This window comes from Tursiops truncatus, chromosome 14, assembly GCF_011762595.2.
Source record: "Tursiops truncatus isolate mTurTru1 chromosome 14, mTurTru1.mat.Y, whole genome shotgun sequence".
Taxonomy (NCBI): Eukaryota; Metazoa; Chordata; class Mammalia; order Artiodactyla; family Delphinidae; genus Tursiops; species Tursiops truncatus.
In genome coordinates this window covers 16550190-17126905 of record NC_047047.1, presented here as the reverse complement: position 1 = coordinate 17126905, position 576716 = coordinate 16550190, and the positions used below count along the sequence as shown (strand labels likewise).

Below are 576716 nucleotides of genomic sequence, written 5' to 3'. Positions count from 1 at the left end.
GATTATAATAAAGGCCTGCCCTCAAGAGAAACTCAGGAGAAACTAGTTAACCACAGTCTAACTTTCTGGGGTATTATTATGGCCTAAATGATCTGTGAAAGAGGAAATAACCAACACCAGTAAGCTCTAATCTCCTAAATGGGAGAAAGAAAATACTCAACTCCAGCCAACCCTAACCATACTCTCCTGCCCAAAGAGGAAGAAGAAATACTGAGAAACACTCGTTCGTTCACAATTCACATGCATAGGTACACTAAAAGCCTGAGACCTAATCATAGAACTATAGAATGCTTCCTGTGCCCCCACGCTTCACCTGCACACTGCTACATGCCTATTTACAACGGTTCCTTTTACATAGTACATTATGTCTCGCTATTAAGAAAACATCACAAGTAAAAAAGAAATCACAAGGCATATCAAAAGGCAAAATCACAATCTGAAGTGACAGAGCAAGTATCAGAACAAGGATGGCAGGGAAGTTGATATTATCAGATCAGAAATTTAAAACAACCATGATTAATATGCTAATGGGTAAACAGAATGCAAGATAGATGGGCACTGTAAGCAGAGAAAATGAAATCATAAGAAAGAACCAAAAAGAAATGCTAGAAATAAAAATATACTCAAAAAATGAAGGATGCCTTTTATGGGCTTATTAGTAGATTAGACATGGCTGAAGGAAGAAATTCTGACTTAGAGAGTATATCAATAGAATCATCAAAAACCAGTAAGCAAAGAGAACAAAGACTGGAAATCGTAATAACCAACAAGTGTGGGACAACTACAAAAGGAATAAGATAGAACGGACTTGAGGTTATGGGGAGGGGGAAGGGTGAGCTGTGACAGGGCGAGAGAGAGTCATGGGCATATACACACTAACAAACGTAGTAAGGTAGATAGCTAGTGGGAAGCAGCCGCATGGCACAGGGATATTGGCTCGGTGCTTTGTGACAGCCTGGAGGGGTGGGATAGGGAGGGTGGGAGGGAGGGAGACTCAAGAGGGAAGACATATGGGAACATATGTTTATGTATGACTGATTCACTTTGTTATAAAGCAGAAAAAAAGAAAAAAAAAGGAATAAGATATGCAAAAATGGAATGCCAAAAGAAAAAAGAGAGAAAGGAATAGAAAAAAATATATGAAACGATAATGACTTAGAATTTCCCCAAATTAATGTCAGACACCAAACCATAGATCCTGGAATCTCAGAGAACACCAAGCAACATCAATGCCAAAAAGCTGTTACCTAGGATGATGATTTTTAAACTACAGAAAATCAAAGGTAAGGAAAAAAAAAAAAAATCCTGGAACAAGCCAGTTGAAAAAAACACCTTACATATAGAATAGCAAAGATAAGAATTACATCTGATTCCTCCTCAGAAACCATGCAAGCCAGAAGAGACTGAAGTGAAATAAAGTGTTGAGATAAAAACCCAACCAACCTAAAATTCTGTGGCCTGTGAAATATTCCTCTAAAGGTGAAAAATAAATAAAAAGATCCTCAGCCAAACAAACATTGAGGGAATATGTTGCTAGTAGATGTGCCTTGCAGGAGATGTTAAAAAGAAATAATTTAGAAAGAAAGAAAATGCTATATAGGTCAGAAACTTGGATCTACATAAGGAAAGAATGAGCATCGAAGGAATAAGTGAAGGTAAAATAAAAACATTTATTTTCTTATTTTCATTGATCATACAGATTAGAGATTTTCAAAATAATGATAGCAACACTGTTTTATCTAAATTTATGTGTGTACTACGTGTGCCTGTATATAAGTGAATTGAATGACAGCAATGCTGTAAGAGGTGAGAGGGAGGAATTAGTATTAGTTTGTTACTATACCTTAATAAATACTCCTGAATCAGTGTGGGGTTATTTGAAAGCATATTTTGATGAGTTGTAATTATGTATTGTGAACTCTAGAGCAACAAATAAAAAAGTAAAAAATAAAACGTGCTATGTTAGGAAAGGAGAGAAAATGGAATCACAAATCAATTCAAATATCAAAAGACAGAAAAAATGAAGAAGACAAAAAGAGACAGAGAACAAAGACACGACAAGAAAATAAGAAGAAATATGGTAGGTATTTGTACAACTACATCAATAGTTACTTTGAAAGTGAATGATCTAAATGCACCAATTAAAAGGCAGAGATTTTCAGAATGGATAAATAAACTGTGGTATATCCAAACAATGGATGATTTTTCAGCACTAATACAAAATGAGCTGTCAAGCCATGGACAAAACTTAAATGCATATTACTAGGCAAAAGAAGCCAATCTGAAAAGGCTACGCACTATATTATTCCAACTATATGACACTCTGAGAAAAGACAAAACTGTATGAAGGCACTAAATAAGTGTTTACCATGGGTAGGTGTGGTGGGGAAGGGATGAACAGCTGGAGCAGAGTACTTTTAGGGCAGTGAAATACTTTGTATAATACTATAATGATGAATAAATGGCACTTATTTGTCTAGAATAAGTCATAGAATGTACCACACCAAAAATGACCTCTAAGGTAAATTATGAACTTTGGATGGTTATGATGTGTTAACTTAGGTTCATCAGTTGTAACAGTGTACCACTCCATTGGGGGGGATACTGATATTGTGCAAACTTATGCATGTGTGCTGGCATGGGAGTACATGGGAAACCTATGTACTTTCCTCTCAATTTTACTGTGAACTAAAATTGCTCTAAAAACAGACTCTGAAGTTTTAAAAAGTGTTTTATCATAGTTGAAATATAGAAGAATGCAGGTTCTTTTAGCTATTTCAATAGCTGTTAGATTGAAGTGAGGTATTTTATATTTCCATTTGGACAAATGGGTAGACATTACAGATAAGGAATTTTGAGGTCAGCATAAGGATCCAGCTTTAACTCACAAATTAGTAAACACATCCATCCTAAGGTTGTCTAGAGGTACAGTTCTAAAGAGATAATACCTGCAGTGTATAAGAGACTGAATATAAAGCTACCTCTCAACTCCATAATTCTAGCATTAATTATTATACACACGGATACTTGTAGTGGAGAAATTGGGCCAATTCAAACATTAAAAAAATGCAGACTGAGGTAAATTATTGGTAAATTTTTGTTTCCTCCGCTGCAGTCACACAGCTCTGCCCTTCTCCTCCAGGTTTATGAATTGGCAGAAAGGACATAAAACACTGAAAGGTGTGAAGCAGTTCCCAGCACAATTTTTGGTTTGTTTTGTTTTCTAGGTTCCACTTCCCTGGCCCACAAGTTGTAGACTTACAACTGTATTTTGCAGATATTTTGAAATGGAAAACTATGGGCAGCTCCTATATCTTATTCCCTAGCAACAAACTTGTTTTTATCCAGATTCCAATGTGTAATGATGATTTTCGCACAGTTCTTACTGTTGAATATCGTTAGGGAGTTTCTGGAAGTTTTGATTCAAAATTATGTTTCTTTGGGTAGGATTTCACTTTCTGCTTTAAGCTTATGATAGGCAGGGGAGTTTTAGATTAGATTGCAGTGTAATATTTCTCCTAAATTTCTCTCCAACCAAGTTAGCCAGTGCCTGATTGTTCTGTTTGGATTAGTCTGATTCTCTTTCATCATCTTGATATGCAGAAGCTTCAAGGAATTACTCAATCCTAATACTTAATGAGAGGTACAGCCTGCTTAGTCTTACCAAGACTAAGCAAAATTCTTATGTCTAAGAAGAGTGCTGGAGAGGAAAGGGCACTAGGGCTCAGTATGAGGAGGAAGAAAAGAAGTTAGCATTTCCAGCTTTACTTTGATTTTTCTGATTCCAAAACATTATAAACTGCCAATGGACACAAGAAACTCTTCTATTCTTTTTGTAAACTTCTTTTTTTTTAATAGGAAAAATAAGAAGGAATAGCAGCTTACTGGCATAAGCTCATAAACTTATGTGTCTCATAAGTTCAGCTTTGAGGTTTGTATAGACAGCTGGAAACCAGGACATTGTGTGGTCTATGCTGGAACCATCTGAAGTTTTAGCTGCAACAGCTCTTGGCTGGTGATGGAATGGTGAAAAGATTCACCAAAATGGCTTGGTGTGAAGTAGAAGGGCTTAACAACAGTACTGAAATGCTTTTGTCTTTTATTTTCTTCATTTCCCTCTCCTCATTTTTACACTTTGAAATACAAAGAATCCTTGGAAAATGATTATATCGATGCATATGTTAGCAATTTTGAAGGAACAAGGCATAAAATTATCAGTTCTTTAAATGTCTACATAGCTAATCTCCACAATTTAAGTGTGCACCTTTCAAAGGCAAGAATCATTTCTAACACTACTTTTAGCTCAGCTTTCTCAGGTGAGTAATCATAGAGGTCATTCAATGAATAAATATATAATACAATGCAAATACGTCCAACATGGACAAACTAAAACAAGGTTCAATTCTTCCACTCTGCCTAGTAATTTTTAGTAGACAAAAAATTCTTTAAACTTTGTTTCCATATGTCTCTCTGATTTACAAATTATTATGCCCAGAACAACTCTGAGTACAACTGTGTGATGAAACACGGTCACATCAATACATGAAATTCACATAGCACATGATTTCTGATGTAGAAAATTTAACTGGTAAAATGTTAATATCAATGTCTACATCACATAGTCATTGCATAATATTAATTATCATATATGGATGAAGATTTATAAAATATCTGGTACATAAATCAGTTGATTGATATAATATGGTTACTGCTATTACTAGTAACATATGGCATAACATTTCAGAGTGCAAATTCTGAAGTCAGCCTACATGAGTTAAATCTGAACACTGTCATTTGCAGGCTAGATGCATGGACAAGTGAGAAAATTCTCTCAATGCTTCTTTTTTCTCATCTCAGAGAAGTTCCCTCAAATTAATTCTTAAATGCATTACAAGTTTTTACTTTTTCTCATCAAGGGAAATGTTTTCCATTATTTTTCAAATGTAATACTTCTTCATTCCTTCATAAAATAATTTTCTTGACATTTTACCTGGCTGGATAATAGGATTAATTATATACTTATTTCAAAATTTTAGATATAAAGATACAGTTAAATAATTAACAGCTGGTCAAAAGTATAATATTAAATGTAGAGTAGTCAGTGATAATAGTAGGTGATACCAAGATGTAAGGAGAAAGAACCTGATTGCTCTTGTGGCCAGAAGATAGATACTACCACTTCAATACGTTCTGCTTATGAAGTAGAAAGGACCCATTTAAAAATAATCATAAAATACTTTTCCCTTAGTTTAGTTTTTTTAAACTGACCATAAGTTATATACCTATGAAATAAACTAAGTAAGAAATCTCCTGCATTGGCAGAAATATAATTCCTTTCCATTAAAAATTTTGAGATTTGTTTTAATAACCAGATCAGTTAAGTTGCATTTTTATTTGTCTTCCTTAAAGCTGACAAAATTTGTACATCCTTTCTAATGACATTCTTTGTGAATGATTGTTTTCCTTGGGACACATTATAATTTAAGACTCTGAGTTCAATATATCAAATGCACTTAACCAAGTAAAAGAAACTCATAGTATGACAACAATAGTGGTATAAGATTATTTGTTATGAAATTGTTATAAATATGAACTAAAACCATTTTGTAAATCTGGATCTCAGAGATGTAATTTGTATCCATTTATCACATCTGAGTTCTAAATAAATTAAAATAAGAAAAAAAGAATTTATGTTTCACTCCAGTCAACTGATCACAAAAAAAGACAGTAATGTAGCAAATGAAAACAAAATATCTGTAAGACATGGAAAACAAATAGCAAAATGACAACAGTAAGTAAGTTCTTTGTCAGTAATTACTTCATATGTAAATGGACTAAATTCTCCAATCAAAGGCACAGATTAGCAGGATGAATTAAGAAACACATGACCCAACTCTGTGCTGTCTACAAGGGACTCACTTTAGATCACAATACACAAATAGTTGGAAAGAAAAAGGAATGAATAAAGATATTTCATATAAATAAAAAAAAAAAAAACAGAGAACAGGGGTGTTAGTACTAATATCAGACAGAAAGACTTTAAATCAAAAAAGTTTACAAGAGATAAAGTACATTTTATATTAATGAAAAGTTCAGTACAGCAAGAAGATGGAGCAATTATAAACATTTACACACCATTTAATAATATACCATTAAAACATATGAAGCAGAAATTTATAGAACTGAAGAGAGAAATAGAGAGTTCTACCATAATGGTTGGAGACTTTCAGACCTTATTCTCAATAATTGATTGACCAACCAGACAGTAGATAGGAAAGAAAATATAGGACTTGAAAACACAATAAACCAATTATATCTAACAAATGTTTACAGAATGCTTTGCCCAACAACAAAATAAACATTCTTCTAAAGTGCATATGGGTCGTTCCAGGATAAACCATATATTAGGCCACAAACTAAGTCCCAATAGATTTAAAAACACAGATATCACAAAAAGTATCTTTTCCAACCACACCAGGATGTATTATAATTAGAAATCAACAACATAAGGTAAACTGGAAAAATTACAAACTTGCGGAAATTAAACAACACACTCAAACCACCAATGGCTCTATAAAGAAAAGACCAGAGGGAAATAGGAATACTTAGAGGAATGAAATTGGAAACACAACATATGAAAACTTATGGGGCAGAGAAAGCAGCATTAAGGGGGAAATTAATAAATGCTTAAAAAACAAGAAAGAACTCAAATCAATAATCTAACATTACAACTTAAAGATAGCTAAAAGAACTAAGAAAAAGAGAATATTCAAATTACTAAAATCAGAAATGAAAATGGAGATATACTACCAATTCTACAAAAATTAAAAAAAAAAAATAAGAGACTACTGTGACATTGGTAGGTCAACAAATTGGATAACCTAGATGAAAAATTCCTAGAAATATATAACCTAAGATCAAATCATGAAGAAATAGAAAATCTAAATCTAAATAGACCTATAACTGGTGAAGAGACTGAATCAGCAATTAACAATCTCCTAATGAAGGACAGCCCTGGACCTGATGTCTTTGAATTCTTCCAAACCTTTAAGGAATAATTAACAGCAATGCTGCTGAAACTTTTCTAAAAATTGAAAAGAAGGGAAAACTTCCTATCCCATTCTTTGAGTACAGAATTAATATGATTCTAAAATCAGCCAAAGCAACTATAAGAAACAAAAACTACAGATCAATGTCCCTTTTAAACCCTGATGCAAATGCCTTAACAAAATACTAACAAACCAAATTCAACAGCATAGTGAAAGGATTATGCAACAGGACCATGTGGGATTTATTCCTGGAATGCAAGGATGGTTCAACATATGAAAATTATTCAGTGTAATACACCACATTAACAGAGTGATGGCCAAAAAAAATGCTCATCTCAATGCAAAAAAGCAGTTGACAAAATGTACCACCCTTTTATTATAAAATTACTCAACAAACTAAGAGCAGAAGGAAACTGCTTCAACATAATAAAAGTCATATATGAAACACCCACAGTAAACATTATACTCAATGGTGAAAGACTGAAATCTTTTCTTCTGAGATCAGGAACAAGGCAAAGATGTCTGATTTTTCCATTTTTTATTCAATATATTATTGGAATTTCTAGCCACAACAATAGACAAGAAAAGGAAAAGAAAGACTTTCAAATTGGAAAGTAAGAATAAAATTGTTCACTGTTGACATGATCTTATATATAGAAAATCCTAAAGATAGCACACACACACATACACACACAAGTTGTTAACTGGTAAAACATTCAGTAATGTAGCAGGATAAAAATTTAACACACAAAAATTAGTTGCATTTCTATACACTAAAAATAAACAATCTGAAAAGGAAATTAAGAAAATGGTTCAATTTACAATAGCATCCAAAGAACAAAATACTTATGAATTAAGGAGGTAAATTATCTGTAGGATGAAAACTGCAAATTATTGCTGAAAGAAATTAAAGAAAGTATAAATAAGTCATAAAACATGCCATGTTCATGAATTGGAAGGCAGTATTGTTATGATGCCAGTATTTCCCAATGTGTTCTGCAGATTCAGTTAAATACCTATTAAAAATCCAACTACATATTTGTTTTTGAAAAAATAGAAAAAAATCCTAAAATTCATATGGAATCTCAAGGGACAACCTCAAATAGCCAAAATGATCTTGAAAAAGAAGTTGAAGTTGGAGGACTCTTAATTCCTGATTTCAAAACTCCTACAGAGCTACATTAATCAAAACTGTGTGGTACTGGCATAAAGAAAGACATAGAGACAAATGGAACAGAGTAGAGAACCCAGAAATAAACACGCAAATATATGGCCAAATGATTTTGAAGAGTGTGCAATTCAATGGGGTAAGGCCATCTTTTTAACAAAAGGATTGGGGAAAATAGAAGCTCCACTGCTAATGAAAGATGCTGTACCATTACCTAACACCATATACAAGAATTAACTCAAAATGGATCAAATACCTAAATGTAGGAGCTAAAACTATAAAACACATAGAAGAAAAGAGCAAAATTTTTCACAACATTGGATTTGGAAATGGTTTCTTGAAAATGGTACCAAAGGCACAGGCAGCAAAAGAAAAAAAAAAAAGACAAATTAGACTTCATAAAAATTTTAAAGTTGTGTGCATCAAAAGATACTATCAATGGACTAAGAAGACAACACACAGAGTGAGATAAAATATTTGAAAATTATACCTCTAATAAGGATTAATACATAGAGTATATGACAACTTCTAAACCTTAACAACAATAAAGCAAACAACTGGATACAAAAATAGGCAAAGACCTGGAATAACTAGTTCTCCAAAGAAGATATACAAATTGTCAATACACTCATGAAAAGAGGCTCAAGATCACTAATATTTAGTGAAATAAATATCAAAACTACAATGAGATACCACCTGACAGTCATTAGGATGGCTACTATGAAAAAAAAAAAAAAGCAGAAAATAACAATTGTTGGCTAGGATGTGGACAAATTAGAATCCTGTGCACTGTTGGTTAGTGTCTTTAAGACTCTTAAAGAGAGAACTGTAGAATATCCAGTGTCAACCACATGTTGCTCATTGAAAACAGAGTATGTAAAATGGTAGAGCCATTGTGGAAAACAGTATGACAGTTCCTCCAAAAATCACAAATAGAATTACCATATGATTTAGCAATTCCACTTCTGGGTATATACCCAAAATAATTGAAAGCAAGTTTTCAAAGAAATATTTGTATACCCACGTTCATAGCAGCATTATTCACAATAGCTAAAACATGGAAGCAACACGTGTCCATTGATGGATGATGAGTGAATAAGCAAAATGTGGTATATACATAAAATGGCATATTATTCAGTCTTAAAAATAAGAAAATTATGACATAAGCTGTAACATGGATAAACCTTGAGGGTATTATGCTAAGTGAAATAAGTCATGCAGAAAAAGACAAATACTCTGATTCCACTTATATGAGATATTAGAATAGTCAAAATAATAGAGAAAGTAAAGGGAATTGTGGTTGCTAGGGGTTAGCTGGAGGGGAGGAATGGGGAATTACTGTTTAATGGATATAGAGTTTCAGTTTTACAAGGTGAAAAGCGTTCTGGAGATATATGGTGGTGATAGTAGCATGACATCATGAATGTATTTAATACCACTGAACTGTGCACTTAAAATGATTAAGGAGATAAATTTATGTTATGCATATTTTACCATAATAAAAAAATTTGGAGACATATGATTTGGTAGAATTCAATTCTCAGTCTTCATGTACTTTTCTAAGGAAATAGACAAGTATGACTTCAGTTTAAAATGAGACACTATCTTGTAGTTGCTAATTGCAATTAGGAAAACCATACTTGATTTTACCTGTCCTCTTGAACTGTTTCAAATGGCATTCCACAGCATCAAAATGCAAACAGGATATATTCTTTTGGCATTTGAATAGGCAGTGCAATGCGAATGTCAAAATCTTAGTGGTAGATGTCTTTTTAAGACTGGACAGTTGGCCCAGAAAAAGGAAGTTGAGGACATTTGAGTTGTACCCTGAAATTTTCCCCCAAAATAGGAAATATTTTTTTCTCAGAATTACATACTAAAAATGATTTCATAAAAATAAAATTAGTAAGGATAATTCTTTGTTCTGCAAGACTCCTAGATAGCTTGATTACCTGTCTTAGCATAACATGTGATAGATTTCATCAATCTAAGAGAAAAACAAGGAAACTTGTATTTTGTTTTGCTTTTTTTTTTTGTGGTATGCGGGCCTCTCACTGTTGTGGCCTCTCCCGTTGCGGAGCACAGGCTCCGGACGTGCAGGCTCAGCGGCCATGGCTCACGGGCCCAGCCGCTCCGCGGCATGTGGGATCTTCCCGGACCGGGGCACGTACCCGTGTCCCCTGCATCGGCAGGCAGACTCTCAACCACCGCGCCACCAGGGAAGCCCAGGAAACCTGTTTTTAAAACAGTTAATTTAATATACATAATATTCTGAACTCCCTACTACATTAATGATTTTACCTCCACCTGGACTAACTCTCCTTGGCATAAAAATATTACCCATGGTGTTTAACCACAAAACACAATCCTGGTAACTTTCTCTCTCTGGGAGTTGGAATTCAGATTCATAAACTTCAGACCAGAAAGTACTTCAATTGCTACCAGGTAAATTTGTCACCAATATATGGCTGCTTCCAGAGACATTGTTCTAATTACCAGAAAGTACAGGCAGTAAGAAAGAGATTTGAAGAAACATTTTGTCTAACAATATCAAGGCATCTCAGTGTCTTTAAGAATTCTCAAAGAGAGAACAGTAGAATATCCTGTGTCAGCCACAGGGTTGCTTATTGAAAACAGAGTGTGACACATGTTAACTGTTGTGACGAAGCCTCTGCTAATCCTACTGCTTGTCTCAGTGCATGTCCTGTTGTATCAGATTTAGGGTGGGCGAGAGGCGGAAATCTTGTCTACTCCCTTGTTACACACAACTGTGATTTCTCCACAGCCTTGCAAACCCTAGAGTTCCTAATTTTAAATTATCCCACATTCTCTTTAATCCCCAAACAGATTCAAGATCAGAGTCTTTACCATGCTATTTGGCACTTTGGTTCGAATTAGACACAGGCACCCCTCTGGCAGGATGCAACTTCTTAGCAGTGTTTAAGTTAGGTGATTAAAGTGACTCAGATTTTTAGTTTCTACTTACCCCATCCCTAGCTGGGCATCTACGTGAAGTGCATCAACTTCATAATCATTTGTGGCTCTTAGAAATTCTAAATGTTAGATCAGGAGATGGTCTCTCTCTCTATTTCATGCTGGTCATGGAACCAAGCCTTCCAATAACCATCTAGGTACTGACTTGGACTTCATTTTATCACTGCATAAACTCTATGAAAAATGGAGCATCAGAAGTAGAAGCCTGAGAAAACCAATACTTTCTCTTTTAGGAGGCTCATAGATGTATATGCAAATTTAATCACACTTCTTACTAAACTTCAGAGTTTAAGATGAAAAGCGATACACAATAGAGTAGATATTTCCAAGTGTAAAACAGGTCTCTTTATACCAGCATTATTAAAGAGAGAATGTATTGGTTACAAGCAGTTTGATCATCCTTGACAGCCATGAAAGCGAGAGACATACGGTCAAACAGGAGCAATAACCGTTTTAGCAATGTCCAGATGAAGACAGCCTTAGCCAGTAATCTGAGAGTATTCATGATCCTCCAAGAAGTCAGCTCTAAGGTGGAGACGGATCACTAGGCTGATTTTACCTGATGTCATTAAATTTTAAATTCTGACCCTTCTTGTTTTGATTCCATACCTGCCAAATAAATATAGCTTACCATGTCTGGTTGCCAATAGTGAGAGAACTGATTAATTTAATTTCTGTTTTTAGTGACAGATTTATTTAATATTATACATTTCAAAATAGGCATTAAGTTTATAGATAATCCCTTAGACTTACTGAAAAAAAATTAAAAACTTCACTTGGTGTGCAGGCAAAATATAATCATAAATGATAAGGGTGCTTTTTCTGCCCAGCAACCCAAATTGCTTATCTTACAGAAATGCCTAAAGAGGAGGACATTTGATAACATGTGTCTTTCTACTGAGTGCAGTGGTATTCCCTCTGATAGTAATCCCATCTACAGTTGGTTCTCTGTTATCACTCAATCTATTGCTACATCTATTAAAGGTCTCCCCTGTGTGTACCATAAACATCACATCTCGCATATTTGGAAAGCATTTCACTGATGACCACAATGTTCACACATATCATCTCATTTAACCGTCACTGTACAATTGGTATTATAATTAGTATTCTACAGAGGCAGACACTTAAACTGAGTGAATAAGGGATTTTCTTGGTTTTGCAAGCCTACAAATACTGAGACCAGGATTGAAACATAAGAGTTAAATAATTACTCTTATAAAGGATCCGGAGTTTGAAACCAGCTCTGTTCTAAATGATTATATAAAGATTATGTATGTAATCTTGTCTTTACTCACCACTTTTTACTCATGGCCAGGGAGAAAGGCTGAGCATTAGAATGGGTTTCTCGGTAACATCCAAATGAAATTAGTTTGCTTAAAGCATTGAAAAAACAAACCTGGGAATTTTTGATTCATACCTTCTTGCAGTGACCAAATATTTACTCACTCTGGAGCTCTACTTTATTGACCCAACTAAAGAGAGAATGAGTTTTAGATATGATTTCTTCAAATGCTGGTTAATTATTTAAACTCAGAAGAAAAATAAAGAAGAATACCGATACGAATTTTCATAGCAACTAAACAATTTTAGAAACTCGGCATTTATCATTGTTTCCCACAGAAAATGTCCAGGTTCTCAACTTAGTGATAAGGTTGTGTACTCATGACAATGTGGGACTGAAGCTCTTAAATTCCATGTGTTTAAATCCATGGAGAGTCATGAAAAGTTGACATTGAATTTTTTAATATAATATCAGGAATGAAAAGTATTTTCATCCAGCGTAAGAAGTTCTTTCCAACACTAGAGATCTGTTTATTGAATAGACTACATTCCTCTCAAATATGTATAATTGTCTTTGTCATCATGAGTCTGTTTCTGGCCTATTCATCCTTTCCATTATTGATTCAAATATTACAAAATTTTTAATTCCTAGAACTAATTACGCTGAGCTTCATAATAAACTTTGACAGGTAATAGGATAATTTTATTTACCTGCTAATTTTGGAAATGTTCCTGACTTGTTCTTGACCCTTTTAATTTTCTTTAAGAATGTTGGAAATGCTTGAAAAAAAACTATAGAAAAGCACTGGTGAGATATTTATTTGATTTGCCCTGTTTTAGAAATACATTTGAAAAGACTTGAGGTCTCCAGTTTTTGTGTTATGTTTGTTTGTTTTGTTTTTTAAGATCAATTTGTTTTATATTTTCTCATACTGCAGTAGTATCTCTTTCTTAAAATGAAAGGCTCATCAAATTCCAACCTTCCACAAATACTGTGCAGAATTCTATCTAGTGGGTGTCTGAACAGTCTGTGTTATTCCTTACCTCTTTCTGGGTCCTAGTGTGCTATGAGAGAACTTTGTTACGTATAAGCAAAGAAGAGATGATTCTACAACATGCTACAATAATGGCACTCATTTTTTTTTTTTTATCCAGCAACAGAGAAAATGTAATTCCCCAGCAGGCCACAGGACCCACCCTCCCTATTCAAACTTGAAGGCCCTGCAATTTGGCCTATAAGTACTTGACTCACTCAAAAATTTGGCCCATACTCAACAATTCTTAAATCTAGTATCTCTTGTGACTTAAGATCAACACATCTTCTTGGTCCACACCCACGTTATCTTTCCAAACAGTTCCTTATCACTTGGAGGTTCGGTCTCTATCACAGAGATGTTTAATATGATGACCTACAAACTGATGTCAGCTGAGGGCAGCACCAAAACATGACACCAAGAGGTCTTTAGTGAATCATTAAGATTCTTCAAAAACTACATGTGAATACTACTATAATCCTCCTGGGTTTTGAAATGTTGTTCTCTATCAAATGTACCAAAAAGGAATCATTATCCAGACTCTAGAGGCAAGAAGAGCAACAAGAAGGCAAAGGATATCTGCACTCCAGTTTCAAAATTTGCTCCTTTGGGAAATATTCAGTGTTCTTATTACATCTTCTTCATGTTGGCATATTTTGTTATGCATTTCCCACTCTGAGCATTGAAAGCTTTGCAGCTAAATGAGCAAAATCCCCACAATTGGTATCATAATATTTCCTGAATTATCTTACAAGTCCAAAACCTGATAGTAATCAATGGGACATAAATAGACAAAGATGAATATAATTATCTTAAGATTCTAGAAAACATAAAATTTTTATAGGTAAGCACTTCATTCCTGTATCTGGAAGCACAATAAGCAAATTATGCTTGATTTCAAAATCTTGATTCTTTAGGAGGAATCCCATATTTTTTTCTCTTAATTGTGACTGATGCTCACCAAAAAACATAAGCATAATTAATAATATAAAATTAATGAGTTAAGTTTTATTGAAAATTTATTGAATTGAATATGGTGATATATATACACACACACATATATATAACATGGTTTTTGATTATGGAATATATATTTTATTCTATTATTTTTTTTTTTTTAAATGTGAGTATGATGAAACCAGCATTAACCAATGTAACTTAGGTATTATCATATATCTTCCTGTCTTAAACTTGATATTTACCAACTGCTACTTGAATATGATTTAATTATTATATTTTGTATTTTCAGGTACCTTATAGCCTATGTTCTGTATTTTGCCTTTGTTTGATTTAGTAAAAAATTTACATTTCTTACTACATGACATAAAATTTTTTCATTAATGTTTTATCCTTGTTTCATTTCATAGTACACCCTTAATTAATATATCAATCTGTCACTTCTCTCTGAAAACATATAGCTCAATCTATTTCTTCTTTTTTTTTTTTTTTCACAAAGACATAGGTATAATTACCTCTGCCCTTTTAATTCTCATTTATAATCTGGCTCAAAGATGCAAGAGCAAATTCAAATGGCCCTTTTCTGTGAAGATGTTAAAACAATAGAGAACCAGAATTATCTGCCCTCAGCTTGCTGTCTACATTAATATGCCTTTATTGTCCCATTGTTTTCTTTAGCATAATTTTACTAAAAACTCCAGAAGATTGTGGCCCAAGAAAATGACTTTAAACTTTATTACAGGAATTTCCTGAAAGACTCATTAACTCTTTTTTTTTTCTCTTGAAGTGTCATTTTATTGATATCAAGCTAGACTTCTACTTCTCAGATTTCTTTGCTGACCTGACAGTGATCATTCCCCCCCCCTTTTTTTTAACATCTTTATTGGGGTATAATTGCTTTACAATGGTGTGTTAGTTTCTGCTTTATAACAAAGTGAATCAGTTATACATATACATATGTTCCCATATCTCTTCCCTCTTGCATCTCCCTCCCTCCCACCCTCCCTATCCCACCCCTCCAGGCTGTCACAAAGCACCGAGCCGATATTCCTGTGCCATGCGGCTGCTTCCCACTAGCTATCTACCTTACGTTTGTTAGTTTGTATATGTACATGACTCTCTCTCGCCCTATCACAGCTCACCCTTCCCCCTCCCCATATCCTCAAGTCCGTTCTCCAGTAGATCTGTGTCTTTATCCCTGTCTTACCCCTAGGTTCTTCATGACATTTTTTTTTCTTAAATTCCATATATATGTGTTAGCATACGGTATTTGTCTTTTACTTTCTGACTTACTTCACTCTGTATGACAGACTATGTCTATCCACCTCATTACAAATAGCTCAATTTCGTTTCTTTTTATGGCTGAGTAATATTCCATTGTATATCTGTGCCACATCTTCTTTATCCATTCATCCGATGATGGGCACTTAGGTTGTTTCCATCTCCAGGCTATTGTAAATAGAGCTGCAATGAACATTTTGGTACATGACTCTTTTTGAATTTTGGTTTTCTCAGGGTATATGCCCAGTAGTGGGATTGCTGGGTCATATGGTAGTTCTATTTGTAGTTTTTTAAGGAACCTCCATACTTTTCTCCATAGTGGCTGTACCAATTCACATTCCCACCAACAGTGCAAGAGTGTTCCCTTTTCTCCACACCCTCTCCAGCATTTATTGTTTCTAGATTTTTTGATGATGGCCATTCTGACTGGTGTGAGATTATATCTCATTGTAGTTTTGATTTGCATTTCTCTAATGATTAATGATGTTGAACATTCTTTCATGTGTTTGTTGGCAGTCTGTATATCTTCTTTGGAGAAATGTCTATTTAGGTCTTCTGCCCATTTTTGGATTGGGTTGTTTGTTTTTTTGTTATTGAGCTGCATGAGCTGCTTGTAAATTTTGGAGATTAATCCTTTGTCAGTTGCTTCATTTTCAAATATTTTCTCCCATTCTGAGGGTTGTCTTTTGGTCTTGTTTATGGTTTCCTTTGCTGTGCAAAAGCTTTGAAGTTTCATTAGGTCCTACTTGTTTATTTTTGGTTTTATTTCCATTACTCTAGGAGGTGGGTCAGAAAAGATCTTGCTGTGATTTATGCCATAGAGTGTTCTACCTATGTTTTCCTCTAAGAATTTGATAGTTTCTGGCCTTACATTTAGATATTTAATCCATTTTGAGCTTATTTTCGTGTATGGTGTTAGGGAGTGATCTAATCTCATACTTTTACATGTATCTGTTCAGTTTCCCCAGCACCACTTATTGAAGAGGCTGTCCTTTCTCCACAGTACATTCCTGCCACCTATATCAAAGATAAGATGTCCATATGTGCGTGGGTTTATTTCTGGGCTTTCTATCCTGTTCCATGATCTATCTTTCTGTTTTTGTGCCAGTACCATACTGTATTGATTACTGTAGCTTTGTAGTATAGTCTGAAGTCAGGGAGCCTGATTCCTCCAGCTCCATTTTTCATTCTCAAGATTGCTTTGGCTATTCGGGGTCTTTTGTGTTTCCACACAAATTGTGAAATTTTTTGTTCTAGTTCTGTGAAAAATGCCAGTGGTAGTTTGATAGGGATTGCATTCAATCTATAGATTGCTTTGGGTAGTAGAGTCATTTTCACAATGTTGATTCTTCCAGTCCAAGAACATGGTATATCTCTCCATCTATTTGTATCATCTTTAATTTCTTTCATCAGTGTCTTATAATTTTCTGTATACAGGTCTTTTGTCTCCTTAGGTAGGTATATTCCTAGATATTTTATTCTTTTTGTTGCAATGGTAAATGGGAGTGTTTTATTGCTTTCACTTTCAGATTTTTCATCATTATTATACAGGAATGCCAGAGATTTCTGTGCATTAATTTTGTATCCTGCTACTTTACCAAATTCATTGATTACCTCTAGCAGTTTTCTGGTAGCATCTTTAGGATTCTCTATGTATAGTATCATGTCATCTGCAAACAGTGACAGCTTGACTTCTTCTTTTCCGATTTGGATCCCTTTTATTTCCTTTTCTTCTCTGATTGCTGTGGATAAAACTTCCAAAACTATGTTGAATAAGAGTGGTGAGAGTGGGCAACCTTGTCTTTTTCCTGATCTTAGAGGAAAAGCTTTCAGTTTTTCACCATTGAGGACAATGTTGACTGTGGGCTTGTCATATATGGCCTTTATTATGTTGAGGAAAGTTCCCTCTCTGCCCACTTTCTGCAGGGCTTTTATCATAAATGGGTTTTGAATTTGTCAAAAGCTTTCCCTGCATCTATTGAGATGATCATATGGTTTTTCTCCTTCAATTTGTTAATATGGTTTATCACATTGATAGATTTGCGTATATTGAAGAATCCTTAAATTCCTGGAATAAACTCCACTTGATCATGGTGTATGATCCTTTTAATGTGCTGTTGGATTCTGCTTGCTAGTATTTTCTTGAGTATTTTTGCATCTGTATTCATCAGTGATATTGGCCTGTAGTTTTCCTTCTTTGTGACATCCTTGCCTGGTTTTGGTATCAAGGTGATGGTGGCCTCGTAGAAGGAATTTGGGAGTGTTCCTCCCTCTGCCATATTTTGAAAGAGTTTGAGAAGGATAGGTGTTAGCTCTTCTCTAAATGTTTGATAGAATTCGCCTGTGAATCCATCTGGTCCTGGGCTTTTGTTTGTGGGAAGATTTTTAATCACAGTTTCAATTTCAGTGCTTGTGATTGTTCTGTTCATATTTTCTATTTCTTCCTGATTCAGTCTTGGCAGGTTGTGCATTTCTAAGAATTTGTCCATTTTTCCAGATTGTCCATTTTATTCGCATAGAGTTGCTTGTAGTAATCTCTCATGATCTGTTTTATTACTGCAGTGTCAGTTGTTACTTCTCCTTTTTCATTTCTAATTCTATTGATTTGAGTCTTCTCCCTTTTTTGCTTGATGAGTCTGGCTAATGGTTTATCAATTTTGTTTATCTTCTCAAAGAACCAGCTTTTAGTTTTATTGATCTTTGCTATTGTTTCCTTCATTTCTTTTTCATTTATTTCTGATCTGATTTTTATGATTTCTTTCCTTCTGCTAGCTTTGGGGTTTTTTTGTTCTTCTTTCTCTAATTGCTTGAGGTGCAAGGTTAGGTTGTTTATTCGAGATGTTTCCTGCTTCTTAAGGTGGGCTTGTATTGCTATAAACTTCCCCCTTAGAACTGCTTTTCTGCATCCCATATGTTTTGGGTTGTTGTGTCTCCATTGTCATTTGTTTCTAGGTATTTTTTGATTTCCTCTTTGATTTCTTCAGTGATCACTTCGTTATTAAGTAGTGTATTGTTTAGCCTCCATTTGTTTGTATTTTTTACAGATCTTTTCCTGTTATTGATATCTAGTCTCATGGCGTTGTGGTCAGAAAAGATACTTGATACAATTTCAATTTTCTTAAATTTACCAAGGCTTGATTTGTGACCCAAGATATGATCTATCCTGTAGAATGTTCCATGAGCACTTAAGAAAAATGTGTATTCTGTTGTTTTTGGATGGAGTGTCCTATAAATTTTAAGTCCATCTTGTTTAATGTATCAAAGCTTGTGTTTCCTTATTTTTTTTCATTTTGGATGATCTGTCCATGGGTGAAAGTGGGGTGTTAAAGTCCCCTACTATGAATGTGTTACTGTCGATTTCCCCTTTTATGGCTGTTAGTATTTGCCTTATGTATTGAGGTGCTCCTATGTTCGGTGCATAAATATTTACAATTGTTATATCTTCTTCTTGGATCGATCCCTTGATCATTTTGTAGTGTCCTGCTTTGTCTCTTCTAATAGTCCTTATTTTAAAGTCTATTTTGTCTGATATGAGAAATGCTACTCCAGCTTTCTTTTGGTTTCCATTTGCATGGCATCTTTTTCCATCCCCTTACTTTCAGTCTGTATGTGTCTCTAGGTCTGAAGTGGGTCTCTTGTAGGCAGCATATATAAGGGTCTTGTTTTTGTATCCATTCAGCCAATCTGTGTCTTTTGGTGGGAGAATTTAGTCCACTTACATTTAAGGTAATTATTGATATGTATATTCCTATTCCCATTTTCTGCATTGTTTTGGGTTCGTTATTATAGGTCTTTTCCTTCTCTTGTGTTTCTTGTCTAGAGAAGTTCCTTTAGCATTTGTTGTAAAGCTGGTTTGGTGTTGCTGAACTCTCTCAGCTTTTGCTTGTCTGTAAAGGTTTTAATTTCTCCATCAAATCTGAATGAGATCATTGCTGGGTAGAGTACTCTTGGTTGCAGGTTTTTCTCCTTCATCACTTTCATTATGTCCTGCCACTCCCTTCTGGCTTGTAGGGTTTCTGCTGAAAGATCAGCTGTGAACCTTATGGGGATTCCCTTGTGCGTTATTTGTTGTTTGTCCCTTGCTGCTTTTAATATGCTTTCTTTGTATTTAATTTTTGACAGTTTGATTAATATGTGTCTTGGCATATTTCTCCTTGGATGTATCCTGTATGGGACTCTCTGTGCTTCCTGGACTTGATTAACTATTTCCTTTCCCATATTAGGGAAGTTTTCAACTATAATCTCTTCAAACATTTTCTCAGTCCATTTCTTTTTCTCTTCTTCTGGAACCCCTATAATTCGAATGTTGGTGCATTTAATGTTGTCCCCGCAGTCTCTGAGACTGTCCTCAGTTCTTTTTCATTCTTTTTTCTTTATTCTGCTCTGCAGTAGTTATTTCCACTATTTTGTCTTCCAGGTCACTTATCCATTCTTCTGCCTCAGTTATTCTGCTATTGATCCCATCTAGAGTACTTTTAATTTCATTTATTTTGTTGTTCATCATTGCTTGTTTCATCTTTATTTCTTCTAGGTCCTTGTTAACTGTTTCTTGCATTTTGTCCATTCTATTTCCAAGATTTTGGATCATCCTTACTATCATTATTCTGAATTCTTTTTCAGGTAGACTGCCTATTTCCTCTTCATTTGTTAGGTCTGGTGCATTTTTACCTTGCTCCTTTATGTGCTGTGTGTTTTTCTGTCTTCTCATTTTGCTTATCTTACTGTGTTTGGGGTCTCCTTTTTGCAGGCTTCAGGTTCATAGTTCCCGCTCTTTTTGATGTCTGTCTCCAGTGGCTAAGGTTGGTTCAGTGGGTTGTGTAGGCTTCGTGGTGGAGGGGACTAGTGCCTGTGTTGTGGTGGATGAGGCTGGATCTTGTCTCTCTAGTGGGCAGGTTCACCTCTGGCGGTGTGTTTTGGGGTGTCTGTGGACTTATTATGATTTTAGGCAGCCTCTCTGCTAATGGGTGGGGTTGTGTTCCTGTTTTGCTAGTTGTTTGGCAAAGGTGTCCAGCACTGTAGCTTGCTGGTCGTTGAGTGAAGCTGGATGCTGGGGTTAAGATGGAGGTCTCTGGGAGATTTTCACCATTTGATGTTATGTGGAACTGGTAGATCTCTTTTTGACCAGTGTCCTGAAGTTGGCTCTCCCACCTCAGAGGCAGAGCCCTGACTCCTGGCTGGAGCACCAAGAGCCTTTCATCCACATGGCTCAAAATAAAAGATAGAAAAAGGAGAGAGAATTAGTAGAAGTATGAAGAAAGAAAGAAAGAAAGAAAGAAAGAAAGAAAGAAAGAAAGGAGGGAAGGAAGGAAGGAAGGAAGGAAGGAAGAAAAGAAAGAAAGAAAGAAAGAAAGCAGGCAAGAAGGCAAGAAGGAAGAAAGGAGGGAGGGAGGAAGGAAGGAAGGAGGGAAGGAAGGAAAAAAGACAGAAGGAAGATACAGTAAAATAAAATAAAGTATAATAAAATTATTGAATTAAAAAATAATTATTTAGAAAAAAAAAAAGGGACGGATAGAACCTTAGGACAAATGTTGGAAGCAAAGCTATACAGACAAAATCTTACACAGAAGCATACACATACACCCTGACAAAAAGAGGTAAAGGGGAAAAAATCATAAATCTTGCTCTCAGAGACCACCTCCTCAATTTGGGATGATTCGTTGTCTAAAGGAGGGAAGGAAGGAAGGAAGGAAAGAAAGAAAGAAAGAAAGAAAGAAAGAAAGAAAGAAAGAAAGAAAGAAAGAAAGAAAGAAAGAAAGAAAGAAAGAAGGTAAAGTATAATAAAGTTATTAAAATTAAAATTAATTATTAAGAAAAAAATTAAAAAGAAAAACATGGACAGATAGAACCCTAGGACAAATGGTGGAAGCAAAACTATACAGACAAGATCTCACACAGAAGCATACACATACACATTCACAAAAAGAGGAAAAGGGGAAAAAATCATAGATCTTGCTCTCGAAGCCCATCTCCTCAATTTGGGGTGACTCGTCTATTCATGTATTCCACAGATGCAGGGTACATCAAGTTGATTGTGGAACTTTAATCTGCTGTTTCTGAGGCTGCTGGGAGAGATTTCCCTTTCTCTTCTTTGTTTTCACAGCTCACATGGGCTCAGCTTTGGATTTGGCCCTGCCTCTGCGTGTAGGTCGCTGGAGGGTGTCTGTTTTTTGCTCAGACAGGATGTGGTTAAAGGAGCCGCTGATTCGGGGGCTCTGGCGCACTCAGGCCAGGGGGAGGGAGGGGCACTGCGTGTGGGGTGGGCCTGCGGCGGCAGAGGCCAGCATGACATTGCACCAGCCTGAGGCCCGCCGTGCGTTCTCCTGGGGAAGTTGTCCCTGGATCCTGGGAACCTGGCAGTGGCAGGCTGCACAGGCTCCGCGGAAGAGGGGTGTGGATAGTGACCTGTGCTCGCACACAGGCCCCTTGGTGGCGGCAGCAGCAGCCTTAGCGTCTCCCGCCCGTCCCTGGGGTCTGTGCTTTTAGCCGTGGCTCGCGCCCATCTCTGGGGTCCTCGCTTTTAGCCGCGGCTCGTGCCCGTCTCTGGGGTTCGCGCTTTTAGCCACGGCTCGCGCCCGTCTCTGGAGTTCCTTTAAGCAGTGCTCTTAAACCCCTCTCCTCGCGCACCAGGAAACAAAGAGAGAAGAAAAAATCTCTTGCCTCTTCGGCAGGTGCAGACTTTTCCCCGGACTCCCTCCCGGCTAGCGGCTAGCCGTGGTGCACTAACCCCTTCAGGCTATGTTCAAGCTGCCAACACCAGCCCTCTCCCTGTGCTCCGACCAAAACCCGAGCCTCAGCACGCAGCCCCGCCCGCTCCAGCTGGTGAGCAGACAAGCCTCTTGGGCTGGTGAGTGCCGGTCGGCACCGATCCTCTTTGCGGCAATCTCCCTGCTTTGCCCTCCGCACCCCTTTGCTGTGCACTCCTCTGCGGCTCTGAAGCTCCCCCCTCCGCCTCCCGCAGTCTCCGCCTGCGAAGGGGCTTCCTAGTGTGTGGAAACTTTTCCTCCTTCACAGCTCCCTCCCACTGGTGCAGGTGCCGTCCCTATTCTTTTGTCTCTGTTTTTTCTTTTTTTCTTTTGCCCTACCCAGGTACGTGGGGAGTTTCTTGCCTTTTGGGAGGTCTGAGGTCTTCTGCCAGCGTTCAGTAGGTGTTCTGTAGGAGTTGTTCCACGTGTAGATGCATTTCTTGTGTATCTGTGGGGAGGAAGGTGATCTCCGCGTGTTATTCTTCCGCCATCTTCAAGGTCCCTCTGACTCATTAACTCTTAATAGAATCACCAGACATCCCAATTACATTGAACTTTTGGCCTCAGAAGTTTGCTTTGTTTTTCTCCCAAATCATAAATTTTATTTTATTTTTTACCAATCTTAACTAAATCTCATAATAAGAGATTTGCCTTCAACTAAACTTCAAAATTTCAATAAATTTGACCTTGTCCTTGTTTTCCCTGGGAAATATTATAAAGGCCTTGCTGAGGTAGTATTTTCCTTTACTGAGGTAAGAAATAATTTAAACTTTGTCCTATCTACATGCAGTAGTAGTGATATTTGAAAAGCAAGCATTCCTAACAAATACCTAGTAGTCTTCAATTCTCAAGGATTAAGTTCTGGAAAGAAAATATATTAGAGATGTAACATAATTAATATGGAAACACACCTAGGTAAATTGAATAAATTTAAATAAGTGAAAATGAAACAGCTGAATTCACTCACAACATGCTATTAATTTTATTTATATATATTTTTTGTTTTCAAGTGTCATATTTTATTTTATTTATATTTTATTGAGGTATAGTTGGTGTACAACATTCTATGTTTCAGATGTAAAAAAGTGATTTGCAATTTTTAGAAGTTATATTCCATTTATAGTTACTGTAGAATATTGGCTATGTTCTCTATGTTATACAATATATCCTTGTGGCTTATTTATTTTATACATAGTAGCTTGTTTCTCTTAATGTCCCACCCCTTCTTGCCACTTCCCACTCCACTCTCACCACTGGTAATCACTAGTTTGTTCTCTGTATCTGTGAGTCTGTTTCTTTTTTGGTATATTCACTAGTTTGTTTTATTTTTTAGATTCCATATAAATGATATCATACAGTATTTGCCTTTCTCTGTCTGATTTATTTCACTTAGCATAATACTCTCCAAGTCAATCCATGTTGTTACAAATGGCAAAATTCCATTCTTTTTGTATGGCTGAGTAGTATTCCATTGTACAGACATACCACCTCTTCTTTATCCATTCACCTGTTGATGGACTTAGGTTGCTTCCATACTTTGGCAATTGTAAATAATGCTTCTGTGAATATCAACGTGCATGTATCTTTTTGAACAGTTTTTTTTTTTTTCAGATATATACCCAAAAGTGGAATTGCTGGGTCATATGATAGTTCTATTTTTAGTATCTTGAGAAACATCCATACACAGTGGCTATGCAAATTTATACCCCATTAATGTTATACAAAGGTTCACTTTTTCCACATTCTTGCCAATATTTGCTATTTGTGTTTTTTCTTTTCATGACAGCCATTATGACAGGTGTAAGGTGATATCTCATTCTGGGTTTGATTTGCATTTCCATGATGACTAGTGACACTGAGCATCTTTCCATGTGCCAGTTGGCCATCTGTGTGTCTTCTCTGAAAAAAATATCTGTTCAGATCTTCTCATGTTTTAACTGGGGGTGTTCTTTAGTACTGAGTTGTACAAGTTTTTTATGTGTTTTGAATATTGACCACTTATTGGTCATGGCATTTGCAAATGGTTTTTCCTATTCAGTAGAATTTTTTTCACTTTGTCCATGGTTTCCTTTGACATGCAAAAGCTTTTAAGTTTAATTAGGTACCATTTGTTTCCTTTTGTTTTTATTTCCTTTGCTTTAGGAGATGGATGCAAAAAGTATTGCTATGATTGATGTTAAATAGTGTTATTCCTATATTTTCTTCTAAGGGTTTTATGTTTTCCCATCTTGCATTTAGGTCTTTAATCCATTTTGAGTTTATTTTTGTATATGATGTTAGAGTATGTTCTAATTACATGATTTTACTTGCAGCTGTCCAGTTTTCCCAACACTGCTTACTGAAAAAAATGTCATTTCTCCTCTGTATATTCTTGCCTCCTTTGTTGTAGATTAATTTACCAAAGTGTGTGGGTTTATTTCTGAGTTCTCTATTCTGTTCCATGGTCTTATTGTATCTGTTTTGTGCCAGTGCAATACTGTTTTAATTACTGCAGTTTTGTAGTGTAGTCTGAAGCCAGGGAACATGATTCCTCCAGCTATGTTCTTCTTTCCCAAGATTGTATTGGCTATTTGGGGTATTTTTTTTTTTTTTTACATCTTTATTGGAGTGTAATTGCTTTACAATGGTGTGTTAGTTTCTGCTTTATAACAAAGTGAATCAGTTATACATATATATATGATCCGATATCTCTTCCCCCTTGCATCTCCCTCCCTCCCACCCTCCCAATCCCACCCATCTAGGTGGTCACAACTCACCGAGCTGATCTCCCTGAGCTATGGGGCTGCTTCCCACTAGCTATCTATTTTACATATGTCCATGCCACTCTCTCACTTTGTCCCAGCTTACCCTTCCCCATTGCCATATCCTCAAGTCCACTCTCTAGTAGGTCTGTGTCTTTATTCCTGTCTTACCCCTAGGTTTTTCATGATATATTTTTTTTCTTAAATTCCATATATACGTGTTAGCATATGGTTTTTGTCTTTCTCTTTCTGACTTACTTCACTCTGTATGACAGACTCTAGGTCCATTCACCTCATTACAAATAGCTCAATTTCATTTCTTTTTATGGCTGAGTAATATTCCATTGTATATCTGTGCCACATCTTCTTTATCCATTCATCCGATGATGGACACTTAAGTTGTTTCTATCTCCAGGCTATTGTAAATAGAGCTGCAATGAACATTTTGGTACGTGACTCTTTTTGAATTTTGGTTTTCTCAAGGTATATGCCCAATAGTGGGATTGCTGGGTCATATGGTAGTTCTATTTGTAGTTTTTTAAGGAACCTCCATACTTTTCTCCATAGTGGCTGTACCAATTCACATTCCCACCAACAGTGCAAGAGTGTTCCCTTTTCTCCACACCCTCTCCAGCATTTATTGTTTCTAGATTTTTTGATGATGGCCATTCTGACTGGTGTGAGATGATATCTCATTGTAGTTTTGATTTGCATTTCTCTAATGATTAATGATGTTGAACATTCTTTCATATGTTTGTTGGCAGTCTGTATATCTTCTTTGGAGAAATGTCTATTTAGGTCTTCTGCCCATTTTTGGATTGGGTTGTTTGTTTTTTTGTTATTGAGCTGCATGAGCTGCTTGTAAATTTTGGAGATTAATCCTTTGTCAGTTGCTTCATTTTCAAATATTTTCTCCCATTCTGAGGGTTGTCTTTTGGTCTTGTTTATGGTTTCCTTTGCTGTGCAAAACATTTTAAGTTTCATTAGGTCCCATTTGTTTATTTTTGGTTTTATTTCCATATCTTTAGGAGATGGGTCAGAAAGGATCTTGCTGTGATTTATGTCATAGAGTGTTCTACCTATGTTTTCCTCTAAGAATTTGATAGTTTCTGGCCTTACATTTAGATATTTAATCCATTTTGAGCTTATTTTTGTTTATGGTGTTAGGGAGTGATCTAATCTCATACTTTTACATGTATCTGTCCAGTTTCCCCAGCACCACTTATTGAAGAGGCTGTCCTTTCTCCACAGTACATTCCTGCCACCTATATCAAAGATAAGATGTCCATATGTGCGTGGGTTTATTTCTGGGCTTTCTATCCTGTTCCATGATCTATCTTTCTGTTTTTGTGCCAGTACCATACTGTATTGATTACTGTAGCTTTGTAGTATAGTCTGAAGTCAGGGAGCCTGATTCCTCCAGCTCCATTTTTCATTCTCAAGATTGCTTTGGCTATTCGGGGTCTTTTGTGTTTCCATACAAATTGTGAAATTTTTTGTTCTAGTTCTGTGAAAAATGCCAGTGGTAGTTTGATAGGGATTGCATTGAATCTATAGATTGCTTTGGGTAGTAGAGTCATTTTCACAATGTTGATTCTTCCAATCCAAGAACATGGTATATCTCTCCATCTATTTGTATCATCTTTAATTTCTTTCATCAGTGTCTTATAATTTTCTGTATACAGATCTTTTGTTTCCTTAGGTAGGTTTATTCCTAGATATTTTATTGTTTTTGTTGAAATGGTAAATGGGAATGTTTTCTTGATTTCACTTTCAGGTTTTTCATCATTAGTGTATAGGAATGCCAGAGATTTCTGTGCATTAATTTTGTATCCTGCAACTTTACCAAATTCATTGATTAGCTCTAGTAGTTCTCTGGTAACATCCTTAGAATTCTCTATGTATAGTATCATGTCATGTGCAAACAGTGACAGCTTTACTTTTTCTTTTCCGATTTGGATTCCTTTTATTTCCTTTTCTTCTCTGGTTGCTGTGGCTAAAACTTCCAGAACTATGTTGAAGAAGAGTGGTGAGAGTGGGCAACCTTGTCTTGTTCCTGATCTTAGTGGAAATGCTTTCAGTTTTTCACCATTGAGGACAATGTTGGCTGTGGGTTTGACATATATGGCCTTTATTATGTTGAGGAAAGTTCTCTCTATGCCTACTTTCTGCAGAGTTTTTTATCATAAAGGGGTGTTGAAATTTGTCAAAAGCTTTCTCTGCATCTATTGAGATGACTGTATGGTTTTTCTCCTTCAATTAGTTAATAAGGTCTATCACATTGATTGATTTGCGTATATTGAAAAATCCTTGCATTCCTGGAATAAACCCCACTTGATCATGGTGTATGATCCTTTTAATGTGTTGTTGGATTCTGTTTGCTAGTATTTTGTTCAGGATTTTTTCATCTCTGTTCATCAGTGATATTGACCTCTAGTTTTCTTTCTTTGTGACATCCTTGTCTGGTTTTGGTATCAGGGTGATGGTGGCCTCGTAGAATGAGTTTAGGCATGTTCCTCCTTCTGCTATATTTTGGAGGAATTTAAGAAGATTGGTGTTAGCTCTTCTATAAATGTTTGATAGACCTCGCCTGTGAATCCATCTGGTCCTGGGCTTTTGTTTGATGGAAGATTTTTAATCACAGTTTCAATTTCAGTGCTTGTGATTGGTCTGTTCATATTTTCTATTTCTTCCTGATTCAGTCTGGCACGTTGTGAATTTCTAAGAATTTGTCCCTTTCTTCCAGGTTGTCCATTTTATTGGCATAGAGTTGCTTGTAGTAATCTCTCATGATGTTTTGTATTTCTGCTGTGTCAGTGGTTACTTCTCCTTTCTCATTTCTAATTCTGTTGATTTGTCTTCTCTCTTTTTTTCCTGATGAGGCTGGCTACTGGTCTATCAATTTTCTTTATCTTCTCAGAGAACCACTTTTAGTTTTATTGATCTTTGCTATCATTTCCTTCATTTCTTTTTCATTTATTTCTGATCAGATCTTTATGATTTATTTTCTTCTGCTAACTTTGGTTTTTTTTGTTCTTCTTTGTCTAATTTCTTTAGGTTCAATGTTAGGTTGTTCATTCATGATGTTTCCTGTTTCTTAAGGTAGGATTGTATTGCTATAAACTTCCCTCTTAGAACTGCTTTTGCTATATCTCATAGGTTTTGGGTCATCGTGTCTCCATTGTCATTTTTTTCTAGGTATTTTTTGATTTCCTCTTTGGTTTCTTCAGTGATCACTTCGTTATTAATTAGTGTATTGTTTATCCTCCATGTGTTCGTATTTTTTACATATCTTTTCCTGTAATTGATATCTAGTTTCATAGTGTTGTGGTCGGAAAAGATACTTGATATGGGTTCAATTTTCTTAAATTTACCAAGGGTTGATTTGTGACCCAAAATATGATCTATCCTGGAGAATGATCCATGAGCACTTGAGAAAAATGTGTATTCTGTTGTTTTTGGATGGAATGTCCTATAAATATCAATTAATACCATCTTCCTTAGCGTATCATTTAAAGCTTGTGTTTCCTTATTTATTTTCACTTTGGATGATCTATCCATTGGTGAAATTGGGGTGTTAAAGTCCCCTACTATGAATGTGTTACTGTAGATTTCCCCTTTTATGGCTGTTAGTATTTGCCTTATGTATTGAGGTGCTCCTATATTGGGTGCATAAATATTTACAATTGTTATATCTTCTTCTTGGATCGATCCCTTGATCATTATGTAGTGTCCTGCTTTGTCCCTTCTAATAGTCTTTATTTTGAAGTCTATTTTGTCTGATACGAGAATTGCTACCCCAGCTTTCCTTTGGTTTCCATTTGCATGGAATATCTTTTTTCCATCCCCTAACGTTAAGTCTGTATGTGTCTCTATGTCTGAAGTGGGTCTCTTGTAGACAGCAGATATATGGGTCTTGTTTTTGCATTCATTCAGCCAGTCTGTGTCTTTTGCTGGGAGCATTTAATCCACTTACATTTATGGTAATTATCGATATGTAGGTTCCTATTCCCATTTTCTTAATTGTTTTTGGTTTATTATTGTAGATCTTTTCCTTCTCTTGTATTTCTTGCCAGGAGAAGATCCTTTAGCATTTGTTGTAAATCTGGTTTTGTGGTCCTGAACTATCTCATCTTTTGCTTGTCTGTAAATGTTTTAATTTCTCCTTCAAATCTGAATGAGATCTTTGCTGGGTAGAATAATCTTGGTTGTAGGTTTTTCTCCTTCATCACTTTAAATATGTCCTTCCAGTCCCTTCTGGCTTGCAGAGTTTCTGCTGAAAGATCAGCTGTTAACCTTATGGGGATTCCCTTGTGTGTTACTTGTTGTTTTTCTCTTGCTGCTTTTAATATGCTTTCTTTGTATTTAATTTTTGACAATTTGACTATGATGTGTCTTGGCATGTTTCACCTTGGATGTATCCTATATGGGACTCTGTGCTTCCTGGACTTGATTAACTATTTCCTTTCCCATATTAGGAAAGTTTTCAACTATAATCTCTTCCAATATTTTCCCAGTACGTTTCTTTTTCTTTTCTTCTTCTGGAACCCCTATAATTCGAATGTTGGTGCGTTTACTGTTGTCCCAGAGGTCTCTGAGACTGTCCTCATTTCTTTTCATTCTTTATTCTTTATTTTGCTCTGCAGAATTTATTTCCACTATTTTATCTTCCAGGTCACTTATCCATTGTTCTGCCTCAGTTATTCTGCTATTGATCCCATCTAGAGTATTTTTAATTTCATTTATTGTGTTGTTCATCATTGCTTGTTTCATCTTTAGTTCTTCTAGGTCCTTGTTAAATGTTTCTTGTATTTTCTCCATTCTATTTCCAAGATTTTGGATCATCTTTACTATCATTATTCTGAATACTTTTTCAGGTAGACTGTCTATTTCCTCTTCATTTGTTAGGTCTGGTGGGTTTTTATCTTGCTCCTTCATCCGCTGTGTGTTTTTCTATCTTCTCATTTTGCTTATCTTACTGTTTGGGGTCTCCTTTTTGCAGGCTGCAGGTTCGTAGTTCCCGTTGTTTTTGGGGTCTGTCCCCAGTGGCTAAAGTTTTTTGGTGGGTTGTGTAGGCTTCCTGGTGGAGGGGACTAGTGCCTGTGTTCTTGTGGATGAGGCTGGATCTTGTCTTTCTGGTGGGCAGGTCCACGTCTGGTGGTGTGTTTTGGGGTGTCTGTGGACTTATTATGATTTTGGGCAGCCTCTCTGCTAATGTGTGGGGCTGTGTTCCTGTCTTGCAAGTTGTTTAGCATATGTTGTCCAGCACTGTTGCTTGCTGATCGTTGAGTGAAGCTGGGTGTTGATGTTGAGATGGAGTCTCTTGGAGATTTTCGCCATTTTATATTACGTGGAGCTGGGAGGTCTCTTGTGGACCTGTGTCCTGAAGTTAGCTCTTGCACATCAGAGACACAGCACTGACTCCTGGCTGGAGCACCCAGAGCCTTTCATCCACACAGCTTAGAATAAAAGAGAGAAAAAGAAAGAAAGAAAGAAAGAAAGAAAGAAAGAGAGAGAGAGAGAGAGAGAGAGAGGGAGGGAGGGAGGGAGGGAGGGAGGGAGGGAGGAAGGAAGGAAGGGAGAAAGGAAGAAAGAGCATAAAATAATGTCCATTCAGATATCCCTCAGATGCAGGGTCCATCAAGTTGACTGTGGAGCTTTAATCCGCTGCTCCTGAGGCTCCTGGGAGAAATTTCCCTTTCTCTTCTTTGATTGCACAGCTCCTGGGGTTCAACTTTGGATTTGGCCCTGCCTCTGCGTGTAGGTCGCCGGAGGGCACCTGTTCTTTGCTCAGACAGGACGGGGTTAAAGGAGCCGCTGGTTCGGGGGCTCTTCCTCACTCAGGCTGGGGGGAGGGAAGGGTACAAAGTGCGGGGCGAGCCTGCAGCAGCAGAGGCCAGGGAAGCTACCCGCCTCCACCACCCTCAGTCTCCACCAGCAAAGGGGCTTCTGTTGTGTGGAAACCTTTCCTCCTTCATGGCTCCCTCCCACTGGTGCAGGTCCCGTCCCTATTCCTTTGTCTCTGTTTATTCTTTTTTCTTTTGCCCTACCCAGGTACGTGGGGAATTTCTTGCCTTTTGGGAGGTCTGAGGTCTTCTGCCAGCGTTCAGTAGGTGTTCTTTAGGAGTTGTTCCATGTGTAGATGTATTTCTGATGTATCTGTGGGGAGGAAGGTGATCTCTGCGTCTTACTCTTCCACCATCTTCCCCCCTCTGGGGTATTTTTTGTTTCCACAGAATATTTAGAATTATTTGTTCTAGTTCTGTGAAAAAATGCCCTTGGTATTTGATAAGGATTACATTGAATCTGTAGGTTGCCTTTGGTAGTATTGTCTTTTTAACAATATAAATTCTTCCAAATCGTAAACATGGTATACCTTTTCATCTTTTTGTGTTATCTTCAATTTCTTTCATCAATGTATTACTAGATTTTTCTGTGTACAGGTTTGTATCTTCTGTAGGTAGGTTTATTCATAGGTATTTTATTCTTTTTGATGAGATTATACATTATTTTTTTTCTTTAATTTCTCTTTCTGATAGTTCATTGTGAGTGTATAGAAATGCAGCATAGTTCTGCATATTAGTATAGTATATACTATACTAGTATAGTATATACTATGAATATACTATACTAGTATAGTATATAGTATAGTATATACATAGTATATATTACATAGTATATACTGTATAGTATATACATAGTGTATATTATACTATACATAGTAGTATATACATAGTTCTATATATTAATTGTGTATCCTGAAGTTTTACTAAATTCATTTATGAGCTCTAATAGTTTTCTGGTGTTGTCTTTAGAATTTTCTATGTATAGTATCATGTGTTCCACAAATAGTGACAGTTTTACTTCTTCCTTTACATTATGGATTTCTTTTATTTCTTTCCTTGTCTGGTTGCAGTGACTAGGCCTTCCAATATTATGTTGAATAAAAGTGGTTACATTGGTCCTCCTTATCTTGTTCCTGATCTCACAATAAATGCTTTCAACTTTTCATCACTGAGCATGATATTAGCTGTGTGCTTGTCATATGTGACCTTTATTATGTTGAATATTCCCTCTACACCCATTTTCTGGAGAGTTTTTATCATAAATGGATGTTGAACTTTGTTAAATATTTTTTTGCATCTTTTTAGGGGATCTTATGATTTTCATTCTTCAATTTGTTAAAGTGGAGTATCACGTTGATTTATTGATGAATATTGAAAAATCCTTGCATATCTGGGTTAAATCCCATTTGATCTTGATGTATGAACCTTTTCAAGTATTGGTGAATTTGGTTTGCTAATATTCTGTTGAGGATTTTTGCATCATGTTCGTCAGTGATATTGGCCTGTGATTTTCTTTCTTTCTTTTTTTTTTTTTTGTGGTATCTTTGTCTGGTTTTGTTATCAGGGTGTTGCTGGTCTCATAGAATGAAATCAGCAGCATTCTTTCCTCTGAAAATTTTTAGATTAGTTTGAAAATAGGTGTTAATGCTTCTTTGAAGGATTGGAAGAATTTACATGTGAAGCCATCTGGTCCTGGAATTTTGTTTGTTGGAGTGGTTTTATTACTGATTCAGTTTCACTATTGGCAGTGGGTCTGTCCATATTTTTTACTTCTTCCTGATTCAGTCTTGGGAGATTGCAGATTTCTAGAAATTTGTCCATATATTCTAGGTTGTCCGTTTTATTGGTGTTTAGTTGCTTCTGGTAGTCTCTTATGATCTTTTGTATTTCTGTTGTGTCAGTTGTAACTTGTTTTTCATTTCTGCTTTTATGATTTGTGCTCTCTCTTTTCTTTCTTGATGATTCTGGCTAAAGTTTTATTAATTTTGTTTATATTTTCAAAGAACTAGCACTTAGTTTCATTGATCCTATTTTTTTAACTCTATATTTTATTTCTGATTTGACCTTTATGTTTTCTTTCCATAATTAACTTTGGATTTTGTGTGTTCTTCTTTTTCTACATCCTTTTGGTGTAAGGTTAGGTTGTTAACTTAAGATTTATTTTCCCTAAGGTAAACTTGTATTGCTATAAATTTCCCTCTTAGAACTATTTTTTTCTGCATCTTATAAAATTTGGATTTTTGTGTTTCCATTTTTATTTGTCTCCAGGTACTTTTTGATTCTTTTCTTTGATTTCTTCAGTGATCCATTGGTTGTTTAGTAATATTTTGTTTAGTCTTCATGTGTTTGCATTTTTTGCAGTTTTTCCTTGTAGTTGATTTCTAGTCTCATAGTACTGTAGTCAGAAAAGATGGTTGATATGATTTCAATTTTCTTAAATTTACTGAGGTTTGTTTTATGGCCTAGCATGTGATCTATCCTGGAAAATGTTCCATATGCACTTGAAAATAATGTGTATTCTGCTGTTTTTGGATGAAATGCTCTGTATAAATCTATTAACTCAATCTGGTCTAGTGAGTCATTTAAGGCCAATGTTTCCTTATTTTTTTTTTCTGTCTGGATGATCTATCCATTGATGTAAGTGGGTTGTTAAAGTCCCTATTATTATTGCATTACTTCAGTTTCTCCCTTAATTTCTGTTAATATTTGCTTGATGTATTTAAGTACGTCTATGCTGGTACATATATATTATCTTCTTATTGGGTTGATCCCTTGATCATTATGTAATATCCTTCTTTGTCTCTAGTAACATTCTTATTTTAAAGTCTATTTTCTCTTATATAAATATTGCTACCCCAGGTTTCTTTTGAATCCCATTTGCATGGGATACCTTTTCCATTCTCTCACTTGCAGTGTGTGTCTTTAGATCTGAAGTGAGTTTCTTGTAGGCAGCTTATATATGGATATATGGGTCTTGTTTTAGTATCCATTGAGCTCTTCTATGTCTTTTGGTTAGAGTGTTTAGTCCATTTACACTTAAACAAATTGTTGATATGTATATTCTTATTGCCATTATGTTATTTATTTGGGGGTGGTTTTATAGGTCTTTTTTGTTCTTTTCTTCTTCTCTTTTCTGATGACTGTCTTTAGTGATATATTTGGATTCTTTTTTCTTTTTCATGTATGTATATTCTGTAGAATTTTTGTTTGTCATTACCATGAGGTTTATATATAAAAATCGGTATATATACATGATTGCTTTAAGTTGCTGATCTCTTCATTTCAAATGCATTTTAACAACCCCTCAGCATTTGTACTCCCCTCCCCTCATGATTACACTTTTGATATTATATTTTACTTCTAATAGTTTGTGTATCCCCTAACTGCTTAATGTGTATATGAATGATTTTCCTAATTTTTTCTTTTAATATTCTTACTAGATTTGTTCATGGATGGTTTCATAACTTTACCCTGTATTTGACTTTACAGATGAGTTTTTTTTTCTTCCCTAATTATTATGTTTCTAGTTGTGGTCTTTTCTTTTTCCTTAGAGTAGTCCCTTTAACATTTCTTGTAAATGTGGTTTGGTGGTGCTGAACTCTTTTAGCTTTTCCTTGTCTGTAAAGCTTTTGAGCCCACTATTAACTTTGAATGAGAGACTTGCCAGGTAGAGTATTTTTGTTGTAGATGTTTCCCTTCCATCACTTTAAATATATCATGCCTCTTCTTTCTGGCCTGCAGACTTTTTTTTTTTTTTTAAAGAAAGAAACTCTTTAAAAACTTTATAAAAAAGTTTCCTTTTAAAGAAAGTCAGCTGACATCCTTATGGGAGTTCCCTTGTATATAAATTGTTGCTTTTCCCTTGCTGCTGTTAATATTCTCTCTTTATCTTTAATTTTGCCATTTTAATTATAATACGTCATGGTGTGTTCATTTTTGAGTTATTCTTATATGGGACTCTCTGTGCTTCTTGGATTTGGATTTCTGTTTCTTTTCATAGGTTAAGGAAGTTTTCAGCTATTATGTCTTCAAATATGTTCTCAACCCTTTACTCTCTTCTCCTTAGGGGACCCCTACAATGTGAATATTAGTGTGCTTAAACTTGTTCCAGAAGTCTCTTAAACTGTTCTCATTTCTTTTCATTCTTTTTTCTTTTTTTCTCTTTAGCATCACTGATTTCCACTACTGTGTTTTTCAGCTCACTGATCTCTGTATTATTTTGTCTACTGTTGATGACTTCTAGTGTATTTTTCATTTCAGTTGTTGTATTCTTTCTTTATCTATGTTTGATTGTTCTTTATGTTTTCTAACTCTTTGCTAAAAACTGCTAACTTCTCACTATGTGCATCCATTCCTCTCCTGAGTTCTTTGATCGTTTTTATGATCATTGCCCTCAACTCTTTCTCAGGTAGATTGCTTATCTCTACTTCACTTAGTTCTCTCCTGGGGTTTCATCTTGTCCTTTCATTTAGAACCTGTTCCTCTGCTGCCTCATTTTGCCTAAGTTGCTGTTTTTATTCTTATGTGTCTAGTAGGTTGATTGATTAAGTTTTCTGACCTTGGAGACATGGCCATTTGTAGTATTTCTGTGTATCCCAGCAATGAACTCCCCTCTCATCACCAGAGCTATATGCTCTAGAAGTTCCCCCATAAGACTTGTGTGTGTCTTTCTTGTGTTAGGCTGACACTGTGAGCAGTCTGATAGGTTTGGTTGGCCCCTAGTCTGTTTGGTTCCCAGGCCCCAACTTGTTTAGAGGCTGCCAGCCTCTGGTTGGTAGGACTGGATCATGAGGTGGCTGACTGGAACCCTGGAGGCGCCCTGAGTCTCTTGTTGGCTTACTGGTGGGTGAGGTCAGGATCCAGGAGACCCCAGGGCTGTTGCCTCCTCACTGGTGTGTGAAACTAGGTCCTGGGGCTAGTGCTAACTTACTGGTGGGCAGACCCAGTCCTGGGGTCTGATTGCATATCTCACGGATGCAGAAATGTTGTTGAATTGCTGGTGGGTGGGCCCAGCTTCTGATATAGTTAGTTTCTGACATAGTCAGTTTCTGACATAGTTGGGATCTAGGGTGTCCCAAAGCTTGTGTGGGCCTGGTATTGGGTGGGGCCAAGGCCCATTCAGTCCCAGGAAAGGATCTGGCCTGTTAGTGGATGGGTTTTGTCCACAGGCTACTTGGGTTGCAGTTTTCTTGCTGCTGGTGTCTGCCTGTTTGTGGGTAAAACTGGCCCTAGGGGTAGAGTAGACTTCTTGGAGGGTAGGTTTAGGGCCCAGGGGGTTCTAAGGCTGGTGCCTGCCCCATGGTGTGTGGAGCAGGTCCCATGATCTTTGGAAGTAAGGCACTGGGTGTTCTCCCTCTAGTGCCTGTGCCCTGGTGTATCATGTTGGGTCCTGGGCCCTCTGTAGGCAGGGCCATGTCCAACAGTGGCTGTGCGCTCAGGGGCTCTTGATGCAGACTGTTTCCTAGTGGATGGGCTGTATCCATACCTAGTTAGTTGCTTAGACTGACACACCCCAGCACTGGTATTTAGATACAAGCTACCAGGCCAGGACAAGGCTGGGTCCTGGGCTAATAAGCTAGAGAGTGGATTTCAAAATAGTGTTTGCCAGCATCATTGTTCATGTGGTAGAACAATCCCCAAAATAGTTGCCACCAGTACCTATGTACTCTGGGTGAACTGCAAGTACCTCCTGCCTCTTCAGGACACTGTCCAATTTGAGAAGGTAGGTCTGACCCAAGCGCCTATGAAATTACTGCTTCTTTCCTGAGCCCTGGAGGATGTGAGATTTTGTGTGCACACTTTCCTTTAAGAATTAAGTTTCTATTTCCCCTAGCCCTCTGAGACTACTGAAATTAAGCCCCACTGGCCTTCAAAACCAAATGTTCTGGGGACTCATCTTCCCACCCTAGGGCCCCAGAGCTGGGGAGCTCGACATGGGGCTTGAACCTCCTTTGGGAGAACGTCTGCAATTGTAAGTATTATCTCATTTGTGGGTCACTGACCCTCGGGTATGGGACTTGATTATATAGTGACTCCACTCCTCTTACCCATCTTTTTATATCTTTAGCTGTAGAAGAACTTTTCTGTTAGGCTTCAGGCTTTTTCACCGATGGTTGTTTTACAAATATTTTTTGTTTCCATGTGCCTGTGAGAAGGGATGAACTCAGGGTCTTTTTACTCACCATCTTGGTTGCCAGCCCAAGAGATGGTTATTCATTGATTTTAAAATGCTCTCCATAGTAATAAACAGAGTTTTTAATTTGGATGTGTATGTATCAGCTTCAAATCATTTTTGTATAGACAATTTTTCCTCTTTACTAAACTGTCTCAAATATCAATGCAAGTTATGTCTTGGACAAAGATTTTCTACTGTTATTTTAATAAGATGTGAACAAAAGCCAGATATCAGTTAATAGTCTCACTTCACTAAAGATAAGGGGGAAGAGGCAGAGTGGATAGGAAAATGCTGCGAATATTTTGAACAAAAGAATAGTTAATTATATTCATGTTCTGTTATAGAGATTACTAAAATTGTGAAGGGAGTGAGAACAACTAACCACTGCTCATAATTTTGTGAATTAGTTGCATCAAGAGTTTGTGAAATTAGCAGTATTCCCCATATTGTGGAAGGCTTAAAGTAGTTACACATCAAGAATTAAACAATGCACAGCAAACACAAAGAGAATTGAAAGAAACTCCTAAAACAAGGCAGCAAATATTACAGAAAATTCTCTTAAGCAGTCAAAACTAAGACAGCCTTAAACCAGTACTTTAATGATCTCTTTAAATACATTTTTTTCATAAAAGCAGCTAATTATAATCAGAAAAATACATTCCATAAAAGAATGTTTTAAAGATTGCAGTTTTACATTTCTGACAAATATGAAATTATTTTTCAGAAGCAGAGGGAAGAAGGCAAAAACTAGCTGCTTACATAGTTTTTTGTTGTTGGTAATGGATTTACTGAGATATAACTTACAAATTTAACATGCACAATTTTCTGATTTTTGTATATTCACATAATTGTACAACCACCACCACAATCAATTTTAGAATACTTGTGTCACTCCAAAAAGAAATCCTTTACCCATTAGTCATCACCCCATAGTTCCCCAGTGATCCCAACCCTAGTCAATTACTAACTTATTTTCTGTCTCCATAAATTTGCCTATTCTGGAAATTTCATATGATGCCAAACTGATATCATAGTGGACTAAGCACAGTGCAGGAATGCAAAAATAGAGTCAGACAGCCATTGAGGATCTGGTCTTGTCATCCCCACACCACTGAGAGCTTGAAATTTCTTAACTGTACCAGATCCAAGGACACCACCAGCCATATTCAGAACAGCATCTGCCAGCTGCAACCTTATGGTCTCAAAGACCCCCTTGTAACTATGAAACAGAGAGTCCCATACAGAATAAATCAAAGGAGAAACATGCCAAGACACATATTAATCAAACTATTAAAAATTAAATACAAAGAAAAAGTATTAAAACCAGCAAGGGAAAAGCAACAAATAACATACAAGGGAATCCACATAAAGTTAACAGCTGATCTTTCAGCAGAAACTCTGCAAGTCAGAAAGGAGTGGTAGGACATATTTAAAGTGATGAAAGGGAAAAACCAACAACCAAGATTACCCAGCAAGAATCTCATTCAGATTTGATGGAGAAATTAAAATATTTACAGACAAGCAAAAGTTAACAGAAATCACCACCACCAAACCAGCTTTCCAACAAATGCTAAAGGAACTTCTCTAGGCAGGAAACACAAGGGGAAGGTAAAGACCTACAAAAACAAACCCAAAACAATTAAGAAAATGGTAATAGGAACATGCATATCAATAAGTACCTTAAATTTAAATGGACTAAATGCTCTAGCCAAAAGATATAGACTGGCTGAATGGATACTAAACAAGACCTGTATATATGCTGTCTACAAGAGACCCACATCAGAACTAGGGACACATACAGAATGAAAGATAGAGGATGGAAAAAGATATACCATGCAAATGGAAATCAAAAGAAAGCGAAGGAGCAATTCTCATATCAGAGAAAACAGACTTTAAAATAAAGACTATTACAAGAGACAAAGAAGGACATTACATAAAGATCAAGGGATCAATCCAAATAGAAGATATAACAATTGTAAATATTTATGCACCCAACATAGAAGCACCTCAATAAACAAGGCAAAAGCTAACAACTATAAAAGGAGAAATCGACAGTAACACAATCACAGAAGGGGACTTTAACACCCCATTTTCACCAATGGGCAGATCATTCAAAATGAGAATAAATAAGGAAACATGAGCTTTATTTATTTTATGTATTGATTTTTGGCTGCATTAGGTCTTCAGGCAAGCAGGGCCTCCTCTTCCCTGTGGTGCCCATGGGATTCTCATGTGGCTTCTCTTGTTGTGGAGCACAGGCTTTAGAGCACAGTCTCAGTAGTTGTTGCCTGTGGGCTTTTTTGCTCTGAGGTATGTGGGATCTTCCTGGACCAGGGCGTGAACCTGTGTCCCTTGCATTGGCAGGAAGATTCTTAACCACTGCACTTCCCCAACCACTTCAGGGAAGCCTGAAACACAAGCTTTAAATGATACATTAAACAAGATGAACAACTGATATTTATAGGACATTCCATCCAAAACCAACAGAATACACTTTCTTCTCAAGTGCTCATGGAACATACTCTAGGATAGATCACATCTTGGGTCACAAATCAAGACTTGGTAAATTTAAGAAAACTAAAATTGCATCAAGTTTCTTCTCCAAACACAATGCTATGAGACTAGATCTTGATTACAGGAAAAAAAATCTGTAAAAAATACAAATACATGGAGGCTAAACAATACACTACTAAATAAGAGATCACTGAGGAAATCAAAAAACTACTTAGAAACAAATGACAATGAAAACACAATGACCCAAAACCTATGGGATGCAGCAAAAGCAGTTCTAAGAGGGAAGCTTATGGCAATAAAATTGTACCTCAAGAAACATCTCAAATAAACAACCTAACCTTACACCTAAAGCAATTAGAGAAAGAAGAAAAAAACCCCAAAGTTAGTAGAAGGAAAGAAATCATAAAGATGAGATCAGAAATAAATGAAAAAGAAATGAAGGAAACAGTAGCAAACAGGAATAAAACTAAAAGCTGGTACTTTGAGAAGATAAACAAAATTGATAAACCATTAGCCAGACTCATGAAGAAAAAAAGGGAGAAGACTCAAATCAATAGAATTAGAAATGAAAAGGGAGAAGTAACAAGTGACACTGCAGAAATACAAAGGACAATAAGAGATTACTACAAGCAACTCTATGCCAATAAAATGGACAACGTAGAAGAAATGGGCAAATTCTTAGAAAAGCACAACCTTCCAAGACTGAACCAGGAAGAAACAAAATATAAACAGAAATCACAAACACTTAAATTGAGACTGTGATTAAAAATGTTCCTACAAACAAATGCCCAGGACCAGATGGCTTCACTGGTGAATTCTATCAAACATTTAGAGAAGAGCTAAAACCTATCCCTCTCAAACTCTTCCAAAATATAACAGAGGAAGGAACATGCCTAAACTCACTCTATGAGGTCACCCTCACCCTGATACCAAAACCAGACTAAGAGGTCACAAAGAAAGAAAACTACAAGCCAATATCACTGATGAACATAGATGCAAAAATCCTCAACAAAATACTAGCAAATGGAATCCAAAAACATATTAAGAGGATCATACACCATGATCAAGTGAGGTTTATCCCAGGAATGCAAGGATTCTTCAATAGATGCATATTAGTCAATGTGATACACCATATTCAGAATTTGAAGGAGAAAAATCATATGATCATCTCAATAGATGCAGAAAAGGATTTCAACAAAATTCAACACCCATTTATGATAAAAACCCTCCAGAAAGTAGGTGTAGAGGGAACTTACCTCATTATAATAAAGGCCTTGTATGACAAACCCACAGCCAACATCTTCTCAACATTGAAGAACTGAAACCATTTCCTCTAAGATCAGGAACAAGACAAGGTTGTCAAGTCTGGCTATTATTATTCAACATAGTTTTGGTAGTTTTAGCCACAGCAATCAGAGAAGAAAAAGAAATAAAAAGAATCCAAATGGGAAAAGAAGAAGTAAAACTCTCATTGTATGCAGATGACATGATACTATACATAGAGAATCCTAAAGATGCTACGAGAAAACTACTAGAGCTAATCAATGAATCTGGTTAAGTAGCAGGATACAAAATTAATGCACAGAGATCCCTGGCTTTCCAATACACTAATGTTGAAAAATCTGAAAGACAAATTAAGGAAACACTGCCATTTACCATTGCAACAAAAATAATAAATTACTTGGAATAAACCTATCTAAGGAGACAAAAGACCTATATGCAGAAAACTATAAGACACTGATGAAAGAAATTAAAGATGATACTAACAGATGGAGAAGATATACCATGTTCTTGGTTTGGAAGAATCAACATTGTGAAAATGACTATATTACCCAGAGCAATCTACAGATTCAATGCAATCCCTATCAAACTACCAATGGCATTTTTCACAGAACTAGAACAAAAAATTTCACAATCTGTATGGAAACACAAAAAACCCGAATAGCCAAATCAATCTTGAGAAAGAAAACCAGAGCTGGAGGAATCAGGCTCCCGGACTTCAGACTATACTACAAAGCTACAGTAATCAAGACAATATGGTACTGGCACAAAAACAGAAATATAGATCAATGGAACAAGATAGAAAGCCCAGAGATAGTCCCATACACTTACGGTCACCTTATTTTTGATAAAGGAGGCAAGAATATACCATGGTGAAAACACAGTCTCTTCAGTAAGTGGTGCTGGGAAAACTGGACAGCTACATGTAAAAGAATGAAATTAGAACACTTATTAACACCCTACACAAAAATAAACTCCAAATGGATTAAAGACCTAAGTGTAAGGCCAGACACTATAAATCTCTTAGAGGAAAACATAGGGAGAACACTCTATGACATAAATCGTAGCAAGATCCTTTTTGACCCACCTCCTATAGAAATGGAAATAAAAAAAATAAACAAATGGGAACTAATGAAACTTAAAAGGTTTTGCACAGCAAAGGAAACCATAAACAAGATGAAAAGACAACGTTCAGAATGGGAGAAAATATTGCTAATGAAGCAACTGACAAAGGATTAATCTTCAAAATTTACAAGTAGCTCATGCAGCTCAATATCAAAAAACAAACAACCCAATCTAAAAATGGGCTGAAGATATACAGATTGCCAACAAACACATGAAAGGATGCTCAACATCACTAATCATTAGAGAAATGCAAATCATAACTACAATGAGGTATCACCTCCCACCAGTCAGAATGTCCTTCCTCAAAAAATATACAAGCAGTAAATTCTGGAGAGGGTATGGAGAAAGGGGAACCCTCTTGCACTTTTTGTGGGAATGTAAATTGATACAACCACTATGGAGAACAGTATGGAGGTTCTTTTAGAAACTAAAAAATAGAATTACCATATGACCCAGCAATCGCACAACTGGGCATATACCCTGAGAAAACCATAATTCAAAAAGAGTCATGTACCACAATGTTCATTGCAGCTCTGTTCACAATAGACAGGATATGGAAGCAACCTAAGTGTCCATTGATAGATGAATGGGTAAAGAAGATATGACACATATATCCAATGGAATATTACTCAGCCATTAAAAGAAATGAAATTTAGTTTTTTGTAGTGAGGTGGATGGACCTAGAGTCTCTCATACAGAGTGAAGTAAGTCAGAGGAGAAAAACAAATATTGTGTATTAAGGCATATATATATTATCTAGAAAAATGGTACAGATGAACCTGCAGGGCAGGAATAGAGATGTAGATGTAGAGAATGGACTTGAGGACATGGGGAGTGGGAGGGTAGGTTGGGATGAAGTGAGAGAGTGGCATGGACATATATACACTACCAAATATAAGATAGATAGCTAGTGAGAAGCAGCCACATAGCACAGGTAGATCAGCTTGGTGCTTTGTGACGACCTAGAGGGGTGGGATCGGGAGGGTGGGAGGGATACGCAAGAAGGAGCGTATATGGGGATATATGTATATGTATAGCTGATTCACTTTGTTATACAGCAGAAGCTAACACACCATTGTAAAGCAATTATACTCCAATAAAGATGTTAAAAGAAAACTCATGAAATAGTCAATTTCAAAATGTCTTGGTTCAGTCTAAATGCATGATATCTCTTTCACCAGAGATATCAATTCTTTCCACAGTTCACACCATTTGCATTAGACAGAGCTTCTATCTTTATGTGATAGTCTTTGCCCTTAAGTTAGCTGACTTATACAATGTCATTTCTCTCTTTATATTTCATCTTCTATCTTATATTGAATTGCATTATATTTTGAGAATTATATGCTCGTTGAGGAAACAATATTAAGACTACCTCTGGCCCCTTTTTGTTTTTTTACTGGTAGGATTTTGATTATATCATCAAGATCAAGTTGACCTGTTTCCATTTTTACTCTTTGAACATGAATTTTGTCTCTTTATTTGAAGTCCTTTAATTCATTCATTCAGTAAGCATTTTCTTATTTCCTAGTATTCTCAAAGCATTACGTTATACATTCTAAGTGATACACAGGTAAATATGATATTCTTTCTACATAAGAGACACAATGAGGTGTATAAATATGCATAATTTCTGTTTTAATTTTGGCTCTGCCACATACTGCTAGAGTAGTATTTCACAAATTCTTTTACTTAGTTTTTAATTTCTTTATTTATAAATTGAAAATAATACTTATTATTAGGAAGAACAAGAGAGTAAATACAAATATTTAATTAAATCAGTGCCTTGCACGTGATGAGTAGCAAAATACATTAAGCTATGCTTATTCATAATGATTATAGTTTATCAGGGAGAGTAGTGATATATATAGCTATAATATTTCACAGAAAATATGGAGTATAATGGGATTGTTTTCAATTGAGTACTTAAGGGAAGACTGTCAAGAAAATGGTATTGTTCTGATCTTTGAAAACTGATTATGACAAATCAGTTAATTTTTTATACTCATAAAAGTGGATAATTATTTTTGTCTTACCTCCTTCTCATTTTTACTGGTGATTTGAATATGATAATATGCTCAGGCAAGCTTTGTAAATCATAAAATCTTAAGTAAATTAAGCGATTCTACTAAACGATGTTAATTCTTATTCCATTCCTAGTCTAGGAAATCCACTTTAATTTGCTTTCCCAAACTAAGGGTGAGTGTGCTATCTCTATAATGGTTAACTTTTAAAATATGGGTATAAATAAGCTAATGAATTATGTGAGTCACAGTTCTCATCTTATTGAACCAACATTAAACAGTGCCAGGAACAGTAACTATCACTGTTGCCGGAACATTCTTTTGTCACAGGAGCTCTTTCTTTCTCACGTGCGTTAGCATAGATTACCTTTCATTAGAGAAAATGAGACAAATCTTTCATTTACAAGTCATCTTATCCTGAGGCCCTGTTTTTGAGTAAATACACACACATACACATGGCTTCAGAAAACTAATTGCTTCCTGTGAGAGAACCTACCTTTCCTTAGCCCAGACCACTTGAGAACATGAGAGAATTCTTCAGAAGTAAACCATGGCTTGCTTGATGGATACCTGGCTGGTTGTCATGGAAATTTGTGCTTGGGTATTTCTAGCTGAATTCCAAATTGGCATTCTGAACAAGTCTCATGAAGAAAGAGAGAGAAAGAAAGAGAGCAAAGCTAAACCAAAAGTTTAACTTTTCTTGTCCTTCTAGGATCCCCTTTTCTTTTCTTTCTTTTCCCTAACACCAACTACAAACGTCTTAATACAGGGATGAAAGAAAAATTATTAGCAGCAGTGACAGTTTCAGTATGCTAGTGCAAGCTTCATATTTAATTCAATTTAAGAAGTCCCTTCCTGATTTATTTGACTAATTTCTTATAAATATGTAATGCCTTGGCCATTAGCTAAAGAAGTGTGGGTTTAATAGATATAGGGTCAACAGTGACAAAAGTCTGGCAAAATAAAATCAGGAATATACAAAAATCTCATGTATCCTGTATTTGAACAGCAGAACATGTGAAAAATATCCTAATAGACATTATCTTTGTTTAATAAGTAAGGAAACCTAGTCGTCTGGAGGAATAATATGGAAGCCATCTGATATACTTTAAGTAAATATCTCTAGATGTTAACCAGTGATTCCTAAATAACCTTCAAGTACAAAATTAAAGTACCTTCAATCACTACAACTGCTTTCCAATATTTTATTCAACAAATTCATATATATATATATAAAATTATTATTATGTACCTAGAAATGTGAAAAGACTGATGATCTGATAGGGAATAACAACTGAACCATAATAATACAAACAACAAAACAATGTCTACAACATAAGTTACTTAGGCCATTAGAAAATACTGTAAAGTAAGTGTTTTGAACTTTATTTTACATTTGAGAATTTAATTGCTAATAACTAGACCTAGAATCTGGGTCTCTAGATATTTAGTGTAAGATTCCCTTTATCTGGAATTTCTCAAATACTAATGCTGTGTTCCATACAATTGTCCTTCTTGTCTCATTTGAGTGGATGATACTTCAAGAAATTATGAAGCATTCATCCTTCCTCTGGTTATTTTACCTCCAGACTTTAAGGTAGTGCTTAGATTTTAGAAGCCACTTAATAAATATTTGATGGCATGCATCATTATACAAAAGGTTTTCAAGTCCCTCTCCAATCTTTCACTTTCCTGAGATAGAATCTTTTATTGGGACCATCCTGTACTGATGCTTTACATAGCATTAAGCCCAGGGACTTGATGTCTTGATCATGAAAGACCATATATAGATGGCAAGTCTTTTCTGAAAGGAGAAGGAAGTACATGTATTTCCATTCATTTGTGCTGTCTGCTGTGGCCAATAACATCCTGCAGATAAAAGAATCAATATTTTTGAGCTGCAGACTTAGCCTCAAATGTAAAAGCATTACTGGAGTGCAGTGTTTTGAAGCAAAAAGTAAAAGGAAGGGAAAAAAAACTTCTGTAAAACTTCAACATAATATTTTTTTCTTTTCTAAAAATATTTTTCACTTTGTGTTAACAGTGTTATTGGAAATGGACAGCATCATAACTAGAGTATTAAGAGAATAAGATTAATGTGAAAAATGCAGTAGAAATAAAATAGAATGTAGTATATAATTACACAGAAATGAGTGATTACTTTTATACCAAAAAAGGAAATAAAAATCCCTTTGAGATTAGCATTTCCAAAGGGACTGAATCTTTAAAAGTATTTAAGTTTCAAACTCACAAATGGATTAAACCATGGGAAGAGAAAAAAAGTCAAATATATTGCCTGCTCGTGAAATGTGTTTTACAAGATATTCCCTGGATGAATATGGTAAAGAACACAAGGTGTTCACAATGAATTTAGAAAAATATAACTTTGAAATTTTCATGTTATTTGTCCAATTCTTCCTCTTTCCTTTCTTCCTCTCTCACCCTTGCTCCTCCTATGTCCTTTCTCTTTCTCTCTCTCTCTAACACACATACTGTATATATATACATCTTGATACAAAATATTCAGGATATATTCTCTTGTTGGATTTATCCACCACTCTACACTTTGATCATGCTACTTATTTATGCTCCTCTGAGCTTTTAGCTTTCTTTTGATTACTACTTTTGTTTGTTTTCTAACATTATAATATTATATTATCATATAATATAATATAATAATATTGATCCTTGAACTCAGGATAGGGAAACAATTTTATGTATTTCTCAGTCATTCTCCCACCCACCATTGTCAAGAAATTCTCAAAGAATCAAGATTTCAAATACTGTTAAAATTAAGAATTATCCAGATATTCCACACTGCTCCAATATTTGAAGTGAGAAAAGATACATAGAAGTTAGGGTTAACAACATTAACAACACTGAAAGACAGACTACACTCACAGTTTAAAAATCAGTTAGTTTTGTCCTGGGCACTTCAGGACACCATATTTCCTATTGCTTCAGGTCCCCCTGAAACTTCCTTTTCCCTCTCGACAACTTTTTTCAAGAAAGAAATTAAATAACTTATTCTCACCGAGGTATACATAGTTTCAAATATGTGAACTGTAAAGGTTTTCAGCAACTTAAGTGATAGGAATGATGAGATTCAAGGAGTTGCAGGTGTTACCAGCTTGATGAAGACATCAGAGAAGCCACAAGATGATGTGAACCTCTGGTGAGTAGCTAAGCCTTGGTTATGCCCATGCAATGGTATGATAGAGAAATATATCTAAACACTCTTCTCAGGTATCCCACCAGCAACTGTGCTCCAAAGGCCTCTCAACTTGTTTTCCCTGAAAGAAAATCACACCTTAATATGCTTTCTTAATCAACATTTACTTCTCCCAATAGGTTGTAGGGCTCCCTACTTTGTATAAGGAAGTGGAAGGAGAGCACTCTGCTCATGGATCTATTAACTCTTATCATGGTCAACATTCTATTTCATTTCCTTACTGTTTGCTTTAGGTTTAGTTTCCAAATGTCCTAGTGACATCAAAGAATCTAGTGAACTTACAACAAAATCATGACATCTTGGTAAAATAAACTGATCTTTGTGAAGGTACATCAAAAGCTTAGCTGACATTGATGGTTGAAGCTGGTTATGTTTCTTACAGTGATACTCTTGGAGAGGCACAGTATTTTTAACTGTTCCGGTCATTTCCACACATCTCATGTTGCTTAATCCTCAAAATAGCCTTGTTAAGAGAATAGTTATCTGCCTTTTATAGAACCAGAACATGTGCTTCTGACAAACAAAGTGATCCAGCATCCTCATATTGCTAGCTGTTACACAGTGGGAACTGGAGAGGAGTCCTGACCAGAACCAGGAAAGCATGATGTGTTCTCTTCCTATATCTCCAGCCACATCTTAGACTATTCTCACCCTTGGCTATCAAGATCCAGTTGCTCACAAGTACTTTGCTCCTGTTCAGTTTCTTAAATTTTTTTCTTTCCTTTGTCAATAAATTTGCACTATTTTCCTAAAATGTTCTTGTGATATATTCATTCCTTTGCTCTCTTAGCTGATTCTTTGTATTTTTCAAGTGTCTGCCCAATAGATAATTTTCTTGGTGACACCTTTCCTTCCTACTGCTCCCTAACCCCTGGCCAAGTATTTTATCTCAGAGTATCTTACTATTTATTTTTAATCCTCACAAATATTTGAAAGTATTTAGTTTATTTACATAGTTAATTTGTCAATGCTTATCACTTCCACCATCCTGAAAGCTCCACAAATTCTAATACAGTATTTTTCTTAACATTTCATGAAAACAGTGTGAAGCACAATTCTTAAGATAGAGTAAATGCAAACAATACATGAATGAGTGAATGAATGAAGCAATAAATCTAGATCTCATTGTATTCCCATGTTTGTTTTCTTATGCTATTTTATCTCTTCTGTATATAAAAAAAAGTTTTGAAATAATACCTCCTTTTGGTGGCAAGATACATATTTTTCTCTTTTACTCAAAGAAATGTTACTTTATATGAGTGAGTCCTATTATTTCTTTAGGTCTTCGTTTCTTTGTTCCTAAAATTAAAATGTGGTTAGGTAGCCTCATCCACCAGAGGGCAGACAGCAGAAGCAAGAAGAAATACAATCTGGCCTCCTGTGGAACAAAAACCACATTCACAGAAGATACATAAGATGAAAAGGCAGAGGGCTATATACCAGATGAAGGAAAAAGATAGAACTCAAGAAAAACAACTAAATGAAGTGGAAATAAGCAATCTTCCAGGAAAATAATTCAGAATAATGATAGTGAAGTTGATCCAGGACCTCGGAAAAAGAATGGAAGCAAAGTTCAAGAAAAAGCAAGAAATGTTTAACAAAGACCTAGAACAATTAAATATCAAACAAACAGAGATGAACAATATGATAACTGAAATTAAAACTACACTAGAAGGAATCAGTAGCAGAATAGCTGAGGCAGAAGAACGGATAAGTGACCTGGAAGACAGAGTGGTGGAATTCACTGCTGCAGAACAGAATAAAGAAAAAAGAATGAAAAGAAATGAAGACAGCCTAAGAGATCTCTGGGACAACATTAAACACAACAACATTTACATTATAGGGGTCCCAGAAAGGGAAGAGAGAGAGAAAGAACCAGAGAAAATATATGAAGAGATTATAGTCAAAAACTTCCCTAACATGGGAAAGGAAATAGCCACCCAAGGCCAGGAAGCACAGCAAGTTCCACACAGGATAAACCCAAGGAGAAACACGCCAAGACACATAGTAATCAAATTTGCAAAAATTAAAGACAAAGAAAAATTATTGAAAGCAGCAAGGGAAAAATGACAAATAGCATACAAGGGAATTCTGATAAGGTTAAAAAATGATTGCTCAGCAGAAACTCTACAAGAAAGAAGGGAGTGGCATGATATACTTAAAGTGAGGAAAGGGAAGTACCTACAACCTAGATTACTCTACCAGGCAAGAATATCGTTCAGATTCGATGGAGAAATCAAAAGCTTTACAGAAAAGCAAAGGCTAAGAGAATTCAGCAGCACCAAACCAGCTTTGCAACAAATGGTAAAGGAATTTCTCTAAGTGGGAAACACAAGAGAAGAAAAGGACATACAAAACCAAATGCAAAACAATTAAGAAAATGGTCATAGGAACATACCTATTGATAATTACCTTAAACGTGAATAGATTAAATGTTCCAACCAAAAGATACAGGCTTGCTGAATGGATACAAATATGAGACCCATATATATGGTGTCTACAAGAGACCCACTTCAGACCTAAGGACAAATACAGATTGAAAGTGTGGGAATGGAAAAATATATTTCATGCAAATGGAAATCAAAAGAAAGCTGGAGTAGCAGTACTCATCAGATAAAATAGACGTTCAAATAAAGAATGTTACAAGAGACAAGGAAGGACACTACAAAATGATCAAGGGATCAATCCAAGAAGATATAACAATTATAAATATATATACACTCAACATAGGAGAACCTCAATACATAAGGCAACTGCTAACAGTTGTAAAAGAGGAAATCAACAGTAACACAATAATAGTGGGGGAATTTAACACCTCACTTACACCAATTGACAAATCACACAAATTGAAAATAAATAAGGAAACAGAGGATTTAAATGACATAAGAGACCAGATAGATTTAACTGAGATTTATAGGACATTCCATCCAAAAACAGCAGTTACACTTCTCCAGTGTGCACAGAACATTCTCCAGGATAGATCACATCTTGTGTCACAAATCAAGCCTCAGTAAATTTAAGAAAATTGAAATCATATCAAGCATCTTTTCTGACCACAATGCTATGAGATTAGAAATGAATTACAGGGGAAAAAAATGTAATAAAACACAAACACATGGAGGCTAAACAATACATAAGTAAATAATGAAGAGATCACGGAAGAAATCAAAGAGGTAATCAAAAAATACCTAGAGACAAAAGACTATGAAAACACAATGATCCAAAACCTATGGGATGCAGCAAAAGCTCGTCTAAGAGGGAAGTTTATAGCAAAGAAGCCTACCTGAAGAAACAAGAAAAATCGTAAATAAACAATCTAACCTTACACCTGGAAGAACAAAGAACACCCAAAGTTAGCAGAAGGAAAGAAATCAAAAAGATAACAGCAGAAATAAATGAAATAGAAATAAAGAAAACAATAGCAAAGATGAATAAAACTAAAACGTGGTTCTTTGAGAAGATAAACAAAATTGATAAACCATTAGCCAGACTCATCAAGAAAAGGAGGGAGAGGAATCAAATCAATAAAATTCAAAATGAAAATGGAGGAGTTACAACAGACACCACAGAAATACAAAACATCCTAAGACACTACTACAAGCAACTCTTTGCCAATAAAATAAACAACCTGGAAGAAATGGGCAATTTCATAGAAAGGTATAACCTTCCAAGACTGAAACAGGAAGAAATAGAAAATATGAACAGACCAATCACAAGTAATGAAATTGCAACTGTGATTAAAAATCTTCCAACAAACAAAAGTCCAGGACCAGACGGCTTCACAGGTGAATTCTATCAAACATTTGGAGAAGAGCTAACACCCATCCTTCTCCAATTCTTCCAAAAAATTTCAGAGGAAGGAACACTCCCAAACACCTTCTATGAGGCCACCATCACTCTGATACCAAAATCAGACAAAGATACTACAAAAAAAGAAAATTACAGACCAATATCACTGATGAATATGGATGCAAATATCCTCAACAAATACTAACAAACAGAATCCAACAACACATTAAAAGGATCATACACCATGATCAAGTGGGATTTATCCCAGGGATGCAATGATTCTTCAATACACACAAATCAATCAATGTGATATACCATATTAACAAATTGAAGAATAAAAAACATATGATCATCTCAATACATGCTGAAAAAGCTTTTGACAAAATTCAACACCATTTATGATAAAAACTCGCCAGAAAGTGGGCATAGAGGGACCCTACCTCAACATAATAAAGGCCATATATGACAAACCCACAGCAAACATCAATCTCTATGGTGAAAAACTTATAGCATTTCCTCTAAGATCAGGAACAAGGCAAGTATGTCCACTCTCACTACTATTATTCAACATAGTTTTGGAAGTCCTAGCCACAGCAATCAGGGAAGAAAAAGAAATTAAAAAAATACAAATTGTTAAAGAAGAAGTAAAACTGTCCCTGTTTGTAGATGACATGATACTATACATAGAGAGTCCTAAAGATGCCACCAGAAAACTACTAGAGCTAATCAATGAATTTGGTAAAGTTGCAGGATGCAAAATTAATGCACAGAGATCTCTTGCATTCCTCTACACTAATGATGAAAAATCTGAAAGATAAATTAAGGAAACACTCCCATTTACCATTGCAACAAAAAGAATAAAATGCCTAGGAATAAACCTACCTAGGGAGACAAAAGACCTGTATGCAGAAAACTATAAGACACTGATTAAAGAAATTAAAGATTTTACCAACAGATGGAGAGATATACTATGTTATTGGATTGGAATAATCAATATTTTGAAAATAACTATACTACCCAAAGCAATCTACAGATTCAATGCAACCCCTCTCAAATTACCAATGGCATTTTTTACAGAACTAGAACAAAAAATCTAAAAATTTGTATGGAGACACAAAAGACCCCAAATAGCCAATGCAGTCTTGAGGGAAAGAAAACGGAGCTGGAGGAATCAGACTTCCTGACTTCAGACTATACTACAAAGCTACAGTAATCAAGACAATATGGTACTGGCACAAAAACAGAAACATAGATCAATGTAACAAGATACAAAGCCCAGAGATAAACCCATGCACCTATGGTCAACTAATCTTTGACAAAGGAGGCAAGGATATACAATGGAAAAAAAGACAGTCTCTTTAATAAATGGTGCTGGGAAAACTGGACAGCTACATGTAAAAGAATGAAATTAGAACACTCCCTAACACCATACACAAAAATAAACTCAAAATGGATTAGAGACCTAAATGTAAGACTGAACACTACCAAGCTCTTAGAGGGAAACATAAGAAGAACACTCTTTGACATAAATCACAGAAAGATCTTTATTGATCCACCTCCTAGAGTAATGGAAATAAAAACCAAAATAAACAAATGGGACCTAATGGAACTTCAAACTTTTGCACAACAAAGGAACCTATAAAGACAAAAAGACAACACTCAGAATTGGAGAAAATATTTGCAAATGAATCAATGGACAAAGGATTAATCTTCCAAATATAGAAACAGCTCATGCAGCTCAACATGGAAAAAAACCAAACAATGCAATCCAAATATGTGCAGAAGACCTAAATAGACATTTCTCCAAAGAAGACATACAGATCACCAATAAGCACATGAAAAGTTGCTCAACATCACTAATTATTAGAGAAATGCACATCAAAACTACAATAAGGTATCACCTCACACCAGTTAGAATGGGCATCATCAGAAAATCTACAAACAACAAACTCTGGAGAGGGTGTGGAGAAAAGGGAGCCCTCTTGCACTTTTGGTGGGAATGTAAATTGATACAGTCACTATGGAGAACAGTATGGAGGTTCCTTAAAAATCTAAAAATAGAATTACCATATGATCCCCCAATTCCACTACTGGGCATATACCCAGAGAAAACCATAATTCAAAAAGACACATGCACCCCTATGTTCAATGCAACACTATTTACAATAGCCAGGTCATGGAAGCAACCTAAATGCCCATTGACAGACAAATGGAGAAAGAAGATGTGGTACATATATACAATGGAATATTACTCAGCCATAAAAAGGAAAGAAATTGGGTCATTTGTTGAGATGTGTATGGATCTAGAGACTGTCATACAGAGTGAAGTAAGTCAGAAAGAGAAAAACAAATATCATATATTAACACATGTATGTGGAGCCTAGAAAAGTGGTACAGATGAAGTGGTTTGCAGGGCAGAAGTTGAGATACAGATGTAGGGAACAAATGTATGGACACCAAGGGAGGAAAGTCACAGGGGGTTGCGGATGGTCATGTGATGAATTGGGCAAGTGGGATTGACATGTGTACACTGATGTGTTTAAAATTGATGACTAATAAGAACCTGCTGTATAAAAAAGTAAATAATACAAAATTAAAAGAATAAAAAATAGAAATAAAATAAAATTAAAGTGTTAAATTGGATTAGTTCTAGAGGGATGTAATCCACTCTTCTTTCTTTTTGCCACTGGTGTCTAGAAGATAGCTTTATCTGAATATCTAGAAAGCTTAGTACTCCATGGTCATTTTTCACTGTGACTAAAACCAGGGCAGGCTGAAAGAAACCCAGTTAGTTTTTACTCACTGGCTAAATAAATGAGCAGTGCAAGGGATGTATGTCAGTAAAATCTTTATGCATCTGGATTCAAGTCTCTTCTTTGAACTTTATGATACCACCAAAAAGATAAGCATATAGAGCTCCTTCTGCCTTCTAGATCTTACACATGTGGCAGAAAAGCAGAAAATGAAAATAAATTCATAAATAATATAATTTCAGATAGTAAATCAGATATTACTTTCTTGAGCTGTGTACTTCATAGATTTTACATCATCTCATGTTTTTCTACTCGATATTTCCTGTGCAAAAACAGTGTTCTTGGTTTCAAGGATATTATATATCTCTAGGCAATTAGTAAATATTTGTTGATATATATATCCTGCAAACCTTTATTTAAAATATTTTATAAAATGATTTCCCCAAATGTGAAGTATTATTTTCCCAAAACTGAGGTGTAAAGGTTCATCTTACTTTAGATGACAGATGGTCACAAAAGAATGATGGAAGTGCTGGTACTCCCCAGTAGACATTAAACAAAAGAGCCATCAAAAAGATAGAATAAAATTCTCAGAGAAACATGTAAAATTCTCAGAGAGAAGAATAGAACAGGAAGTTAAATTGAAGTGCATTGTCATATTCAATAATTTTTCAAAGACTCATTTAGATAGCATTCTTTTTCTGTACTTCCTTCTATTAGTATAAGTGCATGTTGTGTTTAAATAAAGCAAATAATTAAACAGGAATAATAATTTTTAAAAAAACAGGAATAATTACATTAACCCCAAACATCTATTCAAATGCCTTCAATTAATATTAACAATATTGTTGTGGTAGAGTAAAAAATTATCTTCTTTATTGTCTTAGTCCATTTGGGCTGCCATAACAAAATATAAGCTGGGTGGCTTATAAACAGAAATTTATTTTTCACAGTTCTGGAAGCTGAGAAGTCCAAGATTATGGCACTGACAGATTCAATACTGAGGATTTGCTTCCTTGTTGATGGCTATCTTCTCATTGTAACCTCACATGGTGGAAGAGGTGGTCAAGCTCTCTGGGGTCACTTTTATAATGGCACTAATCCTAATCATGAGGGCTCTGTACTCATGACCTAATCACCTCCCAAAGATCCATCACCTAATACCATCACCTGAAGGATTAGTATCTCAACATAAGAAATTTGTGGGGACACATTCAGACCATAACAGTTAATGCACATTGTCAAGCACTAAATCAGTAATCGTGGTTTCAAACCTACCCTGTGTGAATATGCATTCATGGATGTGATTCATATCAAAGTTAAGCTAAATTGCCAGTTAAAAAATCTGCATTACTAAGTTGATAATTGTTTTTAGAGATTAGAGATAGAGAAAAAGATGTCAGAATTAGAGCAAAATGTAGACTTGTCAGAGAAATAAAAAGCTAGAGAAAGAAGATGTGTATTCCAGAAAGAGATTATTTTTAAACATCTGTAAGTAGATGTATATACAATACATACACACTTTAAGTCAACCTAGGCCTAAGAAACATCTCTGATATTTGAAGGATTAATAAGTATTCATTCAGAAGGAAAATGAGGTCCTTATATTTCTTTATTCTCTGAGAAAAGCAAGAAAGAACATATATCTAAAGACAGAAGTATTATTTTCAATGATTTTTCCTAGGTGAATAATACTTTAGGCATGAAATGAAAGTATGAATTTTATGCTTTCTTCCAGAAATTATGAATTACTTTGAATCTAAGTGTTTGAAGAGAGTGATCTTCCACTTCTCAGGGATGACTTGGGAGGTATTCTATTTGGTGCTGTTTCCAAACTTCACGTGCCCAAGGATCTAAAAATGTCCAATATTTCCCAGTATTCAGACTATGCTTTCAGAACCAGAGACACTGGCACCACCTGGGAGCTTTTTGAAATGCAGACTTTCAGGCCCTTTCCCGAGATCTAATGAATCAGACTATAGTTAAACAAGATTCCCAGGTGATTTGCATGCACATTAAAATTTGGGGAGCACTGAAGCATAGTGAAGCACATATATTTTTGGCAGAAAAACCTGAAATTAAAATCCAGTTTTTGAAAGAAAGACAAGCATTTAAAATCTGGTTAGACTGTTTACAACACAGTGATTTTTGTAGAAAATCTATTACTATCTGTCAGAGTAATAATAATATTAAAATTGTCAATAGAATGGTAGCAACAATAAATAATGATATAAAAGTAAAAAGCATAGTAATAAAAACACTTTTAGTCATTGCTCTGTGTCAAGCATTGTGTTAAGACATTTCAAAGATCAAGGGTTTTTTTTTAAGAACCTTTTGAGAAAGGGTAAGTGACTTGCTTGGAAGTCACTAGGGCTTAGAAAGGGTAAGTGACTTGCTCCAGGTTACTCAAATTGTAAATTAGAGGGTTTGAATTTAAACCAAAATTATCTGATTCTAAAGCCTAAGCTGTATGCTATTGTCCCTCTAAGCCAACTTTTTCATATATAAAATTAGAATTATGATTTACAGGATTTTTGCAGTGACAATATGGTAAAATCCAACAGGTGTTACTAAATATTTGTTTCCTTGATATATAATAACATTCGCATTACATGATGACTACTTGTTCTAAATAAATGTCTGAATATTGCAAATCTAAGCCTAAATTTTAAAGACTTTAAAAAAATCTAAAAGCAGAAGTAGAATAAGCTGAATTCAGTCAAAGTAATATTTAGCAGCTTCTTAATGAAATTGTTTATTTTAAAAGTAACTAGTTGTAAGAGAAAATTTAGAATTTGATTTTAAATATATATATTTATGAATGTACATATATAGTAAAAATATAGATATAGTGAAGAAAGTTGTTGTAGGAAAAGGAAATGTAAACTTTACATTATATAAACCTAATTACCATTTTTATATCTGAACAGATTTGCAATTCACTTTTTAAAGCTCACACACAGACAAACAGAGCTCTATACATTTGAAATTTTGTAAAAATGGGACTTGATCATTTCAGTTGAGACACTCTAGTGTAATTTCTCAATAATGAACTTTAAAGTTTATAAAAATGTATAAATTAATGGAGAATGTGTTATGTCCTATCTCTGAAAATATTGTTCATATTCCATGAACATAAATTAATTCCAAAAAACCCTAATGCTTCCATCCCACTCAAAGGCAACCCTCTCAGAAAATATGTTCTCTCTCCAGCACAAATGATTGCTTACCTATGCCACTTTGATGGAAATTCTCTTTTTACCTTCAAATCCATGCATAAATTCTGTTTGAAAAAAATTAATAGGACAGATTCAACTACCCTTTGGTTCAGTAGAAGATTAAATATGTAAATAGTCTTTTAATCTCTAACTAGCATTCAACTAAAAGCATCTTTCTTGTGCCTGGACCAAACTAGGCATTAGCACATTAATTGCTGTTATCACCCAAAGTAACTTTAACTGATATTAATTTTCATATTAGGTCTTTGTGTCTATGGACAATAACTGCCAAAAAAGTTATGGGTGTTGCAGGTATATTATTGTGTATGTCATACCATGTTTCCTGTATCCAGTCTTCTAAAAGAAAAGTTCTACATTTCTCCTGAGCACCTAATCTGTTTTGAATTATAAGCATTGAGAATCTCATAACTGTCATCCTTCTCTCTTTGGTTTCTAAGATACTTGAACCAAATATGGAACTCAGGTTAACAATTTGTGAAAGTTTTGTGTTGTATAAAGCACTAATTTTACTGCTTATTTGTTTTAGAAATGTACAGACCATTTCATACATTAAGGAAAAGGACTCACCAGATTCCACTTCATAATCCAAGTTTCTAGCAGTTGATGAAAGACTAGTTCTTGAGGAGTCCCAAGAATTTTTGAGATCAAGTGGTATAGCATCATGATATACTTAAAACACTAAAACATTTATTGCGTATATAGAAACTCATTTGCAACTAAGTAATTGCCTTTCAAAAACGCGTTGCCATCTGGCTACCCAGTAATTATGTGGACCCGATTTAACTTTTTTTTTTTGTAAATCATATTTTTATTTCAACTATTACTCCAATCTTGTAAGAGGTAAGGGCAGAAAAATGACGTGAGGACACTCCATGGAATTTTTGGTTTTGTTTCTTGTTTTCTATCGCATTCCTTTTTTTATTAACATCTTTATTGGAGTATAATTGCTTTACAATTGTGTATTAGTTTCTGCTTTATAACAAAGTGAATCAGCTATACATACACATATATCCACATATCTCCTCCCTCTTCCGTCTCCCTCCCACCCTCCCTATCCCACCCCTCTAGGTTTTCACAAAGCACCAAGCTGATCTCCCTGATCTCTCCAGTTTAACTATTTGGAACGTTATTGGTTTATTTGAATATGGCTTGCACGGCTATACTTTGCTTCAGTAACATGGAGTGTGTGATATATATATATATACACACACACACATACACACACAGAGTATTGTTATATACAGCAACATGAATTGGATAGATAGATAGATATGGATACATAGATCTATAATCGCTATACAGTAGAATGATGTTAATCAAATGGGAATTATTAGTTCATATAAGATTTTTACCTCCAGCCTGTTAATGTGTTGTGCCATGCTGGTACATGTAGCAACATCTGAAGGAAAATACAAGGGCAGAATACAGTGAGCTCTGGAGGAATCCACAGTAAATGAACTAAGTCCATCCACACTTCCATCTGCCTCCTGGCTCAGTTGGTCATCTGCTTTACAGTGAAAGTGTAATTATGAAGATCTCCCCATTGTATTTTTAAAAGTTGTGTCCAAATATTTATTACTTAGGAAATTCAACTCTTCCTTACAACCCATTCTCTTTTTATTTTTTTAAAAAAGGTAAATACCTATATTCAATGTAGCATTTATTTATTAGAAATACCATTTTGTAACTGTGATATCATATTATATTATCTTTTGAATGTTATTGTGTTGGTTAGCACCTCAGTTATAAAGTTGCTTAGGTTTTGATTATTATGATTCTAGCCTTATTTTTTCTCACAAGCCCTGATTGTTTTAGTGTGAAACATTAGATTTTTCAGAAACACATTCATGGTATTTTAGTCAAAACACCTGTACTTTTGTTGTTGTTGTTGTCGGCAACCTATTCACAATTAAAAAATTGTTCCTTTTCATGATAAAATACCCAATTTTTTTATTTGATAAAGTTTTGGATGAAATACAGATGTAAATGTGGAAATAGCTCTAAATATATGCCTGTAATACCAATTAGTACTACAACACATTGCTAACTGAGCAAGTTGGGCACATTTGAAAACTGACATTAACATGCTCTTTTGGAAATTTAATTTTTCTGTATTAGTAAGAAAAAAGTATCAGGAATATAAAAACTAATGTGTAAGAATTCTTAAATAAAATAATGTAACATAATTTTCGGTTGCTCATTTATTCCTTGTTACAGAAACACACTTCTGTTTTGGTACCATCTCTGAGGCAAGGTGACCCTAGTATCAGCTCAGGGCTAAATCTTTATTTTCACACAGGTACCACACAGGTCATGGGCATGTGATGAAGTTCTCTTCATAGGTGTAAGAGGAAAATTGTTGCAGCAATTTGGGAAAATTTCTCACATTCTAAAAGTGAAACAAAGAGCACTTTTAAATATCTTATTCCCCTGACAACTGACGTATCAGTATATGACACTGGGTTAGTATCTCAAGAATATGAGGAGAACTAAACTGAAGATAATCTACAGGCAGTGAGAAAAAAATGACAAAACTCTGATTCTTCCACAAAGACTCAATTATCAAACCTAGAGGTATGTACATTAAGCAGTTTGTTCTTCAGCTAAACACACTTCATTATTTTAAGCCATTTAAAATTTTCTGTTATATGTAGTCAGTGTATGCTAATTCTCTCTCTCTCTCTCTCTCTCTCTCTCACACACACACACACACACACACACACACACACACACACAAATGCAAGCACACATGGTCCTTCATGAAAATTTTATTTCCCCAAATTCTTAGTCATTCCTATCACCTCCTATATCTGTTGTATTTTTTTCTTACTTTAAATTAAGGGCATTTATGAAGACATGAGAGTCAACTTCTTTCTCTTTTTTCTAGTCTTTCCTGTCAATAATTGCATTACTCAGTGTTTCAACTGTCTTCTTTAAGAAGAGTAAATGAAAATTACTAGACATTCCATCTCTGCTAACTTCACATTCTAGTGTAGTGTTTTCAGTATCATTATCCATTAGTCTAATTACCCAGCAGCCTCTGAACATAAACTGGTTTTGTCCCATAAGATTCCAATACTAGCCATCACTATATTTCAATGTGAACCACCTCTCATCGGATCTCTATCATGAAAAATTGGATATTGTCCTTCAGAGGGAAACTCTTGCTACCATTTTAGATCATTAATATTCTCAACAAGATGTATTTGCCTTTAGCAGACTAGACTTCTCAAATAGCAATGATAGTTATGTATTGTTTCTATAAATATTATTAAGCATCTACTATGTGCCAGGCACTCTTCAAAGTCCTGGTGATTATTCAGTAATAAAACATCCTTATCCTCATAGAACTTACATTTTATTAAAACATTATTTCTTAATTTATTTTATTTAAACTAATAAAAGAAGTTCACCCATTTCTCCCACTCCTCATCCCTCTGCTTCTGGCAGCTACCAATCTGTTCTTTGTATCTATGAACTTGTTTTTATTTTGTATTTTATTGTATTTTTAAAACTCTACTAGTAAGACAGATTGTAGGATATTTGCTTTTGTCTGTCTGACTTATTTCACTTAGCAATCTGCCTCCTCAATAATATTCCTTTGCATATATATATATATATATACACACACACACACACACACACACACACACACACACATACCACAATTTGTGTATCTGTTAATCTATAGATGGGCACTTAAGTGGTTTCCATATCCTGGCTATTGTAAATAGTGCTATAATGGATGTGGAGGTCCATGTATCTTTACCAGTTAGTGTTTTCATTTCATAAGTCAGACAGAAAGACGTATATCATATGATATGGCTTACATGTGGAACCTAAAGAAAAAAAATACACATAAACTTATATACAAAATACAAATATACCTCCTACAGACATAGAAAACAAACTTATGGTTACCAAAGGGGAATGGGGGGAGGGATAAATTAGGAGTTTGGGATTAACATATACACACTACTATATATAAAATAGAAACTAACAAGGACCTATTGTATAGCACAGGGAGCTATACTCAATATTCTGTAATAACCTACATGGGAAAATTATCTGAATAAGAATTGATATATATATATGTATAACTGAATCACTTTACTATACACTTTTAACTAACACAACATTGTAAATTAACCATACTTCAATAAAAATAAATTAATTAATTTAAAAAATTATGTTAAGCATATTTTCATGTACATGTTGGATCATAAGAGACTAGCATGAACAGTTATATACCAACAAATTGGACAACCCACAAGAAATGGATAAATTTCTAGAAACAGACAACCTACCAAGACTGTATAATGACAAAATAAAAAATCTGAACAAACTGATTACTAGTAAGTGGATAGAATCAGTAATCAAAAACATCCCAACACAAAAAGTCCAGGATCAAATAGATGGCTTCACTCATGAATTTTACCTTCTACCAAACATTCAAAGAAGAATTAATATCAATCTTTCTCACTCTTTTAAAACATTTTTATTAGGGGCACAGTATTTTTCAATTATTTTTCTGTTTATTCTATCTATCTATCTATCTACCTATCTATCTATGGTTCATGATTTATTCATGTCTTATTTTTCTAGGAGGCCAATATGACTTAGAATACATCAAGTATTATGTATCTGTTATAAGTGAGGCAAAAGCTTACTATTTTCCTAGATCTTAAAATACAGGAAGGAGGGAGAGATACATAAGTCAATTGTAGTTTACTGAAAAAATACTAGAAATTGGTAGGAGAAAGATGCTCTATCAGCCAACAAAGTGATTATTTAATCATTGAGAGAGTAAAGGGAAGGGGTATTTAACTGGTGCATAATTGTGTATGGGAATTGTTCATACCAGGGGTAGAGAATGAGCAAAGAAGTATGCAGTCTGTTAGAGGAAAATGCAGTTTCAAGTTGGAAATAACCTAGGACATCAGAAGGTCTTCACTACTTGTCTAAGCAGTGTAGACTTTATTCCTTAGGCAATGAGTCAATAGAGAATGTAAAAGGAGTGATGTGATATGATCATGTATCTCTTAAGGGGTTAGCTCTGGTTGCCATGTGAAAACTACTTTTTAGTGGGGTAAGAGTGAAGGCCCAAAACCAATGGTCAGTTGTAATGCATGGGCCAGAAAAAGATGAAGACCTAAAATACAGTAGTAGCAGCAGGCACAAATGGCAGATAAATATGAAGAAACATTGACCCAGGACTTTCTAAGACAAAAAGCTTTTAGACACTAGCTTGTGACTGAAGAGTAGATGAACTGCCTTTAAGAATCTAATGGTTCCTTTGATCTCCCTGTTTTAAGCACAAATCAGAGAATTTTGTGTGTACCTCTGTGTTTGTGTGTGTGTATTTTACTGGTGAAGTGGAAAAGTACATAATTAAAATGTGTTTTGAAATACAAATGCATTTTGGAGAGAGCATAATTGTTTTTGCAGCATTTCATGATGATATTCAAATAAGACAGATAAAAAATATGTTGTGAATGGACTTGAGGACACAGGGAGGGGGAAGGGTAAGCTGGGATGAAGTGAGAGAGTGGAATTGTCATATATACACTACCAAATGTAAAATAAATAGCTAGTGGGAAGCAGCCACATAGCACAGGGAGATCAGCTCTGTGCTTTGTGTCCACTTAGAGGGGTGGGATAGGGAGGGTGGGAGGGAGATGCAAGAGGGTGGAGATATGGGGATGTATGTATATGTATAGCTGATCCACTTTGTTATAGAACAGAAACTAACACACCATTGTAAAGCAATTATACTCCAAAAAAGATGTTAAAAAAATAAAAAAATAAAGCCAATAGCAAGAGGCGAGGAAAAAAAAATGTTGTGATTAATATTAAAATGAAAACCATAGACAAAAAACCATTCTAATAAGTGACTCTTAAGGTTGATGAGTATTTTATGGGTGCTCTGGTACTTTTGCAATCAAATTATGAAGAAAATGTAAACTGCTATCAGTAATGGGTACAATAAGTATTCTGCCTTCATACCTGTCTAGCAGAGCACTTAAAACATGTGCAGGGTGAAGAAAATGCACTTTCAATTTGATTGTCTACTCACTTTAAGCAAGGCCTAAGTTGCTCTGTTTGTATAGTTATTTATTTATTTCAATTACAAATTGCACAAAAGGTTTTCCTGTAGCAATCAAAAAGTACAAGGGCTTTCTTTACTGCCTGTGACCAGTCATGTGCACCATTTTATAGATGAATACTACTATAAGATATTAAGTTGTCACCCAAACCAGAGAACAAACAACAATAAAAATTACTACATGATTTACAGTTTTGTTCAGTGTTAAGGGCACAATATATTGTCTGTGCTGTGTGACATTCAGGCTTGAGGACTCTAATCCAATTCCAGAGGCTGTTCAGATGCACTGCAATTTTCCTTGTTCATTTGGGGATGTGTGTTACATGATTGGGCTTTTTGATATTATTTACTTTCCCAGAGGTCATGCAAAAAAGAAGAAATAACATCTACTGAGTTAGTTCCAGAAGAACACCAAATTTTGATTATGTTATGTTCATGCATTTGCGCAAAAATTAGACCACAATACATTAGCATTTATACTGCTTTCACAGAGCTTACTGGGGAGGGCTGTTGATCAAAGGACACATAACATATAGATTGCCTTTATGGAAAAGAGCATGAAAAAGGCTCATATAATAAACTTGGTTTATTTTTAATTTCTTTTGTGATCCATATTTCTAATAATTAAATTGTGAATAGACCAAAATTTTTTTTTTACTTAATAAAAGGATTAAGAAAAACAAATTGGCATATAGAAATGACTGGTAGGGATATTAAACATTAAAAAGATAATCTAATTTCAGAATAAAGCCAAATATACATTTTTCTTAATCATATAATTCACACTACACTATATGACCTTTATTTAATTTTTTTTTTTTTTTTTTTTTTTTTTGGCGGTACGTGGGCCTCTCACTGTTGTGGCCTCTCCCGTTGCGGAGCACAGGCTCTGTACACCCAGGCTCAGCGGCCATGGCTCACGGTCCCAGGTGCTCCACGGCATGTGGGATGCTCCCAGACCGGGGCACGAACCTGCATCCCCTGCATCGGCAGGTGGATTCCCAACCACTGTGCCAGCAGGGAAGCCCTAATTTTTTATATTAGTTAGATAGCTGTATAAATATATATATATATATGTGTGTGTGTGTGTGTATGATGAAACAAGCAGAGAGTGCTATTGGGAGGAAGTCAAGGGACCAGTATAAGTTCTGTCACTCCCTGGGAAGGAAGTTGATTCATTTAATCTCCAAAGGACTCAGTTTTCCCTCAGATTTGGTATTTCATCCAATACTATATGTATTTATAAAATATTTACATATGTATATAGTATAATATTTACAAAAACCATTTAAACAAAGCCTAACACAATGCCACATTGATTTCTTAAGTCAAAATCAAATTTATGTAGATTAAGTATATATTTCTTTGTAAAAGTAATAAATCTTTCAAAACCTTGTGGTAAGAAAAATAATGCCTCCTCAGCCACTCCTAGATGCCCATGTCTTAATCCTCAAACATGTATATGTTCCATTACATGGCAAAAATAATTAAGGTTAAAGATTAATTAAAGGATGTTAATCAATTGACTTTTAATAAGGAGTTTATTCTGGATTATTTGGATTGGCCCAATTTAAACACATATTAAATTAAAAGCAGAAGAGGGAGCCAAGAAGAGCTCGTCACAGAGATGTGGCAATGGGAGAAGAGACAGGAGAGATCTGAAGCATGAGAGGAACTTCATCGACAATGGCTGTCTTTGAAGATGAAGGAAGGGAGCCATGAGGTAATGGATGCAGGTGGTTTTTAGAAGGTGAGAATGGTTCTCAGTTGATAGCCAGTAAAGAAATGGGGACCTTAGTCCTATAACTACAATGAATTGAATTGTGACAACAATCTCTTAGATCCTCCAGATAGGAATACAGCCCTGCAAACAACTTACTTTAGCCTGGTGAGACCCATGTCAGACTTCTGACTTCTGTCTGTGTAATAACACATCTGTGTGTGTGTTTAACTATGAAGTTTGTATAGTTTGTTAATAGGCATGATAGAAAGCTAATACAAATATCTCATTTATATACCCTATTTTATGTGTAAGAAAACAAAGTCCTATGAAGAGTCAGTCAACCATCTCTTGCCCAGGTAGTGATAAGATTTATACTAGCCTCTTGCCTTCCTCCCAATAGTATTCTCCACCTACTTCATCCAATTCATTGTTATCAAAGTAGTCTGAATACAGTTAAACCAGATAGATCATGTGCATTCTGTGCTAATAGCCTGTGGATGGCTCATTTCATGTCTTGAAATTGTCATTGTTGTCTGGAGTCTGCCGCTTGTCTGACCTCATACAGGATTCAGCTCACTGAGTTCCTACCTGCATTGCTCTGCTCTACGTGGAGGACATGCCTGCCACTTGCCTGATGGCAACTCTTTGTTCTTGCTTGTCCCCAGGCTTGAAGACCTCGCCTTCTCTCTAAGTTTTCAATTTAGCTGGTGAATTCTCATAATTCAGGTGTCAGTTTAAATATCGTTTCCTTACAAAAAATTCCTAGGTCTAGAGTCTATAAGTTACTGTGTTCATTTCTGTCATTGCAATCTTCTCAATTTCTATTTATCTGTTTCTTTACTCATTTATTTTCGGATTCTTCCTCTAGATTTTAAAAACCATGGATTAGAGATTTTGTCTCTTACAGGAACTGGCATAGCTACATAATTGCCTAATAATAAAAGTTCTAGTATGAAACATCTGTTAAATAATTTCTGGCTCCTTGTACAAGGCTTTTATGCACTGAACTCTGCTGTAGCAGAGTAGCAGTGACTGGTATTCAGACCCCCATATTAAAATGCCTGTTTTCATTGAAGGAATTTACCTGTGTTGATCCACTGACTTTATATTAATTAAAGGTTATAAATATAAACTTATAAAATGTACTTACATAAATAAATTACTATGTTTATCTGTTTCATACATTAGGAATTGGTATAATTACTTATTTTTCTTTTTTTATTACTGCTGCTAGATTGAAATGTTTTACCTGTGGTTATGAATATAGGATAAATTACTAAAAGTAGTAAAATAAGAACATTAATCTGGCACAAAAAATATTCAGTGGATAAGTAAAAGCTCAGATAAAAACTGATTAGACACTACTGAAATTTTTTTAAGACAGAAAGAGAAGAGAACACAGGCCTGGAGAGAGTCAGCAGGAAGGAACAGAAGGGCAGGCAATACCTATAACCAGAAGGTAGATGAGCTACAGGCATAGATTACAATTGGATTTATCATAGGCTAGAATATCAGTGAATAAGGGCAATTACATAGTTACTCAAGTAAAAATAAAGTCAGAGATTAGTTGATCTATTCACACTTGTATGGAACTTACTTACATGGAGTGCCTGTGGTCTAGAAAACTTCTCATTATCCAAATATCCAAGTGAATAAAACAAAATAAAATACCCTTAAAATAATTATGGGGAAGTCAGTAGACAATTATCTAATTTCCTTGAGAAAGAATAGTTGAACATGTTTGGGATATTGCAGTTTAAATTTGAAATTGTTCACTTATCTTTGACGTTTTAATTTCAGTTATTGAGATGTAACTTTGAACAATAGATTTTTCTTTTTGAAAAGGAAGTATCATCTTGTTTCATTGGTTGAATTGTAAAGGAATATATTTTTACCATCCTCTGTTTTAAAAGATTTCTCTCTCTAATAATTTTTGTTTATAATTATATAAATATTTTGTTTAGCTTAATATTTCTAATATTGGTAAAATCATTGCACAGATTATTCAGATTTATTTTTATATCACCATTCAATCTTTCATCCTATTAACTGAGCCAGGAAAGTGGAAATTAATAATTCCTTAATTTGTCTTCAAGGAGCTTACAATGAATAGGGAAGTGAAACATATGTCCAAGGGGTCCTGGCGCACCATTCAGGAAAGGTCTGTCTGGATCTGATCACTGCTATCACTCCATGTTCCATTAAATGTAGAGAATTAATTCAGGATATATTCAGTTTGGATGATTACCTGTATTATACAAAAAAAGACACAATCCACTATTTTACAGTGGGGTATTGTGGAATTCTCTCTGAGAAGGTGATATTTAACCTAAGAAGTGAAGAATGAAAGGTACGTGGTCCTGTGAAGAACTGGGAAAGGATGGCACTAGAAAAGAAAGCAGCATGCTATATTTCACTGCTATCTCTGTACTTAGAGTGGATGGGTTTACAACATCAAGTTCTAGTCAGGACACACAGAACTTGCTGGGAAATACTCATTCATTAATTCAACAAAATATCTCTTTCTATTTTCTTTTAGGCCACTGTGATAGACTGTACTGCTTTCACTTATAGTCATTGGTTCCCTGAGGGAGGCTATACATCTTTCCTCAATGGAACACAGAGTTGTTTTGTGATTGACTAGGGGAAAACATAGTTATGTGTGATGTATTGATATATCACACATACCTATAGGTCTATCTATCTATCAGTCATCTATCTATATCATCATCATCATCATCAATCAACAGAAGTAGAGTGTGCTAGTAAAAATCACAAGTCTTAAGTTTTAATGCATTGATTTACAAGCTCTCCTTTTACTTTACAAGGACAACCAACCATGTTACAGAGTTTACTTTGTGGCCTGAGTCCCAGAATGAAACTGATGTGGAAAATTCAGTGTGAACAAGAGCTATAAATCTTTATTATAAACTTGTGAAATTCTGGATTTTTTATATTATTATTATTACTTTAACATTACCTGGCCTATCCTGACTGATATAGCCAGCTGTGTGAAATTTCCAAAGTGTTGCTCCTTTTTGTTAAGCAAAATGTTCCAACTTGTGCTATCTAAAATGATAGCCACTAGCAATGAGAATATTTAAATTTAAATCAATTCAAGCTGCATAAAATGTAAAACTTAGCTCCTCAGTTACACTAACTATATTTCAAATACTTAACATCCATCTATATGGCTAGTGGACACCACAAAGAACAGCACATATATAGATCATTGCCATCATTTCAGAAAGTTCCATTGAGAAGCACTGGCTCATACTATGAAAGATTTGGACCTATTCTAGTTTCCATCATGTTTCCAACATATATGGATTCATTAATGTCCTTTCTCCAATCACCTAATTAAGGGAAGAGCTTCAGTTCTCTCAAGCATCTTAAGTAACATTGGCTTTCTGTGAGTTTTTATTTTTATCTAAAACCAGTTGAAGTTGTCGCTGGATCATTTTATACTTCAGTAATGGCCAGACTCTGGAATTCACTAATGCTGTTACACACCAATCAATAACAATTAACTGCCATTACTTCAACTTGATATTTGCGTGGTTCCAGAATTAGCAGAATGACATCCTTGGTTTAATCGAGAAATGCAGTGATTTCTGAAGCTTCTCTAACCAAATTGATGTCGACTTTTAGAAATGAAATCCAGACACACATCCATGGATCCTAGCCAGCAGGAAGCCAGCTTGCATTAAAAGGATTGAAAAGAATAAACAAGCTGGTTGGCACCAGCATGTGATCTGTCCATTCCAAAGTTTTCAGAATCTCCTGATCACCCAAGATGGAAGGATACACTCCTTTTTAAAGGGTCTTTTTGTTTCACCTCAACTTATGTTTAAAACTCAATTTCTCCTTACTCTTCTAAAGAATACTTCGCTTCATAAATATGATTTAGTCACATTCATCAAATTTTCTATACACTTTGCTTCAACCATTAACTCTGAATCTCCTTCTCCCCATTTATCTACCATTTAAGATCCAATTCAAAGCTCATTTTTCCATGGTTCTTTTCCAGATCTCTTGAGCCCATTTTGATTAGTTTCCTCAGGAACATTATGGTAGTTCCACAAATCAAACTGTCTTTTCCTGTATATCTTATTCAAAAATATTTATTGAGGGCCTGATGAGTACCAGGCACTGATCTAGGTACACAGAAAACATCTACTAACAAATTAGATATAAATCATTTTCTTTGTGGTACTTACATTTTAGTGGGATTTGATATGTTTCAGCCAATTCAATATAAGGTCCTTAAATGCAAGTGCTATACTTTGCATCTTTTTAAATCCACCCCCCCCCCCACCGCCCCGGCTTCTGGTTCCTCAGAACATTGTTTTGTGCCCAGTAAGGTACTGATTACTTAAAAAAAAAAAAAACTTTTATGTAGCATACCTCAATATATACTGGTATTCTACATTTTCAAACAATCATTGATTCTCTCCTTTAATTAGGCACAAAACACATTCTAAATGCTTGGACCCATACAGACTTGTAATGGGTAGTTTGGGGTTCTAAACTTTTCTCTGTCTAAACTGTCTCTCTGTCATTTGTCTTCTATGTCTCAGAAGAAATAATAAAAAGCCATCAATCAAGGGCAGGTACTCACGTCTGTTTTACTTTCTGGCTCTTGAAGAATTATCCCATTCTAAAATATCTAACTCTCCAAGCAAAAGCAGTAGGACCATTTTTTTTAACAGGAAAAAATAGTGTTCTAACTAGCTGGCTAATATTTTTACTTGAAGGAAGTTATGCTGACATTTTTCAGAGAGCATTTACTTGTTGAGTTTGTCTTACCACACATGACAGATGGGTAAACACATCCTCCTGAGGTCTCTAAAGTGTGATTCAGATTCATACTATGTTTAAATATTACTTGCAAATAAGTTTATAATCTACAATATATGAGAAAGCTTCCTTTAAATCAAAGATTTTTTTAAAAATAGCTGTGTGGAGTACAAAAGAGCATATATAACAAAAATTTGTTTTTATGCGTTCAAATAAGGGGGTTTATAGATTAAATGACCCACAAAAAGCTTTCAAATAATTTGAAATTTTATAACCTCCCATTGACTAGCTGTCACCCAAAACTCACCACTGATTTCATAGCTGTGCATCAGATATAATTAAAAATGTAAAATAAAATTATCATTTTTATTGGGTCTTAAGTATAATTTGACCCTAGATTTGACAATGCTGTTTCTAGATGGAAAGTGATTGAGGAAGCCTGGTCACTTTCCAAAAAGTTACTGGAGATTTCTTCCTTAAGGAAACTCAACATTTCTCCCCTTATGAAAAATATGACTTATGTAGCAAACTGTAAAACTAACTCAGTACCAGAATTTATACATATATAAAAATTATATAAAGCATATTGGTCTAAGGAGTTTACTTATTATATTGTGTCACCCTTTGGAATACACAGTTACTTATTTTCCCTTTTACTCTTTTACTCATAAATAATTTTGAATATTTTTAAACTTCTCAAAATATAAAATTTTCAATTAAGCCTAGACAAAAGCATTGCAGATTTTTCTTCTCTGTATCAGGGTACCTTCTATTCTCAGGTTACTGACAGACATATAGAGAATGTGCTCTGGGATCTTGTAGTCATTGCCATCCTGGGATTGCAATAGCGCTTGCCTTTGAGGAGCTCCAACAGCATGAAAGCAAATAACTGGCTTAAATGTGAAAAGTTCAGTCTGAACATAGTATGCTATATGAAGTGCAATGATTATCCCACAGAGAAGGCTGGTGGAGTCTCAAAGCTTTATTTTTAGGGCATATACCCAGTGATCAACTCTTTGTTGATTTATACTTTCAAAGAACAGATTACCACAATAATTAAGAGGTTTGTGAGAAGTCAGGGATGCATAGAGATCTTTAATGTCACTCTTACAGTTATCTTTGACAGATATTTTCATCTCTAAAATATCAAATTCACAGATTATCTGCTTACTTGTAAGTTAGAAATAAAAGTGGATAAAAGACCCACAGACACCTTGGACATCAGAAGTCAGAGAGCTGTCCTTTAAAGTACATTTTATAATTAATTTTGAAGAAAAATATGGTTTCTAAAACGTGTTGGACAAAAACAGCGTATCATCCATCTCCAGGGATTTTTTTTTTTACCTCATTTTAGGTTTCCAGAAATCATGCCTAAAAGATAAATAAGAGCTATGGAAGGAGGCAACTAGAAGCATACTGAAATTACCCAGAAAACCAGTTGGCAGGTAGGCAGGGAATGTTTATATTGTTAACTAGATAATTTAATTTTCCTTTGTAGAAAGACCATCACTAAATTCTAACATATATTTAGAGTAAATCACATAGCTTTGCATTTGCATTTTATGTAATTTATCTCATTTAATTCTACCGCCCTGGGAGATAGTCAATACTGCTATCACAATGTTGTGAATGAGAAAGCTGAGAAGTAGAAAATAGAAAAATCTGTTCCAGGTGACCCAGAGGATAAGACTTAGAGTCAAGATTATTTATTATCCTTTCTGATTTTAGAGCCTAAACATGATCTATCACCTCTCAAAGAACACAACACTATTTTTAGTTGAAAAGCAAGTTAAATGCAAATAATCAGTTTATCCTTTGGGACTTTTCTTTTTCTCTTCCACACAGTTTTTCGCACTTAGTTTAGCTGTCATAATCTTTTATCTGAAAACTTAGGAACAATGAGCAAAACTGAGGTCTAATGAACAAGTCCATATCTACAGAGCTCACTGTGTTAACTGTGGGAAATAAGAGGTGAGAATTATCCAGGGTACAACTACCATCTCTGACCATTTTGCAAGATGGATAAAGACATCAATGGGGATTTCTGTTGTAAGATAATGCCCGATGCTACAAAAAGAACTGTACCTCTATAAAAAGTAAACCAGCCATATAGTTATAAATAAATATATGGATCCTTTTTTATCAGAATTATACTCCAAAGATGGATAGAGCATCACTTTAGCATTGTACAAGTCAAGCACAGTTGATACTCTTACTTTTGATACATATTTTAAAGAGTTATATTTATATACATAACAATACTGTATGATTATTTCTAAAAATATTTTTAAATGCTGATAATACTTTTTCCCACTAATAATAGTCTATTTAAAACACCAAAGGCAAGAGCCCCTGAAAATTATTAGGTCTTACATGATACATTTCTCAAGAATTCAGAACTCTATCTTCTTCAATTGTCACTACAGATCCCAAATAGATTTAACCATTTGAGAACTGTGACAAATTATATGACTTTGTTAATTATGAAAACTATAATAATTCATAATTCAATGTTACTTAGATAATTTTATTAATTATTATTTGTAAATATATTTTATAACAACTAATTTTAATGGTCTCTCTAATTCAGCCAAAATAATATTTTTAAAGTACATTCTATTTCAGTATTTGTTCTTAATTCCATCATTTTTCTCTAACAGTTATCACAAAACATTTAATCTTCATATGTTTTATCATTCACCAATAATTACATTTTACCACATCTTTGTCTCCCTCTCTTCATACACACACACACATACACATATTTTGACCATTTCAAAGCAAGTTTTAGATATTCATGATATTTTATTCCTATAAAAAATGACTTTCTCTTATAAAACCAAAATTATCACACTTAATAAGTGTCACATTGAAACAATATTATCTAATACTAAGCTCAAGTTAAAATTCCCCAGATGTACAAGTAATGCCCTTTAGAGCTATTTGTTTATGTTCAGTTCAGGATTTGGTCAAGGGATGTGCATTGCATTTAGTTTTCAGATATAGTTAATCTCACTTAATCTGCAACAACCAGTTCATCTTTATTTTGTTTACTTTATGGCACTGACATTTTACATAGTTCCTTTCACTTGTCTGGTAAAATATACCACATTCTGTATTTATCTGTGGCTTCCTCACAAACAGATTTAGATTAAACATTGCTGTCAATAGCACTTCAGAGATGACGCTGTGTGTGTCCCATTGCATTACATCAGGAACCCCTCAAGTCCCATCATTCCATTATTGATGATGTTGAGCTGGAGCACTTGGTTGGTGGTGTCCTCCAGATCTCTCCATTCGAAAGGTAATTTTGTAAAGGTATTTAATAAGTGATTTGGAAGCTAATGTTTCAGACTTACATCTATCCTCTTTTCCAGCAATAATCTATAATACTTTTTGCATCCACTAATATTATTTGCCTGAATAAAGTATTGCATCAGTAGTTGAATTTTATCTAATTTTATCATTCCTTTCACAAACATTAACTGACATTCTTCTCTAATTAAGTGCCCGTCTTTTATTAACATATTGTTATGAATCAATGGATTTATTTTCATTAAATATATTAAAATCTATTGCCATAGTTATTCTTTTCAATGTTCAAATTTTCCAAATTTTGCCAGTGAAAACCCTTTTGAGCTGGCTGCTGTGTTCTTTTAGCATGTCACCTACAGTCTTTGGGCTCCTTCTCACTTTCTGACACAAAAACTGTATTAGAATCCCATTGTACTTTCTCTGACATGTTGTTACCCTAGCTCTTTTTACTGGGCAATAGTATTTAGAAATGAAGATATGAAAACTAAACATGGTAATTGAAAATGTGGGAGAGACCTTTGTTTCTAAGACTAGTGAGTGAACAGAGCTGTGAAATAACTTTGTAAATATATTATAAACTTATACTGATACTTCTAATTTAAAACTAACAACATTCTCAACCACCCTTATTCCAAATCCATATATCATTTCTCCCAGAGAGAAGCCTAGAAACATTTGTGTATTTACATCTTTTCTATCTTTTAATATGTACATATTGTTACAGAATTATTGCATACAAATATCACTGCTAAAAACAAGTCAATCAATAAAAGTTCAGCTTTCTTTGTATCTTTCCGTTTGCCCTTAGAAGATATCTCATTGAGGATGTCAAGTTAAATATCATGCATTGAAAAATTTTCTGAATTTATTGTATTTTTCTATTTGGTTATTTTAATTTAGTTTTAGTGTTTTATCATCCTATTATGTTTAATATTTTTTGAAGATGTATAAAACTTGCAAGGTTCAAAAATCAAACTTATATTAGAAAATTATACTTAGAGAAGTATAATTTACTCATTTCCAACTCTTCTACCTTTTTTAACCCATCCAATAAAGGTGGCACTTTTCATTGATTTCTAGAAGGTTTAATACTATGTTTTTCTTTCAGAAAAGATAATGTACATACATCTTCTTTACACAAAAGATAATATGAACTATTTTATCTATCTATTTATCTATCTCTATCTTCTTTGCATCTCAACTTTTTATTTACAAGAAAGTATTTCCTGAAAATCACTGCATTATTGTTAACAAGTAGGAGATCTTCATTCTTTTGTTTGGGTGCATAATACTTCATTGATAGGATGTGCGATACTTTACCCAACCAGTGGTCTTCGAATGGACATGCATTTTGCTTGTAAAACTTACATTTTAAATAACCAATGTATATGTAGCCCCTGCCAAAATCCTAATATTATTATTTTTTACATCTTTATTGGAGTATAATTGTTTTACAATAGTGTGTTAGTTTCTGCTTTACAAAAAAATGAATCAGTTATACATATACATATGTTCCCATATCTCTTCCCTCTTGCATCTCCCTCCCTCCAACCCTCCCTATCCCACCCCTCTAGGTGGTCACAAATGATGGAGCTGATCTCATTGTGCTATGCGGCTGCTTCCCACTGGCTATCTATTTTACATTTGGTAGTGTATATATGTCCATGCCACTCTCTCACTTCGTCACAGCTTACCCTTTCCCCTCCCCATATCCTCAAGTCCATTCTCTAGTAGGTCTGTGTCTTTATTTCTGTCTTACCCCTAGGTTCTTCATGACATTTTTTTTTCTTAGATTCCATATATATGTGTTAGCATACGGTATTTGTCTTTCTCTTTCTGACTTACTTCACTCTGTATGACAGACTCTAGGTCCATCCACCTCACTACAAAAAACTCAATTTCGTTTCTTTTTATGGCTGAGTAATATTCCATTGTATATATGTGCCACATCTTCTTTACCCATTCATACAATGATGGACATGTAGGTTGATTCCATCTCCTGGCTATTGTAAATAGAACTGCAATGAACATTTTGATACATGACTATTTTTGAATTACAGTTTTCTCAGGGTATATGCCCAGTAGTGGGATTGCTGGGTCATATGGTAGTTTTATTTGTAGATTTTTAAGGAACCTCCATACTGTTCTCTATAGTGGCTGAACCAATTCACATTCCCATCAGCAGTGCAAGAATGTTCCCATTGCTCCACAACCTCTCCAACATTTATTGTTTCTAGATTTTTTGATGATAGCCATTCTGACTGGTGTGAGATGATATCTCATTGTAGTTTTGATTTACATTTCTCTAATGATTAATGATGAGCATTCTTTCGTGTATTTTTTGGCAATCTGTATATCTTCTTTGGAGAAATGTCTATTTAGGTCTTCTGCCCATTTTTAGATTAAGTTGTTTGTTTTTTTGTTATTGAGTTGCATGAGCTGCTTGTAAATTTTGAAGATTAATCCTTTGTCAGTAGCTTCATTTGCAAATATTTTCTCCATTCTGAGGGTTGTCCTTTGGTTTTGTTTATGGTTTCCTTTCCTGTGTAAAAGCTTTTAAGTTTCATAAGGTCCCATTTGTTAATTTTTTATTTATCTTTATTTTTGTGTTTATTTTCTTTTCTCTAGGAGGTGGTTCAAAAAGGATCTTGCTGTGATATATGTCATAGAGTGTTCTGCCTATGTTTTCCTCTAAGAATTTCATAGTTTCTGGCCTTACATTTAGGTCTTTAATTCATTTTGAGCTTATTTTTCTGTAAGGTGTTAGGGAGTGTTCTAATGTTCTACTTTTACATGTACCTGTCCAGTTTTCCCAGCACCACTTTTTGAAGAGGCTGTCCTTTCTCCACTGTACATTCCTGTCTCCATTATCAAAGATAAGGTGACCATATGTGCATGGGTTTATCTCTGGGCTTTCTATCCTGTTCCATTGATCTACCTTTCTGTTTTTGTGTCAGTACAATACTGTCTTGATTACTGTAGCTTTGTAGTATAGTCTGAAGTCAGGAAACCTGATTTCTCCAGCTCCATTTTTCGTTCTCAAGATTGCTTTGGCTATTCGGGGTCTTTTGTGTTTCCACACAAACTGTGAAAGTTTTTGTTCTAGTTCTGTGAAAAATGCCAGTGGTAGTTTGATAAGGATTGCATTGAATCTGTAGATTGCTTTGGGTAGTAGAGTCATTTTCACAATGTTGATTCTTCCAATCCAAGAACATGATATATCTCTCCATCTATTTGTATCATCTATAATTTATTTCATCAGTGTCTTATAATCTTCTGCATACAGGTCTTTTGTCTCCTTAGGTAGGTTTATTTCTGAATATTTTATTCTTTTTGTTGCAATGGTAAATGGGAGTATTTTCTTAATTTCTCTTTCAGATTTTTCATCATTAGTGTATAGGAATGCCAGAGATTTCTGTGCATTAATTTTGTATCCTGCAACTTTACCAAATTCATTGATCAGCTCTATTAGTTTTTGGTACCATCTTTAGTATTCTCTATGTATAGTATCATATCATCTGCAAACAGTGACAGCTTTACTTCCTCTTTTCCGATTTGGATTCCATTTATTTCCTTTTCTTCTCTGATTGCTGTGGCTAAAACTCCCAAAACTATGTTGAATAATAATTGTAAGAGTGGGCAAACATGTCTTTTTCCTGATCTTAGTGGAAATGCTTTCAGTTTTTCACCATTGAGGACAATGTTTGCTGTGGGTTTGTCATATATGGCCTTTATTATGTTGAGGAAAATTCCCTCTATGCCTACTTTCTGCAGGGTTTTTATCATAAATGCGTGTTGAATTTTGTTGAAAGCTTTCTTCTTTGCATCTATTGAGATGATCATATGGTTTTTCTCCTTCAATTTCTTAATATGGTGTATCACATTGATTGATTTGCGTATATTGAAGAATCCTTGCATTCCTGGAATAAACTCCACTTGATCATGGTGTATGATCCTTTTAATATGCTGTTGGATTCTGTTTGTGAGTATTTTTTGAGGATTTTTGCATCTATGTTCATTAGTGATATTGGCCTTTAGTTTTCTTTCTTTGTGACATCCTTGTCTGGTTTTGGTATCAGGGTGTTGGTGGCCTTGTAGAATTAGTTTGTGAGTGTTCCTCCCTCTGTTATATTTTGGAAGAGTTTGAGAAGGATAAGTGTTAGCTCTTCTCTAAATGTTTGATAGAATTCGCCTGTGTAGCCATCTGGTCCTGGACTTTTGTTTGTTGGAAGACTTTTAATCACATTTTCAATTTCAGTGCTTGTGATTGGTCTGTTTATATTTTCTATTTCTTCCTGATTCAGTCTTGGCAGGTTGTGCATTTCTAAGAATTTGTCCATTTCTTCCAGGTTGTCCATTTTATTGGCATAGAGTTGCTTGTAGTAATCTCTCATGATCTTTTGTATTTCTGTAGTGTCAGTTGTTATGTCTTTTTCATTTCTAATTCTATTGATTTGAGTCTTCTCCCTTTTTCCTTGATGATCTGTCTAATGGTTTATCAATTTTGTTCATCTTCTGAAAGAACCAGCTTTTAGTTTTCTTGAACTTTGCTATCTTTTCCTTCATTTCTTTTTCATTTATTTCTGATCTGATCTTTATGATTTCTTTCCATCTGCTAACTTTGGGATATTTTTGTTCTTCTTTCTCTAATTGCTTTAGGTGCAAGGTTAGGTTGCTTATTTGAGATGTTTCCTGTTTCTTAAGGTAGGATTGTATTGCTATAAACTTCCCTCTTAGAACTGCTTTTGCTATATCTCATAGTTTTGGGGGCATCATGTCTCCATTGTCATTTGTTTCTAGGTGTTTTTTGATTTCCCCTTTGATTTCTTCAGTGATCACTTCGTTATTAAGTAGTGTTTTACGTAGCCTCTATGTGTTTGTATTTTTTACAGATCTTTTCCTGTAATTGATACCTAGTCTCATAGTGTTGTGTTCGGAAAAGAGACTTGATACAATTTCAATTTTCGTAAATTTTCCAAGGTTTGATTTGTGACCCAAGATATGATCTATCCTGGAGAATGTTCCATGAGCACTTGAGAAAAATGTGTATTCTGTTGTTTGTGGATGGAATGTCCTATATATATCAATTAATTCCATCTTGTTTAATGTATCATTTAAAGTTTGTGGTTCCTTACTTATTTTCATTTTGGATGATCTGTCCATTGGTGAAAGTGGGGTGTTAATGCCCCCTACTATGAATGTGTTACTGTCGATTTCCCCTTTTATGACTGTTAGTATTTTTCTTATGTATTGAGGTGCTCCTATGTTCGGTGCATAAATATTTACAATTGTTATATCTTCTTCTTGGATCGATCCCTTGATCATTATGTAGTGTCCTTCTTTGTCTCTTCTAATAGCCTTTATTTTAAAGTCCATTTTGTCTGATATAAGAATTGCTACTCCAGTTTTTTTTTTTTATTTCAATTTGTATGGAATAACTTTTTTCCATCCCTTCACTTTCAGTCTGTATGTGTCCCTAGGTCTGAAGTGGATCTCTTGTAGACTCATCTATATGGGTCTTGTGTTTGTATCCATTCAGCCAGTCTGTGTCTTTTGGTGGGAGCATTTAATCCATTTACATTTAAGGTAATTATTGATATGTATGTTCCTATTCCCATTTTCTTAATTGTTTTAGTTTAGTCATTGTAGGTCTTTTGCTTCTCTTGTGTTTCTTGCCTAGAGAAGTTCCTTTAGCATTTGTTGTAAAGCTCGTTTGGTGGTGCTGGACTTTCTCAGCTTTTGCTTGTCTGTAAAGATTTTAATTTCTCCATCAATTCTGAATAAGTTCCTTGCTGGGTAGAGTAATCTTAGTTGTAGGTTTTTCTCTTTCATCACTTTTAATATGTCCTGTCACTCCCTTCTGGCTTTCAGAGTTTCTGCTGAGAGATCAGCTGTTAACCTTATGGGGATTCCCTTGTGTGTTATTTGTTTTTTCCCTTACTGCTTTTAATGTGTTTTCTTTGTATTTAATTTTTGATAGTTTGATTAATGAATCACTAAGGCTTAGAAGGGTTTATTGACTTAACCAAATAACTCAGTTAATACCTGGTGAATCTTTGATTTGCACTTGTATCTGTGTGACTTAAAATATCATGTAATTAATCACTATGCTATAGTCACAGGAATACATTATCTTTCAAGGAGGCTTGGATTCTAAGTGTATGAATGTGTCAACATAATTAAGTCATCATTTTCTGTTCAATTTTAAAAGAAGAAGGTTTCAAAAAGAGAGATTATATTATAGAAAAGAAAACAGATAGAGGTAAAGGAGTGTTATCACCTTACTTTCAGAAATGGCCTGAAATATGAATTATCTTTTTCGCCCTAATTCTTGAAAGCCTTTTTTGTCTCTTGATTGCATGTCTGAATTATACTTAATTATACACCTTAAAGGTAGCAGAAAACATCAAAAAGGCATCTGAAGAAGACCTGGCCTACAGAAATAACCTCCTAATTTGCTTGCTTCCTCACTTGACACCCCCCGTCCTATTAACCACACATCCTATTAACCACACAACACTAAGGGAGTTCTTTTAAAATACATAAATAAGATTTCAAAACACCAAGCTAAAAACTGTCTAACTGTCCTTATTATATTTAGAATAAAAGCCAGGCACCTGTCTTGCCCTATCTGGACCTCCATAATGAAGTCTATTTCCACCTTAACATTGTCCCAATCTGTATCCTTCAAATGCCCTTCAATTCTTCTTCTCCATACTCATGGCTTGTTTCCCAAATATATCAGGATCATTCTTGTCTCCCTGCCTTTAGTCTTGCTGATCCCTCCCCTTGGAATTATCTTACTCCAAATTTTAATGCAGATCTCATCTTTCATAAGTGTTTATGCTCCAATATCATCTTTGCTGAAAAGATTTCCATGATTACCCTCTCTAAATTTGCTCTCTTTTTTTTCCCCTTCTCCAGAACATACTGTCACCCTCTTCACCTTATTTTTTTTTCCCTGTGGCATTTCTAAGTCTCTGAAATTATATGACTTTTTATTATCATTTTATTTATTTATTATCTATCCTTTCTGTCTCTCCAAAAAGGAGCTTGTTTCTGTTGTCATTTATCACTGCCTTATCAGCATCTACAACAGTATCTGGAATAGGTAAATTAATACTTATTGAATTAAAAACTGAAAAAAAATCCCAAATTTGTAGAAAAAGATAAATTTAGAGACTTACTTCCTTTTCAACCCAAATGAAGAATTTACATTTGGGAGAGTTTTTCATTTATTATACTCTGTTGATTACTAGGGGTACATTTTGAGTGCTCTTTTGGTATTCTATCAGTCTCACTTTCCTGAAGTTCACACATCAGTTTCTAGATACTCTGAGAATTATGATTATCTTCACAATCCAGAGTAAATGAACAAGTCACTCTTTAGTCCTAGAAATTTCACTGCTGCCCTATGGCTTGTAGGAAAGAATTCACTCTTCATTAATAATAAATAAAATTATTCTGAATGAACTTCTTTCTAAACCTCCAAACAAGCAAGATTTTGTTTTATAATCATACCCAAACTGATGACAGAAATTAAGAACCTAAGTATTCTTCTCCTTTAAAATCATTTTTCCTCTCACCACACCCACCCAAAACTGTGAAAATAGCTGACTCAAGCTGTGACAAAGTGAGAGAGTGGCATGGACATATATATACTACCAAACATAAAATAGATAGCTAGTGGGAAGCAGCCGCATAGCACAGGGAAATCAGCTTGGTAGTTTTTGACCACCTAGAGGGGTGGGATAGGGAGGGTGGAGGGAGGGAGATGCAAGAGGGAACAGATATGGGAACATATGTATATGTATAACTGATTCACTTTGTTATAAAGCAGAGACTAACACACCACTGTAAAGCAATTATACTCCAATAAAGATGTTAAAAAAACAGCATTGGAAAGAGTTAATTATATAAAATTAGTATTCAAATAGAAACCTATCATATTTTTAAGGCTTAAAAGTTCTGCCAGAATAAGTCGTACTTTCAAGTCTTAACAGATACTTGTATTTCATTTGAAATTCTTGATCCACAGCTATCTCGTGCTTCATCAGTGAAATTTATCACTAGTAAAACTGAATAAATGAAGAATCATAGAAACATTTTTCTAAATTAAACTCCCTCTCAGTAAATTCTATCCACTGTTATCCTGTAACCACCTTAATAATCCAGATCATCATTCAATACTCAATTATTTAACTGACTGTAAACTGGTCAATTCTCTTTCCCAACGATCTCTACTCTAATTTATCCTTTACATTTGAATTACATTAGTTACCCACCCCCCAAAATTGGTTACATGATTTTTCAGATCAAAAATGCAAAATGGTGGTATTGACTTATAATTAAATGGATTCTACTCTATTAGTGAAGGTAATTGTGACTTCAGTAAGAGACAAATCACAAAATTTGAATGGCCTAATGCAATAAAAATATTTTTCTCATGCAGCTGTTCAATATGAATAATTCTTATTGGTTGATGTTTTTCTGAGTTATGATTTAGGTATTCATACTCTTTCCATATTGTGGCTCTACCCTCTTTAATCTGGGGCTCCAAGGTTTACTCTGGGAGGGTTTCTACATTTCATTTAATCAGAGGGAAAATAAATGGGTTGATGTGTGGAAGTTTTTAAGACTCTAGGCCTGGAAATGTTGACCATTATTAATGTCATATCCTTTTAATCAAAACTTGATTACATACCATGTGTAACTGCCATGGAGGCTTCAGATTGCAATGTAGCTCCTTGGCAAGGAAGATTAAAAGAGATATTGATCACTATCTTAGTCATACTTTCCTCCATTTCTAACTGTAGAGACCCTCCAATGTGCCTTAAAATAGACCTGGTACCTAGATGGACTTTCACATGGTTATTGCCAGTGTCCAAATCAGATTCATAAACTAGTGTTTAATTCTATGCTCTGGTGGCATAATGGTTAAGAATCCACCTGCCAATGCAGGGGTCATGGGTTCAAGCCCTTGTCCGGGAAGATTCAGCATGTGCTGTGGAGTAACTAAACCCGTGTACCACAACTACTGAGCCCACACACCACAACTACTGAAGCCCGTGCACACATGCTCCACAACAAGAGAAGCCACTGCAATGAGAAGCCTGCACACTGCAACAAAGAGTAGCTCCCGCCCACCAGAAATAGAGGAAACCCATGCACAGCAGTAAAGACCCAACACAGCCAAAAATTAATTAATTAATTAATTTTAAAAAATTCTATGAACCATTCCATATACTTCCCATTTATGCTTAGGTAAGCCAAAATCAGCACTAATTCTATCATTTTTACCAAAAATCTTAACCTACATGCTCTTTCTGTCACATTTAACTCAGTTTTTCCCCACTAAAAATTAAAAGAAAATCTAACTATTCAGTTAGACAAGTCTTCTCTAAAACAAATATTACTTATTCTCTTCTTCATCAAACATGTGCCTTTGAGGTCATTCCTGAATCCTGCAGAACCTTCAAATACCAATACCTATTAGTTTTCCCTAATATACCATGAGGGTCTCACCTCCAAACATCTTTCTGTGAATATATGCCACTCCCATATTTAAATTCAGAATCAGTATTTACTGAGTTTCAATTAATTTCAAATCATTGTTCTAGTGGCTGTATATTTTCCAGAGCAATTAGATGGACTTTCACTTTTTAATTTAGTTCCATTTACCTGTCAAATATAAATGCCTAATTTTTTTCCTTCAAGTACTTTATAGATGATTGATGGGTATTTTTTCTATATCTTCTTCGCTGTATTGGGGATTGGTGTTTGAAGAGTAAAAAGGAAGAAAACAAGTGCAAGGAGATGTTGAAAAGCCAGACACAAATGTCTATAAACTGTATAATTCCATTTATAAGACATTTTCTAAAGCGCAAACTATAAAGATAAAAAGCAGAATAGTTGTTGCTAGTGCTGGGGGTCAGGGCATGAAATTGACAAGAAAAGGACACAAAGGAACATCTAAAGATGATGAAAATCTTCTATATTTGGATGGTGGTTACATAACTGTACACATTTGTCGTAATTAATCAAACTATCTACTGAAATGGGGTGAATTTTCCTCTATGTATTTATATCTAAATAAACTTGACAAAAATCCAAAATAATAATGCCCAAAATGCATTGTTTCATATTGAAGTCATTTTTTAAAATTTTATTTGATTTATTTATTTTTGGCTGCGTTGGGCCTTCATTGCTGTGCACGGGCTTTCTCTAGTTGCGGTGAGTGGGGGCTACTCTGTTGCAGTGTGTGGGCTTCTAATTGTGGTGGCTTCTCTTGTGGAACACGGGCTCTAGGCACGTGAGCTTCAGTAGTTGTGGCTCACGGGCTGTAGAGCACAGGCTCAGTAGTTGTGGTGCAAGGATTTAGTTGCTCTGTGGCATGTGGGATCTTCCCCGACCAGGACTTGAACCTGTGTCCCCTGCATTGGCAGGAGGATTCTTAACCACTGTACCACCAGGGAAGCCTTGAAGTCATTTTTTACCATGACTCAACTAAACTTTTCCATCTTGAGCCCACACCTCTGTTCATAAAACCTATAGATCAACTATTGTAGGCTGCATTAATATTTCCCAAATATATGAAATATATTGCTTAATTCTTCTCTTTTTAAAATAATACATTTAAATATGTTTCACCTACTGGAGAGCTACTTATTTTTATAGAATCAAGTGAATATTACTCCTCTAGATATCTGTATTTATATCTATATATCTATCATCTAATCTATCTACCTACCTACCTACACATTTTAATCTCCCCATTTCAATGTAATTCCATTTATCTCTGTGACTGTTATGGAATTGCTTCTCTAATCCCATAACAACACACAACACACACATGGATCAACACAATTCAAAGTGCTAGACTCAATGTTTTAGGATGTGCATATTATGAATCCTGATACTCCCTCTTCCTTTGTCACTGGAAATGTCATTGTTCTTATCCATTGATTCCCGCAAGGAGAAGAGTTTCCTTCTTTAAAAATTTAATTTAATTGATTTTATCTAATATTTCTACAGATTGCCATCTCCACCTCTGAACCAATTATGTCTATAGATTCATAATGCTAAGCAGTTTCCCTCAACTGACACAAAGTCTAATTAGCAGAGCCATTCAATACCAGCCCTTCTCAAAGGAGCTGTGACTTTGAAGGATGATATTAGTGAAACATGCCTGTGTCTGGGGCTTAATTCTTAAAATTGCAGAGCAATTTGGGAAATCAAACTGCCTCCTAATCATACTGTTTCCTTAACATAAGTGTTCAGATAGCCAGCATGGCTTTTATTCAGGATTCTGTAATAGAAATAATGTTCTGAAGTTCATGCAGAGATAATCACTCTTCTTCTAATGAAGAGTTAGTCAGTTTTATTTTAGCTCACTGTTGGAAAAATTTTCTTGAGTCAAAATATCTTATGTAATATATATATATATATATATATATAATTTGTTAAATGAGTAAGGAAATGAAGGAATAAATATGATAATTTTGGAAATGTGTAAGGGGCAGGGTTCTGTTTTCTTGTGATATTTTTCCTTTCTATCTTTTCAATTTCCTCTAATGAGGGTGGATTGCTCTAGAGATACTGAATAAAATGAACTAGATAAAAATATGGAGATCACAGATATTTAAACTTATTTTTCTTCTTGGCCAAATCATTGGATTTAGTAGACATCTCAGATATTTGAAGTCATGGAATGTTTCAAATCATCACAGAGAATATGATTGTGTGTGTGTGCATGTGTGCACATTATTTAGTCTGCAGATTAAGTTCAATTACTGCAGATTTGCATTATCTTTTAGTTTAGACAACCCACAGAAACTAGGTACAGTATCCAATTCCAGGTTCTAATATCAGAGTATTTTAAGGACACTGACATATTGGTCTGAGAACATGTGATTTATTAACTCCTAGCATATGGATTTGTAAGATGGACACATGATTTTGAAAGATGTGTATTTTCTATTTCTACAAAATACATTTTAAGGAGATGCTATCCTCATGTTTATTTGTTTTTGTTTGAATAATAAACTAGTTGCATATAGGCATATGCAATTAGACAAATTGATTATGTGACCCAACTGTTTATTTATTCAATTATATAGCTTAAAGGTCAAATGTGTATATCATGGGCACTCTAATTAATGCTCTGTGGCTACAAAAGAAATTTTATGTTAATTGCAAACAATACTGGTTAACAGATTGTAAGGTGATAGAAAATGCTTTAGATTTTAGAATCTAAACTCTATTATATCAATTATAAAATTATACATAGACGTGTATGTAAGTATGAAATATTTTTCACTCAAGAACAAAAACAAAATTTATTTGCCCTGTATGTGGCTGTGTGGTAATTTTCTCTACATTGTTATTCTTACAAATACAATAGTAAAGGAAACAATTATATTCACTTAATTATACTAACTAAAACATTTCAGTCTAAATAACTGTATTGTAAAAAAAAACAAAGACAAAAAAGGATCATCATTATGTGGCCCAATAGATCAAGAAGTTAGTATTTATTACTATGCTCTATTTTTTCAACAAACAAAAATAAGTTGTATAGGAGAAATCTTTATATAAATTAAAATGTATTTTGGATTTGTAGTTAATTATGGTTTGTTTGTTGTAACGAATTCTCAGTGAATATGCATAAACCTACATTTCCCATAATGGTTTAATTATACAATCATTAGAAGAAGGAAATTACTAAAGAAATCAGCTATGAAAATGGTAGATTATCTGCAAAACCACTCAAATTAAACTATAATATTTAAAAATTCTTCTAGGCTTTGAGGATTTTAATATATATTTTAGCTTAGCTATAGTCTAATTATAAATATATATATATATATATATAAAATATCTGACTGTGAAACCATTTGCATATAGTTTGAAATTGAATTTTGTGTGAAATATAAGATTGAAAGTTTGAAATTTTAATATTCAATTTGTTTTCCAGTGTTGGCATTTTCTAATACTGAACTTCTGCATTGCCCTATAAACAGCTCTTTATCATAAAATATTTAGCTATTCAAATTCTATAATACTTACATTTAATAACAGATTATAAGATTACTATCAAATGCATATTCTTTCATCCATATTGGGGAAAATAACTTCTTATCATCTGAGTGTGTTTTCCCAGGTGAACACTTGGGGTGTGTGTATATGCGTGTGTGTGTGTGTGTGTGTGTGTGTGTGTGTGTGTGTGTGTGTGTCTGTGTGTGTGTTGAATTACATAAAGAAAACACAGTGTTTCTAGGGAATCCAGCAAATCCAGAAATTAAATCAATCAATTAAAGTCAATACAACAACTACTATGTGCATGCCTCTGTTATATGATGACACACTGCTTGTCTTTAAGGAGATGATACTCCTTAAAGGTGATACTCCTTAAATTAGATGATACTCCTTAAAAGGAAGCATAAAACAAACATAGCAATGTCTGTAACATGTATCAGAATTTATCACAGAAGAGTTTCATAAAATCAATTAGTCTAGGTGAGCTAAATATCATTAGTCTATGTCACAAAAATAGAGTCAAATGATCTTGTTCATCTCTGAAATGAAGGAACTAGAACAGTGCCTGACACATAGAAGACAATCAAAAATATTTGTTGAGGAGAAAAAAATAATAATTAAATGAATAAAACATAAATAAAAAAACGAAGGAGTGAAATTTAAACTTAGTCAATTGCATGATTTTCGTAGACAAGGTCATAGGAGTACTGGTTGAATCATCTTCTGGGGGAAAGCAAAGTCAGTTTAGGATTGTCATGAGAAATACCTATTATAGAAAATTTTAGTTTATTTCATCTGAGAGTAAAACAACCACTGTTACTTATCCTCAAAATAGAAGTATGATGGATATTACCCTCAGAAAGTCCAAGTATGTATTCCAAAAATATCCTCCCCCACCAGATTATTACACTGAGTAATAGTCAGGGGTTTCTATTTCTGGTAAAGATAGAGAAAGAATAACGGGATTTACTACTCCACTTGAAATGACCAAAAAATGAAAATGTGGTATCCAGGACACTGGACATCAGATAATGAAGGGAAGTAATTTCTGAGAAATGGGAAACAAATGAGGTATGACCTAGGGATTTGCCACACTGCCTTGAAACAATTTCTAGGCTGCTATGCAGGAAACATAGAGTCAGACAGAGTCCTTGTGTTGAGGAAAAGGAACTGATTGTCTGGTGAAATCAAGATGACTATTGTTAAAAAAAAAAAAAAAAACACCAGAGGAGAGAGTAGTACAAAAACAGACATCTGGAGTTTTAATTAAGCAAAAAATAAGTAAGTGTATAGGAGATTTAAATAATGATATTAATCAACAATTTTTTTCAGAACACTCCACTAAAAAAAGAATACAGATTATTTTAATTCCAAAAAATTCCAAAAAAATATTCCATCAAATATAGATCATATATTGGATACTAAACTAGTCTCAAAATATTTAAAAGATTCAAGAGACAAGAGAGAGCTACCCCAGGTTCTGCTCTTCCTCAAACCTATGTTTATTTTTTTTCCTGGGTATAAGCTTTTGATTCCAGCCACCAACAGATCCTTGAGTAGGAAAAAAACACGTCGAAGTTATCAAGTCATACATACAGTAATTAGGAGTCAATAACAAAAACAAAATGCACTTGAAAATATACAACTATTTGCAAGCTAAATAGAATACTTCTAAAAAAAGGTCAAAATAGAAAATAAAAAATAAATTAAAGCACATTTTTAAATGAAAGAAAGCAAAAAGACAAGAATCTCAAAATCTGTGGGATGCCCCTTAAACTGTAGTTAAAGGGAAATTCACAGAACTGAAAGTCTAGACATATTAGAAAAGAAAAAAAAAAGGTCTCAAATCAATGACCACAGCTTCTACCTTAAGATTCTAGAAAAAAGAAGAGTAAATTAAATACAAATAAATGAAGGAAAATAAATTACATAGGTTAGAATGGAAATCAATTAAATAAAAACCAAAAGAACAAAAGAGAAGAGCAAGAAAGACAATAGTTCTTTATTTGACCTTTATAAGATCAATAAAACTGATAAGTTAGGCTGACTGATCAGAAAAGAGATAAGACACAAGAGAACAGTAGCAAGAAAGAGAGCGGTGACATCACTACAAGACCTCCTAAATATTAAATGTGTAATAAGATAATATTATGAATAATTTCATGCTAATAAATTAAATAATTTATGATGGACAAAAATTTTAAAAGACACAAACTATCAAACTGACCTAATAAGAAATATATAACAAAATAGCCTATATCTTTTCCAAAAATTTAGTTAAAATATTTTCACAAAATATATTCTATTCCCAAATAGCTATATGGGTGAATTTTACCAAATATTTAAGGAATGGCTTTCTGGAGGACCACGTGCTCTAGATCATGAGCTCAGCCTCTCCATTCTTTGATCAAAGAATAAGACTTTCCTTTGCTTTTAAACTGGACTTGGCCTCCTCCTTTTGACATGAGCAACACCAAGCAGGAGGACATTTGCTGGGGCCTGACTCGAAAAGTTTCTTGACTTTACTAAGTCCAGATGATGGAACAGAGGACACAGAACTCATTCCTCTTCACAGGTACATCAGGAATTCATCTACAAAAGAAACAGTTCTCTGAACTGTTAGGGAACATTAGTGCTGAACATTAGTGAAAGATTTTAGACACCTAAAAGGACAAGAAAAATCCCCTCACAACAGGGTAGGACAAAAGAAAGAAAAAGAAAAAAGAGGAATCATAAAAGGGACCAGCAACCCAGGAGGGACATTGAAGGTATCCATCTTGACACCAAAACCTGGCTCCACCCAACTGCCTGGAAGCTCTAGTGCTGGACACCTCACACCACACAATGAGCAAGATTGGAACACAGCCCCACCCATCAGCAGACAGGCTGCCTAAGCTCATACTAAGCTCACAGACACCCCAAAGTCATATTAAGCTCACAAACACTCCAAAACACACCACAAGACAGAGCCCTGCTCATCAGAAGGAAAAGACTCAGCTCCACCCACCAGAGTGCAGGCACCAGTCCCTCCCACCAGGAAGTCTTCACAAGACACTGGACCAAACTCACCCATCAGGGGGCAGAAAACAGAAGCAAGAGGAACTATGACCCTGCAGCCTGCAGAAAGGATACCCCAAACACAGTAAGTTTGACAAAATGAGATCACAGAGAAATATGTTGCAGACAAAGGAGCAAGGCAAAAACTCACAAGACCAAATAAATGAAGAGGAAACAGGCAATCTACCTGAAAAAGAATTCAGAGTAATGATAGTAAAGATGATCCAAGATCTCGGAAATAGAACGGAGGTACGGGTTGAGACGATACAAGAAATGTTTAACAAAGAACCTGAAGAACTAAAGAACAAACAAACAGTGATGAACAACACAATAACTGAAATTTAAAACACACTAGAAGGAATCAATAGCAGAATAACTGAGGCAGAAGAACAGATAAGTGAGCTGGAAGATACAATGGTGGAAATAGCTGCTGAGGAGCAGAATAAAGAAAAAAGAATGAAAATAAACAAGGATAGACTCAGAGACTTCTGGGACAACATTATACACACCAACATTCAAATTATAGAGGTTCCAGAAGAAGAAGAGAAAGGGAAAGGGTCTGGGTAAATATTTGAAGAGATTATAGTTGAAAACCTCTTAACATGGGTAAGGAAATAATCAAGTCCAGGAAACACAGAGAGTACCATACAGGATAAACCCTAGGAGAAACACACCAAGACACATATTAATCAAACTAACAAAAATTAAATTCAAAGAAGAAATATTAAAAGTGGCAAGAGAAAAACAACAAATAACATTCAAAGGAGTCCCCATAAGGCTATCAGCTGATTTTTCACCAGAAACTCTGCAGGCCAGAAGGGAGTGGCAGGATATATTTAAAGTGGTGAAAGAGAAAAACCTACAACCACGATTACTCTACCCAGCAAGGATCTCATTCAGGTTCAATGGAGAAATAAAAAGCTTTTCAGACTAGCAAATCTAAGAGAATTAAGCACCACCAAATCAGCTTTAAAACAAATGCTAAAGGAACTTCTCTAGGCAGGAAACACAAGAGAAGAAAAAGACCTACAAAAACAAACCCAAAACAAATTAGAAAAGGGTAATAGGAACACACATATTGATAATCACCTTAAATGTAAATGGATTAAGTGCACCAACCAAAAGACATAGACTGTCTGAATGGATAAAAAACAAGACCCATATATATGATGTCTGCAAGAGACCCACTTCAGACCTAGGAACACCTATACACTGAAAGTGAGGGGAAGGAAAAAGGTACTCCATGCAAATGGAAATCAAAAGAAAGCTGGAGTAGCCATACTCATATCAGAAAAAACATACTTCAAAATAAAGACTATTATAAGGAATAAATCTCAATTCTGTATTAACTCTTCCAGAAAAATTTTCATTTGATCCAGAACTCCCTAGTTATTCTTTGAGTTTAATATTTACTTTATACCAAAACCAGACAAAGATGCTATAGAGAAAGAAATCTCTAGAATGATATCTCTCATTATCACAGATGCAAGAATTCTTTATAAAATTTTAGCAAATCAAATCTGACAGTATATAAAATGAATATGACATCATGACTAGGTGGACTTTTCCCTAGGAATGTAAGCTTGAATTAACAAGCAAAAATCAAAGTAATGTGGGACTCAAGGGACATTGTTCCAGCTAATGATTAAGAACTCTCCAGACAATAGCGGCTTCTTAGACAATGGGTGAATTTCCAGGATGTCCGGCCCCCTTCCGAGAAGGAGGGAGATAACAAAATGTAAAAAAGGTGTCTGTCAAAGACCAATCAGGCAGCTGGGGACAAGTTCCCTCTCTGGTCCGAGCCTAAGCCGGGACCAATCAGCAGGAGAACACAACCAAATCTATAATTTACATACGGGGAAGTGGGAACCTATAAAACTGACATATTCGCGCCCAAAAGGGTTCCTTCTTCGACCTCCTGCGTGAGGACCAAGGAACCCCGGTGCACCGGCCTTCAATAAACCTCTTGCGTTTTGCATCGACTTCCGACTCTTGTTGTTTCCTGGGCGAGTCGAAACTCCTAGGAGACCGCGCAGGTCTAACATTTGGGGGCTCGTCCGGGATTCCACTCGCCCCGGACCACAAGAACATCGGGAGTTGGAGGTACCAGGTAAGCTCGAGCTTGATTGTCTGTTTGTCCCTTGTTCTTTGTGGGCCATTATCGGACGAAAGCCGTAAGAATCGGCTTATTATGGAATCTGTATCGGACCTCTGGCTAGGCAGACGTGCTAATAGCCGGCGTCCATGAGCCCTAGGGGACGCCCTGGTGGCTCATCTGGAAGGAGAGGCAAACTTTGTCTCCCCTTCACTCAGTTTCGGCAGTTCCCTTGGTGGTAACTGCCATCTGAAGAAGTTTCGGTTTTGAAGCGAGCTCGCGGTGGCCCATACGTATATGTGTTTCGTGGAGTTTTAACTGTTTCTGTATTGTGGTCTATTCTTCTTCTCTGACGGACGACAATGGGACAAACTATGACGACTCCTCTTTCCCTTACCCTAAGCTATTGGACCGAAGTTTGGGCCAGAGCCCATAATTTTTCGGTAGAGGTAAAGAAAGGAAAGTGGCAGACTTTGTGTGCCTCTGAATGGCCAACATTTCAGATAGGATGGCCCCCCGAATGATCCTTTTTATTAGACAAGATTAAGCTGCTGAAGTCTAAGATATTTAATATAGATCCCCACGGACATCCAGACCAAGTACCATATGTCTTGGTCTGGGAAGATTTAATTCTCTCCCCACCTCCGTGGGTCCGGCCCTTTGTTTCCTCAACAGGTATGTCCGCGCATACATCAGCAGCGTCGGAGATATTAGCCTTAAAGAAAAACCCCAACACGGAGAAGCTACCCGACGCCCCGGATCTACCGAAGGCGATTTATCCTGACCCGCAGTCCGATTTGCTTCTTTTGGATTCCCCACCCCCTTATCCTCCGGCCCCGAATCCCCTACCACCTAGAGGACCCCCAGCTCCACTGCCCTCGGCACCAAGGGAACCATCCATGATGGAAGAAGAAAGGGGTCCCTCAGTGGGCACTAGGAGCCGGAGGGCTATCTCCCCGGACTCCACTGCCCTACCTCTTAGAGAATATGGCCCCCCCGATGGCCAAGGGAATAGACCTCTCCAATATTGGCCCTTTTCCTCTGCAGATCTTTATAATTGGAAAATGCATAACCCAACTTTTTCCGAAAATCCACAGGCCCTTACCGCTTTAATAGAATCTCTTTTTTTCTCCCACCAGCCCACATGGGATGATTGTCAGCAGCTGCTCCAGACTCTCCTAACGACTGAGGAGAGGCAACGGGTTCTTTTGGAAGCCAGAAAAAATGTATTAGGCGCCAATGGGCAACCTACCCAGCTGCCTAACGAGATTGATGCTGGTTTCCCACTCGTCAGGCCTAACTGGGATTTCCATGCCCCGGAAGGTAGGGAGCGCCTGAAAATGTATCGCCAGGCTCTGGTGGCGGGTCTCCATGGAGCGGCCAGACGGCCCACTAATTTGGCTAAGGTAAGGGAAGTAACTCAGGGGCCCCAGGAATCGCCAACTGTGTTCCTGGAACGTTTAATGGAAGCCTTTAGACGCTTTACCCCTTATGATCCAACTTCGGAGGGACACAGGGCTACTATAGCAATGGCTTTCATAGATCAAGCGGCCCCTGATATTAGGAAGAAATTACAGAGGCTAGATGGCTTGCAGGGATTTTCGCTTCAGGAGTTAGTAAAAGAGGCAGATAAAGTATATAACAAAAGAGAAACAGAGGAAGAGAAGGAAGAAAGAAAGCAGAAAGAGCAGGAAGCCCGTGAAATAAGACGGGATAAGAGACAGGAGAGGAATTTAAGTAAGATACTGGCCACTGTGGTTGGAGGAAGAAATATAGGGGATAGAAATAGGCAGGAAGGGCGAACGGCAGACAGAAGGCAGCCATTAGACAAGGACCAATGTGCCTACTGTAAAGAAAAAGGACATTGGGCGAGAGAATGCCCTAAGAAAAAGAATGGAGGAAGGCCAACCAAAAACAAAATCTTAACATTGAAAGAAGACGACTAGGAAAGTCAGGGCTCGAACCCTCTCCCCGAGCCCCGGGTAACTCTTAAAGTGGAGGGGTAACCTGTTCAATTTTTGGTAGATACCGGAGCCCAGCACTCCGTCCTTCTCCACTCAAAAGGTCCTGTCTCAGCTAAGAGGTCATGGGTACAAGGAGCCACTGGGAATAAACAATATTCATGGACCACACGAAGGACAGTAGATCTTGGGATTGGACGAGTAACCTATTCATTTTTGATTATTCCGGAATGCCCCTATCCTTTGCTGGGAAGAGATTTACTCTCCAAAGTAGGGGCTCAAATCCACTTTCAGCCAGAAGGTCCCACCATAACTGATAATAAGGGAAGGTTACTTCAAATATTGACTATGAAATTAGAAGATGAATATAAATTATACGAGCAGCCTTCATCCTCACGAGTTAATGTTACTAATTGGGTAACTCGGTTCCCTCAAGCCTGGGCAGAAACTGCCGGAATGGGGATGGCCAAAAATCGGCCCCCGGTGCTAGTGGAACTCAAGGCAACTGCCACCCCAATAACAGTCCGTCAATACCCCATGAGTAGAGAAGCCAAAGACGGTATCCGTCCCCATATACAGAGGCTACTAGACTTGGGCATCTTAATAAGATGTCAATCAGCATGGAACACCCCTCTCCTGCCGGTAAAGAAACCAGGAACAAATGATTATCGGCCGGTGCAGGATCTACGAGAGGTAAACAAACGGGTGGCAGACCTCCACCCCACAGTTCCAAACCCTTACAACCTCCTGAGCACTCTTCCACCTCAACATACGTGGTATACTGTTTTGGACCTTAAAGATGTTTTTTTCTGTTTAAGACTCTCTCCCCTGAGCCAACCCTACTTTGCCTTCGAATGGAAAGATCCAACATCGGGAATGTCTGGTCAGCTGACATGGACACGGCTACCTCAGGGATTTAAGAACTCCCCGACCATCTTTGATGAAGCCCTCCATCAGGATTTGGCATTATATAGAGAATCAAATCCCCAGGTAACATTACTCCAATACGTTGATGATATTTTATTAGCTGCTGAGACCCAAGAAGATTGTATCAAGGGTACTGAAAAACTGTTAACGGAACTTGGAACCCTGGGATATAGAGCCTCAGCCAAGAAAGCACAAATATGCCAACAACAGGTCAGTTACCTGGGGTATCTATTAAAAGGGGGGCAAAGATGGCTCACGGAGAGCAGAAAGGATACGGTGGCCCAAATTCCGGCTCCCAAAAACGCCAGGCAGGTTAGAGAATTTTTGGGGATGGCTGGATTCTGTAGACTATGGATTCCAGGGTTTGCTGAGCTGGCAGCCCCATTGTACCCCCTAACCAAAAACAGCACTCCTTTCGTTTGGGGCGATAAGGAACAACGGGCTTTTGACCAAATCAAACGAGCTTTACTTTCAGCTCCAGCCCTAGGACTGCCAGATGTAACCAAACCTTTTCATTTATATGTGGCCGAAAATAAGGGCATTGCAAAAGGAGTATTGACTCAGAAATTGGGTCCCTGGAATCGCCCAGTTGCTTATTTGTCAAAAAAATTGGACCCTGTGGCATCAGGATGGCCGACCTGTTTAAAGATAATCGCTGCAGTGGCCGTTCTAGTCAAAGATGCTGACAAACTAACTTTAGGACAAAATCTAACGATAACAGCTCCTCATGCCCTGGAAAATGTAGTCCGTCAACCACCGGATAGGTGGCTAACTAATGCCAGGGTGACCCATTACCAAACCCTGTTGCTAAACTCAGATCGCATCAAGTTTGCTCCAGCCACAGGACTCAATCCAGCCACCTTGCTACCTGATCCTGACTTGGAAGGCTCCACCATCATACATGATTGTCAGGAAGTACTGGCCACAGCACACAGCAGTAGGCCAGATCTGATGGACCTGCCCCTCCCTGATGCTGATTTCACCCGGTTCACGGATGGGAGCAGTTTCCTGGAGGAAGGTAAGCGTCGAACTGGGGCAGCCGTGGTAGACGGAAATCAAGTCATATGGGCAGCGGCGCCACCACAAGGGACCTCAGCCCAATGAGCTGAATTAATTGCCCTGACGAGGGCATTAGAGATGGCAGAGAATAAAAAAGTAAACATCTACACAGACAGTAGATATGCGTTTGCTACCGCTCATATCCACGGTGCCATTTACCAACAGAGAGGGCTACTAACTTCAGGTGGCAAAGAAATTAAAAACAAAGACGAAATCGTGGCTTTGTTGACTGCACTCATGCTTCCTACTAAAGTCAGTATCATCCACTGCCCTGGACATCAAAAAGGAAATACCCCAATAATTAGGGGAAATAATATGGCTGACCAAGTGGCCCGAGAAATAGCATCGGGAGAAGTCATTTTAGGACTGTCAGATAAAGTTCCTGAAAAACCAGGCCGCGATGAAGAAATCATCCCGGCCACAACAAAAGGAACTTTATCCCCTCAGCAAGCAGAATCCATGTTACAACAGATGCACAGATGGACACATTTGGGGACTAAAAAGATGGTAGCCTTGTTACAAAAAGCCGGGTACGAAACCCCTGGAATGACAAAATTAGCTGAACAAATTGTGCAAGAATGCGTCCCATGTCAACAGGTAAATGCTCACAAAGGGAAACTTGAAACTGGAAAGAGACTCAGGGGGGACCGCCCAGGAACTTACTGGGAAGTGGACTTTACCGAAGTGCGTCCTGGAAGGTACGGTAATAAATACCTTTTAGTTTTTGTAGACACTTTTTCAGGATGGATAGAGGCTTTCCCAACAAAGAAAGAAACAGCTGCTGTAGTAGCCAAGAAGATTTTAGAAGAAATTTTTCCTCGATTTGGAGCATCAAAGGTAATAGGGTCTGATAATGGTCCAGCCTTCGTCGCCCAGGTAAGTCAGGATGTGGCCAGATATTTGGGGACTGATTGGAAATTACATTGTGCCTATAGACCCCAAAGTTTAGGTCAGGTAGAAAGAATGAATAGGACTCTAAAAGAGACCCTAACTAAATTGTCCTTGGAGACTGGCGGTACCGATTGGACGGTGCTCCTTCCTTTGGCCCTATTCCGGGTTAGAAATACACCTTCCCGATACCATCTTACTCCTTTTGAAATATTATATGGTGCCCCGCCTCCCCTCCTCACTTTAGGAAAAGAAATAAAACCTGATTGTCAAAATAACACTGACTTATATGCTAGGCTACTGGGACGCCAATTGGTCCAGAAAGAAATATGGTCCCAACTCGCCAAGGCCTACCAACCGGGAACACCGGGAGAAACTCATCCTTTCCAAGTCGGAGACTCCGTATACGTCCGTTGGCATCGAACCCAGATGTTGGAACCTCGATGGAAAGGACCATACACCGTCCTCCTCACCACCCCAACGGCCATAAAAGTGGACGGCATCGCTGCCTGGATCCATGCTTCACATGTGAAGGCTGCACCAGCGACGGCATCATCAGGATGGCGGGCCCAAAGAACCGACAACCCGCTCAAACTCAAGCTTCTACGAACCTAAGACTTATAATTTTGGTTTTACTGCCTTTACTGACTGACTAGGAATATCTGCCGGGATAGGAACAGGAACCACAGCCCTCATACAACAACCCCAGTATTATGCAAGTTTAAGACAGGCTGTAGACATCGACCTTCGAGCATTAGAAAGTTCCATAACTCAACTAAAGGAATCACTCACCTCACTTTCAGAAATGGTGTTGCAGCCTAGATTTGCTGTTTCTTAAGGAAGGGGGATTATGCGCCGCTCTAAAAGAAGAATGTTGCTTTTATATTGATCATTCAGGAAGCATTACCAAAACCATGGATAAACTAAGGGAACGCTTAGATAAAAGGCAAAGGGAGAGAGAGAACGAAAAAGGATGGTTTCAATCATGGTTTGATAAGTCCCCCTGGTTTACCACCTTTATCTCTACTCTGTTGGGACCTCTTATTGTTTTATTGTTGATTTTAACTTTTGGACCATGTGTTCTAAATCGCTTGATAGCATTTATTAGAGAACGTATCAGTACTGTACAAGTTCTAATGTTAAGACAACAGTACCAAAGTTTACGAACAGAAGGTTGAGATTCCATGATTGGAATCAATAGTCACAAGAAAAAGGGGGGAATGTGGGACTCGAGGGACATTGTTCCAGCTAATGATTAAGAACTCTCCAGACAATAGCGGCTTCTTAGACAATGGGTGAATTTCCAGGATGTCCGGCCCCCTTCCGAGAAGGAGGGAGATAACAAAATGTAAAAAAGGTGTCTGTCAAAGACCAATCAGGCAGCTGGGGACAAGTTCCCTCTCTGGTCCGAGCCTAAGCCGGGACCAATCAGCAGGAGAACACAACCAAATCTATAATTTACATACGGGGAAGTGGGAACCTATAAAACTGACATATTCGCGCCCAAAAGGGTTCCTTCTTCGACCTCCTGCGTGAGGACCAAGGAACCCCGGTGCACCGGCCTTCAATAAACCTCTTGCGTTTTGCATCGACTTCCGACTCTTGTTGTTTCCTGGGCGAGTCGAAACTCCTAGGAGACCGCGCAGGTCTAACAGTAATTCACCATATTTACAAACTAAAAATAAGAGAAATAGAAGATCATCTAAGTAGGCATAGAGAATAAAGAAACACATGCTATTTTTTTTTTAAAAGTGGATTTTATAAATTTTTATAAGGTATTACAAATGTTGGAGTTGTAACAGTCTTGTTATCTCTCTTTTAGTTTGTTTTTTTCTTTTCTCTAAATTAATTAATTTGGTATATTACAAAGATATTTTCTTGGTGTAGTATCTTCCTACATTTTAAATTACTTTAAAAATAGAATTTTAAGAGCTTTTATGATTGAACATAGGCTGATTTCTAGATCAACAACCCTAACATGCATGTATAGGATTGTGCTGAGGCTTTCATCAGTCATGGTTAAATATAAACATAAAACAACCAAAAAGACAACTCCTGTAAAAGATTCAAAGATATAAATGCATTCAAATTTTTAAAAAATGTACTTCATTCTGAGGTTATTTCCTATCTCATGTTGTCAGTGCAATTCATTTTGTGAAAACCTAATAATGATAGAGAAAATATTTTTATTTCCTTACTTAAAAAATTAAACATTTATAACCATATGTCTGTTTTCAGGATCATTTTGGATAATTTATTGGTCCATAAAACTCAAAATGTGCTAGTTCTGATAATGTACATACTTTCCACAAACTAGGCCAGAGCAATTGGGAAACTTTGCCAAATGGAACTAAGAGGTTTTTTGTGTTACATAGGACTAACTTTCACCAACTTGTGGTTAATCTTTGCTTTAGGATATACAGAGGGATATAATTTTCTACTTTGGAGTTAGATGTGGCCAAATAAGTAGTACTGTTTAACTGTCAGTAAAGGTGTCATGTGCCTTTTGGGGACACACACACACACACACACACACACACACACACACACACACACACAAATAATAATGATTGTCAAGTCTCAACTCCCCAGTTCTCTCTGTCCAGGTTCTGGTGAAGCCTGAAGAAGATTTTGATGTTGTCTGACATTATAGCATAACCTGGCCACTTAGTACAGATGTACTTTATGCAAATCAGTATCAGTCCCTGGGGTTATTTTTACTACTTTACTATTCCATGAATCTCAATTCCTGACAACCACAGCTTTCAATTAATTCAGCCTTGTTGTATAGATGGCTTATTATTATTTCAATTGACTATTGTGGCTTTCAAATGGCCCTCATTCAATTTACTTAAAGAATTAAATGACTTTAAAATCACAACTACTACTTACAAGCGAAAAACATATGGCAATATTATTCTTATTCCAGGACATATTTAGTGCTCTCTTTCTTCCAAACATGTCTTGATAAAACTGTTCATTTCTAGCATAACAAAAGCTCAAAACTTTCTAATTTTCACTTATTTAGTTATATAAGAATGATTCAGACTTACCAGATTGACTTGACATTTCAGTGGTTATAAATAAAGTAAATGGGATCAGCAATGATTCCTTGGGTAATATAATAATAGTAAAAACACCCCTCCAGAGAACTACTTTTTAGAGTATTAATTTAAACTGTAGATAATTACAATGTGTGCCCTTGGAAAAATCTTCTCTTGCCAAAAGATAATTCAAAGGTAAAACATTTCCACATTCTTCTCAGGTCATAAAAGGGGTAATGTACATGTTCCTCCAAGTAAAACAAGCTTAGTATGAACAGGGCATCTAGCATCATTATGTTTACTTCATTTGTTCAAGTTTCCAAATTGAGACACAACCTTGTGAATTCTACTCCTCCACATGACTAATGACTAGTTTATGAACTTTTTCTGGGTTGCTGGAACTGGAGTAAGGGTTTAGGATATAGTTCAGTTTTTCTCTCTGCTCTAACTAGGCTTGTAACTATGGTCAATTACTTTGACTTCTTTAGGCTTCAATTTCCCCATATATAAATTAGAGAAGACAATATTATTTTTCTTAACATGAGTTTTGAGCCTCAAAGGATAGTGATAGAAATCATTCTGTAAAATAGAAAATATTTAATTATTATTATTAGCATCTTATATTGTCATTTGAAAAGCTTCAGTGTAAACTTAAATAATTCATCTTCTTCACTTACAGACAAAAGAAAGACACAAATTCACCCAAGGCAAGACACCAATTCACCCAAGGCTGCATATTTATTGAATGCCATAAATTAGATGGAGGCTTAGTTTTCTTGATTAGATCATGGTAACATCTCCAACAATTCTGCTGCAGTATTTTTTTCCTTACTCTCTCTTCCCCTCCTTCCCTCCCTCCCTTCCTTCCTTCCTTTTTACTTTATGAGCAATTCTAGGTTTACAAAAAAAATGAGAGACAGGTAAAGCGATTTCTCAAATATCCCCTGTCCCCATACATGCATAGCCTCCCCCATCATCAACAGCAACATCAACAGAATGGTACATTTTTTTTTACCAAGGATGAATCTATGTTGACATATAATCAGCCAAAATCCATACATTGCCTTAGGGTTCATTCTTGGTATTGTACATTCTGTGACATTTGACAATGGATAATGACATACATACATCATTATAATGTCATTCAGGTATTTTCACTACTCTAAAAATCCCCTGTGCTCTGCCTACTCATCTCTCCCCTCCCCCACCATAGAAATCACTGATCTTCTTATTTTCTCCATATTTTCACCTTTTCCAGAATCTCCTATAGTTGGAATCAGTATGTAGGCTTTTCAGATTGGTTTCTTTCACTTAGTAATATACATTTAAGGTTTCTCCCTATATTTTTATGGCTTGGTAGTTCATTTCTTTTTTAGCCATAAATACTATTCTGTTGTCTGGGTATATTACAGTATTTGTATTCACTCCCTTACTAAAAGACACCTTGGTTACTTCTAAGTTCTAGAAAATGTTTTGGGAATTATCAGAAGATAGTTGTCTGAAACATGGAAAATAACTTATGCAATACAGGTTTCGTGACTATCAATAAAAGGTGGGGAGGGGGCTGGTGTTTGAAGTGTCCTATTTAATCCAACAAACAAGAGTTCGTTCTAGACATGTCAAATAATTTCCTTTAATTGTTTTATATACAGTAAGAATCAGAAAGTAAAACAAAATATTTATTTACTGAAAAATTTTCTGTGGGTGTGTTGAAGCTGTATGTTTATAAGTGGCATCTAGTTTTGGAGTTCTGCTATTAGGTATTTTCTCTTACCTGACCTAAAGAATTTTGAATGCTTTTTCATACTTTCATATTCCTGGTAGCACAAGGATCTAACTCACCTGTTTTTATCATGTCCTCTTTTAGAGTTCTGCTATACAATGTAGACTAATCTGAAAATCTGCAAATACAGTGCCAAAAAACGATGACTCATATTCCCTCAATATCAGGCTTCTTGATTAGTACAATTGTACTTTTCCCCCACAACAAAGTTTACATTCATATAGTCAATGGACGAAATGCAGAAACTAGAAGGAAAGGAAAAAAATGTCGCTTTTCTACTGATAGTTATAAGCAACATTAACATTTATGTCTAGACCTTTCTAGGTCAATATTTTCATAGTGAGCAGTGGTGAGGAACATATGATTGGGAATGAAACTGACTGGAGTTTGAATGTAGGTTGAGACAAACAATTACTCTAAATTTTAGTTAATGTACTCATATTAAAAATAGAACCAATCTCATTCATTTATAGTAAAAATTATGTAATATGAAATACACAGAAAGATTAGCAAATTTTACTGCAGAAAACAATGTTTGTAATACGTTATACATCATTATTACTATAGCTTTAGTAATTCTCGTATCAGTATCTGTGTACACAATGGTTTATTTTTCTACTTGGCACTATAACAACACCATTTATAATATATCTTTATAAAATCAAAATTTATAAGGGATTTTCCACCTGTGGCTTCCTTCCTGTTCTTTACTTAACACCCCACCTTACTTGTACAACACTTGGGATCAAACATTGGCCTCCAACTCACCAGTATTGCTGCATATATTTCTTATGCCTCATTATTTCAGTGTTCTGCTAATGGAGTGTTCATATTCATTAATGTTTGTGTATTCCAGGTGACATACTTACACATAAATTCTGACACTTTACAGATCATTTACCATTGTCCATGAATTTTTCTCACCATTAATTTTAACCCGTGGGTCAGAAGAAACAAAAATTGACAGTTACTAGACAGTCGACTTGCATATATTATATAACAATTCAGTAACCACAATTACTATGTTTTAATTGATAAAAGCATAATAAAGTATTTTAAAAATATGTAGATACTTCCATTAAGAAAATCAGAAAACTCCACTGAAGGAAGTATCAGAAGACTTGATATGAATGGCAAATCATACTTTTTTCTGAGATAAGAAGCTATGATAGAATTAATGGTATTAAACCTTCCTAAATTAATCTACAAAATAAATTCCAAACAGTATCTCAACTGATCATTATTATGTCAAATTTTTTCAAATGTTACTCCTGAGCAACAGAGCTAACATCAAAGTATACCAAAAAAGAGGAAAAAGTAGTATATTTCCTTACAGCTTTAAATCTATAATATAAAGCTTTATTCATTTATATGCTATTATAAAAATGAAGATTAGTATAATATTTGAGTAGTCAAATCAAACATACATGTGAATTTAATATACAGCAGATACAGAAATTTCAGTCAGTGGAAAAGTTTCAAATTTGGAAAAATATCTTAATTGTTGGTAGAGTTCGGAAAGTAGAAACTATACATTGTTACATATTAATTGATAGTATATAATTTTAACATAATACAATATAATATATATATAACACACTATATATAATACCATATGAATCTACCTTATTCTTTAATAAAAATTGATGTCCTTCTATATTTATAATTAAATTTTTCAAATTTCTGACCATTTTAGAAAAAGCAGAAGTAAATTTTAAAAAATGACATAGGTGAAGTCTTTATATGCTATAAAATTGAAATCTTTGAAGAAAGTGATTAATAAAACAGACAATGTGTTTATTTAAATTTTCAGTTTGGAAAAGATGCCTTAAAAAATGTAGAACAGCAAATAAAAACATTGATACAACTTATTTTTTTAATATTAAAATAATGTAGTAGTGTCTTTAATATAAGAAGAGCATTTATAAATTAATAAGAAAGTAGATAAAATCAAAAGTAAATTGGGCAAAGGACATTGATCCAAGTATTAAATATGTCAACATTTAAAAAAAATATTTAACTTCACAAATTATCAGGGGAATTTAAATAAAAACAAATATTTCTAAGCTTAGAATATTTATTCTTTTTCTACAATAAGAAATATTCGAAAAAAATGGGGTAAATCACAGAGAAGAGAGTAATATCCGTGTAAGTAACACATTGTATAAAAAAATATTAACATCTTAATAAAAATCATTCAAAGATGTATCTTGTGTGTGCATGCATGCGTGTGTGTTTTTCTGTGTGAATTTACAGAAAGAAGGTAATATATGATAATCTCTAAACTGCTTTTGTTTTTAATCTGTTCATGTCAATATATTTAGTTAAAAAGGAATTATAACTGCAGAGAATTCCTTTAAACACACATTTAATAATGATACATCCAAACCCTTATTTACTTTGTTCTACTGCAATGAACCTCCTCATATACATATCTCTTCATTTGCTTAAGAATCAGCACAATATACATCCCTGGAAGTGGAATGGTTTAGTCAAAATATATGAATGTCTACAATTATGGTACAAGCTGGTTTTCAGAAAGGTTCTCTGACTTATGATCCACCAAGTTTATACATAAATTTCTATCTCCTTTCAAAATACTGACAATAGATGGTGGTAATCTTATAATCACTGATATGAGATAAAAGGGCTTGAACAAGTTCTATAGGAGTCAGAGGAAGAAGCATATCCAGAGGAGGATGACATCCAGGAAATAATTACTAATATCTAGTAATATTTCTTTTCTTTTTTCTTTTTTTTTTTTTTTACTTAGTGTTCATCTTGCTGAACTTTTCCTGTTACCTATAAAAACTGGTAATAATAAATAGACAATACCTAGATACAGTCTGTCCCTTCTTTCAGCTACATTCTTTATCCTACTCCAAAAGAATCTCCCATGGATTGTTATAAACTTCCCTCTTAGAACTGCTTTTGCTGCGCCCCATAGGTTTTGGGTCATTGTGTTTTTGTTGCCATTTGTTTCTATGTATTTTTAAGTTCCTTCTTTGATTTCTTCAATGATATCAGTTATTTAGTAGCACATTGTTTAACCTCCATGTATTTGTGTTTTTTACAGTTTTTTACTTGTAACTGATTTCCAGTCTCATAGTGTCATAGTCAGAAAAGAGGTTTGATACAATTTCAATTTTCTTAAATTTTCCAAGGCTTGATTTATGACCCAAGATGTGATCTATCCTGGAGAATGTTCCATGTGCACTTGAGAAGAAAGTGTATTCTGCCACTTTCAGGTGGAATGTTCCTTAAATATCAATTAAATCCTTCGGGTCTATTGTGTCATTTAAAGCTTGTGTTTCCTTATTCATTTTCTGTTTGAATGATCTGTCCGTTGGTGTAAGTGAGGTGTTAAAGTCCCCTACTATTATTGTGTTACTGTCGATTTCCCCTTTTTTGGCTGTTAGTGTTGGCTTTATGTATTGAGATGCTCCTGTGTTGGGTGCATAAATATTTATGATTGTTATATCTTCTTCTTGGATTGATCCCTTGATCATTATGTAGTGTCCTTCTTTGTCTCTTGTAATAGTCTTTATTTTAAAGTCTATTTTGTTTGATATGAGTATTGCTACTCCAGCTTGCTTGTGATTTCCATTTGCATGGAATATCTTTTTCCATCCCTTCACTTTCAGTCCCTAGGTCTAAAGTGGGTCTCTTCTAGACAATATATATATGGGTCTTGTTTTTGTATCCATTCGGTCAGTCTGTGTTTTCCGGTTGGAGCATTTAATCCATTTACATTTAAGGTTATTGTTGATATGTATGTTCCTATTACCATTTTCTAATTTGTTTTGAATTTGTTTTTGTGGGTCTTTTTTTCTTCCCTTGTGTTTCCTGGCTAGAGAAGTTCCTTTAGCATTTGCTGTGAAGCTGTTTTGGTGGTGCTGAATTCTCTTAGATTTGCTTACCTGAAAAGCTTTTGATTTCTCTGTTGAATCTGAATTAGACCCTTGCTGAGTAGAGTAATCTTGGTTATAGGTTTTTCTCTTTCATCACTTTAAGTATATCCTGCCACTCCTTTCTGGCCTGCAGAGTTTCTGGTGAAAAATCAGCTGATAACCTTATGGGGACTCCTTTGAATGTTATTTGTTGTTTTTCCCTTGCTGCTTTTAATATTTTTCTTTGAATTTAATATTTATTAGTTTGATTAATATGTGTCTTGGTGTGTTTCTCCTAGGGTTTATCCTGTATGGGACTCTCTGTGCTTCCTGGACTTGGGTGACTATTTCCTTTCCCATGTTAGGGAAGTTTTCCACCATAATCTCTTCAAATATTTTCTCAGACATTTTATTTTTCTCTTCTTCTTTGGGGAACACTATAATTTGAATGTTGGTGCATTTAGTGTTGTCCCAGAGGTCTATGAGATTGTCTTCAATTCTTTTCATTCTTTTTTTTTTTATTCTGCTCCTTGGCAGTGATTTCCACCATTGTTTCTTACAGTTCACTTATTCATTCTTCTGCCTCGGTTATTCTGTTATTGATTTCTTCTAGTGTACTTTTCATTTCAGTTATTGTGTTGTTCATCACTGTTTGTTCTTTAGATCTTCTAGATCTTTGTTAAACATTTCTTGTATTTTCTCAATCTGTGCCTCCATTCTACTTCAGAGATTCTGGATCATGTTTACTATCACTACTCTGAATTTTTTCAAAACCATAATTCAAAAAGAGACATGTACCTCAATGTTCATTGCAGCACTATTTGTAATAGCCAGACATGGAACCACCGAAATGTCCTTTGACAGATGAATGGGTAAAGAAGATATGGCACAAATATACAATGGAATATTACTCAGCCATAAAAAGAAATGAAATTGAGTTATTTGTAGTGAGTTGGATGGACCTAGAGTCTGTCATACAGAGTGAAGTAAGTCAGAAAGTGAAAAGTGAATACTGTATGCTTACTCATATATATGTAATCTAAAAAAAAAAATGGTGCTGATGAACCTAGTGTCAGGGCAGAAATAAAGATGCAGGCATAGAGAATGGACCTGGGGACACAGGGTGGGTGAAAGGGGAAACTGGGGAATAGTAAGAATAGCATAGACATGTATACTACCAAATGTAAAATAGATAGGTAGTGGGGAGAAGCAGCATAGCACAGGGAGATCAGCTTTGTGCTTTGTGATGACCTAGAGGGGTGGGATAGGGAGGGTGGCTCAAGAGGGAGGGGTTATGGGCATATATGTATGCATATGGATGATTCACTTTGTTGTGCAACAGAAACTAGCACAGCATTGTGAAACAATTATACTCTAATAAAGATGTATATAAAAAAAAATCTCCCATTGAGAAAAGTCACTTTAATGTTTCAAAGCAAATTGGATAGTTTCATAAAATAAAACTCTATAGTTTGCCTTTTGTAGTTTATTATTTATAGGATTGGCTAAACAACACCAAGGACAATGGTAACTGGTAATGATAAATGATATAGAGAATAACTTTCAGTTGTTATTCATTGTAATTACCTTGATTAAATTTCAACTTTAGCAATTGAATTTCAAGGCTTCATTTGTCTACTATATCCTGTTGGTTTATTCCTGTGGTCACTGAGATAAACATGTAACCCTCATTGGTGTTCATCTCTAAGTGTATTAGTAAGGAAGCAACATTTCTTTTGACTACCTTTACTGGTACAGAGCACAGTTGATGCAGATGTTACCACCAATTTATTAGGTTTTACTTTGCATCTACTAGCAATGAGCAAAGGTAATTACCCCATTTTCAGCACTGTGAAAAATTGTCTTTCTAAAGGATGCTTAAAAAGTGTGTTGCTTTCAAGTTTTATCAGGAAAAGCAAAATGTTTTTGGTATTTCACTAGAAGTTGTCTTGGGCAATTTCTTCTTTTCTTCATATTTGTTAATATGCTTAATCATACCTAGGTTGAAGAGGTTGTTAACAACTTCTTGTGGTTTCTTCCTTCTTATTAATACTTGAAGTGGCCAGTTGACAATCTACATTCAATTTAACCTCAGAAGATATGAAGTATCTTCAAATAAGGTTTTTTCTACAAAGATTTATTATCTACATGAAACTAAACAACCAAAACCTAAGAAAACATTATATTATTCAATATTTTAAATTTAATACTCCAAATAATTTCACAAAGATTATAATTATACTATAACACAGTCTACATTATTCTATGTTGCAATATTATTTATAATATGAAAAGATTTGGTTCAAATATTTTGTTCAATAGGAATGTACATAGCAATTGCAGTCTATTGACATTCATGTTTACTGTTATTTATTCATTATTTATTATGATAGTATTAATAATTCACTTTATATTAAATTATTCTATTTAATTTAAGAATTATTAATTACTGTAGCACTTTCTTGTGTAATCAAATATATATCTTTTTAATTTAACTTTTTTTATATTGGAGTATAAATGGGCTAAAGCTGAAGCTGAAACCATAGAAAAGAATTTGACCGAATAGTGAAGCCAATATCTAAAGTTGGTTCAAACATAAACTTGCATCAAAAATAGTCTTGCCCAAACAAACTTTATGAGATTCAGAAGTTCATCAATAAATGCAGAAATTTCATAATGAAAGATACATTTCCCAACAGGACTATATTACCATATTTCTTCAAGCATATTTGATAATAGACTTGCATCAACATCTATGAGAAATAATTGGAATTAAAAAAAAATCAGGATATATTGATTACAATTTTCCCAGTTAAATATGTGTTTTATCATTAAATAAAAGGTTTAAAACATATAAATAAGTCCTATATAATTATCCCATAATTTAGTAATTCTTAATGAATTTTAATAATTTTAATAAAACAATTTTATTTTCTTAATAAATTTGAATACCTAATCACCTTCAAGAACTGAATAGGATGGAATACCAAATTATAGTTGCAATAATGATTTTAATTTCCATAGTGTAAATCCTGGATGTGTCAGAACACTGAGAATCCTGCTGTGGGGACTATTTGTGAGCAATTCTTGTTTAACACCTACTCTTGTACTTGTACTTGTACTTCTCTTCCTTTTAGTAGCAGAGTTAAAAGATGTGGACAAATGATGGAACACATTTGGATCATTTGTGAACAAATGCAAGGTAGAAATCATTTTTGTGCCACAGTTTTGCCTCTACCAGAAAGGAGTTAACTACTGTTTAAACTCTCACCTTGTATGTTCTTTAGAAAAGTCTAGTACATTAGACAATATGACTATTTATGTGATAACTCAGTGTGATCTTGGCAAATTATTTAGCCACTTCATGTTACTGTTGGCTCATTTGTGAAGTGTAGGCAATAAGGATATCTTCCTATTTCATAGGGTTGTTGTGAGAATTATACTTGTTATCATGATAAGATCTGAGAAAAGTTTTTACTTTTTAAGATCTCATTAAACATAGATAATAATATTTATTATAATTCATAAAATATTCTGACATTGAAAGAGCTGTTTTTAGCTGTCAGTTTATCAATTTGATTTAAAATTTCACCAGATTACAAGATAAGGATATTACAAGTGCTGTAAGGAGAATAGTGGCCCTCTAATGATGTCCACATTCTAACCCCAGGAATCTGAGCATGTGTTACATGGCAAAATGTACTTTGCAGATGTGATTAAGGTTATGGGCCTTGAGATGAGAAAAGTATCTTGGATCATCCTGGTGAGCCCAATCTAATCACACAATTCCTTAAAAGCAAAGAAACTTTCCAGGCCATAGTCAGAGAAAGAAATGTGATGACAGAAGCAGGATCATAGAGATGGCATTGTTAGAAGAGCTCATCTTGTTGTCATTGGCTTTAAAGGCAGAGAGGAAGGCCACAAACCAAGGAATTCAGGCACCTCTAGAATCTAGAAAAATCCAGAGAATGGATCTTCTTCTAGAGCCTCCAGAATAGAACATAACCTTGATAATACCTTGATTTTAGGCCAGTGAGACTTGTGTCACACTTCTGACCTACATAACTATAAGATAATCTATCTATATTAAGTCACTAAGTTTGTGATCATTTTTTTATGGCATCAATAGGAAATAATTACAAAGAAAAAGAGTAGAGTGGCTGCTGCTTGAGATCTGTTCCTGGGTATACAGGATTTGGTCATGGATTATATGGTTTATGTAATTAGGATTTTTTGTTGGAATGCTGATAATGAACTATTGTATTAGGGTTTTCTATAGAAACGTAACGAACTATATATATATGTCTATAGTTGATCCTTGAACAATGGTTTTGAAGAGAGCATATCCACTTATATATGTATTTTTTTCTATAAATATACACTCAGCCCTCCTTATTTGTGGGTTTCTCATCCACAGATTCAACCAAATTCAGATCAAATTTCCATCTGTGATCTACTGAATCTGTGGATGTGAAACCCACAAATAAGGATGGCTGACTGTACTTCCCCATTTTATATTAGGGACTTGAGCATCCACAGATTTTGGTATCCACCTTGGCTCTTGGAACCAACCCCCATGAACACCAAGAGACAGACTGTTTGTGTATATACAATATCAGTGTAAAAACATTGTAGTAAGACTGGAAACAAAGGTGAGGCAGGTGAATATTTTGGATGATATTTTATCAAAACAAAATACAAGCGCTGGTGAATTGGCTTGCTAAACTAACTGAATCCAGTCAGAGACAATATTAACTCTATTAACTGGATTATTCCATTTCCTCACTAACTGCTTCTTCCTTTTTTAATAGGGGTGGTGCATAAACACTGGAACTAATAGTTCTGGCCTGCCCTGCTATTTTCAGAATTGCCATTTTGCTATGTTACTCACAGATCAAGTAGGTGAACAGAGACCCACAGAGAAGACCCATCGTAATCAGTGAATATGTTCTCCTTGATATTCCCAACACACACAAACACAGTATGTTGAAGTTCTGGATAATTCATCATAAACAATAATCTGTGTTTCTGGCTAAAGGCAAGGTTAAGAGACAGGTAACAAGGTCCATCATCAAACAGTGCTTTTCATAAAAGAAATAAAAAGATGGTTGTTGAAATATACACTTGCTAACAGGCTGGGAATGTTCATAGACTGGGTAAACACACCTAGAGTGGTTGTACATCAACTACAGGTCAGCCTCTCTTGCAGGCAACAAAAACCAGAACTAGTTTAGGACTACTGTTTCCATAGAAACTTTAGATTACTGCAGTTGTCAGCCTTAATTTAGACTGCCTTGAGAACTCTGTTAGAAAGAAGGTTTCATATAAAGTTAATATTTTGAAAGAAAGTAAGTTTGGGGATTTTTCTTTTTCTTTTTCTTCTTTTTGGCAGCACCGGGTCTTAGTTGCAACACACGGGACCTTCATTGCAGTATGTGGGATCTTTTTTTTGTAATGGTGCACAGTCTCTTCATTGTGGCACTTGGGCTTCTCTCTAGTTGTGGTGCGTGGGTTTTCTCTCTCTCTAGTTGTGGGGCACAGGCTCTAGAGTGTGTGGGCTCTGTAGTTTGTGGCACGTGGGCTCTCTCATTGAGGCACGCAAGCTCAATAGTTGTGGTGCACAGGCTTAGTTGCCCCGCAGCATGTGGGATCTTAGTTCCCTGAACAGGGATCGAACCCACATCCCCTGCATTGGAAGGCAGATTCTTTACCACTGGACCACCAGGGAAGTCTCAAGTTTTAGGATTTTGGCATATAAAAAGCTCTTCCATTTCTTGGCAATTTTATACCCTAAATATCTCTCTTATCTCTCCCATCTCTACTCCTCTTTTGTCCAAGACATAATTGAATTCAAAATGATCTCACTTATGATCATCATGTAACCAAACTCCATGTACCTACAATTATTTCTCCCTAATTAATAATGGATTTTTTTAAAGAGTAATCTTAAACAAGCAAAGAGACAAAAAAATCTCCTGCTTTAAACTATCTAATGCTTTCCCATTTTGATAAGAAATGATATATTTTGATAAACCCAAAACCCTTATGGGCTCATAGTATGACCTATGTATTCTACGTTTGTCCTCTGGTATGTTTCTTTTCTGCCTTCTGTTTAGTTTTTTTCAGTTTCCTAACTATAATTCTTTCAGTTTCCCATTTTGACATACTCTCTTCCAAATGAAAGCATTTGCATATAAGTTGCCCCTGACTGAAAGGCCCTGATCCCCTCCCAAACAATTCTCTCTTTCACCTTTTCCTTTCCATATCCTAGTCATTCTTTTTTTTTTAACATCTTTATTGGAGTATAATTACTTTACAATGGTGTGTTAGTTTCTGCTCTTTAACAACGTGAATCAGCTATACATATATATCCCCATATCTCCTCCTTCTTGTGTCTCCCTCCCACCCTCCCCATCCCACTCCTCTAGGTGGACATAAAGCACCGAACAAATACCATATGCTAACATGTATATATGGAATCTAAAAAACAAAAAAATGGTTCTGAAGAACATAGGGGCAGGACAGGAATAAAGACGCAAATGTAGAAAATGTACTTGAGGACATGGGGAGGGGGAAGGGTAAGCTGGTACAAAGTGAGAGACTGGCATGGACATATATACACTACCTAGTCTTTTTTGAAACACAGTTTGTATGTCATTTCCTAAGGAAAAGCTACCCTGACTCCTAAAACTACTTAGAAATATTTTAAAATTTTCTTCAACAAGTATGGTGTTATAATTGCTTATATATGTTTGGCAGTTAATGGTGTACTAAATTTCTTACAAAGTTAGCTTTCTAAATATAATTAACTTCTGTATATATTTAATTTTTTTAACTTTTTCTACATGCAATTTTATTCAGAAATATTAGAAAATAAACTGTAGAATTCACTGCTACACATTTTAATTAGAAGACTTTGCCTCCTTTAATAAAGACATTAAGAAACCAAGATATAATGTATAACATAAAATATGTACTATATTTAATATGTATTAATAATAAATATACCATGGAATTAACTTGGCACTAACAAAGTTGTTATAGAAATATATAATTCTGGGTTCCCAGAGTTAGAAAAAAATATAATGATCCTGTCAAACCATCATACTAGTTACCACAGACATCTCAATTATATCCATGACAAGTAATCAACCTGGCCTAGAGAATTCAATCTCACAAGATTTTTCTGGTGGTTCTAAATTCTAATGAGATAAATTAATTTTAAATACTAAATCAAATCTGTCCCTCTATAAGTTCTAATTAATAGTCTTAATATGATTATCTTGGTGCAGGCCATAACTTAAATAATTCTGTGAGTACTTAAAATAACTGAAAGCACATGTTTCTTTCTCCCATTCAATCTTTTCTTCTCCAGTCTCAAAAAACTATATTTTCCTAAATGACACAGTTCTGGTCTAAGGTAGGCTCATAAGAGAGTGTCTTGAATTGAATTTAAAGTTCTTTGTAGGGTCATATCAATTCAATGTCTAGTTGATTTTTTTTTTATGCTCTATATCAGTTTGGTCACCCCTGCCTCATAGCTTAGTTGATTGTAATCACAACACATTGTAGATGTTGCCAATAGATGTCAACTGAAATGTTATACATTACAGTATTTAAAATCTCATTTCTTCTCTTTTGCTTATTTTTATTTTTTGCAGTACACGGACCTCTCACTGTTGTGGCCTCTCCCGTTGCAGAGCACAGGCTCTGGACGCACAGGCTCAGTGGCCATGGCTCACGGGCCTAGCCGCTCCATGGCATGTGGGATCTTCCCAGACCGGGGCACGAACCCGTGTCCCCTGCATTGGCAGGTGGACTCTCAAACACTGTGCCACCAGGGAAGCTCATTTTTTGCTTATTTTTAAGTTCTACCTTCAGGGCATTTTTTCTTTCTTCAATTTTTTATTGTTATCTGGAAATTTTAGAGTTGCACATTTTAGTCATTCAATAGATTTGTTATGTCACCTTTGAATAACATGTATATAACAACAATAATAATTCCATATCAGCTCTAGAGACTCAGATATTTAACTTACTGACTATTCAAAGAAAATGGTGATGGGTGAGATTGACCAAGATGTTTATTGACCAATACACTTTTTTTTAATTAAACAGTTTTAAATACTTTTTTTTTCATTTTACATATAGTGACTGAATAAGTCTAATATCCCATTTCCTCGATATAGATAACATATTATATGCGCATGTGCATTACTGATTGTTATCTATTTATTTATTCATCTATACTAGGTGCTCATATGCTACATGGATTTAAATATGTCTAAAGGTCCATGCTTATTAGAAAATTTTTTGTTGCCATTTTGCTATTAGGTAATGAACTGATTCACAAATGCAAATTAAAACAATCTTGACACTTTATTCACATATTTTTTTTCTTCCAAATCTATCTGTTCTAAAAGGTCTAATGATACAAATACCCATAAAACAGGATAATTGAGTTCACGTGGAGACTCATGTCGTCAATTAAGCAGGAAGTTGTTGTTTATCAAAGCTTTCAGATATCCTTAAGCCAATAATGTTTTATTAAAAGCGTTATTTTACTTCTAGTGGCTGAAATAGTTCTGGGCTTCGAAGGCATATTCAGTCCTTAAGGGTTCGTTGGAGAGAATGACTGACCTTTATCATCAAAACACTAAATGAGAACACCATTGGCATAGCTGTATTATCATAAAGCAAATTTAGAAACCAGATTTCTAAAAGGGCATGGAATTGGAATAATGGAAAAGGCCAAGTATGAGTCCTTGTGGAATTTTTCCATGTATTGAAGAGAATGCAGATAACTGGAGTGGGACCAATTTCCTCTTTTAGAAATCTGCAGCAAATTGAGTATGAGATTATGAAAATAGGATATAGTTGCAGAGGCCACACACCAGCCATACATATAGGTTATTCTGGTTTAAATCTTCTACAGATAATAACAGGTCAAGAGTGCTTGATTCAGTTCTAAACACTCCTTAGCCACCACTCACTAAAAAGTCAATGAGATAAAAAGCAGCTGATTGTAGAAGATAAAGTTTTTGTCACTTCCATGTGAATACCAAAAACTAAGTTATAGCAAAACAGTATACTTTTTATGCGAAAAATCATGAACTCACTGGCAATAATTTTATATTACTTGAAATACACAAAGTGTAACAGTACAGAATATAAAGGGTTACTATACTATAGATAAGAATGTTAATTCTTTATTCTTTCCAAGCAATCCAAACTGCATGTGCACGCATGCACACAGACACACAGACACACACACACACACGGTCAGAAATATTGGACCCAAAATGGCAGTCTAATTTCTATTTTGCCTACAATTATCAAGATTGTGGAATTTAAACTAAAACTGCAGGTGTTGTTACCTGTGAGATCTGCCCTATTAAGTAGCTTACAAATAAAAGTCTGTAACATTACCAGTTTCAGAATATCAGTCCTCTGAGTCTTCTTACAGTGAATAATCAAGACTTAATATGCATAATATTACATATTTAGAATGAACTTTAAAAATAATAATTATGGATTAAGGATATAAGAAGTAAAATTTTGAACAAATGATATCTAAATGGCTGTAGATACATAGCTATAACAAAATTATTCAGAATTAATGAGACTTAAGAAAAAAACTTCATATAGATGAAAGCAGGCACAATAAAATGAAGAGTATGATTCTGTTAAGCATGATGCATGATGCTCTTGCTTTGTGTGAGTACTTAATGATTCCTCAATACATAATTGAAAGGCCAAGGAATAAAACTTCAAATCAGTTAGATCTTAATACTTTTAAACGTCAATTGATTGACTTGAGAAAAATCCTAAAATACCACTTAATATGTGAATATATGCATGAAGGAGGTTAACACCAATGAAGGATGACATCACTATTAACTCAGGGAAAGTAGAAGATTGAATCTGGACACTGAAAAACATTTTAATAATACAGAGTATTTGTTTGGCATTCTCAACCACTTCCTCTTATTTTACACTGTCACAAAGAGAGCTGTTACGAAATCTTCATGCTTGTGGCCTCAAGACTTATATGAGAGTTTGAATTTGCAACACTAAAAGATTATAAGAGGTTACTACAAACAACTATAGGCCAATAAAATGGACAACCACGAAGAAATGGACAAATTCTTGGAAAGGGACAACTGTAAAAGACTGAACCAGAAAGAATTAGAAAATATGAGCAGACCTATCAAAAGTAATGAAATTGAAACCATAATTAAAAATCTGCAAACAAACAAAAGTCCTGGAACAGATGGCTTCACAGGCGAATTCTATCAAACATTTAGTGAGGAGTTAACGCCAATCCTTCTCAAACGCTCCCAAAAATTGTGATGGAGAAACACTCCCAAATTCATTCTACAAAGCCACCAACACCTATACCAAAACCAGAAAACAATATCACAAAAAAAGAAAACTATAGAACAATATCACTGATGAGCATAGATGCAAAAATCCAGAGCAAAATACTAGCAAACAGAAACCAACAGCACATTAAAAGGAACATACACCATGATCAAGTGGAGTTTATCCCAGGGGTGCAAGGATTCTTCAATATACACAAATCAATCAATGTGATACACCACATAAACAAACTAAGGAATAAAAAACATAGGATCATCTCAATAGATGCAGAAAAAGTTTTTGACAAAATTAAACACCAATTTATGATAAAAACTCTCCAGAAAATGGATATAGTGGGAACCTACCTCAACATAATAAAGGCCATATATAACAAACACACAGCAAGCATCATACTCAATGGTGAAAACTTTAAAGCATTTCCACTAAGACCAGGACCAAGACAAGGATGTCCACTCTTGCCACTCTTAGTCAACATTGTTTTGGAAGTCCTAGCCACAGCAATCAGAGAAGAAAAAAAATAAAAGGAATACAAATTGGAAAAGAAGTAAAACTGTCACTGTTTGCTGATGACATGATACTATACATAGAAAATCATAAAGATGTCACCAGAAAACTACTAGAGCTAATCAATGAATTTGGTAAAGTTGCAGGATACAAAATTAATACACAGAAATCTCTGGAATTCCTATACATGAACAATGAAAAAACATAAAGAGAAATTAAGGAAACAATCCCATTCACTATTGCCACAAAAAGAATAAAATACATAGGAATAAACCTGCATAAGGAAGTGAAAAACTTGTACTCAGAAAACTGCAAGACACTGATGAAAGAAATCAAAGATGACATAAACAGATGGAAAGATATACCATGTTCTTGGATTGGAAGAATCGATATTGTGAAAATGACTATACTACCCAAAGCAATCTACAGATTCAATGCAATCCCTAACAAATTACCAATGGCATTCTTCACAGAATTAGAACAAAAATTTTTACAATTCATTAGGAAACAAAACATCCTGAATAGCCAGATCAATCTTGAGAAAGAAAAATGGAGTTGGAGGAATCAGGCTCCCCAACTTCAAACTCTACCATAAAGCTACAGTAATCAAGACAGTATGGTACTGGCACAAAAACAGAAATATAGATCAATGGTACAGGATAGAATGCCCAGAGATAAACCCACATAAATATGGGCACCTAATTTATGACAAAGGCAAGAACATACAATGGAGAAAATAGAGCCTCTTCAATAAGTGGTGCTGGGAAAACTGGACAGCTACATGTAAAAGAATGAAATTAGAACACTACCTAACACCATACACAAAAATAAGCTCAGAATGGATTAAAAACTTAAATATAAGACCAGACACTATAAAACTATTAGAGGAAAACATAGGAAAACCACTCTTTGACATACCACAGCAAGATCTTTTTTGACCCACCTCCTAGAGTAATGGAACTAAAAACAAAATAAACAAATGGGACTTAATTAAACTTAACAGCTTTTGCACAGCAAAGGAAACCATAAACAAGACAAAAAGACAACTCTCAGAATGGCAGAAAATATTTGCAAATGAAGCAACTGACAAAGGATTAATCTCCAAAGTATGTGAACAGCTCATGGAACTCAATATCAAAAAAGAAAAGAAAACAACAACAACAACAACAAAAAACAATCCAGTTAAAAAATGGGTGGAAGACCTAAATGGACATTTCACCAAGGAAGACATACAGATGGCCAAGAGACATGTGAAAAAGTTCTCAACATCACTATTTATTAGAGAAATGAAAATCAAAACTACAATGAGGTATCATCTCACACTGGTCAGAATGGCCATTATCAAAAAAATCTACAAACAATAAATGCTGGAGAGGGTGTGGAGAAAAGGGAACCCTCTTGCACTGTTGGTGGGAATGTAAATTGATACAACGACTATGGAAAACAATATGGAGGTTCCTTAAAAAGCTAAAAATAGAACTACCATATGACCCAGCAATCCCACTACTGGGCATATACCCTGAGAAAACCATAATTCAAAAAAGACATGTACCACAATATTCATTACAACACTATTTACAATAGCCAGGACATGGAAGCAACCTAATTGTCCATCAACAGATGAATGGATAAAGAAGATGTGGCACATATATACAATGGAATATTACTTAGCCATAAAAAGAAACAAAATTGAGTTATTTGTAGTGAGGTGGATAGAACTAGAGTCTGTCAGACAGAGTGAAGTAAGTCAGAAAGAGAAAAACAAATACCATATGCTAACATACATATATATATATATATAATGGAAAAAAAATGCTACTGATGAACCTAGTTGCAGGACAGGAATAAAGAGGTAGACATAGAGAATGGACTTGAGAACCTGGGGTGGGAGCATGAAGCTGGGGTGAAGTGAGAGTAGTGTCAACATATATACACTACTGAATGTAAAATAGTTGGCTGGTGGGAAGCAGCAGCATAGCACAGGGAGATCAGCTCAGTGCTTTGCGATGACCTAGAGGGGTAGGATAGGAGGATGTAAGGGAAGCTCAAGAGGGAGAGGATATGGGGACATGTGTATGCATATTGGAAGTTTTGCTATGGCAATCAGAGAAGAATAAGAAATAAAAGGGATCTAAATCAGAAAAGAAGTAAAACTGTCACTGTTTGCAGATGACATGATACTCTACATAGAAAATCCTAAAGATGCTACCAGAAAATGACTAGAGCCAATCAATGAATTTAGTAAAGTAACAGGATATAAAATTAATGCTCAGAAGTCTCTTGCATTCCTGTACACTAACAATGAAAAATCAGAGAGAGAAATTAAAGAAACATTCGCATTTACCATTGCAACGAAAAGAATAAAGCACCCAGGAGTAAACCTACATAAGGAGACAAAAGACCTGTATGCAGAAAACTATTAGACACTGATGAAAGAAATCAAAGATGATATAAACAGATGGAAAGATATACCATGTTCTTGGATTGGAAGAATCAACATTGTGAAAATGACAATACTACCCAAAGCAATCTACAGATTCAATGCAATCCCTAGCAAACTACCAATGGCGTTTTTCCAGAATTAGAACAAGAAAGTTTACAATTTGTATGGAAACAAAAAACACTCTGAATAGCCAAAGCAATCTTGAGAGAAATAAACAGAGCTGGAGGAATCAGGCTCCCTGACTTCAGATAATACTACAAAGCTACAGTAATCAAGATAACATGGTACAGGCACATAAACAGAAATGTAGATCAATGGAACAGGATAGAAAGCCTGGAGATAAACCCACATACATATGGTCATCTTATCTTTGACATAGGAGGCAAGAATACACAATGGAGAAAGGACAGCCTCTTCAAAAGTGGTGCTGGGAAAACTTGACAGCTACATGTAAAAGAATGAAATTAGAACAATTCCTAACACTATACACAAAAATAAACTCAAAATGGATTAAAAACCTAAATGTAAGGCCAAACACTATAAAACTCATAGAAGAAAACATAAGCAGAACACTGTATGACGTAAATCACAGCAAGATCTTTTTTGACCCACCTCATAGAGTAATGGATATAAAAATAAAAATCAACAAATGGGACCTAATGAAACTTCAAAGCTTTTGCACAGCAAAGGAAACTATAAACAATGCAGAAAAACAACCCTCAGAATGGGAGAAACTATTTGCCAATGAAACAACTGACAAATGGTTAATCTCCAAAATATACAAGCAGCTCATGCAGCTCAATATCAAAAAAACAACCCAATCCAAAAATGGGCAGAAGACCTAAATAGACATTTCTCCATAGAAGACATACAGGTTGCCAGCAAACACACGAAAGGATGCTCAACATCGCTAATCATTAAAGAAATGCAAATGAAAACCACAATGAGGTATCACCTCGCACCAATCAGAATGGCCATCATCAAAAAATCTGCAAACAATAAATGCTTGAGAGGGTGTGGAGAAAATGGAACCCTCTTGCACTGTTGGTGGGAATGTAAATTGATACAGCCACTATGGAGAACATTATGGATGTTCCTTTAAAAACTAAAAATAGAACTACTATACGACACAACAATCCCACTCCTGGGCGTATACCCTGAGAATACTATAATTCAAAAAGAGTCATGTACCACAATGTTCATTGTAAGCACAATTTACAATAGCCAGGAAATGGAAACAACTTAAGTGTCCATTGACAGATGAATGGATAAAGAAGATGTGGCACATATATACAATGGAATATTACTCATCCATAAAGAGAAATGAGATTGAGTTTTTTGTAGTGAGGTGGATGGACCTAGAGTCTGTCATACAGATTGGAGTAAGTCAGAAAGAGGAAAACATATACCGTATGCTAACACATATATATGGAATCTAAAAAAAGAATGGTTCTGATGAACCTAGGGGCAGGACAGGAATAAAGACACAGATGTGGAGAATGGACTTGAGGACATGAGTGAGGGGGAAGGGGAAGTTGGGACGAAATGAGAGAATAGCAATGACATATATACACTACCAAATGTAAAATTGCTAGTGGGAAGCAGCATAGCACAGGGAGATGAACTTGGTGTTTCCTGACCACTTAGGTGTGATAGGGCAGGTGGGAGGAAGGCTCAAGAGGGGGGACATATGGGGATATATGTATACATATAGCTGATTCACTTTGTTATACAGCAGAAACTAACACAACATTGTAAAACATTTATACTCCAATAAATATTTTTTAAAAATGTGTTTTCAAAAATAAATTGTGATAAAATATATGTTAAAATAATGCATACTTAAGACTTTTAAATTTCTATTTTGTTCTGGAATTTACTATTTCATAGCATGTATGTCAAATCTAGTTAATATTTCCAAAGAAATGCAGAATATTTGTACATGTACATTTTTTAATGTATAAATCATATATAAGTGTGTGTATGGTGTTTATATATTATATTCATATGTATGTATATTATATATAAAATGCATATGTTCAAAAATATAAATAATATGTATTCATACTTATTCTAAATTATTATTTTTGGCAAGATCAAATCAAAAGGCTGCTCTGGGACCAATATGCCATTACATTAAATAAAATCAATTATTTATTGACCACATAATATATATACTTTTCCAAAGTGAGGCTGCATGTTCCATAATAATCATATTTAGTCTTACCCTTTGAAACCATAATCTGTAATGATGATAAGGCCTGAGGACTATGTAATTACATCAATGATTTGAGGCATACGTTAATCAAACCCTTAATTATATTGCTTTAACACAATACTATAGTCAATGGTATCCATTATAAATAGTAAGGACATCATGAATGATTGAGCAGATGGTAAGATGACTTTCACATTTCAGTTATGCCATCTGCCAACCTTAGCAAATCACCAGAAAGAGCCACAACTATCACTTTTAAAAACTCTTAAATATGGTTTAAATGAGAAGCCACTGAATTTTGTAGGTTCATTCTTCATATTAAAATACTGCACATTGATATGCATTTATTATTGTGTTTTCACAGATGTGTTGTCCAATACTAAACATGAACAATATAATGTTTTCAAAATAAATATGTATCAGGTTGTTTGAAAATACTTTAAGTCATATTATTTTAAAATTTGACTTTTTCATTACAAGAATCTTTGTTTTCTAATTATGTATTCATTCATCATTCATTTAGCACTTAATATTATCATAACAAATCACAGAAGCAAACTCACTTTGTTGACTTCTTTTCACAAAGTAAAATTGAATGATGTTAAAAAGTTAAGAATTGTTGTTATTTGATTTAGAAAATAGGAAAATCAAAATGTCTATCTGTTTACATCCAAGTTCTGGCAGAGAGGAACAGAAAGATGATGAAAGAGGTTTTTTTTGGATCACAGAGATCACAGAACTCTAAAAATGTTATGTAGTGCTGGAGTTGAGAGAAACATCAAGGACTTCCTTTAATGATAAACTAGTGGTTTGGGAATATCTAAGTCAAAATACATGGAGCTCAAAGTAGTGGTGTAGTTATTTTCCTTTCATAAATTCTCAGTCTTGAAAGTTTTTATCCCTACTTTTCATATATTATTTATACTGAAAGTTACATCCACATATATATTAATAAAAGTTTTTTTTTCCATTGGTGGAGAAATAAACAACTTTATATGCAATAAAAGATCAACACTTGCAGAGTAACTTGAATGCACATGATGTTTTCTTGACTTGACCAGGCAATAGTGCTACCATTGGAAACAATGGAAATTATGTGGGGAAGACAAAGTTGAGCTTTGTTTGACACACATCAATATAGGAAAATGTGAAGTTATTATTGTTTAATTTCATATTATGTTGTGTTAATAATTAAGGAGGTTTGTCATTTTATCACCTTTATTAAATTAAAATGGATGACAAATCAATTGAGCTACAAAGGGTATAAAATATGTAAAAATTACATTAAAGATAAGCAGGTTTCAATTATTTTCTTCTTCCATGATTATCATCTTCGTATTCTGCTTTATTCGGAATATGCTCATCCTAGTTGCCAGAGGAAGGAGGATATATTCCAGTTAGAAAAGTCAAAATTCTAAAGCAATTCAGAAATTCTTTATATGATGAAAAACTGAAGAAATCCGGAGAGTTTAGATGAGAGAAGATTGTGAAGTATTATAAAGATCTCACTGGAAAAAAAAAAGGGACAGAAAGATGTTAATCATGTAGAACCTTCTCTTACTTGAGAATTTTCCACATTTCTATCATCATTTAAAGCTTTGCTGATATCATCTCCTCTACATTGCTTTACTTGATCATTTCTTCTTGGTGGGAGAGGGATGTCCATTAATGTGTGTATTATGTTTATAAATATAACTATAAAACACTTTTTATCTTTATGATTTGATGTTACTATAATAAATGAATCAGTGAGTTTTTCAGAGACAAAAGCTGTGTTTTTTCATTAACTTATTGCAGGTAGAGAATGAATTGTTAATAAATACACATATAGGGAGTAATTGAGTTGATAAATGAATGACAAGATTAATTTCTATTTGAGACATAAAATAGATTGCCAAGAATCACAAAGACCTAACATTTTAAGTGAATTTTCTATTGTTCTCTTGTTGGATGCTAGTTTTTTGTGCATCACTCTTCACTATATAGAAAAATATGTGGAGGAAATTCAAATATTTGCAGATGCAGATGCAGCAGTGTGTGAAAAGAGGCAGCAATAACAATATATGCTTCCTACACTGGGGTGAGAGTCGGCAAATTGAAAGTAGAACTGAAGGGAGATCATTGTGACTATAGGGTTTGGAGCAAATCAGTCCAGCAGATGTTATCAGATCTGAATCAAATATCAACTTCATTTGCATATGTCTATAGAATACTTCCTCTGGGGGCTTCCCTGGTGGAACAGTGGTTAAGAATCTGCCTGCCAATGCAGGGGACATTGGTTCGAGCCCTGGTCCGGGAAGATCCCACATGCCACGGAGTAACTAAGCCCACGTGCCATAACTACTGAAACTCATGCACCTAGAGCCCATGCTCCACAATAAGAGAAGCCACCTTAATGAGAGGCCTGTGCACTGCAACAAAGAGTAGCCCCCACTTGCTGCAACTAAAAAGAAAATCTGTGCACAGCAACCAAGACCCAACACAGCCAAAAAAGAAGAAGAAGAAAAAAAAAAACAAACTTCCTTTGGAAGATGTCACCAACAAGGATACTTCACTTAGGGAGAAAAAAATGTGAAAACACCCAGAAGTCATGCCTGAAATCATTAAGAAGCATGCAAAATTGGGTGACAGAGGAAACACATACAAAACTCTACAAAACGTTTAAAAGATGGAATATCACAGAAACAAAGTTAGATTGGAATAATTGTAGGAAGATATTGGACTCTGAACTTATGCATGTTACCCATAAAAATTATGAAAGAACTAGGTGCACTCTTTCCATGCTTTTCTTATCCTTCTGGGAGCTCTGTCAATCTGAAGCAAGCCAAGGCCAAGTCTGACTGTACTATGTCTTAATGGCACCAGACCTCATGTTGTTATCAGCAAAGAAACTGAGAATTTACTCAGATGAAGTAATTCACAACCTTATATATACAGATATTCTCCTTTCCCTAAATGTACAGATCACTTCCCACCTCTGCCAGCACCTCAGCAAATGTCAGCCATTTATATTTTATTTTTTATACATTCAAATGACTTCTCTGATGTTTCTTTCTGTCCATTATGACAGGAATGGACATTGATAAAAACACATTTAAATGGAAGTTTTGAGATATTCATGGCCAGGGGACAGTTAGCTCTAAGACATTTTAAAATGGTCTTAAATAAAGATATTAAACTTTTAGAATATTTTATAAATAGGAATACTTACGATAACTTCTCCATATCTTAGATGTTTATGGTTTTTTTTTGTTGTTGTTATATCTGATGCCATAAGAATTCTCCAGTCTATATAATTACTAGTGATTTTAACTCTTAAAACACTAAGGTAGGGCTTCCCTGGTGACGCAGTGGTTGAGAGTCTGCATGCCGATGCAGGGGTTCGTGTCCCGGTCCGGGAAGATCCCACATGCTGCAGAGCGGCTGGGCCTGTGAGCCATGGCCGCTGGGCCTGCGCGTCCGGAGCCTGTGCTCCAGAACGGGAGAGGCCACATCAGTGAGAGGTCCGCGTACCGCAAACAAACAAACAAACAAACAAACAAAAAACCAAGAAGGTATCTAAGAATGATAAAGACTAGTTTCTCTCCTAATAGGAGGCACATTAATTGGTTCAAAGAGAACTCAAGTATGCCAATTCAACGGACATAAATATGAGTAAAAACTAACAAAATCCTCTACTGTAATATTTCACTATCCTCTTTAGTTCAGATCTTCCAGTTCTATATAAATACATCCACTATGTAAAGACAAACGAGGAGAGATGAGAAGACAAAACATGATAATTAGATATTTGTTCCCCATTAGAAATGATGATTCTTGGAAGAGTCATATGACACTTCTGTCATTCTGTACAACAAATGTAGAACTTATTTTGTTCATTTGATTACACCTCCCCTGAAAAATGAATATTACTTGGTTGTTCCCCTCTCTAATGCAAGCCAGTGTTACCTAAGTTCTATGCATCACATTCAGAAGACGTGAACGTCTCCTGAAAATATTCTAAGACAGGATGGTAAAATGTTTACTACCATGTAATTTTGTCATATCCATGCTAAAATAAATATATTATAAGGCCTAATTCTAGAAAAAAAGACAAAAGTTTATGAAAGCATATTTAATGTTAGGCCATCACTACTTAACAATCAGAGAATTTTAACAAAGGGACTAAAGATATATCCAAGACCTTCTCTTTTAACTCAAAAATCTTTCTGTCCTTTCCTGTATAACTAGGTGTTTTTTATATTGACACAATGAAATCAATCCATGCCTGTCATTGCACTAGTGAAATTTGGGAAGCAAGGAAGACATATCTGGTGACAATATGAGTTATGTAAAACACAGGATATACTTCAAACTTGGATACACTGTGTTTACTGAAAAAACAAAAAAACACAACCTAAAAGTTGAGGGTTATGTTTTATTATGTGGACAAATCTGAGATCTTAAGCCTGGGACACAACATCTCGGATAATTTGGAGAATCTGTTCTGAAGAGGAAAGGGGGAAAGCAGGATATATAGGAGTTTTCGCAACAAAACCAGGTAGTCAGAACATCAAAATATTACTATTAATAAAAGAAAACCAGATACCACAAGTTAAGGAATTTAGCTCTTTTCTACATATGGGAAGATGCAAGTGTCTGGGTGCAGTGAAATCATTCCTTCGATATGCTCCTCAACTATCTGGGGCGAGTGGCCTGTGTTGTCTCATCCTGAGTTTCCTCAGACTGCACTGTTGAGGGTGGTTGCAGTCTGAGGACTGCTAGATGGTGGGCATTCTTTGTTTCCTTCCTGAGTTCCCTCAGGGCTCACCATCAGGGTGACTGTTATGTGGTGGCTTGATGGCTGCAATATGCTTTGTTTACTGATATGGCAGGCAGCATTCTTACTTCACAACTGTAGCATAAGCATCCTGGAAACATAGATATTTTTCTTTTCAAGAAGGAACATGAAAAGGATTCAATATATCTGGTTTCATGAAGAAATTACCAATAATATTAACATATTAGAGAAAAAAGATATGAAAACTTGTTTATGTTCTTTCTTCTCTTCTTTCTCTGCATACAGGATCCTCTACTATCCCATCTGAAGACACTTCCATGTAGTGGCATGTAGTAGCAACAAGATATTCCAAGCCATGGCTCTCTACTCTGCCATACAATGCAGCACAGCTTTTACTTTCAGTTAAATTTCCAAAGTGATAAATAGTTTAAGTGTTTGTGTCCAGGGCACAAAGTACAAAATAAATTGCTTGCTACTTAGAGATTTTCAGATTCAAAAAACAGGTCTCAGATGATGTGGGCCAAAGAGTACCTTCTTAAAAATTGCTTTTGAAGAAAAATTGCAACTAAGAACACTGCTGTGAAAAAGCAAACCCCTATAGGATTTTGAAGATCCACTAATTAAAATTTCTAAAATTATTTTAATTTCTAAGAGCTTCTGGCTATTTATAGACTACTTGAGTTCAGTACTTTCCAAATTTTCAAAATATAAAATCAAAGATATCAGAGGGAAAAAACAGCTTTCTTAAAAACAAAAATAATTCGTTAAATATGTGAAATATCTTTATTAAACAATTTTCATAGAAATCATTTTGATCAGTAGAAAAATCCTAACTGTCAAGGTATCGTGAAATATTAACTGGTTTCTGTAAATCTATCAGAACAGTCAGCTAATGAAGACATTTTATACTGCTTATTAATCTTTACCATAACTTTACCTTATCTTTACTTGTAGACTTTTCTATTATCATTGTAAACAATTCTCAAAAGGGGGAAATCTATTTATTATATACTTGAATCACTTTTTAATAAAAAACTGAAAGTAAACATAAAGGATAGCAATCATTAGTTGTTTTCAAGAAATGCAGTTTGACTGAAAATAGATGAATATTTGCATGAAGCTGCAATTTTCCATTTTTTTGAGATTGTACATCACTGCATGAAGGGGTAGAGAAAACGGTGGCCACCAAAGTTTATAATCTCACTAAAATAATCACTAAGAATCACTAAATCTCTCTGTTTTCAAAGAAAAATAAAACATTTCCATTGTCCCACTGAGTTATTTGTATTAAATAAGGCATAAAAAGATAAATTTTTTGGAGATTTCATTCCTCCAGACCATTTTACCTAGAGGAAACATTTTGCAGCAGCGTTTATCTTTGAATTCCTTTTTGATAAAGAAGGAAAATGTTAGATCTACACACTTTCAGTGACTTATATCTGAAATCTTAGGTATTCTTTTACCCTGAGTTACTACATTGCAGCATGAATTTGTGGTTTGAATTTCCTCCAATGTGAAAAGATCAATTTATTTAACTTTTTCCATATTTCTCAATGCAGATGGTCCCATTAAGCCATGCTTAGACTCCAAAAGCAAAGAAAGAGAAAAATAATACATTGTCATTTTGACTCACTAACTTGATCACAATTTGTTACATAACAATAGATAAGGAATACATTCACAATCATGGCATTCCACACAGCATTTCTTCTGCCCAAATAACACATTTTACTGCAAATGAAGTGAAACAATGAGATCAAGGTCCTCAAACTCACTGGTCTCATCGTACTATCCATCACCTTAAATCAGTGATCTGATGAAGAGAAATGACCATTTACAGATTTAGTTATGACACCTTGTAGGGTTGTAGTTGATCTAATTTAACCATTATTAAGAAGTCATATCTCCTATAGATAGGATTCATGGATCCAGGAATCAAGAAAAAGAAATGGGAAAATGTTATTTCACTGTTACCCTTAGAAAAAAATTCCTCCTCCCCTCTACTTGGGCTATACTGGTTTAGAAATCTTAGTTCCCAAGGGAGGAATGTTTTCACCATGGGGAACCACAATGGTTGCACTGGAAGTTAAGGATGAAAGTCAAAATGATCCCTTGGCCACTTTGGACCACTTCATCCCAGTGGAGCAAGAGACAAAGATGAAGTTTATTCCTGTAGTATAGGTGATTGATTCTGATTACCAAGAGGAAATCAGGTATAGCAACACATTTCGAGTAAAGAGAAGCACTTCTGGAATGTAGAAGAGTTCCTGGAATGTTTCTTAGTATGTCCCTGTACTGTGATTAAAGTCAATGGAAAACTAGAATAAAGAAATACAAGCAAGGTTACTAATAGCCCATATCTATAAAGAAATAAAAAAATTAGATCACCTCACTGGGTAAGAAAATTCCTTTTATAGAGGGCAAAAGGAATATAGAATGAATAGTTGAATAAGATATTTATGTAAATTACCACTACAACAACATAAACAGCTGTAGAAATAAGGACTAAAATCTTTAAGAATTTTTCATATTTCAAGTGAATACATTTGTGCATATATTTATCTTTTATTTCCTTCCCTTTTCCCATCCCTCTTCAATCTGATATAAGATGTGTTATTAGTAGTTGATCTTGTTATATCAGTATTTCAGTTACAAAGAGCAGGTTAGGGAGAAGAAAAATTGTTAGCACTCATATACGGATACAGAGATACTTTGTCCTTTTTTGTGAGAAGGGTTAGTATAGGTTTAATTATACAAAGTGTTAATGATATAGTGTTAGGTGATAGTATGATTTTCCTATTGACTATATTTGGAAGTAACATGGGTAAAAGAGGTGTACGTGCCAAGTTAACCAGTTACAAACTGTGATGGATTTATACTTATCAACCTCCCTAACCTGAAACTATGTTTCCATACAGTTCTTCTCATTTTGTTTCTAGGCTAGATTTGGCCAAAAGGGAAATTATTACAAGATTTTTTTACGCTGAAGCAGCAGCCATGGTTCTCTTTGGAAGGTCAGTGTAAGGTCAGACGTTGTTGCAACACCTGGTTGCTATTAGGCAGAAGCCAAGCATGCAGTTTTTCCAGAAAAGGTTGAAACTCGTTTGTCATTTTTTTCCTATCACATGGAGCATGTACGTGTTTAACTCAGAAAAAGTCACATACTTCTCCTGTAAATGAACTGTGTCATCAAAGTTGGAGGCTTGGAAATAGAGACAGACCTAAAGAGTTCCGTTCATCATGGATTCTAGTTTTCTAATTCTCTCACTCATTTCACATCCATTTTTCCTTTCCCACTGCCTGTTCGTCAGACTTCAGGTTCAGGATGAAATACAGTAGGAATCTCTGGACATAAACTGTTTAATCATTTTCCACAATTGTATGATGTAAAATCTCTATAAGTCCCTTATTCTATTAACTTCTATTATTTCTGCTACCTCGATGGAACCCTAATCATTATGATCTACTACAAACTTATTCCTGATTCTAATTATTCATGAATTGAGTTAAAACTGTTATTGGTTATGCCTCTGTTATCTGCAGGAGCCTAGGCTACATATTATGGGAGAAAATCAGTAATTACATTTTAGATGTTTATGGTTTTTCTTGAGCAAATATAACATTTATACACATTATATGACTTAAAAATATCTGACCACATGTGTTAGTGGAGTCAAACAGATAGTAAAATCAAAAAAAGCAAGAGGGATGAAAACTAACTGGAGGGTGGAATAATCAACAAATAATATGGAGACATGATTCTTTTGAAGAAGTAACAGGATTCATCAGGGCTAACAGTTCACATGGATATTACCTCCTATAGGCTGTTTGCTATCCATTTACTTGCTATGAATTTCCATGATTTGCAAGAATTTTTGACCTTTAAATTATTATTTTCATTATGTTTTCCTTATTTAAAAGGATACAAACCTATAATTCTATTCATGATTTTACAGTATCTATCTCTACTTGAAAATTTCTTTCTGTTTTTTTTTTGACATTGTGGACTTTTTAATTGTACAAAAGGTTAGTTTAGTTCTTTCTTATTTATTTATTTATTTATTTGAAGTATAGTTGATTTACAATGTTTTGTTAGTTTCAAGTGTACAGCCTAGTGATTCAGCTATATATATATATTCTTTTTCAGATTATTTTCCCTTATAAGTTATTATAAAATATTTGAGTATAGTTCTCTGTGCTATACAGTAGATCCTTGTTGGTTATCTGTTTCATACATAGTAGTATGTATATGTTAATCCCAAACTCCTAATTTATTCCTCTCCAACTCCTTTCCCTTTGGTAACCATAAGTTTATTTTCTACATCTGTGGTTCTATTTTGTAAATAAGTCCATTTGTATCTCTTTTTTTTTAAAATTTATTTCTTCATAAATGAGTATAAGATCCAGGGGGACTATGACTTCGTTCATTATATTCATTAACATATCTCCATTCTAAGGTTAGGGAGAGGATAGGCTATAAAGGCACAGATGGAGGTGTGTGTGATGCTGGGAGTTATGGCTGTTTGCATCTGATTGTGTCAATCTTCCCACCAAAAAAGCAAGGCCAGAAGATGGGAGATGTGGTGTTAGAGGTTTGAGGAAAGAGGGAAAAGTTTGAAATATTCTTCTAGGAAAATAAATGAAAGTAAAGTATGGGTAAAAGTAATTTTATAATTGTTGCATAGTACACAGGGCCCCCTGACAACACTAGCAATCATTAATTTATAGCTATTGGTGAGAGTATTGAGTGGTGCTTTTCTCACGCTATGATAAACCGTGCAGGTTCATGTGGAGAGGAGATGAAAAGGTGGAATCCAGCATTGCCCTCCTCATGTAATGACAACAAAATTAGAAAAAAGAAAGAAAGCATAAGGTGTGTGTCAGAGTGGGATTATAATAACAGGTCATGGAATTTGCAGTGAGTAAGGAAGGAGGTAAGAACATGAAGGAGAAACAAATCTGAAAAAGTGAAAGACTGAGGGACTATAGGTTTGTGGAATCTTAATATTATTTAAGCTAGGGTACTAGAGGGATTCAGCTGAAAAATAGATGATGGTAGAGGTAGTAATGGCATGCGTTGCTTAAAATTGAGATTTGGAGGGTTTTAATTAGTGATAATGACCAGAATCTAGAGTATAATCATGGTATTGAATAATTGGAGGAAAATTGACAATGAATCGTTGAAAGAAAGGGAGTCAAGACATTGAAGGGTCAGGGAAGTGAAAGGATCATCTAGGTGTATATGAACACAAGGAGCAATGGTAAAAATAGCATTGAAGAGAGTGACAGCAAACCAAGAGTAAAGCAATGAATGAAGATACTTTATGACTCTGGGATCATTGATATATTAGTAACTAACATATGTGAATGTACGTATTCATCATTTTCATAGACCACTCCCTTCTGATGGATACTCTCTGTAAAAAAAAAAAAAAATCAGAGCCTTCTTTAATTTTGCAGGCAGTATCATGAAAAGGAGACTATATGTGTTAAAATGTAGATCCTATTGTACTTGCATGTTATTGGTTGGTTGTCCATGTCTGGTTCACCGAGGTATTTGTAGTGTCAAACAGAAAAGAAGACAAGAGCAGTACCTCTGAAAGCTTTGAATCCAAAACTATGGATTTAGGGCTTTTTTTTTTACCTCTAGTTATTGTTTTTAAAATATATTTGCCTAGCATTATATATGCATTCATTCTATATTTGTGAAAATTTAGTTTTCACCAAAAAAAAAACCCTAATTGCAGTAGAAAATGTTTTAATTTTAGAGATGTTTAAACTGAGAATCAGATAGACAGATGCAAATTAACACATCAGCAACAAAACTAGCCTTTGCTGAAGAAAGGATTCAGAGCCCTACATTATCTAAAGGGCAGTTTCCATCTTTTCCACATATTGAAACCCTCTGAATCCTTGAAGTCTCATTGTTAACAATATCTTCTCCAGACCACTGCCTGTAAAGATTTTTTTTTGCCTTTTCAAATACCTGTTGGATTTACTCTCTTTACCACACATTTAGAAGTGATATGAGAGACAAATAATGAGTTTATGCATTTTCTCTATGGCATTTCTTGGTTGGAATAAGCTTCCAAATTTCTGGTATAGTATTCACAGTTCAATTACTCAATTAGATAAATAATGACTCTATAGCAGGCTTTTCTCTGAAAGTACCAATTATATACCAGTAAATTGACACCTTATCAGGGATATGATTTGACTCTTTGGTTAATGCCTCACACAGGTGAGTGGATCACTGATCCCTAGGAGGGCTACCAAAATGTTGACTCCATGCAACTCATATTCATCTAATTTGTACAGTGGCTCATTAATGTCATTAATATAAAAAGAAGTGTAACGTTAAAGTCATTTTCAGATTCCCTTTCTTAGCTCAGATGATAAAATGTTAAATGTTACAGAATAACACATTAATTAACAACTCCTCTCTATGCAAATCATCTACCCTAGTTATGACCATCCTGTTTTGGCTAAAGAGTTTATAGACCTACCAGAATCTCACAGATTGTTCCAGTGCAAGATTGACCCTCTTAGAAATAAGAAAGGAACGAGAGATTTATTGTAATATACATACTATTCTTATAATTGGCAAAAGAATAAATATTTTTATTTTGTCAAAACAGTATTATTTCAAGAAACTTTAGTGTCTGCTTAAACAAGTCTCAGTAGTTGCCTACCTTTTATCCCGCCACTAAGTCTACAATTTCAAATTTTCCTAAAGATCTGAGGATGCTCATTAAACAGAAGTTGAGGAGGTAATATAGAAGCTTCTAATTAGTAACAAATGAATTATTTATGGATGTCTAAAGCTATTATTTAAATAACCCTTAAGTTAACAATGTTGTAGAATTAAATTTTAATTGGATATGGTCTCATTGTTTCTGAGATGCAGTGGCTTTTGTTGTTTTTTTAACATCTTTATTGGAGTATAATTGCTTTACAATGGTGTGTTAGTTTCTGCTTTATAACAATGTGAATCAGTTATACATATACATATGTTACCATATCTGTGCGTCTTAACAGGAAAATACAGAAATATCACTCTGTCCCAAATTTCTTTGCTTAAAAACACTATCCATTAGAGATCTTATTACATTTGCATGAAAGAGCTCTATGTGTGTGTGCACATGCAAACACTGCATTAATTTATCAAGAAAGTACATGTTCAAAAGTACATGTTATATTAAGTAGATTTCTTATTTATATTAAGTACACATAGTGCCAGATGTCAAAAAGTTCAAGGACACTTACTGCATGTATTCACTGAATTGTAGAGGCTGTCCTAGTATATATATATATATATATATATATATTCATCATACTTTCTTCCATCTTTCCCAATCCAGCTATAATTTGTAAAATTAAAATTGATCTTACATACTACAAACAATGAAAAGAATACAGAATCTATTTGGCTTTCCTGAAAAGAAAATGATGGTAAAACCTAATTAACCAAGGGAACAACCAAAGTAAAGATGAAAGAAACAAAACCATGCTAAAATGAGCAAAGGACTCATTAATGCTTTGAACTAAGATTGTGACTCTGTGAACAATGTGATATAAGTTGACCCTTGTTCCAGTATTCCATTTTTCTCTTGGCAAGAAGATGTTGCCATATATATTCATTGTCTTAATCTCAAGCTTCCACTAAGCATTGTGCATTTTCTTTCATAGCATAGGATAAACACAATCCTAGATATCTTCAATAATAATATAGAGATATTCTAACATACAATGAGATATTAGATGATGCCAAAGCAGATGTTTTAATAAGTATATATCAGATTACCTTTTCCAATTTGTTTTGTGTAAGAAACTGAGACTGGTCTGTTTTCAGTGCACTGAATCCAGTTCCAGTGTAGCATTTTTTTCCTTATGCTCAATTAGTAGTTTTGAGAATTTAAATAATATATGGACATATTTCCATGGTTATTAATAAAAGAGATAAATCTTTGAAGTAATATGTTTAAGCCTCAAATAAAATAATCACCAGTTAAAGGTAAGTGTGTATCTATTACAGATTCTATTCAGGGAAGTTGTTTGCATGTTAACTAAACTGTTTATCCACCTTGTTCTGTATTATCCATAGTACGTTCTTTTTGTGCTGACTTTTATTCCATTGTACAGATATACCTAAAGAAGATCAACAGGCACATGAAAAGATGCTCAAAATCACTAATCATCAGGGAAATAATCAGGGAAATACAAATCAAAACCACAATGAAATATTACTTCACACCTTTCAGAATGGCTGTTATCAAAATGATAGCAAATAACAAGTACTGTCTAGGATGTGGAGAAAAGGGAACCCTCTTGCACTGCTGGTGGAAATGTAAATTGATGCAGCCACAGTGGAAAATAGTATAGGCGTTTCTCAAAAAACTAAAAGTAGAACAACCTTTTGATCCAGTAATTCTACTCCTGGGTATGTATGTAGCCCAAGAAAATCAAAACACTAATTAGAAAACATATATTCACCCCTATATTCACTGTAGGAATATTTACAACAGCTAAAATATGGGAGCAACCTAAGTGTCCATCTATAGATGGATGGTTAAAGAAGTGGTTAAAGAAGTGGTATCTATCTATCTATCTATATCTATATCTATATATACACACAGATGCATATTTATACCACCATTTTATATATATATATATATATTCATAAATGGAATTTTATTCAATCATAAAATGAATGAAATATTTCCATTTCCATTGAGGACAATATCAGATGGACCTAGAGGGTGTTATACTAATTGAAATAAGTCAGGCACACAAAGAAAAGTATGATTTCTCTTATAATTAGAATCCAAAAAACAAAACAAATGAACAAGCAAAACAAGACAGAAACAGAGTCATATTTACAGAAAGAAAACAGGTGGTTGCCAGAGGGAGTTGGGTAAGTATATCAGAGAAATTGGTGAGGGAGATTGAGAGGTACAAACTTCCAGTTACAGAACAAAATGAGTCATTGGTAAGAAAGGTACTGAGTAGGAAATATAGTAAATAATAATGTAATATTTTTGTACAGTTGTAAATTGTAACTAGATTGGTGTTGTGGTCATTTTGTAATGTACAGAAATATCAAATCACTATATTTTGCATCAGGAACTAATATAGTGTTGTAGGTCAAATATATTTCAAAAACAAACAAACAAATAAGCTCATAAAAAAAGATATCACATTTGTGATTACTAGTGATGGGGGTAGGGGAAGTAAGAATTGGATGAAGGTAGTCAAAAAGTACAAACTTCCGGTTGTAAGATAAGTAAGTACTAGGGATGTAATGTACAACATGATAATATAATTAACACTGCTGTACATTATATATAAAATCTGTTAAGAGAATAAATCCTAAGAGTTTTCACAAGGAAAATAGTTTTCTATCTCTTTAATTTTATATCTATATGAGATGATGATGTTCACTAAACTTATTGTGGTAACCAATTTCATGATGTCTGTAAATCAGATTATTAGGGTGTACATCTTAAACTTATGCAGTGCTGTTTTTGTCAATTATATCTCATTAAAACTGGAAAAAACATACATGGGAGTATCATGTAGGTTATATGCAAACATTAAACCTTTTTATATAAGGGACTTGAGTGCCTGAGGATTTTGGTATCTGTGGGGAGTCCTGGAACCAATGCCTCATGGATACTGAGGGACAACTGTTTATAAATATATACAATTTTATAATTGAAATATATATGTCCCAGATTCATGGTGAAAGGGAGAAGGAGGAGATGCCTGTTCCCACTGTCCTGCTTGTGAGTGGGATGGAGGAAGCTATATATATTTACTACACTGGCCCACTGTATTAATACATATTTTCTAGCTAATAGTGTAATGTAAATATTTCCATGCTATTAAATATTATACTTTATCATGTTAAAACATAAGGCTGATATGAACAATAACTTGAAAATAAGTTTTTATTTGGATATATGCTTTCCTTTCTCTCACATAAATTCTTTGGAGTAGAGTGGATGAGTCAGATAGTAGTTATATTTTAGCTTTTGAAGAAACTGTAAATAAAATATTACTCAATTACTCCATAATAATAGAGAACAAACCACTCATATATTATTATAACATGGATCAAGGAAAAAAATAAAGAAAACAAAGAGAATATAGTTTATAGTTCCAATTATGTCAAACTCTAGAAAATATAAATATTATCCTTTTTGTTAGAAAAAGTAGCAATTTGGTTGCCTGGGCTACTGAAAAGCAAGGATGGACTGGGAAGAGACCAAACAGAACTTTTGGGGAGACAGTAATATTTTATATTTTTGTTATGTTTATAGTTATAATATTATATGTAGTTGTCAAAATGTATATATAAAGTATGTATATATAAAACTGTATAGGTAAAATGGATGAAATTTGTTTCATTTAAGTTATACCTCAAAATGGTAATTTTTTAAATGTTGCTTTAAGCTGTGCCTTTATTTATTTATTTCACTTTAGAACTTAGAACTACTTTAGTGAACTTTGTCTCAATGAGATCTAACCACCTAAGTCCTAAGTTTACTTGGTGATCTTCTGTATATTCTGTAAAATAAGAATATTATAAATATTCCATAAAATGATTTGGAATATTATTTTAAACTATGCCTGCATAAAGGATATTATAAGTATCCCAAATATCATTATATTTTATAAAATAATAATAAGTGCCTCTAATGTAGATTGTTTAAGATATAGTGTGAGGTAAAAAACTGAGGAAATAGTTTAATAAGTTTCAAGAAACATCTTACATCTGACCATCTAAAAATATGTTCAGATGTGTTACTTGGATGGAATTTAGGTAAGGCTGTGTATGCAAACGTGAACATCCCTACTAAGAAGATATAAGTATTTCTCTTATTTATAGGTTTTAATTTTAATGCATCAATTCATTGGTGCACAGTCACATAGAGATAAGTGACTACCAAATATCTTTAAACTGTATGAATCATCTTCTACAACATCAGAGTAATTCTATAAGATGTTACAAGACAATTGCGAGAGGAAGACACATACATTGAGATTAAATACATCTGTCTATGATCTGTGTACAAATTAAACATGTTAGATGTGGCTATAACCATCCTGTGGAGTGACTTGGGAATATATTAAACTCATATTTTTGTGCCATTGTCATCCACACTATTAATTTTGTAGTTTTTTTAGTTCAGTTAATTGGATTTGCACTTTATTAAATCACAATATTTTAAATTAGTTTGACCCCTAAATAAGCATATGACTTTGCCTACTCTTTCACCTTGCTTCAACCCTAGTTTAAACTTCAGTGGCACTGTTACAGTTTCCAAATTTAATTCAACAGATTTGTGACTTGGGGAAGCCATCGGCTTTGGATGTGAGTTTGGGTTTCAGGCATATCACATGTTAATATTTTGACTGTCCGTTTTTCATGAGTTCTATGACACTCAGTTCTTCATTTGCATGATACACAATAGTATACCTAACTTACAGGATGATTTTGCAGAATAAGTAATGTAAGACAGATAAAATACAAAGCAGAGTGCCTGAGATAGAGTTAGTACCAGTTGTTATCACCACCATGACCTCCATTGCTCTTAACTGTAGCTGAGAGGAATATCTATATATTATAATATATATCATACATTTATAATACATAAGATTATAAATATGTAATATATATTAGAAATATATATTATAATATATTATATATGTATAGTATTATATATATATATATATGATTATAAAAGAATATGTGAGAGTGGGCACATTTGCTAGCAAAAATACATATATGTACATGGTTTAAAGATGGGTGTTGTCAAAGAGAAGTTTAACTTTCAAGAGAAGGCACTGGAGATCTTTTAGTGTGTTTTGCTATGTCTTTTCTTTTCTTTTCTTGATTAGTAAGGAGACGAAAGACCAACTAGAAATAAAACAAAATTTGGGTTTGCACCAGAGCATGAGGTAGCCATCATCCAGGCAATGAAACTGTTGGATTAAAGAAGGTTTGGTTAGTGTTTTTTCATTCAGTATTTTGCCTAGAAGTAAGTTTGATGTGGCATTTCAAATATTCATCTTTTGTGTATTCTTGCTGCTATATAAATTCATCTAAATTAAATTATTTTTTAAAGAAAAAACCCTTAAGATTTAGAAACACCAGTCACATCAGTATTAAAAATAAATGTTATTTAGTCAGTTTAACAACCAAATAACTTTTGACAGATTATTCCCTGTATCCACAGTATACTTCCCAAAGATGTACTAACTCTCACATGAAATGTCCTGCAATGTAAATCTTGAAACAAGAAAATAAATTATGCTGCTAAATAAACATTGCTTTTTAGAAAACAAAAAGATAAACTCAGTTGTGTTACAGTTAATCAAGCCTGTGTAGACAGCACTGTCTTCTGTAAAATCTTTGAAATTAGGATTTTGTTTTGCTTTTTGATACATAGGTGTTCTGAGCTAAGTTGTAATAAATGTGAACTCCCTGAATAAATGCACTGTGTGCATTCTGGTCTGGTTAGTTAAGTTAATGGAAGTGTGGGGTACAGGAGGCAAGTCAATGATTTTCTCCCTACATTGTCTGAGCCTCACATAGTTACAAATTAAATATTAATCTTATGAACCCGAGTAATCCATCTTATAAATGCATGTAATTGGTGATAAAGATGGTAATATAGATAGTTTTTTACTCATCCTAATATCTAGGGGAGAAAAGAATAGTCATTCAGTCAAAACATTTCCTGATTTTCCATTGTAGGGAAGACTGTTTCTTACATATCATGTGGAAAATTGTGAGGAAACACTATAATATGGTGCACTCTTAGTGCTCTGTAGTGTGTGTGCATGTGTATATACACAATCTTACATATGTACTCATAAGCATATATATTTCTTACAAAATTTTGTGGGCACATATTAATACCCAATTTTTTAAATCAGGAAATGAAATATCAGTGCCAGAAAATACTTATTTTTCAAGGTAATTTTTTTTGCAAATTTTGGGAAAAAAGTATTTTTGTTGAAATGTCTGTATGATCAAAACAATCAGAAAAAATAATGCCACAAAGTTGAAAGTGGTAACTAGTTTTCTCATTTAAAGATATTTCTGGATTTTTGCTTTCTAGGACTTGTAGTTAAGTCCAAAACAAGTGTATAGATTAGCTTTTCCTATTTTATCTGTTTTGAGTATCTTTGAATAGAAAACTGTTGAAAAAGAATTCCAAAGTCTTATAACTGCATAGCTTTGGAGGCAGATTTTTTTCCAGATTTATTTAATGACATTATCTGTGTGTTTTACTTTTATTACAAAGTCATGGTCCCCATGCTAACTGTCATGTAGGTAGCAAAATCTATATAACATTAATTAATTATAACACAAGATCAATAAAAACAGCAATAAAAACTATATAAATATAGTGGTATATGTGCTGTATATGTGTGTATTTTAGGGTGCAAGCCAGATTACTTCTATTTGAAGGAGAATTGTGGAAATCTTCATAAACTAGTAAAGGAGGTAGAAGATGAATTTGGTTTTGATGGATACATATGAATTAAGCATGTGGAAAATAAGGGGATACATTTCCTGGTAGGAAAAACATGTGAGCACATCTATTGTGTAACCTGTGATTACAAGTAAGAAAAAACACCATGCCATTTTGATTCCAGATGTTAGTAAATAGGAATATTTGAAGCTTGTTTAGGATGTTTCTGAAAAATGACTCTATATCAAAAATGTCATTCATCCAGAAAGGGGTTAAGTCCTGGGGCAGAGAATAAGGACTAAGGAGATGGATCTTGAAACACTTTGAGGAAAGAGCTTTCTTTTCTCTGTTGGTCTGGAAATTAACTGACTTCAGTTCAGGGTTTCCCAGTTTTCCAGTAGTGGAGACAGAGCCTTATGCAGACATAGTTTACCTAGGTGAGATACAGTCTTCTTAAGAGCAACAGCCCTATCTGAGTTTTCTGAGGATAATTAAGAAGAGAGAGAACTATTCCTTCTTTGTGAGGGAGTTGAAGAAGCAGCGGCAGGAGCTAGGCACTGATTGTAGTGTGTGGCGTACAATCTGCCTCACAATGGTTATTAGCAGGAGCAGGAGTCATGAGCGGGCAAGTCAAGGAGGCAAAGCAACAAGAATCTGCAGAATCATTTTTTTTCTAAAACTGTGTTTCAGAAACAGTGAGTGTATAACTTAATTTCTGTCAATAAAGGTGATGGGGCTTCATGTCATCCAAGTTTGAGTTAGACAAAGAGACTAAATCTGGAAAATCATACTCAATAAAGGATGAGCACTTAGGTCTTTTTCTAGATGCACTTCCTTCCCACTTCACTTGCTGTTGTCAGATACACCATTGCCCCCTTTCTTATCAACTAATTTTACAATAAATTAAAAATATGCCTAGAAAAATGTGTATAAAGATTCTTTATTACAAAATTATCCAAACCATTTCTATACAAAGAGGAACTATGAATTTCAAAGAAGGGAGTATGGCATGGAGTGGGGGTGGTGTCTCACCAACTTAATTGAACACAGAACCTATCTGTAGAAATTGTATTTGTCCAGAACATATTTTGGGCAGCACAACTAATTCAGGAATAAGTTTCTTTGGATGATGAATAGGATTTTACAGTTTCTGATCTAAGGTTCTATCTCTGGCTCTAACAAAACAATTATGTGATTTCAAAAAATTCCTCCTACTCCCAATATTTCTGGGTTTTCCTTCCCTTATAAAATAGAGCTCTTATTGCATACCTATAATATTATTTCGAGATTTAAGTCTGAAATTCAGTGTGTGTAGACTTGATGTGTATATATCTACTTTATCAATTTAAAAACATTATAGAGTATCTATGCAACACCATGAATCAAACTTTTCTGTCAAAATATTAAGATTTCCCCATTATTGCTGAATGCTGCTCTCTAATTCTCACCACAGTTTTATAGCCCTATACATATTGATAAGAAAGCATCAAAGTTCAATAACCCAGGAGTCACAATTCAGTCAGTTCAATAAAACCAAGAAGAAATTAAACTATGGAAACTAGACCGTAAATGTCAGATTAATTCACTCTCTCTAATATCTTAGGCATTAAGTATTTTAACAAGTGATTTTTTCTTATAGACTCAATGGAAGAACTAGATAATGAAAATTGGTTTATTGAAAAAGGTAACATTTATTCTTATGCATGCACTGATTCTAGTCTTACATACTATGGAGGTTTTATGAACTTTTCTGAAATCCTCATTACTGTCTGGAAATTACTTTATGTGTTGGAACATAGGAGCATAGGAACATCAGCTCTCTTTTTGTAAGAAAACTGAAGATAAAAAAAAAAAGAACACCTATATTCTTGACAAAAGTTTTCTTTTTTTTTTTTCTTGAGTAGTTGTTAAATAGTTCTGGCAAGTTAGCTCATTAATTTAGACCTAATACTCATGAACCAGGGTCATCGGTTCATCCTGTTAGTTGTTCTGCTTCTCTGGCCACAAACCTCGCTGATAACCTTGATCTGACATCCTGAATATTTGCAACTTTGTTAGAAGAGGCATTTAAGTACTTGAGCCTTAAAAGCTGGGCCCAAGGCTTCTCTGATGGTGCAGGGGTTGGGAACCTGCCTGACAATGCAGGGGACATAGGTTTGAGTCCTGGCCCAGGAAGACCCCACATGCCACAGAGCAACTAAGCCCATGAACCACAACTACTGAGCCAGTGCTCTAGAGCCCGAGAGCCACAGCTACTGGAGCCCATGCCCTGCAAACAAGAGAAGCCACCACAATGAGAAGCCTGCACATTGCAACAAAGACTAGCCCCCACTCATTGCAGATAGAGAAAAGCCCACATGCAACAAAGACCCAACACAGACAAAAATAAATAAATAAATAAAATTAAAAAGAAAAAAAAAAAAGCTGAGCCCAAACTATGATGTTATTGATATACAAGTGAAAGTGCATGCACTGCTCACTGTGAGGAAAGAATATCACTCTCACATGGGAAAGGCAGTATATTTGAAAGCTGAATCAGGGCACTGGTGATTTAGAAAACAACACAACTTGTAATTTCTTGTCCTAAATGGAAGTAGCATACAAGTTTTAGCTTAGCTGACACATAAAATGCTAGAAGATTAGAAGAAAATAATCTATAAACATAGAACTATTGGCCAGCCAGTAGAGAAACTAGGAATAATGTCTTACGAGAAAGGTTTGGTATCACTTCCTGGTGTGGAACAAAAGTACTTGTTTCCTCACACATGTTCTTATAATAATATTAATAACTGCACTATGGCATTCCCTCTTGTGAGAGCACCAAAATCATAACTAACTGCTGAACAATCATCGACAGGAAGACACTGGAACTCACCAAAAATTTACCCCACATCCAAAGATAAAGGAGAAGCTGCAATGAGACGGTAGGAGGGTCGCAATCACAAAAAACTCAAATCCCAACCACTGGGTGGGTGATGCACAAACTGGAGAACAATTATATCACAAAAGTCCACCCACTGGAGTGAAAGTTATGAGCCCCACGTCAGGCTTCCCAAACTGGGGATCTGACAATGGGAGGAGGAATTCCCAGAGAATCAGACTTTGAAGGTTAGTGGGATTTGGTTGCAGGACTTCAACAGGACTGGGGGAAACAGAGACTCCACTCTTGGAGAGCACACACAAAGTAGTGTGCACATCAGGACCCAGGGGAGGAGCAGTGACCCTATAGGAGACTGAGCCAGACCTACTTGTTAGTGTTGAGAGTCTCCTGCAGAGGTTGGGGGTGGCTGTGGCTCACTGCAGGTACAAAGACACTGGCAGCCAGAGTTGTGGGAAGTATTCCTAGGCATGAGCCCTCCCAGAGTCAGCCATTAGTCCCACTAAAGAGTTGGTAAGCTCCAGTGCTGGGTTGCCCAAGGCCAAACTACCAACAGGGAAGGAACTCAGCCCCAACAATCAGCAGACAAGCAGATTAAAGTTTTACTGCTCTCTGCCCACCAGAGCAACACCCAGTTTTACCCACCACCAGTCCCTCCCATTAGGAAGCTTGCAAAAACCTATTAGATAACCTCATCCACCAGAAGGCAGACAGCAGAAGCAAGAAGAACTACAGTCCTGCAGATTGTGGAATGAAAACCACATTCACAGAAAGACAGACAAAATGAAAAGGCAGAGGACTATGTATCAGATGAAGGAACAAGATAAAACCCCAGAAAAACAACTAAATGAAGTGGAGATAGGAGCCTTCCAGAAAAAGAATTCAGAATAATGATGGTGAAGATGATCCAGGTCCTCGGAAAAAGAGTGGAAGCAAAGATAAAGAAGAAGCAAGAAATGTTTAACAAAGATGTAGAAGAATTAAAGAACAAACACCTAGAAGGATTAAAGAACAAACAAACAGAGATGAACAATATAATAACTGAAATGAAAAGTACACTAGAAGGAAGCAATAGCAGAATAACAGGCAGAAGAATGGATAAGTGACCTGAAAGACAGAATGGTGGAATTCACAGCCACGGAACAGAGTAAAGAAAAAACAATGAGAAGAAATGAAGACAGCCTAAGATACCTCTGGATAAACATTAAAAGCACCAACATTCACATTATAGGGGTCCCAGAGGAGAAGAGAGAGAGAAATGACCCAAGAAAATATTTGAAGAGATTATAGTTGAAAACTTCCCTTACATGGGAAAGGAAATGGCCACCCAAGTCCAAGAAGTGTAGAGAGGCTCAGGCAGGATGAACCAAAGGAGAAACACACCAAGACACATAGTAATCAAATTGACAAAAATTAAAGACAAAGAAAAAATATTAAAAGCAACAAGGGAAAAACAACAAATAACATACAAGGGAACTCCCATAAGGTTACAGCTGATTTCTTAGCAGAAACTCTACAAGCCAGAAGGTAGTGGACCAATATATTTAAAATGATGAAAGAGAAAAAACTACAACTAAGATTACACTATCCAGCAAGGATCCCATTCAGATTCAACAGAGAAATCAAAAGCTATACGGATAAACAAAAGCTAAGAGAATTCAGCACCACCAAACCAGCTCTACAACAAATGCTAAAGGAACTTCTCTAAGTGGGAAACACAAGAGAAGAAAAGGACCTACAAAATCAAATATAAAACAATTCAGAAAATGGTAATAGGAACATAAATATTGATAATTACCTTATATGTGAATGGATTAAATGCTCCAATGAAAAGACACGGGCTTACAGTATGGATACAAAAAAAAAAGACCCATATATATTCTGTCTACAAAAGACCCACTTCAGACCTAGGGACACATACAGATTGAAAGTGAGAGGATGGAAAAAGATATTCCATGCAAATGGAAATAAAAAGAAAGCTGGAGTAGCAATACTCACATCAGATAAAATAGACTTTAAAATAAAGAATGTTACAAGAGATAAGGAAGGACACCACATAATGATCAAGGGATCAATCCAAGAATAAGATAAAACAGTTATAAATATTTATGCACCCAACATAGGAGCACCTCAATACATAAGGCAGTTGTGAACAGATATAAAAGAGGAAATTGACATAACACAAAAATAGTAGGGATTTTAACACCTCAGTTCCACCAATGGACAGATCTTCCAGACAGAAAATTAATAAGGAAACACAAGCTTTAAAATGACACAACAGACAAGATAGATTTAACTAATATTTATAGGATATTCCATCTGAAAACTGCAAATTACACGTTCTTCTCAATTGCACATGGATCATTATCCAGGATAGATCACATCGTGGGTCACAAATCAAGCCTCAGTAATTTTAAGAAAATTGAAGTCATATCAATCATCTTTTCCGACCACAATGGTGTGAGATTAGAAATAAATTACAGGGAAAAAATCGTAAAAAACACAAACACATGGAGGCTAGACAATGCATTACTAAATAACCAAGAGATCACTGGAGAAATCAAAGAGGAAATCAAAAAATACCTAGAGAAAAATGACAATGAAAACATGATGTTCCAAAACCTATGGGATACAGCAAAAGCAGTTCTAAGAGGGAAGTTTATAGCAATACAATCCTATTTCAAGAAACAAGAAAAATCTTAAATAAACTATCTAACCTTATGCCTAAAGGAATTAGAGAAAGAAGAATGAAGAAAACCCAAAATTAGCAGAAGGAAAGAAATATTAAAGACCACAGCAGAAATAAATGAAATAGAAACAAAGAAAACAACAGCAAAGATCAGTAAAACTAAAAGCTGGTTCTTTGAGAAGATAAACAAAATTGACATTTTTAGCCAGACTCATCAAGAATAAGATGGAGAGGACTCAAGTCAATAAAATTAGAAATGAAAAAGGAGAAGTTAAAATGGACACCACAGAAATACAAAGCATCATAAGAGACTGCTAAAAGCAACTCTATGCCAATAAAATGGACCACCTGGACGAAATGGACAAATGCTTAGACAAGTATAGCTTTCCAAGACTGAACCAGAAAGAAATAGAAAATATGAACAGACAAATCAGAAGTAATGAAGTTGAAACTGTGATTAAAAATATTCCACCACACAAAAGTCCAGGACCAGATGGCTTCACAGATGAATTCTATCAAACATTTAGAGAAGAGCTAACACCCATCCTTCTCAAACTCTTCCAAAATATAGCAGAGGGAGCAGCACTGTCAAACTCATTCTACGAGGCCATCATCACCCTGATACCAAAACCAGACAAAGATGTCACAAAGAAAGAAATCAACAGGCCAATATCACTGATGAACATAGATGCAAAAATCCTCAACAAAATACTAGCAAACAGAATCCAACAGCACATTAAAAGGATCATATACCATGATCAAGTGGAGTTTATCCCAGGAATACAAGAATTCTTCAATATACACAAATCAATCAATGTGTTACACCATATTAACAAATTGAATAATAAAAACCATATGATCATCTCAATAGATGCAGAAAAAGCTTTTGACAAAGTTCAACACCAATTTATGATAAAAACTCTCCAGAAAGTGGGCATAGAGGGAACCTACCTCAACATAATAAAGGCCATATATGACAAACCCACAGAAAACATCATTCTCAATGGTGAACAACTGAAAGCATTTCCTCTAAGATCAGGAACAAGACAAGGATGTCCACTCTTGCCACTCCTATTCAACATGGTTTTGGAAGTCCTAGTGATGGCAATCAGAGAAGAAAAAGAAATTAAAAGAATACACATTGGCAAAGAAATAAAGCTGTCACTGTTTGCAGATGACATGATACTATTCATAGATAATCCTACAGATGCCACCAGAAATCTACTAGAGCCAATCAGTAAATGTGGTAAAGTTGCAAGATACAAAATTAATGCACAGAAATCTCTGGCATTCCTATATACTAACAACAAAAAATCACAAAGAGAAATTAAAGAAACAATCCTACTCATCATTGTAACTGAAAGAATAAAATACCTAGGAATAAACCTACCTAAGGAGATAAAAGACATGTACTCAGGAAACTATAAGGCACTAATGAAAGAAATCAAAGATGACACAAACAGATGGAGAGATATACCATGTTCTTGGATTGGAAGAATCTATATTGTGAAAATGATTATTCTACCCAAAGCAATCTACAGATTCAATGAAATCCCTATCAAGTTATCAATGGCATTTTTTACAGACCTAGAACAAAAAATCTTAAAATTTGCATGGAGATAAAAAAGACCCCGAATAGCCAAAGTAATCTGGAGGGGAAAAATGGAGCTGGAAGAATCAGGCTCCCTGACTTCAGACTATTCTACAAAGCTACAGTAATCAAGACAATAATGTACCTGCACAAAAATAGAAATGTAGATCAATAGAACAGCATAGAATGCCCAGAGATAAACCCACACACATATGGTCGCCTTATCTTTGACAAAGGAGGCAAGAGTATACATTGGAGAAAAGACAGTCTCTTCAATAAGTAGTGCTGGTAAAACTGGACAGCTACATGTAAAAGAATGAAATTAGAACACTCCCTAACACCATACACAAAAATAAACTCAAAATGTATTAAAGACCTAACTGTAAGACTGGACATTATAAAACTCTTAGAGGAAAACATAGGCAGAACTCTCTTTACATAAATCACAGCAAGAGTTTTTTTGACCCACCTCTGAGAGTAATGGTAATAAAAACAAAAATAAACAAATGGGACCTAATGAAACTTAAAAGCTTTTGCACAGCAAAGGAAACTATAAACAAGATGAAAAGACAACCCTCAAAATAGAAGAAAATGTTTGCAAATGAATCAACAAAGGATTAATATCCAAAATATATAAATAGCTCATGCAGTTCAATATTAAAAAAAAAAAATGGGCTGAAGACCTAAATAGACATTTCTCCAAAGAAAACATACAGATGGCCAAGAGGCACATGGAAAGCTGTTCAACATTATTAATTATTAGAGAAATGCAAATCAAAACTACAATGAGGTTTCACCTCACATCGGTTAGAATGGGCATCAGAAAATCTACAAACAACAAATGCTGCAAAGGGTGTGGAGAAAAGGGAACCCTCTTGCACTGTTGGTGAGACTGTAAACTGATACAGCCACTATGGAGAACAGTATGGAGGTTCCTTAAAAAACTAAAAATAGAATTACTGTATGACCCAGCAATCCCACTACTGGGCATATACCCAGACAAAATCATAATTTAAAAAGACACATGCACACCAATATTTGTTGCAGCACTATTTACAGTAGCCAGGTCATGGAAGCAACCTAAATGCCCATGGAGAGACTAATGGATAAAGAAGATGTGGTACGTATATTTAATTGAATATTACTCAGCCATAAAAAGAACAAAATTGGGTCATTTGTAGAGACCTAGAGACTGTCATACAGAGTGGAGTAAGTCAGAAAAAGAAAAACAAATATTGTATGCTTATGCATATATGTGGAATCTAGAAAAATGGTACAGATGAACACGTTTGCCAAGAAGAAATAGAGACACAGATGTAAAGAGTAAACATGTGGAAACCAAGGGCAGGTAGCGTGGGATATAGTGGTGGTAGGATGAAATGAGAGTTTGGGACTGACATATACACACTAATATGTATGAAATAGATAACTAATAAGACCCTGCTGTATAAAAAAATGAATAAAATAAAATTAAAAAATAAATAACTGCACTATATTCTTTAAAAGCTAACATAAATTTATTTTAACAGAATTTTACATATAAACATAAAACATTATTTGATGATATGCAAGACAAAATTTTTTAATATGTATCTATGTTTTATAAATTCAGCATAGTTTTTTCATCAGAGTTTGGCATTAGATCAGGAATTACAGGATAGGGAACTGGTAGTGGGTAGCCTACCCCAAGTTACTTTATTCACTAAAGAGAAAAATGCTTAGATGCTTTTATTAGGCCCCTCTTCTTGCCTCTTTTTGCCTTACATGAGTACCAGGATTCTTTGAGCTCTCTTTAGGTACAGGCTAATGTCCACCTAGAAGATACTGTTAGGATGAAGAGAAAGGCATCTCTCAATTCTAACCTCATAAGGCTCCTCTCTGCACCTTCAGAGCTGTGAAAATCAGTGAGAACTCTTGTTTGAGTGTGCTGTTCAAGTCCAACATCCAGCACACCTCAAGCAGCTTGCAATAAACCAGATTTAGTATCATTTTAAGAAAAGGCAACAAACAATTAAAAACAATTGAACTAAAGCTTTAATTTAGTTTCTCCTCTAAGTCCAGGCTGAGAAACTAGGTTATTACAGCTCTGTCCTCTCATCCCCATGACACTCCTAGGGAGCATGGACCATGTTCATTGTTCTAAATTCTATGCTCACGACATTGCCTGGCAGAGCAGGCAGTGTTTGATAGATGCTTTTTAAGTGTAATAGAAAGAAATGATTAATGAATAATTAAATTATTGATGTTATAGTAATTATACATGTAGAACTATAAAATTGATTCTCACTTAATATGATCAAGAAAACAATTTTCATGTACATAAAGATACAAATGTGAATTTAAAAATCTATGAATGTAGAAGAAAATATAGAACATACTTTTAACTGGATGGATTTAAAGATTAAAAACACAAACCGAGTAATGGAACTTGCTTGCCAAAACTTTTAAATAATTTTAGAACAGAGATATTATTTAGCAAAATGAAAACCTGAGATATAGACTAGAATAAAGTACCTACAAGATATTTAAACAAAAATACAGTATCCAGTATATATATATGGGGGATGAATCATATTTGCTTTTATATCTTATGCATGGCAAGATTTCAACCTCATAAAAACAGCTGAACTGTAAATTAAAATAGCTTCACATTTGAATAGCAGCTGGTTATGTACAAAATATACAAAATTAAAAAGTAACTTGTATCAATAAAAGCTGGTGAATAAATCACTAATAATTCATTTACTTATGCTACCATATTATTCTTCAGATATAATCATAAAAGCAATAGCATTCACAAGGTGGCACAAAGAAAATATGGTTCAAATTTCTTTTTCTGAATATTCAGTTTCCTACTGACAAAGAGAAGCTTTGGCATCTTCTTATTCTATTCTGTCATCAAGGTTTTTCCACAGACGTGTTCGAAAATATACTTTCCACTGCAGCAAGTGGGAAATTAAGTGTATGTAAGAACTGAATAATTGAGTTTGTGATCTCTGATTACCAGAGCCAGGGCTAGAGATGCTCCTTCAAGTGAGGCCATATCTATAATGAAATCACTAATTGAATCTTCTACATATACCTCTCTGCTTCAAATATAAAGCATGTATTAATAGACATCTAATAATACTTATACAGCCAGTAAGAAATCAAATATGACAAAGATATTAATATTTTAAACAATTTAATACTGTTGTTCCCACATTGGATAATAAGGGAAATTTCTTTCATTTGTTGAAGTCCTTTATTTATTTTGTACTAATTAATATTATTTCCTTTAAAGTTTTCCTCCTTTTTTTTGTACCAAGATTTCTAACAGTTCTTTTCTCAGGCAGTCATACTTACCATACAAAATTCTCAAAAACAGACCATGAGACCAATTTCTTAATTGAATGAAGATGGTTTTTATGGGATGTGACCTTAGGAAGAACCAGTGAAGATCAGGAAGAGTGTGACAGGGAGGGAGGATATACAGTCATTGGTTACTACTTAGCAGGTTACCACTGTGGGGCCCTGGGACTGAATTCTGTAGGTGACCCCAAGGAGCCAAGTAAAACCATCTCAAGATCAGCCTACCAAAGGATGTTAAAGTAGGAGTATATATTTGGGATTCCAGTACTTATTGCTTGCTTCTATGCCATTCATTTTTCATCAAATCAGGGAGTCTTGCATGCACTGAGCAAATTCCCATGGCACCAGAGGAAGACCTTGGGTCAAGAAACAGCAAAGAGACTTGAGTGCTTGAGAAGGGAAACTATGAGCAAGCAAAGCAAATGTCCACCAGCTTTGTACATGAGGGTGAACTCCGGTGTATAGAAGCAAGTGGAGTTAGGCATCAGCTGCACCCACTGTAGCCAGCCTCCCAATCTTCCTCAAATCTATTCCTTAATTTTCCTATTTTTCAGACTTATCCAATTTCTACACTTCCAACATTTTTTACCTTTCTTCCATTTTTGAAAAAATAGGATTTCCTGAATGGCCACAGTAAATTACAAGATAAAAGAACATTCAAAAATTTAGAGAAAACTGTATATTTCTCTACAGTAAATGCTCTACATTGTTTTAACACCACTGAAGTTTGGAGTCACATTATGTTTTTGGTCTAGAGAATCTTCATTGAGCAAATGATATTCAGTAATTGAAAGGACGTGAAGAACTATGGATTCAGAGGTGTTCATCCTACAGGGTCACAGCCAAGAGGCTTATGTATGCCAAATATTGAGGTACATAGCCAGTGTGCTGTAAATTCAAAATCTTTTCTATGGCTTAAAAGGTGCTCATTTACCTGTTTCACAGATGACTCTCTAATTTTCTTCCTAATATCCTTTCTCTCTGGTTTACTATACTCAAGCCAACCAAATTCCTTGTTGTTTCTTTAACATATAAAAAATGCTTCTGCCTCTGTGATTGCCTTTTTCCCTATACATGGAACTCTCCTTCCAAGAACTTTGCAAAAATCCTTCCAGTTCATATATGTTATTCAGAACATTGCTCAAAATCATCACCTCTTCAGGGAAGTCTTCCTTGATTCTACCATTAAAAAATAGCACTACCAGATGACTCTATATTCCCTTTACCCTGATTAATTTTTGTCTACAAATAGATATCAAAAATATTAATTTTTAATTTCTTATTAGCTATGTCACCCATCTTGAAAACAAGCTACTTCATAGGAAAGATATTATCTCTATTTACTGCTGTATTCCCAATACCTAGTAGAATATCTTGAATGTGGTTACTCAATAAATGTTTATTAAATAAATAAACATAAACTTATAAAAATAAAAATAAGCTTTCTAATTAGTCCCTTAATTGTTTTAACTTATACCACCAGTATATTTAATCTTCCTCTAAGGAGGGTCATTATTTAATTTGTTTTTAGCCCCAAGACATAATATAGACTCAATTTACTTAATGTTGAACACATTAATCAAGACCCTATAAAGGTAATAGATCTAAGCTGCCCATATAATTGAGGTCAATATATTGCAAACTATCATTAGGAGCAAGTTTCAGGTGATTCTACTGGGTGAGCTGTCACTTCTTTCATTAAATGCACCCTGCTCTTGGGCATAATAAAATTAAGTTAGAATAATAAAACAGAATTGTTTGATTGTTTATACAGGAAATATTATCCTCCAAATTCATGAAGACATTGATTTATTTTCTGAGGTTCTAAGGTTTTGTTTCATTTTGTTTGGTATTGCATTGAGTTCTAAAAATACTAAACGACAGCTATCTGCAGTCACAATAAAAATAAGAAGGTATTCTATGTATCAACTAACTGATTATAAAGTTTATATGGAGAGGAAAAACAATCTGAATAGCTAACACAAAATTGGAGGAGAAAAACAAAGTTGAAGAACTGACTTACTTCAAGACTTATGTAAAGTGGCAATGGTCAAGACAGTGTAGTATTGGTGAAAGTGTAGAAAACACATCAGTGAAACAGGGCAGAGGGCCCAGAAATACACCAACATGTAGTAAAAAAAAAATACACTGGTCTTTGACAAAGTAACAAAAGCAATACAATAAAGCAAAGAGAGTATTTTCAATATATGGTGCTGGAAAATTGGGCATCCACATGAAAAAAAAAGGCACCTTGTACTCTTCACAAAAATTAACTTAAAGTGGATGGTAGATATAAATATAAAATGCAAAACTCTAAACTCCTTAAAGGCGACATTGGAGAAAAACTGAATGACCTTGTGTATAGCAATTACTTTTTAGATATAATACTGAAGGCATGATCCATGAAAGAAATAATTGATTAGCTGGACTTCATTAAAATTAAAAACTTCTGCACAGTGAAAGAAAATATAAAGAGAATGAGAAAACAAGCCACACGCTGGGAGAAAATTGTTTGCAAAAGACACATTTGATGAAGTTCTCTTATCCAAAATATAAAAAGAAGACAAAATTTAACAGTAAGGAAATAAACATCCCAATTAACAATAGACCAAATATCTTAACAGACATGTCACAAAAGAAGATATACAGATGGAAAATAAGCATATGAAAAGATGCTTCATATAGTATGTCATCAGGGAAATGCAAGTTAAAAAAATGAGATACCGGGCTTCCCTGGTGGCGCGGTGGTTGAGAGTCCGCCTGCCGATGCAGGGGACACAGGTTTGTTCCCCGGTCCGGGAAGATCCCACATGCCGCGGAGCGCGTCAGGAGCCTGTGCTTCGCAACGGGAGAGGCCACAACAGTGAGAGGCCCGCATACAGCAAAAAAAAAAAAAAAAAAAAGAAAAAAATGAGATACCACTACACATGTATCAGAATGGCCAAATTCCAGGACACTGACAACAGAAAATGCTAGTGAGGATGTGAAGCAACAGGAAATCTCATTCGTTGCTGGTGGGAATGCAAAATGGTACAGCCACTTTGGAAGACATTTTTAGAAAAGTGAACTTATTATAAAATCCAGCAATTGTACTCCCTAGTATTTGCCCAAACGAGTTGAAAATTTATGTTCACACAAAATCTGTACACAAGTGTTTATAGCAACTTTATTAATAATTTGTCAAAACTTGGAAGCAACCAAGATGTATTTCAGTAGGGGGATGGCTAAACAGTGGTACATTCACACAATGGAATATTTTCAGTACTCAGAAGAAATGAGCTATCAAGCCATGAAAATACATGGGAGAACCTTAAATGCATTTTACTTAGTGAAAGAAGATAATGTACACTGTATGATTCTAACTACAAGACATTCTGGAAAAATATGAAACTATAGAGACAGTAAAGATATCAGTGGTAGCCAGTTGTGGATAAAGTGGACTTTGAGATAAACAGGTAAAGCACAGAAGATTTTTAGGGTAGTGAACGTATTCTGTATTATACTATAATGGTGGATACACATCACTATACATTTTCCAAACCCATAGTATGTATAGCAATGAGTGAACAATAATGTAAACTATGATCTTTGAGTTGTTATGATGTGCCAACGTAAGTTCAACAATTGTGAGAAATGTACCACTCTTGCAAGAGATGTTCATAATGGTGGAGGTGATGCATGTATGGGGAAAGGAGATATATGGGAAATCTCTGTACTTCTACTTAATTTTTCTGTGAACCTAAAACTACTTTAAGAAAATGAAGTCTTACCAAAAAAATAATTTTAAAACACTATCAACTTGTCATAGGAGTGGGATTTAGAATTTGTCAAAATATCTTGAGCCAGTGAATTCCCAATTGATATACAAACTGCAGGAAAGTTTTGGAAATCTGAATGAAATCATTGGTAAGGATGAACAGATGCTTAAGGGGCAGTGATAAAAGGCACATATCTCTCCAAATGTAAGTAATGGGGTTTAAAAATGTGTCCTCACAATTGCTGAAGCTAATATGAAAATTTTTATTGAATTTTTAAAATTTGAAATCCAAGAAAGATTTGGCATCTCACTGGATCAGGAAGTTAACAAATTTAGGGTCTATGGCCAAACCACCCTAGACGGGCCCGATCTCGTCTCGATCTCAGAAACAAATTTAGGGCATTCAGACAGCATTTACAAAAGGGTCACCCTCTGCCCAAGTGTGTTTCCTGATAGGCTGTGTGTCAAAATCAGTATGTTGTTGTTGTTCTTCCATCTAAATTGCCGTGAGAATTTCTTTTGCTTCTAACAGGGTCACTTTATAAATGCTATGCTCTCTTAGCTCTAATTACTATCTGAGTTCTTGGATGTCTGGAAGGGTAAATTAACAAAAACAAAACCTGGAGGAGATTTGTGTAAATTTAGAAAGGCTAGGGATAGATCCTTGGTTTGGGGGACAAAAATTTAAATTAGTCCAAAAGAAGAACTAAAGCTTTATTTAGTAGCTGTGGCATGTAACTTAGTCTGAGGGTTGGGAATATAACCACGAAGCAAATACCTTTTCCATAACTCAGTGAAATCAACATTGAAGAAGGTGTGACTGTATCTAGTGGAACTCAGCTAAAGGGAAAGGGAGGCATACATCAAAGCCTAGAAGTCCACATAGTAGAATATTTTTTAAAATTACTTTTAAATGAATGAAGTTAGAACTGTATGAATGGTAAAAATGATTGTTTACAATATTATAAAAAGTCAGAATCTTGTTCATACAGAATACTCTGTGTTTAGCAAATAGGAGCATGACTAGGACTGATACATGCCATTTGGCAATGAGCAGCTTTCCCTATTTCATGGGAAGAGAATGAGAGGTTGGGAGCCTACAATCAAGCCACATATTTGTTAATTATAGTGTGAGCTCAGGAAAAATCACTTCACCTTTCTGGTCCTGTTTAGTTTTCTGCAAAATGACAGGATATAATGAAGTTCCCTCTGTCCTCACATGCCCATCATGCCCACTCCTGTCAATGAGGAGAAAATAAAAGAAAAAAAAATGAGTAGCAAGGTCAGTGGTTTAGTCTCTACAATGATTGCCCATTAAATTGCTACAAGATTTAGTGGGATGGACAACATTAACACATAAACCCTCTAATCTAGACTTTAGAAAATCAGTCTACTTGCTGGCTTTGAAATACTGTTTCTTTTAATTCATCTTTTTCACCCCCTTATCCATCCTTCTCATTCAGCTCTCTTCTGTTTTCATTGCCCAAAATGACCTGAGTGTAGTGCTTCCAGTCACAGTGTGTCAGAGATTATTGTTTACCCTGGAAAATTATGGGTAAAATTGCAAGCGTGAGGTGGATAAACCATAGTTATTAAAAAAAAAAAAAACAGGAAAGAGAGGAACAGAAACAAAAATTACAGACAGAAGGAATAGTTTTCTCTCTTTTTCAAAAGTATATTTCTAAGCATTAGATGTACTACTTCAAGTTTTGCTAAAGGAATATAAAGTTCAGTGGATTTATTGAAAAGTTCTATGTAGAATTTTTAAAGTTTGTTTTTCAGTATTTTATTTTTATCTTTGAAAATTAGTATGCTCATAATTCAACTTGCTACACATTTTTCACAACTTCTTACATTCAATTATATCACATGCACACTTTTCTGCCCCTTAATTGCAAAAGCATTTTTTCCTTCTCAAGTTCATTTACTAATGTAGTTTGATATTTTTTCCTCCTCCCTATGTCCTCTTTTAAGATACTGAAATTGGATCTCTTAAAATAGATTTGGCTAAACACTTTCATTAACAACTTAAAATATATATTTCATTAACAATTTAAAATATAATGTATTCTTGCCCACTTTGTTTTATTTAAAACTTCTTAGTTTTAAAAAATCTCGATAAACTTGATAAGTATAAAAATGACATAAATAATATTTGTTGTTTTACGATTGTAACATTTTTTTCATTTGTTCATTTCTCTCTACTTAGCATACCCATATTTAGATTAGCTTTTCATCAAAGTCATCTTTTATAAAGGCATTCTTGTTATCCAATTATAAGATGTAATCTGATATGATCAAGGAAAATATTATTGTTTAAGAAAGTTTTTCCTAACAGGTTTATTTAAAACATCCATGAGAATAAATAATGTGAGCACAAATGTTTAAATCCAACACTCATGAGTAGGACTGAAATTAGCAGGAAAATATGAATACAGGGAAACACCTCTTTTAGCATTGTAAATAAGGAAGAGTGAAATTCTGTGCAACAATCTATGAAGGATTTTATTTATGAATTACAGAATTGTTAAGACTTTAGGAAGTTATCAAATATCAAATGATGAATTACCACTCTGAATAATAATAATACCAAAATGAAAATGTGTTAGAACTTCCCTAATGTATGCTTGTAGGATCAAAGTGTAAAAGAAAAGGTGGGCTATGGTCAAATCATAACCACTCCATTTTGGACAACTTTCCTTTTCAACTGGCTCAGTATTTCAATAGAGTAGAAACAGTGAAACCAAAAAACAAACATCATTATACCAACCAGGATGAGGTAGGTAACAGCCTTCCCTCCGTAAGTTATTTCCATTATTTTGCATGTAAGCATTAGAGCAAAGGCCAACCTACAAATTATATGATACCATTGCCATACTTAAAGGCTTTCAATTGTTATCCATTACACCTAGAAAAATATCAGTTTTACCATATGCTATAACCTCATATAATGTGCCCCTTCCTTTTACTTCAAAATTATTAACTAATACCACTTTTTAGCCATCCTCAAACACATCAAGCCATTCTTACCTCTAAGAATTATGAATTATGTTTCCCTTTTCTAGAATGCTTTTCCCTGATATTTTTTCTTTCCTCAAGTCATTCAGGTATCTACTCAGACTGTAATAGCAAATAATTGGGAACAACCCAAACAAGGGGAATGACTGAGTAAACATACTTTATTCACACAATGGAGTAACATGAAGCCATTATGAAGAGAGATTCAATAGCTATAGTTTAAGTGAAAAAAAAAAGATGAAAAGGTAACTATATGGTGCGAAATTTTTGTGATAGAAAAGTGGGGATAAATTATACACAATTGTTTATATTTACAAAAGGAAATACTGGAAGTATAAAAATAATTAGGAGGACAGGTTGATGGAGTATGGAATCAAAAATTCTTGATGTATACTTTATGTATTAATTGTTTTAATTTTGGAATAATATAAATGTATCACATGTAAAAAGAAACCTAAATTAGAAAAATTGAATTGAATATAGCAATCAAAATACTGGAGTTCATCTTTCAACTCAGATACAAAATGCTAAAAAAAAAGTGTCAGTTCCAATGTAATTATGAGAAAAACTCACTTAAACTTCAAAATTAAAACTTTCTTGAATTCAACAAAGATAATAGGGAAATCAAGAAGTGTAAATTCCAATGGCGAGCAGAACCATCCATGAAAGATGGAACACATGCAATTTCCCACCCAAAGCAGAGCACAGGACAAAAATGTTACCAAATACAAGTTGGTAAGTACAACTCAACTAGAATTTTAAAATGCTGCTAAAAATGTACAATGGACTATCGTGAAGTATAGATTCTTGGGGAGCCTTATTCAAAGGAAGAATTTACAATCCTTATAAGATCTTTTTTAGAGCCTTCACAGGTGCTTCTGAGAAATATTGGATGCAATGTAGAAAAAAAGATAGAATTTTTCTTGTTGGTGAAGACATGGAGAAGAAGATGGCTCCAGTTCCAGAAAAGGTAAATAAGCTCTGCCACCCTCCTTGGAATCATGCATTATAGGAGACAAAAGTTTTAAGCTGCTGGAACTGGGGCACCAAAAGCCATTGTTGCTGAGGTAGGGGTAGAAGAAAAACACACTATAAACCCAAAGAAGGACAAGAAATATGTCAATATTACTAGAGTACTGTCTTTAACACAAAGATACAAGGCAAATTTTGGCTGCCTTGAGAGTAGTAGGACCACACAGAAATAAATAAGATGAGTCTCTATAATTTCATAGTGCCAAAAACTAAGGAAGTACTTAACAAACTACACAATGTTGGGAGATATGTCCAAGGGATCAAGAACCAACTGAAAGTACCCAATGAATAAAGCTGGAACAATATGAGCAATAGAATATATAAAGTATCAGTAGATTATAAGTGAAAGCACAAAATAAATAACCATTACTCCATAATCCTGGATATATGCATATGTTTAAATGATTGTATAAGTAAATAAATGGTAAAAAATAGACAAATCTCTTGGGCAGAATTCCAAATCATTTATGTAGACACTCTATTGTTAAGGAGGTGGAGCATAATCCCCACTTCTAAATTAAGTGTGGGATGCACAAAAAGACTTCCTTCTAAAAAAGTACAGTATAGAAAAAGAGAAAAAGAGTAAGTTTATAGTGCAGAAACCTGACAAACACTACAACAGACAGATGATCAATGGCTATAACCAATGGAGTTTGTATGTTTATGAAACAAGTAAATAAATTCACAAGTATATACAAATACAGACAGACAGCAATGTGTTTGCACCTACTAGAATTGCAATCATTAAGAGGAATGACAACTTTGAACATTGTCAGGAATGTGGACGTTAAAGTGAAATAGCCCAGAATATTAATGTTTATTAATTATTCTGTGCATATATCCTTTTTTCTCTGCAACTAGTTTGAGTATCAGGGATATAGGATGAGCAGTTTTGTCAAAATACTAAATTAGGGAGAAGGGTCAAGATGGTGGAGTAGGAAGATCCTGATCTCACCTCCTCCCACACCAAAACTACAACTACATATAGAACAATTCTCTCTGAAAATAACACGAAGAATAGCAGAACAGGTATTCTACAATTAACAATACAGTGAAAAAACACATCAAGGTGGATATGAGGGCAGAGATGCAACCTAATCAAGACTCACACTTCTGGTGAAGCAACCCACAAAGTTGAGGGGATCTCACAAATGTGGAGGTCCTACCTAAGGAGCAAGGGGTGTTAGGCTCATACTGGGCACCCCATCCCTGGAGACTAGAACCAGGAAGATGAGTCCCTATAACTGGATTTGAAAGCCAGTGGAGTTTATATCCAGGAGAGTTGGAAAGCTGTAGGTACCCAAGACTCCACTTTTAAAGGGTTTTTGCACAAACTCACTAGCTCCAAGTTCTAGTGTAAAGGTAACAATCTAAAAAATTCTTGTTACTCTAGTTGGCCTGCCAAGGCCACCCCAGCATACCCCTGGCCTGAACCTACTCTAGCTCCAGCTGGCCTGCCAAAGCTGTTCAGCACACATGGTCTACACAGGGGATGCTCCTACATAAGACCATACCTTCAAGACTGGGAGAGGTCACTGTTTCACCTAATTCATAGAAACAAACAGAGAAAGTCAAACAAAATGAGGAGACAGAGGAATTTTTTCTGAATGAAAGAACAACATAAACTCCCATGGGAAAAAATAAAAGAATGAACTAGAAGTAAGTAATTTACCTAATAAAGAGTCCAAAGTCATAAAGGTGCTCACTAAACTCTGGAGAAGAATGAAGGAACATAGTGAGAATTTCAACAGAGTTAGAAAAAAATAATCAGAACTGGAGAACACAATAACTGAAATGAAAAATACACTAGAGGGAATCAACAGCAGATTAGATGATAACAGAAGAACATATAAGCAACCTGGAAGACAGAATCGTGGAAAACAGCCAACCAGAACAGCAAAAGAAAAAAAATAATAAAATGGGGTATTTTAAAGAACTTCTGGGACAACATCAATCTTACTAACATTTTCATTACAGGGGTCCCAAAAGGAGAAGAGAGAGAGAAAGAATATAAAACTTACGTAAAGAAATAATGGCTGAAACCTTCCCTAACCTGGGGAATGAAACAAGTATCCAGGCCCAGGAAGCATCAAAAAGAATAAAATACCTAGAAATAAATTTAACCAAGGAAGTAAAACACTTGTACACTGAAAACTATAAGACATTGATAAAAGAAACTGAAGATGACACAAATAAATGGAAAGATATACAGTGCTCATAGATTGAAATAATTAATATTGTTAAAATTCCCATACTGCCCAAAGCAATCTACAGGTTTAATGGAATAATACTCAGCCATAAAAATGAATGAAATCTTGTCATTTATGACAACACGGATGGACATATAGAGTATTATGCTAAGTGAAGTAACTAAGACAAAGAAAGATAAATACCATGCAATTTCACTTATGTGTGAAATCTAAAACAAAAAAGAGTAAACATAACAAAACAGAAACAGATTCATAGATACAGAGAACAAACTAGTGGTTGCCAGAGGGGAGGGCAGTGGGAGAATGGGTGAAATAGATGAAAGTTATTAAGAAGTACAAACTTCCAGTTTTAAAATAAATAAGTATTGAGGATGCATTGTGAATCATAGGGAATATAGTCAATAATATTGTAATAACTTTGGTGACAGATGGTAATTAGGCTTATCATGGTGATCATTTCATAACATATAAAAATATCAAATCACTATGTTGTACACCTGAAACTAATATAATAAGGCAACTATACTTCAATTTAAAAAGTAATCATTTTTAATGAGTGTACAATAACCTAGGAATAATAGTCAATAACTACAGTTCCTGCTTTTAAACACTTGGAAATGTGAGTGAACACTGTGATTTTAACCATTTCACCTCTTGATGTCATTAACCTATTTTATTCATTCTCAATTAGACATCAGATCCCAATGTAAGAACCATGCCAGTTCTGTTTAGATTTCCAAACATGCCCAGCTCTGTAGTGGAATCAAATTAGTCCAAGCCAACCTGCTCAAGCTATTTTCTTGCTAACTATTATGGGTCCAAAAGTAGTCATATAACCTAAAATGTGGTCATATAACCTAAAATGGTCATATAACCTGAAAGTGGTCATATAACCTAAAATGATCCAGTACTATCGAGAGGAAGAACTTACATTTGATGTTTCTGACAAGGTTTTTCTTTCCTTTTTTTAACCAGTGTTCACAAAGAATTATGCTCTATTTGTACTGTCCATCTCCAGACCACTAGATTGACCAGGATTAGGATGAAGTCAGGGGTGGCATAGTAAAGAAACAATAATAATGTAGTTAACAATGAATGACATCATTAGGAAACAAGATTTATGAAAATAAGTATCAGAGTTTGGGAGAATTTAAAGTGAATAATGGTAAATTATTAGGAGGATATATATTGCTAATTTCATTTTTCTGAAAAATTGAAGCAAAAGAGACCAAAGTCTTAGTCTTAAGAACAATTCCTTGTTTACCCAGTCTATATATAACAGTTTGCATTTGCTAGTCCCACTGTACAGCACATGGAACTATATTCAATATCCTGTGATAAACCATAATGGAAAAGAATATGAAAAATAATGTGTATATATATATATATGTATATATATACATATATATATATAACTGAATCACTTTGCTATACAGCAGAAATTAACACAACATTGTAAATCAACTATACTTCAATAAAATAAATTTTAAAAAGGAATCAATTTTTACATTTATTAGATAAAGGAATTGAGAAATATGTAGGGGTAATTATTGAGATGTGTCAAACTGTTAATGGTACATTCTATCCTGCCACAACTCATGAGATCATTAAACAAACACATCTGGGTACAAATAGAGCATTTTCCTTTAATTATGTTGAATAATGCAGCTTAAGTAAATATTATTCAGAACTTTACATATCTGGAGACTACAAGTTGATTTTCATTTTTTGAGTCAAAGAGATAGTTTAGTTAATCTCTCCCTTTGAGTCAACAGGAACACAAACTCTGTTAGATTATAATATTTTAGAAGTATCTATTAAAGAATGGAATAGTAGATTCCCTTATTTTCTATCTCTGTGCTCCATCATACTGAAAGCCAATATAAGATAATATCTCTATGCAATTGCCTACGGAGCATCTGTTATTAGCTTTGATTTTTGTAGTTTAGAAATGTGATTTATATTTGTCTTTGAAGTTCATATCTCATTGGGCTATATTGCCATATGTTTCTTTCTGCCTTCCCAAATCAATTTCAAATTCTTATCATAAACTATGCCTCTGACTTTGGTAACAGCTGAGCACATGGTGCAAGACTTCCCATAAAAGAGATTCTTAATAACAATGCAACATGACAACTAGGCACAAACTAGGTTGAAAGATCTGAACTTATCATGACAATCACCACTCACTTATGAACCACAAAAGGAGAGAATAAAATCAAATATTTTTTTTCTAACATTATTATGTTTTTCAACATCTTTATTGGAGTATAATTGTTTTACAATGGTGTGTTAGTTTCGGCTTTATAACAAAGTGAGTCAGCTACACATATACATATGTTCCCATATGTCTTCCCTCTTGCATCTCCCTCCCTCCCACCCTCCCTATCCCACCACTCTAGTTGGTCACAAAGCACCAGGCTGATCTCCCTGTGCCGTGCGGCTGTTTCACACTAGCTATCTATTTCACTTTTGGTAGTGTATATGTGTCCATGCCACTCTCTCACTTTGTCACAGCTTACCCTTCCCCCTCCCCATATCCTCAAGTCAATTCTCTAGTAGGTCTGTGTCTTTATTCCTGTCTTGCCCCTAGGTTCTTCATGACCTTTTCTTTTTCTTTTTTTTTCTCTCAGATTCCATATATATGTGTTAGCATACAGTATTTCTTTTTCTCTTTCTGACATACTTCACTCTGTATGACAGACTCTAGGTCCATCTACCTCAGTATAAATAATTCAATTTCGTTTTTTTTATGGCTGAGTATTATTCCATTATATATATGTGCCACATCTTCTTTATCCATTCATCTGTTGATGGACACTTAAATTGCTTCCATGTCCTGGCTATTGTAAATAGAGCTGCAATGAACATTTTGGTACATGACTCTTTTTGAATTATGGTTTTCTCAGGGTATATGCCCAGTAGTGGGATTGCTGGGTCATATGGTAGTTCTAGTTTTAGTTTTTTAAGGAAACTCCATACTGTTCTCCATAGTGGCTGTATCAATTTACATTCCCACCAACAGTGCAAGAGAGTTTTCTTTTCTCCACACCCTCTCCAGGATTTATTGTTTCTAGAATTTTTGATGATGGCCATTCTGACTGGTGTGAGATGATATCTCATGGTAGTTTTGATTTACATTTCTCTAATGATTAATGACATTCAGCATTCTTTCATGTGTTTGTTGGCAATCTGTATATCTTCTTTGGGGAAATGTCTATTTAGGTCTTCTGCCCATTTTTGGATTGGGTTGTTTGTTCTTTTCATATTGAGCTGCATGAGCTGCTTGTAAATTTTGGAGATTAATCCTTTGTCAGTTGCTATATTTGCAAATATTTTCTCCCATTCTGAGGGTTGTCTTTTGGTCTTGTTTATGGTTTCCTTTGCTGTGTGAAAGCTTCTAAGTTTCATTAGGTCCCATTTGTCTATTTTTGGTTTTATTTCCATTTCTCTAGGAGGTGGGTCAAAAAGGATCTTGCTGTGATTCATGTTATACAGTGTTCTGCCTATATTTTCCTCTAAGAGTTTGATAGTGTCTGTCCTTACATTTAGGTCTTTAATCCATTTTGAGTTTATTTTTGTGAATGGTGTTAGGGAGTGTTCTAATTTTATACTTTTACATGTACCTGTCCAGTTTTCCCAGCACCACTTATTGAAGAGGCTGTCTTTTCTGAACTGTATATTCTTGCCTCCTTTATAAGGTGAGCATATGTGCATAGGTTTATCTCTGGGCTTTCTAACCTGTTCCATTGATCTATATTTCTGTTTTTGTGCCAATACCATACTGTCATGATTACTGTAGCTTTGTATTATAATCTGAAGTCAGGGAGACTGATTCATCCAGCTCCACTTTTTGTTCTCAAGACTGTTTTGGCTTTTCAGCGCCTTTTGTGTTTCCATACAAATTCTGACATTTTTTGTTCTAGTTCTGTTAAAAATGCCAGTGGTAGTTTGATAGGGATTGCATTTAATCTGTAGATTGCTTTGAGTAGTAGAGTCATTATCACAATGTGGATTCTTCCAATCCAAGAACATGGTATATGTCTCAAACTATATGTATCATCTTTGATTTCTTTCATCAGTGTCTTATAATTTTCTGCATACAGGTCTTTTTTCTCCTTAGGTAAGTTTATTCCTAGATATTTTATTCTTTTTGTTGCAATGGTAAATGGGAGTGTTATCTTAATTTCACTTTCAGATTTTTCATCATTAGTGTATAGGAATGCCAGAGATTTCTGTGCATTAATTTTGTATCCTGTTATTTTACCAAATTCATTGATTACCTCTAGTAGTTTTCTTGTAACATCTTTAGGATTATCTATGTATAGTATCATGTCATCTGCAAACAGTGACAACTTTAATTCTTCTTTTCCAAATTGGATTCCTTTTATTTCTGTTTCTTCTGTGATTGTTCTAGCTAAAACTTCCAAAACTATGTTGAATAAGTGTGGTGAGAGTGGGCAACCTTGTCTTGTTCCTGATCTTAGTGGAAATGGTTTCAGTTTTTCACCACTGAGGATGATGTTGGTTGTGAGTTTGTCATATATGGCCTTTATTATATTGAGGTAAGTTCCCTCTATGCCTACTTTCTGCAGGGTTTCTATCATAAATTGGTGTTCAATTTTGTCGAAAGCTTTCTCTGCATCGGTTGAGATGATCGTATGATTTTTCTCCTTCAATTTGTTAATATGGTGTATCACATTGATTGATTTGCATATATTGAAGAATCCTTGCATTCCTGGAATAAACCCCACTTGATCATGGTGTATGATCCTTTTAATATGCTTTTCAATTCTGTTTGCTAGTATTTTGTTGAGGATTTTTACAACTATGTTCATCAGTGTTATTGTCCTGTAGTTTTCTTTCTTTGTGACATCTTTGTCTGGTTCTGGTATCAGGGTGATGGTGGCCTTGTAGAATGAGTTTGGGAGTGCTCCTCCCTTTGCTATATTTTGGAAGAGTTTGACAAGGATGGGTATTAGCTCTTCTCTAAATGTTTGATAGAATTCGGCCATGAAGCCATCTGGTCCTGGGCTTTTGTTTGTTGGAATATTTTAATCACAGTTTCAATTTCAGTGCTTGTGATTGGTCTGTTCATATTTTCTATTTCTTCCTTGTTCAGTCTCAGCAGGTGGTGCTTTTCTAAGGATTTTCCATTTCTTCCAGGTTGGCCAGTTTATGGGCATAAAATTGCTTGTAGTAATCTCTCATGATCCTTTGTATTTCTGCAGTGTCAGTTGTTACTTCTCCTTTTTCATTTCTAATTCTATTGATTTGAGTCCTCTCCCTTTTTTTCTTGATGAGTCTGGTTAATGGTTTATCAATTTTCTTTTTTTATCTTCTCAAAGAATCAGCTTTTAATTTTATTGATCTTTGCTATTGTTTCCTTCATTTCTTTTTCATTTATTTTTGAGCTGATCTTTATGATTTCTTTCCTTCTGCTAACTCTGGGGGGAGGGGTTTATTCTTCTTTCTCTAATTGCCTTAGGTGCAATGTTAGCTTGTTTATTTGAGATGTTTCCTGTTTCTTAAGGTAGGCTTGTATAGCTGTAAACTTCCCCCTTACAACTGCTTTTGCTGCATCTCATAGGACTTGAGTCATTGTGTCTCCATTGTCATTTGTTTCTAGGTATATTTTGGTTGCCTCTTTGATTTCTTCAGTGATCACTTGGTTATTAAGTAGTGTATTGTTTAGCCTCCATGTGTTTCTATTTGTTAGAGATGTTTTCCTGTAATTGATATCTAGTCTCGTAGTGTTGTGGTCAGAAAAGATACTTGATGTGATTTCAATTTTCTTAAATTTACCAAGGCTTGATTTGTGACCCAAGATATGATCTATCCTGGAGAATGTTCCATGAGCACTTGAGAGAATGTGTATTCTGTTCTTTTTGGATAGAATGTACTATAATTATTAATTAATTTCTTCTTGTTTAATGAATCATTTAAAGCTGTGTTTCCTTATTTATTCTCATTTTGGATGATCTGTCCATTGGTGAAAGTGGGGTGTTAAAGTCCCCTATTATGATTTTGTTACTGTCGATTTCCCCTTTTATGGCTGTTAGTATTTGCCTTATGTAATGAGGTGCTCCTATGTTTGTTGCATAAATATTTGCAATTGTTATACCTTCTTGTTGGATCAATTCCTTGATCATTATGTAGTGTCCTTCTTTGTCTGTTGTAATAGTCTTTGTTTTAAAGTCTATTTTGTCTGATATGGGAATTGCTACTCCACCTTTCTTTTGATTTCCATTTGCATGGAATATCCTTTTCCATTCCCTCACTTTCAGTCTGTGTGTGTCCATAAGTCTGAAGTGGGTCTCTTGTAGACAGCATATATATGGGTCTTGTTTTGCTATCCATTCAGTGAGTCTGTGTCTTTTGGTTGAAGCCTTTATTCCATTTACACTTAACATTATTATCGATATGTATGTTCCTATTCCCATTTTCTTAATTTTTTGGGGTTTGTTATTGTAGGTCTTTTCCTTCTCTTCTGTTTCCAGCCTAGAGAAGTTCCTTTAGCATTTGTTGTAAAACTGGTTGAGTGGTGCTGAACTCTCTCAGCTTTTACTTGTCTGTAAAGGTTTTATTTTCTACATCAAATCTGAATGAGATTCTTGCTGGGTAGAGTAATCTTGGTTTTAGGCTTTTCTTCATCACTTTAAATATGTCCTGCCACTCCCTTCTGGCTTGCAGAGTTTCTGCTGAAAGATCAGCTGTTAACCTTATGGGGATTCCCTTGTGTGTTATTTTTCCCTTGCTGCTTTTAATATGTTTTCTTTGTATTTAATTTTAATAGTTTGATTAATATGTGTCTTGGTGTGTTTCTCCTCAGACTTACCCTGTATGGGAATCTCTATGCTTTCTGTACTCGATTAACTATTTCTTTTCCCATATTAGGGAAGTTTTCAACTATAATGTCTTCAAATATTTTCTCATTCCCTTTCTTTTTCTCTTCTTATTCTGGGACCCCTATAATTTGAATGTGGTGTGTTTAATGTTGTCCCAGAGGTCTCTGAGACTGTCCTCAGTTCTTTTCATTCTTTTTTTCTTTATTCTGCTCTGCAGTAGTTATTTCCCCTATTTTATCTTCCAGGTCACTTATCCGTTCTTCTGCCTCAGTTATTCTGCTATTGTTCCTTTCTAGAGAATTTTAAATTTCATTTATTGTGTTGTTTATCTTTGTTTGTTTGCTGTTTAGTTCTTCTAGGTCCTTGTAAAACGTTTCTTGTATTTTCTCTATTCTGTTTCCAAGATTTTGGGTCCTCTTTACTGTCATTATTATGAATTCTTTTTCAGGTAGACTGCCTATTTCCTCTTCATTTATTAGGTCTGGTGGGTTTTTACCTTGCTGCTTCATCTGCTGTGTGTTTTTCTGTCTTCTCATTTTGCTTAACTTACTGTGTTTGGTGTCTGTTTTTCACAGGGTGCAGGTTTGTAGTTCATGTTGTTTATGGTGTCTGTCCCCAGTGGCTAAAGTTGGTTTGGTGGTTTGTGTAGGCTTCCTGGTAGAGGGGACTAGTGCCTGTGTTCTGGTCAATAAGGCTGGATATTGCCTTTCTGGTGGGCAGGTCCATGTCTCGTGATGTGTTTTGGTGTGTCTGTGGCCTTATTATGATTTCAGGCAGCCTCTTTGCTAATGATTGGGACTGTGTTCCTCTCTTGCTAGTTGTTTGGCATAGGGTGTCCAACACTGTAGCTTGATGGTCGTTGAGTGAAGCTGGGTCTTGTTGTTGAGGTGGAGATCTCTGGGAGATTTTTGCTGGTTGATATTATATGGAGCTTGGAGGTCCTTTGTGGACCAGTGTCCTGAAGTTGCCTTTCCCACCTCAGAGCCACAGCACTGACTCCTGGCTGGAGAACCAAGATCCTTTCATCCACACGGCTCAGAATAAAAGTGAGAAAAAATAGAAAGAAAGAAAGAAAGAAAGAAAGAAAGAAAGAAAGAAAGAAAGAGCATAAAATTAAATTAAATTAAATTAAAAAGTAAAGTAAAATAAAATAATTAAAATAAAAAAATTATTAAGAAAAAAACTTTTTAAGTAAAAACAAACAAACAAAAAACTGACAGAACCGTAGGACAAATGGTGAAAGCAAACCTATACAGACAAAATCACACACAGAAGAATACACATACACAGTCACAAAAAGAGAAAAAGGGGAAAAAATAAAAATAATATATCTTTGCCCCCAAAGTTCACCTCCTCAATTTGGGATGATTTGTTGTCTATTCAGTTATTCCACAGATGCAAGGTACATCAAGTTGATTGTGGAGCTTTAATCCGCTGCTCCTGAGGCTCCTGGGAGAAATTTCCCTTTCTCTTCTTTGTTCGCACAGCTCCTGGGGTTCAGCTTTGGCTTTGGACCTGTCTCTGTATGTAAATCACCTGAAGGCATCTGTTCTTCACTCAGACAGGACAGGGTTAAAGAAGCAGCTGATTCGGGGGCTCTGGCTCACTCAGGCAGGGGGGAGGGAGGGGTGCAGATGTGGGGTGAGCCTCTGGCAGCAGAGGCTGGCGAGACATTGCACCAACCTGAGGCATGCCATGCATTCTCATGGGGAAGTTGTCCCTGGATCACGGGACCCTGGCGGTGGTGGGCTGCACAGGCTCCCAAGAAAGGAGGTGTGGATAGTGACCTGTGCTCGCACACAGGCTTCTTGGTGGCAGCAGCAGAAGCCTTAGCGTCTCATGCCCGTCTCTGGGGTCTGCGCTGTTAGCCGTGGCTTGTGCCCATCTCTGGATCTCCTTTAAGCAATGCTCTTAATCCCCTCTACTCACGCACCAGGAAACAAAGAGGGAATAAAAAGTCTCTTGCCTCTTCCGCAGGTCCAGATTTTTCCCAGGACCCTCTCCCAGCTAGCCATGGTGCACTAACCCACTTCAGGCTGTGTTCACGCCGCCAACTCAAGTCCTCTCCCTGCGACTCAACCAAAGCCCGAGCCTCAGTTCCCAGCCCCCACCCATCCCGGTAGGTGAGCAAACAAGCTTCTCGGGCTGGTGAGTGCTGGTCGGCAGCAATCCTCTGTGTGGGAGTCTCTCCGCTTTGCCCTCTGCACCCCTGTTCCTGCACTCTACTCCATGGCTCTGAAGCTTCCCCCCTCTGCCACCCACAGTCTCCGCCTGCGACGGGGCTTCCTGGTGTGTGGAAACCTTTCCTCATTCACGGCTCCCTCCCACTGGTGCAGGTCCCGTCCCTATTCTTTGTCTCTGTTTTTTCTTTTGTCTTTTGCCCTACCCAGGTACGTGGGGAGTTTCTTGACTTTTGGGAGGTCTGAGGTCTTCTGCCAGCATTCAGTAGGTGTTCTGTAGGAGTTGTTCCACATGTAGATGTATTTCTGATGTAACCGTGGGGAGGAAGGTGATCTCCGTGTCTTACTCTTCTGTCATCCTGAAGCTGCCCTCTCTAACATTATTTGTATCAATTAATTGAATCTGAAATAGACTCAAATTCCTTCCATTTCCAATATGGGCTGCTTTTCCTAATGTTTCTAAATCTTTCAGGTAAACAACCTAATCTCATAGTAAGAACGTTATGCGGTTGATGGTAAATTCAATAGACCCTTCATGATTAGCACCGTCTGTTTCTATAAAGAAGGTAAACATAAATCTAATCATTTGAAGTTAAACATCAATAAAATGATATTCAAATATGAATAGCCAAAGTACATAATTTGTCTGTTAAAGATGACTAAATTACTAAAGGATACAGGTATAATATGAAATAATTAGGCTGAATCTTGCCAGTATAGACTTCATTAATTAAATACACAGAGAAGATATTAATCCATTAATTCAATCATATATCTAAATTTATTAACATGAAATATATAAGGCTATGAAAAATTATTTATGAAATATTTGAACAGGAGGCAAGTCTGTGCAACTGTATGTTTTATCTTTGAGCAACTGAGGGAAGAAAACATTTAATGACAGCGAGAGAATATTTTTTCAAATAGAACATGTGTATCTCCTCCCAGCCTTACATTCAGTTCAGAAGCATCTTCTGACAGCCCTCCAATATTAGGCTATTAATTCAAATGCCACAGCAAAAAATGTATAAATTTAAAATTAAATCTCCAAGTCAAATTTATTCCCTAGCTACCCACTGCACTGTTCTTCATGCATTTGTTTGTGTTTGGTACTTAAATTGTGATTGGTCTCTCTTTTCCCATCCCACACAGCAGTTACATTGTCATTAAAGAAGATATCTTAGAATGAAATAATGTCATTTGTAGCAACATAGATGGAACTAGAGATTATCATACTAAGTGAAGTAAGTCAGACAGAGAAAGACAAATATATGATATAGCTCATTTGTGGAATCTAAAAAAATGATACAAATGAACTTATTTACAAAACAGAAACAGACTCATAGACATAGAAAACAATCTTATGGTTACCAAAGGGAAAGACAGAGAGAGATAAATTGGGGATTTGGGATTAACAGATAACACACTGCTATATATAAAATAAAGAACAAGGACCTACTGTGTAGCACAGGGGACTATAGTCAACATCTTTTAATAACCTATAATGGAAAATCATCTGAGAAAGAATATATATATATATATATATATATATATGTAAGTATACATGCATATATATATATATATCTGAATCACTTTGCTGTACATCAGAAACTAACACAGCATTGTAAACCAACTATATTTCAATAAAAAAAGAAGTTATTCAGATGAATAAAGTAAAAGAAAAATAGTTTAGAAATCCTGTTTACAGTATATGGATTACATCTAAATGCAAAAATAAGGGTGGGGGTGATCTTGGGTTGCCTCGGCCTGCAGTGGCTTGAAGCAGGTTTTCGGTTCCTGCCAGTGATTGAGGTTGGGTCATAGCAGTGAGTGAGAGCACCGAATCCTAGCCACTAGACCAGTGGTCAGTGACAAGGCCCTGGCACTATGGCTTTGCAGAAAAATAATTCCCGCAAAGATGGAAAGTAGTGAAAAAAGTAAAGTATTTATTAAGAAAAAAAAAAAGAGTACGTGTGGATAGACACACGGGTGGGCTCAGAGAGAGAGTTGTACCATCCTGGCAGTTTAAATCACTTTTATGGGGCATTTCTTCCTTGTTTCCTTTGACCGATCATTTTGACTTACCTGGTTCAAAGTCCATATTTGGTACAGCTCAGGATTTTCCCATGTGTGCACACAAATCTCTTAGCCAAGATGGATTCTACTGAAGAGGCCTATGGGTAAGTGAGCATCAGTTGTCCTCACTCCCCTTTTGACCTCCAAGGAGCCTTTCTGCACATGTGTATCTGGGGAGGTCTCCTGACTTCAAGAATGAGGAATATGTGGTCGCTTGTCTTCTATCTGGGCAGGGCCCAGCCTCCTCTCTCAATTGTCCTCTTATTCCCATCTTGGAGTATCAGTCCACAAGGAACAAACTCAAACCATTTTCCCTGGGGGCACATCGGTCTCCTGCCTTGGGGGGACAAGAAGAGAGACAAGATGCAGTTAACAATTCAGTAAATATAAACGGTATACAGATGTACAATACACATAACAGTTAAGACATTTTCACAAAGGTTTTAACCAATCAGACTCCTGTCACCTCTATGTGCCATTGTCAGTGGAGTGTGGCCTTTGTCCTCATGATCAGAGGTGGGCTTTTTATAACAGTAATATTTACCATACTGGATAGTGGTTTCAATCTTAAGCAAGATTATAAAACAGTTAATCAAAGGGATGATTTGCAGGTCACCTTTAGCATTGCAATCACCATGCGAGATGCAAAATGGAAAAAGTGGTAAAAATCAAAGATATTAAAAATGATGTGTTTGTAGATCAAGATCTAGAAAGATATTTGTTGTATTCCAGGAACTAAAAAAATTGTCAATCTAGCCCAGAAAATAAGTGAATTATTGATATCAGATGTGTGAGAGAGAAGGGACTGACTTACAGGATAAAGTAATGATTCTGTATATTATCTTAAGTACAATGAAAAGCTGAAAAAACTTTTCAGAAAAGAAATGGTAAAGTTAGTTCTGAGTTTTTACAAAAACCTTACTTACCATAGTATGATGAAACTATTAAAACAAATACATTTGTAAAGCAGGAGATCCATTAGAAAGATATTATAGTAGTCCATCTTGTCTACCAAAAAATTAAATATGCACAACCTAAACATTGAGAGTTATGTTCTATTTGGCGGAAATTTTTAGGACTCCAAGCCCAGGAGGCAGCACCTCTAGTAAGGAGGCAAAGTGGGGAGCCAGGATATATAGGAGTTTTGCAACAAAGTGCAGGTAGTCTGAAAGTCAAAAGATTATTGTTAATGAAAGAAAATCAGATATCAGTTAAGGAATTTAGTGCTTTTCTATGTATAAGGAGATGCAAGAGTCTGGGCTCACTGAACTCGTTCCTTTGTTATGTACCTCAGCTATCTGGAGCCAGTATCCTTTGTTTTCCTATCCTGAGTTTCCTCAGTGCTCACTGTGAGGAGTGGCTGCAGTCTGGTGGCTGCTAGATGGAAGGTATTCTATTCTTTTCTGAGTTCCCTCAGGGCTCACCAGCTCATCTTTGTGGTGGCTGCAATTGCTGACTGTGACATCCTTTGTTTACTGACATAGCAGTCAATATTCCATTTATCAATCTAAATAATGCAAGTAGTAATGGCAATGTTGGCATTAAGTTGTCAGATTCAAAAGAGATTCCAGCAGTACAATCACAGGTCTTAGTAACTGGATGCATTTCAATGTGAGGGAAGGGATGTCAATCACTTTTCTCAGCTTTAGCAATGGTCTCTCTCCACTGAGAAACATATTCAAACACCTAAATCCTGAATAGCTTGATCTTGTTTCCAATGAACTTCTCTTGAGTTTAGCAAATAATTCTCAGCTGCACCTAATACTTTGACATTCACATCATACTAATCAAAATGTAGTTACTTAGTTCCAGAATCCTACTTTATGAAGGCCACCTTTCATAGTTATCCTCCTGATAAAGAGTTCTGGTTTATTTACATGCATAGTTATCCTTTATACATTAACTTCTTCTGTCTTCCATTTTTCATATTTTGTCCATCTGGTTCACCATCTCAATAATTCTTTAATCAATATTAAAAACTCACATGGCATTCTGTTAATTCCTTGCCCTCTCCTGGCATTCTGGATGCACTCAACTATTGCTTTATCCATATTCTGCTTGAGCTTTGATGTTTCCCTGGGTCTCTATGAGTTTGTTACCACCTCAGACTTGGTTTCCTATGTTTAGTAGGTGTTAACATTGTCCAGGAAACATTTCATCTTTTAAAGTTATCTTTTTCATTACCTCCAACGTTTATTTCAGAATGTCTCCACCTTCTTAAAGTCTCCTACCCATATGTCCTTCGAACATATTAGCAGAAAACTTCACAAAAGAAATAGAAGGTGTGAAATTGAAACTGGTGACTTCCAGTTTCCAATCCATCATGCAAAGAGATAATGTACTAAAAAGCTGAGAAATAAAGACAACAAATAAAAAGCTGAACAAACTAACAAATCTAAATTTCCTCTTAGATCCATAAAGGAAGTGAGATTATAAGGTAAACTGCTGCACCCAAATTAGAAACACACACAGGGAGTTACAGATAATCACAACTTATGGCAGAAACCGAAGAGAAGAAGCCTCTGAAGGAACTAGTTCCAGGGTAGAAAAATACAAACCATAATAGTCAAATTGCTAGAAGGTCAATGTGGACAAATCTGATAGTTAAAAATTCCCAGGTGGTGGAGGGGAGTCATACAGGGCCCTCAGATCTTTGTGAGCTTTACTTTCGGGGTCTTTACTAGGTTGTCATGGTGAAAAGCAGAGAAAAATTCCCTAGTGCTTCTGGCAGGCAAAGGGGAAAAGAAACCATTTTGAAATACGCCAGAGTGTTCTATTCTTCATGACATGCTTGCCCACAAAAGAAATTATTTTAATGGAGTCTAACCTACTGGTTCTTTCTTAGAGTCTAATAAACCTGGGGCGAGATAAATACCCAACTCTGTCCTCACCACAGACAATTATTCCACTGATAATAGAAGGGAAATTGAAAAGTATTCTTGAAGTTCACAACCCAGGGCACAGGCTCAAAGAAACCCCAAAATTGAGACCTAATCATAGGACTGTAGACTGCTTCTTGTTCCCCCACACCTAACCAAGTTACCACAATACCAATACAAATAAAATGTCTATATACTAGATTTCCTTTGAACCAGTACTTCATGTTTGGTTTTCAACAACAAAAAAAGATGTACTAAAAAACACTGATGAGACAGATCAAGCATCAGAAACAGAGTCAGAAATGGCAGAAACATTGGAACCATCAGAAAAGGAGTTTAAAACAACCATAATTAATATGCTAAGGGCTGTAATGGATAAAACAAACCAGAAAAATCAAATTGGCAATGTAAGGAGAGAGATGGAAATCCTAAGAAAACTCAAAAACAAATGCTAGCTAATCAAACACACTAAAATATAAATGAAGAATGACTTCATTAATGTACTGGACTTGGCTAGGGAAAGACTCTCTGATTATATATATATATATATACATACACACACACACAATAAATGGAAAATCAAAGAAGAAAGAATAGAGAAAAAAAGAGCAGAATATTCATGAAATATGGGACAACTATCAAAAAGTGTTACATATATGTAATGGGACTACCAGAAGGAGAAGAGAGAGAGAGAAAGAAACAGAAAAAAATGTACATAATGATAATGTCTGAGATTTTCCCCAAATTAATGTCAAACACAAAACCACAGATTCAGGAATCTCATAAAATACCAAGAGGATAAATGCCAAAAACAAACACACAAACAAAACCTCCAAAACCCTTCACCTGGGCATATCACTTTTTAACTACAGAAAATCAAAGATTTTAAAAAATCTTGAAGCTAGGAAAAACAAAAAAGAAAACGGACAAAATCTTTACTTCTACAAGAGTAAGATAAGAATTACATCTGACTTTTGAGAAACCAAGTAAGAAAGAAGAGAATGGAACGAAATATCTACAGTATTGAGAGAAAAAACACCAACCTAGAATTCTTTACTCTATGAAATTATCCTTCAGAGGTGAAGGAGAAATAAAGGCTTTATCACAAAAACAAAATTTGAGGAAATTTGTTTCCAGTTGGTCTGCCTTGCAAGAAATGTTAAAAGAAGTTCTTCAGAAAGAGGGAAAATGATGTGTAAGACACCCAGATATCCATAAGAAACAAGAAAAGCACTGGAGAAGAAATAAGTGAAGGTAAAATAAAAACATTATTTTTCTTATTCTTAATTAATCTAACAGATAAATTTTGTTCATAATAACAACAAATATTTATGCATACTTACATATACATGTGTGTATACTTATATACGCTTATGTATAATTGAAAGGAGTGACAGCAATAGTACAAGGGACAGGAGGAGGGAATTCTTTTTTTTTTATTATCAGGTACTTGCACTAACTGTGAAGCAGTGTAGTGTTTTTTGAAAGTGGACTTGAATTAGTTGTAAATGTGTATTTCTCATTCTAGGGCAACAATTCAAAAAAAAAAAAGGAAGAATAATTGATATACTAAGAAAGAAGAGAAAAACAGAATCATAAAAAGACTCAATTAAAAACATAAAAGACAGGAAAAGAGTGGAGGACAAAAAGAGGAACAAAAAACAAGGGTGAGGAATAGCAAACAGTAACAAATATGGTATCTATTAATCTAATTACATCAGTAATCAATTTAGATGTCAATGGTCTTAATGCACTAATTTAACACAAAGATTGTTAGAGTAAGAACAAAAAACAACACCCATCTAAATGTCGTCTAAACAAAACCAATTTAAATATAAAACCACATATAAATTGAAAGTAAATGAATGGATAACTATATACCATGCCAGTAATAATAAAAAAAAAAAAGAAAGAAAAACCAGAATAGGAATATTGATTTCAAATAAAGCAAAATTCAGAGTTAAAATGTTATCAGAGATAAAGAGGGATATTGCATAATGAAAAAGAGATTTATTATCCAAGAAGATATAACAATCTTTATACACCTAACAATACAGCATCAAAATACATGAGAAAAAAAACTAATAGAACTGCAGAGAAAGGGATGAATCCACTATCTAAGTTGGAGATGTAAATATCTTTCTATCACAAGTCGACAGATCTAGGAAGCAGAAAGCCAGTAAGGACATAGTTGAACTCAATAACATCATCTACGAACTGGATATAATTGACATCTATAAAGTACTTCATTCAACAACAGAAAAATAATAACTCTTCTCAAGCTCACATGGAACATTCACCAAATTTGGCCAAATTCTGGGTCATCAAAAACACCTCAGTAAATTTAAAAGAAAAGAAATCATATGATGTCTTCTGCTATCAGTCCAAAAATAAATTAAACTAGAAATCATTAATAGAAATATAGCTGAAAAATCTCAAAATACCTGGAGATTAAATAATACATTTCAAAACAACACATGGGATAAAGAAGAAATAGTAAAACAAATTGAAATATTTTGAACAAAACAAAAACTAAAATACAATTGATCAAAACTTGGGGATGCAGCAAAAATGTCTTAGAGGGAAATTTACATAATTGAATGCATATATTAGAAAAGAAGAAAAAATCTAAAACCAATAATCTAAGATTCCACTTTAGGAAACAAGAAAAAGAAGAGCAAATTAAATTCCAAAGTAAGAAGAAAAAAGGAAACAATAAATATATGAGCCAAAATCAGTTAAAGATTAAAAAAATCAACAAAACAAAGTGTATTCTTAGAAATGATCCATAAAATTGATAATACTTTAGCCATGCTAACTAAGAAAATAATGGAGAAGCTACAAATTACTAATGTGAGAAATTAAGAGGGGACATCATTATAGATCCCATGGACACTAAAATGAAAATAAAGGAATAATATGAAATATTCTATGTCCACAAATTTGATAACTTAAAGTGAACGGACGCCTTGAAAACCACAATCAAAAATTCACAAAAGAAGGAATAGGCAATTTGAATAGAGATATAGCTACTAACATATAAAATCAGTAATCAATAACCTTCTAAAACAGAAAGCACCAGGTGCCGAAGAAATTATACCAGTTCTCCACAATCACTTTCAGAATACAGAAACAGAGGGAATAATTACTCATTCATTCTAGGAAGCCAGCATTACCTTAATTATAAACCTGACAAAACACTACAAGAAAAAAATATATATCTCACATGAACATAGGTGAAATGGATCCTCAAAAAATATTAGCAAATCAAATCCAACAATGTATAAATCCAACAATGTATAAAAAGAAATATACACCATGACCAAGTAGGATTTCTCCCATGCAAGGTAATTTTGACATAGAATGTCAATGAATTTAATCCATCACATAAGGAGGCTAAAGAAGAACAATTACATGATTATATGAATACATGCATAAACATTGATAAAATTCAACACACATTCATGATAAAAAAAATCCCAGCAAACTAGGAATACAGTTGGAATTTCTTCAACTTGAAGAAAACGTCCGGCAAAAACATCTATTGATCTAAAAAAATCTATAGCTGACATCATACTTAAATCATGAGAAAATCAAAGCATTCCCACTAAGGCCAGAAACAAGGAAAAATATCCCCTTTCACCACTTCTTTTCAACGTCATACTGGAAGTCCTATCTAATGCAATAAGACATGATAAGAAAATATATACAGACTAGGAGGAAATAAAACTGTTTTGTTCTTGGATTACATAATTGTCTATGTCGGAAATCCAAAAGAATAAATGACAACAAGAACAAAAAAAGCTTCAGGAACTAATACGTAATTACTGCAACGTTGCAGGATACAACAGTAACATACAAAATTCAATTATCGTTCAACACCAAGGCACAATTCATGAAAGAAATAATTAATAAGCTGGACTTTATTAAAATGAACATTTCTGTTGTGTAAGTGACAGTCAAGAGAATGAGAAGAAACCACACACCAGGAGAAAATATTTTTAAAACACATGTATGATAAAGGAGTGTTACACAAAATTAAAAATAAACTCAAAATTTAACAATAAGAAAACAAATAGCCCAAATAAAAAGTGTGCTTCATCCTGCATCAGGACCTGCTTCCATTTTCTCTCTTCCATTCCCATTAACATGCTGGGTGAGACTTCCCAGATATGAAATGAGACTTTATTAGAAAAGGCATCATATACTGATTGGTACCTGTATGGATTTTAGTACTTCCTGTTAAAACCTACACACTAGTGTTACTTGTATTTATTTTTATTACTTGTATTTATTATTTATTACTTGTATTTATTATAATGGTTCTCATTATAAAATAAATACTTGAATTGTTTTAAACTTTAAGCTCCATAAGCACAATATCCAAAAATGTTTTAAACTGTACCCCCGATCATATTTTATTATTCATAAATATTTCTGAAATAAATGAGGGACAGTCAATTACTGTTTCAGCTATAAACATCAAAAGAAATGGTGGTGTTACATTTGATGGGAAGTAAATTTGGGGGGAGTAAAAAATCATAACAAGATTTTTTTAATAGCATTATATGTAATTTAGAAAAACAAGTAGGAGGTGGCTAGTGTTTTGGAAAATATTGATCAGAAAATAAATCTATACTGGAAGGAGGAAATATATATTTAAAGAATGGATATAAAGTCAGTCAGTAAACTCAGAAAGAAAATTAAGTGGAAAGATATAGAAAAAAACTCCATAACTGGCTAACAAAATTGATATGAATGATAACAGTTAATTTATTGTTTTATACTGAATAACCTGAAAGCAAGACAGGTAAGAACCAGTAGGAAATCTGCCATGTAGCAAAACAGTCTGGCTTAGCAAGTGCTGCTCCAAGGTGTCTTGCTTACAGAGATTTCTTATTTAATAACATTATATTAAGAAAAAGCAAAGACAAAATTTGTAGTAAGTAAAAGTGAAGTTAGTATTTCCATCTTTGAGGAAGATATCAAGTTTGGGTCCAATATAATGGAAAATAAATGACTTTGAAAGGATATAGTCTTGGGTTAGAAATTAAGATGAATAAAGATAAGCCTGCAATCTAGGGACATCTTAGGGATACCCACTTGCTAGTGACTACTATATTGGACAACAGAGATTGTATAACGTTCTATTACCTCAAAGTATTCTATGGCATATCGGTTTTGTAGACCAGGTGTTCTCAAAGTGTGGCTTTGGTCAGCAATATCAGCATTTCCTGCAAACTCATTTAAAAGCAAATTCCCAGGCCCTATCCCAAATCAGAAATTTAGGGTTGGAAGAAGAGGCAATCTGTTATAACAAGCCCTCAAGGTAATTGTCATGCATACTAAAGTTTTAGAACCACTGTATTAGATCTTTTCTCTCTTTTTCTTTCCCTCCCGCTCTCCTCTCTCTCTCTCTCTCTCTCACACACACCACACACCATACCCCCCACATAACCCATGGCTCTTGTAAATTACCCAAATATATGTGTCTCCATATCGCCACATCTCTTCTACTGAGAAGGCACTATTGCACCAAAGCAGAACCCAGGACTGGAAAATTATGGAGTCCATCCTGTTAATCTGGTAGTTTTTGTGATTTGATTTAGTGTCAAATTTCACGTTGCTGCCCTGATGTGTCTTTTTATATGTTGTTGCCACACAAAAGGGGCAAGTGAGCTCATAGTGCTAGCTATGCATAAGCTGAAGCCTGCCCCACTGGGTAAGATATATGTCTTAAGTCACATTTCTTAGAAGCATAAGATGAGACAGTGGTTCTTTTGTGGGTGGTTTGTTGAGGAAGAACTTTTTGACAAAGCCTGTTTGAGAGTAAAGGAATCGAAACAGGACAAGGGAGAAAGCAAGCAAAGAACTGTGTTCAGGTGAAATTGAGGCTCAAGTCTGATCCCACAGGAAGCTCTGAATCATTAATGGCGATCGTGAACCACCAGCTTGAAGCAGGAGGGCCAGAATACTGTAAGCCCCCCACGTACAAACCTTCAAGTTGCAAACTTTCAAAGATGCGAGCACGTGATCCATCAACGTCAGGCGTGAGTGAAATTTCAGCTTGCCCTCTGTCTCCTGTTGCTGACGATCCTTCAGCTCTACCATCTCCCACCTCCTTTCCCTCCTCCAGTCAGTAACCCTTCTTGCCTGTTCACTCGATATCAGCCCCTGTATGCAAGCTGTTGTACTGTAGTACTATACTTTTCAAGGTACTGTACTGTGAGATTAAAAGTGTTTTCTGTATTTTTTGTGTTTGTTTTATTAATATATTAATTTGTGTGAAAAAGTATTATAAACCTATTACAGTAGAGTACTGTATAGCCGATTGTGTTAGTTGGGTTACCTAGGCTAACTTTGTTGGACTTAGATGAACGTGCTCTCAGACCTCAATGATATGTAGGGACTTACTGTATTATACATTTTATGAGTCTGTCATTGGCTGTGGGTTACCCCCAAAGATGAGGACATTACCTTCCAAGCATTTCCGGATAATTTGGCTTGTGCAGGCTGCGGCCAATTCTCAAAAGAACAGTTAAGGAATGTGTGCTCCTGGGTAGTAGACTGGTTCTGGACAGAGCACCAGCAGTATCTACTACAGATTCCAACATTGCAGAAAGGTGGTTGGAGAGAAAGGTCAGAGTTCAATGCTATTAATGTTGATTCCATTGGAAATCCCCCCATGCTAGGTTTTATCCCCATGCTAGATTTTATCTTCTTTGTGCCTTGCAAGGTGGCAGTTAGAAGTAATAATGTACTATAACAGATTTGCAATGAATATTTGGGGAGAATTAAGCCATTCTTCTGAATAAGCCATTGGAAACAATTGGTCAACCTTCCTTATTTTGTACTTGATGAAAATGAGGCTTAGAAAGGAAAGTGACAAATATATATATAAGATTAGGGATTTAGAGAGGCACTATATATGTACCAAGATCAAAGTGGTGTCATTTTCCGGTATTAAACTACTCAATCAAACTAAAATAAGGAGCTACTGAAGATGAAAGAAAAAAAAAAAAAAAAAGGACCTCTTTCAGTTAAAGTATGTGATCTTGATAGCAGCATTCTGGAAGCAGTCTTTCTTACTTGTTCCATTAGTGAGTCTAAAGAAAAGAATCTAATTTGACTATGAGCGCAGACTCTTGCTACTTCTCAGTTCTTACTAAAACTGCAACAGCTAAATCCATCTATTTATGAGGCTGGCCCTAAGGAACAATGTGGGGAATAGTGAGGGGAGTAATTTGTCACCTACTACATCAAGTCACCATGGAATATTGACTCCCTCATTATCACTCCACGCAAGTCATCCTGGTGCCTAAATGAACACATTTGTCATAGAGCCCTGTAAGGAAAGCAACATTTTTGCTGTGGAATTTTGAAATTTCTTAGATCCTTAATTACACTTAAAACCATCTACAGATATTAATGTATTCCCCAATTTCCTAAAGGTTCAAACTGCTGTGAAATAGTGCTTTCTCTGGGAAGTATGCATTTTTGTGAACAAAAATAAAACATTATGTTTGATAAGCCAAACAGAGAATCTCAGTGAAGTTGTAAGAGCAGGTAAGCAAAAGAGCCTAGAAACTTAATCTTGTTCATTCTCTCCCCTCCATTTGCTCTGATTATTTTATTTAATTTTGTATACCATTTTAATTATTTTTTAACAGTAAGGAAAAACATAAGTTAATATAGTTATTGGTGAAGAGATTTATTTGTTCTCCTTATCTGATGATTGCTGTTGTAGATAATGATAAAATATAGAAGAAATTTTTCAATTATTCAGAAGGTGGTAAAATTAGCTGTTATTCTGTTTGCCTGAATAAAGTGGATATTGGCTTTCTTCGGTTTATAACTTCTTTGAGGGGACAGATAGATGAATTTATAAGACAGAAGAACTGGAAACATGAAGTTTTTGATAGACTTGAAGCCATTCAGGACTATCCACTGCCTCTGAAAATTTACAATTTTCAAGCCCACTTATGAAAGTTTCCAAATATGTAAGGGTTGAGTCCAGTTACAGAGTAAACTCAGATATTGATAAACATGATAATGTGGCAGTTGGGAAAAGAGGCTTAGGTCCAGTATAAACCCTTTGAAGCTAGTTGTGAAACACAGGCAAATATTCCTGTTTCCAAGGACATGATTTGTTTCCTTATATAACAGATAACCAGATACTGCTCACTCCTTTAACTTACCACCAGTTTAAACTCATTTTGGTTAGTATAACTTTGATTACTTATTTATTTAGTCATAAAAAGACAGCAGAATAACCTATATTCTGTCATCAACAGTGAGCTGACAACAGTGAAATAGTCCAAGTGCTCTGTGAAACATGGTAAAAAGTTGAAATTCAGGGGTGTGTTCCCAGGCAGGTGAATTTCTGTGACAGGATGTTTTTTGACTGTGTATAGATAATTCAGCAAGCATATAAACGTTTCTGTGATTGATAGTTTAGGAGTAGAGGAATGGAAAAGGGACTGAAGAAGTTACAGAAATTCATTTTCTCTCCTAACCTTCTTCTCTTCCTCCCTCTAGCAGTCCTTATGGGAGACTATGGAGAAATGCATTCAATCTAAAGGCTTCACATGTTATATTTGTATGTATTATAATGTATGCATTACAATGAGCACACTAGGCAAGAGCATTGCTATTGCTCTCTACTTGTTTGAAGTCTATCTAGAGCAGTAAGAGGATACATAAATAAATAGAGGAAACAGGTGGAGGACTGTGTAAATGGTGGAAATAAGTAGCACATAGATTTAACTGGTAGAAAAAGGCTCTACCCTTACAGGTTTACACTAGACATATCAATCCTACCCCTTTGCATTACAGAGAGATACTAGCTGTGAAAAATGCTCACCTGGTCTTCTGATCTATTCTAGACTAGATTAAAAAATATGTGTCAGATATCATGCTAGACTTGAACAGCTGAATTGTCAATCAGTGGTAAAAGACAGGCCTTTTAAAAGACTATAATGGTGTTATGGACTGAATATTTGTGTCCTTCTCCCCTCTTCCCAATTCATTATGTTCAAGCCCTAATGTCCAATGTAATAATATTTAGAGGTGGAGCCTTTGGGAGGTAATTAGAGTTAAATTAGTTCATTAGGGTGGGGTCCTCACGATGAGACTAATACCCTTGTAAGAAGAGAAAGAGACAGGAGAGAGCACTTTGTCTACAGGAACAGGCAAAAAGGAAAGGCCATATGAGCACACAGCAAGAAGGCCACAATCTACGAGCCAGGAAACTGGCTCTCACCAAACACTGAATCTGCCTGCAACTTGAGGGTAACGTCTCAGCCTCCAGAACCGTAAGAAAAAGTGTTTGTTGTTTAAACATCCCAGTCTATGGTATTTTGTTTTAGCCACCCAAACTGACTGAAAACAAATAGATTTTGGGAAACAGAAATAATTGGCATGGAGCTTTGGATTTGTTCCACTACCTCCGCATCATCCTAGACTTTAACACTTCATTCCTCCTTGATGTTTAATATGGACCCATATAAAGAAAATTTTGTGCCAGTGATATTGTATAAGGAAACGGTGAGGTAGCATTAAGGCAAACTTTGAAGCATGTGTGGAATTACAATTAAAGCAGAAAGATAGGACTTCCCTGGTGGTGCAGTGGTTAAGAATCTGTCTGCCAATGAGGGGACACGGGTTCGAGCCCTGGTCTGGGGAGATCCCACATGCCACGGAGCAACTAAGCCTGTGTGCCACAACTACTAAGCCTGCAGTCTAGAGCCCACATGCCACAACTACTGAAGCCTGCATGCCTAGAGCCCATGCTCCACCACAAGAGAAGCCACTGCTATAAGTCCACACACCGCAATGAAGGGTAACCCTTGCTCGCGACAACTAGAGAAAGCCCGTGCACAACGAAGACCCAACACAGCCAAAAATAAATAATAAATAAATAAATAAGTAAATAAATAAGTAAATAAAAAGGAGAAAGATAGAAAGGTAATTAAAATAATGTACATTAAAAAATTGGGTTCTGAATATTTATACATAGGAATTAATGTATTCATTGTGAATATTGAGTACATTTAAAATATAAAGAAATAATTAGGAATAATAAAAACCCTCATTCTGGATGGTGATTACCATTTTCTTTTTGAGTGGAAAGAAGATAGAATTTGATTACCATTTTTTATCTAAACTCTTTCTTTATAATTGTTTTAAAGGTAAAACAATTCACAGAAATAAAAATAGTTGTTATTAGGTAATAAAATACGAGGTGTATTTTAGTCTTCTATTTATATTCTTCCATGTTAAAAAAAATCTAAAATGTGTCTATATCTCTTCTCATATTTCTATAATTAGAAATGAACAAATCCCTTAATCAGGGTTTTAGGCTGCTCACATATTTGGATTTTCTGCTTTCAAGATCACTTATCCTATTCCTCAAAGTAATATTAGGTTTGAATAGTTCTTAGATATCTGCAACTTGTCTCATTGGTTCCTTGGAGATAGAGACTGTGACCATACCTTACTTAACCTTGCTTGTATTTTCAGTGGTTAATTTTCAATAATTGATGAATAAAGGAATGAATAATTACAAACACTTATGTTTTTATTTTTCCAGTCTAAAACCCAGCATTTGTTTCTTGTTGCCCACAGGCTGTAAAGTCCATCTTTTCCAAACAGCCTGGACTTCCTTGCTAGATTTCCACTCCATGGTTAAAACTAAATTTAACTCAGATTGTGGTGATTAGTTAATGCTCTGGTACGTTTGTATTTTACTGCTTTTGGGAACATCCTATGTGAGAGTAATGCTAGTGTGTCTCAATAGAGTATTATGGAATGCTCTCAAAATACCGATTAGTAGAAACAAAAATCTCATCTCAATACAGAGACTCTAAATATAGTCTCCCAAAGAAAATTTCTTTCCAGGTGAAGAAAATTGTTACATATATATTTCCAACTGTTCCTAGTCAGTACGACTTAAGAGGAAGTATAGAAATTTTTAGCTAAAGCATGTATCCTGAAGATGCAGAGAAGTTAAAATCTAACAATAGTGCAGGGATTTATATGTGGTCTTTCTGTCTTTCACCGTGAACAAAACTGGCTGTTTTCCTTCCAAAAGTGTTCAAGACACTGGTCAGGAAATCTCAACAGGAAACCTCTAATCTCTTAGTGGAAACTCAATATTCACATCCAGTCCTGTCTGAGACAGATATCCTCAACCACAGTGTAAGTAGCAGCCCAAATCTGACAGCCGCATATTTCCATAATTTATTCAAAAAAGGCAATTTAAAGTTGATTTCCAGCTTTGTAAGAATATTAAACCCCACTGAATATCATTTTTTCTTTCTTTTACTTCTTCATATGTCTGTCTGTAAAAGAGGTAAACAGCAGGATTCAATCGCTCAATACTGAAACAATAGGTGTGTACAAGTTGGTATGGGCCAGGAAAAGTAGTTAAGATTACTTACCATACATATTCATTTCCTTCTTTTATGCTTTTCTCAACCTCAGGCTTCCTTGTTTTTTCCTAAAAATTATCCACTGTTTTTCAGTGTCTGCCTAATGAAACCAACTAACTCTGTGTCCTACCCTTCCTAAAATTAGTCTTCTTTCCAAAATTATCATGTTTTAAATTAAGGCTTTAGCCGTTTATTTAGAGAACAGTATTGATATAATCAATACTAAACTGCTAACATCTCTACAATTAATCTGTGACCTGTTTGAAGAACATCAAAATTTCTAAAGAAAAAAACTTTGCATTATATACAAAGATCCATTAAAAAGTTTGGCATTTTCACACAGCAATACCATTCTACAAACCTGTTAAAAGAAACAATATTTATATAGTTAAAAACTCATGCAAATACATATAAATATGTAATTCAGTACTGTTTATAATGTTTATATAAGAAATATAATTGTCCAGGAATAGCTAAATAGGTTTCAGGACAATGGGACTGTGTGCAATTATGAAAACTTATGTAGAATTATGCAGCTATTAACAATTATGTTTATTAATATTTCATGCATACATTAAAATTCACATTTCATCCTTAGGATGTTAAAATTTATTAATTAATAAAGTTATTATAAATATAAACCTTCATATATATGATTATATAGAATTTAGAAAACTTATAATTTCCTAAGTAGTAATGTATTCTGTGAGAGTATGGATTTTTTGTACTGATACCAAACTCACTTTTCAACTTTTCTATGAGGAAAATGTATATTTTCATTATATCTTAGGATAGAACTTCATTTTGCAAAACAGGAGTATACATTATAATAGAAAGTGAGTACAGTGTAGAAAATGATACACATACATATAAATATCCATAAGATTTTAGCAGATATGCTTCTGTATATTTTATACATAGATGCAAATGTAACTAACAAAATTAGAACATACTGAATGCTATTTTATATTCAGCTTTATTAGCCTAGGTTTATTAAAATTTCCCACATATCATTAAAAATTATACTCCAAAGACTTAAGTACTTTACATAGTAAAGTTTGAACACCAATGGACTAGTAGGTTTCCAATAAACATTTGTTGATTAAAAAAAAATGTTTCTCAAGTTCCCAAGTGGTATTGATGAAATAAAGGACATGTTAACTTTCAGGGCTCTTGTTTTCTGTTATGCTCTTAACACTAGGAAACATTAAATAATTTTGGGTTTAACTAGTCACACCTGAAATTTCCTGCTTGTCTGGCCAAGTGTCAACACAGATAATATCATAAAAACAGCTACACTAACAAAAGGAACACATAGTAACATTTTGTTTTTAATTTGACAGATAAAAGCCTAGTTACTTATGGTTTTAAGTTATATTTATTTCATTAGATGTAAATTTGGATATTTTTTCACTTGTGTATTAGCCCTCTATTTTTTATTTGGTGAATTTCCTTCTCATATCTCTTACTAATTTTATATTAGAGTTTACAATTTTTATATTAATTTTAAAGATTCTTTAGTGTGTGGAAACTAGTTTGGAGATTATATATATATCCCCATAGTCATGCCTTTTACAGAATGTCCTAAATTTGGGATCATACAGTATGTGTCCTTTTTCAGATTGGCTATTTTTTTCACTTAGTAATATGCTTTTAAGTTTCCTCCATATTGTCTCATGGGTTTGATAACTCATTTCTTTTAAGTGCTGAAAATGTTCCATTGTCTGGATGAGCCACATTTTATTTACCCATTCCTCTACTGAAGAACTTCTTGGCTTCTTTCAAGTTTTGACAGTTATGAAGAAAATAGCTTAAACATCCATGTTTAGGTTTTGTGTGGACATAATTTTACCACTCTTTTGGCCAAATACCTAGGAATGCTATTGCTGGATCATATGGTAAAAGTATGTTTAGTTTTGTAACAAACTGCCAGACTGTCTTCCAAAGTGGCTGTACAATTTTCTATTCCCCCCCAAGCAACAAATGAGATTTCCAATTGTTCCATATCCTTGCAGAATTTGCAGTTGTCAGTGTTATGGATTTTTGCTACTCTGGTAAGTATGCAGTGGCATCTCATTGTTATTTAAATTTGCATTTCCCTGATAACAGTATGTTGTGGAACATCTTCTCAATTGCTTTTTTGCCCTGCATATATCTTTCTTGGTGGGATGTCTGTTAAGGTCTTTGGTCCATTTTTTAATTGCTTTTTGTTGTTTTTTGTTTCCTTACTGTTGAGTTTTAAGAGTTCTTTGTACATATTTGGTAACAGTCCTTTATTAGATATGCCTTTAACAAATATTTTCTCCCTATCTGAGGCTTGTCTTATTCTCTTTCACAGAATGTAAGTTTTAAATTTTAATGAATTCCAGTTTATCAATTATTTATTTCATGGATCATGCCTTTGTTGTTTTATCTAAAAAGTGATCATCATACCAAAGCTTATTTAGGTTTTCTCTTATGTTACCTTCAAAGAGTTTTATAGATTTGTGTCTTATATGTCAGTCTGTGATCCATTTTGAGTTAAGTTTTGTGAAGGGTGTAAGATTTGGGTCTAGATTCTTTTTTATTTATTTTTTAATGTGGATGTCCAGTTGTTCCAGCACCATTTGTTTAAAAGACTATCTTTGCTCCATTTTATTACCTTTGCTCATTTGTCAAAGACCAGTTGACTTACATATTTACTGGGTTTATTTCTGGGCCTCCTATTCTATTCCATTCATCTGTCTATTCATTCACCAATATCACACTGTCTTGATTACTGCAGCACTATAGAATTCTTGAAGTAGGGTAGTGTCAGTTCTCAAACTTCGTTCTTCTCCTTCATCATTGTCAGGCTCTTTTGCCTCTCCATATAAACTCTATCAGTTTGTTGATATCAACAATATAACTTGCAGAATTTTGATTAGAATTATGTCAAATCTATAGATCAGGTTAGGAAGAACTGACATCTTGACAATATTGATTTTTCTTATCCATGAACATGGACTATCTATCCATTTATTTAATTTTTCTCTGATTTCATTTATCAGAGTTTTTCAGTTTTCATCACGCAGATCTTGTACGTTTTGCTGACTTATACCTAGGTATTACATATTTTTGTGTGCTAATATAAATGGTGTTGCATATTTAATTTCAAATTTCACTTGTTTATTAATTGGATATAGGAGAGCCATTGACTTGTATATATTAACCTGGTATAAATATATTTTTAAAATTTGTCTTGAAATTTCTACTTTGATCCATGTCTTATTTAGAAGTATGATGTTTAATCTCTATGTGTTTTAGTTGGGATTTTCCAGTTATCTTTCTCTTATTTGATCTCTAGTTTAATTCCTTTGTAGTCTGAGAGCAGTTGTATGATATCTACCTTTTTATATTTGTTAGAGTGTTTTATGGTCCAGTATGTGGTCTGTCGTGGTGAATGTCCCATGTGAGCTTGAAAAGAGTTGTGTATTTCACTGTTGTTGAGTGAAATACTTTACAAACATCAGTTATGTACAGTTGATAGTGTTATTTAGTTCAACTAGGTCTTTACTGACTTTCTGCCTCCTACATATGCTCATTGGTGAAAGAGGGGTGTTGAAAGCTCTAACTTAAATAGTGAATTTATTTATTTCTCTTTGCTGTTCTAATAGTTTTTCTTCATGTATTTTGATGCTGTATTGTTAGATGCATAAGAATTGTTATATCTTCTTGGAGAATAAACCCCTTTTTCAGTATGTAATACCACCTCTTTTCCCTGATATCATTCTGAGCTTTGAATTCTACTTTATTCTGAAATTAAGATAGCTACTCTAGTTTTTCTCTTTTTCTGATTAGTGTTAACATGGTATATCTTTATTCATGCATTTACTTGTAATTAATATGTGTCTTTATATTTAAATTGGGTGTGTTGTAGACAACATATAGATGGGTCTTGTTTTTTGATACAAGCTAACAATTTTCATCATTTAATTGGTCCATTTAGACCACTGACATTCTGAGTGATTTTGATGAAATTAGCATTGATTATATCTGTTCCTGTTCTCTATTTTTGCCCTTATTTTGCTACTATTTTTGATTTCCATTCTTTTTCTGCCTTTTGTGGGTTTAAAAGAGCATTAAATATGATTACATTTTTTCTCCTTAATATATCAGTTATACTTGTTGTTATTGTTGTTGTTTTTCATTTTTCTTTTTGGACAGGAAGTAGGATTTATTGGTGAGTAAACACAGGGCAGTGCTGAAGTTCTTATGAGTGCAAGTCTCACCATTTGTCCAGGGGTTATTGTTAGAAATGTATTTTACCCCACAGCCATCTAGGATGAGCTGCTTTTCAGCTACCATGTCTTCAAAATCATCTGCATTAAACTTGGTAAAGTCCTACTTCTTGGAGATGTAGAATTCTAGCAGCCAGCTAACTTGAACTTGTCCCTGAATAGGACCTCAATCACATGCTTCTTGTTCTTCAGTTTGGTGCAGATGGACATTATGATTTGGCCAATGTGGACCTTGGCCTGTCTAGCTCAGGCTTTTAGAAGCCACCACTCCATACCTGTCTGGAGCCTATGCTGGGGACAATATGAGGTCATACATGAATGTCTACTAGAATGGGCTGTCTCCATGTCACTTTGGGCAACCCATATGAGCAACAGTTTACATACATTACCAAATAGGCTACTATTTGCAGCCATTAGACACCAGGACCCCCATGAGGAAAAAAGCATGGTCTGCTTAACTGGCTGCAGTTTTTTGTTGTTGTTGTTGTTGTTTTTGTTTTTTTGTTTTTAAACTTTTTTTTAGTGTTTGCCCTAGAGTTTGCAATATACATATTCAGCTAATCTAAGTCCACTTTCAAATAATACTATACACATCTCAGGCAGTGTGAGTACCATATGATAACAAAATAATCCCAGTTTCTCCATCCTGTCCCTTGCCTCATTGCTGTCATTCATTTCACATATATTTACATAAGCATACATATATGTAATATATGTATAAAATATAAACATGTATAATCAAATACATTCTTGATATTATTATACTTAACAAAGTCTTGTATAATCAATTAATAATATGAAAAATAACTGTTTTTATTTTAACTTTTCTTATTCAATCTTTGGTGCTATTCCTTTCTTTACACTGATCCAAGTTTCTGACCCATGTTATTTTCTTTCTCTCTAAAACACCTTTTATAACATTTCTTGCAGCTTAAGTCTACTGGCAATAAATTCCCTCAATTTTGTTTGTCTGCAACAGTTTTTATTTCTCCTGCACTTTTGAAGGAAAATTTCACAGGGTACAACATTGTACATTGGTGGGTTTTTTTTCTTCTAGTACTTTATTTCAGTTCACAGTTTCTGAGGAAATGTCAAATGCAATTCTTGTATTTGCTCCTTTGTAGATAAGGTGTTTATTTTTCCCCTCTGGTGTCTTTTAGTAAGTTTTTTTTTTTTTTTTGGCATTTATCGTGCTTGATGTTCTATAAGATTCCTGGATCTGTGGTTTTGTGTTTGATCTTAATTTGGGAAAATTCTTGGTTATTATCATTTCTCATATTTCTTCTGTTCTTTTCTTTCTTCTCCTTCTGATAGTCCCATTATGCATTTTGTACCTGTTCCACAGTCCTTGGATAGTCTGCTCTGTTTTTATCAGTCTCTGTTCTCTTTGCTTTCTGGTTTTCATGGTTTTGTCATATAACCTCTAGCTCAGAAATTCTTTCCTCAGCCATGTCCTGTGTACTAAGAAGCCCATCAAAGGCTTTCTCATAGTTGTTTTAAATTATCAGTCTGAAAATTCCAATATTCCTGCTGTGTCTTTTCTGATGTTTGCTCTATCCCTTCAAGTGTGTGTTTGTTTTTTTTTTTTTTTGATTTGTTTGTTTGTTTTGTTATTTTACCTTTTGATATACCTTGTAATTTTTTTTCCCTTGGAAGCAGGACATAATGTACTAGGTAAAGGGACTGCTGTAAATAGGTTTATAGTAATGTGGTGGTGAGGTGTGGTGGGAGGGAAGTGTTCTATAATCTTATAATTAGGTCTCAGTCTTTTAGTAAGAGTATGCCTCTGGACTGTGAACTTCATAAGTATTTCTCAGTTCTTTTGTTTTTGTTTTTTGTTTCAGCTGAATTGGGATATTTCCTTTCTGCTAAGTTAACTAGGCTGTGCTAATATCCCAGCATGTTAGGCTCTAGTTAATTAGTTTACCTGAGGGCAGGGCTTGCTAAAAAGAACCCAGAGCTTTGTGGTATTTCAAAATGGTTCCTTTCCCCTTTTCCCTACCAGAAGCCAATGGGGATTTTTCTCAGATATTTATTCTGAGAACTTGGTTGAGCTTCTGGAGGTAGATCTCACAAAATTGTGGGGATCCCCTTATGACTGGGGTCCCTGAATGATGTAACTATCAGAGTTGCCCACACTGAGCCTTCAGCAATTCCTCAATTTCAGGTTTTCTAACCCTGGCACTGGTATCTGCAAAGGTTTCTGGTTTTTTTGGTCAAACTATTCCAGCTTTGTCCAGTGGGAGCTCTTTTAGTTGACACCTAAGTGTCCACTTATATATCCTACACCTCCATTTATGTATGAGCATGTGTGTGTGTGTGTGTGTGTGTGTGTGTGTGTGTGTGTGTGTGTGTGATACATTCTTATTTTCTGACATTATGACACTCATCTTATATATTTCTGCCCTGGTCCTAGAATCTGGGATTCATCCAAGGAACTCTAGTTCCTTTTAATGAAGAATGGTATTAGAAACTAAGATCTGGGCATTAGGTGTGTTCTTATTTCATTTTCCTTTCTTTTCTCTCTTCCTTCCTTCCTTTCTTCTTTCATTCCTCCCTCCTTTCCTCCCTTCTTTTCTTCATTTGTTCTTTCCTTCCTTCTTCCTCTTTCTTGAATCTCAGACTTCATTCTTGGATCATTTTCTTCATTTTCAAATACATTTTTCAGAAGTACCTTGAGTTTGTTGGTGTTGCATTTTAACATACGTAGCTTTTTAAATTTTTTAAATTATTTTATTTTTTTCATCAGTCTTGAAAACTTATTTACAGATTTTTCTTATCTCATTGCACAGTATTATATATAAAGTTTCCCTCATTTTTTACAGTTATGTATTTCTAAATTGAACAACAAATTAAGTAATTTTATAGCTCACATTATTTTGCAATGTATCTGAAAGATTTGATTTGAAGTTTTTTTCATATCATAGTATAAATCACATTGTGAAAGAAATAATTTCTCCATCATCCTGGGACTAAAAATCAACGTACGTAGAAAGGAATAAACTTAGGAGAGCATCATATTCCTCCTCCTTCACAATTTAATGCCATAGACATAGATAATAATGACCATGATAATTTGAGAGGAACATATGTTGACTTATGAATTCTCTACCCAACCGTAAAGCCAGCTCAATGAGTTAGGATCCATGCTCTCTCCCTTCCTCTTCTCATCCCCTATTTACTCCAACACTCCAATTGCTCTAGACTATATCTTTGTTAAAATGTTTTAAAATATTTAAGGACTTTGAAAAGACAAATCTCTGTATTTGTTGGGCAGAGTTTTCTGTATGACTGTGATTTAAATTGACTGACTTATTAACAGATAATGTTTTAAATTAAGAATGATATTTAGATTTATATATTATGTAATTCTGCTTCTTGGGTTAAAAAAAAAGTAGAATTGAGGTGATTATAGAGGCAAGAAATCAGTTCAGATAAAATATGATGAACCCCTGAAAAGGGAAACTGAAGATTATTGTACCATATTCTAAATTTATATTCAAAAAGAATAATTAGAACTTATACCAGTGCAGGTAACTTGAGGGATATGATAAAGAAGGGAAAGCAGAGAAAAAGTCTAAACTAATCATTTGGCTGAATGTGTTGGATATAGTGCCATGTAGTGAGACAACTGAGAGGGACTACATACTACATATTGGAATAATGTTATCGGGGTCTTTTTAAGCATATAGGTTTGCAATGTGTTTCTCTTCAGCAGGTATCCAAAGATATTAATCTGCCCCCCTGTAGGACATATGAGCTGAAGATAGATTTAGGAGTAATCAACATAGTGTTTGTTCTTGATGAGATTGCCCAGGAATAGTAGGTATGAATCTTCTACTTTATCAGAAATGACAACTTGATAGGCTCCCCAGTTAGACTAATTTTTGATATGCATTTGACTATCTGAAACATTTCTCTATTTATTTATCAACTACCAATTTATTTATCTATAAGTTCTTCCTATGTAGAACTTATGGATAGAAGTAATCATCAAAATAAAATCTAAAAGAGAAGAGCTTCATTTTTTTCTTGAACAGTGTCAGGCTGTTTTGTCAGTAATCTGTTGACATGAAAAACTTATCTGACATGATAAACTTATCTGACATCTTCATGATTTAGAAAACTATTGGAGGAGATTATTAAAGTTTTCAATACAAATCAGTTGTAAACAGATTTTGCTTTTTAGAAAACCTTATCACACTGTCAGTGAATGCATATTTTAAAAGAATCTGAATTTCATTGGAATATGTACATGCCTGATGTTTGAGTCTACCTCTCTCAGTTGAAGTGGATTATCATTAGAATACTTGGCCCAGATCAGTCTGGCAAGAAAGTCTCTTGTTCAGTAAATCTCCTTTCTCCACTGAAATCTATAAATATTCTCTTCATTAAAATTTATGAGAAGACTCATCTGTCTTAAATATTTGCTAATATTAGTCATGGTTAAATCTTTACATTTCAAAATTTCCTCCCTCTCTCTCCGTCTTATCCTCTCTCTCATAAAAGGAAAAAAATCAAAAGCTTGAGTTCTACTTAAGTTCTGTGGTACTGCAAAAATATTGAAATACAATAGAAATGGACAGAATAGTATTATCATCGAATAATAAAGATGGAGCTGGAATTTCCTCTGCTTTTAACCTAATAACCCAAGGGTCTATTTCTGATGAAACAGACCACAGAGTTACTCCTGGTGTTAAACATGATCTCATAGTCATACAAATCAGAGTAAGAATGTTTTTAGAGGAAAATTAGATTTGTGGACTCATAAGATTAACATTGTATATTGAGACAATCAAATATATATCTATCAAATCTTATTTCATAGTTATATGAAGACATGTAGCCCAGGAAATTAACTCATTTCACTAGTTAGGGGATACATGTTGATATTAGAGTTAAGAGAAATTATTTAACCTCACATAATATTATGTGGTATCTGGGAACATGACCAGATGAAAATAACTTTCTTGTTGTTTATATAGCTTTATGCATCATAAACATGAAAAACCAAACCCTCAAAATAGTCCAATAGGTTGCTTTCTGCTTTATCATTATCATTATTATTAGTTTGCTTGTTTTTTCTTTTTAGGAAACTGAAAGAAGTATAGCTGTCATTTATCCTACTGGTTACCTAAACCTTTAAATTGAAAAGATATAACATTAAAAAAAATATTTCATTAAGTTCTAATGCTTTATATGGCATACAACCTAGATACTCTATTTGAGGTTGCAATCCGGGATAAGACTCTTGTCCAGTTATCCACTCATTCTACCTCTGTTGTCCCTTTATCACTAGAACTTCATGCAACAATGTTTGAAAACCTTAACATATCACAGTTTTCTTATTTACTATATAAAGAAAGTGAGAATCAGCATGAGTGATGAAACTAGAGTGTATCTCAGGTACATTTACAAATACCTTTGCTTATGCTGCTCTTATAGAAAGAACACTTTCATTCTGTCTATTCGCATCAATTTTCAACTATCAACAGACCTTCTGATAATGAAAGTAGGATATCTTGCTATTTCTCTTACATGGTATAATGAACAGTTCTACCACTCACAAAAGTGTTTTAAATATAGATTTTGTGCAATACCATCTTATTTAAACACAAGCTGATTCAATAAATGGTTGCTGTATCAGAAGTAACACTGAAATACTCACAGGATCATGCCGGTTTGTCTTTCAGAGGTAAAGCCTAAAGAGTGATAGGCTTTTCACCTTTTAAAGAGATATGTCCCTACCCATTTTTCGAAACATTCAACTCTCTCTTTGTTCATTAGTTGTTTCTTCCAATTTTGATAGCCATACCCTAAATACAATAATAAATGACTGGTTAACCTCAGAGTAAGCAGACAGGAACAAGTTGTTGGAAAGTTTGTGTCCCATCAAAAGACAGTGGCAGCTATGTATTTCACCTGGTTGTTATCAAGTTGGAATTGAGACCAAATTTTGGCCAGATCCTCATATATTTTCAAATCATACCAGAAATTTAGATTTTAATAAGAAATCTAAAATTTTTTGATAGTAGCCAATGTATATGTGTTTAACATTTTACAGTCTAACACTACATATGTCATATATTATATCTCAATGAACCAAATATAGCCTGTGAAGCACTACTTCGGAACATCTTCAAATTGTATTTACTTAATCACAGGCACTAAAACAATTAATCCATTCAACAAATAGTGAACATACTGTCAGCATTTGTTATAATTGATTTACATATATTTTTTTAATCAGTTGTTTCCAAAATTCTGTGATTTAGTGTTTTCCTTATTCCTATAAGAAATGGGAGAAACTGGAATCACAGAGAGGTTAAGAGTTGTTCTGTTAGTACAAGAATAAGTGCTACAAGAAACAAACCAAACATGTATAATGAGTACTATATATTGTACCCAGTAGAAGTTAATATCTCACATAAGTAAACTCCAAATGACTGCTTCAGTTAGATGAGTAGCTCCCTCAAACAATGATTCAGGGACACAGGTTTCTTCTTTCTTGTAGCTTATCTTCAAATCCTGAGTTCCAAGTTCATTTCAGTTATCATAAGCAAACTGGTGGACAAAGAAAGGCCATAGAAGACCATAAGCAATAGGTTTCTATGATTCAGCCAAGAACTGGGACTAGTGTCAAGCAAGGAGAGAAAATGAACTAGATGAAAATAAAGTCATTCTCTATCACAGTCAGTCAATATCAGAATCAAGAGATGGATCCAAACAAGCTATGTTCAAGTCCTGCATTCTTACTGTATGCTGGTTATTAAAATAGGTTATATAGTACAAAACACAGGGCTTTCATTCTTGTAGAGAAGGCAGTTAGGAACATGTGGACATGGTGGGTGTGTATATATGTTTATATGTCTGTAGATATAGATATGGATATAGATATAGATATTCCCATCTGTATCTCATGAATCAGGGACCCTGATCCTGAAACTGAAGCATAAGGTAAAACCTGGGAAGAATGCAGTTTCCTTCATAAAAAAGGAAAAATTACAGGCACAAGAAACAACATTTGTGAAAAATAAAATAGTACATAAAAGACATTTAAGTTTAAAAGGTTAATATAACTGGATTAGAAAGCAAAACACAAACAAACAAACAAAAAAAACAAGGTGAGAGCAATGAGAAACAAGGCTGTATAGAAAATCAAATGATATGGAGCTCAAAATATCTTATACTAAGGAAGTCAATTTTCACCCTAAGATCAATTAAACCCATTAAATAATTTAAAAAGAGAAATAAAGTAACAGATTTGGTTATGAAAATATTTATTCTGACAATCGGAGCCTCCTCATTCCTCTATTCGGTGTAGGATAAATTTTGTTCTGGAGAAGAAACAAAATTGTCCTACAGCCCCAATTTCAACAAGAAATTTTATCATTGCTTCAAACCTTCTCTTTTCTTAAGAACTTTAATTGTCAAAAAATGTTTTTTCAGGTGATAATAGTATTTATGCTGCCAATCTACAATGAGATACAGAGATGACTAATTTTTTAAATAGAATGGGAGAGTAAACATTTAATAAATGTAGTTGATGTATAGAAAATGCCAAATGATTCTTAGATATTATAATTATTTCACTCAATTGAAAATGTAAAGTAACAACTGGATAATTTTGCTGAGAGATCTGAAGAGAGTCCCGGGCTAAATACACAAACATAGATATTCTGAACATATAGATGGCTCCCTGGACTTTATAAGTTGTCTAACCATCATCAGCCCCCTATTCAGACCGTACCATAGCAACAATCTAGTTCAAGGATCCATCTTTCCCCAAAGAACCCATGGAACTCAGTGAAAGTTGACCCATCTCTAGTTCCTGGGAAAGGTATCAGTTAATCCAAACTTCTAAAGTAATCATGATAATCACAGCCACTTTACCCCAGATAGATGTCAGAGCTCAGAATTAAGGAAATCAGCTAATAGTATTACCTTGGAAAGATAATTGGTGCTAGGATACAGAGAAATCTAAATTGACTCAGTTACATTGATTAGAAGAGGTTTTATTCCTTAGTTAATGGAGATACCCTGTCTCTTACCCCTCTGCACATGAACAGGGTAGCAAATTTTCACAACTGTTATTTGTCATCTTTGTAATCATGAGGAAATCTAGTCTGAAAGACAAGAGATGAGAGAATAACAGAAACAGGGATGCAGCCTTGGTCATGGACCTGGAAATATCACCCCATTTGAAGGCTTTTGAGTCTGGATTTCTCTTAAAATAGGTAATAAATGAAGACATCAATGTATATGGCACTACATAGGAAGAACATGAAGAATAAAACAATAAAATACAGAAAAATCTAGGGTGTTAGGTGCACAGAATTATCCTCACTTTTGATCCAACTCTGAGGATATATGACTCATTATAGAAGCATATGTACAATTGAAATTATAAAAGTATTGGTGAGATGTAAACCAAAACATCTATATCTGAAAATCTACTCATTTCTCTCTAAACATTAGCTAACATGACAATGACCCTGGAATTTTGGTAGCATCTATGTTTATTACAGCAGTAATGCCTAAGTGCTCTGGTACAGAAAACAAAAATAACTTTGGGGTAACTGCATAGTGTTTCACTTCCCCTACTTGTGCTGTCAAATGTTACGACAGCAGTGTAATATTATTCTCAGAAAGGCAAAACAAAATAAAACATGACACTAATAATGTTATGTTTAATTCATGGTAATTTGATGTTCTTACTTTTTATGATCAGAATAAAATAGCTTGTGTAAGATAATACATTTGATTCATTTTGTACCAAGTCTTCTTTATTATGAGGCCTATAAAAGCATCAAATAATTACAACAAACAATTTAGTTGGAACTTATTACTACAAATAACTTCTAAATTGAAATGTTAGCTTCAATAATTTCAGAAAATAGCAACAACAAAGAATGTATAGTACTTTAAACATCCTGTGGGAAGAGTTACCATGCTGTTATGTCAACATTTTAAAAAAATCCCTTCAAGATGTTCATTTAGGACTGAAAGGGTAGAGATCCATTTCATCACTATAGTTATTTTTCTCCCCTTTGACAATTGCCTGTTCAGTTGTCATCATATTGCCTACTCCAAAATATGTAGTATATTTTACTAAAATATATAAGCATTGAGTTTTCTTTTAGGTGTTCTGGGAGCAGAACCTTTATATAAGTCCTAGATAGAGGTTTTTGCCTTGAGGGGTCAAAGGGGTAAGATAATTCATGAGATGCGAGAGGTTCAGTAATGCAAATTTTAAGTACCCAGGAAGACATGAGGAAAACCTTCCTAAAACATGGAATATGCTCTGCCATTATTGAGACACGGTTATTATTTAATCATGATCACATTGCAATGGTGCCTGGAAAACTATTTTGAAGTGGTGAAAATTGTTGGTCAGGAAACAGTTTGTATGATTAGAATAATTTACTAAATCAAATGGATTTTGGTAGAAACTGAGTTCTATTTATCTTAGAATCACAAAATGAGGCCAAATATATGAAATTCTATGAATTGCTTGTATTCTTTAAACATGTCTTCAAGTAAATTAAAAAAAAAACAACTTTATTTTCCTCTGCCTCAATGATTAAATCTGTGCATAGTTAATCTTGGTAGAATCAATAAATAAAGTATATCTCTGTAAAGAATTACTACTCACCAACTTCTATATTCCGGGTTTCTATATTGTGGGCTCAGTGAAACTTTTAGTGGAAGGAAAACAACATGAAGGGATTGTTTGGCTATTATTGAAAAATAAAATGATAAGTGTTGGTGAGAATGTACAGAAAAGGGAACCCTGTGTACTGTTCATGGATGTAAAACGATACAGCAACTATGGAAAACAATATGGAGGTTCCTCAAAAACTTAAAAATAGAACTACTGTGTGATCCAGGAATCCTTCTCTGGGTACATATACAAAAAAATAAGTCAGTACTTTGAAGAGATACCTGAATTCCTGTGTTCATTGCAACATTATTCACAACAGCCAAGATATGGAAACAACCAAGGTGTCCACCTATGCATGAATGGATGAAGAAAATGTGATGTGATATATATATATATATACATATATATATATATGTATATATATGTATAAAATTCTACCTTTAAAAAAAAGGAGATCCTGTCATTTACAACAACATCGATGAACTTGGAAGACATCATGCTAAGTGAAATAAGCCAGACACCGAAAGAAAAATACTTAATTATCACACTTATGTGTGTAATCTAAGAAAGCTGACTACATAGGAGCCAAGTAGAATGGTGGTTACCAGAGGCAGGAAGGTGGGCGAAATAGGGAGATGTTGGTCAAAGAGTACAAAGTTGCAGTTATGTAAAATGAATAAGTTCTAGAGTATAGCATGGTGACTATATTTAATAATGCTGTATTGTATACTGGAAATTTGCTGAGAGTAGATCTGAGGTGTCTTTACCAATAAATGAATGAATGAGTGAATGAATGAATAATAAAGATACTATGTGAGCACATGGATATGTTAATTAGCTAGACTAGTAATAATTTCACTGTGTGTATGTGCATCAAAACATAATGTTGGGGGCTTCCCTGGTGGTGCAGTGGTTGAGAGTCCGCCTGCCGATGCAGGGGACACGGGTTCGTGCCCCTGTCCGGTAAGATCCCACATGCCACGGAGTGGCTGGGCCCGTGAGCCGTGGCCGCTTAGCCTGCGCATCCGGAGCCTGTGCTTCGCAAAAGGAGAGGCCACAACAGTGAGAGGCCTGCATACCACAAAAACAAAACAAAACAAAACAAAACAAAAATATAATGTTGTACACTTAAAATATAATTTTTATTAAAAAATAACAGAACAGAATAAAATGGAATGGCAAGTATTAATACTTAACACAGCGATTCCTAATTTAAACTGAGGTAGCTCTAGGTATTATTATTATTTCTTTTCTTTTAATGATTAATATGATATAGGCTAATTCTAGTGTATACATTGTAAGAACATTCTTATTAAAATTCCTTTCTTTTCTGTGACCTCCAATGACTTCTTTTTAACCTGGCATAGCAAATTGCTTCTGAAGTTCTTAAGATAAATAGGATAGACATTTAAAATTAAAATACCATCATTTGTAATTACCTAGTCACATATTATGTTCTTTCAGAATCACTTATTATAATACAATTGAGATGATGAGCCTCCAACACTTACCCAGCATTACTATTTGACCTTTGTCTTACTCTAATTAATGTATATGAGATTGTAATGAACAGTTTTGATTATTCAAATTATATTTTCAAATCTTATACACATTACTAGTTCTAGTCTCTATAATTAGGAGGCTATAAGCCTGAACTCTTCTAGACACATTAGAGGAAAACAGTCAATTTTCAATACTGCCTTTCTTTGTTGTTGTAATCATTACCCCCGTGACACGCACTTATATTTAGCCTCAAATGTAATTTTAAAAATCACCTACAATTGATTTACTTAAGTAAAAATTGAAGGAGAAAAGGACAATGGGAATTGGGCTCCTTCAAGTCGTTTACATATATTATCTCCTCTCCTTCATAGCACTATGGAATACGGTACTATTATAAGGGTACTGTTATCTTCTTCGTTATAAATAATGAAGTGATCCACAGCAATATTAAAGGAATAACTTCAAATAACACTGTATATGGTAGAGTCAGGTTTCATAATGTATGATCTTAACCATCATGGCACATTGAAATTCATTGATAAACTAAAAATGTGTGTGCGTTTATATAAAAATAATCACAAAAGAAAGCAATGTGAAAAAATTCCTTCTTCATTCTTCTATTCCTACTATTCCTCCTGAGTTTAAATCACAGATACAAATATTTAGCCCTCTAAATATTTTATGGTGTAATATTGTGCAAAATATACACAGATTAGAATATTTTATGCATGTTCCTTTTTTTTTTTTTTTTTTGTGGTACATGGGCCTCTCACTGTTGTGGCCTCTCCCGTTGCGGAGCACAGGCTCCAGATGCACAGGCTCAGCGGCCATGGCTCACGGGCCCAGCCGCTCCATGGCATGTGGGATCTTTCCGGACCAGGGCACGAACCCGTGTCCCCTGCATCGGCAGGTGGACTCTCAACCACTGCGCCACCAGGGAAGCCCGCATGTTCCCTTTTACACAAACTGAATCTGAAAACATATTTATCTTTTATCATATAAATAGAATAAAGATCACAGAGCCCTTTTTCATATTTTGAATTAACACATTGGTTTCCATTGTGTAGATTCATTGCAATTTATCAATGGATATAGACTTAAACTTCTCAAAATTCTAAACTGCACCTACTGCTGTAAAACATCTAGAAATCATTTTTGTAGCTCTGGTAATATCACTTTTCAATGTGTAGCTAATATCCCAAAACAATAAGAGCAATCTTAGGATACAGATTTTATAAGGAGGCTATAAATAAAATTTCCTGAGAGATTAAAAAAAAGCTCTTAAAGTATTACTGAAAAGAGTGCATTCTAAAATCTGGAAAAATGGTGTCTTGGGTTTTAATGATTGCATAAGTATGGACACTTGGGCTCATTCCTGATGACTTAATTGTAAAAGAATCATGTATGACGCCTACAGCCTTTGAGAAATAGAGAATTAGAAAATGTATGCTCATCAATAAAAGAAGAGGGCACAGAGATTTGACTAAGTCATTTTTGACGCTGGGTGGGAAGAATACGAAAATAATATTTTCTGGAGATATTTTTATAACTGTAACCTGATCCTTATAAAAAATTGTGACAAAGTGAGAGAGTGATATGGACATATATACACTACCAAACATAAAATAGATAGCTAGTGGGAAGCAGCCGCATGGCACAGGGAGATCAGCTCGGTGTTTTGTGACCACCTAGAGGGGTGGGATAGGGAGGGTGGGAGGGAGGAAGATGCAAGAGGGAAGAGGTATGGGAACATATGTATATGTATAACTGATTCACTTTCTTATAAAGCAGAAACTAACACACCATTGTAAAGCAATTATACTCCAATAAATATGTTAAAAAAATTGAGATATGAATGTACACAACCCTGTTTTCCAGGACTCTTCAAGCTAAATATTTAGGTAACATTAACTTAAAATAAGGCCAAGTATATAGTAACTGCTGCTCAAAACTTTATACATATAATTCAGTAGTTCTGAGAGAAGGAAACATTTTCAGAGAACATAACTTTCTCTCATTTAGACCCTTATGAAATCAGTTAACTAAAAACAAGAGGAAAGGGATTAAAAAAAAAAAAAGACCCAACATGAAATAATCAAACATCATGTTAGTATTGTCTAATACATAATATAAAAGTTTATATATAAAATATTTTAAATGCAAAATTTAAAAGACAGTAAAAATTATTATTGAGACAATTTATAAACCAAACTAAACTTTCACTCAATAGTGGGATAAAAAACAATAAATAATTCTAAGTGAGATCATACAAATAAAGGAAAATGTTATCATATGTAAGAATAAGCTGCCCAGAAAATGGTGGAAAAATATAAGGATGTAAGAAAGTGGTTGAAGCAAAACATATACTGACTGTTACAAAACAATAACAACAATGATGAAGTACATTGCATTATTTATTAATATATGTTCTTCCACATGTACAATAAAATTATAAAGAAAGTATTTAAATAAGTTTTATAAATACTAGCAAAGATAGGAAAAAGGGAAAAAAGTAACTAAAAAGTCTAAGTGGGAAAAAAGTTTAAAATGTAAGTAAAAATAGTAGATATAAAAATGAAAAAAATAAGGTGATAGATATAATTCAAAATATATCAGCAACAATAATACATAAATATGTACTAAAATATATAACTAAGGGGTTTGATTAAAATCTTCATAGTATTTATGAAAAGATAAGAACATAAAATTTTTGATAAAAAGGTATTTTAATTCTAACCAAACACTAATGTTGTAGCTCTAATGGAGAAATACAGACTTTATGTTAAAAAGTATTATTAGAGTTAAGAGCATCATTTGGTAATAGCAAAGTTTCAGTTCATCAAAATGTAACATAAATTTGCATACATCTGCTTAAAAAAAGAGCAAAATGACATCATTTTAATTAATTAATGATACATTTGTCTTTATAATGGAAAGTATTTTAACAACATTTCTTGTTAATTCATAGATTTAATAAATTAGTAAGGATATAGGAAATTTGAAGAACACAGTAAATAAACTTAATAAACAAATAGTGAATACATAGTCTTCAAAATAATAAAATAGCATGTTAAAAACAAACTGTATAATAAGGCATAAGTCAATTCTTTTTTTTCATAAGTCAAGTCTTAACAAATTTCTAAAAATCAGCATTATATAGGCAATTTTTCTAACAAAAATTCAATGAGCAGAGAGATTGAAAGAGAAACTGAAAGAGAGAACTTTAAAACTCTATTGACTTGAAAATTTTTAAAATATACGTTTCTAGGTAAACTGCCAGAATATAAATTGTAGCAGAGATGTAATGGAAAATAATAATTGAAAAAATCATATAAGAGCAATATTTTATTAGAATATCTATATTTATCTGATAACAATAAAATCCATACAATAAGAACAAATATTAAGTATAATTCTTTTGGATAAAATTTATAAATCATTATTGAAAATCAGTTGAAAAAATCTAAGTAAAAATTAAAGTTCATAGATATGAAAATTCAATAAAAATAAAATATCACAATATTCAATAATAGTATATAAATCCAATACATGTCCTTTCAAAATTCAGGTGGAAATTTGTTGCGAAACTGATATAACTATTTCAAAACACACAGGAGGTTGCAGTTCCCAATTTTAAAACAAGTTAAAGGATTTGTTCTTGTACATATCAAAATTAGTTATTAGTATTATGGGACTGGGGCACAGATAAATAGATAAGGCATTAAAAATAAAGAGCCTTATGTATGTACAGATAAATGGACACATCATATATGACAGCTGTATTATTATTTATCAAGAGGAAAAAGATATACTGTTCAATAAATTGTATTGGTACAATCGACATCCATTTCAAAAAAACCCATTAAATTAAATATAATCTTTACAACACAACACAAAATCAGCCGTATTAAAAACCTGAATATGAAAGGAATATTTAAAATTTGTATGAAAATATAAGAAATATTTCTGAAATTTGAGAATATGAAAAATTAGTTAAACAAAAATTAGCAAAAAATATTATACATAAATACATGCATACATATATAATTACACTAGGTTAAATTATTTTTTTTCGAAAAGCAGTATATAAATATGTAAAAATTAACACTGGGAGAAAGTAGGGAAAGATATTTAAAATGCATATAATTGACAAAGCATGAGTGTTTAATGGTGGATAAATGACAGATAATAGATAATAGACAGATAGATAGGAGCTCTACAAATCAATGACTGCAATATAAACAGGCTAATTGTAAAAGAGGCAGAATCTATCAACAGGCAAATCATGCAAGAAGAAATACCAATGATGTTTAACAAACTTTCAAAAGATGTTCCATATTACTAGTAGTAAGAAAAATGCTAAATAAAGCCAAACATAAACTTTCAAATGCATAAGATTTGCAAAAGCATTATAAACTCTGACAGCCAGCAATTCTTTTAATATGTGTAGGAAAAGTAACACATACACTGGCATTGAGTGTATAAACTTTAGAAAATACAATTTGGCAGTATATAATAATGTTGGCAATGAGTGTGTGCTATGGTTAGCATCTTTCACTCAATACAAAGGAGGGAAAGTCTTGTGCATGTAAATGAGAAAATATATAAAATTTTTATCTATAATTCAAATTAAAAGAATTATTGTGGTACACTGCTAAGGAGTCTGACTCTGTACACTTCACAACCCCTCATTGCTCTACAGGAATAAACTCTTTTAAGTTGACATTAAAGGAAGGAGAGCAATTAGAAAGTATGACAGTGACTGCGATTATTGACTATGAAATGTAAATTGCATGTGGCTGGAAATAAAGGCATGAAAGCAATGATAGAAAGCTAAAACTTCCTCAGACTAATTGATCGTGGTCATTTCAAAGGTCATTAGAGTCAGAACATCAGTGAGAGAAAGAAAAATTGTGATGGTCACAAATCGGGATACTTGAGATAAAGATAATGTAGTGTTGTAGCTGTTGGTAATGCCATATTCTAGGGCTTATCTATTATGGAGTAGGTGAACTAGAGTGAAGGGCATCATCATTGGAGGAGAAGAGGTTAGTGAACCAAGAAAGCAGGTTACTGAAAAGATTATCTACATGGAGACTAAAATCATCAATAATTACAATAGAAATTTTGGGAAGAAGAAAGATGAGATATGATATAATTTTTTTAAAAGATGAAGGGAAGAGGGCTTCCCTGGTGGCGCAGTGGTTGAGAATCTGCCTGCCAATGCAGGGGACACGGGTTCGAGCCCTGGTCTGGGAAGATCCCACATGCCGCCGAGCAACTGGGCCCGTGAGCCACAACTACTGAGCCTGCGCGTCTGGAGCTTGTGCTCCACAACAAGAAAGGCCGCGACAGTGAGAGGCCCGCGCACCGCGATGAAGAGTGGGCCCCCGTTTGACGCAACTAGGGAAAGCCCACGCACAGAAACGAAGACCCAACACAGTCTAAATAAATAAATAAATAAAAATTAAAAAAAAAAAAAGATGAAGGGAAGTGACTCTGGAGCCACTAGATGATTATGAGTTCAAGTTCTTCTGAGTTAAATTATATATATTTTTCCTATGTAAACAAATGTGAATTAAAATTTAGTAATTTATTAATAAGTTAAATTAAAAAGTGAATTATGCCATCTGCCATCTTTCATAACTAAACTAGTTGAAGGGATGTAATACAATCCACATTCTCTTGTCCATCCACATTTTGCAAAAATTATGGTCTTTTTATTACCTTCTATATTAATAACATTTACTTCAGCAGAAAAATACATTGAGTGCTAGATAATGTAAATAAATAATTAAGAATAAAGAAGCAAGATAAAGACAATGCTAGTAGTGCTAAAATAGCCACACATAATCCAATATTATAAGCACCATCTTAAACCTTTTATAGATATTGTCTCATTTAATCCTTATAGCAAATATATTATTGTACCCCCATATATGCCATAAGTAAAACTTTCTGAACTAAAATCACAAAGTACATATATTTTCATTCTATTAACTCGAGGATATTTAAGACTATGGATATGAGATTTTTCATATAATAGTTTTAAAATGTAAAAGCTTAAGTCTTCCTACACTGGGTCAAAAGAGTATCTTTAAGCTTCTATCAGGTTTAAAACATTGACTCTGTAATTGAGGCAAATGAAGGCAGAATGTTTTTTGTCAGGAAAGATGAAAGTAAACTATTGGGGAATTTTTATATTGCTCCATTCTTTTCAGTTTTCAGTAATGATGACAGTTGTTCATATTTTTTTTGCCAGGAAAGTACAAATTAAAACTAGATGGTGCTAGATATAGAAAACTTGCCACCTCATTTAATTTGGCAATCCATTTGTAATGAAAGATCTAAAAGCAAAATGCAAAATGTTAATTGGAATACAAATGAAACTGTGTAATATTATTACTCCAGATATGTTTTAATTTTACATGGATTGATGACATAGGACACTGTAATGGAGTTCCGTGTTATTGAAATATAATTCAATTGATGAACTCCCCCAAGCTACACTTCCCACCAATTCTAAAAATGCATTTCCAGTGAAAACTAAGTGATGAAATTGAATTGATTGGGAGCATGATTGTTCTTTGTATACAAGTGGGCCATTTTATTTATCCCCAAAGTAAAAATGTATGTTTCCTGCACCATTAATTGGTTGGGGAAAAATATCATTTTTATAAATTCTACATGTTTGCTTTGAACCCTCTATAAATTATGGCTTTGAAGTTTTGTTCTTGCATTTTTTATTTAACCTTGTGATTAGTCCCTTATTTTTTGTTTTTTCTTAACTTGTTCCTCTTCAGTGTCACTCTGACTGCTCACACTAAGAAGACAATGAAATATCAGGAATTTGGTTTAAATTTACCAGGATTTGGACATATAAACAATTTACTTACAAATGGTCCCTAAAATTAAAAAAAAAATTAAATTGTCCCATCTAAAAATCTGCCTAATTTCCACTACTGAAAACTAAATAGATGGGGTATAGAATAACTTAGGTCAGCTGTATTTGGCTCACACACTGTGACAGGTAGTAACCTAAACCCATTAAATGAGTTATTTTTGCAGTCTTTACAATAGCCTTAGGTAGTAGATACTGTTGGAGTTCCCATAAAATGGCTGAAAAAAAATGATGTTTAGATAAATTAAATACTTTGCCTCAGGTCACATAATAAGTAGATGGAGAAGATAAATTTCAAACCCAAGTCTATCTGATATTTTAAACTATAGCATTGGAGAAAAATGAACCTATCAATAGTGATATTGCCAGGGAATTAAAAATCTCACTTCCAATGCATGCCTGCATAGTGGCCAAAAACAAACAAACAAACAAACAAAAAAAGATGTAACTGATAAAAATTTGACAAGAGACAAAATAAAGACAAATGTTAATGGTTACATAAAACAGAAAACAATGCAGTAAATTCCCGGAGAAATTGGTATGAACTAATCCCAGCACTTTGTATTTGGTATGAAATCACAAAGTGAAAGTTAGAAGCGTCCCTCAACAGATCGAGAGTTCAAGCCTGTCTAAGAACCATTCCTGCACTGCTTAAAACTTAGTCACCTTGAGTCTTTGACAGACATATTCTTTAAGATTGTAAGATACCTAATGTATAAATTTGGGGAAAGTAATATCTCTGTATTTTTCTCACAAGGTTCAACCCACTGAGGATGAAATGAATTACTGTTTGTCAAGTATGTTTTGAGTTGTAAGAAAATACATGCATGAACACACATAGATATTCCACAGCACTAATGAGCCCATTTTATCCCTTCATATTCTATCTACCACTCTCCAAAAGCTGTTCTTTTACTACCCAGTAACATACTTTACATAAACACTTCTCCTGGTCAGCAACCTGATATTCAAAACTAATCATGGAATGAGAATTTTACAAAATGATAGTTCCAAGCTTTCATTTATTCTCTTTTAAGAAGGTGGATTCAAGAGAATAGCAATTATAAAAAGCAATTATGAGGTTTTCCACCATTAATGTCACTCTGCTATTGCATAGACCAAACTATGATTATCCAAATGGCATGTTTAGGACCTTCATGGACATATACTTCCTATGTTGCAGGAAGTAGATAATGAGCGTAAAATGGGCAATTGGTACAGTGGGATATCCAACTGAGGTATAATTATATCAGAACAGACCAACTATCCAAGTGTAGGTGTTGATGTTTAGTTTCAGTTTTGACACGTGAATTGCTTGGAAGTTATCATTTCCATCCTCACAACAAGAAAGACAAGTTAAAAGTAAATAACTTTCATGCACCCATCTTAAAACTGAGTTTACAGAGTAAATTGCCTCCCCAAACTCTGGATAGACAGGTGCATTCTGAGAGTCACAGCCAAAATATACTTACTTGGAGCAGAAACTGCTGGAGCCTTCAACTGGTCGGCACACCTAAATGATAAACTGATGAAGCTTAAATGAAGAATAGATTGAGACTGAGAAACTCCTGGAAACTACAGTTTTAGGGATGCCTTCACACTTTCATGGGCCTTACCTCTACGATTCTTGGAGTTTCTTGTGGTGAAGAGCCAAGAAAAATCAGATTATGGCAGCAAGGTGAAGGGAGTATTCTCCAACACAAAGATCTAATCTCCAAGTAAACACATAATGAGCCTTGTCCAAGAGCTATGGGAGAAGGGCATTCCTCTCATTCTAGCAACTTCTAGATTTCCTTTCTCATCAGTGGAGAAGGAAGAAACTATAAAATAAGAAATAATTGTGAAAATCATAGGGCAGAGACTGGTCCTCGTTAAAAGCTTGAGATTCAATTAGAACATTATAGAATGCTTCCCCTTATCATACCTTACCACCATATTCCAGTATAATAATAGTGGATTTCAGATTAAAGAATTTCAAGACACAGACTCTCTCTGAGGAGTACTGAGAAAACTCAAATCAAGAGAGGAGACAAGGGCTTCCCTGGTGGTGCAGTGGTTGAGAGTCCCCTGCCGATGCAGGGGACACGGGTTCGTGCCCCGGTCCAGGAAGATCCCACATGCCGCGGAGCGGCTGGGCCCATGAGTCATGGCCACTGAGCCTGCATGTTGGGAGCCTGTGCTCCACAATGGGAGAGGCCACAACAGTGAGAGGCCTGCATACCACAAAAAAAAAGAAAAACAAAATAAAAAGAGAGAGGAGACAAAAACAAGGACACTAGAGGATTTTGTGTGCTCTGGAAACTATAGCTAAAACAAATATAAAACAAAGTCAAAGTACTAGCCTAAATAGAAGGTCCTATTACTTGATACAACATGTCTGGTTTTTAAGAACAACAACAACAGAATTACAAAGCACACCAATTCAAGAATGAAACAGAATCTGAAAGACAAAACAAGCATCAGAACCAACTGAGGTATGACACAGATTATGACGTTAACAGACAAGGAAATTGAAATAATAATGATACGTATGTTCAGGACTTTAATAGAAAAGGTAGACAAAATGCACAAGCAGAAAGATTGGGCACTGGGCAGTAACTGTAGCCAGATCAGCTTTGATGAGTGGAAGTTCATGTTACTGAGCTCATCATTGAAGCCATGAGTACATTGGGAAATGAAAAGAATGGCTCTGGAAGGAGACTGACTGAATTTTATAGGACAACTAATCTAATCCACTTGACTATTAAAATCCTGCTCTGCTGAGGTCACACATTGGTTATCATTCACATGGGATACAGATATCTTTACAAATTGGCCCGTTCAGAGATGTCAATTAATATACCTCTTTCACAGATATCCTTGTTGGCACTTTACTAATTATATTCCTTCCAAGTCCTTGACCTTCTAGCCAAACTTTTGGTCACAGCCATGAGTCAGTGTAAACTCATACCTTTGGTCATTTTACCTTCCAGGCAAAATAAACGAACAGCTGCACTGCTCAAATTATGCTCACTAGAAGGATTTTGCTTCACCCATATCCTTTAAGGATGTCACAGAGAGAGGCTGTAGTAATACCACTGGCAACTTTTGGGTGGTACCTGCATATCAGGCAGATCTACCTGTAAATCAGGCCCAAATTTCCTCTTCCTCAACTGGTCATAGGGAACTCTAAATGAGAACATAGGTATTGGCTGGGAGAGAGAAGATAATGTAGCAGGTGTAGGGGTCCTAGGCATACAGGGCACTTCCTCATGTACCTTGCTGTGCCTTCAGGACCTACTTAAGTCTGATCTTTTATATACTACTTCCATTTGAAAATGGAGTGCTACTGTACATGCCCAAATTTATGACTTAATGGGTCAGAAAACACCAAGCTCAGGTCACATGGTAACATGGAGGCTCGTGGTAAAGCTTTTAGTCTCTACTAAAGCCAGGAGCAAGCCAAAGGCTGCTTCTCTAAAGGAAAGTAGTTTTACACATAAAATGGTAGGGCTTTGCTACAAAATCCTAAGAAGGCTGTGCTGTGACTCATCTATAGGGGAGGCCAAAGGATCCAAATAGAATCTCTATCTACCACCGACATTTCAAGTACTATAGAATCTTCTGGATCAAAGGGCCCAATTGGCATATCAGCTTGCATAGCAGTTTGAACTGGTTGCAGAGCCTTCCCATCTTCTGGGCCCCACTCTAAACTAGTGGCTTTTTGGACCACTATGGCAGGAGTAGCACACTTGAATGAGAATTATGTTGTTTCCAAAATCCAAAGAGGTCCACTAGTTACTGAGTGAGTATTTTTGGTTACAGGAAGGGCTAGTGCAGTGACTTATTCTTTATATTCTTCACCTCAGAAGAAATTTCTGAAGATACTCCACTCCACTGGGTCCCTAGAAATTCCACTGAGGTGAAAGCTCTCTGAATTTTTCTAGAATTTATTTCCCATTTTCTGACATGCAATTGTTTTCCCATTATGTCTAGAATAGTTGCTACTTCTTGCTAACTAAGTCCAATCAGCATAACACCATCAATGCTACATATCAGTGTGATGTCATTTGGAAGGGATAGGTGATGAAGTTCCTTGTAGACTAAATTGTGGTATAGGGATGGAGAGTGATATACCTCTGAAGTAGAACACTACACTAAAAGTATATTGTTAGTTAATCATCTGAAAGAAAACTGTTTCTGGAGATTTTTACTAACAAGTATTGAGAAAAAAAATTCAGATCAATAGCGGCAAACTAGGTACCAGGGGATATGCTAATTTGCTCAAGCAATGTATCCATATCTGGAAAGCAGCTGCAATTGCAGTCACTCCTGGTTAAGTGTATGATAATCTATTCTCATTCTCCAAGATCCATCTGTTTTCTGCACAGGCCAAATAGGCAAATTGGACGGGGAAGTTGGGGGAATCACTACCTGTGCATCTCTCAAGTCATTTATGCTGGCACTAATCTCTGCAATCCTCTTCAGGAATGTGTCATTGCCTTTGGTTTACTATATTTTTATTTAGGTAGAGGCAGTTCTAGTTGCTTCCATTTATCCTTTCCAAAAATAAGTGTTCACTCCACAGGCCAGACAAAAAAGGTAAACATTCTACCAGTTGGTGTATGTATCTATTACATTTATGCTTGGAATTGGGAAAGTAACCACAGGATGGGTTTGGCAATATACCATATACACTGGGAGATGGACCAGAGCTAAAACTCTGAGTATTTGACTTCTATAAGCCTCTTCTTTTACTGTTGGACCACAGAGATGTTTTGGGTCTCTTTGAATTAGTGTCAATTCAGAGTCAGTGTCTAGCAATCTCCCCCAAAACTTGAAAATATGAATAGTTCCCTTTTCAGAGTAAACAATCACCCTGATAAATGGTGACAGGTCTCTTTGGAACTTTTTAATAATTTTAACATATAAATTATAGCAGAGTGCATCATGAATGGGACCCATCCTCTCCTTCATTTAAGGGGTTTTGGGTCTATAAACTTCCTAAAGCCTGGGAATTGATAAAAGAACCATGGTTGTTTTGTTATTTCAAGTTAGATTTCTTATATCTAGCCTAGATTCATATACTTATACAGATAAGTAGCAATTATTATACCGTCCATCTATTTCTTTTATAGGAACACCACAATCACTAGCCAACAGCATAGGTCACTGTAACTTGAACTATTCTGACAACTACCTTGACTTAGCTATCCATTACAGAATGCTAAGCATGATCATCTTGGCTTTGATGATTCAGTGCTACCAGTTGGACCCTTGACAATTGCTATCCAATTTTCTCCACTGAATTTGGGGAAGTCAGCTGAATTGCAGAAGTTTCCACTGTAGTTTCTGACCAAAAGGAAGAGTGGCAACAGATGTCTTCAAGGATGATGGTGGCTTCCATCACAAATTTATTTCTCACAGCCATGTTGAAAAGCATGTCCTTGGGAATTTCCAGAAGTGTGTAAGCAAGTCTTATATAATAAATCTGCTGTACTATTCCAATCTCCCTAAGACTTTGGATACTTTCCTGTAAAGTTTACCCAGGCAGTTCTAGCATTTCAACCTTATTTAGTGTAGACAAATTTTAGGTCCATGTTTCAGCCAACCAACCAAATAAGTAGTTAGAACCATTTCTAATTGTCTTTCTAAAACTTTGAATATAGAATTCCTGCTTAGTGTCCCTACATAAATAGAATTGACCTGATCCAACTTTATTTTCCTTTCACCATTATGCCACATCCTTAATATCTATTCCCATATATATTACCCAGATTTCTTTCCGTATAAATTGGAAACATCATGTAGTTGTTTTCATGTGTAGCAACACTTCTTGTAGCTTATACTTCCTATCTCACCCTTTGAGTCCTGCTGGTACTTCAGTTTAGACATAAGTCTAGAAGCAAAGAAAGGTGATGAGATTGGGTCCTGAAGAGAATCAGCAGTCTCTGGAAAGTTCAAGGGAAGCAATTACAGGTTCTTCAGACAAAATAGAGTCGACCTCTTCAATCAGAGTTGGAAAGGCTACATCTGTAGGGAAAGAAGACTCAGCAGAATTTAGGAGTTCTATATTCCCAGCTTCATTGGGATCTTCACATATGTCCTCATTCTATTTTCCAGGATACCTTTTTGTCCCAATCAATGTCTTTACTTTAACAGTACACACTCTGCAAGGTTGGTCAAGTTGGTTTTTGTTTTAAATTTTTTCCTCATTTTATTTATTTATTTATTCATTTTGGCAACACCGCATGGCTTGCGGGATCTCAGTTCCCCAACCAGGGATCAAATCCAGGCCCTAGGCAGTGATAGCATGGAGTTCACTTCACTGGACTACCAGGGAATTCCCAGTCAATTTGTATTATATTTCAACCACATGCAGGTTGAGACTCTGGGTTTGGCCTTCAGAAAAACTCTAGCCTTTTATCTACAAGATATAGTTTCTTTCAGGGCAGACTTACAGATAATTTATGCCTTGAGTGGGCATAAATTTGGGAATTTGAAATTTGAAGTCCTGAACTCATCATTTTTATTTCCCAAATTCATCCACACAAATAGAAATAATCAGCTAATCTCAGTTTATACATCTTAGTTTTACTAATATCAATATGTCCTAAGGTATCAAATACTTGAGTTCCTGGAAACTTAGTCTTTACAAATATTTGATAAGGAGTATCTAGTGGTGATGTTTTGTATATTTTTCTTGCCACGTAATGACATGGATAAACCAGTGCCTTATTTACCACTGGAAATAGAATCATCAGTGCCTTTAAATCTAATCATATTAGATAACCAATGTCAGAAACCAAGATCAATTCATAAAACTTTCCCTTGTCAAGATTTTCTTGAACCACTCTATCAAAATTTGCATCAGTCAGGGTTCCACTAGATAAACAGAACCAGTAGGATTACATAAAACACACACACACATACACACACACACACACACACACACACACACACACACACACACACAAGAATGAACTTAATTTGTGAGAGATAGATGATAGATCTGCAATGATAATGTAAATAAGGTCAAAACAGAAAAAAAAATAGTAAGAAAAATCCAAAAAAAAAAAAAAAGATTAAGACAGACTTTCTGGTAAGAAAAAGAAAATTAAAAGAGAAAATGATAGAGATGGTGATGATGTCACTGATGAACATAGTGAGAGAAAGAAATTTTGTAGGGTACTTTACTATATCAATGACCTGCCTGACAACAGGTGAGGTAGCTACTACTCAGCTAAGGTATCAGTGAGGATGAAAAGAAAAGTCTCAGTGTAGACAAAGTTAAGAGATACACTTGGAAAAAATATAAACAGAAACACTACCCTTAGTAGGAATGATTAAATTTAATGTGAAATCATCTACAAAAGCAGAAGTATTGAGTGGAACTTCAAGATGGCAGAAGAGTAAGACATGGAGATCATCTTCCACCCCATAAATACATCAGAAATACATCTATATGTGGAACAACTCCTATAGAACACCTACTGAATGCTGGCAGGAGACTTCAGACCTCCCAAAAGGCAAGAAACCCCCACGTACCAGGGTAGGGCAAAAGAAAAAAAACAAACAAAGACAAAAGAATAAGGATGGGACCTGCACCAGTGGGAGGGAGCTGTGAAGGAGGAAATGTTTCCACACACTAGGAAGACCCTTCATGGGTGGAGACTGTGGGTGGCGAAGGGGGGAAGTTTTGAAGCCACTGAGGAGAGTGCAGCAACAGGGGTGTGGAGGGCAAAACAGAGAGATTCCCACACAGAGGATCGGTGTCGACCAGCACTCACCAGCCCGAGAGGCTTGTCTGCTTACCCACCGGGGCTGGAGGGGGCTGGGAGCTGAGGCTCGGGCTTCGGAGGTTGGATCCCAGGGAGAAGACTGGGGTTGGCTGTGTGATCACAGCTTGAAGGGGGCTAGTGAGCCACAGATAGCCAGGAGGGAGTCTAGGAAAAAGTCTGGACCTGCCGAAGAGGCAAGAGACTTTTTCTTGGCTCATTGTTTCCCGGTGCAAGAGGAGAGGGGATTAAGAGCGCCACTTAACGGAGCTCCAAAGACAGGCACGAGCCAGGGCTCACAGCGTGGACCCCAGAGACGGTCATAAGATGCTAAGGCTGCTGCTGTGGTGAATAAGAAACCTGTGTGCAAGCACAGGTCACTATCCACACCTCACCTCCCATGAGCCTGTGCAGCCTGCCACTACCAGGGTCCCATGATTCAGGGACAACTTCCTAGGAAGAGCACATGGCATGCCTCAGGCTGGTGGACATCACACCAGCCTCTGCTGCCACAGGCTCACCCCACACTCCATACCCCTCCCTCCCTGCTGGCCTGAGAGAGCCAGAGCCCCCAAATCAGCTGCTACTGTGACCGTATCCTGTCTGGGCGAAGAAAAGATGCCTCAGGTGACCTACACACAGAGGCAGGTCCAAATCAAAAGCTGAATGCCAGGAGCTGTGTGAACAGAGAAGAGAAAGGCAAATCACTCTCAGCAGCCTCAGGAGCAGTGGATTAAATATCCAGAGTAAACTTGATGTACCCTGTATCTGTGGAATGCCTTAATAGACAATGAATCATCCCAAATTGAGGAGGTGGACTTTGGGAGCAATGATATATATTTTTTTGTCCCGATTTTTCTTTCTGTGAGTATGTATGTACATGCTTCTGTGAGTGATTTTGTCTGTATAGCTTTGCTTTTACCATTGTCCTAGGGTTCTGTCTGTCGGTTTTTTTTTGTTTTTTGTTTTGTTTCTGTTTGTTTTTTTTTTTAGTATAGTTTTTAACACTTGCTATTATTGGTGGATATGTTTTTTGGTTTGGTTGCTCTCTTCCTTCTTTCTTTCTTTTTTTTTTATTACTACTTTAGAATTTTTTTAATAATTATTTTTTAAAAAACTTTAATTTATTTTATCCTACCTTATTTTATTTTTTCTTTCTTTCTTTCTTTCTTTCTTTCTTTCTTTCTTTCTTTCTTTCTTTCTTTCTTTTCTCCCTTTTCTTCTGAGCCATGTTGATGACAGGTTCTTGGTACTCCAGCCAGGTGACAGGGCTGTGCATCTGACAGGGGAGAGCCAATTTCAGGACACTGAGTTACAAGTGACCTCCCAGTTCCACATAATATCAAACGGTGAAAATCTCCCAGAGATCTCCATCTCAACGCCAAGACCCAGCTCCACTCAACGACCAGCAAACTACAGTGCTGGACACCCTATGCCAAACAACTAGCAAGACAGGAACACACACCATCCATTAGTAGAGAGGCAGCCTAAAATAATAATAAGGCCACAGTCACCCCAAAACACACCACCTGACATGGACTTGCCCAACAGAAAGACAAGATCCAGGCTCATCCACCAGAGCACAGGTATTAGGCTCCTCCACCAGGCACCTGACACAACCCACTAAACCAACGTTAACCACTGGGGACAGACACCAAAAACAATGGGAGCTACAAGCCTGCAGCCTGTGAAAAGGAGACCCCAAACATACTAAGATAAACAAAATGAGAAGACAGAGAAACACACAGCAGTTGAAGGAGCAAGGCAAAAACCCACCAGACCTAACAAATGAAGAGTAAATAGGCAGTCTACCTGAAAAAGAATTCAGAATAATGATAGTAAAGAGGATCCAAAATCTTGGAATTAGAATGGAGAAAACACAAGAAATGTATATCAAGGAACTAGAAGAAATAAAGTGCAAACAAACAGTGATGAACAACATAATAAATGAAATTAAAAATTCTCTAGAAGTGATCAATAGCAGAATAACTGAGGGAGAAGAACGGATAAGTGACCTGGAAGATAAAATAGTGGAAATAACTACTGCAGAGGAGAATAGAGAAAAAAAGAATGAAAAGAATTGAGGACAGTCTCAGAGACCTCTGGGGCAACATTAAATGCACCATTTGAATTATAGGGGTGTCAGCAGAAGAAGAGAAAAAGAAAGGGACCGAGAAATTACTTGAAGAGATTATAGTTGAAAACTTCCCTAATATGGGAAAAGATATAGTTAATAAAGTCCAGGAAGCACAGATAGTCCCGTACAGGATAAATCCAAGGAGAAACATGCCAAGACACATATTAATCAAACTATCAAAAATTAAATACAAAGAAAAAATAGTAAAAACAGCAAGGGAAAAACAACAAATAACACACAAGGGAATCCCCATAAGGTTAACAGCTGACCTTTCAGCAGAAACTCTGCAAGCCAGAAGGGAATGGCAGGACATATTTAAAGTGATGAAGGAGAAAAAACTACAACCAAGATTACTCTACCCAACAGGGCTCTCATTCAGATTTGATGGAGAAATTAAAACCTTCACGACAAGTAAAACCTAAGAGAATTCAGCACCACAAAACCAGCTTTACAACAAATGCTAAAGGAACTTCCCTGGCAGGAAACACAAGAGAAGGAAAAGGCCTACAATAACAAACGCTAAACAATTATGAAAATGGTAATAGGAACATACATATCGATAATTACCTAAAAGGTAAATGGATTGAATACTCTAACCAAAAGACATACACTGGCTGAATGGATACAAACACAAGACCTTTATATATGTTGTCTACAAGAGACCCATTTCAGACACATACACACTGAAAGTGAGGGAATGGAGAAAGATATTCCATGCAAATGGAAATCAGAAGAAATTTGGAGTAACAATTCTCATATCAGACAAAATAGACTTTAAAACAAAGACTTTTACAAGAGACAGAGAAGGACACTGCATAATGATCAAGAGATCAATCCAAGAAGATATAACAATTGTAAATATTTATGCACCTAACAGAGGAGCAACGCAATACATAAGGCAAATATGAACACCAATAAAATGGGAAATTGAGAGTAACACAATCATAGTAGGGGACTTTAACACCCCACTTTCACGAATGGACAGATCATCCAAAATGAAAATAAATGAGGAAACACAAGCTTTAAATGATACATTAAACAAGATGGACTTAATTGATACTTATAGGACATTCCATCCAAAAAAAAACAGAATACACATTTTTCTCAAGTGCGCATGGAACATTGTCCAGGATAGATCATATTGTGGGTCACAAATCAAGCCTTGGTAAATTTAAGAAAATTGAAATTTTATCAAGTATCTTTTCTGACCACAACATTTTGAGACAAGATATCAATTACAGGAAAAAATCTGTAAAAAATACAAAGACATGGAGGCTAAACAATACACTACATAATAACCAAGAGATCACTGAAGAAGTCAAAGAGGAACTCAAAAAATACCTAGAAACAAATGACAATGAAAACACAGTGACCCAAAATCTATGGGATGCATCAAAGGCAGTTCTAAGAGGGAAGTTTATAGCAATATAATCTTACCTTAAGAAACATCTCAAATAAACAACCTAACCTTACACCTAAAGCAACTAGAGAAGGAAGAACAAGAAAACCCCAGGGACAGCAAAAGGAAATAAATCGAAAAGATCAGATCAGAATTAAATGCAAAAGAAATATAGGAAACAATAGCAAATATCAATAAAACTAAAACTGGTTCTTTGAGAAGATAAACAAAATTGATAAACCATTAGCCAGAGTCATCAAGAAAAAAGGGAAAAGACTCACATCAATAGAATTAGAAATGAAAAAGGAGAAGTAACAACTGACACTGCAGAAACACAAAGGATCATGAGAGATTAACACAAGCAACTATATGTCAATAAAATGGCCAATCTGGAAGAAAGGGACAAACTCTTAGAAATGCACAACCTTCAGAAACTAAACCAGGAAGAAACAGAAAATCTGAACAGACCAATCACAAGCACTGAGATTGAAACTGTGATTAAAAATCTTCCAACAAGCAAAAGCCCAGATCAGATCGCATCACAGGCCAATTCTATCAAACATTTAGAGAAGAGCTAACACCTATCCTTCTCAAACTCTTGCAAAATAGAGCAGAGGGAGGAACTCTCCCAAACTCATTCTACGTGGCCACTCTCACCCTGACACCGAAACCAGACAAAGATGTTAAAAAGAAAGAAAACTATATGCCAAAATCACTGATGAACATAGATGCAAAAATCCTTAACAAAATACTAGCAAACAGAATCCAACAGCACATTAAAAGGATCATGCACAATGATCAAGTGGGGTTTTTCCCAGGAATGCAAGGATTCTTCAATATATGCACATCAATCAATGTGATATACCATATTAACAAATTGAAGGAGAAAAACCATATGATCATTTCAACACATGCAGAGAAAGCTTTCAATAAAATTCAACACGCTTTTATGATAAAAATCCTCCAGAAAGTAGCCATAGAGGGAACTTTCCTCAACATAACAAAGACCACATATGACAAACCCACAGCCAGTATCATTCTTAATGGTGAAAAACTGAAACCATTTCCACTAAGATCAGGAAAAAGACAAGGTTGCCCACTGTCACCACTACTATTGAACATAGTTTTGGAAGTTCTAGCCACAGCAATCAGAGAAGAAAAATAAATAAAAGGAATCCAAATTGGAAAAGAAGTAAAGCTGTCACTGTTTGCAGATGACTTAATACTATACATAGAAAATCCTAAAGATGGTACCAGAAATCTACTAGAGCTAATCAATGAGTTTGGTAAAGCAGCAGGATACAAAATTAATGCACAGAAATCTCTTGCATTCCTATACACTAATGATGAAAATCTGGAAGTGAAATTAAGAAAACACTCCTATTTACTATTGCAACAAAAGGAATAAAATACCTAGGAATAAACCTACCTAAGGAGACAAAAGACCTGTATGCAGAAAATTATAATACACTGATGAAAGTAATTGAAGAAGATACCATTTTCTTGGATTAGAATAATCAACATTCTGAAATTTACTACACTATGCAAAGCAATCTACAGATTCAGCACAATCCCTATGGAACTACCAATGGCATTTTTCACAGAACTAGAACAAAAAATTTCACAATTTGTATGGAAACACAAAAGACCCTGAATAGACATAGCAATCTTGAGAATGAAAAACAAAGGTGGATGAATCAGGCTCCCTTATTTCAGACTATACTACAAAGCTACAGTAATCAAGGCAGTATGGTACTGGCACAAAAACAGAAAAATAGATCAATGGAACAGGATAGAAAACCCAGAGATAGAAAGCGTATGCCCATATGGTCACGTTATCTTTGATAAAAGAGGCAAGAATATACAGTGGCAAAAGACAGCCTCTTCAGTAAATGGTGCTGTGAAAACTGGATAGCTACATGTAAAAGAATGAAATTAGAACACTCTCTAACACCATATACAAAAATAAACTCAAAATTAATTAAAGACCTAAATATAACACCAGACACTCTAAAACTTTTAGAGGAAAACATAGGCAGAACACTCTATGAACTAAATCACAGCAAGATCCTTTTAAACCCAACTCCTAGAGAAATGGAAATCAAAACAAAAATAAACAAATGGGACCTAATGAAACTTAAATGCTTTTGCACAGCAAAGGAAACAATAAACATTATGAAAAGACAACCCTCAAATGGGAGAGAATATTTGTAAATGAAGCAACTGACAAAGGATTAATCTCCAAAATTTACAAGCAGCTCATGCAGCTCAATATCAATAAACAAACAACCTAATCCCAAAATGGGCAGAAGACCTAAATAGACATTTCTCCAAAGAAAATTTACAGATTGCCAACAAACACATGAAAGAATGCTCAACATCATTAATCATTAGAGAAATGTAAATCAAAACCACAATGAGATATCTTCTCACACCGGTAAGAATGGCCATCATCAAAAAATCTTCAAACAGTAAATGCTGGAGAGGGTGTGGAGAAAAGGGAACCCTCTTGCACTGTTGGTGGGAATGTAAATTGATACAGCCACTATGGAGAACAGTATGGATGTTCCTTAAAAAACTAAAACTAGAACTACCATACGACCCAGCAATCCCACTACTTAGCATATACCCTGAGAAAACCATAATTCAACAAGAGTCATGTACCACAATGTTCACTGCAGCTCTATTTACAATAGCCAGGAAATAGAAGCAACCTAATTGTCCATCAACAGATGAATGGATAAAGAGGATGTGGCACATATATACAATGGAATATTACTCAGCCCTAAAACAAAATGAAATTGAGTTATCTGTAGTGTGGTGGATGCATCTAGAGTCTGTCATACAGAGTGAAGTAAGTCAGAAAGAGAAAAAGAAATACCGTATGTTAACACATATATATGGCATCTAAGAAAAAAAAAATGTTCATGAAGAACCTAGGGGCAAGATGGGAATAATGACACAGACCTACTAGAGAATGGACTTGAGGATACAGGGAAGGGGAGGGTAAGCTGGGACAAAATGAGAGAGTGGCCTGTACATATATACACTACCAAACATAAAATAGATGGCTAGTGGGAAGCAGCCGCATAGCACAGGGAGATCAGCTCTGTGCTTTGTGACCACCCAGATGGGTAGGAGAGGAAGGGTGGGAGGGAAGGAGAAGCAACAGGAAAGAGATATGGTGACATATGTATATGTATAACTAATTCACTTTGTTATAAAGCAGAAGCTAACACACCATTGTAAAGCAATTATACTCCAATAAAGATGTTTTAAAATAAAAGCAGAAGTATTGCTGAGCAGAAGAGAACTAAAAAGAATGTTTGCGATAAATATTGGTTTAGTGTTTGATTTCCAGCATAAAATATATTAAGTACAATGAGATCGTAACATCTATCTCATTTTTACAAATTTTTCATTGGAGTATAGTTGATTTACATTGTTGTGTTTGTTTCAGGTATATAACAAAGTGAATCAGTTATACATATACATATATCCACTGTTTTTTAGAATCTTTTCCCATCTAGGACAGTACAGGGTATTGAATAGTGTTTGGTCTCCCACTTACATGTGTAAAGCAACATATGTAATAAGATGCACCTACAAATATAAATCAACATACATAACATACACAGCAGATATTAGTTCCTCTGTCTCTTTCCATTTGGCATGCATTTTTCAGTACCCCTTTGCTGATAACAGTATTATTTTATGTCAGTTACATTATTTATCATAGCCTGTCCCTTATGCTGATATAATTGTGTTCATGAGTATGTTTTTGCCCTATCATTAATACTTTGAAAGTAGAGAAATGGTGCTTTCCTACTACATTCTAATCTAGCAGAATTTGTGTATGCAGTAGGGATCAAAACAACATATTTTGAGGTATTTGATTTTTATGTTGATTCCGGGATTCACCTGGGATTCACAATTTTCAAATTTTTTCTTGGTTTGAGCACTGTATGATGTTTTTCTACTTAACCAGATATAGTGCCACTCTGAAAACATCCCTGAATTTATAGTACAAATTAAGAATAAAATAAACATATGTCCTCATCTCCAGCATTAAAATGAATCAACTACTGCATAATGTAATTAACCAGTGGCATGACAAGGAATTTATTTCACTCTGCTTTTCTCTCCTGTTCTCTTTGTTTTAGTTTCAGTGCTTCAGAATGAAATTCTACTTTAGTTATGGTAGAATGTGTGTGTGTGTGTGTGTGTGTGTGTGTGTGTGTGTGTGTGTGTGTGTGTGTGTGACATAATAGAAATTGATTTTATACTGTACATCCTATGGGTTAACTTAAATATTTGGCATGCTTGTAAATCTTTTTTTTAACATTTTTATTGGAGTATAATTGCTTTACAATGGTGTGTTACTTTTTGCTTTATAGCGAAGTAAATCAGTTATACATATACATATATCCCCATATCTCTTCCCTCTTGTGTTTCCCTCCCTCCCACCCTCCCTATCCCACTCTTCTAGCTGGTCACAAAACACTGAGCCAATCTCCCTGTGCTATGCAACTGCTTCCCACTAGCTATCTATTTTACATTTGGTAGTGTATATATGTCCATATATACACTACCACTCTCTCACTTTGTCCCAGCTTACCCTTCCCCCTCACTGTGTCCTCAAGTCCATTCTATAGTAGGTCTGCATCTTTATTCCCATCTTGCCTCAAGGTTCATGAACATTTTTTCTTTTCTTTCTTTTTTTTTTTTTAGATTCCATATATATATGTTAGCATACAGTAGTTGTTTTTCTCTTTCTGACTTACTTCACTCTGTATGACACTCTAGGTCCATCAACCTCACTACAAATAACTCAATTTCATTTCTTTATATGGCTGAGTGATATTCCATTCTATATATGTGCCACATCTTCTTATTCATTTATCTGTCAATGGACACTTAGGTTGCTTCCTTGTCCTGCTTATTGTAAATAGAGCTGCAATGAACATTGTGGTATATGACTTTTTGAATTATGGTTTTCTCAGGGTATAGACCCAGTAGTGGGATTGCTGGGTCATATGGTAGTTCTAGTTTTAGTTTTTTAAGGAAACTCCATAATGTTCTCCATAGTGGCTGTATCAATTTACATTCCCACCAACAGTATATGAGAGTTCCCTTTTCTCCACAACCTCTCCAGCATTTATTGTTTGTAGAATTTTTGATGATGGCCATTCTGACCGGTGTGAGAAGATATCTCATTGTAGTTTTGATTTGAACTTCTCTAGTGATTAATGACATTCAGCATTCTTTCATGTGTTTGTTGACAATCTGTATATCTTCTTTGGAGAAATGTTTATTTAGGTCTTCTGCCCATTTTTGGTGTGGGTTATTTGTTTTTTCATATTGCACTGCATGAGCTGCTTGTAAATTTTGGAGATTAATCCTTTGTCAGTTGCTTCATTTGCATATATTTTCTACCATTCTGAGGATTGTCATTTCATCTTGGTTACGGTTTCCTTTGCTGTGCAAAATGTTTTAAGTTTCATTAGCTCTCATTTGTTTATTTTTGTTTTGATTTCCATTTCTCTAGGAGGTGGGTCAAAAAAGATCTTGCTGTGATTTATGTCTTAGAGTGTTCTGCCTATGTTTTCCTCTAAGACTTTGATAGTGCCTGACCTTACATTTAGGTTTTTACTCCATTTTGAGTTTATTTTTCTGTATGGTGTTAGGGAGTATTCTAATTTCATACTTTTACATGTACCTGTCCAGTTTTCCCAGCACCACTTATTGAAGATGCTGCCTTTTCTCCATTGTATATTCTTGCCTCCTTTATCAAAGATAAGCTGACCATACGTGTGTGGGTTTATCTCTGAGGTTTCTATCCATTTCCATTGATCTATATATGTGCCAGTAACATATTGTCTTGATTACTGTAGGTTTGTAGTATAGTCTGAAGTCCAGTAGCCTGATTTCTCCAGGTCAGTTTTTCTTTCTCAAGATTGCTTTGGCTACTCCGGGTCTTTTGTGTTTCCACACAAATTGTGAAATTGTTTATTCTAGTTCTGTGAAAAATGCCATTGATAGTTTGATAGAGATTGCTTGAATCTGTAGATCTCTTTGTGTAGTACAGTCATTTTCAGAATGTTGATTCTTCCAATCCAAGAATATGGTATATCTGTCCATCTATTTGTATCATTTTTAATTTCTTTCATCAGTGTCTTATAATTTTCTGCATACAAATCTTTTTTCTACTTAGTTAGGTTTATTCCTAGGTATTTTATACTTGTTTTTGAAATGGTATATTGGAGTGTTTTGTTAATTTCACTTCTAGATTTTTCATCATTAGTGCATAGGAATGCAAGAGAATTCTGTGCATTAATCTTGTATCCTGCTACTTTACCAAATTCATTGATTAGCTCTAGTACTTTTCTGGTACCATCTTTAGGATTCTCTAGGTACATTATCATGGTATCTGCAAACAGTGACAGCTTTACTTCTTCTTTTCTGATTTGGATTCATTTTCTTTCTTTTTCTTCTCTGATGGCCGTGGCTAAAACTTCCAAAACTATGTTGAATAATAGTGGTGAGAGTGGCCAACTTTGTCTTCTTCCTGATCTTACAGGAAATAATTTCAGTTTTTCACCATTGATGATGAGGTTGGCTCTGGGTTTGTTACATATGGCCTTTATTATGTTGAGGTAATTTCCCTCTATGCCAACTTTCTGGATGATTTTTATCATAAAGTGGTGTTGAATTTTGTTGAAAGATTTCTCTGCATCTATTGAGATGATCATAGGTTTTTCTCCTTCAATTTGTTAATATGGTGTATCACATTGATTTATTTGTGTATATTGAAGAATCCTTGCATTCCTGGGATAAACTCCATTTGATCATGATGTATGATCCTTTTAATATGCTGTTGGATTCTGTATGCTAGTATTTTGTTAAGGATTTTTACATTTTTGCTCATCAGTGATATTGGTCTGTGGTTTTCTTTTTTTGTGATATCTTTGTCTGTTTTGGTGTCAGGGTGATGGTGGCCTTGTAGAATGAGTTGGAAGAGTTCCTCCCTCTGCTATATTTTGGAAGAGTTTGAGAAGGATAGGTGTTAGCTCTTCTCTAAATGTTTGATAGAATTCACCTGTGAAGCCACCTGGTCTTGGGCTTTTGTTTGTTGGAAGATTTTTTATCACAGTTTCAATTTCAGTGCTTCTGATTGGTCTGTTCATATTTTCTATTTCTTCCTGGTTCAGTCTCAGAACGTTGTACATTTCTAAGTATTTGTCCCTTTCTTCCAGGTTGTCCATTTTATAGGCATATAGTTGCTTGTAATCTCTCATGATCCTTTGTGTTTCTGCAGTGTCAGTTGTTATTCCCCTTTTTCATTTCTAATTCTATTGATTTGTGTCTTCTCCCTTTTTCTCTTGATGAGTCTGGATAATGGTTTATCAATGTTGTTTATCTTCTCAAAGAACCAGTTTTTATCTTCATTAATCTTTTCTATTGTTTCCTTCATTTCTTTTTCATTTATTTCTAATCTGATCTTTATGATTCCTTTCCTTCTTCTAACTTTGCGGTGTTTGGTTGTTCTTTCCCTAATTGCTTTAGGTGTAAGCTTACGTTCTTTATCTCAGATGTTTCTTCTTTCTTAAGGTAGGATTGTATTACTATAAACTTCCCTCTTGGAATTGCTTTTGCTGCATCCCATAGGTGTTGGGTTATCGTGTTTCAATTATCATTTGTTTCTAGATACTTTTTGAGTTCCTCTTTGATTTCTTCAGAGATCTCTTGGTTATTAAGTAGTGTATTGTTTAGCTTCCATGTGTTTATATTTTTTACAGATATTTTCCTGTAATTGATATCTAGTCTCAGAAGGTTGTGGTCGGAAAAGATACTTGATACAATTTCAATTTTCTTAATTTTACCAAGTCTTGACTGTGACCCAGGATATGATTTATCCTGGAGAATGTTCCATGAGCTCTTGAGGAGAAAGTGTATTCTGTTGTTTTTGCATGGAGTGTCCTATAAATATCAATTAAGTCCATCTTGTTTAATGTATTATTTAAAGCTTGTGTTTCCTTATTTATTTTCATTTTGGATGATCTGTCCATTGGTGAAAGTGAGGTGTTAAAGTCACCTACTATGATTGTGTTGCTGTCGATTTCCCCTTTTATAGCTGTTAGTATTGCCTTAGGTATTGAGTTGCTCCTATATTATGTCCATAAATATTTACAATTGTTATATCTTCTTCTTGGATTGATCTCTTGATCATTATGTAGTGTCCTTCTTTGTCTCTTGTAATAGTCTTTTTTTTAAAGTGAATTTTTTTCTGATATGAGAATTGCTACTCCAGCTTTCTTTTTATTTCCAATTGCATGGAATATCTTTTTCCAACCCCTCACTTTCAGTGTGTATGTGTCCTTAGGTCTGAAGTGGATATCTTGTAGAAAGCATATATACTGGTCTTTTTTTGGTGTCCATTCAGCCAGTCTATGTCTTTTGATTGCAGCATTTAATCCATTTACATTTAAGGTAATTATCAATATGTATGTTCCTATTACCATTTTCTTAATTGGTTTTGGTTTGTTATTGTAAGTCTTTTCTTGTCTCGTGTTTCCTGCCTAGAGAAGTTCCTTTAGCATTTGTTGTAAAACTGGTTTGGTGGTGCTGAATTCTCTTTGTTTTTGCTTGTTTGTAAAGTTTTAATTTCTCCATCAAATCTGAATGAGATCCTTGCTGGATAGGATAATCTTTTTTGTAGGTTTTTCTCTTTCATCACTTTACATATGTCCTGCCACTCTCTTCTGGCTTGCAGACTTTCTGCTGAAAGATCAGCTGTTAACCTTACAAGATTTCCCTTGTATATTATTTGTTGTTTTTTCCCTTGCTGCTTTCAATTTTTCTTTGTATTTAATTTTTGATAGTTTGATTAATATGTGCCTTGCCATGTTTCTCATTGGATTTATCCTGTATGAGACTCTCTGTTCTTCCTGGACTTGATTAACTATTTCCTTACCCATATTAGGGAAGTTTTCAACTATAATCTCTTCAAATAATTTCTCAGTCCCTCTCTTTTTCTCTTCATCTTCTGGGACCCCTAAGATTCCAATATTGGTGCATTTATTATTCTACCAGATGTCTCTGAGACTGTCCTCTATTCTATTAATTCTTTTTTCTTTATTCTGCTCTGCAGTAGTTTTTTCCACTATTTTATCTTCCAGGTCACTTGTATGTTCTTCTGTCTCACTTATTCTGCTCTTTTCCCTTCTAGAGAATTTTTAATTTCATTTATTGTGCTTTTCATGATTATTTATTTGCTCTTTAGCTCTTCTAGGTCCTTAAACATATCTTGTGTTCTGTCCAGTTTGTTTTCAAGATTTGGTATCATCTTTACTATCATTATTCTGAATTATTTTTCAGGTAGACTGCTTATTTCCTTTTCATATGTTAGGTCTGGTGGGTTTTTTCCTTGCTCCTTCATCTGTTGTTTGTTTCTTTGTCTTCTCATTTTGTTTAACTTACTGTGTTTGGTGTCTCCTTTACACAGGCTACATATTCATAGTTCCTGTTGTTTTGGTGTCTGCCTGAAGTGGCTAAGTTTGGTTCAGTGGGTTGTGTAGGCTTCCTGGTAGAGGGGACTATTGTCTGTGTTCTGGTGGATGAGGCTGTATCTTGCCTTTCTGGTGGGCAAGTCCATGTCTGATGGTGTTTTTTTTTGTGTCTTTGACCTTGTTATGATTTTAAACAGTGTCTCTGCTAATGGGTGGGGTTGTGTTCCTGTCCTGCTAGTTGTTTGGCATAGGGTGTCTAGCACTGTAGTTTGCTCATTGTTGAGTGGAGCTGGGTCTTGGTGTTGAGATGGATATCTCTGGGATATTTTCACTGTTTGATATTACATGGAGTTGGGAAGTCTCTTGTGGACCAATGTCCTGAACTTGGCACAACCCTCACAGCTGGCTGGAGCACGAAGAACTTGTCATTCTCATGGCTCAGAATAAATGGGAGAAAAATAGAAAGAAAGAAAAAATAAAATAAAATAAGTTATTAAAAGAAAAAACAAAAATTAAGTATAAAAAATTTTTAAGGTAATAAAAAAAAAAGAAACAAAGAAGAGAACAACCAAACCAAAAATCAAGTCCACCAATGATAACAAGCACTGAGAAATATACTAAAAAAAAAGAAAGAAAGAAAGAAAAAAGGACAGAGAGAACTCTAGCACAAATGGTAAAAACAAACCTATACAGACAAAATCACACACAGAAGCATATGCATACACACTCACAAAAAGAGAAAAAGGGGAATAAATATATATATCATTGCTCCCAAAGTCCACCTCCTCAATTTGGGATGATTTGTTGTCTATTCAGGTATTCCACAGATGCAGGGTACATCAAGTTGACTCTGGAGAATAATCCGCTGTTCCTGAAGCTGCTGGGAAAGATTTCTCTTTCTCTTCTTTGTTCGCATAGCTCCTGGGATTCAGCTTTGGATCTGGGCCTGCCTCTGTGTGTAGGTCACCTGAGGGCATGTGTTCTTTTCTCAGACAGGACAGGGTTAAAGGAGCAGCTGCTTTGCGGGCTCAGGCTCACTCAGGCCAGTGGGAGGGAGGGGTACGGATTGCAGGGTAAGCCTGCAGCAGCAGAGACCAACGTGATGTTGCATGAGTCTGAGGCGTGCTATGTGTTCTCCTGGGGAAGTTGTCCCTGGATCACAGGACCCTGGCAGTGGCAGGCTTCACAGGGTCCTGGGAGGGGAGGTGTGGATAGTGACCTGTGCTTGCACACCAGCTTCTTGGTGGCTGTGGCAGCAGCCTTAGTGCCTCATGTCTGTCTCTGCGGTCCACACTGATAGCCATGACTCATGTCCATTTCTGGATCTCCTTTAAGCAGTGCTCTTAATCCCTTCTCCTTGCACACCAGGAAACAAAGAGGCAAGAAAATGTCCCTTACCTCTTCAGCAGTTCCAGACCTTTTCCTGGAGTCCCTCACAGCTAGAGTGGCACAGTAGCCCCCTTCAGGCTGTGTTCATGCAGCTAACCCCAGTCTTCTCCCTGGGATAAGACCAAAGCTGGAACCTCAGGACCCACCCATCCTGACGGGTGAGCAGACAAGCCTCTCAGACTGGTGAGTGCTTGTCAGCACTGATCCTCTGTGCGGGAATCTCTCCTCCTTGCCCTCTGCACCCCTGTTGCTGTGCTCTCCTCAGTGGCTCCAAAGCTTCTCCACTCTGCCACCCGCAGTCACCACCCATGAATGGGCTTCCTAGTGTGTGGAAACCTTTCCTCCTGCACAGCTCCCTCCCACTTGTGCAGGTCTCATCCCTATTCTTTTGTCTCTATTTTTTTTCTTTTTTCTTTTACCCTACCAAGGTACATGGGGAGTTTCTTACCTTTTTGGAGGTCTGAGGTCTTCTGCCAGTGTTCAGTAGGTGTTCTGTAGGAGTTGTTCCACATGTAGATGTATTTCTGATGTATTTGTGTGGAGGAAAGTGATCTCTGCATCTTACTCTTCCACCATCTTGAAGCTCCTGAAAGTCTTTGATAATTACTCACTGCTCAGAAATTCAAAGCCCAGGTATTACTTCACCTTTTTTGAAGTAAATTTTTCTTAGAGAAATACCTCTGTCCCTCTATGGAGAATCAAACAAACAAACAAAAAAGACTCACAAATAAAACAAAACAAAAACAAACAACTTAAAAAAAATAAAATACCCCTGCACGACAGAGAGATTTTACTTCATCTCCACCAAACTAATGTAATTATATTTGGTAAACACCTTAGGAAGAAAACTTGGCAAGCTTTGCTGAATCAGAAATAAACTCCATGGTGCCTCACTTGTCTTGGTTAGCATCCAGGTTCCCATGGAAACTGAATTATGTCACAGTTTAAATAAAATTATTCTAATGTTTCTAATATAAACAGGACTTTGCTCTAAATTAGGCATCAATATGCCTATTTTAAATATCCATATTTAAAAAATGGCTTTATGTTAGCTTGCAAAATATATTAGTACATAGCCACTTCAAAAGAAAATACAAAGTCAAAATCAAAGTGGATAAAAAAGCAAAGTGGATTTTGAAAGAACTTTATTTAATGAATGTGAGGCAAATTGGCCAGTAGAAGTGCAGGATAATTTTAGATTGTTGCTTAGTTACAAATGTGTGTGTACAGTAATGATTTTCAGTTAACTATTCTTTAGCCCAAAATTCCTTTTCAGACTTGTGGAGTATGTGGCTGGAGTATCTGTTTATTCTATACTCAGTTTCTCACAATTTTTTTTTTTAAGATTTGTATTGTATAAATAAGAGGAAATTTTGGGCTTAGGAACACTCCACAAATTCATCATCTTCATCATAACTTGTCCAATTTTTTGCAGTGTCTCAAATCGTTTTCGAAGGTATCATCTCATAGCATTTGCCTCACAACACAGTGAGGAAGATGCAATTATATTTTCTTGCATTTTATGAGAAATGACATTGAAATAAATGAATTATCTACCTAAGTTAACAAAAATAAAAGAAATTAGTGGTATCTGAAATGGAAGGAAGTTTACCCTGACTCCGAATCAGTAGTACTTTCCATTTTCTGTCTGTGGGAACTTAGATCACCTACAAAGTTGTTTAGTGACACCATAGAAGTGAGATATGAGGAACAAATTTGTGAACTACAACATGTAATATATATGTAAAATATTAAGAAAGGACATAAACAAGCCAGTAGAATTAAAAAAACAAGAAACTATTTAAAAAAAACCCAAATTACTATCTTCTAAATCTCATAAGAATACAAAGAAATTTCAAGTCTATAAATGGTGTAAATAATTGTCAATTTAGCATTATTGAAGTGATTAAGTAATGCAGATTAAATAGCTTAAGTTTACCTGCTACCTTGTGTCTTTTTATGGAATTAATCTATCTAAACTTGGTTCTTTTTTCTAATTGTCCTTGAAAGTAAGTTGTGTTCTATTCAGTGTTTGCGGTTTTCATGACAATGACTTGGTAACACATAATTTTTTCTTGTCCTTATTAGTGAAGTTGCACAAAATTTCATATATTTATTGACCATTTGATACCTTCTTTTGTGCAGTGGTCTTTCAAATCTTTTATCCATTTTCTTTTTTTTTTTATTTATTTATTTTGAGGAGTTTTTTTGTTCTATTGTTTGTTTAACACATTCTGGTTACAAGTTTTACATCTTATAGGATTACATGTGCTGCCAGTATCTTCTTTGACCTGGTATCTTGCTTTTCTTTTCTTTCTTTTATTTAATTGGTTATTGCTTTTCTTTCCTCTTTTTTATTTAATTGGATCTTGGATAAACAGAAACTCTTACTTTTAACATATAACAATTTATTTTTTGTAGTTAGTCTTTTAGTTTTCTTGTTTACTGAATTCACACTTTTTCCCAAGTCAACTGGCTATTTTTGAAAAGGTCTTTTTTTCTGAAAAGATCTGCTTTATAACACTGGTCTTTTCTATTCTGTGCCAATACCAATACCATACCATCTTCCTTAGTGAAGCTATAAAATATGACTTGTAAACTAATAGAATAAGTTGCAACATATAACATTCTGTTTTATATGTGTGTGTGTTTATGTGTTTGCTGTTTCTTGTGTTTTTTTTTCCATTAAAAAAATCAGATTTATTTACCAAGAACAACAATAACAACCAAACTGGTATTTTGATTGAGTCTACTGAGATAGGGAGAAGATTGACATCTTCACAATACTTGGTTTTTAAATTCAATAACATGAGTTATTCTTTCTTTTATTCAAGTTTTTCTTAATTCCTCTTAATAGTGTTTTACAGTTTTCAATATGGAGAATTCTACTCTTTGTATTAGATTTATTGCTACATTAATATATTTTCATGCTATTTGAAATACTCCTTGAAATAATCACTTTTTAAAGCCATGTTATGATAGATTTTAAAAAATTTACATACATGATCATGCCTTCTGCAAATAATGATTTCATAATTTTTTTCTTTGAAATCTAATGCTATTTATTTTCTTACTTTATAGCACTGGGTAGGAACTGGAGTACAATTTTTAATATGTGAGAGACCATCATGCTTTATTTCTAGGTTTGGAGGAAATACTTTCAACACTTTATCAGCAAATACAAGGAGTGCTGAAGGTCTTCTTTGTTGCTACTGAGGTTGACACATTGTGGTACACAGCCTCTGAGATGGATCCCAGTCGTTCTTGCCTTCTGGCATCCAAACCCTTGTGTAATCTGCAACCCATGGGTGTTGCTCATTGCTAAAGAATGGACTGTCCTTGAGGTGATGTGTGGGATGTCCCTTCTGATATTAGGTTACCTGCTTTTACTTTCTTGCTTTTGGAGCCCTTGTTCTGCAGGAAGCAATCTGCCATGTTTTAAGTAGTCCTTTGAGAAGGCTCATGTGGTGAGGAACTGATGTCTCTGGTCATTAGCCAGTAAGAACCTGAGGCCAATAACCATGTGAGTGAACTTGGAAATGGATTATCTCCCAGTCAAACCTGTAGTTGGCTGAGAATCAGTGGGTATTTTGATGGCAGCCTTGTTAGGGACACTAAGTCAGAGGCATTCAGCTAAGCTATACCCAGATTCATGGACCACGGAACCTATGAGATAATGTGTATTCTGTTTTAAAGTCACTAGTTTGGGGGTAATTTGTTAAGCAGAAAGAGACATCTAATACATGTACTTTATCAGATTAATGAAGTTTGCTATCTTTCCTAATTTACTGAATGCTTGAAAGTAAAAATCGTTCTTGAAATTTATTGACAATTATTTTCTCTGAATCAACTAAAATATTAGTATGTTTTTCTTTTTATCCCATTAATATAAGGTTTTACAATGATTAATTTTCAATGTTCAGTGAAATTTGGAATCCTTATAATAAACTCAAATTAGTTATAGCATATTATGCTTTTTATATATTTTATTATCTATATATTTTTACTTTTTATTTTATTTATTATTAATTCAATTATTATTTTATCTTATTATTTTATACATTCTGCTTATTAATATTTCCTTTAGGATTTTTACATCTGTGTTTATGTGAGATTAGGCTCAAATTTTCCTTTTAAGTACAGAGATGTGCTGGTATCATAGAATCATTTAGGATTTTTATCTTTATGCTGTTATAGGAAAAATACAGTATATATTTGGCATTATTTCCTTGTATTTGGCTTCACTGTTGAAGTCATTAGAATCTGAAGGTACCTTTGCAGTTGTGTTTTTCATTGTAGAATCAATTCATTATTCCCTGTTTACTCTTTTTAAAAATATTTTTAGTTAGTTTTGATGTTATTTTTTAGGTGTGAATTGGTGTGCTGCTCCTAAATATTAACATATTTTGGAATAGAGGTTGTCTATGTTTCTTTTTTTTTTTTTTTATGGTACACGGGCCTCTCACTGCTGTGGCCTCTCCCGTTGCAGAGCACAGGCTCTGGACGCGCAGGCTCAGCAGCCATGGCTCACAGGCCCAGCCGCTCTGCGGCATGTGGGATCTTCCCAGACCCGGGCATGAACCCGTGTCCTCTGCATCGGCAGGCAGACTCTCAACCACTGTGCCACCAGGGAAGCCCTATGATTTTTATTGTCTCCTTAATGTTATTAGACCCATATGGTAATGAATCCTTTTCACAACTGATGTTTTCTCTGAGTTTTTTTTCATCATTTCTAACATTTTCCTGAACTGTGTTATTATTTTTCAGCATGTCTTGATTCTAATTTATGTTTTTATTCTGCTTTTTTCCTTATTTTTATACTTCATTCATTCCTTCTATTTTAAGTCAGTGCTCTTCCACTTACTACCAGACAAAATCGCTCAATTTATTGATTTTTTCCACCTATTATTTCATAATGAATTCATGTAAATCTATTTCCTGGAAGGCATAACTTTAACAACACTCCACAAGTTTTAATTTAGTACATCTAATTTCCTTATTGAGTTCATCTTTACCCATGGGTTATTTAGAGATACATTTTTAAATTTCCAAAAATTTTAGATGTGCTTGCATTTTTGTTGCTGTTTTATTGATTTCTGATTCAACTGCATTTATATTATTTCAGTACTTCAAAATTTCTCAGTTTTGCTTTGTAAAGCAGCATATGAAAATGGTTTTTAAAAGTTTGATGTGGAAATAAAAATAATACAGCTGCTAATCTGCTGTTGTTTAATGCAAAGTTCCTTAGGATAGGTAATACAATTTGCCAATTGCATTGTTCCAATTTTCTATAACTTTATGAATTCATGGTCTATTTTTTTCCTGTCCTTTACAGAGATCACTATAAATCTATCATTTTAAAATTTATCCTTTAAATTTTATCAGTGATATATCCTGAGCCTTTATTAGCAGGTATATTTTTCTTCAAAATTATATCTTACTTGTGAATTAGAGTCTTTATCACAATGAAGTGAACATCTTTACTTCCAGTAGTATTTTTTAATCTTAAAGATTACTCTGTGCTATACTAATACAGACTTATCATCTGGCTTTTATTAATATTTGGATGGAATAATTTTTCAATCATTTATATTAATTATTCCTGTATCTTGATGTTATATGTATAACATATAAGGGGCATATGAAACATATATTAGCACCCTATATCCAATCTGCAATTTGCTTCTTTTACTTGAAGCCTTTACTCCATTTATACTTTTTAAAAATCTCTGTCAAACTGCAAGCAGTGAGATAATTCAAGCCTAAGTATCAGTCCATATGAGGTTCTGTATGTTATTCTAATGGTTGCACTCCTTTATACCCATATAATCAGGTACAATTTGCTTCAGTTCCTCTAAACATTCTCTCACATTAAAAATTTTTGCCTGCCTGGAAGCTGTTGCCTCCTGTTGTTTATTTGTTTGTTCATTTGTTTTATATTCGCAAATGGTTACTTTTCAAACTAAACAGACAAAAGCTAGTGCTATAGATGGAATGTTTATGCCCTTCCTCATGAATGGGATTAATGCTTTCATAAAAGAGGCCCTCATGAATAGGATTGTTGGAAGACAAAGAGAAAAAAATGTCCACTGAACTGAGAAGTTATCTTGAGACTGAAGAATGAGGCAGGCAGTTCCATATAATCAATGGATCGGTATATTATAGGGTAATTTACATCCAGGGTAGGGTCAGTCAGACTGTGATCCAGAAGCATTAGCAACTGCACTCTGCACCTCTGAGGGACCATTGGGAAAATGTTATAATTAACCTAGGGTATAGGGGTACACACTTGCAGACAGAGATTGCATTCCTAAGTCAAGATTTGTGATGGGTAACTAGTCTCATGGGCATTGAGAATACTTCAGATAAGGTCTTCATCATTGCTTATGACTAACAGAGCATGGAGGTCACCTGGGCCTAATGGTCATTAAACAATATCTATTAACTACAAAGCTCTTGATGACTAAAGAGATCTACTACACATTACAGTACTAGGTAGGGTCAGTGGAAGGACAGGAGGAACTGAACAGGCCCAAGATGGTGTTAGTTATGTTAATAGCCATAGAGGGATTAATGATTTCATAAAAGAGGCCCAAAAGAGTTTCTTAGTCCCTTGCACCACATGAAGGCGCAGAGAGAAGTCTGCAGTCTGCAATCTGGAATAGGGATTTCACCAGACCTCAACAGTGTTTGTGGTCTAATCTCTTACTTCCAGCCTCCAGAACTGTGAGAAATAAATATCTGCTGTTTATAAGCTACCCAGTTTATGGAATTTGCAGCCTCAAAGGACTAAGGCAACTAGCTTCATAACAAAGTTACTATGATTAGTTGGTGACTATATTTTAAATCTTGGTTACAACACTGATTTGTCTTCTGCATGCATTTTGCATCCCTTTATAATTATGTCATGGCACTCAGTGTATTCTTTTAAAAAACTGCAGAGTCTAGTATGGGTGGTTTGATCTTCTAGCCAGGCAGTGATAGCATTTTTCAGATAATGGAACATTGAGGCTTTTACAGTGGGTAGTAGAAATCACTTTAATACAATATTTCTGTGCTTATCCCTCTTCTGATTTAGAATATAAAACAAGATTATATTAGTAATACATGAATGGTAACACCACTTTAGAAGAGGGATTCAAAGCAAAGGAGGGTAGTAAAAAGGTTTGTTTGCTTATTTTTAAAAAAATACTTCTTCAGTATATATTTTTTAAGCTCAATATGATGGAGAAATGGGAGAGAAAAATGAGCAAGATTATACTTTAGGCAAAAATCCAAAACCGTTTTAAGTGTGTGGATCAGACCAGCTGTCTTGTGCAATATGAGGACTCTAGGGGAAAAAAAGGAAAAAAGTTATTCTCAAAATTAGGTAGAGTCTCTGTTGATCATCAAAAGAAAATTTCTCCCAAGAGAGTGGATTCTCCTTTGTATTTACTTGATCTATTTGAATATTAAACATTCCTTATTCAACTCAAATGTAACATTAATACACATTTTTTTCCTTCCTGGTTGTGGCAGAGATAGCAGATTGGTTTGTTAACTGCATGCCCACTGTCCTTTTACATTTCTTAGGATATGCTAGAAGCTGAAAAGTTAAAGATAACCTTTCTCAAAAAATCTTACAAGCCCAGGTTTTGCACATATGTGAATTATGCCAAGTAGATGCATTCATGAGCTATTGAAAAGATAGGAATGAGGTTGTGTTGGTGCTTTTGCTATTTCTGCTGATTCTGTTGATTCTAGTGTAAGGGTTTGTGTTGGGAGAGGAGTGGGATTAGGGTGGGTATTTATAGTAAGTATTCCAGTGCTCAAGATTTGTGAATGTGAAAAATCAGGGCATAGGGCATCTGTTTTTCTGGCATTGGATCACAGCTGAGATAAGGTGGTCTTGCAGCAAGTAGCTCATATGACTTAGCTCTCTGGCCATTGTTTTCTCTTCCTGACTGTGGCAAACACTGCTGTATCCCTAGCGGGAGAGTTTTGAACACCACAGGAGTATTTCTGGAATTTGGCCTATAAGCCTACTCCTCCAATGCTCCCAATGTTCTAAACATCTACTTAGGTGAACTGCATCTTTTTCTGCATGAGGTAGAGTGGCTTAAGTTATCTGAAATCTAACTAGCATTCCTTTTTACCCTTCTTTCAAAAGTTTTATTCTAAAAATGGCTATATTTTAAAAAAAATGACTAGTCTCCTAAAGGACTGTATTCATGATGTTAGAAGTCTCTACTCTCTCTTCTCTAACTTCAGTGAAAATTCTCAAATCTTTCCAGTGGCTTTTGTGTGTGTGTGTGGTTCTTTTTTTTTTTTTTTTTTTTTTTTTTTTATTGGAGTATAGTTGCTTTACAATATTGTGTTACTTTCTGCTGTAAAGTGAAGTAAATCAGCTATATGTATACCTATATCCCCACTCTCTTGGACCTCCTCCCCCACCCCCAATTCCACCAATCTAGGTCATCACAAAGCACCAAACTGAGCTTCCTGTGCTTTATAGCAGGTTCCCGCTAGCTATCAATTTTACACATGGTGGTGTATTTATGTCAAACCTAATCTCCCAATTCATCCCTCTCTCCCCTTCCTGCCCTGCCCTGTGTTCACACCTCCATTCTCTACACCTGCATTTCTATTCCTGCCCTCTGAATATGTTCATCTGTACCATTTTTCTAGATTCCACATATATGCATTAATATACGATATTTGTTTTTCTCTTTCTGACTTACTTCTATATGACAGACACTAGGTTCTTCCATATCTCTACAAATGACCCAATTTCATTTCTTTTTATGGCTGAGAAATATTCCTTTATATATATACCACATCTTCTTTATCCATTCCTCTGTCAATGCACATTTAGGTTGTTTCCATGCTCTGGCTATTGTAAATAGTGCTGCAATGAACATTGGGATACATATGTGTTTTTGAATTATGGTTTTCTCAGGGCATATGCCCAGGAGTAGGATTGCTGGGTCATATGGTAGTACTAGTTTTTAGTTTTTTAAGGAACTTCCATACCGTTCTCCACAGTGGCTGTATCAATTTACATTCCCACCAACAGTGCAAGAGGGCTCCCTTTTCTCAATACCCTCTCCAGAATTTATTGTTTGTAGATTTTTTGATGATGACCATTCTGACTGGTGTGAGGTGACACCTCATTGCAGTTTTGATTTGCATTTCTCTAATAATAAGTGATGCTGAGAATCTTTTCATGCTCCTCTTGGCCATCTGTATGTCTTATTTGGAGAAATGTCTATTTAGATCTTCCACCCATTTGTTGATTTGGTTGTTTGTTTTTTTGATACTGAGCTGCATGAGTTTTTTGTATATTTTGGAAATTAATCCTTTGTCCATTGCTTCATTTGTAAATATTTTCTCCCAATCTGTTGGTTGTCTTTTCATCTTGTTTATGGTTTCCTTAAAAGCAAAAGCTTTTGTTTCATTAGGTCCTATTTCTTATTTTTGTTTTTATTTTCATTACTCTAAGAGGTGGGTTATAAAAGATTTTGCTGTGATTTATGTCAAAGAGTGTTTTTCCTATGTTTTCTTCTAAGAGTTTTAGAGTGTCCAGTCTTATATTTAGGTCTTTAATCCATTTTGAGTTTAGTTTTGTGTTTGGTGTTAGGGAGTGTCCTAATTTCATTCTTTTACATGTAGTTGTCCAGTTTTCCCAGCACCATTTATTGAAGAGACTGTATTTTCTACATTGTATATTCTTGCCCCCTTTGTCAGAGATAGGGTGACCTTATGTGTGTGGGTTGATCTCTCGGCTTTCTGTCCTCTTCCATTGATCTATATTTCTGTTTTTGTGCCAGTACCATACTGTCTTGATTACTATAGCTTTGTAGTATACTCTGAAATCAGAGAGTCTGATTCCTCCAGCTCTGATTTTTTTTTTTGTTTGTTTGTTTTTTACTCAAGATTGCTTTGGCTATACAGGGTTTTTGTTTCACCAGATAAATTTTAAGATTTTTTGTTCTAGCTCTGTAAAAAAATGCCATTGGTAATTGGATAGGGATTGCATTGAATCTGTAGATTGCTGAGGTAGTATAGTCATTTTCACAATATTGATTATTCCAATCCAAGAACATGGTATATCTCTCCATCTTTTTGTATCATCTTTGATTTATTTCACCAGTGTCTTATAGTTTTCTGAGTAAAGGTCTTTTACCAACTTAAGTAGGTTTATTCCTAGATATTTTATTCTTTTTGTGGCAATGGTGAATGGGATTGTTTCCTTAATGTCTATTTCTGATTTTTCATTGTTAGTGTAGAGGAATGCAAGAAATTTCTGTGCATTAATTTTGTATCCTGCAACTTTACCAAATTCATTGATTAGCTCTAGTAGTTTTCTGGTAGCATCTTTAGGATTTTCTATGTATAGTATCATGTCATTTGCAAACAGTGACAGTTTTACTTCTACTTTTCCAATTTGGATTCCTTTTATTTATTCTTCTTCTCTAATTGCTGTGGCTAGCACTTCCAATACTATGTTGAATAATATTGGTGAGAGTGGGCACCCTTGTCTTGTCCCTCATCTTAGAGGAAATGCTTTAGTTTTTCATCACTGAGAATGATTTTTTTTGTGGGTCTGTCATATATGACTTTTATTATATTGAGGTAGGTTCCCTCTATGCCCACTTTCTGGAGAGTTTTTATCATAAATTGTGTTGAATTTTGTCAAAAGCTTTTTCTGCATCTATTGAGATCATCATATGGTTTTCACCCTTCAGTTTGTTTATATGGTGTATCACATTGATTGATTTGCATACATTGAAGAATCCTTGCATCCCTGGGCCTGGGATAAATCCCACTTGATCATGGTGTATGATCTTTTTAATGTGTTGTTGGATTCTGTTTGCTAGTATTTTTTGAGGATTTTTGCATATAGGTTCATCAGAGATATTGGTTTGTAATTGTCTCTTTTTGTAACATCTTTGTCTGATTTTGGTATCAGGGTGATGGTGGCCTCATAGAACGAGTCTGAGTGTGTTCCTCCCTCTACAGATTTTTGGAAGAGTTTGAGAAGGATAGGTGTTAACTCTTCTCTAAATGTTTGATAGAATTGTCCTGTGAAAACATCTGGTCCTGGAATTTTGTTTTTGGAAGATTTTTAATTATAGTTTAAATTTCATTACTTGTGATTGGTCTGTTTATATTTTTTAATTCTTCCTGGTTCAGTCTTTTGCAGTTGTTCCTTTCCAAGAATTTGTTGATTTCTTCAAGGTTGTCCATTTTATTGGCATATAGTTGCTTGTAGTAGTCTCTTATGTTCCTTTCTATTTCTGTGGTGTCAATTGTAACTTCTCCTTTTTCATTTCTAATTTTATTGATTTGAGCCCTCTCCCTGTTTTTCTTGGTGAGTCTGACTAAACTTTTTCGTGGATCAATCAGGGAAATTATGTGTAAGAAAGACAGCTGGTTTCTATGTGCAAGAGACTTCTTTATTAGAAGAGACAAGGAAATGGGAACATTTTTGAAACTGGGCTCAGAGCATGAACAATCAGGGAAGGAGTTGAACTGTAATTTTTAATATTTTTTACATCATGGTTTTACAATGTACCAGCACTGTTTTTTCCAGTAATAGTTACTTAAATTTAGTTTGATGAAAGTGATATTTATGACAAATACATTAAAAGCATTTTATTAATTAGTTTTCTATAGCTCTGCATGATAATTCAAAGTATGTCATGTACATTCTTAACAAAGTATTGCTTCTCATTTACATTCTTAACATTGTTTTCTTAGTAACTAAACTATCACTTTCAATAAACTCTAGAACTTAATAATGTTTCTATTATAATAATCCATATCCTTAATTTCCTCCTCTCTTTAGATTGATTTTTTTTTCATATTTGCACATAAAATACACAAAAAGAACTTGCCTACAGTGCCATAAATAGATTTTATTTGATTTTCTCCCCCACTTCCCTCTTTAATTTTTAACAACACAAAATAAGTTTAAATGGGAACTCTTTTTGAGGTGTATTTGGTTAATTAATTAGCTAGTATCACATTGTCTTTATTCTCCCTCCCTCTGATTTTTCTCCTTTGGTAGGACCTACAAAAGAGAACAACATCTCTTCTATCTGAAAAGGAAAGTCAGAGAGCTGGGCAAGAACCAAAAATGGTGTGTACCTGGAAATTTAACATATGTGCTGCAAGTTTTTTCTTGGTGCACCTAGGAAACGTAGCTATTCTTTGGAATGAAACTGTTGAAGTGAGAACATTTTAAATATTAAGGTATTTTCCTTCAGCAATGGATATATTATTATTCTTTTCTCTTTTGCATCCAATGATGTTGATAAGTATAATATTAATTAGCTTCTATCCTTTGACCATTTCCTGATTTTCCTTTACACAAGCTTTCAGTATTCTCTCTTGGTCTTTAATGTTCTTAAATGTCAAAATAATATATATTTGCCTTTTTCTCATTTATATTATTACTCTATTCTTTATGAGCCCTTTTAATGTGAAGTCTTAGTGATTAATCTTTACCTTTGTTCTATTTTTGAATTACTGTTTTTATGGAAGCACTGCTATATTTATGTGGAATCCTCTATTACTCTTAATCTCTCTCAGATGTTCTGTATAGAAAGAATGGGGAAAAGAAAAGGCCATTGCTACTACAAAAGTGTATTGTAAGGAAAAGTGAGAGGAAAGAACAGCAGAAAAGTCAGATACCAGTGCCCTGATTAGCCTTCTCTCATGGTCAACCCCAGAATTGAGGATCCAGGTAAGAATGAGAAATACAGAAAATTACCAAAAATCTTACGTCTAATATTTGTGTATCTGAATCCTTGAGATGAGGAAGGCATGAAGTACAGAAGACTCTAGGCACGTACGTATCCACTTTGATGCTCTGGAAAACATTAGAATAAGAGGAGGCTTGTAGGTCTATGGATGAAGCTAGAAAAATAAAATACTAGAAGTATACCTGGACCCCATAGCCTACAAAATTGTGTGGAAAAATCCAGAAATTCTGGCATGTCCTAGAGAAGGGTTGCAGTGGTAATAAGCAGCCCAGTTCAATAACAAACCTGCTTTAAAGGAAAACAGAAATAAAAATCAAAACCCCCAAAACTGTGTAGTTAATACACGTCTGAGAGAAAAAGTCCTGTGACCACAAACTGATTGTGATTTAGATAGTCTGTAGTCCCTAAATTGTTAATGGACCTCCATGGTTACTGTTCAAAGACAATACAAACAACTATGCTGAATATAACAGCTAAGATGCACAGGAAATCATGTAGACTGAGCAACCCCTTTTCTCATTGTGATCCCAAAGTGCAAACAGGCCCCTCTTTCTTTAAACTAAGCCACCATCTTGGAAAAAGAAGGAAGAAAAAAATGCATAAAATATTTCAAGCTGCTGAAAAGATCACCCAAGCGCAACCAACCACACATTAGTCTCATACTGCTTAGGTTTGCCAATGTGAACATAAATACATAAAGGGAATACAGTAAAGTATAATTTGCACACTATGTGTAGTTTGAGTACTTATAACAGTGCTGCAGTAGTGTATATCACACTTTTATTATCACAATATTAAAATTGCTAATTTTGTTCTCAAATGTGATTTTAAATTTCTTGAAGGTACAAACCTTTTCTTATTCATCATTTATATTCTCCAAAGCTAACACCATAACTAAGAGATAGGAATCACGCAATAACTACATTTTGGCTACATTTAATAAATCGTGTGAAAAAATCAGGCAGGGATTTTAGTAAAATTCCAGGTGTTTTCTTTGACTTTCCACACACAGCCAGTTTGGAGTGTGATATTTCAACTAGCCTATATTTATTAATATCCTTGCTAGAGTAACAATGATATAAAGGGTAGTAATAATTCCTTGAAGATTAATCTTATACCAGAGAATAAAATAGAAAAGTAAGAATCTCTCTCTCTTACCCTCATTCTGTCTCTTTGTCTCTCTGTCCCTCTCTCTCTCTCTCTCTCTCTCTCTCTCTCTCTCTCTCTCTCTCTCTCTCTCTCTCTCTCTCTCTCTCTCTCTATATATATATATATATATATATATACTGTAAATTTGAGTGGCTTATGTGTTGGCAGACAGATGTTTTGATCCTATCAAATAAATTGTTCTATGTAGAAACACTATTGTATTTGATCTTGAACACTAATCTCAGAAAGAGGCACAAAAAGCCCTACCAACAAGTATCATAATGCCCTCCAAATCTGTGGATTAATATAGGTGTAAGAACCTTACAATTATTATGATATAGTGAATTAGAGAATTTATGTTTCAAATGAAAATTTCTTAACTTTTTCCACCTATGGATAGAACATCATTTATAAGCCAATTATATTGATATAATTAATTCCTCATTAATCTATTTCTATCATTATTTAGATACTGCTTTAAAGATGAATGTCCATCTGATAAGGCCATTGATATCTCAGAACACATGTGAGTTATAGCTCAGTACATGTATGATTTAAATAATAAAAATATATAGAAAACTAAATAATATACATCAATAAGTGTGCATGCAATTATTATTAAAAGTTCAAATTAAGTTTTCTCCTTGGCTTTAAGATAGATTGATATGTTATTTAAATCTAAAGTTGGAAAATCTTTAAGAGCAACTCAAGTTTTAGGATTTCAGATTTTGTGTAGAAGTTGATATCTATCATAACTGACTTTTAGGGCAAATACATTACGGTTATATCCTTATCTGTTCATCTAAGTAATAAAACTAGTTTTGCCATAAAACCAAATGAATTGTTAAATTCACTAGAAAACTCCCTTATGGAAATGATTTATAAACATTATTGTTGAAAACATATTCAGCACAAAACCAAGCCACTTATGCATACCTAAACCTAAAGAGGTGATTCTGGTAGTTATTTCCATTTAATTTAAGAATATATTAGCAGGTAAATATAGATATTGTGCTTTCAGGCATTTCTTCATAGTTATAAAATTGGACTTGGCAAATTCTGAATATTTTTTTCAGCATATATATTCTGAGGTAAATTTTAATAATATAAGAAAGTAATAGTGAGCCATGTTCTTTGCAAGCTGGTTGGAGAACGGGCCTGCAGATATATGCTTCTTGATCCAAGCATGTTAGCTTTCATTCCTTGCATAGAACCAGAGAAGGTCTTCTACATACTCATCGTGTTTTAAATATTTCAAGCTAGGACAGCCTTGGGCCAAGAAATTTTAGATGACCAGCAGTATGGAATGGTCAGGGAATCTCCTATCCAAATATCCTACATTCTCACACAATGTAGTTGCTATCAGTAATCCCCATTCCTTTCAGAAAATAATATTTGTTTTAAAACATAAATATTCCAGGGGAAAATTTACTAGATAAATATTTTTTTCATTCAATTGAGTTGCAAAATGTTTTTGTATCAGATCATTTCGCAGTAACAGAATTTTTTTGAGAAAGTAACATCATTCAGGAAAAAAATATAAGTTGTTTCCTAACGTTGAAGAAAAATAGGATTATGAGAAAAACTATACAAGAGTGGTAAAGTACTTCTATATGCAAGTTCTCTTAGGACTAACTTATTTCAAGAACGCAGAATTATTTATTAAGCATATTTATTTTGTTTATTAAATTTTTTTTTTTTTTTTTTTTTTTTTTTTTTTTTTTTTTTTTTTTGCTGTACATGGGCCTCTCACTGCTGTGGCCTCTCCCATTGCAGAACACAAGCTCCGGACCTGCAGTCTCAGTGGCCATGGCTCACGGGCCAAGCCGCTCCGTGGCATGTGGGATCTTCCCAGACCGGGGCACAAACCCGAGTCCCCTGCATCGGCAGGCGGACTCTCAACCACTGCGCCACCAGGGAAGCCCTAAACGTTTTTCATATATATTATTATCCTCAATTACTGAGCACTTATGTGACAGGTGACTGCTAGATATGTGTTATATGATCGAATCCTTCAATCCAAAAAGAACAGATTATAATTACATGATAAAGATGAAGAAATTAAACTTCACTTAATTTGAATAACTGTCCCAAGGCTCCAGTAATCAATGGAAAGAGATTTTAAACAAGTTAGCCTGACTCCTGAGCTCATGTTCCTAACTACTCTATTATCCTGTTTCTTTCTGCCTCCTCAAACTCTCACAGTTACCCTGTGGAATGAGTATTACCATCTCCTCTTGACAGATGAAATAACTGAGACTTAGGAATTAAAAATAACTTGCCCAAGTTTGTGTGGATAATTATTACTGGCCTCATTTCATTGGAATTTCGACTTTGGATGTCAAACTTAGTGAACTACCGTTGCTTCTCTATCCACATAAGAACTGTTCATTGATATGGTGTGGGGGGGGGGGGCAAGGAATGTCCCTGAGGTGATGTAACATTGTTTAAGAATGCATTCCATACCTGAGAGATACATAGGGACATTCCCACATCACCGATTTCTTTGGATTGCTAACCTGCGTCAATAATTTTTGTTGCCATCAAAAGAATAATAATTTAAAAAATTAAGTAGAAAATAAATCATTCTTTTTTGCCTTGTGGTTTTGCTGGATTTTTTTAATCCCAAAAGATAACTAGGTAAATCGACTTTGAATTACTGACTTCCAAGCTATAAAAACACAATACCTAATTCTAAGGGATCAAGGCCAAGGATATTACTTGAGTCAAATACCTGTTTGCAGTGACACTGATGTCCCATATGACCCAAGTCATATCTGGTAGTGCAGGGAGACCAAATACACCTTACTAAGTACCCAGTACTGTGGAGAGAGAAAAATACGAGAACTTTAATAACTTGGCAACAGCATTAAATCTCTGATGTCAGAGGTGACAATCAATCCCAAATGAAGGCTAAATGATGACAAAACCAATATACACTTACTTGCAAGCAAGGCGAGTTCTTTATTTGTTGGACACAGCAAGGACATTCAGGAGGATAATGGCTCTACTGCAGGCATTGGATGCTCACATGTCTAAAGAGGCCAGTGCAGATAAGTAAATGCATGAACAAATTGTTCTTTGGAAGCAAACACAATTCATTCAGTAAATGTCTAAGAACAGTCCACTTTAACAATAATTATACTACAACCCACTTTCTAAAAAATGAATCCCTCTCTCACTTTCATTTTTTGAAGTTTGAGTAATATATCATTGACCCTTAGTTTTACTAGATGGAAAACTATAGTGCAAAGGGAAGGATGCATGCCAACCAAGAGTAGCTTTCTGTGACAGAAAAAAGAGAGAAATGGGAACTACAGCAAATCAGAGTGTGCAGGGTCCTTCAAAACAGTAATTCCGAGAAAAAGCCAATTTTTGCCATACCGGAATGTTGACACTAGTTGTTGACAATCTGATTTTCTAAAAGAAGAAGATGATCTTGGTTTTATAAAATCAATTCATTTTTATTTGGCAATTAAGTGATATTAGACAACTTCTGTGTTGGTAAATATTATGTAGACCATGGCAAATCATTCAAATCTGGTCCAGAGATCCCAATTTTCAACTTCTGCTGCAATGTACAAGATCATGATTCTAGAGTATTTAAGGATTTTAGATGGATTATGGGAGAAATCATGAAGCCCAGGTTAGCATCAATGTCCAGGATACATATAACTCTTTATTTAAAACTCCTGCTATTCTTTGTACTTCATCTTATTGGCTGCCATATTCAAGCAAGTTTGCCACTCCTCTAGATATGTATCAATATAATCCCTACACCAGATGGGCTCCAATCCAAACACTAACTTGAAAAATGTTTGTTTTAAAAGTCAAGCACTGATGAAGGTTTATTAAATCATAGTTGATACCCAATAAGGTATCCAGTCTGTTAAATAACTAGTGAACCATGACCTCCATCCATCCAAGTGCACTCTCATCCCCGACTTACCATTTTCAATCCTTTTGAGCTGCATAAATGTCTAGCACAAAGAAAAGAAGAAGCCTAAACAGGATTGTAGAGAAAAGACAATCTCAGAATTACTCCAATATCATTAGAAATCCAAATTCCCCTATAAATCTGCATTTCCTTTACCACTTCCCTATCTTAGACTATTTTCATTGGGACAGTTGCCCCAAACGTTCAACATGTTTACTCCAAAAGCTATGTAAAATTTTAAGCATGGAAATGGTTTTGTTCTTCCTGCCTTAGGCTACTTCTTATTAAAAATCAAGGAATAAGCCAGGAAGGAAAATTTTTCTTCTCAGATTATAAAATAATTTTCATATGAAAAAGAAAAAATAGTGAGATGTCAGGTTTCTTTTTCCAAATCAGAAAGCAAAGCAAGAAAAAAGGTTACAACATGTTTGACAAGAATTAAATGGCATAAAATAAGATGATTTGAAAGTATTTATTTATATTTTATGATGAATTTTGCTGTGAAGGCTACATTACTCCTTCTGATTTCTAGAAACTTTAATATTTCTGCTGTCTACATTTGTATCATGAACAGTGTTAACTGGTTATATTTCTCCTAGCATGCCTTTCAATCGATTATATGCCTCAGATGAAGGAAATAATAGTACCCAGCAATTCGGTCCTATTCCACTGGAAGTATGCCTCTCAACGTGGGCTAAGGGGGAAAGGGTGCTAAGTTTTAAACGGTTCCCATTGTCAGTGAATAATAAATATCTTTTTTCAAAATTAAACATCCTCTCTATTCACCAATTTACATATCTATATTCATTAAGGACCAATCACAGAATTCCTTTCAAATAGCAGTTTTCTGGATGACTCCTACACTATTCTGATCATTTGCTTTAATTGATAGTACTGCAATTCTTAGATATTGACTTATGACATGCCTAGTTACTACTGTACTACCGACATACTTTCTTTAAAAAAATTGAAATTAAAACGCACAAAACTACATATTTTAATATAATGCACAATAAAGATCATAATATAATCTCTATAAGTATATATAAAAGTAAGTCACACCAGGTGTTTTTTTTTTTTTTTACCCAGTGTGGGTTCTTTTTGGCTTAGAGTGGCACTGTGTCAGAAGTGTCAAAAGTGTCACTTTTGTAATTGAAGAGTTTCTTAGCAAGGCTTAGAAAATTTAAGAAGGATTAAACAAGGGTTTGAACTATTCAAAAAATGTGGATCATTTTTTGAGGTATGTTTCTCAAAAAAACTTTCTCATTTTCTGTTTTGTCTAACCCACAAACTGGCCTGACCTCTGCCTCCTCCATGACCATTTCTTCTGATTTTAACCCTATGCATTTCTTTAGTACTAACAAAAACCATTTTCTTTGTAGATTTGACAGTATATTTCTGATTCTTTTATTAAAATATAATTACTAGAAATGCAGAGACTTTATCTGTCTCTTATCGCTATCAGGGGATACTTTAGGCATTAAATTACTATCTACATCATCTAGCTATCCATTCTGTGTTTGTTCCTCTCTGAAAGAGAAGGTGAAAAATTATTTGTGCTCAGTCACTTTTTGTATTGGAAGGTTCAAGTATTCTATCCATTTTTTCCTATATATCCCCTGGCAGTGAATCTTTATTATCTCCCTGATCAGTGTTGGTTCTCACTGTAGGCAGCTTGCCAAGAAATGTTCTTCTTTTCTGTTATGATAGCAAAAGTGTAGGCATTCCCACTTTGCCAAGCCCTAAAGTCCTATAAAAGCTTTGAGGAACACCACTTTCGCAACTAAAAGCATCCCTTACCAACACTAAGAAAATGTTTCAAGGTGATGGAAGACTGACAAGCTACAGGCTGGTGGGGTTTTCCCCCTGAATTTTTAGCAAAGCATAGCTACCAATCTTCTAGGCAAACTCTGTTACAGGACCTCGCTTTCCCAAAGCGGGAGCAATGCCAAATGCCTATATATCCTGGATTGAAAGGAACCCATTTGGGATAAAAGAATCCCAGTTTGGGGAAAGTAAAAGGGAGAACGTCCCTTATCTACTAAAAGCTTTTACTCTTCCTGGAATGGAAGATGAAATTCCAAGTACTTCATCTAAATCCTATTATATTTCATCTCTTCCTCTGCCTCATCTCTCAGGGAGAAAATGTGTGAGATTGCAAAGGAAGAGCATTCAAGATATTATGAGAAGAGGTTACTATTATCGAGACTTAAAAGAGCATTGGAAAGCACTTCCATTCATTGGAGGCTTGTTTGTCCAACTGTAAAATGAAAAGTTTTCATTAGAAATATAAGGTGTGCTTCAATCATAACAGTTGAAATAGTTTGAATATTTCAGTGATAAATATAATTTAACTGAGTTAAATTCCATTTACCTTAGCTGCTGTGGACAATTATGCTTTCCAAAATTTCTTCCATTCTTTAGAAAATATTGCCAAAAAATGATATTTGAGATGTAATGTTTGGAAGGTTGCTGATACAGTTATTATTTTCGTTACCATTTTTGAGAGCGATATGATAAACCAATTACGTTTCACATTCAAATATTTGACCTTGTTTGAATGATTTTGGCAACATTTCCTTGTGCCTAAAATGGTCCCAAGAGCTATTCAACTGAGAAAAAAACAAACAAAAAAAATGACTGCATAGGAAAATTATGTAATCTAGGTGATTCATTTAGTGAATATGTAAATGCCCATCTCTAAGTAGAAGGACTCTGGGTAAGCGGATCTGTTGACCTACAGGCGTGTTGGGAAAATCTTGAAATGCTGATGGAAGAGTATGTGTCTATTCCATTAGAGAGAAGATAAGTAAGATTCAGGCGATGAATTAGTGGATACAGTAAGCCATAAAATTTAGGCTTGACAAGACCACATTCAGGGAATAGACAAAAATCATCATAGGTTACAACATCAAATATCAGATCGTATTTTATTAACAGGGCAGGAGGATACCTTACCTATATTTGAAATGGAAGTTCTGCATCCCACATCTTATATGTTGAGTGAGGCAAAAAGTTTCTAAGGCAAGGAAGCAGCAAGAGGTCCAACAACTTCATCAATATTCAGACTAAAATTCACTTACCACTGACAGATGGAAAGTTATCCCATTTCATCCTATGTTTAGAGACTATCCAGTGACATAGTTCCAAATACAAATTCATGAGCACAAAACTTTTTGTTTAAAGTGTTGAGCTGAAAACCCTATATTACAGTTTTACATTCTATTGCAGCCCTAGTGCAAATGCAAAAGAACTTAGCACAGTTCTGTCTGTAAATTCACACCTTTTGCCCAGATTTCTTACTCAAATTAAATAATGATAGTTCATTTCACTTTAATTGAATTAATTTTCTCCACCTGTTTAACCAGTACTATAGATCCCTCATTAACGTTTTCCCACATTTGTGTTTACTTACAGGAAACACACATTAACACCAAAGCAGTATGCCACCATTTTAAGCCCTCCTATCAAAGCAAACAAATGCAAGAAAAGCTCTTCAAATCAGCCTAAGTTCCCAGGATTATATTAAAGGAAACATAATCCTTTAATAGAAGCCAAATATTATTAGATTTAATATATAAAATTAAATTCAGTATCAAATTTCCTACATCTTGAGGAAAATCTACTGGCAAAGAAAATTATGGTTTAAATGCTAACAAACCAAACTTTCTTTTTTTGTATTGCACCTGTGATAGGTTTCAAAAACATAGTGCTACTTAACTAACAGAGTGTTATTAATGAAATACTGAAATAATTTTTTTATGCTGGGACTGCACACTTTCAGAGGATATCTAGTATTTACCTTAAACTCTCTGAAAGATTAAAAAAATTAAATACAAGCATTGATTCCATGTATTTCTTTTGAATCTAAACATGATGATTAATGTTACTGTTATTTAAAATTAAGTCAAATAATCAGAAGATATTCAGAAGGATTATAAAACAATAAAGTGGAGGCTTAGACCCATGTTGAGAGAACAGGAGGAGTGAAGGTCCGAGGAGGTTCCACTAAGGGCTTCAGCCTGCAATACAGGAAGGGGTGAATTTTAAGAGTTTGCCTGGAAGCTGCTGAGATTCTTAGGAACTGGAAGATTCAAACAACTACCTGTTTATACTGTAGCTTCTCTATAGCTTGCTGCTGATGCCACTATGAAGCATAAGCTGGGAATTTCCACCAACTCTCCCAGGCTGCTTCATCTCTATAACTAGAAGGTACTTTGAACTTCACATCTTCCCCTTAATCTTTTGTAGCTGCCTCTGAAGAACTGTGCCCTCTCTTCCCCTTCTGCCCTCAGATCTCCCTGAGCAGTTTGCACTGACAAGTTCTAATCTGGAGCCACACTGAAATAAGGAATTTGAACCTAAATTTCTGGATCTCTTCTTCTTCCATTCTTTCCCCACTACAAGCATGGGAACAAATTTCCAAGGGAGCTCCTAGAAACAAAATTACAAAGGAATTGTCAATTCAGTCCATATTTTTTTCATACTGTGCACCATAAAAACATATTCCAAGTTTATGCAAATACATTTTAGGTCAAATTCCAATACTTAAAACTTTCTCAAGATTGATCCTCAAACTTTTAAAAAGCAAAACTACATTTTTAAATGATACACCTATCCTTATTTGGTGTTGTTATTTTCTGTTTCTTCCCCCCAACCCCCAATTTGGAATGTGTTAGTCTTTTTACCGCGGGCCTCTCACTGTTGTGGCCTCTCTCGTTGCGGAGCACAGGCTCTGGACACGCAGGCTCAGCGGCCATGGATCACGGGCCCAGCCGCTCCGCGTCACGTGGGATCTTCCCGGACCAGGACACGAACCCGTGTCTCCTGCATCGGCAGGCGGACTCTCAACCACTGCGCCACCAGGGAAGCCCTGGAATGTGTTAGTCTTTAATGTGCTTTGATGGGGAGATCTGAAGACCCCACTGTCCAAGGTGATATGCATCTTCCATAGGAAGTTGCAACTCCTTGGGGATGGGCAGATTTGACTAGAGTCCAATATAATAGGTATGTTTTATTTTACATAGTAACTGGTAGGGAAAACAAGAAAAATGGGCCAAAGACCATAAGTATTATTCACCTGTGTTTCCATAGACCATCTGAAACCACTTCAAAAGCTATGAAAAAAATTAGATGAAATAGAAATACAAGCAACCCAAGTGAGAAATTGTCTAGCTCTGAAATCTTTTAAAGATGTTCTCTCAAATAAATGTCACTTAAAGTGTTTAGAGTCAGATACTATTTCAGGTTAGAATTCTTTTGAGACGAATAAAAAAATACCCACCTCTTCACAAAATTCTAACTGCCAAGCCAGTGCATTATTTAACTGGCAAAGAATGCAATAAATGAGGGACATAGTCACACAGGGAGGTTGCTAATGGCCAGGATACTGAGCTCATAGCTGAATTCAGTCCAAGTTTGTATGGCTAAGTATTATTAACATCAAAATTTCTGTATGAGGGTTTTGTGCTTCATGAGTTACTGATTTCAGACTCTTCCCTGAGGGAGACATAATAAAGGCACTACAGCACTGATGACCTCTGTGCTCTTCCTAAGGCAAATCTCAAATATCTGGAGATAATATCCTTTCTTTGCGGGGTTGATTGGTGTGGTCCAGTCTCCAACAATTGCTGTTTGTCCAAAATAAGAACAAAGGAACACATGTACATAACTGCTTTCAACACAGCACCACCAACAGAAGAGTTTATGTGGGAAAGGGGACTCCACTATGCTTTGGTAGAACGAATATCTCCAGCATAAGTGCTTCTAAGTTCATAAATTGAGCCTTGAAATTCTTCCGCTGAAGACTGTTCACCCAGATTTGATTGTTGTATGATTCACTTTGCCTTTTGGAACCAATTTAAGCACAAAAAAGAAAAAAATAAAAATAAAAAAAAAGGAAACAGAAACATAATGGCCTTTTTAGGCAGCATATTTTCCCTAAATGTTGGACTAGTGAAGTAGTGGTGAGAAGCTGTCTGGTCACCAGTAGTAACTTGTCACTTCAGCAGGTTTTAAACTTTTTAGAAGACCAGAGTTCATCTCAATAATATTAAAATGGAGGAAATATAGAAAAATATTTATGAGAAGATTATTTTACAAAATTTGAGACCATTAAGCAAGATTCATATCTGTACTTTTGGATGGTGCAATTTTCCATGTTCGGATACTGATAATTATTTTTCCTTAACATTTCATATGCAAAATGAAATGAAGAGTCAATTAAGAATGTACCTACCAACATGCCAAAAAAGGGCCAGATAGAAACAAATAAGTCATTCTCTACCCAGGCCATGTCATTAGATCAGAGAAACAATATGATTAACTGCCTGAAAGTTATCAGAAAGCCAAAATGCATCAGGTAAACTCTTCATTTTTTGTCTCTGAGAGAGTGACACTAATCTTTGAGAAAGATTCTATAAAGGGATGCTCAAGAATTTTGGAAAATAGATGTATGGTAAATTCCAGTTTATCTAAAATCTTAGTGTTTTACTATACATATGGAAAGTTAGCTTTCATAACAATTCTGTTAGAATTTTCTGTCCTATTAAATTGAAACACTAACCTTTATAAGTTTTGAAAATAAATGCAGGAGTTGGACTCTATTTTTTTATATTTGACCGCTGACAGATTTTAAAGCTCAACGTTTCCTCTCTCCCTGTGCTCCATATCTGGGTAAGATGACAAGAAGGCCCAATGTTCCCTCCTTTGGCTCCAGAGGGAGACTTAAACACTGCCAGCCTCTGCCTGTGCCTGGGAAGTCTCACTCAGCCCCACATACTAATCACAATTCAAAACCAGGCCTGTCTCCTTTCCCTGTTCCTCAAGCCATTTCAGACTTGTTTGATAGGCCTGTCCTGCTCTCCCCAGAGATCTCAAACATGTCAGTAATAAAACTTTTCATTCCTTCTTGTTGTGTGTGGTATCTTCAGGCTCAATATTCAAAGCAAATTTGGAGTAAGGACCCATCTGCCTCTGCAGGTAACAATAACAATAAACTGTCTGCTATAACTTACTTTGGGAGATTCTCCTTCACACAAAATTGGCAGGATTTTTAAAAAGAGGGGCAGTTAGTTAATTAACAAAGCATAACAGTAGTAAGAGAAAACTAAAAGGTGGTGAAAATTCAAGGAACTTATGATATTTCATTGATTCCAAGATACAACTTTTTTTCACATTTAAGAACTCTGAAATCTCAGTCTTATAACTGATGAAATTAAACAATTTATAAATTTTTCCTTCCTAATGATACATAAATTGATGGTGTGTTTTAAAAATTAATGACAGTTTAGCTGTGATAAAATAAAGTAGTCAAATGCCATTTGAATAGCTGCATGTTCAGCAGAGAGGGTGTATTTCTGAGTAGAGTTTATGTCTAAATCAAGAAGCAATATTATATGTTCGTGATTGCATATATTTAAGGCCATTGTTTGTCTAGACTCAAATGCCTAGAAAAACATGAATGTGTTGAAACTTGCCTTAGAACTACTGAAGTTCTGATATTAAACATTAAGGGTAGCAACAGGAAGCAAATGGAAGCAATAAAGTTAAAACCTTCTCCAGGTACTATGAATCCAACACAAGGGTTAGGAAACCTAGTCTAGACATACAGATAGCATCAAAATGTATATTTAGGAGGTCAAAGTAGAGCTTCCAAAGGATAAAACAAGTTGAGATAATGAATCTGATCAATTGACAGAATGGATCCCAGAATGAGATAATCAGGTAAAGTTCAGGAGGACTTCTAGACCTCCATTTTATTCGATCTTGTTTGCTTAGTTATATAATGTAAATGTCAAGACTCCTAATAAAATAGTAGTGTAATAATCAAAATAGTACCTAACATAAAGTTTCTGTATTAATATTTTGAATGTAATATGTTTAGCACAGGGTGGCCCATGCTAAAGAGTAAATATTATTGTTGTTATTATTATTAGCAAAATCTAAAAGTTAGATGAAGGATTATGCCACATGTTTGCAGACAATGAATTCTGGATTAATTTGAACGTAACTTGATGAAGGATGGTGACTAATGGTGAAACCCAACATTTGTGTCTCAGGCTTTGAATTCAGGTCCAAGTAACTGACAATTTTTAAGACCCCTTATGTGGCAGCTTCAACCCAGTTGACAGGCCTGCTGTTCAGATGAGAATTTTTTCGCAAATTGAAATAGAATGAAATATACAGCAGTAGAAAATAAGTGCCATGTTGTACACTCATTGGACAGATCTCCTCTTGTTGTTTGGGAGGATAAGCCAATCAATTTAAATTTCAATAATTGAAACTAAAAGATTTTGGTAACCTATGTTATATTCTCTAATTCAGCTTAAGTAGCAACAAAGCTAATAGTTTGGAACTATATGAATTTTGTGCGTGTTTCTATATGAGTTCAGAACTCAAATAGAGAAGGGATATATTTGACCCATGGAAACTCCAAGGCATCTATTTTCTACAGTGGCTAAATAACTCTACATTGATAGATTTACAGCTTTTCAAATTCAACATGTGTGAAAACAGACTTCTCTGTTCTTTTGAAAGTTTTTCTTCCTCTTGGGTGCCTGTCACCATCTATTGTAGTGATATTTTTTACTCAATATCTTTCTCTTACCATCACTCAGGACAAAACTAACATTAAATGCTTAGTCATAACTGCAATAATCCCTGAAATATATTCCTTCCTTTCTTTTCAATTAACACATGATCTAAGTCCTAATTGTCTGACACTTAAGATTTTGCATTTTCATTCTAACTGGTCTCTGTGCCCCTAGATTTTTTCCTTTTCTCTTCAGTTCTACCCTCCACCACCACTTATCTTTCTCAAACAAAGCTCTGATCATACTTTTCCCTCACCAGTGAGTGCACATCCAGATCTAAGCTCTCCATCTCATTTTAAAAAGTCTTTCACAATATGACCCTGACTGTTCCCAGCCTTATTTACACCATCACTCCTTGACCTTCCTTCCAAACATTAACATCAATTGTTGACTGCCATGTTATTCAACTTTTCATGCCTTGATCATGCTGCTTTCTCTTCCCTAAATTCCTGCATTGACTTTGATTATTTGTACATTACTTTTCCTGTTACACTGTGATCTCTCAAAAACAGAGACCGAGATTATAGTGGAGTAGATGCTCAATAAATGTCTATTGAATTGAAATAAGTATCAGACACTTATGTAATGAAGTTCACAGCTTTGTCTAAAACCATGTACAAACTAAGCTATGTTATCTAATTTAGGGTCAGGAACCAGGTTCCAGCTCATAGCTGGAGCTGTTTGAATAGTAGCCAAGTTGAGTATTGCAATAAGAAGGATCTCAGGCTATATTAAAAATCAATTGGAAAATGTGCTATTCCCAGTTATTCATAGGGGTTAGGTGTGCAGAACTGTGGGGAAGTGTTCTTGCTGTATATTTTCCAACCTTGCTGAAAAAGAAAAACTATCTTCTATAATGTATTGTTGATTATAGCATTTTATTATTCCTTCTAACATATGTGCAGTGAATGTTCATTCTCTGCCAGACATGTATTTTCTAGCTGTGGTGAGTAAAGCAGTTGATGAAACAGCTCAGGTTGAGCTTTTAATTTAAAAGTGACAGAGAAAAATAACAGAAAATGAAGAAATATATGAGATACATAATTTCAGATGGTGATAAACACTACAGAGAATTAAAACAAGGTGATAGAGTCAACCAAAGTTTTGGTATTCAGTTGATTGGGTAAACAGGGATAATCTGAAGAAATACATTTAAAACTAGAAAGACCCAAAATATGAAGATCTGGTGTCAGTGACTCCAGGAGAAAGAATAGTAAGTAGAAAGGCCTGAAAGCCAGAACAAAATTAATTTTTTGAAGAATATTAAGAAAGCCACTTATCTAGAGAAGATGCAACTTATGGAATATGAAGGATCTTGGTAAAAGAGAATAATGGAGAAGCTTTCAATTAGGCAAGGCCTTGAAAGTAATGATAACAAGTTTAGATTTCATTGTTTAAGTGTGAAAAATAGGGGATGTTTAAGATGTTGTAGGTGAGAAATAAAATGGTCTGGAATAGAATGTTAAGAGCATAATTTAAAAACTGCGGATCCATATGGGGCATATCAACTTGTTGATGGATTGCTTGAGTTTGTGTAGTGTGTAGTGTGTGGTGTGTGGGTGTGGGTGTAGGAGATGATTATTGAGGACTGGAGTAAGAGACATTGGCATATTAAAGATAATTCTAGATTTTTGTCTTAATGAATAGATGATGGAGGGGCAATTTTGGAGAGGAAAATCAAGAATTCTGTTATTCCTATCAAACATCTAACTGGAAATCTAATAGAGGCCTTTAGAGATTCTGACCTGGAGCACAGGGGAGAAAACTGAAGTTATGGATTTGAAGTCATCTGTGTGTAGATGTTATTTAAAGCCATAAAATATCTTTTTTGATAGATAAGAAGTGATTTATTAGAATAGAATGCTTGTGAGGCTTACAAGCGGGTGGGCAAGGGAGTGCTGCACTGAGAACTCAGTGGGCTACAGTTTTATAATCAAAGGAAAAATTGGGAGGAGGAAAAGACCACCTTCTTCCTCATTCTTGAGTAGACGTCAAACTTCCATCATCAGCTCCTCCTCTACATCAGGCAGGGGAGTTTTCTTGTCCCTACATGGTCAAGCCAGGACTGTCATGGTGCTGTGGAAATGAGCAAAAAGTTGGTATAAAGCTGTAAAATTTAAGTCTTACTTCCTCTAAGGCCTCCAGGCTCCATTTTAGAGAGCTCTTTTAGCAATCCTTATAATTAATATGTTTTTGAATTTAACTTGAATTTAACTTCAGAAAAGTGCATAAACATTACGTTTACAGTGGTGAATTTTAACTATTTCTCAGATCAATCAGGTTATATTTAATTATATCTTTATTAATCTCTAGTTTTCAAAGTCCACCCTTCTTGAAATTTCACTAAACCACCTATATTTTCTGTCATATTTTCTTTGTTTTAAGAAGCAATTAGATTTTTTTTGTTTTTTGCTTTTTTAATTTTTTGGCTGCACTGTCCAACTTGTGGGATCTTAGTTCACTGACCAGGGATAGAACCTGGGCCCTCGGCAATGAGAGCATGGTGTCCTAACCACTGGATCACCAGGGAATTCCCTTTCCTCTCATATTTTCTGTCAATGTTTATGCTTCTATAAATTTGGAGAGATTCCTGTCTTCTAGCACCCATACTTTGTATTGCTTTTATGTCAGCCACTACAATTTTACAATTTTTAATTTCCAAAAATGCTTTCATGATCTCCATAGACTCCTTTGCATGAAGTTCTTTTTATAAAGTCAATAATGTATTTTAATATATTATAAAACCTTCTATTTTTTACTTTGTTTATTATATTATTTCTATTTCTTCTGAAATTAATTTTTATATTGGCCTTTTCTTTTTGTGACAGATGGCAAAACTGAATGAATTTAAAATCATATGCCAAAATTCAGGAACTGATTATTTTAAGTTCACTTAATTTTATAGACCCAAAGTTTACCTTCATTTGATGTCTTGGATAATGGATAAACTATATCCTAGATAAATTCCTCAGACTGAAACATAAAATATTTAACTCTGATTCTATGGAAGTGGATGCTTATTGAATAAGGATAAAAGCTTGTGGCAATTATAAATCACAACTTTTGAAATTCTATATTGCTAAATATTTTAACAAAAATTTTCGTATTTCTTACTTTCATTTGCATTTCTAATTTTACCTTCTTACTGCTGACACAACCTGATATTTTAGGCTCATCCTATACTTGCCCCAGCTCTGGAATCAGCCCTGGTTGCTTTCATTGGACAATATTATTTAGGAACCAAAATTTGGGTGTTAAGTGTGCTATTTGCTCTTGGAATGCAGTGATCAGGGCTAGAATATGTACATATGTATATATATTCACCACAGAAACACACACATATATTTCTATTGATCTTTAGCTCTATCTCTTGAGAGATAAATAGATATATAAGATTTTATTCCTATAACTATAACTACCTTTATATATTAAAAACCATGAGTTCACACTGATACCTCTAATACAGGATTTATTTCAGTTTTCCCCCTTTCCATATTTTTAACCTTCTCTTTAACAATGAGAAACCTAACTCACATTATCTTATCACTCTGTATTTACTAATTTGTTCACTATTCTGGAACGTAATCAATCTTTCAAATTCATAGGATGCTTCTTGGGCTTTAGCTGTGTCAAACATGCTGGCCAAGTGGTTACCTCATGGGTCATAGCCTTACTGAACACAACAAATGTGCCAGGAAAATCCATGACTATGGACCCACAGAACACACCAGTCACACCAGACCATTTGTTAGGCCAAGTATACCTATCATTCCAGTTGCCTGGGCCAAATCTTGTCTCAGTACAACAATAGACCTGATATTTTAGGCTCATCCTATACTTGCCCCAGCTCTGGAATCAGCCCTGGTTGCTTTCATTGGACAATATTATTTAAAAAATATTCCAAACTTCTATGAAATATGTGAAGTAAGTGGATGAAATTGTTCATGTTTGCATTTTATGTTCATTCTCATGCAGGAAAATCCACTGTATTTGTCATGATTTTACCCATTTCCAAGTAATATTGAAAGAAAATCAAAATACATAGGTGATCCATTAAAACTTTGCCCTCCATGAAAAGTTAGTTACCATGTTCATATCTGACACTTAAGAAAGGTTAAAATGGTGATTCTACTTAGTATACAATCAACGAGGATTTAATTTTAGGAGTCAAAAATGTCATGAATCATCATCTCTAAATCCAGTGGCAGTATCACTTACAATAGCAATAATAATTGCAGAGATAATGATATATTATATCTACATAATAGATTATATGAATTAAGATTATTCAACTAAGTCTCATTACATTTTTATCCTCTCAAAATACCCACAGGTTTGTAATTACAGCCCTTTAATGATCAGGAAACTGAGGATGGGAATGACAAAGCTGTTAGCCTAAATCCAAAATGATTCTCAGTATTTCACCCAAATGAGGATGTTGTCTTCTACACAATAAGATGAATGTAAATTTCCACCTTTGTCCTACTGAGAATTGAACTCTGTTTATCTGCTTGACAATATTATTTTATCTTTATACCTATCATCATTAAGATACTTGTCATCAGTTAGGCTAGTTTGTGCTTGCTGGTGTGCCCTTATTGGAAATTCTCTAATGGCACATTTCAAAGGAAACAAGACTGTTGATGATTGACTAACATCCCAATAGGTAAAACAGACAAAAACTATCAACTTATTCCAATGTTATGGTTCAATGATGATGAATTTTCTTAGCATCTGTTTGTGTGTTTGATTAAACTATCCATCAGCCCATCTGTTTCTAGCTGATAGGGAGTTGTCTGCAAAGAAGTAATTTTGAAAAGCTTACACACTTCGTTTAACAGGGTAGACACAGAATTAAAGTCCTGAGTTGTTGAATTTTCTGGGTAATCCCATTGATGGATTGATTTACAGCGTTAATCAATTTACTAGCAATTCCTTGTGTAAATCTAAATGCTTACATGACTACCATAGACTCAGGCCAAAGTTAGGCAAATTAGGTGAAAGTCACAATTAAGAGATGGTATTAAGTTAATAGGCCACAATGTCATCTTGTTCAGGACATTTTGAATTGAAAGCACACGAAGGAAAATTGCCTCTCTGTGCCTCTGCTTTTTTACCTTTATGTGTGCTTTCCTAGAATAGGCTATTACAGTTCATTGCATAGTAGTTTAACAATAGGTTTGTTTCCTTCCTCACATTTTAGTCTTCTCTAATCCATCTGTAATGTTGATTTAATACATGTAGATTATTTTCACTCTCTTCCTCAGAGAATTTAAGTAAGCAAGTCTAAATCTATAGTTTCTCTTAATTTCCCACTAAGTAGTTGATATTGGCAGATTATTTAATATCTTTATGTTTAATTTTTTTTGCATATAAAATGATGATAATTATAATAACTTCACAAAAATTATAAGGATTAAGTGAGATAGCCCAGACAAATTTTTCTCAGGAATGTAAGTTTGATTTAACATTGAAATATGAACCAATGTGCTTCAACACAATGATGAAATAAAGAGAAATATGTAGAACTTCTCAAAAGATACTGAAAAATATACTTGATAAACTTTAACTACTCATGAAGAAAATACTCAAAAAAAGGATACTAGGTCTCTTTCTCATTCGGTAAACAGGGATCTATAAATAACCCATAGCTCATATTATACATTTTACTTAGTAGTGAAATATTGAACATCTGCCCTCCACCCACTCAAAAAACAAACAAACAACCACACACACACAAAAAAATCATTGGATACAAGGCAAGGTTTCTGTTCTCTCCAAGTTAGGATTATAGCAGAAGTCCTAGCAATTATATTATAGGAGAAAATAAATAAAAACCATAAAAATTGGAAAGGAAGAAGTAAAATTTGCCTTTATTTACAGATGTCACTGTGGTATATGTAGAAAACCCTAAGAATTCTGTTTAAAAAATACTAGATGTAATATTATTCATATTTAAATAATTATTCATGGTAAACAAATTTGTTTCTATCTACAAATAGCATCAAACAAATGGAAAATGAAATTAAAAAAATACAGTAGCAACAAAACCATAAAATAATTAAGAATAAATTTATGAGTCCTTTTTTTTTCTTTTTTCCTTTAACATCTTTATTGGAGTATAATTGCTTTACAATATTGTGTTAGTTTCTGTTGTATAACAAAGTGAATCAGCTATATGCATATGTATATCCCCAAATCCCCTCCCTTTTGCGTCTCTCTCCCACCCTCCTTATCCTGCCCCTCTAGATGGACACAAAGTACTGAGGTGATTTCCCTGTGCTATGCAGCTGCTTCTCACTAGCTATCTATTTTACATTTGGTAGTGTATATATGTCACTGTTACTCTCTCACTTCATCCTAGCTTACCCTTCCCCCTCCCCATGTCCTCAAATCCATTCTCTACCTCTGTGTCTTTATTGTAATACACGTACACTGAAATTTAAAGAACATTGGTGACAAAATGTAAAAGACATGAAAAAGTAGAGATAGTCTACATTAATTAGAGGGAAAACAACATGTAAATCCTCCCCAACTTTCAGTCCATTCTATTCAATTTGGTCTGTAAAATTCCAGCAGCCTTTGGAAGAATTGACAAGAGAAATGGATGGACCTAAAATGGCCAACACTATCTTGATTAAAAAAAGAATCATATTACCTGATTTCAAGCAATTCCTATAAATTTGTAGTATTTAAGACCATGCAGGTTGATAGAAATTCTCAATTGAATAAATTTAACTCAAAGTACCTTCGTAACATATTTTACTTGGATTTAGCTACATTAGGCTTTCTGTATTTAGCATGATAAGGGATATAATGTGGAACATAAGTTTACTTAAATGATAGCTTAGGTTTTGTCACACCTGTGTTTTTTTGACATTGTATCTATTTCCTTTAATACTCATAGTTTATACCTTTGAGCATTTGGAACTCTCATGAATACTTTGAGCTTCAGTTTCCTTTCCTGTAAAATGAGATAACAAAATCTAGTTCAAATTGGGCAAAATAATATATTAGACAGAATAGGCAAGATTTCACTTTGGTGAAAAGTAACATCTAAAGCTCAGTGACCTGATTTTTAAAAAATGTGCCTCTCTTGTTCACTCCGCATGTTTCCCATTGGTTGGCAAGCATATGTGTGTTCTGTTATCTTTCAGATTCACCATATAAAATACATGTATAGAGATTTCTCATCCTTTATTCTATGCTCCAGCCTGACATGGCACACATTATTTCTGTTTACGACATATTGGCTAGAATTGGTCATATGGTTCTAACTGCAAGGTGCCTGGGACATGTAAGCTCTGTGCCCAGAAGGAGAATTATCCAAATATAAGGAGCACAAATAATTACTGCCATAAGCATTATGTGAAATAAAGCACAAACACAGACATAGTACTCTGCCTGCCACAGATACCCTCAGAAAAGTATAGCTACTTATTTATTTTTAATTCAGAATTTTGTAAATTGATTACTATTATTCATTCCTTTTATGACATTTTAGTCATTGAAAAGAAGCATGGTGTAAGCGAAAATTCTGTATTCAAGGGTAGGTCTGGATCATACTGATGGGTGTGCAATGGCATTTTTGACTCTAGAAAAATTACATAATGTCCCTGCATTATATTTTTAATTAATTTGATTTTATTAAACATTCTCCTACAAAGTTTCTGCTGGTTTAAGATTATCTGAAGATTATCTTTTTCTAGGTATCTTTATAGACTGACTAGATCTAACCACTTTGTAGCCCAAAGTTTAGCAAGTGAATTTTGTTTTTTAACTTACCCTCTGTAGACAGCATTACACTTACCATCTGAATCTTGGCCAAAATGTGTACAAAGAAAAGATTAAAACATTATTCAGTTGGTTATGAACACTGTAATCTGTAAGAGAAGGACAGGTTTTTAAAGTGGTCATTGTTGGCTGGAAGGCATGCAATGCACATTTATAATTTTAAAGAAGTGTTTCAGTTATCCCAGAAGATTTAAAATGTTGTTTCAGACAAATAAAGAAGGTAGTTTTATTTTTAACCTTGCTTCAAACAGCTCTTACCTCTAACCTAAAACTCAAATTCAGTGGATTGTCTACTTTTACCTTTAGGCAAGGGATGGTATTCAGAGCACAATCCAGATAAAGGAGGCCATCTTCCTTTCTGAAGAATTTATGTTGCTGAACTTCAGCCTAGAAATCTCTTTAGGGAAGAACCTTCTGGAAGAAACCATTGTCCAGTAACAGGCAAGATAAAGTCAAGATCTCTGATTAGATTTGGCCTTTACTTATAGGTTGGAGAAATTATTTAATAGTTTAAGTTTTCATGGCAGACCAAATTGGATGGATCCCTGAATCATAGCTAGGGAATGAAAAGTGATATTGGAATGAGAAAATTCATATTCAATTTTATTTATGCTACTTTTTATGTTTGATGTCCAGCAAATATTTAAAGTCCCTTAGTCTGTTTCTACATCAAGTAAAATGGCTTAATAAAGTTCCACTATGGTTGAAGATATTAAAATGCAAAGACATTGTATAAATTATAAACTGTTGCAGAATTTAAGATTTATTTTTCCTCTTTGCATTCAATGTAGGGTCTGGTACAAAATAGGTAACCAATGATGTTGTCTGAGTGAATGGACATATAAGTCATGAAGATTAATGCTTTAGGAAGCAAATTATGTATTTGAGCATAATAGGAGAGCCAGGTCCTACTCTGAATTCAGGCCCCTGTATGGAAAACCTGCTTTACCACACCAGGGGTAAATTTACATGAGATAATTTTGTTTGTGCTCAATGATGTTTCCAATAAAGTTACTGGATAATATTTATTGTGATTAATTGCATTTTTAAATGTATAAGTTTAGACCAAGTCTACGTACATTTAACCTTCAATAGAATTGTGTTCAGATTAAAACTCACACTAATATTTCCATGATGTTCCTTAAGTGACAGGTAAATGCAGGCTGTATTCTGCTTAATCAGGGCTTTAAACTATGTTTAAGTTATTCAATAGTTTCTGTTAGAGTGAAAGAATAAAAGGATGGCAAATAAAGTAAAAACTGATAGAAAATGTAAAAGAACAAAATTTCATGTGATTTTTGTCTAATTTTTCACCCCTGCTTCCCTAGTGACTGATTGTCAGGCACATAGAATTGGCCCAATAAAATTCAATGATTAAATAAATGAAGGATGAGGAAAATAAGTTGTTAAGAGTATATAGGAAAAAATGGATTGTGACAATGAAGAAAATAAAGAAAAAAACTGAAGAGAATGACTAGGAAATATAAAATGGAGTGTGGCAACAAGTGGGGTGTTGGGAAAAAATCATGAGGGGAGAAATTCAGATATTTTCTCTGCAGTCCAGAAGGGAAAATAAGAGAATAAATGGAACCAAAGTATGACCCATTTTGACTGCATGATGGTCACTGAAACATCTAAAGACTTCCAAGATTGAAACTACCTCAGGATGGGAAGAGTTCTCAGTCACCTGAGGTGTGTGTTGTAAAAGGAGTTCATGCACTACATCAGTGCCCTTGAACTGGAGGGTAATTGGAGAGTCAGAACTTGCTCTGAATTCATGCTCCCTACATTAAAAAAAATAATAAAATGATATTAACATTTTTATACTATGAAATTAAAATATTCTGTGATAATAGAATTTGGAAGATTTACAGTGTGTTGTGAAAGAATCAGAGAAAAATGAAGGATTGACTCAGTTATAATTTCCTTTTTCACTAATCTATCAGGAGGAAGATGGAGACTAGAGAATGCAATGGAAGGACCAGTTTTCTCTATCCTCTAATATCCATGAAGGAATTTGCCCTCCTCTGGCATGTTTGAACCAAATTGAAGCATTTGAAATGAAACTTCAGGCAGATCTTTGTCACTTATAATATTTTGATTGCAATTAATTTATCCAATATTATATCATTTCGCTGTGTTATTTTGTAAACTACATGAATTATTTGAAAATCATGTATTTTAATTATAAATGATAAGAACATTCATTTTGTGTTAAAGGGATAAATATGTTGGCTCTTTAATTCAAGAATATAAATATTCAACCTAAAGGCAGTCTTACATAGTTTTATTATTTTCAAAGATGAAAAAATGAAATATTAATCAAACTTTCACCATCTTCTTTTATTACAGTTTAAAAAATATAGCCACATTTCTGCCCTTGCCTAGAGGAAGTATGTTAATAAGAGCAACCTGCTTCAATTATAAATCAAGAGGCAAATACATTCTGCACTGCAAAGCATAATACAATTTTAGATTTAAGAAAGCAACATAGATTAAAATTTACATATTAATTAGCACACAAAGCATAGATGACACCGAGATGGTAGCTTTTTCTAGAAAGTAATTTTGAACATCAATAAAAATAATATACACAAATAAAATAGTCAGCTTCAGAATAAAATACCTATGAGGATATATAGACTATAGCACAAAATATTAAGATTTTTGAAACTTGGAGCATTTTTTATACCTAAATATTTGTTTAATAGAGCAAAATAAATAAAGTAAAAATAACAAATTAATAAAATGTCCTGTTTCTATGTATTTCTTCATATGAAAGAAATAATAAATATGTTTTTGCTTTAGGTATTGTCTTTGCCCTAGTTCACTAGCCCAGTATCTCTACTAGGGAGAAAATAATGGAAAAATTTCACAGGAACATAGTATATATTTAGGTAACATCACCTAAGTTTTAGGTTGAATCTGTGTTCTGCACAATTTAGTCACTTTTCTTCTCTGTAACATAGTCATAATGTTTCTCCCTTTATCATTTCTGCCTTTCAGGCTCTATGTTTTACTTTGAGCCATGCAAGAGAGTGAAATATACAAACATGAGTTGTAATTTTAGAAACCCAGGAATATTGTCTGTATGTCATTTACATCATATCAAACCATGTCTCTGTATGTATTCAAAGACCACAAAAACTAAAAGCCACAATCAGGAAGTAAGAAGGAAGTAGAGACCAGTGGAATCTGTACTGTCTATGATAGAGATCTTGAAGAAGAACAGAGTCTGCAAGGATCCTTGCATTTTGGAAATTGGACTCTGGAAATGGAAGATTTTTGTGTTATCTACCCACTAATTTTTTTATAGAATCAGGAAATTGAGTAGGAGAGAATCTAGAAGTTCAGCAGATCAACCTATAGGTTAGATGAACAGCGGGTAAACAAAAGGAAACAGATAAGATTCCCTGAAGAGTAATTTTCCCTTAGGTTTTGAGGGATATTATTCAATGCCCAAATAAAAACACAGCAGAGCCATAGCCAACCAACATGCTCTTTCTTTTCATTTAAGGATTAGTACAGAAGAAAAAAACTCAAACAGGATAAATATTCCAGCAGAAGAGAAAACAACAACAAAAAAAATACCTCAGACAACCCTGAGGGAGAACATACCTCTGAATACCTCTGAAGAATGATTAACAGTGGGAAACAGAAGACATGTTTACACATGGTTTGACATTCTTAACAGTATGCAACAAACGCACACCTCTGGAAAAAAAAGATGAAAGGCATAAGAACAAAACATCAAGAGATAAAAGGAAAATAGCATAAAATGTCAGAAATAGTGGAGGTGAAATGGAAGCAGGTGATATTAAAACACTTTAAGGAAATAAAATTGCAGTAGAAAAATTAAAATATAGTATTGAAGTATTTTGACAGAAACAAACATCAAATGTCATGTGCAAGATAATTTGTAAATCTCTTTATACTCTAATTGAAAATAAAGGTGAACACAGTGATGTTAAAATATATGAATAACAGAGATGGAGATGCTATCCTAATTTTTTCAGCAATCGTGCTATAACCTGGAAATAAAAAAGTGAACAAGAACAAGTTCCATTTTTACTATCACAAGGTAACATTGTTTTATGTACAATTATAGGACAAATAAGTTCACTAGAAAAGTTTCAATAATATATAAAAGGTAAATTTCATCCAAGATATTATAAATTTATGAGAAAGATTTATTTTTTACATTTTGGTCTACAAAGATAGATGATTATGATATATAGATTAATACATTAGCAGATCAACATAAATTTGGTATGAATGTAAGTATTTTTCATATTTTGACACATCCAGCTCCCTAACTATATTTGGGAAATTCTTTTTTATATTTTTAAACACACTTATTGGGGTATAATTGCTTTACAGTGCTGTGGTAGGTTCTGCTGTGTAACAAAGTGAATCAGCTATATGCATACGTATATCCCCATAACCCCTCCCTCTTGCATCTCCTGCCTAAACACCTTAACCCACCTCTGTAGGTGGTTGCAAAGCACTGACCTGATCTCCCTGTGTCATGCAGCTGCTTCCCACCAGCTATCTAGTTGACATTTGGTAGTGTATATACGTCAATGTTACTCTCTTACTTTGTCGCAACTTGCACTTCCCCTCCACGTGTCCTCAAGTCCATTCTCTACATCTGTGTCTTTATTCCTGTCCTGCACTTGGTTCATTAGAACCTTTTTTTCTTTAACATTCCATAGACATATATTGGCATACGTATTTGCTTTTCTCTTTCTGACTTACTCCATTCTATATGACAGACTCTAGGTCCATCCACCTCATTACAAATAACTCAATTTTGCTTCTTACTATGGCTGAGTAATATTCCATTGTATATATGTGCCATATCTTCTTTATCCATTCATCTGTCAATGGACACTTAGGTTGTTTCTATGTCCTGGTTATTGTAAGTAGTGCTTCAATGAACATTGGGGTACATGACTCTTTTTGAACTATGGTTTCTCAGAGTACATATCCAGTAGTGGGTTATATGGTAGTTATTTTTTAGTTTTTTAAGGAACCTCCATACTGTTCTCCATAGTGGCTGTATCAATTTACATTCCCACCAACAGTGCAAGAGGCCTCCCTTTTCTCCACAACCTCTCCAGCATTTATTGTTTGTACATTTTTTGATGATGGCCATTCTGACTGGTGTGAAGTGATACCTTATTGCAGTTTTGATTTGCTTTTCTCTTATGATTACTGATGTTGAGCATCCTTTCATGAGTTTGGTGGCAATCTGTATAACTTTTTGGAGAAATGTCTCTTCAGGTCTTCTGCCCATTTTTGGATTGTGTTGTTTGTTTTTCTTGATATTGAGCTGCATGAGCTGCTTATATATTTTGGAGATTAATCCTTTGTCAGTTTCTTCTTTTGTAAATATTTTCTCCCATTCTGAGGGATGTCTTTTCATCCTGTTTATGGTTTCCTTTGCAGTGCAAAATCTTTTAAGTTTCATTAGGTCCCATTTGTTTATTTTTGTTTTGATTTCCATTTCTCTAGGAGGTGGGTCAAGTAGGATCTTGCTGTGATTTATGTCATAGAATGTTCTGCCTATGTTTTCCTCTAACAATTTAATAGTGTCTGGCCTTACATTTAGGTCTTTAATCCATTTTGAGTTTACTTTTGTGTGTGGTGTTAGGGAGTTTTCTAATTTCATTCTTTTACATGTAGCTGTCCAGTTTTCCCAGCACCACTTATTGAAGAGGCTGTCTCTTCTCCATTGTCTAAACTTGCCACCTTTATCAAAGATAAGGTGACCAGATGTGCGTGGGCTTATCTCTGGGCTTTCTATCCTCTTCCATTGATCTATAATTCGGTTTTTGTGTCACTACCATACTGTCTTGATTACTGTAGCTTTGTAATATAGTCTGAAGTCAGGGAGCCTGATTCCTCCAGCTCCATTTTACTTTCTGAAGATTGCTTTGGGTATTCAGGGTCTTTTGTGTTTCCATACACATTGTGACATTTTTTGTTATAGTTCTGTGAAAAGTATCATTCAAAGTTTGATAGGGATTGCATTAAATCTGTACATTGCTTTGGCTAGTAGAGTCATTTTCACAATATTGATTCTTCAAATCTTCAAAGAACATAGTATATCTCTCCATCTGTTGGTATCATCTTTAATTTCTTTCACCGGTGTCTTATAGTTTTCTGCATACAGGTCTTTTGTCTCCTTAGGTAGGTTTATCCTAGGTGTTTTGTTCTTTTTGCTGCAGTGGTAAATGGGAGTGTTTCCTTAATTTCTCTTTCAGATTTTCCACCATTAGTGTGTAGGAATGCAAGAGATTTCTGGGCATTAATTTTGTATCCTGCTACTTCACAGATGCATTGATTATCTCTTGTAGCTTCCTTGTAGCATCTTTAGGATTTTCTTTGTATAATATCATGTCATCTGCAAAGAGTGACAGCTTTACTTCTTCTTTTCCGATTTGGAAACCTTTTATTTCTTTTTCTTCTGTGACTGTTGTGGCTAAACTTCCAAAACTATGTTGAATAATAGTGGTGACAGTAGGCAACCTTGTCTTGTTTCTGATCTTAGAGGAAGTGCTTTCAGTTTTTCACCATTGAGAATGATGTTGGATGTAGGTTTGTCATATAGGGCATTTATTATGTTGAGGTAGGGACATTCCCTCTATACCTACTTTCTGGAGAGTTTTTGTTTGTTTGTTTGTTTGTTTGTTTTTTATCATAAATGGGTGTTGAAATTTGTCAAAAGCTTCTTCTGCATCTCTTGAGATGGTCATATTATTCTTCTCCTTCATGTTGTTAATATGGTTTATCACATGGATTGATTTGCATATATTGAAGAATCCTTGCATTCCTGGGATAAACTTCACTTGATCATGGTGTATGAGCCTTTTAATGTGCTGTTGGATTCTGTTTGCTAGTATTTTGTTGAGGATTTTTGCATCTATGTTCATCAGAGATATTGGCCTGTAATTTTCTTTTTTTGTGACATCTTCGGTTGTGGTATCAGGGTGATGGTGGCCTCATAGAATGAGTTTGGGAATGTTCCTCGCTCTGCTATATTTTGGAAGACTTTGAGAAGGATAGGTGTTAGCTCTTCTCTAAATGTTTGGTAGTATTCCCCTGTGAATCCATCCATTCCTGGGTTTTTGTTTGTTGGAAGATTTTTAATCACTGGTTCAATTTCAATGTTTGTGATTGGTCTGTTTATATTTTCTGTTTCTTCCTGGTTCAGTCTTGGAAGGTTGTGCATTTCTAAGAATTTGTTCATTTCTTCCAGGTTTTCCAATTTATTGGCATATAGTTGCTTGTAGTAATCTCTCATGATCCTTTGCATTTCTGCAGTGTCAGTTGTTACTTCTTTTACATTTCTAATTCTATTGATTTGAGTCTTCTCCATTTTTTCCTTCATGAGTCTGACTAATGGTTTATCAATTTTGTTTAACTTCTCAAAGAACCACCTTTTAGTTTTATTGATCTTTGCTATCATTTCTTTAATTTATTTTTCATTTATTTCTGTTCTGATCTTTATGATTTCTTTCCTTCTGCTAACTGTGTGGTTTTTCTGTTCTTTCTCTAATTGCTTTAGGTGTAAGGTTAGATTGTTTATTTGAGATGTTTCTTGTTTCTTGAGGTAGGATTGTGTTGCTATAAACTTCCCTGTTGGAACTGCTTTTTCTGCATCCCATAGGTTTTGGGTCATCATGTTTTTATTGTCATTTGTTTCTAGGTATTTTTTTATTTCCTCTTTCATACTTTCAGTGATCTCTTGGTTATTTAGTAGTGTATTGTTTATCTTCCATGTGTTTGTATTTTTTACAAATTCTTTTCCTGTAATTGATATCTAGTCTCATACTGTTGTGTTCCGAAAAGATACTTGATATGATTTCAATTTTCTTAAATTTACCTAGGCTTGATTTGTGATCCAAGATATGGTCTGTCCTGGAGAATGTTCCATGAGCACTTGAAAAGAAAGTGTATTTTTGTTGCTTTTGGATGGAATGTCCTATAAATATCAATTAAGTCCATTTTGTTTAATGTGTTATTTAAAGCTTGTGTTTCCTTGTTTATTTTCACTTTGGATGATCTGTCCATTGGTGAAAGTGGGATGTTAAAGTCCCCTACTCTTATTGTGTGACTATTGATTTCACCTTTTATGGCTGTTAGCATTTGCCTTATGTATTGTGGTGTTCCTATGTGTGTGCATAAATATTTACAATTGTTATATTTCCTTCTTGGATTGATCCCTTGATCATGATGTAGTGTCCTTCTTTGGCTCTTGTAATAGTCTTATTTTAAAATCTATTTTGTCTGATATGAGAATTGCTAGTCCAGCTTTCTTTTGATTACCTTTTGAATGGGATATCTTTTTCAATCCCCTCACTTTCAGTCTTTATGTGTCCCTAGGCCTGTAGTGGGTCTCTTGTTGGCACCATATATGTGGGGCTTGTTTTTGTATCCATTCAGACACTCTGTGTCTTTTTGTTGGAGCATTTAATCAGTTTTCATTTAAGGTAGTTATTGATATGTATGTTCCTATGACCATTTTCTTAATTGTTTTGGGTTTGTTTTTGTAGGTTTTTTCCTTCTCTTGTGTTTCCTGCCTAGAGAAGTTCCTTTAGCATTTCTTGTAAAACTGTTTGTTAGTGCTGAATTCTATTAACTTTTTCTTACTTGTAAAGGTTTTAATTTCTCCATTGAATCTCAATGAGATCCTTGCTGGGTAGAGTAATTTTGATTGTAGGTTTTTCCCTTTCATCACTTTAAATATGTCCTGCCACTCCCTTCTGGCTTGCAAAGTTTCTGCCTTGAAATCAGCTATTAAACTTATGGAGATTCCCTTGTATGTTATTTGTTGCTTTTCCCTTGCTGCTGTTAATATTTTTTCTTTGTATTTAATTTTTGATTGCTTGATTAATATGTGTCTTGGCATGTTTCTCTTTTGGTTTATCCTGTATGGTACTCTCCATGCTTCCTGGACTTGATTGACTATTTTGTTTTCCCATGTTAAGGAAGTTTTCAATTATAATCTCTTCAAATATTTTCTCAGATCTTTTCTTTTTCTCTTCTTCTTCTGGGACCCCTATAATTCGAATGTTGGTATGTTTAGTATTGTCTCAGATGTCTCTGAGACTGCCCTCAATTGTTTTAATTCTTTTTTCTTTATTGTGCTCCCTGGTAGTTATTTCCACCATTTTATATTCCAGCTCATTTACCCATTCTTCTGCTTCTGTTATTGATTCCTTATAGAGATATTTTTAATTTCAGTAATTGTGCTGTTCATCACTGTTTGCTCTTTAGTTCTTCTAGATCTTTGTTAAATGTGTCTTGTATTTTCTCCATTCTGTTTCCAAGATTTTGGATCCTCGTTACTATCACTACTCTCAATTCCTTTTCAGGCAGGATTCCTATTTCACCTTCATTTATTTGGTCTTGTAGTTTTGTACCTTGCTCCTTTGTCTGTAACAATTTTTTTTGTCATTTCTTTTTTTTTTCTTTTTTTTTTTGGGTGGTGTTATATTCCTGTCTTACTTGTTGTTTGTCCTGAGTTGTCCAGCAGTAGAATTTGCAGATAGATGGATAGAGCTGGGTTTTCATGCTGAGATGAGGACATATGGGAGGCCTCACTCTGTTTGATATTCCCTGGGGTCTGAGTTTCTAAGTTAATCCAGCAGTTTGGACTCAGAGCTCTCACCACAGGAGCTCGGGCATGACCTCTGGCCTGGGAACCAAGATCTCACAGCTTCATGGCATGGTAAAAAAAAAAAAAAAAAAAAAAAAGGAGCAGTACAATATCAAAGAATAAAAAACAAAATAAAATTAGAATGATAAAAAAATATATGAGGAAAAATAAAACTATATCTGAAACAACTGCAACAAGGTAAAATAAAACCACAACCAAAAAAAGAAACATTATATATAAAGAATAAAATATTAGAAAAATAAAAGATTTATTAGGAAATATAAAAATATAAAAGAATCAACCACAATGAATCAACAAGGTAAACAGGACCCCAATCTAAAAGAGGAAAAAAGAAAAGAAAAAAATGCTTTGGCTATGGGGGTGGCGTTTAGGTGGGGGGTGTGGAACTTAGGCAGGGGCAGGGTTTAGGGTGGGGCGAGACCTAGGTGGGTGGGGGGGTGACGTGTGAACGTGTGGCAGGGTCTATGTGGGGTGACGTTCATGCATGAGGTGGGGCCTCTAGTTAGGACCTGTGCAGAAGGTGAGAGGCAGCACATGGAAAGGAGGGCCTCTGGATTGTGGAGTTCTGGAGTTTGGAGGTAGGACCCTGAGTGAGGGTGTGTCGGTGGGGTTTAAGCCCAACACGGTGCAGGGTGTCTCCGAGTGTAGAGGTGGGGCCCTGGGTGTGGGTGTGGGGTGGGGCTTGGACTCTGCACGGCAGGAGGGAGGCTCTGAGGGCAGAGGATTAGGCCCAGGAAGCCAACAGGCTTCCCAGTGCCTAAATGGACAGGGAAAGCACTGGCCCTGTTCCCTTCCATTCTTTTGCGGCCCTACCCAACTGTCTCCCCCAGGGTCTCCCCCATTGTCACTGGACCCCCGAACCATGAGTAGGTCCTGCTGGGTGTAGGAACTCCTCCCCTCCCCCAGACACCCCTGAGGGGTGCCATCCCGGAGGTCCAGCCTTTACTTTTGCTCCCCTTCTCTCCCTCCCACTCGCTCAGGACTCACATGGCTGGAGGGGACCTCGGTGGGCAGAGGATCAGGCCTGGGATCTCAAAAGGTTCCTCGGGGTACAAGTGGGCAAGGGAAACCTCTCTACACTCCCTTTTGATCCACTGCTCTCCCAATGGTTCTCCAATTTCCCCTTTCAAGTGTGGTATCCCTTCCCTTCCCACAGCTGCCTCTTAGGGGCACCAGTCCCGTCACACTTCCACTTCTCCTACCCCTTCACTCCCCCCACACCTCACATCCTACCCAATTGTTGGGGTTTCCTCCCATCCCCTTAGGTGTCCGTGGTCCCCCACCGGTGCCTTGTAGGTGCCCTAGTTGTGCAGAGATGTGAATTCTGCATCCTGCTATTACACCACCTTGACTCTCAGAAAATTCTTATTTTGAGTCATATATGTCCAAGACAAATACTTTATTTTAACTTTCATGCTCCATAGTATGTAGGGCATAGGAATATGACTTGGAATCTTATAAGATCCTTGTACTGGAGCCTTCAAATTAGAAGTGAATAATGGAGACGTCTGTTTTTTATTTCCAGTAGAATGAGACTAGATAATCAAGACCAGCCCTTCCAATGAAAATAACTGGGAAAGCTGAACTATCTATTCATGTGCTTGAGGAAATCACACAACTAAGAACATGATAAAGAAGTAGGAGAGAAGGAGAATTACTTGTGTGGTAAAACCTGAAATTGGGGACAGAATTTTTGTTGACTCCTAAAGAGGTAGGTTGAAAAACTGAAATTTTTGAGAACTACAGAAAGAGAGAGGTGAAAATTGTACTTCACTCTATATGATAGGCAGAGTAATTGTCTCCTAAAGCTGTCCATAGCCTGATCTATGGAACCTGTACATATGCTACTTAACATGGCAAAATGAACTTTGAAAATATGATTAAGATTAAGGACCTCAAAATGAGGACATTATTTTAGATTATCCAGGTTGGCTTAATCCAAGGTGGGTATTCTCAAATATTTTTTTCAATAAATATTTTAACATGTACTTAGATAAATATTCACTAATATTTGCCCTACTCTTTATATGCTGTTAAATTAGCTTTCTCACATATATTAACAACTAATAAAGTGTTCTCTCTCTATCTTTCATTCTATCTCTTCTCTCTTTGTGTGTAATATATTGATTGGTCTTAATATATATTGATTATTTTATTGGTCTTTTTCTCCATTTGAATTCACTAAGTTTTCTTATCATTTATCTCTGAATATCTTAGATTATTTTGCTGTTCTTTCTCAAGTATCCAGAATTAACTATTAAGTTTAATGTTTACTTATGTCTTCTTTAATATTGGAAGTGTTTATAGCATTAACCTTTACTGTGAGTACAGTAGGTCTACTTGCTGTGCTTTGATAATTAATGATCACGTGGTCACTAAGTATAATGTAAAGTGTAGTCTCTTTGACCCTAGAGTTGTTTAGGATTTTTTAAAATGACCTAATGTTCTTGAATCCCTTTCCTTTTATTATTATTAATTTGTCAAAAAATTACTAAGAGTTTTTACAACTCTTGGCATAATTTTATAAACACTTTATGATTTAAAAAAACAATCTGTTCATAAAATGTCATGAGTTAAAAAAGAATAATTTTCATATTTGTAATGTATTTATTACAATGCTTAGAGAATTACAGCCATACCATGCATTGTTCATAGAATATTAGACATACATGATAACACTTGCTATAATTTATAATGGTGCTTATTAATGAAGGTTAACAGCTTAGCAAGCTTTTCATGTGAAGATGGTAATGAGTAGATAAAAATTTACTGACAAATTTGTATACTTGGCCCATTATCTGTATCTGGGTTGTTTCATCTTAAGGCTTGCTGACATTGTACTAAATGTTTTAATTCATTTTCTAAAGTTACAAATAATATGCATCATTTGAGGTTAAAATTAATTTGTTCATAAGATATACCATTTGCAAAACTCTTGAGTAAGAAATTAGTAAATGACCTTAATGCTGCCATGGACCCTGATCTTTCTTCTAATTCACTCCTACATAATCCTTCTCCAACACAATGTTCCCAAAGATGTTATGGAATTCTGGTGCTGAGTCTCACACTATGGCACTCCATCTCCTGGAAACAATTTCATGAATAGGTGTTTTTCTTCTGACCCATAGCCTGAATTGTATAATTTATTTCATCTATTCTGTGAAAATTTGAGTGCTTCTTATATGGCATGTACTTGGCTAGCCACTGAGTACATAAATATGTCACAACAGAACTGGCTACTGCCAGCATGTCACTAATAATCTAATAGGATACACAAAAAATTGTCAATTATTCAAGAAAATGCAAAGGTAGAACCATCACAATTGACTAAAGAGAAGATGTAGATTTGTATGGAGTCCAGAGAAAAGACATTAAAGCTAGTCAGCGAAGAATTGGAATGCATTCCAACAGAAAATGATGGTTTAGTTAAGTTCTAAAGGATGAGGAGGACTTAACCTAACAAAGTGGGAGCAGGGTGGGCGTTCATTCTAAGAAGATAAATTTTCACATGCAAAACACTGTAGCAATGTGAAGCCACTAATAAACTAACATAGGAAAAATTAAATAATAAAATTACTGGATAAAAAGGACCTGAAAATAGAAAAAAAAAAAAGTTCTGTAAAACAAGTGGGAAGACTAGAAATAAGTGTCATGATATTAGATAAAAACAAAATATGTCACAATTGCAGTAGGTGACTATAAAACTTCTTATATAGTAGTACACAGAGCAAATAAATCACAACAAACACAACAAAATTCAAAATGTATAAAGATATCATAGAACTGAACAAGACGATTAAGAAAATGAATATATTGGCAAATTGGGATTGGTTTTCCATAGTTTTACAGATAGTTTTCCCTCTTTTGTGTTAAATCACATGACATTAACCTGCATTACTTTTGTGTTTCTGGTGTGTCTCTTCTATCCACTAACAGATAAACTTTGCATTGGCAAGGTTTAAAACATATTGTTTGTTTTATTAAGAAAATACCTAGTATTTAATAAAAATAATATTTTTGTGAGAAGAAAAAGAGCAAAGCAGAAGAAAAGAAAGAAAAAGGAGACAAAGAAGGAAAGAAGGAAGGAGGGAGAGAAGGAAGGAAAAGAGAAAGAAAAAAGAAAGAAAGAAAGAAAGAAAGAAAGAAAGAAAGAAAGAAAAAGAAAAAAAGAAAGAAAAAGAAATTAAGAAAGAAAGAAAAAGAAAGGAAAGAAACAAGGAAGGAAGGAAAAGAAAGAAAGGAAAAGAAAGAAAGATAGGAAAAAAGGAAGGAGAAAAGGAAGAAAAGGAAAAAAAGAAAGAAAGGAGAGGGAGAGGCAGGAGGGAAGAGAGAATGGAAGAAAGAAGGAAGAAAGAAAAGGAAAGAGAAAATGGAAGAAAGTGAGCAGTATGGACAATTTTTGATAGTCTAATAAAATTTTAACACAAAATATCTGGTCTGAAAATGGGGTAAAACAAAACAAAAATAAAGTTGCACTTCCATTCTTTGCATTTGCTAACTCTTTTACCATATAGATGTTGTATAACAAAATTCAAAGTTCAGTAAGAACAGATGAGATTTATATGCTATAGAAGAAAACTGGCCACATACAGTAGGTACAGGACACTTTTATGCTCACTCTTTGTATTCTTGTTAGGAATTCCCTTAGTATATCTTCTAGTGACCACAGTTCTTTTCCACCCCATCTATCTAGGAAGAACCTAGCCTAAACCATCCCATTGATGATACCTAAACAATATGTCTATTCTAGAATTCCACCGTGAATCTGCAGTTGATATGGGCCATTATTGAAATGTATAAAGCTTTCATCATTAAGTTAAGTTAGAAGCAGAGGAAATGGTGTATTAGCATTTCAGATTAAGTATCAGTGTAACTTTTTATATTTCTAAGATAAGTTTTCATCTTGGCTACAACCTCCAATTTATAGCTTCATGAGGTAATACTGACTGTCTTTTTTTACTGAAGTATAATTGATATAACATGCTATATTAATTTCAGGTGTATAATATAGTGATTCAGAATTTTTATAGATTATACTCCATTAAAGTTATTACAAAATAAGGCCTATAATTCCCTGTGCTATGCAATATATCCTTGTTTCTTACCTATTTTATACATAATAGCTTGTATCTCTTAATCCCATTCCCCTAATTTGTCCCTCTGTCTTGCCCTCTCCCTTTTGGTAACCACTGGTTTGTTTACTTATTGGTGAACCTGTTTCTGTTTTACACAAACACTTGCAGTATTTTCTATATTCCACATATAATAATACCATACAGTATTTGTCTTTCATCTTTCTCTGTCTGAATTATTTAATTAACCAAAATATTCTCTAGGTCCATCCACGTTGTAGCAAATGGCAGAATTTCATTCTTTATATGGCTGAGTAACACTCCATTCTGTACATATATATATATGTACATATATACATATATATATATGTACATATATATATATATATATATATGTATGTATGATGGGCATTTGGGTTGCTTCCATATTTTGGCTATTGTATTTAGTGCTGCTGCGAACATTGGGCTACATGTATCTTTTTGAGTTAGTGTTTTCTTTTTTTTCTGGCTATATATCCAGGAGTGGAATTGCTGGATGATTTGGTAGTTCTATTTTGAGTTTTTTGAAGAATTTCCATACTATTTTCCATAGTGGCTTCACCAATTTACATACCCACCAACAGATTCTTCTTGATGCAGTCTTGGCAGGTTGTATGTTGTATATTGTCTTTAGTGTTGGCAGGTTTAGTCTTGGGAGAAATTTGTCCATTTCTTCTAGGTTGTCCAGTTTGTTGGCATATAACTGTTAGTAGTATTGTCTTATAATTTTTTGTGTCTCTGTTGTATTAATTGCTATTTCTACTCTTTCATTTCTTATTTAATTTAATTTGGCCTTCTCTATTTCTATTGGTGAGTCCAGTTAAAGGCTTTCAATTTTGTTATCTTTTCAAAACACCAGCTTTTGTTTTCATTGATATTTTCTATTATTTTAATCCCTATTTATTTCCTCTCTGATCTTTATCATTTGCTTCCTTATTGACTTTGAGATTTGTTTGTTCTTTTCCTAATTTTTTGAGGTGGTTATTTTGGTTATATAGGAGTCCTTCTGGCAGTTTCCACTTAGCTTTCAGTGAGAATTTTTCAACATATAGATGTATTTTTTGATGTGTTTGTTGGGGAAGGTGAACTCCATGTCCCCTTACTCCACTATCTTAATGTGTCCACCTAACTTTTCTTTCTTTGTCTTTCATGTTCTTGGTGTTCTTTCTGTTTTTTTTGTTTGTTTGTTTGTTTGTTTTTTTAATTGAAAGCTTTAATCTTTTTAAACCCCGAAGTAGAAAAACAAAGATATTAAATTATGGCCCATTACATTTTAATGTGAACCTGCTGAGTGCCCATACTATCCAGTTTGAATATTTATTGTTTTCATTTTTCTTAAATACTTGAAGTGATTTTGTCTCACCTTGCCAGAGCATAATTTGCAACAGAGAAACTGATTATGTTTTTTAACATATGTTTTATATCACTTTCAGTATTGAGGAAATTCATTTTTTGGTGCTTTTAGTTATAAGAATAAACTTTCTAAAATAAAAGAAAGCTTTGACTTCTTCAAAAGAAAACAGATTGGTAAAATTTGTTACAGATGGAGTAAACATATATCTCTATGGAGTTAAAGAATAACTTTAGAATCCTTGCCCCCCAAAAGATTTTTAGTTTTTACTCTATGTCATTCAAATATGTCTGTAAATTTGGAGGAAAAATATTGCTATTCTGAAAAAGATATTAATAGAATTACATGAAAAACGTAATTGTATATTTTTCGAAGGATAACATATATACAACATAGTTTTCTAGTCTCAAATGTCCTACTTGATGAACAGGCCTGTATAACCATTATCTAGATTATGAAATAGAATCTTTTTTTTTTTTTTTTTTTGCGGTATGCGGGCCTCTCGTTGTTGTGGCCCCTCCCGTTGCGGAGCACAGGCTCCGGACGCGCAGGCTCAGCGGCCGTGGCTCACGGGCCCAGCCGCTCCGCGGCATGTGGGATCTTCCCAGACCCGGGCACGATCCCGTATCCCCTGCATCGGCAGGCAGACTCTCAACCACTGCGCCACCAGGGAAGCCCGAAATAGAATCTTAATAGCACAACAGAATAGAATGACAGGAGCTATTCCTTATCTCAGTCATCATATTCTACAAATTTTGCCATCATTCTAACATTTAACACATTATATTAGATTTGTCTGTTTGTGCACTTCATATTTGTGGAAGGATACAGTATGCATTATTTGAATCTGGCTTATTTTCCACAGTACTTTATTTGTATCATTAATCCATATTGTTGTATGTGCCATCTACCTATTCTGTCCTTGCTGGGTGGCCATACACTTTTCAGTTTTTGATTATTGAGAATAATATTGTTATGAATATTTTATACATAATTTTAATGCACACATGTATGCAATTCAATTTATTACAACATAGGATGAAAGTTGCTGTGTGACAGACTGTACATGCATAGTTTTAGGAGAAACTACTCAATGTGATTTTCTATATAATCCACACTATGATCAAGTTTGGAAGATGTTCTATGTGCACTTGGAAAGATGAAAAAACAGAAACTATTAGGCATCAGAGCAAAAGGATTTAGAGATTGCTCACCACAGAAACCATGAGCCAGGACATCCTTTTCCCTGGCTGGGACCCTGGCACTGCTGCTAATATCTAGCTTTTTGTGTTTCCCTAATCTATGCTCTAAGACCATATTTATCAACACGTGGGTAACTGGATCCCTTTTGAAAATGATAGAAGCCATATAAATTCTTCCTAGAAAATATACTTATAATGACACAGTTTGACATACAAATTTATGGATTATATGCATCCCTTATGAAAACAGTATATATGGTGATATATTATTATAAACATTGAAAGTAAGATACTGTGTTTTTTGTTGTTTTTGTTTGGTTTTTACTAAGAGGAACACCAAAACTTAACAGCTTCTAACACACAAGCTGTGGTCATCTATAGACAGATTTTTGTGATACAATAAAGAAGATGGACCAGAGCAGTGAGAGCCTGGTAATGGGGAAATTCAACTCAGAATTTGTTAAAATGGTCCAGTTAAAAGATACTTAGGGCCTAATGAGGCACCATAAGAGTGGAGAAAGTAATACATTTGCAGATGTGGCTAGGGTGATTTGCCTATTTTGGATAACTGATCAGAAATGGAGAGGAAGTTCATCTCTTGGAAATGTAAACAGATTTTATTAGAGAAAAAATTTATTAAAGTTTCTTACAATAACTCTCTTCATCAAAGGACTCTGCATCTTTACTGTGTCAACTCCATATTTGTGAACACTTAAGAAAGAGCTGCCTTATTTCTTTACCTTTAAGAGAGGTATTTCTCAACAGAACCCATTTTTCTGGGCATATTTGTAAGACTTTTATTCAGATAACTTATAACTTTCAGAAAACATTACCCTTTCAAGTATATTAACATATATCAATGATGATAAGTATCCCAAGGTATGCTACTTGTCATTATTTGTCTGTAATGGAATTTTAGGTGATTTACATTGTGATTTCTGATTTTCATTGCCTCAATTTCCCAGGATTCTAAATGAGCACTTTAACTTGCTATAGTTAGTTGAACTTTTTGTTTGTTTGTTTTAATTTAAAAAGTATACTTAAGGTGAAATGATGGATCCCTAGTGGTAGACTTTAAGGTTTTCAAGGTGCTCTTTGGGATGCAATGACATTACCACCGTCCCTTGCTTGTCCTGAATTCACTTCCAAGAGCATGCAGAATTTTCAGCCTGGCCCCCAGTGGCAGACGTACTCAAATATGGACATTGAAATTGACCTCACAATTTAAAAAAAAAAATTCAAAATCAATCTTTAGTCATCGCCTGATTACTTTTCTTTTCTTTGTATCTATTGACATGATTGATCATCCCCATCTTCCAGTTTTTGAAATGTTTTTTGATTTTTCAAGACATTATTTTTTCTTTATTCTCAACCTATTCCACACTCCCTCATTATTTTTTATTGCCATTTTCCCTTGTCTCTTTTGATTAAAAGTTATTGTTTCCAGGCTCTTGAATTTAGACTTTTCTATTTAATTGCCCCCATGGTCACAACTTCCACTTGAGGTCTTCTATCTATACCAGTTGAGTTAATGCCTCTCATGTGATAAGGTCTAAAGGTCTAAAATTAAACCCTAATTTTAAGTCCTGCCTTGGCACCCAATGAGAACAGGAAGGCCTCAGATGACCTAACAACAAGTTTTCCCCTCCCCTGTGCCCCCAGAGAAATGGTCCCTTAGCTAAACAACCTTCCTTATCAAAACGGCCAGACCCAGTTCTTGCTTATCTCTGAATAGCAGTGTCAGTTCCCTCCCAGCCCATGGCATTATTCCAAAAGACAAATCACATTCTCCCATGGTCACCAAGGGTGCACCCCATCCTCTTGATACAACAGAGCCTGCCTTCCATAGCCCTTGATCCTTCAGTCTGTTCCCAAGTACAACACTCATGTGACCATGCATGACTGGCATGTTCTCTCCTCCTCCATGGGCTGTGAGCATATATGAGTAATAAACGTTGTGGTTTCAGCTCTCCTTTGTTGTGTGTTGTGTTTATAGGGCCATCCCCATAAACCTGGATTGGCCAACCCCATAAACCTGGATCAGGGCTTCCTCCCTCACCAATGTGTAAACAGGAGGTGATCAAAACACATCTCTCAGCTTTTTCCTGTTGAAATTGAAAATCCGTTTTCCCAATTTTATGGTTTGATAGAATTGTTAGTAAGAAGAGTAGGTTCTAATTTTGACTTTATAACGATGTATTGTGAGATCTTACACTCATTATACCCCTTCTCTTTTCCGTAGCTGATCCATCTGTTTCAACTACAACCACAATAACAAAGAAAAAGTTAACATTTTAATGGAATTTTACAGTTTGAAATGTGCAGGCACATACATAATTTTACGATTTTTATAAGCTTTAGTTTTCCTCATTTTTGTCACCCAGCAAGTACAGGGTGATGCCAGGACTTAAGCCAGTGTCTCTTGACCCCTGATTAAGGAATTTTTTCAACATTTTCCCAACTTCCATTGTTAGGAAAATGTGCCAAGGAACAAGCTGTAGATGCATGTTGTCTGCTTTAAAATTTTATCTGGATTGGCCAAGGTATATTATGTCCCTAAATTCTAATGTGTTGCCTTATTTTTTACTGTAATTGCAAAATGAAACTTGTCTTTGCCAGATGTCAATCAGAATAAACAAAGTGAGATATGGCTAAAATTATTCTGTGAATGGCACAACAGCCATTATGATATCCTGCCAGGTAAGAGGAAGATAATTCAGAATAAATGAGGGATAGGTCAATGAGGTGTAGACACAAACCAAGATGATGGTTTTTAACCCTTCTTTTAGCAAGAGGCCTCTTGTCTTAAATCAACTCTAAACATTGGTGAGGTAAATACAAGTGTGATTGCAGCAGGTGCCATTTTCCAATACAAAGTCTGATCCGAGAGGCTTTACGAGCCAGTATTTAGACATCCATACAGCAGTATCTGCCATCATATGAAGACTAATTTGACAACCTGTTTGATAACAAGGTTAAAGCTATCAGAGGCAAGTTTCATTCTTGGGAAAATAACTAATTATGAATTAAGTAAACATTGTTAGCATTTCAAGCAATGTGCTGGAGTATTAGACTGGTATCTCATGGAAAGAAATTCAAGCAAGGGAAATCAGATAAGGTTATAACAGGTAGTTACAGGTACCAGCTTTCTAACTGTGTTCAAGGCATAATTGAGCTTTTAACTTCCAAAGGTGTAAATTAGATAAGAACACATGTGTTAAGAAAATTCAAAAAGGGGCTAGTCAGAAAATCAGTGAACAAGCATTTTTTTTCAATATAAATTGCATTATTGTCAGTGTTGCTTACTTAAGCCACATTGGCTTTGAGAGGTAGAGTTAAATAGCAAGCCTACAGCATAATTTTAAGATCAGTCTCTCTTCCCTTAGGATTCTTGGACAATGATTTTATACGTTTTGCCTTACAAAGCTAACAATATTTTGCCAGGAATTGTCTTAGTTCTTTGTTTGAATGAGGTTGGACACACCAATATTTGGTGATAATTATAAATATCAGGGGTGGGATTTAAATAAAAAAGAGTTTAAAAACTCTTTCATGACCTGTATAATCTAGGATTCCAGCAATGCTGAAGGAATTGTTGCCTTGCCTGTAATGTTCTGAAGTCACCATAAAACACTCAAGAAGTTCAATATTCTCTATGGTCTTAATATGACTTGATTGAGTCATTCCCAGGGCATGTCCACAATACTTTTGACAACCATGGAATCAAGAAGGTCATTCACTTTGTTTCAGAAAGAAGAGAAGTTAATTTTATATTTTTAGCCACATTTATATCTCATAGAGGGACATATGTGAAAGGCAGTTTCATTTTCTTTATTCACAAACATATAAATACATACACATGTATATACATACACATAAATATATATGTGTGTATACATATATATATATATATATATACAGAGATAGAGAGAGAACAATAGCTCTCATATACCAGAGGGAGAAACAACCAGAGGGAGATAACAATCCAAAAAGTTATCAAATTTAGTTATTAGTTTGCCTTCTGTGGCAAAGATGTCCTTCACTCTGTATTTTGCTTCATAGTATTTGAATATCATTGCAATTCTCCACAGATCAGTTTTCTTAGAAATTAATTGATTTCACCCTTTTACAAGTAGCCTCTTCATTTTTTGCTTTCAGACAGTTAACTTTTTTGACTATATTCTTCCCAAGTATGTGAGATATAATATTATTCCAAATCAGCATTTGCAACAAAAGACTATAGCAGGCTTTGTTCTCAAAGTTAGATCTCCATAATTTGGCTAATTAAAAAATGTATCACCTTCCTTATTTCAAAATGTATTTCACTGATTTGCAATATGCTTTCTCTTCCACAATATACCTTCTTTTCCGCAAGGTAGAATAAAAGATTTGGTATGAAATAAAACAAGTTCTTATATCCAAAAGAGCAACATAATCATGGTTTCAGGTAGAATTTGCACACATGAATTTTGGCAGAAAACGTACCTGAAAGAGTCAAATGCCATTTATGCAGAAGGGAAGGAAGAGAGGTTTCTTAGAAAAAAATATCATTTGATATTAATATTAGTTTCAACTATGAAAACTGTTACAACATGACTTCTTGATTTTTATTTTAACAGTAAAGAAATTCATTCACTTAACAAATGTATATAAAGTTCTTTCCATATACCTAGCCATGTTCTCAGTACCAGGACATATAGCACTGGACATAACACACAAAAATGATGTGCTTCCATGAAATTAAAAAAAATAATTAATTTAAAAATACATAAGAGTAAGAAAAGATAGCTGAATGGATTAAGTTTAAATGTCTTCTCCAAGAAGATAATAAAGCCAGCTTAAGCCCACCTATATGCACAGGGGACAGAAATTCATTCAAAATAGATGAGAACAAAAGGCATTTTATAACATTCAAGCCAAAATTCTGCCTTTTAAAGATACCATTAATTGAGATATTAATAGATTGTCAATTCTTTCTACCCACTGAGTTCTCTCAGAAAATGTCCACAAATAATTGAGAATAAATTGTTTGTATTCTTTATTACAGTCCATAAATATAGATTTTTTTTAATGGAGAGGTAACCTAAGAAACATGAATCTTTATTTTCTCATATTCAACATTGAGAGATGAATGTTGAGCCAATCCTAGTCTTAAAACTAGAGGATGAAGAGCCAGAACTCGATCACTAAGATAGAGTAAAAGGACAGATTCAGAAAGCTATACATGGCAGAAGGCTATATCCTGGGGATCCTGTCTTCAAAATGTGCTATGGAGTTCAAAGAAGAGGAGTTGATTTGAACTAGCATGCATTAAGTATTCTGAATAAGAAAAAAGCATTAAGTAGACAGCAGACCAAAGTCAAAGTGATAAATAATCCCAAAATGAGACACATTAAGCCTGAAGAATAAGAAACATGAACACTTTTCCCAATATGTCAGCTCTAACTCAATATATGAGTCCCATATTTTCTGCATTAGTAATTTTTTCAAATATATTTAAGTTTCTAAAAGGCAACCAATAAGGTAAATGTGCTTGCAGAAGCCTAAAGTTTGCATTTCCTATTATCACTGCCTTTTAGGTGTACATTTGGTCAGTAAGAATCTCTGAGTCCTGCCTCCTAATCTTCCCCTCTCTCCACTATGAAAACTGCCCTGCACTTGACCATAATGAAGAATTTGATACACAAGAGCTTTGAGGACTTTTACTTCTGTATCTGAAGATTCTGACTGGAGTAAGAGTCATGAGTAAGTGGACTGTGCTGCTCACGCCCCCCCACCAATTCCTAATCACACTTCCACCTCCAACCCAGCCCCAGCCAGCACATATTTAGTGAATGATACTCTTCTCTGGATTGCTTATTTCCACTCCTGGTCTTTCCATGACCTGCCATCTGGTCTTCCTGTGACAGAGAGAGAGAGTCCTGAAGGTCTGAAGATGGAAATGGATGTGTGACAAAGACTGAAAGAGATTAGAATGTTGAACCACCTACAACAAACAAAGTGCCATCTCACTGGTTTTTCTTACTTGCTTTATTATGATCAAGAAACAATTGCAGTTCTTCATTGAGCCTACATGTCCAGAAGAACGAACCATACATTTTCTTGTTTCAGAGACCCAAGCGTTTCCCTCTGTAGTTAAAGTTGATAAGCTCTACCATCATACATTAACTTGAAAGAAAGAAAGGAAGGAAGGAAGGAAGAAAGAAAGAAAGAAAGAAAGAAAGAAAGAAAGAAAGAAAGAAAGAAAGAAAGAAAAAGAAAGAAAGAAAGAAAGAAAGAAAAAGAGACAGAAAGAAAGTCCTGCTAACATTTGTTGGTCTTGTTTGTTTCGCCAGTGTCCCTTTCTTCAGGAAATCGTTTTCTCTGCTGGACTCCGTGTGGTTCCTGTGGGACTGCCAAAGACAATCTCTTGAAAATCTAGTCACAATACAGCAGAAGCCAGTCAGTGTTTTTCTCTGATATCTGATAAGCAGATACTGTGTGACAGAATCCTGTTGTTTCCTCTGAATCAACTAAGCTTAGAACTGTCTGTGGCTATGCAAAATTTCATCAGAAATTTGAGAAAATGAGGTCAATACAAAATAATAAGTTTGAAAAATTAAAGAGAGTAATGATAGACTCTGGAAACCGCAAGGCCAGGTTGACAATGCTATTATATTTGATTTTTTAAAAAATGTTGCCACTAAAGTAGTTTGAATTCAGATTAATTCTTCACTATCTACATAAAATATGTTGTCTAATGTGTTCTGTTGACTTCTAAAAGATTTAATTTGAAATATGAAAGTCTATTCAAGAGTGCCACTGATTTATGATTTGGAAAGCTGCAGATGGTGGGAACGTTAGAGAACTAAGGTCGGGGGATCAATCACATCCACATTCTCTGTTACAAAATATACAAATTTTCAAGTGAAGCTCACCTTGAATCTATGGAACATGAAGTGGGAGAGTACCTGCTTGATAAGAGTTGTGCATTTTGACATTAGGTCAGCAGCAAAACCAGGATTATCCATAAAGCTTTCCAAGTCTGCCTGTATTTCTATGATCCAAGTCACTGGACCATAACATGCTGATTCTAGTCATTGAAACTATTTCCAATCTGCCCACCTGTGTGAAAACGTTTCATAATGCTTCAAAACAAGCACATAAATGGCAAAATTCTGATTTGTTGGCTGCATACAGGTGAGGATTAATCTTTAAAGCCAGGCACAATGTTTTAGATATACACAAGAGAAAATCTATTCTGTGGAAATCCCTGTATTGCCAACAAATTTAACATTAATTTTACATCTAGTGTTATAGGCTCACCAAACAAGATTTGCAGTTGGATTTCTATTAGACTGTTAGTATTATGTATGGAAAACTGTGAATATCTTGTATTTCTTGACTTTCAGTTTAGTGTCTAAATTTTTTTTTTTTTTTCGGTACGCGGGCCTCTCACTGTTGTGGCCTCTCCCGTTGTGGAGCACAGGCTCCAGACGCGCAGGCTCAGCGGCCATGGCTCATGGGCCTAGCTGCTCCGCAGCATGTGGGATCTTCCCGGACCGGGGCATGAACCCGTGTCTCCTGCATCGGCAGGCGGACTCTCAACCACTGCGCCACCAGGGAAGCCCAGTGTCTAAATTTTTTAAATTCTTTCCTGAGTTTACTTAGGAATCTCAATTTTGGAAAGAGGTTACTAGAAAATGAATATCACAAGCAGTTTTTCTTTGTGTTTCTTTCAACCATTATGTTGTTATTACATGTTGAGATACAGCGAACTTCAGATTCAAATTATGTTCCATTTCATAAAAATATTTATTGTGACCTTTGATAAAAGTTATATTCCTTTTTCCACATTGTTATCTTTTGGATGGATTTATTGATTTATGTATGACAATATTCTTTCACAAAATTTTCTATCACAATTCTTGTTTAGGTATAAATGATATATGTTTTTTTTCATACCAGCACCCCTTTCTCTTAGCAAGGAGCAGAAATTGCAGATACAGATATAGATAACATCATCTGCTGGGTCAGATATCTCTGCATCTTGAAAACTCACTAAAGGCCCTAACATTGACAATGCTGTTAGAGAAATTATTTTATATATATATATATATATATATATATATATATATATATAAAATATATCTGTATTTACTCATTAGGGGAAAATTATAGAGTAGAATTGAGGGGTCATTCAAAACTTATTTATTGAAAACATGTGCTAGGGATACAGTAATGAAAAAAAATGTTAAAGACAAAAATTTGATAGATTTTATGTCCTAAAAGAAAAGGCATTCAACAAAATAAATAAGATAATGTGTAGGATAGTGATGTATGTTATAAAGAAAATAAATTCAGAAAGTGGAGAGGTTTAGTCAAAAGTGGGGCATTTGCAGTCAAGATACAGTTTCCAGAAAAGTGCTCACTGGAATCATAACTTCTGTTTAATACTGAATGATGAGACTGAGTGATCAATGGTGTAAAGAACAGGATCATCCTAGGCCGGAAAAATCTCAAGTCCAAAGGCCCTGAGATGGGAGGAATTCTGGAATGTATAGAGAAATAGAAAGGACACCAAGATGATCAAGAAAGTATAAGCCAGGGGAGAGTAGTAAGAAATGAGATCAGAGACATGACTGGATTTGATCAGAAGGCCTTGGTTCAACATCATTGTAACTGAGTAATTGACATACCCTTGTTGAATGATACTATATTCACAGTCCTTTTTTTCCCTATACAGCAATATGTCAATGACATATCAAGAACATATGACATAATTATAAAAAGAGCTTTTAAGAAACATATTTACATTGAGATACTACTTATTTTGATTGTTGTTATTTTTTACCTTGTTGCTATTGCTGCTGCTATTTTTATTTTTAAGGAAATTCACAGTCCCTATTTCATGATCATTTTCTGTATTAGAATGCTTACATACTTGTTGAAAGGGTATTGAATTTAGAAAGTAGTCAAAGTGAAACAATTGCACCCACTCCTTTCTCATCCTATTTGGAAACCATCAAGCCACCCACATAAGATGGCAATGTCTCATTGGCTGTGGTAGATTTTATAAAATTAGAAGAGGATCCTGTGGTAATATAACACATGGTAGATATATTCAGCAGGAGCCTAATGTTCTAGTTTTATAACTATTAATGTTCCATCTTATTAACTCTCTTCTTTAAAAAGCCATATTTTAAATTACTTATCATTTATCTGACACATACCATATATATGTTTCCTGATTTTCTTCCTGCTTTTGTATTTTCTGACCCATTTTTATCACCAAGAGATATAATATAATCTCATATGTTTTATTTGTTCCTATTTTTCCTCTTTCTACTTCCCTGCTGATTTTTCCATTATATATAAAGAACATAAGTATTTGGTAGAGAATTCAATCTTTTTATTGCATAGCTTACAGCAGTAACATACTGGTAAAGGCTACAAACATTTCCTATATGCCCCACCCCACTTTTTTTCTCTTTAATTCCACATGTTATGTGTTCAGTATTTTATGGTATTTTCCCAGTTTATTGAGGTAAAATTGATAAATAAAAGTCATATATATTTAAGGTGTGCAAGATGACATTTCGATATATATATATATATATGTGTGTGTGTGTGTGTGTGTGTGTGTAGTGAAATAATTGCCACAATCAAGCTAATTAACATATACATCACTTACATAGTTATGATTTTTTTCATATGGTGAGAACAGTTAAGGTCAACTCTCAGAGAATTTCAACTCTTCAATACAGTACTATTAACTACAATTACTAATTGTAGTTAATTACAATTACTAAATCTGCATGTGTTAATATTCATTCTGTGCACAAAATATTTTTAAAACCAACTTTAAGATATAGACAGAATTGTACATTAAAGCAACAACAACAGCAAAAGCCCCTATAGTGTAGAGAGGTTAAATTCCACCTGGTTAAAATGTTAGAAAATACTGGATAGATATTTAAACCCATACTTATTTGACTTCAGTTGCTTTGTTGGAATATACTTTTTGTGTGCTTTCTCAGGTTCTCTTGACTTCCTCCTACTTTCTTTCTCTTGGGAAGTTGTACCATACTACATCACCCCTCCAATTCCATGCATAAAGAAGTCTGCATACCTCCATATGTAGGTTCTGGCTTCCTCAGTGGTCTCAAAGGAGCTGATTCTGCAAACCAGAAATATGGGAATGTTTCTCCTCATGGGCTGAAATTTTACCAGCAAGAAATAGGAAAGAGCCAAACAGAAACATTCTCTTTGCCTGCTCTCCTGTGATATGTCTAATTTTGTCTTTGTAATGTTCTTGTAGAAGTAGAATGAGCAAAGTATACAGACCTGAGCAACATGCTGTCTCACATCGCTTTGTGAAGCTGTTTGCCAGCATAGTAATGTATTGCATCAATTCCAATTCCAATTATATCTTTGCTTAGATTTCCTTTTACCATCATGTTCTTGGACTTTTAACCTGTTTCACCAAAACAATGTTAGCAGTCAATCCATACCTCAGGCTCTACTTTCCAGAGAACTCATGATCAAACAATGTCTAAGCCCTTTATCACTTAGACTTCAACACAAATAATAGACAACAGTATTCCTTGGGATATTGTAATTATTATAGTTTTTGAATTACAAAGAATATGTTATTTTTATAATACACGAGTGTGTGTAGAGAGGGAGAGAGAGATTGAGAGAGAGGTAGAGAGAGTTTTGATTCACAATACCTACATATACAGTAAGTCTAATTTTACAGAGACACAAAGACATAGTAAAAGCAGTGCCAATATTTTTATTTCTAATGTGTGGAAATAAAAAGTGTACTGCTTTCACCTTCAGAAAGCAGAATATCGACTCTTCTGAAACTCATGTATAAAGTTTACATCTTCACAATTCTATATTTCTAATTATGTAGGGGAGACTGCATTTTTACCCCAATGATTTATGATTTACTTCAACTCTGCATTTAATTAAAATAACTGAAGCCATTTTTGAAGTAAACGATGCCTGGTGCACATTTTATATTCTGTAGGACTGATAAATTAATGATACTCATAGTTTAACTGCTATCCTAATTTCTTTTCTTTTGCGGTTATTTCCTTACAAGTAATCTTAAATCTGAGTGCTACCTATAATGCGTGATTTCTTCAAGTGCACTAACATGGAAAACAAATGAGTAAGTGAAAATAAAAAAAATAAGTTATTAAGAGCAATCCTTGTATGGTTATACACATATATCTTCACAAGTTTCTTGAACTTGGCCTCAATGTTTCTATCCATTATTTTCATTTTTCTGAATGTATACTTTCACTCTTTCAAACTATTAGATGTGAAGAAAACAGGTTTTACATTTTATGTTCAACTTAATTAATTAGCTAATTAATTAATTCTTCAAACATATATATTTCATTGTATCACTATTAAGTCTCAGGCATGTAGTATTCTAAATTCTGGGGATACCCTAATGAACATTTAGAAAAGTTTCTTATTTTATGAAGCTTACAATCAAACAGGAGAAAATAGACAATTCAGCAGCAGAGAAACAAAGAATTTACTAAATAAGCAAGATAATCTCAGGTATGAAATGATACAGTCAGGAGGGTTGGGGAATTATTACATAATAATGGATGGTTAGGTTGGGTGAGGGACAACAAGAGGAAGGGAACCAAACAGAAATGAGAGCAAGTCAAGTACACAACCTTTTGTGCAGAAATGAGCTTGAAGAATTTGAGGAATTCTGTGAACAAGAAGAGCAGCTAGAAATTAGTTTTACAGTAATAGGTAGGGACGATACAAGGAATATTCTAGGCAAGGACACTGCCTTTGCTCTTGTTGGAGGCCTTTGTATTCAACTCTCCACCCATTTGCCTATTTTAGAATGCAAGGCTTGGCCATGAAATATCAAGAATGGCTTTATCACAGTTTAGTTTTAGACCCAAATCATAGGACTGAAAAAAACACACACTAATAAGCAAAATGAAACAAAAGGGAAAATATCTGACCTCTCAGCAGGAGATAAAGATAATTAAGAGCAGTCAGAAAATAAAATCAATTGCAGAAGTCTCTTGCACACCCCACTTTCTTGTCCTGGATCCCCATCACTTATCCTTTATGCCTCTATTTAATTCTTGGGGGTATATTGGAGTGTAATCTGAAACCACAGGGAGGATGTATGCTTAATAGAAATTCTTGACAACACATTTACTCATTCTGTAGAATAGCAAATAAAAAAAACACATTGTATAACAAAGTAAAATTCAATTTCCAGGCTCCAAGTTGTTCCTCCAAGACATATCAGGGCACAACAGAGAGCCCCAGGCATTTTGTTTCACTATTTTGATTATTACTTACTATGCAAAAGCACTTGAGAAAACCTCTGTGATTATCATGATGATAACTTCCATTATTTTGTTTCTCTCATCTCATTTTTATTTAGCATTAAAAAATCTAACTAACTCAATATGATGATCAGACTAAGGTGAATGAGTGCACACCATGGCATGGAGAAATGCAAAGGAAGAGAGAGAAGACTTGTTTGATGCTTTCTTAAGCAAAGAATATTGCCCACCACTCCATTTCTACAAGTATCAGGCCATTATCCATTTAGTCACCCATGGACAACACACCCTGAGGGAATTTTAAGATGGAGAAAAACAGGAAGCATTCTGTGTTTTGGATACTCTCCCTAGATAGTTAAAATGCATATCTAAGGAATAATTTGAACAAACCCATATTCTTGCATCTTCTGATATTTAGAAAAGCACTGAAATTACTAATTTGAGATGCCTGTTCTTTGTGATTAGCAGTAATCTTCTGATGTTCAACTACATGTTTTTGTGTGTGTGTGTGTGGTACATGGGCCTCTTACTGTTGTGGCCTCTCCTGTTGTGGAGCACAGGCTCTGGACGCACAGGCTCAGTGGCCATGGCTCGTGGGCCCAGCCACTCTGCGGCATGTGGGATCTTCCCAGACTGGGGCACGAACCCGTGTCCCCTGCAACGGCAGGAGGACTCTCAACCACTGCACCACCAGGGAAGCCCTACATGTTTTTCTTTTCTCTTTTTTTATTTTTTTATTCTTTTCCTAGCAAAAAAGCTCATTTATATCCTGGCTTCTCCCTTACCTCTTTGGAGCAGTTCCTGAGAAGTATCTGAGAGGCTGTCTCCCAGCCTATAGCCTCAGTAAGGACCCCCAATAAAACTTAACTCACAACTTGTAGGTTGTGCATTTTCTTTCAGTCAACACTTTGCTTGATCATCTGCCATCTTCCCAATAATGCTCTGAGGTCAATGAATATAATGAAAAAGAAGTAAAAGACAAGAAGTCCCTTTCTAATAACTTAATGGGACAATAGACTATGATAGGATAAGCAATGCAACACAGGGTGAAATCAAAAAGGCGGCTTTCACTACAGTTTCAGTTGTTTTACTCATATATTTCCCTATCCTGTCTAAAAATTATAAACCCTTCCTCTAAATTTTCAAATACTTAACATTAAAAATTCCTTGAGCTCAAAGACTAAATTTTGTTTACAAATATAGTTCTGGAACACTGAATACACTCAACAAGTATTTGTTGAATTAATGAAATAATTTCTGTTATGAGCTGCTGCTCACAGAAGCAAAATTTTGTGGAGGGAATGTATTTAGATTCACTCTTTTTTTTTTTTTTTGAGATAGATCACTGTTCAGACTATTTTCTTTCTTGGGTTTAAGTGGCCAAAGCTGGTTTCTTTGTGGTTTAGGGAAGGTAGTGGGAGAGTGGTGGTAACAAGATGTACACACATGACCATCTAATAACTTACACTTGAGGGAAGACTGTGAATATAATAACATTCATGATCAAGAATATCTAGGCACATTCTGTACGTAGCATTTTAGTACAAAAAATATGGAAAGTCTAGTATTCAGAATTTTCAGAGCAACTGTTGGGGCCCAAAGGTAAAGACTGTTGGCAGTTTGAAAAATATCTGAATCATCATGGAATTGCTAATTGGTCCCACTTAGGGGAAGGAGATATGCAAAAGACATATGTAATTTGTCATAAACTAGTGTTAATTCTTTTCACAACATAGGCATTTCTAGTCTTTGCTTGAACAACTGCAAAGACAGTGTAAAAATTAAAAAAAAAAGGATAAGAAAGATCATCATCACCAATAATACATTCTATAATAGCTCTTTGGGGATTTACTTCTTTATTTTAGAATCTTCAAAGAAGCAACTTTTGTTGCTCCCAGTTCTATTATCGATGTGACATGAGATGAATGTTTTTCTCTTTCACCCTACAGTGCATAAATTTTTAGTTCTTTTCTCACCAGACTCAGACTTAATGTACTTTCAGTATTCTGCACATAACATATTTTTGAGCTGTGTTACCATTTTGCTTTGTCAATATTCTATTTAAATATGATGTTCTTGTAGGTTGGAAAAGATAATTTGATTTACTTCATCTGATAATATATATATTTGATTATTTATTACACGTGACACTATTGAATTGTCTTTGCCATATCAGGGATCCAATTGTTATGTATTTGCTATGCTTGAGATCTAGTTTATCTTTACATCAAATCTGACTTAGAACATTGAAATATGGTAGAATAATGTAGATGATTTGTGAAATCCTAGTTCCAAGCATGTCCAGAAAGAAATTGTCATATAAAAGTTTATTTTCCTGAGTATGGTTTGTACAATTCTGATTTCAGTTTGGAATAGATGTGATTGTCCCAAGTTTATTTTCATATTTGTATGCTATAAAGGACTGATTTCATTGCAATGAGCATAAATTTCAATGGTGAGCTAACCTATCAAAAAGTTTAGTTTTTTCCAGTGTTTAGAGGGGAGCATTTGCTTTTAGTAAGAAATACAATGTAATTAAAAATATATATTTTTAAATTTCTTTAATCATATTCAGAGATAATTTTCTATATATCAAAAGTAAGTGTTTTGTTCTGGCCTCTACAATACTTCCTTGAATTCACAATCTCTTCAGGGGAACTGATTCATTCATTCATCAGATACTTTTATATCATGGATTTTTTTAAGCAATGGGGTATAGCAATAAGCTAAACAAGGAATATCTCTCCTCCCATGTCACCTTTTTCTAAAGGGAGAATCAAAGACTAAACACTGAAATAATATCTGATCATGAAAAAATAAAATGGTTTAAGTATCTTTGTTACCCAGACTCAGGGCTTGGGAAGGGAACTGGAAACGAGAAAGAGTGGTTAATGGAGATGATGTTTTCAGGGGGGAGGGGTGACATTTAAGCAGATACACGAAGTGTGTGAAGGAGCTAGTCACATGGAGAGCTAGCAGAACAGCACTGAGATCATCAGATATCATGACTGTGAAGGTGGAAAAATTTCCCTGTGGATGTTGTTTCAGGTCATCCCTGTTCTTTGAGTGATTAGAGTGAGGGAGCTTGGAAGTCAGCCCTTTAAAGTGGGCTAATTGGCTAAACTGTTCTGGTTCTGCCACAGATTCCCATAGTATATCATCAGTCTTCAGTACAAGTGCATATGGGGGCAGGGGTTCATCTTCAGGGATAGCCTCCCTCCTATTTCAAAGTCCTCAAACAGAAGCCAAGTTATATTTCTTCCACAGAAAAGAAGAGCTTCCATACATCTTACTAATTATCTCACATTCACAATCCTTTACTTTCCTCTAAGCAGTTGCTGTAACCAAAAATGACTGGAGTATCATCAGATGAGTCAAATTTTCCTGGTCAGCTATTTTCAACTGTTTCATACATTCCATAAGTATTTTTAAATTTATTTTAAAACATCTTAAAAACCAATACGTATAGCCCCATTCATCCCTTCCTCAAGCACTGTCAAGTGATCACTATTCTCAGACACATCTTGCAAGTTGTCACCAGTACTAATTTATCCAAAGCTGAGATGTAATTTCTGTGTTGTGTTTTAAATTTTTTTCTTGTAACTTATTTTCTTGATTATTTTATCCTGTTATATATTTCAGTATTTGGACAGGGTAATTGATCCACCGTTGTAATCTCAAAACCACACTTAAGATCCTCAAATTGAGTACCAGTTTTACTATATACCTGTATCTCTGTCTAAGGCTTATTGCCTGATCCACCTTTTAAAGACATCACAAGGTACTCATCTATTCTTACACACCTCTTTCCAGAGACCAGCAAATGAACCTCATCTCTTTGAAGTTAGATTAGTAACATTCTGTCTCCATCTGCAAACACTGTGCGCCCTCCATATGATACATGTGAGGAGATTCACTACAAACCCTGCTGAATTCCTTGTCCTAGTTCCCCTAGGTACTCCAGCACATCGGATTTCTGTAGAAATCCATAAGGCACTGCTGAAACAAAAAGGCAACACAGTATGGAGGGACATCAGCACAGATAAAGAGGAAAACTTCTGGGTGGAGTTGTCAACAAGATTTTCCCAGCTAGAGAAGATTGTAGCCGTACTTTGAGGTTGGTTAATGTTACAGAGTTACCTGCTATATTTCTACAATGTTACGGGTAGCTGCTGAGAAATGTCATATTATACAGTCCCAGAAGCGTTTGATATCTTTTTTTGGAGTGATAAAACTCCCTCTCTTTCCTGTTCACAGATAGTGTTAATGTGTGCCATAGAATATTCCTGGGCTACAGTAATCCACAAAGCAGATATTTTCTTTTTCATGATGAGAAATATTTTCCTTCAGAGAAACTGAGTATGCATTTCCTCTCATAATTGCCTATAGAATGCACAATTTTGTTTTGGACTCACATTAGGGCTCACAATTCTCATCTGTCTAATTCCAGAAATTTCCCTACGTTCCACATATCCTTAAGGTTCTCTCATGAGCAAAGGCTATTTTCAATATGGAACAGTTTCAATGAATCTCCTGCCTTGGACTTATTCTTGTCAGATCTGATTGCATCCTAACTGGACGTATTAGAATCCAGACTCTTTTTCCTTACCAGGTTTTACATTCATGGAGACCTGGGAAAAATATTAAAAAACTAAAAAAAAAAAAATAGTTCATGTAACTTGTGAAATCTTAATTTACTTTTGAAGTTCAGTGTCTCCATAAGAAAAAAAAGTGCCATTGTAAGTCAATCTCAAAAGTATACATATTGACCCAATTGTATTTAAATCATAGAAACCCTTCTCTCTTGATTACCTGTGGAAGAGAAATAATAGATGTCCCTCTTTTCTGGATCACATGCTCTATTTGATGCCTATAACACGTAGAAATTATAAATTTCTGCTATCAAGGCTGGCATCTCATTTTTGAAGATTTGTCTTCCTCATATGCACAAGTAGACTCTTGGTTTCCCTCAAACACATAAATCCTATAAATAAGGATAAATATATAGATATCTGGGCATTTAAGGTTTTCCAAAATTAAGTAAACTGTCAAAAGAAAAATAGGAAAAATAATAGTTTTCTCAAATCTACAAAATTTACTTCATTTCATTTTAGTATTAACTTAGTATTAAATATGTGTGTTAACTTAATATTAAATATGTAAAGCTCACATTTATATCTGGTTAACAATATATTAATAGTTGTTTTATGTACCTTCCATTAGCTGTCTCTCAGCTTAGAGTCACTCTAAAAGTTTATTGTTATGATTGATATAAATGCCCTAATGTGTAATATTGATAAGAATGCTGAGTAGGACCTAAGAATAAAATCTAGTAGAATACTTCCAGAAGATGCCTCAGGTTGAAGCTTCTTTGCTTAGAAAAATAACTTGTGTGCTTTTAAAAGATGGCTGATGTACACGTTTTTTTTTGCATTTCCCTTGATATAGAATTTCAGCAACAAAGTAAAAACACTAGAGTTAGTATTAGATTTAAGCATGCAAAAGGACCTATTATTATAAGGAAGAAATTTATTTACTCTATACTATCTTTGCAAAGCAGAGGCAATGCTCTACAAAAAACAATAAGAACTTTCATCGTTTGCATAAAATATTCCAGAATAGTATAGATGCTTTATCAACCCAACTAGTTTATAAGCAACTGGAGGGGAAGAGATAGGCTTGTTTTCTAAGCCCTTCTCGTCTTCTGCTACTGGTCCCAAGTATCTGACAAAATAGGCACATGAAAACATGCTGTTTTAGTTGAAGTGGGGGAAAGAAGAGGACTGTATTTCTTTTAAAATATAAAATCCCATTATACCTATGATTGTCTGTTCTTTTCATAAGATCCAGGCTTCCCAGTCTTGCTATCTGCAAAATAGTGAAAGCCAGTTACTCAGGACTTTACCGAATGGAACTGTATTGATTAGCATTTCCTCCCTGTTAAGTGTATTACAATGATAATTCTTGTTCTGAGTAGTAAGCATATGCCTGCACTAGATTCTAAAGCCCCTGAAATATCATCAAAAGAATGTTAAGTTTCTGTCCGTGTTTGAGATATATGTTAACTTTCCATTTAACAGCCAATTGATTAATAAAAACAACCAATTTCCTGGCAATTTAAAGAAAAATAAAATAAGTGGCTTTTTCTTTGTGATCCTTTTATGATCAACCTTATGGGTGATCATATAGAACTGCAGGGGTCTTCTAATGGACTCCACTGTCTCTCCCATTTATCATCCATACCTCTTCAGGTTTATATTATGCAACTGTAACCCAGTTATGTATATCACCCATAGGAATATCTGTTTCTAGCTCCTTAGACCTGTAGCATGAAGTCCATGATATTGTTGGCTTAATTAAGATATCCAAAATAAAAGGATAGTGTAATGTACTAGGCTTCAAACCCCCCACTAATCACCACCACTACAACAACAACAACAAAATCTTATTAAATAAAGTTTTTCCTCTGATTTTTACACAGATTTTTACTTTTTCAGATTTTAAAACCATATTTTCTTACTGATATATGTAGGGCCACTGATTGATAATTCCTATTTTATTTTTCTTGAGTTCTATTGTATTTACCATTGCCTCATTTGATACATAAGCTGCATTTAATTGTATTATTCCATTTAGCTTTCTTACGACTTATATTTGCCTACAATCATCATGAATTGTTCGACTGTTAAATCTACAAAACTTTCAGTTCCATTTCTCATGTTACCTAGCAATCTCTCAACTTCTGAAACCTAATCCTGAAACAGGGATTGGGTTGAACAAATTTACCACTTCTTAAATTCTGAGCCTTAAGCCATTGATGGGCATATAGATAACTTCCTTGAGTTAGTTGTCCAACTCTTTTCTAATAAATCATGTTTTGGTGGCTGCATCTGGTATACAAGATGATATTTCCACCTCTCAGAGGCTGTAGGTTTGCAAATATTATATTAGTTAAGAATGGAGAGTGTAGGTATCCAAGAAAATGTATTGTTCTACTTTATGTTAAAATATAATTCTTAAAGTAACAAAGAGAGGACTCTGATGAACCATGAGGGTAAAGAAAAAAGATATAATCAACAGGAGTTTGTGATTAAATGGACAGGAAGACATTAAAAGAAAGATGTATTTAGAATAACTTATACATTTTAGTCTTGTATTACTGTGTGCATGATGATGCCATTTGTTGAAATAAAGAATATACAGAGGGCTTCCCTGGTGGTGCAGTGGTTGAGAGTCCGCCTGCCGATGCAGGGGACACGGGTTCGTGCCCCGGTCCGGGAGGATCCCACATGCCGCGGAGCAGCTGTGCCCATGAGCCATGGCCACTGAGCCTGCGCGTCCGGAGCCTGTGCTCCGCAACGGGAGAGGCCACAACAGTGAGAGGCCCGTGTACCGCAAAAAAAAACATAAATAAAAACAGGTGTGTTCTGCAAAATTGTAGAGATCGAAGAGTGCAGAGAGCTAAGAAGAGATCCTAAGACAACTAAATTTTAAGAAGTTGGCTAAAGAATGGAATGCCATAAAGAATATTGAGAATGAGCAAGAGTTAGGCAAATAGAAAATTATGACAGATTAATGTTGAATATAATATTTAAGATTACATTTGGTTGCACAAAACAGGAAATACCAAAATAACAGTGTCTTTAAAACAATATAAGTTTATCTCATAAATAATTTTGGAGCTTTTAGTTCAGACAGTCTAGGACAGACTAGCATGATAGCTCTATAAACTGTACAAAGTCTAGGCTTTTCCAGATCTCTGTTCTGTCATTTCTAATGTGTGGTAATTTTTCTCATAGCCCAAAATTATTTCTTGATTAATAGTGATTACATTCATTTCCCATAAATCTCCATTTGTAGGAATTAAAATGAAAACCAAGTACTCTACACATTTCAGTTAAAACCAGCCCTATGTACTCTTCTCACTTCCATTTGAAGACAAAAAAAGACACCAGAACTTTGCTTGTCCAAATCAGAACACCTCTTCTCTGGCATCCACATTCTATTCAGTAAGAGTTAATATAGATCCCAAGAGCTCCACCTCCTCCAAGGTCCTACTTCACAAAGGTAGGACCATGTCTCTATCAACAGGATGTATGACATGGCCTGGAACTCTGCTTTCTGTGATATAATTAACACTCCTTGAGACTTCTCATCACCATCTCAAGAAATGAAGAAGCACTTCTAACAATTTAGGTCCTCCTGGCTAGAATCCTTTCAAAACACCTGATCAAAGGAAAGGTATGCTAACATTATTTGAAATTAAAAAATCTAGGAAATAGATGAGTAGATTATTTGATGAGTTACCTGCAAGGTTAGTGCATCTCCCAGAACTATGACAAAATAAAGAATAAAAGAGGAACATTGGGTTAGATGAAATAGTCCTCAGTATATATAGAGGAAGCCCTTGAATGATGAATAAAATGGTAATAAAGACTAAAAACTAGTTTATCTATATACAATATACCTTGAACTTAATAAAATAATTTAAAAATGAAGAGTTCTAATTTAGAACTTGGAAGGGGAAAGAAGACCTAAACCCTACCTTGCTTCTGTGCCCAGTGATATGAGGATAGGAGTTTGTTTTTAAGTGTGGAAGAAGGGCAAGTGGAGTTCTAGGCTGGTCAATATGGAATGAAGAAAATTATTTCAAAAATAAGATAAATGTGTGTGGAAACATGGGTCAAATGCAAAATATAAGAGCTGAAAGGAATAAAATAAGGATAAAGATACAGATAGCAACCAGGTAATAAAAAACATATTTCCTGAATGTCAGTTCCCTAGAAAAAATGAGAAACCCCCTATGTTCAAAGTATCTAGGCAAAGAACAGTTCAGAAGCCTACTCTCCAGCAAAGTATTTTGAGAGATCTTTAATGTGTGTGAGCTTCAGCTTCAGGTGGGGGAATGTCAAGAAAATTTCCAAAGCATCATACTTTATAAAGCACAACATTTTTTTAGAAGGTGACTCATCAATTTTTTTTTTTTTTTTTTTTTTTTTTGCAGTACGCGGGCCTCTCACTGTTGTGGCCTCTCCCGTAGTGGAGCACAGGCTCTGGACGCGCAGGCTCAGCGGCCATGGCTCACGGGCCTAGCCACTCCACGGCATGTGGGATCTTCCCAGACCAGGGCACGAACCCATGTCCCCTGCATCGGCAGGCAGACTCTCAACCACTGAGCCACCAGGGAAGCCCACTCATCAATTTTTAAGGCAACTCAAGACCTAATCCCCACATTTCAATATAAATATTAATCTATCTTGAGTTGACAAATATATTACTCTCCACCTAGCATGAATTCCTCTTTGTAACCATCTAGTGATCACTCCTCATCCTTCCAGGAACAACTGAAATTCCACCTTTTCTATGAGACCTTTCCAGATCTTACTCACTGTGAATAAGTATTAGTTCATTTTCTGTTCCCATGATCCTGGTAATCCTTCTAACTTCTTTCATCATAGGTTCCACAAGAGAGTAATCTGACCTTATTTAATATTGTTGCCTCAAGTGTCAATTAGCAAATGCCAATGTTGAGTAAGGGATCTGAAATTCAGTCTTACATCTCTCACTGACACAGTTAACTTACTTCTCCTGAACTTTACCTTCATCTAAAAATTAGGTGATGACCAATTGCACCTCTCTCTTACATGTTACATCTGACTCATTTCTCTATAGTTTGAGCAGTTATCTAGTTAGGAGTGATGCAATAACTTATCAGCAACTGCAGATATCATCATAAATATGCTGATTAAATTATGCCTGCTTGATGTCAAAGTTTATCACTTAGAGCAAAAGAAGTTGAAGGGAGAAGCCTTAACTTCATTTGAAATTAAAAAGAGAAGAAAGTGGTACATAAGGATTATACAAAATTTCAATGAAACAACCATTGGCCTGCAATTAATAGGAGTCCTTGGGCTGTACTACATAGAAAAACATTACATACAAAATGGAAAGCAATTCTGGGAAGCATTCAGACCTCTCTGATAAACTGTAAACCCCACTCACACTGTGAAGCCTTAAGTTGCCACCAGTGAACTAGCAATCCTCTGGATGGTTGATTGTTTTCATATATACCTGATATGGCAGCATTGCCTCCTAGTTAACTGTGAAAGCAGCACACAACATGCCATCTGATTGTGGCAGAGTGAAAGAAAATCTTATCTTAAGGACAAAGAGAAAATTCCTATATATCAATAGAAGGGAGATATGAAGGATTTAAACAAAATAAACTCTATTTTGAAATGTAATACATTGTATCTTTGTACCCAATCAATTTCTAGTTTAAGCAATGCTTCTTTGTATGAGACAGAGACGGAAGTCTAAAATGATATAAAGAAGAATGGGACATAGTTTGGCTCCCAAGAAACTCGAACTACTGAGGGAGATAGATAAATCAATATATAATACGAGAACACCATAGAGGCAAAAGAGGTGTTTGTTGAAACTGAAAGAGGAAAATATAACCCAGTTTGGGATTTAGGGAAAAGTTTCCCAGAGGATGATGATGCATAAGAGATGCATCACTTAAGAGACTAGGAATGGCAGGTGTAAAGGGAAAACCTAAACTTTTTTTTTCTTTCTATATAGAGAAAAACCCAATTCCTCCTATCGTGTGTTTCTCCACTGTGAGTCTCCTTTACTACTCGCACAAAACACTTCACTTCTGACACTTCTGGTCACCAAATATGTGGAGGTTTTTCCCCACACCAAACAATTTTCTGTGATACCAGCTGGGTGTCCTAAAATTTAACTAAATTCTGACACTATCTACCCTGAGAAAGCATCAGACCCCCATGGGCTAAGGGCTGAGTCCCACAAGGCTTCCCCCTGCACCTCACAGCAATTCAGAGGCCAGTCACAATCCCAGGTTATTACCTGTGCTTCTCATCAACCAACTGTAAATGGGAGGTTCCAATGACCCTCTCCTTGGGTTCAGTTAATTTTTTAGAACATTTCAAAGGACTCAGGGAAACATTTGTGTTTATCAGTTTGTTAAAAGATATGATAAATGATAGAGGTGAATAGCCAGATGAAGTAATATATAAGGCAAGGTCTGGGAGGGTCTCCAGCACAGGAGCTTCTGTCCCTGTGTAGCTGGGCTGTGTCACCTTCTAGGTGTTGTTTTTGCCAGCCATGAAGCTCTCTGAAACCTACACTATTAGGATTTTATGGAGGCCTTCTCCTGTAGGCACAATCAATTATTACCTCCAATTCCAGTCCCTCTCCCTTCTCTGGAGAATAGGAAGTAAAAAAAAAAAAAAAAAAAAAAAAAATCCAAGCTTCTAATTATGGGTTGGTCTTTGTGGTGACCAGCCTTCATACAAGAGCCATCCAGAAACCCACCCAAAATCAACTCATTAAAACAAATATTCTCCTAGTGCTCTTATCATTAGAAATTTATAAGGATTTTAGGAGCCCAGTGCCAGGAACTGACAGTAGAGACCAATATATATGTTTTCTATTATCTCACAGCAGGTAATTCAGATTAATTAAAAGTAACCAATAATATACTGAGGAGTTACTATTTGCTTCTTGGTGTTCTAATGCCTTAATATAAGTTATCTAAATTAATCCTAACCATATTTTGAGTTAGGCATTATAATTATCTTTATTCCACAAACAGGCAAAGAGAAATGGAATAACTTGCCTAAGATCACACAGCTAATAATGTATCGGGATTCTTCAAATCCGTGCTATTTATTATATAACAGTCAATTTTCTAAGGACTCTTCACAAAACTCTTTCTTTAATAAAATGGTAATTAATTAGACTATATGTCCTTCCTTTCTCTCTTATATAGCTGAATAATCTTTATCATATGAATGGAAGAAAACTACCTGGCTGTATATTTTCTAAGCAAACAAACACAGATTAAATCAAGTGTGGAAAGTCCAGTGGTATTGTGGAGAGTGAGGAATCTGTATGTAAGCAAAAATGAATTTCAACTCTATGATAAAGAAAACTATTTTTCATTTGTATAATATATTTTATATTATATTATATAATATATAAAATATAGCTTATGCATACATATTGACTCTTTTCTCAAGCTTTTTTATAAAAGAAACTAGTGTATTTCTCTGACTTTCACAACTTCTATAAAATTTCTTACATCATTTTGATGAAAATTCTATCATAAAATTGTAGTGTATAATCCCAACATTCTCTTATTCCTTTATTTTATTTTAAATGAATACAATTCAGACTTTTGAGAGTTATTCCTAGAAAATAGAGCATTGCCTAATCTAGCTTGTTTATTTTTAGTAAGAACATTGTTGAGAGCTACCCAAAGTATCAATATAACCCTTCTTAGGTGTTTTCTTCAACTTTTGGCTTAAATGCAATACATTTTTTTCAGCAAAAACAAAACATTGAAATTTTCTTTCCCATGCCATCACAAACTCAGAATTAATTACCACTTTTAATTCAAGTCAGTACTTTCAACTCAGTATTTTGTCAAGCCTAACTTTCTAGAGTATGAAGTCCTTTTTTTTAAAGCTGTGCTGACATATCTTATATTGTAAAAACTCACTATTTTTGACATAGATTGCAGTTTATTTGGTCTTCTTGATCCTACTCCAGAATTCTTATATATGAATAATCCAGATCTTCACACCCTTGAAGTTAAGGTCATTTGACTATTGTAAGCATAATCACGTTACCCCTCTCTCCATCACTGCTGCACATACAGAACAGAAATCCATTGCCCATGAATGTTCATCAGGGTCAATGGAAGAAAAAGAATAAATGGTCTACTCATCTTCTTAGATGTTCATATTGCCTATCTAATTTATTTTGGAAAAAAATGGACAGAAATAATATAAATAATGTACAGCGGAAAAGACACAAAGTTGTATGTATCAGTTAGTTACACGATTTTATGGCTGAAAGAATCAGAAAAATTACATGAAATCTATAAAAATAAAATATTTCAGAACAGTGGCCAATCCCAAATTTAATAATACAAAGTTTCCACTGTATCAGCAACATTCAAATATTTAATAAACAAAAGTGCATATCTTAATAACATAAAATAATCAACCAATAACAACATAATAATGTATTAGTAAGTGATATTTATAATAATTATGTATTATAGAGAAATTTAAAAATTCAATACAATGAAAAATAGAGCCCGTTCCTGAATAAGAAGTGTTCTTGTTCTGAGGATGAGTGAAAAACTATAAACAGCATTAGTAATGAAATAAAATCATAATATTTTGTTGCCATTATTACATGAATTCCTGAATAAAACATAAATAATTTAATCAAATAAATTATATAAATGGATAAATGTCAATTTTTTGGTTTGTTAAACTTTTTCCCTTGATAGAGTTTGATAACTTTGATTTGGTAACCAATACCAAATGAACAATTTAATTAAAACAAAACCAAAAAACAAATTTATGTACATGACCAACCTGTTAGGACATCTGGGAAAAGTATTTATTTGCACAGGCTAAAAATATAAATGTTTAAGAATAATGTTGGAAAGAGCACTTGTATTTTATTTCATTATTTTTTTTGTACATTTTTTTAATGTAACTTTTTTTTTAAGCTTCATTAGAGTATAATTGCTTTACAATTGTGTGTCAATTTCTTCTTTATAGCAAAGTTAATCAGTTATACATATACATATGTCCCCATATCTCTTCCCTCTTGCATCTCCCTTCCTCTCACCCTTCCTATCCCACCCCTCTATGTGGTCACAAAGCATGGAGCTGATCTCCCTGTGCTATGCGGCTGCTTCCCACTAGCTATCTATTTTATGTTTGGTAGTGTATATATGTCCATGTCATTCTCTCACTTTGTCCCAGCTTACCCTTTCCCCTCCCTGTATCCTCAAGTCCATTCTCTAATAGGTCTGCATCTTTATTCCTGTTTGCCCCTAGGTTCTTCAGACCATTTTTCTTCTTTCTTTTTTTTTTTTTTTTAGATTCCATATATATGATTTAGCATACAGTATTTGTTTTTATTTTTCTGACTTACTTCACTCTGTATGACAGTCCCTAGGTCCATCCACCTCAATAAAAATGACTCAGTTTCGTTCCTTTTTATAGCTGAGTAATATTCCATTGTATATATGTGCCACATCTTTATCCATTCATCTGTTGATGGACACTTTGGTTGCTTCCATGTCCTGCCTATTGTAAATAGAGCTGCAATGAACATTTTGGTACATGACTCTTTCTGAATTATGGTTTTCTCAGGGTATATGCCCAGTAATGAGATTGCTGGGTCGTATGGTAGTTCTATTTCTAGTTTTTTAAGGAACCTCCATACTGTTCTCCATAGTGGCTGTATCAATTTACATTCCCACCAACAGTGCAAGAAGGTTCCCTTTTCTCTACACCCTCTCCAGCATTTATTGTTTCTAGATTTTTTGATGATGGCCATTCTGACTGGTGTGAGATGATATCTCATTGTAGTTTTGATTTGCATTTCTCTAATGATTACTGATGTTGAGCATTCTTTCATGTGTTTCTTGGCAATCCATATCTTCTTTGGAGAAATGTCTATTGAGGTATTCTGCCCATTTTGGATTGGGTTTGTTTTTTTTTTTTTTGATATTGAGCTGCATGAGTTGCTTGTATATTTTGGAGATAGATCCTTTGTGAGTTGTTTCATTTGCAAATATTTTCTCCCATTCTGATGGTAGTCTTTTCATCTTGTTTATGGTTTCCTTTGCTGTGCAAAAGCTTTTAAGTTTCATTAGGTCCCATTTATTTATTTTTGTTTTTATTTCCATTTCTCTAAGAGGTGGGTCAAAAAGGATCTTGTGATTTATGTCATAGAGTGTTCTGCCTATGTTTTCCTCTAACAGTTTGATGGTGTTTGGCATTACCTTTAGGTCTTTAATCCATTTTGAGTTTATTTCTGTGTATGGTGTTAGGGAGTGTTCTAATTTCGTTCTTTTACATGTAGCTGTTCAGTTTTCCCAGCACCACTTATTGAAGAGGCTGTCTTTTCTCCACTGTATATTCTTACCTCCTTTGTCAAAGATAAGCTGACCATATGTGCGTGGGTTTATCTCTTGGCTTTCTATCCTGTTCCATTGATCTATATTTCTGTTTTTGTGCCAGTACCATACTGTCTTGATACTGTAGCTTTGTAGTATAGTCTGAAGTCAGGGGACCTGATTCCTCCAGCTCCGTTTTTCTTTCTCAAGATGCTTTGGCTCTTTGGGGTCTTTTGTGTTTCCGTACAAGTTGTGATTTTTTTTTGTTCTAGTTATGTGAAAAATGCCAGTGGTAGTTTGATAAGGATTGCATTGAATATGTAGATTGCTTTGGGTAGTAGAGGCATTTTCACAATGTTGATTCTTCCAATCCAAGAAAATGATATATCGCTCCATCTATTTCTGTCATCTTTAATTTCTTTCATCAGTGTCTTATAATTTTCCGCATACAGTTCTTTTGTCTCCTTAGGTGGGTTTATTCCTAGATATTTTATTCTTTTTGCTACAATTGTAAATGGAGGTGTTTTTTTAATTTCACCTTCAGATTCTTCATCATTAGTGTATAGGAATGCCAGAGATTTCTGGGCATTAATTTCATATCCTGCTACTTTACCAAATTCATTGATTAGCTCTAGTAGTTTTCTGGTAACATCTTTAGGATTCTCTATGTATAGTATCATGTCATCTGAAAAGAGTGACAACTTTAGTTCTTCTTTTCTAATTTGGATTCCTTTTATTTCTTTTTCTTCTGTGATTGCTGTGGCTAAAACTTCCAAAACTATGTTGAATAATAATGGTGAGAGTGGGCAATCTTGTCTTGTTCCTGATATTAGTGGAAATAGTTTCAGTTTTCACCATTGAGGACGATGTTGGCTTTGGGTTTGTCATATAGGGCCTTTATTATGTTGAGGAAAGTTCCCTCTATGTCTACTTTCCAGAGGATTTTTATCATAGATGGGTGTTGAATTTTGTCGAAAGCTTTCTCTGCATCTATTGAGATGATCATATGGTTTTCCTCTTTCAGTTTGTTAATATGGTGTATCACATTGCTTGATTTGTGCATATTGTGCATTCCTGAGATAAACCCCACTTGATCATTGTGTATGATCCTTTTAATGTGCTGTTGGATTCTGTTTGCTAGTGTTTTGTTGAAGATTTTTGCATCTATGTTCATCAGTGATATTGGCCTGTAGTTTTCTTTCTTTGTGACATCTTTGCTGGTTTTGGTATCAGAGTGATGGTGGCCTCCCTCTGTTATATTTTGGAAGAGTTTGAGAAGGTTAGGTGTTAGCTCTTCTCTAAATGTTTGATAGAATTCACCTCTGAAGCCATCTGGTCCTGGGCTTTTATTTGTTGGAAGTTTTTAAATCACAGTTTCATTTTCAATGCTTGTGATTGGTCTGTTCATATTTTCTATTTCTTCCTGGTTCAGTCTTGGAAGGTTGTACATTTCTAAGAATTTGTCCATTTCTTCCAGGTTTTGCATTTTATTAGCTTATTGACATAGAGTTGCTTGTAGTAATCTCTAATGATCCTTTGTATTTCTGCAGTGTCAGTTGTTATTCCCCTTTTTCATTTCTAATTCTTTTGATTTGAGTCTTCTCCCTTTTTCTCTTGATGAGTCTGGCTAATGGTTTATCAATTTTGTTCATCTTCTTAAAGAACCAGCTTTTAGTTTTATTGATCTTTGCTATTGTTTCCATCATTTCTTTTTCATTTATTTCTGATTTCATCTTTATGATTTCTTTCCTTCTGCTGACTTTGGAGGTTTTTTTTGTTTTGTTTTTTCTTTCTTTAATTGCTTTGGGTGTAATGTTTGGTTGTTTATTTGAGATGTTTGTTGTTTCTTAAGGTAGGCTTGTATAGCTATAAAATTCCCTCATAGAACACTTTTACTGTATTCCATAGGTTTGGGGTCATTGTGTTTTAATTGTCATTTGTTTCTAGGTATTTTTTGATTTCGTCTTGGATTTCTTCAGTGATCTCTTGGTTATTAAGCAGTGTGTTCTTTAGCCTCCATGTGTTTTTATTTCTTACAGATTTTTTCCTGTAATTGATATATAGTCTCATAGCGTTGTGGCTGGAAAAGATTATTGATATAATTTAAATTTTCTTAAATTTACCAAGACCTGATTTGTGACCCAAGATATGATCTATCCTGGAGAATGTTTCATGAGCACTTGAGAAGAATGTGTATTCTGTTTTCTTTTGGATGGAATATCCTGTAAATATCAATTAAGTCCATGTTGTTTAATGTATCATTTAAAGCTTGTGTTTCCTTATTTATTTTCATTTTGGATGATCTGTCCATTGGTGAAAATGGGGTGTTAAAATCCCCTACTATGATTGTGCTACTGTCAATTTCCCCTTTTATGGCTGTTAGTATTTGCCTTATGTGTTGAGGTGTTCCTGTATTGGGTGCATATTTACAATTGTTATATCTTCTTCTTGGATTGATCCCTTTATCATTATGTAGTGTTCTTCTTTGTCTCTTATAACAGTCTTTGTTTTAAAGTCTATTTTGTCTGATATGAGAATTGCTACTCCAGCTTTCTTTTGATTTCCATTTGCATGAAATATATTTTTCCATCTCCTCACTTTCAGTCTGTATGTGTCCCTAGGTCTGAAGTGGATCTCTTGTAGACAGCATATATATGGGTCTTGTTTGTGTATCCATTCAGCCAGTCTATGTCTTTTGGTTGCAACATTTAATCCATTTACATTTAAGATAATTATCGATATGTATGTTCCTTTTACTATTTTCTTAATTGTTTTGGGTTTATTATTGTAGGTCCTTTCATTCTCTTGTGTTTCCTGCCTAGAGAAGTTCCTTTAGCATTTGTTGTAAAGCTGGTTTGGTGGTGCTGCATTCTCTTAGCTATTGCTTGTCTGTAACGCTTTTAATTTCTCCATCAAATCTGAATGAGATCCTTGCTGGGTTGAGTAATCTTGTTTGTATATTTTTCTCTTTCATCATTTTAAATGTGTCCTGCCACTCACCTCTGGGTTGCAGAATTTGTGCTGAAAGATCAGGTGTTAACCATATGGGGATTCTCTTATGTGTTACTTGTTGTTTTTCTCTTACTGCTTTTAATATTTTTTCTTTGTATTTAATTTTTGATAGTTTGATTAATATGTGTCTTGGCATGTTTCTCCTTGGATTTACCCTGTATGGGACACTCTGTGCTTCCTGGACTCGATTAACTATTTCCTTTCCCATATTAGGGAAGTTTTCAACTATAATCTCCTTAAATATTTTCTCAGTCCCTTTCTTTTTCTCTTCTTCTTCTGGGACCCCTATAATTTGAATGTTGGTGTGTTTAATGTTGTCCGAGAGGTCTCTGAGACTGTCCTCAATTCTTTTCATTCTTTTTTCTCTATTCTCCTCTGCAGTAATTATTTACACTACTTTGTCTTCCAGGTCACTTATCTGTTCTTCTGCCTCAGTTATCCTGCTATTGATCCCTTCTAGAAAATTTTTAATTTCATTTATTGTGTTGTTCATCTCTGTTTGTTTGCACTTTAGTTCTGTTAGTTCCTTGTTAAACATTTCTTGTATTTCCTCCATTCTATTTCCAAGATTTTGGGTCCTCTTTACTATCATTATTCTGAATTCTTTTTCAGGTAGACTGCCTATTTCCTCTTCGTTTGTTAGGTCTGCCGGGTTTTTGCCTTGCCCCTTCATGTGCTGTTTGTTTCTCTTTCTCATTTTGCTTAACTTACTGTGTTTGGGCTCTCCTTTTCACAGGCTACAGGTTCGTAGTTTCCATTGTTTTTGGTGTCTGTCCCCCGTGGCTAATGTTGGTTCAGTGGGTTGTGTAGCCTACCTGGTGGAGGGGACTAGTGCCTGTGTTCTGATGGATGAGGTTGGATCTTGTCCTTCTGTTGGGCAGGTCCACATCTGGTGGTGTGGTTTGGGGTGTCTGTGGCCTTATTATGTTTTTAGACAGCCTCTCTGCTAATGGGTGGGGCTGTGTTCCTGTCTTGCTAGTTGTTTGGCATAGGGTGTCCTGCACTGTAGCTTGCTGGTCTTTGAGTGAAGCTGGGTTTTGGTGTTGAGATGGAGATCTGTGGGAGATTTTTGCCGTTTGATATTACATGGAGCTGGGAGGTCTCTTGTGGACCAGTGCCCTGTGCTTGGCTCTCCCACCTCAGAGGCACAACCCTGATGCCTGGCTGGAGCATCAACAGCCTGTCCTCCACATGGCTCAAAATAAAAGGGAGAACAAAAAAAAAAAAAGAAAGAAAGAAAGAAAGAAGAAGATAAAATAAAATAAAGTAAAATAAAGTTATTAAGATAAAAAATAATTATTAAGAAAACATTTTTTTTAAGTAATAAAAAAACATATTGGACAGACAGAACCCTAGGACAAATGATAAAAGCAAAGCTATACAGACAAAATCACACACAGGAGCATATACATACACACTCACAAAAAGACAAAAAGGAGACAAAAATATATACCATTGCTCCCACAGTCCACCTCCTCAATTTTGGATGATTTGTTGTCTATTCAGGTATTCCTCAGATGCAGGGTACATCAGGTTGATTGTGGAGATCAGGTTGATTGTGGAGGTTGTGGAGATTGTGTAGCTCCTGAGGCTGCTGGGCATAATTTCCCTTTCTCTTCTTTGTTTGCACAGCTCCCAGGGTTCAGCTTTGGATTTGGACCCGCTTCTGCCTGTAGGTTGCCTGAGGGCGTCTGTTCCCCACCCAGACAGGATGGGGTTAAAGGGGCAGCTGCTTTGGGGATTCTGACTTACTCAGGTCAGGGGGTCGGAGGGGTAGAGATGCAGGGCGAGCCTGCAGGGATAGAGGCAGGTGTGACGTTGCACGAGCCTGAGGTGCGCCGTTTGTTCTCCCTGGGAAGTTGTCCCTGGATCCTGGGACCCTGGCAGGGGCGGGCTGCACAGGCTTCCAGGAGGGGAGATGGGGACAGTGACCTGTGCTTGCACACAGGCTTCTTGGTGGCGGCAGCAGCAGCCTTAGTGTCTGAGGCCCCTTTCCAGGGTCCGTGCTGATAGCCGCAGCTCTTGCCCGTCTCTGGAGCTCCTTTATGTGACGCTCTTAATCTCCTCTCCTTGCGCACCAGGAAACAGCTCTTGCCTCTTCAGCAGCTCCAGACATTTTCCTGGACTCCCTCCCGGCTAGCTGTGATGCACTAGCTCCCTGCAGGCTGTGATCACGCAGCCAACCCCAGTCCTCTCCCTGGGAATAGACCGAAGCCCGAGCCTCAACGCCCAGCCCCCACCTGTCCCGGCAGGCGGGCAGAGAAACCTCTCGGGCTGGTGAGTGCTGTTGGGCACCAATTATCTGTGCGGGAATCTCTGCTTTGCCCTCCACACCCCTGTTGCTGTGCTCTCCTCCATGGCGCCGAAACTCCCCCCCTCCACCACCCTCGGTCTCCGCCTGTGAAGGGACTTCTAGTGTGTGGAAACATTTTCTCTTTCACAGCTCCCTCCCACTGGTGCAGGTCCCGTCCCTATTCTTTGTCTCTGTTTTTTTCTTTTTTCTTTTACCCTACCCAGGTACATGGGGAGTTTCTTGCCTTTTGGAAGGTCTGAGGTCTTCTGCCAGCATTCAGTAGGTGTTCTGTAGGAGTTATTCCACGGGTAGATGTATTTCTGATGTAGTTTTGGGGAGGAAGGTGATCTCCGCGTCTTACTCTTCTGCTATCTTGAAGTTCCTCTACTTGTATTTTAAAAAAGACTGTAAAATGTTCCTGAAATGTAAGAGTATTTAGTGAGTGGAGATCATGCCATGATTGCTTATTCTTTCAGGGAAAACTGAATATTGGCATGAAGTCAGTTCTTTCCCCAGTAGTTTAACATGATGTTCAGGTACAAATGTTTCTCCAGCCATTTTAGCTGAAGACTCCAAGGGAAAAAAAACACATTTATTCTTCAGCTTTATTGAGACATAATTGATATATAACCTTGTGTAAGTTTAAGGTGTACAACATGATGATTTGACACCAAAATGTTTACCACAATAAGGTTAGTTAACACATCCTTCAACTCACACTATTTCCATTTTATTGTTGTTATGGTGGGAATGGGAAAGCTCTACTCTCATAGCCACTTTCAAGAGTACAATATGTTACTGTTAATTATAGTCACCATGCTGTACCTTACATCCCAGAATTTATGAATCTTATACTTGCAAGCCTGTACTATTTCACCAGCTTCTCCTCATTTCCTTCACCCCTCACTCCCTGGCAACCACCATTCTACTGTTTCTGTAAGTTTGATGTTTTCAGATTCCACATATAAGTGAGATCATACATTATTCTTCTTTCTCTGACTGACTTGATTCACCTAGCATATTGCCTGAAGACCCATTCATGTTTTTCCAAATGGCAGTTTTCTTCTTTTTATGGCAAAATAATATTCCATTATATGTACATATATTTCACATTTTCTTTATCCATTCATACACCAGTGGACACTTATGTTATTTAGATTGTTTCCATATTTTGGTTATTCTGAATAATGCTGCAACAGACATGGGAGTGAAGATATATCTTCAGAATAGTGATTTAATTTCTAATGGAATTGCTAGATCATATGGTATTTCTGTTTTAATATTTTGACTACCACCCATATTGTTTTTCATATTGAATACACCAATTTTCATCCCACAAACACTGTATCAGGGTTCCTGCTTCTCCACATTATTGCCAACATTTGCTATCTCTTGTCTTTTTGATAATAACCACCCTAACAGGTGTGAGCTTTTGATTTACATTTCCCTGATATTAGAAATGTTCATACCTTTTCATGTAGATGGCCATTTGTATGTCTTCTTTGAACAATGCCTATTCAAGTACTCTGACCATTTTAAAATCAAGTTGATTTTGTTGTTGTTATTGAGTTGTATAAATTTGTTGCATATTTTGGATATTAACTTCTTATCAGATATATAGTTTGCAAATGTTTGCAAATATCAGATATATAGTTTGCAAAACTCCATAGGTTCTTCTTTTATATACAACTCAGTTATTATAGAATCTAATCAAGAGAAATCTGACCAAGAGTGCATAATTATTGTCTTCTCAAGACACTAAATTTTGAAGCGACTTTTTAAGCATCAATAGATAAACTCACACTCTTTTGCGTCTTACTTTGCTCACTCAAAATTAACTCAAGAAACCTCTTCAGTGTTAGATTCTACAGCACATTTAGTAAATTGGTATCCTACAGAGAAGATAAATATGACCTCTATGTAGTATGACATACATATTTGGGAATCATTCCATATTTTTTATATATGGACCTCATGATAATCAGAAACTAAAAATCTATAACAGGTACACACACAAAAAAGAAAAGGGAATCCAAACATAGCAGTAAAGCTAGTCATAAAATCACAAGGAAGGAGAGCAAAAAAAGAAGGAACAAAAATAAACTACAAAACAACCAGAAAACAAGAAACAAAATGGCAATAAGTACATACCTATTAATAATTACTTTAAATGTAACTAAATAAATGCTTCAATCAGAGACATAGAGTGACTGAATGGATTAAAACAAACAAAAAACTTAACTATTCTCAATTTTTTAAAATTTTTTTTTAATTTTTGCTATTTTTTTCTTTTAGTGTTTTTTTTTAACATCTTTGTTGGAGTATAATTGCTTTACAATTGTGTTAGTTTCTGCTGTATAACAAAGTGAATCAGCTATATGTATACATATATCCCCATATCTCCTCCCTCTTGCCTCTCCCTCCCATCTTCCCTATCCCACTCCTCTAGCTGGTCACAAAGCACCGAGCTGATCTCCCCATGCAATGCAGATGCTTCCCAATAGCTATCTGTTTTACATTTGGTAGTGTATATATATCAAGGCTACTCTCTGGGTGATTTAAACTACTATGTTTTCCAGGTTGTTTACACATTATTCTGCATTGTCTAATTTGCTGTTGGTTTCTTCTAGTGTAGTTTTCATTTCAGTTAATGGGTTCTGCAACTCTGATTGGTTCTTTGTTGAAATTCTCAGTATGTTTCTCCATTCTTCTCCCGAGTTTCATGAACATTTTTATGACTGGTGCTTTGAACTCTTTATCAGGTCAATTACTTTTTTCTGTTTCATCAGTTTGTTTTTGTTTGTTTTTTGCTTATTTTACTGTTTTATCTTATTCTTTTGTTTGGAACAAATTCCTATGTCTTCTAATTGTGTTTGACTTTCTGTGTTTCTTTCTATGAATTAGGGAAAAGATTTTCCTCTCCCAGTCTTGAAGGTGTGTCCTTGTGTAGGAATGTCCCTATACAGATTGTGTATACTTAGTGGCTTTAGCAGGAGTGCTGGAGCTGATTCAGGCATGGGCTGGGGCTTTTCTCAGGGTGTGCTGGAGGCCACTGCTTTGGTGGATAGGGGGATGGATGGAGGTGGAGCCTGGCACAAGCCAGTGCCCACTGAGAGTTGCCACCATAGTGGGGGGTGGCTGGAGTGGGTGCCTGGTATGGGCTACATGGTATGCTGGGGCAGTCTTGGTAGACCTGCTAGAGCATGTGCACTTTTCAATCTGTGGTCTCTGTGCTCAGATGTGTAGCAAGTGAGATTGTATGAAAGCCCCTTAAGAGTGGAGCCTTGGTTTCCTACAGCTCTTTGGATCTCCTGGATGTAAACCTTGCTGGTTGTAAAACCAGGGAGGTCATCTTCCCAGTGCTGATCCCCAGGGCTTGGGTGCCCAAGGTGGGGCTCAAACCATTTGCTCCTTAGGAAAGACCTCTGTGTTTGTGATATTACCTTTCACTTGTTGGTCACCCACCAGAGTGTGGGTCTTGACTAGATTACATCTTTACCCCTCGTACCTGTCTGGATGTTTTTTGTTTGTTTGTTTGTTTTTGTGTCCTTAATTGTAGAAAAGCTGTTATGCTATTGTTATGTGTTCTCAGACAGTGTTGTTCTTTATGTTGTAATTTTGGTGTGTCTGTGGGAGGAGGTGAGCTCAGGACCCACCCATTCTGCTGTCTTGGTCCCACCTTCTCTATTATTATTTTGAATATGCAGTTCTATCTTCTGCTTTTTCATTATCTATTTATCACTGGTCAAAAACCTGGATTTATATTTTGTTCATTGTTCATTATATCATTGTTCATTCACTCATTGTTCATCTTTTAGACCTATGTGTGCCATGCCTTATGCAGCATACTTTTTAAAAATATAAGTGTTAATCATAAGTGAAAATACAGAATATATTCCAAAATTATTTATTATCAGATCAAAAGGTATAGATAGAATTAATAGCAACTTCTATATCATAAATTTATTCTTTAAAATAAGGACAAATGAAATTCCCATGAAAAAATGAATAAAATTATTAAGAGTTAAATGAATAATAGGATTTGGAAATATAGAGATGGGAATCTGTAAATAATTATGTTTGCAGAAGAACTAGAAGAAAACATTGTGAGACCTATGGAGAGGGTAGTTAATAGTTCATTTAAAAGAGTAAAGATGAAGAATTGGAAATAACATTGGAAGAACTTTTAAATGCTTCACTAAGACAGTTTTTCAGGTCAATAACCCCTGTTGTTTATTAGCATTTGGAGATATATTCCTTATATTTAAAGCAGACTTAAAAATCATGTCTGAGCATCTGAAACAATCCAGGAGTTCTGACATGATCAAGGCTGCAGTGGAACACAAGTAGTTAATTATTTTTTAAAACCTCCTTATTTAATAAACAGATAGTGTTAAACAATGATTGAAATATTCATGTGCTTTGTATTATTGGCTAATTAATTTTTCGCTAACCAAATACATAGATGAGTCTAAGAAGAGGGGAGACAGGTTTTATTTTTTATTTTATTTCTCTCTTTCAAAAATAATATTATCCTTTGGAAAAGGGAAGGGAAAATTGTAATGGGAAGTAGTTAAAGAGAAAGAAATTATCTTGTGTAATATTTGGAAGTCATCTAGCAGCTTCTAAGAATGTTAAGTAATTCCTTAGTTGTTAAATTATTAACAGTTTTGAAGACAGTCTCATTTGGAAAAAATAACTCTATAAATATCATTTACATGTGACCATATCACTACCTAAAAATTCTACATGACACATAAAAATGGCATTTGCACATAACAGCCATGTACATGTCTCACGACAGCAACTTTCTGGATTTATTCATAATGGCTTACTATGGAGGGGAAAGACACTTCATATAAAATTCATGAAAAACACTGCAGAGAAAAATATAAAAGAAAATAAAAAGAAAAGATAGATCTAGCAAATAAACAACTGCTAGGTTAAACAAACTGGCAGACCAGTTACAATGAGAAATTTAAAGTCCACTGTCAACAGAAAGGAAAATCATACTCAGATGTACTTTCCAGTTGTAGTCTTTTATTAAGAATTGCCAAGAATATTTCTGAGTAAAGTCTTTTCTGAAATTGTTATATAATATCAATTGGCTTATAAAAATTGATTCATGTCCTTTCCATTTTAAAGAACTTATATCACTTACTTTTTGTAAGATATCAAAAATATTGGGAAAAGGAAAGGAACTTATTTCTTGTGGCTTCACATTTCCATGTGATAAGATGCATTACAGTCACAGGGAAGACTTTTCCTTATTCTTCTTCCCCTGGAGAAAGAAATGACTCTTTACTTTTGTGAGTTGAGGAGAGAAGCTAAGCTTTATGGCTCAGCATATTTCTTTACCCAGCTTTTGGAATCCCACTGCACATGAGAAGCAAGCTCACCTGCTCTCAGCCCAGCATTAAAGTTCCTGGGGCATCCCCTGACTTAGTTTGGGGAGATAAGCTCAACTGTTAACAAGCCCTTTAATGAGATTTGAGTCATGTCCTCCAGTATAGCCTCAACAATGCCGCAGGTAAACTAGTGATCTCCAATTGCTTGTTTCACGCCTCTTGAATTTCTCTCACTCATGTCTGAACATGGGCAAAGTAGAAAGGGAGTTACATATTTATCCCTTAATTTCCAGGAGAATACACTGAAGCAATGCTGGTTATCCTTAGGATTTGTGCATTTGGACTTCTACATAAGGGCGAAAACAAAAAAGAATGATGAAATCCCCTTGGTACACTGAAAATTAAAATTCTTCTGGTGAGGCACCATTTTATAAACTCCAGTTTATAGTAAATCATGTGTAAATGAAGTTTTATTCACTAATTTACCCAACCATTCATTTCTTGACAAATATCTGTCATGATAAAAGGAAAGGTAATAGAGTAAATTTTATGCAAAGTAAAAGATGCTTCATCCAAAACAGTTAACAGGATAGAAAGGATGATTTTACTTGAGTATAGAAACATATCCATAAAAAGTATTATTTGAAGTTAAACTGATAGTGTAATTACTTTAAATATATAATTGAGTGTATTTATTACATATTGATAATAAATAAAATATAATTATAAAAATAAGACTGTATATAGTCTATGTTTTTTATATGAAAGAAAAAATGTTTTGCATTTGGTAAATATATATATAACAATATAAGTATGGATTCTTACATAGGACTTATTTAAATTTCATTAAAAACTGATGAAATCAGTGTTTTTGTTTAATCTGTTTTACAAATGAACAAACTATATCACAAAGAAACTAAGCAATGTAGTTGAGGCCTCACATCTACATTAAAATTTCAAAATTCTAAGCTAACTCTGTAATCACTTTTGTATTTATATTTTTATGTATGGTGATTATGAAAATTAATTTTATAAGACAACTTTACTGGGCTCAGGGATGCTCAGATAGTTGATAAAACATTATTTCTGGGTGTGTCTCTGAGGTGGTTTCTAGAAGAGACTACCATTTGAATCTGTTGACAGAGTAAAGATCATTCTCACCAATGAGAGTGGGCATCACTCAAGCAGTGAACAAATTTACCCTTCCTTTACCCTTTTGTTCTATTCAGACCCTCAGCAAATTTGTTCACTGCTTGAGTTGGAGCATCCATCTCACCCTGGCCTTGGACGTTGGTGCTCCTGTTTCTTAGGCCTTTGGACTTAGACTGGGACTTTCACCATTGACCCCCTGGTTCTCAGGAATTTAGAATTGGACTGGAACTACATCACTGGCTTTCCTGGACCTCCAGCTTGCAGATGGCAGATCATAGGATTTCTCAATCTCCATAAACATGTGAGCCAATCCCTCACATAACAAATTATCTATCTATAGATAGATAATAACAAATTATCTATCTATCTATCTATCTATTTATCTATCTATTGATCATCTATCTATCATCTTATTGGTTCTTTTTATGTGGAGAACCTTCACTAATACAGTGAATCTTTTTCTCCCCTTGTATTAGGGTAAATCAACCTATTGCAATTTACCAAATAGTCCAAACATATTGGGAAAAAAAGGAAATGATTTCTTGTGGCTTTTGTGAGTTATGTAGAACTGCATTCATGTTTCCACTCCACCTCTTAACAAGTGGATTATTTGGATAAATCATATAACTTTGATTTATTTGATCTTAAAATGCCAATTATGATAATTTCTAAAAGGACTCTAACACACCAAGTTATGCAATAATAGGCACTCACTCCCTATAGACCCTGTATTTCATAGTCACTCAAAGGCATGCTGAGCTAGATATATTAAAAATAGGGTGGAACAGTTTTTTAGGGTAAAAGAAGAACTTTTACCATTTCAAAACAATATGAATTGTTGTATTAAGAGAGCCTTCAAAGCCTTCACTGAAACATGATGTGGATGGTGGTACAGCAGGTATGTTTTATGTAAAATTTTGAAAAGCTATTGTCTCTTTACAGCATCACTCTTCATGTCCCAGCTCCCACTTCTTTGCTAACTCCCAGAATTCCAAAGAACTTAGATTGTCTCAGTGAAGTCTGTCTGAAGTCAGTCAGTTCCCAGTTAATGGCTTTGATCCCTAAGCTTTTCTAAGATAGAACAATTCATTTTCATCCTTCACTACCTTCTACCTCAAAGGAAACATACCTGTCTTTTGTGCTTTCCCCCCAGGAATGGAACTTTTAATGGGCTAATTTAAAGGAAATAAAATGTACTGGAGATGATGTTTGTGAATAGATTAGTGTGTTATGAATCCCAGATAAATTATTAGCTGCTGTCTTTATATTCTCTGTAGCCCAAATATTAGTTTCCTTCACATATCAACTTAAGCATGAAGTCCTTGGGGAAATCTTTCCCTGGACCTCAGTCAAGTTTTGCTTTCATGATTATACTCTTTCTCAGATCCTCTACAACTGTCACAGAATGTTTTTCACCATCCTGTATATAATTACTGCCTTATGTCTATAGCTGCTGCAAAATTGTAAACTTCATAAATGCCAGAAATGAGTATTTCTTATTAATTGCTCTAATCTAAGTGCTGGCACTTTTCAGACTTTCAATTACATAAGATAAAATAATAAATTTTTGAATGATCATTTGTATGATTCCAGGAAATAATGTTGCAATCTATTTTGGATCATATTCTATGAAGAGAAATTCTAATTCATATTACTGAAGATTTCAGTTTACTCTAAATTACTTCTTTACTGAGGAAAAATCAGCATTTCTTTAGCTTCCTTTTGTTCATTTTAAACTCATTATGTTGCATGCACTAAGATAGTTATACTGTGCTGCTAAGGGTAAATAGGACTGAGTGCTGAAAACATTTTAAAAATAAGTTATTGATACTATTTAGCTTAAATAATACAACATGCTTATATATGGCTTTTGTATTTCGTAGTATTATCGAATTAATCCTATTTTTGCCAGTCTTTCTATTAAAGTCATTGAATATTTCCATCATATTTTTCCTTCTGATTTATCTTTGTTCTCATGTAAGGGCAACACTTTTCACAGTAAACAGATTAGGGGGGAAAGGAAGATGAGATAGCATAAACAGATTTCCTATTTATTAGTTTATAATGTTGCCTGGCTGAATTGCAGTTTTACTATGTTGCCACCGCAATATACTTCATTGCCAATCCCAGTGTAGTTTGAGACTGAAGGATACTTAGAAGAAAGGAAGATGAATGGAGTCAGATATGGTAGGTTTGGGGGCCCATAAGGATTCTAATTCCATTGACTCATTTTATTCATACATATGACCACATTAAAGTTCTTTTAATTTTTTTTTTGAATAAAGTTCTAAGTGGCTGTATTATTATAAAATTGTACTTAAATGAGTATATTCCTCTAGGGAGAATAAAACAGGAAAATAGTTGATGGAATTTATCCTTTATATTTCCTTTTTTGTCTGCTTAACTTTACAAAAACATATCTCAATATAGATATATAATCTAATTATAGTACTGGTCTTTTGTTATACGTCTCAGTTTACTTAGTTTACATTTTTAGAAACATAGCCATCAGACATTTGTATCTGGCACCAGGCCTAGAAAGCAATGTTACATACCATCCTTTTTCCTGTACGTTTTATCTATTAAAAATAAAGCCTATGATCTTAAATTCTAATATTTTACCTCACAGATGATTCAAAGAAAGCTTTTTTATCAAATGAAACTTCTTTGTAGTTGTATCATCTGTCACATAAGAAATTTTTCTGTGTTGGAAACAAAGAAGTAAACTTATTTCTACTGGTTTTATACATAGAGCACCCTAAAGAATCAATTAAAAAAAGAGCACTATTAGAGCTAATAAACAAATTCATCAAAGTTGACTGTTACAAGATGAATATCACTTCAAAACTACTATGATAGCTATACTAATAATTTTTAAAAAGGGAAAATAACAAGTGTTAGCATGGATGTATGTATGGAACAATGCAGCTTCTGTGGAAAATTGTCAATTCCTCAAAAAATTAAATACAGAATTACTGCATAACCCCAAAATTCCACTCCTAGGTATACACTTCAAAAATAAAAAAACAGGTATTGAAACAAAAACTCTTACATTAATGTTTATAGCAGCATTATTCATCAAAGTCAAAGAGTGGAAACACAAATTTCAATCAACAGATGAATGGACAAACAAAATTGGTATATCCATACCATGGAATATTATTAAGCTCTAAAAAGCAATGAAGTACTGATACATGCTACAACATGTCTAAGACTGAAAATATTATGCTAAATGAAAGAATATGAAAAATAAAAGGCAGTATATTATTTTTTTTAATATAAGATGTTCTGATTAGGCAAATTCTAATAGACAGAAAGTAAATCAGTGGTTGCCTGAGGCTAGAGGAAGGGTGAAATAGAGAGTAAGTGCTAATGGATATCGGGTTTCTTTTTGACATTATAAAAATTTTCTGGAATAATGTAATGAAAATGATTTACAACCTTGTGAGTATACTAAAACTCACTTAATTGTACACTTTAGTATGGTTAATTGTATCATATGTGTCTTATATCTTCCTTAAAAAGTAAATGCAGGAATTGCCATTCAATCATATGAAATAGCATGTCTTTTAAATTTCACTCTATGTCTAGAAGCCACGTGGTGCTGTAGAAAGGCTGTATGCTTAAGCAGCTGGCCCAAATGGTTTCAAATAAGAGCTAGAGGATTTGGGAGTGCTGTGCTTAGGACAAATTGCCTAATCCTTTTGATATTGGGTTTTCTCATCTTTAAAATGGTGATAGTTATGTTTACCTTTCAGGTTTTGATGAGGATTAAATGAGATATTACATGCAAAGGGCCAAGACACATTTAGATGTTCAATCAACAAAACTCCATTTGTTATTTTCATATATCTGCTCCCTTCTCTCCTCTTTATGTTTTATGCCCTTAGATTATATCCTGCTCCTCAGATATGTTATTCAGAATGGGAATATTTTAATTAATTCATCTTTCTTTTCCATATTACCTACAATTACATTTCCTGTCCTTCTTTATCCTGACTCTAATTATCTGCGACAACAGACTACCAGGTGTTGCTTGACATCTTGGCCCCACAGTGATGCAGTAGATTTCTGACCTAGTCTAAACAGAGACATTCAAAGTCAATTAAAGAGAAGAAACTGACTCTGAAAACTTCCTAAAAGTTCTGTGCAATATATAGAAACTGGATCGAACTTCTATTACAAATAAATAACACTTTGGAAATAGTTGAAATTAAGTTGAAATTAAGTTGAATAGTTGAAATTAAGATGAAGTTAAAATGGCCTTGAGGATGTTATGCTAAGTGAAATAAATTAGACAGGGGAAGACAAATACTGTATGATCTCACCTATATGTGGAATCTAAAGAAAAAACAATAAAAATCCTTCATGGAAGCAGAGAACAGATTGGTGGTTGCCAGAAGTGGGGTTAGGGGTGTGGAGGAGATGGATGAAAGTGTTCAAAATGTACAAAGTTACAGATATAGAATAAATATGCTATGGGAATGTAATGTATAGCATGGTGTCTGTGGTTAACAATATTGTACTGTATATTTGAAAGTTGCTAAGAGAGTAGACCTTAAAATTTTTCATTGCAAGAAAAATATCATAATGATATGAGGTAATGGATGTTAACTAAATTTGTTGTGGTAGTCATTTTTCAATATATACAGATTTCAAATGATTATGTTTTACACCTTGGAAAAATATAATGTTATATTGCAATTATGTCTTACTGAAACTGGGAAAATATTTTAATTAACAAGATAAAAAAGAAGAAAAGACAAAGTATTGGGTAACTGTTGATAACACTGAAACAATTGCCTAAGGTGCTAAATATATACATATGTATGTATATAATTTTGCCACTTCAAAATTTGTTTTTTGTTTAGAAGACATTAATAAAAACTTTAAATATATCTGAGAAAATAAAATTAATTTACAGTAAAAAAGATGAAGTTCGTAATTTGCATGATGTCTTTATTCCAATAAAGAATTTAAAATTCTTCTTAATTTCCAGCAAATTTCAAGTTTCAATAGCAGAAAAAGACAGGGGCAGGGAGGTAGTACTTTTGGATCAAGGGGTTTTAAATGTGGAGAAAAATGGTACAAGTAAAATTTTTCAATGTTAGAGTATATTTGTAGCAAAAATAATCTTGCATCAAATAGAATTTTTTAAAATCCAGTATAAAATATGAATAGAGGAGGAGGACTCTGGGCTACAAAGGGATAAACCTCCAACCTCCCAGCTCAGACCACTCTCATATCCTTCAATGACCTCCAAGCGGTCTTCATAAACTGTCTTTTGAAAACCACTGTTCTAATGTAACCTCTTCATTTAAAAATAAAGAAAAGGTCATATAAAAAGATTTAGTTAATGCCTTAAGTCTCCCAAAACTTGTCAGAACTGATCATAGAATTTATATTTCTGGATAGGCAATAATGTTTGTTATTTCCAGAAAACAATATTTATCGTAGAATGGGGAAAATTAAAAAAAAAAAAAAACCTTAATTTAACACGATAAACTCATTGAGATTCAGAGCTAATTCATTACTTAATTCTACCTAAATTTTTGTATAAATAATTATCTCATGGTCAAAGATAATCATATATAAACAGGTTACATTAGTCTTATCCTAGTGACCTCTTTAAATTTCCAAGTAGACATTCAGAGCACTCAACAACAGGAACAAATAGAAAATTCACTGAAGCTGTCTGTCTGTAATTCAGGATAAGATACGCTGATCATTATAAAGCAGCTTGGGAAATTAGCATATTCACAGTAAGGTCACCTATCAATCTGTAATAAACATTTTCTTTGTGGATTTCAAAATAATTGCATTCAAGATTGTTTAGGCTTTACTGTCTCTCCTATTCTTTTTTTCTTTTAAATCTTTCCCCCACTATATTCATTCAAACAAGGTTTAAAGTTAAGATAAATATATATATATGTATATTTATGTATATGTATATATACACACATATATGTACATATGTCTTATATACATATATATAATTTTGTATATAGACAAGATATATTTAGTATATATGTTGTACATGATATTGTATATATTATATATACTGAATTATATATACTGCATATAATTATAATAATATTTAATTTATATTATATATAAATTTGTGTACATATATGCATATGTACAAAATTCTACTTTAAAGAAAAATTACCAAAAATCCCTTGAGAAATTTAGAGAAAATATATACGCATGTATATGTATAGATATATACTTTTTGTGTGTGTGTGTGCGGTGCGCGGGCCTCTCACTGTTGTGGCCTCTCCCGCTGTGGAGCATAGGCTCCGGACGCGCAGGCCCAGCAGCCATGGCTCACAGGCCCAGCCGCTCCGCGGCATGTGGGATCTTCCCGGACTGGGGCACGAACCCACGTCCCCTGCATCGGCAGGAGGACTCTCAACCACTGCGCCACCAGGGAAGCCCAATATATACATATATTTTTTAAAGTTCCTAAAGAAATATTTACAACTTTAATCAATATTAAATTTAAAGAAATAAGAAACTTTATGGAATTTAATTTGGGGACCAACAGGGGTTATGCAAAGTGTCCTTTAGTTATACACATTGCAGGGAAAAATAATTTTAAAAATTAGTGTATGCTTCTTCCTTCCTTAACCAGTTTTCTTAACATAGTTGAGTCTTTTGTTTGTAACCTCAGATTGAAGAGGGTCTTAAGGATGACATATTGAGACTCTTTCCCAGACTTCAATAATGAGGAAAGACTAGAATAGAAACGTGAATGTCCTATAGGATTCCCTGTACACAGAAGAGCACTTTGCTGACGTGAGTATAAAAAGAACGTAAGTCTCCTCTCCAAACCAGGAAACAAAGGAGAGAAAGATTACCCAACACACAGAAGTAAAAATACCTCAGAGCTTCTTTTTTCAAAGGGGAAATAAATTTGGTCTTAAGAAAGAGGTAATGTAATGAAAGAGCAGAGGACAGATTAATTAAAATATCTCCTTCATTTGTAAATACAAATTTGGAAAATAGGAGAATATAATTTCCCATGACTCTGAGAAGCTGTTTGAAAGTTTGTTAGCAATAAACTTTAACACTATGTACTTGTAAAATGGTGCATGGAAATATTGCAAGTCATTGTTCTAGGGTCCAGGCATATGGAAAAGAATTAAACAGACCCTTATAGAACTTAGGTTCTGTGGAAACATTACATATTCAACAATACTGGATTCCTCACTAATGCCTCAAAATGCAATGTCTATTTACATTAATCTTTCTTCACACCTAATTTTTCTCCCTCAGAAATTTATATTCTTTCTTCTCTGCTCTAAAAACTCCTATTTGACTTTCAAAACACACACTGAATATTATCTCAAATGAATTGTTTCCACTTGTCTAGAATTTCACATTATTAGGTTGAAAGTGATATTAAAGTGACATAAAGTGATAGAAATTGCAGAAGCAAAAATGACCACGTTATCTCATGAAAATCTGTGGTAGTTCTAAATATTGAATATTCTCCTTATACTAATCTGAAATGTGTGTTTCTTTAGAACATGTTTCTAATTCTGCTATATGAGCCTTCACAGAGAAATCTTAATCCTTCTTCCACAAATAACCCCTGCACCTCTTACAACTTCATGTACTCTTTCCCAATATAAACACCTCAACTTCTTACCTCTACTTTAATATTACATAATTTTAAGCTTCTATCCTCTGAAAAATCTGTTACTAAAAGCTTCCTTAGAGTTTAACATCAAGAACTAAAGCCAGTATCATGGACCCTGTCTTGTAGATAAGCTATTGCCATTCTGTCTTTATATATCCCTTTTAATATAATCCAAAATTCCAAAATTTTTGGATTAATCCAAAAAAAATCCAATTTTTTTTAAGTAGGAATTTCAGGGTTTTTTTTTTTTGAATCTATATTACCCTGTATAATCATGATGTTGATGATATTGTACAAGAATAACTCTTGAAACAAAATGAAATTTATTTAATTTGATCTACTATCCCTCAAACTGTATTCATTGGGGAAATTTCACCTGATTCTAAATAAAACCAAGCCCCCCGTAACTTTTCTGCTCTCAATAAGTAATAAAACAATCTAGAGTCTCAATTCAAAAGTAAGAATGTTTCATTTCATGAAATAGTGAAAACTTCAATCTTGACAAATCCTTCCCTCTCAGCTTGAGCCTGCTGCAGACAAGACCCTATAGAGAAATGGAATTAATATGACTGTTACTGAGTCCAAGCTCATACTGCTCACTGCAATAAATTGAGAGATGAGGTGTTGGGGCAAGGAATAGTAAATTTATTCGGAAAGTCAGCAGACCAAGAAGATGGTGCACTAGTGTACCAAAGAACCATCTTGTCCAGGTTTGGATGCTAGTTTCTTTTAAAGAACAAAAAGGGGGAGGTGAGGAGGTGAAGTAAAAAAAGCTATAAGTTGTTATAAATATTTCTTGATTCTGCCAGATTTTGGAGAGGATGTGTTAATTTCTTCTTTCCTGCAGCCATTCACAGGTGGGCCTGGTCAGGATGTTTCCTGTGAGCCAGACAAAGGTTTTTTAGACTAAGCTCAGGCATCGTAGGCAGGGTTCCTGGAGATGGGCCATTATGTATACTTTAAGCTATAGGCAACATCACTTTAGTGATTAACTTGTAGTAAAAACAAATTCAAAGTTTAAAATAACAGAAAAAGATGGAGTATGGAGTCAGATGGAGTATGGAGTCAGTATGGAGTCAGATTTGTCCTTCTTTGCTAATAGATATATCATCATCTGATATTAGAAGTATCTTAGCAAAGAGCACGTGTTTGTGCAGTATCAAAACTCTCTTGATGATGGCAATATCCTAATAGTATATGACAATCTGAGATACAGTTATGGAGTGAGCATGGTCCAAAAACAATCATTGAAAATTAAAGATAACAAGTGTGTTTTTGTTTTTTTTTTCCACCATCTTCCCTTATTTCAGAGATACATGAACTTGAGGTTAAATATATGCAGGGATACACCAATGTTATATAGCTATTAATTAATTGTATGATTTTTTTCCCAGTAGAACAGAAGTCTGGCTGCTTTATCCTTCCCATAGAAAGGAAATCAACAGACAGACCATCTCTCCCTAAAACAATAACTATCAGGTTCCTTTTATCAGTATTGCAGGATTGACGTTTACTAAGGGCAGCAGTGGCAGAACATTGGTGTAGCTGGTAGATTTAACTAAGATGTTGTATGTTATTTGTATCTGAGAATGCTCTTAGGCTACTGAGAGTTGATTGGACCCAGAATCTGAAATTTTCCCAGTCATGGTTCCCTTTCACCTCTATCCTAGTTACTTCACAACTGATAACAACAACACAATTTTAGAGCCTGAACAAGCCTGCTATATCGGATCAGGTTCACTATTTCAGCTATGAATTTAGGGAGAGGAGGTTCCAAGAATAAAATCTGATCTCCATTTCCAAATAGCATTCATGGATGAAAGGAAGAAATTATAAGGTATATACGCATGGAATGTAATATGTTTTGTGGAAATAGACTTTCTTAATCACCTTACTCAACTTATAAAACTTATCTGCTAATTAGTGACTTTAAAACCCATCATTATAGCTTCAGTTCTTTAAGGCTGGAATGACTTTTAAAAGCATAATGCTGTTCTAAGTCATTTATACCTAACCCCCAACCTCTTTATCACACATACAGAGTAGATAAAGTAAAAGTATATATATATATATGAACAATATACATTTACTGTTGAAAAAAACAAATTTAAGGTACTGAAAAAATAAGTTGTAAAAGAGTGAAGAAAAATATCACATCTGTCATCACTTTGTGGATCATGGGCTTTAGGAAAAGGAATAATTTCAGAACAAACTTTGAAGAAAGGTATTTGTTTTGCAGAAGTCACTCTATAGTTTGTTGTTGTTTTGCTTAAGAAAGAAAATTAATTGTTCTTCATCCAGGTGTCCATGGCTTGGATGGTAGGAGATGTCAGCCATGTAACACCTTACAATGAACTTTAAGAAAGGGATTCATCAATAAATATATTTGCATATTATTATTAATTGAATAAAATTCACATTTGAGCAAACTTTGGAACACTAAAGTGTTGGTATCAATTGTCATTTATGTGTCACATGCAGTAAGGACCCCAGGGAATGACAGTAAACAAAGCAGGAATGTCAGCATGATAAGCCAGAGACCAGAAATCACTGTAAGGACTTTGTCATTGTAGTCTGGTGAAATACAAGATCATCAGAAACTTAATTTTAACTTTTAATGGAGTATATCTCACAGAAAAGTGCCTATGTTACAAGTGCACAATTCAACAAGATATGCAAAATTAACACACTTAGGTCACCAACACCCAGGAGGAAATCAATGTTTCCAGCAGCCCAGTATCTTCCTGAGTGCCACCTCTCAATCAACACTCCTGCTCTCTGTCGGTAGGTTTTTGTACATGTTCCACTCCACTCCTACATTGCTAAAAATTCTTGTCATAGGCTTATGCTGAATTTCAGCAGATATCTGTGGTGTCAACTGAGTGAATAATATTTTTCTACTATATTTTATTAACCTAGTGGCATACATTAATTTATTTTCAAATTTTAAGTAAATTTGCATTGCTGTAATAAATCCAGTTTAGTTGCTATGCATTTTGCTTTTAATATATTACCTAAATTGGTTTGCTAGTATTGATTTAGGGTTTTCTACTTTTCAGGTCAATATAATATTGGATGATAATATTATTTCTTTAACAGTCTTGTTAGATTTTGATATTCAATTTGTGTTTGCCTTACAATGTATAAAGTAGCATTATTTCTGACAAATATTTGATAGAAATGGCTAAGGAAGACATCTGGACCTGAAATTTTCTTTTGGGGGGAAATTTAAAGTTTGAATTTTATATACTTAATAGTTATAAGACATTTCAGATTTTACATTTTCTTGTGTGTGTGCTTTTTTTCTTAAAAATTATGTTTCCTTTCTAGTATTAGGTATCTTTCATGTTATCTCTTCCCTCACTCTGTTTTAAAGTCAGCTTCACTTTATATTTATCAATTTTATTATTTTTTCAAAGAATCAATTTTGGTATTCTTTATTCATATCTATGATTATAAATATATGTATGTAATATACAAATATACCCATACATATATGTATATATACATATGTATATATACTTACATGTAATTACACTAAATCCTCTACATACAAACGAGTTCCATTCTCAGAGCACGTTTGTAAGTCCAGTTTGTTTGTAAGTCCAACAAAGTTAGCCTAGGTACCCAACTAACACAATCAGCTATATAGTACTGTACTGTAATAGGTTTATAATACTTTTCACACAAATAATACGTAAAACATAAACACAAAAATAAAGAAAACATTTTTAATCTTACAGTATAGTCCCTAAAAAAATACAGTAGTACAGTACAACAGCTGGCATACCGGGGCTGGCATCAAGTGAACAGGCAAGAAGAATTACTGACTGGAGGAGAGAGAGGAGGTGGGAGATGGCAGAGCTGAAGGATGATCAGCAATAGGAGATAGAGGGCAAGCTGCAATTTCACTCATGCCTGGCATTGATAGCATAGGTTCTGGTTCCTTGCTGGATGCAATTCTACCTACCCTCTTGAAAAAATGATCCAGTGATGTCATTTTTTCTTGTCATAGATGACATGGTAGCACTGGATTGCATTCTGAATGGCTGCTGCAACCTTCGTGTACTATTCTACGTTTGGGTCCTATGCCTCAAAAACTAACAGTGCTTCCTCAAATAAAGAAAATCCCCTTGCCATTTCCTGTGTCGTGAATCTCTTTGGTTCTTCAGTTACTTCTTCCTCTTGTCTCTCTTCATCCTTTCTCTGGGCCTCCAATTCCATCATGCCTTCATTATGTTGCACAGCAACAGTACTGTACAGTAAAGTACACAAAAGTACAACCACTTGTACAGGATGCACACACGTGACAATGTATGCCAGACACATGAACTAACTTATGTGATTGGACATGCGAACGCACGTTTGCATCTTTGCAAGTTTGCAACTTGAAGATTTGTATGTAGGGGACTTACTGTACTATTGTTGTTCTGTTCTCTATTATTGCTATTCTTTCTTTGAATTTAATTTGATGGTCTGTTTCTAGCATTGTAAAATGAATATTTAGATCTTTCCTCATTTCTTCAAGGCAATAAAATTTCCTTTTAAATAAATTTAGCTTGTGATTTCTTATTTGATTCATAGTTTATTTAGAATTCTTTTAAAAACTAATTTTCAGTTTCATAAGATATCCTGCTTAACTGTTTGTAATAAACGTCTAACCACCTTAATTAACCATGACCTGAGAACATAGATGGTATAAATTCAATACATTGAAAATCACTGAGGCATGTTTATAATCCAGACTGTGTTTCCATGAAGGATTTGTGTATAGCTTAAAGAAATTATATTAATGAGTGCTGTGTTCTGCCAATTTTTGTTCTAACAACTACTAAGAAAATTAATATTTTCTAATATGATTATGCATTTGTCTGTGTTCTTTGAGGTCTTCTCTTTATTCTGTACATGCTTAGAAGCTGCATTAAGTACATATAAACTTAGAAATGTTTTATCTTCCCAGTGAGTTAAACATTATATTACTATGAAATGTCTATTTCTAGCTAAAGCTCTCCCTAAAAATCTAAATCATCTCATATTATAGCCATATTAGCCTTTTTTTCTGTTTTTAAAAATCATTTTAACACTTTTTCTGTCAATCAGGACAAACTTTATCTTTTTATAGACGATTAATGTACACTTACACATAATTAATACCAATAAAAATAGGTTTAAGTCTATGATATTCCTAGTTTTATATTTATTTAACATGTACTATATCTCATTTATTTCTCTTTTTAAGCTTTTTTTTTTTTTTTTTTTTTGTGCTACATGGGCCTCTCACTGTTGTGGCCTCTCCCACTGCAGAGCACAGGCTCCAGACGTGCAGGCTCAGTGCCATGGCTCACAGGCCCAGCCACTCTGTGGCATGTGGGATCTTCCTGGACCGGGGCACAAACCCGTGTCCCCTGCATCGGCAGGTGGACTCTCAACCACTGCGCCACCAGGGAAGCCCTTAAGATGTGTTTTGATTGCTGTTTTATCATCCCATTTTTCTTCTATGATTTTATTACACATTAATTTAATTTTATTTTAGTGGTTAAGATTACAAATCGAAGCTTCAAATTTTCAACTATGAGAAATTATCAATTTAACTCCTTATGGAAATGTAAGAACAGTAGAGGTCTTTAACTTCACTTACCTCCTTACCCTGGGCATATATGTTATGTTAGTTATGAATTAAAATTCTTAATATACTTTAAAATAGTCTATATCCATATTATTGTTTTATAACCAAATTTCATTCAAATTTGCCCACATATTTTTTTTAACATCTTTATTGGGGTATAATTGCTTTACAATGATGTGTTAATTTCTGCTTTATAACAAAGTGAATCAGTTATACATATACATATGTTCCCATATCTCTTCCCTCTTGCGTCTCCCTCCCTCCCACACTCCCTATCCCACCCCTCCAGGCGGTCACAAAGCACCGAGCTGATAACCCTGTGCCATGCGGCTGCTTCCCACTAGCTATCTACCTTACGTTTGTTAGTGTGTATATATCCATGACTCTCTCTCGCCCTGTCACAGCTCACCCTTCCCCCTCCCCATATCCTCAAGTCCGTTCTCCAGTAGGTCTGTGTCTTTAATCCTGTCTTATCCCTAGGTTCTTCATGATATTTTTTTTTCTTAAATTCCATATATATGTGTTAGCATACGGTATTTGTCTTTTTCTTTCTGACTTACTTCACTCTGTATGACAGACTCTAGGTCTATCCACCTCTTCACAAATAGCTCAATTTCGTTTCTTTTTATGGCTGAGTAATATTCCACTGTATATATGTGCCACATCTTCTTTATCCATTCATCCGATGATGGGCACTTAGGTTGTTTCCATCTCTGGGCTATTGTAAATAGAGCTGCAATGAATATTTTGCTACATGACACTTTTTGAATTTTGGTTTTCTCAGGGTATATGCCCAGTAGTGGGATTGCTGGGTCATATGGTAGTTCTATTTGTAGTTTTTTAAGGAACCTCCATACTGTTCTCCATAGTGGCTGAACCAATGCACATTCCCACCAGCAATGCAAGAGTGTTCCCTTTTCTCCACACCTTCTCCAGCATTTATTGTTTCTAGATTTTTTGATGATGGCTATTCTGACTGGTGTGAGATGATATCTCATTGTAGTTTTGATTTGCATTTCTCTAATGATTAATGATGTTGAGCATTCTTTTATGTGTTTGTTGGCAGTCTGTATATACCTTCTTTGGAGACATGTCTATTTAGGTCTTCTACCCAATTTTGGATTGGGTTGTTTGTTTCTTTGTTATTGAGCTTCATGAGCTGCTTGTAAATTTTGGAGATTAATCCTTTGTCAGTTGCTTCATTTGCAAATATTTTCACCCATTCTGAGGGTTGTCTTTTGGTCTTGATTATGGTTTCCTTTGCTGTGCAAAAGCTTTGAAGTTTCATTAGGTCCCATTTGTTTATTTTTGTTTTTATTTCCATTACTCTAGCAGGTGGGTCAGAAAGGATCTTGCTGTGATTTATGTCATAGAGTATTCTGCCTATATTTTGCTCTAAGAGTTTGATAGTTTCTGGCCTTACATTTAGGTCTTTAATCTATTTTGAGCTTATTTTTGTGTATGGTGTTAGGGAGTGATCTAATCTCATACTTTTACATGTACCTGTCCAGTTTTCCCAGCACCACTTACTGAAGAGGCTGTCCTTTCTCCACTGTACATTCCTGCCACCTTTATCAAAGATAAGTTGTCCATATGTGCGTGGGTTTATCTCTGGGCTTTCTATCCTGTTCCATTGATCTATCTTTCTGTTTTTGTGCCAGTACCATACTGTCTTGATTACTGTAGCTTTGTAGTATAGTCTGAAGTCAGGGAGCCTGATTCCTCCAGCTCCGTTTTTCGTTCTCAAGATTGCTTTGGCTATTCGGGGGCTTTTGTGTTTCCATACAAATTGTGAAATTTTTTGTTCTAGTTCTGAGAAAAATGCCAGTGGTAGTTTGATAGGGATTGCATTGAATCTATAGATTGCTTTGGGTAGTAGAGTCATTTTCACCACGTTGATTCTTCCAATCCAAGAACATGGTATATCTCTCCATCTATTTGTATCATCTTTAATTTCTTTCATCAGTGTCTTATAATTTTCTGCATACAGGTCTTTTGTCTCCTTAGGTAGGTTTATTCCTAGATATTTTATTCTTTTTGTTGCAATGGTAAATGGGAATGTTTTCTTGATTTCAATTTCAGAGTTTTCATCATTAGTGTATAGGAATGCCAGAGATTTCTGTGCATTAATATTGTATCCTGCTACTTTACCAAATTCATTGATTAGCTCTAGTAGTTTTCTGGTAGCTTCTTTAGGATTCACTATGTATAGTATCATGTCATCTGCAAACAGTGACAGGTCTACTTCTTCTTTTCCAATTTGGATTCCTTTTATTTCCTTTTCTTCTCTGATGCTGTGGCTAAAATTTCCAAAACTATGTTGAATAACAGTGGTGAGAGTGGGCAACCTTGTCTTGCTCCTGATCTTAGTGGAAATGCTTTCAGTTTTTCACCATTGAGGATGATGTTTGCTGTGGGCTTGTCATATATGGCCTTTATTATGTTGAGGAAAGTTCCCTCTATGCCTACTTTCTGCAGGATTTTTATCATAAATTGGTGTTGAATTTTGTCAAAAGTTTTCTCTGCATCTATTGAGATGATCATATGGTTTTTCTCCTTCAATTTGTTAATATGGTTTATCACATTGATAGATTTGAGCATGTTGAAGAATCCTTGCATTCCTGGAATAAACCCCACTTGATCATGGTGTATGATCCTTTTAATGTGCTGTCAGATTCTGTTTGCTAGTATTTTGTTGAGGATTTTGGCATCTATGCTCATCAGTGATATTGGCCAGTAGTTTTCTTTCTTTGTGACATCCTTGTCTGGTTTTGGTATCAAGGTGATGGTGGCCTTGTAGAAGGAATTTGGGAGTGTTCCTCCCTCTGCTATATTTTGGAAGAGTTTGAGAAGGATAGGTATTAGCTCTTCTCTAAATGTTTGATAGAATTCGCCTGTGAACCCGTGTTGTCCTGGGCTTTTGTTTGTTGGAAGATTTTAAATCAGAGTTTCAATTTCAGTGCTTGTGATTGGTCTGTTCATATTTTCTATTTCTTCCTGATTCAGTCTTGGCAGGTTGTGCATTTCTAAGAATTTGTCCATTTCTTCCAGATTGTCCATTTTATTGGCATAGAGTTGCTTGTAGTAATCTCTCATGATCTTTTTTATTTCTGCAGTGTCAGTTGTTACTTCTCCTTTTTCATTTCTAATTCTACTGATTTGAGTCTTCTCCCTTTTTCTCTTGATGAGTCTGGTTAGTGGTTTATCTATTTGTTTATCTTCTCAAAGAACCAGCTTTCAGTTTTATTGGTCTTTGCTACTGTTTCCTTCCTTTCTTTTTCATTTATTTCTGATCTGATTTTTATGATTTCTTTCCTTCTGCTAGCTTTGGGGATTTTTGTTTTTCTTTCTCTAATTGCTTGAGGTGCAAGGTTAGGTTGTTTATTTGAGATGTTTCCTGCTTCTTAAGGTGGGCTTGTATTGCTATAAACTTTCCCCTTAGAACTGCCTTTGCTGCATCCCATAGGTTTTGGGTCATTGTGTCTCCATTGTCATTTGTTTCTAGGTATTTTTTTATTTCCTCTTTGATTTCTTCAGTGATCACTTCATTAAGTAGTGTATTGTTTAGCCTCCATGTGCTTGTATTTTTTACAGATCTTTGCCTGTAATTGATATATAACCTCATGGCATTGTGGTCGGAAAAGATACTTGATACAATTTCAATTCTCTTAAATTTACCAAGGCTTGATTTGTGACCCAAGTTATGATCTATCCTGGAGAATGTTCCATGAGCACTTGAGAAAAATGTGTATTCTGTTGTTTTTGGATGGAGTGTCCTATAAATATCAATTAAGTCCATCTTGTTTAATGTATCATTTAAAGCTTGTGTTTCCTTATTTATTTTCATTTTGGATGATCTGTCCATGGGTGAAAGTGGGGTGTTAAAGTCCCCTACTATGAATGTGTTACTGTCGGTTTCTCTTTTATGGCTGTTAGTATTTTTCTTATGTATTGAGGTGCTCCTATGTTGGGTGCATAAATATTTACAATTGTTATATCTTCTTCTTGGATCGATCCCTTGATCATTATGTAGTGTCCTTCTTTGTCTCTTCTAATAGTCCTTATTTTAAAGTCTATTTTTTTCTGATATGAAAATTGGTACTCCAGCTTTCTTTTGGTTTCCATTTGCATGGAATATCTTTTTCCATCCCCTTACTTTCAGTCTGTATGTGTAGGTCTGAAGTGGGTCTCTTGTAGACAGCATATATAAGGGTCTTGCTTTTGTATCCATTCAGCCAATCTGTGTCTTTTGGTGGGAGCATTTAGTCCATTTACATTTAAGGTAATTATCAATATGTATGTTCCTATTCCCATTTTCTAAATTGTTTTGGGTTCGTTATTATAGGTCTTTTCCTTCTCTTGTGTTTCTGGTCTAGAGAAGTCTCTTTAGCATTTGTTGTAAAGCTGGTTTGGTGGTGCTGAACTCTCTCAGCTTTTGCTTGTCTGTAAAGGTTTTAATTTCTCCATCAAATCTGAATGAGATCCTTGCTAGGTAGAGTAGTCTTGGTTGCAGGTTTTTCTCCTTCATCACTTTCAGTATGTCCTGCCACTCCCTTCTGGCTTGTAGGGTTTCTGCTGAGAGATCAGCTGTTAACCTTATGGGGATTCCCTTGTGTGTTATTTGTTGTTTTTCCCTTGCTGCTTTTAATATGCTTTCTTTGTATTTAATTTTTGACAGTTTGATTAATATGTGTCTTGGCATATTTCTCCTTGGATTTACCCTGTATGGGACTCTTTGTGCTTCCTGGGCTTGACTAACTATTTCCTTTCCCATATTAGGGAAGTTTTCAACTATAATCTCTTCAAATATTTTCTCAGTCCCTTTCTTTTTCTCTTCTTCTTCTGGAATCCCTATAATTCGAATGTTGGTGTGTTTAATGTTGTCCCAGAGGTCTCTGAGACTGTCCTCAGTTCTTTTCATTCTTTTTTCTTTATTCTGCTCTGCAGTAGTTATTTTCACTATTTTATCTTCCAGGTCACTTATCCATTCTTCTGCCTCAGTTATTCTGCTATTGATCCCATCTAGTGTACTTTTAATTTCATTTATTGTGTTGTTCATCATTGCTTGTTTCATCTTTATTTCTTCTAGGTCCTTGTTAACTGTTTCTTGCATTTTGTCCATTCTATTTCCAAGATTTCGGATCATCCTTACTATCATTATTCTGAATTCTTTTTCAGGTAGACTGCCTATTTCCTCTTCATTTGTTAGGTCTGGTGCATTTTTACCTTGCACCTTTATCTGCTGTGTGTTTTTCTGTCTTCTCATTTTGCTTATCTTACTGTGTTTGGGGTCTCCTTTTTGCAGGCTGCAGGTTCATAGTTCCCGTTCTTTTTGATGTCTGTCTCCAGTGGCTAAGGTTGGTTCAGTGGGTTGTGTAGGCTTCATGGTGTAGGGGACTAGTGCCTGTGTTGTGGTGGATGAGGCTGGATATTTTCTCTCTAGTGGGCAGGTTCACGTCTGGTGGTGTGTTTTGGGGTGTCTGTGGCCTTTTTATGATTTTAGGCAGCCTCTCTGCTAGTGGGTGGGGTTGTGTTCCTGTTTTGCTAGTTGTTTGGCATAGGTTGTCCAGCACTGTAGCTTGCTGGTTGTTGAGTGAAGCTGGCTGCTGGTGTTAAGATGGAGGTGTCTGGGAGATTTTCACCGTTTGATATTATGTGGAGCTGGGAAGTCTCTTGTTGACCAGTGTCCTGAAGTTGGCTCTCCTACCTCAGAGGCAGAGCCCTGACTCCTGGCTGGAGCACCAAGAGTCTTTCATCCACACGGCTCAGAATAAAAGGGAGAAAATGCTGAGAGAATTTGTAGAAGTATGAAGAAAGAAAGAAAGAAAGAAAGAAAGAAAGAAAGAAAGGAGGGAAGGAAGGAAGGCAGGAAGAAAGGAAGGAAGAAAGAAAGAAAGAAAGAAAGAAAGAAGCAGAGAAGGAAAGAAGGCAAGAAGGAAAGAAAGGAGGGAGGGAGGGAGGGAGGAAGGAAGGAAGGAGGGAAAGAAGGAAAAAAGACAGAAAGAAAGAAGATACAGTAAAATAAAATAAAGTATAATAAAGTTATTGAGTTAAAAAATACTTATTTAGAAAAAAAAAGTGACAGACAGAACCTTAGGACAAATGTTGGAAGCAAAGCTATACAGACAAAATCTTACACAGAAGCATACACATACACCCTCACAAAAAGAGGTAAAGGTGAAAAAATCATAAATCTTGCTTTCAGAGACCACCTCCTCAATTTAGGATGATTCATTGTCTAAAGGAGGGAAGGAAGGAAGGAAAGAAAGAAAGAAACAAAGAAAGAAAGAAACAAAGAAACAAAGAAGGTAAAGTATAATGAACTTATTAAATTAAAATTAATTATTAAGAAAAAAAATTTTTAAAAAACCATGGACGGATAGAACCCTAGGACAAATGGTGGAAGCAAAACTATACAGACAAGATCTCACACAGAAGCATACACATACACACTCACAAAAAGAGGAAAAGGGGAAAAAATCATACATCTTGCTCTCGAAGCCCACCTCCTCAATTTGGGATGACTCGTTGCCTATTCATGTATTCCACAGATGCAGGGTACATCAAGTTGATTGTGGAGCTTTAATCCGCTGCTTCTGAGGCTGCTGGGAGAGATTTCCCTTTCTCTTCTTTGTTCTCACAGCTCACAGGGGCTCAGCTTTGGATATGGCCCTGCCTCTGCGTGTAGGTCGCTGGAGGGCGTCTGTTTTTTCCTCAGACAGGACGGGGTTAAAGGAGCCGCTGATTGGGGGGCTCTGGTGCACTCAGGCCAGGGGGGAGGGAGGGGCACTGCATGCGGGGTGGGCCTGCGGCGGCAGAGGCCGGCGTGACTTTGCACCAACCTGAGGCCTGCCGTGCGTTCTCCCGGGGAAGTTGTCCCTGGATCCCGGGAACCTGGCAGTGGCGGGCTGCACAGGCTCCGCGGAAGAGGGGTGTGGATAGTGACCTGTGCTTGCACACAGGCCCCTTGGTGGCGGCAGCAGCAGCCTTAGCCTCTCCCGCCCGTCCCTGGGGCCCGTGCTTTTAGCCGCGGCTCGTGCCCGTCTCTGGGGTTCGCGCTTTTAGCCGTGGCTCGCGCCCGTCTCTGGAGTTCCTTTAAGCAGCGCTCTTAAACCCCTCTCCTCGCACACCAGGAAACAAGGAGGGAAGAAAAAGTCTCTTGCCTCTTCGGCAGGTGCAGACTTTTCCCCGGACTCCCTCCCGGCTAGCCGTGGTGCACTAACCCCTTCAGGCTGTGTTCACGCCGCCAACCCCAGGCCTCTCCCTGTGCTCTGACCGAAACCCGAGCCTCAGCTCGCAACCCCACCCGCCCCGGCGGGTGAGCAGACAAGCCTCTCGGGCTGGTGAGTGCCGGTCGGCACTGATCCTCTGTGAGGGAATCTCCCCGCTTTGCCCTCTGTACCGCTGTTGCTGTGCACTCCTCCACGGCTCCGAAGCTACCCCCTCCGCCTCCCGCAGTCTCCGCCCGCGAAGCGGCTTCCTAGTGTGTGGAAATTTTTCCTCCTTCACAGCTCCCTCCCACTGGTGCAGGTGCCGTCCTTATTCTTTTGTCTCTGTTTTTTCTTTTGCCCTACCCAGGTACGTGGGGCGTTTCTTGCCTTTTGGGAAGTCTGAGGTCTTCTGCCAGCCTTCAGTAGGTGTTCTGTAGGAGCTGTTCCACGTGTAGATGTATTTCTGGTGTATCTGTGGGGAGGAAGTTGATCTCCGCGTCTTACTCTTCCGCCATCTTCAAGGTCCCCCCTGTCCACATATTTATTCTTTTCATAGCTTCCTTGTCTGGTAGAGCAAAATGTTTCATTGAGTCTTCTACTGGTACATTCTCTAACATTTTTGTCTTAAAATGCCATCAGTTTACATTTATTTTGAATGCTATTTTCTCTGGTTTTAGAATTTTGGAAGGCTAGTTATTTTCTTTCAAACACTTGAATACACCACTCCATTGATTTCTGGCTTCAGTTGTTTCTCTTTCTGTCAAGTGCTTTTTATTTTTCATAATCTGGATACTTTCACAAATTTCTCTTTGTTTTGTGCCTTTGCAGTTTACCATGATGTAGCTAGGTGTGGTTTGTATTTTTTCTGCTTGGGATTTCTAATCCAGCTTGAATGTGTGACTTTATTATTCTGTTTACAAACTCTCAGCTTTGTATAATTTGCTGGTATACTCAAATCATTCTGGAAGAGACAATTTGTCATTTAGCAAATTGATCTATTTCAACTGTGTTTTTTTTTTTCAGACATATGATATTGAAAAGAAATACTTTGGTAACTTTATTTTATACAAAATACTTTCTGATTCAAAGAAAGAACCAAAAATTACGGTTGACTTAAATTAAGGTGTATTTGGTCGTATGGACATCTCAAAACTGAGATTGCTTGAGATACAGGCCAGTGTTTTAAAGACGTCATCAAAATAAATACTTGCTATTAAGTTAAATGAACAGCCTGAGGAAATTTTACCAAACTTTCCTTTTCTGTGTTTATTTCTGTGCTTTAAAAGATATTTCTTCTCTGCTATAACTAGCCTCTCAGAAGAAACCAGTTTTGATTAAAGTGAGAAACAAGAAAGGAGAAAAGCGTGCTCTTATTCTATTTTCTGTTGATATTATGAAGATACCCACATCTGAGAAGGATGTATCTTTAGGGGCAATGGAATGTCCTTTAAAAAGAATGAAAATTATAGACTAGACTGTTTCATAGGGGAAAATGAAATAGCTGGAGCCACATAGAAGGTACATAAAAACTAACTAGTGATGAAGGAAGAATCCTGGGGAAATCCTCAACAACTCCTCACAGCCAGTCCTAGTCTTAATTTTAACAACATGAGTTATAGGATTTGTAAAAATAATATGACATTGCATTTTGCAGAGCTTCAACAACTGTCATAGTAATTTTCTAACACATTTTCAGAAATAGGAATATCAAACTTAGAAAAAAATTATTTTTCTGGATTATTGCATAGTGGGAACACTATGACACTTAGTGTTACTTATTTAAGTAACCAAAATATGAGTAGGGCACCATATCAAGTGAAAGACTGGAAGGGTATCCAAGGGATGAATGCAAAGTCAGGATGAAATTTGAGAACCAAGCAGTACTGTGTATCAAAAGAAATATGTTGAGGGAAGAATGTTCATTGGTACACCATAGGTAATCTTTACTAAGAAAAATATTATTTATAATGGTGAAATACCCTAAAATTTTACTAACAGTGGAATGTTAAAGAAAATGGTCACTGTTTATGTAATGGTTTGTTATTTAGCACTTTAAAATGTTTATGTATCTTCTGTCTTATCATTAAACTGTATTTCAGAGATTGGAAAAATAACAACAAAGAAAGACAAAAGTTTATACTTAGGGAAAAAAATACTAAAAAAACAAATGTCAACACAGTTTTTCTATAGGTGGTAAGTTTCATTGTAATTAATATTTTATTTTTTTTAATTGCCTCTATTTTTATATCTTTTATAACTATCATGTGTTACTTTTAAATCTTCCTTTAAAATTCATTCCATTTTAACCTTATTAAGTAGTTAAAACAAATAAGATTTCACCCATGGGCCACCTGACCAGAAAGAGGCTCTATATGTGCTAAATAATGTCCAGACTACAGTTGGGTTGTCCCCTATTTTCAGTGGCATCTCTCTAACATTCAAATTTTTCCAAGGATGGTTGGATTCATTCTGGATTTTCTTTACTCAATAGGGAACAGAGTAGGAGCAGGATAACAAATGTTCAGAAACCATACAGCAAACCAATGTTCAGACTCGAAGGGTCTCAAAGCAGAAAAGAGAATTAGAAGTATTTTTTTAACATCTTTATTGAGTATAATTGCTTTACAATGGTGTGTTAGTTTCTGCTTTATAACAAAGTGAATCAGTTATACATATACATATACCCCATAACTCCTCGCTTGTGCATCTCCTTCCCACCTCCCTATCCCATCTCTCTAGGTGGTCACAAAGCATGGAGCTGATCTCCTGTGCTATGCGGCTGCTTCCCACTAGCTATCTATTTTACATTTGGTAGTGTATATATGTCCATGCCACTCTCTCACTTCGTCCCAGCTTACCCTTCCCCCTCCCTGTGTCCAAAACTCCATTTGCTATGTCTGCGTTTTTATTCCTGTCCTGCCCCTACGTTCTTCAGAACCATTCTTTTTTCTTTTTTTTTTAGATCCCATATATATGTGTTATCATAGGGTATTTGTGTTACTCTTTCTGACTTACTTCACTCTGTCTGACAGTCTCTAGGTCCATCCAAATCACTGAAAATAGCTCAATTTTGTTTCTTTTTATGGCTGAGTAATATTCCATTGTATATATATGCCACATCTTTATCCATTCATCTGTCGATGGACACTTAGATTGATTCCATGTCTTAGCTATCGTAAAAAGATCTGCAATGAACTTTGTAGCACATGACTCCTTTTAAGTTATGGTTTTCTCAGGGTATATGTCCAGTAGTGGGAGTGCTAGGTCATTTGATAGTTCTATTTTTAGTTTCTTAAGGAACCTACATACCGTTCTCTATAGTGGCTGCATCAACTTACATTCCCAGCAGCAGTGAAAGAGGGTACACTTTTCTCCACACCCTCTCAAGCTTTTATTGTTTCTAGATTTTTTTGATGATGGCCATTCTGACAGGTGTGTGGTGATACCTCATTGTAGTTTTGATTTGCATTTCTCTAATGATTAGTGATGTTGAGCATTCGTTCATGTGTTTGTTGGCAATCTGTATATCTTCTTTGGAGAAATGTCTATTTAGGTCTTCAACCCATTTTTGGATTGGGTTGTTTGTTATTTTGATATTGAGCTGCATGAGATGGTTGTATATTTGGAGATTAATCCTTTGTCAGTTGCTTCATTTGCAAATATTTTCTCCCATTCTGAGGGTTGTCCTTTTATCTTGTTTATGGTTTCCTTTGCTGTGCAAAAGCTTTTAAGTTTCATTAGGTCCCAATTGTTTATTTTTGTTTTTATTTCCATTTCTCTAGGAGGTGGGTCAAAAAGGATATTGATGTGATTTATGTCATAGAATGTTCTGCCTATGTTTTCCTCTAAGAGTTTTATAGGACCTGGCCTTACATTTATGTCTTTAATCCATTTTGATATATTTTTGTGTATAGTGTCAGGGAGTGTTCTAATTTCATTATTTTACATGTAGCTGTCTAGCTTTCCCAGCACCAATTATTGAAGAGGTTGCCTCTTTTCCATTTTATATTCTTGCCTCCTTTACCAAAGATAAGGCAACCATATGTATGTGGGTTTATCTCTGAGCTTTCTATCCTTTTCCACTGATCTGTATTTCTGTTTTTGTGCCACTACCACACTGTCTTGATTACTGTAGCTTTGTAGTATAGTCTGAAGTCAGGGAGCCTGATTCCTCCAGCTCCGTTTTTCTTTCTCATGATTGCATTGGCTATTTGGGGTCTTTTGTGTTTCCGTACAAATTTTGAAATTTTTTGTTCTAGTTCTGTGAAAAATGCCAGTGGTACTTTAATAGGGATTGCATTGAATCTGTAGATTGTTTTGGGTAGTAGAGTCATTTTCACAATATTCATTCTTCCAGCCCAAGAAAATGGTATGTCTCTCCATCTATTTGTATAATCTTTAATTTCTTTCAGCAGTGTCTTATAATTTTCTGCATACAGATCTTTTGTCTCCTTAGGTAGGGTTATTCCTCGATATTTTATTTTTTGTGTTGCAATGGTAAATGGGAATGTTTTCTTAATTTCACTTTCAGATATTTCACCATTACTGTATAGGAAAGCCAGAGATTTCTGTGCATTAATTTTGTGTCCTGCTACTTTACCAAATTCATTGATTAGCTCTAGTAGTTTTCTGGTAGCATCTTTAGGATACTTTATGTATAGTATCATGTCTTCTGCAAACAGTGACAGCTTTACTTCTTCTTTTCTGATTTGGATTCCATTTATTTCTCTTTCTTCTCTGATTGCTTTGGGTAAAACTTCCAAAACTATGTTGAAAAATAGTGGTGAGGGTGGGCAACCTTGTCTTGTTCCTGATATTAGTGGAAATGGTGTCAATTTTTCACCATTGAGGATGATGCTGGCTGTGGGTGTGTCATATATGACCTGTATTATGTTGAGAAAAGTTCCCTTTATGCCTACTTTCAGGAGGGTTTTTTTCATAAACTGGTGTTGAATTTTGTCAAAAGCTTTCTCTGCATCTATTGAGATGATCATATGGTTTTTCTCCTTCAATTTGTTAATATGGTGTATCACGTTGATTGATTTGTGCATATTGAAGAATCCTTGCATTCCTGGGATAAACCTCACTTGATCATAGTGTATGATACTTTTAATGTACTGTTGGATTCTGTTTGCTGCTATTTTGTTGAGGATTTTTGCATCTATGTTCATCAGTGATATTGGTCTGTAGTTTTCTTTCTTTGTGACATCCTTGTCTGGTTTTGGTATCAAGGTGATGATGGCCTTGTACAAGGAATTTGGGAGTGTTCCTCCCTCTGCTATATTTTGGAAGAGTTTGAGAAGGAGAAGTGTTAGCTCTTCTCTAAATATTTGATAGAATTCACCTGTGAAGCCATCTGGTCCTGGGCTTTTGTTTGTTGGAAGATTTTTAATCACAGTTTCAATTTCAGTGTTTGTGATTGGTCTGTTCATATTTTCTATTTCTTCCTGGTTCAGTCTTGGAAGGTGGTGCATTTCTAAGATTTTGTCCATTTCTTCCAGGTTGTCCATTTTTTTGGCATTGAGTTGGTTGTAGTAATCTCCCATGATCCTTTGTATTTCTGCAGTGTTAGTTTTTACTTCTCCTTTTACATTTCTAATTCTATTGATTTGATTCTTCTCCCTTTTCTTCTTGATAAGTCTGGCTAATGGTTTATCAATTTTGTTTATCTTCTCAAAGAACCATCTTTTAGTTTTATTGATCTTTGCTGTTGTTTCCTTCATTTCTTTTTCATTTATTTCTGGTCTGATCTTTATGATTTTTTTCTTTCTGCTAACTTTGCATTTTTTTTTTTTGTTCTTCTTTCTCTAATTGCTTTTCGTATAAGGTTAGATTGTTTATTTGAGATGTTTCTTGTTTCTTATGGTGTCTTGTATTGCTATAAACTTCCCTCTTAGAACTGCTTTTGCTGCATCCCATAGGTTTTGGGTTGTTGTGTTTTCATTGTCATTTGGTTCTAGGTATTTTCTGAATTCATGTTTGATTTCTTCAGTGATCTCTTGGTTTTTAAGTAGTGTGTTGTTTAGCCTCCATGTGTTTTTATTTTTTACAGATTTTTTTCCTGTAATTGATATCTAGTCTCATAGTGTTGTAGTCGGAAAAGATACTTGATACTATTTCAATATTCTTAAATTTACCAAGGCTCGATTTGTGACTCGATATGATCTATCCTGGAGAATATTCCATGAACACTTGAGAAGAATGTGTATTCTGTTGTTTGTGGATAGAATGTCCTATAAATATCACTTAAGTCCATCTTGTTTAATGTATCATTTAAAGCTTGTGTTTCCTTATTTATTTTCATTTTGGATATTCTGTCCATTGGTGAAGTAAGGTGTTAAAGTCCCCGACTATGATTGTGTTACTGTCGATTTCCCCTATTATGGCTGTTAGTATTTGCCTTTTGTATCGAGGTGCTCCTATGTTGGTTGCATAAGTATTTACAATTGTTATATCTTCTTGGATCGATCCCTTGATCATTATGTAGTGTCCTTCTTTGTCTCTTGTAATAGTCTTTATTTTAAATTCTATTTTGTCTGATATGAGAATTGCTACTCCAGCTTTCTTTTGATTTCCATTTGCATGGAATATCTTTTTCCATCCCCTCACTTTCAGTCTGTATGTGTCCCTAGGTCTGAAGTGGGTCTGTTTTAGACAGCATATATATGGGTCTTGCTTGTGTATCCCTTCAGCCAGTCTATGTCTTTTCATTGCAGCATTTAATCCATTTACATTTAAGGTAATTATTCATAAGTATGTTCCTATTACAATTTTCTTATTTGTTCTGGGTTTGTTATTGTAGGTTTTTTTCCTTCTCTTGTGTTTTCTGCCTAGAGAAGTTCCTTTAGCATTTGTTGTAAAGTTGGTTTGGTGGTGCTGAATTCTCATAGCTTTTGCTTGTCTTTAAAGCTTTTAATTTCTCTGTGGAATCTGAATGAGATCCTTGCTATGTAGAGTAATCATGGTTGTAGATTTTTCCCTTTCATCACTTTAAATATGTCCTGCCACTCCCTTCTGGCTTGCAGATTATCTGCTGAAAGTTCAGCTGTTAACCTTATGGGGAGTCCCTTGTATGTTAATTGTTGCTTTCCCTTACTGATTTTAATATTTTTTCTTTGTGTTTAATTTTTAATAGTTTGGTTAATGTGTCTTGGCATGTTTCTCCTTGGATTTGTCCTGTATGTGCTTCCTGGACATGATTGACTTTTTCCTTTCCCATGTTAGGGAACTTTTCAACTATAATCTCTTCAAATATTCTCTCAGTCTCTTTTTTTTTTTCTCTTCCTCTTCTGGGACCCCTATAATTCAAATGTTGGTATGTTTAATGTTGTCCCAGAAGTCTCTGAGACTGTCTTCTTTCTTTTTTTCTCTATTCTGCTCTCCAATAGTTTTCTCACCCTTTATCTTCCAGGTCACTTATCTGTTCTTCTGACTCAGTTATTCTGCTATTTTTTCTGTCTGGAGAATTTTTAATTTCATTTATTGTGTTGTTTACCATTGTTTCTTTGCTCTTTAGTTCTTCTAGGTCTTTGTTAAACGTTTTGTGTATTTTCTCCTTTCTATTTCCAGATTTTGGATATCTTTACTATCATTATTCTGAATTTTTTTTCAGGTAGACTGCATATTTCCTCTTCATTTGTTTGGTCTGGTTGGTTTTTACCTTTCTCCTTCATCTGCTGCCTATTTCTCTGTCTTCTCATTTTGCTTAACTTACTGTGTTTGAGGTCTCCTTTTCACAGGCTGCAGGTTGTAGTTTCCATTGTTTTTGGTGTCTGTCCCCAGTGGATAAGGTTGGTTCATTGGGTTGTGTAGGCTTCCTGGTGGAGGTGACTGGTGGCTGTGTTATTGTGGATGAGGCTGGATCTTGTCTTTCTGCTGGACAGTACCACATCCTGTTGTGTGTTTTGGGGTGTCTGTGAACTTAATATGATTTTATGTAACCTCTCTGCTAATAGGTGGGGTTGTGTTCCTTTCTTGATAATTGTTTGACATAAGGTGTCCAGCACTGTAACTTGCAGGTCATTGAGTGGAGCTGGCTTTTAGTGTTGGGATGGAGATCTCTGAGAGAGCTTTTACCATTTGATATTACATGAGATTGGGAGGTCTCTGGTGGACCAATGTTCTGAACTCAGCTCTCCCAACTCAGAGGCTCATACCTGTCACTTTGGTTGGAATACCAAGACCCTGTCAGCCACATGGCTGAGAAGAAAAGGAGGAAAAGAAAGAAAGACAGAAAGAATAAATAAACAAAATAAATTAAAATAAAAAAGTTATTAAATAAAATAGTAGTAAAACAAAGAAAGAAGGAAGAGGGAACGAAACCAAATAACAAATCCACCAATGATAACAAATGCTAAAAACTATACTAAAAAAAGGAAAAAAAAACCCAAAAACCAAAAATGGACAGAGATCCATCAGACAAATGGTAAAAGCAAAGCTATACAGACAAAATCACATAAAGAAGCATACACATACACACTCACAAAATTAGAAAAATGAAAATATATAAAAGGAAGAGAACAACCAAATCAATAAACAAATCTACCAATGATAATAAACTCTAAATACTAATCTCAGATAAACATAAAACCAGAAACCAGTCAGTTGCATACAGCAAACCCCAAGGCTACAGTTGCTCCCAAAGTCCACCACCTCAATTTTCGGATGATTCACTGTCTATTCAGGTATTCCACAGATGCAGGGTACATTAAGTTGATTGTGGAGATTTAATCCACTGCTCCTGAGGCTGCTGGGAGAAATTTCTCTTTCTCTTCTATGTTTGTCCATCTGCTGTGGTTCAGCTTTGGATTGGCCCTACCTCTGCGTGTAGGTTGCCTGAGGGCGTCTGTTCCTGCCTAGACAGGACCTGGTTAAAGCAGCAGCTGATTAGGGATCTCTGGCTCACTCAAGCTGGGGGAGGGAGGGGTATGGAATGCAAGGCGAGCTTGTGGCAGCAGAAGCCAGCAGTGACTTTGCACCAGCCTGAGGTGCGCCATGTGTTCTCCCAGTAAGTTGTCCCTGGGTCATGGGACCCTGGGAGTGGCGGGCTGCACAGACTCCCAGGAGGGGAGCTGTGGATAGTGACCTGTGATTGCACACAGGCTTTTTGGTGGCTGCAGCAACATCCTTAGCATTTCTTGCCCATCTCAGGTGTCTGCCCCAATAGCCATGGCTCATACCCATCTCTGGAGTTCGTTTAGGTGGTGCTCTGAATCCCCTCTCCTTGCACACCCCAAAACAATGGTCTCTTGCATCTCTGGCAGTTCCAGACTTTTTCCTTGACTCCTTCCTGGCTAGCTCTGACACACTAGCCTCCTTTAGGTTATGTTCATGCAGCCATCTCCAGTCCTTTCTTTGGGATGTGGCCTCTGAGGCCTGAGCCTCAGCTCCCAGCCGTCACCTGCCCCAGCATGTGAGCAGATAAGCCTCTCAGGCTGGTGAGTGCTGGTCATCAGCAGTCCTCTGTGTGGGAATCTCTCCACTTTGCCCTCTGCACCCCTGTTGCTGCACTCTCCCCCATGGCTCTGAAGCTTCCCACCCACCCACCCCCTGTCTCCACCAGTGAAGGGGCTTCCTAGTGTGTGGAAACTTTTCCTCCTTCACAGCTCCCTCCCAGAGGTGCACGTCCTGTCCCTATTCTTTTGTCTCTGTTTTTCCTTTTTGCTTTTGCCCTACTCAGGTACGTGGGGAGTTTCTTGCCTTTTGGAAAGTCTGAGGTCTTCTGCCCGCCTTCAGTAGGTATTCTGTAGGAGTTGTTCCACATGTAGATGTATTTTTGATGTATTTGTGGGGAGGAAGGTGATCTCCACATCTTACTCCTCTGCCATCTTGAAGGTCCCCCTAGAAGTTATTTATACCAACTTTATGCCACAGTAAAGTGAAATAAGTAACTGAATATATGGAATACAAACTAGGAGTTTGGGAAATAACATGGAGGTTGTTCTGGAAAGGTGGTAATTTAAGTGAGGATTTGATTATATTAGATCTTTTTAAGATACACGAGGTCTGTTTCCTACATCTAGTTGGCTAAAATCATCACCAAGTGAGAGAGATACTATCAGTAAAACAGTTTGTATTACCAATACAACAACTTCCTTTGTGCTATGTCACAGGGACTTTGCTTTCATAATAGGAAAATGCTACATCTGCTGCTTACTTCTATTGAATCATATTACCATTTTAAATTATTTTATCTTTAGATGAATCCAATGAAGCACTACTTTTCTAGCACAGATTTACTCCCAGACATATTTTTTTTCAGTCCCCAGGTATTAACTGCAGCCAATTCACCTTCTAAAAACCATCTTGCAAGAGATGGGCACTGCACTTTCTAGTTGAAAAGTATTTGTTGTGTTATAATGCACTTACATGAAGGTCAAGAAAAATCTGTACCTCTCAGATGTTGCTTATGTGTTGTGGCTTTGTATGAATGACTAGGCTCTTTGAAGTCACACATGCCTGAATTCAAATCATGGCTCCATTAATCATTGGCTATATATCTTTGGGAAATTATTTAGAATAATTTGGAATTATTATTGGAATTGGAATCTCAGTTTCCATATTCTCCAAAATGAACAAAGTAACAATGACTTTCCATTTATCTTAGAAATTATATGATATAGCTGGGTTAAATCTTATAGGAGAGTATAGGGGACATAGTAGAGGCATAATTATTACACAGTATCTCAGGGCACATATTACTGGGAGTTTTACATGCAGAACTTCTTGTTGTATTCTTTCATTTTCTCAGAAAATGCTGGTAAACTTTCTGTAACCCTCTATAGTGGAAAGCTACATGTGATACTATCTACCAAGAAGACAGACTTATCCACCAGAATGATGCCACTTTCCTCCTTCTCACCTGAATAATGATCAAAACTATATCTTCAGATAAATTCTTTAATAACTAGCTTCACTTAGGATAAATTGATGCAATTTTCAGAGTTTAACTCACAGTGCATCAGGCTAGATGTTAGGCTCAATGGGAGATACCTATTTTCATATAAGTGCTCTAAAAATTTGAAACCACTGTCTCAAAAGCAAAGTCATAGTTGCAACTGGGTTTGAAAATGGGCAGAAAATGCTAATACTGTAAGACCCAGATGTAACTTCAGTTCCTCTCTACTAAATATCACTTAATAAATAGATCTGATAAATGTTCTAGGGAGAATTCCCTGGTTCACATATTGGGCAATCTCATTCTTCCCTACAAAGACCAGGATCTGTGGATGTGCCAGAAAAGTAGTGCTTCATGCAAAATTGAGATGACATTTATAAACTCAGATTCAACAGGAAATTTCATCTATCAAGTTGTGATCATCAAAAGTAGCTAACCAGTATCGATATAATGATTATCTATGTTTATGTTCTAGTAGGATACCTTCTTCCCATGATTTATCTGTGATAGGAACAATTTCTGTGCATGTAACCCATCTACTTATACAGATCCAATGTTTGCATTAATGCTCTATTCTTTTTTTTTTTTTTTTTTTTTGCGGTATGCGGGCCTCTCACTGTTGTGGCCTCTCCCGTTGTGGAGCACAGGCTCCGGACGCGCGGGCTCAGTGGCCATGGCTCATGGGCTCAGCCGCTCCACAGCATGTGGGATCCTCCTGGACTGGGGCATGAACCCGTGTCCCCTGCATCGGCAGGCAGACTCTCAACCACTGCGCCACCAGGGAAGCCCTAATGCTCTATTCTTGAAGTCTTGAAATTCTTAATAATTTTTGAACAAGTAATCCTATTTTTGCATTTGTCACTGATCCCCACAATTTATGTAGCAGTTCTGGTTGGAATTTATGAGTTTTGTCATATCCATAACATCATTTTTATTTGATCAAATTGTCCCCTTCTATTTGGAAATATTCTCTAATTGACACTGCTTGGGATTTGTGCTGTTTGTCAACAAATTTATTTAAGTGGACTCACCTGAAAGTGCTTTTTTGACTATTCACTCTTTATTCCACTTTCCCTGGATATAATACCCTACTTATTTTCCCCCACAATTTATGTATACTCAAGTACATTCCTACCACTACATTTTTTTCTTATTTTTTTGGTCTTGCTAAGTTAGGAAGATCTTTTAATCTTTTCTGTCAGCAGCACCTTGACACTTACCTAAGACACATGTAAATACTTGTATGCCTATGAAACTAATGAAAAGCTTGTAGAAGAAGATCAACACATAAATGTCAGTTTATTCAGATTGTTATGAAAAATACCATCAACTGGATGGATTATAAGTGAGAGAAATTTATTTCTCACACTTCTAGAAGCTAGGCAATCTAAGGCCAGGCCATTGGCAGATTCAGTATCTGGCAAGGACCTGCTTCCTTGTTCATAAACAGTCCTCACCTGGTGGAAGGGTTGAGAGAGCTCTCAGGCCTCTTCTATGAGTGTGCTGATCCCATTCATGAGGCTCCACTCTCATGACCTAATCACTTTACAAAGCCCTTAATTTCAAACATCATCACACTGGGGATTAGGTTTCAACATATGAATTTTGAGGGCATAGAACTATTTAGCCCATAGCAATGAGCAAATCTTCATTGCCTGATTTTATCTTGAGGGCAAGATATCTGGTTTTACAGGTACTATAATGTCTAACACCCTCTCATCACTCCTGTCTTTGTCCAACTCTAAAGCTTGTAGACAGCTCAAAGGCAGGTATTTTCTGGAGTTCTATTATTTTATGAACCTCTAAAATGGTGAAAAACTGCACACCGTTATCCAAATTCACTATATATAATCAAAATTGTGACAATTTTGAAAGTAAAGTGGATGCTATTAAAATTATGCCAGAAAAACTAATAATGGGCCAAAAGGGATGTATATTTGCCCTAACTATAAGTTGTGTATTTCTCTGATAACTACCAGTAGTTTTTGCACTATCTTCTTTTCTTTTAAAAATTTAGGACTAAATCACTCTATTTATTAATCAAAATAGTTGTCATGTATATGATATTCTGATTAATCATCATAACCAGCTTCATCTATACAACTCATCTTTGGGATTTTGATAAGTGTAACTACACAACGGCCTGAGAAGAACAGGTTTTACCATTTCACTTAGAGACATGAGGGGAAATCTTCTCTCAAAAAGTTTAGAAGCTGCATTGTGCACTCAAAGTAAGTAATGAAACTGTACATAAAACCTAATCTAACATCAGGTAAGTCCAAGAGTTTCCTATATTGACTGCATACTATGGACACTTTCTTCTTCATTTGTCATCTCTGGTATCAATTCTTACATAGTATGCCAGCAGTCAGCTTTTATTCCAAAACCTCAGATAAAGGCCATGAATCTAGAATGTTTCTGCAACCATGGGACCAAATCTAGTTACCCTCCTAGATAATTTGTTTTCTCATAGATCATGTTATAGTTCTTAATCTTGTTACCTTTTCTTTTAGATATTTCTATGCTGATCCCCCAAGATAAGCATTTAGTTTCTATGAGTGTCATCCTTTAGTGCAGACATGGAGCTAATACACAGAGAAAACAACACACATTAGGTTATGTCATGAGATAGACTGAATAGTTACACAGTGTGGCAGAGGTACAAAGGAATGTGTGATGAGATTGACAAGCACTAGTAATTAGCATAAGTGAAAGTGTGCCTCTAAAGGCATTGGGAATGGGATTATGGCCAAATGCAGTGAAATCTAACAATGTGCACTTATTGGACTCAGATAATGAGCTGTTTCCCACCAAGCCAATTAGTACAAACAATTGAGGGGAAAAAAATCATTTCCATAGGAACATAATCCAAATTAAACAATAATCTCTTACCAAAACTGTGTACGTTTAGCAGATTAAATATCAGATATACATATTTCTTTGACAGTCTTTTAATCCATCAGTGATGGGATCTAAATTCAGTGTTATAAAGAATATTTATGGTAATCCAGTTCAATTGCCTCATTTTACATATGTTTAAACTAATTCTCATGGAGTTATAGCTGGTTACTCAAACTCATATGTTGATTTACTAATAGAGCCAAGGAAAAACCATAACTTCTTAAAAATGCTTCATCAACTGTTTAAATATTTATACATTATTTTGAGCTATATTAGAAAATGGTGCCCTTGCAGATAGTGTGCTGTTACCTGAGCATAATTATTACTCCATTATGCATTGCCCTCTTCATTGTAGCATGGAAATCAGGAGCTACATTTCTCATTTTCCCTTTCTTAATATGGTACTTGGCTTGAATTTGCAAATGAGAAGAACTCAGGTGAGCTTTGGAAGATGGAAAGGAGGAAAACCATTGTTCTCAAGAAATGGTGCAGTCAGACACATTGGCAGCCTTGAGAAGGACGAGTGAGATTCACAAAGGCTTGGTGAGAACTTGAGAATTTTTGCTAACCTTCTATCGAATGAAACAGATGGTAAGAGCTTCTGCAGATATCCTTGATAATTATGAAAGCTTCTTGCTGATGATTTGAAAACAAGCTACATAGATGTTTTACCCTGAGGTGGTAAATTATTTATCTTTTAGGCTAAAGGTATAGCTTCTACCTGTGGTATGATTTGCTTGCGGCAGATGATAGAACTCAAAAGCCCCAGTGCAAGCCTTGCTGGGAACTGGCATCTTCACTTCTTCTCATATTCCATTGGCAAAACCTGTCACATGGCCCTATATAAAGAAATATGATTTTGTACTCTTCTCAGGCAAGGGAGGGAGGGAAAAGTAAATATTTCTCAAGGATTCATGTAATCTACCACATGTTGCTAAACTGACAACAATTAAAACAAAATACTAAGGTATTTAAACCAATGGTACTTCAAAATGTTTGAATTCATAATTGGATAATCCACTTCAGATTACAAATGACTTAAACCTAGAATTAGATTCCAGCACCACATATGACTACCTGCAGGTATGTTATTAAATCCTTATTAGAAAAACAGAAAAAATACCACCATATATTTATACATGTACCATCATATAATAGGTATAGGAAAGCAGTTAGTACAATATCTGGTGTAATCTGTACACTATATAAATTCCCATTTCTGTCTTGCCCTAAGACAGGTAAAACCTAGGCAATTGCTTTTATTTAATTTATTGCTTTTCTGAAATATCTAAAACCATGTCTATGGACAAAAATCCAGAAAACATGTAAATGTAGAGAAGAAAAATACATCTTACATAATTGCAATTACACCATCATGAGATAGCCTTACCATTTTTTCTTTAAGAATCTCTCTGCCTTTCTTTCTTTCGGTAGAAGTTGAATAATGGCTTTATAAACAAAAGTGATATCACACTATTAAATTGACTTGCAATGGCTTATTTACCTCCATATGTGTCACAGAAATATTCTTACATTAAGAAATATAAAAGTTCAATCTGTCATATCTGTTTACTATGTAATATATATTGCATACATGTACACTCAATTTAATTAACCGGTGTGGTACTGATGGCAATTAATTTGTTTCTATTTTTTATTAGCTAGAGTGCTGTGATGAAGAGTCTTCATGAATATGAAAAACAATGTTTATGCATTTTCATGGACTTTGTCAATTATTTACTGAGGATAAATTGTTGGTGGGAAGAATTAATTGCTTGTTCAAAGAATATACACATTTTAACTTTCATCAACATTGTTATATTATCTCCAACACTGTTTTACCAACCTTTCTGTTATAATAGTAGTATGTGAAAATGTGTTTCTCAACATGCTCCTCTAACTTGAAATAGATCAATCTCAGTTTTCCTTGGTTACATAGTTAGGCAGTAAAATTTCACATTTTTTTATTTCTAGTGAGGTTTACCTACTTTTCAAATATTTATATATGACTTGTAGTTCTTCTTTTGAAAATTTCCCTCTTAACTGAGAAAATAATATCCCTGATTTATAAGAGCACCTTATGTAATAATACAATAATATATAAAAATTTAGTCAGTTATATACGTTGCCAATAAAATCTTAGTTTGGCATTTGTTTTTCAAATCTTCCTAATCATTTTTCACATCATTTATTTGATATTGGCTGAGGATGTTGTAGATGGCAAGTCACATTCCACATGCGTGAACAACGTAGTGAATAAAATGGCTCCTTTGCCATCGTGGAGCCTACATTTCTTAATAGGTAGGATAGATTTTACGAAACTCTATAGAAAGACAAAAAGAAGTGAAAGGACAAGAGTCTTGGGGAAGGCTAGAAATTCTATATTATCTAGAGAGGTCAAGGAAGAGACTATACTCTAATTCGGCAACATTTGAAGAGATGCTTGAATACAGTGAGGAAATAAGTCATTTGCATTATGGATCACAAAAAGTTACCATGAATGGGGAAAAGCAAGTTCAAAAGCCTTGCATCTGGAGTGTGTTTGGCTAGTTTCAGTAACAGCACGACCATAATCTGTCCAGAGTCAAGAACAGGAGGGAGAGACTGCTAGGAGGGAGAAACAAGAAAAGTAGAGTGGAGCCAGGTTATGCAGGACTTTTAAAATAATTTGGATTTTGCTCTGTAAGAAGTGGAGGCCATCTGATTATTCTACAGAGTAGAGGAACCTACTCTGACTTATGCCTCAAACGAGCACAGTAAATAACAACTATGTGGATTATATAATTAGGGGACGAAATGGAAGCAAGGAGACCAAGAAAGAGGCTATTAGAATCATCCAGGTGACAGATATTTGTGATTTGGAAAGAGGGAAAGTGGAGGTGGAAAAATATGGCAAAATTCTGGAGATATTTTCAGCTAACAGCATTTGCTGAAGTATTGCTTGTGAGTCTACAATACAGAGAATTAGAGGGTGATCCTCGAGATTTGCATCTTAACAACTAAAGAAAAATTATACATCATAGATTATTGTACTTGTTCACCCTAATTCAAATCTATTAATTTCTATATTCTTATTTATACATAAATTAAGAAATACTGCTATATCTCTGGGGCATATATACAGGTAATTTATTCCCTTAAATGGAGATGACATAATAATTTACATACCATTTTTACACAAAATCTTGCTTTCAGTATTTCTCTTACTTGTAAGTAAATATCTCACTACTCTAATTAGCTCTTCAAATAGTTTTGGGAGGTTAATCATGTTTTGCAAAAACAGTATTTCCCTTTACTCCTTTTGCTATCCAATTTTTATGCTTTGATTACTTTTTCTTGTTGCAATGAATTTATTTGTACTTCTAAAACCAGGATAAAGATTTTTCCATCCTAACGAATCAATAAGGAAAATTTTATATATAATATATGAAGATGCTTAAACCCTCATACTACACCTTAAAACATCATTATAAGTAGGAAAAGCATAAAGCCTACATTATCAATTAGTATTTGATTATACTATGTAATAGGGTATGTAATATATAGTGGCAAAGAGACAAACGTTGATATTACAAACATTTAGTTTACCTTAAATAAATAATAAAAATTAATATATGATGAGGTCTTAATATGTACTGACCTTGAGCTACATTTTTTACATGCTATACACATTTAACATTTGTTTTAATCTTATGAGATTTATATTAATATCTCCATTTTACAAATGAAGAATTTAGATCTCAGACTAGGAGTCTGAATGTGATAACATAAATCATTAGAGGATTATAAAAAATAGCATATGATCCAGTTATCTGTGATTCAGAAAGTAATTGACATAAGTAACTACAGGAGAAGCAGATCTTTTAAGCCTAGATTAATCAGGCAAAGTAATAAAGGAAGTGACTGTGATATTTTTCAGATGTAGAGTTTAGATGGGGTTATAATATTATATGGTAAGAATACAATTAATTTTAGCATCAGTTCTGGTTTCCTTACATGGTTCTGCTAGTTGTTGAGTGTTAGACTTTTTGGCAGTCATTAATTCTTTTTTTTTTTTAATTTTTTTTTTTACTATTTTTTTAATAGATCTTTATTGGACTATAATTTCTTCACAATACCGTGTTAGTTTCTGTTGCACCACAAAGCGAATCAGCCATAGAGTAGCATCAACATATAGACACTACTGAATGTAAAATAGTTGGCTGGTGGGAAACAGCAACATAGCACAGGGAGATTGGCTTGGAGCTTGGCAGGCATTAATTCTAAGTCTCATTTAATTTTACAATTAAAGCAGATAAAATGCTTAAATCACAATGATGTTATGAGAATTAATAGAAGTAATGTTTACCAAAAAAATATTGTAAAGTGAAAAAGAGCACCTGTTGAAGAAGGAAAAAAAGATATAAATTAAAACTCAGGGGCTTCCCTGGTGGCGCAGTGGTTGAGAGTCCGCCTGCCGATGCAGGGGACGAGGGTTTGTGCCCCGGTCTGGGAGGATCCCACATGCTGCGGAGCAGCTGGGCCCGTGAGCCATGGTCGCTGAGCCTGTGCGTCTGGAGCCTGTGCTCCGCAACGGCAGAGGCCACAACAGTGAGAGGCCCGCGTACCGCAAAAAAAAAAAAAAAAACTCAGAAGAAGAGGTGAGTGTAATAAGTAAGCATGACATGTTAATGGCAGTATGGAGACAATAGCCATAATGGAGAGCAGAATGTATTCTCAACTAACTTGCACAAGGAACATTTACTGCATCAACTATTTGTAAGAATGAGTCAGCCTAATTCAGAATATGCACAAGACAACTGCAGTTCAGAATGATGAGAGCTGTAAAAGGGTTACATGGTGAGGATTGAAGCCACATGAGTGAACTAAATGGGTTGTCTAGTTCCAAAAGGCCAAGTGACTATGCCTTGTGTTAGTAGTTGTGTAGACATTTTCTATAGGATCAAGGTGAGAAAATATATTTCAGGCCAATCGAAAGTAGAATTGTGAGATTCCATGGTCATTTGAGGAACTGAAAGTTTACTTTTTCAGGGAGAGAAGATTTCTGGCACAAGAGAAGTATGGCAGTAGTTGATGCAGAAAATACTCCTGATTTTGAAAGACATTACATACCACATCTGGGCCTTTCCAATGGGTTTATTTTAAGAGATGTGAGTTCCATTTTTATAAGATGTATGGACTGAAGTTCTCAGTATAAATTCTTAACTCTGAAAACATGACTTCAAAAGGTCTGAATAGTGAGATCCTGAAATAATACAAGAAAGTAGAGATGAGATTGTGTTGAGAGGTATTTAGAAACTCAAATATATGTCAACAAAAATTCAATTAGCAATCAAGAAGAAAAAGAGGAATTTTAATGGAGCCAAACTGAGTTTTTTAACCTGGAAACAGACTCTCAGACAGCTCTGAGAACTGTTCTGTCTGTTAGAAGTCAAAGGCACAATCATGTACATTTTTGGACAAAAAATATTACATCAAAATGTTACACTGATATTTTATATAAAGTTCAGTAAAGATACTTAGTCCAAGTAAGCACTTACAAAGTGACCAACAAGTCACCATGACCCCCTACAGAGTTGGCAAGGAACACTATTGTTTTAAGAAGTTGCATTGCCAACACCAGAAGAAAGAAAAAAATATTGATCTTACAGGCGCTCCCATCTTTGAGGAGCTTTGGTTAACATGTAATGCAGACGCACACTGCTCAGTAGGGAAGTAGGGAGGAGGCTCAAACAAACACACAGAGAATCTTGTACTTAGTTTTTCTTGCCTTGCCTTAAGATAGAAATTTTATTTCATCACACACATTAGTTGGTGGCTTAATTAGTTCTGTGAATGAGAAAGTAGAAGTTGAGAAAAAAGTTCAGATTTCTGCTTTTGTATGCCTGGATAGTTGCTAGCACTCTTAACTAAGTTTGGGGAAATGACAACAAGAGCAGTTTATGGCAGCGGTCCCCAACCTTTTTGACATGAGAGACCGGTTTCGTGGAAGGCAATTTTTCCATGGTGGGGCATGGTGGGGGTGGTTCAGGTGGTAATGCAAGCAATAGAGAGTGATGGGGAACAGCAAATGAAACTTCTCTCACTTGCCGCCACTCACCTCCTGCTGTGCAGCCTGGTTCCTAACAGGCCGCAAACCAGTGTTGGTCCACAGCCCGAGGGCTGTGGACCCTTTGCTTATGGCATGGATAAATGGCCTGAGCTTATAAGATGTTAATTTTGAGGTTTCTACTAGAAGTGTGGCCCTATTCCTCAAGAAGCAATAGTACAGGAAGTACAAGTTTACATGCTAATGAAGAGGCTCAGTAAATGTCCCTAAGAACATCAATAGAGATTTTTTAGGAGATAGAGAATTTTTAGGAGAGTGAAATTGACAATACTACGATTCTGCAAGGAGAAACTGAGGGTAGATAGGATGATGTTTAATTAACGTGTTCAAAATATGTTTTAATTAGCGTGATTAAAATCTTGAGAGTGTGAACTTGAATAGAAACTGTGGAAATGCAGAGGATGCAAATGGAAGGAAATAAACCTGTTACTTGTGAGTGCAGATCTCAATAAAAAAACTAGCAGTAAAAGGTATAAACAGATAATTGGCAAATGGATGGTGCAAATGATCAATACCTTACATGTATAAGGCAGGAAGACATGACTTCGAGCTACTGTTTTAATTTTATTATTTATTTAGTAGTGCCTGCCATGTACTAGCTCTAGAAGGACACCCTCTGTCTCCATTTTACCCTTGACTTTCAGAGGGTTTAAGTAACATGCCAAGTTCTCTCAGAGACTAAATAAAAGATCTGGAATATCAAACTCAAATCTCTCTGGTCCCAAAGTCCATCCTCCTTATTCTGCACCAGTAAGGAACAGACTAAATGTAAGAGACAAAGCAGGATAAACAAAAGGAAATGTGAACAAGAAAGCAAAGAAAATGAAATAAAGATGATGGCAGAATGGGAGAAGTCTTAATGCCAAACTTTATTTTTCTTTCTTCAATCACCAAAAATATTAATAGCAATAGGAAAAGTCAAGTCACTTGAATATATATATATATATATATATAAAATATTTTGCAGACGTGTATAACAAACAAATGTATAATATGTTATATACACACACAGAACACATACCATATACACGCACACATATTTTCCTTCTCTGTTTTATTTGTTAAGTAGTGATTTGTCTCAACAGTGATCTGAGAGCTGGCAGTCTCTAAAATATTTCTATCTCCTTTAGTGAATGTCTGAAATAGATTCTGAAGGCTAAAAAGAGAAGGATAAATTAGCCTCTGAGATAATTATAATTTGAAAATAAGTTTCCCAGTCTGTACAGACACAATTATTGGCCAGAAATACATTTTTGCCATATTTATATTTCAAAATTTCAAAGCATTTGTTAATATTATTTCTAGCAATGTCTTCCTAAAACTATCACCTACATTCTTAATCTTCAGCAACAAGTATGTGAACTTGGAAAGGACTTGTAAATCCATCTGCTGGAGGTGGGGGCATGTAGTATGAGACTGAAGATAATAAAAAGCTGAAGTGTGTACATTTAATACAGTTTACATCTAGCACCTACTGTGTGCCAAGTCCTGAGAGAATACCTACATATGCAAATTTGTATGGGATGCAAAGTTTCTATCCTAAAGAATTTTATTGTCAAGTAGAGGAGAAAGCAAGAAACCTAATACAGTAATTGTTGAACAGCATAATTTGATAAAAATATAAATAAGGTGCTATATGATCAAAGACCAGAGGTCACTAACCCTATTGATGAGGGATGGAGAAGACTTCTAAGAGAAAATCAAATTTGACCTGAGTATTGAGGCTACTGGGTAGGTTAGTGGTTAACAATCATGTTATAATGTTAGCTGCTATCATCAGTGAAAGAAACAGAAAAATTATTCCTAAAGATATACTGCTGAAATAAAAATTATTGAAAAGTAGGCATTTGAATTATCTAAAAATTATAGCAATGAATAAGAAGAAATAAGGGCTATGGGCCTCAAAAACTGTTAAAGAAAATAGTGCCCCCATGAATTGAAAAAACCAAGAGGTTGTGCTCTTCCCTGTGTTGGTCCTTACTTCTCCATAAAAAAGAGCTCTAGCAGTTATACTCCAATAAAGATGTTAAAAAAATAAAAATGCTGCAATAAAATTTCTAAAAAAAAAAAAAAAGGTCTAGACTGAATTTGGCTTCTCAGCTTAACTTCTCTACAAGGAAAAATAAGGCACAGACCACTTCTCTGTCAGCTTGTCAGCCCATAGGTTTCCAATTTGTTTTCTGCTACAAATCAATCTGTGCCTGAGTTTGGATAATATCACTCAAATTTACTCTGACCCTGCTTCCTGATGGACAGCCTCATCACTAAGGGTCCAAAACTGAAGAGACTCCGAGACCAGCAAAGTTATTACACAAAATGAATGTGAATGATTTCTGACACTTCCTGAGTTAATCTCACAGGTATATACAAATTGAAATATACCCAGGATTAAAGCAATCTTGAGAAAGAAAAACGGAGCAGGAGGATTCAGGTTTCCTGACTTCAGACTATACTACAAAGCTACAGTAATCAAGATAGTATGGTACTGGCACAAAAACAGAAAGACAGATCAATGGAACAGGATAGAAAGCCCAGATATAAACTCACGCACATATGGTCACCTTATCTTTGTTAAAGGAGGCAAGAATATACAATGGAGAACAAACAGCCTCTTCAATAAGTGGTGCTGGGAAAACTGGACAGCTACATGTAAAAGAATGAAATTAAAACACTTGCTAACACCATAGACAAAAATAAACTCAAAATGGATTAAAGACTTAAATGTAAGGCCAGACATTGTAAAACTCTTAGAGGAAAACATAGGCAGAACACTCTATGACATATATCACAGCAAGATACTTTTTGACCCACCTCCTAGAGTAATGGAAATAAAAACAAAAATAAACAAATGGGACCTAATGAAACTTAAAAGCTTTTGCACAACAAAGGAAAACATAAACAAGATGAAACGACAACCCTCAGAATGGGAGAAAATATTTGCAAATGAAGCAACTGACAAAAGATTAATCTCCAAAATTTACAAACAGCTCAATATCAAAAAAACAAACAACCCAATCGAAAAACGGGCAGAATACCTCAATAGACATTTCTCCAAAGAAGATATACAGATTGCCAACAAACACATGAAAGGATGCTCAACATCACTAATCATTAGAGAAATGCAAATCAAAACTACAATGAGGTATCACCTCACACTGGTCAGAATGGGCTTCAGCAAAAAATCTACAAACAATATATGCTGGAGAGGGTGTGGAGAAAAGGGAACCCTCTTGCACTGTTGGTGGGAATGTAAATTGATACAGCCACTATGGAGAACAGTATGGAGTTTCCTTAAAAAATGAAAACTAGAACTACCATAAGACCCAGCAATCCCACTACTGACATATAGCCTGAGAAAGCAATAATTCAAAACGAGTCATGTACCACAATGTTCACTGCAGCTCTATTTACAATACCCAGGACATGGAAGTAACCAAATGTCCATCAATAGATGAATGGATAAAGAAGATGCGGCACATATATACAATGGAATATTACTCAGCTATAAAAAGAAACGAAATTGAGTTTTATGTAGTGAGGTGGATGGAGGTAGAGACTGTCATACAGAGTGAAGTAAGTCAGAAAGAGAAAAATAAATACCGTATGCTAACACATATATATGGAATCTTAATTAAAAAATAATAAAATGGTTCTGAAGAACCTAGGGGCAGGACAGGATTAAAGACGCAGACGTAGAGAATGGACTTGAGGACACGGGGAGGGGGAAATGTAAGTGTCTCACAGGGACGAATTGAGAGAGTGGCATGGACATATATACACTACCAAATGTAAAATAGATAGCTAGTGGGAAGCAGCTGCATAGCACAGGGAGATCAGCTCCATGCTTTGTGACCACCTAGAGGGCTGAGATAGGGAGGGTGGGAGGGAGATGCAAGAGAGAGGAGATATGGGGATAAATGTATATGTATAGCTGATTCACTTTGTTATAAAGCAGAAACTAATACACCATTGCAAAGCAATTTTACTCCAATAAAGGTGTTAAAAAAATATACCCAGGATTAAATATCACAGCTAAATTTTCAATTAATTATCAGTAACTTGTGACAATAAGAGCATCCACTGTGGGAAGTGCTCCACATCACCCTCACAATTATTATGTCCATCTAGTTAATAGCAAATATGAAAAGGAATAAACATATCCCCATAACACAAAGAGAGGAAATCTACTAAGTGGATGGTTTTGCAGCAAAAATTGTATATTCAAGGAAAAAGACAGGCTACTGACATGCTGATTAGCCTTTTTTTCCCTCTTAGTGGACATTGTCCCCCTTACACACACACACATACACACACACACACACACACACACACACACACAGAGTTCTCCCTCATACCGAATTCATGATTCTGAACTTTATACTAATGAAACAAAAATGTGTCTTAATTATATATTAGACTTGGAGGTGTTAATATAAAACATTCAAAGCAATTCCCATCACTTCCCACAAGTCATAGTTCACTGTGTTCTATGGCTTACGATTAGATAAGTTGGATTTCCATAGTCCCACAGACATAGTTTATTCTGACTTAGATGTCTAGCTCTTCCTAGGCAAGGTTCATTCTGTCTGTGAAATTCACAGAACACTTATCTGTCACCTTACTCACTTGAGGAAAATGAGGAGCCTTACTGAAGTAAGAGAACATCTTAATGACCTCGAGAGATATATAATAGGATGAACTCTGTACTGTTGTACAGAGTTGGGGGGGAACTCCTGAGTTTCCATTAACTCCAAAAAAAAGCACAAACTTCTTTAAGCTCAGTTGGTTGTTCAATGAGCCTAAATTTATCTGGTGACATTATTTCTCCTTTTTCTCTATGGAATTGAATTATTGCAAATGTCAGGAGAAATCTGTTTTAATCAAGACAAGGCACTGTTAATCAAATGAATACAGAAGTCAGTATAGTTGTGAGAAAATCAAGTTTTGTGTCATAGAAAATTAGTATCTGATAATTATGCTCAAGTATCTGTCTCTGTGTCAGATGAGGGAGTAAAATGTATTATTTTTCAATTTGGTGGCATAGTCCTTTATTCTCCAAATATTAGATACACAAATTATGATCAACAAATTTAATTCTCCCCAAAGAAGATAAACCCTAAATTAAATCTAATTTCTAAAAGACCTTTTAAAAAAATGAATTCAGGTAAGAATGCATCTGAATAGAAAAAAATAATAGAAAAACACAAATAAAAACAAAATATTCAATATGAGTGTGCTTAAATAGTGGAATAATACAAATTTAAAGAAATGATATATGATAGGTTTTACTATCAACCAATGATCGTATGTATATAAATAATGTTTTTAAGTAATTAAAGTTTAAAGAAGGGCTATTCCAATAGAATGAATAAGCCTAATTACAATGATAGCCTGTATATTGTATAGTTTTAATTCATCTGTGTATCAACTGTATCCAACTGCATGTCCAATCTCTGCTTTCAAATATACTGTGCCAATCTCTCCTACCTAGTGTCAGATTTCTGAAGGATATTTTGTTCAGCTATTATAATTTTCAAGCCACTTTCTTTTTAAAGTCTGCTCAGTTAAAAGTCAATGTTCATATAAAAATTAAAGTTTGCCCCCCTTCCCTTGGTAATCACTGCCCCAAATAGAGTATCTCAGTTGGGTAGCTTTTGTTTCTCCTTTGGATTAAGTGGGCGCATGGTTACCTTCTTCCCAGTCCCCTCTTCCATGCAATAGTTCTATAGTCATCTTATGTTTGGGAGGAGGAAGAGGGGAAAATATCTCTATTTCGTTGACTCATGAATTCTCTTTCTGTTGCTTCAAGTTGGCTTTCTGATAAATACCAATTATAATTTTATATGACTGGTTTCTAAATACAGACTGTTTTGTGGGGATATGTGCATGATATTTGGATTTCCTTGGGGAGTTCTCCCAAGTGCACAGTTCCCTGAAGGAGAGAATTTGTTCCAGCAAAACCTCTTATGTACAATTCTAGTAAGCAATTTAGGACAACTATTCTCCATAGAGTCCAACTGACCCACTAGAAAGAATTCAGCATAGATCTGCCAACTGGATAGAAGGCAGGATGCTTGACTATCATGGCTTTGCTATTTTTCTTTACTCAGCACCAATAGTTGCAAATCTGATCAACACACCTGCTGCTTAAATGGACGTCTCACAGGAGAGTGGCATACCAATCTTTACATTGTAGGTACCCGTAGGTTCTATAAGTGATTCCTTTAGGACAATTCTCACTTGGCTTTTTAAAACTAAATGTTTTGCTACCACCTGGAAAGACGTTTTTAGTTAATATGTTTTCTCCTATATCTACAAAAATCAACATCACAAATTTAATGAGTCCTACCATTGGGAAGCCATATTAATACACCTGTGTATATACATACATGTATGTAAGAGGAAATAAAATATATCTGTATGCAGTTAGTTTTTTAAAAAGTAATCAGAAAGTTTGGAAGGCAGAAATTTAGAGGAAAAGGAACTGTTTTTTGACTTGAAAAACAAAGAAATTTTAGAGTGAGGAATGTGTTAGTTTTGCCTTGAAAAAGTAAACTCGTCTCAACAGCAAGTTCACTAAAAGCAGGAATGGACACATTTTTTTCTGTCAATGGCCAGATAGCAAATAGACTTTGTGGGTCATGTATGGGTTCTATCGCCTAGTATGCTTTGTGTTCTTTTTTACCTTTTCAAAATGTACACACACAAAAAAGTCTTAGTTTTAAGACATTACAGTAATAGGCTACAGACTGGATTTGGCTTGTGAACTGGCTGTAGTTTGCAACTCCTTCATTAGAGAAAATGTATAAAGTTATCGGTGGATGCTGAGCATATTAAAAATAAGAAAAAATGTTTTATTTTTATAAAAGTGGATCTGGTATTCAATTACATTGACATAATGGGAACTGTAGGGACATATTTGTTCTTCAATGAGATAGAAAGTTCATTGTCTAGAGCACACCCTTCCATATTGTCTGCTTCTGATTCTATAGGAGCTATGGGAAACACTGTAAGTTGTGGACCTGCATGTGAATTTTGTCTTGTAGAAGGACAACACTGTCTAACCCTTCCCTTCCACTAAAAAAAACATATATATATATATATATATACATATATATCGAGCAATATTCCTGCTCAAAAACTGTGGCTGTTCTTTGGCTTTTCCTTTGAGCTATCTATAACATACCATTATCATTTGATTCATTAAAGTCTATGAAGTAAAAATTAACTATTTGAACTTGTCCTGTGAATTAAATAAAAATCATTCCAATAATAAAACCTTAAGTATGAACTGCTGTCAGACCTAGCCTCTTGATTTTTAAACTTTAGATTGACCTGAAACAAAATTTTGAGATTAAAATAAAAAGTGTGATATAATGGTTAAGTCAGAACTTAGCTTATTAATTTTATTTACTGATTTAAAAATATGTTTAATGCTCTGCTTCAGTGAAAGAATTTCCAGGAGAACAGCAGTGGTGGACACCAATAGGGAAGGTGCCTATTGCTTTGGATGCCTTGGATGGGAATGGATTTCCTGTCCCTCCCCAAGTGGTTTCTCTTAGCTAAAATGTACTACTTTTTGCTGGGTCATATGGTAGTTCTATTTTTAGACTTTTAAGGAAACGCCATACTCCATAGTGGCCATATCAATTTACATCCCCAACAGTGCAAAAGGGTTCCCACTACTGGACATATACCCTGAGAGAACCATAATTCAAAAAGAAACATGCACCCCAATGTTCATTGTAGCACTATTTTCAATAGCCAGGACATGGAAACAGCCTAAATGTCCAATGAGAGATGAATGGATAAAGAAGATGTGGCACATGTATACAATGGAATATTACTCAGCCATAAAAAGGAATGAAATTGGGTCATTTGAAAAGATGTGGATGGACCTAGAGTCTGTCATACAGAGTGATGTAAGCCAGAAAGAGGAAAACAAATACTGTATATTAATGCATGTATGCAGAATCTAGAAAAATGTTACAAATGAACCTATTTGTAGGGCAGGAATAGAGACGTAGATGTAGAGAATGGATATGTGGATAGAGGGAGGGAAGGGAAGGGTAGGACAAATTGGGAGATTAGGTTTGACATAAATACACTACCATATGTAAAATAGCTCGCTAGTGGGAACCTGCTGTGTGGCACAGGGAGAGCAGCTTGGTGCTCTGTGATGACCTAGATGGGTAGGATGGGAGGTGGGAAGGACGTCCAAGAGGGAAGGGATATAGGTATACATATAGGTATACCTAGGTGATATAGGTATACATATAGCCGATTCACTTCATTGTACAGCAGAAACTAACAACATTGTAAAGCAATTTTACTCCAATAAAAAAATAATAAAATAAAATAAAATGTACTACTTTTTGAATTAATGTTTCTGTATTCTTTGGATAAATACCAAATAGTTGGAATATAGTTGGAATAGTTGGAGCATACGGTAGTTCTAAATGCCTATTAATGGATAAATGGATAAAGAAGATGTAGTATATATACAATGTAATACTACTGAGCCATAAAAAAAGATGAAATTTTGCCATTTGCAGCATTGTTGGACCCTGAAGGTATTATACTAAGTGAAACAAGTTAGAAAGAGACAGACAAATACCATATGATTTCACTTATGTGTGGAATATAAAAAACAAACAAAAAAACCCCAAACCAAAAAACAAAACCAAATAAATGAATAAACCAAGCCAAACAAAAACAAACACATTGATACAGAGAACAGAGTAGTGGTTACCAGGGTGGGTAGGGGGGTGGAGGGGAGGAAAAAATGGGTAAAGAGGATCAACTGTATGTGATGGTTGGAAACTAAGTCTTTGGTTGTGAGCACACTGTAGTGTACACAGATATCAAAATATAATATTATAAACCAATATAATATTATAAACCAATATAATGTTATAAACCAATAAAAATTTAAAAAGGATACTACTTTATTTAATGTTGACTAACTTCATTTATTAAAGGAAAGGTTGAATAGCCTTTCAGTTTTAAAAAGTTTTTGGATTTCTTATTGCATTGAATAATACACATTTAAAAATTGATTATTTTTATAAGATTGTACAGTATTTTATATATATTAAATTGTAAATTTCTGATATATATTGACAGTTTTTCCTTATTATGCCACTTCCTAGTTCATCTTAATTTAGTTGTTCTTAGTGCTAAATACTTTTTTTCTTTGTCTATTTCTTTTTATTCCTTCCATTGCTTTAATAGTTGAAGACTGAGGAAAGTAAGAACAAATACAAATTAAAAGCAAGAGGCTTAATTCTCCCTGTTAAAATAAGGGAAGGAATTTCTCCCCTCTCTTTTTTGCTCAGAGCACTTATCTTACAAAACCTGTAATTATAAGTACATTTTCCTTTCTTTGAAATGCATATAAATCCTTTTGAAGGCTAGATAGACATTTTGTCAACTTTTTAATATAGGACTATCTTTTCCAAGGACCTGGAAGCCATCTTTTTGAAATGTAAACATCAAGGGAGATGGGACTCCTATCTCCCTGTTTCTGTGGGACTGAGGATTCCAACTTCAATGGGTTCCTTACTGTAATTTGTAAAACTACCTCCTGTCATACAGATATGAGAAGTTTTTTTTTTTCTCTAGGTAAGCCCAATTAGCTAACACAGATAGGCACCCCAATTACCAGGTAGAGTTAGGATAAACTATATGAGGCTGTCAGGTCCTCTTACTAAAGGACCAGTTATTGTTCATTTTGAGAATGTGTTTGCAGTGGGTATTATCAGCTATGACTGTATCGCATTCTTCAATAATAAGGATTTTTTTGTTTTCTGTTACTTCTGTGGAGAAATTTCCGGGTTCAAGAAGACTTTGTTTTAATTAGTGGACAATTTTTTATAAACTAGTTTTTTGATGATTGTGAATACAATCTCTTTTTCATTATGGTTTTAGGTTAATGATTACTAATTAATTATTACTAATAAATAACAATGTCATTGACTTCTGAATGCTTATCTAGTACCATCCAATATTGGTAAGCTATATCCTTACCTTTCCTACCAATGTTGTAATATTTCATTAGTAATATTACTCTTATTTATGATAATTTGTGTGTTTTTAGTGTGACTATAAAAACGTTAATGTCTATAAAATTGTATTTTATCAAAAATACATTGTAGAAATATTTAAAATAACACAGTTGGGCAATGTGTCATTTCAGAAACATATGGAAGCATTAATAGCCCATCCTTCTTAGCCATTACTGTCATTTGGCTTGCTTATTTTTGATATGTTTGAGATTTTTTTCCTGTTGCCTTCATATGACAACATAAATTGGACAGGTTATAGAATTTTTGTATCATAATTTGCTTCCTCAAAGCTCTGTAGGGATTTCCTCATTGAGATAAAATATCCTGATAGCAGATACTATATTTCATACATAGTGGTGACCCCATCGTTTGACTATGGAAGCTGTTGGTTCTTGGCAAATTCTCAGCAAATATTTGTTCACCATGCAGTGAAAGATGGCTTCTTTGATGCAAGGATTAAAACCTCTAATATGTACAAGCTATAAAAAAGAGTTGGCAGATAACTATGAATAGACATCTTCTAACAAAACTGTTGAGTAAAGCATATTAGAGTTTTGAAATATAGTGTATAGTGGAAGCATTATCATTGGCATTTTTTTTAAAAAAGCACACACACAAAAAATACATAGATAAAAAAATGCTGGACAAAGTGTTGACATGGTTTGGCAGGGATATTATAGATGAAATTTAAATATAAGCATCTAGGTACTTTATTCACATATGCTCCAAAATTCTGTCCAAACATACAATTTGATGTTTATCATCACTGAATATGTATCACTTTCCTATTGCTAAAGGATTTGTTTTATTCCAACAATAAATTCTATACACATATGCTCAGTCTTTATAGTTTGTTGCCTAAGACATGTGGCAGAAAAGTATTAAGCTTTTATATATTTAACATTGTGTTCTTATGAGGCCTGTAACTTGGTTTTGAAAGTAGTGAATAACCTTTGGGATTTACCCTAAAATCAAAGTTAATCATAGTTAGAACAATGATTCGGATGTTGCTGAGGATAAAATATTAAATGTATAGTTTATTAAAGTTAATAAATTAATTTGAGTATTCAAATTCTACCAGGATCCTCTAAGCAACTTAATATTATACCTGCTTAATCACCCAATATATGGTATAAAATATGATTTAGGATCAATTCAATCAATGGTTGTGTGTTCTTCTGCTAAGAGTATACCTAATTCAGGGTTTGGGAGAGGACGATATTTTCTGAAAACAAAAATACCTAGTCATAGATTCATAATGCCTAAGTCAAGTCCAGATTTTGTCACTGCAAGCAGTATGAACCATGGTAATGTATTTAACCTCTCTGAACCTTATTTCCCTTCAGTATATGATATCAATAATAACTTTTACCAAACAGCATTTTACTGGGCTGTGAGAATCAAAGGTGATACTTAAATAAGTCTACATATGTAAAAGCTTTATTAAGGTGATATTTTAAGTTTACTTCACTTTTTATGTAACTGAATCTATTTCTCATTATAGAATTTAAAGAATCAATTATTTAATAACTGAATTTTTAATTCCTCTGATCCATTTCACAAGATAAAAATGCTAAGAGATATCTCTAAGCTCCTCAATAGCCAACCCTGTGTTTTCTAAGAAATTATTCATTTTCCCAAAGGGCAAACTCCAGCTGAGATAATTAAGAATGCTCAGTTCACAGTTCCCTAAGCTTCACTGAATCCATGGTTTATTTAGAGAGGACTTTGTGGTTGATATTTTATTTATTCAATTTACCAGCATTACCCAGTAAAGACCACATTACTTGAAATTATTGTTCTAAGCAACATCATAGATGCTTTCCAGCAAATTAAATCCATTTATTTGCCAGAATTTGAAGTTTGTTCCTGAGATCATTTTTTGTACCCTTGAGAGCTGCTTGAGTATCCACTCCACCCATCATCCTCAGAAGAAAGCACTAGAAGCATCTTCATTGCATTTGAGATCTTGTTATTGAAATCCTATTCATAATGTAAGTGGAGAGTAATGAAATCCCACAATGAGGGTGCCATGGGTTTACTTTTCAATTGATTATTGAAAAATAAAAGGTTTTTAAATTTCTGTTGCTTTATTTAAAAAAAGAAATCCATGTTTAGTTTAAGAAAATAATTATAAACATTAGAATGATTAAAATTTCTATCAAAATTCATGTATTCATCATGAAACTTGGCTAATACTTTTTCAGATTTTTCTGTTTGTGGATATAGAGAAATATGTCCTATTGATTTTTTAAAATCTTATATTTTTAGAAGAGCTTTATAATGACAGAAAAAATTGAGAAGATTGTAGAGAGTTCCCTTACACTCCTTCACTCGTTTTCCCTATTATTAATATCATATATTAGTATGATATCTTTGTCATAACTAATGAACCAATATTGATATGGTATTATTAAATAAAGTTCATTTTATTCAGATTTCCTTAAATTTTACCTAATGTATTTTTTTCTGTTCCAGCATCATATCTGTAATGTTTTCTTAGGATCCTCTTGCCCTGACCATTACTCCAAATTTTCTTTTTTTTTTTTTTTGAATTTTGACATTTTTGATGAGTATTGTTGAAATATTTTATAGGATGTCCTCCTATTGGAATTAGTCTTATATTCTTTTCTTGATCATTACCTTGGGTTTTATGTTTTGGAGAGAAAGACTGTAGAGATAAAGTATAATTTCATCACATCATATCTTGGGTACATACTGTCAACATGATTTGTCCCTGGAAATGTTGACCTTGATCAAAGGGCTGCAGTCATGTGTGTCAAGTTTCTCCATTGTAAAGTTACTCTTTTTCCCTCTCTTCCAAATACTCTTTGGAAAGAAGTTACCATGTACAGCCCACACTTACACAGTAACAATTTATCCTACCACCTCCTAGAAGGTGGAGTATCTACAAAAATTATTTGGAATTCTTCTGAGTAAAAGATTTGTCCCTTTTCCTCAATTTACTGATTTATTCAACCATTTATTTATATCAGTATGACTCCTGAATATTTATTTTTCCTAAAGTTTATAATGCAATACAATATTATTTATTTTGATGCTCAAATTGTTCCAGGTTTGCCCATTTGGAATTCCTTCAGGCACCTCTTGTGTCACTTTGACATAACTCCATCTTTTTTTTTTTTTTTTTTTTAGTGTTTTCTTACTTTTTAGTACTGCAAGATGTTCCAGGCTCACCTAGTATTATTTTCTTCCCCAGTCCTACATTCAACCATTTCTCCAAGAAGCTCAAGTTCCTTCTATTGGAGAATGGGATTAGAAACCAAGATCTAGATATTAAATTTGTTCAACAACTGGTATGTTGTTTATTGTTGCCCTGCTCAGAGAAAAGAGTAAGAAAAGATATATGTGTGGACTAACCCGTGTACATACACACACATATATATTCTATTTGTAACCATCTATATCAATATTAAGATAAATATGAGTTCATACTGATGTCTCCAACTCTAATCTATTACCATCTAGATTATTCTAGTCTCCTCTCCTTGCTTATCTGCAAAAATTCTCACTCCCACCATCTACTATTCATTTATGAATTGTTCAATTCTACTATCAGTAGTAGAATTGTTCCTGTATCCAAAGGGAAACAACTTTATTAACTAGAGTACACTATTTATGTGTAGTTGTCAGTCTTTTGTCCTCAGTCTTTTGTCCTCAGTCTTATAGACTCCCCTCACATACAAATTTATTTACCTCAGTACCTTTTCCCCATCCTCTTTACAGAGGTAGTTTCATACATTTGTAATTTAGTTAGATTCTTTTTTTTTTTTTTTTTTTTTGCGGTATGCGGACCTCTCACTGTTTTGGCCTCTCCCATTGCGGAGCACAGGCTCCAGACGCGCAGGCTCAGCGGTCATGGCTCACGGGCCCAGCCGCTCTGCGGCATGTGGGATCTTCCCGGACCAGGGCACGGACCTGTGTCCCCTGCATCGGCAGGCGGACTCTCAACAACTGCGCCACCAGGGAAGCCCCAGTTAGATTCTTTTTAACAGTCTGCATTCCTTCTTAGGAATTCCCATCTGCTAAATGATTTGATTTTAATTTGTATATATTAGTTCCACTCTTTTTTGCAGTAAAGTTTTATGGCTTTTGACAAATGCATAATTTCTTGTATTTATTGTTACAGTATCATATAGAATATTTTTACCACTCAAAATCCTCTGTGCTTCACCTATTTAACCCCCTCCCCACACATGAGCCCAAGGTGACCACTGATCTTTTCACAGTCTCTAGGGATTTTCCTTTTCAGAATGGCATATAATTAGAATTATACAGTATGTAGTCATAATAGACTGTCTTCTTTTATTTGGAAATATGCACTTAAGTTTTACTGATGCATTTTTACAGCTTGATAGCTCATTTCCTCTTTTTTTTTTCATTTACTCATTGAATAAATTTCATTATATGGATGTACCACAGTTTAACCATTCACGTATTGAAGGGCATCTTGGTTGCTTCCAGTTTTTGGTAATTGTGATTAAAGTTGTTATAAACATTCACATGCAAAGTTTATGTTAATGTAACTTTCAAATCAGTTGAGTAAGTACCTATGATGTGATTACTGGGTCCTAAGGTAAACACTACATTTAGCTTTGTAAGAAATTCTCAGGCTGTCTAAAGTGGCTGCAATATTTTTACATCCATCAATGATGATTAAGAGTCTTTTTTGCTCTGTATCCTCAACAGCATTTGGTAGTTTCTAAAAGACAGAATTTTAGCCATTGGAATAGGTGGGTCATGGTATTGCACTCTTTTAATTTGCAATGCCCTAATAACAAAAGATTTGGAATTATATATTTTAATTACAAAAAAAAAGACATTTTCTTGCAAGAAATTATAGAAACTATTTCTCTATTTCTATCCCTATCTTTAAATATTTATATTACCACCACCCAAAAAGTCAATGTCATAATTTTGGTGTATATACTTTTGTACATTTTTATTGCATTTATACTATAAATATAATTAATTTATTGTCTGAGCTTTGACTCAGTCATTCAATCTAGTGTCATTTTCATCAAGTCTAACAGAACTTATTTAATGGCTTTATTGTGTAATTGTCACTGTCCCTGTTTATGTTCTCACCAAAGATTTTACCACTCTTTCTATTAGTCTTTTCATCTGACCATTTTTATTGATTGAAGAATAATGGAAAGCCTTCTTTAATACTGTTAATTTTTTCTAGAATACTCAGAAAAGGAAAATATTTCTGGTAAGACAAAAGTAAAATGCTAAAGAATATAAGCAATTTAGGGAACAAACTATCAAGTTCTTTCTGAGACTAATCATGACCTATATTACTATTTATAGCTTGCATACCTGGGGCTGGAAAAGATAAAATATTGTGATAGTTGCCATCTTATAAAATTTGTCACGGAGAAAAAGGAAGTGAAAAGTGGTTTATAATCGCTGCAAGTTTCCTTTATCCAGGTGTTAGAGGTTTTGTTTTGTTCAGTTATTTTTCCCTAGGTAATAAGGTGAACTGTAGGGGGAAGGGAAAGAATGAACTCATTTCATAATTTTGGAAAAACCATATTAAAAATTATACAGTGCAAAGCAGTTACAAATAAGGATTTTTCCCTAAAATAAATGTATCTTTACTAATATAACTTTTAACACTTGAAAAAACCACTCTCTACATTTTATATTGCAAATATATTTAATAAATAATTCCAGGATGATTCAGAGATGATCAAATCAAAGAAAAAGGACTCTAAACAAATTATGTTAAATCAATATTATTATCATTTCTCATTAAATGTAGATTTAATATTTTAAAGAGTATTTTCTTATATTTGATTTTGATTTTTTACTAAAATAAAAAAAAAGAGCTATATTAATTAAAGTTAATATCAATGTTAGTAAGAAAGAAAATAAACAATTTCTCTACTTTTATAAAATGTCTTTATGTTTAATCAGTGAATAGATACTTTGCAGCTTTTGACTCCTCCCATTGTGAGCATGTTCATAGCTATTTCAGCAGTTTTTTAAATTTTCATTTCCTCTATGGATTCTTGATGGAAGTAGAAATAATTCCTATTGCTACATCAATGATTCTATTATGGAAAACTTGGTCAAAGACTTAACAACATTAAGCTAATAGAGATCTTAAAATCTGTCCTTCTCTTTGATATAATATGCATCTCTGATTCCAACATCACAACTTCACAGAGAACATAAAAGCTTCATTTGGGATCTCTAACTGTATAAGGATGAATCCTATCAGGCACACAATATTCTAGAGAAGCAAATTAATATTAATTCCACTCCAAATGCTTCTAAATGTGGTTAAGAAGACTATAGTTACAAACTTGGAAATAAATCAGAGTGTGTATCAAGTTCTTTTTACTGCATACTGGGACATTACTTATAAACTTGCTAAAAAATTATTTGATTGTTGGAGAATAATGTTTGTCTTCTTATTTACTATTTTATTAGAGATCAGATGCTATGAAGAGTCCTGTTAAATTGTAGATTTATGTCTGATATGAATGATAACCCCAAGGGGTTTGGTTTTATTTTAATGGAGGATATTAACCAATTATATCTAACAGCAATCTTTTTCTAATACTCATTTTTTCTATTGCATTTACTGATGGGCTGATAAACTTTTGTTTCTCAAATGCTCTTGGAATCAGCATTACAATTTTACTTGTTCAATCTTTGATTAGTGAGTTGAATAAAATCTTTGACACGTTTGTTACGTATTCTTATGAGAATCATGTTCTTATATTTTGAAAACTACACTTTGACAAATCAAGAAGTTGTTTTCTGATATATTTACTTTAAATATTTAATTAAAATATATTGCATGCTTACATGCTTTTAAAAATTGCACTGAACAAATAAAGGAAATAAACATCTTTTATCCTCAAAATCCCCCCTGACTCATAGATAATTGTTATCAATTTGATTTATAATATTTTAGATCCTTTTTTAGAAAATGAATTACATATAAACTCTTACCTAAATACACACACACACACACACACACACACACACACCTTGCCTTATGACATGCCCTAAAGATAAGATACTATTGCTGGCTTAAATGTTTTCAAATTCAGTGAAAAACATGGTCTTTTTGTGAAACATGGTCTTCAGTGAAAAACATCTAGTTCTTTTTCAAAATGTATATTTTTCTCAACATTATAAAAGTTTAAACCTATTTTCAAGAGCATAGTAGTCTTTTACATTTGTTCTCTGAAATACAGTGTTATACTCTATGTATATATTACTATTTAGTTGCCCTTTTGTAGTTTATGTGAAGGAACTTACTATATATTATGGATATTTATCATTTTCAAAATACAAATTGCAAGTACTTTCTTTTATTTTTAAAGATTTTTTGATATAGACCATTTCTAAGGTCTTTATTGAATTTGTTACAATATTGTTTCTATTTTATGTTTTGATTTTTTGGCCACGAGGCATGTGGGATGTTAGCTCCCCATCTAGGAATCTAACCCGCACCCCCTGCATTGGAAGGTGAAGTCTCAACCACTGGACCACCAGGGAAGTCCCTGCAAGTACTTTCTTCTAGGTCATGTCTTGATTAAAAATTATATTAATTTTGAATGTAAGGATACTTTTTAATTGTTGAAATGTGTCATTTTCTATATTTTTTTAATTTTCTGTGTATATATAATGTCTAATTTTAAAATCTCAGATCACTAATATATTTATCAAAAAGTTAACATAAAATTTTATTTATAATATATATTATTGCAGTATTATTTACGGATCTTTTTTCATATAAAATGCCAATCATTCCAGAAGACTTAAATGCGGTTATTTTTTAACAAGTGATTATATATGAATCCATATAGAAGGCAATGTTCCTAGTTATGCTTGTTGCATAGCATTGTAAAATTTATTTACAGAAGACATTTCTCCAAACAAGACATAAAGAGGATCAAGAAGCACATGAAAAGATGCTCAAGGTCACTAATTATTAAAGAAATACAAATCAAAACTACAATGAGTTATCACTTTACACCAGTCAGAATGGCCATCAACAAAAAATCTACAAATAATAAATGTTAGAGAGGATGTGGAGAAAAGGGAACGCTCTTGCACTGTTGGTGGGAATGTAAATTGATTCAACCTCTATAGAGAACAGTATGTTGATACAACCTCTATAGAGAACAGTATGGAAGTTCCTTAAAAAAATTAAAAATAGAAGTACCATATGACCCAGGAACCCCACTATGGGGCATACACCCTGAGAAAACCATAATTCAAAAAGACACATGGACCCCAATGTTCATTGCAGCACTGTTTACAATAGCCAGGACGTGGAAGCAACCTAAGTGTCCATTGACAGATGAATGAATAAAGAAGATGTGGTACATATATACAATGGAATATTACTCAGCTGTAAAAAAGATCAAAACTGGGTCACTTGTAGAGACATGGATGGACCTAGAGTTTGTCATACAGAGTGAAGTAAGTCAAAAAGAGAAAAACAAATATCATGTATTAAGGCATATATATGGAATCTAGGTACAGATGAACCTATTTGCAGGGCAGGAATAGAGATGTAGATGTAGAGAATGGCTATGTGGACATGGGGGGTTGGAAGGGGGGTGGGGTGAATTGGGAGATTGAGACTGACATATATACACTACCATGTGGAAAATAGATAGCTAGTGGGAACCAGCTATAAAGCACAGGAAGCTCAGCTTGGTGCTCTGTGGTGACCTAGATGGGTGGAATGGGGTGGGGGAAGGAGGTCCAAGAGGGAGGGAATATATGTATACATATAGATGATTCACTTCACTGTACAGCAGAAACTAACACAACATTGTAAAGCAATTATACTCAAATAATTAAAAAAAAAAAGAACCACACACACAAAAAAGGCATTGGAAAGATTTGAGAGTTTTCACTGAAGTTAGAGAAGAGAGAGTAGATAATTCAATAGTCTTCTGTACTTAATTTGTTTTCTAATCTCAGATTAATGTTATAGTTTATAAAATTATTTTTAATTGTTGACTTGTGAAGTCATAGGGTTATTCAGTTTATTCAATTAATTATGAGAATATTTAGTTGATCTATTGGTTATCACATTCCTAGGACAAGCTCTACTTACTCATGATACATTATGCTTAATCAATTGTAATTAGGCTTTACATGCTAAGGCTTTAATTTAAAAGTAAATGATACTTTGTAGTATCATTGGCTACAGATTAGTTTTATGTTTATCCTGTCCAATTGTAGGTATTAGTGGTATCCTACACTCAAAGACTGAGTTGAAAAGTTATCTTTTGTTATGATTTCAAAAAGTTTATATATTGTAGGACATAATTTTTGAGTTTGTTAGAATGCATTATAATACATTTTCCTTATTTGGGGGGTAGATTTTTGATAGCCTTTAAAGTATCTTTAATTTTATGAAATTGTCCCTTGAGTTTCGGTGCCTATTCTTGAGTAATTTTATGCTATGTGATCCCACCAAATAAAAATATTAACCAAGATTCCCCCCAAATAAAAATATTAATCAATATTTCCAAATTTATATTTTAATGTTTTCTATTCATCTGTGGTATTGGCCCTCTCAAATTCTCTATCTTTTGTAAGTTGTTATTTTAGTGATTGATGTTACCTTTTCTGAAAACATATATATATATTTTCCAATCCAGCATAGACTTTATTAATTTCTGTTTTGATTATTCTCATCTTTATTAATTCCTTTCTTCAATTTTTTTCTGATATGTATTGCTATGATCTCTTCTTTTTTTTTTTAACATCTTAATTGGGGTATAATTGCTTTACAATGGTATGTTAGTTTCTGCTTTATAACAAAGTGAATCAGTTATACATATACATATGTTCCCATATCTCTTCCCTCTTGCATCTCCCTCCCTCCCACTCTCCCTATCCCACCCCTCCAGGCAGTCACAAAGCACCGAGCCAATATCCCTGTGCCATGCGGCTGCTTCCCACTAGCTATCTACCTTACGTTTGTTAGTGTATATATGTCCATGCCTCTCTCTCGCCCTGTCACAGTTCACCCTTCCCCCTCCCCATATCCTCAAGTCCATTCTCCAGTAGGTCTGTGTGTTTATTCTTTTCTTACCCCTGGGTTCTTCATGACATTTTTTTTTTCTTAAATTCCATATATATGTTTTAGCATACGGTATTTGTCTTTCTCTTTCTGACTTACTTCACTCTGTATGACAGACTCTAGGTCTATCCACCTCATTACAAATAGCTCAATTTCATTTCTTTTTATGGCTGAGTAATATTCCATTGTATATATGTGCCACATCTTCTTTATCCATTCATCCAATGATGGGCACTTAGGTTGTCACCATCTCTGGGCTACTGTAAATAGAGTTGCAATGAACATTTTGGTACATGACTCTTTTTGAATTTTGCTTTTTTCAGGGTATATGCCCAGTAGTGGGATTGCTGGGTCATATGGTAGTTTTATTGGTAGTTTTTTAAGGAACCTCCATACTGTTCTCCATAGTGGCTGAACCAATTCACATTCCCACCAGCAGTGCAAGAGTGTTCACTTTTCTCCACACCCTCTCCAGCATTTGTTGTTTCTAGATTTTTGGATGATGGCCATTCTGACTGGTGTGAGATGATATCTCATTGTAGTTTTGATTTGCATTTCTCTAATTATTAATGATGATGAGCATTCTTTCATGTGTTTGTTGGCAGTCTGTATATCTTCTTTAGAGAAATGTCTATGTAGGTCTTCTGCCCATTTTTGGATTAGGTTTGTTTTTTTCTTTTTTTATTGAGCTGCATGAGCTGCTTGTAAATTTTGGAAATTAATCCTTTGTCAGTTGCTTCATTTGCAAATATTTTCTCCCATTCTGAAGGTTGTCTTTTGGTGTTGTTTATGGTTTCCTTTTCTGTGCAAAAGCTTTTAAGTTTCAATAGGTCCCATTTGTTTATTTTTGTTTTTATTTCCATTCCTCTAGGAGGTGGGTCAAAAAGGATCTGGCTGTGATTTATGTCCTAGAGTCTTCTGCCTATGTTTTCCTCTAAGATTGATAGTTTCTGGCCTTAAATTTAGGTCTTTAATCCATTTTGAGCTTAGTTTTGTGTATGGTGTTAGGGAGTGATCTAATCTCATACTTTTACATGTACCTGTCCAGTTTTCCCAGCACCAATTATCGAAGAGGCTGTCCTTTCTCCACTGTACATTCCTGCCTCCATTATCAAAGATAAGGTGACCATATGTGCGTGGGTTTATCTCTGGGCTTTCTATCATGTTCCATTGATCTGTCTTTCTGTTTTTGTGCCAGTACCATACTGTCGTGATTTATGTAGCTTTGTAGTATAGTCTGAAGTCAGGGAGCCTGATTCCTCCAGCTCTGTTTTTTGTTCTCAAGATTGTTTTGGATATTCGGGGTCTTTTGTGTTTCCATACAAATTGTGAAATTTTTTGTTCTAGTTCTGTGAAAAATGCCAGTGGTAGTTTGATAGGGATTGCCTTGAATCTATAGATTGCTTTGGGTAGTAGAGTCATTTTCACTATGTTGATTCTTCCAATCCAAGAACATGGTATATCTCTCCATCTATTTGTATCATCTTTAATTTCTTTCATCAGTGTCTTATAATTTTCTGCATACAGGTCTTTTTTCTCCTTAGGTAGGTTTATTCCTAGATATTTTATTCTTTTTGTTGCAATGGTAAATGGGAGTGTTTTCTTGATTTCACTTTCAGATTTTCCATCATTAGTGTATAGGAATGCCAGAGATTTCTGTGCATTAATATTGTATCTTGCTACTCTACCAAATTCATTGATTAGCTCTAGTAGTTTTCTGGTAGCATCTTTAGGATTCTCTATGTATAGTATCATGTCATCTGCAAACAGTGACAGCTTTATTTCTTCTTTTCTGACTTGGATTCTTTTTATTTCCATTTTTTCTCTCATTGCTGTAGCTAAAAATTCCAAAACTATGTTGAATAAGAGTGGTGAGAGTGGGCAACCTTGTCTTGTTCCTGATCTTAGTGGAAATGCTTTCAGTTTTTCACCATTGAGGATGATGTTGGCTGTGGGCTTGTCATATATAGCCTCTATTATGTTGAGGAAAGTTGCCTCTATGCCTACTTTCTGCAGGATTTTTATCATAAATGGGTGTTGAATTTTGTCAAAAGTTTTCTCTGCATCTATTGAGATGATCATATGGTTTTTCTCTTTCAATTTGTTATTATGGTTTATCACATTGATAGATTTGCATATATTGAAGAATCCTTGCATTCCTGGAATAAACCCCACTTGATCATGGTGTACGATCCTTCTAATGTGCTGTTGGATTCCGTTTGCTAGTATTTGTTGAGGATTTTTGCATCTATGTTCATCAGTGATATTGGCTTGTAGTTTTCTTTCTTTGTGACATCCTTGTCTGGTTTTGGTATCCAGGTGATGGTGGCCTTGTAGAAGGAATTTGGGAGTGTTCCTCCCTCTGCTATATTTTGGAAGAGTTTGAGAAGGATAGGTGTTAGTTCTTCTCTAAATGTTTGATAGAATTCGCCTGTGAAGCCATCTGGTCCTGGGCTTTTCTTTGTTGGAAGATTTTTAATCACAGTTTCAATTTCAGTGATTGTGATTGGTCTGTTCATATTTTCCATTTCTTCCTGATTCAGTCTTGGCAGTTTGTGCATTTCTAAGAATTTGTCCATTTCTTCCAGGTTGTCCATTTTATTGGCATAGAGTTGCTTGTAGTAATCTCTCATGATCTTTTTTATTTCTGCAGTGTCAGTTGTTACTTCTCCTTTTTCATTTCTAATTCTATTGATTTGAAACTTCTCCCTTTTTTTCTTGATGAGTCTGGCTAATGGTTTATCTATTTTGTTTATCTTCTCAAAGAACCAGCTTTTAGTTTTATTGATCTTTGCTATTGTTTCCTTCATTTCTTTTTAATTTATTTCTGATATGGTTTTTATGATATCTTTCCTTCTGCTAACTTTGGGGTTTTTTTGGTTCTTCTTTCTCTAATTGTTTTAGATGCAAGGTTAGGTTTTTTATTCGAGGTGTTTCCTACTTCTTAAGGTGGGCCTGTATTGCTATAAACTTCCCTCTTAGAACTGCTTTTGCTGCATCCCATATGTTTTGGGTCATTGTGTCTCCATTGTCATTTGTTTCTAGGTATTTTTTTTAATTTCCTCTTTGATTTCTTCAGTGATCACTCTGTCATTAAGTAGTGTATTGTTTAGCCTCCATGTGTTTGTATTTTTTACAGATCTTTGCCTGTAATTGATATCTAGTCTCATGGCGTTGTGGTTGGAAAATATACTTGATACAATTTCAATTTTCTTAAATTTACCAAGATTTGATTTCTGACCCAAGATATGATCTATCCTGAAGAATGTTCCATGAGCACTTGAGAAAAATGTGTATTCTGCTGTTTTTGGATGGAGTGTCCTATAAATATCAGTTAAGTCCATTTTGTTTAATGTGTCATTTAAAGCTTGTGTTTCCTTACTTATTTTCATTTTGGATGATCTGTCTATTGTTAATAGTGGGGTGTTAAATTCCCCTACTATGAATGTGTTACTGTTGATTTTCCCTTTTATGGCTGTTAGTATTTGCCTTATGTATTGAGGTGCTCCTATATTGGGTGCATAAATATTTACAATTATTATATCTTCTTCCTGGATCAATCCCTTGATCATTATGTAGTGTCCTTCTTTGTCTCTTCTAATAGTCCTTATTTTAAAGTCTATTTTGTCTGATATGAGAATTGCTACTCCAGCTTTCTTTTGGTTTCCATTTGCATGGAATATCTTTTTCCATCCCCTTACTTTCAGTCTGTATGTGTCTCTAGGTCTGAAGTGTGTCTCTTGTAGACAGCATATATAAGGGTCTTGTTTTTGTATCCATTCAGCCAATCTGTGTCTTTTGGTGGGAGCATTTAGTCCATTTACATTTAAGGTAATTATCTATGTGTATGTTCCTATTCCCATTTTCTAAATTGTTTTGGGTTCGTTATTATAGGTCTTTTCCTTCTCTTGTGTTTCTTGCCTAGAGAAGTCTCTTTAGCATTTGTTGTAAATCTGGTTTGGTGGTGCTGAACTCTCTCAGCTTTTGCTTGTCTGTAAGGGTTTTAATTTCTCCATCAAATCTGAATGAGATCCTTGCTGGGTAGAGTAATCTTTGTTGCAGGTTTTTCTCCTTCATCACTTTCAGTATGTCCTGCCACTCCCTTCTGGCTTGCAGAGTTTCTGCTGAGAGATAAGCTGTTAACCTTATGGGGATTCCCTTGTGTGTTATTTGTTGTTTTTCCCTTGCTGCTTTTAATATGCTTTCTTTGTATTTAATTTTTGACAGTTTGATTAATATGTGTCTTGGCATATTTCTCCTTGGATTTATCCTGTATGGGACTCTCTGTGTTCCCTGGACTTGATTAACTATTTCCTTTCCCATATTAGGGAAGTTTTCAACTATAATCTCTTCAAATATTTTCTCAATCCCTTTCTTTTTCTCTTCTTCTTCTGGAACCTGTATAGTTCGAATGTTGGTGCATTTAATGTTGTCCGAGAGGTCTCTGAGACTGTCCTCAGTTCTTTTCATTCTTTTTTCTTTATTCTCCTCTGCAGTAGTTATTTTCACTATTTTATCTTCCAGGTCACTTATCCATTCTTCTGCCTCAGTTATTCTGCTATTGATCCCATCTAGAGTCTTTTTCATTTCATTTATTGTGTTGTTCATCATTGTTTGTTTCATCTTTAGTTCTTTTAGGTCCTTGTTAAATGTTTCTTGCATTTTGTCCATTCTATTTCCAAGATTTCGGATCAACCTTACTATCATTATTCTGAATTCTTTTTCAGGTAGACTGTCTATTTCCTCTTCATTTGTTAGGTCTGGTGCATTTTTATCTTGCTCTTTCATCTGCTGTGTGTTTTTCTGTCTTCTCATTTTGCTTATCTTACTGTGTTTGGGGTCTCATTTTTGCCGGCTGCAGGTTTGTAGTTCCCGTTCTTTTTGATGTCTGTCCCCAGTGGCTAAGGTTGGTTCAGTGGGTTGTGTAGGCTTCGTGGTGGAGGGGACTAGTGCCTGTGTTGTGGTGGATGAGGCTGGATCTTGTCTCTCTAGTGGGCAGTTCCACGTCTGGTGGTGTATTTTGGGGTGTCTGTGGACTTATTATGATTTTAGGCAGCCTCTCTGCTAATGGGTGGGGTTGTGTTCCTGTTTTGCTAGTTGTTTGGCATAGGTTGTCCAGCACTGTAGCTTGCTGGTCTTTGAGTGAAGCTGGGTGCTGGTGTTGAGATGGAGATCTCTGGGAGATTTTCACCATTTGATATTATGTGGAGCTGGGAGGTCCCTGTTGACTAGTGTTCTGAAGTTGGCTCTCCCACCTCAGAGGCATAGCACTAACTCCTGGCTGCAGCACCAAGAGCCTTTTATCCACATGGCTCAGAATAAAAGGGAGAAAAGTAGAGAGAAAAAATTAGTGGAAGTAGGAAGAAAGAAAGAAAGAAAAATAGAAAGGAGGGAAGGAAGGAAGGAAGGAAGGAAGGAAGGAAGGAAGAAAGAAAGAAGAAAAGAAGGAAAGAAGGAAAGAAATGAGGGAGGGAGGGAGAGAGGAAGGAAGGAAGGAAGGAAAAAAGAAAGAAAGATACAGTAAAATAAAAAAAGTATGATAAAGTTATTAAATTAAAAAATAATTATTTAGAGAAAAAAAAGGGATGGATAGAACCTTAGAACAAATGGTGGAAGCAAAGCTATACAGACAAAATCTCCCACAGAAGCATACACATACACACTCACAAAAAGAGGAAAAGGGGAAAAAATCATACATCTTGCTCTCGAAGCCCACCTCCTCAATTTGGGATGATCCGTTGTCTATTCATGTGTTCCACAGATGCAGGGTACATCAAGTTGATTGTGGAGTTTTAATCCGCTGCTTCTGAGGCTGTTGGGAGAGATTTCCCTTTCTCTTCTTTGTTCTCACAGCTCCCAGGGGCTCAGCTTTGGATTTGGCCCCGCCTTTGCATGTAGGTCGCTGGAGGGCGTCTATTTTTTGCTCAGACAGGACAGGGTTAAAAGAGCCACTGATTCGGGGGCTCTGGTGCACTGAGACTGGGGGGAGGGAGGGGCACGGCATGCGGGGCAGGCCTGTGGCGGCAGAGGCCAGCATGACGTTGCAACAGCCTGAGGCCCGCCATGCGTTCTCCCAGGGAAGTTGTCCCTGGATCCCGTGAACCTGGCAGTGGCGGGCTGCACAGGCTCTCCGGAAGAGGGGTGTGGAGGGTGACCTGTGCTCGAACACAGGCCCCTTGGTGGCGACAGCAGCAGCCTTAGCGTCTCACCCCGTCTCTGGTGTCCGTGCTTTTAGCCGTGGCTCGTGCCCGTCTCTGCAGTCCGCGCTTTTAGCTGTGGCTTGTGCCCGTCTCTGGAGTTCCTTTATGCAGCGCTCTTAAACCCCTCTCCTCGCGCACCAGGAAACAAAGAGGGAAGAAAAAGTCTCTTGCCTCTTCGCTGCTCCAGACCTTTTCCCGGACTCCCTCCCGGCTAGCCGTGGTGCACTAACCCCTTCAGGCTGTGTTCACGCAGCCAACCCCAGTCCTCTCCCTGTGCTCCGACCAAAGTCCGAGACAAGCCTCTCGGGCTGGTGAGTGCTGGTCAGCACCAATCCTCTGTGCGGGAATCTCCCCGCTTTGCCCTCTGCACCCCTGTTGCTGTGCTCTCCTCCACGGCACCGAAGCTCCCCCCTCTGCCTCCTGCAGTCTCCGCCCGTGAAGGGGCTTCCTAGTGTGTGGAAACCTTTCCTCCTTCACAGCTCCCTCCCACTGGTGCAGGTGCTGTCCCTATTCTTTTGTCTCTGTTCTTTCTTTTTTTTTCTTTTCCCCTACCCAGGTATGTGGGGAGTTTCTTGCCTTTTGGGAGGTCTGAGGTTTTCTGCCAGCATTCAGTAGGTGTTCTGTAGGAGTTGCTCCACGTGTAGAAGTATTTCTGGTGTATCTGTGGGAAGGAAGGTGATCTCCATGTCTTACTCTTCCTCTATCTTCCCCTTTGCCTGGCCTATGATCTCTTCTTGCTTCTTAAGCTTATTTGTTATTTTCACTTTTTCTTGTACTCTAGTAATTTTTTAAAATGCCTCATTTTCAAAATTATTTCTTAGTCCAATATTGTTTTTATTATGCAGTGCTCTCAATGTAGTTTATTTCCAAATAGTCCATAAATCATTTATTTTCTCATTAACCTAAGAAATACATTTGAAAATAGGTTTGTGGGTGTATATGTGTGGTGTCAGTAATCTTGGACTGAGAGCAACATTATATATTTTAAATTGTATAGCTTTAGTAAAACTAGCTCTAAAATTTCAATTTTTAATCAGAAAATAATAATAAAAACAAATACATTCCAATTTTTAGTTTCATCTCCAGTGTGTTTTTACATTGATAGCTCTTGCAAATAAGAGGAGCAAGCTTGGGACTTCCCTAGTGGCACAGTGGTTAAGAATCCACCTGCTAATGCATGGGAAGGGTTTCAGCCCTGCTCCAGGAAGATCCCACATGCCACGGAGCAACCAAGCCCGTGTGCCACAACTACTGAGCCTGTGCTCTGAAGCCCATGAGCCACAACTTCTGAGCCCACACACCACAACTACTGAAGCCCATGCACCTAGAGCCCATGCTCCACAACAAGAGAAGCCACTGCAATGAGAAGCCTGTGAACCACAGCGAAAAGGAGCCCCCGCTCGACACAACTAGAGAAAGCCCACACGCGGCAACAAAGACAGAATGCAGCCAAAAAAAAAAAAAAAAAAGAGGAGCAAGCTTGCAAAATAATCATTCCTAACTTTAATGTCTGAAAACTATAGGGAAACAAAGTTTGCCAAGATATCCACTTATCCGTCAGAAGTAATGGATGTATAAACACTTGCTACTACAATTAAGACCTGTATTGGCATGTTGTCTAAGGATGCTTTGCTACTGCATGAAGCTGAATTAGCTCAGACTGATAACTATTGTCAACAAAAGGGTGCTACTTTCAAATACTAATCCTACCATTCAATTAAGAACAGGAAGAGAGTTTTCTGGTAAAAAATATAAAATCTTCAATATCTGCCAGCATTTTTTCCCAAGAGTGTTTGAAATCTTTGGTATATATTGTACTACTGTAAAGCCTCTCATATCAATCTAACAATAATTAAAATGTATATAAAGTCACACTTTATTAGCTTTTCCTACACATTATTCATATAACATTATCTTGTGCTAATAAGAGTATCAAAAGTTGACATGATTTATATTTTTGCATAAGTTTTTTGGATGTATGTAGTAAGTCACACCATTTATGGGTATCAGTGAGACATCACCTACCTCTCTAATTATTATTTTCAGTTTTTTTCTCATGTGTACACAAAATCTCTGTTTTTCATAAGAGGCATGCTACTTTTTATCAATTGTTCTGTATTTCAAATTCTCTCAAAACAGTGGTTTTATGGTTTTCCCACTTTTTTTAGTAAAAGAAGCAAAGTTTTAAAGCCTTCCTTTGTTTCTTTCTTTCTTTCTTTTACATAAGTATTAAAGTGTATGTTAAGGAGTCTTCTATATCCACCCTTGATTGAGCCAAAGTGTTGTTAATAGAATAATTAAATAAGGCAATCCTTCCTGCCCCTGTAATTAATTAACTCTTGGCTGTAGCTAACTGTTATCACAGCTGATAAGGCAAATTGATCATGGTTAATTAGTTAATTGCTGCAGGCTAGTGGACCTCAAACTTGATTGTATATTAGAATAACCAGGCAAGATTTTTACTTGTTCCCCTCATCCCATGCTTCTCAGGAGAAATCTCAGATCAATAAAATAAGAATCCCTGGGGTGGACCCCAGCCATCAGTGTTTTTTAGTGCTCATCAGGTTAATCAATGTGCAGATAAATTTAAGAAACACCTTACTATTTCCTAAATCTTAAATCTGATTCAGGGATAAATATGTTTTTAGAAAAATGTGTGTGTGCGTCTGTGTGCTTAATCATTTTATCCCCACATTTTTCAATATTCCCAGCATTGTACCTCACAAAGTGTAAGTTTTAAAATTTTGTTTATTAAAGCATCTATATACCTTGCACATTTGTTTGGAGGGTAAGTGGTAAGAAATTGTGGATCCTTGTGAGTATATTATCTTCCAAATCATAATTGGATAAGTAATATCTGTGAACAATTAGAAAATTAGGAAGAAATAGAGAAGGGGGAAATGAGAATAACTTTACAGTAAAGAAACCCAAAACACTACCACAGCCAAGTGGTCCAGTTTAACATCAACGATAAAGCCAGATTGATATGATGAGATAAAAATGAAATTTACCTCTGTGTAATTTCTCCCAAAAACACATAACCCGAGTCTAACCATAACAGAAACATTAGAAAACTCCAAATAAAGGGACAGTCTACAAAATATTTGACCAGAACTCCTCAAAACTCTCTAGATCATCACAAACAAGGAAAGTATGAGAAACTCACAACAAAGGGAGTCTAAAGAGACATGATGATTAAATGTAATATCGTATCCTGAATGGGATCCTAGGCAAGAAAAATGGACCTTAGGTTAGAAAACTAAGGACATCTAAATAGAATATGGACATTAGTTAATAACACTCTATCATTATTGGTTCATTATTCATGACAAATGTACCATACTAATATAATATGCTACTATGGGAAGTCTCTGCATTACCTTTCCAATTTTCAGTAAATCTAAAAACCTTACAAAATAAAAAAGTTTAAGGAGAGATAACAGAATACAGAAAAAATCTTTATACCCACTTTATGAAGGTAATATTGAGATCATCTTTACTTGTAGAAAAGAATATGAAATTACTTAATCTCTATACATCTTTTGAGTGGCATTGGAAATTTTTACTAATTAGAAATATTTCATGAGGTCCACTATGCCAAAGACTCTCTCTGGGTTTTATCATTCTTTGGCTTAACTAATACTTCTGATTAACTTCATGTGGACAATTTCCCAATCCATGTTTTTGCAGCCCTGCCTTCTCACAATATCAAAAATCGTATTTCTTTCTCCTGCAAATGCCTTTATAGATTTATTTATTTTATACTTGTACAGCAGTAATATCCTAGGAATTGTATAAATCACTATGCCTCACTATCTTATCCAAAATAAATTTGTTGTTCTTTGCCTTTTCTCCCAGAAAACTTCTGTATCTCTCAAAATTTCCCCAATTTTTCAACTTCAGAGTTAAATTATAGCTATTATTTTTCAAATTGTATAGCCTAGAGAAGTAACAAATCTTATTGATTTGCCCATAAAATATTTGTATATTTATCATTCATATGGATATCCTCCTCAACATCTTATGTGAGTTCTACAGCTACTGATATTTTCTTTAATAATATCTATGACCCCAGTTGTCTCTACCTTTAGTACAATCTCAACTTTCATTATCACATTTGCTCCACAAACAGCTTGCAATGACTCCTTATTTCCTGGCAAAACAAGGAAGAATTTTGGATCTTGGCATTTAAAGTCTTTTATATTCTAACCCAGATTCTCAATCTTATTTCTTATTTTCCACAACATAAATCTCTTGCACTCAAAGTTAGCATCTTTTCAAGTAAACCTGTTTATTTGCATTCTTGCTATTGTGGCTTTTTGCCATTTTAAAAATTTCACAGCAAATCCTCCCTCATAATAATGGTTCTTTTCCTACCTCTGTGGTTTCTTCACTGGCTATTTTTCATCAAAACTCTAAATATTTTCTACCACAAATAATTTAGCCAAATTAGGTTATACCTTATTTTAGATGTTACTCAAAGTTGAATATAATCTTCTCAAAAACAGCTGTTGTGGGCTTCCCTGGTGGCACAGTGGTTGAGAGTCCGCCTGACAATGCAGGGGACATGAGTTCGCGCCCTGGTCCGGGAGGATTCCACAAGCCGCAGAGCAGCGGAGCCCGTGAGCCATGGCCTCTGAGCCTGCGCGTCCGGAGCCTGTGCTCCGCAACGGGAGAGGCCACAACAGTGAAAGGCCCGCGTACCACAAAAAAAACAAAAAACAGCTATTGTTTTAAATGATTTTCAAATATCTGCCACCCTCCAAGGAGTTCTTTATGAACATTTAAATGCCTCAGAGAGACATAAATAATTGTGACTAAGTTAACATGGATTTATACTCTAAGAGAGATAATATTTTTGTTTGTTTCTGGAGTAGTTAATAGATTCCAGAGGGAATGGGAAATTAAATTGGGAAGAAAAATTCCAAAAACTGGGGAAATCAAGGGATAGGCAATGGAAGGCCAGAGTGAGAGATGAAAACAACCAAGTCACTAATTTGACAGCTCAAAACACACAGAACAAAAGTAGGGAAACTGTAGTTGAGAAGTTAATGTGCACTATTCTAGTGTGTTCTCCTGAGAAAATATGAAATGCTCGGTGTTAGATCCTGTTCATATATTAAAGGAGAAAATACATTGACTCCAATCCTTGCAGGACACCTGACTAGATGTGTTTTCTTTGTCATCAAATTTTCAGGTTTTCTAACTATCAAAGAGAGGAAAAAAGACATGTATCTTATCTCTGAAGGATCCAATTGGGATTGCTAAGTTTATTTATCCTGTACTTGAAATACTTCAAAAAGATGTCTACATAGAATATATGACCTACTCTTGACTGGGACCTTAACTTATTAGCTGATGCTTATATAGTTTTTTCTTAGATACAAATGATACATCTATGCTCAGAGCTCTCTGAAAAAAACACATAGGAATATGAGAGATTAAATAAAATGTAAAAAATATATATTTTGAAGAAAAATTCTGCTGTTGTCTAGCATTTGCATTTGATACCCAAAACATATGACCTAAAGGCATTTTCTTATATCAAAATGCAACTTTAGACTCAGTAAATTTTTCTATAAATCTAGCTGCATTTAATGAGACATTAGGAAGATCTAAAGTACATGAGGGTTGAGGATGTCATCAAGAAAACAGGCAAGGACAATAGTAAAATACCAAGCACAAATTACTGACACTAGCCTCTTTTCGCTCAATAAAAACAGTAGGTTGTGATGTTATTATTAGAAGCTGATATATGAAGAAATATTTCCATGGATTAGTATAGTTTTAAAAGGTTTCCATTTAAAGTCTAGTTAATCACATTTATACTGATACCATAGTGAACGTTTATTATCCTCTGGAAATAGTATTTTGCAAGTATTTAGGACTAAATAGGATGAGTGACCCTGTGGTGGCAGAATCAACCAGTCAGTAATTCTAGGTAGTCAGAAGGTGAATGAGGACACCACGTATCTGGGAAGTAGTTAAGAACATGCTTGAAGGAAACAGAGTGAGAGATAAAGTATGGGGAAGAAAAGATAGATATGGCTGACCTACTTAGATCTTGGCAAATTGGTAAGAACTAACTAAACAAATATAACCAAACAGAACTGTAGGAATTTAAGTTGAGGATCAATCTGGTAAACAATTATGAAATAATGAACAATAAAGGAATATTTTTGGTCATTGATACTAAAGTCCAAAGTCAAATATCCACAGTATTCTCATTTGAAAATCTCCCATTTGAAGATGTATAATAGGGTCCACAAGCAAAGAGAATTTCAATGTAAGTAAATGAATTTGTTCTTTTGAATGTAATCCAACATTAAATTTAGCCTTTCAGAAGCCACACTCACCATCATGATCTTAAGTACACATATCGATGTACCATTTAAAGCATGGATTTTTTTTCAAGAATTTCAAGCAAACAGAAAAAATCAAATGGAAAAAAAAATATCTTCATTATGCTGAATATTTTCTCTTTGCTCCCTATATTTTATGAAAGGATACTGTGTATGGACCACATCAACAGTTGACTTCTCTGTCTTGCTATTGTATATTGACCAGTGGGAGGCACTGGCAGGAAATATGGAAATGGGAAGGGAGTGAGGAAGGGTTATTTGTTTGCCTGAATTTCCCTGATAACTTTCCTGTGTTGTTGCTATACCTAACAAAGACCACAAAATGTCTCCTTATAAAAGCTATCTTCATTGTTTTCTCCCTTTCCTTATCCTTCTAGGCCTAGTGTTAGTAATAGCTCCTTGTAGCTTCTAGTCTTGGGGTAATGCACTGTCATTTTGTTGTTGTTTTCCTAAATCCTGCCCATGAGTTTGTAAATAATCCTTTTATTAGACTCTCCTCATTTACCTAAATTGAATGTGATGTATCTTTCCCATTGGGACCCTAAGTGATACAAGTATAAACCACAAAATCAAAAAGAATCTTATGTTAATTGCAATAATCCCATGTATTTATTAAGAAAAAAATATTTAAGTAAAATTATAGTTATTATAGTATCAAAAATTCAGATTATAAAATTAGTACTTGAAAGTTATTGTAACTGTATGTCGGTATGAATTTAGTGATGAAAATGTCAAGTCAGATCAATAGCTAAGAACCTTAGTCACTAGGAATCACACCATCAAATACCTCCAATTTGGCTGAGAGAAACAATTTCAGCATAGTCTTCACTACCACCCACCCATCCCCCTCATCCCAGGTGACATTAGAGGGGAATTAGACAAGAAAGATGAATAATCAAATTTAGCAAGAGCAGTGTTCATAAAGAAAAGTCAGTTTCTTCCCTTCTCCAAAACAGAGACACAAAGGCTTCAGATGTAATGCATAAATATATAATTCACTAACCATACAATTTTCTGATGTCCCTCTATTCTACCAAAAAAAAATTGGGAAAGATATTTGTGAAGAAATGGTATTGAAGCAGGAGACAGATGGGACCCCAGGGCAAATGGTTTGAGTCCGTTCTTTGTAAACTGATACTCCGAGACAGGAATAACAGGACAATTGAGAGAGGAGGCTGGGCCCTGCCCAGATAGAAGAAAAGACACCACATATTCTTCATTTTCGAAGTCAGGAGACCTCCTCAACTACACATATGCAGAAGGGCTCCTTGGAGGTCAAAAGGGGAGTGATGATAACTGATGCCAACTGAGGCTCACTTACCCATAGGCCTATTCTCTGGAATCCATCTCAGCTAAGAGATGTGTGCGCATACATGGGAAAATCCTGAGCTATACCAAATACGGACTTTGAACGAGGCAAATCAAAATGATTGGCTAAAGGAAACCTGGAAGAAATGCCCCATAAAAGTGATTCAAACTGCCATGAGGGTGTGGCTCTGTCTCTGAGCCCTCCCATGCATTTAACCACGCATACTCTTTTCTTCCCTTAATAAATACTTTAGTTGTTTCATTAGTTTCCATTTTTGTGGGAATTATTTCTCTGCAAAGCCATAGGGCCAGGGCCTTGTCACTGACCAATGATCTATTGGCTAGGATTCAGTGTTCTCACCATCGAGACCCAACCTCAATCACTGGCCAGGAACCGAAACCCTGCTTGGAGCCTCTGCAGGCCGAGTCCCCCTGAGATCAGTATAATTGAGAAGAGTCAAAGTGAGAGGGAATGGTGATAATTCATCTTGGTTTCAAGGTTCATGAGAGATACAGAATTAAGGTCTTATTCGTGCAAATACGGAACACAATTATAGAGACCCACAGAGGTATATGACTTAGAGGGCCCATGCTCTTAACCCAGTTGGAGTACTATAAACAAAAGTGATTAAAATGACTAAAAATTATGAATTGAGGTGCTTTTAAGAAGATTGTTATCATCCAGCAAGAAGTTGGTAATATACGTTAGAATACACAAAACACAGACTGGGAACCTCCATTCACATTGTGGAAAGTATTGATACTTATGAGCAGGGAGTATAATATAAGAATCACCCTATTGTGTTAGCTAAGAATGCTATTTATTATAAATCAGTGCTATATTATGAAGTTCCAGTCAAAGGATATATATATATATATATATATATATATATATACCATATAACTTTATATTAATACCAATGACCAATATTCTATGGTTATAATCTTATGGAATATTCATACAGACTTCAAGCATATACATGACGCAGAGTTCAAGAGTAAGTTTGAAATCAATATAAACACACTTAAAATGGAAATGCAATATTTTATGTAAACAAAGCCAAAAAAAGTCTCATGCAACATATTTAATCGAATGCTATTCTATGATTCATTATTCTAATCATTCTTCCAGTCTACCTAGAATTTCCATCTATAACATTGCTTTCCTATATTTAAAATATTCAATTTATGAGTAAGTGGTTGTTTCATAAGCTGTTGAAATCTACTAACAATAGATTTCACTGATAAAAATCTTGTTTTTAAGGAAATGAAGTCTGGTACTATGAAATGACAACATAATTATCCTAAAATTTGGCTGTCTGTAACCACATGGTACACTTGTTCATGACAGCAGGTCATTATATATAAGAATATGTATGGTTTATACAATGAACATTTATTTGCTGCAGTTCTAGAGTCTACAAGTCGAAGATCAGGATGACAGCAGTGGTTTCTGGTGAGAGCCCTCTCCCTGACTTGTAAACCACCCCCTTCTAGTTGTGTACTCACATGCTTTTCCTCTTCTTATAAGGGCACTAATCCCATGGTTATGGCACCACCCCTATAACCTCATCTAACCCTAATTACCTCCCAAAGGTCTCATCTCCAAATGCTTCACATTAGAGGTTAGGACTTGAACATATAAATTTAAAGGATACACAAACATTTCATTCATAATAATATGACATGATTTTAATTCATACATTTTGTTAAAATTTATGGTTTAAAATACCATTGTTGGGCTTCCCTGGTGGTGCAGTGGCTGAGAGTCTGCCTGCCGATGCAGGGGATATGGATTTGTGCCCCGGTCCAGGAATATCCCACATGCTGCAGAGCGGCTAGGCCCGTGAGCCATGGCCACTGAGCCTGCATGTCTGGAGCCTGTGCTCCACAACGGAGGAGGCCACAACAGTGAGAGGCCCATGTACCACAAAAAAAAAAAAAAAAGAAAAAAAAATGCCATTGTCATTGTATTTAGAAATTCCAAATAAACACAGTTGGTTTGTCAGTGCGCCTCTAAAAATGTCATGCTTACAATTTAAATATGTTTTCAGGGTTTAAAACTTTTTTGAGATCAATTAAATAATTTCTTCCGACAATATGAGCATCATGCTGCATAGCTTTTATAATGTTTACATATTTCCTTTGGTTTACTTTAAATTGTGGCCAAAATGAAATTCCCCAGATGTTGTTCAGCTGCTGCCAAATTAGTTTAGTTTTGGTTTTTTAAGTCAATTAATTTGTTGAGAAGAAGAACAGCAAAGACCAAAGGAGCTACTTCTTTCTATTTATTCTTTAAATGATCCTGGCTTGCCCATGTAAATTTGCATTGAGAATTCAATTAAAACCATGGCAGATGTCTGCCCTATGCCTCTGGAATTTTCCTCTGCCACCTCCTGTTTACCCTCTCTGTCCCATTTTTAAAATTCATTTGCTCACTGACTTAAGTAAAATAGATTTTCCTCCAAACTTGTCTTGAATTCTTAATGAGTCATAATAATCCATGAAGGTTTGATTTTCAGTCTTCTTAGTAGATTACTTTATTTAAATGACACAGATTTGATCCTCCCAAAACCAGCAGAACCAGATAATTTCAATCCACTTGATTTTGGTAATTTCAAATCTCTTGAGAATGAAAGAAGATATTATGGATAGTCACTAGAGGGCAATAGCATAAATTGGAACTGTCTCTCATAAACCAGTTGGTGTGGTCATACTTCAAAAGTCCAATTCTCACTTGATGATGCAAACAAATGATAGGTTATTCTAGGTTTTCCACTATAAAAATACATTTTGTAATAAAAAAATAATAATACTCATTTCTGTGATGAGAGTAAAATATTCTGGTTCCTAATAATGTGTTGACTTTAACATGAAATTGATTATTTGATCCTTACTAATATTTACTTTCATATTTTATGTTTGAGAAAATTCACCTTCTGAAAAAGTTAGCTCAATTCTGCCTATAAGTTTTAATCACATCAAGATAATCATTGTTGGGCTTCCCTGGTGGTGCAGTGGTTGAGAGCCCACCTGCCAGTGCAGGGGACACGGGTTCGTGCCCCGGTCCTGGAAGATCCCACATGCCATGGAGCGGCTGGGCCCATGAGCCATGGTCGCTGGGCCTGTGCGTCCAGAGCCTGTGCTCCACAACGGGAGAGGCCACAACAGTGAGAGGCCCGCATACCGCAAAAAAAAAAAACCCAAAAAACAAAACAAAACAAAACAAAAAAAGATAATCATTGTTTAGGAAAACATTTAAAACTAAATAAAGCTTATTCTCAATCCGTAAAGTCTGATTAGAGAACATTCATTTTTTTCACATAAACTGGAATTTGATAGTATATGTGTTTAATATAAGCTTTGGTGTATCAAGATTTCTATACTTCTCAATTTTATTGCCGTTAGATGTTCCTCTTCCCCATTTTTTGTTTTACTAATGATTTATATAAGTATTTTTCTTTGGTCAAACAATTGAGAAACACAGTATTTTATTACAAGTATACTATCACTCCTATAATGTTGCAAGAAGAAATATAATCAACAAACTACATGATAAATAAGACATGAAGTTCATTTTTTAGATGGCCACAACTAATTACCACCCTTTCCTTAACATCTATTTCTCACCCAGTTTAGAGTCAACTTCTTCTGTAGACAGTAGAAAATGGTACATTTAATATAGATAAGGGATCCACAAAAATTATATGAAATGAAGTAGCAGTAGCATTACCTGGGCAGAAGGGCCAACGTCTCTGCTCTTAGACCCTTGAAGATCATCTGGTTCTCAGTGAAAATACATGATGAAAATGAGGTTTCTGTCAAGAGTCTTAATCTTCCCATTCTTAGGGGTGGTATCTTCATGTCTTTTTCATGTTTTAAGTATAAGATATAGCGACAGAAAACTTATAAGGTAAACACATTTTAAGAGATGCTTGACAGAATTAGACTGAAATCAAATCACTACAGATGCAATTGTATGACTTAATTCTGAATAATGAAATATTAGATAAGCTTTGTGTTTCAGACCAAAATCCTAAGAATCATCTAAGTCCACATACCCTCTTTTATTAGTTAAGAAGTTTATTTAAATCATTTTTATTTAGCTAAAAAGGGAACTGAGAAGATATATTTCTTTGCCTTATTATTAAGATATATATATACATATATATATATATATATATCTCAATTCCTGTGTGAACTCTTCCATTTCAATCCAAATAATGCAAAAGCATAAAAATCAAAGTAAAATAAAGCACAAAAACTCCCACAACTACAATTAAACTCTCATTATACCTGTCAAAATTAAAAAGGCACAATTTAGAAAAATTCAGAAGGGAAAAAATAAAATGAACTCTGAATGTGTGTAACCAATTACCTCCCTTATAGACTAGACTAACATTTCTGCTAATCAATTCACTTAGAATTCAGAATCAACTAAGCCATTTGTTAATAACTAAAGGTCTTTTAAAGTGAATAAATGCTAAAACTCTACAGTGCTGTCTATTCTACTGCCCCCAACATCAACTTTATGTTGTAATAACCACTGAGGAACCAATGAATACTCATCACAAATAGTCTCCTCTTACCAAATGATGCATAACAAAGGCATGCAAAAGGTGTATGAAAATTTAAGCTAAGCTCTGTTTAATTTTTAGCATGGAGGGGAAGGCAGAGGAGCTAAATTTGATATCCTGTATAGATCACCCATTTTTTTCTGAAATAATTGAGCATAAAGGCCCAATGAAGCCTGATGCCAACAAGTATGTATTTAGAGAGACAGTATGTTAGACCAGACATCTTCAGTGCACTATCTCCAGAATGGTGCTATACAAATTAAGTATAAAATGAGCCACACATGTGATCCATGTTTTTAATTTTAAATTTTGTAGTAGACACATTAAAAAGTAAACATAAGCATATATTTTATCCAACCCAATATATCCCAAATAATATAATTTCAGTAAAAAATTAATTTTATTTAATTTTATTAAATTATTTATTTAATTTTTTAAATTAAAAAAATAATTAATTATAAAAAATAATTTATTATGGAATATTTTGCATTTTTTCCATGTTAAGTCTTTAAAATTTGGTGTGTGATTCAGCAGCACATATGAATAGACACATTTCAATTGTAGATAGCCACATATAACTAGTGACTATTGTCCTGAATGATTCAAGTCTAGAACTAGCTTTGTTTGGCTTGGGGCATGTGACAGTATATCTTAGCTCAGCTGCATGAGAAAAGAAAGAGTAATGAGTAATGTTTTTCAAGTTATACAGGTACATAGTCCCTAGTTCTTTAGTAAAATGGAAGGGTGATAGTGGAAAAGAATTACGAGAACAAGTAATTGGTCAATTTATCACTGACTCTGACAGCTTTGAGAGGGGGAAAAGGAGATGGTGGTGGTGGTCGTGGTAGTGGGGAGACATGGTAGGGTATCTCCTCGTGGAAAGATGGAATCTGGTTATTCCATTTTTACAATAAGAAAGGCGAAAGAAGCCATAACCTTGTGTGACTTTTTAGCTGGCATGACCTACAGCAACCTATATTGAATTCTGGCTCCTTTTCTCTTTTGGGCCAGTCCTATTTAGGCAATTCTCATATTTCTGCACATTATGCAAGTAGGGTCAATGACTTCCTTTTTTTAAGTCTCTATTTTTAAGTATGTTTGTATAGCAAATTGCAGGGTTGCTTTGTGCCCTTGGAAGACAAAAACTGTGTCTGTTGCTGGATTTGGGATAGGCGAGATTATTGCCCATTATGAAAGATATAGGTATCCTGAACTCAAGATTCTTTTCCTGTAACACAACTCTTTGGATGTACAGGCATCACTTGGCCTCCTTTGTATGTTCTTGTGCAATTTGGGACAAGATGAATGAATGCAATCATGGAGCTTCTTCTGGTTGTTCTGTATTAAAGGCTTGTGTTTTCTGCCAGCATTCATGAAATTGTGTCCGGTTAACTTGCTAGTTTACAAACATAGTATAATTTCAGACCCTTCATATTCTTTAACACCATTGACTATTTTCTTCACCAAAATTTTCCATTATGAACACAGCAAGAAAGTTGAGCAATGAGTTTTATATGTGCAAAATGTTTAAGTGCTTAATTCACATGACAGGCAATCAGTCAATAAAATTTTAATTTAGATTCTTCTATATTCTTAGCATTTTTGAAGCTCTATGGCTAAATAAAAATATATGACTGTAAAATGTGATACAAAATGGCATGGTATACAATAAAATATAGCAGTCATGCTATCTCCTCTCAAGATGACAATCTAATTGCAAAATTAGTATGCATATTTACAACTAAAACTTAGCAAATTAATAGTAAATACATATGAATACTAGAGCAAATTAGAAGACAAATTAACACTTCAAATTCAGTAAATGTAGAAAAAAAAGCTTTTATTCAGACTTAACATTTGACAAAATTCTTAAGGGAAAATTATAGGAAAATGTAAAGGAGAGGATAAGGCTACATACCCAAGAGAAAGTATGGAAGAAATCTTGAAAGTGAGAATTATTATACACAGATGTGGGTGGAAAACAATTGATATTGAGGAGCAGGAGCAGGTGGAAATGAAACAAATTCACAGATTACAAATGACCTTTAATCTTAGTCTAAGGAGTTTTCTTCTCTTCATTCCATAGTTAATAGGGAGTCATCAGAACTTTTTAAAATTATGAGTAAATGTAGTTTTAGGAAACTGGATCTCATATATTACATAATAAAGCAGTGTGATTTTTTTTAATATCCTAGAAAGTACTTGGTAAACTTGAGGTTAACATATATGACATTTTTATAATATTAATTTTAATAGATATATTGATAGTTTTCTGAATTATATTCACACAATAAAACACACCATTTTGCTCTATTGATTTACCATTGACAATATATTTTTAAAACTCATTAATGCACTCATAAAAATAACAAAACACAAAAGCAAAATTATAAGTTTCAGTGGAGGGTGCTTGTAGCTCAATGTAGTATGTGGCTAAATCCTTGGCTAGTAAATTCATGTATGAATGGTAAGGAGATGTTTTTATTTTCTCATAAGATTCAATGTATCAGTTCAGGTGATGAAGGAATAAGGAGTAAAAATAGTTCTAAAAAAGAAAAGGTAAATTAAAGAACATGGGGATTAACTACAGCTCTGTTTGCTTTTGTAAAGTGTAATGGGCTGCTCTAGGAAAATATTATTTCTTTGCCTTTAATTCTCAAAATGGTGTTTAAAGATTATGATTACATTTCAGTTATGGGAGAGGATATAGAAGGTTTTCAAGCCAATGTCACTTCATAAGCAGAATGTTTGATGATACTTAAAGGGTAGACCTGTAGGTAATGACGTTTTTCATATGTCCATTTCACTGAGTCTGAACATCTAAGTTTTATACTTATAAAACTTCATAGGCTTAGGTGAAGGAACATTTTATCTCATGCTATCTCTGTGAATAATAATTTCATTTAAAACATAGAAAATATACCATATTTGATTGACTTTAACATAAAATACATTTAATAGCATAAGTACACAAAAAACAGATAAAAAAGATGAGTGTAGATTCAAATTAGAAAGAAATTATATTTGTAATTGTTACAGCCAGGAGCAAAAAAATAAGCCATACGGTATTTTGATCTCTGTAACACAGTAGCTAATTATTATTGGACTAAAAACAACAATTAGAATATTTTGCATTTTTTGCATACCTACCTACCTCTGTGATAATTGTCAGTGAAGGAATTAAATGGTTCACTAGGTAATGGTTCACTAAGTATTGGAATTCAGCACTGCAATACCACAGAGAACAATTGTTGCTAATTGAAATGTGATGCATTAACTGCTTGGTAAAACAAAGATGTTCTTTGCTTTCCTATGACAAATGTGTACTGGTGAATATACTTAAATATTATGCTTATTTCACATTAGGATCATCAAAGAATTAACAATGGACTATTTTAAATTCTTTCTACCCTGGTAGGTGAATTAAATATATAATTACAAGTGTGTGTTTGTGTGTTTGATATAGAAATATATTATATATAATATAAATAATTAAATATAATGCATATGTCTGTATCTACTCATAACTATATATAAATATTTATATACATATATATTTACATAAGTGTGTACATGTATTTACTCACATAGATATGTATTTATGGACATGGATAAGGATGAAAACAAATGCACAAGAACATATAGGAAATAAAACAGATGATCTCATTCCCACTGTAGTGGCAATTTCATTGCCCAGAGACCTCAACAAGCTGACTCATGCTTTGGGTCCTACACCTTAGGGGCCTCCCCTGCGGAATGCCTTTTGTAAAATGTTCTAAGTACAACCCTGGCACCTGGACCTATCTGGTTAGTAGAGATAGTCCCTGCATAACGAGGTGTAGATTTCGTCTCCAGAAGCACGTTTTCCAAAACTGTCTGTACCCTTCTCAAGTGGCTGGGACCAGTATGGAACAGTGGTGCCATTTGTGTAGGGTAATCTGAGAAGAATTGGACCCATGTGATACTATGTTTCTGTTTCTCTATTCAGAGCACTCCACAACCCTCGACTCCATGTCTGTGGTAAACTAGATGCCTCAGGGAGCATTGGATTCATGCCTATGTGGTCTTCCAGGAGGGTGGCTGGGTGAGCTGATCACACCCACTGGCCAGCCTGGTATTTCTTTCCCAGGATCAGAGGGCTGCCAGAATGCGGCAAAGATGCTGATTTTGGTTAACTCTCTAATAGGAAGCTGGACAGGAATTAAATCCAACCATGTGTCCATGGGCTATACATATAGCCACTTCTGGTCACCTATGTTCTCCCTGAGGCAAGATCTGGGTTTCTTCAGTGGTCAGCTTTACAGAGCAGAGTAATAATTTCATAGTGGCCATATTTGTTAGAGAGAGTAATGTGATAGCAAGATAAGGTTTTTAGGACTTCCTCAGAATTTTATGGTGACAATGTGTTGGTTTAGGACTAGAGAGGGCAAAGAGAGGCGGATTTCTAAAAAGAAACCCATTCTATAAGGACCATAGAAATTAAATATTAGTGTCAACTTAGTTTCTGGTTCTAGGTTAATATGGGCAGAGATATATGGCTTATAAATATATGTCAGGACAAAGTGCAAGAAAGAGGTCTAAGAAGCAAAGGAAGGGTGGCTGGTCATGGGGTCATCTTGTTTAATGTATAACCATGTACAGGTTGATGAAGTTTAGAAAGAAAATCATAATATTTAAATGTTAAATTCTTCTAAGAAGAGCTTACTTTAGTATGCCTGTTTCTGATTAAGGTCTTATTAAAATCTGTCAACCCCTTAAGGATTTAGTGAACATTTATTTCCCCTTATATGTGTTTTTGGGAGAGATACTTGAAGTGGCAGCCAGAAAAATGTACCTTTCCATTTGCATCAAAATCAAATTTTATTAGAAAACACAGATTAGAGAATTTCCCATTCCGTCTCTATGTACTTCTTATAAAGCTTGATCAGTGGATCTTGGTGAAATAAAGAGGAACAGTACTCTTCCAATTTCTCTAATGCTCTTTTGGTAGGTTATTTTTTTAAACCAAAACAAAAGTTTTATTTGAAAGCTATGTATGAATCATTAAAACCTTGGAATGATAAGGCAGGTAATATACAGACAAAACAGTAACTTTCTTTCTTCAGATTCTTCCTGAGTCTTCCAAAAAACAATCATCTGACTTCTGTATGGTGTCTTCTGGAGTGATAGTTCTTCCACCAACCCATGTGTGATTTAAAAATCATCTCTGCCCACTCCTCCACTCAGGCCCTTATTTGCAGGGCAGCACCTAGGGAGCAGGAAGCAGAGATAACACTTATAACTGAATTCCTGATATGTGCGTTTACAATGCTGGGTTATTGGACTGCCTCTTACTGAGCTGGAATTTGAAGGAGCAGTTATAGAATTGCAGTTGTGAACAGAGATGGAAAACAGTGCCTTCAATGACCTAATCCATTTTCCAATGAGGAGCTTAAGAAAATACCCAACATTTCTACTCTGTCTTCCAATCCCATGACTGGTTGATATAATAGGGTCACTGCCTTGTTTAGATTGGTTTTCTGGAATAGATTTACTTGTTAAGAATTCAACAGGCTGCAGTCTGTCTCCTCTGATTTTACTCAGCCAAAGAGAAGAAAATGAAGAAAGTATATTTAAACAAATGGGAAAATAAAAGATGCAGATCTTTGAGACTGAATATAGATTCTGTGACCTCACAGAGTTCAGTAGCAAACTTGATATAATTTAGCATAAAGGAACATTTTTTTAGAAAAAAGCATAATTTCCCACAAATGTGTAAATATATGTACACCAACATATATCTTTATAGAGAAATTTATTATACAGTTCTCATTTTACATTAAACTTACTCCACTGGCAAAGGAGGTCACTACATTCTCTCTCTCTCTCTCTCTCTCTCTCTCTCTCTCTCTCTCACACACACACACACACACACACACACACACACACACACACACACATATACACTCAACACAATGGTGTTTTAGTTCCCACTGCTACTCTTAAAGCTTAAAACATGGGGACATACAAGTGGAAAATGAAATAAATTTAAGATATGAGAGGTGATATATACAGAATAAGACCAAAGAAAATCTCATTTAATGCAGTCTTTCATACATTCAACATGAATACAGCATTTCATGTTGATGCTTGGAAAGAAAAATAGGGCAAGCCCTTCATTGTACTTGTTATTACATAAGAAATTACACAAAAGGGCTTAATCCACCATAGTGAGGAGACTTGAGGATGATGCCACTTTCAATAGAAAATACAGATTTCTTAAACTTTGTGCTATAACCTATTGGTGATTTTAGTAAGACTGCTAACACTTTCAGGGTAAATTTTCATATATTATATAGACAGTGGTTTTAGTAGGTAGATAATGTGGGAAAGAAATTCCAAATACGGAAATTGCCTACAATACTGCAGAGGGAGGACACCATCAATTTATACAACTTGTCTAAACTTAAAACCTTTATTTTTAATCTCACTTTGATAGCCCAGGGCCCAGGTACTTTAAACAAGTACAGTTTGCTTCATTATATTCTCACGTTAAACAAGCACAACCTGCATTTTCTATTTTCATTAACGAAAAGTTCTTATTGTAGTTGATCTCTCTTTACCACCCCCCTTCCTTCCTCTCTCCCTTTAATCTAATTTTAAAGACGGCCAAATATCCTATTGAACTTTATTCAACTCTGTAATTTTTGTAGCCCCTGCCTTAAATAAGACATTTATCTCCTGCCTATCCTGCCTATAGCAACTTCCTTAGTAACCTTCTTTTACTGCTAATGTGTTAATTTATCTTAAATATACTTATTTGAAAACATTTAAAAGAGCAAATATAAACATCTTTCAGCCTAGCCCATAGACATAGTCTCAATCAATCTTGCAACTGAGTTATTGTTATAGATCAAGTTCCAGGACAGCTCTTCTGGGGTAGTATTCTGTTACTGCAATATAGAATTGGTATATACTGTATCTCCAAGAACTTTTTTCTTTCTTTTTTTTTTTTTTTTCACTTATTTCCACCTAGATTGTTAATTGTTTTCTTCCCCAAACCCTGGGAACCACATAGCATTGTAACATAGTACCAAATAGGAATAGGCAGAAAGAATATGCAAACTAAATGTGTACCTGAAATTTTCATACTAAACAGCAAATTGTGCAAACCTAATTTATTCAGAAAAAGATCTATCGAATTTTCATTAGGAACAAAAATTTTATGGATAAATTCATAAATATCCTATAGTATTGTTTTGTATCTTAATAAATCAATGCTCTTACCATTAGGAAATACGTCTTTTTTCTCTGATAATATTTCTTATCTCAAAATGTACTCTGGCTGACATTAACATAGCTCTTCAAGCTTTCTTATAATTAAAGTTCACCTGGAATAATCTTCAAAACTGTACTTTTAACCTATTTTTTATTTTGATATTTAAAGTACATTTCTTGGAAGTGGCATATTTGTGGTCCTTGATAGTTTACCTAGTCTATCAAACTCAGTCTTTTTTTTCATTGAAACAAACTCTATTTTTATCGTGGAAAGAACATTTAACATAAGGACCACTCTATTAATAAACATCATGTTTCACAAATCCATTGATCTGGGGTTATTTACTCTAAGTAATCTTTAGTAAGGGACATGCTGATAAGGGTATTCTCTTTGTAAGGACCCTCTCTTTCATATCAATATCATGAATATATTTACTTGGAATCCAAGTTAACAAGGAGATTAGAAAAAGTCATCTACCTTCTTTGTTTCCCTGTGGGCTACCTTCCAATAAAGAGAGAAACCAAAATCCATTTAACTCATTCACCCAAGATTACAATATATACTCAGATTAGTATAATCTTCCTTGAAATAATAGTATAACATTTCATGTATAATATAAGAACTTCACCAAAAATCTTTTTTTTCGTTTATACCTTTCCTTTTTGTGTGCTCTTTCATATACTTTAGCTCTATTAATGTTATAAAATGAAAATATGATGGCTATTATTTTTGCTTTAAGCAGATAATTGTTATTTAACTATATTAAAATAAGAAAACAGAGTCTTTAGTATTTATCTATGTGTTTCTTATTTTCATTCAGTGGTCTCTAATGTTTTGTGAAGATCCAAGTGTCCATCATTTGTTATTTCCATAGACTGAAGAACTTCCTTCAGTGTTTCTTCTAGTGCAGGTTGAGTGCTGATAAATTGCTTTGTTGGATCCCCTAGTGATTACATCTTACATAATTATAGCACAATATGTATTTACAGTATTCACACAGTTCATATAAAAATATTGTGTCATTTTCATCATGATTTCTATTTTCACCTATGAATTATTTAGAATTATATTTTACATTTATTTCCAATAGTAAGATTTATTAGAACTAGTTTTCTCTTAGTGATAACACATTTTATTTTCATGCGGTCAGGTATTATTGTTTCTTTGAGAATACCCCTGTGATATACCTTGTGGTACATTTTTATGAATAGTTAATGCATGCTTAGAAATTATATATTTTCTTTGATTGCTGGTGGTAGTGGTCTATATGAATGGTGTTTTTTTTTCTTCCAGTTTTATTGAGATATAGCTGACATACAGCACTTATAAGTGTATGGTATATAGCATAATGATTTGACTTACATACATCATGAAATGATTACCACAATAAATTTAGTGAACATCCATCATCTCATAGAGATATAAAATAAGAGGAAATGAAAGAAAATTTTCCTTGTGATAAGAACTCTTAGGATTTACTCTCTTAACAAGTTTCATATATAACATTAGGCAGTGTTAATTATATTAATTATATTGTACATTACATCTTTAGTACTTATTTATCTTATAACTGGAAGTTTGTACCTTTTGACCACCTTCATCCAATTCTCCCTTTACTCATCTCTGCCTCCGGTAACCACATATCTGTTTACCAGAAGTTTTAAACATATTCTGAAATTCTATGACATTACTCCCATCAAGAGGTAGGGTCTAATTTCCCTTTTTCTGAATACTGGTTAATTTCACAACTTACTTCTAATGAGTAGAAAGTCTGTGACTGTATGACTTTTGAGGTTGGGTGATAAAAGGAAATATTCCTTCCCTTAATCTTGTTCTCTTGAGATCCTTGTTCATGTAATCTTGTCTCTGTACTGTGAGGAAACCCAGGTGAAGCCATATACACATGTTCTATTTGACATCTCCAGCCAGTACCAACCATCAGGCATGTGAGTAAGGAAGACTAAATAATTCCAGCCCCAGCTACATTAGAGACCACAGTAAACTCCCAGAATAATGAGAAATAACAGCAACAATGATAATAAAAATCATAATAACTGATGCTATTTTACACTTCTAAGTTAATTTATTTGTGTCTACATATAAAGTGTATGCATTGTATCAAATTTATTCATTGTTGTTAATTTTTTCTATATTTCCTTCTGTTTTCCCTTCCTACCTTTTCCCCTTCCTTCTTTCTTACCTTCCTTTCTTCCTCCCTTTCTCCCTTTCTACCTCCCTCCCTCGTTTCTTCCTCACTCCCTTTTTTTCATGCTTATCCCTTTCTGAAGGAAGTTCTATAAAAATCTCTTGAGATTTTTGTGCAGTCTTTATTTTAAAAATATTTCTGCATATTTTATTTTCATATATTTGGTGCTATAATTTTCATTATTATATTTTATTATTATATTTTCATTTTGGTAATTGGTTCATTATAACATTGTGAAATGATTTTGGTTATTTCAAACAGGGCTTTTTGGCCTTTAGTGTATTTGGTTTTGTTTTAATGCCGCTATATAACCTTGCTTTTGATTAGCATTTTCTTGGTGCACTCTGTCTCTTAACCTTTAATATTTCTGTGTTGTTCTCTGTTAGGTGTTTCATGTGAACATCAGGCAACTGGATTTTTTTATTCTTAGAACAGTTGTGGAAAAAACTTTTACCTGAATTGTTGAAAGGATTAATATTTATTGTAATTGCTAAAGGTATGTTCTGTGAAACCAGGAATTTTTGTCCATTTTTATCATAGATTTATCTCCCAGACTAGACAAATTCCTGATGCATGTTAGGTCCTCATTAAACATGCGTTAAATAAATGGATAAATCACTGTGATTTAAAATTTTCCCCCACTGTATTTTCTGATTTATATATAAAATCATATATTATAATTTATATAACCCATGTTTTATTTCTGCTTTTTCTTTCTTCCTAAGTATTAGCAAATTGACTGTTTCCATGTTTTATTAATTTTCTTTACTTTTTTTTTTTTTTTTTTTTGCGGTACGCGGGCCTCTCACTGTTGTGGCCTCTCGCGTTGTGGAGCACAGGCTCCGGACCCTCAGGCTCAGCGGCCATGGCTCACGGGCCCAGCCGCTCCGCGGCATGTGGGATCTTCCCAGACCGGGGCCCGAACCCACGTCCCCTGCATCGGCAGGCGGACTCTCGACCACTGCGCCACCAGGGAAGCCCTAATTTTCTTTCCTTTTAAATTACATATCCAATTTCTGTTATTGCATTAGTCACTCATATGTTTTAACATGTACCTTTTAATCTGTATCTCTATTCTTTTAACAAAAAGTCTAAGAATGTAAGAACTCAACTCCTTTTATCACTTCCCATCTTTAATGTTTTTGGAGAAGCAATAGATTCTAGTAGTTAAGTGCAGTATCTTAAGACAGACTGCCAGAGATCAACTTTCATCTCAATTACTTATGACCTTAGAAAAATATAAAACTGACATCCTATAGTTCCCTCATGTGTAAAATATGGGAAAATGATAAATATTTATTTTAATGGGTCATTATGAAGATTGAACTAGTGCATGTAAAGGAATTTGAAACACTTTAAGCACTGTGTATATTAGCTATTATTATTTTATGGTATAATATTCCATTTCCTCTTCTTTTGTAATTTTAATCAATAATTATTTAGATTTATGAGAATTTAACCTCAGTTTTTGTGGTTGTTGTTACCCTCTGATTTTAATATTTTTCAGCTTTATTGAGGTATCATTGACAAAAAAATGTAGGATATTTAGTGTACAATGTACCAGCATTTTTGATTACTCTACTTCCTACATTTTTTCCTCTCAAGATTTAATTTCTACTTATGTCTTTGGTATTATTTCTGTTGATATTACTTGAGGGTTAAATGTGGCTAATACTTACAGTGTTTGTTTGAAAACAGTTCTTCATATTGCTTTCATACTTTTATGAACATTTAGCTGGATACAAAATTCTAAGTGTAGAGTTATTTTCTTTGGCCTTTTGAAGATATTTTATATAATTATGTATTTTATTACTGGTAATAAGAGGTCAAGGGTCAATTGGATATTCATTCCTTTAGGACGTTTGTCTTTCTTCGGTACTAAATATTTCTCATCCATTACCAATGGGGGGAAATTTTTCCCATTATATTTATTTTCTTTTCCTGGATCTCCTATATTATGTTTTTATATTCTTATTATGTCTTCTATGTTTTCTATTTCATATACATATATTTCTCCAGCTTAATTTTAGTAATATTTTCAGATCTATCTGAAAGTTTATATACTATCTGAATAGCATCTAGCCTGCTAATTAACATGTCCATTGATTTTTTAAAAATATTTTTCAGTAATTAAGTGTTTCTTTCTAGAAGTAATTTTTTACTCTCTAAATTTTGTGGTTTTTTCTATGATTATTTATTTTATCCATAGTCTCCAATCTATCATTATTCCTTTAATAACTTTAAATGTTCAATTTTTATGCCTTTCATGTTGTTCTCTTATTTCAATGCTGATATTTTGACATGGTAATGTTCCACTTTATTATATAAGATGACCCATATTAGACCTTATGCTGTTTTCCTTTTGTGTATGTGTTCATAATTATTTTTACCCTGGGGTATTTTTACTTCCCTTTTGTCAAAGTCTTCCCCCAACCTCCATATTAATGTCTCATATGCTCCGGGTTCAAGAAGTGTCTATATAGCATAGTTATATATTTCTTCTGTCCTGATTGCCTACACATTTCACTGATCCTGTGAGATTATTTAACCTTAGTTATTTATTTATGTTTTTTATTCAGGAAATTCACAGTTAAGGTAAAAATCACATGCAGTGTCAATTCAGTGTTTTAGTTTCTCACAGGTTTACTTACCTCCAACATAACCCCAGAACACAAAGTTCTCTTGTCACTTCTGAGGAACATATGAGCCTTTGGTTTGGTTACAATATGATTGTTTCATGGGAGCCTCAGATTATTTACCCTTTTCTGATTTTACTGGTATGTCTACGGGAAGAAGGAAGGGTGATAAGAACTGGGGGAAATGGGTAGAGAGGGGACAAATACCTAGTCTGGGGTAATAGTCCCCCACACACCTTCATATTAGAAACAGTCTGTCTATAAATATTTCCCAAACCTATACTGTGTCTTATTTCTACAGGGATGGCTGAGCACTCAAAAGTGAAGTGAATTAGGTAAAGGGTATTATTTATCACATTGGCATTTGAATAAACTTACTGTGAGTCTGGAATCCCTGAATCTAGAGTGGATGCTCAGTTATTGTAAGAATAATATAGCTTTATTTCACAGATATTATGACCATGTGAATATAAGAGAGTCACTGATAAAAATGAGGCATTTTTAATGTGTTCTATTCAGTTTTCTCATTATTTGTTTTCTCCCTCTCTTCAAAATATGCAAAACAAAAACATACATATGATACAAACAGAAATAAAGTAGGTGAGAAATCTCTACAGATTTATTTTTCACAGGGTAGTCTCCTAATCTTCATCTATGAACATGAGTGGAGGATCCTGAGAAGATTGTGGAAAATGAGATGATGTAATGACAGTTTTACTTTCTTTTTTTTTAAAAAAATCTTTATTGGAGTATAATTGCTTTACAATGATGTGTTAATTTCTGCTTTATAACAAAGTAAATCAGTTATACATAAACATATGTTCCCATATCTCTTCCCTCTTGCGTCTCTCTCCCTCCCACTCTCCCTATCTGTTTTGCTTTCTTGTTTTTATCTTGTTCATCTTATTTTAATTTTTTTAGTCAATAGAATTCAAAAACCAAGCATGTTTTGTTGTGCCATACACTCTTCAAGTCTGTCAAATAAAGTTTAGCCTTTCTTAACTGTCAGCAAGTCCTTGGAGACATGTTCAAGGAGGAAATGAAAATTGGAAAAATTGCTCCTACATAGAAGAGGACATGCACTAATTTTCTGTGTGACTTGGAGAAATACAAATGAATAGATACATATACATATACACTGCAGTCTCAAAATTCTATGAGTTAAGAAAAGTTTTTCAACAGGTAATTTTAAACATCTTCCCATTAAATAATAAAAAATCAATTGAGGCAGATGTTCCTGACAGATTTTTCAAAGGAAATAGAGAGTGACTCATATATTTTCCACAGTGTGAAACAAAATCAAAGCTAAGTAGAGGGAGTAGAGTAGGCCAAGGTGTTAATCTCCAGTGAATCTTATTCTCAATCCCCCCCCATCTCTCTCTCTCTCTCCCTGCCCCCCCCCATACTGATTGTTTACTCAGTACTTCTTTAAGGTTATATTAGGGAAGAGCAAATCTGACTCCATATTGAATCTGTTTATTTTACTTTAACCTTGTATTCTATTGCTTTTGCTACAAGTTAATCACTAAAGAGATGCTGCCTATAGCTTACAGTATACATAATGGTCCATCTCCCTGCCACTCATGCTTGAATGTAAAACTAAAATGCCTTTGTTCACCCCTCAGGAAACATGCTGACCCAACTGACCTGTGAATGGCCACAGGAAAGAAGAACATAACATATCCCCTTCTGGAGTCTGACTGAAACCAGGAGATATTTGGAACAATTTATGGCCTTTTTTACTTTATATCCTTACCTCCCTCCTCTTTTTTCTATAAAAGAAACTAGCATCCAGGCCCCAGTAAGATGGTTCTCTAGGACATTATTCAGCCATCTTCTCTGATTCCCAGCTTTTTGAATAAAGTAATTATTCCTTGCTCCAACACCTTGTCTCCTGATTTATTGGCCTGTCATGGGCGAGCAGAATGAACTTGGACTTGGTAACAAGATGCTTCATTAAAGATAATACTATTCTCAGTTTCATAATTTCATATGTTGGCTTTATTAAAAGAAAGGAGAGCAGTGCTTTAAAAAATGACTCTCCGGAGAAACATATTATTTATCTGGGTAATGAGAAGACTGCAAAACCTCCCACTCATTGTGGGAGGTTGGTAGTGGAAGGACTGAAAGACATTGAAGGTGAACATGATCACCTTCATTGATCATGTATGCCTTGATTTGTCTAGGTAATCAAATGCAATTCATTTAAGGAAAAAGCCAATCTTATTACCTCAACATAAGCTAACAGAGGCACTTTACTTACTTTGATCACTGATAATAATGGTTTAGCAAAAAGGTCAAGCAGACTTGATTAGTTTGTTTCTCAGGCTGTTTAAATCAGCTATCTCATAATGATATGTCCATTGGTCTTCATTGAGAAAATCACATTTATTAAATATTGAATATAAATCAATGTTTATGATACACTGAGAAAAACATGCACAGATGAATTAATATTGAAAACTGAAAAATATGTACAGTCATAATATAAACACTAAGATTTACACGCAAAAGTATATTTATCCTAAAATTGTCAGTGACAACTTGGTGAAGGCTGGCATTGACATAGGTTTTTTGTTTTTGTTTTGTTTTCGGTACGCAGGCCTCTCACTGTTGTGACCTCTCCCATTGTGGAGCACAGGCTCCGGACATGCAGGCCCAGAGGCCATGGCTCATGGACCCAGCCACTCCACAGCATGTGGGCTTTTCCCGGACCGGGGCACAAACCCGTGTCCCCTGCATCAGCAGGCAGACTCTCAACCACTGCGCCACCAAGGAAGCCCTGACATAGGTATTTAAAGTTGAAAGTTGATGAAGTTGAGATGGGAAGCTTCTCCTGTTACGGAGCATAGGTGGAGTAAAAGATTGCCCTAATAAATGAACATCTATGGAGTTGTGAGTAGGCAATTAAGATGAAAATATCTTGGGCTTATGATTTTCCTTGTGGTAAATGTCTTTTTAAATATTCTTAATATGTCAAAGACTGCAAAATACTCCAATACATAATTGATGAATAAGTGAAGAGTGACTGATTAATATTTATAAGCAGGAGAATAACATAATGAAAAATATATTTATGAAAAATATAAAACATACCAAAAGAAACTATAATGAAAATAAACAGGAAACACAGAAGCAACTATGAGAATGCTGTGATTTTCACAATTAAATAAAAATGTGACAAGTTTAAGAGACATATTGAAATAAGCTAACCAGACTTGACTACTGTTTGGATGTGTTGGATGAAGAAGGAGGAAGAAACTTAATTAACTGCAAAGCTTAGAGCCAAGATTAATGAGACAATGGTTTTATTATTCAGAGACACTCAGAATAAAAAGAGCTACCCCTTTCAGATGAAAATTGAGATTGTAGATTTATAAGTGCTGAAGTGATAACAGAACATGAAAGCTAGGTTAACAGTGTTTTCTCATTCTGGAAATCTAAACAATATGAAGGAATTTTTTTTTCCTATGTATATGTATGGCTTTTGAATGTTCAGAACTCAGAAGAAGTAAAATTCATCTAAAATTTTACCAATGATAATAGAGATGATTTAACCCCCACATTACTTCCAAATGTGTCATTCCAAAAAAGGGATGGGTAGCACACAACCAAAAGGAAATCAAAATTAGCTTCTATCTCTTTGAGGGACAAATATTCCTATTACCAAAATAACAAGACTAACAAAGATGTTTCTTTCAGGTACTCCTGAGAACTCCTTAAAGACAAAGTATAATGTACTCTCCTGCCTTAGACATTTGCCTTCTTAACTACAATACTATAAATTGGATCGTCCATATTTTAAGAAAATATATGAGAGGACATGATTACTTTCCAATTCTTAAGGCCCAGCTGAGATATTTGATACACATTTCTTTGCAAATGCCTATAACTCTCCAAATAACCACTTAGCAATCTGAATATGTTGGTCGTTTACAAACACTAAATCAATCCACACATGTTGAAAGTTATCAAAAAGGATTTTTAATATTAAAGTATTTAGCAAATATGTTATACTATATATTATAATTTATATTAAATATATATGTATAAAACATATGAGGTTATCGTAATTCTATTTTAAGATTTTCCAGAGGTTCTAATGACTGTAGGAGATTGGAAGAATATTCAGCTGAGTATAAAGTATAACTTGAGTAATAATAATAATTACAGTCATTTAACCAAATATTGTTATGAGATACATATTGTGCAAACTGCTCCACATGTATTATCTTATTTAATCTCCCTCAAAATAGATTTTTACAGCTGAAAAAATATGTTTCATATTGCTAAGTGAATTTCCCAATATCAGTCAGCTAGTAATCCTTAGAGCCAGGAATCAAATTTAGGTCTGGATTATCACTAAAAACTAAGTTATCTGAACCACTAGGCAATGTTGGCTGTACTATGCCACCATTACATTCTAGTAGAGAGCCAGAATGGAGGTGGGGAATAAAAAAAGTGGGGCTAGAATGGGTGATAACAAATGTATGAATTAAACAATGCTTGTGAACATAGTAAATACCAAATCTTTAGGTGTATAGCCTCATTGAAATCAAATGCACAGAGGCATTTTGTGGGAAGGCAAACTCTTACCATGTCCTAATCTTAATGAAAGAGAAGAATGTGGAAAATGAGAAGAAAAAGAAAAAAAAAAAAAGAAAGAAAGAAAATGCATTCTTGGATATTTAGAATCCTCCTTTATTTTTCTCTGAATAATACAAAAATAATGGATATCCATTTTTAAATTTTAGTATAAACATACATGTATGTACTAAAATCATGTACTATATATTTTTCCTATTATATATTTTGTCCTTCATGTATACATAAGGGATTTATCAAGAGTTCACTGTGTACCTGAGAAGTAAAAAATTTGACACAGTAGGAAAAGTGTATATATACAGTTTAAAATATTTCAAGAATATAAAAATGGCACCATGAGATGTTATATTTAATTTTTACAAGTTGGATTACATTAACATATTTATTTTTTGCCTCCAGGCACTTATATTTGTGTGGAAAAGTTTTCTCCAGAGGGATTTGCAGTATGCATTTGGAATGCATACTTATGAGAAATACAGATTTTAAGGCAAGCAGGGGTATCAAGAGATTGTTTGAAAGATAAGGAGCACATATTATGAATCATGTAGTAAAAAGAATAGCAACACCCCTTTACTATCAAGACATAAAGAAGCCTTACAATATGTAACTGGCAAACTGAACCTGAGAGGAGCCAGTTATTACAGGAAGTGTATGGGTAAGTCATAGATAAGCCTAGATGAGCAACCTATAAAAGTCTAATGAGAAGGTGTACAGTTATCATAGATGTGAACATGGTAGAAAAATACAAAATTAATTCAGTCATTATTTTTCTGAATTCTATTAACAAACTTTTAAAAATAAAATTTCTTATGGTGAAAATGGACAAAGATGGAAGCCTTACAGGAAGTAAAAAGATGTGGGGGGAGGGGGGAGGAGAAGAGAAGAAGAGAGGGAAAACAGGGAGAGCAGAAAGGGAAATATAAGAGAAGGAAGGCAAGAGAAATAAAGGAGAAAGAGGGGAAGAAACAGAAGTATGGATTTTTAAAAATTTTTGATAAAAATTTAATAACAATATGGTAGAATTCATTATATATTTTCTGTTGAAAAGTGATTTCAAATTCCAAGTGATGAGAAATGTAGTAAAATTAATTTTATTAGTTGTTCTTTATTAAAACAAAAAGCTAATTCACTGAAGAAAAAAATGGTGTTACCGTGGTGCATCACTCTATATTTTTTTACTTAATGTTTTTTTCTCATCTGAGTACCTATAATGGAAAGGGAGTTCTGCTGCTTTATCAAAAGCCATGCCTCTTTCTCCTCTTTCTCAAGGAATCTCCATATTCAACTAATGTTGAACAATAAAGTAAATAAGTAGAATTCATTATTTAACTTTTAAAGCAAGTGTACATTTTCTTTATTTTTCTTCACTTCAGTGGTTAATTTTTAAAAATGTCCTCCATATTTAACATTTAGTAGCAAAACAATGGAATATGAAAAAACTCTAGACTGTCCCGAGTGCTGTTATTTCATTCCATACATGCACTTAATAAATATGGTCCAGTAAAAGTATGAAATCCAGTAATATAAAGATTAATATTTTGTGTAATAATACTGCATTATATATGTAGCATTATTATACTAAAATATTTTAGACTTTCATTTGTAGCAGTATTCTCATTTTACTCATGTATACAGTAAGAAAAGGATAATTTAAATAAAGCATACACAAAGTTACATAGACAACTACTGGAATAAACCAGCATTTTAACTTTTATTTATTATTTTTAATTCCAATCAGGAAACTATACTTAACTACTCTCCACTCCTGACTTTCTTATACACTTAAAATAGACTCCACTTTTTTTTTTCATAAATATAGAAATACGACTCATTTCCTCTGTGAGGTTTACTTTATTCATCACGTAAAATGCATTTGTTTGACAGTAACCAGTAGAAATGTGTGCACAGTAAATCCCCTACATATGAACCTTCAAGTTGGGAATTTTCAAAGATGCGAAGGTATGTTCACATGTCTAATCACGTGTTAGTTCACGTGTCTGGCATACATTGTCACGTGCGTGCATCCTCTACAAGTGGCTGTGCATTTGTGTACTTTACTGTACAGTACTGTATGGAGTACAGTAGTACAGTACCTTTATTTCAACCCCAGGATGTCCAGAAGCAAGCATAAAGGCAGCTTCATTTGGCTGGTACTGCTAAGAAGCACCAAAGCACTAGCGATGGAAACAAAAGTGAAAATAACTGAGAGAACGGAGCAAGGTGAAAAGAGGGTAGACTTTGCTCGTTCTTATAACATGAATCCTTCAACCATTGGCATGATTCAAAAGAACAAGGACAAGATAATAGAACATGTGAAGTATGCTGTGCTGATGATGTTGACAACAATATTGAAGAAGCATGGAAAAGTGATGAAGGAGATGCAGAAACTTCTTAGTGTGTGGGTGCAGGATCAGCATCAGTGTCAAGTCCCACTCAGCTTAATGCTGGTTCAAGAGAAGGCTAAAAGCTTTATGAAGACTTGAAGAAACATGGAGAAGATTCAGAGGGCCCATCTTTTAATGCCAGCCATGGCTAGTTTCATTGCTTCAAAACTAGAGCCAACCTTCACAATGTAAAAGTAAGTGGTGAGGCAGCAAGTGCAGATATGGTAGCTGTCCAGAAATTTCCTGAAACACTTCGAGAAATTATTGGTGAATGTGTGTATTAACCTGAGCAGGTTTTTAATGTGGATGAGACAGGACTGTACTGGATGAGGTTGCCAGACCAAAGCTACATCAGTAAGGAGGAAAAGTTGATGCCAGGCTATAAAGCAGCAAAGGATAAACAACTCTGTTGTTTGGTGGCAATGTTTCCAGGGATATGAAGCTGAAACTTCTCTTAGTTTATCATTCAGAGAACCCAAAAGCCCTTAGAAACATAGCCAAGTTCTCTTTTCCTGTTATGTGGAAGAGTAACCCCAAATCCTCGGTTACAAAGGCCATTTTCCAGGGCTGGTTTTTCCACTACTTTATCCCAGAGGTGAGAAATATTGCTTGGAGAAGGATATCCTATGCAACATTCTTTTGCTGCTTGACAATGCTCCAGGCCACCCTCCATTCATGGATGACTTTCATCCCAAAGTCAATAGTTCATCTGCCACCGAATATTAGGTCACTTATCCAACCTATGGATCAGGGAGTTATAGCGACTTTCAAGAATTATTATTTACATCACACTTTTTGTCAGGCAGTAAAGGTGAGTGGCTGAATCAGGAGCAAACTTGCAACAATTTTGGAAGGACTATAACATCTACAAAACCATAAAAACATTTACTTTGTTTGGCATGAGGTTAGAGCCTCCACCATGAATGGGGTTTGGAAGAATATTTGCCCACATTTTGTTCATGATTTTCGTGGATTTGAGAAGGTGGATGAAGAGTCCAAAGAAGTCTTCAATAACTTAGTGACCCTCAGCGAGAAGCTGGAACTAGATCTGCAAGAGGATGACTTCGTTGAACTCCTTACTGTGCAACATGAGGAACTTACTAATGAAGACCTGATGGAATTGGAGGCCCAGAGAAAAGACAAAGAAAGACAAGAGGAAGAAGTAAGGAAAACCCAAAGAGATTCACGATGCAGGAAATAAGAGGATTTACTTTATTTGAGGAGGCATTGTTAGTTTTTGAGGCACAGGACCCGAACTTAGAACGGTACACGAAGGTTGCAGCAGGTGTTCAGAATGCAATCCAGTGTTACCATGTCATCTATGAAGAGAGAAAAAGAGCTACTACCCAGATATCACTGGATCATTATTTTTTCCAAGAGGGTAGATAGAATTGAATCCAGCAAGGAACAAGAACCTGTGCCATCAATGTCAGGTTTGAGTGAAATTGCAGTTTGCCTTCCATCTCCTATGGCTGAGGATCATTCAGTTCTATCATCTCCCACCTCCTCTCCCTCCTCCAGTCAGTAACTCTTCTTGCCTGTTAACTCGATGCCAGCCCCTATATGCCAGCTATTATACTGTACTATTGTGCTTTTCAAAGGACTGTACTGTAAGATTCAAAATGTTTTCTATTTTTTGTGTCTGTTTTTTATGTGTTATTTGTGTGAAAACCATTATAAACAAATTACAGAGTACCTAGGCTAACTTTGTTGCATTTAGGAACAAACTGGACTTATGAACACACTCCTGGAAAGGAAATTGTTTATCTGTAGGGGACTTACTGCATAAGAATTTCTCCTATTGTTTTTCCCATCACTCACTACTACATAAACAGCTTAAATATAAGACACTTGTCTCTACCCTTTTGCTCACATCACCTAGCCTTTTGACTAGGTATAATCTTAGCACTCTTGAGAAAATTTATTTCTGCACTCTCTATTTTGTTCCATTGATCTATGTGTCTGACTTTTTGTCAGTACATTACTGTTTGTATTTTGTCTAATTTTGATTACTGTACCTTTGTAATATAGTTTGAAACTGGGAAGTGTGATGCCTCAAGATTAGTTCTTCTTAAACATTGTGGTTGAGCTTTTGTGGTTCCATATACATTTTAGATTGTTTTTTTCTATTTCTATAAAAAATGTTAGTGAAAATTTGATAGAAATTGCATTGAGTCTATAGACTGCTTTGAGTAATATGGACATTTTAACAAATAAGTCTTTCAATCCATGAGTATGGAATATCTTTTCATTTATTTGTATCTTCTTCAATTTCTTTCATTAACTTCTTATAGTTTTCAGTTTATATGTCTTTCACCTCCTTTAAATTTATTCACAAGTATTCTTTCTTATGCAATTGTAAACTAGATTGTTTATTAATTAACCTTTCTTATAGTTTGTTCTTAGTGTATAGAAATGCAACTGATTTTTGTATATTGGTTTTGTATCCTGCAACTTTACTGAATTTTTTTTAGTTCTAACAGTTTGTGGGTGTGTGTGTGTGTGTGTGTGTGTGTGTGTGTGTATGGAGTCTTTAGGGTTTTCCATTTATAATATCATGCCACCTATAAATAGAGACAGTTTTATTTTTTCCTTTCTGATTTGAATACCTTTTACTTTCCCTCTGCATAGGACTTTTACCACTATATTGAATAAAAGTGACAAGAGGGGGAACTTTTGTCTTGTTTCTGATATTAGAGGGAAAGATTTCAGCTTTCTACCACTGAGTATGATGTTTTACTTTGGGCATGTTGTATAAGGCCTTCATTATGTTGAAATACATTCCTTTTAAACACAGCTTGTTGAGAGATAAATCTTGAAAGAATGCTGACTTTGTCAAATGCTTTTTCTGCATCTATTGAGATAATCATATGAGAGTTATCCTTCAGTTTCTTAATGTTATGAACCACAGTGATTGATTTGTGAACTTTGAATCATCCTCACAATCCAGGGATAAATTCCACTTGATCATGGTGAAAGATCCATTTAATTTGCTGTTGAATTTGGTTTGCTAATATTTTGTTGAAGAGTTTTGCCTCTATGTTCATTAGAGATATAGAATTATAATTTTTCTTTTCTTATAGTGACATTGCCTGGCTTTGGTATCAGGTAATTATGGCCTAATACAATGAATTTGGGGTGTTTTCTTCTCTTCTATGCTTGGAAGAGTTTGAGAATGATTGGTATTAATTCTTCTTTAAATGTTTTGGAGAATTCAGCAGTGAAACTGTTTCTAGAATTCTCTTTTTTGGGAAGTTTTCGATTATTGATTTAATCTCCTTAGTAGTAATTGTTCTGTTCAGAGTTTCTATTTCTTCATGATTCAGTCTTGGTAGTTGTCTGTTTCTGGAAATTTATCCATCTTTTCCACACTGTCCAATTTGTTGGCATATAATTTTTCATAACTGTCTTTCATGATCCTTTGTATTTGTGTGGTATCAGTTGTGATGTCTCCTCTTTCATTTAATAATTTTATTTATTTGAGTCCTCTTTCTTCATTTCTTGGTAAATCTAGGTAAACCTTTGACTATTTTGTTGATCATTTAAAAAAGCTCTGAGTTTCATTGATTTTTCTACTCTCTTTTAGCCACTTTCTCACTTATTTCCTCTCTGATACTTGTTTCCTTCTTTCTGCTAACTTTGAGCTTGGTATGTTCTTATTTTTCTAGTTCCTTGATGTGTCAAATTAGTTGTTTAAGATCTTTCTTTTTACTTAATGTAGGCATTTATCGCTATAAAATTCCCTGATAGAACTGCTTTTACTACATTCTTATGTTTTGTTTCCATTTTCCTTTGCCACCAGGTATCTCTGATTTCTTTTTTGAATTCTTCTTTGACAGACTGGTTGCTCAGGAGCATGTTGTTTAATTTCCACATATATTTGAATTTCCTAATTTTCTATTTGTAATTGTTTTCCAGTTTCAAACCCTTGAGACCAGAAAAGATGCCTGATGCTTTGATTCTTTTTCTGTTTATCCTTTGTATGTATTTAGTATAATATTTTTGCTTCATGGTTACCATGAGGCTTACATAAAACAACTTATATCTCTATAGTCTATTTTAAGCTGAGAAAAAATTTAACTTTGAATTCACACAAAACCTCTACCCTTTTATTTCCCCTTTCTTTTATGTTTTGGATGTCATAATTTACATACTTTTACATTTTGTATCCATTAACAATTAACTGTAGTTGTAGTTATTTTTAATACTTTTGTTTTTATAATCTTCATACTAGAGTTATAAGTAGTTTACCCACCACCATTACGGCATTGGAGTATTCTGAATTTGACATATATTTACTTTTACCAAAATTTTTGGTAAGAAGTTTTATACTTTCATATTTTTTTTCTGTTGCTAATAAGCATAATTTCATTTCATCTTGAAAAAGCCCCAGTAACATTTCTTCTAAGAGCACTCTAATAGTGATTAATTACTTCAGCTTTTGCTTGTCTGGAAAACTATTTACTTCTTCTTCAATTCTGAAGGACAGCTTTGCTGAGTAGATTTTTTTTTTGGTTGGCAGTTTCTTTTCTTTGAGTACTTTGAATATGTCATGTTGCTCCCTTCTGTACCATAGAGTTTCTGCTGAAAATTATGCTTACAGTCTTATGGGATTTCCTTGTAAGTAACAAGGTGGTCTTTTCTTTCTGCTTTTAAGATTTCTTCTTGTGTTTAACTTTTAACAATTTAATGTGTCTTGGTGTGGATCTCTTTATATTTATTTTATTTAGAACTCTTGGATTCTGGATCTGGCTGTGTGTTTCTTTCCTGAGGTTAGAGGATTTTTCAGCCATCATTTCTCTGAATAAAGGTTTTGACCCTTTCTTTATCTTTTCTTCTTCTTCTACACACATACAATGCCCATATTGATCTTCTTGATAGTGTACCTTAAGCTATTTTCACTCTATTTTTCTTTTTGCTCCTCTAATTGGATGAAAGCCACTGCCCTGTCTTTGAGTTTGTTGATCATTTCTTCTGCTTGATCTGGTCTATTGTTCAACCCTTATATTGAATGTTTCAGTTCAATTATTGTACTCTCTAGCTCTGTGATTTCTGTTACTTTTTAATATTTTCCATCTCTTTGTTGAAATTCTCACTTTCTTCCTGCATTGTTCTCCTGACTTTGTAAATATCTGCAGGAATGTTATTTTCAATTCTGTATTAGATAAATCACATCTCTTTTTCAGGAAGTTCTGTTTTACCTAGTTCTTCTGTTTATGTTTTGAAAAACAGAAACAGAAAATCAGTATAGAACAGAAAATCAGTATAATAGTGTTCTTCAATTTTATGTACCTGACATGTAAAAAACACTCCACCTAAAAAACAGCACATTTCGAATGCATATGAAGCATTTCACCAGGATAGATTACATTTGGTCATAAACATATCTTAAAGATCTTGAAGTATGTTCTATAAACATAAGGAAATTAAATTAGAAGTCAATAACTGAAAGGTCTCTGGAAAATACCCAAATATTGGTAACTAAATAATGCAATTAAAGTTACTCATATGTTAAATGAGAACTTGATAGGCATATTGAAAACAATTTAGTAGTGAAAAAAACACATAATTAGTTAAATTGTGGAATACTCCCAGAAATGTACTTACAAGAAAGTTTATAGGGCTTCCCTGGTGGCGCAGTGGTTGAGAGTCCGCCTGCCGATGCAGGGGACGTGGGTTCATGCCCCAGTCCGGGAGGCTCCCACATGCCACGGAGTGGCTAGGCCCGTGAGCCATGGCCACTGGGCCTGCATGTCCAGAGCCTGTGCTCTACAATGGGATAGGCCATGGCAGTGAGAGGCCCGCGTACCACAAAAAAAAAAAAAAAAGAAAGTTTATAGCACTAGATGGCTATTTTAGAAATAGAAATCTCAAATTTGTGTCTTTTCATTTTCTTCTTAAAGACACAGGAGATTCCAGAGGAAATTATATGCAAAGTCAGTACACAAAGGAAAAAATGAAGATCAGATCAGAAATCAATAAAGTAAATGTATGATAAAGAAATAGATTAATGATTTCAAAATCTAGCTTTTTGTGTTGCACAATAAAGTTGATAAAACTATAGCTGATTGATCATGAAAAAGAGAGAGAAGATACAATTTACCAGTGTCAGAAGTATATGTGGTGTTTTTTTTTTTTTTTTTTTTTTTGTGGTACGCGGGCCTCTCACTGTTGTGGCCTCTCCCATTGTGGAGCACAGGCTCTGGACACGCAGGCTCAGTGGCCATGGCTCATGGGCCCAGCTGCTCCATGACATGCAGGATCCTCCCGGACTGGGGCATGAACCCGTGTCCCCTGCATCGGCAGGCGGACTCTCAACCACTGAGCCACCAGGGAAGCCCTATGTGGTAATATTTTATAGATTTTTTTATGTATATATTTTTCTATTGTATACTATATATATTTTAGATATATTTATATCTTACATATTTTAAAGATATGAAGTGAAGAAATGTTATTAAAATTGTATACCAATAAGTTTAACAACTTTAAAAAATGGAAAACATTTCTTGAAAGAGAAACTACTAAGACTGGCTTTAAAAGAAATATGTATATAAATATAACCAGTATAGCGTATGTTTATAAATGGAATAAAATTATAGTTAAAATTCTTCCCATAAGGAAAATTTCCATTCTAGATAATTCCATTGAATTCTACCAAGCAATTAAGGAAGAAATTATATCAACTCCATGAGAAAATTTTCAGAAGTATGAAATTATGGGAATAATTCCCAAGTTATTGTATGTATATGTGTATATGTTTGTATATTCACACATCCTTTCTGTTTCTCTGAAGTACTGAATAAAACAATCACCTCAATGGGCAAAGGTTCCTGAGATGTGATACTGAAAAAAAATTCATAAAAATATCAACAAATTAGAACTTATTATAAGTAAAGCATCAGTGCTTCTTTCACTGTTAAAAGAATGAAAAGGCAAGTTACAAACTGGAAGGATACATTTTCAAATTACACAGAGAAAAGAATTAAGTGCTTCATTTATTGTGGAAAAACATTAGTGTATGATTCTTCAGACATTTTTACTATTCTTGAGACTACTAGGCATTTTCTCATCTGCATATCTCTAGCTGTCCCTGCATTGCTTTTCAGTGAATCTAATTCGGTTGTAAACCTGGAGCATGATGGTAATGTCTTCTATGACCATGCTTAATAAAGAGATTTTAGACATTTATACAAGCATTCGTCAATTTCTGTACCTAATGGCTCACTGGCAGAGTAAATATCTGCACAATATTAATTTAAATATGCCACAATTTATTAAAAAGAGAAAAGAAAAGCTTGTTATGGTAAATGACATGAATAATAGACAGAGGAACAGCTGGAAAATCCATTTATGTGATAGAAATGTTCAACTATGATTGCAGCAAATATTTGATCTTTAATATATCATCTCATACCTTCTTAACTTGATTTGGTGAATTCAGGCAGATTATTCAATCTCTCTACAGTAGTTTATACATTTTGGTTGGGGGGAGAGTGATAAAACATCAGTGCCCTAAATAGAACAGCCAAATAGGGCAGAGGCACAAAATTTAGACAGAATAGAGTCCATTTGTTCATTCAAATATGAGTTAATGCAAAACAATCACTATTCCTGGAGATATGCAGATCAAAATAATAGATGGCATCAATAATTAAATTGCAGCAAAAATTGTCAAATAAGAATAAGCTGCTGCTACAAATGACAATTGTTCTTGGGACCTCTTATGTTATTAATATGACTCATAATATTTACAATAGCTCAAGAAGACAAAAACTTTAAAAATTACATTCCAGGTAGATAGAGATATAAATGGAGATATCTATATTAACATATATATATGTATACACATATATATGGACATACATGTATTACATACACATGTACGCATACTCAAATACATGTTTGTATATACATATATAAAAATAACTTTATAGGAAACATAAAAAAATTAAATCTATAAAATAAAAGTGAATAAATGTCATTTCATATGCTTTCAGAAAGTCTTTGCAAAAGGCTCCAGACTCCTTATAAAAGTCACCATGGAAATCATCATAGGCTTGGAATTTAGAAAGACTAGAAAACTACTTAGATTAAGGAAGCAAAGGTAAAAAGATATTTTGTATGGTAAAGTATGGATAGCAAGACAACAAAATTATTAAGTATTTATTGAATCCCCATAATGACTGTTACATGCAAGAGAACTTGATCCTAGTTTCTACCGGCTCAGAGATCGAAGCATAGGGATGTCTTGCTGAAACTTACTTAAGTGATTCTTGGTAGAACTGGATAAACACACCTCAGTTTTGTAACTCTGTACATTTTAAATTCCCCTGAAGAGGTTACATTTATTTAAACCAAGACTTTAAGAATGTAAATGTTTTCATAGTAGGAGATGAGCAAGATAATTGAGCTCTAAAGTTCACATAATCCGTCTCATGGAAAAAATTCAGAATCTGTCTCTCTCTGTTTCTCTCTTTCTCATTATATCTCTTTCACTCAATTGAAAAGCCATTGGAACTTACTGCTATCTAATTTTTGTCAGTAAATACATGAACATTAATTAGAATGGAAATTTACAAAGGTCTACATGGTACTTAATATTCTTTTAGGTGATATATTTTATTTTATGGGGATGAGTTGTTTGAAAGTCACTTATAATGAGTTTAATAGTCTGTTTATATTTCTACAACCTGTTCACCCAGGAAATCCTAATAAAATAAGATATCTCTTATACTTAGGAGAATCAAGGGCACTCTCTATAGATGTTAAAGAATAATGTTGAGGGTTTTGAAATGTGTAGATCATTTTTTAAAAATTTATAAACAAGGCTTCAAATAAGAAATTTTAAACTAAGCTTATCATTGTCATAAAAATATACCTATCATAGACATATCAATGTTGGTTTACTCATTGCCCTTACATATAAATGCTATACTGTAACATTAAAAATGTATTCATATAAATACAGAGGTGAAATTACCTCAGAGTACACTTATGTACCTAGTTTGCCGTTATACAATAGAACGGAGTGAAAAGTGGTTAAAAAAATTCAGGGTACAACAGATTATGGATAATTACGACATGATTCAGTGTTTTCCATTTGTTATATATACTTTTATTTGTAGCACCCAAGGTCTTCTGTAAACAAGCTTCCAAAATATACCCAACATTATTTAAGACATACTGACCCCACCTGCACCCTCTAACAAACACACTCTAACAAACAAACTCCCTTTTTTGTTGAGTTCTGTTAGTGGCCTTTGTTCATGCAATTCTACCTATCTGGAAAGGTTTTGGTTTTTTTCTTTGCTTCTTTCCTTCTTATTTTTTTACTCATTCCACTTGATTAATTCTACCCAGATTTAAAGGGACAATCAACAAGACCTTATCATGATAATGCTTCCCATGAAAATCCCACACTCTCATCACTTGTTCCTCTGAACACTTCTTTTTCTTTCTCTGTTTTTTTTTTTTTTGGTTGAAAGAAATTGTTTTTTTTTAAACTGAAGCATAGTTGATTTACAATATTATATAATTTCAAGTGTACAGCATAAGGATTCAGTATTTCTACAGATTATACTCAACTGAAAGTTATTATAAAATAATGGCTATAATTTCCTGTGCAATACAATATATCCTTGTAGCTTATCTAATTTATATATAGTAGTTTATATCTCTAAATACCATACTCCAAATTTGCCCCTCTTCCCCCTGCCCTTTGATAACCATTAATTTGTTTTTTATATCTGTGACTCTGTTTCTGTTTTGCATATACACTCATGTGTATTATCTTTATATTCCACATATAAGCAAAATCATACAGTATTTATATTTCTCTATCTGGCTTATTTCACTAAGCATAATATTATCTAGGTTCATCCACATTGCTGCAAATGACAGAATTTCATTCTTTTTTATGCTCAAGTAATGTTCCTTTGTGTATGTGTGTGTGTATATATATATATATATATATATATATATATATATATCCCATATTTCTTTATCCATTTGTCTGTGAATGGACATTTGGATTACTCCCATATCTTGGATATTATAAATACTGCTGCTCTGAACATTGGGGTACCTATATCTTTTTGATTAGAGTTTTTGTTTTTTCCCAGACATATACCCAGGAGTGGAATTGCTGGATCATATTTTTAGTTTTTTGAGGAAGCTCCATACTGTTTTTCATAGCAGCTGCACCAAATTACATTTTCACCAATAGTGTACAAGGATTCCCTTTTCTCCACATCCTTGCCAACATTTGTAATTTGTAGACATTTTGTTGATGGCCATTCTGACAGGTGTGAGGCGGTACCTCATAGTTTTGATGAGCATTTTTCTAATAATTAGTAATGTTGAGCATCTTTTCACGTACCTGCTAGCCATTTATGTCTTGTTGGAAAAATATCTATTCATGTCTTCTGCGCATTTTTGGACTGAGTTGTTTGTTTTTTTGATATTGAATTGTATGAGTTGTTTATATATTTTTAGATATCAGCCCTTTGCTGGTCATATCATTTGCAAGAATTTTCTCCGATTCTGTACTTTGGTTTTTGTTTTGTCAATGGTTTCATTTGCTGTGCAAAAGCATTTAAGATTAATTAGATTCCATTTGTTTATATTTACTTTTATTTTGCTTTAGGAGACAGATCTAAAAAAAAATTTCTACAATTTATGTCAAAGTGTGTTCTGCCTATGTTCTCTGCTAGGAGTTTTACAGTTTCAGGTCTTACATTTAGGTCTTTAATCTATTTTGAGCTTATTTTTGTATATGGTATGAAATAATGTTCTAATTGCATTGATTTACCTGTTGCAGTCCAGTTTTTCCTGCACCAGTTATTGAAGAACCTGCATTTTCTCCATTGTATATTCTTGGCACTTTGTCATATATTAATTGGCCATAAGTGTGTGGGTTTATTTCTGATCTCTCTATTCTGTTCCATAAATATTTGTGTCCATTTTTGTGCCAGTAACACACTGTTTAGCTTACTGTAGCTTTGTAGTATAGTCTGAAGTATGGGAGGGTGATACCCTCAGCTATACTCTTTTACCCAAGATTGTTTTGGGTATTTTTTGTACAGGGTATTTTTTGTTCCATATAAATTTTAGGATTATTTGTTCTAGCTCTGTGAAAAATGCCGTTGGTATTTTGACAGGAATGCATTAAACCTGTAGATTGTCTTGGTTAGTATGACCATTTTAACAATGTTAATGCTTCCAATCCAAAAACATGGGATACCTTTTTATTTCTTTGTATCATCTTCAATTTCTTTCATCATTGTTTTATAGTCTTCAGAGTATAGGTGTTTCACCTGCTTGGTTAAGTTTGTTCCTAGGTGTTTTATTCCTTATGATATCATCTTAAATGGGATTGTATCTTTTACTTTTTGATGGTTCATTATTCAATAGATTTATATATATATAATGTCTTATTTCCTGTCACTTTGTTGACTTTATTAGTTCTAATATTTTGGGAGTGGGGAATTTAGTGATTTTTATATAAAGTATCACATAATCTGCAAATAATGACAGTTTTACCTTTTCCCTTCCAATTTTGGATGGCTTTTCTTTTCTTTTCTTTTCTTTTTTATCTGGTATGATTGCTGTGGCTAGGACTTCCAATACTATGTTAAATAGAAGTGGTGAGAGTGGGCTTTCCTGTCTTGCTCCTGAATTTAGAGGAAAGGTTTTCAGCTTTTCACCATTGAGTATGATGTTGGCTGTGGGTCTGTCAAAAAAGGCCTTTAGTATGTTTAGATATGTTCCCTCTATAACGATTTTGATGAGAGTTTTTATCATGAATGGATGTTGAATTTTGTCAAATGCTTTTTCTACATCTATTGAGAGGATCATGTGGTTTTTATCCTTCCTTTTGTTTATATAGTGCATCACATTGATTGATTTGTGAATGTTAGAACATCCTTGTGACACTGGAATAAATCTAGCTTGATCATGGTGGATGATGCATTTTATATATTGTTGGATTTGGTTTGTTGAGGATTTTTGCATTAATATTCATCAGAGATATTGGTCTGTAATGTTCTTTTTTGTAGTGGCTTTGTCTGATTTTGGTATCAGACCAAAGAGTAATGGTGGTTTTGTAGAATGTATTTAGGAGTTTTCTGTCTTCTGCAATTTTTTGGAATAGTTTGAGAAGGATAGTTGTAAGCTCTTATTTATGTTTGGTAGAATTCCTCTGTGAAAGCAGATGATAGTCATATTTTGTTTGCTGGGAGTTTTTTAATTACAAATTCAACTTCACTACTAGTGATCAGTCTGGTCAAATTGTTTGCATCTTCGTCATTCAGTCATTGAAGTCTGTTTGTTTCTATAAAGGTGTCCATTTCTTCTAGGTTGTGACTATTTGTAGTATTCTGTGATGATTTTTTTACTTATATGGTGTAGATTGTTATTTCTCCTGTTTTATTTCTTACTTGTTTAATTTGGTTCCTTTCTCTTTTCCTCTTGGTGAACCTGGCTAAAGGTATATCAATTTTGTTTATCCTTTGGAAACACTAGCTCTTGGTTTCATTGATTTTATTTATTTTCTCTCTGATCTTTATTATTTCCTTTCTTTTGCTGACTTGGGGCCTTGTTTGCTCTTCCTTTACTAATTCTTTTAGGTGGTAGGTTAGGTTGTTTATTTGGGATTTTTCTTGTTTTTTGAGGAAGGGCTTCATTGATATATTTCCTTTTAGAACTGTTTTGCTGCAACCCATAGATTTGGAGTGTTGTGTTTTCATTTTCATTTGCCTCAAGGTATTTTCTGATTTCCTCCCTGATTTCTTCAATGACCCACTGGTTCTTTAGTAACAAGTTTTTTGGTCTCCAAGTGTTTGTTCTTTCCCCATGTTCCTTTCTGTAGTTGATTTCTATTTTTATACCATTTTGTTTGGGAAAAAAGTGCTTGATATAATTTCTATCCCCTTAACATTGTTGAGACTTGTTTTGTGGCCTAGCATGTGATTTGTACTGGAGAATATTCCATGTGCACTTAGGAAGAATGTATATTATACTGTTTATGGATATAATGCCTGTAGCTATCCATTAAGTAGAACTGGCTTTTCTGTCATCTAAGACCACTGTAGTCTTATTGACTTTCTGTCTGGATGATCTGTCATTGATGTAATAGGAGTGTTAAATTTCCCTGCTCTTATTATATTACAATATATATCTCAATATCTCCCTTTATATCTTTTAGTATTTGCTTTATATATTTTGATTCTCCTGTATTGGATGCATATATGTTAATGAATATAATATTCTCTTCTTGTATTGGTCTGTTTATCATTATGTAATACCATTCTTTGTCTTATGTTAAAGCCTTTGCTTTAAAGTCTATTTTATCTCATATTACATAAGAGAAAACCCTGGCTTTCTTGTCATTTCTGTTTGAAATAAATATCTTTTTACATCCCATCACTTTCCGTCTCTGTATGTCATTCATCTTGAAATGAGTCTCCCATAGGCAGCATATTGCTTTTCATCCAAATAAACACACAACATCTTTTGACTGGAGCATATAGTCCACTGATATTTAAAATAATTATTTATAGTTATGTACTTATTGCCATTTTATTACATGTTTTTTGGTTGTTTTTGTAGAACACCTCTGTTCATTGCTTTTTTTTTGTTTCTGACCTTGTAGTTTGAAGACATTTTTAGTAGTATACTGTGTTCCTTTTTTTTTAACACCTTTATTGGAGTATAATTGTTTTAAACTGGTGTGATAGATTCTGCTGTATAGCAAGGTGAATCAGCTATACATATACACATACCACCATATCCCTTCACTCTTGCATCTCCCTCCCACAGTCCCTATCCCACCCCTCTAGGTGGACACAAAGCACTGAGCTTATCTCCCTGTGCTATTTGGCTGCTTCCCACTAGCTATCTCTTTTACTTTGGTAGTGTATATATCTCCATTCCCCTCTCTCACTTCATCCCAGCTTACCTTTCCCCCTCCGCATGTCCTAAAGTCCATTCTCTACGTCTGCATCTTTATTCCTGTCTTGCCCTTAGGTTCTTCAGAACCAATTTTTTTGTTTGTTTTTAGTTCCATATATATGTGTTAACGTACATTATTTGTTTTTCTATTTTATGGCTGAGTAGTATTCCATTGTATATATGTGCCATATCTGCTTTATCCATTCATCTCTCAATGGACAATTAGGTTGCTTTCATGTCCTGGCTATTGTATATAGAGCTTCAATGAACACTGTGGTACATGACTCTATTTGAATTATGGTTTTCTCAGGGTATATGCCCAGGAGTGGGATTGCTGGGTGTATGGTAGTTATATTTTTAGTATTCTAAGGAACTTCCATAGTGTTTTCCATACTGGCTGTATCAAGTTACATTCTCAACAACAGTGCAAGAGGGTTACCTTATTTCTAAACCCTCTCCAGCATTTATTTCTACATTTTTTTGATGATGGTTATTCTGACTGGTATGAGGTGATACCTCATTGTAATTTTGATTTGCATTTCTCTAATGATTACTGATGTTGAGCAACTTTTCATGTGTTTTTTGGCAATATGTGTATCTTCTTTGGAGAAATGTCTATTTAGGTCTTCTGCCCATTTTTGGATTGGTTTGTTTGTTTTTCTGATATTGAGCTGCATGAACTGTTTGTAAATGTTGGAGATTAATCCTTTGTCAGTTGCTTCATTTGTAAATATTTTCTCCTATTCTGAGGGAGGTCTTTTCATCTTGCTTATGGTTTCCTTTGCTGTGCAAAAGTTTTGAGGTTTCATTAAGTCCCATTTGTTAATTTTTGTTTTGATTTCCATTTCTCTAGGAGATGGGTCAAAAAGGATCTTGCTGTGATTTATGTCATAGAGTGTTCTGCCTATGTTTTCCTCTAAGAGCTTGATAGTTTCTGGCCTTACATTTAAGTCTTTAATCCATTTTGAGTTTATTTTTGTGTATGGTGTTAGGGAGTATTCTAATTTCATTCTTTTACATGTAGCTGTCCAGTTTTCCCAGCACCACTTATTGAAGAGGCTGTTTTTTCTCCACTGTATATTCTTGCCTCCTTTATCAAAGATAAGGTGACCATATGTGTGTGGGCTTACCTCAGGGCTTTCTATCCTTTTTCCATTGATCTATATTTCTGTTTTTGTGCCAGTACCATACTGCCTTGATTACTGTAGCTTGGTAGTACAGACTGAAGTAAGGAAGCCTGATTCCTCTAGCTACGTTTTGCTTTCTCAAGATTGCTTTGACTATTTGGGGTCTTTTGTGTTTCCATACAAATTGTGGAATGTTTTGTTCTAGTTCTGTGAAAAATGTCATTGGTAGTTTCATAGGGATTGTACTGAATCTGTAGATTTCTTTGGGTAGTATAGTCATTTTCACAATGTTGATTCTTCCAATCCAAAACCACGGTATATCTCTCCATCTGTTTGTATCATCTTTAATTTCTTTTATCAGTGTCTTATAATTTTCTACATAGAGGTCTTCTGTCTCCTTAGATAGGTTTATTTCTAGGTATTTTATTCATTTTGTTGCAATGGTAGATGTGAGTGTTTCCTTAATTCTCTTTCAGACTTTCCATCATTAGTGTATATGAATGCAAGTGATTTCTGTGCATTAATTTTGTATCCTGCTACTTTACCAACATCATTGATTATCTCCAGTAGTTTTCATGTAGCATCTTTAGGATTCTCTATGTATAGTATCATGTCATCTGAAAAGAGTGACAGTTTTACTTATTCTTTTCGGATTTGGATTCCTTTTACTTCTTTTTCTTCTGTGATTGCTGTGGCTAAAACTTCCACACTATGTTAAAAAATAGTGGTGAGAGTGGACAAACTTGTTTTTTTCCTGATCTTAGTGGAAATGTTTTCAGTTTTTACACCATTGAGAATGATTTTGGCTGTGGGTTTATAATACATGGCTTTTATTATGTTGAAGTAAGTTCCCTCTATGCATAGTTTCTGCAGGGTTTTTATCAAAATGGGTGTTGAATTTTGTCAAACGGTTTTTCTGCAACTATTGAGATGATTATATGGTTTTTATCCTTCAATTTGTTAATATGGCTTAGCACATTGATTGATTTGCATATATTGAAGAACCCATGCATTCCTGGGATAAAGCTCACTTGATCATGCTGTATGATCCTTTTAATGTGCTGTTGGATTCTGTTTGCTAGTGTTTTCTTAAGGATTTTTGCATCTATGTTCATCAGTGATATTGGCCTGTAGCTTTCTTTTTTTGTGACATCTTTGTCTGGTTTTGGTGTCACCGTGATGATGGCCTCATAGAATAGATTGGGTATGTTCCTCCCTGTGCTATAGTTTGGAAGAGTTTGAGAAGGATAGGCGTTAGCTCTTCTCTAAAAGTTTGATAGAATTCACCTGTGAAGCCATCTGGTCCTGGGCTTTTGTTTGTTGGAAGATTTTTAAACACAGTTTCAATTTCAGTGCTTGAGATTGGTCTGTTTATATTTCCTCCTGGTGCAGTCTTGGAAGGTTGTGCTTTTCTAAGAGTTTGTCCATTACTTCCAGGTTTCCATTTTATTGGCATATAGTTGCTTCTAGTAATCACTCATGATCCTTTGTATTTCTGCAGTGTTATTTGTTACTTCTTCTTTTTTATTTCTAATTCTATTGATTTGAGTCTTCTCTCTTTTTTTCTTGATGAGTCTCGCTAATGGGTTAACAATTTTGTTTATCTCCTCAAAGAACCAGTTTTAGTTTTATTGATCTTTGGTATCATTTCCTTCATTTCTTTTTGATTTATTTCTAATCTGATCTTTATGATTTCTTTGCTTCTGCTAACTTTGGGTTGTTGTTTTTTTCTCTTCTTTCTCTAATTGCTTTAGGTGTAAGGTTAGGTTGTTTATTCGAGATACTTCTTGTTTCTTGAGGTAGGATTGTGTTGCTATAATCTTCCCCCTTAGAACTTCTTTTGCTGCATCCCATAGGTTTTCATTGTCATCATGTTTCCATTGTCATTTGTTTCTATGTATTTTTTTTCTCTTTCATTTCTTCAGTGATCTCTTGGTTATTTAGTAGTGTATTGTTTATCTTCCATATGTTTGTATTTTTTACAGATTCTTTTTCTGTAATTGATATCTAGTCTCATAGCATTGTGGCCCAAAAAGATACTTGATACAATTTCAAATTTCCTGAACTTACCAAGACTTGACTTGTGACCCAAGATATGTCCTGTCCTGGAGAATTTTCCATGAGCACTTGAGAAGAAAGTGTGTTCTGTTTCTTTGGGTGGAATGTCCTATAAATATCAGTTAAATCCATCTTTCTAATGTGTCATTTAAAGCTTGTGTTTCCTTATTTATTTTCATTTTTGATGATCTGTCCATTGTTGTATATAGGGTGTTAAAATCCCCTATTATTATTGTGATGCTGTGAATTTCTCCTATGTCTGTTGGCATTTGCTTATGTATTGAGGTGCTTCTTTGTTGGGTGCATAAATATTTACAATTTTATATCTTCTTCTTGGATTGATCCCTTGATCATTATGTAGTGTCCTTCTTTTTCTCTTGTAATAGTCTTTATTTTAAAGTCTATTTTGTCTGATATGAGTATTGCTATTCCAGCTTCCTTTTGATTTCCATTTGCATGGAATATCTTTTTCCATCCCCTCACTTTCAGTCTGTATGTGTTCCTAGGTCTGAAGTGAGTCTCTTGTAGACAGCATATATACAGGTCTTTGTTTTGTATCCATTCAGCCAGTCTGTGTCTTTTGGTTGGAACATTTAATCCATTTACATATAAGGTCATTATCGATATGTATGTTCTCATTACCACTTTCATAATTATTTTGGGATTGTTACTGTAGGTCTTTCCCTTCTTTTGTGTTTCCTGCCTAGAGAATTTCCTTTATCATTTGTTTTAAAGCTGGTTTGGTGGTGCTCAATTGTCTTAGGTTTTGCTTGTCTGCTTTCTCAAATCTGAATGAGATCCTGCTGGGTAGAGTAATCTTGGTTGTAGGTTTTTCTCTTTCATCAATTTAAATATGTCCTGCCACTCCCCTCTGGCTTGCAGAGTTTCTGCTGAAAGATCAGCAGAAACTTAACCTTATAGGGATTAACCTTATAGGGATTAACCTCATAGGGATTAACCTTATAGGGATTCCCTTGTATGTTATTTGCTGTTTTTCCCTTGCTCCTTTTAATATATTTTCTTTGTATTTAATTTTTGATAGTTTGATTAATATGTGTCTTAGCATGTTTGTCCTTGGATTTATCATGTGTGGGACTCTCTGCCTTTCCTGGACCAATTATCTATTTCCCTTTCCACATTAGGGAAGTTTTCTACTATAATCTCTTCAAATATTTTCTCAGTCTCTTTTCTTTTCTCTTCTTCTCCTCGGACCCCTATAATTTGAATGTTGGTGCACTTAATGTTTTCCCAGAGGTCTCGGAGACTGTCCTCAATTCTTTTCATTCTTTTTTCTTTATTCTGCTCTGTGGTAGTTATTTCTACTATTTTATCTTTCAGGTCACTTATCCATTCTGCCTCAGTAATTCTGCTATTGATTTCTTCTAGTGCATTTTTAATTCCGTTTATTTTGTTGTTCATCATTGTTTTCTTGCTCTTTAGTTCTTTTAGTTTCCAGTTAAACATTTCTTGTATTTTCTCCATTCTATTTCCAAGATTTTGGATCATCTTTACTATCATTACTCTGAACTGATTTTCAGCTAGAATATCTATTTCCTCTTCTTTTATTCAGTCTGGTGGGTTTTTACCTTGTTCCTTCATGTGCTGTGTATTTCTCTGTCTTCTTATTTTGCTTAAGTTACTGTGTTTGTGGTCTCTTTTTTGTATTCTGTAGGTTCATAATTCCCATTGTTTTTAATGTCTGCCCCCAGTGGGTAATGTTGGTTTAGTGGGTTGTGTCACCTTTCCGGTGGAGGAGACTAGTGCCTGTGTTCTGGTGGTTGAGGCTGGATCTTGTCTCTCTGATAGGTAGGACCACAACCGGTGGTGTGTTTTGGGGTGTCTGAGAACCTATTATGATTTTAGGTTGTCTCTCTGCTAATGGTTAGGGTTGTGTTCCTGTCTTGCTAGTTGTTTGGCATAGGGTGTGCAGCACTGGAGCTTGCTGGTCATTGAGTGGAGCTGGGGTTTAGCATTGAGATGGAGATCTCTGGGTGAGCTTTTTCCATTTGATATTACATGGGACCAGGAGGTCTCGGATGTATCAGTGTCCTGAACTCAGCTCTCTCACCTCAGAGGCTCAGGTCTGTCACCTGGCTGGAGCTACAAGGCCCTGCCAGCCACACTGTTGAGAAGAAAAGGGAGAAAAAAATAGAAAGAAAAATGGGAAAAAAAAATAAAATAAAGAAATTTATTAAAAACAAAAAATATGTGATTAAAATTTTTTAAAAAGTAATTATGAAGAAGAAAGAAAGTAGAGAGCCACCAAACCAGAAAAAAAAATCCACCAATGATAAGAAGTGCTAAGAACTAAACCAAAAAGACCCCAAAAAGAAACCAGACAGACAGAACCCTTGGACAAATGGTAAAAGCAAAACTATGCAGACAAAATCACACAAAGAAGCATACACATACACACTCACAAAATGAGAAAGAGGGAAAAAATATATATATATATATTAAAAAAAAATGGAGAGCAACCAAATCAATAAACAAATGTACCAGTGATAATAGGCTCTAAATACTAAATGAAGAAAACATAAAACCAGAAACAAACTAGATGCAGAAAGGTAACCCCAAGTCTACAGTTGTTCCCAAAGTTCACTGCATCAAGTTTGGGATGATTCTTTGTCTATTCAGGTATTCCACAGATACAGGGTACATCAAGTTGATTATGGAGATTTAATCCACTGCTCCTGGGTTGCTGGGAGAAATTTCCCTTTCTCTTCTTTGTTCACACAGCTCCTGGTGTTCAGCTTTGGATTTGGCCCAGCCTCTGTGTGTACGTCACCTGAGGGCATCTGTTCCCCACTCAGACATGACAGGGTTAAAGTAGCTGCTGATTAGGGAGCTCTGGCTCACTCAGGCTGTGGCGAGGGAGGTGTACAGAATGCAGGGTGAGCATTGGCGGCAGAGGCCAGTGTGACTTTGCAACTGTCTGAGGTGTGCTGTGTGTTCTCCCAGTGAAGTTGTCCCTGCATCATGGGACCCTGGCAGTGGCAGGCTGCACAGGCTCCCAGGAGGGGATTTGTGGATAGTGACCTGTGCTTGCATACAGGATTCTTGTTGGCTGCAGCAGCAACATTAGCATTTCATACCCATCTCTGGGATCTGCGCTGATAGCCACAGCTTGCGCCCTTTCCTGGAGCTCGTTTGAGCTGTTCTTTGAATCCCCTTTCCTCGTGCACCCCAAAACAATGGTCTTTTGCCTCTTTGGCAGGTCCAGACTTTTCCCAAGACTCCCTCCAGGCTAACTGTGATACACTAGCCCCCTTCAGGCTGTGTTCATGCAGCCAACTCCAGTCCTCTCCCTGAGATCTGACCTCCGAAGCCAGAGCCTCAGCTCCCAGCCCCCACCTTCCCCAGCAGGTGAGCAGACAAGCTTCTCAGGCTAGTGAGTGCTGGTTGGCACCAATCCTCTGTGTGGGAATCTCTCTGCTTTGCCCTCTACACACCTGTTCCTGCACTCTCCTCCATGGCTCCGAAGCTTCCCCCTGCCACCCCTTCTCTCTGTCAGTTAAGGGGCTTCCTAGTGTATAGAAACGTTTCCTCCTTCACAGCTCCCCCCCAGAGGTGTAGGTCCCATCCATATTCTTTTATCTCTGGTTTTCCTTTTTTCTTTTGCTCTACCCAGGTACGTGGTGCATTTCTTGCCTTTTGGGAAGTCTGAGGTCTTCTGCCAGTGTTCAGTAGGTGTTCTGCAGGAGTTGGTCCACATGTAGATGTATTTCTGATGTATTTGTAGGGAGGAAGGTGATCTCCACGTCTTACTCCTCTACCCTCCTGAAAGTCCTCTCTCTTCCTTTCTTTTAGATTTTTGTGTATCTGTTGTACGTTTTTGATTTGTGGTTACTCTGACGTTTATATGTTAATCCATAATTACATCTACTTGTTTTAAACTGGTAAACATTTAAGTTCAAATACATTCTAAAAGATTTTACTCCCTTATACCACAGTTTATGTTTTTGATGTCATATTTTATACCTTCATGCTTATCCTTTAACTGTATATTTAAGTTATAGTTCCTTTTGTACTTTTTTATGTTTTAAGCTACATCCTGGTTTATTTAAGTTATCTTTAGTCCTTTGTCCTTTGTTTCCTCTGCCTAGGACCACAAGGCTGGGACACTGAGTCCACGACTCATTTACTCCCTGGATGGGTATTCACCCCAACAAACTCCTTTTTCCTCTGATGTCCCTCCCAGGCACACAGGTCCTGACCCAAATACTTTTCTTCCCTCCCTTTCTGAATAAGTGTGTATCTTTCTTAACACCAAGTTTGTGCAATAATCCTCCTGCTTGTTTTCAGTGCTTAGTTTCCATATGTAGATGTATTTTTGCTGTGTTCATGTGGGAGGTAAGCTCTACATCTGCTTACTCTGCCATCTTGAGCTCTTCTCTCTCTGAAGAGAGAGAATAATATAATAATATAATAATAATTTATTATAATATGTGTCAGTCTTTAAGCAGGTATATTGATTATACTGTCTTGCTACTGTCCCATTGGGGTTTTGTGTTCTTTACTGACATTTTTGTGTTTCTTAATTTTATTAGTTTCACCACTCCATGTATATTACCTATGTTTTGCATAAAGAACACTTCTGAAATACCTTTTCTACCAATTAGAAGTTTCCTAAGTGTATAGTTGAGTCAAAATAACTTTATTCTCAGTTGGAATCTAAATATCATTCTAATAAAAAATAATTCTTGGGCTCCCCTGGTGGTGCAGTGGTTTAGAGTCTGCTTGCCGATGCAGGGGACACAGGTTTGTGCCCCGGTGTGGGGAAGATCCAGCATGCCGCGGAGTGGCTGGACCCGTGAGCCATGGCTGCTGAACCTGCGGGTCCAGAACTTGTGCTCCGCAACGGGAGAGGATACAACAGTGAGAGGCCCGTGTACCGCAAAAAATAATTAATTAATTAATTAATTAATTCTTTAGATGGTCTAAGGAAAACATCTGTTACATGACTTTGGACATTATACTTAATGCAGAATAAGGCAATTTTAAAGAAGTTTGAAACATCTTACATTACTCTGATACATTTGACACAATTAATAAACCTATATTGCTACACTAGTATTAACTATAGTTTACACTTTATATAGTCCTTAGATTTCACATCATGTTCTTTTTCTGTTTCAGGGTCAAACTCCAAAATAGTGTATTACATCTAATTGTTCATGGTCTTTAGGCTCCTTTGGTCTGTTACAGCTTGTCAGACTTGCTTTGTCTTTGATAACATTGACAGTTTTAAAGAATATTGGTGAAGAATTTTGTAGGCTGATCCTGTGGTGTAATTTGTCTAATGTTTTTTTCATGGTTAGACAGGGTATATTGGTTTATGGAAGGAAGACCACAGAGATAAAGTACAATTTTTATCAGATCACTTCAAGGGTACATGCTACCACTATAACTTAACACTGTTGATGTTGATTTTGGTCACCTGTCTGAAGTAGTATTTTTAAATTTTTACCATTGTAAAGTTACTCTTTTTTCCACTTTCCATATTGTACCCTTTGGAAAGAAGCCACAATATGCAGTCCATATTTACAGAGTGAGTTATATTCCAGAGTTGAAAGCAGAGTACCTACATAAGTTATTTGGAATTCTTCTGCACAAGAGAAATGTTCTTTCTCCCTCATTTCTTTATTCCATCATTTATATATATTGGTAATAGCTTGTGGATATTTATTTTATATTTTGGTTTATAATATAATATTATATTTTTCTCCTGCTTTGTTTGTTTGTTTGTTTTTTCTAATTTTCAGCTTTGATCATTGGACACTCTTTCTATTTTCTCCTGTATCCTTTCCTTGGGCATGCTTTATTCTTCTTCTTCTTATTATTATTTTTTGAATATTTCCTTTCTTTTCAGCACTACAAGAAACTTTAGTTTCATCGTCTATATTTTCTCCTGCAGCTCTAGAATTAGACATTTCTCTAAGGAGTAGTGTCCAATTTAAAACTCCTCAAAGTTTAACAATGACTTAGTGGATACACAAATTTATACCACTCTGATAAAACTAATTATATTTTCAAAAGTCTAGAAACTCTAAATTACTTAACCCTCCTTCAATTTATACTCTTGTTGCAATTTAGGAAAAGAAACCTGTGGATTTACATACATTTACTTTATTCCCTGCCTTTCATTCTTAACAATATTATTTCCTCATCTTCAATTATTTTTTTCTTTGACTCAAGGTGCCTCCTTTTCCCTATGAAATAAAAATGTACAGAAATTGCTTTATAGTCTTTGTATAAATGACATTACTAACTCTACTTTGCTCAAGTGTTCTGCCACAGATATTGGCACAGTTCAGTAATTTTTATACTCTGGAAATGCAAATAGTTTGGTTTCAGGCATGTTACATTTGCTTTTCAGATAGGTGTCTTCTACTGAAGCATAATTGTGCTAGAGTGTATTAGAAATCTAAGAACTACAAACCACACTCTTTCTACTGTTTTAATATTAAAAATGATTATGGCAAGCAGTGTATCCAGAATGTCGTCTAAATTTTCCTCCCAACAATGAAAAAATATTTTTAATAGTACATCATGACTTCCTACAATGTTCTATGTCAAAAACAACCTAATTTTATTTCAATTCTTACCAGGTGCTATTCAAATGAATCATCCTCATTTTACCTTATGACAGGGGACAAGGAGAACTTTAAATATAGTTGTTTAAAATTCAAAGATAAATTTAAAGTCACAACTTATGTAAATTCACAAATCTCCCTCATACCAACTGTTTGTTTTTTATCAAAATATTTATCAGAATGGTCATCTACTACGAGAAATGTGTTAGTAAATGGCTCCTTCTTTCCAATTATTAAAAAGTGAAAACAAGGGCCCAGGAAGTCTAGTATTGAACAAGCATTGCTGAAGACTTGGCTGTCTTTTCCTCTGGAAGGAGACACTACAAGAAAGAAGTAGTCATTGTAACCCTACTATACTTTTCAGAAATTGAAGCCTAGTTCTCAAAGTAACTTAATTGAATGATGAGGTGGTAATGCCTTCTATTCTTACCATAATGATTGATGGAGTGTTTTCACCATCATTTCTCTGACATTTGGCAAAACATGAGATTAAAGGAAAGAAAACTACATTCCTGAATAAAAATAAATGATAGGCAGGGCCACAAAGACTACAGGACTAAAACACATAATGTGTCAACTCACATGAGACTGAATACTAGGTCTATATCCTCACTGCTCTGTATTGATAACAAGCTACAAGTTTTTAAAAATCCTGTCTCCTTAAGTAGACTGTAAATTTCTCAGTTTTAAGAACTTACGTAAAGATAGGGAAATTAATATATTGAGTGTTTGATATAACTTTTATGAATAGGTATATTATTTTGAGCCTTTTCACATTTATAATCCATTTAAATTGCATATTGCCCTACAAAAATGTCCTGTAGAGATTGCCTACATCAGAGACATATTCTTTCAAGGTCTTTTATGATAGCCATTTGCTATGGAAATAATACAAGGAAAAAAACCCTGTTCCTTTTAGTCTCTCTTTATAACATAAATTTTGAACTTAACACATGAATTTTCCTTTTAAGGTACCCATTCCTCAAACATCCCATGACCCTACTTATTTCCTTCATAGAGCTCATTATTCCCTGAAATCATCTTATTTGTTTATTTACTTATATTTTTATCTGCCACACTTTATTAGATCTTTAACTACAAATAAGAATGTAATTGGTCCATTGGTCATAAATATTGTCCCAATATCAAGAACAATGCATTACATAGTAGGTATCCAATAAATAATTTTGAATGAATGTGTGCATAAAGAAAAGACCCTAGAGAGAATGAAAACACTACCACAGATTGTGCCTTCAATACATTTGCTCAGAAAAGTTAATATAATCATTGAATTGGATGCAATTTCACTGTACTATAAAAGAGCTATAGGTCCCAAGAGGAAGTCAATTAATTCAAAAAACAAATAATAACTAAATCCTTTTTGGTGACCTAAATTTAGCCAGGCATTTAAAATTAAGAAATAGAAACAAATGAATTGCCTTCACTCAGTTAAAAATCTAACCAGAAGAAATAAAAGTCAATAGGTTATTATAAAAAAACTGTAATAAGCATTGTGTTAACAATAAGCATAGGATGTTGTAGGAGCACAAATTTCTGAAAATGAGATGACGGTTGGATTAAATAGCATTCTCAGAAGGAATCTTTTATGTATGAATTCCAGCTTGACATTGTTTCTTAATACTCACATGTCCTGTTTTTATCTCCTCAAAATTTGTCTTAGCACTATATTCTTTCTATATTTTTACTTAGAGAACTTATTTCAAGAATATTCTGGATCCTCCTTCTATAATCCTCATGGCTTTTATTTTCTTTTCTGTATTGTCAACCTTTAATTTTTTCTTTCTTTGCTGCATTCTGAGTAGTTTAATATAATCTTCTAGTTCACTGGTTCTTTCTACTCTGAGTCCAATCTGCTACATCATTTCACTTCTAAATATAACCTATAAGGTTTTTAATTTTGTTATTAAATGTTTAAATTCTAGAATACCTGTTTTGTTCTCTTTTACATCAGTCTGGTCACTTTTTATAGCTTTCTATTTCCTATAATAAATTCTAGCTTGTTATTTGGTGCTTTCAATATGGTAAGCACATTTGCTTTAAAATCACTGTTAATTCTAACATGTGAAATCTATATCAGCCTGTTTATACAGCTTCTCATTGATAAGGTTTTATGCCACTTACCATAATCCTGGTAAACATTGATACTTGGCAGTTACTGACTTAGTTATAAAATTCCAGAAGAAGTCATTTGAGCCCATCTCAAAACACATTTCAAATGTTGCACATCCTCTGCTAACACAGGCTATGTGTACACTGGGTCACATTTGTGGGAGGGCATCACTTGAGACCACAATTTCTCAGGGACAGCTTCCTCTCCCCCTTTTGTTTACTCTTTCCTTTTTCTCCTTTGCCTTGGCTTAATATCTACTCCAAAGCACTTTTGAGTTAAAGTTAAAGGTTGTATTATTGTTGGTTTGCTCTTTTCATGAGGATTTGGCTTCTTTTCTTGAGAAGAGAAGAGAAGAGAAGAGAAGAGAAGAGAAGAGAAGAGAAGAGAGACCCTCAGTTATGAATGTAAGATCTCATAGGGAAGTGGCGAAGAATGTGGTTTACTCTAGTTTGGGTAAACTATTTGAGAAATCAATTGAGAAAAAATAACAAATATAAAAATATTTTAATTAGAACCTCACATTTAATATATCATTATCTGTTATCAACTTATAAATATTATATTTATTTCAAATAGATTGTATCTTCCCTCTGCAAAAAAAGGCAATCATCAGTACAGGCTCAGGTTTATTCTCTAAATAAATAAGTAATTACATATGAAAATAAATGCATCCCTTTTGTTTTGTTTCAGTTAATTGCCAGACTTTTTTTGCTTTTCTGGGATGTTTTCCAATATAAAACCAATAATGAATGTAAATCATATGAGGATAATTTTTTTATGCCATCTGTATTGAAGAGAGATGAAAATAGATATTGTCAAAATAGAAAACTCTTTAGAGAAAAATTAGTCCCATCCCTTATTTTTTTCCATTTATTTCTAAGAAATAAAATCTACTCTTGCACAAAGAACACTGTGCTATGTTCCAACAATGAGTTTGCTTTACTTTGTGAACAAATTTAAAAAGGCTTTATATAGATGTTTCTGATTCTGTTGATTTGAAAACAGAGAAGGAAGGTCAAAATACTGCAGAGTAAAAGAGGTGCCCTAATTTGAAACCAAAGTGGAATTGCAAATAGATGTATTCTTTCTTTAAAAATTGTTTAGCTCTGACTATCTGAAAGATGTGTAGATAATTGTGAATCCGTGTCAGGGGTTACAACAGAGAGAATGAAGGAGTCACTTTGCAAGTCAGACCATGAGAATGCACTGGGAGTGGTAGTATGAGTGAAAACTTTGTGAACTCTGAGATACTTAAAGCTAGACTCATGCCTTATTAATCTGTTACCCTTCATCTCTAGCAGAGTGCCAGACACATGGTAAAAACCTCAATGGATGTTTGCAGATACTCTGGATGATTGAAGGGAGGAATTAATGCATTTAATGAGCGTATTGTAAGCTGTAACAGTCAATCAACATACCTCTTCTTTTTTGTACCTTACCACAATACTAATGTACATATATTTTATCTCTTTTGTTGTTGCTGTTTAAACAGATACAGGAAGGAACCGTTTAGGATGTGCACAAAACAAAGTATGTTCCAAAATATTCTTTAATTTATTGGGAAACAGCTGTAGATTTTCATTTGAGATTTCATGTCCTCCTTCAAAGGAGGGTTGAAATGCCATGACACACCCTTTCAAGGGTGTGATACTTGGGAAAGTGGAGAATCTAGTTCAGCAGTAAGAGGAAATGTTCCACCTGTTCCAAGACTGGTGCTCTTAAATAGAGAAGGTAGAGATATGAGGGGAATATTTGAGCCAACTTGTTTCTTTGGGGGTAGTGGGAAAAGAAATTTAGTGTGGGGTGGAATGCCGATGACTATGCTAGCAGCTGATGAAATCAAGTTGCGTCAATTTTTTTTTTTTTTTTTTTTTTTTTTTTTTTTTTTTTTTGTGGTACATGGGCCTCTCGCTGTTGTGGCCTCTCCCGTTGCAGAGCACAGGCTCCGGATGTTCAGGCTCAGCGGCCATGGCTCACGGGCCCAGCCGCTCCGTGGCATGTGGGATCTTCCTGGACCGGGGCACGAACCTGTGTCCCCTGCATCGGCAGGCGGATTCTCAACCACTGCACCACCAGGGAAGCCCCTCAACTTTTAATTTCAAGACTATTGAGGAAGAATGATTTTTTTAAAATAAAACTATAAGTAATTACAGGAGGCAGCTTCAATGACTAATAATCACAAAGTTAAGTCTCAGATGCATTTTTCTCTTCTCCACATCAATTTCATAACTGCTTCAGATAAATCATAGTTTATTGTAAAGTTGGCAAATAGCAGTGCACCATGGGAGATAAAGAGGAGATTATCTTTGCCTTTTTATTAAGTAGTTAGAGGCAAATAAAAGTCATAAAGGTGTTTCAGTAAGTGATCGTCTCAACAGATCTTATTGGAGCAGCATCAAATATGTCCTCCCCCCACCCCGACACACACATACACTAACAGCGGACAATGGAATCTCATTAGTGTTCACTTTTTAATACAAAGCCAAGATTTGAGGTCCTTGCCCCTGAGAAGCCTCTCCTGAGGGTTCTATTTGTAAGTACTGAGGACAATTTTCTATAAAATGGATATGAAGGTAGGTACTTGTGTATTTTTAGAGATCATGCTTTAGCTATCATATCTAAGAAGTCTTGCTTAACCTAATGTGGTGAAGACTTTCTCTTGTGATTTCTTCAATAATTTTTATAGTGTTAAGTTTGGCATTTACATCTGTGATCTATTTTGAGTGAACTTTTGTATACGGTACAAGGTATGGATTGAGGTTCATTTTATTATAGGTGAATATTCACTTTATTAAAAAAGACTATCCTTTCTCTACTGAATTATTTTCACATTCATGTTAAAATCAGTGTGGACCTTTTTTTTCTGGACTCTATTCTGAACACTGATTTGTCTATCTTAACAGTACCATACTATCTTGATTACTGTAACTTTACCATGATTCCTGAAATCAGGTAGTGTTAATCATCCAACTTAATTTTCTTTTTCAGACTTGTTTTGGTAATTGTAGGTCCTTTGCAATGACATATGAATTTTAGTATCATTATTTTTTGATTTCTACAAAAAAAGCACATATGTACTTGCTAGAATAAAATAGATTTCAAAAATGTGGTTGTAGTGAAGGATAAACACCTATAGAATTTTCTTCCATATTATTCAAATTTCTCTTTTATAGGGGTTTATACTTTCACTAGCATAGGGTGCAAAGGCCATATATACTCCATTCATACCCTCCACCATACAGAAGGCATATTTTAATATCTAATTCTGCTGCTTGTTAACAAAATCTGGCATTTCAAAAACATTTCTGATATATATGTGTGTATGTGTGTGTATGTGTGTATACTGTTTTAATAAGAAATAGAATATTTTCTGCAATCATATTTGAGAGAATTTGACTGACATTTTCCACCTTATTGTTCTCTCTAATTTGGTAATGTTATATGGATATTTAAATACAAATAATATTATTATTTATCATGGCATAACTTTTCTTCATAGAATAACATTTGACATTTCCATTTAGTTTTTAACCAGCTTCATGACACTTATTCAGACATCTGTATTAGTTGATCTTGATTATCGTCATAATATTTACATTCTAAATTTTATTTCCTGGCCTCATAAAATTATACTTAAAACCATATTTCCAAGTATACCTGCTAACAAAAATTGTTGATTTGCAGTAATACATTGTAATTTTAGTGTTCTTTGGTTTTGAGATCTACATATGCTTCTAACATTTATCCCCATTTACCTTAATTTGTTCTGCTCTAGGTTCTTGTACTTGTTTTAATGCTAAAATACACATTTTAAAGAAAATTTTGTGTCTGTGTGTGTGTATCTTTAGAGTCACTCTTATTTTTGTCCCAAATGCAGATTAGGGTACAGACAGTCTCTGACTTACAATTGTTCGAATAATGACTAATGATTTTTCAACTCTATGATGGTGTGCAAGGGATGCAACATTCAGTAAAAATTGTACTTCAAAATTTGAATTTTGATCTTTTCCCAGGCTAGTGATGTGCAGTACCATTCTCTCTCTGGATGCTGAACAGGGACAGTGATCACAGCTCGCAGTCATCCACAAGATCACCAGAGTAAACAACTGATACTCTTACAACCATTCTGCTTTTCACTTTCAATACAGTATTCAATTAATTACATGAGACTTTCAGAATTTTATTATAAAATAGGCTTTGTGTTAGATGATTTTGCCTAACTCTAGGTTAATGTAAAGGGTTCTGAGCACATTTAATTGTCTCGACTAAGCTATGATGTTTGGTAGTAAATGTGTGTTAAATGCATTTTCAACTTACAATATTTTCAATGTATGATGTGTTATCAGGATGTAATCTTGTTGTAAGTTGAGGAAGGTCAGTATATAGGCAAAGGCTGCAGAACGTGGAACATACTTTTCTGTAACTTCCAGGATCTACTTAAATTCTATCTGATTTTTGTATTAACTTAATCATTTCAGTAAGATTTGGTTATTGATTAAGTTCATATGCACCAATCTCTTGCAGAAGTCTTCTATATTAAGCACTAATAAATATTTTTTTAGGAACATCTACTTGGCTTTAGGACCCCAGAACCTGTATAAAATCACATTTAATATATCATTTCATAGATTTCCCAACTGAACTTACTTGCCCTTCTTGGAGTTCCAGAAATTTGCTGCAGGTATTAACTTTATATGTCCAGAATAAATCTTAGAAATCAGATATATAACATTGGACAACTCACTTAAGAAATACTTTCTTCCTTTGTAAAATTGGGGCATTATTCATCAGATAGTATGTGTGTGTGTGTGTGTGTGTGCATTTGAATGCCTGTTATATGATTAATATACATAATGTTTTTAATGTATTTATTAAAAGATTTTAAATCTGTTATTATTTGTATAATGGAACTTTCTGTTTTCCTTTTTAGTTACTCTAAAATTTGCCTTTAATATAACAATCTAGCAACCACATTTTCCCAGTTACTGTAATTTTATCTCCAGTTGCCTGCCCCTATCATGCCAACATCTACAAGAGACCTATATGACTCAGGAAGAACCTATCCCCTGGCATGTTAAGATAAGATATATGGAGTAGGATGACCACTGTTGGACTTTGAGAAATGACATTCAATTGAGAAATGCAAATCTGTGTAGTCTTGGGCTGACATACATTCTCGTCTGTATCAGAAACTGTAGACTTTCTCTCTGTGACATAATGGAGATCATCAACCCAATGGTTTTTGAGCCCAGACGTCTCCTTCGTTCCCTCCCCTGTGAACTGAAGACTTCCCATCAGTGATGTGGATTCTTAATAACACAAAGTAGGATTTGTTACATGTGAGCAGCGTTATGTGTAACACCGGTATTTCATTCTAAGGAATATATAAACTAAGGAATTTCATTCTAAGGAATATATAAGCTAAGGAATATATAAACCAGAGAATTGATTAATCTTTTGCCTCAAAAATATGCTGGCCGTTAAGAACTGATTACTCTAAAAAGAGAGAAATGATATGATTCTTAATCATTAAGCCTGGTAAGTTTGTCTGCCAAAGCTTGGAGAGTTGCTTGCCCCAATATGTATTTTTTGTTGTTGTTCCCTTTGTGTGTGTGCCCATGTGTGTTTATGTGTGTATAAGTGTTTTAATGTCAACTCCTTTTGTTGAACATATTATTGCTATTCAATAGGGATAGGATAGATCAGCTCTCCTTAACCCCTCACACCATGACTTACTGTTGTTATCACCCTACAATATTGTTGGCCTCAAAGTATGTAAGGGCAACATGATCTCGTACTTGAAGGAAGTATTTACTTATTGTGTCTGGGAATAGGCATATCCAGAGACATATGTCTATATTTAATAACTTAAAGTGCAGAAATAGGAAATTAGGTTATATTTAAGGTTCAAAATTAATTTCCCTTTTATCTCCTCTTAGAAATATATGCTTCATTCTTACTTTATGCTGATTCTTTCCTATCAGTGATGTTGCCTGTATTTACTTCACTTAGTTCTCTATAGTCAGCTTCTCTGTATATTTTACAATTTGTCTATCTTTTCCCTTTTCAGTAGAGATGGTTCTATAAAGCATTGGATGTAGCACAAATTCAACTAAAACCAGTGTAATTAGCTATGATTCTTTATGTTCTGTACAAACTGCACTTGTCTTTGTGTGAAAAAATGCACTGCATAAATTTTTTCAAGCCTTCATCCTTTTGGGTCATGCACTTTCTGTGTCTGCTGGAACTTTGGGATTAATATTTTCAGTCTTTCTCAGATTTCCTTTGTTTGCATAAAATCCATGACTCACCACCATGATTTTTGGCCACAGAAAGAAAAGAAGCTGCTCTCTAATGAAAACACAGCCCTTTCAGAAAGGGTTCAAGAAAATGCTTTTTATGACAAGTGAATAAATAACCTGTAAAAGTCTTCACAATTGAGCATTATTAAGTTAAGCAGGCTTATTAAGATTCATAAAGCAATTAGAAGCATTAGGCTGAATTCTCTTGTCATTTTCTTGTGCTTGTCCAAATATTAAAGTCAATGGGAATTGTATGCTTTTGTCCATGGGTAAAATGTGGCCCATTTGAATAAGAATAGCATCTGCAATTATACTACCTGAGATAGAAATTAAAAGGTCCATCAATTCTCATGCTTCAGAGAATAAAATTACAACCAGATGGTGCCAGAAAGTTTCTTCTGGGCATGAGGACTCACTAATGGACAGGTGCATTTTGACAATTTTCTTTTGGCTCCCTCCTCATAATGGCTCACATACACACACAGATGTGCCAAAGATAGGACACCAAAACAAACGGGACATTTGCATTTTACCAGGATGAAATCCTCCCATGGCCTAACATATTGAGACTTAGAGCTCTTAAGATGTGTGGAGAATTTCAGTAAAATAATTTTAGAATTTCATCCAACTCAGTGGCAATAAAACTTATCTTCTGCTTCTAAACTGACTGTTTTTGGCTTTACGTGTACCCTGATAATTTACCTTAAACTATATTCACCTCTGTGCATAACAATATAAGAAAACATTTTCTACGGGAAAAGAAAAACTCATTGGCGTTTAGAAAACTCTACCTCTAGATCTAAATAATCTATTAATTGCTACATATTCACTAAACATCCACTATTTTCTACATACACACTGTTTGGGTTTATGAAAACTACAGAAGAAAAATAAGATACCATACATTCCTTCAGGGAACTGAAAATTATCCTTTTGAGTTATGTAAGATTGGATGGTGTATAAATTTGATAGGAATTCAGAAAACAAATGTAGACTTAAGCAGTTGGGGAACTTCATGATTTTGTATCTGCAATTGTTAAGAACTATTAAAATACCAAGAAACGGTTATTTCCTTTTCTAATTTATTGTGAACCTAAAACTAAAGTTATTTATTTTTCTTTTAAAAAGTTCTGTAAACATTCCCAGTATAATGTTTTGTTAATTTAAGTGTTATTATTATATATTTGCATACTTTTATACTATAAAATTAAATTGAAATGTTGTTCATATTAATTTGCTTTATATTCCAAATACCCTGAGGAGAAGTATATTGCATTTATATTTTGAGAGTTTAATTGGACCCCTTCATATTGAAGAGATTAGGATAGTGTTAATCTTGTTTTAATAAACAAATTGTTTTCTAGGGAAAGTTGATCATATAGTCTTTTCTTTTACCCTCACAAAACCTTGCTTTAGAGCACGTATTTCTAATACTCAGTGCAAAGTTTTAGAGTTTATTTCTTAAGGTTATGACCAATTTTGCCATACAGTAATAAGTGAATCTGTTCTAAAATGTTGGTTTGTTTGGAAATGTCATACAAATTTAGCGCACATTGATTGTGCAATAATTTAAAAAAAGGGAAAATAGACCTCACACTGAAGGATCACTAATGGGCCCTGCCTTCCCTGGAATATATGATCAAAAGGTCATGAATATTTGACCTTGGCTACAAGTGTTACATACACTCATCACTCATATAAGGGATGCTCTTGGATATATGACTTGATAATCCAAAAGTAAAATCAACAATAGTCATAAAAGATATTTATATTTTGATTCACCTGTTTTGAAATAACTGAAAAACATCAATTATGTAAACATATTCTTCTTGAAGTAACTCATTTCTATCTAGGATACCTGTAATTACTTGAAAAATTTCCCTTGAAAATGAATCTGATTACCAGTGAATTTCAGCTTCTGGTCCTACTGTACATCCTGTAGAAATACTAGAAGGAATAGTCTTCTTGGCTACGGTAGCAGTTCCTTAAATATGAAGAAACCCATTTGAATATCTCAGATTCCTTTTTTTTTTTTTAAAGTGAAAGCTTTGCTTATCTGCTGGTGCCTGACTTACGTCCTCCGCTATGTGACAGAGGATGTCACAAGCCTGCATCTGACATTAATTTATATATTTATTTTTGCCGTGTTGGGTCTTCGTTTCTGTGCGAGGGCTTTCTCTAGTTGTGTCAAGCGGGGACCACTATTCATCGTGATGCGCGGGCCTCTCACTATCGCGGCCTCTCTTGTTGCGGAGCACAGGCGCCAGACGCGCAGGCTCAGTAGTTGCGGCTCACGGACCTAGTTGCTCCGCGGCATGTGGGATCCTCCCAGACCAGGGTTCGAACCCGTGTCTCCTTCATTAGCAGGCAGATTCTCAACCACTGCGCCACAAGGGAAGCCCCTCAGATTCCTTTAAACATTTCTACATCGTTTTATCATCATGGTCAACCTTTCTGGGCAAACATCCCTTTGTCCTTCATAAGTAGGGATCAATTAATTAAAAAAAAAGCATTTCAGTTATTCTAAACAATGATTAAAATATAATTAGAACAAAAATAATTAGAAAATTATTTTCTACCATAAAAGCAATGCCATTTTTATTAATGCAGCTTCTGTTTGGGTTTGCAGATTAAGAAGTCATTTCATGATGGTCACATTTCAATATCACAACACCCACAGATGTTCTTCACCTGAGCCATCCTAGGCTCTTTCACCCCATGATACCATAATCAAAGTTGATGTTTAATTCAAATATTTACATATATTTTTATAAAATGTATCTTGTTGATTTCATTTTGGTATTAGAGACTGTCAGGTTCATTTTAAATCCTGACTTAGCCATCTGTCATGTAAGCTGTCCCTCTCAGCTTCATTTAACTTCAGGCCTTAAGGCTCAATTCAGTTTATTCTTTTGCGACATATGTTTTAAAAAATACACTGAAGTAGCTCTCTACTGCATACCTCTCATCTAGATTTTCATAGTTGCTCAACACACTTTAAGAATGATTTTCAATTGAAGATTCAATTACATTTTCTTCAGCTCACATTGTTCCATCATTTAAAAGATATCCTGAGGGCTCACTTTTAACCTCCATGCATATTTTATGAAAACAAAGTTTTCATGTATTACCCAGATAAAAGAGATCAAATAAAGTCATAGACAGATTAAAAAAACAAAATTTAAGTAATAGGATTCCATCATAGGTCAAAAAATAAATAGAAGGAAGGTTAGAATAAACCAGGTTGTTGACTTTTTTATGGCTGTGTTGGGTTTTCGCTGCTGTGCGCAGGCTTTCTCTAGTTGCGGCAAGCAGGGGCTACTCTTCGTTGCGGTGCCCAGGCTTCTCATTTCGGCGGCTTCTCTTGTTGCGGAGCACAGGTTCTAGGTATGCGGGCTTCAGTAGTTGTGGAATGAGGGCTCACTAGCTGTGGCTTGTAAGCTCTAGAGCACAAGTTCACCAGTTATGGTGCAGGGGCTTAGCTGTCCCACAGCATGTGGGATCCTCCTGGACTGGGGCTCGAACCCGTATCCTGTGCATTGGCAGGCGGACTCTTAACCACTGCGCCACCAGGGAAGTCCAAGATATTTATTGACTATTTCCTTTCCTTCTCACTTTTGCCAATTCACTGTACTAAAATATGATGTTTAGTACTAGTATCTTACTAAACCAGTGTGGAGGTATTATCTTATAACTGGACCTAGGATATATATATTTTGTGTGTAATAACAATAAGGTGACTGAAATAAGAATAAGGACTGGGGAATAATTAAGTTAGTATCTAAAGCTATCTATCTATCTATCTATCTATCAACTATCTATGCATCTACCTATCTGCCATTCTGTCTATCCGTTTATCTATTCATCAATAAGAAATCTTAACCTATTGATTTGTCTGTCTTGATTTGCAGTAATATGTCCAATTAATTCTAATTCAATTTAAAAATCCCAGTTTAGATTTTAAAATTCTTTCCTTCTTGTTTAAGAATTTCATGCAATTTAGTGTTGAGATACTCTTTAATATTCTCTATATTATAAGTTGAAAAGTGGTCGGCCATCCATAGGCTTCCTCTGTCTAGAAGGCATACTTTTATGGCCTGATAAATGTTTTGAATATTGAGATTGTTCACATTCTAAAATTGAATTTTTGACATTTGTTGAAAAAAAACTGGAGCATATGAAAATAGTATGCACAGTATTCCTCATGAAATTAATTTTTTGGCACTTAATAGATATACCTTTAAATTGGGTGTGAGTACTCCAGTTTAATTCAGTTGCAAGAATTTCTTATTGCTATACAGTTGGTCTATTTTTCTCATTCAACACATTTGTCTAATTTGTGTCAGAATTTGAACTCTGGTCTAATGCCAATTCCCACTTATTAAAAACAACATCTTCCTTAAAATTGACTAATTGATTGATTCATGTATCCATTCAGTGAAAAAATATTTATTAGATAATTTCTTGCCAGGCACTCTTTAGAGATACTGAAAGAGAAGATTTCATCCTGGTATTTGACAAAGGTGAGAGAGAATGTGGTAAAGGTGTAAGACTTGAGAAAAAGGTATAAGTCTGAATTTAGTAAACATTATCTTTACCACAGAAGCAGAGGAAGAGATAGTTCTCAAGAGGGAAAGCAACGTAGAGGTTGGTTAAGTGTTAGAAAACAAAAAGTTCTGTCTGAAACTAGGACAAAGTTTCAAGAATAAAGTCAATAGACTAGAACTGGGCTTTCCTGGTGGTGCAGTGGTTAAGAATCCCCCTGTCAATGCAGGGGACATGGGTTTGAGCCCTGGCCTGGAAAGATCACATATGCCACAGAGCAACTAAGCCCATGAGCCACAACTACTGAGCCTGTACCCTAGAGCCTGAGAGCCACAACTACTAAGACTGCGTGCCACAACTACTGAAGCCTGCATGCCTAGAGCCCCTGCTTTGCAACAAAAGAAGCCACCGCAAGGAGAAGCCCGTGCACCACAATGAAGAGTAGCCTCTGCTCACTGCAACTAGAGAAAGCCCATGCACAACGAAGACCCAACACAGCCAAAAATAAAAACAAATAATTTAAAAAATAGACTAGAACTGAAAAACAATAAAAAACAATAAGAGGGGCTTCCGTGGTGGCACAGTGGTTGAGTCCACCTGCCGATGCAGGCGACACCGGTTCGTGCCCCAGTCTGGGAAGATCCCACATGCCACGGAGCGACTGGGCCCGTGAGCTATGGCCGCTGAGCCTGTGTGTCCGGAGCCTGTGCTTCACAACGGGAGAGGCCACAACAGTGAGAGGTCCGCATACCGCAAAAAAAAAAAAAAAAAAAAAAAAAAAAAGACAATAAGAAATTAAAATATGATTGATTTTTGCATTTTTAGAGTCTTTGATGACTTCCTTGAGAAGAAAGTTTTCAGTGTGTGATGGAGGCAGCGGACAGATTGCAGTGAGTCATTAAGAAATGTGAGGTTAGAAGATACAGATGAAGAATATATTCTCCTAGTTCAAGAAGAGTACTAAGGAGGCATGAGATGTTGAAGCTAGATGTGGCTAGAAACAAAGGGGAGAAATAGAAACTCCTTCATTTGCTAATGGGGAAGAAACAAGAAATCTATCTTTTGGAGGTACAAGAACAGAATATAATTGATGCAGCAAGGTCAATAAGAAGGGAACATAAGGATATTTACAGTACAAGCAGAGAAATGATATTTTTTCTCCTGAGAAAGAATCCTCTTCACCCCTGAAACTGGATAGAATGTGGTAGGGCTAGAAATAGATACATATAGGATTATTAGTATGAGCAGAGTGCAAGGAGTTGGAGGATTATTTTCAAGGAGATTGTACTATTATTTTATATTTAGAAAGAGCAATTCACTGAAAATGAACAAGATAACAGAAACTGAACCAGATCTTTTAGAATATGAGATGGAAGTCTCAAAATTTTAAGTTAGAGTTCAAGACAGTAACACAATGGATATGTCATATCAATCCTGATATACCTTGAACAGTTATGGAACTGAAATATAGTCAGTTTTTGTTTAAGCCACTGTTGTTTGAACTTTTGTTTTAGAAGTTGAAACTATATTAGTCACTAAAATATTCCATGGAATTACAGCTGCATAGTCAATGGACTAGAGAAGCAGTTAAAGTGCTTTTCTAGATTCACTATCAACCACTAGAAAAATGGTTTATATTGCCTTATATCATTGCAAGAAAGGGAGTACTATTAGCAAAGGGATGTAGGAGTACTAGATACAGCAACAACAAAATAGATTTTCAACTTACAGTGCCCTTACTATGTGCCAGACTTTTTCTAAACATTTTATATTAGTTACTTTCATTTCCATGAAGTAGATATTATTAATTCCTCATTTTATAGGTGAGAAAATCAAGGCATACAGAGGTAAATAATTTGCTTAAAATAGATTTATAATCAGGAAGTCTGGCTCTAAATTCAATGATTTTAACCACTACCATATTCTTTCTCTCTCTCTCTTTCTCTCTCTCTCTCTAGCTGTTTTAGGGAGTAAAACAACTAGTTCAAATGTAAAATAATTCTGTACTTTTTTAATAATTGAAAATGCATACATACATACGTAGTAGAGTGCTTTTTTCCAGAGTGTTCAGGAGCTGATTCCTGAATTATGCAGGGTGAATGGCTTCATTATACAGGAATTGGTGTTCTGTTGGGTGTATATAGCAGAAAAACAGGGAAAAAATGAATTGGGGAGGGTGAAAAACATAATTTTTGGGTTGTTGGAGAATATTATACAGATTGTATAGGAAAGAAAATGCATGCAAGGAAACAGTGATAGTTTTGAAGAAACCTGTGCCTCAATGTACTAGAAGACTAAAAGGAGTAGAAACTGAATGAACTATAAAAGTAAGAGGAAAGGATATCAGACCTGATGGTTTTAAGCATGGAAAATCATGCTAAAATTCATACTGTGGTCATGGGTATGGAAGCTGTGGTCATTGAAACAGAAGAGGTAAAGGCACTATAGGGCACTACTGCTGAACTAGTCAGCATAGTTTTTTTTTAACATATTTTTTGGAGTATAATTGCTTTACAATGCTGTGTTAGTTTCTGCTGTATAACAAAGTGAATCAGCTATATGTATACATATATGTCCATATCCTCTCCCTCTTGAATCTTCCCACCCTCCCTACCCCACACCTCTAGGTGGACACAAAGCACAGAGCTGATCTCTCCATGGGTTGCAGCTGCTTCCCACTAGCTATCTGTTTTACATTTGATAGTGTATATATGTCAATGCTACTCTCTCACTTTGTCCCAGGTCACCCTTCCCCCTCCCTGTGTCTTCAAGTCCATTCTCTACATCCGTGTCTTTACTCCTGTCCAGCCCCTAGATTCGTCAGAACCATATATTTTTTTTTAGATTCCATATATATGTGTTAGCATACGGTATTTGTTTTTCTCTTTCTGACTTACTTCACTCTGTATGACAGACTCTAAGTCCATTCACCACACTACAAATAACACTTTCGTTACTTTTTATGGCTGAGTAATATTCCATTGTATACATGTGTCATTTATTTTGAGTTGTTTGAAAAATACAGTTACGTTGAATTTGGTGGCAGTTTGTTTCACTGATAGAGAATTTTATGTATTCATAGGGTAACTTAAAATTTGATTTTGTAAATCTAACTTTTATCAATTGGTACACCTTCTAAAGATTACAGTAACAAAGAAAAAGTCTGAATTTTCCCCTTTTGTATAAAAATTTTGAAACTAGATGGAAGATATTTCTTTAATTTTTCTTTGCACAAGCTAAATACATACATTTGTCCCTGCCCAGGTTTGATGTTATGATTAACATAATGGAGGGTAACATTGTGATATGGGAAGAGCATAGACTTTGAATCAGGACAAATCTGATATTTTAAAAAATATATTATATGATTGATCTTAATCTCCCTCAGCCTCAGTTTCCTCATTGTTATATGAAGGTTGTTATTGTGGCAGACACTATTGACTGTCTATCCTATAGCAAAACTTGACTCCCTTATTCCTAGCTAACAGAATCAGTTCCTCAAAGTAGAGGTCAAATGTACTAAAAACTCACTTTTTAGGGTCCCTGTACCTACAGTTTGCCTATGTGATCCAATCATAACCAATTATTTTGAGAGATCTGTGTGGTAAAATGCTTCTGGAAAAGATGCTCCTCATGAAAAAGCAGAGAAAAAGAAAGGATTTTTGCCTTTGACACTGCCTAGAGTGTGTTTGATGTTGAATATTTCTGCCATCATTATATAAACAAAAGGAGCTATTGTTGATATGTTGAGGATGGAAACTGAAATTAATCTGGAAATACCTACCTCTAGTTATAGTGTTAGTGAAATGATTATATGTCTCACTGTAATCCACTTTTAATAAGATGTTTTATTACTTGCAGCTAAGTATTCAAACTGGTGAAATGATTTACATGAAAAAGAAAATGTAAAATACATTGGCAGCACAGCTGATATTGAAAATTTTAAAATAGTTTTATCAATTTTATGTAATGCAGATTTAACTGAAGACTACAAATGTTGCCTATGTGCAATGCAATATAATTCATCATTTCATCATGATCTACACTTGTATTAATGACACCTATAATTCAATAATCAATAAATTGGCTTTTAAAGCAATCATAATATAATGTTGGCCTAACAGTAAGCTTGTTCAATAGGATAAAAAATTCAAAAAAAATCTGCGTTAAGATTAAAAGAGAAGGTGAAGTAGAAAAGTGGTTATATTTACATAAATTTAGAAGGACACATTTCAATCAAATAGTAAGAATTTTGGTCAAAAAATAAGATACATACGTAGATAGATAAATATTAAGTGTTTTTGTCACCAAAAAAGAGGACAGGAGGAAACTTTTGTGACAAAAAAAGGTAAAAATAAATCTACCTTTAAAAATTACTGCAAAATGTTTTCTCTCTTCATTAAAAAAATAACATAATCTTACTCTTCTAAAATAATGGCAATATATTTTCATATACTGTTCATTTACAAATGAAGATAAGATAAATGCATTATTTATCATTATTATTTCATATATGAATGCAAAGTGTACTAGTTGCCCTGAAGAGTAAATCCTTTTCTTTTCAAACATCTCACCCTACATTTTAAACAGAAACTTAAGAAGCAATTAACAGTGACAACTTTTACTCCATAGCTTTGAAGTGGAAAATGAGAATATGATTCGAGTCTCTGTGCTGCATAACAGCATTTTTAATGTTCGAGTTTGAACTATAGATCCTTCAGCAAGCAGAATAAATGTGCTATTTGGGGGCCTCCAGACCACTTCTAGGAAGATAATGGGCTAATCATTTCCTGGAAAATGTCAGAGTGTTTTCCCAGAAGATATTGGTAACAGCACTGCAGCTTCAATTATAAATGCTTCCATTCTTCTAGCTATGAGTTCAATCCTGAGAGTCAGTTTTACTTCCTTCCTCAAAAGCCCTTTGAAATCTGGGGTCGAGACATAGAGATTTCACCATACCTCTAATAAACTGGTAGATTATTATACAATCTAATCAATAAAAGTGAGGATACTATCTCCCCTAAACATTAAGCTCTTGCCAGCAATGAAAAGTAGTAATTGTAAAGTTGCTGATATTGGTAACTAAAATGCCACCTTCTAGGATAACTCACATGTTCCTCATATCAGTTCCTAGTAAAAGCAGAGAAAGTATGTGCCCGGGGGAAATTTGGAAGACTAAGTTCCCCATATTTGTATAAATATCTCAAAGGGCCCAGGAAAACCTTGGACTCAAAAATGAATTTGGTTATTTAACCTGAATGTTTGAAAGTCTTTAATATAATTTATTTCAGAGTAAGAAATGACACATTTTTCTGTCTCCATGTGTCATACACATATAGTAATCTCTTTCCATATATGTGAGTTTGCATTGGAGAAAAGCTGGAGGTCATTGAATTGTTTTATTTTAGAATTAAATATTCTAATGCTGAGTGTAATTGTATTTAAGAATGAATAATATAGATTTTTATTAAGGAAAATTTGGTTGACTAATAATCAGTAATATCTTTTTTTTTTTTTTTTTTTTTTGTGGTACGCGAGCCTCTCACTGTTGTGGCCTCTCCTGTTGCAGAGCACAGGCTCCGGAAGCACAGGCTCAGCGGCCATGGCTCACAGACCTAGCCGCTCCACGGCATGTAGGATCTTCCCGGACTGGGGCACGAACCCGTGTCCCTTGCATCGGCAGGCAGACTCTCAACCACTGCGCCACCAGGGAAGCCCCAGTAATATCTTAAAAAGAATTTTTATGTACCCATCCATGTCCTACCTTTCCAGCCAGAGGTGCTTCCTAGTGAAATTAGCCTTTGCTTCTTTTTTACTTTGACATATGATTTTGAAATGTACTTATTGACTGCTAGATAGAATAAATGAGTTAAGAGACATGTGAGTTACAGAGATTGTTCCTTCAAACCATCAAATGGAGATCATGTAAAATTCTCTCTGATTACCCATAAAAAAACATTGTTTATACTCATGTTTTACTTAAACTATATTTTACTTACTTCTTTTCTAGTTCATTTAAATCCAATCTTATTTCATATCATTTCATACAGTAATTAATATGGTAATGAGCACATAAAAAGTGCTTAATATATTTTTGTTGAAAGGAATTAAGAATCTCATAAAGTTGAACAGAGAATTGATCCAAGAGTTAAAGGCCTGGCTGCTATTCCTGGCATTGCCTCTAATAGTATGTTGTTTAATTTTGTTTAATTTATTGTTATTATAACTTTTAACTGGCTTTGCCTTTTAAAAGTCCTGATGAATATAGGCTGGGTTGCTAATCTGAGGACATATGCTGGCTACTGTTTTATTAAATAATACATCAATTCAATAGTTTCTAATAAAAACTAGTGGAATTCTTAAGAAAGGAATAAAGAGATAAAGATGCTCAACATCATTAATTATTAAAGAAACGCAAATCAAAACTACAATGAGGTATCACCTCACACTGGTCAGAATGGCCATTATCAAAAAATCTAGAAAACATAAATGCTGAAAGGGTGTGGTGAAAAGGGAACCCTCTTGCACTGTTGGTTGGAATGTAAATTGATACAACCACTATGGAAAACAGTATGGAGGTTCCTTAAAAAACTAAAAATAGAACTACCATGTGACCCAGCAATCCCACTACTGGGCATATACCCTGAGAAAACCATAATTCAAAAAGAGACATGCACCACAATATTCATTGCAGCACTATTTACAGTAGCCAGGACATGGAAGCAACCCAAGTGTCCATTGACAGATGAATGGATAAAGAAGATGTTGCACATACATACAATGAAATATTACTCAGCCATAAAAAGAAATGATACTGAGTTATTTGTAGTGAGGTGGATAGACCTAGAGTCTGTCATACAGAGTGAAGTAAGTCAGAAAGAGAAAAAACAAATACCATATGCTAACGTATATATATGGAAACTGAAAAAAAGAAAAAGAGAGAGACACAGGAATAAAGAGGTAGACATACAGAATGGACTTGATCACATGGGCTGGGAGGGCAAAGTGAGAGTAGCATCAACCTATATACACTACCGTATATAAAATAGTTGGATGATGGGAAGGAGCAGTATAGCACAGGGAGATTGACTCGGTGATTCATGACCACTTAGAGAGGTGTGATAGGGCAGGTGGGAGGGAGGCTCAAGAGGGAGGGCATAAGGGGATATATGTATAGGTATAGCTGATTCACTTTGTTATACAGCAGAAGTTAACACAACATTGTAAAGCAATTATACTCGAATAAAGATGTTAAAAAAAAGTAAAATAAAATAAAATGATCTTACTCAAAAAGAATCTCTAGTAAAGACAAACACTAACATTAAAGCTACCTTTGAAAATGGAAATCCAAACTATTTAAGAAAACAGGAGTGTAAGTAAGTAGTATTTCAAACTAAAAAGTTTTTTGTAATATGTTGTTTAAACTGTTTGTTAAAAAATAGTGATTTTAACATTATAAATATGCATTACCTTTTTTTGTTTCATGAAAAAATTGTATATTGGGTAGTCTAAAAATTTTAAACTATACTCTTGCTGGATAGATGGATTTTTTTTTCTTAAGTTGGATATTGCCATACATTTGTGCATGGCAGTTTTAAACCTAGAAATAAATAGCCATCCAAGTTAATATTTCAATGAAGAGAAAAATAAATATGTTTTTGTACGTGAAATGACTTGCAAATTGTGCCATCGAAAGATCACTACAGCCAAGTGTGAAATGTATCCAAGGAGGAGGATGACATAGGGAAACATTAAAGTGGTGAGAAAAAAGCTATATATTTAATTAAATCCATTGAGTGTGTATGTGTGTGTGTGTGTGTGTGTGTGTGTGTGTGAGTGCACATTAACATCATTCTATAACTATGATTCAGAATGATCTATTTATTCAATGTGGTAGAAATATGATGAAGGAAAGAAGAAAGAGGATTAAGATTCTTATCTTTCATATGAAGTCTATATAGATGCTAACCTCCACATAAAAATGCTATTTTATTTGTTATAAAATTATCAACATAGCCACTAAAACAAAGTAAAGTATATATACAAATTTTACACTTCTGGTGGAATAAACAAGAAAACAGCTTAACAATTTAACAAAAGTAAGAATATTTTAAAAAGGAAAGTAACAAACTTAAAAGGATGACAAAGAGAAAAGATTAACAACAACAAAAAGAAATTTTAGAAACATGTGACTTGCCACAAGAACTTTTAATGGACTGTATTTTCTTATGAAAAATCAGACATTTGAGAATTGGTAAAAGCTTCATTCTAGGTATATGCTGCTTAACACACAGATAAATGTTAAAAAACAACTTTAAAAAATTGAATATAAAAGCTGGAAAAAGGTACAACTGACACATATTCAAAATTAGTAATTTCAAATATGTTAAATGTTGATTTGTAGAAATGTTGATTTGTAGAAATATAAATTAAGTAAAATACAGACTATGACCTCTTATACAATTATTAAGTAGAAGGGTTTACAAATTACTCTAACGTGGGGAAACTTCATAAGTATTAAGTATAAACATGCTACAGAGTAGTATGTAGATTGTGATCTGACATGTCTTATCAAATTATTATGTCATTATCTATATACACATATATGCCATAAATGTGAAGCCATCAAAACAGGGTAAAGAAGCTATATCCCTTACTCTTGGCCTTTATGGAGTTGATTAGAATTATTTAGAAGAAAAATGGTTAGCATGTCAAAAAAAAAACTTAACAATTTGCTGTATACATGAGATGCTGTTTTTTTAATACAAAGTGACTCTGTTTCAAAATACAATAATAGAAAGATTATACCTAGCAGTAAAAAGGGAAAAAGAACTGGGATTTGAAATGCCAATATCAGACCATCTTGGGGAAAAATTAGTCTGAAAAAGTGGAACCTTCTACAACACAAACCATAACATCAACAATGGAGATCTTTCATGAAATTTCTTGTAATAAGTAATGTATCTGCTAAATATAAAATTGATAAAACATTGAGGGAAACAGGAAAATGGAGAGAAACATCACAGTAATTTAAGACTCAACTGATTCCTCTTCATCCTGTTGTGAAGAATGCTGAGTTTCCTCTAAAATTTTTATTTCAAAAGTTTTCAGTCCCAGTTGCTTGATATTGCAGTATCATAAGTCTCATAGTTTCTGTTTGAGAACAACCCATTAAAGAACAAGACTGGCCTAGCTTCATTATATCATGTATTATATCACTCTCCCATCTGGCATCTCCATTGCCATACTTCACAGCTGCTTTCTCCTAAAACTGGAAAATAACTGATACTATTCAGTCCTCTCTGCTGGGTAGAGGTGAAGTGGAGTTGAATATGATCTATCTTGATCTATGAATTTTCAGTCCCATTTGTTCTTCTTTTTGTTCCCTGTCATTTTTCAAATAATTGGTTCCCCATCATCTATATTACTTTTATCTTCTCTTTTTGTGACTCTGTCATTTGTATCTGTAACCAAAACCTTGAGCATTGAAAAGCCATCCTCATCTTATTTTCTTGAACTATTCCTCACATTCAGCCTAGTGAGATACTCAGTCATACTAATAAGTGGGTCAGTCTGAGTTCATTCAAAACATCCGTTTAGTCAAAAAAGCAATTCCAAAGTCACTCTTCTGAAGAGGGTAATTCCACCCAGGTGTTATCATGTACCCAGTTCAACATCTAACCATTGTGGTCCTGCTTAGCCAGGCTTCAATTGCTGGAAGGGTCACTGTTTGTCTGTTTGTTTATCTTAGAGCTCTAATTTCATACAGTTCTGGCACCTGTTCTTTTATAGTACATTTTATAACTTTCTCCTCTACAATAACTGCCACTTCAAAATTATTTTAAAAATATTTTCTTTAAATATTCAATTAAGTCTTTTTTAGTTATTCCACTAATTCAAAAGAAATTCCCTACTATATTTTTTAGTATTGCATCTCTATTTGTAAAGTCATAAGAATGTCCTAAGTCAGACTTTCTCTGTAGATATCACCCCAATTACTTATGGGGAGGGGGAAGGGCAAGCTGTGACAAAGTGAGAGTGGCATGGACATATATACACTACCAAACGTGAAATAGATAGCTAGTGGGAAGCAACTGCATAGCACAGGGAGATCAGTTCAGTGCTTTGTGACCACCTAGAGGGGTGGGATAGGGAGGGTGGGAGGGAGGGAGACACAAGAGGGAAGAGATATGGGAACATATGTATATGTATAACTGATTCACTTTGTTATAAAGCAGAAACTAACACACCATTGTAAAGCAATTATATCCAATAAAGATGTAAAAAATAAAAAAAAATGAAACAAAAGTAAACTAAACAAAAAAGTAAGCTAGTCTCTTAATTTTTGCAACTTGTTTGGAGCTCATTCTTCCATCTGGATCCTATAATATTTTGTAATGCATAATATATGTTGCTTTTTATCAATCTCAAAAATATTTAATTACAGATTTAAGATAGGCTATCTTTTGATATTACTCCTGTGGTTCTTTTCATGAATGTTTAGTTTGGACTCTAATACTTCAGAACTCCTCTTGAGTAAGTCCCTCTCTTTTAAAATATACTAACCAGATTTGTTCTTTGTTCTTTCTAATGCTACCACCATCTCCTGAACCTTATTATTTTTTTAATGTTCATTTGAAACAGACTTTACTTTCTTGTTTGTTTGTTGCTTAACATTTTTGCACTGTTCCCATGCCAACCTGAATCCCACTATTAAGGCATTTCAAGTACAGAAGTACAGACTTTCTTTACTGATTATATGCTTCCTTTACTAATATAATGCCCGTTGGATTGTGAAAATATCATTCAAATTTTCCTTCACCTTGGTCAACTTACGTGATGAAATTCTTTTATAAAAATGCTTTTTGTACATTTTACTCAATGCTTTATAAAATTCACTATAATCTGGGTTATCAGTATATAGGACCAAATATAAACAATGGTGATAGCAGTTAGAATTTGGGCTAGATATATAGAGGTCAAAATCTAGGCATAGGTACTGGGATAATTTGTCCCTAGTTTTTAATTTTTTTTAAAACATCTTTATTGGAATATAACTGCTTTACAATGTTGTGTTAGTTTCTGCCATACAACAAAGTGAATCAGCTAACTAAATGAGGGACAGTTGGTTTTGGTATTATGGTTTTGATGGCAGAATAACATTCATCTTTAAACAGCACCAAATAACAGAACATGAAAAATTCCTACAATAATAATCCAACTTTTGTGGCACGTAATCCTCTCTCTCTCTCTCTCTCTCTCTCTCTCTCCATATATATACATATATATATATGAATATATATATATATTCTTATCTATCTTCTAAATCCTACATATATATATATATATATATATATATATATTTAATTCTCACTCATTTATGTCCAACAATGTTGATGAGAGTCCTAAAGGAAAATGAAAACCTCTGTTTTTTCAATATAAACCTTTTTCAATATGCTGCAATCACCATAAACCAAAGAGCCTTAACCTCTCCACATGATGTATCAATTCAAAATATCTATCCCTATATTTAATCTTAAAGGAAATTTTATTGGAATATTAGCAAAACAATAAATTTCTTCCAATTTCTAACCAACAAATAAATGGGTAATGGAGATTATATGTGTTGCCAAGGGAGTATAATATTTAATATCTGACCTGTACTGAAGAACATAGCTTAAGACTCACATCAGAAATGGAATATTATATTATTCTACCCATCATTCTCCCCAAAATACTTAAACTAGAATTTAGGACCCACAGTTAGGTTTATACTTGATATAGCAGTCTCCTTACGATCTTATAAGAGAATTGGCACTCCATTCCCTCATGTATGTGGCCAATGTTAAGATCTCTCTGTTTGCTGTGTATATATGTATATACATAGATGAGAGAGATAGAGACAGAGACAGGCAGAAACAAAGAGAGAGACAGATAAAGATTTATTTTGAGGAATAATTTCACACAGTTGTGGAGACGGACAAGTCTAAAATCTTCAGGGCAGACTAGCAGGCCAGAGACCCAGGGAAAAGTTGATGTTGTAGCTCAAGTCCTAAAACAGTCTGGAGGCATAATTCCCTGTAATAGAAGGACCTCAGTCTTTTTATCTTAAGGTCTTCAACAGATTGGATGAGGTCCACTCATGTTGTAGTAGGTAATTTGCTTTATTCAAAGTCCACTGATTTAAGTGATAGTTTAATCTAAGAAATACCCTGACAGTGACATCTAGATTGTCATTTGATTCAATATCTGGGTGGCATGTCTAACTATGTTGACCCATAAAATTAACTATCACACTTGAGAATATGATTATTCCCTATTTATTTAGTCTATAACAGGTCAAATTTATAAACAGTAAATATTTAAAAAAAAATAAGATAATCTACTAGGTATATTACAAACAGTACACTCTTACAATCACACAGGCACACATATGTATGATCTCATAAAACATAAAAACTATTTTGTAATCTGCTTTACAATAACTTATTTCTTCTATTTTTGAAAAATATGTCACCTTGGATTTATTATTTACATGATTGTTAAAGTAAATAAAATATAGTGTTAATACAAATAAACAGTTCAGATAGACTGGTTACTAATACACAGGTTGATACAGACATTTTAATTATGTTTCCTACATAATTAGATCTATGAATGATAAAAAGTAAAGTAACGATGAAGAATTAAATATTGGAGAAGCCGTTGAATTCTTCATAATCAAACATAATCAAGGATACAGGATCTGAGTTCACTTATCAATATTTTAAAATTATCTCCACTGTTCTTGTGGTTTTAATCATTATATTTTAAATTATAGTGGGGCATGAAGAAGTAGCAGAAATAAGTACCTGGATCAGTAGACATATTTAAAGATCAGATATGCTGGTCTTACCTATTTTCTGCTCCTTCCCTAGAAAATGTGGAAAGAAGAGATAAGCCTTTTGTATTTAAAATATTCAAAAGCATTTGATGTCCAGACAACATGGTATAGACTCTTCCATGCTAAGTGGAATTCTAAATCCTGGAAACATGTCAGGAGACAACCAAAGGAGAACTCTGAAAGGTCCAATGACTAGTTGAACTGGTTAGAGATCTCAAGGTTAAAGGAACAACATAGCATCAGGTGTCTCACCACTCTCACAGAGCAGAACAAGGTGGCCCAGGCCTCATGTTTTGTCATCTCCAACTTAGCAATTGAAGATGACCCTAAGAATGAACAGGAATTCTACCAACAAATTTGTGAGCCTGGTAGCACTGGCAAGAGGTGTTAGTTGAGAGCCTCACTGAAAGGGTAAGCTCTCTTCTTTCTTCCCTACCCTTATATCTGGGTCTGAGATCCAACTTCCCTATACAGAATCACGAAGCAACTAGGCATCATCATCAAGGGGTTTTGAAACAACAGTAGCAAGCTCAGGAGGTCCTCTCTATCCTCCAGACACAGAACAAATCATACCATAACATGTGGCATGCATGGGCAACCTCTCTGTTACTCTTGCACCCCAAATTTCCCTTCCCATGTGTACAGACCAGGTGACAACAACAGGAGCGATCCTGCCACAAGAAACAGCCAGGTCTAGGTAGCCTCTTTGTTCCTGTGAGCTGGAGATTTTTTTTCTGTATCTATGGCTACCAGGTGTGCCATCCTGGGGAAAATATTTCCATTCCTACAGGCAGGAAGATCAGGGAACTGTGGGAGCCCAAGCAACATCAGATAAATCAAACAGAAATAGTAACACTGCAAAGGCTCTGAAAATTTATCATTGGAAGTCCAAAATGTTGGCCAAATACTGTATGTTAAACTCAAAATTAAAGATTTAAATAGAATCCAGAATTCCCAATAGAAAAAAAATATCCATGCTGCAAGGAAAATAACACTTTGTGTGCGCGCACACACACACAGAGGTAAATTAACTTTAACGACAACAGGCAATTAACTGATGTCAATACTTAGATGAATCAGATACTGGAATTATCTGACAAGGATTTTAAAGCAGTCATCATAAAAGTGCTTCAGGGCTTCCCTGGTGGCGCAGTGGTTGAGCGTCCGCCTGCCAATGCAGGGGACACAGGTTCATGCCCTGGTCAAGGAAGATCCCACATGCCGCAGAGTGTCTGGGCCTGTGAGCCATGGCCGCTGAGCCTGTGCATCTGGAGCCTGTGCTCCACAACGGGAGAGGCCACAACAGTGAGAGACCTGTGTACTGCAAAAAAAAAAGTGCTTCAACAAATAATTGCAAATTATTTTAAAACAAATAAACAAAAAGGTAACCTGAGGGTAAGGTGAAAATAATTGAGACTAGAATCAGTAAACTTGAGGACAGATAATAAAATTTAAGCAACCTCAACAACAGAGAGGAAAAGATGGACAGGAAAAAGGGAGCATCAGGGATCCTTAGAACAATAAATAATAAAAGAGCCAACATTGGCATCATTGACAGAAAAGAACTAGGGCTGCAAGAATATTCAAAGAAATAATGGCTGACTATTTTCCAAATTTGATTAAAGAAATAAACCTACACATTCAAGATGTTGAGTGATCCAAATACAATAAACTCCCCTAATTCATGACAAAATGCATCATAATTACATTTTTGAGAACAAAAGACAAAGCAAAATTATTGAAAGCAGCCAGATAGAAAGCATGTGTTACCTCTAAGGACACATTAATGTGAATGACAGCAGATTTCTCATCTAAAACCACTGAAGGCAGAAGGACATGGAATATTTTTTCAAGTATTGAAAGCAAGGTCAACCACAAATTCTATATTTGGTGAAACTCTCCAGAATAAAGAGGGAATAAAGACATTCTTAGATTAAAATATATATATATATATATATATTTTTTTTTCTATCAGAGCAATCGTTAAAGAATGTCTAAAAAGAGGTTCTTCCAACAGAAAGGCAATAATAAAAGAAGAAATCTTGGAGCACCAGGAAAGATGAAAGAATGACTAAAACAGCAGAAATACACATATGAACAATAGACTATCCTTTTCCTCATCTATCTGATAATCATGTTTGATGCCTGAAACAAAATATAACACCATCTGATACTAAAGACCATGATATTTGTAAACAAGGATGATAAAAGGACCTAAAGGGGAGTAAGTTTTCCACACTTTACTGTTATCAAATATTTTAATGTTCTAATATTTTATTGTTATATAATATTGTTACCAGATGACTGTGATAGTTAAATTAGGTATACTCTAATACTGAGTGACCACTAAGAGAAATATACAAAGATATACACCCTACAAATAAAGCAATATGGAATTCTAAAAAGTTCAAGAATCAGAGAATTGTAACAAGAGAAAGGACTCTGATATATAAAATATAAATCAGGTAATGCAATGGAACTAAAATTCTTAAAACATAATATTAATATCTGGAGGATGGATGAAGAACAGCTGAAATTTTGTTCTTATAGGGATGCAATCAGTAAACATAACTTTTATTATAATTAGCATAACGCTTCTGTCACAACTGTAGGAGACACTCAATCAAATTGCAATGGTTTATTGGTGAAGTTTCATTCTAGTAATTAAAAAATAAAAAGAAAAGTAAAAAGAAAACACACAAACAAGAAACATAGTTAAAAGCCACCATATAATTGAAAAATTCTCCAACAAGAAAGACAGAGACCAACACAAATACATGGGAATAAACATAAAGAATAAATTCATAAAAATATGACTCATTGCAGGAAGATTACAACATTTTTAAAAAGAGATCAGCAATTTTTTTTATTTCAAAAAATAGAAAATACTCTAAAAGGAAAATACATACACAAAAAATATTTCTTTAAAGTGAAAAACATAACATTGCTTAATTAAAAAACAAAACGAAACAAAAAACTACAGAAGGTTTAGGACAATATAGTTGAAAAATATTCTCTGAAAATATAACCAAAGAACACAGAAATTGTACGAGAAAAAGTTAATACAAAATGAGTTAAACAGGCTCTAAGGAATTACAATATCTAAAAAAATGAGGTTCCAGAAGAAAAGGAAAAATAGTAAGAAGGATATCATAAAATAAATATTACAGGAAAATTTTCCTAAACTAGAGTATACAAGTTTGCAGATGAGAGAGGCCCACTGTATTAACATATATTATGTGGAGCACAGGGTGCTGGATGGTGAACCACTGTTCAACAACTGACCACAAGAGAAATTGAAATAGAGAAGTGTCCTGGACTAAGGGCAAATTGGTCAATTTAAATCAAAAGAGCACAGTTTCAGTAAGCCCCACATGGGTCTTACCTAAGGGGAAAATAAGGCATACAGGCACTGGGGAGTGGAGGAGACTATTGATCGCAAAGGCTGTTGAAAAAATCATATTAAGACCTTATATAATTTGCTTGTGACTCTGTGGGCTCTATCTAAGTTTAAGCTAAAATACCTTTGTTCAGCTCACAAGAAACATCCTGACCAGGCCCACCTGTGAATGGTTGCAGGGCAGAAGAAATCAGCAATCCCCTCTGGAGTCTGGCCTAAACCAGGAAATATTTGCAACAATTTATCACTTTTTTTTTTACTTTACCTCCTCACCTCCCTCCTCTTTATTCTATAAAAGAAACTAGCATCCAAACCCTAGCAAGATGGTACTTTGGGACCCTAGTCCACCATCTTCTCGGTGTGCTGGCTTTCTGAGTAAAGTTGCTCTTCCATGACCCAGTACCTTGTCTCTCAATTTATTGGCTTTTTGTGTGGCAGGCAGTACGAGCTTGGATTCAGCAACAATTATGAACAGGAAATGGACTGGCCTTGTTATAGCTTAAAGAACAAAAATAATCTTTTATTTATTATATTCTGTACAAGAAGGAAATAGAGTGGCCTTATATTGCACTATCGTGTTCTGAAGTCAACGTTCTATTGGGAGATATTGGGCATGAATACATTCCTTAGAGTGGTGGTGCGATTCCCTTGATGGAATTTCCTTATCTTGGATCATAATTACCATCGTTCTTGAACTATTGATGAACAATCAGAAAAGAGGACTGTGGAGGTTGGGCTTAAATTAAAGGGAGGGTGAATTTCCCTCTGGGACTTCATTCTCAAAATGTAGTCTGAGGAATAGGCAAGTGCTAATTATTGTTTTGATGGGGATAGGGGATCTTTGCAACAAGTGGAAGCACATTAGTGGGATAAAGAGCTCAAATTAAGTTAAACCTGGGTTTCTGAGCCATAAAATAGCCACATATTTACTGACAGTGTTGTATTTCCATGCTTGTAGTAAAAAGTAGCAATATGGTATCCGTAATCACTGTAGTGATTTAAGGGAAAGATCTGTGACAGTATTTGGAAAAACAGAGTAAAGAAAAGAGCATAAATAAGAAGGATGTAATCAGATGTTTAAATGCACCAATGAGGATCTACCCAAGAATCTCAAAAATTCTAGAAGGAAAACCAAACTAACTTTCCTGTGTAAAGCAGCAAGAAGTTCTGCAGACATTGCAATTTACTTTATTGAGGGGCATGCTAATTTCACAATTTGATGAAATTGGAACACAGAATTATGAGAGGATTAAAAAATTTCATAGACAAAATTATTTTTTATAAAAAAGTACATTCAACCACAAGTGAATATGCATTTGAAGTCAAAAGTCTTGCACAGAAGGACTGCATAAAAATTGAAAATTACCTAGAGATTTTTTTTTAGGTAAGACGGCAGCAAATTTATTTTTCATTTTTCTACACCTACAAAACTGGAAAAATGCCTTAGATTTAGCATCATTTCCCATTTTTACTAATAAACCATCATCCAGACTTGTAATTTCACATTACTCTCTTTCACTGGAATGGGTCCTATATTTCATTTTCATTTTGTGCTTAACTACCATCAGGAATCCACATTTTCTAGTGGTGTTTGGCTTGTGGGTGTTTAATTCAGGGGCAGGAATTCTTCTCACAACCTGATAGCTTTCAGTCCCTTCAATCCTTCTGCTTTGTTCCTTCGGTCTCTACCCTGGTACCCCTTCATGCTTGTGATATTTTGATTGATTGATGCCACTAACAAAAATAAAACCAGGACAGAACTCTTCTTCCTAAGATGATTCAGTCATCCATTTCAGTTTAGTATTTGCTCCCTCCCCCATATTTACAAGCTTTCCAATTCTAGAGCATTAACACTGAACTTCCAGGAAACAAAAAGTGGCTGGTCATTTGACCAGTTCGCAAAAGTATTCCATTGGGAATATTTACCAGGGTATTTTAAGCACTCATTTAGAAAACAGTATTGAGAAACTCATTTGGAATAAATTCCAATTATAGTAGAGCAGTCCACAGTCCAAATATTCTTGAACTCTCAAATACTCAGCATCATTAAATTTACCTCCTTCACCAGCTAAACATTAGTGGAGTCATCTGCTGAGTCATTAAGATAGAACATTAACAAAAACAAACAAAAAATGATAAAATGTTGATGTGTTTTCAAAGTTTCCTAATTTAAACTTTGTGTCTAATTTGCTTCTGTTGATATATATGAGCTCCTGGCCTCCAAATGGTCTTTAGAGTTTGCTCAGTAACAGGCTTCACAATTTACTACCAACTTGATAGCATTTTTAATTTAGTGAAGAAAAACTGTAATACAATGGTGTCCCTAAAGAAAAAATAGTATCATTATTTAGCGGGTTTTAAAGTTCTCTAATGAAATCAATTCCAATTTACGCTCCTTTTGCAATATATAACTTTCTTTAAAGCATGAATGTTTAGCTGCTTGTGATAGTGGTATCTCATGCTTCCTCTCACAGTGTTCTGGCTAATGCGATTGATAATTCTAAGAAATAATGCTCAGATTTGCGGATGGTGTGTATGGGGTCACAGTATTTGTTCTAATATAGAAACCACTGACAGATAAACTTTCCCTTTTTCCTTCTGAGAAAAACAGGAAAAGTTTATTTCCACGATGGACATTAATAACAGGAAAACAGAAGTCAGGCAGAGAGCTGATATTACTGAAAAACAGAATAATGGGCAAAACTGTGCTCATGTGTCCCACCATTCACTCTTTTAGAAATTCTGCAGCTGTTTTTTGATGAGCCATTGGTGTTTAATCTGAAAAGAACATACAGTTTAATGTTCTCAATGACTAAAAATACCATAAACAGTGTTGAACGTTAATAAAAGTTACAAATTCTGTCATTTGCCATATGCTTGGGTACTTGGTATCAGGATATAATGATGACAGTGGTGCTAGTGGAGGGAGTAGTTTATTAATATTGAGACTTCTGCTTACCTCACCAATAATGAAATGTCACAATTATGTAGCTAGGTAAATTATTTCTCCAAATTTACCCAAGTCAAAGCACAAGATGGAAGATTCTGGCTTTTACCTTCTCTCACACAGAAAGTGGTTAAAAGTAATTTATTTCTCTCATAAATTGTTGTCTATAAAATTTGGTGGTTAGAAACAAGATTACTTTCTTGTAAATGGTGGAAAGCTGGGTTTTAATTCCTTGGTTCATTTTAAAATAATGGTGGTAGCCCTCTGCCATATCATGTGTGTTCAATGCCCTTAAATGTGCCTTCTTGCTGCTGAGAATAATTTCAGGTGGCAATGCACAAGCTTTTTCTCTTCAGTGCCCACCGACTTCTTTCAAATAAAGACTTTCCATGACATTAATTCAGTGTATCTGAATTAACGTATGCATACACAAGCTGTAAATGCTTACCATCCAATATTTTTTGCTAGAGGAGAAATTTCTCTTCATTACCTTGGCCTCAGCACACCCTCACCTCATCCCACTCTTTCTCCTTTCTAAGGTCTATCAGAATATGATTTATTGAGAAAGTACTGGTTGGTTCTTTTTTCATAAACATGTCCACCTAAGTGCCATTGCAAGGAATCCCACATGCCCTGAATGAAATGCTCATGATTTTAGCTTCTTGAAATCAAACCTATCAGCAGTTTACAATCAAGCTACTGTAAATGGTTAACTTTCAAACCATTAAATGAATGTTATCTTTCCTCTTAATTAGCGCAATATGTCTTACATACCTATCTTACGTCACTTGAAACATTCTTCAGTGGCAACATAAAATAAAATAATTGCTAATTGTTAATTAATCCTGTAGTAGTGAGTACTTACTCTGGGCAAGGATATATAAAAATTACCCCAAACCCATATGGGCCCCTTTGTCAAGGACTTCACAACATAGCAGAGATGGAAGTCATGAAATTAATAGTTACAGGTTATGATAAATATTGTGAAAAATATATGATTACAAATTGTGATGAGCACTCTGAAAGAAGCAACACGGTAACATGAAATAAATTATGAAGAACAGTTATTGATTTGAGAGTCAGGATACTCAGGAATATGCTGTAATATTTGAAGCACCAAATTGTGGAGGATTGGTTTAAGGTGTGGCAATAACTAAGTGGAAGGGTGGTAAGTTTGAGTAATAATTTGGATCTAGGATCACTGGTACTTTGTGATGGATTAGAGATATGGAAGATTGAAATATCAAGTCTATTTCAAAGTCTGGCTTAAATAATTGTAGTTTGCAGTTATTCTTGACTAAAATGTAAAATCACAGGCAGAGATGTCATGAGGTAAGGAATATCCAGAATTAAATCTTAAGCCTGAGATGATTTTGAGCTAGCTGAGAGGAGGAATGAAAACAGATATGAGAAAGAATTCATGACTAAATTCTTTTAATAATGAATATGTATGATCTGTATGAAGAATCCTATAACAGACTGAAAGAAAAACGTAAATACATGACTACTTGAAGAAAAACGTCTCTAGCTATTTTCAAGCGCAACTTCTCCTTTCATTAATTATTGTTATGATTATTTCTCAGCAATGTTATAAATATTTTTAGGTAATTTTACAGAAAAGGTAATTGCATGTTATATTTTCTATCTTCTTACTTTGGAGAATTATCTTTCCACTGCCTTTTCATATAAATTACAGGTTAGTAGGAATATGAAATCTGGAGTCCATACAGTTTCCCCTTATGATTTTGTGTATATTTTCTTACTAATTGAAAGTATTGGTACAAAGGGAAATTTGTAGATTAAATTGAATTTAAAGCTTCTGTAAGCAATTTGCCCCACTTACAAATTTTTAAGACATTTTCTTAATTGTTTAAATATCACTTTACTCAGTATCTTGACATTAATCTCTGATCACTACCTTTGTTTGGAATGTTATGAAACTTCTTAATGTGAAATCTCTAGTTTAATTTTATATATAAGAATTTTTTTTCAATTATTGTTTCAGGACCATTTATTCTATATTATTGGACATATTTAATTCATGTTTTAAAACTTTATACTTATTTTCCATTATATTTTCTATCTCTTTGAAAAATGTTTCTATAGTACCAAAATATTCTCAAAGTGATGCTCTATATTTCTAATAAGGGTTTCTATTTTTAAGTTTTTCAATTTTCTAATTGAGCTTTTATTTTGAATAACATCACTTTTATTTTTTATTTTTATTCAATATTTTATATAAGTATTTTTGAGAAAATTACTTCTGTTTCATCAAGGAAATATTTTCAGAATAATTACTTCTGAGGCTTGCAATCTTCAAATGTCTTCTACAATATTATAATGAATAATTTTCATTGATCTAAAATTGTTATTTTTCTATGTAATTCAACCTCATATGCAAAATGTTATCATGTGTGCATTTAAATGCTGACTTTGCATTTCCCATCCAGTTTCTCCTTTTTTCTGGAAAACGATGTTGGCAGATTCTTAATCTGAGACACAGGCAGTACTCCCCAGCTTCACGGTGTGCCATACCCTGACAGATGGACAGAGTCAGGAAGATAAATTAGGTTCTATAGTAAGTTCCCTTTGGGAGTTTGCTCCCTAAATTTTAGGGATCAGTAAGGAACGGAACACAAAATTCTGCAAAATTTAAGGGAGTTTAATGTGTTCTGTCACATTTAAAGAGCTAAGAAAGAAAAGAGCAAGAAGTACACAATCCCACTGAAAAAAGCCAAAGGAAGAGTGGGTTAATGGTCTATATATTGTGTTTGCTTCTGTTTCTGTTTATTTTCTGTTGGAATATAGACCCATGCCTCAACCTCTGCATCTTTCTATTTCAACTTTGTTTAACTTTCAATGGAATAGTGACTAAAAACACATACAGATAGGTGTCAGGTCCCTACTTTATTCTCTCTCTGACCTTGAGGAAGTATTTTAATGTCTCTTACTGCATTTTCTTTTCAGCAATATAGAAAAATAGTTTTATTTCCATCCTAGATGTAAGGAAAAGTTTGAATATAATATTTATATAAGTAATTAGCTCAGGAAACTCAGTAAGTTACAAATATGATTATTATTAATTGTAAAAATAATAATAATGATAATATTCTAAAACAAGCATTGTTTTAATGAATTTATCAAAATGTAAAACCACATGATCATGTCAATAGATGCAGAAAAAGCATCTGATAAAATTCAACATACATCCATGATAAAATCTCTTACCAAAGTGGGTATAGAGGGAACATATCAAAACATAATAAAAGCTATTTATGACAAACCCACAGCCAACATAATACTCTATGGTGCAAAGGTGAAAACCTTCCCACTAAAATCTGGAACAAGACAAGGATGCCCAATCTCACCATTTCTGTTCAATGTAGTATTGGAAGACCTAGCCACAACAATCAGACAAGAAAACAAAATAAAACTTATCCAAATTGGAAGAGGTAAAATTGTATTATATACAGATAACATGATATTATATATATATATATATATATATATATATATATATATATATATATATATATATATATAAACCTAAAGACTACAGTTAGAACACAGCCTCACACCATACACAAAAATAAACTCAAAATGGCTTAAAGACTTAAATATAAGCCATGACACCATAAGACTAGAAGAGAACATAGGCAAAACATTCTCTGACATAAATCATAACAATGTTTTCTTAGGTCAGTCTCCCAAGGCAATAGAAATAAAAGCAAAGATAAACAAATGGGAACTAATCAAACTTAAAAGCTTTTGCATGGCAAAGAAAACCATAAACAAAAGAAAAAAAAAAAAAAAAACCTGTGTCCTGAGAGAAAATATTTGCAAATGATGCAACCAACAAGTGATTAATTTCCAAAAAATACAAACAGCTCATACAAACAAACCAACAGCCCAATCAAAAAGTGGGAGAAGACCTAAATAGACATTTCTCCAAAGAATATATACAGATGGCCAACAGGCCCATGGAAAGATGCTCAAAATCACTAGTTATTAGAGAAATGCAAATCAAAACTACAAAGAGGTATAACCTCACACCAGTCAGAATGGCCATGAAGAAAAGTCTGCAAATAACAAGTGCTGGAGAGGGTATGGAGAAAAGGGAACCCTCTTACACTGTTGGTAGGAATGTAAATTAGTGCAGCCACTATGGAGAACAGTATGGAGTTTCCTTAAAAAACTAAAAATACAGTTTCCATATGATCCAGCAATCTCACCCCTGGGCATATATTTGGAAGAAAACATAATTCAAAAATATACATGCACCCCAATGTTCATAGCAGCACTATTTACAATAGCCGAGACATGGAAGCAATCTAAATGTCCATCTACAGATAATGGATAAAGATGATGTGGTATATATACACAATGGAATATTACTCAGCCATAAAAAATAATGAAATAATGACATTTTCAGTGATATGGATGGACCTAGAGATTACCATACTAAGTGAAGTCAGAAAGAGAAAGATAAATGCCATATGATAGCACGTATATGTGGAATCTAAAATAAAATGCAAATGAACCCATTTACAAAACAGAAACAGACTCACAGACATAGAAACCAAACTCATGGTTACCAAGGGGAAAAGGGGTTGCAGAGGGATAAATTTGGAGTTTGGGGTTAGCAGGTACAAACTATTATATATAAAATAGATAAACTACTATATATAAAAATATAAAATACACATTACTATAGATAAACAAGCCCTACAGTATAGCACCATAGAGCACTGGGAGCTACATCCAATATCCTGTAATAAACCATAACGGGAAAGAATATGAAAAAGAAAAGATTATATATATATATATATATATATATATATATATATATATATATATCTAACTGAATCACTTTGCTGTACAGCAAAAACTAACACAACATTGTAAATCAACTATACTTCAAACAAAAAAAATGTCACTGTGATACAAATTGGATATCTTCACATTATTATGTTTCTATGTCAGAATTTTGAAGTTGGTCTGAAAATGTGAAGATATTGTTACTAAATAAATTCATTGATATATATTTTTTTAAATGTCAGATGTTAGGAGTTCAGTTAAACTTGATTAAATACATTCTTATGATTCCAAAGAGTAGTATTAATCCATATGTTACATGAAAGTGTTTGCTATAAAATTATCTATATATATTATAATAATTGTGTGAATAAGAAATTAAACCTATGCATATAAAGAAAGACTAAAAAGAAATACACCTTGGAAATCACTGAATGAGAATATAAATTATTTATCTTTTACCTTCTTTTTAGTATTTCCTCAATTTTCTTTCTTAATAATATCAAACAATTCTAATTGAGTTAAACACGAAAAAGATCTTGGAAGATTTATTCACTTTTTGTTACCTTTGCATGTGTTTCAGAATCTCTCGATATGATAGTGTATTTATACAAACTGATTCTATTGTTAGACGGGAATATAGTTAATATTGCTCAGTTTTAAGCAGTTTTCAAGCAAATTGGATGAAATATCCATTTTTTATTTAGTGGGGGCTTTAAATTTTGCTGAAAATAAATTTTAGAAATTTGTTAGAACAAAGCTTAAATAATGAATAAAGTGCAGCAGACAGTTGGAGCTATCACCGTTTAGACTCAGGTAGAAACTAGGTTGCACAAGAATTCATAGACAAAACAGAGACACGAGAAACAAGGGTAAGTGAAATAATGTTCTGCAGTTAATCTGACCGATTGTCCAATTTTGAGACTCTGGAAAACTGCTCAATTCTTTAAAGTTTATTTGCATAGAGACAATTCCATTTTCTTTCTCACTATTCAAATTGATTATGCAACACACCCAGCCCCCCAGTATTGGTGAATATATTAATTTGGACATTATCAGCACACTTATTTACAGCATTTTTATTTTTCACCAGAATGGCAGGATAGATGGCTATAAATAATGGAGTACGTTTAGAGTGTTTAAGGGAGAAATGTTTCGATTATTTGCAATTGAATTCCATAGTTTGGAGAGTCAGTCTTTCTTAACTACATTGATCATTTTTCCAGAATAAGGTCATGACTTTTTTGCACATCTGGGAAAAACTCAAAACTTATTTCCCCAAGGCCAAATAATATACAATAATGACATTTTCTTCATTCTGTACTAATGCTAAGAAGAACCGGAACCAGTAAATTAATCACATTGTGAGAGTAATGGAAAAACTTGCAATCCTCATCTGATAAGGAACGTCTCCACACTTTCCAACCAACAGAAGGTATACATTAATGAGACTATCAGGAATTTACAGATCTGTGTTTTGTTTTATTTTTATTTCAGAAAATATAGAATAATCAAATGTGTAAGCTATAAAGGAGTTTAAAGATAATTTGGTCTACCACTCTCATTCTACCTGTTTATGGAAAAGTAGTCCCAAGAGGATATTATTTGCTATGTCAGAGTATAATTAACTTCTTGATGGTAGGATTACTCAAGTCTTCTGATTGCCAGTTAGTGAGCACTTGGTTCCTCATGTTCCATAAGCTAAGCTCTGATGTGTGTGTGTAGGTGTGTGTTCTTTGGTATGTGGAGTAATTTTCCCCATCTATTTTGGTGGTTTGGCATTCTGATTGACATCAGTAGTATTAAGTTCTATTCTGTTCTGTTTCAGAACAGCATCACTTAAATTTTATTAAGAAACAAAAACTAATATTTATCCCATCTAAGGACATCTCCTTTCATAACTACAACCTAGAGTGAATTTCCATGGCATTTAGTTATGTAGTTTATATACTGTGAGTTTGTCTAAAAGGTTTTCATTAATATACTGACAGGTTAATTATTTGTGAGTCTAAAATTGGTAGCCCAAGTCAAATGGATCACATATTCAAAAGAATGTAAAGGCTTCTAACTGGAGAGGTCTTAAAATGTCCAACTCCCTCTGAGACTAGAAGTATTGTGATTTTCTTCAGGTTGCATAGCATGTAATAACTACCTCTCAATCAGAACTCAAGATAAGCCTGTCTGCCTAAACATTTTACTTTCTACTATACAACCTGACCTTTCATATTCCAGGAGAATGCAATAAGGAAATGATTAGGAATTCCTCAAGTATTGATACAAATTAGGGCTGGAAGTGAGATTAATGTGTTCTTGTATTTATTCAATACATATTTATTGAACACTATAATATGTATTATACTATGTGTTAGGCTCACTTCTGACCTCTGAGGGCACAATGATAAAAATACAAGATCCTTAACCTAGAAACAATAACATGTTTACTATAAAAGGAACACATGCAAACAACTTTTTAAAGCAAAGTTGTGTAAGTATTCTAAAAATGATAAGTTTTTTTTTTTTTTTTGACACTACAGAGACAGGAATCATCAATGCAGAGATCACAGAAGAGGAAAATTTTAAGGTTAGTCTTCTAAAGACTTCATATTGATGATATAAGTGAGCCAAAACAGAATGGATAAGGTAATTTTAGGCAAAAAGAAAAACCTAATCAAAGTTGGAAAACCTTGGAAGTGTATGACACATATGAGAATTAATTAGAAATTAAATGTAGCTAGAACCTTCTGGAATAAATGTAAATAGATACTTCTGGAATCCTCTGGCATGATATAATTTGGGACATATTGTCTAGTGTCCCACATGCCAGTTTAAAAAGTATAAAATGCTTAAAAAAGTTTTTAATGACAGATAAGTGATAGGATAAGTAAGTCTGCCTAGGTTTATATACTCAGAACCCTTGGTTTAAATATGGTTCATAATAGAATTATGAGGAATTTTCCTAGGACTGAGACCTTAATCACTTCCACTTCTCCTTGTAGATTTCTTCCCTTTCCTATGAAGTGATTCTTTCATATGCTACACCATATCTGCATACATCTGTGAGACAGCTCTCCTGATAAGATAGCACTGATATTCCTCAGTCTTGATATTTCATTGGTGTATTCAGCTCTTCTGGCTCAAAGATGCTCTGCTCAGACTGTTGGTACTCTGATGGTTACATACTGCGAGCCCACACAATGAATTCAATCATATTCTTCTCCCTGGTTAGAAAAATTCTGCTCCCTTGTTAGAAAAATTACACTCCTTCTCTGGTTCCATCTGATTTCACCACCTTTTGTCACCTGTGATTCATTGCTGACAGATGAAAGACTTCAAATTCAAAAAAATAATAAAGTAAACATAATTCTCGCCCTTACTGCATGTCACCCTCAGCATAAGGATCTATGATGTGTCCAATGTAGGTTACAGAATTTAAAATGAGGGACAGATAAGTTAGCATCACAAATACAAAATGCTGATAGCATGATCCTTCCAGAACAATTGCTTTTTATATACTGTCATGCTGATTTTGGTTGACATTGCAATAAAGACCTGGAAGATACAATGCTTCTTGGAAAATGCACATGTGTACTTCAGTCATTCATTTTTGTCACATGTCAAAATGATTGTATAAGGGCACCATGAGGCCAAATCATCTGGATATTTAGAACAGTTGGTTCAATAGTCTATCTGTGGGTAGAGGTAGTCTTGGGTGTAGATATTTATAAGAACTATATTTTTACTTGGGTGTTAGTGATAGGCCAACTTCAGCAACAAGGAATAATTTAGGCAGCAAGTGATTTCCACTCAATGGCTTATTTTCAGAGCTTATACTAACGTTGACAGCATATCTGAAGAAACCCTTCAAGGGAAGTTGTTTCACGTGTAGCACCAGTTTTCGAACCTGATGTGTGCCAGGGAAAGGCTGTCACTTTTCTAAATTGTTAAGATACAAATGGAACATTTTAAAAAATGAGTGCAGTCATACACATATTCCAGGCACTACCTTTTCATAATTCTACGCGTTAACTATTTCTCGTTTCATCACTCCATTAACTCCACTCTGCTAATAAGGACTTTATATTACTATTTCTGCTCTCAGCCAATCATTCTGGATAAAGTATGTTCACAGTTAGGATTTCAATTCATATTAATCCACTTTAAGACATGCTTTCTGGATATGCTTTGCAAGTAAAAGTGGCGACAGTCATTCCAAAAATGTTAACAACTCATATTAGGTGAGGGAAGTTAGTTTTGAAATCTCAGTTCTTGTTTCCCCTGTTACCTCCTCTTCTTCCCACCTGTAAAAATTACTTTTCTCCTCCCAAAGGATTCTCTTGCCACAATCTTCTCTTCCAACTCTACTGGCTAGTACATGTCTCTTGGTTTAGGATTCACTTGAACAATAATTCATTTCTCTACTAGAGTACAGAGTATCTCTAGATGAAAGGATTATATCTGAGCTCTAATGCACCTCATGGCCAGTTTCTCCAGATAATAACAATAAATGCAGTGTAAGTTCATACACTATGTTCTAAAGAATTTTCAAAAGGTACATTCCTTTAAAGTTATCTGTTCTCTTCCTATTATGTGTATGATTTGTATTATTAAACCTCTTGAAGAGTCCTCAATTAAATTTCAAAAGCTTCTATGAAGAAAGCTTAGGTTAAGCAACTGAATGGGCATTTTTGATAAGGTTTCAGAGAAAATATTCTGTTCAAAATAGCACACTGTGTAGGGGTGAAGAGATCAGGCCATCTGAGAAGTAATGGGAGGCTGCAAGACGTTAAGGATATACCCAACGCTGCTTAAGCTACTCGACTCTGTTTATCAGATCTGAGATACAGAATTGAAAATAGTTATGTGTGCGTCATTAAAAAAGTGACTTTGGTGTAAAGTATGGAAATTTTGTTACCAGATGCATGGCATATAAATATAGTGTCAAATGTTGATTGTCTTAATTTTTTTTTTTTTTTTTTTTTGCGGTACTCGGGCCTCTCACTGTTGTGGCCTCTCCCGTTGCGGAGCACAGGCTCCGGACGTGCAGGCTCAGCGGCCATGACTCACGGGCCTAGCCGCTCCGCGGCATGTGGGATCTTTCCGGACCCGGGCATGAACCCGTGTCTCCTGCATCGGCAGGCGGACTCTCAACCACTGCGCCACCAGGGAAGCCCGATTGTCTTAATTTTAGAAATTGTCAGTGGTTAAATTATGACCTATTTTAGGTCCAAAAACTTAAGAAAAAAGAGAAAATGAATAAAGAGGAAAAATGAATTAATAACATAATTCAAAATATCAGATCATAGCATATGAAAGACTGCTGATATTCTATTTTCTTATTTCCAGGTCATTTGAGACTTATTCTAGTGATATACCCACAGCCCAGGTAAATGGAAAGTTAACCTGTTGGGGCTAAAAAATCCACCATTTAGATAACATTTCTCAAAACTTCATCTTTACTAACTTTTCTGGTAATCATTAAATCTGTCCATAACAAATTTCACACATGCAAACATTTTATATATATATATATATATATATATATATATATATATATATATATATATATACACATACACACTCACACACACACACACCTAAACACAAAGAAAAAATTCTAGGGGATTACCAAGTCAATTCATGCAGCTAGTGGAGAGGGTGTTGAAATCAAATGTTAGTTTGAGACAATTTCTGACCATTAGAAGCTCAGAGTCTTCTTACAGAGTGATACACATAAAGGAGTCACCTCAGTATGATGGGGAAAAATGCAATTGCCCAAATGAACTGAGGGAATTTTTAAACTATTTGAACTGTAGTGTCATCATCAGTAAGTAGAATATTAATACCCATATTGAAGGACTGTTATGAAAATCAGATAAATTCTATTAAAGTAACTGACACTAAATGATAAATGTTATAAAAGTATCATGAATGGCTGTAGGCAAGGCATACTCTAATGGTGGTTTTAATAGAAACTCAACATATGTACACATATACAAAAAAGTGAGGAAAGTGGTATGGCTCCTTTGGTGCATTGTTCTAGAGAAAAGACTTGAAGAATGTACAAAACTAGTTACCCCCTCTCTGTTGTAACTTTATCTACCCCAGTGTTCCCCAAAGTGGGTTTTGTGAACCACTACTCTCCCAGTATCTATTTGTAGATATTCTCTGATTCAAGGATTCTTTGAACACAGATGGTTGGATAGCACTGAAATAAACAACACAAACCAGATATCTTCATAGCACGTCTTTGAGGCTCTAATTTGCACACAAAGACTATGAATATATAGGTGGTGGGGGGAAGAAGGCTGGAAGAGAGAGTATGCAGGTTTCCAAAATTACACCATTTAAAAAAATGGTTCCCTAAACTGATAACCTAATAAACTTGAAGGGTAACACATAAATTTTCAGTTTGGGAAATGCTGGTCTACACTTCTGTTTCTGGAAAATTTGGATATGTAGCAGAGGACTTTGAGTTCATGATTTTTTTCTGTATTCAAAGATGGCATTTCTTTCCTTCTTTAAAATTTTTTAACATCATTATTAAATTGTTTATAATGGTTAGTTTCTGCTGTATAACAAAGTAAATCAGCTGTAGATATACATATATCACTATATCTCTTCCCTCTTGTGTTTCACTCCCACCCTCCCTATGCCACCCCTCTAGGTGGACACAAAGCACTGAGCTGATCTACCTGTGCTATGCAGCTGCTTCCCACTAGCTATCTATTTCACATATGATAGTGTAAATATGTCCATGCCACTCTCTCACTTCATCTCAGCTTACCTTTCCCCCTCCCCATGTCCTCAAGTCCATTCTCTGTCTGCATCTTTATTCCTGTTCTGCCCCTAGGTTATTCAGAACCATATATTTTTTTGATTCCGTATATATGTGTTAGCATATGGTATATGTTTTTTCTCTTTATGGCTTACATCACTCTGTATGACAGTCTCTACATCCAGCCACCTCACTACCAATAACTCAATTTCGTTTCTTTTTATGGCTGAACAACATTCCACTGTATATATGTACCACATCTTCTTTATCCATTCATCTATCGATGGACACTTAGGTTTCTTCCATGTCCTGGCTATTGTAAATAGAGCTGCAATGAATATTGTGGTACATGACTCTTTTTGAATTATGGTTTTCTCAAGGTATATGCCCAGTAGTGAGATTGCTGGGTCAAAAGGTAGTCTATTTTTAGTTTATAAGGAACCTCCATAGTGGCTCTATCAATTTGCATTACCACCAACAGTGCAAGAGGGATTGCTTTGCTCCACACCCTCTCCAGCATTTACTGTTGGCAGATTTTTGATGATGACCATTCTGACCAGTGTGAGGTGATACCTCACTGTAGTTTTGATTTGCATTTCTCTAATGATTAGTGATGTTGAGCATCCCTTCATATGTTTATTGGCAATCTGTATATCTTCTTTGGAGAAATGTTTATTTAGGTCTTCTGCCCATTTTTGGATTGGGTTGTTAGTTTATTTGATATTGAGCTGCATGGGCTGCTTGTAAATTTTGGAGATTAATCCTTTGTCAGTTGTTTCATTTGCAAATATTTTTTCCCATTCTGAGGGTTGTCTTTTTGTCTTGTTTATGGTTTCTTTTGCTGTGCAAGAGCTTTTAAGTTTCATTAGTCCCATTTGTTTATTTTTGTTTTTATTCCCATTTCTTTAGGAGGTGGGGGTCAAAGGATCTTACTGTTATTTATGTCATAGAGTGTTCTGCCAATGTTTTCCTCAAAGAGTTTTACAGTGTCTGGTATTACATTTAGGTCTTTAATCCATTTTGAGTTTAAATTTGTGTATGGTGTTAGGGAGTATTCTAATTTCATTTTTTACATGGAGATATCCAGTTTTCCCAGCACCAATTTTTGAAGAGTCTGTCTTTTCTCCATTGTATATTCTTGCCTCCTTTATCAAAGTTAACGTGACCTATGTGCATCAGTTTATCTCTGGGCTTCCTATCCTGTTCCATTGATCTATATTTCTGGTTTTGCGCCAGAACCATACTGTCTTGATTACTGTACTTTGTAGCATAGTCTGAAGTCAGGGAGACTGATTCCTCCAGTTCCAGTTTTCTTTCTCAAGATTGCTTTGGCTATTCGAGGTCTCTAGTGTTTCCATACAAAATGTGAAATATTTTGTTCTAGTTCTGTGAAAAATGCCATTGGTAGTTTGATAGTGATTGCACTGAATCTGTAGATTGCTTTGGGTAGTAGAGTCATTTTTCCACTGCTGATTCTTTTAATCCAAAACATGGTATATCTCTCCAGCATTTGTATCATCTTTAATTTCTTTCATCAGTGTCTTATAGTTTTCCACATACGGGTCTTTTGTCTCCTTAGGTAAATTTATTCCTAGGTATTTTATCCTTTTTGTTGCAGTGGTTAATGAGAGTGTTTCCTTAATTTCTCTTTCAGATTATTCATCATAAGAATATAGGAATGCAAGAGATTTCTGTGCATTAATTTGTATCCTGCTACTTTACCGAATTCATTGATTAACTCTAGTAGTTTTCTGGTAGCATCTTTAGGATTTTCTATGTATGGTATCATGTCATCTGCAAACAGTGACAGTTTTACTTCTTTTCTGATTTGGATTCCTTTTATTTCTCTGATTGCTGTGGCAAAAACTAACAAAATTATGTTGAATAATAGTGGTGAGAGTGAGCAACCTTATCTTGTTCCTGATCTTAGTGGAAATTGTTTCAGTTTTTCACCAATAAGAACGATGTTGGCTGTTGTTTCATCATATATGGCCTTTATTATGTTAAGTTCCCTCTGTGACTACTTTCTGTAGGGTTTTTACCATAAATTGATGTTGAATTTTGTCAAAAGCTTTTTCTGCAACTATCGAGATGATCATATGGTTTTTCTCCTTCAATTTTTTATTACGGTTTATCACATTGATTGATTTGTGTATATTGAAGAACCCTTGCATTCCTGGGCTAAACTCCACTTGATCATGGTGTATGATCCTTTTAATGTGCTGTTGGATTTTGTTTGCTGGTATTTTGTTGAGGATTTTTGCATCTATGTTCATCAGTGATATTGGCCTGTGGTTTTCTTTCTTTGTGACATCTTTGTCTAGTTCTGGTATCAGAGTGATGGTGGTCTCGTAGAATGAGTTTGGGAGTGTTCCTCCCTCTGCTATATTTTGGAACAGTTTGAGAAGGATGGGTATTAGCTCTTCTCTAAATGTTTGATATATTTCACCTGTGAAGCCATCTGGTCCTGGGCTTTTGTTTGTTGGAAGGGTTTTAATCACAGTTTCAATTTCAGTGTTTGTGATTGGTCTGTTTATATTTTCTATTTCTTCCTGGTTCAGTATCGGAAGGTTGCACTTTTCTAAAAATTTGTCCATTTCTTCCAGGTTGTCCATCTTATTGGCATATAGTTTGCTTGTAGTAATCTCACGATCCTTTGTATTTCTGCAGTGTTATTTGTTACTTCTCCTTTTTCATTTCTAATTCTATTGATTTGAGTCTTCTCCCTTTTTTTCTTGATGAGTCTGGCTAATGGTTTATCAATTTTGTTTATATTCTCAAAGAACCAACTTTTAGTTTCATTGATCTTTGCGATCTTTTCCTTCATTTCTTTTTCATTTATTTCTGATCTGATTTTTATGATTTCTTTCTGTCTACTAACTTTGGGGTTTTTTTGTTCTTCTTTCTCTAATTGCTTTAGGTGTAAGGTTAAGTTTTTTATTTGAGATGTTTCTTGTTTCTTGAGGTAGGATTGTATTGCTATAAACTTCGCTCTTAGAACTGCTTTTGTTGCATCCCATAGGTTTTGGGTCATTGTGTTTTCATTGTCATTTGTTTCTAGGTGTATTTGATTTACTCTTGATTTCTTCAGTGATCTCTTGATAATTTAGTAGCATATTGTTTAGCCTCCATGTGCTTGTATTTTTTACTGGTTTTTTCCTGTAATTGATATCTAGTGTCACAGCTTTGTGGTTGGAAAATATGCTTGATATGATTTCAATTTTCTTAAATTTACCAAGGCTTGATTTGTGACCCAAAATATGATCTATCCTGGAGAATGATCCATGAGCACTTGAGGAGAAAGTGCTTTCTGTTGTTTTTAGATGGAATGTCCTATGAATATCAGTTAAGTCCATCTTGTTTAATGTATCATTTAAAGCTTTTGTTTCCTTACTTGTTTTCATTTTGGATGATCTGCCCATTGGCGAAATTGGGGTGTTAACGTGGTTTATGTTTATTGTGTTGCTGTCAATTTCCCTTTTTATGGCTGTTAACCATTTCCTTATATACTGAAATGCTCCTATGTTGAGTGCATAAATATTTACAATTGTTATATCTTCATCTTGGATTGATCCCTTGATCATTATGTAGTGTCCTCCTTTGTCTCTTGTAATAGTTTTAATTTTGAAGTCTATATTGTCTGGTACGAGAATTGCTATTCCAGCTTTCTTTTGATTTCCATTTGCATGGAATGTATTTTTCTATCCACTCATTTTCAGTCTCTATGTCCCTAGGTGTGAAGTGGGTCTCTTGTAGACAGCATATATACGGGTCTTGTTTTTGGATCCATTCAGCCAGTCTATGTCTTTTGGTTGGAGCATTTAATCCATTTACATTTAAGTTAGTTATCCATGTATATGTTCTTATGGACATTTTCCTAGTCTCCCTCCAGGCTGGCTGTGATGCTGTAGCCTCCTTCAGGCTGAGTTCACACAGCCATCTCCAGTCCTCTCCCTGGGATCTGACCTGTGATGCCTGAGCCTCAGCTTGCAGCCATCACCCACCCCAGTGTGTGAGTGGAGAAGCCTCTCAGGTTGGTAAGTGCTGGTCAGCACCAATCCTCTGTGTGGAAATCTCTCCGCTTTGCCATCTGCACCCCTGTTGATGTGCTCTCCTCCATTGTTCTGAAGCTTCCCCGCTCCCACTCCCCGTCTCCACCAGTGAAGGGGTTTCCTAGTGTATGGAAGCTTTTCCTCCTTCACAGCTCCCTCCCAGAGGTGCAGATTCCATCCCTATTCTTTTGTCTCTGTTTTTCCTTTTTTCTTTTGCCCTACGTAGGTATGTGGGGAGTTTCTTGCCTTTTGGGAAGTCTGAGGTCTTCTGCCAGTGTTAAGTAGGTGTCCTTTAGGAGTTGTTCCACATGTAGATGTATTTTTGATGTATTTTTTGGGAGGAAGGTGATATCCAATTCTTAATTCTCTGCCATTTTGAAGGTCTCCCCAACGTTGGCATTTCTGATACATAGCATGTAGGTAAAATCAGAGCTTTAAAATGTTACAATGAGTTATTTAAATGCTCATTCAATTCCCTATGACCAGCAGTAAATAAATGCAAGCCCTACTTGAGAAGGTAGCAAAAAGGGAACTAAACTACCAGAATCCAAGAATGACATTAGGACTCTAATTTCAAAGCTGAAAAAATGGACCATAGAACAATGGTCAGGTCTTGCTATGGCTGTATGCCTGAAGGGTGGGGGGAGGTGGGTAGCTAGTAGTGGCTTATGTGCCACATACTTGCCAATCTGACAAAGATCTTCCTGAAGGAAACTGCCGGTCATATGCATGACTTAAGGGATATTGATATATTTTTCCTGAAGTAGGTATTTCATTTAATTAAGTCATCTGTGTATATCTTATACAAATATAGTCTCCACTTCTCTGAGCCAGTAAGTGGTGAAAAACACTTGAAAGATTGTTCCTGTGGGTTTTCTCCCCTCACTTTTAACTTAGATGTTTTCCATGCTACCCTGTAGAATTACACTTTTCTTAAAAAAACTAAATGAATCAGGGTGACATTTAGGTAGATTTTTAAGTTAAAGAATTGTTTCCCAGTGATTTCTGATGCATGCACACACATGCACACACATACATAAATGTACACAATGAAACACAAACATTTTTTTTTTAAAAAAAACATGAAAATAACGAAGGAAATACATCCAGGGCTAAGGAGTGTGTGTTTTATATAGTATTATATTTTGAGGGTTTTTTTCTGGTTTTTATGATGAAAATGATTTGACAATAAATGTGAAAAATAGGAGCAAAAAGCTCTAAGAGCATTTCAGAAGGTACAAATAAGGAAAGACATACAAAGGGGAGAGAGACAATCTTTCTAATGATGCAAAGGATATATACAATAGGTATATCAATATTGCTGGATTGCCTTGTTTTGATTTTTCTCTTTCATTTTGGTAATCTCTATAGCAATAAGTGTTCACCCATTGCAATTATTTGGCAATAATAATATTAATAATAGTAATTAATATTACAGTAACTCAATCAGCTGATGCTCTACATTTCATTCATTAATTGTTTTACTACATCTTCCAAGGAATGAAGTAATTTGGGTACCATGATATTACTTGTACTCTTTAGTTGCTTCATTTATTTACCATACAGGTAGATATTCACTGCCAGTGACTATATTAACTATATTAAGTATTAGACACAGTAAACAATAGAAAAAAGTACTTGTCCTCAAGCATTGTCTATCATGATGGGAGAAACATTGCCTTGATATATAAACATAGTGTGCATTTTCAGATTCCAATCACTTCTTTTCTTCTTGTTTGATTGGAATCCAACTTCACCAAGTTGGCCAGCCTTTTTCAGATTTTCATAAACCACACACCACTGCAGTGTGGGACCCCACTTACAGAGTATTCACTAAACAGTCAGATGATGCAACCCAGGTTACCACTTATGGTAAACAAAGACGAATGAGAAAGAGAGGCAGGAAGGATCCAGGTGCATAAATCTCCCCTACCATAGAGGACTACCTCAAGCAGTGCTTCCCTCAACCCATCCTAAGTCCTGCACATTGATCCACCTGCTGTATCTCATCACTGCACAGTTTGAAATGGTAACCAGAATAAGAAGGAATCACCTTGCACTGCATTATGTCTTTTGTTTCTTCACTACTCCTTTCCCCTCACTTTCATCATTCTGGGCTTGCACCTCTCAGATATTAGCATATTAATCCTTCTTTCCTACTTTATTTCTAGTGAGCCTGGGGTAATACACAAACATGGAAGCAAAAGGATCGATGGAGCTCAAAATTATTATAAAAATAGGAAGATAGCAATTAACACGTGGGAAAACTAAGCAGTAATGAGATTACCAATTATTGAGTGATGAATACTTTAAACCTAGCATTTATAATTTTTCAAATGACCCTGCAAGAGAACTACTATTTATATTAGACATTTCAGGAAAATGCAGTTCAGGTAAAAAAGGCCCTGACAAGGTCTTGCAGCTAATATTGATAAGAGGAGATTCAAAACTAGGGTTTCCTGTGCTCACAGACTGTATTCTTTCAGCCCAGTGTTTAAGAGATCAGGGCAGGCTTCCCTGAGAATGTAGATTTGTTGTATAGTTAAGGAGTTCATAAGGCAAAGAAGACCTTCCAATCTGAGGGAATAATACTAGCAAAGGGGCATATATTATGTATCACAAACCAAGTGCTTAAATAATAAGGCTGGAGGTTTTTTGTTTGCAAGTCTATTTGCAGCTTGAGCAGCTCTTCTCCACTACAAGCTACATCATTCAGGGAAAACAAAATTCATCTAAATTGAGTAGTAAACCTCAATTTTGTCAATGAAGAAAGAAAGAAAGAAAGAAAAAGAAGGAAAGAAAGAAAGAAAGAAAGAAAGACAGAAAGAAAGAAAGAAAGAAAGAAAGACAGAAACAGAAAGAAAGAAAGAAAGAAAGAAAGAAAGAAAGAAAGAAAGAAAGAAAGAAAGAAAGAAAGGGAAAGGAAGAAGGGAATGAAGGTAGGAAGGAAGAATAAAGAGTGGCTTACTACCTCCTGCTGCTTCCACAAAGTTTTGCTCAATGTTTATTTTCATTTTCCTACTAATGCAAGAGAATTTACAAAACTGTAACCCAGAAAGATTATGTAACCTTTAAAATAAGTTTCTCCCTGGATTTAGAATTGTTCTATAACATAAACATTGACCTGATAGAGATAAAAAGAATATGTTGTTCTGGGAATGCCAAGGTCACTGCTGGGAAGACACTTACATGCTGATGAATGATCTGTAGATTGCTGAGCTGGGAAAGTTTCAGAATTGTCAATGCTTGAATAAATAAATAATTATATAAATAAGAGTCAGAGGCAATGATTCAGAAAAAAAGGAGCTAGGGAGAATGAAGTAAGACAAGAATAGAACTAAACTGAGGGGAAATAGATGAAAAAAGAAAAAGGAAAGGAACCTCTGGCAAAGCCATTCTTTGCTTCAAAGTTTACTTACTGTGCTACTTTTTATTTATTTTGACTTATTTTTGCAGTGGCAGATATCTGTATTTTGGAAAGTGTTTTACATCATAGAATAACTTTATGCTATTATGTTTGTATTTATTATGTTTATGTTTTGAAAATACTTTCTGTCCTTTGGTATTTTTTATTTTAATGTCATTATCCTAGTGGACCTTGTTGATATGCAAATGAATTATCTATAAAATATAGCAACAGCTTATTATCATCTAACACAAGAGATTGTATGATTTTTATCAGTTAAAATATAGTCACCAATGCACTTTCAGAGTTCAGAGGAGGGTAAGCTATGATTCCTATGTTAATGTGGTAGGTAGGAGAAATCTAATGGGGATAGACAAAGATTTACAGATGTATGAGATGCTGGTAGGAAAGCAAATCTATAAAATCAGTAACCTTTACAAATGTTGGGAGCGTCTGGGGATGGGATAGCTGGACTTATGGAGGATGTATGAGGCATCACTCCTTGGGCTGCTCCAGTGATTTTTGGCAAAAATCTTTGTATAAAGAAATAATAGAGTTTAAAAGGAAGAAAGGAGGAAAGGAAGAGGTAGAAAGTATAAAATCCTTCATGTTGTTGCTCCTATGACTTTGGACAAGTCTCTAACACTCATTATCTCTCATTTTCTCACCTGTAAAATGGAAATGTAATATGTTATATAAATTAAAGCAGAGTACAGGAATAGTTGGTTCTCAATTTTCTTAACTCTCTGAAAGTTACTAGAAAGAGGATGACATATTTGGAAAAGCATAGAAACAAATTTGAAGTAAAACAGATATGAGTGTGACTCTTCTCTGAATTTCTGGTTGAATTAACCTGGAAAAGTTATGCCCTAAGATGTTACGGAATAAAACCCAAATGAACTTTTTGGCCAACCCAATATTTAGATGTGTTGGGTTATTTTGATTCTATTAAGAATTGAACTGACTGCTGTAGAAGACGATAGATTAGACATGATAAGAAAGCCAGAGCTTAGAGCTAATATTTGAAGATACTGTTTTTAAAAACATTTCAGTAAATAAAACTTTATTTTTTACAATTGACATTAATTTTCTTACTTTTTATCTTTCTGGAACCTCTGTTTTGACAAACAATCTCATAGTCTTCCTGGCCTCCTCTTTTGCCTTTTTTTTTTTTTTTTCTGGATTTAAGTACTTTTAATTGTCTTCCATTATGCTGGGAATTCAGATGGGTAAACTTGCAATAGAACCTATCCTTTAGCAAGATATGATAGAACAAATTTATAACAAGATGCCAGAACTACCAACTGTGCATGGCATTTCTGGATAATTCTGAAACCATGCTACTTTGTCCACTGGTTCCTGGCACAGGGAGTCTCATGGGAGCTACTACAGAACAAGGCCCAGCAGGCTTACAAAGGCAAGTAGATCACAAGGAAATGATCCTAGCCAAAGTTACTAATGCATGATTCTTACCACATTATGACCCAATCCCTCTCTGTTACCACCACGACTAATGACTAATATTCATATAATCTCATTCTTGAAGTTTGAAATTACTATTCCCTTATGGAGAATTTATAGCTGCCTTTGACCTCCTTAACTTCAGCCACCATAATTCTCTATGATTAAGCATAATTTTTGATGGTAATGAATGGTAACCATGAGGCTGATATTGTAAGAAGGTCTAATTATGGATACCTTTGGTAGTTTACACAAAGTCTTAGAGAATTAATCTTAGAGGAAATGAAGAGTAGTCAAGGATATAAAAAGGAATGGACAAAAATAAATTCATATTTTAGGAAGATCTCTCCTGGAACCAAGAAAATTATCAACTGCATGTGAGAGGAGGTAGGTTTTTGAAAGAAGCAAAGATACCAGCTATATAACTTTTGTACTAATACAAGTGAATGATTAATAGAACACTATGTTAAGGTAGTGATGAGGGAAAGAAACAAGGTTAAACAAAACACATTAAAGTCATATAATCAACATGAACTAGAATTTAATTAAATACAAGAAGTGAGGAGGAAAACAAGCTAAGTATGAGCCCCCGGTTTCTGGATTGAGATACTTGATAAATGAGGAAAATACAGATTTGAACAAAATGTAAGTTTGGTTTTATATGTAAGGGACGTGACGTTTCTATGAGTAATACAGAAAAAGTTGACAACATTATGGATACTAAGAGTGGAAAGGGTTGCAGAATGGAGGAATTAATAGTTTCATAGTTTAATAGAGTGTATACATCTGAGACATTGCAGGGAGGTCAAGTCAGGTGAAGACTGAACATTCCTTATTACATTTCTGTTCATCTCCACGTTTACCCTTCTTTAAATATTTAGGTTAGTGACTTGATGTTAGTTCAAGGGAACACAGTAGGACACTATGAAGTAATGCCATGAGATCTCTTCACAAATCAGCTTCTTCCCAACAAGAAAAACAATAAGACTCACATTTTCATTTTTCACTGGGCCCCACAAACTATGTAGCCAGTTCTGTCTTCAAGGATATTTGTGTGTGTGTGTGTGTGTGTGTGTGTGTGTGTGTGTGTGTGTGTATTTGCTTCATAGAATTTGGTAACATGCTACCTTATAATGGAAAGCCATATAACTAGGATATTTTTTTTTTGACAAATAGACAAAAATGAAAAGATTTTTAAAAACATTTTTGTTGCTTTAAAAAAAATAACACCTTAGGGCAAGGTAATTGAACCTGAATGGTTTGTGTGATTTAAAAGGAACACCCCTGAAGTTACTGAGAACTTAATCACAACTGAGGGGCCATAGGGAGAAACTGAATTTTGACCCTTGCACATTCTCTTTCATTGTGAAAAACAAATGATGTCCCAAGGGCCAAAGTTGGTCGTTGGGATTCTTATAATATACCATATATTTACTTAGAAATTGCTTAGCATTAACTCTTAAGAGGAGTTGTGCTTTTTTCTTGAAATCAACATTTTTACTGAGGAAGAAAAAATAAGTCAAATGATAAATTTTTAACTACAGTCCAAGTAGCAGTATGAATAAGCACAACTCACAACCATTTAGTTAATTGTCCCAGGATGGTACATGTTTAGAAGACAGTATCTGTGCCTCTAGCTTCATGTAAAATCAGTGGGTAGCAAGGAGATCCAGACTTGGAAAAGTTAACCTTTTATCTAATAATCAGGCAGAAGAGGGTCCACAAGCAGATTAGGTGTTAAAAACCTGCCTTGTATTCATTGTGAACCCTCCCATTTCTAGGTTTGACCTCTCATTAACATATCCTTACTCTTTACTTGCTTGGTTTCTATATACCCTTTACTAGGTTTTGCTGCTGCTGCTGTTGTTATTGTTATTATTGTTTTTAAGTTTCAATATTGGTTATGCACAGGTATTTACCTTCTTCCTCCTGTTCCCAGCCATGTATCCTTCCCACACCTCCATTTTGAGGCCAGTTAGGTTCAGTTTCACATGAGATTAAATCTCTTTTTTCTGCAAAAACCTGTGTCATTAGGATTGTTGAGGGAAATTGGGATCTAACATGTTTACATCTTGACTTTTAAACAGAACATCTGCTATCATTTCAGTACTGTTACCAAGTCCAAACTCCCACTGCTCACAGCACGACAGATCAATAAATTGAGAGACCAGTTGCTGAGGCAAAGAATAGTGACTTTATTTGGAAAGCCAGCAGACTGAGAAGGTGATGGACTACTGTCCCAAAGAACCATCTTACCTGAGTTAGAACTCAGGCTTCTTTTCTACTAAAAGGGGTGGGGATGTGGCTGGTTGTTGCAAACTTGGTGTAGGAATCCTTTGTTCTTACAGCTGTCCAAGTAGGTCTGGCCACAATATTCCTATAAAACTCCAACAAGACAAATACTATTCTCTGTTCTGCAAATTTTTAATCTCTATATGAATGGAAAAGTGTTGTATCTTTAAAAGTCAGAGCCTTGAGAATAGATTAACCTTTATATTTCAGGCTATAGGCAACATTCTTCTGCAAAAGTGCAGAGCCAGCATGACTAAGCACAGGCAACAGGGCACAAGGGTTACAGCTAAAAGAATATATCATATATGGAGTCAGATTTGTTCTTCTCTGTTATAGTACTATGTTTTGTGGTGCCTGGTACCCAAGACTTTTCTTAGTCTGCAATTGCCCACCTAGTTCTATAGGTAACTGAAATGATGTTTCCATTTACAAAAATGGTTACTATTCCTCTATTTACTTTCTAAAAAAATAAAAAGTTTGATCTCTTATTCATTGCTACTTCTTGTTTTTATTTGTTTTTGTTTCATGTTTGTTGTTTGTTTTGGATGAGGAGGTTATTTTGTTCCACTTTATCTCCACTGATAACACAGGGAAGTAAATGCATGTAGTTATTTCACTGTGTTTAAATTGTCATTGTGGAGCTTCACACTGACCTTGCACATTTTTCACCCTCAGTCAGTAGTCTTGCACTATTTTTGGCATGGGGAAGAAATGTAATTCATGCAGTGATCATTCTGACTCTCTCTCTCTCTCTCCCCTTCTGTGTATGTGTGTGTGTGTGTATCACAGCCCCAACCTAAAGAATGTCACCTGATCTCAAATTGCTTTTTTGTGTAGTTCTGCTATTCTTGATTTTGTGTTAATTAGACATACCAATATCATCATGAGTATCACAATTACCACCTTCAGATTCATCACCACCATTTTCACATTATCAACTCTCCAACATATTTAGAACAAAATGAAATGGTCTAAGCTTACTGTTTACCATACACTAGGCTAAGTGCTGTATATTGGAAACTTAGAAAAACACAATGAGGTACACATAGTTATCATGGCTAATTTACACTTGGGAAAAGTAAGGCAGGAAAGCTAAAATAAAATTCCCAAGGTTACATAATTAGAAAGTGGCAGTGCTGGGGGTGGGTGGGAGGGAGGGATTGGGAGTCTGGGATTAACAGATGCAAACTATTATATATAGAATGGATAAACAACAAGGTCCTACTGTATAGCACAGGAAACTATATTCAGTATCCTGAAATAAACCATAATGGAAAAGAATATGAAAAAGAACGTATGCATATGTATAACTAAATCACTTTGTTTTATAGTAGAAATTAACACATTGTAAATCAACTATACTTCAATAAAATAAATTAAAGAAAAAAGAAAGTGGCAGTGCTTCTACATGAACCTGAGTCTGCTTGGATATTGTATTTTGTTCTTAAAATATATCTTATTTTTGTGATAAGATATCACAAAAGGCTTTGTGATAAGAATACATTATTTTGATAGAAATAAAACACATCAATTCATTTTGATAGGAAGTTTGATAGGAATAAAATACCTCAATTTAACTCTTTAGAGTTTTTGCATCTACTAAAATCAGTATTACCTTCATAAAAGAGAAGTTGTATAGGTGTTCACTTGGCTCAAAACCATCACAGACATTCATTAATCTTATGTAAGCATTATCTTAACAGGGATTTTAAATTAGGATAAGCTTGAAGTAAGCTTCCCAAATTGGTTCTACTTGGCTTTATGGATACATTTAGTTATTTTATAGTTCTTCATGGTTTACACACGAAGGCAGCTAAAATGGCACTTGAATGTCAACGAAGTCAGTCTAATCAGTAGTCTGTTCTTGCAGTGAGTAAAGATAAGTTGAAAAGATGGCAGCGTGTAGTGACACTAATAACCATAGAACAGACTCTGTAGTCGAAATGTTAGAGAAATCAGTGAGTAGTTTGTTCTTTCTCTTTTGATTATTATAGTCTCAACATGTATCTTGGAGTCAGCTTCTTATAACACCACATGTAAATTGATTATCCTTTTAAGGGATCTGAATATGAGGTTCTTTGAAAAGAAGTAGAAAGAAAATGGGCTTTTTAACATAAAACTCAAAAAAATAAATAGGGTCATGTTTGATTCTTCAACTGTTTAAATACAGTCAGTCATGAGAAAGATTGTGGTTTGCCCTAGACAATGGAAACACAACTAACAGGTTGACTTGGCAGACATATTTGGGGTAACATCAGAAAGAAGTGACTAACACTGAGAGTACCAATGATCAAATAATTCTCTCTCCTTGACAGAAAATATCAAGAGGAGACTGCATGGTCATTTTTTAGAGATATTTGAGTATGGATTCTTCCTTTGGGTGGATAAATAGAATATAGCCCTCAGAGGCTTCCACAAACACTAGGATGCTACAATCTTATTATCTCCTTGCTCACACAGTGTTCCAAGGGCAGGATACCATTACAAGGCTGGGACCTTGGCTTCTCTAGCAACTCTGTGTGCTGAGAGCATAGCAAACGGAGACATGATGGGAATCCACAGGGTCAGAAACTCAGTATGTTTCAGGGAAAGTCTGAAAGGCAGACATGCCCTGAATATGAAATGACCAAAATTGGTTTAAGCCCTTTTTCTATGCTCAATTCCAGCGACTTTTGTGAGCCTACTGCACTGTCTGTAGGCAGGCTCTTTTGCTCCGCACATGTTTACTTCTCTGCAAATTGTTTTTTTTTTTTTCTTTTAAAACAGCAGCCACTCTTAAGAATCAAAGTCCATTTGCATGGTGCAGTGCCAGTAGAATGTACTTTATTGGACAATAGGCCTTCTGACACATCTGTTTGAAATCTTAATCCAGGAGCTCTGCTGCATTCCTAACATTATGACAACAGATCTGAAGGAAGAGATTTTATTTGATCATGATTTTAAATTTATCACTCATTACTTTGGATAAATGAATGGAGAATTAATTTGAACAAAATAGTAAAACTAATCCCAATGTTATGAAAGTTTTGACACTGCCAGAACAAAACAATTCTCTTAATGTGCTGACCACTGCTTATGCCATAAAAGTACTCCTACACAGTGGTCAAACTAGTTGGAGCACACTATTATTTTCTCCAAGGCTGGATCTGGATCTTTGCCCAGAATATACACAAAATACTCCAGTCATTGTAGTGCTTAAGAAAGAATGTTGCTTAGGAGGAAAAAAAGTTGATCACTGGATACAAACAAACAAGAACTACAGTTCACTTCATCAGGGGAAATAAGTCTGGACAGCGAAGTAAATAGACTAAAACCTTGAAGAGCATACATTTAAAAGTAAGACAAACATCTGACAATGACACTTAGGATATGACTGACATGCCAATGAGGAATTGAGTATGAATTATGCTATTTAAAGTAAAATATTTTCTAATTAAAGGGTTTAGGGTACAGAGCATGATGAGGTAGAATTAAGGAGGGGATAGAATAAAATATCTTCCCAAAATGTTTGAATATAAAACAAAAAATATAGCTTGGATAGAGCTATTTTTAACCTGAGCTTGTTGAATTGTATTAAAATTACAGACTTCTAGGTATTAAAGAACATAGTAATAGAAGACAGTGGAAGTGGAAAGTCCATTACAATTCACTAAGTTCTAACACTTCATCCTTTAAGTAAGGAACATAACAGCAAGATGTGCAAGTAACTTGCTCCAGTTTATATAGATAGTAGATTACCATGATGTGGTGTCTTTCTCTGCCCACACCACTCTGCCATTATGTCTACTACCTCATTGTTTCTCATTCCTCCTTACACTTTCAAGACCCAGAAGGCATATAATTCACTCTGCTGGTAATACAAACAGTAACACTTGATGTGTGTGTGTGTGTTTGTGTGTGTGTGCATATGCATATGGGGAAAGTAGAGCAGGGTGGAAGAGGGGAGAGGTGTACTTTGAAAACTATTTAGAGAAATCCTGATATTCCTGCAGACAACCCTGTCATGTGCCCTCCTTCTTAGCTACTTTCATCCCCACAGTGAGAATTACTTTTTAGAATTCAATGCATATTCACATAATATACTAATTACATAGGCTGTTCGCTAACCTACTAGAAATCAGCTTCAGTATGTTGCAGAATTACATATAATTGCTGGATACAGATCTCCCTGTAAGAGAATGTGGGAACTTAATCGAACCTTTGGTGCAATGTAACAAAGAGCCCTCCAAACAACTCTTCAGGCTATTCATTTCAGCCATACCGTTAATCTGTTATTTTCTCCCAGTTTTTAGAGAGCCAAACTGTCATTTGAATGAGTTGACCAAATAATTGGTCATTATATAGACACAGGCTTGGGGTATGACCTTAGTAGTTGGTAAAGCAGAGTCTCAATTCCCCCATAGAAAGAATGCCATGATACAAATAGGCCAAATGCCCAGACACCTGAATTTTCTCCAACCTTATTTGTAACTAGGAACACCCATGGTCGCTGACTTAGGATAGTTTGACTTATGATTTTTTTTTGACTTTACAGTGATGTAAAAGTGACATCAGTTCAGTAGAAACTGTACTTCAATTTTGATTTTTGATTTTTTCCCAGGCTATTTGTATGTGTTACATATTCTTTCATGATGCTGGGCAGAAGCTGTGAGCCACAGCTCTTAGTTAGCCACACAGTCATGAAAGTAAACAACCATATACTTAAGAACTATCCTGTTTTTCACTTTCAGTACAGTATTCAATAAATTACATGGAATAGTCAACACTTTATTATAAAATAGACCTTGTGTTAGATGATTGCCCAACTGTATGTAGGCTAATGTAAATGTTCTGAGCATGTTTAAGGTAGGCTAGGCCACGTGGTGATGTTCAGTAAGTTAGATGTATTAAGTGCAATTTCAACTTATGATATTTTCAACTTTGGTGGGTTTATTGGGAAGTAACTCCATTGTAAGTCGAAGGAGATCTATATCACAAAATGTACCCATCCTCTCTATTACCTACAAGTTCCAGTTATTAAAATTAAAATGTTTTATTTGATATGCAAGTCTGTCTATATTACAATCATTTTAAACAGTTTGCATTATTAAAAAGAAATTAGAAAAAAAGATTTTTCTAAACAAATGAATCTTCAATTCTTCACACCACAGTTTTTATAAGATAGAAACATCTGTCCAGGGTATAAGTAAGGTTAATACGACATTTTAAGGAGGAAAATACACTTAAGGTAAAACTACTGTAGAACTGTGAATTGCAAAAATTTTATAGAGAGAAGAAACAGTGTTATGGGAACTCTGGAATCAGAAAAAATTGGAATTTAATTTCTGGATCCATCACTTTAATGATTGTGTGGCTTTAGGCAAAGGTCTCATTCTCAGTTTCTTCTGTAAAGTAGTAGCAATAACATACCTACATCATATGGTTCTGAGAACAAAAGGGATTATAATATATGCATTTAAAATATATGAGTTGTTTATTTTGTTGGTAGCTCTTCATCTAGAGTGCTGTAAGCAATATATATAAGCAAAGTACCAGCAATTATTGTTGATTGTGGTCACAAAGTCAGAATAATTCCAATGAATAAAATGTGTCCATTGTGTTTTCATGAAGACATTCAGTTTCACAACTTCCAAATGGTTATTTGATTTGAGCTTCTCAGAACCGGGTCTCTGTGTGTGGGTGCACACGCATGTGTATCTAAGCATGTGCATATTTTAAGCTCCAAATTTCTAACATCTCCATTTAAGTTCCACTATCACTACTTCATTTATGTTATTTTCTCTCAAATCCATTATAAAGATTACTGGAAACCAGACAACATAATGATCACTTTAATATTCACCAGACATATTTTCTCTTACTTATTGAACATGAGTTTTCCATTTTTAGTATAACACTTTTTTCATCTTACTATATGTCATAAGTAAACCATCCAGTTTCTAACTACTCAGGAATATCGGAACATGTTGGAAAGCCATTATCTGGTAAATTGGATCCATTTAAACAACTTGGATCATTCAGGCCAACAAAGTGAGTATTTTGCTCAAAAGATCTGTATAATTGCCTTAACTATTTTATTTTTCCATGTAAATAGCTTATGTGCTACTTAGGGAAGTAAAATCTTTTTGACTTCTCGTTTTTAGACCTAAAAACCAGAAAATTGCAAATATGAGAAGAGAGTATGATATAGTTATCCACATAGTTCATACAATATAATGGACAAAAGGATATATTTAACATTTGCTAAATCAGGAATGAGATTAAGACCCACCATTTAATCAGAATAGATGGTTGTTGAACAATGCCCAGACACACATGAGATGTGCCTATCCCATTACTGAATCAGAATGAGAAAGCCGCAGTGAACTATATTTTGTCCAGAAATATACATTAGTGGATTGTTTTGTCATTCAATTGCTAAGTGCAATAACATTTAAAATAACCTGCTTGTCATAAAGTAAACATCTAAAGCAAGGAAAATAAGATGTGTTCCTTCCTCTACTTAGAGGATATACTTAGAGAACATAAAAAAATAAAAAGTTCCCAGCATCAAGCATGAGTCCTTCTAAAAACACAAAAACAAAACAAAACAAAAAATCCTGTAATGTCAATCACCTTCCCCCTACAGCCCAAATTAAAACACTTCAATGTCTTTCTGTTGGTCTTAAAAAAGACCAAACATTTTTAAGAGGTTTAATAAATCTCAACATAATCTGGCCTCTGCCTTTCTCTTCAATCTCATTCCTGGTCCTTCCCTCTCAAAACTCCAAATGTTTTTTCAGTTACTTGTGTTAAACATCTTCCCTCTTGCTAGGGGCATGCTTTGTTCCTTCTATCTGATCCCTTTTGCTCTTTGCCTAATTAACTCCTATTCTTCAATCTCAGTCATATATGAAATGTCCAGAAAAAGCAAATCTATTGAGAAAGTAGCTTAGTGGTTGCCTAAGGCTGAGAGTGGGAATGGGGATTAACTGTAAACTGAGATGAGGGATTTTACTGGGAGAATGGAAATGTTTTAGAATGAGTTTATGGTGAAGGTTGTAAATTTACTAAATTTACAACTCAGTAAATTTACTAAAATAATTGAATTGTACATTTAAAATGGGTGCATTTTATGGTATGTAAATTATACTCCAATAAAAATGTTTTTTTTTTAAATATTCAGTGTGGTCTGGCTTTCCCATTAGCAATGTTGTAATCTCATTTAGTAGTTTAATTTGTGTTCACCTGTAAGGAAAGCCATGTAAGCATTCTTCACAGATTCACATCTTTTCCAGGCCTTTCCTTTAACAGCTTGCATCTGAGGCTTTCTCTGGAAGAATGCTCTGGGCTACTGGAACCACTTGGCCTACCTGGAAGAGAGCGTGGAGTGCCTGGAGCTACAGTCCCCATGGTGGACCTTAGCCAATTACTGACTGGTACAGGAGGATGGAAACTGAGCTGTAATTTATGCTCCCAATAAGTCTGAAGCCAACTTTCCAGGGTCTCTGTCTGGATATGCACCCTTCTTAGCAGGTTTCCCTTTCCTTTCCTACTTCCTGGATATAAGACGTACCAAGTTCCGAGATCTCTTTCTTAAGACTGACAGACTCCTACCCAAGACACTGACCCATCCAGAAGCATGTGCTTTGAAGACTTAAAATATCAAAAGTTGGGCTTCCCTGGTGGCGCAGTGGTTGAGAGTCCGCCTGCCGATGTGGGGGACACGGGTTTGTGCCCTGGTCCGGGAAGATCCCACATGTCGCAGAGAGGCTGGGCCCGTGAGCCATGGCTGCTGAGCCTGTGTATCCAGAGTCTGTGCTCCGCAACGGGAGAGGCCACAACAGTGAGAGGCCCGCGTACCATAAAAAAAAAAAAAAAAAAAAAAAAAAAAAAAAAAAAAAAAAGTAATGTGGAACAATTTACAATGAACCTTGTTCATCGTATTCTAATATGAGTTCCAGAGTTCTCCACATATTCTTCCATCTGCTAGGGGTACCCTGAACTGCTCTTCCTGCTCCTCTCCTCTTAGATGCATTTCAGTCCAAGTTAGGTATTATCTTCACTCAGGGAGTTTTCCCACAGCTTCCAGTATGGAACCAGTGTCTTTTCTGAGACCAGAACATTCTATTGTTTCATTTTCATAGCATTTAATATGCTTTATAGAAATTTCCTCCTTATTACTAATCTTTCTTTGTCAACAGTGTAAGTCTAAGTGAAGAGATTTTATCTTTTATGTATCACTTCTTACTGCCTAGTACAAGTTCTAACATATAGTAGGTATACAATTAATAGTTAGTGATTCAAAATAACTTAGCAATCTATATTTTATTATGGAATGCTGCTTAATATATAAATATGTTTTCATAAAGTCGAAAATCCTTTAAACTATCTAAATATATAAAAATTTTATATTATATAACTTTACATTAATTACACATTTATTCAAAAATAAAATGTTAATGGTTTATTTCTGGGTATTGGAGGGCATTTATGATTTATAATTCACAATTTAACTTTATGTAACATTTTTTCTCAAATTAACAGTTACTACAATGTAGCAAAAAAGGAGAAGTTATTACAACGTAAGAAGAAAAACCCAGTGAGTGGATTTAATTAAGAGCATATATTGGAGCCAGGACATGGAAGCAACCTAAGTGTCCATCGACAGATGAATGGACAAAGAAGATGTGGCACATATATACAATGGAATATTACTCAGCCATAAAAAGAAACAAAACTGAATTGTTTGTAGTAAGGTGGATGGACCTAGAGACTGTCATACAGAGTGAAGTAAGTCAGAAAGAGAAAAACAAATACTGTATGCTAACACATATATGGAATCTAAAAAAAAAAAAAATGAAAAAAAATGGTGCTGAAGAAACTAGGGGCAGGACAAGAATAAAGGCACAGACATACAGAATGGACTTGAGGACACAGGGGTTGGGAAGGGTAAGCTGGGGCGAAGTGAGAGAGTGGCATGGACATGTATACACTACCAAATGTAAAATAGCTAGTGGGAAGCAGACGCATAACACAGGGAGATCAACTTGGTGTTTTGTGACCACCTAGAAGTGTGAAATAGGGAGGGTGGGTGGGAGATGCAAGAGGGAGGAGATATGGAGCTATATGTACATGTATAGCTGATTCACTTTGGTCTAAAGCAGAAACTAACACACCATTGTAAAGCAATCATACTTCAATAAATTTGTTAAAAAAAAAAAAAAAAAAACATGGGCAGTACAAGGCTGAAACAAAGACAAGTAAAAATTCCTGCAAAACAGGACCAGGGCAGAGGAGTCTCTGGGAGCTAAGCATAGGATGCTAATACTGATGCTCAGAGGGACCAGCTACATCAGAGACAAAGCTCAGAAAATGCCTTGGGGCTAAAGGAATTGATATTGAAGGAAGCAGCAGAGCTAGCAAGAATAGTAATTTACCTTCATTTATAAGTTTACATTTTATTTGATATTTTGTAATATATACATTAATTTTTGCATTTGAAATGTATTTTATATTTAGCTTTGTGGTTTTTAAAATTTTATGAGTTCTGATCTCATTTTAAAATAAAACTCCTGGATTTGGGGCTTCCCTGGTGGCACAGTGGTTGAGAGTCCGCCTGCCGATGCAGGGGACACAGGTTCGTGCCCCAGTCCAGGAAGATCCCACATGACACAGAGCGGCTGGGCCCATGAGCCATGGCCACTGAGCCTGTGCGTCTGGAGCCTGTGCTCCACAACAGGAGAGGCCACAACAGTGAGAGGTCTGCGTAATGCAAAAAATAAAAAATAAAAAAATAAAATAAAATAAAACTCCTGGATTTGGAAATAGTGAACCAAATAAGAAAGAAAAACAAGAACATATATTGGGAGATTGGGATTGACATATATATACTACTAGGTTTAAAATAGATAACTAGTGAGAACCTGCTATATAGCACAGAGAACTCTACTCAGTGCTCTGTGCTGACCTAAATGGTAAGAAAATCCAAAACAGAGGGGATTATTTGTATACATATAGCTGATTCACTTCACTGTACAGCAGAAACTAACACAACATTGTAAAGCAACTATACCCAATTTTTTTTTTTTTAAAAAAGAGCATATAGTCATTACACATTGTCAGAATGTCATTTTTATTAGTGATTGCTGATATTGTCTATTAGGGGATAAACAAGGCTATATTCAGGATCATTTATATCCTAATATGCAAGAAACTGCCTTCTCAGCTTAATCATAAGGCTGACTTTACAAGCCACATCTTTTAGTTATTATTAAAAATATAAATGAATAAAATCAGTTTTATTTTAAAAAGTTTCAGACAATTGTTGTAACTCTTTAGTGGCTAGAATCTTATGGCTTTAGAACGGCTATGTAAATTTTTATTTTCATTCTCCAGGCTTGGCAGTGGTATAGGATAGGCCATTTAGCATAAGTTGAAAGATGTGTGTGTGTGTGTGTGTGTATGTGAGTGTGTTTGTGTGCTATTGTATATGTGTATGTGTGTAACATCAATTTCTAAATATTTAAAATTATTGGTAATTTGATGAGTCAAATTAGTTGCCATATGTGTAATCATAGTTTTGATTATTATTATATAATAATCATTGTATTATTTTTGGTAAACACAAGGCTGAAAGAAGCCAACATAAAATCACAAAATGCCATAAAGCTAAGAACTAGAACAACACAACCCCAGAGTGCTGAGAACTGACTTATGGCAAAATCTCCAGGGTTCACTTGGGCAAATTGTGTCTAAAAACCTTATTCTTGTGAAACGTTCTCCTCCAGAACATTTCAGCTGGGACGTATATGTTTTCACCAGCTGAACATTTATACTTTATGATTTGGACTGTCAATTCACAAATGTCACATTTCCAACATTACTGAACTCCCTGAAAACAATAATAATACAAAAAAGGCAGAGGGAAAGAACTTGTCATTTCTTCCTGGCATAATAACAGATATAGATCTCAGATGGTTGGGGTAGAAGATTTTCCTCTTGAGTAATAACTGAGGCATAAGAGGGTAATGAACAAATCATTGAATGGAAGATGTAGTTTTCTTCCTTATTCCTCTGTTTTACTTTTCTATTGTCCTTTTCTGTTTTTTCTTCTCTTTCATTTTCTCTCCTCCATTTTTTCTTCATCTGGTTTCTCTTCTTCTTACTTTTTCTTTTTACTCCATCTATTTCTTCAAATCTTCTTCCCTTCTCTGTCTCCCTTCCTTCCTTTTTTTTTCTTTATTCTCCCTTCCTCCTCTTTTTTCTTCTTGTCCTTCTCCATCTCTTTCCCGCCTCTCCTCCTCCTCCTTCTTCACTTTGTATTATTAAGAAAAATTTTCCAGAATAGCATATTAATATTTTAGTAAAGATATTATTTTATAGGGCAAAACCCATTCCAGTTTAGAAAATTTAAGACAGAAGAACATTCAGTTTAAGAGAAAATGCGAGCTACAGAACATTAAACAGCAAGTTACTTATTGATGATTTGGTAACTTTACTGGAATATCAGTGAATATAATTAATACGGCTGATTCAATAAGCCATTGGTCCTCTACTCAAACCTCTTTACACTGAAAAATATATAAACTTTGGTCTTATACTATATCTCTCAAGTGAAAATACCTAAGGTTGAGTCAAATATATGAGTATCTTTTTAAATCTCCATGGATAATTGTGTTATACGTCCTTATTTTAGAATGATGGACTTTATACCCTACGTCAGGTAAACCAAGTAGAAGAACATAACTTTCCCCATGTTTCATTCCAATAAGTAAGTTACCAAGAACACAAGCAGTGGTCATTCTAAGACTAACTAATTAGACTGAGGGGCTTCCTGATTCTGATTCTCCTTGTCTAACTCATCTGGAGATGAACCTCATGCAGCTTAATAAAGGGAAGAACCCTTGGAACAACTGGACCTTCTCTTTATTTATTCCACAGTCACCACTCTAACTTACTGTATTCCACCTTAAGGAAAACATTACTTATCTGGAACACCTGTATAAGTTGCTGGCAATGGATTAAATGAGTTCTTTCATTGTAGCATGGCTTCATAATATATTTCTCAAACTTTGATATACAAACAAATCACTTGGGGATTTTGTTAAAATGTAGATTAGGAATCAGTAAGTCTGAGGCAGTGTCTCAGATTCTGCTTTACTAATAAGCACCAATCATACCTGGACCCTGTGATTACTTCCCCCACTTACAGTGAACTCTTTGAGAGCAGAGAAAATACCTGGGCTTTACGGTGTACACTATTTCCTCTTTGGCATATAGCAAGGGATGAAGGCAGTGTTATGAACCAAATGGATTCAGAAAGGATAATATAGCTAGAATTATTAGTTAGATAACAGACAGATTTATATAGAGATAAGAAATGATTGAATAGGTACAGAGGTGTCAAGAAGAACGTTTTTGAGGGCAAGACTGATTAATATCTCTATATACATAATTTTAAGTAAGGAATAAAATGGAGTCCAGAAAATTTAGTAAGACCTAAGATTTTTCAAGTGAAAGCTTTGATGCAGCATTATGTTTAAGAACTTGTAGTCTACTGACATAAAATATAAATGAAAAAAATATTGAAATCTGAATATATAAATCAAAATTTTATAGACTGTTTTCACACTGCAGAGTTTCTTTAAGGATCTCACATAATTAAGATATTCAAAACAAAATTAAGTTTAAATAGTTTTAATTAGAAATAAAAATGTCGATGCTGGTAATACTTTTCTGATTAAGGTATGAGTACTGGGAAAGGGGTTTCCAAATTTTGGTAAAACCCCTCCCCACCCATACCCCCACACACTATATCTCTCAGTTTAGAAGAATTTGCCTGTATTATAGTATTCATTAAAAATAATTATCTGAGATATTTAATAATGGATTTCTAGGCAATTTGGAAGTGACTATTGACCTCTTAGAGGCTAGGAAATTCACTTCAAATGGTTAAGTTGATTTTCTTATTCATGGGCAGCTGACTCATTTCATATAACATGGGCACATATAACATAATGTTGGTATTCTGTATACTCTTGCCTTTCAGTAAGTGGCATGTGCCACTGATAAATTGATTCAGCTTTCTCTTATAATACGGTGAGCCATATTTAGCATCTTGCTACATGTTTTGAGTGCTGATGACTCATTCTGCCCAATATCCAGGAAAATCTCCCATTATATGATGGCAGTGAAATTGGGGAGAACATGCAACTCCAATCATGCTGGTTGTTATTTTAAAATATACAGATGATTGCCTGCAAAAAGCCACAGAAAGTCATGGTAAAATGATACGAATGAATTATTTCAGATATATGACAGATAGAGACATATTTTACAGAATGATAATATATCACTTCTTCCATATCACAGTTCTGGGGTGGAAATTAAAAGGTAAGTGTTAGCAATAACCTTTTATAATAAGCTGTGATTATTTGTTAGGAGTTCCATACTATCTTTAGTATTTGATTTTAAGATCCACCCCAGACACTTCAGCCACCTCATTTTGAAAATCCAATTCTACATTTTTCATCTAATTTTTAAATTTTCTATAGCTGCTTTTGAGTTACACAAACTCAATTAGCAAAATAAAACCACTTTTTAAATAAAATCTAAAGAGTCTTTCATGACTGTGCACAAATTTCTGGTCTGTAAGCTGGTCCATGATTTTTTTTTTTTTTACACAAAACTAACTAGTGTCATTTGGCTGGTTTAATTTTTGGCAAACTTGGAACACAGATCTCCCAAGGAAGTCAAGGCTAATGGTTTGTCAAGTTGATGATTTGGCCTAGGTTTACAAGTTTCATTAACTTCAATAAACAAGACTATAATACACTGGTTACTACTATTTACATGTACTTTTAGGATTTTTGCACAAACACTGCCAGAGTGGTCTTCTTTCCATCTAACAGAACACAATTCAACAAAGTTCTCTGCCACTTTATGATGATTCCTCCAGTTTCCAATAGCATGCTCCTAATTTCCATCACGTCTCTCACTAATACCACATTTAATGTCCCTAGTCCTACCAACAGTCTCTTCAGTTTAATCTAGGCTTTTTCTATCACACACTTAAAAATTCTTCTAGCCTCTTTCAATTATCCAATTTTAAATCATTTACACATATTGATATATTTGTTAAAACAACACCATACTTCCTGGTACCAAAGTCTGTATTAGTTTCTGCTGCTGTAACAAAGCAACACAGTCTGGTGATGTAATAAAAATGTATTCTCTCACTTTATATATTCTCTCTTTATAGGTCTGGAGGCTATAAATCTAAAGTCAAAGTGTCTATAGGGCCATGTTGTCTCAAAGGCTGTAAGGAAGAATCTTGTCCATGTCTTTCTTTTTACTTCTGGTGTCACTGGCAATCCTTGGTGTTCCTTGGTTTATAGCTTCGTAACTCCAAACTCCACCTCCATGGTCACCTGGTATTCTCCCTTGGCTCAATGTCTTCACATGACCATCTTTTTATAAGGATGCCAGCCGTATTGGATTAGGGGCCATTCTATTTTAGTATGACCTCATCTTAATTTAAATAATTGCATCTGCAATTATCCTATTTCCAAATAAGATCACAATCTGAGGTACTGATGTTATTAATTGGACATATCTTTCTGGAAGGACACAATTCAATCCATAATACAGCATTTGGCCAAAAATATCATTCAGCCTTAATTTGTAACCACTGTTCCCTGAGTAATATTCTTTACTGTTGAACTATATTTCTTCCTTCCTTTTTTTTTTTTTTTTTTTGTTTGGGGGGGATGATAGAAAACTCTATTCAGCCTTGTTGATGATGTCACCAAAACTAGCATATTTTAAATTTCTTTTGTAGGTAAGGATTTTTAATCTTGCTTGAAATCTTACAGATTTTCTTCTTTATTCAGCGTTTAAAAATGATAAGGTTTAGGTCTTTACTCATTTATTTTAAAGTTAGATATGAAAGATAAAAGGGTATTAAAAAAGAAAGATTATAAATAAACTAAAAATAGTCTAGACAAATGAATTGATACTGAAGGTGGTGATTTTGAACATTTTTAACTGTTCTGTAAGATCTCATAAGGAGAAAGAAAAAGGAAACTATAACTGATAAGGAGTGGAAAAATAGAGACTTTAAAGTAGGTCTTTACTCATTTACCTTTTTCCTGGATCCATGAGACTCCTCTTTCTGAGGTTAGGAAAGTTTTCTTTAAGCATATTTTTGATTATTGTTTCTGTCCCATTTCTCTGGGGTCTCCTCCAGAAACACTGATTAACTGTATGTTAATGTGACTCTTTATGTTTTTACTCTTTCTCTATCATATTTTCCTTTTTCTTTTTTTTATTGAATTTTATTTTATTTATTTTTTTATACAGCAGGTTCTTATTAGTTATCCTTAATTACTTAATTACATAAAAGCTGAACAATGTCAACACTTTTACACGTACAACATATCACAAATTAAAAACTGAAGCAAATATTGTGCATAAGATAAAATATCTTAAACAAAAGAATATTAACTTAACTAAAAAACATCAAGGGAGGATTCAGGAGAAGATGGCGGAAGAGTAGGAGGCGGAGATCACCTTCCTCCCCACAGATACACCAGAAATACATCTACACGTGGAACTGCTCCTACAGAACACCCACTGAATGCTGGCAGAAGATCTCAGACCTCCAAAAACGCAAGAAACTCCCTACATAACTGGGTAGGGCAAAAGAAAAAAGGAAAAACAGAGACAAAAGAATAAGGATGGGACCTACACTAGTGGGAGGGAGCTGTGAAGGAGGAAAGGTTTCCACACACTAGAAGCTCCTTTGTGGTCGGAGACTGTGGGTGGCGGAGGGGGGAATTCTCAGAACCACGGAGGACAGCACAGCCACCAGGGTGTGGAGGGCAAAGCGGAGAGATTCCCACACAGAGGATCAGTGCTGACCAGCACTCACCAGCCCGAGATGCTTGTCTTCTCACCTACCGGGACAGGCGGGGGCTGGGAGCTGAGGCTCGGGGTTCAGAGCTTAGATCCCAGGGAGAGGACTGGGGTTGGTAGTGTGAACACAGACTGAAGGGGTTAGTGCACCACAGCTAGCCAGGAAGGAGTCCAGGAAATGTCTGGAGCTGCCGAAGAGACAAGAGACTTTTTCTTGCCTCTTTGTTTCCTGGTGTGCGAGGAGAGGGGGTTAAGAGCACTGCTTAAAGGGGCTCCAGAGATGGGTGTGAGCCTCAGGTACCAGAGCGGACCCCAGAGACGGGCATGAGATGCTAAGGCTGCTGCTGCAGCCACCAAGAAGCCTGTGTGCAAGCACAGGTCACTATCCCCAACTCTTCTCCCCAGAGCCTGTGCAGCCCACCACTGCCAGGGTCCCATGATCCAGGGACAACTTCCCCAGGAGAACACATGGCAATCCTCAGGCTGCTGCAATGTCATGCCAGCCTCAGCCACCGCAGGCTCGCCCTGAATCTGTACCCCTCCCTCCCCTCGGCCTGAGTGAGCCTGAGACCCCGAATAGCGGTTCCTTTAAACCTGTCCTGTCTGAGCAAAGAACAGACGCCCTCAGGCAACCTACACATAGAGGTGGGGCCAAATCTAAAGCGGAGCCCCTGGGAGCTGTGAGAATAAAGAAGAGAAAGGGAAGTCTCTCCCAGCAGCCTCAGAAGCAACAGATTAAAACTCCACAATCAACTTGATGTACCCTGCATATGTGAAATAACTGAATAGACAACAAATCATCCCAAATTGAGGAGGTGGACTTTGGGAGCAAAAGAGAATATTTTTTCCCCTTTTCCTCTTTTTGTGAGTGTGTATGTGTATTCTTCTGTGTGAGATTTTGTCTGTATAATTTTGTGTTAACCATTTGTCCTCAGGTTCTGTCCATCTGTTTTATTCTTTTCTTTGTTTGTTTGTATTTTTTGGGTTTTTTGTTTGTTTGTTTGGATTTTATATAATTTTTAAAATATTTTTCTTAGTAATTATTTTTTATTTTAATAAATTTATTTTATTTTAATAACTTTATTTTATTTTATCCTCTTTCTTTGTTTCTTTCATTCTTTCTTTCTTTCTTTCTATTCTTTCTCCCTTTTATTCTGAGACATGTGGAGGACAGTCTCTTGGTGCTCCAGCCAGGTGTCAGGGCTATGCCACTAGGGTGGGAGAGCCAACATCAGGACACTAGTCCACAAGAGACTGCCCAGCCCCATGTAATATCAAATGGTGAAAATCTTCCAGACATCTCCATCTCAACACCAACACCCAGCTTCACTCAACGACCAGCAAGCTACAGTGCTGGACACCCTATGCCAAACAGCTAGCAAGACAGGAACACAGCCCCATCCATTAGTAGAGTGGCTGCCTAAAATCATAATAAGGCCACAGACACCCCCATGCACACCACCAGACGTGGACCTGCCCACCAGAAAGACAAGATCCAGCCTCATCCACCAGAACACAGGCACTAGTCCACTCCACCAGGAAACCTACACAACCTACTGAACCAACCTTAGCCACTGGGGACAGACACCAAAAAACAACGGGAACTACGAACCTGCAGCCTGCATAAAGGAGACCCCAAAAACAGTAAGTTAAGCAAAATGAAAAGACAGAAAAACACACAGCAGATGAAGAAGCAAGGTAAAAACCCACCAGACCTAACAAATGAAGAAGAAATAGGCAGTCTACCTGAAAAATAACTCAGAATAATGATAGTAAAGATGAGCCAAAATCTTGGAAATAGAATGCAAGAAACAGTTAACAAGGACCTAAAAGAACTAAAGAGGAAACAAGAAATGATGAACAGCATAATAAATGAAATTTAAAATACTCTAGAAGGGATCAATAGCAGAATAACTGAGGCAGAAGAACGGATAAGTGACCTGGAAGAAAAAATAGTGAAAATAAATACTGCAGAACAGAATAAAGGGAAAAGAATGAAAAGAACTGAGGACAGTCTCAGAGACCTCTGGGACAACATTAAATGCACCAACATTCGAATTATAGGGGTCTCAGAAGAAGAAGAGAAATGCAAGAAACAGTTAACAAAGACCTAAAAGAACTAAAGAGGAAACAAGAAATGATGAACAGCATAATAAATGAAATTAAAAATACTCCAGAAAGGATCAATAGCAGAATAACTGAGACAGAAGAATGGATAAGTGACCTGGAAGACAAAATAGTGGAAATAACTACTGCAGAGCAGATAAAGGAAAAAGAATTAAAAGAACTGAGGACAGTCTCAGAGACTTCTGGGACAACATTAAATGCACCAACATTCGAATTATAGGGGTCCCAGAAGAAGAAGAGAAAAAGAAAGGGACTGAGAAAATATCTGAAGAGATTATAGTTGAAAACTTCCCTAATATGGGAAAGGGAATAGTTAATCAAGTCCAGGAAGCACAGAGTCCCATACAGGATAAATCTAAGGAGAAACATGCCAAGACACATATTAATCAAACTATCAAAAATTAAATACAAAGAAAACATATTAAATACAAAGGAAACATATTAAAAGCAGCAAGGGAAAAGCAACAAATAACACACAAGGGAATCCCCATATGTTTAACAGCTGATCTTTCAGCAGAAACTCTGCAAGCCAGAAGGGACTGGCAGGACATATTTAAGTGATGAAGGAGAATAGCCTACAACCAAGATTACTCTACCCAGCAAGGATCTCATTCAGATTTGATGGAGAAATTAAAACCTTTACAGACAAGCAAAAGCTGAGAGAGTTCAGCACCACCAAACCAGCTTTACAACAAATGTTAAAGGAATTTCTCTAGGAAAGAAACACAAGTGAAGGAAAAGACCTACAATAAGAAATCCAAACAATTAAGAAAATGGAAATAGGAACATACATATCGATAATTACCTTCAATATAAATGGATTAAATGCTCCCACCAAAAGACACAAACTCACTGAAAGGATACAAAAACAAGCCCCGTATACATCCTGTCCACAAGAGACCCACTTCAGACCTAGAGACACATACAGACTGAAAGTGAGGGGATGAAAAAAGATATTCCATGCAAATGGAAATCAAAGGAAAGCTGAAGTATCAATTCTCATATCAGAAAAAATAGACTTTAAAATAAAGACTATTACAAGACACAAAGAAGGACACTACATAATGATCAAGGGATCGATCCAAGAAGAAGATATAACAATTGTAAATATTTATACACCCAACATAGGAGCACTTCAATACATAAGGCAAATACTAACAGCCATAAAAGGGGAAATCAACAGTACCACAATCATAGTAGGGGAATTTAACACCCCACTTTCACCAATGGACAGATCATCGAAAATGAAAATAAATAAGGAAAAACGCTTTAAATGATACATTAAACAAGATGGACTTAATGGATATTTATAGGACATTCCATCCAAAAACAACAGAATACACATTTTTCTCAAGTGCTCATGAAACATTCTCCAGGATAGATCATGCCTTGGGTCACAAATCTACCTCAGTAAATTTAAGAAAATTGAAATCATATCAAGTATATTTTCTGACCACAACGCTATGAGACTAGATATCAATTACAGAAAAGAGCTGTAAAAAATACAAGCACGTGAAGGTTAAACAGTACACTACTTAATAACGAAGTGATCTCTGAAGAAATCAAAGAGGAAATCAAAATACACCTAGAAACAAATGACAAGGGAGACACGATGACCCAAAACCTATGGGATGAAGCAAAAGCAGTTCGAAAAGGAAAGTTTATAGCAATAGAATCCTACCTTAAGAAATAGGAAACATCTCGAATAAACAACCTAACCTTGCACTTAAAGCAATTAGAGAAAAAAGAACAAAAATATACCAAAGTTAGCAGTAGGAAAGAAATCATAAAGATCAGATCAGAAATAAATGAAAAAGAAATGAAGGAAAAAATAGAAAAGATCAAAAATAGTAAAAGTTGGTTCTTTGAGAAAATAAACAAAATTGATAAACCATTAGGCAGACTCATCAAGAAAAAAGGGAGAAGACTCAAATCAATAGAATTAGAAATGAAAAAGGAGAAGTAACAACTGACACTCCAGAAATACAAAACATCATGAGCGATTACTACAAGCAACTCTATGCAAATAAAATGAACAACCTGGAAGAAATGGACAAATTCTTAGTAATGCACAACCTGCTGAGACTGAATCAGGAAGAACTAGAAAATATGAACAGACCAATCACAAGCACTGAAATTGAAACTGATTCAAAATCTTCCAACAGACAAAAGCCCAGGGCCAGATGGCTTCACAGGCGCATTCTATCAAACATTTGGAAAAGAGTCAACACCTATCCTTCTTAAACTCTTCCAAAATATAGCATAGGGAGGAACACTCACAAACTCATTCTATGAGGCCACCATCACCCTGATACCAAAACCTGACAAAGATGTCACAAAGAAAGAAAACTACAGGCCAATATCACTGATGAACATAGATGCAAAAATACTCAACAATATACCAACAAACAGAATCCAACAGCACATTAAAAGGATCATACACCATGATCAAGTGGTTTTTTTTCAGGAATGCAAAGATTCTTCAATATACACAAATCAATCAACGTGATACACCATATTAACAAATTGAAGGAGAAAAAACATATGATCATTTCAATAGATGCAGAGAAAGCTTTCGATAAAATTCAACACCCATTTATGATAAAAACCCTGCAGAAGGTTGGCATAGAGGGAACTTTCCTCAACATAATAAAGGCCATATACAACAAGCCCACAGCAAACATCATCCTCAATAGTGAAAAACTGAAAGCATTTCCACTAAGATCAGGAAGAAGACAAAGTTGCTCACTCTCACCACTATTATTCAACATAGTTTTGGAAGGTTTAGCCACAGCAATCAGAGACTAAAAAGAAATAAAAGAAATCCAAATTGGAAAAGAGCAGTAAAGCTGTCACTGTTTGCAGATGACATGATAGTATGCACAGAAAATCCTAAAGATGCTACCAGAACACTACTAGAGTTAATCAGTGAATTTGGTAAAGTAGGAGGATACAAAATTAATGCACAGAAATCTCTGTCATTCTTATACACTAGTGATGAAAGATCTGAAAATGAAATTAATAAAACTCTCCCATTTGCCACTGCAACAGAAATAATAAATTATCTAGGAATAAATCTACCTAAGGAGAAAAAAGACCTGTATGCAGAAAATTATAAGACACTGATGAAAAAAGTTAAAGATGATACAAATAGATGGAGAGATATACCATGTTCTTGGATTGGAAGAATCAACATTGTGAAAATGCCTCTACTACCCAAAGCAATCTACAAGTTCAATGCAATCCCTATCAAACGACCACTGACATTTTTCACAGAACTAGAGCAAAAATTTTCACAATTTCTATGGAAACATAAAAGACTCCGAATAGCCAAAATAATCTGGAGAACGAAAAACGGAGCTGGAGGAATCAGGCTCCCTGACTTCAGATTATACTACAAAGCTACAGTAATCAAGACAGTATGGTACTTGCACAAAAACAGAAATATGGATCAATTGAACAAGATAGAAAGCCCAGAGATAAACCCATACACATATGGTCACCTTACCTTTGATAAAGGCGGCAAGAATATACAGTGGAGAAATGACAACCTCTTCAATAAGTGGTGCTGGGAAAACTGGACAGGTACATGTAAAAGTATGAAATTAGAAAACTCCCTAACACCATACACAAAAATAAACTTCAAATTGATTAAAGACCTAAATGTAATGCCAGAAACTATCAAACTCCTAGAGGAAAACATAGGCAGAACACTCTAAGACATAAATCACAGCAAGATCCTTTTTGACCCACCTCCTAGAGAAATGGAAATAAAAATAAACAAATGGGACCTAATGAAACTTAAAAGCTTTTGCATAGCAAAGGAAACCATAAATAAGACCAAAAGACAACCCTCAGAATGGGTGAAAATATTTACAAATAAAATAACTGACAAAGGATTAATCTCCAAAATTTACAAATAACACATGCAGCTCAATAACAAAGAAACAAACAACCCAATCCAAAAATGGGCAGAAGACCTAAATAGACACTTCTCCAAAGAACATATACAGATTGCCAACAAACACATGAAAAAATGCTCAACATCATTGATCATTAGAGAAATGCAAATCAAAACTACAATGAGATATCATCTCACACCGGTCAGAATGGCCATCATCAAAAAATCTAGAAACAATAAATGCTGGAGAGGGTGTGGAGAAAAGGGAACATTCTTGCACTCTTGGTGAGAATGTAAACTGATACAGCCACTATGGAGAACAGTATGGAGGTTCCTTAAAAAAACTACAAATAAAACTACCATACGACCCAGCAATCCCACTACTTGGTATATATCCTGAGAAAAACAGAATTCTAAAAGAGTCATGTACCAAAATGTTCATTGCAGCTCTATTTACAATAGCCAAGACATAGAAGCAACCCAAGTGTCCATCAACAGATGAATGGATAAAGAAGATGTGGCACATATATACAATGGAATATTACCCCACTGTAAAAAGAAACAAAATTGAGTTATCTGTAGTGAGGTTGATGGACCTAGAGTCTTTCATACAGAGTGAAGTAAGTCAGAAAGAGAAAAACAAATACTGTATGCTAACACATACATATGGAATCTAAGGAAAAAAAAAAGGTCATGAAGAACCTAGGGTTTAGACGGGAATAAAGACATAGACCTTGAGGATATGGGGAGGGGGAAGGGTAAACTGTGACAAAGTGAGACAGTGGCATGGACATATATACACTACCGAACGTAAAATAGATAGCTAGTAGGAAGCATCCACATAGCACAGGGAGAGCAGCTCTGTGCTTTGTGACCGCCTGGAAGGGTGGGATAGGGAGGGTAGCAGGGATGGAGACTCAAGAGGGAAGGGATATGGGAACATATGTATATGTGTAACTGATTCACTTTGTTATAAAGCAGAAACTAACACACCATTGTAAAGCACTTATACTCCAATAAACATGTTAAAAAAAAAAATAAGAGTGCCTGGTGCCTGGTAGGTCCTTAGTAAAATTTAGGTGTTATTAACACATTGTGTAAAGGCCAGGTATATACATACATATATATATATATATATATATATATATATATATATGCTGGAAAGCATCCACCGTCAAATAATCAAGATTGTTAAGAAATGAAAAAGGCAAAAATTATCATACAAAATACAGTGAGGGATGGGGTAAAGGAGAAAATGAATTATATGTGCAAACACCGTGGAGACTCTGAAAAGCAGTAGCAAGATAGCAGTCTTTAGACTTCTCAAAGACAGTGATATATAAGAGGGACTTGACTACCCTGCCTTGAATTACTATGCTACATAAAATGCAAAACGCAAAATCAAACATATGTTAGATGTCTGTGCCAGTATTCTAACTGATAGATAAAGAGGGCCTGACCTACTCTAAGTACAGTAGAAATACAATGAAGGGGCAAATAGAACAAGATAGAAAGCCCAGAAATAAACCCATACACCTATGGTCAATTAATCTACGGCAAAGTAGGCAAGACTATAAAATGGAAAAAAGATAGTCTCTTCAATAAATGGTGCTAGGAAAACTGGACAGCTACATGTAAAAAAAAAATGAAATTAGAACATTCTTTAACACCATACACAAAAAGAAACTCAAAATGGATTAAAAACCTAAATGTAAGATTATAAAACTCTAGAGGAAAACATAGGCAGGACACTCTTTGACATAAATCGCAGCAATATTTTTTTCAATCTGCCTCCTAGAGTAATGGAAATAAACCTAAAATAAACAAATGGGACCCAATAAACTTGGAAGCTTTTGCACAGCAAAGGAAACCATAAACAAAATAAAAAGACAACCCACAGAATGGGAGAAAATATTTGTAAATAATGTGACTGACAAGGGATTAATCTCCAACATTTACGAACAGTTCATGCAGCTCAATTTCTAAAAAACAAACAACCCAATCAAAACATGAAAAGAAGACCTAAATAGACATTTCTCCAAAGAAGACATACAGATGGCCAGGATACACATGAAAAGATGCTCAACATTGCTAATTATCAGAGAAATGCAAATCAAATGTACAATGAGGTATCACCTCACACAGGTCAGAATGACCATCATCAAAAAAATCTATAGGTGTACCCTGGTGGCACAGTGGTTGAGAGTCTGCCTGCCAATGCAGGGAACATGGGTTTGAGCCCTGGTGTGGGAAGATCCCACATGGCTCAGAGCAACTAAGCCTGTGCGCCATAACTACTGAGCCTGTGCTCTAGAACCCATGAGACACAACTACTGAGCCCATGTGCTGTAATTACTGAAGCCCACGTGCCTAGAGACCATGCTCCACAACAAGAAAAGCCACCACAATGAGAAGCCCGTGCACTGCAACGAAGAATAGCCCCCACTCACCACAACTAGAGCACTAGGGTGCAGGCCCTGAGCACCCACTGAACCACAGGGTGGAACTCAGGGTACCTATGAGGACCTGCACTTGGCCTATGATAATCCCCATGCCCAAGGGAGTGCAAGATTGAATAGCAAATATAAAACATCAGGAGAAAGGAGAGGTCAAAAAAGAAAACATTTTCTTTCCATTTAAAAAAAGGGTCCTTTCTTTATAACTCTTTAAAAAAATTTTTTTTATTGAAGTATAGTTGACTTACAATGTTGTGTTAGTTTCAGGTGTACAGCAAAGTGATTCAGCATTATATATATATATATATAAATATATATATATAATTTTTCAGATTATTTTCCCATATAGGTTATTACAAAATACTGAGCATAGTTCACTGTGCTATACAGTAGGTGCTTGTTTATCTAAAAAAAAAAAAATTATTAAAAAATAGAAAATAGGAGAAAGTTCGTCTCCTTCAAATATTTCAATATGTGCACGATACATTAATAGACAGTTTAAAAATGTGTGAGTAGGAAAATAAAGTTATATTTCTTAAGAAAAAATAAATTAAAATATAAACAAAAAACAAAGTGTCCTGGCATTTTTATTTTGTACTCAATCTCACAAAATCTGTTCCTAGAGCTGAGCACTAGTGATTATTAACCTTTCAGAATGACCCCTTCTTTTTTTTTTTTTTTTTTTTTTTTTTGTGGTACGCAGGCCTCTCACTGCTGTGGCCTCTCCCACTATGGAGCACAGGCTCCGGACGCACAGGCTCAGCGGCCATGGCTCATGGGCCGAGCCGCTCCACAGCATGTGGGACCTTCCCGGACTGGGGCACAAACCCGTGTCCCCTGCATCAGCAGGCATACTCCCAACAACTGTGCCACCAGGGAAGCCTGACCCCTTCTTTTGATAATAAAAAGTAGTTTTATTTTTTCTCCTCCAATGCCAACCTCTTGTGAGCTGCTCATCCATGCAAGATGTGGGGCACCCAGATATCAGCTACACTTTCAGTGTCTGAAACAGCTTTCTCATACTGCCCAATTTTTTCAGGTATTACTTTGTTGTTTTAGGTTTTAGTTTTGTTTTCAATGGAAATTGGGGAACTACTGGCAGAGGTTAAAATGGAATTAATTTCACCACTTTGTGGAAAAGATAGACCAAGACTGACACACCATTCTAAAATTCCAATTTTCAGAGCTAGGGAGAAATTCTTTGTAAAAAACCATAGAGAATCTGAGAAATGGGCAAAAACAAATGTGAAGAAATTGAGATTATAGTGTGTTGTTTAATATCTGGACTGAGTGGTTTAAATCTAACTTATGTGAAATCATTAGAAGAGATGAGTAAACCTGGATAAGAAATAAACAATATTCTTAGATCCTTTTCACTTATGCATATTGGGTACAGATTAATATATTTTCAAAATCCTCACTGTGTTTCTCTATTATTTTCCTGAGTTTAGTGAGCATTTTTATTACAATTGCTTTTAACTCTTTATCAGGCAAATTATTTAATTCCATTGCCTTAGGGGGTTTTATTTCCTGTGGTTTTACCTTGTTCTTTCTTTTGAAACATATTCCTCTGTCATCTCATTTTGTTTTTCTTTTCTGCTTGTCTCTATGAAATTAGGTGGAACAGTGTTCTATCCTAGTCTTGAAGGCATGTTCTTGTGTGGGGGCTTCCCATCATAGTCTGTGTGTGCCTATTGGCTTTGGTGGGATTGCTGGATCTGAAGTAAGCATAGGCTATGTCTTCTCCTTGGGTTAACTAGTGGCCACTCTATTGGTGGAAGCTAGGGCTAAAGTCAGAGGGGAAAGAGCAGGAGCCAGCTGTGAACCAGGGCTTCTCCCAGTCTCAATGGCAGTCACCTTATCAGGGGCATAAGACCAAGGCTAGAGAGGCTGGGGCAAGAGCCCTGAGGTATTTGGGATTTTCTCTGGTGTGATGGCAGACTCTGCCTTGTTTCGGCACATGGCTGGGGCCAAGGCAAAGGCTTGCAGTAGTATTTATGATCTGGCTCAAGTTTCTTCCCCATGCATGAGAACGTGATGGCAATGGTGGTCTTCACCTTGGTGACAGGTAGGGCTGGAGCCTGAGGGGTAGGAGCTCCACTTCTAAGATTGTTCCTCTTTTTCCCTGGTGAATGCCAGGGATAGCAATGGCAATTTCTGACATAGTGGGGAGTAATTTCAGAGCAGGAAGGGCTAGAGCAGGAGTTTGGTGTGGGCAGGCAGGCATACTGTGGTTGTCCTGGCAGGCAAGCCAGAGGACCAGGCAATTTTCAATCTGCTGCTCCTGTGTTGGGACTAGAAGCAAACAAGTTCATGTGCATTCTCTTCAAGGAGTGGAGTCTCAGTTTCAGCACCCCTCCAGTAAAAGCCCCATTCACTTTCAAACCAGCTAAGAGGGTTCATCTTCTTGATGCTGGACCCCAGGGTGGGGTTTCTTAATATGGGGCTCAAACCTCTTGCTCCTTAGGGAGGATCCCCAAGCTTGTGATATGCCTCTCCTCTTCTGAATCACTTACTAGGGGTGTGGATCCTGAATATATCTCTTCTCTTTCACTTCTATCAGACTCCATATGGTTGTTTCTTTACAGCCTTTGTCAGAAAAGTGCTGTTCTGCTAGACTTAGGTCATTCTCAGCAAGAGTTGCTCTATATGTAGTTGTGGTTTTGATGTGTTCTTGGGGGAAGTCAGCTCAGGGTCATCCTACTCAGCCACCTCCATCTAGCCTCCTGAATTAGTTCTTAAAAAAAAATATGTCATGCAAGTGAAAAAATAGAAATTTGGTAAAGGAATAATGCAATAGTCCAGGATTAGAGGAATATTGTACCATCATTTCCTTCTTTTGTTCATATGTTAGTTTGTTTCTTCCTTTTTTTCCTTTCTTCTTTCTTTTTATCTTAATATCAAATTAATCTTCTAAAATGTCTTATAGATTTTGCAATCTATTTATCATTGAAAACATTTTATTTACTGATCTATAAAGCTGAGATGACCACCATTCTAATATTTCTATGTTTGATCTTTTTCTAAGATGACACTTGCCCTTTCCTGTGTTCCTTAGCATAATATATCTCAAGCTTGAGTAGATGCACTGTTATTCCTTAAAACTGAAAATGGCTGTTTGACATAAATTAAAAATTTCATCAAATCTTATTTAAATACACACAAATACAAATTTAATTCATTTATTCCTGTACCTCTTATATCCATATATACCCATTTATATTATACTCAAGCCATACTATGGAACCAATAATTTCACATTACCAATATTAATTTTCTAATTTCAGTGTATTTAATGACACTTAGATTGCATTACTTTTCTTTTAAATTCTATAAGCCGCAAGAATTTGTGCCATGTGATACTCTGTTTCTTCTACTGTTTTCTTCCGTAGGCTACTGAAAAACTGCAGTTCATAATGTGTGGCAGGTTATTCTTTCATGTCAATGCATTGTTTACATGTTAATCCTACATCTTTTTTTTCCTGCTTACTCCCAGCATCTTGATAATGAGGCAAAAAAAGGAAAAAAAATAGCACCATAGATATCTCTAATCAAATGGCCACTCAGAAGAATATTCAGAAAATGTGAGTTTTATTTTTAATACTGTTACCCTTGTTATTAACTAATCATTATTGTTATTGTTGTTATTGTTACTGTTATTGCTAGTTAGAAAAACATGGAATTCTAAGGTTACATCTGTAACTTCTCCTATCAAAAATATCAATAAACTAAAATGGCAGAATTTTCAGGATTCAGAAAGACTGTATAAGAGCCTGATTCCTCCAATTTCAAGTTGAATCGCTTTATTCAAATTAATTGACTTCTCTCATTCTTAATTCTGTCATAGCAAAAATTACATTGGAAAAAGCTAAATGGGCAATGAAGACTTTATTCAAGGCTATTGCAATGGAAGAGAGAAGAAATAATTCAGTGTGAAATCAACTCTGCTGAAACAAAGGTCTGGGGAAAATGCCATAGGGCATTAGCAGAGAAATTGATCAATGGGATTTGCTGTGCACATTGAGTTATTCCTGAATTTGCAAATGGTTTTCTCTGTGATGAGACCATCTATATTTGCTAATTAATGCCCATAGGTTCCAACTTTCCCTCAAAGACTGGGAGATAAGAGATGCTACCTTTCTTGATGGTTACATTTCAAAGGGATGGGTCCCAGATCCTTGAAAAAGACATTCTTGGGTTTTAAAACTGGCAAGAAGATTTTTTAAAGATTTACAACTCAAAGAGGCAGAGGAAGAAAATACAATGATAACCTCTCTATAGTAAATACTCCAAGATAAGGGAGTCTGGGGCCTAAAATCAGGAAGAAGTCTATCTAAACCTTAGTCAAGCTGAGGGGACTGTTAAGGCCAATAGGTCAGTACCCTATAAAAGAAAGTAATGGCAGTAAGTATTTCAATGGATTTTTGAGGAAATTAAATTAAATAATAAATTAATTTATCTTAAGGTTTAGAATTTAGTAAATACCCAATGAAAATTATTGTTATTATAATATTAATGAATATTTTCATTATTCTGGTACCCTCAAGGTTTCTAGTGCAAATATCCAGCTTACAGAAAAACTTATTTATGAGGCTTACAAACTTAATATATGAAACAGCCTTATATAAGCTACTCAATTTAGCCTTATATTTAGAAAACATAATTTGCTTGATCTCGGGTGGCCTCAGCCTGCAGCGGCTTGAAACAGGGTTTCAGTTCCTAGTCAGAGATTAAGGTCTGGTCGAGGCAGTGAGAGTGCCGAATCCTAGCCACTAGACCAGTGGTCAGTGACAAGGCCCTGGACCCTTGGCTTTGCAGAAAAGAATTCCCACAAAGGCGGAATGTAGTGAAACAAATAAAGTGTTTATTAGGAGAAGAAAAGAGTAGAGTACGTGTGGATATACACATGGGCGGACTCAGAGAGAGTCTCACTCTCGTGGTAGTTTAAATCACTTATATGGGGCCTTTCTTCTGGGTTTCCTTTGGCCAATCATTTTGATTTGCCTGGTTCAGAGTCTGTATTTGGTATATTTCAGGATCCTCTCGTGTGTGCTCACAGCTCTTAGCCAAGATGGATTCCACTGAAGATGCCTATGGGTAGTTAGCATCACTTACTATGGTGTGGTGCCCTCTCCCTTTTGACCTCCAAGGAGCCTTTCTGCACATGTGTAGTCAGGAAGGTCTCCTAACTTCAAGAATGAGAAATATGTGTTTTTTTTAATCTCTTATCTGTGCAGGGCCCAGCCTCCTCTCTCAATTGTCCAGCTATTCTCATCTTGGAGTATTGGTCCACAGGGAACGAATATCCAATTACTTTACCCGGGGGGGAAGGCGGTGTATGCCCATCTACCTCCTGCCTCACGGTGAGGATAAAATACATTAACAACAATAGCAACAACAACAAGACAAAAACAAAAATCTAGATATTTATTAATTGGACAACAACTGATTTTAAAATTTAGAAGATTAACTCACATGTACTATAAAAGTAAAAAGAGAACACTGATTAGGCTTAGAAAAACATGGAGAGCAGTCAATAAAGCAAAACTTAAAACAAATATTTAAATATAAAAATTAAAATGGTAGACATATAGATAAACACTGTAGACTTAAAAGATATAATGAGAGGGCAAAGAACACCAATGCTTAATAATTTCCAGAAAGTATAACTTCTAAAAACTTGGGGCTATTAAGAAAAGTTTAAATTAAATTCCTAGAAGAATTCTAATAATTTTAGAAATATTTTTATTTAACTGAGTTAAAACAGAAAATTTTAAATACTACTAAATATCGTTTCCATACTCTAAAAAATTAACTCATAGGTAACAGCTCTTGTGATTCTGTATCCAAGAAGTATTATCACATGAGAATAAGTACTAAATTGAATAGTATTAGTCAAATGTCCTGTGAAGAAACAGTAGATGATCTTCTTCAATGTACTAACAAAGAAAAGCATTATGGAAAACCTAAGACCGAAATTGGACCTTAAAATTAGACTTTTGCATGTTTCTTATCATATTTTCCCTTTTTATCATAGAATGAATATAGAGACCTAAATTCACCTCTACTCACTGATCCAATGATGCTTTGAAGATGTTTGCCATTGTTGTATTATAATCATTATTCACTCTGCTTTTCATAATCAACCTATTGTGGAAGGTCCCCTATGTGGGAGAAGGAGTCTGTCTTCCTCCTTTTTGAAACTGCTTCCTTGGAAGAATGAAAACATATCTCACCGGATATCACTGTGAGAATAAATAGCTATAACTTTTCTTTCACATGCAAATGTAAGATCCATCTTCAACCAAGAGAGGAGCATAACTTTACTGGGAGTTTTCATTGTGAATTGAACTCAGACTGGACCTCTCTGATTTTCTGAAATTTGTACCTTGCTTTTGTTCAGAACTGAAGCAGATTTTGAAATGATTGAAATGAAGCAGATTTTAAGAAGCAGGGACATTTTTGCCTTTGGTTTTGGGACCCAGTAATTTCTGATTTTCCATAACTTACATCTGCAAAATCCCGTCAGATTGGAGTAATAAAATGTATTTGGGATGGATTACCATTGGTGAATTAGTATACAAATTAATGATTAATTTAAGAACACACAAACCAAATCCTTAGCTCCTTTTTATTTAGGAAGCCTGTAGCTTTAGCCATGTCTATTCTTGTGGGTCATATTATGCATTTTGGAGGATTGATCCTATTAAATTGATTTCAGATCACGGGGAGACATCTTTTAAGAGCAAGCATCCACCCACCTGAACAAAAGGGACGAATACAGAGAAAGCAGCAGCTTCCTGCTTGGGGTTGCACTGCTTTCAGCTTCCATTTCTGGCTAGAATAAGGCTGCCATGGGCAATTGCTTTTTTTTTTTAAATTTATTTTATTTATTTATTTTTGGCTGTGTTGGGTCTTTGTTGCTGTGCACGGGCTCTCCGTAGTAGGGCAAGTGGGGGTTACTGTTTGTTGCAGTGTGCAGGCTTCTCATTGTGGTGACTTCTCTTGTGGAGCACAGGCTCTAGGTGCACGGGCTTCAGTAGTTGTGGCTCACAGGCTCAGTAGTTGTGGCTTGCAGGCTCTAGAGTGCAGGTTCAGTAGTTGTGGCACGTGGGTTCACTTGCTCTGTGGCATGTGGGATCTTCCTGGACCAGGGCTTGAACCTGTGTCTCCTGCATTGGTAGGCAGATTCTTAACCACTGTGCCATCAGGGAAGCCTGGCAATTGCTTTTTGAAGACCCTCAGAGATTCCTTTTAATACAATATGATTCTGGGAAATATGTTTTGTTTTCTAGAATCTATTATACTGCACTGCTGGAAGACTGAGCTCAAAACCAGGAGCAGGTCAAAAAACCCTCTGGTTTGACCTAATGCTATAGATATAAAGGATCCCCATCACTTCTCTGAATACAGCCAAGTGGCAAAGCCAATGCATACTAAGGAGCCAATGCATACTCAAGCGCCTGACTCTATTGATTCCAGGGAGGAATGATTACCCTGGTGCTCAAGCAAAAATATTGATTGAGAAACATTGTAAACTCTACATTCATTGTTGATATAAAAGGGATTTTGGTCTGAAGGAGCCCCATTTTGGTATTTGGGATGTATGAAATTGACCACATGTAATTCAGGCTATGAAAACTCCATTGACTTTATCAGTCTACAAAAATGAAATAAGATTCATCTTGGACTAATTTAGATGATTGCAAGATGTCCCTGAATGAAAACCATGCCATCTGCTCACAATTCAAGGGTACCTACTCATTTCTCTTTTACCCACTATTCCCTACCCAAACTATAGATATCCTTCAACACTCACCTTTAAATGATATCCTCTACAAGGATATAAAATATTTATCTTTGCTGAAACCTCAAAAACTGTTTTGTATTGCTCCGTGGCAATGTAATTTTCTACTATTTGCAATAAATTTTAAGGACTCACAAAATTACTCAGTCACTTGGGGTGAGGACTGTGGACTCTGGAGGCAGACTGGCATGCTGAATCCCAGCCCAGGAACTTACCCATATGTATCCCTAGCAAATCACTTAATCTTTTAAAGCCTCAGTTTTCTTTATTTGGAAAATGAGGATAAAAATTGTACCCAGGACACATGCTTTTGGAAATTAAGTGATACAAGATACATAAAATAAACAGTAGATTTTCTGACACAATAGAGATCTAGTGTCATGGTTGTCATTATTTTCACTAACGATTGCGGAAAATCATTGTTTAAATTAAATTCAGTTTATCATCAGTAAACCACCTAATTTACTTAATAATTTAAAGTTAAAAATGGGACTTTTATCCAGAATATGTAATAGTGTATAACTAAAAATCAAAAAGATCAAAGGAATAAAAGACCATGTGAATCATTCTATTAAAAAAATCCCTAGAGGACTTTCAAGATGGTGGAGGGGTAAGACGTGGCGATCACCTACCTCCCCAAAAATACATCAAAAATACATCTACATCTCAAGTGGAACACCTCCTACAGAACACCTACTGAACGGTGGCAGAAGACCTCAGACTTCCCAAAAGACAAGAAACTCCCCACGTACCTGCGTAGGGCAAAAGAAAAAAGAAAAAAAAACACAGACAAAAGAATAGGGAAGGGACGTGCACACCTGGGAGGGAGCTGTGAAGGAGGAAAAGTTTCCACACACTAGGAAGCCCCTTTGCAGGTGGAGACTGCAGGTGGCGGAGTGGGGAAGCTTCGGAGCCACGGAGGAGAGCACAGCAACAGGGATGCGGAGGGCAAAGTGGAGAGATTCCCGCACAGAGTATTGGTGCTGACCAGCATTCACCAGCCTGCGAGGCTTGTCTGCTCAGCCGCCACAGAAGGCGAGGGCTGGGAGCTGAGGCTCAGGCTTCAGAGGTCGGATCCCAGGGAGAGGACTGGGGTTGGCTGAGTGAACACAGCCTGAAGGGGGCAGTACAACACAGGTAGCGAGGAAAGAGTCCAGAAAAAAATCTGGAGCTGCCTAAGAGGCAAGACACCATTGTTTCAGAGAGTGTGAGGAGAGGGGATTCAGAGCACTGCCTAAACAAGTTTCAGAGACAGGCATGAGACACAGCTATCAGAGCACACACCAGAGATGCACATGAAATGCTAAGGCTGCTGCTGCAGCCACCAAGAAGCCTGCATGCAAGCACAGGTCACTATCTACACCTCCCCTCCCAGGAGCCTGTGCAGCCCACCACTGCCAGAATCCCGTGGCCCAGGGACAATTTCCCCAGGGGAAAACACAGCACACCTCAGGCTGTTGCAACATCATGCCAGCCTCAGCCACCTCAGGCTCACCCCACATTCTGTACCCCTCCCTCCTCACGTCCTGAGTGAGCCAAAGCCCCCTAATCAGCTGCTACTTTAACCCTGTCCTTTCCTGTCTGGGCAGGGAACAGATGCCCTCAGGCGACCTACATGCAGAGGTGGGGCCAAATCCAAAGCTGAACCCCAGGAGCTGTGTGAACAAAGAAGAGAAAGGGAAATCACTCCCAGCAGCCTCAGGAGCCAGGGACTAAATCTCCACAATCAACTTGATGTACCCTGCATCTGTGGAATACCTGCACGGACAATGAGTCATCTCAAAATTGAGGTGGTAGACTTTGGGAGCAACTGTAGACTTGGGGTTTTCTTTCTGCATCTAATTTGTTTTATGTTTTAAAACAAATTTATGTTTGTTTTAGTTTAGTCTTAAGAGCTTATTATCATGGGTAGATTTGTTATTGCTTTGGTTGTTCTCTTCCTTTTCTTTTATATATATATATATTTTTTCTTTTTCTTTTTCTCTTTTTGTGAGTGTGTATAAGTATGATTCTTTGTGTGGTTTTGTCTGTATAGCTTTGCTTTTACCATCTGTCCTAGGGTTCTGTCTCCTTTTTTTTTTTGTTTCTTTGTTTTAACTATAGTTTTTAGAGCTTGTTATCATTGGTGCATTTATTTATTGGTTTGGGTGCTCTCTTCTTTTGTTCTTTTTTTAAAAAAAAATATTATTTAATTTTTTTTTTACTTTTAATAATAGTTCTTTATTTTTTATTTTAATAAGTTTATTTGATTATTATATTTCTTTCTTTCTTTCTTTTGTTTCTCCATTTTCTTCTGAGCTGTGCAGCTGACAGGGTCTTGGTGCTCTGACCTGGTGTCAGACCTGAGCTTCTTAGGTGGGAGAGCCAAGTTCAGGACATGTGACCACCAGAGACCTCCCAGACTCATGTAATATCAAAAGGTGAAAGCTCTCCCAGAAATCTCCATCTCAATGCTAAGACTCAGCTCCACTCAAGGACCAGCAACCTACAGTGCTAGACACCCCATACCAAACAACTAGCAAGAAAGGAACACAACCCCACCCATTAGCAGAGAGGCTGCCTAAAGTCAAAATAAGTTCACAGCCACCCCAAAACACAACAGTGGACATGGTCTTGCCAACCAGAAAGACAAGATCCAGGCTCATCCACCAGACCACAGGCACCACTCCCCTCCACCAGGAAGCCTACACAAGCCACTGAACCAAACTCACCCACTGGGGGCAGATGCCAAAAACAATGGGAACTATGAACCTGCAGCCTGCAAACAGGAGACCCGAAATGCAGTAAGTTAAGCAAAATGAGAAGACAGAGAAATACACAGCAGATGAAGGAGCCAACTAAAAACCCACCAGAACAAACAAATGAAGAGAAAATAGGCAGTATACCTAACAAAGAATTCAGAGTACTGAGAGTAAAGATGATCCAAAATCTTGGAAATAGAATGGAGAAAATACAAGAAACATTTAACAAGGACCTAGAAGAATTAAAGAGCAAACAAGCAAAAATGAACAACAAAATAAATGAAATTAAAAATTGTCTAGAAAGAATCAATAGCAGAATAACTGAGGAAGAAGTACGGATAAGTGAACTGGAAGATAAAATAGTGGAAATAACTACTGCAGAGCAGAATAAAGAAAAAACAATGAAAAGAATAGAGGACAGTCTCAGAGACCACTGGGGCAACATTAAATGCACCAACATTCAAATTATAGGGTCCCAGAAGAAGAAGAGAAAAAGAAAGGGACTGAGAAATTATTTGAAGAGATTATAGTTGAAAACTTCCCTAATATGGGAAAGGAAATAGTCAATCAAGTCCAGGAAGTGAAGAGAGTCCCAGGAAGTGAAGAGAGTCCCATACAAGATAAATCCAAGGAGAAACATGCCAAGGCACATATTAATCAAACTATCAAAAGATAGATACAAAGAAAAAATATTAAAAGCAGCAAGGGAAAAACAACAATAACATACAAGGGAATCCCCAAAAGGTTAACAGCTGATTTCTCAGCAGAAACTCTGCAAGCCAGAAGGGAGTGGCAGGACATATTTAAAATAATGAAAGGGAAAAACCTACAACTAAGATTACTCTACTGAGCAAGGATCTCATTCAGATTCAACAGAGAAATTAAAACCTTTACAGACAAGCAAAAGCTGAGAGAATTCAGCACCACCAAACCAGCTTTACAACAAATGCTAAAGGGACTTCTCTAGGCAGGAAACACAAGAGAAGGAAAAGACCTTCAGTAACAAACCCCAAACAATTAAGAAAATGGTAATAGGAATATTCATATCAACAATTACCATAAATATAAATGGATTAAATGCTCCAATCAAAAGATATAGACTGGCTGAATGGATACAACAACAAGGCTCATTTATATACTCTCTACAAGAGACCCACTTCAGACCTAGGGATACATACAGACTGAAAGTGAGGGGATGGAAAAAGATATTCCATGCAAATGGAAAGCAAAAGAAAGCTGGAGCAGCAATTCTCATAACAGACAAATTAGACTTTAAATAAAAACTATTACAAGAGACAATGAAGGACACTACATAATGATCAAAGGATCAATCCAAGAAGAAGATATAGCAATTGTAAATATTTATGCACCCAACATAGGAGCACCTCAATACAAAAGACAAATGCAAACAGCCATAAAATGGGAAATCAAGAGTAACACAATCATAGTAGGGGACTTTAACACTTCACTTACACCAATGGACAGATCATCCAAACAGAAAATAAATAAGGAAACATAAACTTTAAATGATACATTAAGCAAGATAGACTTAATCGATATTTATAGGACATTCCATCCAAAAACAACAGAATACTCTTACTTCTCAAGTGCTCATGGAATATTCCTCAGGATAGATCATATCTTGGGTCACAGAAAAAGCCTTGGTAAATTTAAGAGAATTGAAATCATAACAAGTATCTTTTCCTACCACAATGCTATGAGACTATATATCAATTACAGGAGAAAAATCTGTTAAAAATACAAACACATTGAGGCTAAACAATACAGCACTTAATAACCAACAGATTACTGAAGAAATCAAAGGGATACCAAAAAATACCTAGAAACAAATGACAATGAAAACGCGACAACTCAAAACCTATGGGATGCAGCCAAAGCAGTTCTAAGAGGGAAGTTTACAGCAATACCATCCTACCTCCAGCAACAAGAAACACCTCAAATAAACAACCTAACCTTACACCTAAAACAATTAGAGAAAGGAAAACAGAAAAGCTCAAAGTTAGCAGAAGGAAAGAAATCATAAAGATCAGATCAGAAATAAATGAAAAAGTAATGAAGGAAACAACAGCAAAAATCAATAAAACCAAAAGCTGGTTCTTTGTGAAGACAAACAAAATTGATAAACCATTAACCAGACTCATCAAGAAAAAAGGGAGAAGACTCAAGTCAATAGAATTAGAAATTGAAAAGGAGAAATAATAACTGGCACTGCAGAAATACAAGGGATCATAAGAAATTAATACAAGCAACTATATGCCAATAAAATGGACAACCTGGAAGAAATGGACAAATTCTTAGAAAGCACAACCTTCTGAGACTGAACCAGGAAGAAATAGAAAATATAAACAGACCAATCACAAGCACTGAAATTGAAACTGTGATTAAAAATCTGCCAACAAAAAAAAAGCCCAGGACCAGACACCTTCAAAGGAGAATTCTACCAAAAATTTAGAGAAGAGCTAACTCGCATCCTTCTCAAACTCTTCCAAAATATATCAGAGGGAGGAACACTCCCAATTTCATTCTACAAGACCACCATCACCCTGATACAAAAACCAGACAAAGATGTCACAAAAAAAGAAACCTACAACTCAATATCACTGATGAACATAGATGCAAATATCCTTAACAAAATTTTAGAAAACAGAATCCAACAGCCCATTAAAAGGATCATACACCATGATCCAGTGGAGTTTATCCCAGTATTGCAAGGATTCTTCAATATACGCAATTCAATGTGATACACAAAATTTACCAATAGAAGGATAATAACCATATGATCATCTTAATAGATGCAGAGAAAGCTTTCAACAAAATTCAACACCAATTTATGATAAAAAACCCTCCAGAAAGTAGGCATAGAGGGAACTCATCTCAACATAATAAAGGCCATATATGACAAACACACAGCCAACATCATTCTCAATGGTGAAAAACTGAAACCATTTCCACTAAGATCAGGAACAAGACAAGGTTGCCCACTCTCACCACTCTTATTCAACATAGTTTTGGAAGTTTTAGCCACAGCAATCAGAGAAGAAAAAGAAATAAAAGGAAATCAAATTGGAAAAAGAGAAGTAAATCTCTCACTATTCAGATGACATGACACTGTACATAACGAATCCTAAAGACTCTACCAGAAAACTACTAGAGCTTATCAATGAATTTGTTAAAGTAACAGGATACAAAATTAATGCACAGAATTCTCTTGCATTCCTATACATTAATAATGAAAAATCTGAAAGTGAAATTAAGGAAACACTCCCATTTACCATTGCAACAAAAAGAATAAAATACTTAGGAATACATCTACCTATGGAGACAAAATTTTTCTCTATGCAGAAAACTATGAGACACTGATGAAAGAAATTAAAGATGATATAAACAAATGGAGAGGTATACCATGTTCTTGGATTGGAAGAATGAACATTGTGAAAATGACTATGGTACCCAAAGCAATCTACAGATTCAATGCAATCGCTATCAAACTACCAATGGCATTTTCCACAGAACTAGAACAAACAATTTCACAATTTGTATGGAAACACAGAAGACCCTGAATAGCCAAAGTAATCTTGAGAAAGATAAACTGAGCTGGAGGAATCAGACTCCCTGACTTCAGACTATCCTACAAAGCTACATTAATTAAGACAGTATGGTACTGGCACAAAAACAAATATAGATCAATTGAACAGGATAGAAATCCCAGCGATAAACCCACGCAACATGGTCTCCTTATTTTTTTTTTTTTTTTTTTTTTTTAACATCTTTATTGGGGTATAATTACTTTACAATGGTGTGTTAGTTTCTGCTTTATAACAAAGTGAATCAGTTATACATATACATATGTTCCCATATCTCTTCCCTCTTGCGTCTCCCTCCCTCCCACCCTCCCTATCCCACCCCTCCAGGCTGTCACAGAGCACCGAGCCAATATCCCTGTGCCATGCGGCTGCTTCCCACTAGCTATCTACCTTACTACGTTTGTTAGTGTGTATATGTCCATGACTCTCTCTCGCCCCGTCACAGCTCACCCTTCCCCCTCCCCATAACCTCAAGTCCGTTCTCTAGGAGGTCTGCGTCTCTATTCCTGCCTTACCCCTAGGTTCTTCATGACATTTTTTTTTTTCTTAAATTCCATATATATGTGTTAGCATACTGTATTTGTCTTTTTCTTTCTGACTTACTTCACTGTGTATGACAGACTCTAGGTCTATCCACCTCATTACAAATAGCTCAATTTCGTTTCTTTTTATGGCTGAGTAATATTCCATTGTATATATGTGCCACATCTTCTTTATCCATTCATCCGATGATGGGCACTTAGGTTGTTTCCATCTCCGGGCTATTGTAAATAGAGCTGCGATGAACATTTTGGTACATGACTCTTTTTGAATTTCGGTTTTCTCAGGGTATATGCCCAGTAGTGGGATTGCTGGGTCATATGGTAGTTCTATTTGTAGTTTTTTAAGGAACCTCCATACTGTTCTCCATAGTGGCTGAACCAATTCACATTCCCACCAGCAGTGCAAGAGGGTTCCCTTTTCTCCACACCCTCTCCAGCATTTATTGTTTCTAGATTTATTGATGATGGCCATTCTGACTGGTGTGAGATGATATCTCATTGTAGTTTTGATTTGCATTTCTCTAATGATTAATGATGTTGAGCATTCTTTCATGTGTTTGTTGGCAGTCTGTATATCTTCTTTGGAGAAATGTCTATTTAGGTCTTCTGCCCATTTTTGGATTGGGTTGTTTGTTTTTTTGTTGTTGAGCTGCATGAGCTGCTTGTAAATTTTGGAGATTAATCCTTTGTCAGTTGCTTCATTTGCAAACATTTTCTCCCATTCTGAGGGTTGTCTTTTGGTCTTGTTTATGGTTTCCTTTGCTGTGCAAAAGCTTTGAAGTTTCATTAGGTCCCATTTGTTTATTTTTGTTTTTATTTCCATTACTCTAGGGGGTGGGTCAGAAAGAATCTTGCTGTGATTTATGTCATAGAGTGTTCTGCCTATGTTTTCCTCTAATAGTTTGATAGTTTCTGGCCTTATATTTAGGTCTTTAATCCATTTTGAGCTTATTTTTGTGTATGGTGTTAGGGAGTGTTCTAATTTCATTCTTTTACATGTACCTGTCCAGTTTTCCCAGCACCATTTATTGAAGAGGCTGTCCTTTTTCCACTGTACATTCCTGCCACCTTTATCAAAGATAAGGTGTCCATATGTGCATGGGTTTATCTCTGGGCTTTCTATCCTGTTCCATTGATCTATCTTTCTGTTTTTGTGCCAGTACCATACCGTCTTGATAACTGTAGCTTTGTAGTATAGTCTGAAGTCAGGGAGCCTGATTCCTCCAGTTCCTTTTTTTGTTCTCAAGATTGCTTTGGCTATTCGGGGTCTTTTGTGTTTCCATACAAATTGCGAAATTTTTTGTTCTAGTTCTGTGAAAAATGCCAATGGTAGTTTGATAGGGATTGCATTGAATCTATAGATTGCTTTGGGTAGTAGAGTCATTTTCACAATGTTGATTCTTCCAATCCAAGAACATGGTATATGTCTCCATCTATTTGTATCATCTTTAATTTCTTTCATCAGTGTCTTATAGTTTTCTGCATACAGGTCTTTTGTCTCCTTAGGTAGGTTTATTCCTAGATATTTTATTCTTTTTGTTGCAATGGTAAATGGGAGTGTTTTCTTGATTTCACTTTCAGATTTTTCATCATTAGTATATAGGAATGCCAGAGATTTCTGTGCATTAATTTTGTATCCTGCTACTTTACCAAATTCATTGATTAGCTCTAGTAGTTTTCTGGTAGCTTCTTTAGGATTCTCTATGTATAGGATCATGTCATCTGCAAACAGTGACAGCTTTACTTCTTCTTTTCCGATTTGGATTCCTTTTATTTCCTTCTCTTCTCTGATTGCTGTGGCTAAAACTTCCAAAACTATGTTGAATAAGAGTGGTGAGAGTGGGCACCCTTGTCTTGTTCCTGATCTTAGTGGAAATGCTTTCAGTTTTTCACCATTGAGGATGATGTTTGCTGTGGGCTTGTCGTATATGGCCTTTATTATGTTGAGGAAAGTTCCCTCTATGCCTACTTTCTGCAGGGTTTTTATCATAAATGGGTGTTGAATTTTGTCAAAAGCTTTCTCTGCATCTATTGAGATGATCATATGGTTTTTCTCCTTCAGTTTGTTAATATGGTTTATCACATTGATAGATTTGCGTATATTGAAGAATCCTTGCATTCCTGGAACAAACCCCACTTGATCATGGTGTATGATCCTTTTAATGTGCTGTTGGATTCTGTTTGCTAGTATTTTGTTGAGGATTTTTGCATCTATGTTCATCAGTGATATTGGTCTGTAGTTTTCTTTCTTTGTGACATCCTTGCCTGGTTTTGGTATCAAGGTGATGGTGGCCTCGTAGAATGAGTTTGGGAGTGTTCCTCCCTCTGCTATATTTTGGAAGAGTTTGAGAAGGATAGGTGTTAGCTCTTCTCTAAATGTTTGATAGAATTCGCCTGTGAAGCCATCTGGTCCTGGGCTTTTCTTTGTTGGAAGATTTTTAATCACAGTTTCAATTTCAGTGCTTGTGATTGGTCTGTTCATATTTTCTATTTCTTCCTGATTCAGTCTTGGCAGGTTGTGCATTTCTAAGAATTTGTCCATTTCTTCCAGATTGTCCATTTTATTGGCATAGAGTTGCTTGTAGTAATCTCTCATGATCTCTTTTATTTCTGCAGTGTCAGTTGTTACCTCTCCTTTTTCATTTCTAATTCTATTGATTTGAGTCTTCTCCCTTTTTTTCTTGATAAGTCTGGCTAGTGGTTTATCTATTTTGTTTATCTTCTCAAAGAACCAGCTTTTAGTTTCATTGATCTTTGCTATTGTTTCCTTCATTTCTTTTTCATTTATTTCTGATCTGATTTTTATGATTTCTTTCCTTCTGCTAGCTTTGGGGTTTTTTTGTTCTTCTTTCTCTAATTGCTTGAGGTGCAAGGTTAGGTTGTTTATTCTAGATGTTTCCTGCTTCTTAAGGTGGGCTTGTATTGCTATAAACTTCCCCCTTAGAACTGCTTTTGCTGCATCCCACAGGTTTTGGGTCGTTGTGTCTCCATTGTCATTTGTTTCTAGGTATTTTTTGATTTCCTCTTTGATTTCTTCAGTGATCACTTCATTATTAAGTAGTGTATTGTTTAGCCTCCATGTGTTTGTATTTTTTACAGATCTTTTCCTGTAATTGATATCTAGTCTCATGGCGTTGTGGTCAGAAAAGATACTTGATACAATTTCAATTTTCTTAAATTTGCCAAGGCTTGATTTGTGACCCAAGATATGATCTATCCCGGAGAATGTTCCGTGAGCACTTGAGAAAAATGTGTATTCTGTTGTTTTTGGATGGAGTGTCCTATAAATATCAATTAAGTCCATCTTGTTTAATGTATCATTTAAAGCTTGTGTTTCCTTATTTATTTTCATTTTGGATGATCTGTCCATGGGTGAAAGTGGGGTGTTTAAGTCCCCTACTATGAATGTGTTACTGTCAATTTCCCCTTTTATGGCTGTTAGTATTTGCCTTATGTATTGAGGTGCTCCTATGTTGGGTGCATAAATATTTACAATTGTTATATCTTCTTCTTGGATCGATCCCTTGATCATTATGTAGTGTCCTTCTTTGTCTCTTTTAATAGTCCTTATTTTAAAGTCTATTTTGTCTGATATGAGAATTGCTACTCCAGCTTTCTTTTGGTTTCCATTTGCATGGAATATCTTTTTCCATCCCCTTACTTTTAGTCTGTATGTGTCTCTAGGTCTGAAGTGGGTCTCTTGTAGACAGCATATGTAAGGGTCTTGTTTTTGTATCCATTCAGCTAGTCTGTGTCTTTTGGTGGGAGCATTTAGTCCATTTACATTTAAGGTAATTATCGATATGTATGTTCCTATTCCCATTTTCTATATTGTTTTGGGTTCGTTATTATAGGTCTTTTCCTTCTCTTGTGTTTCTTGCCTAGAGAAGATCCTTTAGCATTTGTTGTAAAGCTGGTTTGGTGGTGCTGAACTCTCTCAGCTTTTGCTTGTCTGTAAAGGTTTTAATTTCTCCATCAAATCTGAATGAGATCCTTGCTGGGTAGAGTAGTCTTGGTTGCAGGTTTTTCTCCTTCATCACTTTCAGTATGTCCTGCCACTCCCTTCTGGCTTGTAGGGTTTCTGCTCAAAGATCAGCTGTTAACCTTATGGGGATTCCCTTATGTGTTATTTGTTGTTTTTCCCTTGCTGCTTTTAATATGCTTTCTTTGTATTTAATTTTTGACAGTTTGATTAATATGTGTCTTGGCGTATTTCTCCTTGTATTTATCCTGTATGGGACTCTCTGTGCTTCCTGGACTTGGTTAACTATTTCCTTTCCCATATTAGGGAAGTTTTCAACTATAATCTCTTCAAATATTTTCTCAGTCCCTTTCTTTTTCTCTTCTTCTTCTGGAACCCCTATAATTCGAATGTTGGTGCGTTTAATGTTGTCCCAGAGGTCTCTGAGACTGTCCTCAGTTCTTTTCATTCTTTTTTCTTTATTCTGCTCTGCAGTAGTTATTTCCACTATTTTATCTTCCAGGTCACTTATCCGTTCTTCTGCCTCAGTTATTCTGCTATTGATCCCATCTAGAGTATTTTTAATTTCATTTATTGTGTTGTTCATCGTTGCTTGTTTCATCTTTAGTTCTTCTAGGTCCTTGTTAACTGATTCTTGCATTTTGTCCATTCTATTGTCCATTCTATCTCCAAGATTTCGGATCAACCTTACTATCATTATTCTGAATTCTTTTTCAGGTAGACTGCCTATTTCCTCTTCATTTGTTAGGTCTGGTGCATTTTTATCTTGCTCCTTTATCTGCTGTGTGTTTTTCTGTTTTCTCATTTTGCTTATCTTACTGTGTTTGGGGTCTCCTTTTTGCAGGCTGCAGGTTCGTAGTTCCTCCTGTTTTTGATGTCTGTCTCCAGTGGCTAAGGTTGGTTCAGTGGGTTGTGTAGGCTTCCTGGTGGAGGGGACTAGTGCCTGTGTTGTGGTGGAAGAGGCTGGATCTTGTCTCTCTAGTGGGCAGGTTCACGTCTGGTGGTGTGTTTTGGGGTGTCTGTGGCCTTATTATGATTTTAGGCAGCCTCTCTGCTAATGGGTGGGGTTGTGTTCCTGTTTTGCTAGTTGTTTGGCACAGGTTGTCCAGCACTGTGGCTTGCTGGTCGTTGAGTGAAGCTGGGTGCTGGTGTTAAGATGGGGGTCTCTGGGAGATTTTCGCCGTTTGATATTATCTGGAGCTGGGAGGTCTCTTGTGAACCAGTGTCTTGAAGTTGGCTCTCCTACCTCAGAGGCAGAGCCCTGCCTCCTGGCTGGAGCACCAAGAGCCTTTCATCCACACGGCTCAGAATAAAAGGGAGAAAAAGTAGAGGGAATTAGTAGACGTATGAGGAAAGAAAGAAGGAAAGGAGGGAAGGAAGGAGGGAAGGAAGGAAGGAAGGAAGGAAGAAAGAAAGAAAGAAGCAAAGAAGGAAAAAAGGCAAGAAGGAACGAAAGGAGGGAGGGAGGGAGGGAGGAAGGAAGGAGGGAAAGAAGGAAAAACAAAAAGAAAAAAGATACAGTAAAAATAAAATAAAGTATAATAAAGTTATTGAATTAAAAAATTCTTAATTAGAAAAAAAAAAGGACGGATAGAACCTTAGGACAAATGTTGGAAGCAAAGCTGTACAGACAAAGTCTTACACAGAAGCGTACACATACACCCTCACAAAAAGAGGTAAAGGGGGAAAAATCATAAATCTTGCTGTCAGAGACCACCTCCTCAATTTGGGATGATTCGTTGTCTAAAGGAGGGAAGGAAGGAGGGAAGGAAGGAAGGAAGGAAGGAAGAAAGAAAGAAGCAAGGAAGGAAAGAAGGCAAGAAGGAACGAAAGGAGGGAGGGAGGAAGGAAGGAAGGAGGGAAAGAAGGGAAAACAGAAAGAAGATACAGTAAAAATAAAATAGAGTATAATAAAGTTATTGAATTAAAAAAATTCTTAATTAGAAAAAAAAAAAAAAAAGGGACGGATAGAACCTTAGGACAAATGTTGGAAGCAAAGCTGTACAGACAAAGTCTCACACAGAAGCGTACACATACACCCTCACAAAAAGAGGTAAAGGGGGAAAAATCATAAATCTTGCTGTCAGAGACCACCTCCTCAATTTGGGATGATTCGTTGTCTAAAGGAGGGAAGGAAGGAGGGAAGGAAGGAAGGAAGGAAGGAAGAAAGAAAGAAGCAAGGAAGGAAAGAAGGCAAGAAGGAACGGAAAGGAGGGAGGGAGGAAGGAAGGAAGGAGGGAAAGAAGGGAAAACAGAAAGAAGATACAGTAAAAATAAAATAGAGTATAATAAAGTTATTGAATTAAAAAAATTCTTAATTAGAAAAAAAAAAAGGGACGGATAGAACCTTAGGACAAATGTTGGAAGCAAAGCTATACAGACAAAGTCTTACACAGAAGCGTACACATACACCCTCACAAAAAGAGGTAAAGGGGGAAAAATCATAAATCTTGCTGTCAGAGACCACCTCCTCAATTTGGGATGATTCGTTGTCTAAAGGAGGGAAGGAAGGAAGGAAAGAAAGAAAGAAAGAAAGGACGAAGGTAAAGTATAATAACGTTCTTAAAATTAAAATTGATTATTAAGAAAAAAAATTTTAAGAAAAAACCATGGACGGATAGAACCTAGGACAAATGGTGGAAGCAAGACTATACAGACAAGATCTCACACAGAAGCATACACATACACATTCACAAAAAGAGGAATAGGGAGAAAAATCATAGATCTTGCTCCCAAAGTCCACCTCCTTAATTTGGGATGATTGGCTGTCTATTCATGTATTCCACAGATGCAGGGTACATCAAGTTGATTGTGGAGCTTTAATCCGCTGCTTCTGAGGCTGCTGGGAGAGATTTCCCTTTCTCTTCTTTGTTCTCACAGCTCACAGGGGCTCAGCTTTGGATTTGGCCCTTCCTCTGCGTGTAGGTCGCTGGAGGGCGTCTGTTTTTTGCTCAGACAGGACGGGGTTAAAGGAGCCGCTGATTCGGGGGTTCTGGCGTACGGAGGCCGGCGGCGGGGAGGGAGGGGCACGGAATGCGGGGCGGGCCTGCGGCGGCAAAGTCCGGCCACCAGCCCGAGGCCCGCCGTGCGCTCTCCCGGGGAAGTCGTCCCCGGATCCCGGGAACCCGGCAGTGGCGGGCTGCACAGGCTCCGCGGAAGAGGGGAGTGGAGAGCGACCTGCGCTCGCACACAGGCCCCTTGGTGGCGGCAGCAGCAGCCCCAACGTCTCCCGCCCGCCTTGGGGTCCGCGCCTCCAGCCGCGGCTTGCGCCCGTCTCTGGAGTCAGCGCCCTCAGCCGCGGCTCGCGCCCGTCTCTGGGGTCCGCGCCCTCAGCCGCGGCTCGCGCCCGTCTCTGGGGTCCGCGCTTTCAGCCGCGGCTCGCGCCCGTCTCTGGGGTCCGCGCTTTCAGCCGCGGCTCGCGCCCGTCTCTGGGGTCCGCGCTTTCAGCCGCGGCTCGCGCCCGTCTCTGGGGTCCGCGCTTTCAGCCGCGGCTCTCGCCCGTCTCTGGGGTTCGCGCTTTTAGCCGCGGCTCGCGCCCGTCTCTGGAGTTCCTTTAAGCAGCGTTCTTAAACCCCTCTCCTCACGCACCAGGAAACAAAGAGGGAAGAAAAAGTCTCTTGCCTCTTCGGCAGGTGCAGGCTTTTCCCCGGACTCCCTCCCGGCTAGCTGTGGTGCACTAACCCCTTCAGGCTATGTTCAAGCCGCCAACCCCAGTCCTCTCCCTGCGCTCCGTCCGAAACCGAAACCCTAGCCTCAGAGCCTCAGCTCGCAGCCCCGCCCGTCCCGGCGGGTGAGCAGACAAGCCTCTCGGGCTGGTGAGTGCCGGTCGGCACCGATCCTCTGTGCGGGAATCTCCCCGCTTTGCCCTCCGCACCCGTTGCTGTGCACTCCTCCGCGGCTTCGAAGCTCCCCCCTCCGCCTCCCGCCGTCTCCGCCCGCGAAGGGGCTTCCTAGTGTGTGGAAACTTTTCCTCCTTCACAGCTCCCTCCCACTGGTGCAGGTGCCGTCCCTATTCTTTTGTCTCTGTTTATTCTTTTTTCCTTTTGCCCTACCCAGGTACGTGGGGAGTTTCTTGCCTTTTGGGAGGTCTGAGGTCTTCTGCCAGCCTTCAGTAGGTGTTCTGCAGGAGTTGTTCCACGTGTAGATGTATTTCTGGTGTATCTGTGGAGAGGAAGGTGATCTCCGCGTCTTACTCTTCCGCCATCTTCCCTTACTCTCCTGGTCTCCTTATTTTTGATAAAGAAAGCAAGAATATACAATGGAGAAAGATAGCCTCTTCAATAAGTGGTGCTGGGACAACTGGACAGCTACATTTAAAAGAATGAAATTAGGGCTTCCCTGGTGGCACAGTGGTTGAGAGTCTGCCTGCCAATGCAGGGGACACAGGTTCGTGCCCCAGTCTGGGAAGATCCCACAATCCGTGGAGTGGCTAGGCCCATGCGCCATGGCTGCTGAGCCTGCGTGTCCGGAGCCTTTGCTCCACAACAGGAGAGGCCACAACAGTGAGAGGCCCGCATACCACAAAAAAATAAATAAATAATAAAAATAAAAGAATGAAATTAGAACACTCCCTAATGCCCTACAGAAAAATAAACTCAAAATGGATTAAAGACCTAAATGTAAGGCCAGACACTATAAAACTCTTAGAGGAAAACATAGGCAGAGAATTCTATGACATAAATCACAGCAAGATCCTTTTGATCCACCTCCTAGAGAAATGGAAATAAAAACAAAAATAAACAAATGGGACCTAATGAAACTTAAAAGCTTTTGCAAAACAAAGGAAACCATATACAAGACAAAAAGACAACCCTCAGAATTGGAGAAAATATTTGCAAACAAAGCAACTGACAAAGGCTTAATTTCCAAAATAGATTTCCCATGATCTTTGTTTTATATTGTTCTTAAATGTCTCCATTCCATTAATTAATATATTCTAAAGCACTGTATGATTAAAAAAGATGAGATTTATTATTTCTATTTACCATTTCTTAAGATGTGTTCAAAGACTTGATTTAAATTAATTGTTAAATAGAGTTAACTATTGACTTTATTGAGTCTCTCTTCCTCTAATTGTTAGATTAATTAAGTGTAAGTTACAATATACTAGCATGCCTTTGTACATTGAAGTGTTTAAGTTGATTCTAAATGAACAGTAGAGATTGTATCTGAATATGGAATTTAGCATTTGTCAATCCCTTTCAGCTATGATTTTCAATGTTGATTGTATTTCATACCGATTAATTCATTTAAATATTTCTATACATTTTCCCATGAACAAAACAATATATTCATGAATACCTGTAGCCAAAAGCAATTAATTTCTCATCTGATCTGATAGATTCCACCCCTTCCCATATGATCATAGCCACCTTCATCCAGGTAAGCACTCCCATTCTACAGTTTCTTGAGGACATAGATTAGTTTCACAAATAGTATACCCCTATGGAGTTCACATCTCTCAGAGATTCTCATCTTCCATCTGTCCTTGATCTCTAGGTAGAAGTACTTTTATCACCCAGCACTCATTCCTCTAATGCCACTCTCAAGAAATGAATGGCACAACCCATGTCTCCCTCATTGAGTCTGGTAGAAAGTCTCCCTTCCTTCAGTTTCACCTCTATACCTATGGAATAAAAGATATTGCAACTAAAATGTTTATTGTACTGAACTGGGAGATTGTGTGTGTGTGTGTATGTGTGTGTGTGTTTGTGTCTGTGCATGTTTCTCCCTATGTCATTACAGATTATCAAGTTGCAAATGGAATGGCTTTTCTTTAGGGAAAAATATATTAAGAATGTCTTCACTTAAAATACTTAAAAGGCCATTAAATTCCAAATCTGTGAGTTGTTTCATATCTCATCCAGTCCAATATACTTCCCAAAGCTGACATTCTTCTATTGGATCTTCTTTTAAAAGCATATGCCTTCATTCTGTTGCCCTTCGTGCCTCTTGCCACATGTGCATGGTGCCAAGACTGCATAATCCTCCCTGAACATGCTTTCCTCCATAGTGGTCTGTTATCAGCTATCAAGAGATACTAACTATCTAGAGCCAATTCTTTAATGACAGAATTATGTTTTTGTTATTTTTTTTCCATGTCAGACTCCTTGACAGCTTGCAAAATAGAACCACATTTGAATTGGTTTGCCTGACAGAGTATTATAATGATATTATAATAATCTTAGGTCTTTTTCAATCATTCACTGACATTCTTTTGTAATAGCTTCCACAGGTGTCTCCTTGCCTATCTTGTTTCTTTATACCACTCCAGTTTTTCCCATTTCATGATTACTGTGTCACCTTCCTGATTCTATCAATTTACTTTTTATTTACTCATAAAGTCTGTCTTCCCCTTGTCAAGGACCACAAAGGGATTTTACTCTGTTTACAAGCCAGCATGTTAATAAGTTAGCCAGTGCAGTTTATTGGATGTTAGCAGAAGGCACAGATTTCTGGTTTGGAGTGGGGAGGGATAAATTAGGAGGTTGGGATTGACATATACACACTACTGTATACAAAATAGATAACTAATAAGAACCTACAGTATAGCTCAGGGAACTCTACTCAATACTCTAATGACCCGTATGGTAATAGAACCTAAAAAAGGGTGGATATATGTATATGTATAACTGATTCACTTTGCTGTACAGAAACTAACATAACATTGTAAATCAACTATACTCCAATAAAAATTAATTAGAGAAAAGATTTCAGCAGACTCCCCTGGTGGTCCAGTTGTTAAGATTCCATGTTCCCCATGCAGGGGGCCTGGGTTTGATTCCTGATCAGGGAACTAGATCCTGCTTGCCGCAAGTAAGACCCAGCACAGCCAAATAAATATATTTTTATCAAATATTTCTGATTCAGAGAAAAATGACTTTCTTACAGCTCAACAGGCTGCATGAAGTTCATGTCTGTGTATGTTTCCCCTTCCCTCCATGTCCCACAGAATGATGCAGAGTAACTCAGGTGAATGTTATGTTCCTTGTGGCTTTGACTCACAATTGATGAATTTCAAGCTTAGAAAACCACTATGTTTTAAAAATGGCCTATTAGCAAATTTGTCCAACAGAGCCCAAAGGGAGACATTATCATTTTTGTACTTCATAGAAAACAAATTTGCTCTCCACTCCAAAGGGAAATACTAATATAATCTTCCAAGATGTTTGCAATACAACTTCCTGGAAAAGATAGTCTGGAACAAAAGCTTTTAATGTCTTTCCTCAGAAGAAGTACTCTGAATCAGAAAAAAATCTTAATTTTGATGATGTCCAATTTATACATTTTTTAAAAAATTTGATAAGATTTTAGCTTTTATATCATATATAAGAAATCATTTTCAAATCCCAGGTCATAAAGTTTTATTCAAAATTTTCTTATGCATTTTTTAGTTTTAAAATTCTTCTATATTTAGGTCTTTGATTCATTTTGATTTAATTTTTGTGTACAGGATGAAGTAGAAATGCAAATTGATTTATTTTTTTTTGGCATGTGGGTATACAGTTACCCCAATACCATTTGTTCAAGTCTGTTCTTTCTTCTTTGAGTGATCTTGTCACCTTGTCAAAAATGAATTGACTCTGATATGTGGGTTTATTTCAGGATGCTCCACTTTATTCCATTGATTTATATATACATCCTTAAGCCAGTATCATACTGTCTTGATTACTGAAAATTTATAGTAAATTTTGAAATTGGGAAGTCTGGGTTCTCCAGATTTATTCTTTTTGGGTCTCAAGTTTCCATATGAATTTTAGGAATGAGCTGTCAAAAAAGACAACTGTGATTCTAATAGGGATTGAACTGACAAGGCATCAGGTCTTGTAGTATAACCATCTTAACAATATTTTCTTCCAATTCAAAAATGGGGGGTGTATTTCCACTTATTTGCTCTTAATTCATCTTAACAGTAGTTTGTAGTTTCAAGGGTTTGAGTTTTATATATCTTCATTAAATTTATTCCTAATAATTTTATTCTTAGTGGTTATTTTAAATAAAGTGGTTTTCTTAAATTCATTTTCAGATTGCTCATTGCAAGCATATACAAATACAATCGATTAAATACATTAATCTCATCACCTGCAAACATGTTGAACTTGTTTACTAATTTGAATAAGTTTATAACAGATTCATTAGGATTTTCTGTATATGATATCATGTCATTGACATATGAATAGAGATCCAGATTGCTTTCTAATCTGAATATCTTTTATTTCACTTCTTTGCCTAATTGCCCTGGCTAGAATCTCCAGTATAATGTGGAACAGAAGTGGTAAGAATGAATATCCTTGTCTTGTTCATGTCTTGGCAGACAGTGGGTTGAGGTTGTGTTCTGCCCCAGAAGCCTGTGTTGCTGCCTGTGTTGTTGACCCATATGGTTTCTGGAAGGCTATAGATGTGCAGCATGAACATGTGCATTATACTCTGGCCTAGGATGGTCCCCCACCCTGTTCAGCCTTTGGGCTAGAGCCCTTTCCCCTCCCTAGCACTTTGCCCTGGGGCAAGCATCTCAGCACTGTGACTCTGAATGTGGTGAGATAAATGTCCAAGAGGTTTGGGATTTGCATGATACGTGGTTTGAGCCTGACCCTTTAAGAAGGAGTCTGAGATGAGAGGCCTTAGACATGGGAGCTCCCAGGTTTTTCTCATCTCAGAATTCCCCTCTTAGCCCCCAGAGAACTCCTAGGATCCCATGAGATTGGGCTTCTCTGGAAAGAGTAGCTATGGCTGTGGCACCTCAGAATCCCATCATTCTCTGAGCCTCCCTTAATGCCCAGTGCATTCCAGCTCATCCTCCCTCTGCCCCTCCATCAGGACATGGCCTTACTCCACCCACATACACAAAGTTGCATAGATCACCCTGCAAACTCCAAATGTGCCCTGATTGCCTTCCTGGGAAACTCTGCACTCCACCCACTGGGGTCCTCAATGTTGTTCAAAGGAGAATTTCTCCTGATGAACCTGAGTGAAGGGGCCAGCTCCCCCATCACAGGGTACTGGCAGTTGGATTGGATCAGAGAGACAGTGATGTCCTGAGATTGTTCTTCACTAGAGAGGCTGGAGAAACAGGCAGTGATAGTCTCCTGGTATGAATTCTAGACACCTCACAGCTACTGGGAGGAACAACTGGCCCCAAGAATGTGTATGGTTGCCTGAGTGTTCTATGTGTGTGCATGTGTGTGTTTCTTCTATGTGTGTGCATTTGCTTCTTCTTCTTTTCTTTTTCCTCTACTTATTGTGTGATGTGCACTAATCTGATAAAGAGTTTTGCTCTTTCTCCAGAGCGGTGACCAGGATGTTGAGCCCAAGTTACTGTTAAAATTAAATACAAAATGGAGACCAGATTAGAAAAATTCCCTGAGTTGATAAAACCCTTTAAGCCATGTAGTGAAACCTAATTTAGCTTGTTCTGAAAGACAAGAGAAGCTTAACTTAGGCCACTTCTTGTAAATGCCTGTGGTAATCATAAAAAAGACAACTCATCTTTCAAAAATTGTATAAGATAATCACTTTTAACCAGTCCCTTGACTTGTGGAAACCCCCATTTTAATAAACAATCATTGTGTAGGTTAAACAACTTCCTCATTTCCTCTTTGAATTGATCCTATAACATCATGCCCTGAGCTGCAGATTAGTCTTTGAATACTTCCATTTCCCAACTGTTCTTATATACACAGTAAACTCTGACTAAATGGTATTTATTAATCTGGCAATTATAATTTTACTATTTTGGAATTTTTCACAGTTTTTGGCATCTAAACTGGGATTCAGAAGAAGACCTGCAATGACTCTGAGGTTGATGAGCAAACCAGGTGCTAGTTTATTGAGCTCACTGCTTTCTCCCTTACCATGGAGTTCACAGGTAAGTCTCTCTTGGATCCAAGCTCTACTTTCTTTGCCTTTGGAGCTCTCCAACTTTACTGTGCACGCTTGTATTTTATTTGTCGAAGCGTCTTGGTAAATCACCTGATCCTGTGCAAAAGGGGAGAAAACATGTGATTCCCTGTGCTTTGGAACAGCTGTTAAGAAACAGGGTCCCTCAGATTTAAAACATCTTAGGGAATCTAAAGGCAAAGATGGTTCTACCAGGCCTAAAACTCTTTCTCCATGTCCTCAAAAAACTCTTGTTTCCTATATGTATACCCCTTATGGACCATGGTCTTGTGTCGTTTAGGGAAATCGGTGAGGTTTTGGTTAATTTGGAACTGTAATAGCCACTTTGGAGATCCCTTTAACTTAGATAAGGTAGTTCACCTTAATTCACACTCTTGAAAAAGAGAGAATCCCAAAACTCTCAGAGATAATAAAATGCATTCTTTGATTAGTATGCAGAAGCTTCCAGAAGACAAAATGACACCAAAAATAGCTTCTCTAAAGGGAACTTTACAACATGCAAATAAAAAAAAAATCTTTAGTAAAACTCTGGCCTTCTGAGCAGATAAAATTAACTTAGCCCATCTGCCAGAAACACAATTTGGATCCAGATAATCTTTTGAATTATTTTTATTATTGTACTTGAGACATGAATAAAAATTTAAAATAAAAGCTATAATGTCTCTGTTTGTGTCTGTCTGTATGTTTATGTATATCTATGTAAGTATATTATATACTTAGTCAGCTTAAAGAAAATAAGTGCTTATATAAATTATTTCCAAAACTGTTGGAAATATAGAAACTAAACCAAATGCTTTACAGTTTCATATGACCTGGGATAAACTTTGATAAGTAAAAGCTAATTAAGTTTTTTTGTTTAATAAAAATAGACATGTCTTTCTTCAGAATTATCAATATTAATGTAATGCAGACATAAACTTTTTCTGCCTGGGAGTCAAATTAGCCCATGTTATCTCTATGTTACAAGCTTAGTAGGCAAGAAAATAAACTTAAGATGATGGTTAGCTGCTTAATCTCTAATCGAAGCATAATTATTAAAAACTAATAATTTAAGTAGAAGTATGTAAGATAAAAGTTAATACTAAGTTAAACTAAATAATGGTTATTCATTAAATATATAAATCATTTCCAAATAGGTAATACAATGAAACATTAATTGCCAAACATAACTGTAAGTTTATCTACTTTTGGCTTAAGTTTTCACAGAGAGACAAAACATAATGGGTCTGTTAATGTCTTGACACATGAAAAGTTATGCTATAGAAAACATATGTCTCTAAAAAGTATGTTTTTTATACTGATGTATTTATAAATTTGCTAATCTACTACAGGATGGTAACATATTATACAGTTAACATTTGCCTGCTTCCTAGTTTTCACTGGAAAGTAAAAGTTACTAATAGTTAAAATGTATAAACAACATGTAAAAATAAAAACACTAGAAATAAGAAGGGAAACAATTTTATATAAAAAGCTTTGGAAGAAAATAGGATATGTTTTTATATGAAGAATATGCAAGGAAAATGGGATGTATTTTTGTTAAGGAAAAAGAGAATAATGTCTTCTAAAATAAAACAACTGGTTATTCCAGAATAAGAAAAGAAAATGAATAAGACAAAACATAAATGGATACAGAAAATTGCAGAAGTTTTGTGGAAAAGAAAGTTTATGTTGTGAGGTCAAAGCTTGCTGAAATTGAAAAGATTTATTTATAAGGGTTGTTTAACGTAAGCTTAGTAATGTATTCATAAAAAAATCTAAAGTTTAATTATCTCTCTGTTAAAATCACAAAATTTCTCCAATTTTTCGTCTGCTCTTAATAAAAGATTATAAAAGTGGTGTTTTTATTTTTACCTTAGTTGTAATTTACCAAAGCTTTGACTGGAATATTACATTTGAGAGTATGCATAGAACCACTGCCAAGTATTTCACTATTAAATATGCTCGTAATGGTGGGTTTTCATAGATGTCCTTTATCTATGTTTGCTAAGGGTTTTTATCATGAAAGAGTGTTGGATTTTATCAAATGCTTTTTCTACATCTATTAAAATAATTTTGTTTTTTGCTTTTTTCTGTTGATATGGTGTATTAGACTGATTAGACTGTATTAAAAGTGATTTTTGGACGCTAAACCAACCTTATATTCCTGGGATAAATCCCACTTGGTTATGGTATAGTCTGTTTTATATGTTTCTGGATTTGACCTGATAACATTTTTATGTGTATTTTTCATGCATATATTCATGACAGATATTGGCCTGTGATTTTCTTTTGTTGTGAAGTCTTTCTTTTTTTCTTTTTTTTTTTTTTTTTTTGGTATCAGAGTAAAACTGACTTCTTAGGGTGAGTTGTGAAGCAATCTTTCCTCTTCTACTTTGTGGAAGTGTTTGTGGAGGACTGTTATTATTTCTCCTTTCAAAGTTCAGTAGAATTAACTGGTGGAGCCATATGTTCCTGGGTTTTTCTTTTTATGAGTAGTCTTTGTTGGAAGCATCTTATTTGTTTTTAAAAATTCTATCTCTGTAGTTTTTATGGGGACATTCAGAGTTTATATTTGTTCTTATGTTGTTTCAGTATTTTGTGTCTTTCTAGGAATTTGTCCATTTTATCTAAGTTGTCTGTTCATTGCACACCCTTATTATTTATATTTATTTCTGTAAGTTCAGAAGAAGTATTCCTTATTACATTTAGGATTTTAGCAGTTTTACCCTTTTCTCTTTCATTTTTTTTTTATCAATATAGATAAAGATTTGTCAATTTTGACAATATTTTCAAAAAACAAATTCTGGCTGTACTTATTATTTTATTGTTTTTCTATTTTCTATTATATAGTAGTTTTTTTTTTCCAATCCATATTATTTCCATCTTTATGTTTGTGTTTTATTTTGCTCTTTCTTTTCTAGTTTCATAAGGTGGGAGGTTAAATTACTGATTTGAGATGTTTCTTTTTGTTAATAGAGGTGTTTTCATCTATAAATATCCAAGTAAGTATTGCTCTATCTGCTTCCCATAAGTTTTGGTATATTGTATTTTTATTTTCATTCACCTCTAAGCATTTTCTTATTCCTCTTGTGAATTTTTAATGCATTTGTTATTTAAGAATGTGTTGTTTTATTTTCAGTTTGATTTTCTCACATTATTTTTGTTACTGCTTTCTAATATCATTCCATTGTGTTCAGAGAATATCCTTTGCTTTATATCCTGGTATATGCTCTATCCTGAACAATGGTCTATATATACTCAAAAGTAATTTATATTCTGCTTTTGTTGGTTGGCCTGTCAAAACTTCTATTTCCTTATTGATGCTTTGTCTAGTTTTTCTACCCGTTGTTGATAGTGAGGTATTTAAGTCTGTAGCTGTTATTGTTGAATTGTCTATTTTTGCCTTCATTTCCATCAGTTTTTGCTTCATGTATTTTGATGATCTCTTTGCAACTTTATATATCTTTATGATTGGTATATCTTCCTGATAAATTGATCTTTTCCTCATTATAAAGCTTGCCTCTTTATCTCTAATATATATATATATATTTTTTTTTTGTCTGATATTACCTAGCCATTCCAATAGAAATTATGGTTGCTGTTTGCACCTTTTTCTATACTGTTATTTTAATCTATCTGTATCTTTAAATGTAAAATGGGTGTCCTATAGACAGCACATGTTTTGATCTGGTTTTTATTCAGCCATACAAAACGTCACACAGCCTTTGAGTGTTTAAATCTATCAATATATAATTCTATTATTAACACGGCTGCCTTTACATTTGTCATTTTGCTTTTTGTTTTCTCTATATATCCTGTCTTATTATGTTCCTCTATTTCTCTTTACTATATTATATTCCATTAAGTGAATATTTTCTAATGAAATTTTAAGTTTATGATATTTTTGTGTTGTTTCCTCAGTGATTGCTCTAGGACTTACCATATACGTCCTAACATAGAATCTATTTTAGATTTATACTAATTCCAGTTAGAAAAACAAATGCTAATCCATGCTATTCCCTCTCTCTTTTGGGGGAATTATTGTTATACATATTATATTATACATATATATGTACATGTGTGCTGCATATATAGGTATACATATGTGTGTATATGTAAACAATACATTGTTATAAGCATCATTTTATCACTTTATATGATTTTATGGTTTTTAACAAAGCCAAGAGAAGAAAACAAATGTATATTTTAAAGTTTATTATATTAACCTTCTTATTTAAAATGTTTTGGTGCTCTTCATTTGTTCCTGTAGATTTTAGTTAAAATGATGTCATTTCCTTAGCTCAATACTGTATTCTTCCCACTCACTTCCTTTGTAATGTTATTGGCAAATATATCATATTTGTCTATTTTATTGTTTGACTTTGGGTGTATCTGTCTGAATAAATCTTACTACTCAGTTTAGAACACAATGCCATCATTATCCCTTGTTAGGTTTTATATATGTATGTGTGTGCATATACACATAATATTGATATGTAGATATAGATTTATATGTCACAACTTCTCTTTTGGCAAATATTCTACTGAAGTTAATGTGTACATTTTAACTTGTGAGTGTTCTTACAAAATAGTGTTACATTTACATGTAAAAATTTTTATTAATGAAATGGCAATGTGTTATGTTTCTTATTCTTTTTCCTAACATGTTTTTAAGAACTCTTCATATTATTGTGTATGCATAATTCATAATACATTTCAAATCAATGTCATGAATTCGTGGGGAAGACTCACTTAATCTAGTGGAGGGACAAAACATACACAATGAACATTAGTCAAGACCTATAGTTAGTAACCTATTGTGTACTGTTATCCATGTGAGTTATTGTATGGACACCATGCATGTCCTATTCATATCCTCCAGGCAACCACAAGCCCAGGATTGCTTCCAGTAACACTCTGAGACTCTGCTTGAGGTCTAGTCTTTTCACAAGGCTGCAAGTTTGTCCCTCTAGCAGAACAAACCTGAAATGTTGGAGACCATCTGTCCCCATAAGAAGATGTCTATTAATGACAGAAGGGGATTTGGAGAAATACCTCAGCTCTCTTGCCTTTGCTTGAGATAACTCTGAATCATGTTTTACAGATAGCTTTAGGTTATCTCTTAGAATTCCCCAGGGGTTACTAAGGCCTATTTTCCTATCATGGTAACGTTTTAGATAATGTACATTTTATTATATTCTATCTCTCTCTACCCCATTGCCATCCTTGTGCTTCATAGGATTACTGTCAAATATTCTACTTGCAATCACCTCCTTGCTTCATGGTTTGCTTTGGGGGATACAGAAATTATAACTAATCTTATTTCTAGGTCAGAAAACCAAGGATATAATTTCTAGAAGAATATGGGTTACAATTGTTTTAAATTAAAAGGAGAAAGCAATTACTCAGTGGTGATGATTTTGTTAGGGCACACTTCATGGTAGAAGAGGAATTTTCACAGGTCTATATCAGGTAGCTGGAAGAATTGGTCAGGTAGAGACAGGCATGTAGGCTGGGATACTGAAAAGTGTGTAAGTGATTTTCTATTTCTGTGTGTTCAGCTTTTACTCTAAGGTTAATAGAGAAAACTTCTCAGACTTGACAGTCTGTGATCCTATCAGAGGTGATTGTGGATATGTTTACAGAACAAACTCACAGATTTTAATGATTGTTCCTAAAGTACAGTAAGCTTCTTTAATATTTCCTTTTAATAGGTCTAATTGAGAGTTTCTCAAACTTGAGAAATTATAAACTTTGAGACCATATTTATAGACTTCCAGGGCTGTATTAACACCAATGTGAGGAACATGGCATTAAAATTTTAAAATCTTCCCTATAAATGATTATGGCCAAACATCATAAAATCTAAAAGCAAATAGAGTCAATGCAAGTAAAGTACTACTTATGTATAATGTAGTAAAACAAATTATTTAGAACATGCTTGAAGTATTACTGAAATGCAAATCCCCAATTTAAAAATTCTTAGAATTTGCTTTATGCGATGACATATCTATCAGCTACCAGAGATACTTATATCTTAGTTTAAGACACACTGGATTAAGGCTTTGTTTTTAAAATGCTCAATAGCCAATCACCAGCTGTTTTATATATATATATATATATATATATATATTATCCATTATACAGGTGTGGAGTTCCTTTATAACTAAGTGAAATAACATGCCAGATTAGGCAGTAAAGGGTGCTTACTTCAAAAGACTATCCTAGTTTTAGCAGGGCTTGAGCTGGTTCCACTGGACTAGTTTTTGATGGTCTCAGGTAGGACCTGACTGGACCACAGTAACTCTTCTAATTTGCTGGGACCTCACTTGATTCATTATTGATCAACTTACTATCTCTTAGCTTTTCAGGTCAAGTCATCTTTGATTCACTCATCACGTGAGTTGCCCTGGTCATAATCTTTTATGTTGTTGAAGTGGTTTCCGATTTCCCTTTTAACTGAATAAATTATCTGGCGTATGTTTAGAATGTCTGGATTTATCACTTCTACTTGGTATTTTTTTGGTAATTGAACAGTTTTGATCTCAACATTATCCAGAAAATGTTTATGTTGATGACATTGCCTCCCTCCAGCAATAATTACAAAATTTAACTATATTTTTGGCTAAGCATGTGCTTTATTATCATTTTATTTATATTATTTTATTCTTCATCAAAATCTTATCCAGGAAAAGAAGAGTATTAATATAAAGTCATAACATGTTACCATTAAAAAAATGGTGTTGTCTTAGCATGGTTTTATTTTGCATGTTTGTGTTCTAAGTTAACGTATAGAAGTGTTAGATACAAGGACAAAATGTTTCTGCGTTTTGTGATTTTTCTCTTCTTTCCTGTAAAACCACCCATCTGACTACAAATACACACACAGGAGTGCATGCATATGCACATGCACACACACACCCCATAGACTTACCCCCAAAACAAAATGAGGTTTCTGGCAGCTCTTTCAATTACAAAAATGATGACACTTCCTTTTACTTTACATATAATAATCTTTAGCAAAATATTTTCTAGCTCCTAAAAAAAACAAAACAAAACAAAAAAACCCTTCAATTTGGGCTCATGCTATGCAGAGCTATTAATGTAACTGCTGCCATGCTGTTTCTCTATAGTGCACTTCTACAATCAGTAAAATAAAAATGAATTTAGCACATAGGAGAAATGGAACACCCTTCTAATTCCAGCTTTCTTTCACTTTTCTTTAATATCCATGTCCTGATTTTATCAAGGCAGCTCTCACTTCTCATTCCCTTTATTATAAGCTCATTTCTTCATCTTTATGTTTTCTTGCACAATTTTTCTAACATAAAATACCTGTATAACATATATCAATTTGGATTTTATTTGTATCAATTCTAAGAAATTCTTAGTGTCTGGAGAATGAATGCTGTACTTTTATTTAATGCCAATATGTTTGTGTGTTTTAACAGTTGTTTGTCTCTCTCTCTGTCTCTTTTATTGAGTATAAAGTCCTTAGTGATAGAATGTAAAGTACATTTTTCCATCTGTCTCCACCAAGAAAATAATATATTAACATATTTAATCCCTCAGATATTTGATAAAGGTTAAATCAATATTCAGTTCAAACCTCACTTTTCTTAGAAGACATCCATATCTTTTTTATTGTTATCTACATTTTTAAAAAATATATCAGTTTTTTTCCTTGATTGTCACATGGGTAATAGTAGTGAAGTGGTAAACAAAACAAACAAACAAACAAAAATCTCACTAACACCAACACTCACAAACAAAGTTTACAAGTTCCTTCAATTTGGTAGATTATACCGTGTATCTACACAGCTATCAACTACAATGTAACAAGTTAACCTCCAAAATTTAAAATACCTGTTATCTTACATTTCTGTGATTGAGAATCAAGGTGTGACTTAGGTCTCTAACAAGGCTGCAATCAAGATGATGTCCTAGGTTACAGTAATTACAAAGCTAAACTCCGGGAATTTCTATTCCAAGCTCACTCACATGGCTCTTGGCAGGCTTCAGAAGATCGAATTTCAAACTCACATGGGGCTCTTGACAGTTCTCAAGTTTGCATTGGCTTCTGGAGAGATACCAGTTCTTTGCTACATAGGCCTCTCCATGTGGTTAATTACAACATGGCAGTTGCATTCCCCAGAGTGTGTGAGAGAGACACACACCCTAAGACAGAAAAGAATTCAACCCCACTGAAGAGGAAGAGATTATATAAAGACATAAACACCAGGAGACAGAGGGTACTGGGAACCATCTTAGAAACTGTTTTTCACATATCTATTCCTTTGCTTCTAAGCCCTGCATGGCATTCCATGGTAGGTACCTGCCATATTTCATTTATCCATTTTTATACCAGTGACCTAGTTTGTCTCCAGTTCCTCATTACACAAAGAAGGTTTTGATGAATTGCCATGTAGATGTCCTTTTGCAGATCAGAGTTCCCTTGGCATATATAATCAGAACTGGAAATGATGAGCCATAAGTAAATGAATATTTAGAAGAAAAACATATAAACTCAAAATGAAAACACATCTATCTTCAAAATGAGTTGAACTACTAGGAATGACAAGTTCTTTGTTTTACAAATGATATTAAATATATTTTGATATATGTAAATGAAAGTAGAGGTAGAGGAGAGTAAGGGTTTGAAGCTACAAAGTTCTTCATATTAAATAAAAATTATACTTCTTTGTAAAAATTTATGAAGAAAATTCTGACAGAGATAGCTTTAGAATTTGGTAACATCAGTAAATATATATTTTGTTTAAAATTCTCATATTTTCTACTTCTCTCTATTTTATTTATTTACTTTTATTTTTTGTCTTGTGGAACAGATATGCAAGGGAATAAATGGTTGTGTGTCATTTCTGGGTCACTTCTGACAAAGTCAGAGAGAACCACCAGTTTTGTGCAAGTTATTTGGCAAATAGTTGAGAATCAACCAACTTAGCTACATTTATAATTTTCCATTTACTGTGTTTAGGAATCTGAGGCCTGATTCACTGAAAAGGTAAATAACTCATTTATTTAACTAGGTACTTATGGGAGGTATTTAATTTGAACTATCAGAACATTTTAATTAAGGATATTGCCAGCTATGACCATGATAGTCTCATTATTAACTGTTAAAACAATTCCATAAAAATTATATCTCATACTTTACACATGTTTGGGCCACCTGAGTGGCCCAAAGAACTCTCTGGGAATAAGTGTTTGCATAAAATTAGTAATATTACCCAAGACTCTTTGTAGTAATCACAGAGTTTGATGATATATAGACCTGACATAGAAGAAACCATAAAAGAAAGAAACCTCATAGACAGTCCCTGGTGGGTCAAACCTCCTCATATTCAAAATTAATCTTGAACTAATAAGACTAGTTAAGCTGAAATTTACAATTCTATCTTTAGCAATATCTTGAAAAATTGTAAAGTGCTTTCATTTTACTAGGAATAACATTACAGAAAACATAAATCTTAGAATTTCTAGTTCTTTTGTTCAGTGAAATAAATTGATCCTTGTCTTCTTACAATGATTAAGAACAGAATATTTTATCACTTTTGTAGGCTTACACATGTAGAGGCAGGTAGCTAGATAAAATAAATGGCTATGTAAGATTAATTTTTGTTCTGTGGAGTCATTAATCTCCAACTAGTAAACAGATAATATGTGACATATTGGTGATGTCATAACACAAAAACACATTTTCCATTGTAGACACATTTGAAATTTGTACTTATGTTTGTAACAGAATGCTTGAATTAATGGGTAAAATCTTTATGTATGATTAAACAAATACGTTTCCCTTTAGAAAACAAATTATCATAGGCACATGTAATTATTTTGATTTTCTGTTCCTACCTTGAAACAGGTCAATTTTATCAATGCTATTTTAGGATTGAATCTTACCTGTTTTGAAGTATTTAAGTAGTGAAGAGATATATTTCTTTCATGCCCAAATACTTCAGTGATGACAACCCAACTTGCTCATTTATTTATTAGGCCATTTAATCATTTACTGAATTACTAATTCATTCTTTGGTCATCATTTACGTTCCACTTCCTTCTTTCTCAGATGAGTCCTTTATATATAGCGGGTAAAATATATTTTGTATACACACTTATGTTTATTTTCTCCAATTTAATTTTCTCTGTGCATTCACTGATCTTAAAATTTCCCTTTTATCAAATAACTCTTCTGATGAGAAATATTCAACTTTTTATTGAGTGTAAGATAAAATACTTAAACTGTTATTTGGTGCTTTCTAAATCCTTACTTCAAATTACCTTTTCCATCTTGTCTTGTCACTGCTTTTGAACACACACTTTGAAATCCTCTTTCTCTCATATAAGCAATTATTATTCCTGATACCAAAACAAATAACTATTTGTGAAATATGAATCTGGATCCTCCTCTGTCTTATCACAAGTTTTCTCAGCAAAAATTATTCTTTCTAATGAAATTTCACGAATATTTCCAGCATATATTTATCTCTCATAGTTATGAAATCATATAGAACTCAAACATTCATTTTGGCATTTATGTTTTACTAAATGCTCATCAATAACTCTACTATCTTCCTAATGAATTATACATTTAAATCAGAGATGACACCATATAAACATTTTCATCATCTGCTACCCCAAAGAAAATACCTTTCCTACAGTTAGAGCTTAGGACAAGAATTAAACATGTTTATACTTTATCTCCATCATTTAACAGCTTTTGGGGGGCATAATATTCAGGTGAAATTATAAGTGTTTATAATTTTTATCTGTAAAATATGATTAATACCAGATAGATTTTTATTGTGTGAAAGATAAATGATACAAGGCAAAGGAAGTGCTTAGCTTAGCACTTAGCCCATCATAAACACTCAGTGTTTAGCTATACTGATTGATAGATCAAATGTCATAATACTTATCTATGGCAGTATTACAAATTATCCCACAATTTAGCATTTTAAAACAACAAATGTTTATCTCACACAGTTTTTGAGGATCAGGAATGCCGAAGTGGCTTAGCTAGATGGTTCTGTCTCAGGGTTTCTCTGGAGTCACGGTCAAGATGGTGGCCAGGGCTGCAGTCATTTCAAGCTTGACTTGGGCCAGAGATCAACTTCCAATATAGTGCACTCATGTGTCTGTTGGCAGGAGGGATTGACTTGCTTGCTGGCTCTTGGTGAAAGTCTTTGTCCCTCTTCTCATGGCACTCTCTATAGGGCTTCTTCAGAATAAACAATACAGTGAGAGAAGACAGAATCCTTAAAGTCTTTTCCTGACTTCTTTTTATAGCTTCACGTTCTGTCATATCTGCAATACCTTATTGTTTACAAACATTAGTCCTGTTCAACGTGAGAAGAAGTTACACAAAGGGCAAAAGGCAAGGTTCCTTGAGACCACCTAGCAGGCTGATTTTCCATGCAGTCAAACCCAGATTATTTAACTGTTCTTGGAGGTTCTTCATGCATTGCTAAAGGCTTGTTCACAGTTTCAGTTTGTATTAGATCCTACGTTCTACGAACATTATTATACATTAATATCATACTGTAATTTCATTCTGTGAAGTCAGAGGCAGCCTAATACAAAGCATACCATGTGAGGTTTAGACTGCACTTTAATATATTTCAGTTAATATACTTTCAACACTTGGTCCAAAACACTATTGAGACGTTTTTATATTAGAGTCGACAATAAAAAAAAAATAATTAATGAGGTGTGAACAGTAAACACAAAGATTACAAAATGAAGTAAAGTAAGTACGACGAGAGTTATTAAAATGTAATAGAGACTAAAAGAAAGGCAAATTATGTCCAACAGTAGTATTTGGAAAGGGCTTCATGGTCTAGGTAACATCAGGTTTTGGAGAATTATGAAAGATAGAGATGGTTAAACAGAAGTCAAATAGCTATAAACCTCCAAATACCAAACATGTAAATAACACATATATTTACAAAGAGAAAGACAAATTTAAAAAAAAATATTGAATGATAAAAATTATTTGACTATTCAAGTTTGCCTGGAGCATAAGATAATTTACAATCCATATATATGCCAATAATTGCATCCAATGATTCTGCACAATGCCAAGACAGAGAAAACAGAAAGCACCTAGCTCTTGAAATACATCTCAAAGTTCAAACTTATTTTCAAACTTCATAGACATTGAGGCAGCAGTGATACATGTATCTGGTTGTAGATAAAATATAAAGAATAATAACTTTGAAATCTTTAGTGGTTTCATATTATACTGTAATAAAATGCCTGATTTTATTGGCAAATGTAATTTTACTATTAATCCTTGTACACAACATTATATATATATTTTTTAATTTTTGAAGTTTATTTTATTTATTTTTTATACAGCAGGTTCTTATTAGTTATCAATTTTATACATATTAGTGTATATATGTCAATCCCAATCTCCCAATTAATCACACCCCCCACCACCACTTTCTCTCCTTGGAGTCCATATGTTTGTTCTGTACATCTGTGTCTCTATTTCTGCCCTGCAAAACGATTCATCTGTACCATTTTTCTAGGTTCCACATATATGTGTTAATATATGATATTTGTTTTTCTCTTTCTGAATTACTGCACTCTGTATGATAGTCTCTGGATCCATCCACATCTCTACAAATGGCCCAATTTTGTTCCTTTTTATGGCTAAGTAATACTCCATTGTATATATGTACCATATCTTCTTTATCCTTTCATATCTCGATGGGCATTTAGGTTGCTTCCATGGCCTGGCTATTGTAAATAGAAATACTGCTGCAGTGAACATTGGGATGCATGTGTCTTTTTGAATTATGGTTTTCTCTGGCTATATGCTTAGGAGTGGGATTGCTGGGTCATATGATAATTCTATTTTTAGTTCTTTAAGGAACTTCCATACTGTTCTCCATAGTGGCTGTATCAATTTACATTCCCACCAACAGTGCCAGAAGGTTCCCTTTTCTCCACACCCTCTCCAGCGTTTGTTGTTTGCAGATTTTCCGATGAAGCCCATTCTAACTGGTGTGAGGTGATACCTCATTGTACTTTTGATTTGCATTTCCCTAATAATTAGTGATGTTGAGCAGCTTTTCATGTGCTTCTTGGCCATCTGTATGCCTTCTTTGGAAAAATGTCTATTTAGGTCTTCTGCCCATTTTTTGATTGGGTTGTTTGCTTTTTTTAATATTGAGCTGCATGAGCTTATATATATATATATATATATATATATATATATATATATATATATATATAATTAAAGCAAAACTTAAACTGAATGGAAGTTACAAATTTTATTCATTGTAGCTTCATTTCTTAACATGACTCATGTCTTTGAATTTTTGCAATGCAAAATCATGGAAGGCTATTAATTATATTCTGTAAAAGCTGCTTAAAAGTTTAGGAATATATATATATATATGTGCATATATATATATTCATGTGTGTGTGTGTTTGTGTGTGAGAGGAGAAGTGTTTATACATGTATAGATATACAAATATACTTATACACAGAGCACATATATAAGTGGAGAAAGTATCTCTGACTTTGAACAAAATAAATATTTTAAAGAGCAAAATAACATAGTAAAATAGTGAGTTGAAAAGTGTAAATTACATATGTATTCTAAGATCACCTTATCTATCTTGTTAGCTTATCTTCAACTTTTTTTTATGCCTATTCTGGAGTGATCTTCATTAATAGTTTAGTTATTCAATAAATTCTCTCCTATTGCAAAGATTTTCATGATGTTTTCTAGATTTATAAATAAATTTTATTAACTAACTCCCACTCTTCTAATTTAGGAGATTTTTTTATATAACTACCCTTATTTGGCAAAAGTTCTCAGTGAAATTCTTTATCTTCAGAGCAATTGTCACCTTTGCACATTTACATTTATGTGATTGTAGATTAATGCTTGTAACCTCTACCAAGTGTCTATGAAGACAAAGGTCCATCTGTAGAGCAGCCAGCAAATAGAAAGTACTTGATAATTTTTTTCAAAAACTGAAAACGTAAATGAATGAATACAAATTGTGAAAATTAATGAAAAGCAAAAATATATTTTAAAAGACCATTTTTTATGGAATAAAAAGTAATGAATATCTTAAAAAATTCACCTGGAATATTTACTTTTGAAATATTCATAGTTTCAATCAATATGTTTTCAACTGATATCTTTTCAGCTAATGGTTTCTACTCTGCTTATATACTGAAGATCCTTAAAAAACAGGAAAGAATTTCTAGGCAATTTAATCAAATATATTTATAACTCAGAGGAATATGCATGGATATTGGTAACTGAACATATTAATAAGAATGCTGATAGTTATTTTAATTTTTACCCAGTTTTAGGATAAAATGACTCCCAAACTCAGAAAATATATATACTTGTTATTCATCCTGTTGTGTTTTATAATTGGGTCTCTCCCTTTCAAGTGTCTTCTCTTGAAAATATCATTTCCATATGAGATGTGAGTTGAACAAGGGTGTTAAGTTGCCAGGTGACTAAAATGTCCTTGCCCATCTTTGACAATCAAGGCTGACCAATAACCCAATGTGAATGCCCCTCTGTACACAACATATGAATCCAGAATGACAAGTTGCCTCTAACCCCAAAGAAAAGCTGGGTTCCTAAAAGACCAAGTAGCACAAAGTCACATAAAGCTACATTTGCTTCTTGGTTCATGCCACTCTTAGAACTAAATTCTGTAGCCACAGATTGCAGATTTCAAGTCCAGAATGTGTCCTGCATTTTCACATTAGTACACCTTTTCCAGTGTAAAAGAAAAGGTCAATAATTACAAGGCTGAAAGTAATGTATGAGTAGAGACCTATGCCATTGATTCTTTTTCTTTCTTTGTTTCTTTTTTTGGGGATGCTGTCTCACTATTTCTCAATTTGAGAAAATAACCCTGCCACTCTCCTTTCTAATTAAATTAATTAGATCTTCCTGGAGTCTTTTTCAGTGCTTTAGCAGGCATTCTTAGTAATTGTGTGTACAATTTAAAACAGGTTTCGGCCTTCTAGTAGAGACTTTTTTTAGGAACTAAATATTCTGGCACTGGATATGGAGGAAAAACCCCGACAATAACCTTTCATGTATAATCACAATAAAGTTCATAAGCTTTCATTATTGAGAATATGCTCAAATGAGGTTCAGAATTTTTCAAAAAGGGAAAGTGGATAAATTGGGAATAAAACTTGGTTAAGAATATGATAATTTGCAAACAGCAAATGGTTATTAAAAACTCAAAGTTTTCAGACAGCTCCTGAGAATTAGAGAGGCTCGTTATTCCTATATTAAATGTTGAACTTGAAGAGACCTAATTCATACATAGATAAAGATTGCTAGACAAACTTCATGTTGTATAAACTCAGATTAACAATTTCTGTTTCTTTCTTGGAATCCTATTTTGTACCATAAAATTGCAAGTTATAAATTTTATGTGAGGGGCTTAATAATCATGTATAATAAGTATAGTAGATGTGCAAGGCAGACTAGCAAATGGGAAGACTTGGACTTCTCTGGTGAATGAAGAAGAGGGGGAATCAGACCAAATATTTTCAACTGAAGGTGTTAAGTGCAACATGTCTGACCTTTGAATATATATTGACATACTAATTTTTTGTACTGTTTTTGTACAGACTGTATAGATTTATAAAGCTTTATAAAATAAGAAATTAGCAAGATATATTTTCAGAATATTCTGAACATTTTCAATAGTCATAGAATTTTAATGTAAATGGTGCTGATAATTGAAATTTTTTTTCAACATAAATTCTACTTTCCGCTACCTTCCCTGTTTTTTGCACTACTGATTATCTCTTTATTATCTCTGAGTCTGACTTTTTCTCCCACTCTTCCCATTATTGAAATAGTTTCTCAGAACTCAACAGTATCTCCCAATTGTCTAAATTTTCTCCATAATTTATTTTTTCTTAATTCTTTTCATCATTTAATTATGTTGATCAGTCAGCCTCATACTTGTTGAAATTCCTAACTTTCTTCATTACATTTCCATAGTATTACAATATGATTGGATATTTCCCCTTCCTCTAAGCATTCTTTCCTTTTCTGCTTTACTTGCATCCATTCTTATTCTTTTTAAAACTAAGGATTAGTGCTCAAGGACCAGTGTGCTAATCTCCATCTTTCTTTTCATCATTCTTGCTTAAAAGTACATAATCACATCCATGGTTACGCATTTTATCTCTCTTCAAGTTACAGCCAAATCTACTTTTATGGCTTTGCACTCCTATTTTTCTAGTTATGAGTAATCACTTTTCACAACTTCAACAAAATTCATGTGATCTTCTGTTATGCAGCTGGACTAAACCTGTATAGTAACCATCTTCCTCTTAAATCCCACTCTGACTGATTAAAAACAATATTAATGACACCTTCAGTTTTTGAGTTATCCAGACTTAAAACTATAATCTATTTTTCACTCTTTACTCATATGAAGTCCTGAAATCTGATTTCATCACAAACCCTTGTAGATCTTTCTCGCATCAGCTATTATTATTGCATGCTTTCTTTATGATCTAATATCAAATACTGGAAAATATTCTCATTATCCTATGCCTGGCTATAACTGATTTGTTTCTAATGCTTCAACATACCCTTTCACTTCAAAAGAAAAAAAACAAATGTCTATAGTAAGATTCAAAACTCTTCCATAGAAAGATCCTAGGCAATCTTTCCAATTTTCTCTGCATTAACCTGCTTCATCTATTGCTGTGTGTGTTTGCTTATTTTTAATTATAAGAGGTGTTCATTGACTCACATTGTCTTGTTGATATTCTCATTGTAAAAAAAAAATCCAGTCCAAATGTTCTAGAGAACATTTATTAATTACATAGATAATAATTTTCTCTTCACATTAGAGAAAGCAAATGGCCATCATCTCAATCAAAAAATTCAATCCAACATTATCTATTATGTGCAAAAAAGACAATATGTATGTCCTGATACAAAGTCACTAAGAAGAAAAAAACATTACCTATGCAATATCACTGCCAAAGTGTTCAGTTTATATCTAATCATGAGGAAAAGAGACAAATCCAAACAGAGGAACTTCTAAAAACCAACGGGCTTGATTTATATAAAAATGTCAATGTGATAAAAGAGAAAAAAAAATGAAGAAGAAATAAGTAAAAGTTCTCCTAGACTAAGGAATACAAAAGGGACATGACAACTAAATGAAATGATTAAATGTTAATTGGATGCTGAATTTTATAAAATAGTTATGAAGAACTTTAATGAGAAAATTTATAAAATTTCAATGTGGCCACAAATTTATTGAATGAAGTAAAGTTTTCTCTGGAAGCCATCAATATAATTTATCTTAGCTCTCATGTTTCAAACTGCAATTTTTGTAACATTTTCTTTTTTAACAGTTCTTCACAATTTTATAATCTTTCTTAACAACAACTATTTTGATAGGTAGTATCAACCCAGGAATAAGGATTTATATTCTCCAAATATAAAAAGATAGTTACATGACATCAAATTTTTATTGATTCCCAAGAACAAAAGTGTTATTGACTCCTTTCAAGGATCCTCCTTATATGGTATTAGCACAGAACTGTATACTTGCCAACGGACTTTCATATGTTATTTTATTTCATATGTTATCTTAGTTCAGCTGGTAACTGTCCCGTGAATTTGGCAGGACAGGGCTTATCATTACCTTACATAAAGTAAGAATGGAATGCATAGCATGCAAAAATATTACATTGCTCGCTGATTAAAAAGAAAATCAATTATAAAAATTCAAATAATACATAATTATCTTATCACCTAATTTAAAAGTCCAGCACTTGATAATATAACTTGACAGAAATGATTGTACCAGCTAATAAAGTAATGAAAATGAAGCAAAGGAAAATATTCCTTCCTTCAATGGCAAGAAAAACTGAAATTCTCTAAAGTCCACCTTCTCACTTGAAGATAAGAATACTTATATGAATTTTCTTTAATTATTCTAGTAAATATAGATACATATATTATTTAAAGTGTTTTTCTTTATTTTTTAAAACAAAATTTGTGTTATATTATGTACATTATTATGTATATGATGTATATTTTTCAAGGTGTTCTATTTATTTTTAGAAATATATCATGGATATTTCTTTATGTCAGGGCATAACGAGTTAAAATTCACTTTAATTATGAGTCAAATATCCATATTGATGAGTTTTTAACTTGTTCTCAATGATTAGCTAAGTGGGGCTATGTAGTTGAAATGGATATTTGTATATATCTCTTTTCAAATTTATGGGACTATTTCTGTGGATAAATTTTAGGAAAGGTCCTATTAAATCTAAGTTTATAAATACATATTCTTTGATTTTCCTCATCATGCATCATGTATGAATACATACTTGATTGTCATTAAGAAAGTGTTTTACTGATTATATATCCACCAATGGTATTTAAAGGTGGCTGTTTCATTCACAAATTCACTAATCTAGATATTTTTAAATAGGTCTATAATAATTTTTTACTTTGATAAGTTCCCTGGTAAAAATAATGTGCTGTTATTGTTTTAATTTGATTTTCTTTGAATACAAGTTTTAACTGATCATTGAATATCTACCTACCTCTGGGATGAAGAAAAATCATGCAAGGTAAGGAACAGTCTTACCCAAGCTCTGGCATTCACAGTATTAACTGATTGGTGGCAATACGTCTGCCCTATCAACAACAAAATTCATTGTCTGGTTTACAGTTCTTTCCCACAGCAAATTATTTGACAAATATAAAGATATAAGTGTAAATTTTTTCAGGTTTATTAACAAGTTGACAAACAAAACTAATATATTTAAAGAATACAATGTGATGGGTTGATATATGTATACATTATAAAAGGATTCCCAATCATAGAGCTAGTGATTTAAAACATCCATTATCGGACATATTCAATATTTACTGTTTTTTTTTTTCAGTTAGAACACTTAAATTATATTATCTTAGCAATTCTAATTTATGCAGTACAGTATTATCAGAGTGATAAGGTTTTACTTCAGAACTTTAGACCTTATTCATCTTATAACTGAAAGTTCGTGTCCTTTTAGCAGCCTCTCCCTATTGCTTTCAGCTCCTAATTATTGGAAACCACAAATCTGCTTTGTTTCTGTAAGTTATGGGTTCAACTTTATTTATTTATTTATTTCCATATAGTAGTGATATCATGTAGTATTTGTATTTCTCTCTCTGGCTTATTTCACTCAGAAGAATGACCTACAGATTCATCCATGCAAATTGGTGCAAATGCCAGAATTTCCTTCATTTTTAAGGCTGAAGAACATTGTTTCATTTATTTTTTTATTTACGTAATCTTTATCCATTGATCTATCAACAGACTCTAACGTGTTGGCTAATGCAGCAAGGAGCGTGGGAGTACATATCTCGTTAAGATAGTGATTTTGTTTTCTTTAGATATATATGAAGAAGTGAGAGTGCTGGATCATGTGATGGTTCTATTTTCAATTTCTCTGGGTAAAGTTCATAGCGTTTTCTGTGTGTACTGGTTTACATCCCCACCAACAGTGTATAAGCTTCCATTTTCTCCATATCCTCGTCAGCATTTGTTATTTGTAGACTTTTTGGTGATAGCCATCCTGATAGGTATGAGGTGATAGCTCACTGTGGTTTTGATTTGCATTTCTCTAATGATTAGTGATGTTGAGCATCCTTTCATGTGCCTATCTGCTATTTGTATATCTTCAACAAAGTAAGCAATAAATAAGTGATAGCTGTAATTATTTATTAAAATGTGTGTATCCACTACATGTAGCTAAATAGGAAATGACATGCCATTACTTAGTGTTTCAATGATATTTAAGGGAATATTTTCTACTCCAGATTGTAAGCTCCTGAAGTGTGGAAACAATTTCTTAAGCTTTTTTGCACTCTTAGAGTAACCAAACGCCCACCACAAAGTAAATAAATAATATCTCTTTATTTAAGGAATAACTGATATGAATAAATAATTCATTTAGGTTGCTCTTGGTGTTGTGTATTGTACATGATAAAAGTGTACAGAGTAGAACTAACTAATTGGTGGACAGATTTCCATTATAGTCTGTCAAAGCTAAGGCATTAGCACGTGTACTGGACATGCAAATAGGCAAGTATCTGTTTTAATAAAGGCTGTTGGAAAAAAATCTCCCTTTCCTCCCAAATGATCTCCTGAGAGAATGTGATGACTAATGTTTCTTAAATAAAAGACAGTGAGGTATGTCTCAATGAGGCAAGAAAAGAAGAGATTCACCCTAAGTTTTAAGTGACTTGAAAGCAGATTTTTTTTTTTTCTAAAGCTAGGTTGGGTAGGCACCAAGAAAAGGAGCTTTGGGATATTTGAAGGAGAGTGAGATCTACCTTTTATTAGAAAGAAGACAGAGAAAGATAAAAATTCTTTTTGTGCTAGAATCCTTCTATGAATCTCTAGGACATTCATATGTGGGATTAAGAAATACATGAAAAAATATATTATGTGTGAGGATTTGGGAGAAGAGATCCCTGGATTAAAAAAATATATATTCACTTGTATCTATGTCACTGTTGCCAACAGAGCTTTCTGTTATAGAAGAAATGTTCTGTATCAGCGTTGTACAATAAGGTGACCTTAGCCACATGAGGCTATGGAGCACTTAAAATGTTGCTACTCAAATTCATAAACATATTTTAATTAAACTAAATGTTCCTTAATTCAAATTTAAACTTAAATAACCATATATGACTACTGACTACTTATTGGACAGCACAGGTCTATATTATCCTTAAATCTTCAGAACTACTCTAAAGGCAATAATCATTTCTCTCACAGGTTTCCCCAGGTTTGGTACTCTTTTACTTTCTCAGTAAAATTTAGGGTCTTTCAACATCCCATCATTTTTCCTGAGCATCCTCTCTGCTTATTAGAGTCATTTTAGAGTCCAATTTCAGTAGCCAGTATGTCACTGAGCAGTGTACACACTGTCTTCCCACATTTGAAATTCTATTCTAATTAACTTAAAGAAGTTTTATTGTAAATACAACCGGGGTTGTGGCACTCATATTTTTTTTTGAGATGAAAATGCACACATATAAGAACTATTATGGAAAAGAAATCAAGTTTTCTATTTAATACAAACTTGAACCTGGTTAATTTGTCAAAGACAATATCCTTCTGCTAAGAAAAAATAAACTCTTCATTGTTATGAATGTGTTGATAACATTTTACATGCTAGACACTGGATTGAAAAAAAAATTTGAACATCTTTGGAAATTACTATTCAAAACTGTAAGAAAATAGTTTTAAAATCCATTCTGAGTTATTTAATGTTACCAAGAGATCATGCAATGAAAACTATTATATCTAATTGCTAAAACAGAGAAAATTACATACCTTAAGAAAAAACATGGGGTTTTTCATTGGTTATGTAGCCTATATTATTTTTTTCCCTTCACTTCTGCCTCTGCATAAAAAAAAATGTTAAAAATTTCTAGACGTTAGAGAGCAGAGATGCTGAAAATTTCAATCCTTCCTTGGTTTTAACACAAAGTGATTAGAGGAAATTCTCTCTGAGTGTATGGAGAGCAAGGTCTGTAACCCCAAGTGAATTCAGATTGTCACCTTAATTTAACTGAGAAGTTCCAGTGCTGGAGACAACTAGAAAGAGCAGAAGAGTGGAAATTATAAGTTGACATGCTTAATGATCTGAGTTGTTTACTTAAGGAAGTATAGGCTATTTAGAACACAAAAAGAGGCACATGCCTTGATCTGTAGAATCTGGCAGGAATATCTCATATTAATGTTGTTATTATCGCATTATTTTTAAAAATTCCTTTCTGTTTTAAGTCTAAATTGATGATGTATATACATAACAGGAAGCATAATATACATTCACTTTTATTTTGGTGGAAAGTTAATGAGAAAACATTTAGGGTAAGACTCTTAAGGAAGAAAATAGCACTTTTACTCAAGTATCTTTTGAAAATCAGATTTTTTTTTTATCTTTTGTCCTCACCGCAAGACATGTGGTATCTACTTCCCTGACCAGGGATAGAACCCCCATATCCTGCATTGGGAGCACAGAGTCTTAACCACTGGACAGCCAGGGAAGTCCCAGGTTTTTATTACATCAGTTAAATAACTATTTAAAGTGACAACCATCCTATTTACATCGCAACAAAGTTATAGGACATACATATGTTACATTAAAATTATGCACTGTGGTTTCACAGTGATAGTCCTGTCTGTATAGAAAACCACATAAAGTTAGAAATGTTAAAATCCTCTACATGCTTTGTTTTATAACTATATATCCTCATAGTGTCATATAGAGAATAACTGAATAATAAAAGTGTTGTTATTTGATGCAGATGTTATTGACAACCACCCATCAGTAATATATGTGTTTTCATCTGGTATTTAAAATTTCAATGAGTCTGTTCTATCCAGTTCTTGGCCAATGAAAGTCAGGGAATGCATGGGCCAAGTCTATACCTGTGAACATTAGGATATGTTATGAATTTTAGAATTTTGTTTGGTTTGGATTTATAACCATCATTGGGCCATCATTTCATATCACTGCAGTATCTGACCTTGTTTATTTGGTGACCAGGAAATATCTGGTAATTTTCTACTCAGCTGCTAGAGCTGTTATACATTTCAGAAAAGGTTTCTGCAAAACATATTCTGTGTGGCAATTGACAATCTTCTTACAGTCCAACACAGTGGACAAATCACAGTAATAGTCACAGGCTGATCTTCCCAAAGGAGTCATTCAACAGGGCCATCTGAAGTCATACTATTTTTAATCTATTTTGAAAACCAAAGATCCCACCATTTCTGAATTTCTTAAGGTCATTGGTCTACTTTATGTTTCCTGTGATATATAGCTTAATTTAGCTTGCAGGTGAAAGATGCAGTTAAAACAAAGTGAAGAAAAGAACTTTGAAATGCAGAACTTTCAGTTTAAAAGGCTATTAATGACCATAAAAGATGCAACAATAACGTTTCTTTTCATCCCTGCAAGGACTATAGGTTGCTCACAAAGGATTCATGGTAATACAGCTCTCTGGGATTTATGTTAGTAGTATATCTGTATGTTTTTTATTTTTTCTATTTCCAACAAGTATTTTCAGAAAAACTTCTTCAGAGATGGAAATTGACTTTAGTGTGTGTGTGTATGTTTGTGTGTCCCAATCTGTAGTTTGTGTAAAAACTATTTAATATTTTTGTTTGTTACAAAAGATATTTAATACTGTGTCCCTTCTGTCAATTTCACATGAATTTCTTTTCCATATTATAAATAAAAATAGGAGAAAAACTCCAGGATAGAGGGAAAATCACACCTGGCTCTCACATAGTCTTGTGGTGTTTGAAATTTCTCTTCAACATTTCAATCAAGGCCTCCTAAACCTCTGTGTCATAATATCCCTTGACACTGCACTCACTTCCTTCCAAGACCATGGAGCATATTCTGTTTTTGAACGTTTTGGGATTTGGAAGTTTCTTTTTTAATTGAACTGAAACATTTTCCATTTTAACTTGTATACATTAGTCTTGGTACGTTCTTTGGGACCACATAAAACAGGTCTGAATTCTTTTTCCATATGACTTTTCTTTCTAAATCTTTCAAATATTTGATGTTTGCAAGCATGTATCCTGCTGAATCTCCAACTCAAGTTTAATAAAAACTAATACATTCTCCAAAAGTCATTATTTTTAATTTTCTCATTGTATTCTCCTTCATATATGTTGGGGCATTTAGATTGTACTCTACTCTAGGAAAATGAAGGATAAATAGTGTTGTCATGAGTGGAGGGGAGGAAAGATCATTCTGCTCCTCCTGTTTTTACAAAACATGTATGTGCTGTCCCTTTCTCTCATAGGAATCTTTCCAGTTTTCCCCACTATTCATTTATTGGCTTCTTCTCCAAGATGTATTAATACTATCAAAGAGAAATTGCACTGGACTATTTCAATAGTGAAGAGAGATTGAACTTAACTCCACTGAAATAAAAATGCAGGAGAGTTTTTAGGCATGTGGGGTTGGGGTGAGCTAGTGGGAAAATATTTCAGGACATTAAAGAGGAGATTGTTCAATGTTCAATGTGATTATGACATCTGTTTTTGCTAATTAGCATTTATCAAAACTAGGCTCCTATCTACTTTCTTATAGACAACTAGTCTATATGATATTGTTATCATCCTCCATGGTTACATTTCAAAGGGATGCTTCTCAGGTCCTTGAGAAGGTCATTCTGGGTTGTAAAATAGTCAAGAGTCTGGGATAAAATTTACATCTCAAAGGAATAGAGAATTTATATTTAGATGTTAAATGCTTTAAAACAATGGATGTCATGGTCAGGAAGAAGCCTATCTAAAGTTTAGTCAAGCTAAAGGGAATATCAAGGCTGCTTTGGTCAATATTTACCTTCATTTGTTGTAAACCTGGCTTTTATGGACATCTTTAATATGGCAAAGACATATTGTGTTGAGATAGCACTAGCTGGCTTTCTCTCTATTGCATTTTCCCTGATACCAAGGAGAGTTCTTAGAAGTCGAACATTTTGTAGTACAGAAAGCCTGACAAATGTGGAGCAATAGTCCTCTGAAAGTTCATATTTCTTTCAGGTGGGTCTAAACATCTTGATTTTGTAGAAAGTAGAGGGAAGTTGAATTTGGACTTAAAGCAACACAGTTTTTCTGCAATCTGCCTTACTCAAGATCCTATACTTTGGCAATTATTGGACATCACCTAATAAAGGCAACACCTTGATTTCTTTTGTCTCCCTATGGTTACCCTATGGATACTTTTTTCTTATTTAGAAGCCAGAAAGTGTGAGAAATAATGATTGTGACCCCAACACATATGAAGTGGAGCAGAAAGAGCAGAAACTCTAGGAATTAAAGACCTGAAGAGAAGCAGATAAAATAGATGAGATACTTGGAATTGCCAATGTCTTGAGAAAAACTGCTGGCAAGAGAAAAGATGCCCCTCATGGACACAGGACACTGAACAGAGTAGGGTTGTGATGATACAGGAAATGCAATAGATTGACTAAAACTGAGAGAAAAAAATAATAGGAGGAAGAAAGACAAAATGGGTTCCCAAAATGTGAGTCAGAGATCCAAATCATACACAATAGGCCAGTATTATGCTGTAGAAAAATGACAATTTGCAGTATAAACCCATAGTTGACATATAAGCTACAGGGCAAGGAAACCAGAAATCCAAATAGGAGAAAGGGAACTGAATAAGCACTTGACTTTGGTAAAACTTATCTGACATCCTGTAGAAAAGCACTTCCCACTCCCTTTGTCATGGTATGAACTATTCAACTGGAAGCAGAAGGAAGAGGTGATCTCATTTGGAGTATAGAAACCAACACTGACTTAACATTGGTCATAATCTATAGAGGTGAATAAACTTTTATTTCACTTGATAATTTTTATCTATGAATATAGCCTGAGAAAAGAGTTATTATACTTTGTTTGCTATGTCCAACTTTATATTCTAGTTGTAAAGTAGTAAGTCCTAATGTAAGCAGCTTTTGGCAGGGAAGAGTTCTTTTTAGGAAAGAGCTCTCTGCCGTAGGTCCCTTTGTCTTGACACTAACCTTAAACCAGGCACCCCTTGCTCTATTCATCTCCAGCCCTCCCACACCTTTCAAATCTTTTGATCATCCAATAACTTACCTAATGTGTTGGTTATTTCCATAGATCAAAGAAGTAGAAATCAAGAATAATTAACAGATGACCAGATCTCTTCCCTGGCTTCCCCTTCAGCAATCTCACAAACTGTGTGAACAAGATAGCATTTAAAGAAAAAGCACAAGAAGTCGGCAAGTCTACACACAAGCCAGCACACAGTGGGGAACGGTGAGGACTCTGACCACCAACCTCAATGATTCACTGAGACTGCTTCCCTTTTTTCCTTTAAAAAACTTTCATGGCCAAACAGAATCTTCAGATGTGATTTTTGGGGGACACTGTGTCCACCATCTCCCCAGATTGCTGGCATTCAGATTAAAAGCAACTTTTCCCTTTACCAACATTTCTGTCTCTCTCATATTGATTTTCAAGCAGCAAGCCACTGGACCTCAGTTTGGTAACACTAAATATCTATTTCTAAATATAAAAATATATGCCTCAACTTAAAGCAGCTTAGTTAGGGCTGCAAAGAGCCTTAGAAATAATCTATTGAAAACCAACTCACAGCATTGTGAAGTAGTTTTACTCCAATAAAGATGTATTAAAAAATAAACTAACTCACTTTAGAGATGAATAAAATGTCCAGGTACTTTAGTTCAATGTCCAAAAGTTCAAATGTATATAAAGTACACAGTAAGTGCTTCAATGCTTACTGACTAAGGTTAACATTTCTCTAATAGACTTTAAGAAAGCAAATCCAAGTTCTGTAGTGAATATGAGAAATGCAATGGAACTAGGAGGACATGTCTGTGGGATCTTTGAAGACTAAATTTTCTTCGCTTTATATTCATTAAATCACTAGGGTTGGGGTGACCTTTTATTGGAGTGCCTGCTACTTATATGAGAAAGTTCAAGATCAGCATAATGACTGAGCTTGGATACAAAGTGTTGTGATCATAAAAAAACAAAATTTAAAAACTGGAAATGTAAGTAAAGTAGTAGACTAATACTGGAGATGCACATCCCAAGTCACTTTAAAATACATTTAAATTATTCAAGTGGCACAACACAATTTTCAATTGGAAGCCATTTGATAGTAAGTAACTGACATACTACTGTGCTCATAAGATAAGATTTTGCATAGATCTGTTTATCTTTGGTTACTCTTTTCTGACTCCTTTGCATATATATATATATGTATAATACATTTGAATTAATATTGGAATAATAGAAAATTGTCTGAATTAACTTAACTTTCAAAGCCATGACATTGGAATGGAAATTATTTATTATGGGAATGTAGCCTTGGATTGACTTTATGTGATAAAATTTAATGGAAATTGCATCAAATTTTGAGTCAGGAAATTCAATGGCATGTTACAGGTACTTCATTTTTTGTTCTGTGAGAACTGAGGGTAGAAACATATTTCCCCCTTAGGGA

General features: G+C 35.0%; 2 non-coding genes across 2 annotated transcripts; one reads left to right on the top strand and one right to left on the bottom strand.

Annotated features, from left to right (window-relative positions):
• Positions 1–189263: 189263 nt before the first annotated feature.
• LOC117308009 (small nucleolar RNA SNORA70) lies at positions 189264–189398 on the bottom strand. Its single transcript, XR_004521948.1, has one exon. It is a non-coding gene; the product is annotated as a small nucleolar RNA SNORA70 (small nucleolar RNA).
• Positions 189399–315203: 125805 nt separating this feature from the next.
• Positions 315204–315308, top strand: LOC117308002 (U6 spliceosomal RNA). Its single transcript, XR_004521942.1, has one exon. It is a non-coding gene; the product is annotated as a U6 spliceosomal RNA (small nuclear RNA).
• Positions 315309–576716: the final 261408 nt, after the last annotated feature.